The sequence below is a fragment of the Anabrus simplex genome, chromosome 2, assembly GCF_040414725.1.
Source record: "Anabrus simplex isolate iqAnaSimp1 chromosome 2, ASM4041472v1, whole genome shotgun sequence".
NCBI lineage: Eukaryota > Metazoa > Arthropoda > Insecta > Orthoptera > Tettigoniidae > Anabrus > Anabrus simplex.
In genome coordinates, this window is record NC_090266.1 from 871,690,056 (window position 1) to 872,170,036 (window position 479,981).

General features: G+C 38.9%; 1 protein-coding gene across 1 annotated transcript; it reads left to right on the forward strand.

The window, feature by feature from the left end:
* Positions 1–26,174: 26,174 nt before the first annotated feature.
* Positions 26,175–400,899, forward strand: Culd (CUB and LDLa domain). The gene is made up of 15 exons (XM_068226057.1): positions 26,175–26,245; positions 35,375–35,472; positions 36,398–36,541; positions 37,500–37,541; positions 37,794–38,330; positions 129,933–130,162; positions 186,938–187,091; positions 213,658–213,693; positions 213,770–213,934; positions 236,999–237,205; positions 237,388–237,507; positions 276,781–276,903; positions 296,335–296,445; positions 321,335–321,500; positions 398,473–400,899. The coding sequence occupies exons 1-15, from the start codon at positions 26,175–26,177 to the stop codon at positions 399,794–399,796; spliced, it is 3,528 nt and encodes a 1,175-aa protein (XP_068082158.1). The 3' UTR covers positions 399,797–400,899.
* Positions 400,900–479,981: the final 79,082 nt, after the last annotated feature.

Genomic DNA, 479,981 nt, shown 5'->3' on the forward strand with positions numbered 1-479,981 from the left:
TTTGTATCAATATTTAACTATATGATAACATGATACCCTTATCCCTTTGTTCTACGAGGTCGAGTATGAAGTGGGACAAATCTTCATAGCGAGTTTTTACGGCCGTATGCCCTTCTTGACGTCAACCTCAGCAGATGAATTAATGAGATGTAACGAATGACGTGATATAAGTAACTAAAACAGACTTTTATATGTACCGTAGATCTAAAAGTTGTGTTCTTTTTATGTTTAGAAATACTGCCTTCCGATGAAAATAGCCAGTATAACTTAAATACATTCTAAGTTTGTTAAATAATAGTATAGAATGTTTACACGTACAATTTATAGCTCTTTATAGCCTAGAAGTCATGTGTTCGCTGCACAAAATTTTGAGGTTATCACATATTGCACCCCCCTTTACTATTTTTTGCTGTAAAAGTGGGGAAAAAAGGGGTCTAATACGCGTGTAAATACGGTAATTGTAAAAACTAAGTTCACGGCAAATATAGTTGACTCGATATTTGTTTACCTTAAGGCCGGTCTCCACGGGTTAACAACATGTTAAATGTTAAAAGTGTTAAATGTTAACTGGTGACACCATCAACATGTTAAATGTTGAATACTGTTTCATTTAACATTGTGTCCACACTTAATAAATATGTTAAACTTGACTTCCTTTTTCTATATACAATATCAGTTTGTGGGACTGTAATACATTTAGGTGGTGTCTAGTATTTTCAGACAAGGACAGTGGACCCAGATGAAGAGGATTACCAGGCGAGTTGGCCGTGCGGTTAGGGGCATTTAGCTGTGAACTTGCATCCGGGAGATAGTGGGTTCGAATCCCACTGTCGGCAGCCCTGACGATGGTTTTCCATGGTTTCTCATTTTCACACCAGGTAAATGCTGGGGCTGTACCTTAATTAAGGCCACGATCACTTCCGTCAAAATCCTAAGACCTATCTGTGTCGGTGCGACGTAAAGCCACTAGCATAAAGAAAAAAGATGAAGAGGATTTGGCCTTTGTTATTGCCACTGTTGCTTCTTGTTGTGATTTAGAAATGTGGTTTTATATGCACATTTCCTCCCCTCATCATGTTCATTGCTTCAAAAGTAAACCACTTTGAAATATAAACTTTGTCCACTCTCGCCCGCCCCCCCCTCGACTTTTGACTTTTCTGAACTTTTTACAATTCTTGACTGTACTGGGAGCAGAGGGATGCTAGTTCTCTTTCGATTCACTAGCGGGAACAATTATAGATAATTTTGAGTTCCCAGGAACTGTCGGCTTTTTTCGCTTTATCTCTGTATTCCTTTGATGAGACATCCCACAAACAAGACCTTTCTATTATATCATTAATTAATTCCAGAGTAATCTCCTTGGTCCACTCCATTTCTGATGATAAATTGTAGTACCGGTATAGTGCAGAGAGAACGACATAAAACTGGACGAAGGACGATTTTTTAAAACTTAGTTTAGTGCAAATATAAAAGAGAATCCTTAGCCGCGAATTGTGCGTCAGAATTGTTATTATTTTTACGATTATTTTTTTAAGTTGTACTATGATTTCTGTGGAGCAGAGTGGGGAGATGCGCGATTGGCGAAAAGGGTGAGGGGGAACCGAATTATTAGGATCAAGTATATTTATTAAAATTTGAGAATGTTTTATTTTCTCTTTACTGAATAAGGTAGCGAACAACAAAAATAGAGCATTATTGTCATTATTATTATCATGACCACATGAATCGTGATCAGCACTGTAAATACTATCTCTGCAATGTGGAAACTGCATGCTCGCGGGGTACATGCTAGGAAGAATCAAAAGAAAAGACAAAGAGGAGAAGGAGAAAGGAATTTTAAGACTCGCTAATTCCTTCTTATTCTTTATCTTCCTTAAGAAGTAGGTGTAGATAAGGAATGAGAAGAGGAAGAGAGGAGGAGGAAGGAGATTTTAGAAGCCTCCTGTATAGCATACTCTTCTTGCTCTTCAGTCTTCCTTAAGGAGAGGAAAAAAAAATAAGTTAACGAAGGAGTAGAAGGAAAGAAGAAGAGGAGGAAGAGGAAGGACAATTTAAAGACCCTCCTGTATATTTTCTCTTCTTGTTTTCCAATCTTTCCTGAGAAGAAGTTAATGAATAATAATCATCATCATAAGAAGAAGAGAAAAACGAGGAAGCAGAAATTTAAGACCCTCCTGTATTTTTTCTCTTCTTGTTCTCCAATCTTCCTCATGTAGAAGAAGATAATAATAAGAAGAAGAAGAAGTTAACGGAAAAGACAAGGAGGAAGGAATATTTTTGGACCCTCCTCTATATTATCTCTTCTTGTTCTTCAATCTTCGTTAAGAAGAAGAGAAAAAGACAAGGAGGAAGCAGAATTTTAAGACTCTCCTGTATATTTTCTTTTCTTCTCCAATCTTCCTAAAAAGTAATATGATGATGTTAAGGAGAAAGTAAAGAAGAAGAAGAGAAAACGGCAAGGAGGAAGGAAAGTTTTAAGACCCTCCTGTTCTCCTTCTTGTTCTCCAATTTTCCTTAACCCTTTCAGTCCAGGTGTACAGTATACTGTACATCAAATTCATTAGCTTATAGCACCAAGAATTATTAGTGAATAGGGGAGTTCTCTATCTTGCTAGAGTCTTCTATGCTTTGTCTTTGTTTCTCAATTGGTTGAAGTGACATCTACCAACACATTAGTGAATTATGAAGATAAACAACAAACATGGCAGACAAGCATGCTGTTAGTGGAGGTAAGTGGGAAAATTTTATTCTTTATTTTTAACATTTTATTCTGTTTAGGGTAAAGTTCTGTTTGGGGGTTAAAGATAAAGGTTTGAATAGAATATGCATACTAATTACAGTTAGTCTTTCATATCCCTTGACTCATAACATCCATGTATATTAGCATGTACAGTATACTGTGCATGGGGTCTCAACTGTTGCAAATAGTGTGACTGAGTTCATTATCTTTCACAAAGTTTTATTTATATACCTGGTAGTTTCTAGTAATATAGAAGAAGATTAAGTGTTGTATACTCTAGATTGTCTCTTAGAAATGTAAAAGGAAACTTTGTTTTTGTTCTCTGAGTTCCCTAAAAATATATTTTTGTTGAAATTCAGGCACATCAAGAATGAAAATGAACCCAAGCGACGTTGATATGATATTGAAGTTGTTGGAGAATGGAGATGTGTCTGATGTGGAGGAAATAGCCAGTGATGATGAGGATGAACCATAAACCAGCCACAAATACAGCGCATTGGTACGTTATCACATTCAGTATTTTTACAAATTATGAAACTCCAGTACTCTTATGGCAAACTGAGTTGCCCAAATTTTTAGCTAATTTTTAAAATACAGCTTTATTCTGCGATATATTTCAGGAGCTGATGTTGAGATGATATCTGTAAGCAGCCCAACCGAGGCAAGTGGCAATGGATATACTATTGGTACTTCTGGAGATGCTGAACTTTCTGTTGAAGATATTTTCCTGACACAGAGGCCTGATATTCTGCTCCCATGACCAAACAACACTTTAATTACTTTCCTCAGGTTTGATTGGCTTGTATGTCACGTCTTTCTGAAGTGCATACATATTTGTTTTCTCTGAGTGATGGAGTACAGTCAAAATGCTAGAAATGCTGGGTTGGCACAGAAGGAGATAATGGATTTGTTAGATTTCAGGCTTAGGGTAGCTGAAGCTTTTCTGAAGGTTGATAACTAATTCAAGTGTATCAAAAGAGGAAGGCTATCTACAAGCGCTGTAACATCACCTTCAACTAATAAAAAACAAACAACTGAGAAGAGACCATAGAGGGAAGTGCAGGATAGTGTTGATCACTTACCAGAGCATGATGGCAATAAAGAACCTACTCGATGCAAGAAAATTAATTGCACCCAGCGATCACACATTATCTGCAGAAAATGTGGAGTACATCTTTGTATAAATAGGAACAGGAACTGCTTTGCAGCATTTCATAAGCAATGAAATGAATGTGAATTGTTATGAAGCATTTCTTTGTCGGTAACATGTGAACAAAATATGAATATTTGTAAGTAATTATCTGTAAACAATGAAAATATCTCAAAAGTAGATCATTTCAGTTCTATAGGAATGTATAGTTTACTATTTAGTACAGTAGAAACATTGTATACCTCCAAATCCTGTCCTAAGAAGGTTGCCATCCCAAGGTAAAAGTTTAGGATTCAGCAACACTTGAGACCAAATGTACAGTATACTGTACATGATATATTTTTGTAACGGGAGGTCTCTCATCAACCAAATTTTGTAAGTACATCCCCAGTATGACCTAAAATCAAAATCCAGTCAGAAATGATTTTTCTTTCTAAACAGAAAAATTCAGGACTGAAGGGGTTAAGAAGACGTTAACAAAGAAGTAGAAGAGGAGCTGGGGGCAGGACAATCTTAAGACCACCGTGTACGTTTTCCCTTCTAGTCATCCAGCCTTCCTTAAAGTGAAAATGGGAAGAAGAAGAAGAAGAAGAAGAGGTAGTTAACAACGAAGAAGGAGGGGGAGGAAGGAGAATTTTAGGACCCTTGTTAATTTACATATACATTTCAATCAGAAGCACAACTCCAGGCACATGACTGCACTTAGTAGACTGATGTGAAATATTAAATGTCCGAAATCCAGTATACGACGCTTTCTCATGTTGACGGTTCAGTTAGAGCTCCTTTATGGCTCTGAAATCTTGGCTGAATACTTGAGATTTGCTTGGTATCAGAGAAGGATAGCTGCCATACAACAGAGAGCGGCTTTACATATTGCATGTGCATACCTACCGCACGGTTTCTGAACCTGCAATCCTCACTGTAGCAGCAATAGCCCCAATAGATCTACTTGCATTGGAGTGACAAGAAATGTGGCATACCCAAGGAGAACTGGGAAAGAAATGTGCAAAGAAGCGTGCCTTAAGTCAACTGATGAGGCGATGGCAACTCAGATGGGAAAGTGACCCTCGGGGTAAATGGACCAAGCGACTGATACCACACTTGGATATCTGGGTTGAAAGGGTTCATGGCGAAGTCAACTATTACCTCATGTTGCTTCTAACAAGACATGGATATTTTTGGAAATTCCTAGGTAGAGGGGGCGGAGCGAGTGATGCAGCATGCATATACTTCTGTGACGACATTGAATGATGTACTTCACACCTTCTTTGTGTGCGGCCATTGGATGATAAAGAGAAGACGTGTAGAAATGGAATTGGGAGAACTGACACCAGATAATATTATTTCTGTGATGCTACGAAACCAGGAATCCTGGGGTTGTGTGGCAGTGTATGTGGATGACGGCCTTCGTCAGAAGAAGAGGGATATGGAAGCGTACAAACGCCTGTAAAGGAGAAAGAAGAAGTCTGAAAGACTAAGTAGGCACATCACCCTGAAGTGATGCAAGAGCGATTTCGGGGTGATGATTCACATTGTGGGAAAAGTCTATATTATTATTATTATCATCATCATCATCACCTGCTCCTAAAGGCACTCTGCAGCATTGGTTATCTGGACCTGTCTCCTGACCTCCCGGATGAAGCAATATGTGCACACATTCAAAGGCTCTTCTGAGAACCGCACAAAGGCTTGCCCAAAGGCTTGATTCCCTGAAAGAGCTCTCCATATATGCCATCTCAGCATTGAAGGCCTCAGCAGATCAAAATGCAAAATATTACACAAGATCCTTAGACCTTGATAGCTGCAGCCGTTTAAGTGCGGCCAGTATCCAGTAATCAGGAGATAGTGAGTTCGAACCCCACTGTCGGCAGCCCTGAAGATGGTTTTCCGTGGTTTCCCATTTTCACATCAGGCAAATGTTGGGGCTGTACCTTAATTAAGGCCACTGCCGCTTCCTTCCCATTCCTAAGCCTTTCCTATCCCATATATCATAGAAAAGAAAAGATCCACCTAATCAATTTTAAAAAAAAATGTATTGATTAGGTGGATGTTTTCTTTTCTATGATATATGATCGATATCAATACGGAACATAATGAAACTAATAAATCAAGACTTTCCTATCCCATCGTTGCCATAAGACTTATCTTTGTCGGTGCGACGTAAAGCAAATAGAAACAAAAAATCCTTAGAGAGCGCGAAGTAGATGTTGTCGCATTGCAGGAGACTCGTGTGGGCAACGCAGACCAGTTTCAGACACGTAGTTCAATCCCTGGATATCACATGATAAGTGCCACTTATCATGACCACTATGGCACAGGTACCTATGCCTGAAAGTCAATACCTAATGGCCAACTCATTGAAATAGGCTCTCACAACGACTCCTCAGCAATAACAATCAAAATGGGTAATTTCAGCATTGCAAACATTTACAACTCACCAAATGCATCATGGCCTGATGGATTCCTGCCAACCGCCTCACATCCAGCAATTATCATCGGAGATTTCAACAGTCATCCTACCAACTGGGGATACAGACAGGATAATTCACATAGTACTGAAGTAATTGGATCAAAGCACACAATCTGCACGTCGTGTATGATCCTAAAGACAAACTCACATTTCGTTCAGCCAGATGGAAATGTGAAACAAATCCAGACCTGAGCTTTGTCACGACTGACGATGCAGGATTACCTCTACCGACCACCAGATATATTGTTGATAACTTTCTGCACATTCAACATCAGCCCATCATCCTAGAAGTAGGAATGCAGATACCAGTCATTGAAAATTCACCACACCCGCGATGGAATTTTTTCCAAAGCCAACTGGGACCAATTTTCTCATGACCTAGGCAGCAGTATCTGATGGATCGCTCCCACCCTTGGTAACTACCAGAAGTTGGTCAGGATGGTAATCTCAACGGCCAAAAAACACATACCCAGAGGCATTAAAAAACAGTACATACCATGTTGGAGCGACAATAGTGGGATTCTGTATCAGGAATTCCTACAGAGTAGTCAGACAGAAGTTGCAGATGATCTCATTAGCAGTCTGGATAAGGACAGGAGGGAAAGATGGACTAAAACAGTTGAGGAACTAGACTTTAAGCATACAAGTAAAAAAAAAAAAAACATATACCGGGTGAGTTGGCCGTGCGTGGCTATGAGGTTGCATCTGGGAGATAGTAGGTTCGAATCCTACTATCGGCAGCCCTGAAAATGGTTTTCCGTGGTTTCCCATTTTCACACCAGGAAAATGCTGGGGCTGTACCTTAATTAATGCCATGGCCGCTTCCTTGCAACTCCTAGGCCTTTCCTATCCCATCGTCGCCATAAGACCTATCTGTGTCGGTGCGATGTAAAGCCCCTAGCAAAAAAAAAAAAAAAAAAAAGCATGGAGCCTTCTGAAGAAACTGGGAGGCCACTCCCACAAACACCTCAAGAAGTCCAACCAGACAGAATAGCAGAACGAATCATTCAGATGTCCAGGACTAAATCAGACAAAGCTCACTCCAAAACAATCAGAAGAGACCTGCGATAACTAAGAAAATCACGCTCCTCTATACTATAATAGATTAATAAATCACCATTCACTGCAGATGAAGTCACACTAGCCCTTCAAAGCTGCTAAATGGGAAAGGTAGCAGGCTTTAACAACATCCATAATGAGTTCCTCGTTCACTGTGGTAAAAAACGCTAGTAAATGGCTTGCTGTAGTGATGGGTAGTTCGCGAACGAACTAGTTCTCGGGAACTACTTCACTCTCACGAACTGTGAAGTGTTTACTCGTCTCTCGAGAACTACTTCGCGAACTACATATACACAGAGCAAAGAACATCACGAATGAACTGTGAAGTATTCACTCGTATCTCGAGAACTACTTCGCGAACTGCAGAACTTCACGATTGTGAAGGGAATGGAAAGGAACTTGTTCGCGGACGAACTACTTCAGCGGCTGCAGAGTGCTCTGGTGGGAAAACTACACATTTTGAAGTAGTTATTTCTTGGGAACGAGAGTCTTGGAGTCTACTGATAAACTTAACCATGATAGATTAATATGATTGTTTGATCCGTATTGACTAGTCTGAATCTATTACAGAACTATTTAAAGTAGTTTTACTTAAATCCGCCTTGACGTTTAGTGCCACCGGCGAGAAAATTTTGACCAACGCTCAGATGTTATAAATTTACTTTTAAGTCAGGGGATGAAATCACCACCAAGAAAATTGTTCTCTTGCGATAACAGATCAGCGTTTAAAACATCTCATTTTCAAGTCTACAATATTTAACAGAAATTGTCATTATCCTTGAAAAGAAATAGGTTTTTCCTACACTCGCATTCCTGAGGGGTTGTGGGCAGGGGGAGAGAGTGTGAGCTGACATTGCCGGTAATAGGAATGTTTATCTCTGTAGAAACTACGAATGTTATAGAGAAGTTCACCTGTTGTCCATATTTGTGTACTTCCTCGTTCTAGAAAGCTCGCGAAACGATCAAGCCTTCTGTGAAGGGAATGAGAAGGAAGTCGTTCGCGGACGAACTACTTCAGATGTTGCAGAGTGCTCTGGCGGGAAAGTTACACATTTTGAAGTAGTTCGTGAAGTAGTTCTTTCTTGGGAGCGGGAGTGAATGAACTAGTTCCCAGAGGTGAACTGCTTTTTCCCATTACTAGCTTGCTGACTTCTTTTCATCCATCCAACGCACAGGACACCTGCCACCGGAGTTCAAGAGATCGAAACCTGGAAAACCTCCCAATGCTCCCGAAAGCTATAGACCCATTGCATTATTAAGCGCAACCTACCAGCTACTGGAAAAGCTGATCTACAACAGAATCTGACCACTTCAAGATCCTCCCCTCAGAACAAGCTGGCTTGCTCTGACGACATTCATTGAAGCTGGATTTGAAGAGAAGCTAAAGACCGGTTCGGTGTTCATAGACCTCACGGCTGTAGTATAAAAACACTACAAATTTTATCAATCGCATGCTTTCAGATAGAATAATTCAAGTGGTCATGAACAAACCAAAATGACTAAATATTGGACTCCTACAAGGTTCCATATTGGCCCCCTTGTTATTCAATGTTTATCTCGCAGACATCCCAGAAACGGTATCAAGACAATTTGCCTATGCCAACGATATTTGCATAGCCATGCAACACACAACATTCCACAGCCTTGAGGGCACGCTAACGAACGATCTCCGCTTACTGACAAATTTCTTTCAAAAGTGGTGCCTGACACCTAGCACAACCAAAACAGAAACATCTTGCTTTCATCTGAGTAACATATTGGCTCATACCACCTCGAAAGTGACTCTCTATGACAGCATTTTACCGTACAACCCAAACCCAAAATATCTCTGTGTAACACTGAACCGGACACTATCATACAGTAAACATCTCTTCAAACTTGCAGCCAAATTATGTACAAGAAACAACATCTTATCCAAGCTACATGGCAGCACATGGGGATCCACAGTGGCAACTTTACGTACTTCTGCCTTAAATTTGGCTATACAACAACTGACAAATCAAGGAATAAAAAACCAATATAACACTATCTTTTGTTTAGCCCAAAATTTAAAGAAGTATTATATCATAATTCACCATATCAATGAATAAACAAACATTAGTGAAATATTATGAAAATTATCATTACTGTACATGAAATTTTAATATTTAGATGATGTTGAATGAGAGTACCTAAATAAATTTAAGATTTTCAAGTTTTATATTGTTTTCTTCTTTCTTTCTTTTCTACCTTAAATGATTAAACACTAGTTTATACAATGGGTTTTCATATGTACTTCTTTCATTTAAACTTGATTCATAGTGATATTTTTTTTTTAGCAAGAAAAATTTCTAAAACATTAATGAATTTTCCCTTATTGGCCAAATGTATTAATTCCATGTCATTAGAAATGTCTGTAAATTTATGATTCTTTTCAAACATATGCTCTCCCATTGCCAAATATCTTTTATGTTTGACTGCATTACATGTTCTTTGTGCTTTAGAGCCAAACTCCTTCCAGACTGTCCCATGTATTGCTGCCTACATGTTTGTTGATAAACTTATTAAAAAAATTATCATTATATAAAATTTCCTAATATTTCACTAGTTCATTGATATGGTGAATTATGATATAATACTTCTTTAAATTGTGGACTAAACAAAAGATAGTGTTATATTGGTTTTTTATTTCTTGATTTGACTTCACTGATGAAGGGAATGCATATTGTTCCTGAAACATGTATGATAGAATACATAATTTTCAAACATTAAAAGAGTATTGACAAGGTGGATGCAACATAAACTATTTTAAATAGTTTCTTTAATAGATTTTGTCTACATGTGTGGCATGTCAATTTGTCAATGTAAATTCCTGACTTATTAAATATACATTTATTCTCAATTTTATCTTAATTGAAAATTATCTTATTACTATAAGTTTTTATGTGATTATCAGTATAAATAATTTTCAATTATAAAAAGCATATTGACAAGGTGGACCAAACACATACTATTTTAAATAGCTTTAGACAAGTCAGTACAGGATCAAATCAAATACCTATTATGGTTAAGTTTATCAACAGAAAGAAAAGAAAGGCAGTAAGAACTTTCTGGAACTTTCTAAAATCATAATACAAATATTTGTGAAATAAATTGCATGATCCAGGATGTATCTCTTTTTTTTTTTGTTGGAAGAATACGAATATAGTAATGCGCATATCGAAATAAATGCATATATATGTAACATTAAATTGAGTGAGTGTGTGTTTATTTCCTGATTCCTCATTGAGCAACCAACTTAATTGTGAATATCTTAATTTATATCATCGTAACTTATCATTTACTTGGGTAGGGGAACCTCCAGTATTGATGTTTACACTGAGGTTAGTTTTTATGGTTATGTCTGGGGATTTTAATATGCAGCTAGTCAAGTTGGCAGCATTGATAACCCCCCACCCCCCCAAAAAAAAGAGAGAGAATAAGGTGGCTATATTTGCTTTTTAGTGTACTCACTTTCATGGAGGGGTGTGTGGTAAGGGAAATGGGGAAAATAAATCATTTTCATTAAAATGTTTTGTTTTTTAAAATTTTTGCTAGTGGCTTTACGTTGCACCGACACTGCTAGGTCTTATGGCGATGATATTAAAATGTAATAGTATGGTGACTATAAAGCAAAAATAATTTTGAATACTTTTAATGTGTATTTTACAGGGATCACTACTAGTTGTAATAAAATAAACGAGTGTAATGGGAAATTATTTATCAGTAGAGCCCATCAGTTACGAAAAATACCTTTCTTTATGGGTGTGGATGTACTTATCGAATTGTCAGCATACATACATTATCATTATAGACTGTTGTGCCTTTCAGCGTTCAGTCTGCAAGCCTCTGTGAATTTACTAAACGTCGCCACAATCCTCTATTTGCAACTAGTGCTGTGACCTCATTTAGTACTATACCTCTTATCTTTAAATCGTTAGAAACTGCGTCTAACCATTGTCGTCTTGGTCTACCTCAACCTCTAGGTAACCTCCTAGGTAACCTATCCTCCCCCATTCACCTCACATGACCCCACCACCGAAGCCAGTTTATGCATACAGCTTCATCCATCGAGTTAATTCCCAAATTAGCCTTTATCTCCTCATTCCAAGTACCCTCTTGCCATTGTTCCCACCTGCTTGTACCAGCAGTCATTCTCGCTATTTTCATGTCCGTTACTTCTAACTTATGAATAAGATATCCTGAGTCCACTCAGCTTTTGCTCCCGTAAAGCAAAGTTGGTCTGAAAACAGACCAATGTAAAGATAGTTTCATCTGGGAGCTGACTTTCTTCTTACAGGATACTGTTGATCGCAACTGCAAGCTCACTGCATTAGCTTTTACCGGGCGAGTTGGCCGTGCGCGTAGAGGCGCGTGGCTGTGAGCTTGCATCCGGGAGATAGTAGGTTCGAATCCCACTATCGGCAGCCCTGAAAATGGTTTTCCGTGGTTTCCCATTTTCACACCAGGCAAATGCTGGGGCTGTACCTTAATTAAGGCCACGGCCGCTTCCTTCCAACTCCAAGGCCTTTCCTATCCCATCGTCGCCATAAGACCTATCTGTGTCGGTGCGACGTAAAGCCCCTAGCAAAAAAAAAAAAAAAAAGCATTAGCTTTACTACACCTTGATTCAATCTCACTATATTACCATCCTGGGAGAACACACAACTTTAAACATTCCACCTGTTCCAGCTTTATATCACCAATCTGACATTCACTTCTGTTGAATTTCTTACCTAATGACATCAATTTAGTCTTTGAAAGGCTCATTTTCATACCATACTCATTGCACCTATTTTCAAGTTCCAAGATATTTGACTGCAGGCTTTCTCACAATCTGCCATTAAGACCAAGTCGTCACCATAGGCCAGACTGCTTACTACATTTCCACCTAACTGAATCCCTCCCTGCCCTTTACCTTTTAGCAGATAATCCATGTAAACTACGAACAGCAAGGGTGAAAGGTTACAGCCTTGTCTAACCCCTGTAAGTACCCTGAACCAAGAACTCATTCTACCATCCGGCAGCCCTGAAAATGGTTTTCTGTGGTTTCCCATTTTCACACCAGGCAAATGCAGGGGCTGTACCTTAATTAAGGCCACGGCCGCTTCCTTCCCACTCCTAGCCCTTTCCTGTCCCATCGTCGCCATAAGACCTATCTGTGTCGGTGCGACGTAAAGCAACTAGCAAATAAAAAAATCATTCTACCATCAATTCTCACTGAAGCCCAATTGTCAACATAAATACCTTTGATTGATTTTAATCGTTACCTTTAATTCCATAGTCCCCCAGCATGGCGAACATCTTTTCCCTCGGTACCCTGTCTAGATCTACAAAACAAAAACACAACTGCCTATTCCTCTCGTAGCATTTTTCAATTACCTGGCACATACTGAAAATCTGATCCTGACAGCCTTTCTGTGGTCTGAAACCACACTGGTTTTCATCCAACTTCCTCTTAACGACTGATCGCACCCTCCCTTCCATGATGCCAGTGAATACTTTGCCTGGTATACTAATCAATGAGATACCTCGATAGTTGTTGTAATCCTTCCTGTTCCCTTGCTTATAGATAGGTGTAATTACTGCTTTTGTCCAATCTGAAGGTACCTTACCAACACTCCATGCTAATCTTACTGCTCTATGAAGCCATTTCATCCCTGCCTTCCCACTATACTTCGCCATTTCAGGTCTAATTTCATCTATTCCTGCTGCTTATGACAACAGAGTTTATTTACCATCCTTTCTACTTCCTCAAGAGTAATTTCAGCAACGTCATTTTCCTCCTCCCTATGAGCTTGGATGTTCACAACACCATCAGAAGGATTTCCTTTTACGTTGAGATGATGTTCAAAATATTCCCTCCACCTCTCAAGTGATTCCCTGGGGTCTGTTATGAGTTCACCTGAATTATTCTGTGGATCAGTGGTAGCGTGTCGGCCTCTTGATCCGAAGATAGCGGTTTCAAATCTGGCAGAGGTAGTTGGATTTTTGAAGGGCGTAAAAATGGCCATTCGACACTTCATGTCGTACGATGTCGGCGTGTAAAGATCTCTAGTGACACATTTGGTGTTTACCCGACCAAATTCATTAAATCTCAGCCATAGACGCCCAAGAGAGTTTTGGTTTACTCGGTCTGCCATCTAGTAGGCCTAGAGTAAAACAGAATGTCGATATTGATGAGCGGACAGCAAGATGGCGTCAAATTGAAATGTCTGCACACGGTAGCTGAGGCCATATGATTATTATTATTATTATTATTATTATTATTATTATTATTATTATTATTATTACTACTGAAAACACAGTTCATTTCCTTTTTCTCTCCCTTCCTAAGATTCTTTATTACTGTCCAGAAAGGTTTCCCTGCTGCAAATGAGGATAAATTTGTTTCTGTATGCTAGGACAAATTACTATTTTGCCTTTAATGCCTGTTTTAGCTTCTGTTGCCTATTTGACAGTACAGTGCCTTTTTTTGATACTTTTTTGAGTTGTTATGGATATTTTCTGGTGTTATTTACATATTCAAATTAATCCGTGGAAATAAAGTAAAGTATAATTCCGATGAGAAAATTTCATATTATCCTCTATATATCTAAAATAAGAGTTTTCTCTGTACATTGCTCAGAATTTAAGAAAGACTGTTATTTCTGTATCGGTCGTATCCACTGTAACGAGGAAATTTACTTTTTAATTTTCCATCATGTATGTATGTATGTATGTACGTATGTACGTACGTATGTGCATCATGAGAAAATGGCTGAAGAGAATTTAATGAAAATCAGTATATAAAGTCAGAAATTGTGACAATACAATCTAGGCTATAAATAATTTTTTCCAACTGAGTGAAATGGTAGTTTAGGTGAAGGCATAAAATTTAATTCTCAAATATTTGTTATTTAGTGGTCCTATCCATAAGTACTGCATGACTTCAGTTATATAGAATTAAATTTCTGATCATTTATGTCTACTACATTTTTACTGTACTGGCCATGATTATTAGATATATTCATCATCATTATCTAAAGGCTTTGCCTTGTCGCTGCAACCATTGATCTCTTCTCTCTGCGATCCTTTTCATCTCTCCATAACCTTGGCATCCCATCATCTCAACTACCTCTTCAATGATCTTCTTCCATGGCTTCCCTTTACCTTTCTTTCCCATCACCTTGCCTTCGAACAAGTTCTTTATGAAGTCATTATGCCGGAGAATGTGACCCAAAACTGACTCTTTTCTCCTTTTTATCGTTGTTATTAAATGTCTCTGGGTGTTTATTTCTCTAAGCACTGCTTCATTAGTTTTCTTCTCAATGCAGCTAGTTCTTGTCATCTTCCTCCATAGCCACATTTCCACTGCCTCTAGTCATTTCATGTCCTCCTTCAAGAGAGTCCATCCTTCACAGCCATGTAGCAGCACACTCCAAATTAATGTTTTGATAAACAATTTCTTTTGTTCATTATCTAAGGATTTGTTAATTAAGAGCTGCTTCTTCTCCTCAAAGGCTTTCTTACACAGGCAAATTCTTCTTTTTATTTCCACAGTGCATCTGTTGTGAACCTGTTTTATTAAAATATTTCCAATTCTGAGATGTGCCTCTGGCTTCATTTTAGATTTGCTTACAACCATAACATTAGTTTTACTTACATTAATGTTAAGTTGGAAATCTTTTAAGATGGATGTTAATTTGTTGAGCATGATCTGCATGTTTTTCTCATTGTCAGCCAGAAGTGCAATATCGTCAGCAAATCTAATACAGTGTACAGTTATTCCATTTATTTTAATGCCAGGTGTCTTTGATTTAAACATTTTCATGGCCTCTTCAATGTACAAATTAAATAGAAATGGCGATAAGGAACACCCCTGTCTTACTCCTTTCTTGATCCTCACCTTGCATACTTTTTCATTCCTTTCGATGTTTATTCTTTGATTGATGTAGAGGTTTAGTATTGCTTTTCTGTCTTTCCAGTCCAAATGAATATCCTTCATAATTTTGAACAGTCTTTTCCACTGAACATTGTCAAAAGCTTTTTCCAGGTCTACAAAAGCTATATATGTATTTCTGTTAAGCTCTAGTCATCTCTCCATGATGGTTTTAAGTGCTATAATAGCTTCTCTCGTTCCTACTCCTTTCCTGAACCCAAACTGATCATCATCTAGATTCTGCTCAATTTTCATTTTGATTTTGTTTTTTAATATGCATGTGAATATTTTTGCTGCATGTGAAACAAGGCTTAGTATTTCTGTTGAATCTCCTTTTTTGTGCAGAAGTACTGCTTTGCTTTCTACAAAATCCTCTGGCATATCTCCATTTTTGTAGCAGTACTGGGTGATTTTGAAGAGTTCATCCTCCAGCTTTTTTCCAGAGTTTTTCCACAGTTCACCAGGCAGTTTGTTTGGTCCAGGAGCCTTTTTCTTTTTCAGCTGTTGCAGTGCTGTTTCAAATTCACTTCTTATTATGGGAGGACCTAGTTCATCTTGTGAAACCTGCTCTTCTTTTATGATGTACTCATCTACATTGTCAGTTTCTTCTCCATTATATAGATCCTCCAAATACTCTTCCCATCTCTTCATTACCTCATCTTCTATTAACAGATTTCTTTCCTTAATGAGATGTAACGAATGACGTGATATAAGTAACTAAAACAGACTTTTATATGTACCGTAGGTCTAAAAGTTGTGTTCACCATTTATGATCTTTTTATGTTTAGAAATACTGCCTTCCGATGAAAATAGCCAGTATAATTTAAATACATTCTAAGTTTGTTAAATAATAGTATAGAATGTTTACACGTACAATTTATAGCTCTTTATAGCCTAGGAGTCATGTGTTCGCTACACAAAATTTTGAGGTTATCACATATTGCACCCCCCTTTACTATTTTTTGCTGTAAAAGTGGGGGAAAAAGGGGTCTAATACGCGTGTAAATACGGTAATTGTAAAAACTAAGTGTACGGCAAATATAGTTGACCGGATATTTGTTTACCTTAAGGCCGGTCTCCACTGGTTAACAACATGTTAAATGTTAAAAGTGTTAAATGTTAACTGGTGACACCATCAACATGTTAAATGTTGAATACTGTTTCATTTAACATTGTGTCCACAGTTAATAAATATGTTAAACTTGACTTCCTTTTTCTATATACAATATCAATTTGTGGTACTGTAATACATTTAGGTGGTGTCTAGTATTTTCAGACAAGGACAATGGACCCAGATGAAGAGGATTACCAGGCGAGTTGGCCGTGCGGTTAGGGGCATTTAGCTGTGAACTTGCATCCGGGAGATAGTGGGTTCGAATCCCACTGTCGGCAGCCCTGACGATGGTTTTCCATGGTTTCTCATTTTCACACCAGGTAAATGCTGGGGCTGTACCTTAATTAAGGCCACGATCACTTCCGTCAAAATCCTAAGACCTATCTGTGTCGGTGCGACGTAAAGCCACTAGCATAAAGAAAAAAGATGAAGAGGATTTGGCCTTTGTTATTGCCACTGTTGCTTCTTGTTGTGATTTAGAAATGTGGTTTTATATGCACATTTCCTCCCCTCATCATGTTCATTGCTTCAAAAGCAAACCACTTTGAAATATAAACTTTGTCCACTCTCGCCCGCCCCCCCCTCGACTTTTACTTTTCTGAACTTTTTACAATTCTTGACTGTACTGGGAGCAGAGGGATGCTAGTTCTCTTTCGATGCACTAGCGGGAACAATTATAGATAATTTTGAGTTCCCGGAAACTGTCGGCTTTTTTCGCTTTATCTCTGTATTCCTTTGATGAGACATCCCACAAACAAGACCTTTCTATTATATCATTAATTAATTCCAGAGTAATCTCCTTGGTCCACTCCATTTCTGATGATAAATTGTAGTACCGGTATAGTGCAGAGAGAACGACATAAAACTGGACGAAGGACGATTTTTTAAAACTTAGTTTAGTGCAAATATAAAAGAGAATCCTTAGCCGCGAATTGTGCGCCAGAATTGTTATTATTTTTACGATTTTTTTTTAAGTTGTACTATGATTTCTGTGGAGCAGAGTGGGGAGATGCGCGATTGGCGAAAAGGGTGAGGGGGAACCGAATTATTAGGATCAAGTATATTTATTAAAATTTGAGAATGTTTTATTTTCTCTTTACTGAATAAGGTAGCGAACAACAAAAATAGAGCATTATTGTCATTATTATTATCATGACCACATGAATCGTGATCAGCACTGTAAATACTATCTCTGCAATGTGGAAACTGCATGCTCGCGGGGTACATGCTAGGAAGAATCAAAAGAAAAGACAAAGAGGAGAAGGAGAAAGGAATTTTAAGACCCGCTAATTCCTTCTTATTCTTTATCTTCCTTAAGAAGTAGGTGTAGATAAGGAATAAGAAGAGGAAGAGAGGAGGAGGAAGGAGATTTTAGAAGCCTCCTGTATAGCATACTCTTCTTGCTCTTCAGTCTTCCTTAAGGAGAGGAAAAAAAAATAAGTTAACGAAGGAGTAGAAGGAAAGAAGAAGAGGAGGAAGAGGAAGGACAATTTAAAGACCCTCCTGTATATTTTCTCTTCTTGTTTTCCAATCTTTCCTGAGAAGAAGTTAATGAATAATAATCATCATCATAAGAAGAAGAGAAAAACGAGGAAGCAGAAATTTAAGACCCTCCTGTATTTTTTCTCTTCTTGTTCTCCAATCTTCCTCATGTAGAAGAAGATAATAATAATAAGAAGAAGAAGTTAACGGAAAAGACAAGGAGGAAGGAATATTTTTGGACCCTCCTTTATATTATCTCTTCTTGTTCTTGAATCTTCGTTAAGAAGAAGAGAAAAAGACAAGGAGGAAGCAGAATTTTAAGACTCTCCTGTATATTTTCTTTTCTTCTCCAATCTTCCTAAAAAGTAATATGATGATGTTAAGGAGAAAGTAAAGAAGAAGAAGAAGAGAAAACGGCAAGGAGGAAGGAAAGTTTTAAGACCCTCCTGTTCTCCTTCTTGTTCTCCAATTTTCCTTAAGAAGACGTTAACAAAGAAGTAGAAGAGGAGCTGGGGGCAGGACAATCTTAAGACCACCGTGTACGTTTTCCCTTCTAGTCATCCAGCCTTCCTTAAAGTGAAAATGGGAAGAAGAAGAAGAAGAAGAAGAGGTAGTTAACAACGAAGAAGGAGGGGGAGGAAGGAGAATTTTAGGACCCTTGTTAATTTACATATACATTTCAATCAGAAGCACAACTCCAGGCACATGACTGCACTTAGTAGACTGATGTGAAATATTAAATGTCCGAAATCCAGTATACGACGCTTTCTCATGTTGACGGTTCAGTTAGAGCTCCTTTATGGCTCTGAAATCTTGGCTGAATACTTGAGATTTGCTTGGTATCAGAGAAGGATAGCTGCCATACAACAGAGAGCGGCTTTACATATTGCATGTGCATACCTACCGCACGGTTTCTGAACCTGCAATCCTCACTGTAGCAGCAATAGCCCCAATAGATCTACTTGCATTGGAGTGACAAGAAATGTGGCATACCCAAGGAGAACTGGGAAAGAAATGTGCAAAGAAGCGTGCCTTAAGTCAACTGATGAGGCGATGGCAACTCAGATGGGAAAGTGACCCTCGGGGTAAATGGACCAAGCGACTGATACCACACTTGGATATCTGGGTTGAAAGGGTTCATGGCGAAGTCAACTATTACCTCATGTTGCTTCTAACAAGACATGGATATTTTTGGAAATTCCTAGGTAGAGGGGGCGGAGCGAGTGATGCAGCATGCATATACTTCTGTGACGACATTGAATGATGTACTTCACACCTTCTTTGTGTGCGGCCATTGGATGATAAAGAGAAGGCGTGTAGAAATGGAATTGGGAGAACTGACACCAGATAATATTATTTCTGTGATGCTACGAAACCAGGAATCCTGGGGTTGTGTGGCAGTGTATGTGGATGACGGCCTTCGTCAGAAGAAGAGGGATATGGAAGCGTACAAACGCCTGTAAAGGAGAAAGACGAAGTCTGAAAGACTAAGTAGGCACATCACCCTGAAGTGATGCAAGAGCGATTCCGGGGTGATGATTCACATTGTGGGAAAAGTCTATATTATTATTATTATTATCATCATCATCATCATCATCACCTGCTCCTAAAGGCACTCTGCAGCATTGGTTATCTGGACCTGTCTCCTGACCTCCCGGATGAAGCAATATGTGCACACATTCAAAGGCTCTTCTGAGAACCGCACAAAGGCTTGCTCAAAGGCTTGATTCCCTGAAAGAGCTCTCCATATATGCCATCTCAGCATTGAAGGCCTCAGCAGATCAAAATGCAAAATATTACACAAGATCCTTAGACCTTGATAGCTGCAGCCGTTTAAGTGCGGCCAGTATCCAGTAATCAGGAGATAGTGAGTTCGAACCCCACTGTCGGCAGCCCTGAAGATGGTTTTCCGTGGTTTCCCATTTTTACATCAGGCAAATGTTGGGGCTGTACCTTAATTAAGGCCACTGCCGCTTCCTTCCCATTCCTAAGCCTTTCCTATCCCATATATCATAGAAAAGAAAAGATCCACCTAATCAATTTTTAAAAAAAATGTATTGATTAGGTGGATGTTTTCTTTTCTATGATATATGATAGATATCAATACGGAACATAATGAAACTAATAAATCAAGACTTTCCTATCCCATCGTTGCCATAAGACTTATCTTTGTCGGTGCGACGTAAAGCAAATAGAAACAAAAAATCCTTAGAGAGCGCGAAGTAGATGTTGTCGCATTGCAGGAGACTCGTGTGGGCAACGCAGACCAGTTTCAGACACGTAGTTCAATCCCTGGATATCACATGATAAGTGCCACTTATCATGACCACTATGGCACAGGTACCTATGCCTGAAAGTCAATACCTAATGGCCAACTCATTGAAATAGGCTCTCACAACGACTCCTCAGCAATAACAATCAAAATGGGTAATTTCAGCATTGCAAACATTTACAACTAACCAAATGCATCATGGTCTGATGGATTCCTGCCAACCGCCTCACATCCAGCAATTATCATCGGAGATTTCAACAGTCATCCTACCAACTGGGGATACAGACAGGATAATTCACATAGTACTGAAGTAATTGGATCGAAGCACACAATCTGCACGTCGTGTATGATCCTAAAGACAAACTCACATTTCGTTCAGCCAGATGGAAATGTGAAACAAATCCAGACCTGAGCTTTGTCACGACTAACGATGCAGGATTACCTCTACCGACCACCAGATATATTGTTGATAACTTTCTGCACATTCAACATCAGCCCATCATCCTAGAAGTAGGAATGCAGATACCAGTCATTGAAAATTCACCACACCCGCGATGGAATTTTTTCCAAAGCCAACTGGGACCAATTTTCTCATGACCTAGGCAGCAGTATCTGATGGATCGCTCCCACCCTTGGTAACTACCAGAAGTTGGTCAGGATGGTAATCTCAACGGCCAAAAAACACATACCCAGAGGCATTAAAAAACAGTACATACCATGTTGGAGCGACAATAGTGGGATTCTGTATCAACCTTACTTAAGGCCACGGCCACTTCCTTCCCAGTCCTAGACCTTTCCTGTCCCATCGTCGCCATAAGACCTATCTGTGTCGGTGCGCGACGTAAAGCCAATAGCATCTTTCTTTCGCCTCTCGGCACTTCTGTGTAACTAAGTTTTTTAGTTTCTTATAGTTTATCATTCCTTCTGGAGTATTTGTCCGGTGTTCTTTATTTCTTTCCTGAATGAGATTTAGTATTTCTTCAGTCATCCAGTTCTTCCTGGGTTCAAGCTTCTTTTTTCCTAGCACTTCATCTGCTGCCATTGTAAGTGAAGCTTTGATAGCATCCCAATCTGTTTTGTTGTTGTTGTTGTTGTTGTTGTACATGATCGTGTCTGTCTTTTCTTCGAAGGCTGCTTGTGTTAATGGATCATTTAACTTTTCTAGATTCCATTTCTTCCTTCTTGGTTTCCTTAACTTCTTCAGCCTAATTCAACATTTTGCTAATACTGGGATATGGTCGCTGTCAATGTTTAAGCCAGGATAGCTATGGCATGACGTTACCTGATTTCTGTACCTTTTCTTAACTAGAATGTAGTCAATTTGGTATCTGTTATTATCTCCGAAATCCTTCCACGTGTAACGTCTTCTATTAGGCATATCAAATACAGTGTTCATTATGATCATGTCCTGTTCTTCACAGAAGTCCATCATACATTCTCCTTTATCATTTGTTCTTCCTAGACCAAACCTGCCCGCAACTTTTCTAGTAATATTGCTGCCTACCACAGCATTGAAGTTTCCCATTATGATTATGTTATCTTTGTCATTGTTTAGTTTAATTATATCTTCTATTTTATTATACATTTCCTCAACTTCATCATCATCATGTCCAGTAGTAGGGAAGTATACCTGTATTATTACCATATCTGTTGGTTGGGCAGCTATTTTCACCATCATTATTCTATCATCGACATGATATGTGTTTAGCACTTTGTTTGCCCACTTCTTTCCTAATATTACAGCTACCATTTTCATTTCCACTGTACACAATTCTGAATGGGTCACTGTGGAAATCACCTTTGCCAGGCCATCTAGTTTCACATAATCCCAGGATGTCTATTTAGTTTTCATCCATAATTCGTTTGAATTCTTCTAGTCTTCCGGTTCTTAGCATTGTTCTTGTATACCATGTCCCTATTTTAATCCCTTCTCCAAACTTCTGAGAATTTTGCTTGCTGACGACCTGGGATACCTCAGTTACTCCCCTGCCGGATCTTGGTGTCTTGAGTACCATGATCAGTAGCATCTAAATTACAATTTGTACTATCCATGGTTGCTATACTAGGAAGAATAATGTGGTGGTTTTCCGTTGCTTTCCACATTGCAGTTTTACTGCCATTCAAGTCTTCCTGACCATGCCAGTAAATTTTCAGCGACAGTCCAGTAGACACCTTAGTCCTGCACTGTGCTGATACTGATAGCGCTGCTTCCACTACCAGGAAGATAGACTCCTCCGCCTTTCCAGCTGTTGGGATATATCCTCATCCACTCTTCAAGCCGTTGGTCCTCTTCACCTGTAACCCTAAAACAGTGTGCTACCATCGGGAGCCAGATGGACCCTGGTTTTTTAACGAGGTTTATACTCCTCCTTCTCCTCCTTCCTCATCACTTGCGAGATGAGGCCCCGGGCTTGCAACTGGCATGGCGGAGTTAGATATATTCATGAATTTCTAATTTTGTTGTGAAGTCCATATCAGTGCCAAACCACGAGAAAATGGGCAATCAAAATTTAATAAAAATCTGTACGTAAAAGTCTGGGAATATGGTACTACAGTCTAGGCAATTAATCATTTTATTTACACTGGACAAAGTGGTCATTTAGGGGAATGTGCCTGAACTTTGTTAAATACCGTATAATCTCGAGTACCACCCGCACTGTTTTTTTGAAAATATCGCTTCCAAAATTGGGTGCGGGTCTTATTTAAAATTTTGGGAAATTTATCTTTCCGAATGCGCATAAATCGGGCATCACCACCGGCGTGGCTTGGCAACAATGTTCTCTCCACTCTCAGTATATGCTACTTCCACTCTTGGCGTCAGTCTCGCGCACGTTCTCGGAGTATCAACATGAATTCCACAGATGTTTATCAGGTCGTAAGATCACATACATTTGTTTAAATTATCAAGAAATATGTTAATAACATGGAAGATTGTTCTGCTAAAATAATGCCTGTCAAATCAAGAGAATTATACTGAGAAAAACAAGCAGTGGAGTTACAGTTCAGGGTGAAGCACATTACCGCACTGATCTATATATCCCTAAAACTATTCTCAAGAAGGGAAAGAGATTAGGAAACTCTACTCTTAATATTCTTCCAATTGGTGTTCAAGTGAAGAAACAAAACGCTCACAGACATCAGACAACTTACTGAAAAAGCAATGGAATGGAATAGCAAGAAATGGAGAGCCTCAAATTCTTCAAGGACCTCATCGATGCTTCCAATGAAAATCTACCAGAATTAGTGGAAGATGGGCCTACCTGTGAAGGGAATGGGAGTGAATGTGTGCCTGATCTGAGAGTTTAAAACAATGTGAATGTTTTTTGATTGTCATGATCTATTTGGTGAACCATAACTAATTCAATTAAACATTATACTTGAATTTACACTCGTAAAAAGGCCTTTTATTGCCGAATTATTTCATTGTTAACGCAAAATACTTGATTGAAGAGACTTAGCTTCTCATTCATGTACATGACAGAATTTTGAATTGATGACTGCTATCATGTTCCAATCAAAATCCTCCTAGTCCAAAATAAAACCCACATTTACAGCAAAAATAATATGTATATGTTTATTTTTCTTTGCTCATATTATTCCCAAACCCCTTACATATCTCTTGTCCAATACACAGACAGTAAGAGCAAATTGTAATGGAGAGGCACGTTTTTCTCAATTTCTGAAAATTTTGTCAGTGTGGACTTTGTGGCTTTTGCATCTTATGTCCTCATATATATGTCCTGACTGACTGACTGACTGACTGACCGACCGACCGACCGACCATCGCCGATCCAAAACTACTGGACATAAAGAAATGAAATTTTGAGGATTCATTTGCTCGCTAAGGAAGGATTTTTGGATATTCCGTTGCTGGGCGAGGGGTGAATTTTTAAAATGAGTTTATCTACTGTATATCTCAAAAACTTAACGGTTTAAAGACTTGAACATTGGTGTTTGGAATCTCCTTTAAAAATCAGGAAACAGGTATTTTTTTGTTTTTGGAAAATCCTCTTAAGAGAGGGGAAAAGGGGGTTGAATGCCTTTTATCAGGATACTTATATCTCAAAAACTGAATATGTTAGAGTCATAAAAATTGATATTTGGAACCTCCTTTAAAAATGAAGAAACACTATTTTTTTTTGGAAAATCCACTGAAGGAGTGACAAGGGGGAGAATTTTTAAAATGAGCATATTTACAGTATATCTCAAAAACATAACATACCGTATTACAGACGTGAATATTGGTATTTTTCTGTTTCAGAAAAACACTTAAGGGGTGGGGGTTTTAAAAATTACTGAAAGATTGGTTGAATTCTTTAAATGAGGATACTTATATTCTCAAAAACAGATGATGTTACAGACATGAACATTTATATTTGGAATCTCCTTTAAAAATAAAGAAACATTCTTTTGTTTTTGGAAAATTCAATTAAGGGGGATAATTAATTGAAAAATTAGTTGAATTGTTTGTTTGAGGATAATTATATCTCAAAAACGAAGGATGTTATAGATGTTGATTCCCATAGGGAATGTGAAATATTTGTCCCGAATGAGTAAATTTATAATACCAATATAATAGGTCCGTTATTGAACATTATAAATATTCGAGCTAACTCATTCCTGGTTGCCAGCATTTCACCCCAGTGTGCTAAATTGGGCTCATCAGTTGGTAAGACGCCTGGCTAGTGCATACCGTGGAGACGTCGCCGTCAAAAAAGTTTTCATTCCCACCCGGAAGGGGTGGGGCGGGCCACCTAGAGGGTAACACCCTCTCTCTGGCCAGGAGAGGTGACGGGGTTGTGGAGAAGGAGGAGATGGGAATTGGTGGTGTGAAAAATAGAGTAGGTAGAGATTAAGGGGCCTCTTGGCTAAGAGGGGTGTAATGCTAAGGTGCTTTATTTGAGTATGATAAATACAATGATGTGATTACAAGTATTATAAAGATGGATGTGAGACAATAGAGAAGTGAAGGAAGAGGGGACATGCAAGGGGAGAGTTGAAATTCAGAAGGAAGTATCAGGGTAGAGGTGCAAGGTAAGGAGATGAAGGGAAGCAGTTACATGGTTAAGAGAAGCAATGAGAAGACAAAGGAGTTCATATGTAGGAAGGGGAGATGGGACGAAACCAGTTAGAGGAGGGGGTGGACCAACTGGTGGAGGTGGAAAATCTGGAGGAGGAGCTGGCCGAGGGCGACGGGATGAACGATCGGAGGGTTGGCGACCAGGTGAAGGTGGCGAATGAGAGGGCTCCACACGATAATAATGTCCGTGGGCATGGGCACTGGTGTTGATAAGCTGTTGAACTGCATCAGGAGTAGTCAGGGGGGAGCCGCACCATAAAAGTAGGGCCGTATGCGTTCCGGACCGGGCTGGCACGACAGACGGGAACGCTCGCTGCCCGAAGTTCTTGGAGAATGTCCCTGTCGGAGAAGTCAGGAGTGATTCCACGAAGCACACAGCTATACACAGCAGTTAGGGACGGTGAAGGCGGCTGAGTCAATGACGACGCCTGGGCGGTGTGAGCTGGCGGAGATGGCGATGGCGAAACGTTGACAGTCGAAGCCGGCTGGCTAGCAGGGAATTGCTGAATGGCAGGGGGCATAGACGTTGGGAGAGAGGACGACATAACAGGGGAAGGATGACAAGTGGTAACCGTGGTGACAGGAAGTGAAGAAGGGGTAAGAGCAGATGGCGTGGTGGTTGTCGGGTAGGTGGGTGTTGAGGTCAGAAACGTCGTCGGGAATGGAGGCTCATGGACAACTGGGACAAGGGCTGGATTGGCAGAAAGCTAGGCTTGAATGTACGGAGGGTTTGGCACCACGGCGTAGTGTAGGCAGTGAATCGTCGCGCCCGAAGTGTAGAGACGGCGAATTGCATCCTCGTCGCTGAGATGTACCAAAATCTGTGAAGAGGATGTAGAGGTGAGGCCATCAGTTTTCTATAGACATTATGGACCAGCAGGTCAGCGGCGTGAAGGTCGTTGAAGATGTCATCTTCAGGGATGGCAGGATCCACTCCAGGTATGATGCAAAATGCCATGGTCATGGGGAAGTCGACAGCCAACGACGTATCAACCGATATGCTAATTGAGGTCGGCTGAGTAGCAGATATAGGTGAATCCACCCAGCTGAGCAAAAATAATGCTGAAGTCCAAAAATAATGCTGAAGAAGGACCCGTGGAGGCCACCGCGTAGGCTACTTGGAGCCCCCGGCAGTGCCAATGCACTATGAAAGACTTTGTCTCATTTTCAAAAATTGATGCCTGTCTGGCCATCAGATGATATAGATGTTGATTCCCATAGGGAACGTGAAATATTTGTCCCGAATGAGTAAATTTATAATACCAATATAATTGGTCCGTTATTGGACATTGTAAATTTTCCAGCTAACTCATTCCTGGTTGCCAGCGTTTCGCCCCATTGTGCTAAATTGGGCTCATCAGTTGGTAAACAGCACACCCACCATGACACCTGGCCAGTGCATCCAAGGTGTGAAATAGGAAATATTTTTTAACGTTCCACCCCTAAGATGTTAAAGGAGGTTAGCTCCATAAACAGAATTATTCATCCCTCCAAACCTTGCATAAAGACACTCTTATTTTGTGGCAGGGGAGGAGGGTGGAATCAAATTAAGGGGTGGCACCACGGTATACTACAGATTGCTCGTTTTAAAATTCACCCCCTTAAGTGGATTTTCAGAAAACAAATTATGCACGTTCCTTTACATTTACGGGAGATTCCAAATACCAATTTCCACAGCTGTAACATGTTACGTTTTTTAGATATATCATAGATATACTCATTTAAAAAATTCACCCCATTTGTGACTCCTGTTTACCCCTCTTAAGAAGATTTTCCCAAAACAAAAAGATATGTTTCTTTATTTTTAAAGAAAATTTCAATACCAATTTTCAAGACTGTAACATCTTCAGTTTTTGAGATATAAGTATCCTCATAAAATGTACCCAAACCATTTTTCACCTTTTTTTCACATCCCACAAGAGGATTTTCCAAAAACAAAAAAATATGTGTTTCCTTATTTTTAAAGAAGATTCCAAATACCAATTTTCACATGTTTAAACTGTTAAGTTTTTGAGATATAGAAGTAGATACACTCATTTTAAAAATTCACCCCGCCCCCCCCTTTTCAACCCCCTAGCGAAGGAATATCCAAAAATTTCATTTCTTTATGTATATATATATATATATATATACCAGAATATAAAGGTTTGTAAGAGAATTCTGTTTGCTGTTAATATAATGTTGGCCCATAGGCCTTGTGTTTGATTTCTGGCCAGGTAAGGGATTTGTACCTTGATCTGAGGCTTGGTTTGAGGTCCACTCAGCCTACACAAAAACAAATGATGACCTATCTGACAATGAGATAGCAGGCCCGGTCTAGAATAGCCAGATAACGGCCAAGAGGATTCATCGCTCTGACCGCGGGTCACCTCGTAATCTGCTGGACTTCGTGCTGGGCAGCAGTCAGTTGGTAGGTCAAGGCCAGTCAAGGCTGTAGCACCATGGGATTTGTTCATTTTGTTGACACACCACTCTTAGTGAAAAGTAAAACTAATAAAACTCGTACAGAGACTGTTATAAATGCTACAAAATGAGCCTGTTTTTTGATCACAAAACAGTTGTCTGATCATAAATTTTACTGAAACTGTATCTAGAAACTTCCATACTATTGAAAGCGGAAACTCTTTCATTCCAAATATTATTTAAAATAAATAAACAGTCATTTATAATTTAGAAATAAATTTGTTAGGACTATGAATTCATTGTGATCTCAAATGGAACAAACATATTTTATATCTAAATTTCGAGTTTAGTAAAATGTTGTTGCTTTCTAAATTCCTCCATAAGTTAACAGATGGTAATGAATGCACTTTTCCTAGTCTTGTTCTCACTTAGGTATGGGGTTATATTCTGGGATACATCACTTGTTGCCTTAACCCGCGAGTGGTTGCTAGTCGAAATGTAACGTGAGTGGTCGCGCGTGAGACTTTCTCTCACGTTGAAATAAACATGACTTAATTCACAGTTTTGTGGGGCGTAAGGCTGAAATTTACAACTGAAATGAAACGCAGGTTCCACCTTATATATTTTAGATATAAATGAAATGATTAGCTGTGTGTGTGTGAGAGAGAGAGAGATATATGGCTTTTAGCGCCGGGCATGTCCGAGGACAAATTCGATACGCGAGATGCACGTCTTTTGATTTGACACCCGTAGGTGACCTGCGCGTCATGATGAGGATGAAATGATGAAGAAGACGGTACCAATTAAGGTTAAAATTCCCGACCCCGCCAGGAATCAAACCCGGGACTTCTGTGACCAAAGGCCAGCACGCTAACCATTTAGCCATGGAGCTGGACATGATTAAACGTTTATTAAAGACACAAATTACGACTTAAAATCACATATTGAATGTACATAAAAATAACTTCCGTCCTGAAGTTGTAAAAAAAACAAAATCTCACACATGCATTATATCTAGTAATATTTACGTACAAAGCAAGGTTTCTGAACACAATAACATTTCAGAAACAAGAAGTGCTCATAATACAAATACTAACGGGTTGTGGCGATCGTTGTGTTATTGAGTCGGAAACAAATAGCTATTCCTACAAAAAGAGGGAAAGGACGACATACACAAAGGCGTGTTAATAGTGCCACACAACAAGCAGAGCGCAGGGAAGCATGGTATAAGATATTTGTGGCGTCGAATTATTGAGACCGAACAATCATGAGCAGTAAAGGTAAGATAGAAAGACCTCAACTGAGTAGCGTGCAAATAATTTTTGGGCCCTATTTTCCCAGAGGATTTCCGTAGTAGGTACACGTAGTATAATGAGAGGGAATGAAAAAATGAGAACTCCCAAAATAACAGGTTTGAATAACAGATATATTGTAACGACAACAGAATGGAAACAAGAAGCATTATACAACAACGAGTAAAAATAGATATCTTTGGCTTACACAGGTACTGAAAATAGTTATAATAATGGTTATCCAGTTAAATTTCCAAGGGCTAGATTTGAACAGGTTTTTACATAAATTGGAGTCATTCACACTAAAGTACCAAAACTTTGAAAAGACATACTCAATCTTTCACAAATAGAATGGAACATTCCGGAAATTAATATAAGTGCAAGTAAAAACAATGTCTAATCCCCAAAGGTCAACCAGGCTTGCTTTAAATAAGAAAGACGACAGAACATTTCAAAGACCAGAGAAAATACACTATTCGATTCGCAGATCACAATTTCACAGTGATTAGTTTTTAAAATCTTAATAATAAAAGGTAGAAAGAAAGGACAAGGGAAAAACACGAGAAAGAGAAAAAAAATATATATTAGGAAGCGAAACAAGGAGGATGAAAATTTAAGTAGGGATCAGGCTGCATAGTTCCAGTTGGAAATAATAACGTTGATTACACCACACGCAAAGTTCAAAGTCACTGATAAGGTTGGCAGTCCACCACTCCCTTCTTACACACTAGGAGAAGAAGTCTCAGAACGAAAATTTGTGCACCATAATTGTATTTTGACGTTGAGTCCTGAAGGGACTAGAGTTCAGAATCAAATAGTAGTAAAGCCTCTCAAGGCAAGGAAAAAGCAAGTATTGAAAACATAATGTAAAATACTAGTCTGCTCACCCGGTCTGAAGAGGAAGAAGAAGAAGGTTAACAGCACACAGTCCAGCCGTGCGGAATGCAGGAGCTCCCACTGCCTATTACAAAACACGAAGCACACCTGATCGCTGGTCGAAGGAAAGCGGCGAGTATATATACGCCAGGGAAGGCAAGTCTAGAAAATGCTGGAGAGAGAAGACGTCAGGTGGCGGCGTGGGGAGAAGCGACAGCGCAAGCAGTAGTGAGGCAGACTAGCAAGCAGGCAGAGCAGTATAATGTGTAGCAGCACGGAGCGGAGAAGTATGCTTAAGGTAAGAAAAAATGTTGAGATCGGGAGCTCGTAACAGCGTACAACAGGAGTAAGTTTCCCGCTCCACTTCAAAATAACACCAACGTCATTAGTCGCGTGATGAGAGAATCTCTCACGCAGCGCACACGGACACACAGGAACCTTTGTTCTGACTACGGGATGGGGTGCTTACCCGTCAAATGTGAATTGCTCTACTCACGAAAGTTATAAACTCAGCTAGACGAGGGAACAGTCACCTCCCTTTCATCACTGTGAAGTAATATCACAATAAAAAATAATGTGAGACAAAATCTCATATAGCGACCACTCGCGGGTTAAAGATATTCAAAGTACTAAAAGGAGAGTTATTAGAACGATAAAAAAGTGTAAAAACCTGAAAATAATAGGTCCATCTTTTGAGATAATAATACTCTCCCTCTAACTTGCCCTTTTATTCCTGGAAGCTGTCCTGTTTTTTTTTATAGAAATAATATAATGGAAAACCAGACAGTCACCACTGATTTGCATTTAGGGCTGCCTTCTGTCAAACTCGTTAATCATTTGGAAACATGTCTAATATAACCCAAAAGAATGCTTTCCAAGTGCTTACATGCAACATGTCAAGATGACTGCCCTATAATTATCCGCTTTATGTTTATCACCCTTCCTTTGTACACTTGCCCTACTATAGCAACTCTCATCCATTTTGTATAGCTCCTTCGTATATGTATGTGTACCCCTTAGTCCTGTTTCCTGAAAAGAGGTCAGAGATGAAGTTATAGCGCATGTTTTTTTATGGTCAGATGCCTTTCCTGTCTCCAACCTCTGTTGAGGCACCAACTGGGGATGAAATAAATGATGGTGAATGAAACTGCGTAAGGAGGTGGAAGGAATCGGTTGTGGCCTTCTTCTTCTTCATCCATTCCCTTTCCAGATTCTCTCTGGGTAGGGTAGTGTACCAAAGCCCTCCACCTTACTCGATCCTTCCACCATTCCTCTTCTAGTACTTTATTGCTATCGACTCCCCTATTTGCAATGCAGTCCACAACAGAGCTCCTCCATCTCATTCTAGGACGACCCCTAGGCCTCTTTCCAATCACTGTATCCATGAATGTTCTCTTTGGTATTCTCTCTACTGGCATTCTCATCATGTGTCCAAACCATTTTAGCTTTGCTATATCAGTCTCTTCTTGAAGTTTACACTCTCCCACACTTCTCCTTATCTCCTCGTTTTGTATTCTATCTCATCTTGTCTTTCCCTGTATGCACCTCAAGAACCTCATTTCAGCTGCTTGTATCTTACTTTGGTTCCGCTTGGTTAACGTCCAGGCTGCTGAAGCATAGGTCAGTATAGGTTTATAATAGGATGAGTATAAAACCTTCTTGCACTTTATTGGTACATCTTTGTTCCATACAATGTCTCTCACACACTGGTAGAAACTTGCAGGCTGTTGTATTCTTAAATCAATTTCTCCATCCAAATTTCCATCTTGTGATAGCACGCTGCCCAAATATTAAACATTTTTCACTACTTCAAGAGGTTCATTTCCTATTTTTATCACTCCCCTGGATTTTCTGTTACCTCTTGTCATGATCAAAGTCTTACTTTTTGTAGTTCTATTCTTCATTCCAAAATTTCTTATCTCCTCATTCCATAAATCAACTTGTGTCTGTACTTCCTCTTCATTATCTCCCCAAACTACAATGTCATCAGCTCGTCCATCCATCATCATCTCCTTGATATTATGTAGAATTCTATCCATGATGATAATTAAGAGTAAGGGGGACAATACACTTCCCTGTCTTAAGCCTGTCTCAACTCTGAACCATTCAGTTTGACCCACTTTGGTTCTAATACAGCTTTTGCAATTTTAATACAATGCTATTACCATCTGCATTGTTTCATTCCCAATCTGTGCCTCTGTCAATGTTTTCCATACCAAATTCTTTGGGATACTGTTTCAAAATCTAAAAATGTTACTACCATGTTCTTTCCATATTCCCAATACCTTTCCATCATTTGATGCAATGTAAATATTGGGTCAAATGTGGACCTGCCTCTTCTGAATCCATACTGGTGTTCTGCCAATTTTCCCTCTACTCTGTCTCTTATTTGTCTATCCAAGATTCTTTCAAGGATCTTATCTGTATGAAGTATCAGTATCACTCCTCTGTAATTTTCACGTTGTTTCCTGTCTCCTTTCTTGAAAATTGGTATAATGACCCCTTTCGTCCACTCTTTTGGAACAGTCTTTTCTCTCCATATCACTCTAAAGAATCTATACAACCACTGTAGACCAACTAATCCTGCTGCTATTATCATTTCTATGGTGACCGTGTCAATTCCAGCTGCCTTGCCTCGTTTCTTTCTTTTAGCGGCCCACTCAATCTGTGCCATGGACACCTCGCTTTCCTCATCTTCCATCGGCACTAAATCTGGTTCTTCGATTTTTCCTTGTACCGAGGTATTTTGCACGTTGTAAAGCTGTTCAAAGTATTTTCTCCACCTCTGCAATATATCCTGCTTCTCTGCCATCACTTCCTCCTGTTCATTTTTAATAAAGTTAGCACCTTCTCCTGGGTTCTTCTTCTTTTGTTTCCGGTTGTATCTTCTTGCAGAGATTCAGTGAATTTTTGCCAGCATTCCTTTTTCTCTTCTTGAACCACCTTGGAGCACTCCTTCTTGCAGTGCTGTATTCTGTTTTGCATTCTGTTGTTCTGTTTCTCACCCATCTTTTCCAACCTTGTTTCTTCCTTTTAACTATATCTTTTACCCTGTCATTCCACCAGGGCATTTCTTGATCTTTCTTCCTGCCTGATACTCTTCCACAGGTCTTTTCTGCAGACTTGACCATGGCTGTTTTAAAGTGTGCCCATTCTTCTTCGACCCTTCTGATTTTTTCCTTAGGTATACTTGTTTTAATGTGTGTCTGGAACTCTTCATTTATGTCCTTCTCCTGCAATTTCCACACCCTTAGCTTTCTCTGCCTAATCTCAGTTATCTTTTGTATCTTTCTGATCTTTAACTTAGCTATCACAACTTTGTGATCTCCTTCGAAAGATTCACTTGGGAGGGCTGTTACGTCTACCAACATTTTCCTGTTACCTTTCTCGACCAAAATGTAATCTATCAGAGTTTTGATTTTGTTATCCCAACTATATCTTGTATCTTCTGACTGTTTTTCTTTCGAAACCATGTGTTACCAGTGATCAGCTCATTTCTACAAAAGTCTACCAAAATATCTCCAGCCTTGTTTCTCTTCCCATATCCAAATGGACCTATAATCTCCTCATCTCCTTTTCTTTACTGACCTACTTGGGCATTCATATTTCCTATGATCATAACTTGTTTGTCCTATGTATGGCCTTCCAGATATTCAAGGTATTCCTCTAGATCCATATCTGTATTTCCTGTTTGTGGAGCATACCCTTGAATTATATCTGTAACACCAGTTTCAAGTCTCAATCTGACATTAATAAACCTGTCATTTATTTTATGTTTTCCACCAATTCTAGGTATTCCTTTAGGTTGTGGCCTATGAGTAGCAAATGTCCCAGAATTTCCATGAAAGTGAAAATGGGAAACTACGGGAAAACCATTCTCAGGATAGGCAACAGTGGGGTTTCAATGCACTTCTCAAATGCAGATGGTTGGCTACATAGCCGTAGTGCATTGCATGCTATTCCACTCGGCTGGTGTACCTCATTCATGCAAACAGTAATCAGATATGTACTTCAAATATGGTATTACATCCTAACCCATTGCCTGTAGTATATCCCCAGAAATATTATCAATCTTCAATGGTTCTACTTTTTTTTTGTAAGTATTAACATCATAGGTTACATCCCTGTACAAAGGGTTGGTGTTAGGAAGGGCATCCAGCTGTAAAGCAGTACCAAATCTACATGTGTGACACAGTTTGCACCTGTGACCCCACAGGTGTGGGAAAAAGCTGTAGTGGAAGAAGAAGATATCATCATAGGTAAATATCAGTACTTCGCTATTACCGACACCTCTACCTGGACATTATCCTTATGTCCAACAATCATTACGTACTGTAGACTATATGCTTTTACCTCCTCTAAATCCTTACATATACACTCCCCTGTTTCATTAATGATTCCTGGGATGTCCTTCCTGGAACCTGTTTCTGCCTTATTTCCTTCTTTTTTTTTTTTTTTTAGCTCGATAGCTGCAGTCGCATAAGTACGGCCAGTGTCCAGTAATCGGGATATAGTAGGTTCGAACCCCACTGTCAGCAGCCCTGAAGATGATTTTCTGTGGTTTCCCATTTTCACACCAGGCAAATGCTGGGGCTGTACCTTAATTAAGGCCACGGCCACTTCCTTCCCATTCCTAGGCGTTTCCTATCCCATAGTCGCCATAAGACCTATCTGTGTCGGTGCAACGTAAAGCAAATAGCAAAAGAAAAAAAAAAATCCCTAAAATTCATATGACTACCCAGTATGCTTGCCAACATATTATCCTTAGCAGACCTTTATGCTAAGTTCAATTTCCTGTTAAATTCCTTCAATCTCTCCTTACTTCCACAACCATTCCTAATTATTCCTTTCCAACCTGCACCTACTTCTTAAAATTATTTCTCTGTTGTATACTGGGTCTTTATCATTTCTTTCCACCTTTAAAGGTACATACCTATTTTTACATTCCTCAACAATTGCTTTAAACCCATCCCATAGGCTATTTACATTTTTATTTACCATTTTTCACTGATCATAATTACTTATTTTAAAACCGTTTCATGCCTTCCTTATCAACCTTCACTCAGTTGCCAAAAACCTTCAGGGTGTTAGTATGATGTTATACCACTAGAAAAAAATGGTGATCATTTATACAATCTTTTATTTCAGTTTCTGTATAGAGCCCATCTGGTGTTATCAGCACTATGTCTACAATATTCTTCACTCTAGTTAGTTCCATCACTGTCCGATTCAGCTGTCCATCCAACATTAACTTATTTATCATTTGTTGGTCATGCTTTCTGTTGTTTGAATCACCTTCCCAATTAATATTTGGTAAATTGAGATCACTGAGCATAATCACATTCTTTTCACTGTCTTTTCCCACATAGCTGATTATCTTATCAAATAGTTCTGAGTCAGCACCACCTTTTCCTGGCAGTTACACCTCAAAAAACATCAAGTTGCCTATTGTCTTTAGGGATAAGCCTTCATGTTTCTCATCCTTAACTTTTCACAGCATACAAATTCATCTTTCCTGTCTCTACAACAAACACTCCAGTTCTGGGAGAAAATTTCACACATCAATTACATTACTTCTCAGCCTGACTTCAACTTGTATATATGTATTAAATGACTTAATTCTTTTTTTTTTTTTTTTTTTTTTTACAGTTTGCTTAATGTCACATTGACATAGATAAGTCTTAGAGTGATGATGGGATAGGAAAGGGCTAGGATCAGAAAGGAATCAACTGTGGCCTTAATTAACAGCCCCAGCATTTACCTGGTATGAAAATGGGAAACACAGTAAACCATCTTCAGGGCTGCTACTATCTCCCTAATGCAAGCTGACAGCTACGTGACCCAAACCACGCAGCCACTTGTTTAATTCTATTTCTTTCCTAACAATACTTCTACAATTCAACACTAACATCTTTGTCATTACTACTTCATTTGCAGCTTCCTGTGCTTTCATCAGAACTTCCTAGTTCACCCTGCTTCCCTGAATAATAGTTCCCTTAAGGTTAAAGTAATATTTATGATCATAAAACAGGACACAAAATTAAAATGTGTCATCATTTCAAGCGCAACTCTGTGTTCGAAAGGAACTTTTCAATCAGGGCCAATATCTTGTGATAAGTTGCCCCAAGACATAAAGACAGATTCAGAAATTGAAGTCTTTGAAAAGTAATATTTACAGTCCACTACTTTTATTTAATGGTTGAGTATCTGAATAGTTCTATATAGAACAGTCAAGATTAATGTATAATATGTTGATAGTATCCTTAAATAATTATATTTATATAATGTCTGTCTGTGCCCAGCTCCATGGCTAAATGGTCATCAATGAGGCTTTTAATTCAGAGGTTCCCAGATTCTATTCCTGGCCGGGTCAGCGATTTTCATCGCATCTGGTTCGTTCCTCTGATGTGAGCACTGGTTGTTTGTGTTTGTCCCAACACACTCCTCTGCATATTCACATCATATACACAGTACCAACCATCACAGAAATACGCAATAGTGAATACATCCATCCTCATAGGTTTGGCTGTAGGAAGGGCCTCTGGCTGTAAAACAGAGCCAAGTCCACAGTTACAGCATAGTTCTCACGCGCGACCCCATGAGGATGTGGGAAAAGTAGTAGAAGTAGAATGCTGTGTGTCTGTTGGGTTCCATCATTCCACAGGTTAGTTGGATCCTCAAATAGCACATTGAACACTTTCTATCAATCTGTCCAGGTCCATCTCTGGTGATATAAATTGTAATGTTTGCTTCACACTGTGTCTTCTGGTTTGGACTAGAACAAGTTTGTTACTTTTATTGATCTGTCTTTGATTCTTCTTTGGCTTTGATAACATGAAAATGATTCGGGTATGAGCAGTGCTTGCAAGAATTTTTCTTACGCAACAAGTCCTTGTGATGAATGGTATGAAGGTGTCCCTTGTAGGGTTGGTTGGTATTTGCACCTCAGTGGGCTTGGCAGACCGATACGTAATAGCTACGTTCTGGTATAATGAGGAGAACTACCTTACTCCTCATATCCATAGTATGTCCTTTTGGTTATGCCAGGACTTTCTGAATCTGTTGATGATGGAACTGTTGAAAATCCAGGCTGAGGAGTCCGTACTGGTATACATTCAATATATCATAATATACTGTACATTGTTCAGTTGAATATGATATCAGAGAATGAACTGATCAAACAAACAATGATAGAAGGAGGGTTTTAGCTCCACTGTTGTCTGATATGTATAAACAATGTATCCTCTTTGGTCCTGTGGAGAAATATGGGCCCATTAATTCTAGAATGTTAATGGTAAATGGAATACAGGGACTGTCATTTGTGATTCAATCTTTCATAGTTTTTAATTTCTAATTTTAGTGAAACCTAATTAATTAAATGATATTCAAGGAGTGGCATGAGAATGAATGTGTTCAATTACGTGAAAAGAATGAATTAGCAGTGAAATGAATCATAAGGCTTCCTTGCTCCTATCACAAATACTGAAGAATACATTTAAAATGTCAGGAGTGACTAAGAAGCCATAGAAATGTGTCTGGCATGGCTTTACCTTGAGCCTGGATAATTTTATTAGAAGAGCCTGACACTTTGACTGGCTTCTTTCTTATCTTTGTATGCTCAGAAAGTGACAGGCCAGAACTAGGAATGGATTGGATCAAACATGGTGAGTTCCAAGCAGCTTCCAAGTTTGAATAATAATAAATAATAATAATAATAATATAATTGGTCAACAGTTAGTTTAATTACATCCCCATGACTTCCTGCTTAATTAATAGCTTAAATATTAAGACGCTATTGAAATTGAAGCTTTTTTATACTTACTTGTTCAGCATAGCAATAAATGTGTTTAATCTTTATTATAATACATTTTATGTTTATAAGTCAGTAATTCTTGTATTGTATTATTTCTTTCCAGCTAAACTTACTTGTACACTTTTGGCTGTCTTCCTGCTCACAGCTGTCTGTGATCACACTGAAGCAAATGTTCGTCATGATGATATCTGTGGAAATTACAACGGACGTAGACTATATTTAGAACTTGGTGGACGTGGTATTATTACTGCACAAAATGTGACATCAGTTTTACATGACAAACAACCCTCGTCTTTAACATCTCACTACTTCAATGTAACTTCTCATGAGCAGTGCAGTGTGGAGTTAGTGACATGTCCTGGTTGTATTATTGCTATTAATTTCCTTCATATTAACCTCTCACATCACTGTAGTGGAGCAAATGTTGTTATGGATAGTCCATGCCGCTGTGACTATGTGTGGTTATCAGAACCTCCATACGAAGATGTATCAGGCACTCCATTTTGTGGTCTGCATATAGCACCCCAAGGAGATGGAACCAGCTCACTGACTTACCGTTCCCAGACTCGCTCCCTCTCTCTTGTGCTTTTGTACAGTGAATCTCATGCAAATGCATTCACTTTGGAATATTCAGCGGAACGTAAGTTGAAAAATTCATAATTTCCTTCTTGTATGGAAATAATTAGTTATTAGATATATAGTATTTTGGTTATATATTTGGTCTTACTTACTGATATTAACAATAGCGAGATCCACGTGAACCCAGCCCTCATCCAAGAAAGGCAGCTGCCAATTGATACATCAGGGACCTATAATATCTGTAGAGCCACAAAGATGGTTAGTTTTGGGGTTGGGAATAATAATGAAATTATTTTTCTACAGTACATTAATTAATGGCTTCTTTTTACTTTGACTGAGGGAATCTATCAGTTCATGTTTAAGTGATTGAAAACAGTCATGCTGTTAATGCTAAACTGATTTAGCATAATGCAAGAATAAACTAGGTTTTCTGCTTTTAATATCCAGAAAAGAAGGCTAACTGGAGCGAAATATGTAAGTATAGGAAACAGATGGAGAGCATGACTTACCATGTAAGCATGCGTGGGTCAAGTATGCATATTTTTCAGTTATGTGTACTCTGCCCACACTTGCTTACACAATAAGTCACTGTTATCCTTTGTTTTATATATTTTAAGATTTATTTAAGATTATTGCATTTCCTAATGTTAATATTAGGTTGTCTAAAATGCTTTGAATATTTTCTTAGGTGAAGGTGAAATTAATTTTATACATTTAAGAAAAAGTGCCAAAGATGTATGAATACCTTACCATTGTCATACAAAACAGAAAATTCTTTGTTTCCTCGATCTGACCTTTCCTCTCTCTCTCTCTCTTTTTTTTGTAGTTTACTCACCTGATTACAGTTCATCCATGCTGACTGATTATATGTGGGAGTAGCTCATAGCAAAGCATGATTTTCAAACCCTGAGAGATGCAAAGTCTTTACATGCATATTCTGTAAATCATCTCCAAACTACTGATTCTTTTACTCCAAACATTCCCCAAATGTATTTTATTTTTATTCTTTTTATTGTTTGTGCAGGTTTTTCTCCTTTTATATGAAGAATAGATACAAAAAGTCACCTGTTGCTCATATATGATTGAATCTCAATAGGAATACAGTATACAGCTTCTGTTGATAGTGATTGACTTTTAATGAGAGATACCGTCAAATATCACCTTTCAAGTGGTTGCAACATATCTTTTTTTAAACTGTAAAACTCCCTACTAAATGACTTAAGTGAGTTGGCTGCGCAGTTCGGGTCACATAGCTGTGAGTTTGCATTTGAAACATGGTGGATTCAAACCCCACTGTTGGCAGCCCTGAAGGTGGCTTTCCATGGTTTCCCTTTTTCACACCAGGCAAATGATAGGGCTATATCTAAATTAACCTTTACTGGTCTACTGGTGGCTGGCCCTGATATGTTTTTCTCAAGGAGGTCGAATGTTGGGCAGAACCCGACGTAATTTACGATGATCTTACAACAATTATATGCTTCATTGAGCAATATTGGTGGTTGTTGTAACTTCTCGAAGTAGTTAATTAAATATCTCAATATATATCAAAACCCTACTATCGAATTCCAACAAGAAACAACCAAGTCTTTCTGTTTATGTTCTGCATATTCATTTAGCATCATGACGTCTACCGGTAATGTAGACAGCAAACATATCCGGACCTTTTTTGAGCGATTCGGGCATTATTGATGCAGTTGAGAATTTTGACAGTGATATTACATATTCTTTGGATATTTCTGAACAAGTTAAACGAAAATTGGTGGAAGGAATATCGGCTGAGAAAAATTCCGTGTGAGGATCAGCAAAGCAAGGACGCCAATCAACATGTGACACATGTGAAAGGCTGAATGGGAAATCACATTTATTTATTGCAATGAGAAAAGCAACACAAAGGACTGCGCAGTGTGTTCTAAAAGGAAAATCAATGGGGTTCGACGAGAAACTGTGTACTTTTGTGCAACTTGTGAAAATAAGAAAACCTGGTCTGCATCCAGGTGACTGTTTCATACTGTACCACACGAGAGTCGATAACAGGACTAAGGACTAAAGTTGTAGGTGTGAAACAAATTAGAATAGCAGAATCAGTAGCAAAATCAGCCCTGTATTTGAAGTTTAGTTAAATTGAAGCATTTGTGTGAGAATTGTAAAACTTGCCCCTTTTAAATACAATCTTCTGAGTAAACATTCTCTATTTAAATATGACTGCTAAAGGTTAAGGACATGGCTGCTACTTTCCCATCCTTACTTTGCCAAAAACCGGGCTCGATAGCTGCAGTCGCTTAAGTGCGGCCAGTATCCAGTAATCGGTAGATAGTGAGTTCGAACTCCACTGTCGGCAGCCCTGAAGATGGTTTTCCATGGTTTTCCATTTTCACACCAGGCAAATGCTGGGGCTGTACCTTAATTAAGGCTATGGCCGCTTCCTTCCCATTCCTAGGCCTTTCCTATCCCATCGTTACCATAAGACATATCTGTGTCAGTGCGACGTGAAGCAAAATAGCAACAAAAAAAAAAAAAAAAAAAAAACAGCAACAACTTTGCCAAAAACCTTCCAAGTGTTTGTGCAACATTAAACCACTAGCAAAGAAAAATTCCATACTAAACATTCAAGCATACAGCTATCAATACAGCTCAGAAATTTCGGTCCACCAATATTAATACGTTTTTGTGTTTTTGAATCAAAATTACTGAAAATGAAGCCTCAGTCATAAACCTTATATCATTCTGTTAAATATTTGGATTATCAACTTTTATTAAATAAAGGAAGGTTTTAATACAGTTTTACATATAGAATGATAGGGACATGGAAATGAACACACAATAGGATAAACACAATGTAAGATCAGTATGAGAAAAAGGCACAACAGAAAGAGGAAACAAGGACAAACATGAAAATATGAAAGGACAAGGACAAACTTCACATCTTCATTCACTGCTGTCTTCAAATAAATAGCCTCTCTCCTCATCAATCCCAGTTCTTTTAGATCCATTCTTCTCAGCCCCTGACCAGCTTCTTTCTGTTTCCTTCCTCATCAGGAGGGTGGGCTTCAAACACACCCTGAAGGGCCTTTTTGATAGATCTTCAGGCTTGATGTGGGAAGTGTAGGATAAGAAGTACAAAATCAGTGGGATTTTATGGCTCTATGGCTTGAATAATTCATACATGAATTAACTGTTGGCAAGAAGTTCCAAATTGTATGTTTCTAAACAAGACAGACAATTTTAAAATGTAGAAAGTGAGAGAAGCAGTCAGTTGTTCTATTCTTGGTTTTTATAAAAATAATATATGTAGCCTGTATGAAAGACAATATCCGCTTTAATCGTTCGTCCCACCATAAAAAGAGTATAGTTCAGCACAATGAACCAAAAAAAAATAACAACCTAAGATTCATGTTTTGATATGTTTAGCGAGTGTAATATGTAATACTGATCCCACAACAATTGGCCTATGATGTATTCATCATCACTGGTTTACAGTTCAAGTTTCCGTAGTACTGTTGATATGCCTCTTTGACTCTTCTCTATTCATGAATGTCTTGTTCTCCCTGACATCCTCCAGTGTCCTTCCCCTGGCTGCATTATCAGTCTTGACTATATCCGTCCAGCGGGTTCTAGGTTTTCCAATCAAGCATTTTTATTCTATCTCTCTTTCCAAATGCTCTTGGGCTCCTCTTACACAACAGAACAGAACAGAATAGAATATTCCCATCCCCTAGTTCTGGATCGCTTGAAACTGGGGAAAGGATTAGATGTAATTACATTAAGTTTGATACATGCATTACATTTTCCTTTTACAATTATTTGACTATTACTACACTAAATATAATTTATTTTGTCCTAGACGTTAACAATGCTATATAGTCTAGGAGAACATGTATCTTCCCCCTCTTTAGCTTATTTAGTGCTTACTTTTATGTCACAGGTCTTATGGAGTATCCTACCATTACAACATGCCTTATGACTGAATTAAATGAGTGGATGACTGCATGAATTGGTAAATGGATGGTTTCATGGTTGAACTGTAATGGACTGCATTGAACATTCCATTATGAGTGAGATCCTGACTGCCTACTGAATGTATAAATGAATAGATGAATGAGTACATGAATGAATGGTCTGGATTCCAAATCCTCTCGCCCAGTCGCGGGTAGCCACCAACTGCTGGGAGAGTTTCATGCATTGTGAATTGATGAATGGATGCTTCCCAGATTGAATTTAATTCCAGAGTGAATTAGCCACCAACTGGGGAGGGAGCATTCAGTACAGGATGCGTGCTTGATTGTGAATTGATGAAATAACTTGAAGTTTTAATTGTGGGTGAAAGAAATACCGACTGCTTAAATAGAGAATGAATTGATGGATGGCTGAATGCATGAATGAATGGACTGGATTCCAGGTCCTCTCTCCCAGTCACAGATAACCACCAACTGGGGAGAGAGTTTCATGAATGAATGAATTAATGAAGGAAGGAGTGTTCTCATTAAATTCACCTGTACTTAACAATGAATCAAGGATGGAAGATAATGACATGACAGTGCAACGATTTATATATTACTACATGTAATATGATATTTAACTTACTAGTAATTATATTCATTATTCTAGGACAGGCATGCCTCTTATCCTTGTCCTTCATTATTCTCGTTCATACATGTTTTCTTTTTCTTATTTCTTTTCTCCAATACTTTTTAAAATACAAAACTTTTTTGCTATTCTTCCTGGTGTAATCCACTCTTTATTTAATAGCTTAACAATTGTATAGAATTCTCTCTCTCTCTCTCTCTCTCTCTCTCTCTCTCTCTCTATATATATATTTTTATTTTATATTCACTTCCCAGATATTTAACTCTCAGTGCTTTGGTTGCCCTACACACTTAATAAATGTGCTTCTTCCATTTCTTCTCCACAGAGTAAACACTGATTTTCACTATCTCTCTCTCTGACCCTTACTTTTATATATTCCCGTTAGTCACCACACCATTCCTTTTACTTCTCTGTTAGGAAGCCTTTCTCTCCTTATTGCCATATTTTGTATAATTTTACAAAATTCCAACAGTGTCCTTTTAGTTCCACATTCTGCCATAATTGTCTGTTTCTCAATATCCTTCACTCTAACCATTACTTTCTTGCTGAATTCCTTATCTTTATACTGAATCTCTTTATCCTAGTGGCTTCCCATTCCTATTCTGTCAAGCATGCTTTTCACTTTCGTTAGCCAGTAATCATCCTTTAAGTGTTCCATCTGTTGTTGGTATGCTAAATTCAGTATTTTCCTCCCATCTCCCTTATTATTTTATTACTTTCCTAGCTATATCTGCTTGAATGCTTATATCCTCACATAGTCTTCTAACTCTGCTATTGGTCATGCAATCTGGAAGCCCCATAATTATTTTGCAGAATTTATTATTTATTACATCTACTTCTTTTCTCTCTCTACTTCAGTGCCCCATATTTCATCCCCGTACAATGCTCTTGAAATCACCAGCACATTTAAAATATTTTTATGTAACTTGTATTCAGTATTAGGCATCTTCCTCTCTAAACACCTTGTGTTGGATAAAGCGGCCAACACTTTCATTTTGGCCTGTCTTATTTGCTCATTCCAGATCACATTCGAAGTCATTATAATTCCTAGATATTCTATTTTATTTAAAGCTTCTAGTTCTGTGCCCTCTAATCTTCAGCCTCTTCAATTTTTCTTTATTTATTTCCTTTATTTTTTACATATCATTACTTTTGTTTTCTTAATATTTATTTTCAGATTTCATATTCTGCAATATTCAGCAGTTTTATTAAGACTGTTTTACATACCACCTGGTGTTTAGAAAATAATAATGATGTTATTGGCTTTACGTCCCACTAACTACTTTTATGGTTTTCGGAGACGCCGAGGTGCCAGAATTTAGTCCTACAGGAGTTCATTTATTTGCCAGTAAATATACCGACATGAGGCTGACGTATTTGAGCACCTTCAAATACCACCGGACTGAGCCAAGATTGAACCTGCCTAGTTGGGGTCAGAAGGCCAGTGCCTCAACCATCTGCACCACTCAGCCCGGCCTGGTGTTAGAGAGAGCAGACATAGGTTGTCCGCGAAAATTAGGCCAGGAATTTCTTTATTATTTGTCCATGGACATGTTCTATCCTCCTTCCCTTGATTATACAATACATCATTAATGAAAAGTATGAACAATACTGGGTATAATTTACATCCTACTTAAGTCCAATATTTGAGTGTATGATTTGAGTGTTACTGTTAAGTTTTCTTTTACTTTAATCGTGCATATCACCTCTGTGTATAGTTCTATGACCCTGATCATTTTATTTGACAACCCTATTCTAACAATGCTAAAAAGAGAGAGATATTTTACCTATTCAATACAATGATATTAGGTAGAACATCTTTCTCTTTTTAGCATTGTATATATTATTGTATTATTGTACAATAATATTATTGTATTGAATAGGTGGAACATCTTTCTCTTTTTAGCATTGTAATTATTAGTTCAATACGGATCAGTGATGAAGTTTTTAACTTTAAATTTAAACCCTATTCTAGCCAGCTTTGCAACAACAGCCCATTTGTTCAGTGAATCAAAAGCTTTCTGGAGATCTATCTCTGTAATATGCAATCTCCCACCTTTCCTCTTTAAATATTTGTCTATTATTGTTTTCATTATTAATATATTTTCTGTAGTTCTTATTCCTTTCCTAAATCAAGACTGGTACACTGTGAGTATAAGAGTAATCTTCTGCCTATTTCATAATTACATTTTTGCCAGACTCTTCTTACAGGCTGCATCTTCATCACTTGCCTAGAGGACCATATTCTGGATGTACCAACTGTATCTAGTAGGGATGTCTTAATCTCAGCTTCCTGCCTCAACTCCTCATTCTTAACTTGTCCATCCTGGTCTTCTGGATAGTGGCTCCCAAAAACTTCATTTCTGATGCCTGCAGTATTGACGAGTCTCTCTTTGTGACAGCGTATGTTTTAATACCATCGGTCAAGATCAATACGAAGTAGCTGTTGAACATTGCCAATCTTAGCAACCCAAGGAAGGGTCCTCACTTGTTAGTAGAAGCAGGAGCTCTTTTGCACCATTTTGGTGACCTCTCATATGGCTATGTTGTCTCTGGAGATTATACTGCCAAGGTAGGTGAAATCCCTCCACAGTCTCCAGCAGATGGTCCATTAGTTTGATGCCTGCTGGTTGACCATCTCTCTGTTTATCGCCATTACCACCTCTTAGTCTCACTAATCTTGAGGTTGAACTCTTTTAAAACTACCGGGCGAGTTGGCCATGCGGTTAGGGGCATGCGGCTGTAAGCTTGCATCCGGGAGATAGTGGGTTCGAATCCCACTGTCGGCAGCCCTGAAGATGGTTTTCCGTGGTTTCCCATTTTCACACCAGGCAAATGCTGGGGCTGTACCTTAATTAAGGCCATGGCCACTTCCTTCCAGCTCCTAGGCCTTTCCTATCCCATCGTCGCCATAAGATCTATCTGTGTCGGTGCGACATAAAGCCACTAGCAAAAAAAAAAAAAAACTCTAAAACTTGGCTTTCCACAAGTCAAGTCTTGCCAGCGCCTCCTCTTCTGTTTCTCTCAAATCATGATACCATCAGCAAAGGCAAATTCACCTGATGTTTCCTTAATTCTCTTCATTTTATCACCCTAAATGTCATAAACAGTAGTGGAGACAGTGCACTGCCCTATTGGATTCCATTCTTGGTCGTAAACCATGACGAATACCCCTCTCCAACTTGCACGCAGCTAGTACAGTCACTGCACAACATCTGGACTTTCTTTACAAGTCCTTCAGGCACCTTCCTCCTTAATAAGCACTGCCAAATCTCGCTTGTGACACTGTTAATGGCCTTTCAGTATCCAGATATACCACAAACAAGTTTTTGCCTTTCTACCAACGCTTTGCCATCAGCATCTGGCAATGAAGTGAAGATCTATAATTGACTTGTTACCTCGGAAGCCCATTCTGCTCCTCTTCCATTTGTGGTTATATGATGGTTTGCAGCCTCTGCTCCTTGACCTTCCCAAGAATTTTCAGCTCATGTAACAGGAGAGTTATCCTTCTATAGTTGGTGGATTTTTGCCTGTTTGCTTTCTTGAACAGATGAATGATAACACCCCTGTCCAGTTGCCCAGTACAAAGTACCTTGTTGTCCTTCCATACTGCATTAGGCACTCTGTGTAATCATTGCAGGCCCTGTACACCTGCTGCTGTTATCATATGTGCATTCAATTCATCTACTCCTGATGATATTCCTTTGGCCATAGTTCTTAATGCTGCTTCTACTGTATTTCTGTCCAGGTGATAAGGGGCACCTCTGACCAGGCCTCCACATCTAGATCTATCTTTCTCTTTTCCTCTGATCCATTTAGCAGGTGGTAGAAATGGTTCTTAACCCATTCCAGTATGGGCCTGAATAGCCCTAACAAATGTTCTGGACTGGGCACTTTTAAGGATTTAAAAAAAATAGCTCTGTACCCATAGGAGATATTTGCATGATTATTTTCTCTTTGTGCTTATTTGAGCATCTAGTATTTTTAAAATGTTGTTTCATGTCAGCTATCACTTGAGATTTTAAAATTGTTTATATGTTATACCATGTTTTGCAGGTGAAAAACAAACGTCAGACAGATTACTAAGCAAGTACAGTTTTCTGAAATACTGTTATATTTACCCTATTTTGATAATAAAAAATGTGCACTGCAATTACAAAACAGCAACAATAATGAAAATGATATAAAATAATAATTGTTCAATAACAGTAATAACAAAAATGGGATCTCTTATGAAATCTTATTTACATATATTTATGTTTTAAGCAATAAATTTCATTTCTGTTCCGTACTGAAGTGCAATGAAATGAAATGGCATATGGCTTTTAGTGCTGGGAGTGTCAGAGTATATGTTTGGCTCGCCAGGTGCAGGTCTTTTGATTTGACACTCGTAGGCGACCTGCGCTTCGTGATGAGGATGAAATGATGAAGAAGACAACACATACACCCAGCCCCCGTGCCAGCGAAACTAACCAATGATGGTTAAAATTTCCGACCCTGTTAGGAATTGAACCCGGGACCCCTGTGACCAAAGGCCAGCACGCTAACTAATCGTTACGCTACGGAGGTGGACGAAGTGCAGTTATAAGAAATATATTGACAATACCTTTTCAATTGTATTGTATTGTATGTATTGAAAAGGTGGCTAGTGGCTCGGAAGGTGATGTTAGCGAAGATACTCATAGTGAAGATGATATTGAAGGAATGTAATTATAATTTTATGCACAAATGGAAATATTATTGACATCCAAATATGAATTTGAATTTTACAAAGGAAAATTAAATGTATCCTCCTATTCTATACATACACATCTCAATCATTAGATGGAGTAATAATAGTTAAACATGTTTCAACTCCTTTGAGCCATCTTCAATGAAAAAAGGGGGTTAAGTTATTTACATAATAGAAGCTAAAAATGTGTTAAAAACATGATGAAGGAACAAATGAAAAACAAGAGAGACATGATGGAAATTTAAAAAAACAATTCAGTATATACACATTTCCATCATTTAAAAGTTGTCTCAGTTCTGGTCCCACTTAATCCGGATAAATGAGGTTCTTTTGTATGACATAAGTTATTCTTTCTGCTGCTGAGGAGTCCATTCCATCTTTTTCTGTGACTCCTCGACAAAAACTCGTTCCTGGGTTGAACGACGAAATTGCAGCAGCTATAAAAGGGAGACATTGTGCTCATAAATTTTATTGTAGGCAGGCTGTTCTGGTCAATTTGGTAACATTTAAGAAACTCCGCGCTAAGTTGCGAGTTCTTATATGATAGAGTAAGAAAACTTCATGGGAACAGTATGTCATCTGTGACATCGCATACACTGTCATCTCAGGTGTGGACTAAACTTCAATTCATTTTGGGTGTGCATGGACCATCCTTAGTACTGGAAATTTCCATTGCAGGCAGTATCGTCACTGATCCACCCATGGTTGGTAATCATCTAGCAGGGCATTTTGCAGATGTATCCGGTTCCGGGAATTACTATCATGATTTCTTTGCTCCAAAGCGGGAGGCAAAACACCATCATCTCAGTTTTGCCACTTTAGTTTCGGAGGATTATAGCGTGCCCTTTATTGGGTGGAAACTCTGCAGCTCTTGACGCTTTGTAAGGACATGACTACTGGACCAGATAATGTCCATAACCAGATATTGAAGCACCTCAGCAAGGATAGCCTGCTATATCTTCTTGGAGTGTTCAACCAAATCTGGATAGAGGGTGAATTTCTGTCACAGTGGCGAGAAGAGATACTAACCCCTCTCCTCAAGACTGACAAAGACCCAAAATATGCAGGAAGTTGCATACATACTTGCCTCGCAGACTGTCTGTGTGTAAACTGTTTGAGAGGATGGTGAATAGACAACTTGCGCGGTGTTTGGAGAAGAGAGGACTTTTTTCCTAGTACCAGTGTGGTTTGCAAGCTGCTCGCTCCACTACTGACCACTTGGTGCACCAGGAGAGTTCTATCCACGATGCTTTTCTCCGAAAACAGCATTTGGTAGCTGTTTTCTTCAAATTGGGAAAGGCCTGCGATTCCACATGGCGGTATGGTATCCTTTCAGCCCTGCATCAGTGGAAATTCCAAGGTATCTTGCAGGCTTTTATTGAAGTTTTTTCGTCCCTCTATTTATTCCTTGTCCGAGTAAGGAGGACATATTCCCAATATTATGTTCAGGAAAATGGAGCCTGACAGTGATCGGTTCTCGGTGTCGTTCAGTTTGCAATTGCCATGAACTGTATTCAACACTGATTGAGTTTCCAACTTTCAATACTTTTATTTTGTCCTACATATACACTGCTGTTTGTAGAAAGTGAAACACTCAGAAGCAATGGTCTGAAACATGCCAAAATAAGAGGACGTGTAGATCAGTGGAACCATAATAAGTGATTTAAATTGCAAACAGATGGCGTGCACGTAGGCCCAGCAGTGCCCTCCTGTGTGTCACCGGCCAGGGCAATGTTATGCAACGCTCAGTCAGTGCAGAGCCGTCATACGAAGTGGAAACATGTACCTTAGTGCCACTATGCCTCGCCGACATCACAGGAGGGTATATCAGCATGTGAGTGCATTCGAACGGGGCAGAATGATAGGGCTCTGGGAGATGGGTCTCTCGTTCCGTGACAGTGCGGCTCGTACAGGGTACGCTGCTTCAACAGTGAGGCGTATGTGGAACCAGTGGAGAGAAGAGGGCCGTACACAGCCCCAACAGGGTACTGGCTGACACAATGTGACCACAGCGCAAGATAACCGCCATCTTGTCCAATTGGCCTTAACGGACAAAACAGCTTCGTCCACAGTGTTGGCTCGATGTTGGAGCACTGCAAAGGGGGTGGGGATATCTGCATCAATGGTTCGATGCTGTCTTTCGAGGGCCGGACTGGTGGCACGCATGCCATTGTGCCGGCTTCCATTGACGAGCAACCACCAACGCCGTAGACTGCATTGCGCACGTGAACACCAATACTGGCGTGCTGAGTGGCAAAATGCAGTGTTTCCGGACAAGTCCCGCTTCACCTTGTCCTACAGTGATAGCTGCATACGTTTTAGACGCGGCCGTGGTAAACGCCATTAGGCAGACGGTATTGTTGAGCGGCATAGCAGACCAACGCCAAGTGGGATGGTTTGGGGCGCAATTGCCTATAACATGCGATCTCGCCTTCTACGTCTTGAGGACAATCTGAACAGCTACCGCTACATCAGGGAGGTTTTAGAGCACGAGGCACTGCCCCTCCTGCAGGCTGTTCCAGACTCCATATTCCAGCAGGACAACTCCCGGCCGCATATGGCGAGGAATGTGCAAGCCTTCTTCGAAGAACAATGGATACCATTGCTTCCCTGGCCTGTCCGTTTGCCGGATATGTCACTCATTGAACATGTCTGGGATGTGGTTGGTCGGCAACTTGTTCGTTCAGGTCCTCCTGCAGCCACTGTTGATGATTTATGGACGCGCCTACAAACCGCGTGGCGGAGTATTCCCCAGCAGCATATTCAGGCGCTCTTTGATTCCATGCCACGACGTCTAGCGGCTCTGACTGCAGCGCGTGGTGGCGCTCCGCCGTACTGAATTTCCACGGTCACCGTGCCTGCAGAGTTCTGTAATTGTATTCATTTGTGTCTTGTCATGTCCCTAATATGTGGAATAAATTGTATTGTGATCGCAGCTCTCGATCTTGGTGTTTCACTTTCTACAAACAGCAGTGTACATAGGATTAACACATTATATACAAATGCTAATTTAGGACATGTTTCATCTTGTTATGAGACATCTTCAGCTAAAAATTATCCAAAATTGACACAGACAGTTAAAAACATAAAAAGAAAATTTTGAAGGTCATAAAAAACATTTATGTCACTAGTATGTTGCTTATACTTAATGTTTATGATTTCTTCTTCTAATCTGAAGTTAAAAGTTCTTATGCTCTTGATGCTCTTATGGTAGTGAGATATATTTTCCCTAACTCTTAAGTACATCAGCTGATTTTTTTTCCTATTTGTTTTGCGTCGCACCGACACAGATAGGTCTTACTGCAACGATGGGATAGGAAAGGCTTAGGAATGGGAAGGAAGCACCCGTGGCCTTAATTAAGGTACAGCCCCAGCATTTTCCTGGTGTGAAAATGGGAAACCACGGAAAACCATCTTCAGGTTTGCCGATACTGGGATTCGAACCCACTATCTGCCGGTTGCAAGCTCACAGCTGTGCGCCCCTAACCTCATGGCCAGCTTGTCCGGTCATCAGCTGATTTAAATTCACATAGAGTTCATAGAGTTCACAAGTGTCAGAAACTGCTGAGTGGCTGCGCTTGATGATCTTCTGTTGTTTTGATAAAAAATCTGTCTCATGTTATTATTTGAAGCCATATAGCTTTTTTTTTTTTTGCTAGTTGCTTTATGTTGCACCGACACAGATAGGTCTTATGGCAATGATGGGACAGGGAAGAACTAGGAGTGGGAAGGAAGTGGCCGTGGCCTTAATTAAGGTACAGCCCCAGCATTTGCCTGGTGTGAAAATGGGAAACCACGGAAAACCATTTTCAGGGCTGCCAACAGTGGGGTTCGAACCTACTATCTCCTGAATACTGGACACTGGCCTCACTTAAGCGACTGCAGCTATCGAGCTCGGTAAGCCATATAGCTAAAGGATAGCAAATGAGATAAAGGTTTTATCTTTAATCTTCTATTATGAGAATATTAATACATCTCTAGATTCATATATGGAAACTACAGGTAAAAATGCTATAAAGGAGCATATGCCCATATCATGGTTTTCCTCATGAAACAGTATAGAACTGTTTTTATCTATGGCACTTGAGTACTAAATATATTCTTTTCTGGATATTAAGAAATGCAAGTGAACTCTTTTTAATTTGAATATGATATGTCCTCCCTCCTTCCTTCTTTCTTTTGTAATATTCTGAATAATAACCATGATTAAGGATTTTTAAAAAATATATTCTTTTCTGGATATTAAGAAATGCAAGTGAACTCTTTTTATTTTGAATATGATATGTCCTCCCTCCCTCCCTCCTTCCTTCTTTCTTTTGTAATATTCTGAATAATAACCATGATTAGGGATTTTTGAAATGCAGATGCTTTTGGTGTATTCAATTTTAGGTTTGCATCAGCACTTAAGTAAAGGGCTCATTCATATTATTCCATCTTTTATTTAAGAGTTAGGAAAGGTATGATACCTTTATCAACCTTATTCCACATACATTCAAGATATTTTCATTGTAACAAACATTTTATTTAACTTATTTCAAAATAACCATATTTGTGCTTAAACATTATTTATCTGGTGCTTTCTTTTGCTGCCCGCACGGATTTAAGAAAACTAGTTTTGAATTTAAATGGCTGGTCTCTGTACATATAAATATATTTATTCTTGAAAGAAAGTGTACCAGTAAAATGATGAAATGTTTGTCCTGTATTTGGTATTAAAAACCTTCTAATCTCATTTTAGACTCCTTAACAAAATAACATTTCATTGACAGATAAAACACCACCAAATACCAAACTTCAACTACGGTGGAGAGGAGCTTCCCCTGCCAAGCAAAAAGAGAGCCCCTTTAGAATAAAAATGAAAAACATCAGCAGTCTATACATTAGAAGGTCTTCAATACCAAATATAGGGCAAGCATTTCATCATTCTAATGCAATAGTGCCAAGGACATAAGAACTTTTAACACAAATTAGAAGAAGAATAAGAAGAAATCATCAACATTAAGAATAAGCAAAATACTAGTGACATACATATGTTTAATGACTTTCAAAGTATTCTTTCTATGTTTTAATGATCTGTGTCAATTTTATATCACATTTAGCTGAAGATTTCTCATAATGAGATGAAAAATGTCCGAAATTGGAATATGTACACTGCCGGCCAAAAGTTTCTGGACAAGCATTGAACTGTTAAAGAATGAACTGACCAGGCGAGTTGGCCATGTGGTTAGGGGCGCGCAGCTCAGAGCTCGCATCCGGGAGATAGTGGGTTCGAAACCCACTGTCAGCAGCCCTGAAGATGGTTTTCTGTGGTTTCCCATTTTCACACCAGGCGAATTAATTAAGACCACGGCCGTTTCCTTCCTATTCCTAGGCCTTTCCTGTCCCATCGTCGCCATAAGACCTATCTATGTCGGTGCAACGCAGACCAAACAGAAAAAGAATGGTCTGAGATTAAAGGAAAACAATGCACCTATGCAAGTTTATTCCATTTAGTGTGTAAGATGTATGAGACAGAAGAAGTCCCATCCGATTTTCGGCAGAATGTTGTTATACCTATTCCCAAGAAAGCCAGTGCTGACAGGTGTGAAAACTACTGCACCATTAGTTTAGTATCTAATGCCTGCAAAATTTTAACACATATTATTTACAGAAGAATGGAAAAACAAGTTGAAGCTGAGTTGGGAGAAGATCAATTTGGCTTCAGAAGAAATGTAGGAACACATGAAGCAATCCTGACTTTACGTCTGATCTTAGAGGATCGAATCAAGAAGGACAAGCCCATGTACATGGCATTCGTAAATCTAGAAAAGGCATTCGATAATGTTGATTGGACCAAGCTATTGACGATTCTGAAGGTGATTGGGATCAGATACCGAGAACGAAGAATTATCTACAATCTGTATACAATTCAGTCTGCAGTGATAAGAATCGAGGGCTTTGAAAAAGAAGCAGCAATCCAGAAAGGAGTGAGGCAAGGCTGCAGTTTGTCCCCCTCCTCTTCAGTGTTTACATAGAACAGGCAGTAAAGGAAATCAAAGAGGAATTTGGAAAGGGAATCACAATCCAAGGAGAGGAAATCAAAACCTTGAGATTTGCCGAAGATATTATTTTATCTGACTCTGCAGGAGATCTCGAGAAGCTGCTGAATGGTATGGACGAAATCATGGGTAAGGAGTACAAGATGAAAATAAATAAGTCCAAAACAAAAGTAATGGAGTGCAGTCGAACAAAGGCAGGTGATGCAGGAAATATTAGATTAGGAAATGAAGTCGTAAAGGAAGTAGATGAATATTGTTACTTGGGTAGTAAAATAACAAACGATGGCAGAAGTAAGGAGGACATAAAATGCAGACTAGCACAAGCAAGGAAGAGCTTTCTTAAGAAAAGAAATTTGCTCACTTCAAACATTGATATAGGAATTAGAAGTTTTTGAAGACTTTCGTGTGGAGCGTGACGTTGTATGGAAGTGAAACATGGACGATAACTAGCTCAAAAAAAGAGAATAGAAGCTTTTGAAATGTGGTGTTACAGAAGAATGCTGAAGGTGAGATGGATAGATCGAATCACGAATGAAGAGATACTGAATCGAATTGTGAGAGATCGATTTGGCTAAATTTGACAAGAAGAAGAGATAGAATGATAGGACACATCTTAAGACACCCAGGACTTGTGTAGTTGGTGTTTGAAGGAAGTGTAGGTGGTAAGAACAGTAGGGGTAGACCAAGGTTTGAATATGACAAGCAGATGTAGGATGCAGTAGTTACGTAGAAATGAAAAGGTTAGCACAGGAAAGGGTGGCATGGAGAGCTGCATCAAACCAGTCTGTGGACTGGTGACTCAAACAACATGCAAGGAATTGATAAATATATATTCTAAACTAATATTTTACAAGAAAAGTACGTTTTTACATTACATCTGAGCGAGAAATAGACAATATATACACATTTACTTCCACAGATCACCAGAACACATCAAACTCTCTTCTTATCAAAGAAAACCCCTTTGCTGCAAGTACACTTTTAACTTTTCTCAGCATTCTCAGAACAAGTTTCTCCAACACTGATGCAGGTATACTTTGCCAGGCATTCTGCAGTATGTCCCACAGCTTTTCCGATGAAGGAGGAGACACTTTTCGGACTTGCCAATCCAACTCCTCCCACAGCAGCTCAATTGGATTTAAGTCCCGGGATTGGGGGGCCATTCCATTAAAGACAATTCCCCAGTTTTGTTTGTTTTTCAGATAATTCATGCAATAGTGAGACGTGTGTTTGGGGTCATTGTCTTGTTGGAGGATAAACCCACGTCCAATAAGTTGCCGTCCAGACGGAAGAGCATAACGATATAGGATGGAATGGTAGCTGTTTTCGTCCAGTGTTCCTCGAATTCGGTGCAGTGTATCAACTCCGCTGAATGTGGAACCATCACAGAGCCCCTTCCATGTTTCACTGTAGGGGTTATACAGTCAGGATGCATTTTTTCCGATGCTGAACATCGAACATAAACTCGTCTCCATTGTTCGAACTTGGACTCATCTGTCCACAGCACCCTCTTCCAGTCCTCAGATGTCAAATTTTTATGCACTTCAGCCCACTTCAATCTCTTCCGTTTATTCCCACGTCATAGAAGTGGCTTTTTAATAGCAATTCATCCACAGAGATTAGCAGCTCCGAGGCGACACTTAACTGTGGTCACTAATACTTGACTCCCAAGCTGTGTTTAATTGATTTTGGATTTCGGGTGCCGTCATTCTTCTATTTTGTTTGCTGACTACAACGATATACTGGAGGCCTTCCAGATTGATGTCTTTGTTAGGCTCTGTTTTATCCATACGCGAAATGGTATCGCCATCTGTTGAACGGGGGATTTTGAGCTTTTTAGCAATTTCCTGGATTGTATACTTTTTTCCTCGAAGAGTGTAACTCTATGCTGAGTGTCTTTTCACGGCCCATTATCTACAAAGAAAATATAAAAATCATGCTATATTTGATACCGATAATGTCAAAATATTAATGCAAATTCTGATTCCAATAATATGATAATGACGTTATAACGTAATACTTACGGTTTATTAGATGATCAGAACTGAACCAACTCCCCTTCCAATAAAAAACCAAAGCTGTTGCACCAGAACACTTAGTTAAACCACACAGAGTGCACCGACTTGACAATAACGTGTTGACGCGACAGACAACAAGCTGTGAGTGGCGGGACAGGTACCAAACACGCGTGATCTTGAGTGACTTACCACGCGATCGCCGGTGCCAACTTACTTGGAGACATGTTACACTTCCGGCAACTTTTGAAACTTGGTTACAGTAATATAATCTGTCATTAAACAATCATTAAACACATCCGTGCGGGTAGATACATTTTAAGACAAAGAATATTACAAGTGTTTGTTAATTTCCACCTATTCAATACAAAGCAAGTTCTTGTGATTAAGAATTGTATCTTTTCATATTAATTACAGGGACATGATTCACCCATTATATGGGCATCATCAGCCTTAATCTCATACCTGTAGGATAAAAATCAGGATCCTGATTGTTCTTAATCGAAGTTTTGAAGAAAAAAGTACATATCATAAAGTTGAGGATACTTGTTGTAGGTACTTGTTTAACATTTGCGTACTAAAATAAGTCTAAAAGATGAAAGAGTAGGATGACTGTTGTTACAACACTCTTACAATAAAATATTTTTTTTAAACTTTACAATCAGTCCTTATTTATAACTTTTAAGAATGTCCGTGGCTAAAACTGTGATATCAAGTTGCACGATATAAGTTCTACGTGAAATCTTTTTTTGTTGCGTTAAATGGAACCTGGTTAAAGGCGCCCCATACTGGTTGAGGGCATAAAATGTTAATTAGAACATGAACAGCTTAATCTTTAGGTAATGATGTAGAAACATGTTTTAGATCACTCCTGGTGGAGGTTAAGTTAGAATGTGAAGCTGTTAGACTGTTTAAGTTGTTAAGGTTGTTAATCTCGTATGATGCCTTTGCTGGCGAAATGTAGTCTTTACAGTGTACTATGTCTTCTGGTATGGGCTATATCAAATTTGTTACTTTCATTGACCTGTCTCAGTCTCATCGTTGGCTTTGACAATATGAAAGTGACTGAGGTATGAGTGATGCTAGTAATACCATTCCTTATGCAGCCAGTCCCTGTTATGAATGGTGTGAAAATATCGCTCATAGGGTCGGTTGGTGCATGCATTTCAGTGGGCTTGACAGACTGATATGTAATAGCAACGGCTGGCTCGGTGAGGAAAGCAACGGGAAACTCCCTCACTCTTCATTTCCCTAGTACGTCTCTTCAGTAACGCCTAGGCTATTTATGACAGCTGTTGGCGGAGTAGTTGAGGATCAAACCAGCCTTCGGGCTGAATACCCAACATACATACATAATCTCGTATGATAGGATGAATCAACAGTCTTCTTAATGTTCGTTGAAGAAGCGAGGAAGGGTTCTCGACTGTGTGTAACCGTATTAATCTTAGCTTGAAGATGTGACTGCGGCTTCTTATATTGATAGTCGAAAGGGAATGCTCAGGTTTGATGTAGAATAGAGCTTGGATGTTGACTTTTACTACTGAGGAATGTGTGGTGTATTGTCTGTAGCTTGTAACATTCTTTGTCTTAACATACATTTCAATACGGACCAAAATGAGAATTGTAACTATGTAATACATACATTTTGTCTGGAAACTTTTGGCCGGCAGTGTATATATTGTGTTACTCCTATGTACATGTGGGGCAAAATAAAACTATTGAAAGTTGAAAATTCAATCAAAGGTAAGTAAAGGTCAGTATGGATCCATACTATGAAGTTCATAAACTATAAATGGTATTGTCGCTGCTGTTTGTTCTGCAGCAGTACCATCGTTATATGTGGACAATTTTACTTTGCATTATAGGTCACAAAATATGGCAATTGCACAGCGACAATTTCGGCAAGTCAGTAGGATAGTGGAACATTGGACCATAGAACATTGCTTTCCGTTTTTAACTGCAAAGACCTCTGCTGCTCACTTCTGCTGGAAGCACACTCTTCATCCCCATCCTAGGCTTTGTGTAGAGGGTGGGGGTAGGAGGTTCCTCTTCCTAACACACTGATTTCTTGGAATCCTTTTTGATAGTAAATTATCGTGGGAGCTGTACATGTGTCAGTTAAAAGGCAAATGCACTAAGAAACTAAATATTTTGATTTTTCTAGTGGCACTACGTGGGGGACTGAGTGCATGGTGTTCCTACACTTTTAAAGAGCACATAATTTATCCAGATTAGACTATGGCAGTGCAACATATGGCTCAGCAAGGTAAAGCATTCTTGTGAAACTGAATAGCATCCACCTCAGTGAAGTTAGATTGGCAACGGGAGTCTGCTTACAGAGCCTTTATACCTAAGGCGCCAACAATGCTCTTGTCCTAAACTGCGAAATTATAACAAATGCCACTTTACCCAAGCTATCCTTGCGTATTCTGCAGTTGAAACTAGTGATGGGCAACGCTCGAGACTCTCGAGACTGACGTCGCAGATCTCGAGACTCTCGCTAGAATCCCGAGACCGATCCTCCTGTAGCGCAAGGTGTGCGACATACCAGTAATTACGACTGTAAACTTGATGGTATATCATTGGCAGTTATTGCGTGAAATGACGTTCAAAAACGTGTGAGCCAATGCATTTTGTCAAAAGCCTGGAAAAGTACTGCATGTTCAACTATGAACCCCTTAATACCATTAACTAAAGTGGAAACAGAATGTCAGTATCTTAAACTGTTCACGACTTATTTGGGGTGGACATCTTAGGTGAATAACAATGCATAATTTGTGAATAACTGTAGATAGGATGTACACCTACTTGGATACTAGAGGCGTGCATTATTCGAACCTGAGACGGGGAAGATGTGCTTTGCTACATACGCAATCCCCATTACACATGAGTGGAACGTGTAACAGGGGTGATGGGCAACGCTCACGAGACAGATTCTCGTGTACTGCGAGCTGTGCGACGTCCCAGTAACTACGAGTGTAAGCTTGATAGTTATCATCAGCAGTTCTCACATGGAAACGCATGTGACGATAATTTTTGTCAAAATCCTATGAAAGCACTGCATGTTGAACTATGAGCTCCTTACCATTAACGAAAGTGAATACAGAATGCCAGTATTTTAAACTGTTCACGAGTTATGTCAGGTGGACTTCTTAGATGAATAACCCGTATAATTTGTCAATAATTGTTATTAGGATGTAATCCTACCTGGATGCCTCACAATCGTTGTCGGCAGGGTAGTTTCTTGTGATTCAGACCGGGCCGGAGGTGTTCTGTGACGATTCCTCTTCATTGATATTATGCGTTTGTAAGTGCCGGATCATCCCAGAAGTATTTCTGCCGATGTACGGTATTTTACTTCTTTTGAATAAGCAACACAGTGGGCTGTGCTATGTGACATTTCTTAAAAATAACCGACATCCACGACTTACGTTGCGTTTCGGACATCGTCTTCAAGTTGTCGCGTACAATTCGACACAGTTCGCATTGCACCGTCATATATCGAAGTACCTACCGAATTATGTCGCGAATACTCGATAGCAATTTAGATTGCACATTCCACTCATGCGTAATGGTGGTTGCATATGCAGCAAGGCGCATCTTGCCTCGTCTCGAGTTTGATAATGCACGCCTCTAGTATCCAGTTACGTGTACCTACAGTAGCCGTCAGGTTCTGTACTTAAACCACTCATTCGTGTACCTACCAGTGCATACAGTGCCCGAATGCGTATCCTTTATAATTATGTTATACTTCGTCAAAATAGACCCCAGTATAAATGACCGCCCTAGTCGCTTGTTGGCACGTATTTACGAAAATGAGAAGGCCCGTGGTTGGCTATTCGCATATTCGGAACAAACAACATTCAGCTCCGACTACCTGCAGGCCTACGACACGCTGCTCGCCGCACATTGTGGGGACAAAGCTCTCGAGATTTCTCGAAATTTCTCGCGAGAAATAATGCCTGCGCTAGTCTCGAGAAATCCCAAGAAATCTCGAGACCTCGTCTCAGACTGCCCATCACTAGTTGAAACCATTGGCTGTATGCTCCATTTTTATTACAATGACCTGATATCATCCTGGATCTCCATACCAGCCCAAAAGTGAACACTGACCCCTCCATTTATTGGAGGCTCTTCCTGTCTCTCTTTAGCCGATATCGAGGTTTGGTAGATTAAAAAAAATTCAATATAGGTACTTGAGCTAAGGCTCTTCTTGGTGCAATACAGAGGAATTACAAAGAGCACTAGGAAAGTTTTACAATGTGAGTGAATGCTTTAGACTTTTTCAAAATAATTTCCACCACACTCAGTACACTGCTCCATACGTCGAATCCACTCACTGAACCAACTCTGCCACTTTTCTTCGGTTACATTTTCACACTCTTGATCCCATGCTGCCAGAAACTCCTCATCGGATGCAAAACGCCACTCTTTCAGCTTCATCTTCACTTCTGGGAAGAGTGCGAAGTCACATGGAGCAAGATCAGGACTGTATGGAGGGTGATCAAGCACAATCAACCCTGATCTGGCAAGAATTGTTACATTAGCATGATGTGCTGGAGCATTGTCGTGATGCAAGAGCCAAGTGTTGAGCTGTGACCTTGGACAGAGCTGCTTGAGAGCCTGGTAGACCTGAAGCAGACAAGTCTCACTGTACCACTTCGCAGTAACTGTACTTTTATTCACTGACCTCGACTTTCACACAGTCACAGGAGTATCCTCATCTTCAAACAGCCACATCTTGTTCTGGGATTTTGTTGGAACATCGTAATAATAAAGCCAAGTTTCATCACCTGTAACGATGCTATTGACGCAAAGTCCCATTTTCAAACTGTTTTATCATTTTTCAGCACCATTTCACTCGATGTGCCCTTCGTTCCTCTGAAAGTGAATGGGGCACCCAAAGCGAACAAACTTTTCTAACTTGGAGATGGTCATGTAGAATTGAATGAATAGCTGGTGCAGGGATGTGGAGTGTCTCTTCTATCTCCCGATATGTCAACCGCCTCTCTTGCTGCAACATTTTTCTCACAGCTTCAATGTTTTCCTCAGTCACTGGTTCAGACGGTAGCCCAGAATGAGGATCGTCTTCAACCCCAAAATTTTCCTTCTGGAATTCTTTGTACCAGCGGAAAATTGTTGTCTGATGTGGACAGTCTTTCCCCAGCACAGGAATCATTTCCTCCAGGCACTGGTCAACAGTTAATCCATGAACAAAATTGTAGTGGATAATTGCGCGATATTCACCTATAGACCACACTGACATCTTATCTTGCTTTCAATCCCACTGCTTGGTAACAACTGGTGTGAAGGTCTTCTAGACCGGTTTTCACCCCTCTTTTCATCCCTCACCATAACAGGGGTGTCCAGCCAACCGTTTTGTGTATTTGCAAAACTTTCCTAGTACAGTGATGGCTATGTTTTACAATGAAATTACAAAATAAAGTAAATATATAATGTAATGTGACATAATAAATAAGGGAGGACAAAGCTTCATGAACATAATTACTATACTGCTTTAAGTATTTAGTTACATTACTCTTGAAAATGGGTAAAGGCGGATGGTTCGGGGGTCAGAAGTGAAAGTAGGCTGTGTGTTCACGTCGATAGTAAGAGGTTTCATTTTCCTCTACCTGAAACCTGTAGTGTGTACACAGCAGAACTGTATGCTATTTTTGAATCTGTGTGGTATGCACTGTCCAGTGAACATCAGCACTTGTGTTTGCAAGAACGGAAGTTTCTCTTATGGGATCAGTGCTATGTAGCAAACTAGGATTATTATGTGATATAGTGAAAAATAGTGTTTGTGTAACCTACTTGCAAGATCAAACATATATTCTTGATCGGAAGTGTTCGTTAGTACTCGTTCTATGTCATAATAAGGGAGTATTGACTGGGTGAAATGTCGTAGACACAGCCCATAATTATCAGCAAGCAAGCAAGCAACATCAGCACTTTCTGCTGTGTACCAACTCTTTGACCTTGTTAAATTCTACTGGTGCATGTTTCCCGCGACATCCTCTGGTGCAGTGGATCCAGGACCTGCTGGCCAGGTGTTGGATTGTAAGCACGAGAATCACGTTTCTGTGGTTTCCAAGCCTCATGGGTGTAGCAGGAAATGAGTCAGCTACTAGGGCTGCCAAGGATGCAGTCACATTGCACCCGTTGCCTTACAGGGTTCCAGCCAGTGATATTCGTTCTCAGCTGAGACATTTGGTAATGTTCCATTGGGAGCTCGAGGGGCAGGCCACCCCTCTTTCAAATAAGCTGAGAACAATATTAAAGAAACTACGAAGGCATGGAAGACTGCCCTTAGACCTTCTCGCAGAGAAGCGGTGGTATTATGTCTTCTACAGATTGGCCATGGTATAGCAACGGACTCCTATACCGACTGAAGGTCGAAGGCCCCCTCCCTTCCTGGTGTGTACTTGCGGGGTCATCTGACCGTAGTACATTTCCCTCATTCTAGGAGATGACGAACAGTGAGCAGACATCATCTGTTTTATGAGCGATAGTGGCCTGTTTTATCATTTTTTAAGTGAAGTTTTGCTTTGGTATTAACTTTTCCTTTATTGCAAACTGAGTTTTATTCTTTTGACTATATTTTACCTATTTTTATATCATTACGTGTTTGAGCTTTTAAGCCGAATAAAATGAATTATTTTATTTTAAATTTAATTTAATTACAATTTATTTTTATAGCATTTTGTAGCAGAATAAGGCATTGCGTATTATATTTATAGATTATTTTAGTTCATAATCAGTTTTTAAATCAGAATTAGTGGGTCAGTTTTAATCTATTTCATCTCGTACCCTCAGGGGCCGATGATCTAGATGTTAGGCCCTTTAAACAACAATCATCATCATCATCATCACTTTACACTGTTTTTCCCAGTAGACTTAATTCCTTTACCAAGATATATATATTTTTCTGAGCCTGGTCCATTCTTCATCTCCTATCATCAATTCATCTCTCGGCAACTGACCTATTATCCACTCTAGACAGTTGTTGCTCTTATCTATTTTCTGAAGTTACCACACCTTAATCTTTGTATCTTCGTGGTTGTTATGTCTGGTACATTAAAATTTTTGAATCTGAAACTAATAACCAGCGGTCACTGCCACGACTCTCACTAGATATTTCTTTGACATCTGTCAGAAGGCTACTCCTTTCTTCATCTGTGATTTGTTGACATAATCTATTACAGTTGTATGTATCACAGACGAGGTGCAAACTGGATGATAAAACTTAATTCTAATAACCAGCAGTCACTGTCATGACTCTCACTAGGTATTTCTTGTATATCTCTAAGAAGGCTACTCCTTTCTTCATCTGTGATTTGATCACTTAATCTATTACAGTCTTATGTTGGCCATCCTAACTGTATCTCATGACCTTGTGACCCGCTGTTTTTTTACCACCAAGCCATTCCTGATGCAGATGTCAAGGAAAATTTCCCCTTCTGTGTTTATTCCACTGTACCTATGTAATTCCATCACTTTCTCACGTCCCGTCATATCTGTGCATTCAGGTCTTTCTATGATGATGGATATATCTTCATCGATGGCCCTTTTCTAGGTCCTTGCAGAATTAAGTTTTATCATCCAATTTGCACCTGATCTGTGGTACGTACTACTGGTGGGGACGGAGCGAGTAGAACTGTAGAGTAACTCGATTCTTGAGGTTTCGTGACGTCACAGCGGAGCACCGATTCAACTCGAATACTCCGAATAGCGCTTCAGTAAACCTTCCAGCCAGGCTACACTCGCAACACCACTGTGCTATTGTTCAGACTCCAGACGGAGACGTCTGTTCTATTTGTATGTTTCTTTATACACATATCTTTGTTTAAAGTTGTTGCGCTATATTTTCTATCAATATTTGTAATAAGAAAGAATCAATAATGCCATGAAAGTCCTCCCAAGCATTGCAGTATTTTACTAGCAGTCCAGGTAGAAAATCTGCTAGGTACTCGTAAAATTTGCAATCAAATCTATTGTATAGGTGGAGGAATGTCAAATTTATGGAATCACATAAAACGGGCGCATCGTAAGGACATGGTACAAGATAAAGTTGCACATCGTGAAAATTGTTCCTTTCCTATGTACGGAAGAGACAGTGCAGGGCAGAATAAGTTGTATAGGAGTTTGGCTACTTTTGTATGCAAAGACATGCTGTCACTGAGGATTGTAGAGGACAGAGCCAGACCTGTAGCTTAGATCCTTTTCAACAAAACAAAGATGAGCTAGGCCACCATAGCTCAATTGGTAGAGCTACCAACGCAAAATCGGGAAGTTATGGATTCGGATCCCACTGGTGTCCCATTGGCCATTTTTTTTTCTGTGCTTAACATCTCTTCTACAAGTACTAAATGTACGTAGAACCTAACAGGTTGAAAATCGATTTCGATTACAATGCGGTCGTGAAAATTGAATATTCATTGACTCTAAAGTGAACTTGCTCTTGCTTACCTTAGCGTATCTGCTACCTCTGTGCCCGCATAGGAGGTGTTTTCATGGGCTGGACAAATTCTTTCAGACCGAAGGTCATTGCTTTCTGCAAAACGAGCTGAAACTCTGATGTTCCTGAATAGAAATTCCTCCTATATAACACCTGTTCCATGCAATACAGAACACTAACGGTACTTCCCGTACTGTCTGTGTACGTGTTGTGTCTGATTTTAATGCTTGTCATCACAAGATGAGTAATTGAGTTCATTTGTATTTGTATACTTATTTCCATTACTGACGTTATCGTAACAGATTTGTCATTTAACTCCTTACCACATAGTTATCAATAAAATGTTTGACATTATGAGTTTAGGCACATTTCAAAGAACTAGATTTTGTTTTGTCAATTATCACACTATGTAATACGGTACATTTATCCATATGCATTAATATTATTTGTTCATTTGTATGTTTATTTCTTTATTTATGTCCACTTGTTATGCCTCAGCCGGTCCCGTGGTGTAGGAGTAGCGTGCCTGCCTCTCGCCCGGAGGCCCCGGGTTCGATTCCCGGCCAGGTCAGGGATTTTCTCTCGACCTGAGGACTGGTTCAAGGTCCACTCAGCCTACGTGATTAGAATTGATGAGCTATCTGATGGTGAGATGGCGGCCCCGGTCTCGAAAGCTCAGAATAACGGCTGAGAGGATGCGCCGTGCTGACCACACGACCTCTCGTAATCTGCAGGCCAAGGCCCTTTCAAGGGCATTAAGTGCTGTGGGAGGGGGGGGTTGCTATGCCTCATATTAAGCACAGATTTGTAATTACACTCTTTGTTATGTTATGTGTTAAATTTATATTACATTATAAAAACTGTGCAAATAACCAATAATAGAAAGTACAGAGTATAGCACCACTGATAATAATTGATAATCTTCTTTACAAATGTAAACTGTAGCTTAGGTCAATATAAAATTTAAATTTACCGCTATAAAGTTGTACTCCGTTTAAGCAAGTAATGATGTCATAGTAATTGCTCCAAACCGAACCGTCCCCACCACTAGTACATACAACTGCACCAGTATTAGCTTCTCTTTCCCTAGATTGACAGTCACCTTTATGATTCTTTCATTGACATGCCGGAAGTCAGCGATCCCTCCTGGTCATTTGCTACGACAAATTCAACTTCATTCCTCATCTCTTTCTTATTACCTTGCCAGTGTATATTTCCACTTGGTTCACTACTACTTTTCTTCTTTCCATGAGGTCCACTTGTATTTCACACTGTCCCTTAAGGCTGAGTGTACTAATGGTCCCAATTCTTGAAATATGAAAGTTGCAGTTTGAATTTTAGCATAATATATAAGGACAACAAACTTAAGTGACTTATCGCCCAAGTTAGAGAAGGTAAAAAGAGAGAAAGACTGACTTACCTGGACAAACGTGCAAAATACATTCTTGTAGTAGATTAGTGGGAGAAAACAAAAAAAAAACTTGTTATATCTTTGTCGGTCAGAGGTAAAGAAGAGCACAAGGTGAAGAACGATATAAACCAGCAAATGTTCTGAATGGGATAAACGAAATACTGAAAGTGGAGCATACAAGGGGCAGTGATAGAAGGAAAAGAGAAAAGGGATGGGTACAGTTCTGGCCTGGATCTGAGAACATCTACAGAGGACACGATGACTGATAATTAACTATTCTTTCATGCATGAGCTGGCCCCATGGTGTAGGTGTACATTGGCTACCTGTAATCTGGAGGCCCTTGGTTCGATTCCCGGCCAGGTCAGGGACTTTCACCTGAATCTGAGGGCTAGTTCAAGGTCCACTCAGCCTACGTGATTAAAATATAGGAGTTATCTGACGGTGAGATAGCAGCCCTGGTCTAGAAAGCAAGAATAACGGCTGAAAGGATTCCTCGGATGATCACGTAACACTTTATAATCTGCAAGTGTTCGGCCTGAGCAACGGTCAATTGGTAGGCCAAGGCACTTTGGGGCTGTTACACCATGGGGGCAAAACATGATTATTAATAAAGTGTCAATATTTTAAAGTATGGACTGGCTGTAAAATTTACTTAAATTTTAATATTTTTTATGATCTTATCACCAATTCATATGTTTAGCTTCAACTAATATTTTTGTTGATAATATAACCTTTATCTCTTCATTCTGAATATTCTTTTATTTTTCCTACCTGCTCATACCAGCAATAATATTTACTACTTTCATGTTGCCGAGCTGAGTGGCTCAGACGGTTAAGGCGCTGGCCTTCTAACTCCAACTTGGCAGGTTCGATCCTGGCTCAGTCCGGTGGTATTTGAAGGTGCTCAAATATGACAGCCCCGTGTCGGTAGATTTACTGGCACGTAAAAGAACTCCTGCGGGACTAAATTCTGGCACCTCGGCGTCTCCGAAGACCTCAAAAAGTAGTTAGTGGGACGTAAAGCAAATAACATTATTATTATTATTACTTTCATGTTTCCCCAGGTTTCATTTCTGTAAATCAAAATGGGCTGAAATTATATCAACTTAATAATTTGTTGGCGTGGTTTTGTTTTCGGGCATGAATTTAGTTAGTCCACTTCAACCACTGTGTTCCATCTTTTCTTCAATCACTGTCTTCTGCTTTTTGCAGTTGAACCCATTCCCTCCAGAGCACTTGACTATTCTGTCTGATGAAGATGTACTGTAATGTCAAAACATGCATTTCTTGTGCAGCTCTAATTATTTGGCATATGCCTTTGCATTCTTGCATATGTAGGTTGCTCTTCTTCCTTGTCCAGCTAGATGCATTACTTGTGTTCTGCTTTTATCAAGCAATGACATAAAAGTTTTAACAGTTGTTTTTTTTTTTCATTTGATACTATCAGATATTTTCTCTTATCAGCGTGTTATTTACAATTTTATTTTCATTCTCTGCAGTAAACCAAGGAATGTTTTTAGAAAGCATGTATCTGTAGGCTAATAGAAAGATAAAAAGTGTATAATGTATAATTTAGAACACAGTTTCTCTCATTGGCACAAGAGTATCTGCTTGCAGTTTCAATGGAACTCGTTAGTTTGAAACAAAAATAGATCTCATTGTAAATGCCTAGATCGGCTATAATCTTATGACATCTATGCCTGAGTGAATTTTTCCACACAATTTTGTACTATTCACATTGATGTGATACAGGAAAATGAATTTGTGACAATCTCAGAAAGCTTGTAGTTATTATAATAACTATAACTTAAAGCTTCAGAGTTTCCTGTTGGTGACTGGTTTATAAGTAGAGCATTTGGAAGTCCAAGTACCTCAGAAACAGATAAATTCTAACTGGGTGACATATCCAGTGTCCTAAGTTGTTTTGTATTGCTTTACTTACTCATTGGCACTCATTCGGAATATTTTTGTTATATACTTATTAAACAATAATTTTGCACATTTTCTTGTTTTATTATTTTTTCTTTTCTTTTCCTTACACAGTCCACCATTGTACTTGGTAAGTACAGGGACATTATTTTATCTGTTCAGGGGATTCTCAGTCGTCCGGTCACCTGCACTGCGAGTATGTCTCCCGCCATGCATTTTGTCATAATGCGCACATCATGCAGCGCTCGCCCGGAACAGAATCAATGAGTATAGAAATTTATACTTACCCAGTTCACAGCTGGTGCTGAAAATGTTCACCATTCACTGCTACACATTGCTGGCATCTCCTTACGAAATTGTCATTTACTTTTACAGTTCCTCAGCACTGATTGACTCGATTTCAGTGTTATAAAGTCTTTAAGCTCCTGTAAAGTGTGAGGGTTTCTTGCATATACCCTATATTTAAGAGTCCCCCATAGATAAGTATAGATTTCTTATTCTATTGCCGCTAGGCACAAGTCTGTTTGGAAAAATCTTACGGAATTTGTGGCGAGTTTTCGCACAAGATTTCCTGTACTTTATGAAGGTAAATGAACATGGCATTAGAACAACACACTGAGCACTAAACACGCGAACACTTCACTAAACTGAACCTGATGCTGATAAAGATCTCAGCAGACCACATAGGAGGAGAGCTTGTGGCACTGAGAAGCACAAAACGGCGAAGTGCTTGGTGAGAGATAGGCTCGCAACCGGGCGAGTGAGAATTCCCCGAATAGATAAAATAATGTCCCTGTAGCTGTGACAATTTTTTTCAATATATTAAATTAAACTTGCAACAACCTACTAATGCAAAGAATAATTTCACATATGAAGGGGACAAAACATGTGATTTTTAAATAAAATATCAATATTTTAAAGTATAAGGGGGGATGTAACCGAGAATGCATAGCTGGATTTAAAAGTTCACTGAGTCCACAATATAAGACATAAAAAGACAAAACTTGTCATAGTTAATTATAAATGATTGGGCTATTATACAACAAACAATATCTATCTATGTTATAAAAATGGCACCAGTACAGTCAGTTTAAAAAGTTTGTTACTTCCCCTTGTTTAGGTACACTTTAAAACAAAACTGCAAAATACTCTGGGTTGATTTTTTTACACTTTTATGTACATGACATTATCTCTAGCTTTATGAAGAATTATGAAAATACAATCAGAAATGTATTTTTTATGGTAATTTGAAGTTAGGATGTTGTAAACGATAGTAAAAAATCAATGTAAATGCTTGCAGATTGAACAAATGATTAGATAGAAGCATAATTCTTCATAAATATGTGTACTGTCACTCAATAAATAGTGTCTAAAAATTTCAGTACTTTAGTTCTTGGGGTTTCAGAGAAAATTGTACCTTTGCGATGAAAATATTGAAGTCGAGAAAACAACACTTGAAAGTTGGTAATGTACTGTTACTCACATCTGAGGTACTTTGCCTCTCAGAAGCTACCACAATGATAACCCTGGTCTTCATCTTCATCTTCTCGTGCTCTCCTTCTGGACCTTTTCTCCATTTTGCTCTGTTTTTCCAGATGAGTTTGTGATACCTCAGCCTTGTCAATCCTTCGGTGGTCAATTTCTTGGAGGGAGTGTGTAGTGAAAACACCAGGATCCATTCCAGCCCTCTTTAAGACTTCAATTCTACCCCTGTTCCCTTCATTAAAATACAGAACAGCATCATACACTGCTAAATTCAACATCTTCAAACCACAAAATGTTGTTTTAGGGCATCTCAACCAAACCAGATTATTAAAACTCTCAATATTGTTCTGAGTTTTGCCATTAAAACAACGTTTCAGGAGTTCTGGATCACCAAGAGACCTAAATATGGGCTTGATGGCTAGCATCACAGCCTCTGGAAGTGAATTATTGTGCCTATAGGTATGGATATCTCTGTTGTACTTGCACCACCTTTCCTTTGGACACAGATTGTGCACTGGATTGTTGTCAGTGGATATTTTGTGGAAAAAGGGAGCCCAAACAGCAGTTTTCATAGCATCAACACTGCTGTTGTTTTCTCTAATTGCCTTTCCATAATAAACCTGAAAAGAGTCTATTTCCTTCTGGGTAAGTCTCCCTCTCCCACCAAGTGGTTTCCCATCATCTAAATTTTGGCCTTTACTTTCCTTCAGTAAACGACGCAGCCTGGATCCAACTCGTTTCTGGACATGGCCAACACATTCTAACTTTGTCACCTCACAGTCATACGGTTTACTGTCAACTACAGATTTAAAAGATTTAGAATCACCATCACCTAGGTAGTAAGTATATCTAACACCATACATATTTTGTGAGCGACAGAACATTTTCACTACAGAAGCTGGCTCCATACCACCACTTGATCCACTGTAATTTTTGTAACAAACATGAGAGTGTTTTTCCTGCCATTCATTCTCTAATTCAGTATTTTCTAGTTTCTTCCTAACAGAACACTCATGGCAATATTTAGACATTGTCTCAACATCTATAACTTTCCCTGAGTCAATGCTGATTATGGATGACACTCCATAGAGAGAAGTGTGCCCACGCTTCATCCATGAACCATCAACTGAAACACAGAGATCTGTTGGAACCTCAGTCTTCTCCTCCAACACCTGTAGTTCAATTTCTCTGTCTTTTACAATTTGTTTCACAGCCACTGCCATGCTTTCCTTGGCCACATCACTGACATCTTTCAAAATATGTTTGTTTATTTTATCAAACCTTGCAATGGGTGGTGGCATATTCATCACACCACAAAATATATTACAAGCTTCCCTACCTTTCCCTATACATCTCATACCATAAGTAAATCTGTAATTACAGTCATAAATACCAGAGGATATCTTCGAAGATGTCTCAAATGATGACCTGTTATTCCACAATTCACAAAAAATTGTCAGTTCACAAGCTAAACCTACTCTCTTCTCTTCTACAACACTGAGACACATTGAATTCTTACAATTCACACACACACATGAAACACTAATAGCCTGTGACAACAATTTCAGATCAATCAGTCTATATCCAGAGGTAGAAAACTGTTCACCTTCAACTTGTACCTGGCCACGAAAGTCAGAGCGAAGTTTTGTACATGAAGTTGATAGGTTATGTCCTTGAGCTGACAGTTCTGTGGCTGAATTACCTTCCTGGTATGAACATTCCCCTTGAGTTTATGTTTCTTGAAACAGGATTTGACTCTTGGCATGTTTAATAATTACTTCACAATCACAAGTGCAGAACAAAGATCACACTTCAACAAAACCTCATGTAGGCCTAAATATCGACACATCTGTAGCATGGAAGATTCCAAAACAAAACACACTGCTACCTAGTGCCAAAACTACACATCATATTCCAAAGAGAACACATCTATGGAGATGTTCTATAGAGAAAAATGATTTTATGACCAGTGAGTAGAATGTAATAAATATAAGATTATTGAATGACATAAAATGGGGCGTGGCTATATGTATGCAACATCATATATAAATTATTTTTAAAAATACTTCTAGTTGAGTTATGAGCTTGAAACTTTTACACAATATACATATAAGACCATACATACGGAAAACATATTTTTCAATTTCAATTTTTCAATTTCGATTTTTTGACCCCTCGTCGGTTACATCCCCCCTTATATAATATGGCGGACAGTGCATAGACGCAGAATTCGAGGCTTGTGGCGAACGTGAATTTAGCAGGTGAATTTTCGTAGTGTGGCAGTTCAGAGTTTATTACACTATCTCTACCAGTGCAGTAGTTCCGTGTGAGTGTTAGTGAAGTGATTGGTGAAAGCGCAAGGCAAAATTCAACAAATTAATAATGCCACGCAAGGTGAAGCAAGTGCCAATGGAAGCCATAGTTAAGCAGGCCGTACAAGAAGCGCTGAGCAGCAAGGAGACACTTGGCACGCTTGTCAACCTTATCCAGGACCAGGTAACAAAGTCAGTTGTTGATCAATTAAAGGAGACTATTAATTTTAATACGAGTGTAATTGAAGAACTTAGGAGGGTCCTGGAGGAGCGGGACAAAACAATCAGTGATCTAAAACTGAACTGCAGGATAAAACTGACTGTTTGGAACAATATCAAAGAAGACAGTGCCTACGTGTGTTCGGTATACCGGAAACTGCGGACGAGAACACTGACAACTTAGTTCTAGACATTGCGAAGGAAATCGGGGTCAGTCTTTCCGTGGATGACATTGATAGGTCTCACAGGGTTGGGAAAATCCAGAACGGGCGTCCGCGACCTATAATTGTCAAGTTTGTATCATACCGTAAGAGAAACGCTATGTTCACGAACAGAAAGAAACTGAAGGGCTCGAATAAAACCATCCGCGAGGACCTTACTCCAGCAAGACTCTTCAGGACGCAGTCGCAAAATTTACCGTCCAAAACGTATGGTCTAGAGATGGGATCATATATGTAAAACATGGGAACCGAAAAATAGCCATTACTAATCGTTCAGATTTGAGCAGTATTCACTAGCCATGAGCAGACTCTCTGCAATACAAGGACCGCCATAGTTGTTTTAGTTCACTTAAGTTAACTTTCCACATAGTTGTAGTGTTAATTTAGGTGCTAATCTTATAGTTGTAGTAGGTACTTCTTACCATCAGTTGTCATAACGTTCAAGTTGGCAGCATTAAGCAACCAGAAAACAAATGTCTCTAATTTCAGCCTCCTTTCACCACTGTCCCAGGCAGGTCATTACCCCGTCGTGCCGGCCCCCTCGAAGAATACCGCTAACCGTCTCAAAGACATTCTTGCGCCCTACCCTACTTCTCTACAAATAGCACATGTCAATGCACAGAGCATTGTCCCACATTTCTCAGATTTCTCCGAAATATTTTCAACCTGTAATCTTCATGCTATAATGGCTTCAGAATCATGGCTGCGTCAGTCTATCCCTTCAGCACTGGTTAAAATGAGTGGATACACTTTAATTAGGAACGATAGAGAAGGAAAGCCTGGAGGCGGAGTCGGAATGTTCATACGTGACGATTTGAAATACAAGGTAATGTTCAAATCGCAAAGTGAATACTCTCACAGGCCGGAGTTCTTGTTCGTAGAAATTGAAATTCGTGGTACGAAGTGTTTACTCGGTGTAGTGTATCGCCGACCGAAGACCGGAAACACAACGGATCTAGAGGAAGCCCTACAGGATTTAATATCCAGGTATAAACACATGGTTTTAATGGGAGATTTTAACACTGATCTAACAAATGCAACTACTGAAACTAGGCGACTAACATGCATGTTTGAATCCATTAATATGACAATTCTGCCCTTACAACCCACACACCATGTTGCAACCTCGCACACACTCCTTGACCTAATCGTTGTAAACAATAAAGACCGTATATTGTCACATGGACAGATGCCTTTGCCAGGCCTTTCCCGTCATGATATGATTTACGCAGCATACTCTTTCAAGTGTCCAAAATACAAGCCTAAGATAATCACATACAGAGATTTCAAAAACTTGAACGAAGAAGCCCTCATTGAGGACGCTCTGAGCACACCATGGCACACAGTTCAGTACATAAAGGACATTGACGACAAAGTATCTCATTTTAACGAACTTCTCTTAACTTTATACGACAGACATGCCCCATTACGTACTGCTCGAGTAAAGCGACCATCTAACCCTTGGCTCAATCAAGAAATTCGTGATCAAATGAAAGACAGGGACGTAGCCTATAGCTACTATGTGAAATATCCAACACAGGACAATTTTGAGTAATATAAAAGACTCCGAAATAAAACAACGCAGATGATAAGAAACGCTAAAATACGCTACTCGTACGAAGTTTAAATACACATAACTCTGCAGCTGTATGGAAAACTCTCCGCGATATGGGTCTAAATAAAACAAAGACAAAGGATAGTAACTGTAATGTACCTTTGGACGATCTGAATAATTATTTTAGCTCAAGAAACGTCCAGACGAACGGAAATACCAAAAGAGCCACTATTGACAAAATATCTTCAAAGAGAAAGCATGGTGGAGAAACATTTTACTTCTCCCATGTGACTCCAGGTGATGTAAAGAGCGTCCTCAATGACATAAAATCAGGGTCTACCGGACACGACGGAATAAACCTGTCCCTTTTAAGAAAAATTCTAGACATCATTCTTCCTACAATAACGCACATTATTAACACCTCTCTCATGACGGGAATCTTTCCTGAGGACTGGAAAAATGCCATCATCAGACCCTTGCCGAAAAATAGTACCCCTATAACCTTTGACGATTACGGGCCTGTTAGTATCCTCCCTGTACTAGGAAATGTACTGGAAAAACTAGTACACAAACAAATGACAGACTATCTCTTACATCATAACTTACTCGACAGATATCAGTCAGGGTTTAGATCGAATTACAGTACCAACACAGCATTGGTAACAGTAACTAACGACATTCAGCTAGCAATGGATAACGGACAAATGACAATTCTAATTCTTCTCGACCTTACAAAAGCATTTGACTGCGTAGACAAAGACATTTTACTAGCCGAATTAGAAGCGATGAAATTTTCTAATATTGTATTATGCTGGGTACGTTCCTATCTCAGTGGACGTAAACAATGTGTGTCAGTCGAGACAATATGTCTAGATGGCTAAATACTGAGATGGGGGTAGCACAGGGTGGAGTGTTATCACCGCTTCTGTTCTCCCTATACATTACTTACCTTAAATCACAATTCAGTTGTTGGATAAGTGAAGGGAATAATGTGGATACACTTTGGGCTAAATTTAAAGGAATATTTTGGGAAGGAGAGAAGAGATTTGTACCTGTTAAGAAGGGTAAAATGACCTCAGACCCTGTTTATTACACAAGGGAAATAAGAAAATTAAAAAGAAAATGTAGAATAGTAAACAGGAAAATCAAAGAAGGTAGGGAGAGTAGAGAAAGTAGAAAACAGCTAATGAGGGAACTGAATAGAGTGAAAAAGGAAGCAAAAGAGAATTATATGAATGGCATTCTTCAAGAGGGTAATGACCACAAAGGGAAATGGAAAAAGCTGTATTCATATATTAGGAATCAAAAAGGAAAAGGAATCCAAATTCCTACAATGGTGGGAAAAGGTGGTGAACACTATTTAACAGATACTGAGAAAGCAAACCTCTTTAGTAGCGAATTCCGAGATTCAGTAGAAGATTGTCAGGACTTGGAAACCGTAACAGAAGATAGAGAGGGAGAGACACAGAGGGAAACAAGAAGCTTCTCATTCACAAATGAAGATATTTTCAGAGAAATCCAACTGCTTCAGCAAGGAAAAGCAGCAGGAAGTGATCAAATTACTGGGGAGGTATTAAAGACAATGGGGTGGTATATAGTGCCTTATTTAAAATTTCTCTTTGACTATGTCATACATAATAGTGTGATACCAAAGGAATGGAAGGAATCTATAATAATACCAATTTATAAAGGAAAGGGTGATAAAAGGAAACCAGAGAACTACAGACCAATCAGCCTGACCAGTATAGTTTGTAAAATACTGGAGAGTTTAATAGCAAAGTACATCAGAGGGATATGTGATGATAAAAATTGGTTCATGAGGAGCCAGTATGGATTTAGAAAGAAATTTTCTTGCGAGGCACAACTGGTGGGATTTCAGCAGGACATATCAGATCAGTTAGATTCAGGAGGCCAGTTAGATTGCATAGCCATAGATCTTTCCAAAGCCTTTGATAGAGTGGAACATGGATTATTATTAAAGAAATTGGAGGGAATGGGATTGGATGTAAGGGTTATACGTTGGATAAGAACATTTCTAAATTCAAGGGTTCAGAAAGTCAAAGTAGGAAATAATATATCACAGGAAGAGAAAGTCTGGAAGGGAATTGCACAGGGTAGTATAATCGGTCCGTTACTTTTCTTAATATACGCAAATGATTTAGGGAACAATATAACATCGAAAATAAGATTGTATGCAGATGACATAATTGTTTATAGGGAAATAAATAACACTGAGGATTGTTCAGAATTACAAAGGGACCTTGACAGTATCCAAGAATGGGTTGAAGAAAATAATATGAAGATTAATGGAGGCAAATCAACTGTTACAACATTTACAAACAGGAGCTTTAAAACTGAATTTGAATATACTTTGGATGAGGTAGTTATCCCAAAAGATGGCAAGTGCAAATACTTAGGTGTGAGATTTGAAAGTAATTTGCACTGGAAGGGTCATGTTGATGACATTGTTGGGAAAGCATACAGATCGTTACATGTCATAATGAGACTACTTAAAGGATGCAACAAAGAATTAAAAGAAAAAAGTTACTTAAGTATGGTTCGTCCATTATTGGAATATGCAAACAGTGTTTGGGATCCTCACCAAGAATACCTAATAAAAGAACTAGATGGTGTGCAGAGGAAAGCAGCAAGGTTTGTAACAGGGGATTTCAGGAGAAAGAGTAGTGTATCAGAAATGTTAAAGGAACTTGGGTGGGAAACTTTAAGTAAGAGAAGGGAGAAAACTAGAGTTATAGGATTATATAGAGCCTATACAGGAGAAAAAGCATGGGGAGATATCCGTGAGAGGCTTCGGTTGGAAAATAATTATATTGGTAGAACTGACCACAAGTACAAAATTAGAAGGAATTTTAGCAGAAGCGATTGGGGTAAATTTTCTTTCATTGGGAAGGGCGTGAAAGAGTGGAACAGTTTACCAGGGGTAGTGTTTGATCCTTTTCCAAAATCTGTACAGATATTCAAGAAGAGAATAAACAACAACAGAGATAATAAATTAAATGTTAGAGGGCATTCGACCAGTGCAGGATATTGTAAATAATAAATGTGTGTGATTAAATTAATTCCATCCCCTGGTCTAAGGAGTTTGGACAGCCCAAGTAGGGGACTGCCTGTAGGGGTGAAGTGCAGTGGGGACTTCGACGGCCCTGGGACCGCTACGGTAGCTGTGAAGGCCCTTCAGGAACTCTGAAAAGTGGTGGCAAAAGGGGCTCTGGTTAAGACGCAGCAGGTCGTTATGCTACTTAGGTTCCAAAATGGGTAAAATATAAATATGTGAATAAATTCAGTTAATTTTAATCTTATACCAGTTGTATAGTATTATTAGAAGTAATTTCACATACCGTACTGTATATGAGTTGACTATGTTTGTAAGATATTATAAGTAGAATTTTGTAAACAATATAAATTTATTAAGGATGATGTGTGTGTTTAATAGAAAAAATTATCAGCGTAAATTGTATAATATTGTATTCTAGGAAAATTTTCTTCGTCTCCTGTTAATTTAAAATTTAGTGCTTGACAATAATGTATTTTAGTGTACCATTTGCCACCGAGGTAGACACCTCATTTGCAAATAAAGAGATTTTGATTTGATTTTGATTTGAATGACCTATCAGAACAACTGACGAACTGTAAATATCACTTATATGCTGACGATATCCAATTGTATACTCATACCAAGCCGAATGACATACAAGAAGCAACCATGAAACTAAACGAAGACCTATTTAACATTAACGAATGGACTAGTAGCCACTGCCTGAAGGTAAACCCATTAAAATCGCAATCCATCATAATAGGATCTAAAAATGCGCATGCCAAGTTAGAAAGTATCAATATACCGGATATCAAGATCAATGAAACACCTATAACACTGAAAGACTCCGTTAAGAACCTTGGAATAATTTTTGATAAGTATTTAAGTGGGTCAGAGCACGTAACAAAAATTTGTCAACGTGTATTCGGCTCATTACACTCACTGCACAAACTGAGGGACTTTCTTCCTGTCAAAACCAGGAAACTGCTCGTTCAAGGACTAATTCTACCAATATTTGATTATGGCGACGTAGTCTATAATAACATAAGTTATTCACTTGGTTCCAAACTTCAACGGGCGCATAATGCCTGCATTCGATTCATTCTAAATGTTCCGCTCCATTCCCACATCAGCCCATTCCTCCATCAGCTGTCCTGGTTAAGATTATGCGATAGACGCAAGCACCATGCTGTTTCTCTTCTGCACAAAATACTGCGAACAGGTAAACCAGACTACCTGAGAATAGATCTCAGCTACCTCTCTCCGTCAGGCAGAACACCCGCAAGGTCATCAACACGATCCCTGTTGTCCATCCCCATTCACCACAGTAGGATGTATAACAACTCATTTGTACCGAGGACCATACGTTCCTGGAATTCCCTCCCGGCTGAAATTAGGGACATAAGCAACTTAAAGATATTCAAAAGAATGTACTGGAACTTTTATCTACAATCAGAATAATTTACTCCAAGAAGTACCCTCAAATGTTAGATTAAGTCAAATGAATAAAATGTAAATGTAAGATTAGTAACATTGACAATTTTCGAGGTATAGTTTTAATAATGAATGAATAACATGTAAATGTAAGATTAGTAACATTGACAATTTTCGAGGTATAGTTTTAATAATAGTAAATACTATAAATTCATTTTAAAATGTTAAAAAAAATTTTGATACTTTACATTTTCAGTCAAATTACATTTCATGTTAATTTTAAATTATATTAAACTTATTTTTAATTTTAAGTAGTTATAATGTTCTGTTTACACAGGTGTACAATTATATGGTTTGGCATAATAGCAGGCTTCATAGCCTGAGCCCCGCCATGTACAGAAAGACATTAATAAATAAATAAAATAAATAAGTAAAATGTACTTAAATTTTAATATTAATTATGATCCCTCTACCTGAGCCAACTCATATGCTTAGCTTCATCTAATAATTTTGTTCATAATATAGCCTTTATCTCTTCATTTTGAATATTTTTAAAATATTTTTCCTACCTGCTCATCCCAGTAATAATATGTCTTACTAACATGTTTCTCCAGGTTTCATTTCTGTAAATCAAATTTGGGATGAAATTATATTTGCTTAAGAATTTGTTGATGTGGAAGGTAATTTCCGTCTTAAAAAATACTCTTGTTAACAGTCATACCCAGTGGCATATGCAGATGGGGGATGGGGCCCTACGAATTTGGGACTGTTTTTTCTGTGAAAACAAACTGGCATAATCATTATATACCAAAAATATATATAATAAAATGAGTGGAAAACTAGGGGCAACATCTGGCTATTTTACTATGTGAACAAGCGAGTTATATGTTGTATGTATATGTACATATAATGGCTCCGAACAAAACTTTGCACAAAAGGGAATTGCTGACAACAGTTGACACGTTCATATCATGTTGTCACTAACTTACGAGTTGTTAAATCTACTCCCTGTATATACACCAACCATATGATGCGTCACTAGCCAGTGCACCAGTCTCCTGTTCATTTTTTGTACAGGGTGACTGAAAAAGTCGTGCTTATCAGAGTAGACAATATTGGTTTAATGCACAAACTACAAGACACACAGCACGTACTAATATTATTTATAACCTTACAGCCAAATCAAGCCAATTCTTTACAACATATACTTGAAATGGCCTCCCTGTTCAGTAATGTATGTGCGAGCTCTTTTTATCATGTCTGAGGCCACTTTGAGGAACATCTGTACACCGGTGCTGCTATTCACCCTTATAATGTTGTTTTTTTAGCTCTTCTAGTATATCAGATTGTTTTTATAGACATATTACTTAGGGTATCCCTAAAGGTAAACAAATTGAGGGTAACATACAGCAAACTCGAGGGGAAGGGGGGGTCACAGTCCTTTTGAAATGAGACGCTCACCAAAAAACTCTTGCAATAATTGCATACTCTCATTATCATTGTATTGTTAGGAACTGCAGACTTCGGTTATCTCTGATGAAATCTCATGTACAACATGCACATAAGAACGACTGGTAAAATAATGTTCAAGAATAAATACTCTTTGCTCTTGGGAAAATAACATGTCTGTCAAACAATAGGCATACTGCAGATGGCATATGCGCAGTATGCAACAGATGGCATTTCTACTCATTCTTTTCTTCTTAGTACAGTACCATCTAGTGGTAAAAGATATACAGTAATAACTGTGATACAAGGTATGACAACATTTAGTTAGATGTTTGGCTCAGTTACAGCTGAAAACGACGTAGCCCACAACGACGCTAAGAAAGTCACTTCTAAACTTAAATGTACACTAGGAAAGCTGACTCACACTAATATCTTTGTAGTGAACGTGCTCCACAGGCATGATTTGATTAGAGACTCGTGTGTGAACATTGAAGTGGACAAAGTTAATACAGAGATGGTTAAAATTTGTAAACATTTTCGTAATACACAGGTAATTGATAGCAGCAGTTTTGAGAGACACTGTTACACAAAGCATGGCCTTCATCTAAACAATTCACGTAAACAAAAGATAGCAAATATTGTTCTAGATTTTATTAATCTTAAGATATGTATGTAAAAAAGGCAACTCCCTTGAGTTATAATACTGACCAGGAAAACTAGTAGAAAGAGCCAGCTGTACTTCAAGCTCGCTCAGTCAACTAGAAAATGAAACTCAGGAAAGTAAGGAATTCCAAGTTACCCAATTGCAACAGTCAAGTTTTAGGGAGGAAGGGGGTCTGAGATTGCTCTTGGTAAACTGTCAGAATGTAGTAAATAAGCAATTAAAATTCAGTACATTGATGTAATCTTATGAGACTGATGTGGTGATAGGAGTGGAATCGTGGTTGAGAGAAGGGGTGGGTAATAGAGAAGTATTTCCAGAAGGGTACACAGTCTATCGTAGAGACCGAGAAGATAAAAAGGGAGGGGGGTGTTTATTCTGGTGAAGGCAACTTATTGTTCACATGAATGGTTTATCGATGAAAGGGATGAAATATTAGGGATAAAATTAGTTTGTGATAATATAAAGGAGGTGGGAATTATAGGAACACACAGGCCTGGAAGAGAGGAAAGTGACATGGAATTATTTGAGAAAATAATAGATTATACTCATAAAAATAATAATAATGATATGGTAATAATTGGGGGAGATCTAAACTTGCCTGAAGTTGAATGGAATGGGGCTGCAAGTGAAGCCCATGAACAGAAACTGGCAAATAAGTTAATTTGGGAGGGAGGATTTACACAAGTAGTACAAGAACCGACTCGTCTCAACAACTTACTAGATGTATTCTTTGTTAAACCATGGGAAATTGTAGATAAAACTGAGGTAATTGAAGGAATAGGTGGCCATAAGGCTGTAATAATGGATGTAGGACTGGTACCACAAGGGCTTAATCAGAGGGTCACACAAGACAAGAAATTGTACAGAAAAACTAAAGATGATGAATTTGGGACTTACCTTAAATCACAATTCAGTTGTTGGATAAGTGAAGGGAGTAATGTGGATACACTTTGGGCTAAATTTAAAGGAATCATTTGGGAAGGAGAGAAGAGATTTGTACCTGTTGAGAAGGGTATAATGACCTCAGACCCTGTTTATCATACAAGGGAAATAAGAAAATTAAAAAGAAAATGTAGAATAGTAAACAGGAAAATCAAAGAAGATAGGGAGAGTAGAGAAACTAGAAAAGAGCTAATGAGGGTACTGAATAGAGTGAAAAAGGAAGCAAAAGAGGATTAAATGAATGACATACTTCAAGAGGGTAATGACCACAAAGGGAAATGGAAAAAGCTGTATTCATATATCAGGAATCAAAAAGGAAAAGGAATCCAAATTCCTACAATGGTGGGAGAAGGCGGTGAACACTATTTAACAGATACTGAGAAAGCAAACCTATTTAGTAGGGAATTCAGAGATTCACTAGATGATGGCCAGGAGTTGGAAACCGTAACAGAAGATAAAGAGGGAGAGACACAGAGGGAAACAAGAAGCTTCTCATTCACAAATGAAGATATTTTCAGAGAAATCCAACTGCTTCAGCAAGGAAAAGCAGCAGCAAGTGATCAAATTACTGGGGAGGTGTTAAAGACAATGGGGTGGTACATAGTGCCTTATTAAAAATTTATCTTTGACTGTGTCATATATAATGGTGTAATACCAAAGGAATGGAAGAAATCTATAATAATACCAATTTATAAAGGAAAGGGTGATAAAAGGAAACCAGAGAACTACAGACCAATCAGACTGACCAGTATAGTTTGTAAAATACTGGAGAGTTTAATAGCAAAGTACACCAGAGGGATATGTGATGATAAAAATTGGTTCATGAGGAGCCAGTATGGATTTAGAAAGACACTTTCTTGTGAGGCACAACTGGTGGGATTTCAGCAGGACATATCAGATCAATTGGATTCAGGAGGCCAGTTAGATTGCATAGCCATAGATCTTTCCAAAGCCTTTGATAGAGTGGAACATGGAATATTATTAAAGAAATTGGAGGGAATAGGATTGGACGTAAGGGTTACACGTTGGATAAAAACATTTCTAAATTCAAGGGTTCAGAAAGTCAAAGTAGGAAATAATGTATCACAGGAAGAGAACGTTTGGAAGGGAATTGCACGGGGTAGTACTTTCTTAATATACGTAAATGATTAGGGAACGCTATAACATCAAAAATAAGATTTATGCAGAGGACATAATTGTTTATAGGGAAATAAATACCATTGAGGATTGTTCAGAATTACAAAGGGACCTTGAGAGTGTCCAGCAATGGGTTGAAGAGAATAATATGAAGGTTAATGGAGGCAAATCAACTGTTACAACATTTAAGTTTTAAAACTGAATTTGAATATACTTTGGATTAGGTAGTTATCCCAAAAGATGGCAAGTGGAAATACTTAGGTGTGAGATTTGAAAGTAATTTGCACTGGAAGGGTCATGTGGATGACATTGTTGGGAAAGCATACAGATCGTTACATGTCATAATGAGGCTACTTAAAGGATGCAACAAAGAATTAAAAGAGAAAAGTTACTTAAGTATGGTTCGTCCATTATTGGAATATGCAAACAGTGTTTGGGATCCTCACCAAGAATACCTAATAAAAGAAATAGATAGTGTGCAGAGGAAAGCAGCAAGATTTGTAACAGGGGTTTTCAGGAGAAAGAATAGTGTATCAGGAATGTTAAATGAACTTGGGTGGGAAACTTTAAGTAAGAGAAGGGAGAAAACTAGAGTTATAGGATTATATAGAGCCTATACAGGAGAAGAAGCATGGAGAGATATCCGTGAGAGGCTTCAGTTGGAAAATAATTATATCGGCAGGACAGACCACAAATATAAAATTAGAAGGAATTTTAGCAGAAGCGATTGGGGTAAATTTTCATTCATTGAGAAGGGTCTGAAGGATTGGAACAGTTTACCAGGGGTAGTGTTTGATCCTTTTCCAAAATCTGTACAGATATTCAAGAAGAGAATAAACATCAACAGAAAAAAATAAATGAAATATTAGAGGGCATTCGACCAATGCAGGTTAATGTAAATAAAAAATGTGTGTGAATAAATTAATTCCATCCCCTGGTCTAAGGAGTTTGGACAACCAAAGTAGGGGACTGCCTGTAGGGGTGAAGTACAGTGGTGACTTCGAGGGCCCTGGAACTTCTACGGTAGCTGTGAAGGCCCTTCAGGAACTCTGTTGGCTTGTCACACCTGTTCATTGACTCAAATAAATGACTCAACATCCCGTAATTATGTTTAAATCATCGCTTATTTTGTCAAGAAGCTATCTAACAACTTGAACGCACCGGTAACCTCTGCTCATCATTATCGTTTAGGTCTAGAAAACGATCGAATAACATAAGACAACATCGTAATTCTTCAAATAATAACACTGAACAAATAGGAAAAGAAATTGATCTCTTCTGAGCTCCATCGGCATCTGCACCTAAATAATGGACATTTGAAAACATAATCATCATCAACTACAATGGTTTCAAAACTACGATGACTCTGCAGCTCTGGTTTCTTCCGTGAAATCAACCTGTAAAAACTACATCAGCTCTAAGCGGCAACTCAATAGTTTATAAGAAGAAATTCAGCTAGCAAGAAAAATGAATCTACTCACCATATATAAATGAAGATCACACATTCCATTTTGTGACATGGTTCTCAACTATATAGTATCATTAATTCGTGAAGATCTTGTGTCAATCCAATATTGTGCGCAGTCACCTACACTGTATTTAATTAGTACATTTTAGATTATCATACTACCAGTGTCCTCGAAATGCCTCGAAGTATCATTGAAACTATTGCTTTATGCCTAAGTAATTACCATTCATTTCAGTAAAATCAAATCCATACGCACGACTAATTCAATATCCACTACAATAAATCTCATCAGGGCCTTTGCATCGCATCATTCTATAAAATGCATAATCCCAATGACACATTCACGACGATCCATATAACTATAATCATTTACATATTTCGACGACCCTATCACAATAAACCTTTCATCATATTACTCACAAGCCACGCTCACGAATTCTCATTTTATTAAAAAATATACTCAGGCACTTCACCTTACGAAGAGTATACATCTTAACATCATTATTAACACCATATCATCGCAACAACATCGCAATTTCATTGGCGAACACTACGTTTAACATAAGTATACGACCGTAGATGATTCTAAATTACGCACCTGTTATTACCGACTCCTTCTAACATATATTCGAAACCATGAATTAAACTGAAATTTCTTCATAATGACACCATATTCACACGGGTATAATCCATGCCTAAATCTATCTGCAAAGCATTTGTCTGCGACCGCTTAGATTCACACGACATAGCGTACGATATATCATAATTCATGATCATTCACGCTACAACTTACAGTATTCCTATCCATAGTAAGGCGATAATTGATGAATAAAACGGTTGCCTTCAAGTTGTGTAATTTAGCATGTCACAATTCAGACATTTAAAACAACATACTACTCTACTTAAAAGCAGCTACATAGCGGGATAATGAAACATTGACTTAGAGTACTTATCATTCCTTGGCTTCATGATGAAGACACCTCTCATCTTCCAGTACTGAGACTTTAACCATTGGTGTCCATCCCAGTTCTCATCGGGTCTTTTGAGACCGTTACATAATTTTAGCATGACATGCTGGGATTCATAACCATTTCATAATCATCTCCAATATTCCTTGGTCTCATGATACCTGAAACTCGTAATAAACTATTAGAATGAAATTTCGTATGACCGGAGAAATTTCTGACTTATGCATAGACTAAACCTTTTCTTTCAATGAAATCGACTTTTATCATGTCTCGTATAATTGAAAATAACTCGCGATTAATCATCGGCACATGTCTTACAATTATGTGTGCAGTTATCTTGAAATACAGTCTGCTATCCTGCCTTCCGATCTTATGGAGATTTTTACATTACTCGCTATCTAGTTCGTCCGTTGGCATGTAATCATCCCATACATCATCTCCTTCTTCATTCATTATGAGATTGATCTCCTCCTCATTGAAAATAGGAATATTACACTGTTTCAGATTAGAAGCATTGAAAATAGAAACGTTACTGGAGTCTAAGCTCTGTATCTTGTATGCGTTATTATCTAGTACTTCAAACATTTTGAATGGCCCAATGTAAAGATGAGCGAACTTAGAATAAAATATCGCTGTAGGACATGATATAGCTGATTTCCTCACGAGAACGTAAGTTCCAACCTCCAAAGGTTTCCGGAATCTCTTGTGCCTTAGCTTCTTGAGTCGTGTTTCGGCCTGCTTTCTCATGCACGCTTGGGCTTGTTTTATGTTTTCCTCAATATCAGGTCTCTCCTCAATTGGTCTACCCATGATGTCATTCCATGGACGCTCCGGATGTTCATTCATGTGAATAACACTCGGAATGTTGCCAATGGATTCATGCCACGTGAAATTCATACAATCAGCTATCGTTGGTAAACATGAGGTCCACGTCCAGTGACGTTCATGACAGAAAATCTGGCAATATTTTGCTATTTCTTTCATGACTCTCTCAGCCGCATTAGATTCTGGGTGCCTTATAGAGCTAAATCTGTGTTGGATATTCATTTTTCTTAAGGCTTCCGAAAACTGAGCTGATGTAAATTGTGTCCCAGGGTCTGTTATTATACACTTCGGCTTACCCATTTTTGGTATTATTACTCTCTCCAAACTCCTAATAATTGACTTGGAATTGGCCTTCCTAATGGGATGAAGCTACATGAATTTTGACATCACGTCAAGGACAACCAATACTAAAACGGTTTCCGCGTTTACCTACGGGTAATCCTCCATACAAGTCCATTGCGTACACCTCTTTAAGGCGATCTGGTATCACAGGTATTTGTGGTTGATACAATAAAAGAGAATTGTATTTCACCCTATGACATGTGTCACAAGTCTTAACTATCCTGCTTATAATCCTCGGAAATTCAGTCCATGTAAATGTTTCTCCTATTGTGGCCACTAATTTGTCCAATCCACCATGACCAATCATCCTGTGAATATACCAGATAAGTCCGCATCTTAATTTACGTGGTACTACCAATCTTAATTTCTTCCTTTGTCTATATATTTGTATGGGATGTCATTTGCGAGCACGTAATCGTCTATTTGATCTCCAGGATCATCATTTACTGATTTCCTCCGAGAGTGCTCAATAATCTCTCTTAAGGACGAATCTTCGAAATGTAATTCCGGCAATCGTTTTTAATTTTCCAGGCATTCCTCATCCTCTTGAGTCATTTCGATTACATTGACTTCCTGAATTTCTTCCATTGGATTTCGACTCAAGCTGTCCGCTAGCACGTTACTTTTACCTGGACAAAACTTGATTTTCAAGTTGAATTGTTGTGCATAGAGTGCCCATCGTGATACCCTCTCGCTAGATAACGTGGTCTTTAGCACGAATGTTAACGCCTTATGATCAGTCCTAATGACCACTGGATACCCGTATACTATCTTTCTCCACTGTTGTAAGGCGTAGATAATCGCTAACATTTCGAGCTCAGTAGTGGTGTATTGAAGATCATGATTCCTCAATTTCCTGCTCACGAAAGCCAAATAAATTATATTGTTCGCTCCATGTCCATTCTCTTGGTACAAGACAGCTCCGACTCTAACTGATGATGCGTCAGATTGGATAATTAATTCACGATCAAAGTCTGGATATCCAAGTTTGATGTTATTGGCTAGAAACTTCTTACCATTGATAAAAGTTCGGTCATGACTTTCATTCCATCGCCACCGATTATTAGACTTTAATAAGTCTTGCAGGGAAGCTAGTACTTCTATGTATCTCGGACAATAGCTAGCAAAGAATTTCGTCAATCCCAGGAACTGTCGTACATGTTTAATCGTTCTGGGCTTCGGAAAATTACATATAGCCTGGATATTAACTGGGCTAGGTCTTATGCCAGTTCCGTCAATCACATGTCCGACGAATAACATCTCGGATTGGCAGAATTTTGACTTGGATCGGTTGATTTTAATCCAGCCTTATCTAAATTACTTAACAGCTGCTCCAAATTAACCATATGTTCTTTGAAAGTAGGCGTTCCTAGTACGATATCATCAACATAGATAGTTATGAGTTCCTTGACTTCGGGTCTCAAATTTCTGTCTAGAGCTCGTATAAGTGCAGCACCTGAATTGGAAATTCCGAACAGAAGTCTTTCGAAAATATATGTTTGGTTATCAAACATGAAACCGGTGAATAGTTTAGATTTACTTTCCAAAACTATGTGATAATACGAGGAAGTCAGATCTAGTATCGCGGAAAACTTCATGTTCCTAAATCTCCTAATTATCTCTTTTATAATCGGAGCTTTATCATACTCCGGAATTAGTTTAGTGTTTAGCTGCCTCGCATCCAGACATACGCGAATAGAACCGTTACTTTTCTTTACCACCACCAACGGGCTAATGTAGGTAGAATGTGCCTTAGAGATTATGCCATTATCAATCATTTCCTGTATCATTTTTATCAGGCATAAATTTGTCCGGTATCGGGTATGGTTAAAATTTAAATGGCCTCCAATCCTTCACCAATAATCGGTATTCGAAATTCTTCACCGCTTCGGGCTGGTTCTTAAAAGCATTATTGTGTTTATTGTGTTAGTTACGCAGCTCACTCGTTTCTTTATTTTATATTTTAGCTGTGACATCTTGTTTTCCTTAGCCATCACGTCCGGCTCTAATTTCCTCGTTGTTTAAATCAATTATTATATTATTCTCTCTGATGAAGTCAGATCCAATGACAAAATTATACTGGATTCTATCCATCACTACAAATGGAAATTTCATTACAATTCCTCCGATTTCAACAGGTAAGTACGTCTGTATCTTACATTTTGTAACTTTATCTGGGATTATACCTTTGATTTTCATGTTAGCTACTGGAATTGTGGGTAAGTGTGTCTTATCTTTCAATTCCGAAAATAATAGCTTGGAAATAATACCAATGCTCGCACCGGTATTTAATAATGATAATACTCGAGTACCAGATATCGTAACCGAGATGACAGGTAGTCCTCTTATTACTCTCATTCCATCAGGTTGACCATCTTCATATAGCAATTCGTCAGGTTCACATATCCAAGATTCAATTCCTGCTATAATCCATTCGTGTTCTTGTAATCTGGACTTAATCTACTAAATTCATCATCTAATGTTGATTCCAAAACGAATTTCTTTCACCCCGTCGTTACCTTGATTATTATTATTAAACGGTGTAGCTGCAGGATTCAGTACTTTATCTGTACCTTTCTTTCTTTGTTCCTGTTGATATAGTAGGCTTGTTGCACCTACACAATCGGCATTCATGTCCTGACTCTGTATTGCTCTTTCCCACTGTTTTCCTTCTTGTTGTTTCCTCAGTTCGTCAAGATATCTTTCTCTTTCTTTACTCGTCTCTTCACCTTGTCGAGTATCCGACCGTCTTGTATTCTCTCGGTACCCATTCTTACGATACGGCCGCTTATCTCGGTATCGATTCCACTTTGTACCTCTATGATATCTGGGATGCTTTCGATCTTCATTACGAAATGGTACTCACTTTTGGTGTGTACTATTATCCTTTCCATTCCTATCCTTTTCTCCTCGATAACCTTTATTCGTCATCGGCACTTCTCCTTGAATATATTCATTATATCTGTCATTTTTTCTCCTCCTTCATTTCCTGCCGGTGTCACTACGTTTACCGTCGGATCGACATGTCTTATAACTCGACTACTGACATGTGTTGTCGTACCATCAATCTGCCTAAGTACTGCCTCTGCCTGCACTGCAGATTGAACGTTGAGCAATCGTTGTATGTCCGGGGAAATTGTTTAATTATTGCACGGATCATTTCCATCTCAGTGGGTGGTAAATCAAGCTCTTTTAATCTATGGAATTGCATTGTAAAATAGTCAGCGAATCTGCTCCGTCCTGCCAGAGAATATTTCTTTGTATATAACTCAAGCCTGATTCCCTGTTGAATGTCAACTCCCCAAAATTTATCTATGAAAGCCCGTTTGAAGCCAGCGTAGTCCCCAAAAATATATCGGGAAGCCTTGTACCAAATAAGCGGTGCTACCTCTAAATGTCTCTCAACTGTCTTCAACTTATGTTATGGAGATATCTCCGCCTCTCGAAAATATTCCTGTATCTCCTTAAGAAATCCGCGAGGAGTCATGCTAGATCCTATATTTCCATTAAATTTCTTAGGTCCATCCTCGTGTGTTCGTATTATATTGATGATTTGGTTTCCATTTCCCGTGTGAATTGTTCCATTATCATAACATCGATGCTGAACTGTGGCATCTCAAATTGACTATTTATTTCAGTCTTCCATCAATCCTCAGCCAACGTTTGGCGATCAATCAAAGATGATACCAGATTTCTGCCAGTTTTATTCTCAATTCTCAGGTTTTGCATATCCTTCTGAACAGCATTTAAGTCATCCTTCAGCCCTTGTATCTGCTGACTCATTAACACTTTATTTTCGTCCGACTCTTCTGCTACCAGATTAAATCTATCATTAATCTGTTCTCTGGCCTGTGTTATCACTTTCTGTATGTTTTCATTGGTAGTATTCACCTCATCTGTTACTTTCTCCATTTTTCTTTTTCTTGCGAGTTGCCTTACGTCGCACCGACACAGACCGGTCTTATGGCGACGATGGGATAGGAAAGGGCTAGGAGTGGAAAGGAAGCGTCCGTGGCCTTAATTCAGGTACAGCCCCAGCATTTGCCTGGTGTGAAAATGGGAAACTACGGAAAACCATCTTCAGGGCTGCCGACAATGGGGTTCAAACCCACTATCTCCCGAATACTGGATTCTGGCCGCACTTAAGCGACTGCAGCTATCGAGGTCGGTTTGAATTTTTCTTCCCAACGATCATTGGATTCTCTCATCTTTCCTTGCATTACGCCAACCTCATCTTTGAGCTCTTCAAAGTCTTGATCGACTTGAAGTTGTAATTCTTGAATGCTCAATTTAAAATCGGCCTTTAATTCCTCAAATGTTTCTTGAAAACTTCTTTTATTTTCGTTCATCGCTGCATTTACTTCCTCCTCTAGGTTTTGTACATCCCCTTGTACTTCAGATATCCTTGATCCAAGCGACACAACTTCTTCTTGCGTCACTTTCATATTCTGTTTTACCATCTCTGTGATCTTGCTAAAGTTTCCCTGCATTCTTTCTCGAGACTCACGAATCTCATTAATGGTAGGCTCTTGCATCCTTTCTTGCAATTCATGGATCTCTGTCTTCATGTTCTCTTGTGATTCCAGGATTTCCGTCCTCGTATTTTCTTGTGATTCACGAATTTCATTTCTCGTGGCTTCTTGTACTTCACGAATTTCTGTTCTTGTATTTTCTTGCGGTTCGTGAATTCTTTTTCCTGTATTCTCTTGCGACTCACGTACTTCCTGAATTCTCTTTTCCGTATTTTCCTGAGACTCCTGCATCTCATTAATCTTTCGCGCTAGTTCGTCTAGCAACAACTTGACCTGCGCGTGTGATGCCATTCTAATTTTCCTGAGTCGTTACTTATTAACGTTGTGATTCACTTTCAATCTCTAAACAATCCTTCACCTATTCTCTATCAATGTTCGCACACTACGCTCCCTACTCTTGTCTATCGTACTTTACAATACAAATCAATACTTTAAATATATAGGTCTCTCCAGATCCGACTTGAACTGAGATGGATAACCAAAGATAAGTGCCAAGAAACAAGGCTTTTACATCATTTCCAAATAAATAAATTTAACTATTCCAATTAATAAGAGTCTAAGTTTACGGAATATCCTTCCATCGTTTCATATAAATTAAATTAAATCCTAATAGTATTTAACGGAAGTATCCTTCCAACAATATTATTAAATCTAAAATTAAATAAATACTCCAAACTTCCTTCGTAAGCAATCATGTCAGTGTCTCGAAGTCAGATGTCATAAATTCAGTGCCTACTCTCACTATCGATATCATCTCAAGTTCTTCTTCACGCAGTCGTCCCACGAGCAATATCCGTTCTATCTTCTCTTCAACTCGGGCTCCACGGATGGACATTAAAAACAATTATTTATTCAACTCGAGTCCCACCATTGGGTAACAGATAAACTTACTGTTTGTTCAACTCAAGCCACATCGTTGGGCGACCAATATAATAATAAAACTCACTGTGATCTTTCACGCATCTCTAAGTTCAGGGTTCTTGATTTTAAAGTTACGCCTCGGCCGGTGTCACGCGGAGATACAAGAGGTTCCGTTCAAGGGACGTGAAGGTTCATTGAGTTGGGTCACAGAATCGTATGGTTGGATTTAAGTTGATTCGACTGACGTGAGAAGACGGTTGCTAATTAATATCATAATCTAGGCTACCATTTCAACGCACCTTACACTATCAAATAAGAACACATAAAATATAAATTTTCATGGAAGGATTTTCCGTTTAATGACTAAAAATATTTAAAATGTCAGCTACAATGATAAGGAAAATAAAAAGCAACACAAATGAATATTAGAAATGATTTAACGTTACGTTAACTAAAAAGAAACAATCTTAACTTCTGACTCTTGCCAATATTTCGTTCACAACATCAATGACAAACTTCAAATTAATCAGGAAAATCAAAGTAAAATCAATATCGCAATGCTGAAGGGTTAAAATTTAAAATAAGTCCATCATTCACCACATTAATCTTCAAACTGATGGTTAAAAATCATTGATTCTTGTTGGCTTGTCACACCTGTTCACTGACTCAAATAAATGTCTCAACATCCCGTTATTATGTTTAAATCATCGCTTATTTTGTCAAAAATCTATCTAACAACTTGAACACACCGGTAACCTCTGCTCATCATTAGCGTTTAGGTCAAGAAAATGATCGAATAACATAAGACAACATCGTAATTCTTCAAATAATAACACTGAAAAAATAGGAAATGAAATTGATCTCTTCTGAGCTCCATCAGCATCTGCACCTAAATAATGGTCATTTGAAAACATAATCACCATCAACTACAATGGTTTCAAAACTACGATGACTCCGCAACTCTGGTTTCCTCCGTGAAATCAACCTGTAAAAACTACATCAGCTCTAAGCGGCAACTCAATAGTTTATAAGAAGAAATTCAACTAGCAAGAAAAATGAATCTACTCACCATATATAAATGAAGATCACACATTCCATTTTGTGACATGGTTCTCAACTATATAGTATCATTAATTCGTGAAGATCTTGTGTCAATCCAATATTGTGCGCAGTCACCTACACTGTATTTAATTAGTACATTTTAGATTATCATACTACCAGTGTCCTCGAAATGCCTCGAAGTATCATTGAAACTATTGCTTTATGCCTAAGTAATTACCATTCATTTCAGTAAAATCAAATCCATACGCACGACTAATTCAATATCCACTACAATAAATCTCATCAGGGCCTTTGCATCGCATCATTCTATAAAATGCATAATCCCAATGACACATTCACGACGATCCATATAACTATAATCATTTACATATTTCGACGACGCTATCACAATAAACCTTTCATCATATTACTCACAAGCCACGCTCACGAATTCTCATTTTATTAAAAAATATACTCAGGCACTTCACCTTACGAAGAGTATACATCTTAACATCATTATTAACACCATATCATCGCAACAACATCGCAATTTCATTCGCGAACATTACGTTTAACATAAGAATACGATCGTAGGTGATTCTAAATCACGCACCTGTTATTACCGACTTCCTCTATCATATATTCGAAACCATGAATTAAAATGAATTTTCTTCATAATGACACTATATTAACACGGGTATAATCCATGCCTAAATCTATCTGCAAAGCATTTGTCTGCGACCTCTTAGATTCACACGACATAGTGTACGATATATCATAATTCATGATCATTCACGCTACAACTTACAGTATTCCTATCCATAGTAAGGCAATGATTGAAGAATAAAACGGTTGCCTTCAAGTTGTCTAATTTAGTATGTCAAAATTCTGGCGTTTAAAACAACATACTACTCTACTTAAAAGCAGCTACATAGCGGGATAATGAAACATTGACTTAGAGTACTTATCATTCGTTGGCTTCATGATGAAGACACCTTTCACCTTCCAGTACTAAGACTTTAACCATTTGTTTCCACCCCAGTTCTCATCGGGTCTTTTGAGACCGTTACATAATTTTAGCATGACATGCTGGGATTCATAACCATTTCATAATTATCTCCAATATTCCTTGGTCTCACGATACCTGAAACTCATAATAAACTATTAGAATAGAGTTAAATGCATTAATATCATTCACAATATTCTTGTACAACACTTGCGTTATTATTCAAGAGAACTAGATACGTACCTTGTTTCTTTTACAAAAGTTATATCTCATTGCAATTGGCAATTTTGTATTACAATCTAGCTTCTCGTCTAATATCTTTCCGATACGTGTTCAAGACGTCTGGTACCCTCTATGTTTCCAACAGAACAGTAAACTTCTCTTATTTTGAAACCAAATCTAATATCAGGTTACAATTATAACGGACGGTTTGCTTTTAAGACTTCTCCATATTTCCTAGCTTTCCATCTGATTTTGACAATTAAAAACCTGACTTCTTAATATGGAGTACTCTTACATAATCGTTTACGTCGGCAAAGGGATTCATTCAATAATCTGTCATATAATATTTCGGTTATCAATCTACAATGTCATCTCCAATCTCGGTTATCAAATCGTATCGGACTAGATAGGCACGGTATGGTCATCATAGACAGATTGAACTTATCCCATTTATTTCAAGTCATTCCATGGCCTCCGATACATTTCTATGATTTATATTCTCGCCATGTATTTACATTTATTAAAGTTTTACTTGAGGAAACTGCGATATTTATTTAATTCTGTATTACGTGCCACGACATTATTATTACCCACCGTAACTTAACGAGATACCACGGGGTTCATCGCTTATCATTTTTGCAGATTCCTTCAATCCGTTGCCGGTTGTACCTTTAATCGAGCGAGTTGTTTGGGTTTCTGATACACTTGGACGAATAGTGATCCGACATATGATTTCATTGATTTTTATTTTCACCATAAGCTTCAAATGTCTTCACCGACTCCAATACAACATTCATTGGAAGGTTATAATTGTTTGGGGGACACTGAAGAACTGAAAAAAGAGGTAATGTATAATCCGGAGTCAATGAATGGAAAAAGGAAAGGAGAAAATCTGGTGGTATGAGTCGGGGGCCTTTTTGTGAGAAGGAATGTGACAACGTCCGGATGGCGCTCCATAATTGAACGGGATGTATATGCGAAGTGATAGAAGATATAAATATTTTCCACGCGGCACGACGTTTTTGGTTGAAAATTAATATAATTTTAGCAAAACGATTTTTCAACCTGAGATATTTCAGACGTGTAAGGGATTGGCGATTCGTACGAAATAAAAGTTTACGCTGTGTAATGAGTCAATGGCACTCGTTATCCCACCAGAAAGGGACGGGGGACGGAGGTAACAAATGGTTTACAAGAATCGTAAGTCAAAAACATATCAGATGTAAGGCTTTTCAGGCGTTTGCTCTATAAACCAGCGTTTCGTCTTAGGTCTAACACTAGACTCATCAGAGTGGGATGTGTCAGACCCTACCCCCTGACGGTGGGGTGTATGCAGGTGAGCTTGTCAGAAGCTCTTATAAGAGGCACAGTCTGATAACTGCATACGGGAGATAAATCTCCACAATGGAATTATTGCCCGCCTAGCAATTCCGAATGGTAAGTATCAAGATAATGGGTAAGGAGTGCCACAAGAGATTGATACGTTAAGGGGCGTGTCGAGGAATGTTGAAAGTGGTATTCTAAGTATGAGGAAAAAGTTTGACCATCAAAATTCCGTAAAGATCAGATATTACTGGCAGGGGCATGAGGATGAATAGAGAGCACAGGTCGGCCAAAACCATATGTAACCCAAATGGGATAATGATCGCTTGTGAAACTATCCAAAAGTGTCGCCCAAGTAAGCAGGGTTGTCAGATTTGAGTGGCAAAGAGTAAGTTCGACTGCACTGGGTGTAGATTCAGAGGAAGCAAATCTTGTTGGAAAACCGTCATTAAGAAGAGTCAAATTGAACCGTTGTAAGGATAAAATAAGATATGAACCACGGGGAGTATCATTAACACCACCCCAGGCGGTATGGTGTAAATTGAAGTCACCGAAGTATAGAATATTGGGTAAATGCTCAAATTGCTGAAAAACTTTCACCCACTGTGTACTTGTGATATGAACAGCAGGGGGACAATAAAGATTGATAAGGTGTAACCGGTGATAAATAATACCAACAATGAAGGTGTGAGGTATAGGGTTTTGAATAGGTAATTATTGGTAGGGGAGGGAACGATGGATAAAGAAGGCAGCTCCACCATACCATGGGCCATCGTGACGCACTTGATTATATCCCGGTAACGAAAAGTTTGATTGATCTGAAAACCATGTTTCTTGCAACGCAAGAATATGAGCACAGGTTTCGTTAATAATTAATTGAATTTCACTCTTTTTGTTGAGTACATTCCTAGCGTTCCATTGAACTATGCTGATCATAAAGAGAAAAATGTCACATAAGCGGTCTCCCAACTGGTAGATGACGTGCTTGATGGAGGGATGATAACCTAAACTTGGATTAAAAGTAGAATGATGTTATGGATATCTTTCTGAAGGTGGGCCTTTTGGCGATAAACGGGATGTTCCGTATGTTTGGAGGGAGGGATGGGGGAAATGACATTAGCAGTAGAAGTCGTGGGTTGTGTCTGCAGGGGGGATGGGGGGAGCGTTGATACTCACAGGCGAGTTAAGTGAAATAGGTGGATCTCAAAGATAGCAATATGTGCAGCTCTATCGTACCCCGGAAGGGATTGAGGTCTTGGCTATTACATAATAACCTGAGTAAACTTACGTTTTCTCTGGTTTTCTACGGGAGGGGAGTAGGGTTCACTAGAGAGGGATGGGAATTGTTGCGGATGTTGACTAGGGCAATATATCGGGGGTGTAACCTTAGATTTTGCTTCTGCGAAAAATATGTCCTCAGTGCTCTGTGACGATTTATTGCAACAACGTATAGGTTGATTAAGATTCTTTGACAAGACGTTCAAGGAGAAAAGAGCTGGGACCAATTGGAGGTTAGTGGATGTAATAAGAAGAAGAAAAAAAAAGTTAATCAAAACAGTATATTGTTGCTACAAAGGAAATCAATTTTAAATTTTACAACTCAAACTTTTGTAACCGGACACACACAAAAGAAAACACTCATCGTGAATGACGTACATAGGATAGAATCCCTAGACCATTTACAAGTTATAATATTTGACTAATCAAATGAACGTGGTAACCTATAAGCCTCGGAGAATATGGACACAAATTTCCAAAAGGGTAAACAAAGAGAGAAGAAAGGCACGGGAAGGACCAAGGACGGGGATCACAATAATGGGAGTCGCCTGAGTATAAACATTGCCAAATGCAGGAACAGTTTTATGTGATAAGTTGTACCGTCCAGGCCACCAGTTCAATCACTCACCAACTCTTGAAATTGGATATTACTCAATGTTCATTTGTTAAGAAAAAAGTGTCACTCATATTAGACTTAAAAGAAAACCGGCCACAGCAATGAAGATAACTCCAAAATCCATAGGAGGAGAATAATAGTGGTAATTATAAAATAAATACTCTGTTGCTCACCCAATGCAGCAAATAAAAGAAGTGGAGCTTCCCAGCAAATACTGGGAAGTCCTCAGACGACCCTCCAACCACACTCGGAATCAGTGCTGGACTGAAGACCGAGTATGTGGGGGAAGCCTTTATACCGCTGCAGAAAGTTCCGGAAAAAAGTACACAAAACGTCGAGAAATATCGGACACTGACGTAGCAGATGACGTAACGCAGAGGAGACTCAGTGTGTAGTCAGCAGTTCACCAGGCCGGATGCACGGCGCGTCAGCAGAGAAAGTCCAAGGCCGGTTAGATGGATGAAGTATCGGCGAGTATATGAACATAGATGAAGTTGCAGATGACGGTAGCCGAAAATAGGTGAGTGATCGTTACATATTCCCCCGCCGGCCAGGAATCCGAAGGATTCCGGAAGTCAAGAAGGACCCGACGAATGGCGACAGGCGAAGAGGAAGGAAGAACAAGAGGAGCTGGAACAAAAACAGACTCGGCAAGAAACAAAGTTTAAATAAACATAATAAAGGCACAAGGAAGGGAAGGGGGGGGTATTAAAAATTTACAATAAACGAACACAATATGGTCTAAGGTATTTTTTTTTAACATACATAATATATAAAAAAATAAAACAAAAGAAGGGGAACATTCCCTAATGTTCACCAAGATGGGAGAGTCCAGTTGACCCGGGTGGGGTTGAAGGGTCACTGGGTAGAGCAAAAGAGAAAAGAAAAAGAAAGAAATTACTGAAAATACTGTTTCAACTGCGAAACATGGGCCTTTTTAATAATGGAAGGATCATTTGCATCCTGTAATAAAACAGAAACCGGAGTAGAGAAGTGAATGATTGAAAAAGGGCCTGTCCAACGAGGGCAAAGTTTAGCAGATATATGATCATTCGCGGAACTTTGAGGATGATTCTTTAACAGTACTTTATCTAAAAGTTTAAATTTTGATGGACGGTGCCCACGGTCGTGAACCCGTCGATGGACCTCCCGTGCCTGGTGCAATTTCGTTAAGGCCCTTTTCCACTCCGCTTGAGTGACTTGATTAGGGGGGGCAAAGGAGCAAAGAAGGTAGATCCCATGTTAAATCCAAAGGAGTTTGCAAATCTCTACCCAAAAACAATTTCGCCGGGGAAAAAGAGGTGGAGTTATTGATGGCAGAATTAAGTGCTAGGGCAAAGGCAGGCAATTCAGAATCCCAATGGCGTTGATCTTCGGAATGAAAAATGGACAATAGAACTTTCAAATTTCTATGATATCGTTCGACGAGATTGGCTTGAGGATGGTAGGGGGAGGTAAAGACCTTGTTAATACCATTCATAAAGCAAAAGTTATAAAAGGATTGTGAGGTAAAAATGGTAGCGTTATCCGAAACTAGGTATTTTGGTAGACCAATAATGGGGAAAATTTGGTCATTCAAAAGCCGAATAATAGTTTGAGAAGAAAGCGTACGCAACGGACGCAAAATCAAAAATTTAGAGAAACCATCAAGCAGAGTAAAAATATATGCATTGCCGTGGGAGGATTTAGTGATAGGTCCGACAACATCAATATAATACCTCTCAGCAGGATAAGTAGAAGGTGTGGCGGAATGAGCACCAAAGGACAATGCGTTCCGGGGTTTGTGTTTTTGGCATAAAGTACAAGATTTAACCCAAGTGATGACATCCTTACGCATGTTGGGCCAAAAGAATTGAGATGCCAACCGAGAATAAGTTTTAGCGCGCCCAAAGTGTCCCCCTGTAGGAGATCCATGATAATACTGAAACAGCATCGAACGTAAAGGGGAAGGAATGACTACTCTAGGGATTGATTTAGGAGTTGGTTTAAAAACCAACAATTCATTATGGATCCGGAAAGGTCCGTCATAGTTAGTAGCAGAAAGAGAAATCTTAATATCTTTACAGTAAGAATCGGTAGATTGATGCTGATGACACGAGTCAAAAGATAATGGAAAATCAATAAGAGAAGAAATCGCATTGATTTCATAAGAAGGAAGTTGATCTAAAGTTGAAGAGGGAGATTGGTCAAAAAGGCGAGAAAGAGCATCAGCGACTGAATTTTGATAACCTGAAACGAATTTTACAGAAAACTTAAAACGAGAAAGGCGGAGCAGCCATCGACCGGTCCTGCCTATTTTAGGGGCATTGTTGAGTAGCCAGGATAAGGCCTGATTATCAGTTTGAACAAGAAATTGCCGATGGTCAAGGTATTCCGAAAAATGCTCAATAGTGAGGATTAACGCTAATGCTTCCCTTTCATAAACAGAATACTTACGTTCAGTAGGCGAGAGCAAGCGACTAAAATAAGCAATAGGAAGAAGTTTACCGTCTCGGTTTTGATGTAAGACTCCTCCAACAGCAACGTCAGAGGCGTCCGTAAAAACTTCAAAGGGTAAATCAAAGTCAGGCATTTGAAGAACAGGGGCTTTGGTTAAGGCAGATTTGAGAGAAATAAATGCAGTTTGTTGCTGTTCTCCCCAGTGAAATTTCATGCCTTTTCGTTTAAGTAAATTAAGTGGCTCAGATATGTGAGAATAGTGAGGGATAAATTTACTATAAAAACCAACCATACCTAAGAATGTTCGCAAGTGCTTCAAATTTTTCGGTGGAGGAATACGATCAACTGCAGAAACCCGATCCGGATCAACAGAAATGCCATTATTGGACAGAATATGGCCCAAAAATTTAATGGAAGTCTGTGCTAAAATAATTTTAGAAGGATTGACGGTAAGATTAACAGAACGTAATCTAGAGAGTACTTCACGAAGATGTTTGATATGAGTGTCAAAATCAGGACTATAAATCAAAAGATCATCCACATATGGAAATAGATACTGATATTTTATATCAGAAAAAAGATTGTCAACAAATCTTTGCATGATTTGTGAGCCAAGGTTTAATCCAAAAGGTACTTTCGTGAATTGATACAGCCCAGTAGGAGTAATAAAGGCAGTATACTTAGAGCTACTATCATCTAAGGGTATCTGATTATAGGCTGAATTGAAATCTAAAAGGGAAAAATACTGTGCATTGGAAAAATGTTGAAACGCAGTTTGAACTTTAGGCATGGGGTAAGCATCGTAGAGGATCTTAGAATTAATTTTACGATAATCAACTACAAAACGAAAGGACCCATCAGGTTTATCAACAACGAACGCGGGAGAGGCGTAGTCCGAAGTGGAAGGTACGATGGTATTATCAACCAGCATTTTCTCTACAAGTTGATTAAGAATTTTCATTCTGGGCGGACTCAAATGATACGGGGGAGATCGAACAGGTGTGGTATCAGTGAGATCAATATGAGCTTGAAAATTGGAAACTGTTCCAAGTTTAGAGGTCACAACATCAGAAAATTCAACTAACAAATTATCAAGTTGGGCAGATTGAGAACGATTACAATACACATAATCCTTACGAACCGAAGGAAGATGTGAAAGAGGGAAATCAGAACAATTCACTAATGGAATCCTAATATCCGAAAAGGTGAAATGAATAGAGGAAGAAAATGAATCAAGTACCAAACCAGTATGACGAAAAAAATCATATCCTAGAATTAATGGATATGATAAATTTTCTACAACATTAAAAGAATAGGTCCACGAAAAATGTTGAATTTTTAAGTTGAGCTTGACTTGACCAAGGGTCTGAAGTAGATTATTTGATGCAGAAGTACAACGAAGGGAAGACTGAGAAAGTTGAAGACGAGAAAAAATAGTCTGAAGAGATTGGAAAAGTTCTAAACTAATTAACGAAGTCGTTGAACCAGAATCTAAAAGTGCAATAGTAGGAATATTGTGGAGCAAGACTACAATCTGTGAAGTTTTGGGTAATGAGCAAAAAATGCGAGAATCATATTTGACGCTCGGTTTAGTGTAAGAAGATCGAAAAGGTTGCCGAGTGGTAAAGGTGTGATGAAAAGCAGGTATTTGATCAGGCAGATTTGCCCCGTGAACGCGTCCACTGCCTACGGACGAGGGTTGGGGGCGTTTCCCGAGATGGGGGAGGCACAAAATTTAGCTATATGTCCTGTACCTCTACAGCGGTAACAGATAATAGGTTTACTGACTGTAACAGAACGAGATGTTGGTAATGATAATGACACCGGGGGAGAGGTAGTAGCAGAAGGTAAGACTGGTGGTGGTGGTGGGACACGAGCATAGTAGGAAATATCTGCATACGAGTAAGTCGTATGAGCTTGTGCTGCGGAATACAATTGTAACAAAGAGGTAGGGGGGGAATGTATCTGAAGAAGTTGTCGGAAAGAAGGTACAGCATAAAATGTAACAATTGAAATTAATTCCGATGGATTATTAGCGATATTAAGAACATCACTAAAAGTAAGAAGTGAGTCTAAATAATCGTGTACAGGTTCGTCAGAACGTTGATGACGGCGGACAAATTCGAAACTCAATGTATGACGTACCTCATAAGGTAGAAAGTAATTATGGAGACATGTGCGAAATTGAGCCCAATCCTGAAAATGTGCCATATTTTCAAGCCAAAAATTCGTTAAATGTCCAGTAGTTTTAGACGTTAATAAACTAATGAGTTGGGAAAATGGGGCAAGGTTAATTTTAAGAAATTTACGGACAAAAAATAGCCATATAGTTAAATTTCGAGGATTTGTATCAGTTAAATGAGGCACTTGTGTTAATGACTGTTTAATAATCTCTAAATTCAATGTAGAAATGAGTGGATTTGGGGAAATAGGCGATGAGGTGAGTGGCCTAGAAGATTCAGGATGTAAATGACAAGTGTTACTTGGAAGTTTTGGTTTTAGGTCTTGATCAGATAAGTCTGAAGTGTCAGAATGCGAAGACGAACAAATGGTGGATGAAGGTTCTGAGGACGAAGTGTCATCAAAAGTAATTAAATCCGTATAAGGTGGATTAGGTAGAGACCGGGAAATCGGGGGTAAATATAAAGAATTATCAGAAGAGTTTAATGGAAAATTATCGGAAAAAGTTGCCATGTTGAAAAAGAGAGCACAGTAAAAAAGAGTAAAAAAAGAGAAAAATTGAAAAAAAAGACAACAGTAAATAAATCGGGTGGGTTACTCTGCTACCATTTTGTGACGATTTATTGCAACAACGTATAGGTTGATTAAGATTCTTTGACAAGACGTTCAAGGAGAAAAGAGCTGGGACCAATTGGAGGTTAGTGGATGTAATAAGAAGAAGAAAAAAAAGTTAATCAAAACAGTATATTGTTGCTACAAAGGAAATCAATTTTAAATTTTACAACTCAAACTTTTGTAACCGGACACACACAAAAGAAAACACTCATCGTGAATGACGTACATAGGATAGAATCCCTAGACCATTTACAAGTTATAATATTTGACTAATCAAATGAACGTGGTAACCTATAAGCCTCGGAGAATATGGACACAAATTTCCAAAAGGGTAAACAAAGAGAGAAGAAAGGCACGGGAAGGACCAAGGACGGGGATCACAATAATGGGAGTCGCCTGAGTATAAACATTGCCAAATGCAGGAACAGTTTTATGTGATAAGTTGTACCGTCCAGGCCACCAGTTCAATCACTCACCAACTCTTGAAATTGGATATTACTCAATGTTCATTTGTTAAGAAAAAAGTGTCACTCATATTAGACTTAAAAGAAAACCGGCCACAGCAATGAAGATAACTCCAAAATCCATAGGAGGAGAATAATAGTGGTAATTATAAAATAAATACTCTGTTGCTCACCCAATGCAGCAAATAAAAGAAGTGGAGCTTCCCAGCAAATACTGGGAAGTCCTCAGACGACCCTCCAACCACACTCGGAATCAGTGCTGGACTGAAGACCGAGTATGTGGGGGAAGCCTTTATACCGCTGCAGAAAGTTCCGGAAAAAAGTACACAAAACGTCGAGAAATATCGGACACTGACGTAGCAGATGACGTAACGCAGAGGAGACTCAGTGTGTAGTCAGCAGTTCACCAGGCCGGATGCACGGCGCGTCAGCAGAGAAAGTCCAAGGCCGGTTAGATGGATGAAGTATCGGCGAGTATATGAACATAGATGAAGTTGCAGATGACGGTAGCCGAAAATAGGTGAGTGATCGTTACAGCTCATAATATTTTTAACAAGCTGTTGATATTTATGTTCGGGGCATGTAACAGGCCCTGTTGGATGGTCCCCTTTACAGTGTGCACATTTTGTAATCCGTTCGGTACACTTATCTGTGGCATACTGCAGGGATAATTTGCCGCATCGGAAAGCTTGCGCCCGACACTGTGAACGGTATGACCGTAGCGTTGGCATTTTTTGCAAATAATTGGATTGAAAATAAAAGGTTCAACATCGAGACATACATTATAAAGTGAGACGTAACCTGGAAGATGTTGTGAGCGGAAGACACCTTTGACAGAATCAGGGGGTGTGTATTCTATGGATTGATTGATAACAGCTTTACGATGCAAACGCTGGACAGATTTGACCTTATAATCGGCTTTGAGATGTTGGAGAATAGACTCTTTAACCAAGTTTTTATCTACTCCTCTTATAATACCAACACGAAATATATTTGAGCTGGGTATGTATGCTCGAGCGTGAATAGTTTCAAGTAAAGAATGACACAAAAATTCGTTCTCTTGAACAGCGTAACTGAATTCGACTTGAAGACGATTTCTGCCTTTACGTGTTATTGATTTGACTGGTAAATTCCTATCGTAAAAAATTCGGCCTAAAGCCATAGGGTGAAGTTGCCCGACATTTTTATCTGCTACTGATTCCTCCAAAACACTATATGGTCCAGAATGTTCCCGGGTATACACTTCCTGAATAACAGGAAGTGGTGGCTTTTGACTACGTTGCGCTGTGCTTGTCAGGTACTTGGTCTTGACTAAGCTGATCGGTAGATTGATCATCCAGAGTTTCATCGTCCATTTCCACTTCAACCTCATTATTAATAGGCAGCTGCAAATTGTCCAAGAGGACCTCCACTCCACTCGAGGCCGCCATCACACGGAGTACTCACAGCTAACGATATTCAAGAGAAACGAAGCACGAACTAACACCACAGTCCACTAAGTAAACAACCCACACACGGCACAACCTGATCGGCTCGTAGCACAGTGTAGACTGGTGAAGTAAAGTTAAGTAAATACCAGAATTATCAAGAATATAAAGAAGGCTTTTAACATTATATACATACCAACTATTGGATAGAGAATAGGAGGTCAGTGATTGCAAAACACTCAGCGCATCCGTATATATCGTAACTCGTTTATAGTCGTGCTGCTTAATAAAAAGGAGTGCTTATTGGATAGCAAATAGTTCCGCGGTAAAGATTGAACAATCACTAGGTAAACCATATTTGTCCTTGATATTTATGGCTGGTATACAATATGCGGCTCAAACTCCAGTGGCATGTTTAGTTCCATCAGTGTGTATATCTATGCTAGTAGGAATAGAAGGAAGTTTAAACGTTTTAACTGGCAGATGAGCGTATTCTTGAGCACTTATTGCCTCAGAGTAGCGATTGCGGGGAGGAATTATCATATGGGGCTTGTAATAAAAAACAGGATACGGCAACGTATAGGAAATCAACGATACGCTTTGTAGTAATGTATCTTTCAACGACTTTAGGATGTCGAACGCATAATATAAAGCAGGCATTCTCCGTAAGCCTTGACGCTGAATTGGGAAGTACTCATGAAGGTGTTGCAACTTCGGAATTAACGGGTGTCTCGTAAGGGCGAAATTTTTAAGCAAATATTGCATGGCAAGCATTTTCGGCGTACGTGCAAGGGAGGTTCTCCAGATTCCACAAGAAGTTCATTTGTGGGTGTAGTCTTCGGGGCCCCTATACATGTATGAGTCAAGTTCGTACTCGACGTCATATCATAGATATGGGAAACAGTCGAGGATCGCTCGTATAGTGGACTTGTACAAACGTACGCGTCAGCTCCTCAGTGTCTACGGGTGACATATTTTGGGATTTGTATGTAATTATCACTTTTCGAGCGTATGTATTGGAAATGCTGTCGCCATGTGAGTTTATGATCTAAAATTAATCCTAAATATTTATATTGAGTATCAATGTTGATTCCTACTCATCAAAGGAAATCGGAGAACGATCGTATGATCGATGATGCGTAAAAATCATCGCACGACATTTGGAAATAGAAAGGTGAAGACCTTGAGAGTCCAACCACGTAATTGCCTCTCTAAGAGTGGATATGATTTGCTGTTTACATTCTTGTAAATTCTCATGCGTAGAGTAAATCAGAAAATCATCTGCGTAGCCTCGAGAGATCAGAGCGTAAGATAACCGTTTCAAAATCCCTCATGCATGGGGCAAAAAGGATTCCGCTCATTAAGTCCCCTTGAGGGAGCCCTATACTCACCTGACGAGGGGGTATTCTATGTTGTGGCGTTTTGAGAGACAGTGTTCGATATGTAAGCAAATGTCGTAGGATGATAATAATACCCACAGGGATGTTGAGAGATGCAAGCTTATCCCATAGGATATTGAGAGGTACAGAATCATAGGCTCGTCGAATATCGAGAAAGACTGCAATCGTGCTTTGTTTCCTATAACGCGCTAGTAACAAGTCAATAACAAACATGTTGAAGGCACCGTATGAGCTACGTCCCTTGAAAAAAGCATATTGATATTGCGGTGTTAGGTTGTAATACTCTAATACCCATGTAAGTCTGTGGAGTAAAATCTTCAAAAAGACTTTATGAATACAAGATCCTAACGCTATGCCTCGATAATTGTTCGGATCAGAAGGTAGTCGCCTGTTTCTAAGAATGGGTACTAGGAAAAATGCATTCCATTTAGGTGTCCGACTCGTTGGCTGAACGGTCAGCGTACTGGCCTTCGGTTCAGAAGGTCCCGGGTTCGATTCCCGGCCGGGTCGGGGATTTTAACCTTAATTGGTTAATTCCAATGGCACGGGGGCTGGGTGTAAGTGTTGTCTTCATCATCAGTTCATCCTCATCATGACGCGCAGGTCGCCTACAGGAGTCAAATAGAAAGACCTGCCCCTGGCGAGCTGAACCCGTTCTGGGATATCCCGGCACTAAAACCCATACGACATTTCATTTCAATCCATTTACGTATCTAGTAATAGCTTAAGCATCTGATATGATACATTATCAGGGCCCGGGGAGGAATTAGTACAAGAATGCAAGACCGCTTCTAATTCCTGATAATCACACGGCTGTAATAACACAGAATACCGTGTATCGTGAGCTTCTTGTAAATATATATAATTAGATACTACATAATTTGGAGTTTCGTGGACAAGAAAGTCTGATAACACTTGACGAGGAATGGTCATTGAAGGTATATGTTGCGTAACACTTGTTAACGCCCTTATGACATTCCATAAGTTTGTGGCAGAAACTTGTCGATTGAGTGAAGAGATGAACTCTCGTCAGGCTAAACGGCGTTTTTTACGAAAAATGTTTCGAGTATATGCTATGTGACGTTTAAGCCGAAAACAATTTTGAGGTGTGGGGTGTTGCCGATATTGTTGGACTAACGCTTACGACTTTGAATTAACAAGTGACATTCTTCATCCCATCATTTAATTTTCTGAGGTCTCCTATAAGTAGGGGGAGGAGATTTTGTTATGGAATGATGTAGATTAACATAATCTTGTAAAATCTGATACAGTGATTGATAAGTTAACATGTTTTTAGCTATTTGTCGTAATCGGTCCTCAAGATATTTCATGTAGTAAATAACTGTGTATTAAAATGCCGCAACGAACGAACATTGCTGTCTGCAGGTATTTGAGAGTTTGATGGACTGGGTCTACCTATACCAAATGATGTTACAATGGAAAATTGGTCACTTGAGTAGGTGTCGGCTAAAGTATGCCAGGTGGTAATAGACACCATACTCCTCCGGCACAGTGTAAGATCCACTGCACTGGGCGGAGCAAGGGGCGCAGTAAGACGAGTTGGGGATCCGTCGTTCAATATTGCAAGATCATGCTTATTAGCAGCATTCAAGATAAGAAGGTAATGCTCTGCGGACAATTCTTGAAAAAATTGGTCCAATTGCCTTTCGGTGATAGACACGTCAGGTGGACAGTAAATATTCACAAGTAAAATATACTTATAGTAAATTACTATTACATACGTTTGGGGTATTGTGTGAATGGTCAATAAAGGCCTATAGGTCATGGAAGAGTGTACCAAAAAAGCAACTCCTCCATATCCTGGCCCGTCATGACGAGCGACAGTATAATTAGGATAAGTAATGCGCTTTGAAGGTTCAAACCAGGTTTCTTGTAGTGCAATAAAATGTGGTACCGTTTCCTGAATCAGTGTATATAGCTCATGTCGTTTATTCACAATACTCCTAGGATTCCATTGGGTTATTCTGATCATAGAACTGTAAGAAATGCTGAACCCTGTCTCTTAACTGTAAACTAGCTTGTGTGAGTGTTGGGTTGTCACCCAATAATTGAACGAGCTGTGTGATGAATTGATAAATTCCACTATGAAGGTGGTCTCGTTGTCGTTGAAAAGAAGAAATCGGCTGTGCCATTGGGGCACTACTAGTTTTAGCATTTGCGTCTATTGCAGCCACTGGCGGCAGAATAGGAATAGTGGAAGAATTTGATGATCTTGAATAGTTCACCCCCGTGCTAGTCTGAGTCCTGATCAATTTATAGTACCCTTCCCTATAATATCCCGTGCGGGGGGGGGGGGGGGGCACAGCCCTAGGTGCTTACATAATAATTTGAGTGAATTATCGTTTTCTAGGATTCTTTTATGTAGGGGGCGACGTCTCCCGATTTAATGGGGGAAATTGTTGTGAATGTACAGCAGGGTTGTAGTCAGCAGGCTGCACTTTTTTCACTGCTTCTTTGAACGGTACATTATCTGTACTCATTATCCTCTTAATGCGCACTTGTTGCTTTTACGCAGGGTATTCTGGTGTTCCGGTCAAATGCGGACCCTGACAATGGACACATTGAAATTATGTTTCCGTACAGTCGTTTGTGGTATGGTGTAGAGCGCAACGCCCACACCTAGGACTCGTCGCCCGACAATGTTTATCTACGTGGGCAGATCAGAAAATAAGTTGACTTCTCACTTATGGCCATTTATTACACCACCTATACAACAGTAACACGACTATAACGACATACACTGTAACGTCACTTTTACACATAGTTTTCAAGAAACTCCACACATTTCTGCGAACGCACAACCAACTTGTCGATGCCGGATGCATGGAAATTTCTTCCAGCGTTCTCCAACCACTCGGAGACAGCGGCCTTCACCTCCTCATCGGTCTGGAAACGTCGACCACCGGGCTCCGTTTTGAGCTTACCGAACAGATGAAAGTCACATGGCGCTAGGTCGGGACTGTAGGGTGGATGTTGCCAGACCTCCCACTTGAAACGCTGCAGCAGTTCTTTCGTTTGCCGGGCCTTGTGAGGTGTTGCGTTATCGTGCAACAAAATCACACCGGCACTCAATTACCCCTGTCGCTTCTCTTTAATCGCTTTACGCACCGGTGCAACGTTTGACAATACGACGCCTCGTTGATCATCTTTCCTTTCGACATGAATTCCACGTGCACCAAACCCTCCATGTCAAAGAACACTGTCGCCATAACCTTACCGGCAGAAGGTTGAACCTTGGCCTTCTTTCGTTGTGGTGATGAGGGGTGCACCCATTCCATTGATGTTCGCTTCGTTTCGGGGGTGAAGTGGTGGACCCACGTTTTGTCGCCTGTAACGATTCGCCGCTGCGGCATAGCGTTGCAAAAATGCCAGGGAGGATTGAAAACGTTGTCCCTTGTGCTCATCGGTGAGCAGACGTGGGACCCATCTTTGACACAGCTTACGATATCCAAGGTCCTCGTGTACAATGGCGAACACACTGCCATACGACATGTTGAGCTGCGTCGAGATTTCTCTCAGTTTAATGCGCCGGTTCTGTCTAATGATCGCATTTACCCTGTTGACCTTTGCATGGGTCCTGGACGTTGCGGGCCTGCCTTCGCGATGGTTGTCCGTGATATCCGTGCGTCCGGCTTCGAATTGCTGACACCAATTTACGATACCTTGCCGGGAAATTGCCCGCACCCCATACACAGCACTAATTTTACGATGAATGTCCGTGCAATTCTTCCTTTTGGCCCGTAGGGATCGGATTGTTGCACGCACCTCATATTTGGAGTGAACGTCCAGTTGACGCGCCATTGCATTTGGCCACTATTCATACAATACTAGACGAGACACCACAGCAACCTGCCTAACAGACGTGTGGGCAGTGTCTCTCCCTTTCTCCGTTGTGCCAACGTTTGCGGCACACAGCGCGCTGCTGCGGCGCGGTAGTGCAACTAATCTTTTGATCCACCTACGTACATGTCCATATGTCTGACATTTTTTGCAGATTAGTGGGGCAAATATATAGGGTTCCACCACTAAGTATACTTGATAAAGTGAGACATATTATGGTAGGTTCTGGGCTCTAAATACAAATTTAATGGATCCCGTCGGAACGTACTGGGTACCCTCTTGACTATCTTACGATTAAGTCGCTGTACAGATCTTATAGTCACAGTAGATTTTAAATGTTTGAGGACGGCAGAATCGGATAGGGTTTTTTCAACTCCCCTTATAATATCCACTCGCAACACATTTGAGGTAGGTATATACGCCTTGACATTAAGTTCTGCTAATATAGGATGTTTGAGAAATGAGTTCGCTTATACCGGATACACAAATTCAACTTGGACTCCATTTCTGCGCCGTCGAGCCACAGATTTAATCCCTGGAATGTTATTTTCGTAAAAAAAGCCGTCCCAATGTCATTGGATGCATATTACCAATGTTCTGGGATGTATTAGACTCTACGAAAACGATAAAGGGACCGTAGTGGGAACTAGGGTATGTTTCTTGTGTCACAGACTTCGGAGCTTGATCACCAATTACATTATCCGAACGATTATCGTGTTGCAGTTCATTATTCACTTTATTCACTTGATCACTATTATCACTAGAACTATCTTCTGCATCCTGGTCCATACGAACTAATTCTTCACGCACTAAAACTAACTTCGAGGGGTCAGGAATCTCCTCACCCCCACTGTTCACGTCAAACCTCCCACTGCACCTCGTCACAATGATTGACAAAGCGTTCGCACGCTATCACCGTCGAGAGGTAACTTCGTAGTTAATAACCAAATATCAACACATCTCATTTGTATAATTTCAGGCGTGAAAGGTCATTCTTCTTCTACTTCTTTAAATGTGTTGGGCTCCTTGTTACTTTTGCACAGTCAATAAACTTATGAGAGTCTCGTTCGCGACATCGTACTGTACGGTTGGAAGTGTTCGAGGTTTCGTGTTCCGTGTCTTGACGTTTCTAGCACTTACGCCTCGTTTCGAGTGATAGCTTGCGTGTGATTTTGTGAAGTGGTGACATGAGTACCGACAGTGGAGGTGATATGGACTCTCCATCCCGCATCAAATAGCAATGTTGTAGAGAAGAAGTGGTGAACATGGATACAAGTGTGACTGATAGTTCCCATAAAACCTCTTCTTTGCAAAATTCACCCCAACGCAATAGTAACCCTACACCTCCTGCTCAACCTACTAGCAATATTGCATGCAATTTGTACCCATTTAACCACCCAGGCCCATATAATGCTTTTGTGTCATCAAAAATGGTAATAACATTGGTAAAATTCACCCTATGGCTATTGGGCGTTTACTACATGTACGAAACTTTCCTGTCAAATCCGTTGAGTATAAAAGCCGTAATCGGATTCAGGTAAATTTTCACTATCCTCATCATGCTAATGATTTTTTGAAGAATAAATTTCTTGATACACACAAGCTACATGCCTTTATACCCCACTCCAATATCTTCCGAGTAGGCATTATACGAAGTGTAGGAAAAGAGTTAACTGAATCAGATATTCTTACTTTACTTAAGAACGACGTCATAGTTCACTCTGTTCATCGCTTAAGTCGCAAAACCCATCAGGATGGTCAGGTAGTATATCTACCTACTGGTTCAGTAAAGATTGTTTTTTCTCCAAGACATTGCCAAAATATGTTTCAATTTATCAAGTATTATTGGAAGTCAATCCCTTTATATTCTCCTCATTATTTGCTCGAAATGCCAGCGTTATGGTCACACCATACGCAGTTGCCAGTCTAAAAACTTTCGTTGTCGCAACTGTGGCTTAAATCATGCTACCTCGGACTGCCTTACCAACGTCAAATTATGTTTACATTGTAATTAGGAGCATCAAACGGGCTCATCTGACTGTGCTGTCCATCAGAGACAAGTGGAGATTAAGAAACTCATGTGCATTGATGATATCTCTTTTTTCCGGAAGCTTCCTCTAGACTATTTCCACCTACTTATTCTGATTATAGTAACATTCAACAATTTTCTCCCCTACCCATACGACATTCTCCTCCAATACCAGAAATGCCGCGCAAACCTAAATTCACGCAAGTGATCGTCAAAGATTTGCCATCTAAGCCTCCTCCGGCTATGATAGAGCTGGATATCTTCAGATCGTGCAACCCAATCAATCCTCTCGCCCCTTACAATCTCCGTATCATCAATACTCCATACAACTCACTCAGCCAGCTGCAACCCGCACAGCATCAACAACAAACAGGTAACACACTCCCACAGCGGGAACATGTTCAACAATCTGTTCTCAAACTTCTAATGTAACTTACACAACTAATTGGAGATCACCCCAATATTTTACCAGTTATAAGTCAACTACGAGAAAGTTTGCAACTTATCTTTAATAATGGTAGTACGCATTCTGCAATGGAGTGATATGATATTACAAAATAAACAATACGAACTAAAAATTCTAATGCAGGAAACATCTCCTCATATAGTCACTCTGCAAGAAACTTGGTTTTCCCATAAAACTAACTTTATTTTCCACGTTATTCTATTGAACGTCATGACGGACTAGGATTTGATGGTGTCGCACTTATGATACATAATTCGTTATCATACACCCAATTACATCTGCAATACATAATACCCAACACCTATGCCCTGGGAGTTATATATATAAACACATACCGTACGTTCTAAACTTATATAATCCACCAGATAATTACATCTCATTCGCACAATGGTTCAAATTTTTTAATCAATATTTGTCCGATAGCCAACTCATTTTTAGGAGATATCAATATACACCATACTCAGTGGGGAGCTCATCTAGACACCTCTAAAGGCACACTGTTCTTACATGCTCTAAGGGCCGGTTCTACCATCTGCTGGTAAAGTGCCTGGCAGCTGCCCGGGAGGTAAACTACCTGGAGGTGTAAATCGGCTGGTACTTTGGCTTGCGTCCAACCACCTCCGCGCAAGCGCTAGGTAGCTACCCGGAGCTAGACACCGATATACGAGGTTGGCTAGACTGATTTTCAGCGATTTCTCGCTTTCGAGTGTGGTGCTATCTATCGTCAGATGCATGAAACTCATTTCGATTGTCTTATTTCCCTGTGCTTGCGTCTGCTGATTATCACCAAAAAGCCTAATAAGGGGAGTCTTAAGAGTTATGGACAACGATTCATGTCAAGCTTTCGTGATTTTAATCTATGATCTTCAATATCAATACCTAATTGGGATTAAAATCTCGAGATTACATTTTCTTACGCCAGTTATAACCTGTCATGCAAGGCAGCGTTTTTGAAAGGTATTCTCGTAGTAGACTGGTCAAGTCGCTCGCTCCGTAATAGAAGGTATTTTCATCGTATTTCTAATTTACATTTCAAAGTGTATTTTCGTTCCCTGCCGTTGTTCTTAACTCTCTTTTACGCGCTTCCATATACATATATACACACACATCTTCTTTACGGACTTATTGCCTTTGAGCATTCTATCTGCAGGCTTCTATGAATTGATTAAGTATCTCCGCGATGCTCTATTTGCAGCTAGTTCTGTGACCTCGTTTAGTTCCAGATGCTTCCATTTATTGATAAAGCATTTCATTTTAATTTTTAACTTTATGAAGATAAAGTTGGAAGGTACTGTAAATGTAAAGAACTAATCGGGATAAATATCCATTCATAGGAAGAGGAATTCGGGAATGGAATAGTTTCCAGTTTCTTCGAAATAATTTACAAGCCTATGTAAACAACTAATAGGGAATCTGCTACCTGGGCGACAGTCCTATGTGCTATTAATCATAACATCACTTGCTATAGGTAGCATACATATAAAGCAATTTTCCTAGTAGACATAATATTGTGATAAGAACGTATGAAAAGAGGCATACAGATTAACACAACGCTAATAATGGAAATAAAAAAGATTCGTCATAATAAAGACTCGAACCTGCACACTTCGTATTACGAAGCGAACGTGTTAACCATTACGCTACGAAAACGCTTAGGATAGGTAGGATACATACCGTAATATATATCTCGTGTCCGAAAACTGAAAAAGTACAAAATTAAAGCCTATTTGAAATTATTTCCAAATAGATTTTGATTTTACATCCTTTTAGAGTTTCTTTACGAAAGCTTGACGTATAAAATGTGTTCCCTGCGCTACCGATGCGAGAGGCTGGTGTGACCGTTGCAACTAAAGGGAAGCATTAATGTTCAAAATCCTGCAATACAATATCGATCACTGTTACAGTATACTGCTTTTTTCAGTATACTAAGCTAATTTGAGTTGCATATCACTAGAAATACAGCTAATAATGTTCAGCTCTCAGAACTTGCCCGGCAGGTAAAGTCTTATCGGGCCCTCGAAGTGGCCGAGAAATTACGCGCCGGGTAACGACGATTTATGCTGCCGATAGCGCTACCTGGGAGTGGTCGGACGCAAACATCCTTTTACGCGGAGGGCAAATTACGCGCTACTTTACCAGTAGGTGGTAGAACCGGCCCTAAATCAACATAATCTCCGGATTCTGAACGATGGTTCCCCTACCAGGCTCACTCCTCCTGGTTCATTGCCTAGTGCATTCGATATATCACTTTGTCGCAACACTTTTGTCTCTATAACTACGTGGAGGGTACTAAGTGATACTCATACAAGTGATCACTTTCCCATCATTACTTATGGACTTGGGTATATTACTAAACACCCTGCTAACCACAACTACACGAGTCAAATTCGTTCCCTGCAACATTTCAACGCTTCGTGCTTAAGTCATTTATGGTAACCCAATTAGAGAAATGCCCAGTAACAGAATTATCCTATCAGTCAATTCTCAACATAATAACACAGTATCTTGACCTATACCATCCCTTTAAAACACCGTCAAACACCATAACAACTGGTACCTCTAGATTAAGATGGTGGGACTCTGAATGCCACCAATTAATCCTCAAACGCAAGAGACTTTTCAGAATATATCGTAAAACTTTGACCACTTCACATTACTTTCATCTCAAACATCATATTGCTCATGTCAGACGTGTGTTCAATCAAAAGCGAAGACAAGCCTGGAAAACTTTTATATCCTCCTCCCATACACATATTTCTGCATCTCAGTTATGGAATGCTATCCGTGCTCTCACTAGGGCTTCCACTCGTCGAATATTCTTAATGATTTTCTAACATCTCTAACTCCAGATAATGTAATCCCACCCTATACCCCAGCTTGCTCTCCTTCCACTAGTCGGTCTTCAGTCCTTTTTCGTCCAATAACTCTCCCAGAGCTTACGTCCATTCTTAACTCTTGCAAATCGACCACACAAGGTCCTGATTATATCTCTTATGCTATGTTACAACAATTACCGATCAAAGCCCTACAAGTGCTTGTTCAGTACTTTAATTTCGTGTTAACCACTGCGACTTCTCCTCCGGAATGGAACACTTTTTTCCTAGTCCAGGTTCCAAAGTCTCGTCGTCCAATGACCACCGCTCACAATATTAGGGGAATAACCTTGGCGTCTTGTCTACGCAAACTGTTTCTCAAAATCATGCTCCAACGGTTTCTATGGTACTTAGAGTATTATTCCCTTCTTCCAAAGTGTCCGTATGCATACTGCAAAGGTAGGAATGCTCAGGATGCGATTAATATGCTTATCATTGACATATTATGAGCTAAATCTAGGAAACAGCACACTGTTGCTGTATTCCTAGATCTACGAAGAGCCTTTCATTCAGTCTCTCTGAATATGTTATGGGATGTGTTATTACAGAAAGGAATCCCGACGACTTTCATAACTCTTCTACGCCGTATGTTAATATATCGCACTCTTATCTTCAAACCACCTCTCACTACACAATCCCCTCGTAAAGCTACTGTCGGGCTCCCTCTAGGTGACATATTCAGTGGAATCCTATTTTCATTATATTTATCCGACCTTGAGCAACTTGCCCTCCAATCTGCGAGAATTCTTATGTATGCTGACGACATAGTTATCTATTTTTCCCATAAAGATGTTGATGTTGCTCGAAATTGCATAATAAAGCTCCTGATTCAAGTCCAGACTTGGTTACACACTCATGGGTAATCCTTATCTCCTGATAAATGCTCTGCGGTAAATTTTACTACCAAGCGTGTTTATAATTCAGAACTTTTACTATTCGATACATATGAAATTCCCATACGTTCGGATCATAAATATCTTGGCATTATAATTGATCGTAAGTTACACTTTTCCCAACATTTGCAACACCTACGAAACAGTACTGTCATATATATTGACCTACTAAAAGCTATTACGCGTCGTTCCTGGGGAGCTGATCCTGTTACAACAAAATTAGTATACTGCTCCACCATCCGTGGTCACTTGGACTACTGTGCACATATCATTGATCTTGCATCACCATTCTCCCTTCAATCCCTTAATACTACACAAAATCAAGCGCTACGAGTTTGCCTTGGTGCATTATATACAACTCCTACTAATGCATTATTAGTAGAAACTGGTGACCCTCCTCTTCTGCTTCGACGCAGATTTCTTGCATCTAATTTTCTTCTCAAACTACATTTCGTGATCTCCAATAACCTTGCACCCAAAATACAACTACTCGCTCAATCATTCCCATCACCTCTCACGCAAAATTGCCGACCCCCTGCCTTAATTTGGACATTTGAGTCCGTTTCAACATTTAAACCTAATATTATTCGTAGTCATGTGTTACCGTACTATTCTGTATCATATGAAGTGATTCAATACACTCCTACTATTATTTTTCTAAAGAATCCCCTTTACATATGCTCCCTTACCGGCTTTCATAGTTTCATCTATATTCTAAAAAGTTTGTATTTCATCCATTAATGCATGTAATAAGAACTTTTATACTGATGTATCCAAAAATTCGTGTGGTGTTAGGGCTGCTTTTTACTACGAACAAACTCAGTATGCTGAATTGTATCATTTATCGTCAATTTTTCTATTTTTTGCAGAACTCCTTGCCATACGCCAAACGTTACTCTACATAAAGAATTCATCCACACAATCTGCTAATATATTTACCGAATCCCTATCCGTGCTCCAAACACTAAAATATAACAAGTCTACTCTCAATTGGTATGTATATAACGTAAAGCACATCCTGTATAATTTACACCAATTAGGTGTCCAAGTCACACTCATTTGGATACCAGCACATAGAAACATACCAGGTAATACAAGGGCTGATCGATTAGCAAAAGACAAACCAGCTATATTTTGTTCCAACCTCAGAATTCATATCTCTGTTAAAATCACAACAAAAACAATTATGGCAACACATATGGACAACATCTGCACGCGAGAAGGGAAATTTCTCTCATAGTCTACAGCCACTATTACCTACTACCTTCTGGTATCAAAACGCCAACTACACCAGTCGATATACCATCAATATATTACGCCTTCGCTTTAATCATGCTCTCACACCTCTATATAAATTTCGATTTCGTTTGCAACAACATCCTCATTGTAATTGTGGATCCGCAGATGCCGATATTAATCATCTCATTTTTCAGTGTCCGTTGTACAACTCCTTTCGACGCTGCCTGTACTCAAGCTTAACAAATTTAAATTATCCTCTCCTCACACAATCATACGTATATTAAATCAGTTCTTAGTTCACTCTAAATTACAACTCTACTCATTCATTAAAAACATAACTTGGCATCATTCAATTGTTTCATAATATATTCCCTCAAGCCCGTATACTTCATAATATACATCATTTTGACTCACGTCCCATATTACGCCCGCTTTTATCCCACGCCACATAGCTACTGTATATTGTCATCTGTTCCTCTCCCTCAATCGCGTGTACACTTTCATTGCCGTCATATCATCACACAGTCGCGCCCCTTGGTTATTTATTTACGATATCAATAACACTTTCCTCTCTCTATGTTCCCAATATAGGTTGACCAGATATTACTTTCCCTCTGTACAACGTCCCACACTAGTACATGTATTCACCCCTCAGTAGTTCCACCTTCCTTTCCTACTTATCCCTTATATGTAGACCCGGTCCTGTTCGTTGTGTAAAAGTCTCTAAGATGGGTCACTCTAGCGTGAAGATTAGTATACATGATGTCCCTGTGATTTTCTTATATCTCCTAGTATTATATAAATAATCTAATCACTGTCAGTTGTCTAGGTGCAACGTTTTCTAGTGAACTATTTCAAGTGCTTTGGAACCATTTTGTGAGTCAACTCCACGATCTGATTAACTCAATCTTCACGTACTTGTCAATCGGAGAAAATTGGGAACATCATTGGTGTCATACTTTATCGGAATTGTGTGGGAGTGTAGATTTAGTACAATTATATATTACAATTATTTACAATATACAATTATATTATATACAACATTATATACAATTATATATTAAGTATTGTGTCTGGGTGAAATAACGAGCCCAAATCCACTTCAATAGCAACAGCAACGATAAACTTTTGAGAGTTGTAAAACACAGTAGAGATAAGCTTATAAATATAAATAAACAAAAGGGACCACTGTATTATACACACGAAAGAAAAACAGGGGTTTGTGAAAATGAGTGCGCATTGAAGACTAGATTAACTCATAAAACGTTAACTGTATCGTATGCAAGGGGTAAGAGTCACAGAGCGAGCACTAAGTAGCACCATTAACAAATAGAAGAATAAGTGCTGATGGATAAAGAGCACCACAAAACAAACGATTAGTTTGTAGACACAAAGGAAGTCAGGAGCATACCGACAAAAGACAAATGGAAGAGTAATATGATATGGAGTTATAAAGTGAGGTTGGAGTCATCAAGAAAGGTGTCAATTATTGAGATGGCAATTGGTGTCAGGTTATAGAGTTCACAGAAATACTGCTAAGCAATGAAAATTTGTGCTGTACAATGCGATGTAAAAAACGTCATCGTACTGGATGATATAAAGGACATTGAAGAAAGAGATGATTGGCATCTCCATCTGGGTTACCACATTCAAAAAAGGGGTGAGTTGTCAGCTGAAATCGATATTTATATTGTTGAGTATGAACATTATTAAATCCTAGGCGGATGATAGTATTAATATGTCGCTTAGAGTAATTTCCTTGTATGAACCACGGTTGTAGAGGAATAAGAGGTTGCAGTTAGTAGCACGATCTACTTTTGTATTTGGTAGTAACATGCCATTCTGATTGCCATTCAGAGTAAGCCTTGTCTTTGACATGTATTAAATAATCAGTGGGGGGAATAGGTATAGGAGAGGCGGGAAGCGGAAGACGTGCTGCTTGCTTTGCATAAGTATCTGCTCGTTCATTGCCAAAAATTCCATTATGCGCTAACACCCAGACGAAAGTGAGATATACTTTGGAGTGATCGAGTGTATAAATAAGATGTTTTACGTTATACGGATACCAATTGTATGATAAGGAAGGAGAGAAGAGTGATTGTAATACACTCATAGAATCAGTGTAAATGGTTGCTTTTTCAAAATTGTGTTGTGTAACATAAATGAGAGCTTCGCATACGGCTAAAAGTTCAGCAGAATAAATGGAGAAATAATTAGGTAATCTAAATTGTTGGGCAAACTGAGGTTGAACAGCAAAAAAGACCGCTCCAACGCCAGCCGATGACTTAGAGTCATCAGCATATACATCGACAGTACTTTTAAAAGTGGAGACTCGTAATTTTTTCGGAAACGGTGCCTGTGAGCAGTGCTGATTTGCAACGCGGCATTAGTTAAAGGCAGGAGGGAGAATAATATAAGAACAATGAATGAAATGACATAAAATGGCGTATGGCTTTTAGTGCCGGGAGTGTCCGAGGACATGTTCGGCTCGCCAGGTGCAGTTCTTTCGATTTGACGCCCGTAGGCGACCCGCGCGTCGTGACGAGGATGAAATGATGATGAAGACGACACATACACCCAGCCCCCGTGTCAGCGAAATTAACCAATTATGGTTAAAATTTCCGACCCTGTCGGGAATCGAACCCGGGACCCTTGTGACCAAAGGCCAGCACGCTAACCATTTAGCCATGGAGCCAGACAACGATGAATGAAACATTCATAAGAAAAGGAGTAATACGGCAAGAAGTGCGTGCGCAAAAGAGCATCGCGATATCCATGTAAATAACTGTATGCGTGGAATAGTGCCAGCATTTTTTGTGCACGTTGATCGGGACGAGTGGAAAGTTCGTAAACTAGTTGTAGTTTTGGCATGAAGGGAGTAGCTATGAGGGCAACTTTCTAGAAGAGTATTTTGTTGTTAACATAAGTCGGCGTATTCTTAAAGGGGGATCGCCAGCTTCCACAAGTAAAACGTTAGTGGGCGTTGTGTGAAGAGCACCGAGACAGGTGCATAGAGCGCTAAGTGGGATCGTATTTAGATGCTCGAAACTAGTTTTCGAAGCCATATCTAGAAAATCGGCACCATAGTCCATATAGGAACGGAGGGTGGACTTTTATAGGGAAAGTGCAGTCACAGGGTCCAGTCCCCAATTTCGGCGTGTGACAGTTCGGAGCACATTAAATAGGCAGTGGCTTTATTATGTAATTATGGTAAGTCCAGGTTAGTTTATGGTCTAAATGTAATCCAAGTTATTTATAAGGGGTACAGATAGGGATAGAATACGTATCGAACATAAGAGGGTTCCTGTTATAATTACGGCGATGGGTAAAGGTCATAGTTGAGCATTTGTATGTTGCCAGTTGAAGGCTATGGGAGTCCAACCACGAGGTAGCCTCGCTCATAAGTTGCGACATTCGCTCTCGGCATGTATCTTTGTTGGTGTTAGATATGTAAAGGACAAAGTCAACAGCGTGTGCTATTATAAAGTAGAAGAAGTAACGGGGATAAATATTAGAAACGTTGAGAGGTTAAACAGGAGAGGGTTGGTTTGGTGGCTATTGGGATTTCATAAAAATAAGGGATGGTTAAAAGGTAGAGAGAAGTCGGTATGTATACTTTGTGGGGCAGAGAACAACGATTTTCACTTATTATGTAATTGTGAAGAAATAAGTAAGATCAGAAATAGTCTATTGAGTGCCAAACGTAGGGAAATGTTAGAAATAGGGGACGAACGGAGTATTATAAGGTGGATTATTAAGGAATGGGAAGACGGAGGAGAATTGAACAGGTATTTATGTGGGGTTATAAATGCATGTATGAGAAAAATGGCAGAAAGGGATTCATGGGTCAATGGTGGTGAGTATAGCTTGGAGGAAATAAGGAGGTATGTGTTTGGAAATGGGGACGGGTGTTTATAATGTTTATGGGGTCTTGTTTAACAGTATTCGGTGGTTGAGTTTGTAAGGCAAGTTCAGCAGTAAGCGAAGTGCTGGTGACATAATGAAGAATGTAGAATTTGTGCCTGGATGTGAAGTAAGACCGAGTGACAGCGATGTGCATTCAGACTGCGAAGTAATTGAGTAAAAGATATGGTATGTGCGAAATATAGAGGCCTTACCGTTTGCGAGATTGCATGAAAGTATGCGATTGTTGTCATTTGGTGGATTTTAAATCCAGGGTAAGCCAGTTAAGAAACAAGGAATGTGAAGTAAGCAACAGTGTATACAAGGACTTGAGCTGAATTTGTTGTAATGTAATATCAGCGGTTTTCTTCTTTTGCAGAACTATATGTTGTGACAGTCATGTGGCGTATTCTACTATGCGGGCGGATTGCGGTATTAACCTGTCAAAATCGCTCATGTAAAGAGCAAAAGTATTCCACTGGAAATGTCCCCTTGCGGTAAGCCATTCGACGTCTGCCGACTACAAAGAGGATGTTGAGACGATTTTATTATAAGATTACGGTATCTAAGTAATTGTTGTAAAATAGAAAAAAGCCAAGTGGGAAGCGCTTTAAGGAAAGACAATCCCATAACGTATGGCACGGAATAGAGTCATATGCTCCTTTAATATCAAGAAAACCGGGCGAGTTGGCCGTGCGCGTAGAGGCGCGCGGCTGTGAGCTTGCATCCGGAGATAGTAGGTTCGAATCCCACTATCGGCAGCCCTGAAAATGGTTTTCCGTGGTTTTCCATTTTCACACCATGCAAATGCTGGGGCTGTACCTTAATTAAGGCCACGGCCGCTTCCTTCCAAGTCCTAGGCCTTTCCTATCCCATTGTCGCCATAAGACCTATCTGTGTCGGTGCGACGTAAAGCCCCTAGCAAAGAAGAAAATATAAAGAAAAGTGGCTATGGTACTGTGGCGACTTGCCTTGGCCAAAAGTAGATCGAGTACAAAGGTGTCTATAGCATCTTGATTGCTACGTCCTTTAAGAAACGCATATTGATTTTTTGGGACCAGTTTATGGTACTCAAGAACCAATAGAAATCTCTGTACTAATATTTTAAGGAATGTTTTCCTCATATACGAACATAGGACAATTCCACGATAACTGTGACAATCAGAGGCTATCTTATTCGGTTTGAGGATTGGCACAAGGAAGAAGTCATTCCATCGGTGGGGCAATATGTGTGCAGATAATATGGTGTTATAGTAATTAAGAACTACTTGTTTTGCTGGGGGAGGTAACAAGTGAAACATGCTGCAGGTAATGTAATCAGGGCAGGGTGCAGCTGAGAAGATGTGGGGATAACTGCTTTGAATTCATAGAGTGTGATGGGTTGTAATGACACACAAGAATAACTAGTTGAATCACCTTGTGGAAAGGTAATAGCAAGTACAAAACAGTCTGGTGTGAGAGAGCGAAGAAACTGCTCAAGCACATCAGGCTATATTATTGCACTGGCGGCATGTTGGGAAACACGTGTAAGCGATCGAACAGCATTGCAGAGTTGCGTAACCGGAGTGGATGTGGTGAGTGATGAGATAAAGTGCCTCCACGCTTCCCGTCGCTTGACACTAAAAACCCGGCGGTAATAAATGTTATAGTGTTTTAAAGCGAAATAGTTATGTGGCGATAAGTTTTTCGATGAAGTCGAAATAATCTTTTGCGTTGTGTATAATTTGGTGGCATTCATCATCCCACCATCGCAGACGACAAGGTTTCCGTGGTTGAAGGGTTTAACGACCTTAAAGGGGTGATATATATTGATATAGCGAAATAAAATATGAAGGAGGGAATCATACGCTAACATATTAGATGGCATTAAAGAAAGTTGAGTCTCTAGAACGTGGCGGAATGTATTCGCGTCAAAATTTTTAAGCGAACGAACATTACTAATATTTCTGGTGGCAAGCAGAGGCGGGTTCGGTCTACTGGGGCCATACGTAATAATGATAGGAAAATGATCTCTTGTAAAGTTATCTACTAAGGTATGCCACATTATGAGCGGTTCCATGGAACTACGACAAGGAGTGAGATCTACCGCACTGGGAGTGGAGCCAGGGGTGAGTCAATCTTGTAGGAGAGCCATCGTTAAGTGTTATGAGATTATATTGGTACGTCGCATCTAAGAGATGGTTATCTTGTGACGTGTCGGAGTCACTACCCTACATAGTATGGTGACAGTTTAGATCAACGAAGAGAATTACCTTCGATGCATGATCAAATTGAAAGAAATAGTTCAACCATTGCCTTTCTGAAATATAAATATCCGGGGGAAAATAGATTTTGATAATGTATATATCGCGATAAAGGTATGAGGGATTTGATTAGTGATGTGTAGTGGTTGATATGACATGTTGTTTAGAACGAGGAGTGCTACGCCTCCATATCCTCGTCCATCATAGCTTTCAGTAGTGTAACCTTGAACATAAAAAGTTGACTCGGCAAAATCATGTCTCTTGTAGAGCTATAACCCGAGGGTATGTTTGTTGAGTTAGTCACTTTAGTTCATGTTGCTTAGTTAGGACGATCCCGGCATTCCATTGCGTGAGAGTGATCATAGATGGAAAACATACTGTATACACCGTCTCTTAGTTTAAGAAGAGCATGAGACACATGGTGATTATCTCCCATAAGTTGTATGAGTTGTATAAGTTTATTGTTAATATCGTTTTGTATATGGATACGTTGGGATTGGATATTGTATAAAAAAGGGTGGGTGTGACACACTCTCTGATACATTGCGAGCTCCCAAAGTGGGAGGTACAGATGGGGTGGTTGAATGGGAGATGGATGGCAGACAAAGGGATTGAGAAACTGGTGCCGTGGGGACACTGATTAGATTTAAATAATCATCTCGGTCATATCCTGGGACAGGTATAGGCCTAGGTTGATGGGTAACAATTTGAGTGAATTTGCGTTTTCTTGATTGTTCTACAGCTATAGGAGATGCAGCCCGAGGTAGAGGGGTAACGTGTTGCTGATGCCGCTCAGAAGAATAACTGTGGGGATTGAAGCATAGACAAAGCTTCATTGAAGGAGATATTCTCAGTGCTCATGATTTTCTTAATCCGGAGCTGATGTTGTTGTTCGGGACATGCGGCAGTACCAGTCAGATGGGGGCCTTGACAATGAACGCATTTAAAGAATGTTTCTGTACAGTCCTCAGTAGAATGGGAGAGAGAGCAGCGTCCACATCTGGTGGTATTTGCTCGACAATTCTTGTCTCTGTGTCCATACATTTGACATTTTCGGCAGAGATTAGGAACAAAAATAAATTATTCAACCTCCAAATAAACACTGTATAAGGAAACATGTTGAAGTCACTACTGTCCACGAAATACCACTTTAATGGAGCCCGTGGATAGATATTCTGTACTACCTTGTTGTGTGACACGACGGTTGAGGCCTTTAACAGATATGACCGGGATCGTTGATTTTAAGTTTTTTAGAATCTCGGTGCCCGTAAGTGTTTTTTTGAATATCACGGACGATACCCACACGCATAATATTGGAACTTGGTATAAATACTTTAACTTGAAGTGTAGCTAGAAGAGGATTTTTAAAAAGTCATTGGCTTGCACAGCATATGAGAATTCAATCTGAAGTCGGTTACCTCTTTTGCGAGTAATGGATTTCGCACTTAAATTATTTTCATGAAATTTGCGCCCCAAAACCATCGGGTAAAATGACTAATATTTTGTCGAGTGGTGGATTCCACACATACAATATATGGGCCATAGTGTATATTTATTTATTGATGTCTTTATTTGTGGCGAAGTTAGGGCTCTTGGCTCTCTCTTACACTTATCCACATTATGCGGCTTAATACTGAATCCAAACTTAATATTCAAACTTAACACAGTGCATATAATATAATAGTAATATAACTTAATATAGTCTAAAACTAAAAGATTACATCCTAAGTCTAAAATTAGAAAAATAAATTCAATATTAACTACTCTAGGTGGAAATCATAAAATATAACCGTAATTTATGTAAACTTTTGGGAACTATTTACTCCAGACATTCACTCACACATTCACACATAACTACATGATATAGCCTACGTATTCAAAAGGAAATCTTTAGACTGTCTTTTGAAGGTAATTACTGAGGAACAATTTCTAATTTCAGGGGGTAAAGCATTCCATATTCTAGCGCCCGAAACAAGGAAAGAATTACTGAAGGCAGATGTATGATGTGGAGGTATTGCAATTGTTGACCCAGATCGCGTGTCACGGTCATGAAAGGAGGATAGAAAACGGAAATTACTGGAGAGATATTCAGGTATATTTTCAGTCAAGAGTCGATAGATAAGGGTTGATACATGTGGATTCCTCTGCTGCTCTACTTTTAACCAAGAAAGTTGTGCATAGAAAGGGGATACATGCGAGGCAAAATTCAATGAAAAAATAAATCTAATGCAGGAGTTTAAAGCTCTCTGCAATTTCCTATTTTGTTCACTGGTAGCATCGAGCAACACAACATCACAATAGTTAAAAATTGGAAGTATCAATGTTTGAACCAGTTTTATTTTTAAGTTGAGAGGTAATACGGTCTGGTGAATCTTAAGGAGATGACGTGATGAGTGAACTTTACTGCATACGTTAGTGGCATGCTCATCCCTGCTTAAAGTTTCATTTATAGTGATTCCAAGGCTTTTTACTGATTTACAGACTGATTTACAGAATGGGATAGCAACGCCATTTAGTTGAATGACTGGAATTTGTAGACTGTGTAGATGGGCAAGCAGTTTTCTCTGCCCTAGTATGATAGCTTGTGTTTTCGTTGGGTTGATGGAGAGAGAATTCTCAGCTGCATAACAGCTGATCTGCTCTAAGTTTCGGTTCATATTTTCAATAGCTGCATTTATGTCATTCACTTTTGTGTGACAGTAAATTTGAAGGTCGTCGGCATAGAGATGGTAGTTGCAGTTTTTCAACTTAGAAGAGATGTCATTCAAATATAAAATAAACAACAGGGGGCCGAGTATAGAACCTTGTGGCACACCATTAACTTTGTACTTCCACTCCGTTCTCTTATCATTCATGACAACACACTGTCGTCGGTTATGGAGGTAGGAAGCGAACAATTTGAGAGCAGCGTGGCTAAGATGGAAGGAATGCAATTTCCCTATTAATATGTCCGTACTGATAGTGTCAAAAGCACTGCTGAAGTCTAGGAGAATGAGCACGGTCACTTTGCGTTCGTCCATTGCTTTTCATACGTCATCCGTAACTTTTAGAAGATCAGTAGATGTACTATGTCCTTTTTTAAATCCAGATTGCAGGTGATCAAGTAACGAATGATGCATCAAATATTGGAGCAGTTGTTCATGCATGAGTTTTTCTAAGACTTTCGAAAGTGAAGAAAGTATACAGACAGGTCGATAGTCTGATAGAGAATTTGCTAGAGATTTTTTGGTACTGGGAAAATTAAGGCATCCTTCCAAACAGTTGAGAAGTAGCCTTCCGAAAGACATGAGTTACATATGTGGGTTAAAATTGGCAGTACTACATCTATCAAGGTAACGACGAAGGATATCGGGATGTCGTCCACTCCGATTGCTTGTCATTTGATTGATGTTAGTTTTCTTCTTACATAGTTTTCATTTACTTTACGAAAATTTGAACAAAGGCCGTTGTGGTAATGGAGTAGATGGAAGAGAATTTATTGTTCTTTGTATAATATGAGGGTGGGTATTAACTATTTCTCTAGTTAAGTGGGCATTTAATTCATCTGGATTTATGTCATGCGTATTGGAGTTTGTAGTTTGCCTCCCAATACCTACGGATCTGAGTTGTTTCCACTTACTTTTTGTGTTCAAGTTACTGGCTAATTGTTGGAAGTACGCATATTTTTTGTTTCTGATTATTTGTTTAACTTTATTTCTAAGCACACGGTACTTTTCAAAATCTTCAGTTGATAATGTCTGCTTGTAACATCTGTATAGTGCATCTCGTTCAGCCATTGAGGACTTAATGTCATTTGATAACCATGGAGCAGCTTTGCGAGTCACTCTAGCAGTACGTATAGGTACGTGTTTGTTATACAATCCTAACAATAATGTGTTAAACCTCTTTACTTTTTCGTCATTGTCAGTCAATTGCAGTATTTCGCCCCACGGGCAGAGATTAGCATCTTGTATCAATTGTTGAGGATTTAAATTTTTCATGTCTCTATAGGTTATCCACTTCGGCTTAAGTTTGTCCGTGTTTTAGTATTTTCTGATGATTGTTTGTGATAAGTAAATCTATTAGAGTGTGTGAGGATCCGTTATCCGTGTGCACGTGGTGAGTGGGGTTAAGTGGCAACACTGACATGTTACAAGAGGTAAATATGTTCTGTAAACGATTTGCTTCAACGGAGTCTATTAACAGGATTGTGTTAAAGTCGCCTAATATGAGTACATGTTCGTAGATAGGTAGGGGTCTTAGTACATTTTCTTCGAAGTCTGTGAAGTTTCCTGCTTTTGGTGGTTTGTAAACAACTCCAATCAGTACTTTAGTCTTATCAACAGATAGTTCTACAAACATGTATTTGCATCCGGGAGATAGGAGGTTCGAATCCCACTATCGGCAGCCCTGAAGATGGTTTTCCGTGGTTTTCCATTTTCACACCAGGCAAATGCTGGGGCTGTACCTTAATTAAGGCCACGGCCGCTTCCTTCCAACTCCTAGGCCTTTCCTATCCCATCATCGCCATAAGACCTATCTGTGTCGGTGCGACGTAAAGCCCCTAGCAAAAAACATATATTCAGTTAAGGTGTCAGTTGATAATGTCGAAGTTTGTATAATCTTCCCAGTTAAATTGTTTTTGTAGTATAGAGCTACTCCTCCTCCACGGCGCTTCGGTCTATTGTGAAAAACTGCATTAAATCCTTCTATATTTACCGAGTTCAGAGCAGTTTGGATCGTTCTATCCTGCCATATTTTGAGAAAAAGAATTGGATAATTGAGCTGGATTAGATAGTGAGTCATCGTCATCCATACGGATTTCTATTTCTGTTTCTATTTCGAACACCAACCACCACACCACAGAGGCGGACCGTTTTTGTTAATAACATATTTCATTGAAATGTTCAATCACTATATAATGTCTATTAGGAAAATGCCTTATATGTGTGCTACTTTTAGAAAGTGATGTAATAATGAATTCCGATCTTCATTATAGTAGTAAAGCATATAGCACACAGGACTGTCGCCTAGGTCGCGGATTCGCTATCAGTTGTTTACCTACCCTTTTCGTAAATGATTTCAAAGAAACTGGAAAATATTCCATTCCCGAATTCCTATTCCTATGAATGGATTTTTCCCCAATTAGTTCTTTACATTTATAGTATCTTCGAACTTCATCTTCATAAAGTTAAATATTAGAATGAATTATCAATAAATAGAAGCATGTGGAACTAAACGGTGTCCCAGAGCTAGTTGCAAATAGAGGATCGTGCAGATACTTAATCAATTCACAGAAGCCTTCAGATAGAATGCTCAAAGGCAATAAGTCCATAAGGATAATGTGTGTATATACGTATATGGAAGCACGTAAAAGAGAGTTAAGAACAACGGCAGAAAACGAAAATAAATTTTAAAATGTAAATCAGAAAGACAAAGAGAACCTGCTTACCTTCTGTTACAGAGCGAGCGACTTGACCAATCTTCAACGAGAATACTTTCCAAAACGCTGCCTTACATGACAGGTTATAACTGGCGCAAGAAAATGTATTCTCGTGGCATTAATCCCAATTAGGTATTGATTTTGAAAGCTTGACATAAATCGTTGTCCATAACTCTTAAAGCTGATTAGGATTGTTGGTGATAATCAGCAGATGCAAGCACAGGAAAGTAAGACAATCGAAATTAACTTCTTACATATAACGATAGATATCAGCTAAGCAGAAATCGAGAAGTCGCTGAAAATCAGCCTAGCCAACCGCATATATCGGTGTCTAGATCCGGGTAGCTACATAGCGCTTGCGCGGAGGTGGCTGCATGCAAGCCAAAGTACCAGCTGATTTACACCCCTAGGTAGTTAACCTCCCGCGCAGTTGCCAACCAGTTTACCAGCGGATGGTTGAACTTTCCCATATTCAGCCATTATTTATTGTGCTTTTCACTGCTGCAATAAATTGTCTTGCAAAATCACCTATGCTGACTAGTTTTAGTGATTAACATGAATAAATTAAAACATTAAAATGTGCAACACCAGCGCCACCTGAATTAATAAAGTAACAACTAAAGCACTCAAGATTTCTACTGCTGTGGTTAATAATAATAGTAATAACATATAAAAAATATTAACAACTGAGGTATGATAGAATTCACATTATTTCCATAGTGATTAAATAACAATAACAGTAATAAATAAATGAACATATAAATAAATAAATAAATAAATAAATAAATAAATAAATAAATAAATAAATAAATAAATAAATAAATAAATAAATAATTGGCGCGTGGCCTCCAAAGGGTCTGCTGTTGGTCTTTCGATTTGACACCTTATAGCTGACCTGTGCATCTGAGAGAATCTATGATGAATTCTAATGCTGAAGACGGCACACACAACTAGCCCTCAAACCATGAGAATTAATCAGTGAACTGGCCAGGAATCAGACCCAGGACCCCTTGGCCCAAAGGCCAGCATGCTAACCAATTAGCCATGGAGCTGAACAATAACATTAATGATAATGTTAATTATAATAATGGTCATAATACTTCTCTGTAGATACCACAGCCAATAAAACACAGTGTAGTTATAATAGGTCGTATGTCATGCTCGTAATATTACATGGATCGTAGAGTAGTGGTCGTTCTTCGCGCTTGCAGTATTGTGAACTCAGCCATGTAATTGATAGTAATATCACTAAAGGTTATGCTACTATGACAGTGAAGCAGGACTGTCAAGAATACTGGCCACCATGAGAGGATTGAGGCAAGTATGGTAGTTATGTCTAGTGACTGCTGGTGATGTACTTCGCCCTGAATCTGTGAACTGTGTGCACAAACATATCTATAGTATAAACAGAAAACTATCACACTGGGATACTTTTAAATGAGAGTTCATTCATCAGTTAACAGTGTGTGTAAAATTAGAAACAATATGTTCATTCATATGTAAATAGATTTCAAGTAATGGGATTACAGAGAAGCTATGATAGTAAACATCGTCATCCAGCTCCTTGGTTGAATGGTCAGCATAGTAGCCTTCCATTCAGAGGCCCCTTAGTACGATTCCCAGCCGGGGTGGTGATTTTAATCACGTCTGGTTAATTCCTCTAGCTCAGGGACAGGGTGTTTGTGTTCATGTTAATACACATCTTTGTTTACATTCAACACATCACACACTAACCTCTACAAAACATGCAATGGAGATTAATTTAATTTTACTGTATTTGTATCTCAATCGGACCATTTGTTAATAATAATGAAGATATGATATTATGCACCTATTTCATAAAACCTGAATATCATACTAACTTCGTGAGAAGAATTTAACAGTCAGAAATATACTAATATACTTCCTTCCACAGAGCTTCAAATTGTGTCCTTATTTATTAAAAATTTCAATTCTCCTGGACAGTTCAAATGTTGAATGCTATAGAAGATAATTCCAATTGGTTTCTTTTCTAAATCATCATGTCATTTGTCACAAAGTATATATATTTTGTATCTCATGATTTTTAATCTTACATTTCAGGTAACAGACAGTTTTTGAAGGGCTCACCGGGAGAAAGTGCGTTCTTGGTATTCCCAGGCAATGGGAATTCAAGCCATAGTGGTGTTTTGAAGTCTCCTTTCTTCCCTGCTCAATACCCCCGTGACTTAGGGGTGGAATATATTATTGCCTGTCAACCTGACTTATCTGCAAATTGTCGTGTACGTGTTCTGTTCAGGGATTTCCAGCTTGCTTCAACGTCAATAATGGAGGTTTGTCTGTCTTTGAATATTTACAGTTATGGGCAGCAAGTTTGGAAAATTCAATTGAACTTTTAAAGTACCGTAACATAAAACATCAAGTTTTAAAATTTTAATTATATTATACTAATGTTTTTTCTGCTACTTTTGTAACAGCATACTAGAAAACAAGTAGAATGAAGAATTACAGCAGTTGTGACCCACTTCTAACATCAGTTTTCTTCCTAGGGTTGTTCTTATAGTAATGATATTGATAACAGTTGAATTTCTTTCTCTCTTTTTTGGTTGCTTATAACAGCTACCACATCATGGCGCCCAATTTCAGCAATGCTATGTGTAGTTCCTGCAAAGTGTCGCTCACGGAGAACGAAAATTATGTACAGTGTTACGAGAATTGTGGTGAAACGTTTCATTTACACTGTGCACGAGTTTCAAATGCTGTTATTAATGCAATGATGGCAAATCCAAAGGAAATTTTGTGGCATTGTAAACAATGCAAACGTAATCCTACATCAGTCAAATCTCCTTCACACTCTTTTTAGCAGAGTAAAGTCAAAGCGGACAATACAAGCATATGTGAAACTGTGAACAGTATGCAGCATATCGTGAAAGACGTCTGCAGCACACTAGAGTTTCAGTCCAGAAAATCTGATGAGCTCCTACAGCAAAACAGAGAACTTAAAAAGTGCATAAACCATCTAACGAGCGAAGTGAACAACAGCAAGGCTGAAAATAGTGCTCTCAAAGAACAAAATTATAATTTGAAGGAGCAAATGATATCCTGAGCAATATTCTAAAAATTATAATTTGGAAATCGCCGGCATACCAGTCTCCAAGGACGAGAATGTGTATGAAGTAGTGACTCAAGTTGTAGGTGCAGTTAGAGTAGAAATTCAACCTGACCGGGACATTGAGTATTGCCACCAACTCCCAGCGGTTACAGATAAGGACGGAGGTAAGGAGACTCCTCTCATAATTGCGAAATTCTATTCGCGTACACAAGAAACATGATCATGGAGAAAAAAGGAAGTATGGGAAATTTTTTTTGTGCGGATATTAAAGTCAGTGGGGACACAACAGTATATTTAAATGAACAGTAACAAAACAGAACCCAAATCTATATTGGCTAGCCAGAAATAAGAAACTTTCCGCGAACTACAAATTTGCTTGGACCAAGAGCGGGAAGATCTTCATGAGTAAAAATGAATACAGCCCCATACTGCAAATCAAGGCTGCAGATGACCTACCAGGAGCTCCTACGAAGCAGAGAGACTAAGGATACAAGTTAGAGTATGTATACCTGAGCCAAGTGATACATAAATATACTTACATTGAAGTTCTCCCTCGAAGTGTGCACCAAGCAATTATAAATAGTGATACTAGACAATAGGCCATGGGTAAGAAACCAGATCATGAGTTAGGCCTTACTTCACAAGATACTAGCACTACAGACATTGTAAACACCGCTCAAAACTTGAACAAATTAATCAACTATACTGCAGGAATGAGAATTATGCACATGAATATACGTGGCATGATAACAAATTTTGAAAGCATGCAGGTTATGTTAAATCAAGTGGACCATAAACCAGACATTATAACACTATCTGAAACCCAACTCATTAGGGATATACCCTTCGCAAAAATTCTACACATTGCAGCTTAGAGATACACACACATGTAACCTTCATACAAACTGTTGCAATATCTACTGTGAAAACCCTCAAAGCTACAAATGGTAGCCTACTCAATTTGAAATATAATAAAGAAAATTACTTGATACTTGCTATGTACCGATTACCCTCCACAAGCCCAAACAAATTCATAGAAGAACTAGGAATTACTCTTCAGCAGCTACCTGCAGCCACACATTATGTAATAATAGGAGATATTAACACTGGCATTTGAAACCCAACTGGTCGGTATGCTCAAAATGTTAAAAATGAATACATAAACACCTTATGTGCTAATGGTTTCATTTCATACATCAATTCTGCAACAGGAATAACCCCGAAATCTAGGACATGTACAGATCACATACATGTTAAATCCCATAGAAATAACAATTTTGACTTATATGTTCTACATACCAATACCACAGATCACAGTCCTATTTTTCTCATGCAAAAACAATCCCAGAAATATCATATACCACAAATGGAAGGATAAACAATGAGCAATGCTAGAATAAATTATGTAGGTTCAAATAAAGCCTTAAAAAGGAAAACTGGGAATCTGTCCTGAATGAACATGATGTCCACAAAGCAACCGGTAGTATTATTGAGCTATGAACTCAATATATCTCTGAACATTCTACAAACACATGACATGTAAAATCATAATTCAGAATGATAACACCATGGATCACAACTGGAATCCTAACTTCCATTAGAATAAGGGACGTATTACACCAGACAATCGTAAAACAAAAGCTGAGGTCCTCAAATAATGACGAGATTACAAACACTATTAAGGAACATAAAACATACCGAAACAGGATAAACAGGCTCATTAAGGTAACAAAAGAGAAGTACTATTCTAATAAAATTATGTCAAGCTCAAACAATTCTCAAATCCTATTGAAAAACATAAATGATGTAACATGTAGGAAGGAGAACAGAAATTCATATATATATTGAACCCTTTGGTCCATATTGAGGGATACCTACCATTCTTACCTATCAGCAAAGTTCATGAGATCTGTCTCTTGGGTCGTATCGGGTTCTTCGTCACTTGCTGAGGTAAAGGTAGGGTTCAGTAATTCTAATTTATCTACTGGAATGAAAGGTCTATTTAAAAGATTCCTATTTATTCAGGAAAATTCTGAAGCAATCTGATATGTCAACGGTGTCATAGAAGTCAATTGTGTCCACTGGACACCACAATCATTTTTACATAAAGGTCAGAACACTGGTGTGAGACTTTAACGTAACTGCCTGGTGGGCATTCTTACTAGAAACCATTGTCTCAATTATTAATCATTTAAGAAAGGAAAGTCTGGAAATCCTTAAATTCGGTTTCCATGTGAGACCACATGTACCATCATAGTGATTCGTTATGGTCCAGCCCTCGTAACACGAACTCTGGATTCTGGGTATAATTAAGGCAGTCCAATTGGTGTGTGCCACACAGTAGTTCTACGGCATGGACCCTTAATTGAATCGATGTGACCTGCGTCTATGTCATGGACTGACATCTAATCTTCTAAGTTACTTTAAAGTCATTGTGGATGATGACCGCAAGGAAATGAGGCTACAATGGCATATGGCCCTAATCTAAGTCACTGAGGTTGATGACCCCCTGACCATCCAAGTTTCTAGGCTGAAGGCTAAACACAATTAAGTTACATCGGTTGATGACCAAAGTATCCACTTTACTATCCCCAGCACATTCACTGCTCAATCAATCAAAGTTCAATAATTACAACAATAGCAATGCTCACAAACTTTGTGGCAGTAAAATCCATTTCCTTCGGATATGCCCCCTTAATCGTTACTTTATATTTAAATATTCCCCCAGAAAAACAAACTAAACTTTCCAGAATGCATCTCCAAGGTATTCGCTTGATTAAAGTTATTTCAAAATGCGGTTTCACTGAATTTAATAATTAAATAAATTTCAATGATTTATCGAAATGTTAAAGAACAGTAAATTTTATCTCCGCGGACTCTGGTTTCTTCACAAATTCCTACGAAGCTGTGATGTGAATTCAATCTTGTGATGTTTATCTGGCTGGAAAAGAATTGTTACATAATTCATGTCCAGATATATATCTTGTCTCCTGATCTCACACTTTTAAAATCTAATCTAGTCCTAACCGTTATTAACACTTGGATATCCTAATAATCTACGTACAAACCAAACAACTCGCCATATAATTACGATGTCATCTCTCGTCATACCATTTATGAATTTTGCACACCCCTCACAGACAAACCAATCATCACGACCATCGCTCTATATTTTGTGTGTGTGCTAGGGGCTTTACGTCGCACCGACACAGATAGGTCTTATGGCGATGATATTTTGGACAACCCTGAATTTGGTTACTCTGTTCCTTATACTCGAAGTTCATGGTTTCAAATGTTCAATACGACCCCAATTAAACAAATTTTACAGTATTTCACAATACTCAGATCATTACCGGCTATGAATTTCAACTAAATCCAGCATTTTAACGTTTTTCCCGGCGGAGAATACAGTACAGTCTCAATTCCACGCCTGTCCCGTTATCACAGCTGAGGCCTCTCGTCACCAAGTTCGCTTGGCAGTAACATGAAACACCTGGTTTGTTCCAGTTGACTGGCTTCTCAAAATGTTCTCTTTAAACTCTGCCGACAAAATTAAACAAATACGATATTCTAACCAACAAAATGCACAGATTAAGCTTCAAGATGCCCACACTAATTATACGCGTCGCCAATTAACACCGCTATGGATTTCTATGAATTTCTTTCTATTCCCAACATTATAAAATATACCTCGAGCTATCGTGTCCCGGCTTCAATGACAGGTCTCTAACCTGATTCGCACATCTCATCTCAACTCATATAAAACATTCCTCGGGCTTCCGTGTCCCGGCTTCAATGACAGGTCCAACCTGATTCACAAATCTCATATCAACAAAACTAACCTCTGTTTTCCAGCTCCACAATTATCATCGACAAAGAACTGGAATAAAATCCTTACTAGAAATGTCGACGTCTAATATCGCACAATGCATTAATCATGAATAACTTCGCATAAATGATATCGTATTTAATAACTTGATTTTTACAAAAAAGAATGACTGAAACATTCTACTAGATCTTTTATTGTCAGTCAGACACAGTTCAAAATGGGCCTAGAAAAACGTTTCTCTCCGTGACCAAATTCATCACCCTAGGTTCTCACCCGACAGCGCGCTTCCACTCGATTGAAAATGAGTAACCATGGATTCCTACCTTATTAACGTCAAATTGCAGACAGAAAAATTTTACGTCGACTGAACATCTTAATTTGGCATCACAAAATATAGGCAGTACACTCACACGGATGACGATCTACATTGAACGTGATATCACTTCGAAACCCTATTCAATAACTTTTTACAACATTATACGGCACTCGCAAGACTTCAAAAATTTATCCAAGTGGAAAATAAACAAATGACTCTTTTAGTCGTATTCTCACATTTACAAAACTTAGTAGGGGTGACCACTGCGTCGTATATCCCCATTCAAATACACTTTTAGAGATCATGAGACAAGATATAAGAGGTAGTAAGATGGAAAGTCACCTAAATAAAACTATCTCCTCATGGAGTCAGGACCTAGCCATAATGGCTAAAATCTGCCGTTGAACTCAGTCTACTTTGTTGTTTGATTTCGCAGAGCAGCTCAACAATTTTTCGTCCGCTTTGTATCACAAATGCCGGAGAAGGAGACTTCGTAATGGCGTCCCTTCATATTTATAGCAGTTACCCCCTCTCTTCGGATATCTCCCTTTGCCGCCAAGAAAATTTCTATAAATTTCTGACTTAACTAAACTGTAATTTCAAGAGTTTTGAAAGTGACTACATGCTTGCTACATTTCTGGCGGTAGTGTTCATGGACATTTAAAATTTGTACGGGTTCGATTTGTGAGATGATTGACCCCCTTTGATAGGCACTATATTTTTTTTGAGTTGGCTTGGGTCACGCCATGTACACGCGCTTTGAAATAGTTCACAAAATGAGTTGAGATCCTTCCGCCGTCGACAAGTGTGGCTGACGTCACGTACCCCAGAGCGTGGGACCGAAGGTAATCACCCCCTCGTCACATGTCAAATCCATGCTATCAAGAATCCAACTTTTAGTTTAATTGTTAATTTATGCATAATGTTCTTAGGGCACAAAGGTCATGGGTTCAATATATAGCATATATCTTACAGACTCACAAGGAACAACACAACCAACTATTATTGCATGCAAATTTGTAGATTATTTCAGTAGTATAGGTTTAGAACTTGCTGACAAAATAATAAATACCAGCGAAGAACCTAATGACACATATACAAATGTCATTCTTGCAATACCTCAACCACAATCTATCTTTTTTCTTCCCATTACAGAAACAGAAAGAGTAAATCACATAGCTGCACTAGAAGATAACTCATCCAATAAGTACGACAACATTTCTTGTAAAACACTGAAGACAATTAGTTCACATATTCTACAGCCTCTGCAATATATTTTCAATCTATCACTAATGAAAGGACAATTTCCAGACCCATTCAAAGTTACTATCATAGTCCCAATCTATAAATCTGGCGATAAGAGAGAGTTAAACAATTGAATGGTTACCCCGAATAAAGATCTAACCCAAAAATTGAACATAATTGGGAAACGTAAACAGTTTGTTTTGATGTTGAGTTCAATCTTATCAGTTTTTCAATATTCTGTGTAATATAAAAACATGTGTAGGTCACACATTAGGGAAAATAATACATGTTTCATAGATACAAACATAAGAATACAAAATTTAGTTGAAAAAGTTCTATCTTCAAACAGAGGAAAACTGATCTAAGGTATAATTATAATACAAGTGCTACAATGATATATATACTACAATATAAATGCTACAGTGAGTGAAAAATACAAACTGAGCATTGCTGTAAGTTATAAGCAAGTTATGTTACTCTCACTCCGTTTCTTTCATATTCTGATAGAACTCGCTGTATTGAAGTGGGATGAACTTGCACATATCCAATAAATCCCTCGTCTTTGCTTTCTTTATAGCAATACCTTCGTTATACAGTTGACATAGACCTGTGGGAAGTGGTTGTAGTTGGTAACTTCTTTTGGAGACTCGAAGTATTTCGTAAGTGAACCAATGCTGAAGAATATTGAGACTCACTCAAGCTCGAAGTGTATTAGGTTCCTCCTCTGAAAACTGTAACCATTTGTACGAGGCGATCTTAAATTTAGGGTCTCTTTTGAGCATGTCTTCTATGACCGATAAATCAACAAAGTCTTCTGCTTCCATTGTAGTATGCAGAAAATCTAGGACACGCATCAGCGATGACTTCCGCCCACTGTTTTTGATAAAACATGGATGAATGGTGAAGCGTAAGGCAAAACAGTACCTGCTGCATATCTGTACATGGTACCATATACTCAGAGTTGCTCTTTGTAATTTCAGTATAATCATGAAGAGCACTGTATCAGTTGCTGCTTGTCAGCGGACCTAAACGGTTGCCTTTGAATAGTGTATGCGGTTGCGAGTAACGTACGGTCGAGTGTAGTGTAGTGCAGTGTGTGCTGCATAGTGTATTACCATCTTTTACTTGTTCGTGTAGTGCGTGTGATATGGCAGAGCATAGTGGGGGTGACGAATCGCCTGATCCGTCACAGCTACAGATTGAACGGGAAATAGAAGTCCGTATGGAAGATGATAACTCACTACTTGATTCCGCTCAGTTAACCATTTCTTCTCAAAATATGGAAGGATCTAATGATCCACCCCGCTCTGATTCTACACCGCCTGTTGTAACTGAAACGTATCCTAGTACACACTATGGACAATATATATTGTATACGTGGAATCTACCAATCGACAAAATATCAGTTATTTGCACCCGATGGCTTTGGGGCGCAAATTTCATGAATATAATTTACGTGTGAAACCCATTACTCGCCAAGGACGTAATCGCATCCAGATTGAATTCTCATATGCAGTGAAAGCCAATACTTTCTTAACTAATCCTCTTCTCACTACGATTCAAGTTAAAGCATTCATACCCAGTTCCAATATTATGCGTGTGGGTATAGCCCGTGATGTTGAAAAAAAACACTGACTGAATCTGAGATTCTTAAAAACTGAAAATCCACGATCCCAGTCAAATCTGTTAAACGCCTTAACCGTCGAGTCACGCAAAAAGGTAGTACATAATATCTGCCCACGGGTTCTGTTAAAGTAGTATTCTGTGGTCAGGCGCTACCTCAACATGTTTCATTATACAGTGTTTATAAAGAGGTTGAAGCGCTTATTTTTGTTCCTATTCCTTGCCGCAAGTGCCAAAGGTATGGCCATAGAGACAAGAATTGCCGAGCAAATACTACCAGATGTAGTCGCTGCTCACTCTCCCATTCTACTGAAGACTGTCTAGAAACATTCTTTAAATACGTCAACTGTCAAGGTCCTCATGTGACTGCCTCTGCCTCCTGTTCCGAACAATAACACAAGCTCCACATTAAGAAAATCAAGAGCACTGAGAATATATCCTTTAATGAAGCCTTGTCTAAGCTTCGTTCCCCCAAGTTATTCTCCTGATCGGCATCAGCAACAATTTCCCACTCTATCTCAGGCTGCATCAATCAATCAATCAATCAATCAATCAATCAATCAATCAATCAATCAATCAATCAATCAATCAATCAATCAATCAATCAATCAATCAATCAATCAATCAATCAATCAATCAATACTGATCTGCATTTAGGGCAGTCGCTCAGGTGGCAGATTCCCTATCTGTTGTTTTCCTAGCCTTTTCCTAAATTATTTCAAAGAAATTGGAAATTTATTAAACGTCTCCCATAGTAAGTTATTCCAATCCCTAACTCCCCTTCCTATAAATGAATATTTGCCCCAATTTGTCCTCTTGAATTCCAACTTTATCTTCATATTGTGATCTTTCCTACTTTTATAAACGCCACTCAAACTTATTCGTCTACTAATGTCATTCCACGCCATCTCTCCGCTGGCAGCTCTGAACATACCACTTAGTCGAGCAGCTCTTCTTGTTTCTCTCAATTCCTCTCAACCCAAACTTTGCAACAATTTTGTAACGCTACTCTTTTGTCGGAAATCACCCAGAACAAATCGAGCTGCTTTTCTTAGGATTTTTTTCCAGTTCCTGAATCAGGTAATCCTGGTGAGGGTCCCATACACTGGAACCATACTCTAGTTGGGGTCTTACCAGAGACTTATATGCCTTCTCCTTTACATCCTTACTAAAAACCCTAAACACCTTCATAACCATGTGCAGAGATCTGTACCCTTTATTTACAATCCCATTTATGTGATTACCCCAATGAAGATCTTTCCTTATATTAATACCTAGATACTTACAATGATCCCCAGAAGGAATGTTTACCCCATCAACGCAGTAATTAAAACTGAGAGGACATTCCCTATTTGTGAAACTCACAACCTGACTTTTAACCCCGTTTATCAACATACTATTGCCTGCTGTCCATCTCACAACATTTTCGAGGTCACTCTGCAGTTGCTCACAATCTTGTAACTTATTTATTACTCTATAGAGAATAACATCATCTTCAAAAAGACTTACATCCGATTCCACTCCTTTACTCATATCATTTATATATATTATTAGAGGGTCAGATAAAGATTCACCTACTCTAATTCTCTGAGATCTATTTTCTAGATATATAGCAACCCATTCAGTCACTCTTTTGTCTAGTCCAATTGCACTCATTTTTGCCAGTAGTCTCCCATGATCCACCCTATCAAATGTTTTAGACAGGTCAATCGCGATACAGTCCATTTGACCTCCATATTCAAAGATATATCTTGCTGGAATCCTACAAGTTGAGCTTCAGTGGAATAACCTTTCCTAAAACCGAACTGCCTTCTATCGAACCAGTTATTAATTTCACAATCACGTCTAATATAATCAGAAAGAATGCCTTCCCCAAGCTTACATACAATGCACGTCAAACTTACTGGCATGTAATTTTCAGCTTTATGTCTATTACCCTTTCCTTTATACACAGGGCTTACTATAGCAACTATCCATTCATCTGGTATAGCTCTTCTGACCAAATAATAATCAAATAAGTACTTCAAATATGGTTCTATATCCCAACCCGTTGTCTTCAGTATATTCCCAGAAATCTGATCAATTCCAGCCGCTTTTCTAGTTTTCAACTTTTGTAACTTATTGTAAATGTCATTGTTATCATATGTAAATTTTAATACTTCTTTGGCCTTAGTTTCCTCCTCTATCTGGACATTATCCTTGTAACCAACAATCCTTACATACTGCTGACTGAATACTTCTGCCTTTTGAAGATCCTCACATACACACTCTCCTTGTTCATTAATTATTCCTGGAATGTCCTTCTTGGAACCTGTTTCTGCCTTAAAATACCCATATATACTCTTCCGTTTTTCACTAAAATTTGTATGACTGCCAATTATGCTTGCCATCATGTTATCCTTAGCTGACTTCTTTACTAGATTCAATTTTCTATTAAGTTCCTTCAATTTCTCCTTACTTCCACGGCCATATCTAAATCTATTTATTTCCAGTCTGCACCCCCTTCTTAGTCTCTTTATTTCTCTATTTTAATAAGGTGGGTCTTTAACATTCCTTACCACCCTTAAAGGTGCAAACCTGTTTTCGCATTCCTCAACAATTTCTTTAAACCCATCCCAGAGTCTGTTTACATTTTTATTTACCGTTTTCCACCTATCATAGTTACTTTTTAGAAAGTGCCTCATGCCTGCTTTATCAGCCATATGGTACTGCCTAATAGTCCTACTTTTAAGACCTTCCTTTCTATCACATTTGTTTTTAACGACGACAAAAACAGCTTCGTGATCACTAATACCATCTATTACTCTGTTTCCCTATAGAGCTCATCTGGTTTTATCAGCACCACATCCAGGATATTTTTCCCTCTGGTTGGTTTCATCACTTTCTGAATCAGCTGTCCTTCCCATATTAACTTATTTGCCATTTGTTGGTCATGCTTCCTGTCGTTCGCATTTCCTTCCCAATTGACATCTGGCAAATTCAGATCTCCTGCTACAATCACATTTCTTTCCATGCCGTTTCCCACATAGCCGACTATCCTATCAAATGATTCCGAATCCGCGTCAGTGCTACCCTTTCCCGGTCTGTAAACTCCAAATATATCAAGTTGCCTATTATCTTTAGAAATGTGCCTTACACCTAGAATTTCATGTGTCTCATCTTTAACTTTTTCGTAGCTTACAAATTCGTCTTTCACCAGAATGAATACTCCCCCTCCCACCATTCTTATCCTATCTCTACGATACACACTCCAGTGCCGTGAGAAAATTTCTGCATCCATTATATCATTTCTCAGCCATGATTCAACTCCTATTACAATATCTGGTAAATATATATCTATGAAATTACTTAGTTCTATTCCTTTCTTTACAATACGTCTAGAGTTCAACACTAATAATTTTATGTCATCCCTACTTAATTTCCAGTTCCCTGTTCCCTTATCACCCCTCCCTAGGCCACCCCGTTTCCCTGATTGTACCTCTCTATTACCCTTCCAAACAAATTTCCTAACTTATACGAACCACGTGACCTTGCCACGGTGGGGAGGCTTGCGTGTCCCAATGACGCATATAGCCGCGCCGCAGGTGCAACCATATCGGATGGGTATCTGTTGAGAGACCAGACTAACGAATGGTTCATCGAAAGTGGGGTAGCAGCCTTTCGGTAGTTGCTAGGGCGGCAGTCTAGATGATTGGCTGATACGGCCTTGTAATAATACTCAACATGGCTTAGCTGTGTTGATACTGCTACACGGCTGAAACAACGGGAAACTACAGCCGCAACTACCTCCCGAGGACATGCAGCTCTCTCTGTATGAATGATGTACTGATGATGGCTTCCTCCCGGTTAAAATATTCCGGAGGTAAACTAGTCCCCCATTTGGATTTCCGGGTGGGGACTACACGAGAGGGGTTGATCATCAGGAAGATGGATACTGACATTCTGCGAGTCGGAGCGTGGAATGTTAGAAGTTTGAATCGTTGTGGTAGGTTAGAGAATCTGAAAAGGGAGATGGATAGGCTAAAGTTAGATGTAGTTGGTATAAGTGAAGTACGTTGGCAGGAAGAACAAGATTTTTGGTCAGGCGACTACCGACTTATCAACACAAAATCAAAAATGGGAAATGCAGGAGTTGGTTTAATAATGAATAAATAAGGCAGCGGGTAAGCTACTACGACCAGCATAGTGAAAGAATTATTTTCGTCAATATAGACACCAAACCAATGCCCACCACAATAGTGCAGGTCTATATGCCTACTAGTTCAGCGGATGATGAAGAAATCGAAAGAGTATATGAGGAGATAGAAGATTTAATACAATATCTAAAAGATGACGAGAATCTAATAGTGATGGGAGACTGGAATGCAGTGGTAGGCCAAGGAAGAGAAGGTAGTACAGTAGGAGAATTTGGATTGGGACAAAGGAACGAAAGAGGAAGTCGGCTGGTTGAATTCTGCACTGATCATAATTTAGTCCTTGCCAATACTTGGTTCAAACACCACAAACGACGGCTGTATACGTGGACGAGGCCTGGAGACGCTGGAAGGTATCAAATAGACTTCATTATAATTAGGCAGAGATTCAGAAACCAGGTGTTGGATTGCAAAACTTTTCCAGGAGCAGACGTGGACTCTGACCACAACTTGTTGGTCATGAAATGCCATCTGAAGTTGAAGAAATTGAAGAAAGGAAAGAATGCAAAAAGATGAGATCTGGACAAGTTGAAAGAAAAGAGTGTGAGGGATTGTTTCAAGGAACATGTTGCAAAAGGAGTAAATGAAAAGGCTGAAGAAAACACTATAGAGGAAGAGTGGAGAGTAATGAAAAATGAAGTCAGTAGGGCAGCTGAAGAGATGTTAGGAAGGAAGAAAACATCAACTAAGGATCAGTGGATAACTCAGGAGATACTAGACCTGATTGATGAACGACGAAAATACAAGAATGCTAGAAATGAAGAGGGCAGAAAAGAATACAGGCGATTAAAGAATCGAGTGGATAGAAAATGCAAGGTAGCTAAGGAAGAATGGCTGAAGGAGAAGTGCAAGGATGTCGAAGGCTGTATGGTCCTGGGAAAGGTAGATGCTGCATACAGGAAAATCAACGAAACCTTTGGAGAAAGGAAATCTAGGTGTATGAATATTAAGAGCTCAGATAGAAAGCCACTTCTAGAGAAAGAAGACAAAGCAGAAAGATGGCAGGAGCATATCCAACAGTTGTATCAATGTAAAGATGTAGATAATTTGGCTCTGGAACATGAAGAGGCTGTTGATGCTGATGAAATGGGAGACCCAATTTTGAGGCCAGAGTTTGAAAGAGCTGTGAGTGACCTAAATAGGAACAAGGCACCTGGAATTGATGACATTCCCTCTGAATTACTGACTGCCTTAGGAGAAACCAGCATGGCAAGGTTATTTCATTTAGTGTGCAAGATGTATGTGACAGGAGAAGTCCCATCTGATTTTCGGCAGAATGTTGTTATACCTATTCCCAAGAAAGCCGGTGCTGACAGGTGTGAAATTTACCGCACCATTAGTTTAGTATCTCATGCCTGCAAAATTTTAACACGTATTATTTACAGAAGAATGGAAAACAAGTTGAAACTGAGTTGGGAGAAGATCAATTTGGCTTCAGAAGAAATGAAGGAACACGTGAAGCAATCCTGACTTTATCTCTGATCTTAGAGGATCGAATCAAGAAGGACAAGCCCACGTACATGGCATTCGTAGATCTAGAAAAGGCATTCGATAATGTTGATTGAACCAAGCTATTTATGATTCTGAAGATGATAGGGATCAGATACCCAGAACGAAGAATTATCTACAATCTGTATAAAATTCAGTCTGCAGTGATAAGAATCGAGGGCTTTGAAAAAGAAGCATCAATCCAGAAAGGAGTGAGGCAAGGCTACAGTTCGTCCCCTCTCCTTTTCAATGTTTACATAGAACAGGCAGTAAAGGAAATCAAAGAGAAATTTGGAAAGGGAATCACAGTCCAAGGAGAGGAAATCAAAACCTTGAGATTTGCCGATGATATTGTTTTATCTGAGACTGCAGAAGATCTCGAGAAGTTGCTGAATGGTATGGATGAAGTCTTGAGTAAGGAGTACAAGATGAAAATAAATAAGTCGAAAACAAAAGTAATGGAGTGCAGTCGAACGAAGGCAGGTGATGTAGGAAATATTAGATTAGGAAAGGAAGTCTTAAAGGAAGTAGATGAATATTGTTACTAGGGTAGTAAAATAACTAACTATGGCAGAAGTAAGGAGGACATAAAATGCAGACTAGCAGAAGCAAGGAAGAGCTTTCTTAAGAAAAGAAATTTGCTCACTTCATACATTGATATCGGAATTAGAAAGATGTTTCTGAAGACTTTCGTGTGGAGCGTGGCATTGTATGGAAGTGAAATATGGACGATAACTAGCTCAGAAAGAAAGAGAATAGAAGCTTTTGAAATGTGGTGTTACAGAAGAATGCTGAAGGTGAAATGGATAGATCGAATCACGAATGAAGAGATACTGAATCGAATTGGTGAGAAGAGATCGATTTGGCTAAATTTGACGAGAAGAAGAGATAGAATGATAGGACACATCTTAAGACACCCAGGACTAGTTCAGTTGGTTCTTGAAGGAAGTGTAGGTGGTAAGAACGGTAGGGGTAGACCAAGGTATGAATGTGACAAGCAGATTAGAGCAGATGTAGGATGCAATAGTTACGTAGAAATGAAAAGGTTAGCACAGGATAGGGTGGCATGGAGGGCTGCATCAAACCAGTCTATGGACTGATGACTCAACAACAATATAGGAATTTGATTATTAACTTTTACTCGATGAATAAACTAAGGTGGAAAGTATAAAGTATGCAGGGAACTAAGACTACAAATTATCGGAATAATGAATCAGCTGACTTTGTATTTATATACACTACTATCATGTGCATGTAGCAGCAATCGTCAACAATCCAAAAAACTGTTAAGTACCGTAATTATCCAGTGAAATTACCGTGAATTCTCTTTAACTTCTCTTTAAATCGAGGTTTACAGGCTTATCGTATTATTTAATGTAATAAATTATTACCTTCGTGATGGTTTGAACGGATATCTGTACGAAATATCGGAAAAGTAGCGGCGGAAATTGCAATGAGTTACAACTCCTTATGATAATCTGCCTTTTTAAGTATAATACCAACAAATCTACAGATATTTAAAACTATTGTTTTAAAAGTTAATATTATTACCTAAAGTATTTCCTAAACCGAAATTTCAAACAAGGTACACCTAGATAGCCTACTTAACCTAGAAAACGTAATCTACTGAACACCAAATGAATTACTTGTTATAAAATTCAAATAAATAACACTACTCCCAATTTCTACCAATAAGCACTAAACACCAATATACAAATAGCACAAAATGGAACACGCACACACAAAATTTAAATTATTTCAATAGGTTTTAACTACTTTTTCACTACAATAATGCAAGAACTCTCTCAACATCCAACCGTTCACAAGCACATCCAACAATCTCCATCTCTTACGCCTGCCGAACAACCAAGAAAACGCAAATTCACTCAAATTGTTACTCATCAACCTCGGTCTGTACCTCTAACAGGATATGACCGAGATGGTTATCTGTATCTCATTCGTGCTCCCCGAGCACCTGTTTCACAACACCTTTCATTGCCATCCAATTCCCGTTCAACCACGCTATCTGTACCCTCCGCTTTCGGAGCTCGTCCTGTATCCGGAAGTATGTCACGCCCACCGTCGTTAAACAACATCCAACGCCACCGTATACATCTGCGACATGATATTACCAATTAACTTGCACAATGAATCCAACTTCTGGGAGATTACCGTCAATTATCTAATGCTCTTCAGGACTAAAATATAGTGTATACTATATGTTTTCCTTTTATGCTCAGTCCCACGCAATGGAACGCCAGGAGCATCCAAACTAAACAACATGAATTACAAATACGTATCCAACAAACAATCCCTCAGATTGTAGCTTTACAAGAAACATGGTTTTTGCCGAGTCATATTTTTCTGTTCCAGGTTATAATATTGAAAGATATGATGGGCGAGGATTTGGTGGAGTGGCACTCTTCGTTCAAAATAATATGTCATATCAACCATTACACATTAGACTACTACTCAACTTCCTTCCACCTTCAGTATCGGTATACTTTATCGTGGTATATACATTATTAATATCTATTGTCCCCCGGATATTTATCTTTCAGAAGAACAATGGTCGAACTATTTCGCTCAATCTGATCATGCCTCAAAGGTCCTCATCCTCGGTGATCTGAATTGTCACCATACAGTGTGAGGTAGTGACTCTGACTCGTCAAAAGGTACCCACCCCTTAGATGCGTCATATCAACGTAATTTCATAATACTCAACGATGGCTCTCCTACAAGATTGACTCCCCCAGGATCCCCTCCCAGCGCGGTAGATCTTACTCTATGTCGTAGTTCTATGGCAATACTCATAACCTGGCATACTTTGGTGGATACTTTTACAAGCGATCACTTTCCCATCATTATTACGTACGGCCTCAGTAGACCGAACCCGTCTCTGTTTGACACCAGACATATTCCTTAAGTGTAGATAATACGGTATTATAGAATTTAAGAATGACTCGCATAGCTGTGGGAGGCAACAAGTGCTTAAGAACTTTGACGCGAAGACCTTCCGCCACTTTATCGCGACTCAACTTTCTTTTATGCCTTCTCATATGTTAACATATGACTCACTCCTGCAGATAGCCTGTCTTTCGCTATATCAATATCTATCACCCTTTTAAAGTCGTTCAAACTACTGAATCACGGCGACCTTGTCGTCTGCGTTGGTGGGATGATGATTGCCACAAAATTATACAGAAACGTATAAGATTATTTCGCTTTTATTGAGAAAACTTATCGCTTCACAGCTATTTCGCTTTAAAACATCATATTGCTTATTCCCACCGAGTTTGAAATGCCAAGCGACGGGAAGCGTGGAGGAGCCTTACTTTATCACTCAGAGCATCCACACCGGTTACGCAACTCTGGAATGCCGTTCGAACACTGACTCGTGTTTCTCAACATGTCACAATTGCGATAATCCCGACTGATGTGCTTGAGCAATTTCTTCATTCTCTCACTCCGGACTATGTCGTCCCTGCTAGTACCTTTTCACAAGCCAATTCCAGCCGTTATTCTTCCGTTTTATTACAACCTATTACACTATATGAATTCGAAGTAGTTATCCCTACATACTCTTAGTCAGCACCCGGCCCTGATTACATTACCTACAGTATGCTGCACTTGTTACCTCCCACAGCTATGCAAGTCATTCTTAAATTCTATAATACCATATTTTCTACTCTTAAAGTGCCCTATCAATGGAATGACTTCTTTCTTGTGCCAATCCTTAAACCGAATAAGATAGCCTCTGATTTTCACAGTTACTGTGGGATTGTTCTCAGTTCGTGTATGAGGAAAACATTTCTTAAAATACTACTCCAGAGATTTCTTTGGGTACTCGAATATTATAACCTGGTCCCAAAAATCAATATGCGTTTCTTAAAGGTTGTAGCACTCAAGATGATACAAACACCTTTGTACTCGATCTAATATTGGCCAAGGCACGTCGCCACAGTACCGTAGCTACGTTTCTTGATATTCAAGGCGCATATGACTCTATTCCGTTTCATATGTTTAGGGGATTGTCTTTCTGCTAAGAATTTCCCACCTGGTTTTATTTCCATTTTACAGCAATTATTTACATACCGTAATCTTATAATAAAATCGTCCCAACATCCTATTTCTAGTTGGCAGACGTCAAATGGCTTACCACAAGGGGACTTTTTCAGCGGGATAATTCTTGTTCTTTATATGAGGGATTTTGACGGGTTAATAACGCGCTCCGCCCACATAATAGCGTACGCTGACAATATCGTTCTTTACCTATCTCACATCAGCATAAATACATGCCGCGAGCGAATGTCGCAACTTATGAGTGAGGCTATCTCGTGGTTGGATTCCCATGGCCTTCAGTTTGCAATATCCAAATGCTCAGCGATGGTCTTCACCCATCGCTGTAAATATGACCGGAAACCTCTTCTATTCGATACGTATTCTATACCTATCCATACCCATTATAAATACCGTGGACTACACTTAGACCATAAACTAAGCTGGACTCACCATATTAAACATTTGCGTAATAAAGCTACTTTTTATTTAAATGCCCTCCGAACTGCTACACGCAGAACTTGGAGAGCGGACCTTGTACCGGCCACCCTCCGTTCCTACATGGACTATGGTGCCCATGTCTTAGATATAGCTTCTAATACTACTTTAGCACATCTGAATACGATACAATTAAGCGCTCTCCGCATCTGGCTCGGTGCTCTTCGTATAACGCCTACTAACGCATAACTTGTGGAAGCTGGCGTTCCTCCTCTAAACGTACGACGACTTAAGTTAACAACAAAATACCTCTTCAAGAATTTGCCATAATCGCTACTCCCCTCATGCCAAAATTATAACTAGTTTACAAACTTTCCGCTCTTCCCCGTCGATGTCTTAAAAATGCCGGCACTATACCATGCATATAGTTATTTACATGGAATCGCGATGCTCATTTTTGCACGCGTACATTGCGGTATTACTTTCTTCTTATGAACGTTTCATTCATCGTCCTTATATTATTCTCCCTACTGCCTCTAACTATTGCCGCGTTGCAAATCAGCACTGCGCACAGGCACAACTTCACGAAAATTTACCTGTTTCTCCCTTTAAAAGTACTGTCGATATATACACAGATGGCTCTAAGTCATCGACTGGCGTTGGAGCGGCCTTTTTTGCTGTTCAACCTCAGTTTGCCCAACAATTTAGATTACCTAATTACTTCATTTATTCTGCTGAACTTTTTGCCGTTCGCCAAACTCTCCTTTATGTTACACAACACAATTATGCAAAAGCAACCATCTATGTGAGCGTATTACAATCACTCTTCTCCACCTCCTTTTCATACAATTGGTACGTATATAGCGTAAAACATCTCATTTATTCACTCGATCACTCTAACGTATACCTCACTTTCGTCTTGTGCCAGCGCATATTGGAATTTTTGGAAAGCAAAGCAAGCAGCACGTCTTCCGCCCCCGCCTCTAATATAGCCATTCCCCCCACTGATTATTTTATGCATGTCAGAAACAAGGCTCACTCTTAATGGCAATCTGAATGGCATGATACTGCCAAGTACAAGGGTAGATCGTACTACCAACTGCAACATGTTATTCCCCTACAACCGTGGTTCATAACAGGCCAGTACTCTAGACATAATATTACTACTATCATCCGTCTAAGATTTAATCATATCCTTTCATCTGACAACTCACCCCTTTTGTGAATGTGGTTACCCCGATGGAGTTGCTAATCGTATCTTTTTCCAATGTTCTTTATATCGTCCAGCCCTCCGACGTTTTTTACACCGCCTTGTCCAGAATAAATCTTCTTTGCCTACCAGTCTTTCTTGTTTACTCTATAATCTGACACCCACTGCAATTACAATAATTACCACTTTTCTTGATGACTCTTGATGTCGGTATGCTCCTAGCTTCCTTTGTGTATATAACATGATCGTTTGTTTTTTGGTGACTCTTTATCCATTCTCAGTTATTCTTCTATTTTGGTACTGGAGCTGCTTACTACCTCCTCTATGAAGCTTTTCCCTTGCATAGGATACAGTTACCGCTCTATGAGTTAATCAAGTCTATAATGCGCACCTCTTTTTCCAAACCCCTGTGTCGTCTGTTGTGTGTATAACGCAGTGCTCCTATTTGTTTATCTATTTATATTTATACACATATCTATACGATGTTTTATAAATCTCATAAGAATATTGACTGGGCAAAACTCACAAGGAGCTCAACACAACATGACACGAAGAAGAAGAAGAAGAACACTGTATGCACGGTCTGCTTTCATATGATGAAGCTTACTGTATGAACATACTTTTTTCTGCTGTTCTTCAGTGTCAGCTGCTACAAGTTTGACAAACAGTTCATCACAGTACGAGCAATTATCTGAACGTGGTGCTCCAAATCGTAATTTAAATTCACTTCTGAATGTATCTTCGTATGTGCTACGCGAACAATTGACATCAGGATTGCTTTCTTGGAAAAGATCATGCAGCTTTTGTACACAAAATTCTGAAATTAAATAAAGCCCGTGTGAGACAGACCTAGTGTAATGACTCTCTTGAGCAGGTATAGAATTAATATGATCTCTTACAAGTTCCTTAACATTATAGGCCACCGCATGGGGACGATTAAAATGCTTCCCCCTCTGATCAGAAATATCACGGTTACTTTTAATTTTCATCTGAGGTGTTTGCACTCGACGAGAAGAGATTTGGAATGCATCAAGTAGCGTTTTCTTACATACGTTGTATGTTTTGCCATCCACACAAAGTTTGTACTTAAGGTTGCTTGTCTTCTTGATAACTTATGTCTTCCTAAACTTCTCTGCGTTTTACGTCCTCTAGTGTTTATACACCCTACTAGAAACCTGGACTATCCATCGTATGTTAGTTGGTACGGTAGAAGTTTCGAAAGAGCAGCTTCTTCATATCTGGCAAAACCTCTCCACATTGATATTGGCAGTGGCATACAGTAACCTAAAATAATATTTTTAAATTACTTTTCGGGGTAACCATTCAATTACCGCCCAATTTCTCTCACAACCCACCTTTCAAAATTACTAGAGAAACGCATTAAAAGCAGATTACTTAATTACCCGAATAAGTACAATATACTGTCGCCAAATCAGTTTGGTTTAGAAGAAAAATTAACGCTCAAGGTGCAATTTTCTCCTTATCTGATTATTTGTATAAAAACATTGACAGCACTAAAAGGACTATTTCTATATTGTTGGATTTAACAAAGGCATTTGATACCGTAGACCACAACATACTCATTAGAAAACTCGAAAAATTAGGCATTCGTGGAATTCCTCAAAATCTAATTAAAAGCTTTCTTTTTGATAGAATACAAAAGGTAAGAAACAAGGATACCCTAAGTAAAAGTGCTCCAGTAAAAATCGGAGTATTCCAAGGAACAGTGTTAGGACCAATCCTTTTCCTGTTATGTATCAATGATCTATGTGAGCTAACCTGTAATGCAAACATTAACTTAAATGCTGATTACACGGTAGTCACTGTCACGGGTGAAACTTGGGAGGAGACTTTTAACAGAGCTCAAGAAACTATATCCATAGTTCAGAGATGGCTAAACAACCACTTAGTTACTTGAAATGAAAGTAAAACAAAATTCCTCTGCTTCTCACAAAATAAAACAATGCAACCCTCAAACAACCTAACACTAAGACTCCAAACACCAACTTGCAACAGTACAGAAAGCTGCAACTGTTATACTTTACAGAAGTCAATAAATGTTACTTACCTAGCGATAATTATAGATAGTTATCTGAAATGGAATTTTCATGCATCAAATTTGATCATTAAACTTCAGAATCTTATTTATATATTTTACGGGATTAGAAATGTGATTTCAAAAAATCCTTGAAGGGACTTTGCCTTAGTTCAAGCGCAACGGCAACATAGAATTAACAGTTGGGGTGGAATACTTGATTCACACTTGGCTCAGGTATATACATGCCAGAACTACATACTGAAAGTCATGTAGAAAAGGCCACTGATGTTTCCAACATATGAACTGTTCCAGCAAAGCACGGTGCTTAAAATATGGCAGCTATTTGTGCAGTCAGTGACACTATACATGCATAAAAATTTAAAGATCTCCTTTTTGAGAACACAAGTTACAAATTTGCACTAGGCTGCAGGACAGAACTGGAATAAGTATTCCTCGCCGGAACACTTTACTTGGACAAATAAATCTAAGTTGTCTAGGCCATGAATATACAATGCATTACCTGTGGATGTGATCAGTGGCAACCAGAATACCCTGAAGAAAGGCTATTTATATGGCTCATTAACAATGATTACAAAAATCCAACTTATAAATTTCCATTGTAATATTTAAATCAACTAGCACACTATTTCTCTCTACTAAGAAACCAACCATCTCCTTAATCCAACCCTCTCATTTCCAGCTTCCTCCTTATTACAGCAAATGCAGGAAAACAGTTCATAAAATCAGTACCATATTACCCAAAGTTCTAATTGAGTAAACACGATTCACTGGAAGCCATGATGTACATAATGTAGCTATTGAATTCTTGAACCCGACACACAAGTTTACCTTATGTGGGATTCACATAGTGTCTTTTACTAACTCTGTATGTATTATACTGACCGTGAATAAAAATGTTTAAAATATTAAAAAATGCAATGTAAGCTTCCATGTGTAGTGAAGACAAATATACTAGACATAAAACAAATCCATTTCACTGTTCTAATTTAAACACAACATTTATTATACTTAGGATATCTGACTTTTCTTGTAGATGGCAGATTAATGCAAATACATTCAGTGAATTTCCACTTAGTGCTCTTAAATTATGAGTTCTTTTACATTGATTGGATGTTTCTCATTATGTATGTACTGTTACATAGCTCTCATTTAGCTTTTTCCACATATATGATGTGAGGTATTTGGTCCTTAGGCACGTCCCCCTAATGGAGCCTTAATTTCTGAGAACTGTGTGGAAGTCTAGTTTTGTAGATCCTCATACATACACACCAGCAGAGTTGGATTTCCTTGCTTTGTGACTGTAGAAGTGACATGTGACCTTGCCTTTCTGTTTTCTCTCTAAATCTTTGCAGGTAATGCACCTGTGCAACTTTTAGCCTGTTCCTGTAGTAGGTAACGCGTGTCTGTGATTCAAAACTGTACATAGTTGATGACATAAACAACCAGATTGGTGTTTTGATCAATGTCTGTTTATATAATTTAAATCTGCTTAATTGCAAAGTATAGATGACCATTCATAGTGATCCTAACATTTATTTCTATATTAGTTTCTCCATCTTCACTGGTCATACCTCCTATATATATGAAATTCTGCATTCACATCTCATTCAGGGATGTCCGAATGCATCCTTGAGATCGCTGCTGTCTTGATATTTTTAACACTGATGACTATATTTCTCCTTGCTACTTTCAGTTTCTGTGCTTCAAGGATGTTTTGGAGACATTGCAGGGACTGGAAAAATGGAAAAATATAATCAGCAAATGTAAACCTGGTAATCACTACTGGTCTTATTATCATATATACCATTGTGCACTACATTATTTCATTTGTTGCCAGTTTCTAAGTACTGGGATCAGCTTGGCCCTGGTATGCTTCCTCTTTAATTCTGGACTGCACAGTGAATGCCCATGCTATTATCTATATAAAAAGAGGACAATTCTATATATCTGCCAAACTGTCTTTACAAAGTCTGCTGTAGAGCATGTGAACCATCACCTCTGGTGAGAATGTGACCTCGGCCTAATAGGCCGGAAGACAACCGTGTCTTTCTTGTTCATTATTTCAAGTCGACGTTTCACCACCCTACTTAGCAGGAGAATGTCATGTTTGTTTTGATATCAGTGTAATTAAAGATGTTCCAGTCTGAGAATATTTTTTGAACCTCAATGCCTGTTATATTAATCAAAACTAATCATTTTCCATTTTCTCATTGCCATATCCTGCATGATTCAACCGCGCGGAGTGGCCACACGTGTTATGTGCTGTGGCTATAGAGCTAAGCTCTGCATTCGAGAGATAATGGGTTAGAGCCCAACCGTCGGCTGTCCAGACAATAGTTTTCCGTGGTTTCACTTTTTCACTTCCAGGCAAATGCTAGGAGAGTTCCTGTTCATAGTACACAGCTGATTGCTTTCACCTCTTTACCCATCTTCATTCACCATCATTCATTTCATTTTCATTAGTTCCTAAGTGAGGTTGGCGTCGGGAAAAGCATCCACCCGTTAAAACATGCCATATAAATTCATCTCATCTCATCTCATCTCATCCCTGACCCCATATAAAGAAAGGGGTATACATATTCTGTATGATTCTATCATGGCCAGAAGCTTTCCCCAACTACATCTTCTTGATGAATGGTTGTACCACCGTGGCCCATCCCATCTTCACGACCATCACTGGAAAATTGTTTCCTGAAAACTCTCTCCATAATATGCTCCTTGTCAGTGATTAGTCTCCTTTGTTAGACTTGACTAACTTTAGGGGGCATTCTTCCTACCTTCGATAGTTCTTCAAGACCTTACATGATAGTATTTGATACTTATAGTGAAATCTCTCCATTAATTTTTCAAACTACTCCCTGGACTTTTCTGGACATCCTTCATAGACATCTTAGTGATGAACCTCCAAGCTCTTGTGTATGTCATAGTCATCAGAACAGCTTGCTCTCAGGTATTCCTGTGAAAGGGCTTTCTTCTTGTTGGTCTCACTTTTCTCTGAGTCATTCCATCATGCTTCCATCTTTGCCCAGGTGTAATATTCATTGTGCCCCTTTCTCTGTCTTCGCCATAGAGGTTTTGAAATTCCTCCACTTTTCTTTGTCTCTGTATTTTTGGGTCTCCAGATTTTATTTCTGCTGCCCTTGAGGAAGAGAGAGACCTGGTCCGAGTGCCTTAGAGGGTTGGATCGCTGGCCTTCTGCACCCAACTTGGCAGGTTCGATCCTAGCTCAGTCCGATGGTACTTGAAAGTTCTAAAATACGTCAGCTTCATGTCGTTACATTTACTGGCACGTAAAAATCCTCCTGCGGGACTAAATTCCGACACCTCGGTATCTCTGAAAACCGTAAAAATGTAGTCAATGGGAGGTTAAGCCAATGACATTATTACATTATTACTTCTAACTTATGAATAAGATTTCCTGACTCCACCTAGCTTTCACTACCCTAAAGTAAAGTTGGTCTGAAAATAGACCGATGTAAAGATACGAAGGGAGTTCAATTTATAATGCAACGCAGTTTTTCTAAAAGGAGGTTAGTTTTATTTAGGATTCAAACACACCAAGATATTCCCCAACCCTTTTGCAGAAATAGCCTTTTTTCAATACCTTGCGCCACCGTAATACGAGGGCGTGTATCAGTGGCGAATCGTGACATTTTACTCTGGCAGGGCTGTGCCGCCATCCATTTCCCCTTTCCAATTGGTCGAGTTTTCACTGACCAGAACCGCGATACTTTTAGATGAATAATAATAATAATAATAATAATAATAATAATAATAATAATAATAATAATAATAATAATAATCCAACTGCACTAGCTGAATAGAAATCTGCTTGCATTATAACATTAATTAATTACACTACAATGGCATTTATGGACACACATTAATAGGCTAACAGCTAATGCAATCCACGACTATTATGGAACTGCACTGTTTCACTGATCACAATCACAAGTGATAAAAACAACATTCATGAAAACAAATAAACAGTGCACATCCGAATTTCTCTCTCCTGGCTCAAATTTCAAAGCATGGCAACGTATTTAACAATGTTATTACACTACAAATTGTGCGTCACGTTATGGTTACATTTTGAATCTTTGTTTTGACTCCTTTATAGAACTGAATGTATAAATAGTCACTATAATGGAATTCATTGTTTTGTAAAATGGTTTGGAATTAATCTTTAACAACAATTAATATAAGACGTTGGAGGGGGGGGGGGAAGCCTAGGTACCTTGTAAAGTGGTTGGTGATGTGCTGAGGGCTTAGCCGTTCAGCACTTATACCCGCCTGCGCTCTTCCTTCCCCTCCCACATCCCTCTCCGCGCACTCTTGTTAAACTCTAGGAACCTACTGAGGGCTCTGCCAGACAGACCATACTAACCTTGCTGACCATACACTCCCCCTGCAATCTTCCTTCCCCTGACAAGCCCACATAGTTCTTCCAGGCTCCTCCCGCAGCCCGCACACTTGCAAAGTGTGGGACCAACTCAGGGCTCTGCTGTCACAGTCCGAACGCCTCACGACTAAAGAGAAAACATCGAGCATGCTGGTCAGCAGCCACGGTCTGAAAGCCGTTGCCATTTTCTTGAAAATTGAAAAGCAAGATGTTTACAGCCGAAACAATAAAGATAACATTGTATAACTGAACAGCATACCACTATAAGTTCGACTTCGCTACATTTGTCAATCACTTTATGCAATCAATTACAGAGTGAAATAACGTTAAATGTTTTTAAAAAGGCGATGGCGCGGCGCCCAAAAGCCCTTCATGCACGAACCGCCACTGTCCTGTATACCTGCATGATACCACTCGACCTGTCTATGTCGGAGCCAACGTCGTGCTGCATAGATAAATTCCCCATCTTCCACGTAGTGCTTTCCGCGGAGTGCATCCTTCATCGGGCCAAACATAAGGAAGTCAGAAGGCGCGAGATCCGGACTGTAGGGTGGATGATGAAGAAGTGTCCAATGAAGTTTTGTGAGTTCATGTCGGGTGCGCAGTCTTGTGCGAGGTCTTGCGTTGTCGTGGAGAAGTTCGTTTACATTTTTGTGTCTACGAACAAGCTGAAGTCGTTTCATCGGTTTCCTTACAGTAGCAGAACACACTTCAGATTTGATCGTTTCACCATGAGGTAGGGCATCGAACAGAATAACCCCTCCGGTGTCCCAGAAGACCAGTTGCGTTTCGGGTATGGTTTTGAACTTTTTCTTCGTGGGAGAGTTGGTGTGGCGCTGCTACATGGATTGCCGTTTTGTTTCCGGTTCGTAGTAATGAATCCATGTTTCATCGCCTCTGACAGTTTTTGAAAGAAATTGTTACCTTCAGCCTCATAATGAGCAAGCAATTCAGCACAGATATTCCTTATTTGCTCTTAATGGTCTTTCATTAAGGGACGAGGAACCCAGCGGACACAAAGCTTCGAATACTCCAACTGGTGGATAAGTGTGTCAGCACTACCAGTATAGACGTAAGGTTCAGCAGAGAGGTGTTTGACTGTGATCCGTCGATCACCTCAAATAAGGGTGTCCGCCCGTTCCAGCTTTGCAGATGTCACAGCTGTATGCGGCCAGCTGGCATGTGAGGGATCAGACAGGTTTGCTTGATCTTGTTGTGATAATGAAACATGCTTCGCCCATCAACTCACCGTGCCTTTGTCCTCTGCCAGATATCCGTAGACATTCTCCAAACACCTATGAATATCTATGATGACCTGGTTTTCCGCCAAAAGAAACTCCATAACTGCTCTCTGTTTGGTACATACCCCTGTCACAGACGCCATTTTGAAGGCTAGTTATAGAGCTGCTACCTATCGGAAATTAAAGAAACTCTATGAGACGAAGCGGAAATATTCAAAGAATTCCCAAACAAAATTCCAATGTAAAAAAAATTGAACGCCCCTCGTAGTTTCGTCCGTGAGCAGACTCTTTCTTACTGAATACTCTTCATCTTAATTGCGAGCTCACTGCATTAGCTTTATTGCACCTTGATTCAATACCCCTTTCTATACTAAAATCCCGGGGGAAAACACATCCTAAATACTTGAAATTTTCTACCTATTTCAGGTATCCCCAATCTGATATTCACTTCTCTTGGATTTTTATCTACTGACATAAATTTAATCTTGGAAAAGCTAATTTTCATACCATACTCATTTCACGCATTTTCAACTTCTAAGATATTATACTGCAGGTTTTCGGCACAATCTGCCGTGAAGACCAAGTTGCCAGCATAGGCCAATCTGCTTACTACATTTTCACCTAACTGAATCCCTTCCTGCGATTTAATACCTTTCGGCAGATAATCCGTGTAAATTGTAAACAACAAAGGTGAAGGATTGCTGCCTAGTTTTACCCCTGTAAGTACCTCGAGCTAAGAACTCATACTACCTTCAATTCTCACTGCAGTTCAATTGTCAATATAGAAGCTTTTGATTGATTTTAATCCCGTAGTCCCCCAGTACGGTGAACATTTTTCCCTCGGTACTCTCTCATATATTCGCCTTCTCTAGATATACGGAAATAAACATAACTGTATATTCCTCTCGTAGCATTTTTCAATTAGCTGGCGCATACTGAAAATCTGATACTGACGGACACTTTGTGGTCTAAAACCGCCTTGGTTTTCATCCAGCTTACAACCACTGACCATAACCTCCATTCTAAAATCCCAGTGAACACCTTAGCTCGCATATTAATCAGTGCTGTAGTCGTTGTAGTTGTTGCAATCCTTCCTGTCCCCTTTCTTAAATACAAGTGCAAATACTGCTTTTGTCCAATAAAAATTATGTTTCATAAGCTTGAATGGGCATTAGAATACTACTCTGTCATATCGAAATATCAATATGAACATGTTAAAGGCAGGAGTGCTCAGGATGCTATCAACATGTTAATCATTGATATTCTCCTCGCGAAATCTTGCAAGCAAAGTACAGTTGCAGTTTTTCTCGATATTCGTGGCGCCTTTGATTCTGTTCCCCTTCATATAATTTGAAACATCCTAGTTCACAAAGGTCTCCCATCATCATTTTTAAACATCTTACGTAATCTACTCAGCTATCGGAATCTAATCTGCCCAGACTATACGTCACTTATCAGTCCTCAAGGAGATATCTTCAGCGGCATCCTCTTTGAGTTACTTTTGACTGACCTAGAACATCTGGTAACAAATGTTGCTCGCGTTCTTATGTTTGTAGATGATATCGTTATCTATTATCCGCATGACGACATTGACATGAACAGGAGACGTATAACACAACTCATGTTTCAAGTTCAGCAGTGGCTTTTTGCCCACTTGTTATACTTGTGTATGTTGGGTATTCAGCCCGAAGGCTGGTTTGATCCTGAACAACTCCGCCAACAGCTGTCATAAATAGCCTAGGCGTCAATGAAGAGGCATTCTAGGGAAATGAGGAGTGAGGTAGTTTCCCGTTGCTTACCTCACCGAGCCAGCCGTTGCTATTACATATCAGTCTGCCAAGCCCACTCAAATGCATGCACCAACCGACCCTATGAGCGATATTTTCACACCATTCATAACAGGGACTGGCTGCATAAGCAATGGTATTACTAGCATCACTCATACCTCAGTCACTTTCCTACTGTCAAAGCCAAGGATGAGACTGAAACAGGTCAATGAAAGTAACAAATTTGATATAGCCCATACCAGAAGACATAGTGCACTGTAAACACTACTTCTCGCCTGCAAAGGTATTTGTTATACCTATCCACATCTAAATGTTCAGCGATGGTGTTTACCCACAAACACCAATCCAATACTGCACCCATAGTGTTTAATAATTCTAGTAAGGCGAATGTCATAAGTATTATGGTGTCATGATCGATCGTAAATTAACTTTCAAGCAACATCTAACTCGTCTACGCCATAGCACTGCTGCATGTATAAAAATACTGAAGGCCATCACACGTCGATCATGGGGATCTGACCCTACTACAGCTAAGTTGCTGTATCGCTCTACAATATGCTCAAAGTTTGACTATTGTGCACATGTCATTGATCTTGCCTCCCCGTCTTCTCTCCAATCTATGAATACCATACAGTATCGAGCCCTCCGAATCTGTTTTGGGGCACTAACAACCACTCCAACCAATGCACTCTTGGTGGAGGTGGAGAAGCTCCACTACATCTTCGACGTCGACTTCTCTCCTCCAAGTACCTCTTAAAACGATTTCCGGTTGTTTCGAGTAACTTGCTTCCTGAACTGCAACTACTATCTACTTTATTTTCAGCAATCATCATTGCGGAGTAGTAGAGTTCCCACCTCACTATGGGCATATCAAACTATATCTACATTCATGCCTCCATTATCAGAACGCCTATCACTCCATATTTCACTGTATCATATGACGTACTTCAATATGTTTCTCCCATCATCATATCTCGAGCTTCTTGCTTAGAAATGTTACCATATCGGCTTCGAATATTTCACTTGTCTTCCAGAAAATTACGTCTCTCTCATCCCCTTATTGGACAAAACTTTTATACTGATGGCTCAAAAATGCTTGTGGTGTTGGAGCAGCATTTTGTCATGAACAATCTCAACATGTCGAGTCGTTTCTGTTACAAGTGAAATATGTAATGCGAGTGGAATGTATTTTTTTTGAAGTCTTTGTTTGTAAAATACAATATGATGTTTTATTTTTATTGACCTAACCTGTACTGTATAATGTTGTAACATAGGCATTTGTAAATAGTAGAATTCTGTCTATAGTTCCTGGAAAGATCTAGAAAGTTACATAACATTTGTACAGGGTGTGTTACTTTGTTGGTATGTGTTCTAGAAAGTGTGTTCTGTCTATTCTGGAAAAATATGACTTTCGCGATCATGCGTATTCTAGAATGTTAGTCAAAGTTCTCGATGGAAAGTAAGGTTGTGATTGGTGAGTCTAGGTGGCGATAGGGAACACGTGCACGCTGATTGGTTGCCTCCAAGGCCAGTAATTCCTATATATAGTGAGCGAGGCAGTGTTCGAATCAATTCTGTATCCTGAATTCTGTCGGCTTTGTTCCATCTGTCTGCGAGCAGCCTATCTGGTTGACGTCCCCCGGTTTTCGGGATGGCGCTCTCCTCGGGTAAGCACTCTTGAATTCCGTTCCTGCTAAAATTTCCGTAATGTTCCGATTTGCTTTTCATACAAGAGTCTGCCCTAACCTCGCCTAGATTCACCAAATTAGTTACTTATGACGCCTTAGTTTTTCTGCTGGACTTACCTGTTCATTTCCGAGGCATTTCCGTTTTGTTTCACTAAAATATGTATATTGTAGTTTAATAGTATTTCCATTGGGGTTTGCCTCTGTTAGTTCTGTATCACTTTAGGTACGCTAGATTTTGGATAACCTGTAAATTGCATTGTACTACTGCATTGGTAACTAGATGTACAGTTGGTTTGTAATTTGAATTTACACTGCTACGAATAACCTATGTATATCACTGAACTTATAGCTCATAACTTGGAATGTATTTGTAGAATTACCTTGTAAATAATATTTTTTAAAAATAAGGATCACGGTGATTCATTTCGGACTCCGCTATCTAAGCCATGTCCATGCCTTTGGTAGGTTCCCAGCCCTTCCATCTTCCCGTTTTGTCGTTCACTAGTTGGCCCTACTGATAGTTACGTACTTGTTTTGTTGGAGATCCGCCTAATGCTAGCTACTGTTTTTCCGAGTGTGTAGTGTTTTCTTGCCTTGTGTATTGTACTCTTACCTTCCCCTTTTAACTGTGTTTGTGCCTTGTTTGGTGTTACCACTGTAACAGTTTCATTTATCTTCTTATTTTTCCATCTTTTCCGCTGAATTCTTTGCCATTCGGCACGCGTTATTGAACATCAAAACAGTATCCGCCATCATATACAATCAGTGTATTACAATCTTTAAAGTCAACCAAATATACCCTGAACTGGTATTTATACAATGTGGAACACCTCTTATATACTTTTCATCAATAAGGATTTACCATAACTCTTGTTTGGATTCCTGTCCATAAAGGCATACCTTGCAATGAACACGCCGATCGGTTAGCTAAGGACGCAGCTCTTTTAACCACACCTCCGCTTACTTTTGCTACTCCTGCCTCCGATTTCTATACCCTGATAAAACAAAAAGTGCATGGTTCATGGCGAGAATTATGGAACGAATCTTCAGTGTACAAGGGAGCCTTTTATTATAGTCTGCAACATATATTACCAACCAAACATTGGTATGATATTAATACATATACACGTCACCGCATGATTAATATAATACGGCTACGATTTAACCATGCTTTAACACCCCAATATAAATGTCGCTTTAATCTACATAATCATTCCCTTTGTGTCTATGGTTTCTCCGATGCCGATGCCAATCATGTAACATTTCAATGCCCTGCATATGACTCTGCACCTCGTCACTTTTATTCACGCTTAATTCGTTTAAACCATCCTCTACCGAAGCATGTGGCTTGTCTCTTGCATAGACCCACCCCTGCACTACTGGTGACTCTTAATGCATATTTGGATAATGCAAATGTGCAGTTATACTGTCTTCTTTGTCATTCCATAGGTAATCCCGTATTCATTTCTATTCTTGTTTTGTCCCGCATGTGCCTTCAAAAACAAACAAATGAAACACTAACACATAAGGTGCCAATATTTCGTAATACTTTTCGTTTTTGTTCATAGTACCCCCCCTCGTGGCTACACTCGTATTCAGTCACTTTGATGTTTCACTGAATATGTTCCCTTGTTTGTCCTCTATTTTATTTCATTTGTTTCGAAGTTGCAGGCCAATCTTCACTGATTGTTTAATTTATACGCAGGTTTTCATTTATTCTACTTGGTTCGGTGTTCCACTTCCTTTTGAACCCATCTCAATAGTTTCCGTTCCTCCCTTATTTTTATAACCCTTAAGGCGCGTTCACATCAAGTTGTTTTCGTTAACTTTCTTAATAAACATTGTTAATGAACAATGTTGATGAACAGTTCTGTCTGTTAATAAACAAAATAGCGTGTTCATTAATTTTTCGAGCATGTTGATAAACAAAATTTCTTAAACTTTTGTGAATGAAACTTTTCATTAACATTTCGTGTTTTCGTTAACATTTCGGTTCGCACATGCGCAAAGACGCAATTAGAACACGCAAATTCGTAGCGCGGAATACAATACTTTTTTATTTTTCGAAATCGACTGTCGAATCGCAAGCAACTCGTATACACCATACAAATACATAAGTGAAGTGTAAGAGTGTAAGAGTATGATCCTTGGTAGGAGTCACCAGTCGCTAGGAATCTTCAAGTTGTACTTAGCCTAACATTAATGGAGATGACATTCCGATAATTTATATCATTTCTTGCAATTTCATTCCCAATTACTGTGCAATTTCATTCCCAATTACTGTCAACAAGAACTGAAAGTCTTGTGGAGACATTCTCAGAAAGTTTTGAAAGCCTGCTGCACCATGAATTAAAAGTTCTGACATAGGCCTAAGTATCCTCTCCAAACTTAATTCTAAACGCCTTTTCCAATATTTTTCTTTGCGACACTTTGCGTCTGTATTTTTCTCTAATTGCACACATTAAAATAATGAAAGATGCAGCTGTAAGTATTTTCTTCTTCCTGACCCTATCCATTGTAACCTCACAAACAGATATTTTGTTGTGGACACAATGCTAACCCGCGAGTGGTCGCTATATGAGATTTCCTCTCCCATTATTTTTTATTGTGATATTATTTCACAGTGATGAAAGGGAGGTGACTGTTCCCTCTTCTAGCTAAGTTTATAACTGTCGTGAGTAGAGCGATTCACATTCGAAGGGTAAGCCAATCCACCCTAGTTTCCCTCATCGCGCGACTAATGACATTGCTGTTATTTTGAAGTGGAGCGAGAAACTTACTCCTGTTGTACGCGTTAGTATTTGTATTATGAGCACTTCTTGTTTTTGAAAATGTTATTGTGCTCAGAAACCTTGCTTTGTACGTAAATATTACTAGATATAATGCATGTGCGAGATTTTATTTTTTACAACTTCAGGACGGAAGTTATTTCTATGTACATTGCATATGTCATTTTAAGTAGTAATTTCTTTCTTCAATAAACTGCTAATCATGTCCGGCTCCATGGCTAAATGGTTGGCGTGCTGGCCTTTGGTCACAAAAGTCCCGGGTTCGATTCCCGACGGGGCCGGGAAATTTTACCTTAATTGGTTAATTTCGCTGACATGGGGGATGGGTGTATGTGTCGTTTTTATCATCATTTCTTCCTTATCACGACGCGCAGATCACCTACGGGCGTCAAATCAAAAGACCTGCATCGGACGAGCCGAACTTGTTCTAGGACACTCCCGGCGCTAAAGGCCATACGCTATCTCTCTCACAGCTAATCATTTCATTTTTATGTAAAATATATAAGGTAGAACTTGCGTTTCATTTCAGTAGTAAATTTCAGCCTTACAAAACTGTGAAAATATCGTATTTATTTTAATGTGAGAGAAGGTCTCACGCGCGACCAGCCGCTGGTTAAAGAAGTTTGTTAACAAAAGTTTATTTGGTTTAGACACAATGTTAAAGTGGTTTGTTAACAAAAGTTTGTTAACATCTTGAGCAATGTTTTCGTTAACATTATTTATTAACTTTGTTTCGTTAACATTGTTTATTAACTTTTGTGTGGACTAACCATTATATGTTGACCCGGTCATGTTTGTCTCGTAGTAAGCCGCCGAGAAGAGCCACTCTGGCGTGAAGACTTGCACCTTGTGTCTTAGTGCTATTCCTGTGTGTACATTGTATAGGTGAGTTAGGATTCCCTTCACAAGTTTGTAAAGAAGCCCTCTTATAGTGACTTTCCCTTGTTTTTACTGAAGTTATCTGGTAAAACCGTTTAATGTGTCTGTGTACTTACAGCATAGTACTTGTTGGCATGAGTACAGTTGGTTAATTCATCAACACTGTAGTTCGTCGCTTCCTACGGTTACAAAGTGCAGTATCCCGGATACTGTCCTCTACTTCTACTACAACGAGATTTGATCCCTATTACACTGACTGACAGAGCAAATGCAACACCAAGAAGGAGTGGTTCGAAAGGGATGAAAGTTGGGGGGAAAACAGAGACGGCACGGACGAATAATTTATGTTTGTTTCAAACCGATATGCAGGTTACACAATGCGCACGGCATCGACTCAGTAGGATGTAGGACCACCGCGAGCGGCGATGCACGCAGAAACACGTCGAGGTACAGAGTCAATAAGAGTGCGGATGGTGTCCTGAGGGATGGTTCTCCATTCTCTGTCAACCATTTGCCACAGTTGGTCGTCCGTACGAGGCTGGGGCAGAGTTTACAAACGGCGTCCAATGAGATCCCACACGTGTTCGATTGGTGAGAGATCCGGAGAGTACGCTGGCCACGGAAGCATCTGTACACCTCGTAGAGCCTGTTGGGAGATGCGAGCAGTGTGTGGGCGGGCATTATCCTGCTGAAACAGAGCATTGGGCAGCCCCTGAAGGTACGGGAGTGCCACCGGCCGCAGCACATGCTACACGTAGCGTTGGGCATTTAACGTGCCTTGAATACGCACTAGAGGTGACGTGGAATCATACGCAATAGCGCCCCAAACCATGATGCCGCGTTGTCTAGCGGTAGGGCGCTCCACAGTTACTGCCGAATTTGACCTTTCTCCACGCCGACGCCACACTCGTCTGCGGTGACTATCACTGACAGAACAGAAGCGTGACTCATCGGAGAACACGACGTTCCGCCATTCCCTCATCCAAGTCGCTCTAGCCCGGCACCATGCCAGGCGTGCACGTCTATGCTGTGGAGTCAATGGTAGTCTTCTGAGCGGACGCCGGGAGTGCAGGCCTCCTTCAACCAATCGACGGGAAATTGTTCTGGTCGATATTGGAACAGCCAGGGTGTCTTGCACATGCTGAAGAATGGCGGTTGACGTGGCGTGCGGGGCTGCCACCGCTTGGCGGCGGATGCGCCGATCCTCGCTTGCTGACGTCACTCGGGCTGCGCCTGGACCCCTCGCACGTGCCACATGTCCCTGCGCCAACCATCTTCGCCACAGGCGCTGCACCGTGGACACATCCCTATGGGTATCGACTGCGATTTGACGAAGCGACCAACCTGCCCTTCTCAGCCCGATCACCATACCCCTCGTAAAGTCGTCTGTCTGCTGGAAATGCCTCCGTTGACGGCGGCCGGGCATTCTTAGCTATACACGTGTCCTGTGGCACACGACAACACGTTCTACAATGACTGTCGGCTGAGAAATCACGGTACGAAGTGGGCCATTCGCCAACGCCGTGTCCCATTTATCGTTCGCTACGTGCACAGCACAGCGGCGCATTTCACATCATGAGCATACCTCAGTGACGTCAGTCTACCCTGCAATTGGCATAAAGTTCTGACCACTCCTTCTTGGTGTTGCATTTGCTCTGTCAGTCAGTGTATTACCATATCTCTTTAATATATATGATGATCTGCTTTGTTGTGTGCAAAATTGTGTGTTTTTATGCCAGTGATTTTTGTATGTATTTTCATTCGTAATAATAGTTTTATTTGAGCCAAATGGCCATTAATTTAAACATTCCCAAGCCACATAATTATCATTCTTCTGAACAGAACTTAATCAACGATTTCCCTCTATTAGGACATGTTAAGACGTGGTATCTATCACATTCACGATCGCACAGTTTACATATGCATCCGAATTCAGGTTCATGAAATGTTTTGGTTCTGCAAAGCTTAAAGTGAAAACCATGAACAACCAATCTAGTCACAATATGTCTTAATTCGTAGTTCACCGAGCTCGATAGCTGCTGTCGCTGAAGTGCGGTCAGTATCCAGTATTCGGGAGCCCTGAAGATGGTTTTCCGTGGTTTCCCATTTTCACACCAGTCAAATACTAGGGCTGTACCTTAATTAAGGCCACGGGCGCTTCCTTCCCAGTCCTAGCCCTTTCGTGTCCCATCGTCGCCGCAAGACGTATCTTTGTCGGTGCGACGTATAGCCAATAGCAAAAAAATTCGTAGTTCGCTTCCATCCATCCCCGCGTTGTTATAGCATCCGTCGCATAGAATTCTAACCAAATGTCTTCTCTTTTCTGCTTCAGTTCCGTGAGTAGTCGATCGTAATTTGTCGTGGATGCTAATGACATCTTGAAGCGTAGCTCTTCAATCAGGAAAGATTCCCTCGTTAGAACATATACAATTCGAGATAGTGTATATTTCGAAAGCCCCAGAGCTCTCCTTAAGTATGCGGCCTTGACTTCCTCTATTAGTTGTAGACTATTAATGCTTAGGTATTCCCAGACGAGTTGTAGACCATCGGTGATTATAGGCACAACTTTAATATTGAAGATCTGTACCGCTGCTTTAACTGACACCTTACGTAGATCTTTGATTTCGTTCACTGCTTTAAATGCCGAGATTGTCCTGTTCTCTATTTTGTGAACACATCACCTCTAGTTTGAAATATGACTCCCAGATATTTCAAGTGACTAACTCTTGTTAGTTCTCTACCATTGTAATGGACTCTCTCAGTCACTGATGGCCTTCCCCCTTTCCTGAAAATCATGTAGACAGTCTTTTGGTCATTTATCCTGAATTCGATTTCATGTGCCCATGCTGCCAAAAGCTCAAAAGACTCTTTCTGGTCCTCCAGTCGTTCTGCAGCGAGAACCATATCATCTGCATATACATAAAACTTTCAACCATCTTTGATGCACCGTGTCACATTCGAAATGATCACTGAGAATGTGACTGGGTGAAAATAAGGTGCCCATTAATCCTTCGAGAAGTAGAAGTAGAAGAAGCTACAAGATATTGGTTTGCAAAGAGAATGTGTAAGAGATGACTCTCAACGTTATTTTTCACTTCTATACACAACGGCTGCCGCAAAGGCTGCCGGGAATTGCATGTTAGCGCCTCTGGCCGTCGTAGGGTATACTAAAATTACCGGATACAGAGCCCAACCAAATATCAAGAAGAAAGAAAGAAAGAAAATTACCGGACGGGCGATTTAAATCGTTTAGCGCGTCGGGTCCCCTGGTTCTCGTGGGGAATCTTTAATACACTGACAGACAGAGCAAATGCAGCACCACGAAGGAGTGGTCAGAACTTCATGCCAATCAAGGCCCCACACCGCTGGCTGCGCAGAAGCGTGTGACTGGGGAAGACATGTCCATGCGCGTACCGCCATGTTGTGGGCGCTCCTCAGCTTGACGCGGAGATCGTATGGAATTTATGCTTTAACTTACATTTCGCACACATGTAAACATCCGCCTTATAAAATTAATGACAGCCTACACCGACTACCGTGTACACACGCAATAAATAAGTTATATATAATATAAAGACTGTGGTAATATTAAAATATACTTCCGTATAAAAACTGAACAATGTACTCAAATAGCACAAATCCCTTGCATAGCCTATAGGTGGCGCACCTAAAAAAAAAAAGAAATCTTTAGCAGACTGAATAAGAAGACTGAAAAATACACTACTACAAAAGTACACTAGCGGTACCTCGAAAATGATCATGTCGCTCACTCGCTTCCCGAATGCAGACAACTCGGCTTATCGTCTAGCGTGCCCACCAATGGCGCCGGGTGTTGAAAATCAGTGCGGATGTCATGTTTGTAACTGATGTGTTTGAACATTGTACGTATGGCAAGAAGGCCAGACTCAAAGGACGAGAATCGCCTGGCAATCTGTCTCTTGAGAAACCTAGGATCAACAATTATTTAGCTTTATTGAAAATACGAAGACATGTTCAAAAAGCTGTCTACAACTTAAGTATGATTACATGTCGTGAGATAAAAACTGCACGTCTCTCAGCAGACTGGAGAACACATAAATTAAATATTTACAAACTCCTGTACCGATAACTATAATCTTCAATATCAACAAAAAAGGAAACCTGTGAAATAAAATCTTTGTATGAAAGGTACATAGCTTACTTCGTATGATTTCTCTCAGATAAGTCATCACAGCAAATTTTGCTCAATTATCTGAACAGATTGTTTAAAACTTACATGACTGCGGAAATCTTTCTAAAACAATCAGATACATGTTTTATCATTTTCCGAATATGAAATGCCGGCTCTGCGGTGAAGGGGCAGCGTGTCTATTTCTTACCCGGAGGCTCCGGGTTCAATCCCCGGCCAGGTCAGAGATTTGTACCTGGGTTTGAGTGCTGGTTCGAGGTCCACTCAGCATACGGTACGTGATTACAATTGCGGAGCTATCTGACGGTGGCATAACGGCCGAGAGGATTCGCCGTGCTGACCACTTGACACCTCGTAATCTGCAGGCATTCAAGCTGAGCAGCGGTCGCTTGGTAGGCCATGGCCTTTCGGGCCTGTTCTGCCATAGGGTTTAGTTTAGTTTGGTTTGGATATGAAATAACGTAATCGGATGAGTAGAAGTTAAATTATCATGTTTGTTTGATCTGGATTTATATAAATGCTGCCTGACATTCGTTACACTGGTGCTAGTCTTATGATGTGTATTTCTTAAAATAAAATTAATGTCTGGGGTTAGTTTGAGTTTCTCTGCGTGGTTTAGGCTTAAGTTTTATTTTTTACAATTTGCTGTACGTCGCACCGGCACAGATAGGTCTTATGGTGACGATGGGACAGGAAAGGCCTAGGAATGGGAAGAGCCCGTGGCCTTAATTAAAAGTACATCCCCAGCATTTGCCTGGTGTGAAAATGGGAAACCACAGAAAACCATCTTCAGGGCTGCCGACTGTGGGGCTCGAACCCACTATATCCCGGATGTAAGTTCACAGCTGCGCGGTCCTAACCGCACGGCCAAATCGCCCGGTTAGGCTTAAGTAAGAATGTTATCATTTAAGATGTAAAACCCTCCTCATAATATCATCTTAAATATTGCTGCTTTTACAAACTCATTCTGAATTAATATTATCTGAGCACATAAAAATTGAAAGTGCATTCTGATTTTTCTCTAATATGAGCTCCATGATTTACACCAGAAAGAAAATAAAATGAAATTGAAAGTAAAGATTAATATCATAGTGAAAAGTTAATTTGATTAGCGTTTTCTAATGCTGACTAGGATTGACAAGATTGTAATGAGCTTTGTTTAGACTTTATATTGTCAGATTTTTTCTGGAATAGCGTATTAACAATTGTATTCTTTTATTATAAACCAAGTGGGAAAAATTGGAGAAATTAAGACATACGATACTAATAAATCATTTTTCAGATAATTGATCATTTGAAGCAATACCTTACCCTAATGTTAGAAGGTTTTATCAAGTTGTATCAATCATATCTTACGGATTCTAGGCCCAGGTTTATCAAATTTGTAATACCGCTACACAGTTTGTATGAAAAATATGTAGTCTTTTTCAGAACAGCTTTTTAATTCTAAACAATTATCCCTGATGAATTGGAAAAAGGCAAACAAGAAAAAGAAGCCTAAATATTTTAAATTTAATATTTTAAATTTCTTGTCAATACGTTCTCTGAATCAACCACCCTATAACCTGTTTAGTTCTCGATTATGGTAAATAAAAGTATTTTTTAACAGTTCAATTACTACTCACATGTGAAAAGAAATTCCAGATCCCCTCTGATAGCAGTCTGTAAAAATTAAGGCTGCATATTGACGATAAGATAAGATAAGATATTCACGAGGGTGAATTCCTTTCCATTCCACAGGTAATGCCTAACTTTAGGCCTAATATTGCCGATCAATTTAACTAACGTAATGTATCAGCTCCCACATTCCTTGAAAATATTTCACAAAATATTATCACTCCGTCACATATAATACCAAACCAGACCCACTAACAGGCATGATTCAAATCGAGAACACGCAAGGGTCTGTAAACATTACCTCGTGCTAGCCATGCATTCGAAACTGAAGCGCCTGCAAAATGGCGATGCGCGGAAGTGTTCAATATTCCGCTTAGCATCAGCGCGCTCTGTGAGTCTAGATAAGTAATATTAAAGTCTTTGATGCCAATTGCAGGGTAGACTGACGTCACTGAGGTATGCTCATGATGTGAAATGCGCCGCTGTGCTGCGCACGTAGCGAACGATAAATGGGACACGGCGTTGGCGAATGGCCCACTTCGTACCGTGATTTCTCAGCCGACAGTCATTGTAGAACGTGTTGTCGTGTGCCATAGGACACGTGTATAGCTAAGAATGCCAGGCCGCCGTCAACGGAGGCATTTCCAGCAGACAGACGACTTTACGAGGGGTATGGTGATCGGGCTGAGAAGGGCAAGTTGGTCGCTTCGTCAAATCGCAGCCGATACCCATAGGGATGTGTCCACGGTGCAGCGCCTGTGGCGAAGATGGTTGGCGCAGGGACATGTGGCACGTGCGAGGGGTCCAGGCGCAGCCCGAGTGACGTCAGCAAGCGAGGATCGGCGCATCCGCCGCCAAGCGGTGGCAGCCCCGCACGCCACGTCAACCGCCATTCTTCAGCATGTGCAAGACACCCTGGCTGTTCCAATATCGACCAGAACAATTTCCCGTCGATTGGTTGAAGGAGGCCTGCACTCCCGGCGTCCGCTCAGAAGACTACCATTGACTCTACAGCATAGACGTGCACGCCTGGCATGGTGCCGGGCTAGAGCGACTTGGATGAGGGAATGGCGGAACGTCGTGTTCTCCGATGAGTCACGCTTCTGTTCTGTCAGTGATAGTCACCGCAGACGAGTGTGGCGTCGGCGTGGAGAAAGGTCAAATCCGGCAGTAACTGTGGAGCGCCCTACCGCTAGACAACGCGGCATCATGGTTTGGGGCGCTATTGCGTATGATTCCACGTCACCTCTAGTGCGTATTCAAGGCACGTTAAATGCCCACCGCTACGTGCAGCATGTGCTGCGGCCGGTGGCACTCCCGTACCTTCAGGGGCTGCCCAATGCTCTGTTTCAGCAGGATAATGCCCGCCCACACACTGCTCACATCTCCCAACAGGCTCTACGAGGTGTACAGATGCTTCCGTGGCCAGCGTACTCTCCGGATCTCTCACCAATCGAACACGTGTGGGATCTCATTGGACGCCGTTTGCAAACTCTGCCCCAGCCTCGTACGGACGACCAACTGTGGCAAAAGGTTGACAGAGAATGGAGAACCATCCCTCAGGACACCATCCGCACTCTTATTGACTCTGTACCTCGACGTGTTTCTGCGTGCATCGCCGCTCGCGGTGGTCCTACATCCTACTGAGTCGATGCCGTGCGCATTGTGTAACCTGCATATCGGTTTGAAACAAACATCAATTATTCGTCCGTGCCGTCGCTGTTTTTTCCCCAACTTTCATCCCTTTCGAACCACTCCTTCTTGGTGTTGCATTTGCTCTGTCAGTCAGTGTATATTAATTTCTTTTCTTGAATATCTTTTTTCTTTCCTTTCTTTCTCTTACCTTTTTCTAAAATACTTCATTCTGAACAATGATACACCTGGAGTTGGCCTGTGCTATATTATTATTATTATTATTATTATTATTATTATTATTATTATTATTATTATTATTATTATTATTATTATGATTATGATTATTATTATTATTCACGAGAAGGAAGCTTATCAGCCTGTGCTGCTTATTATAATTTTATTTTTACTAATACACAAAGCCATGAAGGAAGGGATTAACCGGTCTTGCCTGTGCTTCTTTTTTCTTCTGAGGAAAAAGAAGCTAACTCGCAAAGGGAGGGAGGGAGGAAGGAATAAAGGAAGGAAGGAATGAAGGAAGGAAGGAAGGAAGGAAGGAAGTGACCTGAAGGTGAGTGGGATTGGCAATCCTTATCTGTGATTAACTACGACAGAAATAGACACTAACATTACCTCATACATCGGTCCCCTTTAACACAATCTAATCCAACCTCAACAGTCAATAGTATCAAGATATGCCACTTACGCAGGAAATGAAATATAAACACAATGCAAGAAAGAAAGTCATACATATGAACCAAAATGATTAAAGGAAACTCATATGCTAAGGTGGGAGTTTGTAGTATTCAAAGGTAAATTTAAATTAAACATGATCTTTTGATTTATGGAGCTATATTATACCTACTATCCACAGTATTACAGATATAAAAATTGTGTAGAAATGTCCACAATTTTTTTGTGATCATAGTACCGGTATATCATTATTTCATTAAGTTACATCCAGTAGTGTTAATCAGCCAGAAAACAATACAATACTACACAAAATCATTCCTTTATGAAAGAAGGACTGGAACTGACAAGTTACAACATAATAAGTACTTTTCTCTCTTTTTGCAGTTTAACGTTGCACTGACACGTCAAAAGCTTTTGGCAACACCATTTGTATTACCGGTATCTCAAGAAACTTGCAACGTGATACATCTTTCAGTCTGTCAAATGAGGCACGTAGGGCCACACACTGAGGAATATTGAGATTTGTACTTCTTTTTTATCTGCTAGTGGATGGCAAGTCTCTGGCAGAGTGGTGTTTGAAGAAACCAAGACATGATAGCACGTACTCTGTTCCTACATATTGCATCAAAACACAATATATCATTCAATCAATCATCTGCATTTTAGATGATAAACAATGTCAAGCTACAAAATTGTATGCATTTCTTGTATTTACAGTACTTAAAATTGTTCTATTTCATGTGACAGTAAGATATATCTAAATTTCTCTGCTACATGGAAAAGGATAGAATCATGAATATGTTTATGGGCTTTAAAGACAAGAAAGCGATTGCCGATTCCGTGATTGTTCCCCTCTTAAACACCCAGGAAGTACAAATAATGCTTCCCTTCAGTCCATCCGCAGGGGAGGAGTTCCAACTAATTGAAAGAAATATGTAGCATCAGCATCTACGTACAAATATATGGCACCTGATCCAGCACAAAACAATCCCATGACACGTCACAAGATAGCTCAACCTATTAAGATCTACGTCCAAGGAATTGGTCGCTAATTTATGTACAGTATTATGAACAATATGCTGCTACCTTCCGCAACATTACCGAGTGCAAGGGGCTTTGCTGTGACCTAGACAAAATGCCAGTCACAGGCAGTGGAAACTCACTTCAAATTCAGTGCCATTTGTACAAACTGTATATCGAAGGTAGAAATATGTGTCAGTGGTTGCAGAGTGGGCTGATCCGTGGTCCGACAGCACTGCACTCCGACCAGCCAACCGAGTAGAGGAGGGGTGGCCATGGCTCTACACCTCTGAATTTGGGACACAGAAAGGGGCTGTTCCCCTACCACTGGCTATCCTGAGAATGGTTTTCCTTTCTCCTGCAGTAAGGCGAATGATAGGACAGTTCCTAGTATATGTCATGGCTCCCAAACGTCTCGCCTTCACCACAAATCTCCTTGCCTAAAATGATGATGTTTTTTGTTTAAAGGGGCCTAACATCTAAGTCATTGGCCCCTAATGGTACGAAATGAGACAAAATATAATAATAATAATAATAATTTTAAAGTCCAAATCATCCACCGAACAGGATTCAAAACACAATGACGAAGAATGAATGGATGGATATGAATTTAGAACAATCAGTGGATCTGACCTGTAATGCCCCATATTCCCAGAAACTAGCGTTAAGCAATAGTATTACTAACCAAGGGACTGCTTCTAAAGCACAGTCCTGAATCGATGATGCTTGTAATCTAATGGGGTCCAAAAACCAGGTCATCAGCCCCTCATAATGGTACTTATCGCTATGAAAGTAGAACCATGGTATTTGTCATGTTGCGATACTAATCATAAGTAGCGTAGACTCACGTTATTCCACACATTTTGGTACTACTCACAGGTAATGTAATGCGCACATGCAATACACACCTATGGCGTTTCTCAGGCAATGCAAACCTATGGTGTTCCTCAGCTAGATGTACTAATCATAGGGACCCGTACTATCCAGTGGTGTTACTTTTTCATCATTTCTGTCACTAGAAAATGGCTGAACAGAATTCAGTGAAAATTGGCATTTTATGTTGGGGAATACGCCACTACAATGTAGGTTATAAATAATTTTATTCACCCTGAATGATTGGTCCTATCGAAAAAACTACATAACAAAAGTTATAAAGAATGCAATTTCTGATCATTTATGTCTTATTCAATTTTATCGTACTGACTGTGATGAGAGTGGTGGTGGTGATTATTATTTCAAGAGGAAGTACAACTAGGCAACCATCCTCTATATATTAGTAATCGTAGAAAAGAAATGGAAGGGGGCCGACACTACGAAAAAATGAACGTATCGGCCTAAGTAAGACCAGGGCCACGAAGGGCGTGAGGATAAGACTCCCTAGGCCTCCATATGTAATACAGTCGGAGTCAGAAAAGAACAGCTGTTGACAGAGGTAGATGAGATTTTGATAGACGAAAATGAGGAGCCTGGCACAAATAAGCGGAAGCAATGCCAGAATTCACCTAAGGGCTCCGTGGATGCCTACCCAAGCTCAGAGCCCCATGGGACCCTTTTTAGTCGCCTCTTACATCAGGCAGGGGATGCCGTGAGTGTTATTCTACTGCCCCCAGCAACAAGGGGACAACTATGGTAAGAAAAGTTTGTACAATTGTTACCATGACATCAAATGAATGAGTTACCAATATCACAAAATTCACAAATATTAATTTAGTTACTTGGACATTGAATAGGTACCAGTACATACTTCTGTAGAGGAAGATGTGCATACAAACTGCAAATAAGAGAGGAGAGAGCATAATATATTTCAATCAATCAATCAATCAATCAATCAATCAATCAATCAATCAATCAATCAATCAATCAATCAATCAATCAATCAATCAATCAATCAATCCTGATCTGCTTTAGGGCAGTTGCCCAGGTGGCAGATTCCCTATCTGTTGTTTTCCTAGCCTTTTCCTAAATGATTTCAAAGAAACTGGAAATTTATTGAACATCTCCCTTGGTAAGTTATTCCAATCCCTAACTCCCCTTCCTATGAATGAATATTTGCCCCAGTTTGTCCTCTTGAATTCCAACTTTATCTTCATATTGTGATCTTTCCTACTTTTATAAACGCCACTCAAACTTATTCGTCTAGTAATGTCATTCCACACCATATCTCCGCTGACAGCTCGGAACATACCACTTATTACAAGTAACTATTCTCATTTTGGTTCCGTATTGAAGTTGACGTATGTCTCAAGTATTATTACAATATTATAAGTCCACCTGTTCAATACAATACAATATGATCCACTATTTCATATGGTCAAATATTTTTTTATACATAATACATAAAAGTCAAAGGTACATGTTTCACCATCCTTACGGGCATCATCAGCCTATATCAATCTTAAAAATGATACATATACTTATAAATTATAGGTTAAAATGTTGAAAAATGATTTCGTAAAACATTATACAATAACATCTAAAACAACGATAATGCACCAAAGTATGTTAAAAGAGAGTGAATTAACAGTTTTGAAGATTAAAACGTGATTAAACATGAAATTTTGAGAGTTTAAAACTAAAATGGATCCATATTTTTATAATATCATTAAGACTGTGATGGCCTTGAGTATAAACACAATCATCAAAGGGGGATGTTTCTTCAATTCCCAAGTTGAATCCAAGGTGGTAAAATCACTGTCAGTTATTTAAAACGGAAGTGTGAATGTAATAAACAAGTTACAATGTATATGGTATATGGTTGGAATATCTGAACGTCGAGAAGAAAATGGAACTTCTGTAGAGGCGTTGCTTATGATAAAACGTATGTCAAAGCTAGCGGAGTTCGGAAATTATGTGGTAGTCGAATAGATCTAAAAGATAGTCAAGTTGATGTTATAATTCCATTGAAACATTTGTTGGAAGAAATGTTCAGGATTTTTCGTACGGAGCGTATTAAGTACGTCAGGTTGTTACAGCACAATGCATCAACTTGACTATTGAAATTGAAATTGTTGAATTTGAAGTCTTCAACAATATTTAACCCACACACAGTGTTCTCCCTAGGACCTTTCACTGATCGCCTGGCTATCATAACCTAGATATCTGCTTGTTACATAATATTTCAAGTTACTTTACGTCATACTGACACAGATAAGTCTTATGGCGACCATGGGATAGGAAAGTGCTAGGGGTAGAAAGAAAGCGGCCATGGCCTTTAATTAAGGTACAGCCCCAGCATTTACCTGGTGTGCAAATGGGAATCCACGGAAACCATCTTCAGTGCTGCCGACAGTGGGGTTCGAACCCACTATTTCCTGAATACAAGCTTGCACCTGCGCGCTCCTAACTCACTCGGTTTATGTAATATTAATACATATTTCAGTCACTGAAAACCTACAACCTGTTTTCCAGTCATTGACCAGGTCTGGGATGGAATGAATGAGGCCCCAACTTGCTGCGAGGATAGGACTTGTGCTGGCTGCCGATGCCTGTCGTACTCCTCTGGGGCAATGATTAATGACCGACAGATGAAATGATAGTGGAGAGTGTTGCTGGAATGAAAGATGACAGGAAAAACCAGAGTATCCGGAGAAAAACCTTTCCCGTCTCCGCTTTGTCCAGCACAAATCTCACATGGGGGGACCGGGATTTGAACCACGAAACCCAGCGGTGAGAGGCCGGCGTGTTGCCACCTGAGCTACAGAGGCTACACATATTTCAGTCATTATGTGTTCCAAATTAAAATGTAAACACTGTAAAACTGTTTATTTAAATGAAAAATCTTCATTATTGTCAGCATAATTGCGCGAGTTACATCGGAGTTGAGCTTATCACGTAGTGTCGTGCACGAGCAGTGTCTGGATTAGCGTGGAATCTCATGCGAACACTCGATTCCGCGGGACGTAACAAACCCGTCTTGCTCTTCACATCAACCGAGTGATTATGAACGAGCACTAGAACACTAGAACTTCAAACTGCAGTACTTTGTTACGTCTTCGTGTTAAAACTAAAATAGTTCATTTTTTGTAGTTAATGTTTACCTGTCTAATATGATTTTTAGTAGCCTGAGGGGAATACTTGAAATTTTATCATATTTATTTTTACATAGTACTACTGGCTACTCATTCCTGGTATTTGTGGGACCCTGGTAGCAACACACTTGCCACAATTTCTAAGCCAGTTTTCTGCAAAGCACAAATGACATCCTTTATCAAAACTTTCAAGTTTCTCAGGGGGTAAAGTGGCTCTGCCGAAAAATTAAGCAACAGGTTGCTTCCATTTTCTGAGGAGACCTCTAACCACGAACACCAAGGCATGATCAGCAAATCTGTTGGTACGTACTAGGTGTCCATAGTCTTTGTACCCATCAATTTAATCCAAAGTCACATTGTAATGAAGTCTAGCAGACAAAGAAACTTTCTTTAAAAATGAGGGACCAAACTTTTTGATCACTAGCCTACTCACAGTTCTGACTCGAGATTCTAACACACTGAAGAAACCTGCACCAATGCCTGTAGGAAATGAAAAGGAATTAAGCATATTGGTAAGGGTTCAACAGTATCGCTATTGGCTGTAATAGTAGAAACAGCAATTCTACAAGTGGGAGTAACAGTGGTAGAAATAGCAGCTGTACCGGTGACAGGAGGAGTGGAGGCAGTGGGAGCAGCAGTAGCAGCAGCAGAACTCGTAGCAGCTGAAGGACCTGACCGAGGACCAGACTCATGTCGAGGCACATCTATATGGCAAAAAATCACTAAGTAAGATATGAATTTTTTCCCCTACTACAGTGAGTGCAGGGTATTGATTTTCAAATCTCATTACATCATCATTCATAAATATCTAAAGTTATTATGGTCCTCCTACAGTTCTTAAGGTAGGAATAACAGGAATAAAATTATACTGAGCACGTTGTCCATTCAAATTTGTTAAGCACTAGACTGTATTGAGGGATATTAAAGGACTGATTTTGCTCTGTTCATGTTTGGTTGAAATTAATGAAGAAAAACTTACTGTTATTGCAAATTTGATATTCACTGACTCCAAATGTAGATCCCTACATGCTGAGAGGAACATGGACAAAAATTTTAAAAAGGTACATTCAAATGTTCAGAATTTTAGCTACACTCTGCCTCTAAGAGATGTACAAATTTCAACTCACTAGGTAAGGCAAGACCAGGTATGACGGGCATTACAGTAACTTTCATTATGAGAAGCGAGGTTCAACCTCGTCTGCCACTGATGAATTTACCATAATTACCTCCAGAGAGCAATTTGAAATGAACCACAGAAAAATTTGATAGGTCACAATACTGTGAACATTAATAATATTAATAATGATAATAATTACTTACTTCTATCAGAGACAGTATCTTTGATAGAGTTCCTGGATAGCTGGAGCGGCGAAAATGTCTCCAACACATAGTGTGGTTCCTCAGCTGCTTTGAAGATAGCTGCCGCAACTTTCGCATTCCCACAATGTCCAGCCACTCTTTGCAAATATCACATCTAGGAACAGGGAAATGGTGAAATAAGATAAGATTCCCTGCTGCCGGAACTCTTCGCTATTGGTGTATATCCCACAAATTTGGTACTTTCCATGCATGGTCTGATGCATAAAAAGAAATAGAAGAAAATAATTAAGAGCACTGTCAACAGTTTATATTTTTACTGCTAAATTCAATACCATCAGAACAATAGTGACTTATCAGAAATAATATAATACTACATCAATAGAATTTAATAACTTAATTAAGAATTTATTTCAGCCAGAAAGCCATAACGTGGCATAAATAAGTATGATACACGTGTTATTGTTATTAATAACAACCACCATGAAAAAACTTTTAAAAAGATACTTTTAGGATCAGAAACAGCTGTCAATCATCAACTTAATAACTTATATAACATCCTGTGACCTAGTATCCTTTTAAGACAACACTGTTTAAAAATAGAATGAAATATCCCACAAAAAATGTTTTAAACAATAAACTAAATATAACATTGAGTAGGCTGAAGAGTTCAATCAATCAATCAATCAATCAATCAATCAATCAATCAATACTGATCTGCATTTAGGGCAGTTGTCCAGGTGGCAGATTCCCTGTCTGTTATTTTCCTTAGCCTTTTCCTAAATTATTTCAAAGAAATTGGAAAGTTATTGAACATCTCCCTTGGTAAGTTATTCCAATCCCTAACTTCCCTTCCTATAAATGAATATTTGCCCCAATTTGTCCTCTTGAATTCCAACTTTATCTTCATATTGTGATCTTTCCTACTTTTAAAGACGCCACTCAAAATTATTCGTCTACTAATGTCATTCCACGCCATCCCTCCGCTGACAGCTCAAACCATACCACTTAGTCGAGCAGCTCGTCTTCATTCTCCCAATTCTTCCCAGCTCAAACTTTGCAGCATTTTTTTAACGCTACTCTTTTGTCGGAAATCACCCAGAACAAATCGAGCTGCTTTTCTTTGGATTTTTTCCAGTTCTTGAATCAGGTAATCCTGGTGAGGGTCATATACACTGGAACCATACTCTAGTTGGGGTCTTACCAGAGACGTATATGCCTTCTCCTTCACATCCTTACTAAACCCCTAAACACCCTCATAACAATGTGCAGAGACCTGTACCCTTTATTTACAATCCCAATTATGTAATTACCCCAATGAAGATCTTTCCTTATATTAACACCTAGATACTGACAATGATTGCCAAAAGGAACCTTCACCCCATCAACGCAGTAATTAAAACTGAGAGGACTTTTCCTATTTGTGAAACTCACAACCTGACTTTTAACCCCGTTTATTAACATACCGTTGCCTGCTGTCCATCTCACAACATTATTGAGGTTACGTTGCAGTTGCTCACAATGTCGTAACTTATTTATTACTCTATACAGAATAACATCATCTGCAAAAAGCCACCACTATCATTATAGATTGCCTCTCAAATTTGAAACCCCACCGTCACTATGATAGGTCATACTTTCTAACTGATTCAACCTGCCAACCTGGTGGTTATTATTAAGGATATGACACACCTTCAATGAGAAAACTTTACAATCCAAATACACCGCTACTGACAGAAAACTGAAATACTAAATTGACTTCACTGTTCTACACACAAGAAATGTGTCCTAAACCTTTATGAAAATACTGCTATCCTTTTACTTACAAAACTAGGGTTAATCTACAACTTTCCCAGACAAAAAATAGTGAACAACACATGAAGTTAAATATGATTAAAAAGTGAGACACGAGATGTATACCACAATCTTCCCATCAACTCCGTAAATTCAAATCATTGAGGCCATAGAATGATCTACATCAAATAAACTTCATTTGAACATCAATGAGCAAGTTTTGAAGAACATACAGTTTTTGCGGGATACGATCCAAAGAATAAAATTCACAAAATCACTTCAGACTCTAACAGTTATCACGTGTGTCCTCTAGGCTGAACCATGGATCAAAAACTTGTGCACACGCAATACTGAACATGCGGCAACGCTCACCAAAGACAAAAGGGCTTACTAGCTATACCCTGTCCCAAAAATTGTGTACACACTGGGCTAAACCACAACCTGGATACATTCCACTCACTGGACCAAAAATACTACTTGAGACTTAAATCAGCTGATTCCCACTATGTTAACACAAATACCTATCATATTTTTGCTGAAAAATATTACACTACTCTCAGATATCTTAGCCTGAACTTCGTCAAAATATTCAGAACACCACAGAAATGATGACGAACATGGCACGTTACACAATGGGAAAATCTACAAAAAAATTTAATAACCATATCTCGCAAGGAAATGATACCTCTGAAATTCATGACATTATTATTATTATTATTATTATTATTATTATTATTATTATTATTATTATTATTATTATTATTATTATTATTATTATTAAATTCTCCACTTGAATTTTCTCTGGACACGATCTTGGAACACTCAAATGAACAAACTGTTGGGTGCTATAATACATGAATGCGACTCCCTCACTATGCTAATACATTATTTTACATGCACACATGTTCTCCGAATGCTAAGAAAATGAGGTCTACTTAATACAAAGTGCAAATGCAAACTCATGCCCTCATACAGAGGTGGTGCAACTCTTTTCAGGCACACCCCCTATGTAAGTGAGCTGCATGTACCATTTCAACCACATACCAGCCCTCCTGCCATTCTTAAATTTCTGGCAGTACCGGGAATCGAACCTGGGTCCCCAAGGACGGCAGCTAATAACACTAACCATTATGCTACAGAGGCGGACAATACAAAATGAAAATGGCATTACGCAGCCGCAAATAAAACAAACATAACATTACATTCTAACTTACAGTATATACATTTTACTAACCTTATGATGCAGTTCCTCACTTGGCTCTGCCTGCAGTCCCATTAGGATTTATTTCTGCATGTTCCCTTTTGAAAGGATATATTTAATATACTGATTCTCAGCTCCATCATTAAAAAAAACACAATTTTCCTTTCAATAACACTTTTTACAGATTACGTTCTTTTGACACAGGACAAAAAGAAACACTTCCTCAGACATATGGATTCGCGATAAATTCATTCACAGATTAATATTCCCGTTAGTCCATAACTGCACGTGTCTTACTCTCATCGCCCGTGATTTCAGACAGCTCCTATACGGTTATTCCCACTAGGTGTTTTCTTTCCAACTCCCCTTCTGTTCCCAATGAAAACAAATAATGTTACCATCTGAGATAAAATGTGTGTGCCTGCATGTTATAAACTTCACCTCCATAGTCTTGAATACTCTACACTGATCTAAGTTTAAAAATTTACCTTACATTATGAAGTTCACTTAGTTTGCAGATCAGAGTACTGATAATTAAAGTTATCGACTTCAATTGGGAAGGAAATGCGAACGACAGGAAGCATGACCAACAAATGGCAAATAAGTTAATATGGGAAGGACAGCTGATTCAGAAAGTAATGGAACCAACCAGAGGGAAAAATATCCTGGACGTGGTGCTGATAAAACCAGGTGAGCTTTATAGGGAAACTGAAGTAATAGATGGTATTAGTGATCATGAAGCTGTTTTTGTGGTAGTTAAAAATAAATGTGATAGAAAGGAAGGTTTTAAAAGTAGGACTATTAGGCAGTACCATATGGCTGATAAAGCTGGCATGAGGCAGTTTCTAAAAAGTAACTATGATCGGTGGAAAACGGTAAATAAAAATGTAAACAGACTCTGGGATGGATTTAAAGTAATTGTTGAGGAATGCGAAAACAGGTTTGTACCTTTAAGGGCGGTAAGGAATGGTAAAGACCCACCTTATTATAATAGAGAAATAAAGAGACTAAGAAGGAGGTGCGGACTGGAAAGAAATAGAGTTAGAAATGGCTGTGGAAGTAAGGAGAAATTGAAGGAACTTACTAGAAAATTGAATCTAGCAAAGAAGGCAGCTAAGGATAACATGATGGCAAGCATAATTGGCAGTCATACAAATTTTAGTGAAAAATGGAAGGGTATGTATAGGTATTTTAAGGCAGAAACAGGTTCCAAGAAGGACATTCCAGGAATAATTAATGAACAAGGGGAGTGTGTATGTGAGGATCTTCAAAAGGCAGAAGTATTCAGTCAGCAATATGTAAAGATTGTTGGTTACAAGGATAATGTCGAGATAGAGGAGGAGACTAAGGCCAAAGAAGTATTAAAATTTACATATAATAATAATGACATTTACAATAAGTTACAAAAGTTGAAAACTAGAAAAGCGGCAGGAATTGATCAGATTTCTGGGGATATACTAAAGACAATGGGTTGGGATATAGTACCATATCTGAAGTACTTATTTGATTATTGTTTGGTTGGAGGAGCTATACCAGATGAATGGAGAGTTACTATAGTAGCCCCTGTGTATAAAGGAAAGGGTGATAGACATAAAGCTGTAAATTACAGGCCAGTAAGTTTGACATGCATTGTATGTAAGCTTTGAAAAGGCATTCTTTCTGATTATATTAGACATGTTTGTGAAATTAATAACTGGTTCAATAGAAGGCAATTTGGTTTTAGGAAAGGTTATTCCACTGAAGTTCAACTTGTAGGATTCCAGCAAGATATATCTTTGAATATGGAGGTCAAATGGACTGTATCGCGATTGACCTGTCTAAAGCATTTGATAGGGTGGATCATGGGAGACTACTGGCAAAAATGAGTGCAATTGGACTAGACAAAAGAGTGACTGAATGGGTTGCTATATTTCTAGAAAATAGATCTCAGAGAATTAGAGTAGGTGAAGCTTTTTATCTGACCCTGTAATAATTAAGAGGGGAATTCCTCAAGGCAGTATTATCAGACCTTTATGTTTTCTTATATATATAAATGATATGAGTAAAGGAGTGGAATTGGAGGTAAGGCTTTTTGCGGATGATGTTATTCTCTATAGAGTGATAAATAAGTTACAAGATTGTGAGCAACTGCAACGTGACCTCGAAAATGTTGTGAGATTGACAGCAGGCAATGGTATGTTAATAAACGGGGTTAAAGGTCAGGTTGTGAGTTTCACAAATAGGAAAAGTCCTCTCAGTTTTAATTCCTGCGTTGATGGGGTGAAAGTTCCTTTTGGGGATTATTGTAAGTATCTAGGTGTTAATATAAGGAAAGATCTTCATTGGGGTAATCACATAAATATGATTGTAAATAAAGGGTACAGATCTCTGCACATGGTTATGAGGGTGTTTAGGGGTTGTAGTAAGGATGTAAAGGAGAGGGCATATAAGTCTCTGGTAAGACCCCAACTAGAGTATGGTTCCAGTGTATGGGACCCTCACCAGGATTACCTGATTCAGGAACTGGAAAAAATCCAAAGAAAAGCAGCTCAATTTGTTCTGGGTGATTTCCGACAAAAGAGTACCGTAGCGTTACAAAAATGTTGCAAAGTTTGGGTTGGGAAGAATTGAGAGAAAGAAGAAGAGCTGCTTGACTAAGTGGTATGTTACAAGTAATAAATCTCATTGTAGACCGTATTGGACATCAGATATGAACATTAGAACAAGAATAATAGTTAACACCACCTTTCCAATACCCAATACTTATCTATTGGAAAGGTGGTGTTAACTATTATTCTTGTTTTAATGTTCATAAGTGGTATGTTCCGAGCTGTCAACGGAGAGATGGCGTGGAATGACATTAGTAGACGAATAAGTTTGAATGGCATTTATAAAAGTAGAAAAGATCACAATATGAAGATAAAGTTGGAATTCAGGAGGACAAACTGGGGCAAATATTCATTTATAGGAAGGGGAGTTAGGGATTGGAATAACTTACCAAAAGAGACGTTCAATAAATTTCCAATTTCTTTGAAATCATTTAGGAAAAGGCTAGGAAAGCAACAGATAGGGAATCTGCCACCTGGGCGACTGCCCTAAATGCAGATCAGTATTGATTGATTACTACAATAATTACAGATTCACACTTTATAGTACTTCTCAAAATATCTAAGTCCGAATTCTGACATTGGTTGTCGTGTACTACTGTATGCTCATGAGACAGCTGCAGAAGCAATCCTTTGTTTCCACCCTTGCAAGCTTAAGTAACCTAGTGCCTTGGCGCCAAAGTTCCCACGCAATTCTGTGGTGACCAGGCTCCTTTTCTGAACCCATAAGATTTCTTCACATGAAATTAGCTGACCTTGCTTCAAAAATTGAGGCCATTGCACTGATGTTACGCATACATTTTTTCCTTCATAGGTTTTGGTGAAATCCCTTACACGTGGGTAGATCTATTTCTTCATCCAGAAGCTCACGAATTATGTTTCATACACGCACAGTGTCGCTAGCCTCGAAAACGCCTGGACTGCTATGTGTGGATCTTAATTTTACGCAGGTCTCATTCTTACTTGTTCTTATAACCCAGGAAAATCACTTTTAATTTGACTGTTATGCCGTTATAATTTGAACCCTAAAATCCTCTTATTTCTTCAAATTTTGCTGGAAATAATCCATCAGTAGCACCAACATTTCGGATTAGGTGTACATCGGCCTCCTTGGAGATAGCTTTTGTGGAATAAATGTTGTTACCTGTGGGATTGGATACTTAGTTTTTCTCACCTTTCCAAACAGTAAACACATTATCATGGAGGAAAACATGGTGAAATTGTTATGCCATTAACAGAACTCCAAATGATAACTCTGTACACATGTAGGAATTAGTTAATGATGTCAGAAGTCTCCCAGTTATTGTGCTCCTCTTTCTTTTTATATTTCTGAATGTACATTTCTAAATTTTCTAATCTTTGTAGTTCTACAGAAATAAAAATCTACTTTTAAAAAGGAAAGGTTGCTATGCTCGTTCACATAATACTTTGAATTAGAGTAATAAGTACTTCAAATTAGGTTATTAGCATGGTGGACGGCAAGCTGTATAAGGTCCCTGTTGAGCTAATTATAGGTTCTCAAAATATCAATTGAATTTCATCATCAGGTGTCGTGCATAGTTTCTCAAGTGTTTATTTAATGCTTAATTACATTTTTAAATATACAAAATAATGTTTAAACCTCCAAAGGAACCTTCACACTGAAATTTACCTACATTTCTATCGTCAAGTATACTTTCTTGAAATATGACGTATATTATAAAGTGGTTGAAATTGAAGTATTATGGTAAAGTTAAAAGACTTACTAAACTTCACTGTTTATGGCGGTATGATAACCTTCATTATATTTAAAAGCACTACAAAAACACAGTAAAGATACTTAAATACAGCACGTAAGGTATAAGCATTTTGCACTCTTAATCTGTAATTTGGCCTTAGTAGCTGCACTTTTAAATGAGTTCCACTTCTGTTTCAATAACAAGATGAGACTAAATAATATTATAACATATTTTTCCTTGAAATGTTTCTGGTATCATGTAAAGAGTTGTATCATATATATACTGCTGTATAACAGTATAAACAGTATGAATGCTTTGTTTCTAATATTTTTTTAAGTGCCAGGTAATGGAAATGCAAAAGATAAAGTTTTATGAGACTACATAATGTTATAACACATCTTTCCTTGAAATACTTCTGGTATAGTGTTCATAGTTGTATCATATATTTACAGTGGTATAACAGTATCAATTTTTTAAGTGTCAGGTATTGGAAATGTGAAAGATAAAGTTTTATAAAAATACACAGGTAAACACGACGACTGCTGTTTACAGACGTATATGACATGTTGCTCTTATAATTTTTCAATTTACTTCATATGACATATTGTCATACTCACATTTTTGGGCCATATATACTCTCCAGGTACACAGATTGTGTGAAAAAAATAAAATAATAAAAAATAAAAATAAATCCAGTGGGTTGAACCCTGCAGCCCTATAAAGACAACGGTTTTAATCTCAAATAATGCTTTCAATATTTATTTAGCAAATATTGCTTAAAATACTAGGAGAACATTATGAAAATAACATTTAATTTGATTAAAAGTTTTTTTGGTAACTATGGGAAGTAACTTTTTTTCTGAGTTTTAAAAGTGATATTTTGATTGGTATTTGATAAAAATGTTTACTTTTTAATATAGATTTATGGATTATATCTCTTCTGTTACTTTACTTGATGTATTTCTTTTCTATTTTAGTTCTACGACTCAAACGGACAGCGAATGGAAATTAGCAGTGGTTCAGTATTTCGTCCACCTGTAATTCTCACTACTGGACCTTCCCTTATGATTCGATTTTATGCAAATGGAGGAACAAATCTGGGCTACAAAGCAATCTACTCTTTTATTAATGGTAATTAAATCATACATTATGTACAATCAGGGGTAGAAAAAAATAGAAATAATTCAGTAGCCAGCCCCTTTTTATCAGGAGCCAGCACATTTTTTGCAAATAAACATTATAAAAACCACAGGATAAAGCTGCGTATTGTTTTTGAAATGTGTCCTTAGGTCGTTTAGTCTATCAGTTCATATAAGTATGGAATAGAAACAATTTATATTTTAAAAAATCTAACCCAAATAGTCACCAGTCGCCTTCAAGGTCAGAGTCTTTTGAAATTATACTACATGTGCCTGTTTGATTTCCCACCAAAACACCAACGATCAATACATTTTGTTGCATCAAAGTCCTTTATAGACAGTCCATTGAAAGTTATCATCATGAGGTCACTTTAAGTTTTTCACGGCAAGCTTGGTTCGCAGTTTGTGTTTAAGAATATTAATTTTGCTGAACCCTCGCTCACATGATGAGGTCAATACAGGAATTGTTGCCACTATACTGAGGAGCTTTCCTAAAATCGGAAATCGTCCTTTCACAGTTCGTGATTTTTCAAGTAGATCACTCAGTGGAAGACTTTTCCCGACTACTTTGAACTCGTACCACTCGTTCAGTACGTCTTCTACGTTGTTCTCCTCAATTTGAAGGTGTTTTGAGAAATGAGTTGCAAGAAGCTGTATTTCACTGATGCAATAATTTTCCTATTGTTTTCCTGATGGCCAGGAATATGTGTCAAAAACACCATTGACACTTTGAATATCTTCATTTTGAAGAAATGTGTCTTTCAGAAAGTTAATCCTGCTTGCCAAATATGTTACTTGTCGCTCATGAAATTCTTACCCGACACACCTGATAACTGTATTCCACTGAAAACTCCTGAAAGTGTTGTAGCAGAAACAAACTTTTCTTTCATTGGGCCCTTGGTGTTCTGAAGTTGCTGCAATGAATTAATTGCATTATTTACATTCACTCTTATCTGACGTAAAAGTCAGATCATGCCTCTGAAATACAAGTGTGAAAGTCTTTTGAATATACTCAGATAATCATACAAGAAGTGAATTGTGATGACAAATTTGAAGTCCTTGATCTTCTTTAGAAGACCTTCAGCCGTGATTCCTTCTTCACCTTTACCTTCAGAAATATTCTCCAAATGCACCACTAGGCATTCCCAGTCTTTGACAACTGCATGCAAAGCATTTAATTTGCTTGCTACCCACCTAACTTGGTGTAAGTACTGCAATTTAGATATTTCACATTCCAGCAACTCCGAAATTTTCTTCAGTTCGCGAAGTCGTTTTGGCGAATGTCAATAAAACTTACATAGTTTCCCGAGTGTAGAATCAATTTCATCAATGATTTTAAGTTTCACATTTTTCAGTGAGTGAAGAACGGTGAGTTGGAGTTGATGTGCAACACAGTGAATGTTTACCAAGTTCTCAATTTTTTCAGATATTTTTGTTACCAAACCATTACGAACACCAGTCATACATGGTGCTCCATCAGTCCCTATACCTATTAGTTTTGTACCTGTGAAGAGTTCTCCAAGCCTTAACTGAAGCAATTCTGTTTCTAGAGCTTCCATATAGCCATCACTTGTTGCATCCTCCAGTGACAAAATAGAAGGAAATGTCTCCTTTACTTTATTTTCTTTTAAAAAGCGAATATAAGGTATGAGCTCCTCATTATCAGATTTATCTGTTGATCCGTGAAGTAAGATACTGACATATGAACTTTCCTTAATTTTGCATACCAAATCTTCACGAAGATCTGAGGCAATGTATGAAATAAATTATCTGCATTTTTACTTCTTACTTCTCTGGATCAGTAACATTCAACTTGCTCAACAATGCAACCTAACCTTCAAAATCAGCGTAGGGTCTGTTATTTTTTGCAATATGGTAAGATGCCATGAACAATGCATACATATGCTGTAACATATTAGCATGCATTTTCTTTATGCACTTAGCTAAAGGTGCACATTTGGGATTTTTCTTGAAACTTTCAGCCTCCTGACACTTCGAGTGAGGGTAGGATTTTTGTGTTTTTTACAATTTTCCAGTTTAAATGGTCCTGAAAATCCAGATACAACTTCAGAATTTTGATCGGCAATACTAGGAAATTTACTGCACAGTCCACACTTCGCAATTCCTTCTTCATAGCGCAGCCACAGCAGTAATTCAAGCTACAATTGCTGACATTTCCGTTTGCCTGACAGTTGAAATTTCAGCGTATTTTTAATGTTTGACTTATCATTGATTTGAACACCATAAATTTCACACTGGTCATTGTCGTCCTGAACACTACACTCAGCACTTCCATCAAGTGTTTTCTCACATTCACTCACTTTTTGTTACGAAGAAATCTGAAAGAGTACACTGTTTTTTACTCGCATCAGTCAATTTGTGCGGATTTGTTTGTTTCATTCGGCCAATTTTCTGAAGCATAACACAGAAACGTTAAACACGTAATACACTACAATAAAACACCAGCGTTAAATGGCTTTCGAGTTTGCAGGCTTTGATGTCTGACGCAACGCTGCCAGTTTTTCACCACCCCGCACAGGAATGAAAACAACCGCATTTCTAAAGTGCAAACCGTTCAGTACAAAGATGCTGTAATTAAATTAAAAGTACAAATAATGTTCAGTGAAAATACAAGAATTGATAAACTGTCATTCTGTACATTTTAAATGCAAAGAATGAATTCCATGGGAATTTATCAGCACTGCTTCGGTGGCAATAGTTTAGGAACGGCTAGTCATTTTTGTTCTAGCACCTGACTTTCAGGGGCTGTCATTGGCTAAAATCACGCATTATCGTCGTGGCAGGACATTTACACACACCCTCCCTCTACTTGACCTTTTCAAATCTAAGGCTTTTCACTTTCCTCGAGCTCAGAGTATCGCGGAGTATTGTGAACATAATTATAGGCTCAGGCTCACAATGCCACTGTGTGTTCAGTTTATAATCAGTTCTAATGCTACTTTGTACACATGCATTATTTCTCTAACATCCTATACAGAAAATAAGTGTTTAATATTATTATAAAAGACATACATCTACTTACAAATATTCACATTATCATATCGTTATGATGGAAGCCCATATAATATTGTAGATGCAGAAGTTACATGTAAATATCGCTGCTTTACTTGAATGTTTCATCTTAAAATGACGATTCAATTTTCTATAATTAAAGCATGTAGAACACATGTTGAGTACACCAAGTTATTCATGACTACTTTAGAATTAAATCATACGCTAGCTTCATTAATAATTTCACTCAAGAATTCTCAAAAATGAAGTCCTCGTTTTAACAAACTTCATCTGACTACCGTAAGCTACATATTGAGAGAAAACATATTTTTGTGCGGGATCTTAGGGAAAGCATACACTACAAGAAAGGAAATAAAGTCAAGTCTGTCTATAATTAAGGGATGTACCGGTAGAACATACTGGGCACACGTAGTTATTCATGACTTTTTTATAATTCAGTAATACAGTAAATTAATTATTTCATTCCCAGATTCTCAAAGAATCAAAGATGAGCGGAAGTTGTGACGACATGATGCGTTCGGCTCTACAAGCCGAGTAACAACGAATATAGCCGATGACGGCTCCTAAGTGTCAGTCACTAGACGGAAGTTGGCTAGTCACGGGAATGAAGGCGGTATGTGGTGTTTGTGGGATTATTTAACGTACTAGTTCTCTGCATTTCTCCAAAACTCTTGTATGATCCTTGTACTCGGCTACCCATAACTGATCATCTGTAATGGAACTCAATTTGTTATATGTCCACATGAAAGGCTACTTGTTTGACGGGTTACAATGATGTCTGTGTAATAGACAAGATAAATGTTCCACCGATCAATACATTTATTGTGAATGAATTATTGCACTAGTACCAGTTTCGGCCTATCTTGGCCATCATCAGCTAGCACACAAATTTACAGTTATTAGACAAAATTACAAAGATGTTACGTTAGAGCATCCGGATGTCTAATGAAAAATGGAAGTAAAATATATTGCAGTATGTTGCGTTAAAATATCTCTGATTAAAAGTGGTGATGGTTATAATAAACTAAAACCTATTGATTGAGCATGGACATGAGTACATAAACACATTAAAATATATATGTCAAATCATAAGACACTAAAAAATATAGCACATTAAACACATTAAAACATGGTATATTTTAAAAACGTCTATTAAAATTTGAGTTCATGTTGCGTTGCATTCATTCTTCAATCCTCTTGTAGTTCTTGTGTTGATTAAGTTGTATTAGGTGATCATCGAGAATGTTCTATGGCTGATATACTTTGTATTGGTATGTTATAAGAACTCTTGTCATTAAAATTTGAAAATTGAGTGTTGTGCAATTCAACTGTTGATGTAGTCCAGTAAGATTTATATATACAGCGAGATAGGGTTTAATTTTAGAGCAGTTGGTGGTGACACCTTTCTTGTCTATGCACGTTATATGGTTGTTATCTGTAAAGAAAAGCTAATATGAGTATAGCGTATGTATGAAGGAATGCCTGGATGTATGTGTGAAATGAAAAGAGTACTTACTGTTGTTGCTATGGAGGTTGTGTACCGATATGTTTGGAGATGTGTTGTGTTCTGCTACGAGTACGTCTGGGGCTCATGTTAGCTGTGTGGAGGGATGTTGGTGGAAGGGATGGAGGAGTGGCTATTGTGAAGGTAGGGGCGGGGTTAGGTTTGTGATGGTTATGAATTTCATGTTTTTGGTCCGTATTGAACTGAGAATAATATATAAGTAATAATAATAACAACGTAAACGTTTCCACCTTTTCAATACTACAATATATTCACAAAATTACAAATTACACGGTACTAGTTTCGACCCATCTAGGGGTCATCATCAGCCGTATTGGAGCAAAGATCATTTGTGGCGAAATCCTAAGAAAATGTTATTTTAAAGAATAACAAGTGAAATGAGATGTTATGGTAGTAGTTAATAATACAAGGAATATACATACTAAGAGGTTTTTAACAAAGAATAAAGTATAAATGGGGTGTTGTAAAAATTATAATCATGGAAATCAGTAAGTTCTTGTATTGAAATGAAATATGGCTTAGGAAGAGGGCTTAAGGTGGGGCTGAAGGGTGCGGGAGAAAGTGTAACTGTCTTGGAAAAGTACCTTTAATTAAATTTAGGATTGAGTTTAGGTTGGCTGCATTATTGTTTCTGAGGAAAGTGATAAATAGATCAATGAAATCTCAGAGAAACCCAACATACTCTGAAGTTGCTTAAGTGCAGCCAGTATCCAGTATTCGGGAGATAGTAGGTTCGAACCCCACTGTTGGCAGCCCTGAAAATGGTTTTCCGTGGTTTCCTATTTTCACACCAGGCAAATGCTGGGGCTGTACCTTCATTAAGGTTACGGCCACTTCCTTCAAACTCCTAGCCCTTCCCTGTCCCATCGTCATCATAAGACCTATCTGTATCGGTGCGACGTAAAGCAACTAGCAAAAATAGCATCATCATCATCATCATCATCATCGCAAGGTTGATATTTCTCGGTGAGCATCCTGTATAGTACTGTAAGCACACTGGGCAAAAAATTCTGAAAACTATTATTGTTTCCAGCATGTGACTACTGATGCAAGTGTAATAGACGAATATAACTTGGAAACAATATTCTTTAACCCATGGGTAAATAATGCAAAAATCAAGCTCAAATTATCATAATTATTATTATAATTATTATGACTTGTGAAGTTGTTTACATCTGTAAGTGTTAGTATTATTATTTACGTTATTGTGTACGAACTTTATTTGGTATAATCATGATCGTATTATTTGTGAGGTTATGTCATGAAACATCTGCTGTATGATTACTAATATTACTTTATTTTATGTACGAACACGTAATTAATAGTATATAATGTATATTATTACTTGTATATATGATGTATAATACACTGCAATATTGTGCAATACACTGTAATATTTTTTCTGCTAGTGGCTTTATGTCGCACCGACACAGATAGGTCTTATGGCAGCGATGGGATAGGAAAGGGCTAGGAGTTGGAAGGAAGCGGCCGTGGCCTTAATTAAGGTACAGCCCCACCATTTGCCTGGTGTGAATATGGGAAACCACGGAAAACCATCTTCAGGGCTGCCGACAGTGGGATTCAAACCCACTATCTCCCGGATGCAAGCTCATACCAGCGCGCTATAACCACATGGCCAACTCACCCAGTCACACTGAAATAAATCCAGAATAACGCAATGTGTGACTAGAATTGTGTAGAAACTTCCTTACAGTATAATAGGCCATTGGAGACTCTCGAATTTACAAGAAATCATGTTGTGTCATATTCTTCTGGAAGCCTGGCCAGGCAACATATATAAAGAGGCAGTCTTGGGAGTAGAATTGAGTTGTTTTGACGAGACTTGTGTGGAAGTCGTGTTAGCCGAGTGTTTGAAGTCAAGTATGTGATTTTGTTACATTGGTGGTTGGTTGACATGGAAGTGCTGCAGTCTCCAGTCTTCTTTTACTTCTACGTAGAAGTGTTTTGTTTCAGGATGGAAGTTTATTAGTGCATGTAGAATATGTGTAAATAACTTGTAAATAAAACAGTGTACACAATTGGCAGCATTTTGTGTGCGTCTTCATGAATACGTCACTATAGACCATTCGAAAAATTTGGCATCCTTCCAGTCATTTATTGTACATCAGTCTAACATATAACTATGTTAATATGTCATGCCAAGAGACTGAAATTAATGCTTACAACTACGATACAGTGATGTGGAGAGCATACGAAATGGTGAACTGGAGGAGTAACATACTCAAAGGCATTCTTAATACAAGTCTCGCTCACCGCTGTGGCGTAACACGTGATTGAACGCTAACCTACCAGTTAATGGAATATAGCATATACTGTATAGTTCAAATGCTACATGGTACACATTGTTTTACACTGATACAAAGCTTCAGTGCTTAAACATAGGCCAGTGTGTTTCACAGCAAGTTTTAAAATGCTGCTACTATTGTTTTTTGTGCTCTGCACACACTTTACTGCAGCGAGCAAGTTGGCCATGCGGTTAGGCGTGCACAGCTGTGAGCTTGCATTCAGGAGATAGTGGGTTTGAAACCCACTCCCGGCAGCCCTGGTTAACTCAATTAAGGTCGTAGCTGCTTCCTTCCCACTCATAGCCCTTTCCTATCCCATCATCACCATAAGACCTATCGTGTTGGTGTGATGTAGAGCCACTTAAAAAAACACTGCACCCTTATACGGTCAGAATGAAGTCGCTTCAGTCAATCGTCATGTGCTCCTCAGATGAATACGTTGACATGCTTCTTATCTTATGACTTGAGTGTTTATTCTCGGCTCATATTAGTGTCTTACCTTATGCATCTTTGTCCTCTTGGTTTTCATGTCGAACTGTGCTTCATATTTCTTACGTATGCACTCTCCCCTTCATATGATGCCTTATACATGACTGGCACATTCCCCAGCAACTTTCTGCTTTTTCTGATGCCATTTGCTAATGTACTGTTTCTGTTCTGTTCCTTTCCAAACTCGAATATTCACCACCATTCTCTTTCTGCGTATATAGTTGGTCCCATTATTGGGCTGTTCCTGTTACTCGGGCACATGAGTTCTGCCTGTGGTGCTGTGGAGATAGTCTCTGTATTATCTCTGTGGATTTGTCTAGCTGCTTAACATGAAGTGAGAGTTTGGGAGACGTATCAATCAATCAGTTACTACTGATCTGCATTTAGGGCAGTCGCCCAGATGGCGGATTCCCTAACTGTTATTTTCCTAACCTTCTCTTATCGCTTTTGTGACTAAGGCTGATAAGGGCAATTGTACGGTCATATTGGATAGAAAAGATTATATTGAAAAGACCAAAAGGTTTTTTGTGACAAGTCATTTTCCAGAGTTAATAAGGACCTTGCAGGTGGGATACAAAAAGGTTTAAAATCATTATTGAAAAATTCTACGTTTATCCTCAATGAAGACGGAATTCAAAGGATGATAAATATGAACCCCAGGTTACCTACGGCTAGAGCGTTGCCTAAAATCCATATAGTAGGTATACTTGTCAGACCTATTATTAATTGCAAGAACAGACCTACATATAAATCTCCAAATTTATACATAAATATTCTTTCTAACAACTATAAGTTTCATAATAAATCAATAATAGGGAATTCAGTAGATTTTTGTAATAGTTTGGAAAGTTTAGAAATCTTGCCACATCATTACGTATGTTCATATGACAAAACTGTCGACTCATTGGCTGAATGGTCAGCGTACTAGCCTTCGGGTCAGAGGGACCCAGATTCGATTTCCCGCCGGGTCGGGGATTTCAACCTTTATTGGTTAATTCCAATGGCTTGGGGGCTGGGTTTTTGTACTGTGTCCAACATCCCTGCAACTCAAACACCACACATAACACTATCCTCCACCACCATAACACGCAGTTAACCTACACATGGCAGATGCCGCCCACCCTCCTTGGAGCGTCTGCCTTACAAGGGCTGCACTCGGCTAGAAATAGCCACATGGAATTATTATTATATGACATAACTAATATGTGTGCAAATATCTTGGTCAGTAAAACAATAGATATTATTAGAATGAATTTAACTAGTCAAGGTCAACTGGGGAAATTAAAAATTGAACAGTTCATGAAAATTCTGGAATTCGTCACAAAAAACAATTATTTTATGTTCAACAACACTATTTATAGTCAAGAGGGATTACCAATGGGAGCTCCAGCCTCGGGTATCCTGGCCAATATTTATTTAGACCATTTAGAACACCACAAGATAATTGGACACATCCAAGGTTTGGATTTTAGGACATGATTCGTGGATGATACTTTTATAATAATAGTAACAGTATTTTACAATTTTTAAATTCATTAGATGAGAGAATCAGATTTACAGTTGAAAAAGAGAAGGGTAATGCTTTAAATTTCTTGGATGTGATCGTGAAGAGGGAACCCAGTAAGTCCTCTTAAAAAGTATATAGAAAGGATACGTTTACTCTGGTGACTATTAAAAATGATTCTTTACATCCTGGGAGTCGTAAGAGGGCTGCTTATTTTAGTATGGTTTATCGAGTCTTCAATTTGCCTTTATCTTGTATGGAAAGAGATAAAGAATTATGTTTTATACAGATGATAACCAATATGAATGGGTTCAGTATTAATACTATTAATAAAATTATAAGTAAAGTAAAAAGAAAGAACAACATAAGACTAGCACCAGAGAATCACAAGAATTCAAAGTACGCTACTTTTATGTTTACAAACCCAGGGATTTTCCAAATCACAAAATTATTTAAGAAACACGACTATCAGGTTTCATTTTCAACAAAGAACATTAATGGTAATTTATTTTACAACCATAATTGTGTAAATTACAATAAAGAAAATTACTTAGGTTCAGCAATCTACAAACTTAAGTGCGATCCATGTTTTGTCACGTACGTCGGACAAACAGGTAGGAGCTTTTAAAATAGGTATCAGGAACACGTCAATGCTAATAAACACAGGAAATATTCTGCCATGAGTGTCCATATGGGAGATACGGGTCACCAATATACTGATATAAATAGAGACTTGACCATATAATATTATCATCACACAAAATTAATAGTTTGAAGTTATCTCCGCTAAAACCCTTCCATTCTGCGCATAGGCAGAGTAGTTTCCCCTTCCCCTACTAATAGAGCTGCTCCTCCTCCTACCGCCCCCAGCCAAGTTCCGCCGGGCAAGAGGAAACATAATTATAACACGCCCAGAAGCAGGTCAGAGCTAGGCTCGGACGGGAACCGGCTATAGGGAGGTACACCAACTTTGAGGGTAAATTTACGTGTTACATAACTGTAACAAAAACTCTTTTCTCTATTTCTGAGGGTTTAAACCCACTAATATGTAATATATATAATCTTTCTTTCCAGACCTTGTCTTTTGAAAGGTATCTTCATTAGAATTAAAACGTTCAGTATTCTTCAGTTGATTAAGTCCCATTTTCTATTCCGAGGCCAATGTTCAGATCTTCCTCAGTCAGTACACTGAAGCTACTGGCAACCAGCACCGTATGTCAAATTTCAAGATTATCATTTAGAAGCAAATTTTAACCTGTGAAGATTTTTTTACAAGAAAGTGATGGACAGTATTATGGAAAAATAGTGTATTTTCAAACATTTCATAAAGGACATGGGTTCATCCATTTTTAAATGATTAGACAGTAATAATTATGTATCTTAATTAGTTACGAGACACTATGACTGAATGTCTTAAATTAGGCTAAATATTTACCAAAGAATGTTTAACACATTTTAACATTGAATGTGTTCTCACTTGTAAAGTGTATTGATTGGGTGGACCATTAAACCTAATACTAATTCTTAACATACCACTTAGTCAAGCAGCTTGTTTCCTTTCTCCTAGTTCTTCCCAGCTCAAACTTTGCAACATTTTTGTAACGTTACTCTTTTGTCGTACATCACCCAGATCATTCTACTGTCTTTTATTTTTCTTGTTTGGGCCATATCTTTCTTCCTCGTATTATGTCCTTCATTTAATCTACCTGTGGACTGGATATTTTGGTATACGAGGGTGCATTGTGATGAAAGTATGTAATGGATTAGTATAACTTGGAAACAATTCTCTAAACCCATGGGTAGATAGTGAAAATATCGAGCTCGATTAGTAGGTGTTGTTGTTATTATTATTATGATGACTTGTGAGGTGTGGCTATGGAGTTGTTTATGCCTATTATTATTATTATTATTATTATTATTATTATTATTATTATTATTATTATTATTATTATTATTATTATTATTATTATTATTATTATTATTATTATATATACATACATACATACACACATACATACATACATACATACATACATACATACATACATTATCGTTATAGACTGTTTGCCTTTCAGCGTTCAGTCTGCAAGCCTCTGTGAATTTACTAGACATCGCCACAACCCCCTATTTGCAACCAGTGCTGTGGCCCCATTTAGTACTATACCTCTTATCTTTAAATCATTAGAAACTGAGTCTAACCATCGTCGTCTTGGTCTCCCTCAACTTCTCTTACCCTACATAACAGAGTCCATTATTCTCCTAGGTAACCTATCCTCCTCCATTCGCCTCACATTACCCCACCACTGAAGCCGGTTTATGCGTACAGCTTCATCCATTGAGTTCATTCCTAAATTAGTCTTTATCTCCTCATTCTGAGTACCCTCCTTCCATTGTTCCCATCTGTTTGTACCAGCAATCATTCTCGCTACTTTCATGTCTGTTACTTGTAACTTATGAATAAGATATCCTGAATCCACCCAGCTTTCGCTCCCATAAAGCAAAGTTGGTCTGAAAACAGACCGATGTAAAGATAGTTACGTCTGGGAGCTGACTTCCTTCTTACAGAATACTGTTGATCGCAACTGTGAGCTCACTGCATTAGCTTTTCTACATCTTAATTCAATCTCACTTACTATATTACCATCCTGGGAGAACACACAACCTAAATACTTGAAATTATCTACCTGTTCTAGCTTTGTATCACCAATCTGACATTCAATTCTGTTGAATTTCTTACCTACTGACATTCATTTAGTCTTCGAAATGCTAATTTTCATACCATACTCATTGCACCTATTTTCAAGTTGCAAAATATTAGACTGCAGGCTTTCGGCACAATCTGCCATTAAGACCAAGTCGTTAGCATAGGCCAGACTGCTTACTACATTTCCACCTAACTGAATCCCTCCCTGCCATTTTATACTTTTCAGCAGATGATCCATGTAAACTACCAACAGCAAAGGTGAAAGATTACAGCCTTGTATAACCCCTGTAAGTACCCTGAACCAAGAACTCATTCTACCATCAATTCTCACTGAATCCCAATTGTCAACATAAATGCCTTTGATGAATTTTAATAATACACCTTTAATTCCATAGTCCCCCAGTATAGCGAACATCTTTTCCCTCGGTACCCTGTCGTATGCTTTCTCTAGATCTACAAAACATAAACACAACTGCCTATTCCTCTCGTAGCATTTTTCAATTACCTGCCGCATACTGAAAATCTGATCCTGACAGCCCCTCTGTGGTCTGAAACCACTCCGGTTTTCATCCAACTTCCTCACAATGACAGATCACACCCTCCCTTCCAAGAACCAGTGAATACTTTGCCTGGTACACTAATCAATGAGATACCTCGATAGTTGTTGCAATCCTTCCTGTTCCCTTGCTTATAGATAGGTGCAGTTATTATTGCTTTTGTCCAATCTGAAGGTACCTTACCAACACTCCATGTTAATCTTACTACTCTATGAAGCCATTTCTTCCCTGCCTTCCCACTATACTTCACCATTCCAGGTCTAATTTCATCTATTTCTGCTGCTTTATAACAATGGAGTTTAACTCCTTTCCACTTCCTTAAGCGTAATTTCACCAACATAATTTTCCTCATCCCCATGAGCTTGGCTGTTCGCAATACCACCAGGAAGATTTCCTTTTACGTTGAGAAGATGTTCAAAATATTCCCTCCACCTCTCTAGTGATTCCCTGGAATCTATTATGAGTTCACCTGCATTACTCAAAACACTGTTCATTTCATATCCTTTTTCCCTCCCTTCCTGAGATTCTTTATTAATGTCCAGAAAGGTTTCCCTGCTGCTTGACCTAGCCTTTCCAGGTTATTACCAAAATCTTCCCAGGACTTCTTTTTGGATTCAACAACTATTTGTTTCACTCTGTTTCTTTCACCTACGTACAAATCCCTGTCTGCCGCGGCCCTTGTTTGGAGCCATTTCTGATAAGCCTTCTTTTTACGTTTACAAGCTGCTCTCACTTCATCATTCCACCAAGATGTTCGCCTTTTGCCATCTTAACATACAGTTGTTCCTAGGCATTCCCTTGCTCTTTCTACTACAGCATCCCTGTATGCCACCCATTCTCTTTCTATATCTTGAACCTGCTTATTGTCTACTGTTCGAAACTTCTCACTTAACATATCATATACTTCTGTCTAATTACCTTGTCCTGGAGTTTTTCTACCCTTATCGGTTTGCAGGCATATTTCACTTTCTCTACCCTAGGCCTAGAGATACTTAGTTCACTACAGATCAAATAGTGGTCTGTATCATTGAAAAATCCCCAGAAAACTCGTACATTCCTAACAGATTTCCTGAATTCGAAGTCGGTTAAGATATAGTCTATTATGGATCTGGTACCCCTAGCCTTACATGTGTAGCAGTGAATAGCTTTATGCTTGTAGAATGTATTCGTAACTGCTAAACCCATACTTGTACAGAAGTCCAGCAAACGCTTCCCATTCCTAGTAGCTTCCATATCTCCCCTACATTTACCAATCACCCTTTCGTATCCTTCAGTTCTATTTCCAACTCTCGCATTGAAATTGCCCATTAGCACTATCCTATCCTCATTGACTCTGACCACGATGTCACTCAATTCTTCATAAAACTTGTCAACTTAATCCTCATCTGCACCCTTACATGGTGAATACACTGAGACAATTCTCATCCTAATTACTCCAACTGCCAAATCTACCCACATCATTCGCTCATTTACGTGCCTAACAGAAATTATGTTGCGTGCAATGGTATTCCTGATAAACAGCCCTACTCCATACTCTGCCCTTCCCTTTCTAACACCCGTCAAGTGCACTTTATAATCTCCTATTTCTTCCTCGTTATCTCCCCTTACCTGAATATCACTTACTCCTAGCACATCCAGAAGCATCCTCTTTGCTGACTCAGCCAGTTCTACTTTCTTTCTTCCATAAGCCCCATTAATATTGATAGCTCCACATTGAATTCCATTTCGTTCGCCAAGTTGTTTCCAAGGAGTCCATCGCCTGTCAAATGGGAGTGGGATTCCGTTACTCCCATACGTCCGTGGCTTGCTTAAAATGTTCTGAGCTTGGTAAATTCATGAAGCAGGATGCTACCCTAGTTGCTCGTAGTCCAAGTGAGGATCTCTCCTCTAACGGGTTATGGACCACCGGTGGATTGTATAGTCCTAGCCACCTGAGCACAGGGAGGGCTATGACTCAGAATATGTCTGAGATGCCCACTCCCATTCCATAGCAGCTGGTATCCCGACTCTCAGGATCACTTACTAGGCCACTGAACCTTTGCCCATGGTTCACGCACTAGGACATGACTACAGTAACCCACACCATGAACCATATTATTATTATTATTATTATTATTATTATTATTATTATTATTCTAACCGGAGGTACACCTGCCCCGTTCATTTAAATCAAGTGCCTGGGAGAACGCTATCTGCCATCCTAAAGTTACAACTATTCGTACAAGAAGTTTGGCCTTTTTTTTCTACAGATGTCTGTACCAAAAAACTAATGTTATGCCCTCTGGTGTGAAGAGGGACTATTAAGATTGCAAAGTAATTCGTTATTTTATGGCTTACTAAACCAAATTGTTTATTCCTTATTTTTGGTATGTTAAAGTTTACAACACTTTTATCTCTGTCCGCCAACTTTAAATATTGACTAATAGAAAATTTTGTATCTTAATTTTTTAGCCAATAGGCTCCGTCTTGTATCTATTTGATTACCCAATAAGAATTGGCGGTGTGTCGGGCCTTAGCCCAGAGTTTTCTGGATCTTTCCTCTCGGGTATAAAAGCTGGCACATTTTTTGACCAGGTGGTCTTATTCATCGCTCCAGTCTATTGTGTGTGGTTATAAAGGAGGTGGGGAGCCTCGTCCATCATCAAGTAGACCAGCAGCTCGAGGTAATGGCAGTCCTAATTAAATAATTACTTTGACAACTAGCTCAAGGAATAGGTTTCCAATCTTTACTAATGTAACATTAATTTTCTAACATGTAACTTTCAAACAAGTCAAAAGAACTTAACTAAAATCAGGGAACAGAACCCTCTTGAGTTTCCTATCAACTTGACTTTTAGGTGACTGTGACTTTGTGACCGTTTTTTGTCTGTAACCTTCATAACTTAAGTTTTTCCATCTAGTCACCTGAGTAATATAGGCTTAGCCTCTGTAACTTCGGGCCAGGAGCACAAATAGGGTTTTAATCTTTTAATTGCAAATTTCGAGGAGTGCAAGTATCTGCCTCCATATCATGTTGATTTTGGGCCAGTAACTTTAACCTGTTGTTTTCCACAATGGCCCGGTAGAATGAGTTTGTAATCCACAGCCTGTTTCTAGTTATTCGACAGAGTCAGGAATGGAATGAGTGAAGCCCCCATCTAGCGGCGAGGAGAGGAATTGTGCCAGCTGCCGAACCCTGTCACACTCCTCTGGGGCAATGATTAATGAATGACAGATGAAATGAAATGATATTGGAGAGTGTTGCTGGAATGAAATATGACAGAGAAAACAGGAGTATCCAGAGAAAAACCTGTCTCGCCTCCGCTTTGTCCAGCACAAATCTTACATGGAATGACCAGGTTTTGAACCACAGAACCCAGCGGTTAGAGGCTGGTGCGCTGCTGCCTGAGCCACAGATGCTCTAATGGGTTTGTAATACCCCTTTAAAATCCAATTTCAATTTTTTTAATGTTGAGGGGTTGGATGGTTCATGGTATGGGTTACTATAATCACGTCCTAGTTCGTGAACCATGGGCAACGGCTGAGTGGCCTAGTAAGTGGTCCTGAGTTGGTATGGAATGGGAGTGGGCATCTTGGACATATTCTGAGCCATGGCCCTCCTTGTGCTCAGGCGGCTAGGACTATACAATCCTCCGGTGGTCCATAACGCGTTAGAGGAGAGATCCTCACTTGGACTACGTGCAACTAGGGTAGCATCCTGCTTCATGAATTTACCAAGCTCAGAACGTTTTAAGCAAGCCTCGGACCTATGGCAGTAATGGAGTCCCACTCCCATTTGACAGGCAAGGGACTCCTTCGAAACAAATTGGTGAACGAAATGGAATTTGATTGGGAGCTATCAATATTAATGGGGCTTATGGAAGAAAGAAAGTAGAACTGGCTGAGCCAGCAAGGAGGATGCATCTGGATGTGCTAGGAGTAAGTGATACTCGGGTAAGGGGAGATAACGAGAAAGAAATAGGAGATTATAAATTGTACTTGATGGGTGTTAGAAAGGGAAGGGCAGAGTATGGGGTAGGGCTGTTTATCAGGAATAACATGGCACGCAACATAGTTTCTGTTAGGCATGTAATGAGTGAATGATGTGGGTAGATTTGGCAATTGGAGGAACTAGGACGAGAATTGTCTCAGTGTACTCACCATGTGAGGGTGCAGATGAGGATGAAGTTGGCAAGTTTTATAAACCATTGAGTGACATCGTGGTCAGGGTCAACAGCAAGGATAGAATAGTGCTAATGGGCGATTTCAATGCGAGAGTTGGAAATAGAACAGAAGGATATGAAAGGGTGATTGGTATATATGGAGAAGAAATGGAAGCTAATGGAAATGGGAAGCGTTTGCTGGACTTCTGTGCTAGTATGGGTTTATCAGTTATGAATTCATTCTTCAAGCATAAGGCTATTCACCGCTACACATGGGAGGCTAGGGGTACCAGATCCATAATAGACAATATCTCAACCGACTCCGCATTCAGGAAATCTGTTAGGAATGTACGTGTTTTCCGGGGATTTTTCGATGATACAGACCACTCTCTGATCTGTAGTGAACTAAATATCTCTAGGCCTAGGGTTGAGAAAGTGAAATCTGTCTGCAAATGAATAAGGGTAGAAAATCTCCAGGACGAGGTAATTAGACGGAAGTACATGGATATGATTAGTGAGAAGTTTCGAACAGTAGACAGTAAACAGGTTCAGGATATAGAAAGAGAATGGGTGGCATACAGGGATGCTGGAGCAGAAACAGCAAGGGAATGCCTAGGAAGAACTGTTTGTAAAGATGGGAAAAGACGAACATCTTGGTGGAATGATGAAGTGAGAGCAGCTTGTAAACACAAAAAGAAGGCTTATCAGAAATGGCTCCAAACAAGGGCCGAGGCAGACAGGGATTTGTACATAGATGAAAGAAACAGAGCGAAACAAATAGTCGTTGAATCCAAAAGAAGTCTTGGAAAGATTTTGGTAATAACCTAGAAAGGCTAGGTCGAGCAGCAGGGTAACCTTTCTGGACAGTAATAATGAATCTTAGGAAGGGAGGGAAAAAGGAAATGAAATGAAAAGTGTTTTGAGTAATTCAGGTGAACTCATAATAGATCCAGGGAATCACTGGAGAGGTGGAGGGAATATTTTGAACATCTTCTCAACGTAAAAGGAAATCTTCCTGGTGGTGTTGTGAACAGCCAAGCTCATGAGGAGGAGGAAAATGATGTTGGTGAAATTACGCTTGAGGAAGTGGAAAGGAGGTAAATAAACTCCATTGTCATAAAGCAGCAGGAATAGACGAAATTAGACCTGGAATGGTGAAGTATAGTGGGAAGGCAGGGATGAAATGGCTTCATAGAGTAGTGAGATTAGCATGGAGTGTTGGTAAGGTACCTTCAGATTGGACAAAAGCAATAATAACTGCACCTTTTTATAATCAAACGAACAGGAAGGATTGCAACAGCTATCGAGGTATCTCATTGATTAGTATACCAGGCAAAGTATTCACTGGCATCTTGGAAGGGAGGGTGCGATCATTAGTTGAGAGGAAATTGGATGAAAACCGGAGTGGTTTCAGACCACAGAGGGGCTGACAGGATCAGATTTTCAGTATGCGTCAGGTAATTGAAAAATGCTACAAGAGGAATAGGCAGGTGTGTTTATGTTTCGTAGATATAGAGAAAGCATATGACAGGGTACCGAGGGAAAAGATGTTCGTCATACTGGAGGACTTCGGACTTAAATGTAGATTATTTAAATCAATCAAAGGCATTTATGTTGACAATTGGGCTTCAGTGAGAATTGTTGGTAGAATGAGTTCTTGGTTCAGGGTACATACAGGAGTTAGACAAGGCTGTAATCTTTCACCTTTGCTGTTGGTAGTTTACATGGATCATCTGGTGAAAGGTATAAAATGGCAGGGAGGGATTAAGTTAGGTGGAAATGTAGTAAGCAGTCTGGCCTATGGTGACGACTTGGTCTTAATGGCAGATTGTGAGAAAGCCTGGAGTCTAATATCCTGGAACTTGAAAATAGGTGCAATGAGTATGGTATGAAAATTAGCGTTTCGAAGACTAAATTGATGTCAGTAGGTAAGAAATTCAACAGAATTGAATGTCAGATTGGTGATACAAAGCTAGAACAGGTCGATAATTTCAAGTATTTAGGTTGTGTGTTCTCCCGGGATGGTAATATAGTAAGTGTGAGATTGAATCAAGGTGTAGTAAAGCTAATGCATTGAGCTCGCAGTTGCGATCAACAGTATTCTGTAAGAAGGGAGTCAGCTCCCAGACGAAACTATCTTTACATAGGTCTGTTTTCATACCAACTTTGCTTTATGGGAGCGAAAGCTGGGTGGACACAGTATATCTTATTCGTAAGTTAGAAGTAACAGACATGAAAGTAGCAAGAATTATGGCCAGTACAAACAGGTGAGAACAATGGCAGGAGGGTACTCGGAATGAGGAGATAAAGGCTAATTTAGGAATGAACTCGATGGATGAAGCTGTACCCATAAACCGGCTTTGGTGGTGGGGTCATGTCAGGCAAATGGGGGAGGAGAGGTAACCTAGGAGAATAATGGACCTCGTTATGGAGGGTAAGAGAAGTAGAGGGAGACCAAGACGACAATGGTTAGTCTCAGTTTCTAACGATTTAAAGACAAGAGGTATAGAACTAAATGAGGCTACAGCACTTGTTGCAGATAGAGGATTGTGGCGGTGTTTAGTAAATTCACAGAGGCTTGCAGACTGAATGCTGAAAGGCTTTACAGTCTATAATGATAATGCATGTATGTATGTATGTTAAGTGGTTAGAATGTTGAGTGTCTAAGACAATGCATGCAGTTGGAATTTGTCAAATGTAGGTTGAGCCTTTGATAGGCCTGGAAATTTCTGGAAAGGAATTCCTGGATGTATATTTTATGGAGCATAGATGCTCTCTCTATTCATGTAAATGTGTTGATGTAAATATCAAATGGTGCCTTTGGAAGCCCCTTAGGTTGTAATTTTTAGGGAGTAGTTTCCTAGATAATTTTGTGAAGCAAATGTTCTCTTGAAATATTGGATATTTTGAATACTCTGGCTTCTTATGAATTAAAAGGAATTGGGAGGTTCGTCTCCTTGACTGTTTTTTGAAAGGAGCCGCAGCTCTCATGGAGAGTGTATAATTAAGGAGCTTCAATCTCAAGAGTGTTAATCAATTGTTTAATTAATCGTTATTCGATATTCTAAAATTTTTACCCCATCTTATGAACTTCTGTCCACATCTGTCCACAACAGTATCCCTGTAACAATTATTATTATCATCTACTTTGACATGCATTGTATGTAAGCTTTGAAAAGGCATTCTTTCTGATTACATTAGACATGTTTGCAAAATTAATAACTGGTTTGACAAAAGACAGTTTGGGTTTAGGAAAGGTTATTCAACTGAAGCTCAGCTTGTAGGATTTCAGCAAGATATAGCAGATGTCCTGGATTCAGGAGGCCAAGTGGACTGTATTGCGTTTGACCTATCTAAGGCATTTGATAGGGTAGATCATGGAAGACTACTGGCAAAAATGAGTGCAATTGGACTAGAAAAAAGAGAGACTGAATGGGTGGCTATATTTCTAGATAACTGAACTCAGAGAATTAGAGTAGGCAAAGCTTTATCTGACCCTGTCATAATTAAGTGGGGAATTCCTCAAGGCAGTATTATTGGACCTTTATGTTTTCCTACATATATCAATGATATTTGTAAAGAAGTGGAATCAGAGATAAGGCTGTTTGCAGATGATGTTATTCTGTACAGAGTAATAAATAAGTTGCAAGTTTGTGAGCGGCTGCAGAGTGACCTCGATAGTGTTGTGAGATGGACGGTGGACAATGGTATGATGATAAACGGGGTTAAAAGTCAGGTTGTGAGTTTCACAAATAGGTAAAGTCCTCTCAGTTTTAATTACTATGTTGATGGGGTGAAATTTCCTTTTGGGGATCATTGTAAGTATGTAAGTGTTAATAAGAAAAGACCTTCATTTGGGTAATCACATAAATATGATTGTAAATAAATGGTACAAATCTCTGCACATAATTATGATGGTATTTAGGGGTTGTAGTAAGGATGTAAAGGGGAGGGCACATAAGTCTCTGGTAAGACCCCAACTAGAGTATGGTTCCAGTGTTTGGGACCCTCACCAGGATTACTTGATTCAAGAACTGGAAAAAATCCAAAGAAAAGCAGCTCGATTTGTTCTGGGGGATTTCTGACAAAGGAGTAGCGTTACAAAAATAATGCAAAGTTTGGGCTTGGAAGATTTTGGAGAAAGGAGACGAGCTGCTTGACTAAATGGTATGTTCCAAGCTGTCAGAGGAGAGATGGCATAGGAGGACATCAGTAGACGAATAAGTTTGAGTGGTGTCTTTAAAAGTAGGAAAGATCACAATATGAAGATAAAGTTGGAAGTCAACACGACAAATTGGGGCAAATATTCATTTATAGGAAGGGAAGTTAGGGGTTGGAATAACTTACCAAGGGAAATGTTCAATAATTTTCCAATTTCTTTGCGATCATTTAAGAAAAGGCTAGGAAAACAACAGACAGGGAATCTGCCACCTGGGTGACTGCCCTAAATGCAGATCAATAGTGATTGATTGATTGACTCGAGAAGATATGAGAAAGCATGTTGTGTCATGCATTTTTAGAAGCCTGGCCAGGCAAGGTATATAAAGAGACAGTCTTGGGTTGTTGAGTTGAGTTGCTAGTGATAGCCGTTAGTCAAGTGTGAGAACTCATGTTGTGATTGTGTTGTGTTGGTAGTTGGTTGACAGGCTAATGTGGCAGTCTTCTTCTTCTTCTTCTTCTTCTTCTTCTTCTTCTTCTTCTTCTTCTTCTTCTTCTTCTTCTTCTTCTTCTTCGATTCAGTCGAGTTCAGGAGGGTTGTTCAGTAATGTGTGTGTGTAATGTGTACATAATTTGTAAATAAAACAGTATACACAATTGACAGCATCTCATGCATGCGTCTTTGTGAATACGATGATTGCAATAATTGAGATGAACAGAGTAGATTACAAAATTAAACTATTAGAATATTTCTGATACTCAACTTGGATGATCTTGATCATCTGATGTTTGCTTTAGTAAGTCTTAAGTTTAACTTAAATTATTATCTTAGACTGTAATAAAAATGTGGTGAAGTGTAATAATAATAATAATAATAATAATAATAATAATAATAATAATAATAATAATAATAATAATAATAATAATAATCATAATAATAATAATGTTATTTGCTTTACGTCCCACTAACTACTTTTTAAGGTCTTCGGAGACGCCGAGGTGCCAACATTTAGTCCCGCAGGAGTTCTTTTATGTGCCAGTAAATCTACCGACACGGGGCTGTCGTATTTGAGCACCTTCAAATACCACCGGACTGAGCCAGGATCAAACCTGCCACGTTGGGGTTAGAAGGCCAGCGCCTTAACCGTCTGAGCCACTCAGCCCGGCTGGTGAAGTGTAAGAGTGGGCCTTGAGCCTTACCTTCGCTGCTGAACAAGGCACTATTAAATATGTATATATTTTTTTTTACATTCGCTTTACGTCGCACTGACACAGATAGGTCTTATGGTGATGATGGGACAGGAACGGGCTAGGTGTGGGAAGGAATCGTCCATGGCCTTAATTAAGGTACAGCCCCAGCATTTGCCTGGTATGAAATTTGGAAACCACAGAAAACCATATTCAGCACTGTCGACAGTAGGGTTCGAACCCACTATCTCTTGGATGCAAGCTCACAGCCGCGCGCCTAAAACTGCACAGCCAACTTAAGTTTATCTGATAATAAATAAATAAATAAATAAATAAATAAATAAATAAATAAATAAATAAATAAATAAATAAATAAATTTGTTCACAACAATAGTGAGGGGACTGACTCAGTACGAAAATTGAACATCTTTGTATAATTCCATCTTATAAGAAATAAAAGTAATCATTGCTACTGTTGCTAGCTAATGACAATACCAGGAACCCTTAATAACAATTGCTTTCATATACAATATACACAACCTTGCTGTATTATTACAAGTTGGACAGACTTCATCATATAATAACATACTACAACCTCAAAAGGAAATCATTCTGGTTCCATCGTATTCAATACTAATGAGCTTCTTAAAATCTTTAACCTATTATTATCACTATTAACATTTACAAATTGCATATGTCTTTTGGTGCATGTTCCATTCTCAATATGGGATTTTTTCAGCCAATATGCAATGACAAAATAAATGATACAGAATGAAAAGAAATGTAAAAAAAGAAAAACCATCGCATATCATCGGTACACATTTAAAAAATGTTCATACTATAAATAATATTCATAGACTAAATTGTCGCAATAAAATATTGCTAAGATGAATAAAAATGTAAACAATGTACATAAATTGCAGTGTCTACTAAAAACTGTTGTGAATCATTGGATGGATGCCATCTATTATGCTCCCATGTTAAGGCTCACCAGATAATTCTATCCCTAATACAAATTTAAAATGTAGAGATAACGACCAACACTGAACAACGTAAACAATATGTAGATCAAATTTGCACTACTCATGAATGAAATCTAAAAAAAAGAAGAAAAGAGTTACAAAGAAGCTACTTTAGAATATGCAATCAAACACGAATCAAAAACAAAGTTAAATTAATGAAAAACTCACTCCGTGGTGTCATGTGGATCTGTTTACTATTAACCTGCTCACATGTACACTGTATCATAGCTGCTTGCAAGACTGCCAAACAAATCAGCTGTCTTTATCAGGCGGTGGTGGGGAAACCGTATGAGATGTGATGTAATTTGGAATCACGGCTTTTTTCTTTAGTTTCCTAAAAGTTTCAAATAGTGTTATTAGCAGAACATTAGTTTGCGGCAATGTATCATTGAGATTGAAATTAGGGTTATACCTTTGATCCAACTGAATAAATATATTCTCATAAATATTGAGCAAATTTCCCTTCGCTGCTGTATTCAAGATTACTAAATTTTTGTCAATAGACATAAACTGATGCTTAAAATCCATCATGTGTTTGCCCATAGCCAAAAACCTGTTATGATTTTAAGCATTAACATGCTCTTGATATCTTATTTGAAAATTCCTCCCTGTATGGCAAATATAACTTAAATTACAGTATTGTTACATTTCAACTTATAAACACCTGAATAATTGAATTTATTAATATTATTGAAAGTGTGTTTAGGTAGAAGGTAGGGACCCTCTTGGAAGCAGCCCTACCCAGGGATTGGTGTCCCTACCTTTTTGAGTCCCAGAGCACACTGACCCTGTGTGTAACATCTGCTAAGGGTCCCAGCTCAGGGTTACAAGTGAAGACCTCAACAGCATCTACGGGGAAGGAGGTGGACTTAGGTATGATGGGGATGGCAGAAGAGGCAGCCCTGGACTCGAGTGTAAATACGAGTACAATCTTGACAGGCCAATGGCTTCGGGCAGATGAGGCTTTGTTGGGGGGCTGATGGTCCTTGGTGGACATAATATCACAAAAGTCCATCTAGCAGCATCTGCACTCCATGTTTGGGGCAGCTGCAAAAGGCATCTGTTTCCCGACCTGACCTGAAAGAGTTCTGGCTGTAGGTATAAACTGCCTTTGTGTGTGGCAAGCCCATCATACTAATAGACTATAAAATGATTGAGAGTGAGGGGAGGCCTCGGAAACGGTTAGGGCGCCCCCAAAACCGACGCGATTTCAGATGTTCTCATCCTGTGAAAAGTTGGCAACCAGCAACGAAGATTGCAACCATAAATGGCAAGATGGAAGAACTAATAGAATACATGGAAAAGAAGAACGTAATGTTGTAGGGATTAAGTGAAACCAAGTGGTAAGGAAAGGGACAGAACGAATTGAGGAAGGGTTTTTGGTTATTTTGGACTGAAGGTGAAAACTGCAATAATGGAGTAGGTTTTATTGTGAGGGACGACATGGTACGGTACATAGAGGAGGTCTTCCAGGTAAATGACAGAATCATGAAAATCAGACTTGGCTTGGAGAGTGGAGTGCAAAATTTTATATAAGTATATGCACCTCAGACAGGTAATGTCGGAGAGAGTCTAGAGGAGTTCTTGGAAGAACTGGAGAGGTGCATCGAAGATAAAGAAGTGGTGATAATGGGAGATATGAATCCCCACATAGGAACAGACATGCAAGGTAAAGAAGAAATAATTGCTCCTTTCATTTACAGAAATAAAAATGCAGAAGGAGAGCTATTACTAGACTTTTGTTAGAGGAATTGATTAATAGTAGGCAATACATGGTTCAGAAAGTATAACAGCTAAAAAAGTACTAGATATGGATGGGGACAAAGAAGAACAAACACAATGATTGTTCTGATTTTATTTGAGAGAGAGAAATGCAGACAATTGGATGATGTGACAGCTGTGCCAAGGGAAGATTTTGAAGAAAACCATAAAATTATAGTAGCTAAATTAAGACTTGGTAAAGTAATGAAATTAAAAGAGACAGGAGAAAGAAAAAAGTATGGAAATTGAAGGAAAAGGGATCACAAAAGAAGTACCAAGAAGAACAAAAAACAAATTACTAAAGGAGAGTTTGATGCTTGTTATTTAAAGGGGCCTATAAGGTCATCGGCCCAAATGAGAGTTTGGCAGTGTTGAAGAGGAATGGGCCAAGTTCAAGCAAGGAATGGTGAAATGTGCAGATGTTACTGTACATATGGTAGAGTATCAGGAAAAAGGAAGGAAAAGGAGACACCCTCATGGATTAACAAAGAAAAGATGTGCAGTGTGGGAAAGAAAAACAAAAAGCATGGGGGAGTTGGATAGGGGGCAGAAATACAGAGGGTAGGCTAAAGTATCATGAAGGAAAGAAAGCATGTCAGAAAATTGTAAAGGAAGAGAAACAGGAGTGCTGGGAAGACTTCACAGAAATCTTGCGGTAGGGCATTAAAGAAAGCAAGAAAGTGTTGTATGATTGGTTAAAAGCAAAGAAAACAGGATGGAAGATATAAAATTTGTGAGGACAGATACAGGACAAATTTTGACACAAAGAGAGTATTTTCTCCAGCAATGGGAGGAATATTATGCTAAATTACTTAATCATTTCAAAGAACTGGAGGAAATGAAGGAACATGAAGAAGAAATGCTGGAAGAAGACCAAAATGAAGATATAACAGTATTGGAAATAGAAGGAGCTACGAAGAAGATGAAAGCATCAGGTGTAGATGAGTTGGCTACGGAGATGATAAAGGCAGCGGAAAAAAGAAAGAAGTACTAGAAGGTTGGGGGAAGGCTCTGATAAAACCAGTATTCAAGAAGGGTGATAAGAAAGAAAGTAACAACCATAGAGGAATCACCCTAATTGCAGATGTAGCAAAGATATTTGAAAGTATATTAGCCCTTTGAGGGTCGGGTTTCCAAAGCACTGACATACCCCACAATTCAAGTTTTTGCACACGCATAAATAAACACCATCATTAATTCATGTAAAGGCACATAATACATTATATTTTAAAAAAAGGCAAAGTTATACATGAAAAAAGGGACGGTACCTTCTGATTTGCGCAGTATTTTTCTAGAAATGAATGTAAAGCTGGATTCATTAATTTGTATAATGGAATATTACTACATATCAAAGCTTTACAAATTGTGTTAATCTACTCTGCCATCTATTGTATATTCGCTATTACGTAAATTCCATTGTGTTAATAAAAAGCTTTGACTACACTTCTCCTTTGGGTATGTTTAACTAAATACATTATACAGTCAACATTCTGGAACTGTATGCAGCACATACCATTACACAGTTACTGTCACCTGCTGAACTGAATAAATCTCAAGGAACAGATTTTGAGTAGACTTGACTAGCACGTGTTTGGTAATTGGGGAAGTTGTCAATAACCCCTCCCACATATATCTGCTGGTTAGTCTGTGTACGGTAATGATGAGAACTTGTGACTATTTGTTTTCTAGGATAAAGTGACCATGAGGAGTGTTCTTTTCTTTGAAAGACTTTCTAGAAAGAAAGTATAGTATTTCCATTATTCAGAAGATAGGAAAAAAAAATTTGTTGAGGGAAGCCCAATGCATTCAAAACTATCGATTCAGGACATTAAGAATATTAAAATTATTTTATTTTCAAATATATGTGTAGAAATATGTAACTATTCTCTGAATATGCAGTAACCTTCAAAATATGCATTTGCATATGTATTTTTAAAACCTCCAGGCCCTAATAAACAGTATCTGTCTAAGAAACAGCATAAGGATTGCCTATGAAGTGGTTTGGGGGTTTGCCCATACATAGCCTAATTCATGCTACTGAGCTCTTGTTAATTCAGTTTTTGTGGTAATATTTTACAGTGATGTATATAAAGGAAAATTTAATTAGAATATTCTTGCTATACATTTTGTTTGCTCATTTGTAATTGCTTTTCTTCTTTTTCTGTTCAGGCAATCTTTTGGAGAAGAATGTCAAACCAATTACTGGTAAGATTATTCTCTTAATTTCAATTCAGTAAAAATCCTTCTTTCTCTATGATCTAAAATATTGTATATGTTTCAGATTGTGGTGGCGTTGTGGACAATCTTGGAGGAGCTATCACTATGATGAACATGGTTTCTAGGGGAATAAGATCTTACGATTGTATTTGGTTAATTCATCCTCCAAAGAATTATCTTCATCTAAAAACACATCTCTATCTCAAAGTGGCCACATTTATTGACATGGGTAAAGATACTTACAATAAACATTTATAATGTGTTTTATTATTTAATGGAAATAATATGTCATCTTCATGAAGAACAAAATTTGTGGGCACTGAAAAATATCTTAACTACACTGACTAGGGGGGAAAAAATTTAAATTTTGGAAGAATGTTATGTTTATCTGAAAACTTACTTTTTATTGATTACACAGCACATTGTATTGGCTGTGCTCTGTGTACATTGTTCTCATCATCAAGTTAAGTTCTTTTTACAATATTTTGTGACTATTTAAAAAATAGCATTTTTTTTTCATTTTCATTGAATTTCACTGAATAGAATTAAACGGACACTGATATTTCTTAATTCATGATCTTGCGTGCACTGTGTGGAGATAAAATTTATGGTCATTCTGCAATGGGGATAATGTTTTATGGCTAACTGTGGTGAAAGTGAAAGATCAGATTGTATTAATGGGTGTATGTCACAGACACCAAATGACAAGGCACTAAGGCGTGCTCAGTTCGAACTATTAAAAATAACTTTAAAAATTACACCCTGGATTTGATGGGGAACATATATCTAATATGGACAAGACAAGGTCAACTAATAGCTATAAATTATACAAGGCAAGGCATGACGTCAGTTTAGAGGAAAACATGTTTATGAAAATAAACAAGAAAATATGAAAATATATAGAAAATAAATCATCAAATGTAACAGAAAAATATATGACTCAGGTCTTTCTCACAGTTTATAGAGTTCATCTTGAGGATCAAAATTATATTACATTTTAACTAGTGTATGCCGACACACATACATAACATTTAGCAAGAAAAGTTCCTAAATTTTAACACTTTAACACTGTGGCTTGCATGCTCGCACCACGCGTCTGGCTGGTTTGTTAATTCTTTATACTTTAGATGAGTATTTCCTCATTCCTGCACACTTTACATTGTAGTGGGGTCCCTAACCTTAAGAAAGACGAGTTTTAATGCACTTTGGTGTGAAAATAACTAATCTAACTGTACACAGTAAAACATATGCTGAGTGGTAAAACATCCTACCAATATACACACCTCAGTCACGAGTATACTCATGAACACAAAAAACAACTTTGGGTTGGAACCACACACCAGTAAAAAATCACACAAATGGCAGAATGTACACACATCAAAGAACAAAAACATGCTGTCATACTTTCCAGTCATCACCAAGAAAAAGCATGCCGCATTCGTGAAATTCTCACTCACACACAGTCTTGATGGAAAATATTAATGAGATAAATTTTACACTTTGAGCAATCCCTTCCTATTCAACGTAGGTTCCTGTAATAGATTACATGACACAAAACCAATCATCTGGTGGATCTTATAACATCATGCATAAATCAACATGGTTTCCTGATATAAATTACATGACTCAACGTTGGTCTCTGAAAAAGATTACATGACAGAAATAATCCTCAGTGCGGTCATATCATAAAAGACAAGTCAAAACTAAGCGTTGCGGTATAAAAGTCTCGTCTACAGCATCAATCGTACTGATATGGACAAACACTAATAAAATCAACACAAATAGGCCGTTGAAATAAAACTCTCCTTGGTAGAAGCACACATCATCCTCACCTACCACACGGCGGAATGACTCAAAAGCAGAGATTCAGTCTCCCAAAATTGCAGCAAATACCAATACATCTGGGGTCCAACCCTTATTACATGCTGCTCACAAGTCTACCCGAGTCAAGTTACTCGAACAAGAAAATGCAAGCCTTAACAAAAATCATCACACCGAAAATATAGCACGTGTCCTAAATTTGCCAAAACTGATACAAATATAAAAGACTTCGTCTCACTTTCACTCTCAAAAAAAAGGAAAAAACATCACGCTAGTCACAAACGCGAGCACTCGCGCATGTAACGTTAATCTTTAAATAAAATGGCCAACTCTGTAATAAGACAATAACTAGAAATAGAGAAATTACCACATAGACATAGATCATGTCTGAAAATCTGAAAGTTACTGAAATATCTTACCCATTCAACTCGAGAAAATTGCATTAATAATAATAATAATAATAATAATAATAATAATAATAATAATAATAATAATAATAATAATAATAATAATAATAATAATAGCAAGACTTAAAGAAAACTGATTCTAATATTCGGTACTTGGAATACGAAACTGCATTTGAGGAAATCGTGAACCAATCACAAATTCACACCCATATTTACAATTCAAATAATCATGAAGATGACGGTAACAGAGGTCGTGGACAGAATCTCCACCAACCCACACACTCTCAAGCACAATGCAATGAATCAGAGAAGACATGACGGCATGATCTCGTACACTTTGAAATCCCATTATCTAATGAATCTAGTCCTTCCTGATTTTAATTTAAATCCCTCTTTTCATTTAAGCCCTGAGACATTCACTGCATCTCAAACATCAAAGGAAAACAAATCAATAATAAAAATAACTAAAAGCAAGAAACTGACTTGTAAAAAGAATGACGTTAACCACTCAGCTATAAAATCTCAATAAAAGAAAAAGGCAAGCTGTGGCCTCATGCAATCGGTCTACATGTACCTTACAGTTATTTACATTTAAATATACAAGCTTCCTTACATTTACTGAAGTAGGACGTAGTCCTTCCAACCAAGAGCTAAACCTACTGAAATTAAATAATAAAAAGAAACTGACCCATCCCCTTGGCTACATTAAAACACATGCACAAATACATTATTACATTGCAAATCTAATATTCATCTTATGTTGATTCGGCTGCCCGCTTTCAGTCAGCCCGCTCCCAATCCTTCTAGCCACCCACATTGACTGTGATGCCTTCAAATTGGAACTCGTTCAGTCCATGGTTCTCCATCCGGGCGTGGGAAACGTGTTCTCCCTGCGTCTTCCTGTTTCTGCGGGTTCGGACCTTGACTAAAACATTCTGTTCATTCATGGTATTACAGCTGGGTCAATACAAACTGCCAGTTACTATTTACAACAATCAGGGTAATTTCGAGGAACGGTGAAAACCAGTTCCCATTCAACCGCGCGATAACTCACCACTTATCTAACACCGTAAATAAGTCAATTTCCCACTCACTCTACACTTCAGCTGTATTATGTCACAGCTCAAACAGCTGGAAACAGTACACAATAGTGGACTTGAAACTGTGGCATTTGTGCCCTCGGGAAATCTATTTTAAATAGGCAGGCAACTATGCGTGTAAATAATTCATATCGAAACTGTTTTTTCCGTCTGAAATTTGAAGACACTAAACAGCAAATTTATCAAAGTTCAATTCCACCCAGAAATGTTAGTGCATAAAAGTAAAGTTATTGTCTCGGCATTGTTCTTACAGGCCCCCATGCCTACAAATATTCTTAGCTCTCCTAAATCATGGGTAATTAAGTGCAGCCTGAGTGTATTGAGCTAAATGTTAGAAAGTCCCCACACGATCAAGACACATAATACTGACTCCACTTTCGCCGGAAATAAACTTCTTCTCAAGATGTTACTACTTCGAAGACTCCTGCCGAATAAGGGTAGCTAGCCCATGTGCTGGTCACTTTACTAATTCGCCTCCACAGACGATATTGCATGCTCGTTCAAGGCCATCTCCCTCTTTAAACAGTGCTTAGTCAATATCGAAATGACGCTACCTGAACATTGCATCACCGTATGATATCCTAGCCTCTCCCCGATCTTTCGAAATGTGGTCCGTTGGTCCATGCCGTTGTCTTCCATTATTTCTTTGTTCTGAACCAAGCATGTGTAGGTCGGGTGTGTCACGTAGCAGCCCCTCTTTCTTAATATAGCTTGCGAACAAATACACTCTCGGCTTCAAGCTTCCTGTTGAAATTGTGAAACCCAGGCCCTGGTCCCTCCAAGTTCCTAAGACTCAATAAAACAAAATATTTACTGTACTCTCAATAAATGATCAATTAAATGAGTACTTATATCCTCAACACATAGACAAAAAGAATCGTGTAATGATTTTTTTTCTCTTTAGCTCTCCATGGTACCTCATTTTCATCTGGGCATGATTCCTGTCTCCTTCTCCTGTGCGGCTTCTGCTTCCGCTTGAATTCCTCCGCTAAGATTAGAGTCTGGCGTTCTTTTGTTGAGATGTGCATTTTCTTCCAGCACCTCCTTGCACCATTGTCGTAATTTTCTTAGTAGCTTCTCTTCATCCTCGCACTCCTCACACTTCATCACCTGTCTCATGTTCTCCCTGGTTTTGATGTGCAAATTTATTTGTCTCTGGTCTACCAACATTGACCTCCTCGTCGATTTCTTTGTCTTCTTCTTCTTCTACTTCTCCTGGGACATCTTCTTCTTCTTTCACTTCTTCGTCATCTCCTTCTTCCACTATACTGTTAGGTTTATAGTAGGGCTTCAAGTTAGCAGTGTTATGAACGGTTACATTACCATCGTCCATTTCTCTGTTTATCACGTTGAAGTGCCTTACTCTCAGTCCCCTCACATCCCTCTTGCGCCGCTCTAATATTGCCTCCTTCCATTGCTCCTCTCTTTCCTTCCTCGCCAATTCATTGAGGTATCTTTCTGATTCTTACCTTCGTTCTTCAGTATCTTCCCTGAAGTTACGGCCTGGTTGGTTCCATTCTCGGCCTCCAGCTCCTGTGCAATTCGTAAACACTCTCCGATTTCTGTAGAGGTGGCTAGGATTTTCTTCTCTTCTTGCTGGCCTCCTTTCTTGCCGTCGCCGATTTCCTGGATTCCATCACTTGAATCTTGTTGGTTGCCTACCGTAGTGGTTTCTGTCATTGTAGCAGTATACTTGACTTGGCTGCCAAGTACCTTATGCCTAATGTGTGTATTAGTCCCTTGATCTATTCCACGTGGTTTATCTACTACCACGATGGCATTAATCACGTTCACCTGATGGTAGTGCTGTCTTGCATTCCTGTGGTTGTATCTAATCTGTTTCTCTATCACGTTAATTTATTCTTCCTGCGTGGGCACATTATCCAGCTCCTTGAGCTGTTGTAATTGGGCTGTGAAAAACTTGCATATTTAGACGGGGATTTTGCTGGGTATTTCCTGGAGTAGAGCTCCAACCTAAGAGATTGTTGAGTCTGCGTGTTCCAATATTTTCACAGATACTCTCGCTTGAATTCCTCATAGTTGTGGAAGGAATAGTGAAACGCTGTAAACCACGTTAAGCTATGCCTGTTAAGTAGCTTTTGCACGGCCGTGAGCTGTTTTTCACACAAGAAATCCTTGGGCGTCACTGCTCCTAACCCACCAGACTTCCTGGGCATGTCATCCCCTGTCCGAATTATGTTTGCGATTGGGGTTGACATCTGTACATTTTGGCCTATGTGTGTCCCATTTACGTTACTTGTAAGACTCTGATTATCGTACACTGTGTCATCTAGTGGTGGCCCTAGCGTAATAGTGTCATTCAGTGGTTCCGGTGCAAGGTAACACTGCTGGTATGACATTGACTTCAAGTTCTTCATTGATGTATCGTCTTGCAACCTCAACTGCGTCATCTCCCTCTGGAGTTTTAATATTATATTTGCATGCGTCCCTAAATCATGCTTAATGTCTGTTATCTGGCTGGCATTGCTGTCTATCTTTATCTCAGCCTTCTGCTGTCTTTTGCCCCATGACCTGTTTTCCAGTCATTGACTGGGTCAGGGATGTAATAAATGAATCATATATAAGCTATTAGTATGATGGGGTCGCCTCTTCCAAAGTGATTTGTTAATGGCTGATAGATGCTATGAAATGATAATGGAGAGTGTTGCTGGATTGGAAAATGATGGAAAACCAGAATACCCGGAGAAAAACCTGTCCCGCCTCCACTTTGTCCAGCACAAATCTCACATGGAGTGACCGGGATTTGAACCACGGTATCCAGTGGTGAGAGGCGATGCGCTGCCGTCTGAGCCAAGGAGGCTCCAAACCTTTCCCCTATCTCTATGCTATTCTGGCTGCTTTCTTCCTGGTTTTGATCTATCCTTCCGTTGACTTCCTTCCATAGACTAGATATCTTGCCCCTGATTTCCGTTTTCACCCAGCCGACTTCTTCTTCCACCAGCTGTCGAACTTCTTGCACTTCCTTCCTAATCTCAGCTATAATTTCTTCCTTCATTACGTTTATCTGACCTTCCGTCTTCTTCTGGATAGCCTTTACTACGGTCAGCATTTCTGCTTTCAATCCTGACACCCTATATTTGAAATTATTTGAAACTTCGGGGATCGTAACATTGACCTCCTTTTTGAGCGCTTCCATTCCATCCTTGAGCATGCTCATTTCGCACTCCATTTAGACTTCTCATGATTACCACTAAGTCAGCCCTAGTGTGTCATCTCTCCCTTCATCTGGCTACCTGCTCTTACCCTTGTGCAAGCTGTTTGGTGAGCTCATCACTACCTGCACTGCACTCGAGTTTTAAATTTTTTATCTGATCTAACAGTTTCTCTTGTGCCTGCCTATTGTTCTCATCAGTCTTTTCCTGCACCTGTCTAATGTTCTCATCAACCCTTTCCTGCGTCCGTCTAATGTTCTCATCAGTCTTTTCCTGTGGCCATCTAATGTTCTCCTCCAGCAACTTGCCAATTTCCTCTAAAGTAGCCATTACTACACAGTGAATATAAAACATATGGGAATGGCTGGCCTTCAGCATAGCCACATACTGAATCAGTAAAAAGAACAAATAAATAGCCAGTGCCCTCACGTAAAAATTCAGCTTACTCATATTTTACATTAATGACCACGATTACCTCACAAGATAATCGCAACCAATTTGGAAAATTAAAATAACCTGTGCCATGTAGGTTTTAGCAGAGCTGAATATAAAGAAAAACAATGAACTCTATCTCACTGCCATAAACAAATTTTCCTTAAATCTCAATGTCACTTGAAAATAATAATAATAATCATAATAATCTGGTCACTTTTATCTAGGGCGCCACCTCCATTCTGTGTCATGCCCTTAATTCTATGGCCTAATTTGAACAAAAATGAAAGAAATAACCTTCCAACAAGTTTCATTACGTTAAAAATTTACTTGGAGCTCATAAAAAACATACCCCGATGGGTGAAATGTCAAACCTATACTCTGCTATAGTTAGCTCGCATATTTATGTGGACTTTTGAATTGTCATTACATTCCATCTCATTTCATACTATTAGGGGCCGATGACCCCTTTAAACAACAAGCATCATCATCATCATCATCATCATCATCATCATCATCAAAATGGCAGGATCATTGTCTACATGCTGTAGTGTCCATTGACAGAATACCACCCGGGCTTCAAAATCAAGACCATGGAGCTCCTGGTGTAGGTTCATATGGTACGAGTGAAACTGCTGGGTATGCAATATCCACGTAACAGACATCAGGCTGATGTTTGTCTCCTGTGGAATGGCCCACTTGCTAGTGTGAGGGTTATGCCGGATAGCATCCAAGATAACCTCTTCATTGTGAGCAGACATCACGGGATGATCTCAAACAGTCCGTGTCCTTCCCAAGTTCACAGTAGCCCACAGACATCTTTCCACACTCCAAAATGTCATGCCTGTCGGTTGTCGTCTATATGTAAAGCGTACTTGATACAGGTGTTGTGCCTGGTATGCATTCTGGCTTAAGTTCTCTATAGATGAGTAACATATCCACATACTCGTTGCTGGAATACATCATGAGGAATTGAATAAGCTTTGCATTGTGTTGTGACCTGCCTTCAAGGAGGGGAGTTCACACGGCTATATAACTATCTGTCATCGCATGTTGTTATTGTTCCAAAGGGGTTACACCAGGGCCGGAACTAGGAGATTTGTCGGCGGGGGGGGGGGCAAAGATCAGTTTGCCGCCCTCCATCTCCCGACTCCCTCCCTCCCCCTCCCCCTCCGCTAAAATATAATACCTCCGTAAGCTATATTTTTAGTTGCGGCAGTTCAAATTACACACCATGTGTATACTATTAAGAAGTTTTATTTATGAAAAAAGCACTTATGTTAATATACTTATACATATTAATACATACATTACACTTATATTGAAAAACACTTATATTAATACACTTATACATGACTATTACAAATAATTTGTTTGTAGTGTAACTCAATTGTAACTACGCAAAAATTTGTTACATATTGTACCTCAAAATTGAATTCTTCGAGCCGTCTTAGCTGCAAATGTACTGATGATGTCATCAAAGTTGATTAGGGATGCTCGTTCGTGTTCAGTTGATATTATACTTAGATTAGACAGTCTCTCCTGTCCCATTGTACTTCCCATGTAGTTTTTGATGATTCTGAGTTTGCTAAAACTTCGTTCTCCAGATGGAACTGTAACTGACAATGTGCGGAACATTCTCAGTGCAGTAGTAATGTTAGGGTAGCCTTCCACTAGTTTATTTTTATAAATAAGGCTTAACATTTCTCTTGATGTGGCTCCCTTTAAATTTCAGTCAACTGATAAAGCGTGGTGCTTGAAACTTTCTATTTCAAATTTAAATTCTTCATTGTTGAGATCGGCAGTGTAGATATTTGCCAATTCTTCTGCTTTCATTTTTAGATCTTTTGTTTGCATTTCTTTAATTCGAACTGCATTCAAAAATCCAAACTTGCTGTTTATGTTGTCCAAAGCCTTAAACCTGTCACTGAGTTCCGTAATCATCTGGTCAATAACCTCTAACATAGCTACTTGGTACACATTCTCAGTACTTGTCGGAGCTTCATCGCCACAGAGCTAATCAGACATTTTTTTCTTATTTCTTTGCCTTTTTTCTGAGAACTCAGATGGTAGACCACTCATGCTTGCTAAGAATTTACCCTCAGTAATGGACTCAGATGGAGCAAACTCTCTGCAAGACTTCAAGAACGTTAAAAGTCCTTGAAGTTTCCGGGTGGGCAAATCTACTGTTACATCCTTTCTTTGCAAAACCTCATTGGCATGATTGATCTTTTTGAAGAAAGCATGCCAAAAATATGTGAAAACGATGAATTCAAGTTTCCCAATATTTTTCAAAAGGGAGCTGCCCTCACTCTTAGTTTGAGGTGTTGAGATGTCATGGTTTTTAAGATCCTCTAGAGCCTGCACAACTTTACCGTAATGTTTATACACAGCTTCGACCGCATCTAATCTTGCAGACCATCTTGTATTGCTTTCAGGTTTCAATGTCAGTGGCACATATTTTCGGAGAACTTCCCATCGTGAAGTTGAAACCGCAAAGAAAGAATACATACTGTTCAAAGTTTCGAAAAAATTCTGAGCCATAAAAGTAGCACTGGCCGTATTAGCACCAACTAAATTGAGGGAGTGAGCATCACATCGGACAAAATATGCTAGGTCGTTCCCCTGAAGTATGGTAGTCTGGACTGAACTCCCATATACTTCCCGGCCATATTTGCCCCATTGTCGTAGGATTGGCCTCTACGGTTCTCTAAGTTTAGTCCATCTTTGTCTATTTTTTTTTTAGGATTTCTTGGCTGAGACCTTCACCTGTTTTGTCACTAACTGGGAAAAAAGTCAATAAAACTATCTTCTACCTCCGATATTTATTTGCTTTGACGTAACGAACTACTTGAGTCACTTGCTCACTGTGGCTGATATCCGGAGTGCAGTCAAATATTAACGAATAATATTTCGCATCCAAAATGTCTTGTATTATCTTTTTCCTTATGTTCGAAATTATTTCAAGGAACTCATCTTGTATTTTAGGTGAGAAATACGAGATTTGCCCTTTCTTATGCCGCTCAATATGTCGTAGAAGGGGGACATTGTAATGCGATATAAGTTGTACTGTATTCAAGAACTTTCCACTGGATGGGTTGCTGAAACCACAGTCTTCTTTAGTTCCTCAGAATGGACTCCCTTTGCTTTGCTAGGAATAGAATAGCATCGATAAAGCAGTGCAATACCGCCTTCCAGTGAGACTCTTCTGGATGGATCTAGTTTTGGAGTTCTGCATCAGTACCTCTCTTTCCTAAACAAGATTCCAAAGCTTTCCACGAACAAAAGCAAAGTTTGTGGATGGATGAATTTTCATGTTCAGGCAATTTTTCACTGAGGTTTCTCCAATTAGTAAGTCCTTTTTCTTTAGCTAAGGAAGGCACATGATTTGATGCTAAGTGTGAAAGCAGCCTGCAGGGAACACAATATAGAGCTTTCTTACTTTCACTGTAGCCTAACCATGATCTCTTTACTTTTTCTTCATTTTTGAGAACTTTATCAAATCAATCTTTGGTTAAGTTATGTCCTTCTCTGCTGCTATTACTTAAATTTGGCTCAATCAGATTTTCAAAGCTCATTTTTGTTATGTAACACCTTTCAGAATCTGAAAAACTATGTGGCCATGAACAGGGATCCCTAAAATCAAAGGAAATCTCGGATGTTTCTTCAAGACCAGTTGTAGGGTCTGGACGAGATGATAATTCATCTTCATTCGCTTCACCAATAGGACTGAGTTTCTTGCAAAGTTCGACATGTTGCGTACCTTCCTCTCCAGCTTCAACGTCATCTAAAATATTAAAAGATGGGATTCAAATTCAATCAGTAATATGATATATTACAAAATGAAGTGTTAAAAATGCCGTAAAGTCCGATAAGGTACAATTAATTCATCTCTTCCCTAATGTGCTATAATTTAATTATTGAAATTAAAATTAATATTTACTTACCTGATTTTTCTTTTCAGCCTTCATCTTCATTAACATTGGTGTTTGTGACAGCACATCGCTTTCTTTCTTCCTTTTTTCTTTGGCAAGTTTTCTGTACTTGGCTCCACTGAGTCGTTTTCTGCCATCCATAATTTGGAAACTGATAAAAACTTAGCTCAAAGTGTACTAAACAATTCCGTTTTCCAAATGATGATACACGGTAACACGAATAACTAACCAACACTCCAAACACTAATACCTAAACAGTAAATGTAAATAAAATAAAACAACTGTCGGTTCGTATCAACACATGCAGACAACAGTCTACGCAGGCTGCATGTGTAGCCGTCGATAACGACAACAATGACTGCAGGTTTCTGTTTAGCATGAGGAGAAAGTGGGTGAGGCAGATGAGATGCTCGCGCATCGCGTCAAGGTCAGACTGTTTTCGAGTCCCTGACCCCGCTGCCGAGCACTCAGGCTACTAATTATTCATATCAGTAGTAGGCATAACAGTATAAGACTCACTTCAGACCCATGAAGTACGTTGATTCTTGTGTCGTGTCTTATAATGAAGAAAATAACTTGGTATACGGTGTCAATGTAATAAAGTTGATAAATTGGGCAACAGAATTAAATTAAAAAATTAAACAATATTAATTGTGGTATTATTATTTTGAAAAATTAAATAACTTATTATTATTTTTTATAAACTTTTCAAATTTTGCCGCCCCCTGAAATCTGCCTCCCGGGGCACGTGCTCTCCCTGCCCCGCCCTAGTTCCGGGCCTGGGTTACACTTTACCCTACCTGTGGTCTACGAAGCTTGAAACATGTATGACATAGCTAACTGGTTGCCTGTGTACTAGCCTCAGATCATCACCTCACCTCATTCTTGTCCAACTCAGCACCATGCCCCATGCCATGATACATACGGCCCTTTTCAGGGCCAAATAAACAAATCAGTCTGTGGAAGCTATCATTTGCAGTGGCTCAGACGGTTGAGGAGCTGGCCTTCTCAACTCAGCTTGGCGGATTCGATCCTGGCTCAGTCTGGTGATATTTGAAGGTGCTCAAATACATCAGCCTCATGTCGGTAAATTTACTGGCATGTGAAAGAACTGCGGGACAAAATTCCTGAACCTCAGCATCTCTGAAAACTGTTAAAGTAGTTGGTGGGACGTAAATCAAATAACATTTATTATTATAAGCTATCATTAATGCAGCCTTACCACATCCCAGGAAAGTGGCAGTTAAAAAATAAAATAACTACATATACATATGGGATTTTGAACCTTTGAGCTCTGTCCACTATCACAACTCACACTGCGCACTTGCCATATGAACTGCAATCAAAGGTAGGGAAGGTCCATCTTTTCCGTATAATTAATTTGATGTATTTTATGTATTGAATAGGTGGGTGTATAAATAAATATTTGTAATTTTAACATTGTATATTGAATTTCAATATGGATTCATAATGAAAATGATTACTTGCAACATTCATTCATTCATTCATTCATTCATTCATTTATTTCAATTAATTCCAACGAGCCTGCAGGCTCATACATAGGAATTGTACAGGACATTACATACTGGCGGGCACTTACACATCAAAATATAATTTGTGTATATAAGATAATTAATAAATGGTTGAACATATAAACACATACAATATATAAAATATGTACATCATCAATATGAGGATTACAGATAATTATTTCTGACTGTATTTACATTTACGTAACATGAAAGTTGCAAAGGTACAAGAATGGATTATGGAGTATTTTCATTTACATAAGAGTTGCTGAAGTACAAGAATAGATTTCAGATTATTTACAATTACATAACACAAAAGTTGCAGACGTACAGGAATTGATTACAGAGTATTTACAGTATATATACATAACACAGAGTTGCAGAGGTACAAGAACAGATTACAGAGTATTTACATTTACATAACATAAAAGTTGTAGAGGTACAAGAATAGTTCCGGACAGTTTGCAAGATTGTTTGGGAGAATGCCTTAAATGACATCTGATATTTTGATTTAAACAGCACTGTACCTTTCCCAAAAATAATGCCTGACTCTTTGTTTGAATTTTGCCAAAGTTGGTGCTGTTTTTATCTCCACAGGGATGTTATTAAATAACTGGATCGCAGAGAACTTCAAGCTGTTTATACCATATTTATAAGAGCAAACATTGTATAAGGCAAAGTCATTTGCATGCCTAGTAGGCTACTATATGGATATACTTAGTCGAGCAGCTCATCTCCTTTCTCTTAAGTTTTCCCAGCCCAAACTCTGCAACATTTTGGTAACGCTATTCTTTTTTTCGGAAATCACCCAGAACAAATCGAGCTGCTTTTCTTTGGATTTTTTCCAGTTCTTGAATCAAGTAATCCTGGTGAGGGTCCCATACACTGGAACCATACTCTAGTTGGGGTATTACCAGAGACTTATATGCCCTCCCCTTTACATCCTTACTACAACCCCTAAATACCATCATAATTATGTGCAGATATCTGTACCCTTTATTTACAATCATATTTATGTAATTACCCCAATGAAAATCTTTCCTTATATTAACACCTAGGTACTTACAATGATCCCCAAAAAGAACTTTCATACCATCAACACAGTAATTAAAATTGAGAGGACTTTTCCTATTTGTGAAACACACAACCTGACTTTTAACCTTGTTTATCATCATGCCATTCCCTCTGTCCATCTCACAACATTATCGAGGTCATTTTGCAGTTGCTCACAATCTTATAACTGATTTATTACTCCGTACAGAATAACATTGTCTGCAAAAAGCCTTATCTCTCACTCCACTTCTTTACTCATATCATTTATATATGTAAGAAAACATAAAGGTTCAATAATACTGCCTTGAGGAATTCCCCTCTTAATTATTCCCGTCAGATAAAGATTTGCCTACTCTAAAACTCTGAGTTCTGTTTTATAGAAATATAGCCACCCATTCAGTCACTCTTTTGTCTAGTCCAAGTGCACTCACTTTTGTCACTAGTCTCCCATGATCTACCCTACCAAATGCCTTAGATAGGTCAATCGCAATACAGTCCATTTGAGCTCCTGAATCCAGGATATCTACTATATCTCGCTGGAATTCTATTAAGTAGTAATAAATTTGTTATATGAATATTGAAGGTTTAAGTAAGTAATAGGAACCTGTTTAGGCATAAAATGAAGTTGATAACATTTAGCAAATACATCACCTGCCAAAAAGTATAGTAGAACATCTTGTACCTCAAAAGAAATCACCAGAACTGTTAAGACATTATCCCACAAGGTGATGAGACAGCTCCCTTGGTGGATTGGAGGTAGTGTGTCTGATTCATAATCGAAATTTGGCAGGTTACATCCTGGCTGAGGTAAAATGTCGAAGTCCTCTCGTATTTATTAGGCTGCAGAAAATAACTGATGATATGGTTAGGTTAAAACTTGATTTATATTTCATAATAAATATTGTACTGAAAGTGAATCTAATAAGTAACTAGTTTTGACAATTCAAAACTGTACAGTGTATAAATAACAGAATTCTTCATAGCTATGTTTCATTGCATTTGAGGCCTCTTTTTATGCCTTGACCAAAGTCTGGGAATTATAGTATGAATGGGTATAACTTATAGTTGTGAATTTCATTGTGTTCCGTATTGAAGTGGGATTACAGTAAATTAAAATTCTTTCAAGGTCCACGTATTCAATACAATAACATTTTATTGTGCTTCAATCACATGTCAAATGGTACTAGTTTCGGGATCTGTGTGCCATCATCAGCCTTAAGTGCAAATTAAACAATTATATACATATACCTAAAACATCTAAAACACATTTTAACACATTATAAAATACATTATTGTAATGATACATGAGATAAGTTAAAATTATGTTACAGTCGAATACTATGATATAAAATTCTTAACCCTCAATCGGGCACGCTCTTCCGACGAACACTTTCGGGCGCGCGCATTCTTTTAGACCGCAGCGGTTATTTTCATAATTTATTGTACGGCCTTAGAATCTAATAAAAATGTTGGAGTTTAATACTTTTGCAAGTAAGTTTCCTTTTATTTATATAATATTTAAAACATTTTTACGTACTCAATGACCGCATTAGAAAAATAAAAACTTGTTGAAAATTGAGTTGATTTACAAATAAAGCTTTGAAAAATAACTTTCCGTTCTATTTATTTTTTCTGGTTTGAAAAATGGAAGCAATTTGAACTAGATATACATTTATCCTCCCCTTCATCCACTGTCACTGTAATATTTAGCAAATACATCACCTGCCAAAAAGTATAGTAGAACATCTTGTACCCCAAAAGAAATCACCAGAACTGTTAAGACATTATCCCACAGGGTGATGAGACAGCTCCCTTGGTGGATTGATTTATTACTCTGTACAGAATAACATTGTCTGCAAAAAGCCTTATCTCTCACTCCACTTCTTTACTCATATCATTTATATATGTAAGAAAACATAAAGGTTCAATAATACTGCCTTGAGGAATTCCCCTCTTAATTTTTTTTTCAGAAATATTTGTATTTCAAATTATAAAAACTTCTAATTTTACAGCATAACAACCACCTTTGTGAAAAACATGTTTATAAGAGAATTATACAATATTTTGCGTATATTTGAGTTCATATTCAAGTTCAATTTTGTACTATTTTCTTTATGTGGACACACTGAAGAATTATTGTCATTGTTTTAACCAAATATTGGTATAATCAACAATCTTTTGTACAATATCGTCTGGAGAAAATAGCTCCCAAGTTTTAGTTGGAATTTTGGCATTCCTGGCTAAACCTTTAGGCCCTGTAAGGCGTGTTACAATATTATGACCTGGTCCATGACCAGTCCTTGCGAATGTTGGGTCGCACACCATTCTGTCTTACCGTCCTTGCCTGTCAAATTCACTTCAGAAACACCAGCACCACATCCGTCATCACCACATAGCTCACTATTTGTATCATGGTCAGTAACCTGAAGATTGTCAGTTTAACCTTCATCATCACTTTGTGGCTGCTATCTGGAAGTATCTTCTGCTGCCTCATCAACTTCTTCCAATAGGCATCCTACTGCTTTGTCTCTGTCTTTCACAAATGCAGTTATTCTTTCAGTTTCTTCCTTTTCAACACTCTCTATCAATGATCGGATCCTTTCCTCTTCAGCAGGATCCATATTGAGATGTATATGCACACGAAACTAAACGAATCTAGTAAAACACACCCGGGCGCGTACTGGTCACAATGACCGAGACACAAGTTACACTAACGGGTGCATCGGTGTAAAAGACCGCAGACTGACTCGAACATCTACTTTCATGTCTACAGGGTGTCTGAGGAGGGGCCACCCTATCAGGTGGCTAGATGATCCCTTGGTGGAGATAGTCTGGAGGAGGGGGGCATAGCCAGTACCTACTAATACAACAGGCCTCACAGCACGGCTGATGACGTCACAAGGATAGGCAGTCACTCCTGAAGCGCGCAACGGCACTTCAGTGGTTGTTGAACGAATTACTTTGATGATGAGAACTTGTGAGCTTTACAAAACGTTTTCAAAAGATGCTCTTTCAGGGTATTAAAGCACATTCAGTTGTACCGAGACCAATTAAAGCAGAAGAAAGACGGAGAGATGGCGCACTCCGTTTTCTGGAAATTTCGTAAAAGTTCAGATTGATAGTAAATAACAAAAAGGGGTTTTAATTTGATTGTTACCATTTTTTAGTTAATAATAATTTTATGACCCTTGGTGATTAGTAATTAACCTACGTTTTACTCATGAAGTATCAGTTAACATTTTACTGGAAAATAAAATAATTACATTAATTAATAATCAAGGTCTTTCGTATATACTACTAATTATAAGCCAAAGTAAACTGGAATTTCGTCCCATTTAAGACTCTTTAACGTGCCGGAAACCTCCCTTTATTTCTTATTTAGAACATTTTATTTTTACTATTTTGGTAAATATTTCTGTCTTAGTGCTGACTTAGAAACAAATCAGATATTATACATAATGGAAATAATTAGTTACAAATGAAAAATGGAATACAAAGGAGGGAATGATTCACAGAGGATGAAGAAATTATGCTGGAATTCATAACAGGAAATACAACAATTTAACAATAATAACATAGTTTTAATTAAATAACTTAATTCTTCTGTACAAACATTACATCAATACACATTTCTGAACTGTTAATTCTTAAACAAGGGAATTTTTTCACAGAAACTTGTTTAAACTCATTTGTTTATTTAGATGAAATTAAATCCTGTAAATTTTCAATGTGTAATAATAATAATAATAATAATAATAATAATAATAATAATAATAATAAAATAATAATTCCACAAACATTACTGAAAATCCACTGAAATTTTCCTTAAGTCTTCCAGTGAAATAATCTGACATTTGTCCTAGATGTTCCGTATTTCTTTTCTCCATTAGTGGCAAGATGCAGTAATTAACTTTAATTTTTTACTTTGCAAGTAATACCCTGTCAATCACATTCCGTTAATGTAAAAGCTCTCTTTCTCTCCAACACACTGGTTTAAACATATTTTGCTCAAATTGCAAGAAAAGTGTTAAATATGTTTTTATGGAAGACAATTTAACTTAGAAACTGGCATAACATGGGAAAAATTCTAAGCAAAAGAAATCTAAAAATTCCAACAAGTGCATATTTTGCACAAATTGCAAGAAAGATGTTAAATCTATTTTTTTTTTTTGTGGAAGACAAATTAGGCTGGCTAACTAAGAAAATAGCATAATATGGAAAAAAATTCTTAGCATAAGAAATTTAAAATTTTGCTCAGATTACAAGAAAATTTTTAAATATGTTTTGTTGAAGACAAATTAACTTAAAGACTAGCATACAATTAGGATGATGGAAGTAAAGCCTTTTATGGCAATAGACTAACCTTGAAACAGTGAATCAACAACAATACACTCAGAATATGAGTACATGGGCTTAATAATATCACAAAATTAGAGCCCAGAAATGCCAGATTAAATTCAGATTACATGGAAGTACTGATACTAAATTATGTACTCTCAAACTCAACATGTCAAAAATTAAAAGTATCTATTTGAAAATATTTTAACTTGGCTATAAAGTACCACTGGTCATTTAGATAATGTTTGAAAAATATTTTTTCATTCTCAATAGAAATATGCAAAGGTTTGGAGTATATTTTTTTAAGAAATAATTTACAGCATACATGGTAATATAATCATGCATCCAAACCATAGTCACTGCAAGATATTAATTCTTAAAAGTACAAGACACATTTAAAAGGGTATGCAAGCACCTAATATTTTTCAAGGAAACTCATTAATGAAACTGTGCAAAGATTTAGGTTCATTAAAAACATGATGTGATTTAATTTCAATTTCAACCTTGGCATAGAGCTCGAAAGTGAACTACTAAGTTTTTCACTAAGGCAGTACTTTAAAATTTAAAGATTTTTTTCTCCTTTGCAGGAACACATACATCTTCTGGTTCTGTTGCCATTCTGATAGGAATGAACACTTTATATTAATTGAAGAACACTTTGAAAATATGACACTTTTTGAATTACACTACACTGCATTTATGAAAATATCTGAACCAGTTTATCACTGACTAAAGGGTGGAATATGACAACATAATAGCCAAGTTTACAGGGTATGCCTACATTATAACATTTCATCCTCTTACTGTAGAACCACTCTATTACAAGATAATTTAGTACCCTTAACCTATGAGACTGTTAAGCTTCCTCCTCTTTGTATGTATGCGACTCTGGACATTATTAAGTTTCTTAACATAATTATTAAGGAATATGTTACATCCTGTTTTTACAATGTAAGAGAGAATTTTTTCATGAGTATGGTCATCTTGAGTACATGGCAACTCCACAAGAAGTACACCTTCTTTTCTAATCACAGACATTGCTAATGTTACAACTAAATTTGGCTGTGATGGGTGCTTCATAAACAAGTATTCATACTTCTCAGATACCAAGGTTTTGACAGTCAAGTAAGTGAAAATAATGGCATTAACAACTTCTGGGTTGGGACAATGCAGCCCCCCCCCCCTGTCAACACATTTATAAGCTCATAATTACCTTGATCATCTGTTAATGATAACGTTCTATCCAAAACGAATGATGTTTTACAAATTTCACACTTCAATCTTCGAAGAACTGCTCTTACACAATACCCTGACAAATATGTGATAACAGGCAAATATTCCTGAATGGATAAAAGCTGGTCTTCACTGACATCTACACAGTAAAGGTCATCATCTGGGGGATTAGCCTCAAAGTCATCCAGTTTGAGATCACATTCAAATGAATCCAGGTCCAGATCAATTTCACCAAAAGCATTAGATACAATTTTCAATGACAATAGAGTTTGAATTCTTATCTTTGATTCAATTTCAAATACTTGTCGCAGAGATATTAGGTACTGAGATCCAGCCATTGTTCTGTACTTACCAAATCGTGCTTCAAGTGCATCTGTTTGAATTTTACCTGGCAAAAAGTATTTGAAATTCAGCTCTTGAGTACAGTATTTAGTGATTTCTAAAAGGGCATGAGTAGTATGTGATATGGCTAGATGTGTTTCATTTGACAGAGCACTTGCACGGTTTGGTAAATTTTTCCAGAAATCTAACCAACACAAGAAACGTTCCAGAAATATGAAATTTTCATCACTTGGATTTGACAATGGTTTTTGACAGATATCCTTAAAACGAATATCTCTACCAGGTGATCCTACATTTACAATTCCCCACCATGTACAAATTAATTTAATGAAAGTGGCAGTTGCCTTAAAATTTACAATTCTGTTGCTTTCTCCAAGAGCTTCCAGCCCCTGAATAGTCATTTCATTGAAAACATTCAGTACAAGTTTTACATTTTGACGTTCAAGATTGGTAGGAAATAGTGACTTCAAGTTCACCCTGTTGGCATATTTTACAATCTGAGTACTCTCAATGTCATGAAGTGTCTTAATGGCTGAGAATTTGGCCACTGCTAACTCAGTGTCTTGTGGAAATGTCTCAAATGAGGGATACATTATCGACTGATCAACATCTTTTTGGTTAAGCCAATTGTTTCTAATACATTTGAGAATGTGAACAGAATCTAACACATAGAAAAGAGGCTTGTTGTCATCACATGGGTGCCTATAACCAATTGATAATTTTGGTGGTGAGGCAAAAAAGGACATAGCCCTTCTATTGAGTGCATTATTGTCAGTTACAATGCATATGACCTTAAAACCTATTGCATGTAATCCACAAACCACTTTCTTAATAAATTGAAACAGACCCTCACCATTGAGCTTCTTGACTGGAAGTATGTGTACTACATCTTTGAATGATGACAATAAACTTTGAATCATAAAAACTTGAACACTAGCAGCAGCATTTGAGGAATTATATGCAGCACCTAGTATGTTACCACCAGTATAATCTAGGTAAGGTTTCAGATGGATTTCATTAACCATTAGTGAAACAATATTATCTGATACACTAAGAAATTTATATTTCTGCCTTATATAAAGGAAAAAATTCTTGTCAATTTGCTCCATAGCTGGGTTGGTATTATATGCTGAGCAAATTTTATGCAGTGTGTTGGGATGGGGCAGTATCAAATAGCCTGAACTTCTCATAAATCTATATGCATGAGGTGAAATAGAAAATATAATGCTGCAAAAAATGAGGAAATCTGATGAATAAGAATAATGATTCTTGGGTAAATTAAATAACAGTAACTGTTCACATATAAAGTTGATCAAACTAGATTCTTCTCCTTTAAGTAGCTCTGATAACTTCATTAAATTGTCCTTAATAAACTAAAATGATCTTTTATAAAATCCTGATTTTCTAATCGTCCAATCTTATCAAGTTTGAACATACTGTCTGCTACATCATTGATATTACTAACTATTATAGAAAACTTTCTTTTATCTAGGTTATTAAGTTCCATTTTCCCCACATGTAAGGACATACTCAGGTCACTTTTTACCACAATGGAAGCTAGGAGTGTGGGAATATTGCATGTTTCGAGTAGGACAAATGAAACATTAGATTCTGATTTAACACAGATCCAGTCATCTAAAATTTGGATATTAGGGAGACATTGAAGAAAACCTTGAAAGTCTGTGAAATTCCTTTTGTCTTGGTACTGAGCATGGGTTTTCAAACTTTCTGCTAATGCTGTTTCAAGATCCCTGTTTTCCAACCTTTCTCTTCTTTGATCACCACTCTCTCTACACGAAGAAGTGGAAGAGAGATAAGAGGGGCAGTTGGGCATAATTGTTGGCACTGCTCCCTGTTTCAGACGAGGTTTCTGAAGAGTTATACAACACTTATTTCCAGTCTTACTGTCATAGCAGTCACTATGCCTCAGGATTTGGTCCTCACTGAAATGCAGGTCACAGACCTTAAAAAGAAAAAGAAAAGTCTAATTTGTTATGCCAATACCTTAGAAAACAGTGAGGTAATTAATTAACTACGGATAATCATCTCAAGGTGGGCAGTTAAAATGTGGAACAGGACAGCAACTTGATGTGTGTGGTTCAAATTAGGGTGGTCTTAGACTCAAATATTATAAATCTTAAATGTTCACATTTATCACCTGGTTCAGTTTGAGAGATAATGAATACGGTATAACAAGCTTCCTAGACCTTTAAGTGAAAAATAAGAGCTCACAACCTAAAACGAACAGAATTTTCAAAATATAAGTACTGAGCTTACCTTTGAATTCTGCGTGACCTGGAAATTGTCTCAGCGTATTGCGTTAACCCATATCTTGCGAAGTCCCTCATCGCTTGGGAAGGAAAACACAGCTACACGGGATTCTTTATCATAATTTCCCCTGCAGCGGGGAACGGAACATTTAAACACCATTCTTCTACGAACTGTAATACCGGTACACTACACTAATTATTTCGACCATACGCCAGTATTAAACAGATTCAGCACAGCATTATTTAATTGCATGTTCCTCACGCACAACTCAATATAGCAGCCATGTTTGATGATACTCATTACAGTAGGGGTGCCAACATGGAAACTTCAATTTTTCTCCAGGTGAAGAGGCAGGGAAGGGAAAATAAATTGGTTCGAAATACATTTAACCGTTTTTATTCATTAATGAACTTCGCTGTTCTTTGTAGGTCATTATAATCACATTTATTTACGATGCTGAGCGTGGAATTAATATTCCATACGTGGGGTGAAATAATAGACGTTGGCACCTCTACTATGCTTAGTTCCTCCTTTCACCGCCAAGGAATCTCTCTCTTTGCTGTGATCTAAACGCTGGGTCGTCAACTGGCCACGTCTGCCTATCCCCGTGACGTCACATACCTCACGACACATCTGTTGTAAGGCCTGTAGTATTAGTAGGTACTGGCATAGCTGACCTTCAGATGGATTCCCTGACCAAAACTTTTAGAGGTCGGTCGTTTAGACCGCTACGCGCCCGATTAAGTGTTAAAATTCTGGCAATTTGTTTTCTGTTATATAGTCCAGTCTGTGTACATCTGGGTTAAGTGAGTTTGTGCTGTTTTATGCTGTCTATATGGGTGACACTTATTCACTTGATATTTGGTGGTTCCAGGGAAGTTTAATTTGTCATGTAAGATTGTGATATGACTAGAGGATGAAATTCTCATTTCAATTTAAACCTGTAGAAGAAATTAGCCAAGTTAGACATTGGAAGCAATGTATGGAAGTTACTAAAACCCGGATGTACACAGGCTGTACAAATTGCCGGAATTTGAAGAATTTTATATCATAGCATTCATTTGTAACATAACTTTAACTTATCTCATGTATCATTACAGTAATGTATTTTATAATGTGTTAAAATGTGTTTTAGAGGTTTTAGGCATAACATATATATATAATTGTTTAATTTGCACTTAAGGCTAATGATGGCACATAGATGCCGAAATAACATGTGATTGAATCACAATAAAATGTTATTGAATAGGTGGACCTTGAACGAATTTTAATTTTCTGTGAATGGGTGTACTACTGTATATACTGAAATTCTCCTTGACCAGAAAAGTTTGAACTTGTGTAAGTTATACTCCTATAAAAAAGTAATGATATTCAGTTTCAAACATCTTGATGTACAGTGGTCAAATGTTGATGAATTATTTTGAGTAAAAAATTATCTTTAGAATAGATTACTCTTTCAATCATGGTAGGGAACCAAATATAACTTATTCGTATATAATATTGGAGGATATATGAAAATACCTCTTACAAATGAGGTACTCTTGAAAAGTGAGATCCTACAAATAAAATTGTCACAATCTGGCTGACTCTTGCTCTTGAGTATGAATCATTCAAATAAATTTATAGGGCTCTAAATTTTGTGCTATGTTATGGTTTCAGCAGGAAATACAGAACTTCAAGTGCTTCGAGGTTTGACATCAGAACAGCCAGTTCTAGAAACTATGAGGCACCCCATCTCACAGTTACAACCACCTCGTCATAGAGAGCATGTTGTACCAGTGGATGTAGGGTTCTATGTGAGTTTGAGGGGCACATTTAGTCCCACCTCCCGACTAGCCATTGTGTACACATCCTTCAGTTATAGAGGTTTGTGAATCCTGCTAATAATATATATAGGTCTGTATATGTATTTATATGGTATGTTATGCTGAAAATTTTTGCAGTTGTTTTCTTCTTAATTCCTTTGTTGCTATGGTTACGCTATACAGTAAAGTTGATTTTTATTCCCGCTGTGTTACTGAATGTTAAATAACCTTCGTCTTTTGCAGATTGCTTTACAGGTTCAGACACTCTTTGCCAAAATCATCGCTGTATCCCATCACAGCTGTATTGTGATGGTTTTGACCATTGTGGGGACAACAGCGATGAACCTGCTTCATGTTATCAAGGTTGGTTGCTAAATGTATCATATTGTGATTTCTGAGTACATTATTTTGTATTATATAATACTAATGAGCTTGTGTAATGAAGAAACACACTGTTTATGGTGTCTGGGTGAAACCGCAGTTAGTCTTTGCAATTTTGTTGTTGTTGAATCTGGTGGGTAGGATCGATTATGTCTACGAAGATGTCTCCTGGCAGACATAGCAGTATATTGATTAGTAGTCTCAGTTTTATATAGCGGAGGTAACTCTGTAAGTTCATAACAAGAAATTTTCTGACCACGGCTCATTATAACTTCATTACTAGTTGACTAACATGCTACTGCCTGAAACTGGCAAATCTCCTGTTATAGTGCAAATAGCGATGATACTGGCTGCCACACGGTTCATGATCCCGCACCATGCTATCTAGCAGAAGACCTTGAAACTACTTGAAGTAAATTAGAGAATTATGAAGAAAAATTGACTGTCCTATAGAAACTACTATGAAGGGTCACTTATTGAAATCTGCTCACTTGTTTTCTCACAATTTTCGTTACTGGAAAATGCCTTATCAGATTGGGTATATAGTGTACCAGCAATTACACTGGTAGCATTTTGAAAGAAGGAGTTGGCCTTGGGGGCTGGAATGAATAGCACAAGTAGTTTAGAAAGTCCAAGATTTATTACATTTAAAAGGACTAATTCGCATTACTTCGTTAACAAACCTCTTTAAACGACTAAATGAACACACTCAAATAAAATCAATAACTTACATAGTAACTAATAGGATAGAGTTCCCCTTTTCTTTTTTTTAAACCCGTTAACCTTGCAAGACATAGTAGAGGGAACAAGCCCTCGCGAAGAAAAACCTCGCTAATACAAAGTTCAAGAAGAGGAGAGTTCCCTGTTATTCACAATACCAGCCTAGTACCAGGTAATTCTGGGAACATGAAAATATCATCCTAAATTTAGGGTATCCTAAGAAATTAACACGAATCGTAAAAACAGTAACTACAAGCACAAGGCTTACACGCCCGAAGGGCTTATAAAAACATTTATGTTCTCCAAAAATTCACTGGCACCTCATATTTTTCATACAGAATAATAGTAGGAAATGTCTCCAGCCTGTTCAAAGTGATTACAAAGGAGACTTTGAGAGTCTATATCTTTCGAACAATTTAAGATTACTCAAAATAATATTTACAAGTGTCTGTCTCCATTCAAAAAGGGCAATAAATATAGAGATCACAAATATCAGTTTTACAGTGACTAGAATATGAACATAGTTTGAACTTTCAATAAATAAACAAAGCCCAAGGCCTTAAAAACACGTTGTTATAGGACTTTACACACACAGCCCTACATGCCCTCAAAGCAAGTTTGCTTTCAACCACCTCGATCCTCCCTTCATTCGCTACCCACACTGAAAATCTTACAATCTTACCTCCATGCCCGTGAGTGGTTAGTTCGAGCCTGATGCGGGACCAGCCTGAAATGTGCGGCGTACGAGCTCAAGACAAAGAATGACCACGAACTCTCCAAGCAAACCCCCGGCCTAGACGAGGCCAGGCTCATGCGCAAAGCCACTCGACTCTCATTGGCAGACCAAGAGAGGCGGGGCGCATCACCCTAGGAGATGGATCCAAGAGGGACACTTGCCAGCAATGGGAAGATAAGTACTCCAGAGCGGGAACGAATTCCCTTTTACTCTGGAGTCATCATTAGGGAGAAGGGTGATAATAACTTCATTATACGTAAAGTTAAATGAATCAAGAGTAAAACATACAATTACATGAATACAGATTAAAAGGGAAAACTCACGCACACAGCTTGCAAGCATAATAACACAAAGGCCAGGCTATATAAAACGATAAGGTGGTGGGGAGTTCCCACAGTACAGACCTTCTTAAACACCAAGTAGGGAAAGACGAGTCATGGTAAAACATTTAACAATAAATGCAAGTTCAATCATGCTTGATGTTAAATTTCTTGAAGGAACGTTTTAGAAACAGACTTGAGAACTGCTCATATTACATGCGAGCATACTTGCTCGGAAAACAAGGGAATGTATCCCAGGATGTACATCCACACAATAAACACTGAAGACAGGCTCCAGGCGGAGTAAGCAAAAATAGGTTCGGCCAAGGAGGCTGAAATGATTGTGCGTAGTAATGAGCACACGGTCCTTAGACTCCGTCACCATTGAACAGGCCAGACAGCCAACAAAATCAGTCGACCACCAAGAAAGGAGCTGGAACAGCAGAAAGGAGCGGGGCTCTCGATGTGCTGAAGTCAGTTCATAGCAAGCCGAGACACATGGCTCCTGGAGACGTAGTGACCACAAGCAAGCTCCCATGAGGGCCCTCTCAGAAAGCTACGGCAAGGTTGGATCTTCCAGAAAGCTGGAAACATGAAACGCAGAGCCAGCTAATTTTTTCCAAAGATGTCAAATTCGATGGAAGGACAGGCAGAAGGGCACAAGGGCCACCTCACAAGAGGTGACCAAGCATGGGCATGGAGTAATATGAGAAGGAACAAAGGATGGGAGGGGGGATACAGGAGGACCAAGACCAGAGGAAGAAAGAGCACAACATGTAATGAAACAAGAATAATAAAGATTTTATGCCCCAGAGGGAAATAACCATAATACAATCACCAAAGATAACAGGGAACCCTCCTTAATTTGGCCAAAGCAAGGCAAATATATTGTCCCAAAATCAAAGAACTCAAAAAACTAAGCCAGTTTGACCTGAGAGAGGTGGACTCTAAAAATCCTTTCCACCGCGAGGTCCCTAACAAGTAAGGTGACAGGAGAAAGAAAATCCAACACAGTACAGCGTCCCCAAAAGTGAGGAGCTAACTTTCCAGATGAAACAAATTTCTTTACAAATACACTATCACCGATGGCCAGCTTGGAAGGACGACGCCCTTGATTATAGCGTTCCTGTTTTTTTTTAATGGGAACCTTAAGATTTTCCATAGCTCGCTTCCAAGTGGCCCTAATATTAGGGGGATCAATGTTCTCAGGCAATAACTTATTAATGCCCCTCAAGTTGGACAGGGGAGAATTAGGGACGAAGGAAGACATGAGAGAGAAGGGCGAACATTTATGGGCCTCATGAATGGCAGAGTTAAAGTTGAAGGCTAACCAGGGTATCGACATATCCCACCTCAAAACATCATCATGATGAAAGGCAATAAGAACGGAACGCAAATTGCCGTCCACCCTCTCGGCATACGAAGGCTGAGGGTAGTATTGGGAAGTAGTAATCTGCGAGATAGAGAGGCTAAAACAAAACTCCCTAAATAAGTTAGAAGTAAAAGCTCTAGCATTAACCGAAACTAAAAACTGACAAGGGCCAAAGGTAGAAACAAATTATTTTCAGACATCTTACCGTGATGTCAGCGCTAGCGAGTTTGGTAGGGAACAGTCATGTAAAACGGGTAAACCCATCGACACAAACGAAAATGAATCCATTCCCATCACCTTTCGATTTGGGGAGATGGCCCACATAATCAATGAAAATACGCTTCAGTAGATGACAAAAATCCTACCTTGATATTGAACGCTGGCTTTCTAACCCTGCAGATCGTACAAGCCTTAACCAGTTCTTGAACTTCCCCATCGAGTCCCTTCCAAATGAAATTCTCTCTAATTTTTCTCTCGTTTTGAACACTCCTTGATGACCAGCTAGGAGAGTCTCATGATAGTATTGAAATGCCATGGGTACCAATACGGAGGGCACCACTACCTTCATCTTTTGATCGTGGCGAGATGGACAACAAAGAACCCCATTTCTCAAGCCATAAGGGGCGACGGTGTTCCCTTTCTTTAAATCTTGGTTAATGGATCTTAACACAGGATCTTCATTTTGGAACTTCACCACATTGTGGTACAACAAAGGAGCATCGGACAAAATCGTCCCCGAGATGAACAATGAGCTAAGAGGTTCGGGAGTTAAGGCATTATCATCTTGAACAAAATTATGAGAAAACATATGACTAAGAGTGTCGGCAAGCACGTTGTCAGAAATAAAGGTTTTAGAAAAGTCGAGCATTGCCAAGACAAGGGCATTGGAAATAGCTAACTTTAGATCCTCAAAAGCTGCTTGCTGGGACGGACTCCACTCAAACTTAACCCCCTTAGGATGTAAGGAGTTAAGTGAGGTGGCACACTTAGCAAAGTCCAGGATGAATTTGCGAAAGAAAATTAACCATGCCCACAAAACGAGCAACCCCTTTCACATCCTTGGGAGGACAGAACTCACGAATGGCCTGGGTACGAGATTGATCCACCGAAACATCGCCAGACGAGACAATAGGCCCAAGAAATGACATTTGGGGCTTAGCAAAGGAAACATTTGAGGGCTTGACCACCAGACTGGTTTTACGAAGATGTGACAACACTTCATTAAGATGTAGGAGGTGATCCTCGAAGGTTTTTGAATAAACAACTACATCATCCAATTTAAGATACAGATAATTGAACTTGATGTCAGAAAAGAGTTTATCCAAGAGTTTAGTGAGCACCGCGGCGCTAGTGGAAATACAAAAAGGCAAGCGTCAAAATTCGTAAAGATTCCAGTCTTTCGCAAAAGCCATCAAATTACGCGATTCTTTGGCGAGGGGAATCTGATAATAAGCTTGATTCAAGACCGTAAAATACCTACCCCTCTTGAATTATGAAAAATAAGAGTGTAAATCAGGAAGCAGAACGGATTGTAACACAATCTTTTTGTTCAACACCCTTAAATCCAGAACAGGCCTAAACCCACCCTGACGTTTGGGGACGAGAAAAATATGTGAAGAATAGGCGGAAGTGGACGGCGTATAATTCTCTCATCCGGCATCTTATCGATAATCTTCTTTAAGGCCTTCATTTTGGGAGGGGAGATACGATAAGGAGGGATCCTAACGTGTCGAATTAGTCACGTCAATCTTATGTTCCGGGATGTTAGTCATGCCTAACTTCTCCATGAAAACATCCAAAAATGTGCTACAGATCTTCCTAACTCTTTCCGCCTAATCCTCAGGCAGATGGCTAAGATCTGACACCATCTCACTCTGGGGAGGGGGCGTAACAGAAAAGACTGAAGCAGAATCACACATAATTAAAGGAATTTTTACCATATCACAAAACCTGAACCAGCAGAAGTGATTCTGCATATCTAACACCAAACCTGAGGAAGAAAAGTAATTTGTCCCCAGAATGATGGGATATGACAAATTTTTTAGCTGCATACAACGGAAACCTCCAAGTGTAATTGGAAATGCAAATTCAAAGAGGTTCTTCAGTCAGATATGGAAGAGATGGGAACACTTAATGAGAATGACTACGTGGTTATTATGGCAGGGACGAATGATATTGCTAGAAATGAAGCATCAAATGTGATTTCTGGGGTGAAGAAAGCACTTTGCAAATTAAAGACCACCAATGTAATATTATGTAATATTCCACATCGGCATGATTTAATTGAATGGTCTTGTGTAAATAAGGTAGTTGATGATAAAAACAGGCGGCTACCGAAAATTGTCAAATGCTTTGAAAATACAGAAATAATTGATATGAGCAATGTGGATCGAGGATATTTCACAAATCATGGCATGCATCTTAGCAGAAGAGGGAAAAAGCAGCTATGTAATATGATAAGAAAGAAAATACAACAGACTCCAGGAACAACTATCACGACTAATGCCATACCACTGCTGTTCGATAAAGATGAGGAAGTTGCAGAACGTTTGCAGGTAATGAAAGTAAGAAGAGTTGAGGAAGTAGTTGAGGTGAGTGCTACCACTAAAGAAGGATGCCTAGGAGAAGAAAATCAGCTGAAAGTGATTAATGTGATTCTACCACAATCATCAGACACAGCAATAACAGAAAGCACCGAGTACTCAGGGAAAACTTGTGAGTAAACCATTGAGATCGTCAGTAGCAGTCAGATGGATGAACGAGGAGAGGAGTTACTGGAGAAGTTGGATGTTGGAGCACCATCAGGACGAACTGAAGGAGGGAAAGCTAAACAACCAGAAATAAGAACGTCAAGTATGACAAGGAAACGATCAGTATTACTAGAGCAGGATTTTTAAGGTAAAAGGTAGCAATAGTTATAATCTAAAGGGAGAGCTAAATTTTTTCCACCAGAATGTTCAATCTTTAAGAAATAAAATTCTAAGTATGGAGGTTCTGTTGGCAGATAACCTTCAAGGGTATGATGTTTTATGCTTAACTGAACATTGGTTGATAGAGGATGAGATTTCAAACTTTGTATTAGAAGGTTATGCTCTTGCAAGTAAGTTTTGTAGAAAGAAAATGAAGTGCGGAGGTTCATGTATATATGTGAATAATAATATCAAATGTAAGCAGTTGGATAAATTTGAATATCTGTATGTATAGGATCATTTCGAGGCTAGCTTTGTTGAACTAGTGGATTATAAGTTAATACTTATATGCATTTATAGAAATCCTTCTAGTAATGTTGAAACTTTTTATAATAATATTGAAATTATTTTAGATGACCTACAGAATAAGAACAAAAATGTAATAATCATGGGTGACTTCAATGTAGATTTTTTAGGGAATAATGGTGGGCGAGATAAGCAAAGGCTAGAAATGTTGTTTTCCTTGTACGGTCTAAAGGCAGTTGTAAATCAACCAACTAGAATATCTGGGGATACAAAGTCAGCAGTAGATCAAGTTGTATTGAATGAGGAAATGTGGAACTATGAAATAGAAGTTTATGATACAGGTTTTTCAGATCATTTTGCTCAAATTTTGCATCTAAATTTTAAGGTAATAGGAAACCATAATTTAAAAAATAACAGTGTAATTTATAGGGAAACTAGAATGTGCAACAAGGAAAATATTTCATATTTTAACCAGTTATTGGCCAAGGAAACTTGGGAGAGTGTATATAGAAATAACTCAACTAATGAGGCCTTCAGTGAGTTTTTGGGCTAGTTCGATTATTATTATCAAGTGGCAATACCAGTCAAAAGGGTAATTGTAAAGAATTGTAGGAATGGGTGGATTACAACAGGAATTAGAAATTCAAGTAGACAATTAAGGTTTTTAAGCAAATGTGTGAAAGGGAGTGACACCTCATCTGAATTTAAGGATTATTATAAGAAATATAAGAACATATATCGAGAAGTTTTGAAGGCTTACAAAAGATTGCATAATGAGAATGAGCTAAAAAATTCTAAAAACACGTGTAAATGTATGTGGAACATTATAAAAAGGGATAAAGGTACTCTAGTTCCATTAAAAAATAATATTACTCTTACAAATGCAGGGAAAGAAGTCAGTGATCCAGAAGAAGTTGCAGAAATATTTAGTAACTATTTTGTAGAAGCAGTTTTGAGGTTAACGGAAAATTTTCAAACATCATTGACAAGAACAAACTTGAATACAGTTCACAGGAATGTATCATCCATGTTTCTTACTCCTGTGACTGAGCTAGAGATAGATAAGATAATAAAAGAGATGGGTAAAAAGAAGTCTTCTGGTTTAGATGGTTATTCAAACTACCTTATTAAATGCTGTTACCAATACATAATCAAGCCTCTCTGTTACTTGATAAATTTGTCACTAACCACTGGTAAATTTCCAGACAAATTCAAGGCAACCAAAGTTGTTCCGATATATAAAAAGGGTAGTGAAGAAGATGCTGGTAACTATAGGCCTGTTTGCCTCCCCTCTGTATTCTCCAAAATACTGGAAAGAATTATGTACGATAGACTGTTATCATTCTTAGAGAAGCATAATATATTAGCTGGTTGCCAGAATGGCTTTCGTAAAAATAGATCAACTACCACAGCATTCATTAACTTTATTGAACGGATATATGACACACTAGATGGGAAGGGTGCATGTTTAGGTATTTTCTTGAACTTAACAAAAGCTTTTGATATAATTGACCACGGCTTGCTTTTAGAAAAGTTATACATGTATGGAGTTCGTGGAACGGCCTATGACTGGTTCAAATCATTTTTAGGGGATAGAAGACAGATTGTTGAAATATCATATACCGGTACTGATTTGAGCAAAAATGTAATTAAGAATGTGTATTCCTGTGCCAGAAACATTGATCATGGTGTTCCACAGGGGTCAGTTTTAGGACCATTATTATTTTTAGTATTTATTAATGATATCGTCCAAATTGTCAATGATATTCAAGGAGTGCAATTAAATGTGTTTGCAGATGATATTACTGTTTTTGTAGCTGATGAAAGTTCTGAAGGGTTAGAATTGAAGGCAGGCAATATAGTGAGTAATATCCTGAGCTGGCTTGAAGATAATAAATTAATTTTAAGTAAACAGAAAACTTCTGTGATTAGATTTCACCATAAGATTAATTTAAATATGGAAATTAGTCCAATATCATTTGGAGAGACCATAATTGAGTACTCATCATCAACAAAGTTTCTTGGCTTGTGGATGGATGAATCATTAACCTGGGAAAAACATACAGAGTTTGTAGGGAAAAAACTTAGTAGAATTTATTTCATGATAATATCTTTGAAAAATAGTTTTAATTTAAAGGCTTGCCAAATTATGTATTTTGCATATGTCCATCCCATACTAAACTATGGAATCATTTACTGGGGGAATTCACGATATAGCGAAGTCATCTTTAAGCTACAAAAGAAAACAATTAGAGGAATGGCCGGTGTCGGCAGGAGGACAAGCTGCAAGAAATACTTTAAACTTTATTTTATTTTACCATTGCCTAGCCTTTATATCTTCCATACACTTGTATATATGAAGGAGAATGTAAACAGCTACACCATAAACTCTGATGTACATAGGTATAATACTAGAAATAGACACAGTCTGCACATAGAACCACACAAAACTAAGCTATGTGAATCAAGTTTGAGTTATGCAGGAGTATATTTATTTAATAAATTACCAGACTGCATTAAGCAGATAAAACCATGTTCAAAATTTAAGAAAGAATTATTCAAACTTGTTTTAACCATTGTTTTTATTCTATTGAAGAATACTTAGCTCTTGAAAATTAACTTATGTATCACATTTTTTAAATCTGTGCCTCTTTACCACATTGTATATTTCTCTTTATTTATCATGGCATGTATATTACTGTTTTTATCCTTTGTTACTGTAAATATGATTATTGACGTGTCCCATATCACTGTATGATCAGTTGGACGAAATAAAATACAATACAATACAATTTTACCTTTGACGACCCCTATAATTTCGACCTTAGATCAGTTGGCAGAGACGCAAGAAAAGGACACGGGTTTCAAATCAGATAACTTACAGACCGATTTTTGCTAGGTATACCACTTCTCGCTCACAAGAGAAACCACACTACCCGAATCCAACAGAGCAGAAACGGGCTCGTTACCCACTTCGACTCCCGAATATGACGGACCTCAAACTGGAATGCCAAGATTCTAATAGCCCACCGAGCTAAACGACCAATTCTCCTAGGCCTAGGGATGGCAATTTTTTTAAAAATACCGATATATTGATATTGCGATATACTGAAAGCTTATTTTCGATAATCGATATTTATTGCACATAATATATCGGTATATTCAAACGGTATCGATATATCGTGAATGATAACCCAAGAGTCCAAGACCAACTACAATATCATCAGACCTCAATGCATAAATATCAATATTGGTATTCTGCCTGTGCACGCGACTGGTTGGTTGAGTTCATCTTGCTACTGGAATTCACGGTTTAATTATCCATGGAATATATCCACCAACGGCTGCTACTTTCAGATGAGCACCAGCCTGCACGGTTGCTAGGGTTATACTTCCGAAACAGAAATTTTCATTGACCCTCAGTCACAAGATATATTTATGTCAATAGGCGCCAGCGATCGAGGCATAGATCCTGAATAATTCGTTTTATGAAATAACTAAGTACACCTGTGAAAGAGGGTGAAAACATAGTGTCAGTAATGCTTGATTAAGTTCATATAAACATCGTAAATGAGTAAAAATGGCCGAAAATAGTTGAGAATATGATGCAGAATCTACCGTGCAAGTATTTATGGCTTTATCATTGCATTCTGGGAATAAAGATGTTATTGGTCTTTTTTTCTGGTGAATAACAGTAACTCAGACGCTTAAGGTGTTAGAACTCATGGTTGAATTAGGTTTTGATGTTTTGTACTTTGCTGCTGATACCATTTTACACAAAATATTTTGGTCATGATACACTGACTGACAGTGACAATGCAACACCAAAGAGGAGTGGTTCGAAAGGGATGAAAGTTGGGGAAAAACAGAGACGGCACGGACGAATAATTGATGTTTATTTCAAACCGATATGCAGGTTACACAATGCGCACGGCATCGACTCAGTAGGATGTAGGACCACCGCGAGCGGCGATGCACGTAGAAACACGTCGAGGTACAGAGTCAATAAGAGTGCGGATGGTGTCCTGAGAGATGGTTCTCCATTCTCTGTCAACCATTTGCCACAGTTGGTCGTCCGTACGAGGCTGGGGCAGAGTTTGCAAACGGCGTCCAATGAGATCCCACACGTGTTCGATTGGTGAGAGATCCGGATAGTACGCTGGCCACGGAAGCATCTGTACATCTCGTAGAGCCTGTTGGGAGATGCGAGCAGTGTGTGGGCGGGCATTATCCTGCTGAAACAGAGCATTGGGCAGCCCCTGATGGTACGGGAGTGCCACCGGCCGCAGCACATGCTGCACGTAGCGGTGGGCATTTAACGTGCCTTGAATACGCACTAGAGGTGACGTGGAATCATACGCAATAGCGCCCCAAACCATGATGCTGCGTTGTCTAGCGGTAGGGCGCTCCACATTTACTGCCGGATTTGACCTTTCTCCACGCCGACGCCACACTCGTCTGCGGTGACTATCACTGACAGAACAGAAGCGTGACTCATCGGAGAACACGACGTTCCGCCATTCCCTCATCCAAGTCGCTCTAGCCTGGCACCATGCCAGGCGTGCACGTCTATGCTGTGGAGTCAATGGTAGTCTTCTGAGCGGACGCCGGGAGTGCAGGCCTCCTTCAACCAATCGACGGGAAATTATTCTGGTCGATATTGGAACAGCCAGGGTGTCTTGCACATGCTGAAGAATGGCGGTTGACGTTTCGTGCGGGGCTGCCACCGCTTGGCGGCGGATGCGCCGATCCTCGCGTGCTGACGTCACTCGGGCTGCGCCTGGACCCCTCGCACGATCCACATGTCCCTGCGCCAACCATCTTCGCCACAGGCGCTGCACCGTGGACACATCCCTATGGGTATCGGCTGCGATTTGACGAAGCGACCAACCTGCCCTTCTCAGCCCGATCACCATACCCCTCGTAAAGTCGTCTGTCTGCTGGAAATGCCTCCGTTGACGGCGGCCTGGCATTCTTAGCTATACACGTGTCCTCTGGCACACGACAACACGTTCTACAATGACTGTCGGCTGAGAAATCACGGTACAAAGTGGGCCATTCGCCAACGCCGTGTCCCATTTATCGTTCGCTACGTGCGCAGCACAGCGGCGCATTTCACATCATGAGCATACCTCAGTGACGTCAGTCTACCCTGCAATTGGCATAAAGTTCTGACCACTCCTTCTTGGTGTTGCGTTTGCTCTGTCAGTCAGTGTATTTGATTCTCTTAATTTTCTTGTTTTTCTTGGAACTGCCGTGGTCCCCGTCTTATAGAACTTCAATATAATTTCAAATCCTTGTATTTTGAAAAAAATAATTTGATGTCGAGATATATCGACATTTTGTTTTGATAGTAGGATAATATCGGCATGTCTATGTCGAAGGAAATATCGATACTTTAGTACGGTGTATCGGAACGTCCCTAGGTGTTATCGTTGCCTACGAGATAAGTAAAGGCCTCTGAATGCACGGCCTCTTCAAGTACTAAATTGACAGAGTAGCAGCAGTTCAAATAGCGCCGCTGGATGTCAGGTTTTCCCTCCATTCCTCAGCACGATTCCAATTGGCATTACGAGAATAACTTGCACATAAAAGCACATTACAAATATAAAAAATTGCGTTTTGAGTAGGGAAGTGATATTTCTATGACGTTTAATGAAGAAAAATAAATGTATCACTCAGTAATTCAAGATGAGCTCATACAAATGAGGTAGTATCATTGCAACCGGAAAGTTCACGACCTAATAAAAATGAAAATACTCCATAGTATATTTTGATACACTGCAGTATTCACATAACCTACGTTGATGAATGCAGAGTGGATCTCGGTCCACAAGTGGCCACGGCTGGTCCGTGGTCCCACAGCTTTGCACTCCGACCGGCCAACTGAACAGAGGAGGGCTGGCCATGGCTCTACCGTGGCTCTTCACTTCTGTCCCCACTGTCGACTGCCCTGAGAATGGATTTCCGTGGTGTTCCATTCTCCTGCACTAAAGTGAATGCCGGAACAACTTCTGGTAAAGGCCACCAACCCCCTCACCTTCTCCGAGCATCTCCTTCAACGTAACAAATCTCCCGGCCTGAGAGACGGCGTCACCGTCTAAGAGGCCCGCCTCCTCCTTCAGGGGAGGAATGAGAACATTTTAGTAGTAGTAGTACATAGCCTAGTCCTGCCATGCAAATATGATGGATACACTTAAAAAGTGTTGGCATTGACTGCGGCTAGTTTTAGTAAAAATGCTAAAGCATGTGCTTTCAAAATGTTCACTACATACTACAGACTTCGAGGAAGGTTGCCACATGCTATTCTTCTCGTCACCCCGACATGATATAATTTTGACCCATTTTTCTCGTAGTTATACATTTGCTTGTGGAAAGAAATGCCACCACTTTTCTGAAGTTTACTTTGGCAGAATGGTACACAGCAATAAACCATTGTTTATCACGCGCAAGAAACATCCTGTGAATATAATGTTTACAATAAACTCTCTCTCGGCTTTGTATATTTATCAAAATGCACAACACATTTTCTTAATGCAAGTCCTCCAGCTTGTTTAGTCATTTGACCGGGTCAGGAATGGAACGAACGAAGCCCCATCTAGCGGCGAGGATGGGAACTGTGCCGGCTTGCGAAGCCTGTCGCACTTCTCTGGGGCAATGATTAATGACTGACAGATTTTAGTTTCGTGTGGCTATTTCTAGCCGAGTGAAGCCCTTGTAAGGCAGACCCTCCGATGAGGGTCGGCGGCATCTGCCATGTGTAGGTAACTGCGTGTCATTGTGGTGGATGATAGTGTTATGTGTGGTGTGTGAGTTGCAGGGATGTTGGGGACAGCACAAACACCCAACCCCCGGGCCATTGGAATTAACCAATGAAGGTTAAAATCCCCGACCTGGCCGGGAATCGAACCCGGAACCCTCTGAACAGAAGGTCAGTACGCTGACCATTCAGCCAACGAGTCGGACGACTGACAGATGAAATGAAATGATAGTGGAGAAAAAACATGGCGTATGGCTTTTAGTGCCGAGAGTGTCCGAGGGCAAGTTCGGCTCGCCAAGTGCAAGTCTTTTTGATTTGACACCCATAGGCGACCTGCGCGTAGTGATGAGGATGATATGATGATGAAGACGACACATGCACCCAGCCCCTGTGCCAGCGAAATTAACCAATTATGGTTAAAATTCCCGACCCTGCCGGGAATCGAACCCGGGACCCCTGTCACCAAAGGCCAGCACGCTAACCATTTAGCCATGGAGCCGGACGATAGTGGAGTGTGTTGCTGGAATGGAAGATGGCAGGGGAAACCGGAGTACCCGGAGAAAAACATGTCCTGCCTCCGCTTTTTTCAGCACAAATCTCACATGGAGTGACCGGGATTTGAACCACGAAACCCAGCGGTGAGAGACTGGCCCACTGCCACCTGAGTCACGGAGGCCTCTATTTTCTTAATCTTACGTTTTAATATAAACCATATGAGTAGTCCAGTTACAAACATGGCTACCTCCATTTCTTAAAATTTTTCAGGAGAGGCAAAAAACTGTTTAATACATTTCCTACTTACCTTCTGAGTTAATTTTTTTCATGCGGATTCTCAGCAACATCAGACTCATATTTACATAAATATTTTCATATGATATTCCATAGTTAAGTAGAAAATTACTGTTTAAATAGGGTGTTGGCCATGTTTGTAAGTAAACAATGGAGCTGGCCACCTTTGTAACTGAACTCCACGCCTAATGCACTGATTTAACATAGTAAAATGGTCAGTAATTCTAAAATTTATGACAGGTGCATTCAACAAACATGTAATATGTAAAATTGTCAATTTTAATTAAGAAAATGCGATTATTTTATAAATGAGACAAATATAAGAAAGTTGATCTTTCATACATTCTATGATAGTTTTCAGTTTTTTGAAACTACACAATCACTTCAACAACTTCAAAATCATCCTCAGTATTCTGAATGAGACATTCACAACAATCAGCCTCTGCAGGTACCTCTGGCTTGGTGTCATTTTCGTCAATAATCTTTTGAAACCATTTCAGTTTCTCATGTTTGTTCCACTCCTCTCCATAGTGTTTCTGAAGCAAATTTCTCACATCTTGTATCTTCAATGGCTTTACTCTGATGCCAGGAACTACTTCTGTAGGATTTATATCTTTCGGTCGCTTACCTTTTTTCGTAACCGACAAAGACTGCGCAATCTCAAAATTATAGTTGAGTGTCCCACTAACAGTAATCGAGTTTGACTTCCTTGTAAGCACAAGTCTTTTAATTTGTGAAATTTTAAAGTGAAGTGCTCCAGGATCTTTCACACATGTTTTAGCTTCAGCTTTCCAATCAAGATTATTCCAGTAGGTTTTCAGGAGCTTTACCATTCCATGTTTCCTAAAAACATCGTGGTAGTCTTCTAGTTGAACAATTGTCTCCACTTTCTTTAAATCTCTTTCATTAGTTCCAAAACCTCTATCGCTCGGCATGTAAGAATGGCCAGTGACAGGAAAAACAATTTCCATCTTCCGAATGTTTGGCAAGGTACGGGATAACCATGAAAGGCACATTGTCAAAATTGTAGTGTTTTTATTTTGTCCCGGGCAGCCATCCACGACAAGACGGACAGTGTGTACGTCGTTATTGAAAGTACCCGAATCTGCTTTACTCTGTAGTTCATTAAACACTGCGGAAGCCACTTCATTAGATGACTTTCTCATTTCGTGCTCCGCCCACGAGTATATCGCAACATTCTCTTTACTTAACGCCCATTTTCCAGTAGAATGTCCAGAAACAACAGTCAAATTGTAACAGTATAACTGTCGGGAATAGTATGCAATTTGATCAGGCAACATTGGTATGGGTAAATTCTTCTGCATGTCGAATGATATGATGTACACGCCAGGGGTTTCCTGTTTTAGAAGCTTGAAAAATCCTTTAGCCTGCATTGTGTGTAACGTCAAATCAGTCTGTAGTTTTTTCAATACTGCCTCATCGTTTTCATGCTTTATTTTTTCGGTTAGTTGTAGACAAGTAGAACAAACATCTGTAGATGTTGCTTTAAAACTGACGTTAAAATTGGTAACAAAAATTTTTCGGAACAGCGATTGTTTAACTTTTAAATCATCGGAGACTGTTTCTTGGTACATTTTCCACATTCTAGCTATGCTCAGATTAGAGTCCAAATAAATACGGGCACTTCTTGACCTACAGTAATGCGATTCACTTCCTTTAAACTGTTTAATGAAACTTTTCACTGACAGAATTTTGCTATTGTAAACGGCAGTCTTTCTGTAACCTCCGCGGGTTTCAATAGGTATAAGGCATCCTTCTTTCTTAAAACGTTTGAAAACCCCTTCAACCCTATGTTTTGTAATGCCAAGTACTCCTAAAAAGGTTTTCCTGCAAACTTGAATTCTATTTCCTGCCATGTTTTCAATGGAATATTCAAAAGTGTAGCCTTTATCACCACGTTCCCCACTATCTGGTCGGTGTCTAGCTGGAGAATTCGACGAACAATACTTCGTTATGAACGCATCTTGACTCTGCTTTGTCACTACAGCATAAAATGCTCTGTGGAATTGCTTTATGTCCATCATTCTCAGGAGACTGCAGTTCTTCTTCCCTTTATGACCACAGCTTGGAAATACTGGTAATTTCTTTGGTCCATACCTACACAAAAACAATTAAATTAAACAGTAACACAAACTCGTGTTTCTACTAAACTATTACCATAATAAAAGTTAGGTGGAGCATTATTAATTTTCAAAGAAATGAAACTACTAACCTCACTTTCTTCTCTTTTGCACGTTTCCATTCTTCTGGTCTGGCGACTTTCTTCCTGCTTTTATCAGGAGGAGTCTCTTCTATATATTTCTCCATATCACAAAGTAAACTTTAGATGTATAATTACCTAATTCCTTTTACGGTACAATAAAACTATTAACAACAGCTAAAAGTTTCTAGTACAGCAATCGTTCATATCACACAATATCAACAACCACTGTTTACTCCCAGTTCCCACAAACATCTGTGCCAGTCACGTGAATAAATTGAAACTTATGATTGGTCGACGTGGAATTGGTCGATTTTGTTACCAATGCCTTCAGGAGTTGGACGTTTATGTAACTTAGGTTGATTGTATAATACTAATTTAACACGGTTATGGCCGATTTTGATACTAACTAATCTCGTAATTAGATTCCCCATATTTTTTACTGTATGAATCGGCAAAAACTCCGATTTTTAAAAAAATGGAGTTGGCCATGTTTGCAACTAGGCTACTCATATACTCACCCCAAGCTGAATACACAAACCAACACCTCTTATAATTAATTTTCAGGCTTATCTCACCTAAAAGCTCACTAACTTACCTTTTTGCTTCACAGTTTCGTTATACGTCTGTGTTGTTAAACAATGGAGGGCTAACACGAAGTATAGCTGCGACTCTGGAACTAGAACGTATTTCGCGCCGTGTAAACTGCCATGCGGAGGCCTTATTACTAATCACGTAATGTAGACAACGGTGTTACATATTCCACCGTTTGTATTCGAATTATAGTCAAGCTTATCAGAGGCTCAGAGCAAGGTATTGATTAGATTGGATATTTTCAGTTTGCAATTTCACCTTCACTAGCACCAGAACTTGAAGAATTATCGGCGTTCTCTAGTGCGGATGTATTTATGAAAATAATTCAAAGAAAAACGATACATTTATGGAAAACCCGATATATTGTGCGATAAATTGAATCAAAATTTCGGTATCGATATACCGATAAATCGAGAGGAAAATATCGGTATTTCGTAAAAACCGATATATCGTTGCCATCCCTACCTAGGCCTCCCCAAGACCCAGCTCAGAGCCTGGTTGTCAGTTTCGAGCTTAAAATTGACATGCTCTAAATACAAGCAAAATTTCTCCAGTGCGAATAATACAGCCAAACCCTCAAGTTCATATATCGAGTACTTAGACTCCAGGGTAGAAAGGGTTCTAGAGGCGTATGCAATCGGACGTCTCCCAAACTCAGAGTCCTGCAATAAAACAACCGCAACCGCGGATGAAGACGCGTCGGTTTGAAGAGAGGGAAATCAAAAACAAGAATATTTACTAGGGTAATCGAAATGTTTGATAAGGGGAATATGAAGTGAAGGATCAAAATGAAAGGAAATACAAGAATTTAAAGTGTCATAAATAAGCCCCATAGAAGAGAAAGAATCGTATCCAAGAATAATAGGAAAGGGCAAATTTTTTACAATATCGAATGGATAGGACCAATTACATTTCTGTATTTTCAAAGAAAGGTATACCGTACCCAGAATATTTAGGGAATGATTTGAAGCAGAATTACATTGTATTGTATAGTGAAAGGAAGTATCTGAAGTATTTGATCGAGATCCAGTAATTCCAGGGAAAGGAAGTGATCAATTAATGTGCGAGTAGACCCATTGTCCAATAAGGCTAGAGAAGGGAGCTTGTTATGTAAAACAATTACAAAAGAAGTATGGAGAAGTAACGAATGCAGAGCAATATTGTTAAGAAGTGGCAGATTTTGACCATTATTGCCCAAACTGCCTATTGACGCAGTCTGTTCTGGTTCCCCGATAGGGGAGTAGGACATTGTTTTGCAATATTTCCAAATCCTTTATACCGTTAACATTTCAAGGATGAGTTGGTGGAAGAGAAGGTAGGAGTCGAATCGCTGCAATGTCTATATGGTCTTGGCAGAGGGGTATTAGATGGAGTCGATAACGGTGGTTGATTAGGCAAAGGTGGAGGAGGAACGGTAGCATAATAAGAGGCATTACTGTATGAATTTAGTGTATCTGCTTGTGCTATATTATAAAGACGAGCAATAGTAGTACGAGGGGCAAAGGGGTTAATGAGTTGTTTAAAGGAAGGTGAGGCAAAAAATTGTACAACAGATACTAATTCAGCAGGGTGAGTGGCAATAGCTAAAACATTGCTGAAGGTAATTATTGTGTCTAAATAATCATAAGTTGATACATGTGGATACCGATGACTACTGATAAGTTCATTACTCAAATTATTCCGAATTTCATATGGCAAAAAATGACGACGTAATTCATTTTAAAATCGTTCCCATCCCTGAAGACGATTCATATTTTCCAACCAAAACTTTCTCATAAACGTTGAAATTTTAGGGTATAATGGATTAAGCAATTGTGTAAATGGAGCATGTTGCGTAAGCAAGAACTTTCATGCTGAAAATAGCCATAATACTAAACTCTTAGGGTCTGTAGCGGTTAATTGGGGGACTTGATGAAGTGCTTGTTTGATAATGTGAAAATTAACAGTGTTATTAAAGGAAGTGGTTGCCTGAAATACGGGGTCATTTTGATAATCTGGCAATAGAGGTGGCATTTTGTATGGAATGGTATTCCCCTGTATGTTATGAACAGGATTTTTGGACAAATTGTTATTAGTAGTAGTCATAGGTGGAGTATTTAATTCATGACAAATAGGGGAATTATGATCGATTAATTTGAGGTTAGGTAACAATTGAAATTGAGAGGTTTTTGCCTTAGTTGTATGTTATTAATGTAAAAGAGATTGACAAATTCATCGGAAAAGTGCGCAGTGGAATATAGCCCAAAGGGATCCGGGACGTAGAGGATGATAATAAGATATACAACTAAATGAAAAGATAATTTTGATAATAATAACAACAACCTTTTACTAGAATAGATATATGTGTGTATACAACCGAATAGCGGGTACAAAGCATAACAAATATAAATCGATGGGTTCTGAGACAAATACTGAAAGTGTATGATATATGTTTAGTTTAAAAACGTTATATAGTTAATACAGATGCATAGACATGGAAACACTTTTGCCAAATCATTAACAAGTCTCATAAATTTAACTGAATAAGTAACACAGTTCAAAAGAATCAACAGTGAGATTGATCATACGATAGTTATGTTTATTACAAGTCAGTCCTAAAATACCTAATACCATACAATCGTACAAAATTTCAAACAAGATGAGGGGTGGAGGCGGGACGGGAATGAGGGAACAGAGTGACGCGACTGACGCGAAAAGAGCTCTAATAGGAGTAATGGCAGGCACATGAAGATAGAATTTGCTTGAAGAGTGGAGTATTTCAAAATACGGTAAAGCATGTAAGTTCAAGCTAGCATTAAGGATCATTAGCCAAAAACACAAATTTTAACAGCACCAGTCGAAGAGACTAGAGAACCAGCTCTGTCCATGTCCAGTGTGGTGTGCTCGCACATCCAGAGGGGAACGGCCTCTCGTTCAACCTGCCCATCTGGGTGATGTGAGGCGTATTTATATAATCGACAGTTCATTCTAGAATGTGTGAGACATTAGAGCGACGTCAGGTGAGCGATTTATTTGGCAAGCCGAACCTGTCCTTGGACACTCCCGGCACTAAAAGCCATACGCAATTTCATTTTGATTACTTCTGTAGGCTAACTGTCGACTTCCAAGACAGCGAGGAAACAAGGAGGACAAGTAATTACTTGAGAGAGGCATATTTATTACCTGGGAAATGTTCGGAAGTTATCCAGGTAGAAGCAGGCAGTAAGAGCTGGGGACCAGAAAATTGTCAACTTCTTTGAAAAGATAAAGTAAAATCTCACAATATGCACTGAAATAGCTTTATGAAAGTGCTGAAAGCATCCATACATAGGTAACAGAACCAAAGTTTCACTTATGATCACAGAAAACAATTATTTAAGAACAATTATTAATTTTCATAGGGGAGTCTAAACTTTCTGACACTAGTGTACGTGACCTCACATAACCCAGCAAACAAGAGAGAAGACCAAAAATAATGACACCAGCAGATCCACTACAGACCACATAACAAGGATGAGGAAAATAACTAATCTCATACTGTTAAGGATAATGGTTTTTCCAAGCAAAGGTAACCTAGGCAGAATCAGTTGGAGACCTCTAGTTAGATTAGATGTAGGGAGCACTATAGTCTGTCATCAACAACCCATCTACTGAGCAACATAGAGCCAACAATAACTCGAGGATGGAAAATAATTAACTCACACCACCACCATTAACATCAAGGGAAGTACGGAATGGGAGTAGTTTGGATAAGAGACTCAGGAGGGACACTATCTGGAATCAAATAACCAACCTACTACACAGGATTACTAAAACAATTCATTCTATAACAGCACATCCAATTAAAATTAAAAGGCAATGAAAAACACCTCAAATTAGATGACAAAGAAGGAAAATAAGGAGCAGTGTCCCGCACAACGTACACCACCGGTTGCCTCTTACAGGACCTCGGCGTGATCCGGTATAAACAAATAAGTGACATCCACCATCACCCTGTCGCTTCACGGCTAAACAGGTACCTCCTATCCCCCCAGGAGATCAGGCAAATAAAATATAATGGTGGAATACGAGGCAAGTCCGTGGAAAATGCTCAAAGAACTACTGTATGAAGAAGGTAGTAACGCTGCTAATTGACCCCATAATCCATTAGCAGGAAGATTCCAGTACTGACCAGAGAATACTAGCTAATTCCATACTTAACTAGTAAACCCACAGAACGGTAAGATGACCAATCAGTCATGTCAACAGACACTAAGAGATCCACTGAGGAAAAGAAAACACCATAGAGTGACAGATAAATATTAAATGATTTTTACGAGTAGTACAAATTAAACACAAGACATCAGAACAACAGGTAATGCAGGAAGACAGGAGATGAAGGACCCAGAACACTCAAGATCAGACAAGATACTTTAGACAAGATGAAGTTATTCCATCAGAGTTATAGACCCATGCAAGGTTTTTTTTCCAAATCTGCAGTACTGGGACACAGAGATAAATTGAAGGCAACACACCTCCCATACCGATGTGCCATAACCACCGAATTACACAACCCAATAACAATAACACAACCATAATGATATTCAACGAACATGCCTCAGCCCACGAGGGATTAAAGGACCACTCACTATCCTCAACATGCCATGAAGCCATCGGTGTCGTCCCATTTGCGGTCAGTCTCATTTGCGGTCAGTCCCATTTGCGGTCACTTAGGTAGATTACAAAACTAGTTTATTTTTGACGGGTGAGGCATTGTCCCATTTGCGGTCACTCTTATCAGTGGGGATATGGAATTCCCTACTGAAGGACTGGTGCAGGCAGACGGCCTATTAAATAACTGGCGACAACTGCGTGCTAGGTTTCGGAAGCTGAAACTCATTAAATGAATTATGTTTACCGCTTGAGTACGATGCGTTAATATCGGGACAAGGAGACTAAATAGGACTTATCTGTACCTTTTATTTAGGGTTAGCAGATGGTTATGGGTGTAATCAAATGATTTTTGAAATGCAGGACAAAAGCAGGGCATATTAAACCGTTAAACTTCTTCAAATTCAAAATAAATGTTTTGCTGTAACACTCTAGTTCATCGACATTGCGACCCTTTTTGGGTTGTGTCTTGATTGCGGACAAGGCAAAAACCGTCCAAATTCCGAACAACTAAATATACCCTCTCCAGATTGCGAACAAGAGATTAGTGTTGACGTGGGATACATAAAACAGATACAATTTTCAAAACACTCTCATATGAAATTTTTGTTCTAGTAGTTGTAACATTAACTGGTACATTGGGATGTTTTAGATAACCCAACAATATTTATTAAAAAAAATTCCTTCTGAAAATGTTTAATAATTTAGTTTGGGGTAATCTTATGATTTAGAATATCCTTTTTATTGTATAAGATAACTAGAGGGGCATTTGTTTATGGTGGATTAGTGAGAGTTGTATTATTATTATTATTATTATTATTATTATTATTATTATTATTATTATTATTATTATTATTATTATTATTATTATTATTACGGAGATATCGGTGGTAGTTAGAGGTGAAAGAAGGTGCGGGCTGGAATGGGTCTAACTACAAGTTCGAAAGATGAATTAAAATTTCAACAAAGGTTATATTTTCAAAACTTAACAATGGTGACATAGAATTTAAAAACTGAACAAGTCAACAACAAGCCAAAATCAGATACAAAGAAATTACAAGTGTTAGGAGATTATTACAAGGTCTGGGCTTCGAGCCCCGCAATCACAATCCTTGAGCTATTAGCCCAACTTTACCAAGGTACAAAATTGAACAAAGGGGCAGAAAACCCCATCCTGCCAAGGAGCACTTGCTCCTAATAACAATGTTAAGCCTCCTAGAGGCACACAGAGATCAAATTTAGGAAAGAGCAGACCCGCTCTCAAAGTTCAAGCCTATCAGGAGGCCATAAGCAGACTTCACACTAACTGCCATCAAGGCACACATATAATGGTACAGGGGTACCTCGTACCCAATCTACTGGGCCTGCTCAGGAAGGAAAACAAAACGAGTTAAATAAATGGCCCAAAATACAAAATTGAATGGAGGCGATTACTTGCACTCCTACACTAAAGTTTGTTTTAAACCTATGTGGCGCTAGGCCGCTAATACAGGGGCTAATCCCAAGCTAGGGAGGTGACTCGAATGAGAAAACTTTAATACATTAAGGAAGAGAAGAAACGGTTATGAAAACGTAGTCACCTCAATTTCAGAAATGAAGGGGTGCTCGAGAGGGTAAAGCACTCTCTATCCCCGCTTTACAGTAAAAGAGATTTGTAGATTTTACATAAACAGAAAAGGAATTTACATTTTAAAAAGATAGGTTACATATTAAAGGATTCGAACCCTCCCCGAGAGTTAGACTGCTGAGCTAGCAAGAAATAAAGATGTTAAAAGGCCATTACCTTGTAGAAGAACTGCTGCTTGAAGAAAGAGGCGCTTCCCGCCCTCTGCTACATATCCACACACTGAGTTAGATGTTATACTAGTGGCGCGGAGACAAGAAAATCAGCAGTTTTTATACCCTCTTGGAAAATTCGAGACCTTTCAAGAATGAGTAGACACACCCCCTCAACTTTATTGGATAGCTTAGAGCTGCATATCCATATCGAAGAAGACATACACTATTGGTCAAAATTTAATTATATAAATTCGGGATTGGCTAAGTTCAAAACTGACGGAAGGAAGGATTAATATTGCCAACCCAAAAAATAAAAGAACAAAATTTAGTAAAGACAACAACTTTTGAATACAAAATTTCTTCAAGAAAGTTCATTCCTTCGCACCAGAGTGCGTAATCATAGTTTTTAGTAGAGACATCTGTTAGAGAATGTCCACACTTCTTGATCCATGAAAAACAAAAACACTTCAAAATTCACACAGAGCCATCTTCTGAGAAACTGTTGAGTTAATACAGTTTTTTAAAGTTCAGGCTTTCTCCTGTAGAGGAGTTTCGATTGGCGCAATATTTGAACTAGCGGCGTGGAGATATACCGCCCGGTACAATTATTATTATTATTATTATTATTATTATTATTATTATTATTATTATTATTATTATTATTATTATTATTATTATTATTATTATTATTATTATTATTATTATTATTATTATTATTATTATTATTATTATTACTATTATCTTTTTGTTGCTACTAGGTCTTATGGTGACGATGGGATAGGAAAGGCCTAGGAGTTGGAAGGAAGCGGTCGTGGCCTTAATTAAAATACAGCCCCAGCATTTGCCTCGTGTGAAAATGGGAAACTACGGAAAATCATCTTCAGGGCTGCCGACAGCCGAACCCTTAAGCTGCCTGTTCCTGGAATTCGGACGAAACGCTACTCGGGCGCTTCGACACCTCAACACGCGCACAGCTATGAAGATTGGTGTATTTGCTAAAATACGCTCCTTTTGTAGACTATTGGCAGCGTCTGTCTTCGGATCCCATGTAAAAATTCTATGGTGATACATTTAGGGTTACCGAGCGAGTTGGCCGTGCGGTTAGAGGCGCGCAGGTGTGAGCTTACATCCGGAAGATAGTGGGTTCGAACCCCAGTGTCAGCAGCCCTGAAGATGGTTTACCGTGATTTCCCAATTTCATACCAGGCAAATGCTGGGGCTGTACCTTAATTAAGGCCACGTCCGCTTTCTTTCCCACTCCTAGCCCTTTCCTATCCCATCGTCGCCATAAGACCTATCGGTGTCGGTACGACGTAAAGCAGAGCCTAAAAGTAAAATAAGTCTTTCTTTCTTTCTTTCTTTCTTTCTTTCTTTCTTTCTTTCTTTCTTTCTTTCCTTCTCTCTTTCTTAATCCGTTTACAGTCCAGGGTTGTGTTTTCCCTCGGACTCAGCGAGGGATCCCACCTTTACCGTCTCAAGGGCAGTGTCCTGGAGAGTCAGACTTTGGGTCGGGGGATACAACTGCGGAGGATGACCAGTACCTCACCTAGGTGGCCTCACCTCCTATGTTGAACAGAGGCTTGGGGGGGGGGATGGCAAGATTGCAAGGGATAGGCAAGGAAGAGGGAAGGAGGCGGCCGTGGCCTTAAGTTAGTTACCATCGCTGCATTTGCCTGGAGGAGAAGTGGGAAACCATGGAAAACCACTTTGAGGTGGTTGAGGAGGGAATCCAACCCCCTCTACTCAGTTGACCTCCGAAGGCTGTGTGGACCCCGTTCCAGCCCTCGTACCAATTTTCAAATTTCGTGGCAGACCGGGGATTCGAACTCGGGCCTCTAGCGGTGGCAGCTAAACACACTAACCACTACACCACAGAGGCGGACCATGTAGTGTTTATCCGACATAATTTAAAAAAATCAGCCTTAAATCGCCCTTGAGAGGTTTCTTTACCTTCTGGCAGAGTAACATGTAACGTCAGGATTACAGTCAACCAACCTAATTAGCATCAAATCGGAATGTCTGCGCATGATAGTTGAGACCGTACTACTACTGTTTTTATTTATTTATTTATTTATTTATTTATTTATTTATTTATTTATTTATTTATTTATTTATTTATTTATTTATTTATTTATTTATTTATTTATTTATTTATTTTCCTCAAGTTGTAGGTACAATTGAGGGACCGTGAATGGCGAAAGGTCTCCCTGCTGCATGGACGTTGGAAAACTCCAACAGGCTGCTGATAACTTTAAAGTGATCGCAAATGGGACACGAACTGGTCTTTCTTCACATTCCTGTTTTCTTCCGAACTTGAAGTGACCGCAAATGGGACAAATTTTGCTGTGACCGCAAATGGGACTGACCGCAAATGGGACACAACCAAGCCATCATGCCACCCCAAAATGTAACTCCAAAAACAAACCCACAGTACCGTAACATCACCAAACCCAGGACCAGAACCATACCCTCTAGGTTTAAAAGTTGCTTCACTCCTCAGGTTAAGGACCCTTCTTGCATAACACAACACCACAATAACAAGTAGATAAGGTAGGGATACATGGAATCAACTGAAAATGGAACTAGATACAATAAGGATAGGTTAACATAATTTTTCAATAGACGTATTCCAGGTACATACTGACTGTGGCAGTGCACAAAACTGACTATGCAGAGAACTATCAGACACAAGAAGTACTAAGATATCAACCAGCATTTACACCAGGATGACAACAAGACAAATTTTTCCGGAACGACAAGTTTTTTCTTGCTAGTGGCTTTACGTCCCACCGACACAGATAGGTCTTATGGCGATGATGGCATAGGAAAGGCCTAGGAGTTGGAAGGAAGTGGCCATGGACTTAATTAAGGTACAGCTCCATCATTTGCCTGGTATGAAAATGGGAAACCACGGAAAACCATCTTCAGGGCTGCCGACAGTGGGATTCGAACCCACTATCTCCCGGATGCAAGCTCACAGCCGTACACCCTTAATCACACGGCCAATTCGCCCGGTGAACGACAAGTTAGGTTAATTAATCCACAACAGAAAATTCACGAGGTGGAAAAACTTGAGACAGGCCACTCACAAGATGAATACTCTACAACCAGGTGACAGGGCTGATTCCAGAGAATAGTCCACCCAAGTAGGATAAAGTAAAGTATAAAATAAAACTCAACCATTTGTTTTTATGATAGATAAAACATGATATTTTACTACTTTTATGATATGTATTAATTTATTGATGGCTTTCAATTTTAATTGTGCTTAATTGAACCTTTATATAGAAGCTAAATTCATATATTTCTCATTAGCTTTAGGAATTCCTGTTTATTATGATGAAAATTTATGAAAATAATTACAGTAAAAGTTAATTCTAATGCTCTTTCTCTTCGCAGTAAGGTACTTATTTATTAACAGTTTATGTAAGGTGTAATAAAGCGACAAATTTATTGCTGCAGGCCTTGTAAACATGTGACGAAAAAAGGTATAAAAGTTTCTGTAGACGAAAAGTGCGTGTGTCAGTTTGAATAAAACTTAGTATGCAAAGTCAATACTGCACATCCTTTCAATCTGCTATATCATTCGTTTAAAATTTCAAATTAATTCATACGAAGCTGATAGTAAAGTATGCTACGTGGCGTGTTTATGGCGTTCTTGCGAACAGGCGACCGGGAAGTTCCCCACTGCCCCAACACGCTGCCCACAGGATTTAGTTTCTGCGCCACACTCACTTGTAAAGCGCATATTTTAGAACAGCAATTGGTGTTCACACTGAGGTGATATTTAATAATGCCGCTTACTTACAAGGAATGTTATAAACGGTACCGCGAGAAGAAAGACGATACCTACCCAGTTACATGTACGCCGCCAATAGGTACGAGAATTGGTGAAGAAGTACAGTGCTCAGAAAAAACTTCAGGGCTTATCAACAGTTACTTCCTGTTTACAATTCCAACAACACAACCGTCAACGTTGATTGCAGAGCAGAGAACACTAACATCTGGTTAAAATGCAAATAAACATTGGGGAAAGCTGTAAAGCGTTCGGAGCAGGCTTTACCAATGAGACTCCAGAAGAAACGGGAAGTTGTTTCTGCGCTGAGTGTAAAATTTGGTGTATGTTCATCTACCTCCGGTAAGCACAGGAACTCTTCACTTCCAAATCAAGAACTTCTTAAATTTCTCAATCTGGATGATATCAGTTGGCCATCACCTTGAGCAAGGGATTTTATCTCCGTAAAAGTGAATTCTGGACAAAAATTAAAAAAACCAGAAACGTTTCATGTGCGTCACAACGCAAGACGCATACAGAGATTTTAAACAAGAATACCCGCATCACGCAATCGGTCAGTCTTCTGTTTGCGGACTTCGACCAAAGTACATTTCTGTGCAATACCAGGAACACATGATAACGTACTCATTATGTGGAGTCATTAAAAAATGTATAGTTCAGGCAAGAAAAAATTATTCTGAAACTACTACCACACACTCTCTACATCTAGACTACAAGATCGAAGCAAATTACAAAAATCCACCCCGTGATACGGCTTTTGAAGTGGGTGACTTCGTACTGGAAAAATACAGCGAAAAGAAACATTCAAAATATTATGTTTGTACCTTAACTGAAAGTAATGCTGATACTTATTTTGTAACCAATTTTCGCAAGTGCGACGATGAAGCTGAACTATTTTGTGAACCATCGACGAGAGAAGAGTGCATTTTAAATGTAAGTGAAATCGAAAGAAAATTAGCGGTGACTCGTTTTACTCATGGGAAATGGTATTTTGATGAGTCCATACCAAAAGCAGAATGAACAAAAATTGTCTTTTCATTTTCATTCATGTAGGTTACTTAAGTGTTGAATGTTCAGTTATTTTTAAATATTTTAGTTCATTTTACATTGACTATCATTAGTGTTAGATAAATGTGTGACAATTCACAAAAACATTTGACTTTATTAAATAGGCCACATGTCAGTATCTGTAGTTATATACTGTACCGTACCTTATTATTATTATTATTATTATTATTATTATTAGGAGGAGGTGGAGGAGGAGGAATGAAGCTTGTAGTTTTATGTGACCGATAATCTCAGTATCATAAGCTATGGGATCTCACTTCTTACACGAAATCCGAACCACCGGTCGTGACTTTAACCTCGAAAATCACACATGCATTAATTGGGACTCGAACCCAGTCCGTCTTGATGGTTCCACGCAGCTTGACCGCTGCGCCATCACGTCCCTTCTTTATTAATGCTGCGATATTAAATATACATTTTATCATTCAGTGATCGTATTTGATGCGGAGTTTCAGATTTATTAGCCCCTCATGCCATGTCCCCATAGCACTGATTCGCATGTGTAATCCTGCGACGTTATCAAGTAAACACGCAACGATCATCTTTAACTATATTATGCAAACATGACGCAACTTACACATTTTTTTTTTGCAAAATGTACCTTTGTCCTTCTTGTAAACAATATCGTGACGTTACCAATAATTTGCAGAATTTAGAGAAAACGTGAAGGTATGTAAAGTTCAAAGTCCGTAGCATGTAAACACCGATCGCTAAGTTTATAATTTTATAAAATCGCATACATCAGTTTTACTACAATGAAATTTGTGGAGGTTATTAAGTATCATCTAGACGTCATTATGCACAAATTTTAACTTGTTTAGATGGTAAGTTTCATATATATGATAAAAGGAAATGTACAAATGTAAACACGCGACGCCTGGAATTGGCCTTAAAAGCAAAATATGGTATCTGACCCAAATCCTTCCCATGCCAAGGATGATTGGTAAATGTATAATTTCAGTGGTTGGGTGGTTCATTTGGCAAGGATCATTAATACGTCTTGCCAGAAGTATACTCACCTTACCTAAATCCCAGGGTGGGTTGGGACTAATTGACGTCAAAGGGAAAGCAAAAACCTTGATTCTAACAAGAAACTTAAAGCTGTTTCACAGAGCAGGGGATGATAAATCGAATCACTTTCTCACTAGACGGTGCAGTAGTCAACAGTGCATTAACCCCCCAGCTTATTATGACATCCATCATCATGCACCTCACGCAAGATATCTGAGCGGCAAGTTAAGTTATATGCCAAAGGACGTTGTCTCATCTCAAGCAATCAATCAGTCAATACTGATCTGCGTTTAGGGCAGTCGCCTAGGTGGCAGATTCCCTATCTGTGGATTTCCTAGACTGTTCTTAAATGATTTGAATGACATTGGAAATTTATTGAACATCTCCCTTGGTAAGTTATTCCAATCCCTAACTCCCCTTCCTATAAATGAATATTTGCTCCAATTTGTCCTCTTGAATTCCAGCATTACCTTCATATTGTGATCTTTCCTACTTTTAAAGATGCCACTCATACTTATTCGTCTACTAATGTCATTCCACGCCCTTTCTCAGCTGACAGCTCGGAACATACCACTTATTGCAAGAAATCAGCTTCATTTTCCGTATCAAATTCTAATCACAGAGGCTTACAACAATTGAAAATCATCCACCATTTTGATACTTTTTATTTGCTTTTTAGCAAATTAATTATAAACAGTACATATTTCGTTCTTATTTGAGAACATCTTCAGCTGTTGCTTAGCTTAGGTGAATTACTGAGTTTTTAAGTACATTATTTTCAGGTACCTTGTTCCCCTTAAAAATTATTTGAATATAAATTGAATTGAAATTGAAATTAAAACTATGTGGTGGTTAAATGGGTGAAATGAGATGGGATGGATACATAGTTAGCCTACTTAAAATCTATATCTATTCATTTGAATAGTTGTTGTAAAAATTTTTTCAAACTCTGCTACACTAAAATTATTCCGCTTGTCTTCCTGTTAAAAAGTTTTTATTGAAATGTATGACTCTTTGTCACTGTTCTAAATATTGTTGAATGTTCACTTCTTTCTCTCCTTTCAAGTTGGCTGTGTTTGTTTTGAGCTTACTTAATATATCTTAAATTGAGTATAATGCGGAACATTGAAGCTGATTGCCGTTTGTTAATTATAAAGGGAGCTTCGTCACAATTTCTGAAATGAAATAAGAAAAATAGGGATTTGCTTTTATGATGAAAACGTGTGTCTTTACAAGGTAACTTAGTGTATGAAATGGTTCCATACCTTACTGTTGTTAAAATCCAATCCTACTGCGACCTTGGAGGAGCTACGTTTGAAGCTGCTTTGCATCTTGTATAATAATGATGTGTGTGTTCTGATGTTTGCTCCACCTTCTTGGAGGGCAAGGCTGTGGAGAGGGGAGGAGGCGTATCGCTTACTGTCACGGCTTCATATTTAGAAGGGATGGGGAGAGTGGATGTGCGAAATGGCGGAGGCTTGTCTGTGTTGTTTGTTTTGCTTAAAGTTTCAAGATTTGATAATATCTCTTCGAATAAATGGTTCCTATTGTCAATTATATCATTCAGGTTATTGTCTTGATTACTTTTTTGTTCCAAATAAATATATAAATTTTGTAATGTATTTAGAAGAGCTCCTTTGTTTATTTTATGCAATGTAGTTAAATTCTGCTCTATAGTTCGAACTGATGTCTGGTTGTACTCATGTGTTGGCCCATCGCAGAAATATTTTGTGCCTTTCAGCATTGACATGTTCTAAGTAACTTGTCGTAAAACTGCACCCTGTTTGACCAACATAAGTTTTTTCACATTGATGACATTTCAATTCGTAAACTCTTGATTCTGAATGTTTGTTTTATCCTAGGGAATTAACACTATTGTAATTAAATAATTTTTGCTTTGTATTATTACCGGTTGAATACGCGATCTTATAAGTTAGTTACCATATATTTTCTGAACAAATTCGTTACTGTATATAAGTTAGGGTTGTTGAACGTGAACTTGGCGTATTTACCTTTCTTTTTTATTTCGGGTGTTAGATTAGTATGAGACTTCTGTTTGAATTTTCTGATTACTTTGTTTAGCATATTTAGTCCAAAGCCGTTGTATTGGGCTTGTTTACGGATAAAGAGCAGTTCTTTTTCTCGTTCCGTGTGTGTAAGGGGTATATTAAACGCTTTATATATATAACTGTAGTAAGCTGACCTTTTTTGTGATTCCGGATGCAACGAGTAGTTCTTTATTGTATTAGGAGTAAAAGTGGGTTTTGTGTGTATCAATTGGATAGGAAAGAACAAAGAAAAAGAGCTAAATACCATCATTGCAGAAGTTGAAACGGCTATACAAAAACTCCCCAACGAAGTTCGAAATGACGTCGGACACGAGGTAGCAAATAAAATTCCATACCTTGTAAAAGGCTTAAAAGTTTCCCGAAACAGAAATAAACCCACTTTATGTTTATCACGAAAAATAAAACAAGAAGAAATGGTAATTACCAAAGCTGATAAGGGGGGGCAATGGTAGTTTTAGATAAGGAGGGATATATCAGGAAAACAGAACCGTTTTTCAGCAATAGAACTTGTTCGGAAATAGATTGAGATCCTACAAATAATACTCAGAAAAGTTAAAAACATTATTAAGAAACGCAACCTTCATGTTAAGTGAGCAAGATGGCCAGAAACCGATTAATATGAATCCTGGTCTTCCAACTGCAAGGGCCTTAACCAAGTTACATAAAGAAGGAATACCCATAAGACCAGTAATAAACTTCCGCAGCAATCCTACTTATAAAACATTGCAATACGTACATACATTCCTAACTAATCATTACGTTTTTCACAACAAAACACCAATAAAAAATTCAGTAGATTTTTGCAAAGTACTCAAGAACTTTAAATTAACACCACATCAAGTAACATGCTCCTTTGGCATCAAGGACATGTATACAAATATTCCAGTGAATGAAACAATAGAAATTATTAGGAAGAATCTAATAGAACACAAGCAACTCAGCCTACCAGAAATAGAGGATTTCATTAATATACTCAAATTCGTTACGAAACACAATTATTTCACTTTCAATAAGAAGATATATAGACAGGAAGGCCTCCCTATGGGACCTCTAGCTTCGGGCATTGTATCCAATATTTATCTTAATTATCTCGAACATACTATTATTTAATAGGACAAATAGAGGGTCTCAATTTATGGATACACTTTGTAGACGACACTTTTGTAGTAATAGATCGTAGAGTGAACAACAGTGAAGATACCCTTAATAAATTAAATACATTTGATTCTAGAGTAAAGTTTACAGTAGAAGAAGAAAAAGAAGGTTCCATAAAATTTTAGATATAAATATAACACGGGATAAGGAAGAGTTTATTTTTAAGATACACAGAAAACCTACTTTTACTCCTAATACAATAAAGAACTACTCATTGCATCCGGAATCACAAAAAAGCTCAGCATACTACAATTACATATATAGAGCGTTTAATGTACCCCTTACACACACGAAACGAGAAAAAGAACTGTTCTTTGTCCGTAAAGAAGTCCAGTACAACGGCTTTGGACTAAATATGGTAAACAAAATAATCAGAAAATTCAAACAAAAGTCACATACTAATCTAACACCCGAAATAACAAAGAAAGTCAAATACGCCAAGTTCACGTTCAACAACCCTAACTTATATACAGTAACGAATTTGTTCAGAAAATATATGGTAACTAACTTATAAGATCGCGTATTCAACCGGTAATAATACAAAGAAAAAATTCTTTAATTAAAATAGTGCTAATTCCCTAGGAAAAAACAAACATTCAGAATCAGGAGTTTACAAATTGAAATGTCATCAATGTGAAAAAATTTATGTTGGTCAAACAGGGTGCAGTTTTACGACAAGATACTTAGAACATGTCGATGCTGAAAGGCACAAAGAAATTCTGCGATGGGCCAACACATGAGTACAACCGGACATCAGCTCACAACTATAGAGCAGGATTTAACTGTATTGTGCAAAATAAACGATGAACCTCTTCTAAATACATTACAAAATTTATATATTTATTTAGAACAAAAGAGTAATCAGGACAATAACCTGAATGATATAATTGAAAATAGGAACCCTTTATTCAAAGGGATATTATCAAATCTTGAAACTTTAGGCAAAACAAACAACACTGACAATAAAAGGATGAACAAAAACGAGCCTCCGCCATTTCGCACATCCACTCGCCCCACCCCTTCTAAAGACGAAGCCGCGACAGTAGGCGACACGCCTCCTCCCCTCTCCACAGCCTTGCCCTCCCAGAAGGTGGAGCAAACATCAGAACACACACATCATTATTATACAAGACGCAAAGCTGCTTCAAACGTAGCTCCTCCAAGGTCGCGGTAGGATTGGATTTTAACAACAGTAAGGTATGGAACCATTTTATACACTAAGTTACCTTGTAAAGACACACGTTTTCATCATAAAAGCAAATCCCTATTTTTCTTATTTCATTTCAAAAAATTATGACGAAGCTCCCTTTCTAATTAACAAACGGCAGTCAGCTTCAAGGTTCAGCATTATACTCAATTTAAGATATATTAAGTAAGCTCAAAACAAACACAGCCAACTTGAAAGGAGAGAAAGAAGTGAACACTTAACAATATTTAGAACAGTGATAAGGAGTCATACATTTTAACAAAAACTTTTTAACAGGAAGACAAGCGGAATAATTTTAGTGTACCAGAGTTTGAAATTTTATAACAACAACTATTCAAATGATTACATATAGTTTTTAAGTATCCATCCCATCTCATTTCACCCATTTAACCACCACATAGTTTTAATTTCAATTCAATTTATATTCAAAACGTTTTTAAGGCAACAAGGTACCTGAAAATAATGTACTTAAAAACTCAGTAATTCACCTAAGCTAAGCAACAGCTAAAGATGTTCTCAAATAAGAATGAAACATGTATTGTTTATAATTAATTTGCTAAAAAGCAAATAAAAGGTACCATATCAAAATGGTGGATGATTTTCAATTATTGTAAGCCTCTGTGACATACCACTTAGTCGAGCAGCTCGTCTTCTTTCTCCCACTTCTTCCCAGCCCAAACTTTGCAAAATTTTTGTAACGCTACTCTTTTCTCGGAAATCACCCAGAACAAATCGAGCTGTTTTTCCTTTGGATTTTTTCCAGTTCTTGAATCAGGTAATCCTGGTGAGGGTCCCATACACTGGAGCCATAATCTAGTTGGGGTCTTACCAGAAATGTATATGCCCTCTCCTTTATATCCTTACTACAACCCCTAAACACCCTCATAACCATGTGCAGATATCTGTACCCTTTATTTACAATTCCATTTATGTTATTACCCCAATGAAGATCTTTCCTTTTATTAACACCTGGATACTTACAATGATCCCCAAAAGGAACTTTCACCCTATCAACACAGTAATTAAAACTAAGAGGACTTTTCCTTTTTGTGAAACTCACAACTTGACTTTTAACCCCGTTTATGATTATACCATTGCCTACTGTCCATTTCACATCATCAAGGTCATTTTGCAGTTGCTCACAATCTTGTAACTTCTTTATTACTCTATACAGAATGACATCATCTGCAAAAAGCCTTAGTTCTGATTCCACTTCTTTACTCATATCATTTATATGTGTAAGAAAACATAAAGGTACAATTATACTGCCTTGAGAAATCCCCTCTTAATTATTACAGGGCAGATAAAGCTTCGCCTATTCTAATTCACTGAGATCTGTTTTCTAGAAATAGGGCAACCCATTCAGTTACTCTTTTGGCTAGTCCTATTGCGCTCATTTTTGCCAGTAATCTGCCATGATCCACCCTATCAAATGCTTTAGACAGGTCAATTGCGATACAGCCCATTTGACCCACTGAATCCAAAATATCTGCTATATCCTGCTGGGATCCTAGAAGTTGAGCTTCAGTGGAATAACATTTCCTAAAACCAAACTGCCTTCTATCGAACCAGTTATTAATTTCACGAATATGTCTAATGTAAAGAGAAAGAATGCCTTCCCAAACTTACATGCAACGCATGTAAAACTTACTGGCCTGCAATTTTCAGCTTTATGTCTATCACCCTTTCCTTTATACACTGGGGCTACTATAGCAACTCTCCATTCATTTGGTATAGCTCCTTCAACGAAACAATAGTCAAATAGGTACTTCAGATATGATACTATATCCCAACCCATTGGCTTTAGTATATCCCGAGAAATTTTATCAATTCCAGCCACTTTTCTAGTTTTCAACTTTGCATCATGTAAATATCGTTGTTATCATATGTAAATTTTAATACTTCTGTAGCCTTAGTCACCTCCTCTATCTGGACATTATCCTTGTAACCAACAATCTTTAAATACTGCTGACTGGATACTTCTGCCTTTTGAAGATCCTCACATACACACTCTCCTTGTTCATTAATTATTCCTGGAATGTCCTTCTTGGAACTTGTTTCTGCCTTAAATTACCTATACATACCCTTCCATTTTTCACTAAAATTTCTATGACTGCCAATTCTGCTTGTCATCATGTTATCCTTAGCTGCCTTCTTTGCTAGATTCAATTTTCTATTAAGTTCCTTCAATTTGTCCTTACTTCTACAGCCATTTTCAACTCTATTTCTTTCCAATTTGCAACTCCTTCTTAGTCTCTTTATTTCTCTATTATAATAAGGTGGGTCTTTACCATTCCTTGCCTCCTTTAAAGGTACAAACCTGTTTTCACATCCTCAACAATTGCTTTAACCCATCCCAGAGTCTGTTTACATTCTTATTTACTGTTTTCCACGGATCATAATTACTCCAGATGTTTCAACAAAAAAGGTTCATAATTGTGTACTGTCTCAACAGTATATAGCTCCTAATGTAATGAAAGCAGCTATGATAATCAACTGGATTTGAGTATGGAGGATTATATCCAATAGCGTACTTCTAGACGCAGTAAAAGAAAGTTTGTATAAAGTAATCCATGACATTATACCGACAAACAGCAGACTTCATCACATTCATATGATGGAGATAGATTTGTGCAACTTCTGTCAATATAAAGACACAATCGAACACAGAATTATAATTTGTGTGAAGATTGGACCGACATGGAATTAATTTAAACAGATGCTGAAGTGCATCTTCGGATGTCCGAACACATGTATCGCACATTTAGTTTACAACCACCACAGCTGAACAGTGCTGTCATGTTACTGTTAGGTTATTATGTCGACTGTGTGCTAAAATCTTCTGAGCCTTGCAGTGAACTCGACAGAATGTCCGAGATAAATGACTATGTTTTAATGTGCATTCAGTGACCGAAAAGGAAGAGATGGTTGGGAGAATATGTAGAGCAGCTAAGTAGTGTTCTGTAAGTGTAAAGTGCTGGAAGTGCCAAGGGTAAATTTAAAAAGAAAATCAAGATAGACTGTATAAAAGTGTGACATACGTTTGTGTGATTCATTCATTTGTTAATTCTTGTCATCCACAGATGGGCATTATTGTGATATTGTGACTTCAAATAATAATAATAATAATAATAATAATTTCGTGTGGGTATTTCTAGCTGAGTGCAGCCCTTGTAAGGCAGACCCTCCGATGAAGGTGGGCGGCATCTGCCATGTGTAGGTAACTGCGTGTTATTGTGGTGGAGGGTAGTGTTATGTGTGGTGAGACTTTTTTTGTTTGTTTTTCTCTATCTAATTCTGTGTCCATTTGTTAAACAGTTGAAATAGTTATATATATTAACTATTATATGTAATTAAATAAGATGTGAAAAAATCAGCCATATAGTACTGCCTAATAGTCCTATTTTTACGACCTCCCTTTCTATCACATTTATTTTTAACTATGACAAAAACATTTTCATGATCACTAATACCACCTATTACTTAAACTGCTCTATAGAGCTCATCTGGTTTTACCAGCACCACACCCAGAAAATTCTTCCCTCTAGTTGGTTCTATCTCTTTCTGATACAGCTGTTCTTTCCAGATAAACTTATTTGCCATTTGTTGATAATGCTTCCTGTCGTTCACATTACCTTCCCAATCGACATTTGGTAAATTGAGATCACCTGCTACAATCACGTTCCTTTCCATATCATTTCCAACATAGCTGATTATTGTATCAAATGTTTCTGAATCAGCATCTGCGTCACCCTTTCCAGGTCTGTACACTCCAAAAACGTAAAGTTGCCTATTATCTTTAGAGACGTGTCTACACCTGGTATTTCATGTTTGACTTCTTGAACTTTTTCGTAGCTTACAAATTCTTCTTTTGCCAGAATGAATACTCCTCCTCCTACTATTCCTCTCCTGTCTACATTGTATAAATCAATATTTATTTTTTTGTTTGTGAATAATTATCTTGCCCTGTTATTATCCTGTTCATTCTACATAATCTGTACTCATAATAATAATAATGGTACTAATATGCAAAAACAAATTTCTTCTGTAGCATTATATCTGTGTAGTTACTGCAATTATGCACGAAGCCTGTCTGTTGCTCCATTCTACCTTGCAGTGTCAGGTATCACAAGGGGAGCAAGTATTATTTTAATGTGTGACTTTTAATGCCGATAATGTCCAAGGACATGTTTGGCTTACTTCTGCAGGTCTTTCTACTCAGTACCCATGGGTGACATCTGCACATATGGAGTGGGATGGTGAGGTAAGGAGAGTGTGAAGTTGGCATGTAGCCTACTCCTGTCGAATAATAATAAGGGGACTGCTCAAGGCTTAATGTTCCTGTCCAACGGATGGATCAGTCGACAACATCATATGCCTTCACTCCATATAAACACTGCAGAGAGGTTTAGAATTGAATCCAAGCTTTCGGCATGCAATCTAGTGATTAGAAATTGTATACCACCACCTCTGCTGGCCATAATTCTGATGGTGATATTTTTTCTACCATTTGAATTTGAACCAGCTAACCATGGTGTAAGACCATACAGACTTGTCACCTTAATAATCATGGCCACTCGGCAGGCTCGAGCATGTAGTGCTTGCTCCCTAGAGCAACGAGGTGATCACCTGTGGACTAAATAACAGAAAATGGGAGTTCTCTATTCGGTGACCTGCAGTTCGTAATATTTAATCCTTTTCTCTTAATTGCGTGCATTGCAAACATAAGAGAGATGTTGAGTATTATGAATCCAAGTGGTTCCCATTCACTATGAAGGAGTATTATAGAAAAATAATTAATGTGTTTTATCTATGTTTCTCCGCACTGTGAAAGGTCAAGAAGATATATCAGAACCCAGACATTGTAAACAATGTATAAATTGATATGTTGCAATTAAATTACCTTCATCCATCATTTTAAAACTAATATTGTACTACGTATCTCAGAACTTGTTATAATGTGTTCCGTATGCATGGGACCTCCAACCTATTGTCTGTGCATATTCTCAAGCAAACCATTGTCAAGAATACCTAAATATTTGTTTCAGGCCTTTCTACTCACACTTTCATATTAATATCATTTACTTTATCAGCTTCTTCTTGAGATTATTTTGGCACAGTTGAGGTAAAGGAACCATGTTCTAAATTCTTGCTGGCAGATTTATATCATGTCAGCACTAAGGATGTCATAACAGAGGACATTATTCAAAAGTTGGTGAATTAAGAACAATAGTGTGCTGAATTCTGCAATTATTAACTGAAATCCATGACTCAAAACAAAGAGAAATTCAATTTGTAAGTTTACACACAGTAGTATGGGGAAAAATTATTCTTATTAGGAACATATTAATGTAATTTGCCAGTTTGAGTGGCTCAGACGGTTGAGGCGCTGGCCTTCTGACCCCAACTTGACAGGTTTGATCCTGGCTCAGTCCAATTGTATTTGAAAGTACTTAAATACATCAGCCTCGTGTCGGTAGATTTATGAGTACGTAAAAGAACTCCTGCGGGACAAAATTCTGGCACCTCGGTGTCTCCGAATACCATCAAATTGTATTGAGCGTGACTTAAAACAACATTATAACCTAATTTTGTAAGAATGTATTGATTAGTCAAGTTGAGTAAACAGCTGATTGATTGATTGATTGATTGATTGATTGATTGATTGATTGATTGATTGATTGATTGATTGATTGATTGATTGATTGATTGATTGATTGATCAATGTAATGTATTGTAGTCATTATTAAAATATTTTAACATATGTTATGTTGTGCTCTACTGATATTTGTTCTGCTCTGCTGGCTGTTACAGACTGGAAGGTTGAACCTCATGATCGGCATTGGTACTCTCATACTCCAAATTATTTCTTTCCAAAAATGGAGCGTTATCCTGATTTAAAAACAGCATCTTTAGTTTTCATCATCAGTAGTCTGGGTACGTAAAGATATCATTATAAATCAAAATTTATTTTTCAAAAATATTTTCATTGCTAGACAAAATAAACATTTGTATAAAATATCTACATGGTAACTCAGAAGGATGCTCAGAATATGAATAACCCATAGAGTGGTCAAAGTACAGCAACTTTCAAATAGGATAACATAGTTTAGGGAAAGCTTGGGAATCTCAGGAATGATAATAATGGACAATATATTTGAATTATTTTTTCCAAAATTCTGTATGTTCCTAAGAAATTCAGAACTGACAATCATTGAAGTAATAGTCATCTGTTTACACAGTGAAGGTAGACAAAGGTCTCTGAATGTTGTTTACAACAGTTATTTGAATTTTCGCCCACCACCTTCAATGTAAGCGTCACATCAGTGTAGTAAATTCTGGCATGCATTACCAATTACACGATGCATCACACAAATCTCATCAGATGCTGCACGTACCCTGGTGAGAAGTGTTTCTGTATCAGGCACAAGTGTCATATACATAAGGCTTTGGATATGCTCCCACAAGTAGAAATACAGAGAAATCAGATAAGGAGAGCAGGCTAGCCATGCAATTGGACCACCTCTTCCAGTTCGGTGCCCAGGATATATGTGACTTTGTACGTCACATACCGTACGAGAAAAATGTGTGGGTGCTCCATTTAGTGGCATCCACATCTGAGTACATGTGAACAGTGGCATAACCTTTAACGGTTGTGGCAGAACATCTTGAAAAAATACAGTATATCACCTCATTCAAACATGGTGGTAGGAGGGTATGGTCCAGCCAGGTGATGGCCGGTACTACTGGTCCATACATTCACTGCAAACTTATGTCGGTTGTCATGTTCAGCTACAGCATGGGCATTGTGCCAAGCACAGATATGGCTGTTACAACAATTAAAGAAGCCATTTCCAGTGAACTGTGCCTCATCTGTGAAAACCACATAGCTTAGGAAATCAGGCTCATTTGCACAATCCACCAACCATTGACAAAATTGCACTTGTCTTAGGAACTCTTCCACAGTCAAACCCTGAACTCATTGGCAGTGATAGTGATGCGGCTGGTTGTCATGTAAGACATGCCACACACTGCTGTGGTAGATTCCCATGTTATGAGCAATGGCACATGTGGTGGTAGATTGCTCTTTTTCTATATGCGCAAGTTCCTCTTCTTTGGCCCTTTGGTAGCCAGCCTACACGATGCACTGTGCGCAATGAACCTGTCTGCCCAAGCCAGTAGTGAATGTTTGAAACATACGGGGCTGTGGATAGCATCTTGTTGGATATTGTTTGTGGTACAGGCATTGAGCTACATGTGCATTACCATTGGCTCTGCTAAAGATGAAATGCATATCTCAGTGTTCTGCAAAATTGTACCAGTGTTCCGTCATGTGTCACCCTCACGGATATCACAGAGACAACAGTTACCTTCCATGCAATACTGTAGTGTACACTACTGATACAGTACTGCACTGCAAACAACCCACTGGTCGCTGGACACACAGATGACTAGCAGACGTAACCAGCCCATGCATCACACGTATTGCTGTAGCTTCTAGTACGACAACAGATTGGTGTAATACCCCATTACACCATAAGCCAAGCTCCACCAACGTTTACTGTGCCTATGTGATTCCTGCATTGAATGTGGTTAGTGAGTCTTTCAGATGCTCAGAGATTTACATCAGGTAGTCAGATATTTCACAGTTATGAAGTGATTGGAGAAAATCTCTGCCCAGGGTACATCTTTTCCTTTTGGCACCTCCATAGATTAACTGTGTGGCATCATCTGTAGTGATTCGAACCCTGTTTGTTTGTGTCCTAATGTTGCACTGTTTGTGGCTCCTTGGATGAATGGTTAGTGTTGCAGCTTTCAGTTCAGAGGGTAGTTGGTTCGATTCTCAGCCTGATCAGAAATTTTAGCCACATCTGTTTACTGGTAATTTCCTTGATACAGGGACGGTGTTTGTAACTAAGCTTGTAGTTTATGTGATTGTTTATATTATGATGATGGCCACAGAAACTTCAGTTTTATGTGGAATCAAAACATTGCGATATGACCTTTCATTTCAAATTACACATGAATTATTTGGTATTTGAACCACAGCCACCTTGGTGAGAAGCCAATAGCTATATCACTCAGCTGTCACAATCCCTGGGTATTTGTATTCGTCTCTGTACCCATCGCTTGCTGTGCACACAACACAGCACAACACAGCACAACACAACACAACACAACACAACACACCATTCTACTAACAACCACGGAAACATGAAATAGTGAATACAACCTTCCACCAGAGTTGGCATCAGGAATGGCATCCAGCCATGAAATAGGGCCAACTCCATATGTTCAATTCAGTTTGCACCCGTGACTATACTTAGGTGTTGGAAAAGCAGCAAAAGACGTATTAGATTTAACTTCTTGCTAACTCACGGAAGGGTTGCGGCGATGCTGGGATGGGGAAAAGTTAGGATTGGAGGAAGCGGATGTGGTCGTAATTAAGGTACGTCTCCAGCATTTGCCTGGTGTGAAAATGGGAAACCATGGAAAACCATTTTCAGGGCTGACACCTTGGAATTGGAACCCACCATCTCTTGAAGGTAAACTTCCTGCTACACGACTCGAACCGTGTAGTCAACTTGCTTAGTTTGAGCCTAATTTTTTCTCGGATCTTTTATCTGCTGGAATTCAATTGCTTAGATATTGAAATTTTTGTATACAGTTGGGGATCTGGAAGTTGAATTTGTAATTTATTTTTACAATTTTGCTAATCATCGCACAGACACAGATAGGTCTTTTGGCAACAATGGGATAGGACAGGGCTAGGAGTGGGAAAGAAGTGACCTTGGCCTTGATTAAGGTAGAGCCCCAGCATTTTCCTGGTATGATAATGGGAAAGCACAGAAAACCATTTTCGGGGCTGCTGATAGTGGTGTTCGAACCCAATATCTCCCAAATGCAAATAGACAGCTATATGACCCGAACTGCGCGGCAACTTGCTAGTGACGTGCGTTGTTCGAACTTGAGACAGGTTACCCAGACGAAGCAACATGTGCTTGCTGCATATGCAACCACTATCAGGCATGAGTGGAGCGTGTAAGCTAAAATGTCCGAGTTTGTTCTTATTCGTTCGACAGGGCACATTCGAAGTGAAGTTTATTGACTAGGGACGATGACCTTGCTTGCTTTACTGGCATTGAAATCAATATGGTTCCTCCAGATATAAGCAAGCCTTTGTATACAAAGAGCAAAGTCTGGGAATTCGGAGGTATGATGGAGCGGTTGAGTTAAGAGTCGGAGGATGTTGTCGACCCATGAGTGGCCATGGCCGGTCTGTGGTCTGACAGCTCTGTACTCCGACCAACCAACAGAGCAAAGGACAGCTCTGCTGTGGCTCTATGCCTCTGTATTTGGGTGACGGAGAGGGGCCAATCTCTACCGTCGGCTGACCTGAAGACACTCGTGAAGAGAGATGTACATTGGATAGGTTTTCTACCATACATACGTTTTGGGATACGTTTATCAATAACTCTACTTCCAATTACAAACCTGGATAGCATGTTACAAATGATGTCAGTCACTAGCTTTGTTTGGACTATGTACCTATCATATGTATAAATCTATCAAGCCTGCAAAGTATGGCATAAAGATTGTAGTGTCATGTAATAAAGGGAACAAATTTATGATTGCTGCTTAGCCATATCTTGGTAAAGAAAGTCTTTGTTGTCGAACCCCAAACAAGTAGTGAGAAATTTGAACCTTTCTAGACTAAATGTAGCTAGGTAAATGCTGCCACATGATTATGTACAGCTGTACAGTTGAAAATACTAGCAATCCTAAAATTGCACTCACCTCAGTGGTTGCAGACTTACATTTATAGCGGATTTGACAGCTACGAGTTTGCTCATTGGTGTGCAGGACTATTTCATGAAGAATAGCCTCTGAGAACAATAACTTGAGTGCCTGAAGGGGACTGCCTGCATTCTTAGCTTCTCCAGCTGGTCCTTGTACAGTGTGGAATATATTTCTTGCTGCCATTTGTGTGGTTACAGCATGTGGTTTTGTAGACCAATAATGTCCATTTTTTCCTCTCGGTATGTTTACTTGCTTTGAAATGTCACCATTCATCCCAGGTCAGAAATATTTTGATGACGAAGTGGGCTGTGTTTACATGTTGCCCTATGTTGAAGGCTGAGGTTCTTCTGAAGCAGCAGTGTAGCAGGGTGTCATCCACCAGCTGAGCATTCTTCTCAAGAAGAAATCCTTTTTTACCAGCAGTTTTTCAGTGATGTCATCTGACAGTGATAGCACATAATCAGAAGTCTGATAAGATATGGTCATCGGTTTTCAATTCCAGTATTTATTTCATCAGCAGATTCATCGGTCAGTCTGTTCAGAGTGTCTTCAGTTTCAGAGGGTTTCAGAAGCTTGTCCTTACAATAATGAGCTATTGATATCTAAGATAATATTTTAATAGTTTGAGAAGACACTCATCAAGCAGTTCATCAGTTCTTTTTGAAATAATAAAAACTGTTATCAGACACAAGTTTTATTAAATGATTTGCCTCACTATGCATTTCAGACACTTTGCTCGATTGTTGGGTGATGAAATGGTGCCATTTAATTGTTGCTCTATTTGATACACCATTCTTTTTGAAGAATGTTATACTATTTTGTTTAAGAGTAGAAGGTATGTGCATCATGGATTTATTATATTATAGGCAGTAGTGATCAATCTTTGAATCTTAAAAGCTTAGAGTATTAATTGCAAAAAAGTCATGTATATATTCCATTATGGCAAACCACATCACGTAAAAGTGTTAAGGTACTGTTGGTAAACCTAAGACGCTAAATGCATATTAAACTTTGAAATTTGAAAATTTTCTCATGAAATGCCTTAAGGCACTGGTAAAATATTATCTGCCTTAAGTCAGATATGGAAGTGAAACGTGTTAACAGCCGTGTTTCTATGCATCGCCATTCATGTTCTTGCTCTCTTCTTGCTGAAAATGTTCTTTTTACATATACGAAAAACTGTATCTGACCTAAGTTTTGTTAATTAATATCCAGTTTTCATTTTTACTAAAATGTATATGGAAATAATTATAATTTTATGAGAAAATTTATTTGATAGTCAGGTGTATCAACAGTGTAATGTGAGGTGATATGCAGTTCTGGTCGAGGAAAGAGGAAGGGAATTTAAACGTAGACCTCTGTAGGCATTTCTGTACTCTTGCCAGGGTCTATTAACAGCCATGTTTTTGTGCATTTATTGCCTTCCTCCATTTACACGTTTGCACTCTAGAGACAGTAGTATTTGCCTGGTGTAAATAATTCAGCCCCCTTCTTGAAATTTGCTTTACTTGTTGGACTTAGGTGAAACCATGATGTAATGATACACACAAGCAAATATATTACATGCACGTATGCCCTAAGTCAATAAGAATACACAAAGGTTAAGTCTGCAAATCGTACCAAATTCGTGACAAGACAAGTTAGGTTAACTTAGGTTGATAAGGAAATTCCCTTCCATTTCAACTGAACTGATCTTTATAGAGTAGGTAATGTTGCTTTCTTTATAGGAGAAGTCCGTGCAGGTTTTCCTTGCTTCTTATACATCCTAATTACATTCTGTACATACGAATGGGACGAAATAAATCCGTATTATTAAAATGCTGCGTTCGTCATTTAACACCAACAACGTTATTAAATACATTATTTGAACATGCTGCAATTCTACTTAACTGGTATTACCCAAATGGATTTGTAATCTTACTGAAAAAATATGCTTTACTTACAGCCACAAATGTATCACTAGTGATTTTGACAATACGGCAGTGGCAATACGTAAATCTCGCAAGTTACAAGAAAAACCATCACTGTATAATTCCAATGTGCAGGATTAACAGCAACTGTTAGATGTCGTATCGGCAAGTAGAGTCCCTAACTGTATAAATAGCGACATTGAATTGAACCCAACAGTTAGAAAATAACTATAAATCACTATCTTCAGTATTAACAGGGGGAGAAAGAGTAAGGATGTACCATTAGTGTATGCGTTTACATGGTAGGGAGTATGTATATAAGAATATGAATCTAAGTTATCAGCTAACTTCCTAGACTTCACTATCACGAATGACAACATAAATTCAAGAAAATCCACTTTGACTGACCCTAATATTTCAAAGCATGCTATACATCACAACCACCCACCATATCAGTTCATGTTTCATGAACTTAACAGCACAACACTCTCCGCAAAAGTTTTTAATAATCATACTCAGGAAACACAGCTCACAACATAACACTACGTGGTATACTTGACGGACAATAACGTGAATCTTGCCCAAAATAAGAAAGTTGATATTGTGATACTGTGATCATGCCCTTGGGGGACTTACAGTTTTAAATAGAATCTGAACCATGGGGATGTGCCTTTTCTTTTCAAAAATCCCACATTCATTGGTCTTGGTTCGAACCATGACCATATAGGTGAGAGGCCAGTGATGATGATGTTCATCTGTTATATACCTCATGTACAATACAGTGTTCAGTAAAAACAATGATTACAGTTTTTAACAGAATTTAACCCACAAACATTTCCCGAGTCAAAGATATCTCAGAAGTAGTGAATACCTCAAACTCTACATGGGGCAAACCAGCTAACATTTCTAAATGAAATAAACAGAATGCATCAAACCATTGTAACGTAATGAAAATTTGCATTTGCCAATGCCCACTGGACATAAATACATAGACATCAACACGAATATGGAAATTTGTACATAGGATCTAAAGCACGTTCTTTTAGTATTTTGCAATAATTTACACACACTGAAATGAAATGGTGTATGGTTTTAAGTGCTGGGAGTGTCCGAGGACATGTTCGGTTTGCCAGATGCAGGTTTTTTGATTTGATGCCCATACGCGACCTTTGCATCATGGTGTGGATGAAATCATGATGAAGACGACACGCCCGCGGAATTAACTAATGATGGTTAAATTTCCCGACCCTGCCAGGAGTCAAACACGGGAGCTTTGTGATCAAAGGCTGGCATGCTAACTATTTAGCCATGTAGCCGGTCTATGCATGCACTGTTTCTCAGAATATGAACATTCTCAAGACTAAACGCAATTCAAATATTAGTCACTGCAAGACCACATCATACATAAATACATTTTCAATTACAGTGTTTATAAATGACGGAAGATATTAAGTGTTCCTTTACTGGGAGTTAATTGCTATGGACAACCACTCAAAAGGTGTTTCAAAGCACTTCAACAAGGTAATTCATTTGCCTTTAAAAGACTGCAGTGAAGCAGGTGTACTTCCTTGCAATTGTTGTTGTGGCAGGTGTATTATCAAGAAAGAGCAGCAGAATTGCATTTTCGTCATCAAGAAACGACAAGAGAATTTCATATTTGTTGTAATATTTTGTATTGTGAGAAACGAAAAAATAAGAGAACTCTGGACTCTGCTGGAATATTTGTTTGTGTAAATTAAACATGTTTGTAATACTCTTCTAAATAAGGAAACAGTGAGATATATATAACTATAAATGAACATTGCAAGATGCGAGAAATTGTTTTCGAAGTGTTTATATTTTGTATGTAAATTTTACGTAACTGATCATTTAAAAATTATGTCAGCAAGCATGAAGAGAAAAAACATTTTGGAGGTTGAACTTGAAGAATTTTTGACGAATTATTTAAAAATTATTTATTGTAATTCTGTATGTCAAAATTGTAATCTGATGTAAAATTTTGTAAGGTGCTTTATTTTGAAGTATCCTATACCGCACGCGCGGTTACTGATGTTGACACAGGTGATGTAATCCCTTTTGAATCAGTAGGCCAGGAAATGACCATATGTGGTCACGCAATTGTATTGGCAAACGAGAATATAGTAGAAATTGTTTCTTGTCGGTTAATTGTGATCGGCCCATTTCCGGTCTTCTTGCCGGATTTGGGAAATTGATGCGTGTGCTAAGCGTCAATTCCATCCGACCGCCCTAGCGAGTGAGGTTGTCCTCGAGGGTTTCACCTTCGGGGACCCTACCTCCTTTTTGGTAAGTGCCATTTCCATTGCCATTTCAATGTTTTCTGATTTTGTTTGATTTAATTTAACTCCTTTTGTATTTTAGTGTTTTCTCGCTTAATATGATTTTTAAAGTTTTGTTTTAACGTGTCCGATTTTGCCATAGATTCTCGTAGGTTGTAACTTCAAATCTTACACCTGCATTTTAATTGACAAGCCTTGTGTTATTCTACATACATATAACTTGGTGTTACAAAAGATTTCACATATCCTGATTATATTTTCGTTTTTGTTAGCCTACCTGTATCAGTCGTCGAGTTAAGCATTAGTTCCTATGTAATTTAACTTGCTTTTTATAAAACTTTCTTTGTTATTTTTAATATAGTTAAGCTAGAGGGTGTTTATTGTAAGTCTTTTCTCCCCCATAACGTCATACCTTCCCATGGGCCTCATAGGGCTCCTGCATGTTCCATTTTCCTTCTTAGTTGTCATTTTTAGGACAGTAAGTGTTCCCTTGTATAGGATTTAATTTTGCGTATTAAGTAATCGTCACATTTCCATGCTCTGATGGGTATTCACCGCCACTGCGTCATTTTACTATTTCTTTATTTTTGCCAATATTTATTATGTCTTAATTCACATTTTATATCAATATTTATTATTTTTATTATTATTCTATTTATTATTATTATTATTATTATTATTATTATTATTATTATTATTATTATTATTATTATTATTATTATTATTATTATTATGCATTTGTGTACACGCTAAAATCAACGCTACATAGAGAAAACTGCGGTTACATTATTAACAGAGCGTAGGTTATCGAAGAAAAAAGGGTTTACAATGATCATTCGCGGCTAACTTTTCTAAAATTATTTTTAAATCTTAAGTTTGAATATAGGTTGTAAGTTCTACGTGTGTATTCTTAATCCCCGTTTTTGTTTTTCCATGATTCTTGCACGAGTTCATCTCACCAAGTGTTTTTGTGCGGCGATGTGCAGTTTGTGTTGTTGTGTTTCACCTTGTAATTAACGGTTGGAGGAAATGGTGCGTTACTATTTGTAACAGGTTTTTTCGGTTTCGTTAAATTTAATAAATTTTCTTGTGTGGCAAGATTTCGCTTGACCACGCGTTTTGTAGTAAAGCGATATCTTCACATTTCGTGTGCTGTGTTCGCGTTCCGAAAGTCTACTTTGATAAATTTCAATATGTTTGATTATGTCAAGTCTTCTGCCATTTATGTACCGATTGTAACATTTGTGTAATTTCCGGTTGTTCCAAACTACGTTGCGATGTCGTGTTAAGAACTGTACTTCCGTGTCTGAATTCATGTTTATCTTTTGAACAGATGGTGTACGTGTCTGTGTTGGAGACAGCTGATCACTAGACATACACCGAGTTTATGTGCGCACAAATTTCTGTCTTATAAAAGTTACTCTTGTCGTGATCTCGTTCTACTTCCAGATGACGGGAATTGTGTGTGTGTGATACTGATCAGTGTGATTTGGTCGAGTTTTAGCATGATGTTTTATTAAGTTTTCTCACATTTCTGGGTTCGTAAATTTCCGGCAACAATTTTGAGGTTAATGTTCGTAAATTTTCGTCTATTTCTTTGGGTGTTTTTCTGTCCGTAAATTTTGAGGTTAAAGTTGGTAACTGTTCATTGATCTCTTTGAGTGTCTTTTTGTTCGTGAATTTGGTGTTATAGTAAATTATTTTCAAAATTTTGTCCCTTTATGCTTGTTGTATTTTATTTGGCAGTATTCCACGTGTGTGATCTTTTAAAATTATAATGGTGTCGTATTTTAGCTCGGTATGTACTTAAATTTCCGGTCATGTGGTGTTGCTTTTGGTCTGTTGCTGTATTTGTGTTCGTTTCTGAGTAGGTATGGGATTATTTGGGGGACGGGTTCCAGACCAGCTGCTAAATTTCGAAAGTTTCCTAATTTGTCTTGTGTTTTTCCATCATGTAAGTGTCTGTTCCCTTGTCGCGTATATTTATTTACCCGTGTGTTCCTATACTTCCTAGGAAGTGTACTACATAGACTATGATAGTCTTGTAGGGTGAAACATGCTCACCATATTAATAGACCAGTGTCGAGGCTGAGGCCCAATTTGGGCAAATTTGACGGGTTACGGATCTGCACTTGTGCCCGTGACATTTTTGAAATCTAGTATATCTAGTATGAGATTCATCGTAATCGTTTTCTTGCTATTAGATGGCTCTAGATGGAAAATAACGTCCCCTGTTATTGTTAAAATGAATTCTAGGAAGATTTTCTGCAAATGTTCATTTCGGTGTCTTTATGCGGAGCTATAAATTGGTGTTAAATTCATTGTAGGTCTGGAGGTTGTCAAGGTTTTCGTTTCTGTTATTTTAGATTTGTCACCAGTAAAATTTTGAAGGTATCGTGATTTAGCTAAGCCAGACAGTTAATTTTCCTGCTTGTTTTGTCATGTTCGATTTTATCGATGTTAAAAAGTTCTTGCATTACGTGTTCGTGTCTTCAAAATTTATGTACTCAATTTGAAGAAGTATGGGATTCTCTAGACTGAGTACGGTTCAAAATTTGGGTAGCCATGCTGTATCTGTCCTACCATTCTTGTAAATAATTGTGTGTCTGTATTGGGTGCCTTGGGTAGGCATATTATGTGTATTTACTGAGACTTAGGGCTTAAGGTGTTGAGAGGCCATTCCTCTCCTGGGAGTGCGATATTGGCCCCAAGAGTCTCATTGTCGTGTGATACGTTCAAGTGTACTTGAGGTCATGTATTGTCCTTTTTCTATTGTGAGCACTTCTTGATGTGTCATCGCACGGGTGTTTTGTGTGTGTGTGTGTGTGTGTGTGTGTGTGTCTACTGTGTTTTGTGATGTGTGATAAGAGTCGGCGTTGAGGTCATTCGTGCCTTTTACCATTGGTTGGTTATGCTGATTCAGGGATCGTCGCACTTGTTTTGGTGGTTTGGTGATGTTGTCTGTGTGTATGTTGGAGGACAGATAAGTTCGGTAGTCTTATGTGTCATGCGGTTATCTGGTAAGCTCTCGTATGAAGGTTGCACTTGTGCCTTTTATTTCTTATATCAGTGAGTTGGATTTCTGTATGCGCACTCCTGCATCGCTTTCGTTTTTCATTTTTGAGTTCTTGTTGGTAAAGTTATGTGGTTTTGATTTAGTTTTCCTGGCTTAATTGCTGCTTAATTTGACTGGTGTGACACGTAATACGTAATGTGAGTTATCTATGCAAACATTTAATGTGTACATGACATGGTAAATGAATAGTGACTTAATAACCTCAATCCATTGAAAACGGTTGCAAGCTAACGTGATTAAGTCTTTATTTTCCTGTTTTGAGTTCCCTTGCAACATTCTAAATTTGTCCTTTTATTTTTCTTGTTCCTTTTCTTAATGTTGGGTGATTAAGAATGCATACGGTAACTTAATTTAGTAGTTAAAAGGGATTTAGTTATAAATAATATTTTTGTTTTTGTGGTAAATATCCTGCCGGATACATTGGAAATTTTATAGGTTATTTAAGAATATTAGTTGTGATAAGCATGGTCGCTGTGACCATGTTATGTATATGTTAATATAATGTGTTTTTGGCGTAAGATTATAATTTTATTAATGGGTATAGTTAGGGATTTTGTAATGTTTTCGGTACTAGGGTAAACTCTGGCAGATTTCCTTTTAGTTTTTAAATTGTCCTAAATTCTGAAATAGCACTTGCCGAGGGGGCTGGGGTATGCCAGAACTATGAGAGGGAACCTCCCTAAGGAGGCTTGTTATTGTTACCAAAAACACCCACGCTCGAAACTCTACCTTAGGTCGTCGATAGTTCAGGACAGTGGCTTTATTTCTTCAGTTCCAAGTTCCTGCTGCGTCTGTTTATGTTCCAGTGACTGCAATACCACTGACTCTGTTCAACCTGGGGTATCTGTTTGGAGCCTACAACACACCTATTGGCCACTACTATCTGATGGTAGAATGGGAAGGTGGTTCTGATGGCGGCAGTAGGCATTGCTGCGCCAATAACCTTCGCCTGTTTTTGGCCAGTTCACTAAGCTGGTGGGCTATGCTGAGACTGTAAGAGAGCTATGGTTGGACTATAATATGGATGGAGACGTTGGCAACGGCCACGGACAGCGCATCCGTTTGACAGCGATACCAACGTTCTACTTGGTTTTGCCTGTATAAACGTTCCTGAAGAGAACCAAAGTATTGTGATGTAAAGTGTCGGATGTAGTGTGGTCACAATTCCCTCAGTAAGGTTTAAGTGTTTTTGTTTTGTTTTCCTCGAGTTTAGCTCGAGTTTGAAGGAGGGGAAGATGTGGCAGGTGTATTATCAAGAATGAGCAGCAGAATTGCATTTTTGTCATCAAGAAAGGACAACAGAATTTCAATTTTGTTTGTAATATTTGGTATTGTGAGAAGCGAAGAAATAAGGGAACTCTGGACTCTACTGGAATATTTGTCTGTGTAAATGAAACACGTTTGTAAGAATCTTTTTAAAATAAGGAAACAGCGAGATATATGAACATTGCAAAATGTGAGAAATTGTTTTCGAAGTGATTTTTTTGTATGTAAATTTTACGTAATTGATCATTTAAAAATTATGTCAGCAAGCATGAAGAAAAAACATTTGGGACGTTTATCTTGAAGAATTTTTGAAGAATTATTTAAAAATTATTTTTTGTAATTCTGTATGTCAAAATTGTAATCTGATGTAAAATTTTATAAGGTGCTTTATTTTGAAACATCCTATACCACACGTGTGGTTACTGATGTTGAAACAGGTGATGTAATCCCTCTTGAATCAGTAGGCCAGGAAATGACCATATATTGAACTCATAATTCTACGATGAGAAAATTATTTTTATTCCAAATATTTATTTCAGCTACAAACTGTTTTTTGAGAGCAGCCATGTTTTTATTCCAAGAGTCTGGCTGCCTCGTGGGAACGAACTCCCCGTGTCGAGACAGCCGCAAGATCGTGAAATACTGGGACACTTCGGTGGACTTCGAATATTGAATAATTTATCAAATTTAAGAAATTTTTCATATCGAGAGATTATGGCGACATGGTAAATCCAAGAATAAAGAATCTAAATTATTCTTAATCCCTATGTGAAGACAGAACCCCCAGGGTAAAAATAAATGCGGTTAAGCCTAGAGAAGGATTTGCGTCCGGCCCGCGGATCAGCGACACCTGCCAAGGCCGATGGATGACGAAAAGCCCGCGAAACGCCCGGGCAGAAATAATTCATTTTGCCTGTTGCGAGTATGGGAAATATATATCAAATTAACACCGTAATAAATAGTAAGTTTGTCCGAAGTTATGGAACAAATTTCAGAAAAATTGGTCTATTGGATGCGGAATTAGCATACTACACAACCAAGCTTCATGGTGTGGGTAGCGTCCTCCCATAGAGTATAAAAGAAATCTCCCCCACCCCCCGTATATTTCACACTCTCTGTCTGGTTGTTGGAACGGCGAAGCCCACGTCACTCGTCAGCAGGAAAGTGCGGAGATTTGTTCTCCAAGTGACTTATTACATGTTCGTGTCTATGGTTCAAATATACTGTTAAAGCAGAAGATGATAGAAATTTTCTAGGCTGCCGCTAATGGGAACTTTGAAGGTTTAGATATGTGGGTGAATAAGTAATTGAGTTTCTCTCTGTATTCAGTGTGTGCGTCTAATATTTGTCAACGAGAAATCTGCGAGTGGGTCGCGGGGTCTGGTTTCTTATCTGTTTGGAACACCTGGCCCTTAGTAGGGTGAACAAGAGCAGACTCTTGAGAAAATTGTGTCAGTCGCCATTTGAGGAGCGAGCTCGTCACAACGGCAAACGTGTTGAAAGTGCGTTGTTTGCGGCGTCAATCGACCCCGAGTATAAATTATTGTGTAATTTAAGTTATACGTATGAGAAGATGACGGTAAATGTAGCCATGGAAGGCTAAACGCGAGGTTTACTGGCTAGATGCAGCCAGAATCCAGGATGGTGACTACGATTACAGGTCTGTGAATATTTTGTATCAATGTTGTAGTTAGAACATTGTTTGTCCCAACCAATTTTCAATGCGTGTGTCGGGTTAGTATTTAATAATGATCAGGCGAAGGTATTACATTTCTGGTCGTCGTGTGAAGCTCTTCATTGCTGTAAAATTCACGTCGAAAAGCTATAAAATGCGAAGTTTAAATATTGTTTTAATATTCTTTGAGATATTGTCCGAATTGAGTAAAATTAGGAAGGTGATAACGATAACGTAGTCGTGGTGAATGTCTTAATTTTGAATATCGTAGCAAATCAGAAGATTTTGGTCGAAATAATAATAATAATAATAATAATAATAATAATAATAATAATAATAATAATAATAAAAATAATAATATTGTTTACCGCGGGATAAAGTTTTTCTACGTTAAAAGTGGATTTAACAGGTATGTTCTAAAGGTTTGAGGGTGTCTAGAAAATTCCAGTGAAATCCGATAAAGTTGTGTTTTATTCATGGAAGTAAAATTTTGTGACATCGTGTATGTCGGTGATATGGAAAATCATGGCGTGTTGTTGTATTCTTGAGGTCCGAAAGTTGTAGTAAAAATAAAATAAAAAGGTATATTTTTATAAACGTTGTTTGTCACGAGAGGATTGAGGTTTGAAAAATCTTGAAATGTAAGAAAAGGGATTGATAGCGAAGAGTTTATGTTGAGATAAGAAGTGTATAGATGTTGAAGGCAAAGGAAGCCTGTATATTTCATGTAATACCTCCGTGAGAAGGAGATGAGAATGAGTTTTTGAGACGGGCTATATTTGCTGATGGCGAAGAATTTTAGAGACAAGCTGTATATTAAATGTGATATTTATGGGGCAGGCTGTAGTATATTCCGCTAACAATCCGAAAACTGAGAGCAGGAGAAGGTTGGTTCGAGATTATTATTGTGTGAGGCATAGTAAAGTTTGAAGATATGATCCCAAGTGAAAAACAGTGTCTGGTGAAGGTTGTAACACTTGGTAGTAAAAATCCAATAACTAGTTTACGTAAAGTCAGTATAATGAATATTATAGTAAAATGACCTCAAGGGTAAAAGAGCATTCTGAATACACGGTTGGTGTTATTTGACTGTAATGACAAGATTCCAATCATTGAAGTTCATAAATTACGAGGCGGTAATTTATCATTAATCGGAAACATTGTGGGATGAGATATTGGACGTTATTAAAGCGATATGTTTGGCTGTGTAGATTCATTGGTTTCGTTTTACTGGATAGTCATGGATATGAATATTTGGAAAATGACGATAGGCGATTTGAGGGCTTCACCCTAAAATTACAGTGTGGATTTTTGCGGTAGTGATGATTATTTTTGGCGATAGTCAAGTAGTGTTAGACGTGTGTTGGAAGTTGTTATTACTTTTCCAAACATCATTGTGCATGCTGAGATCGTGTTTGAGTCGTGGATTACTCACCACGGGTTATTTCTTTTCAATTTCACGATTTAGTAACAAGATAGGGACTTAGTTGCATTTCCCGACTTGCGATCAATCTGTGACAAGATTCGTTTCATTGTGTGCTATTATTTTTGACAAGGTTTACAGCTCAATAAGATGGATGCCAGGTTTGCGCACAGCCCTTTACCAGCTGGAAGGTGTTTACCTAAGATTATGGAATCACTAATGAGGGTTGTCCAATATTGGGTACTGAGTTGATGGTGATTGAGTAGTTACTGCAGTGCGCCACGCGTGTTTGAGTTCAATTAACTTATGTATTTTATTTTATTTTACGGACTTGTCGTTCTGACGTCCGTTTTGCTTTGGTAGGGTGCGTGTTGACACTCAGCGTATTTGTGTGAGACTTGAGTTACGAATGCGGGTTCGATTCGTCAGCCGGTAATATATTTTATTTTCAATTGTTGTCGTTCTTTCATTTTTGTACGTAGTTGAGTGTGGTCAATTGGTAACTTGTAGGTAGTGTGTTGGGACAAACAATAAGTAGATGGATCTGTGATGGTAGTCATTGTTAAAAAGGAAAGAATTCTGTATTTTGTTTTATTGTACCATGTGGACCTGTAATTTTATTAAGCGTAACGTAACCATTTATAACCTGAAAGTTGGTTTTATAATAATATTTTTCAAGTGATTTGCCACTTTTTATTTAACTTCAGTGTTTGGCATTTCTTCTAAATGCGTGATGAATAAGTATTTCCTGCATTTCGCAGTTTTGTTCCTTCAGAACGACGTAAAGTAAGGTCCTCTCGGATCGTGTTGTTGTTGGTTCCTTCTGAACAGCTGTTTGGGTGATGCACGTTCAGCATCGGGATTATTTTATAACTTAAGGGTGTCATGAAATGACAATACATGGTGGAATTTTGTTTTCAATTGTGAATGCTGCTGTTAACTTGTAGTGAACACCATGCTTTCCAATAATATTTCGCAACCTACCCAAAGCAACTGATAGTCAATTTGGTTCGATTAAGGGTCCATTCGTCGGGTGTTTCCATATCCGAAACGGTATTCGACTGGTGGATAACCTTAATTAAGAGGAAATCAGGCGTTCTACTTGTTGAAGGTCAGATTTTCCACGGATCGTGTGGATTAATTCTCAGTTATCGTTTGGATTAATAGGTGCCCGATTTTTCAGGCTTTCTTTTCACTTTTTCAGTTTCGCTGTCCACTAAATTACGAGATTCCTATTTTCTCCGAAGAAAATTCTTCCATATTGTAATCAATGAAAATAACGCTATGCAATGTGACTGCGTTTGAAACATTTAATAATTTAAAAAATTTTGATCAAGGATTTATATAAATAAAATTTCCTTTGGTGCCATTAATTGATTCAATAAAAGCTAGTAAGCACATATTTGCTCCTCATTTCAAGTAGTTAGGCTCTCTTCTGATCCCCATCGTTTGGTTAAGATCGTGATCTGAATTATTCCCGCAACACCCCCAAGATTTATGAGTTCAATATTGCTCTACTGCAGCAGCTGTGGCCGACCAACGATGGAATGATAAGTCAAGGGTTCAAATATGGTCATGCAATTGTATTGGCAAACGAGAATATAGCAGAAATTGTTTCTTATTGGTTAATTGTGATCGGCCCATTTCCGGTCTTCTTGCCGGCTTTGGGAAATTGATGCGTGTGCTCGGCATCATTTCCATCCAACCGCCCTAGCGAGTGCAGTTGTGCTTGAGGGTTTCCCCTCCGGGGACCCTACCACCTTTTTGGTAAGTGCCATTTCCATTTCAATGTTTTCTGATTTTGTTTGATTTAATTTAACTCCTTTTGTATTTTAGTGTTTTCTCGCTTAATATAATTTTTAAAGTTTTGTTTTAACGTGTCCGAGTTTGCGCTAGATTCTCGTTGGTTGTAACTTCAAATCTTATACCTGCATTTTAATTGACAAGCCTTGTGTAATTCTACATACGTATAACTTGGTTTTACTAAAGATTTCACATATCCTGATTATGTTTTCGTTTAGGTTTGCCTCCCTGTATCAGTCGTCGAGTTAAGCATCAGTTCCTATGTAATTTAACTTGCATTTTGTTAAACATTCTTTGTTATTTTTAATATAGTTGAGCCAGAGGGTGTTTATTGTAAATCTTTTCTCTCCCATAACGTCATACCCTCCCATGGACCTCATAGGGCCCCCACACGTTCCACTTTCCTTCTTAGTTGTCATTTTTAGGACTGTAAGTGTTTCCTTGTATATGATTTAATTTTGCGTATTAAATGATCGTCACGTTCCATGCTCTGTTGTGTATTCACCGCCACTGCATCATTTTACTATTTCTTTATTCACCATTTAAGTTAACATTTATTATTTCTTTATTCACATTTTATGTCGGTATTTATTATTATTATTATTATTATTATTATTATTATTATTATTATTATTATTATTATTCTATTTATTATTATTTATTTGTGTGCGTGCTGGAATCAACGCCACAGTTATTATCACTACATAAAGGACATTAATATTGAAGGACAATTTAGTTGTGCTATACACCAAATTAGAGGAAAAAATATTATTTATATTGTTATACTTTCCAATATTTGTAACTCTTACATAACTTACTTTTTTTTGCAATTTGCCTTACGTCATACCAACAGATAGGTCTTACGGTGGCGGTAGGATAAGAAAGGACTACGAGTGGGAAGGAAGCGGACGTGGCCTTAATTAAGGTACAGCGCCAGATTTTGCTGGGTGTGTAAATGCGAAACCACGGAAAACCATCTTCAGGGCTGCCGACAGTGGGGTTCGAACCCACTTTCTCCCAAATGGAAACTGATAGCTACATGACCGAACTGTGCAGTCACTTGTGCTTGGTAATTTAATGATTGACTGTGATAGAATAAAATGTGTTTTTTTAATACGGGGTTGAGTCGAATGGTAACCTTATATCATTTTTTCAGTTTATTTTATTGAGCAAAAGTGGTAAAGAACTGCGTAATTTTTCTACGTTTTCTCTGTTATGTTCAGTGCAAGTCCTCCAATGCTTCAAAAGTTCATGGATTCTTCTAGAACAAGAAAAATCCTTCGGATGTCTGCACTGCTACTCATGCACTGCCTTCATCTGAATGGAATGGGGAGGTTTGGTGAATATTGTGGATGTGGAAGACAATCAAAATGCTCGATAGCTGCAGTCGCTTAAATGCGACCAGTATCCAGTACTCGGGAGATAGCAGGTTCAAACCCCACTGTCGGCAGCCCTGAAGATGGTTTTCCGTGGTTTCCATTTTCACACCAGGCAAATGCTGGGGCTGTACCTTAAATAAGGCCACGGTTGCTTTCTTCCCACTCCTAGCCCTTTCCTATCCCATCGTCGCCGTAAGACCTATCTGTGTCGGTGCGACGTAAAACAACTAGCAAAAAAATAACTAATTAAGGCCATGGTCACTTCCTTCCCAGTCCTAGCCCTTTCCTGTCCCATCGTCGCCATAAGACATATCTGTGTCGGTGCGACGTTAGGCCAATAGCAAAAGAAATATTGCATGAGCAATATGGGGCCTGGCATTGTCATGTTGTTGCTGTGACAAACATGCATCACCATACTGAATCATTATTCATTGATGAATTTCATTAGTTTTCACACCTTCACTACTAAAACCTGAATAATGGAAGACTGTTCTTTTTTGTGCGTGTCTAAAGTATGGTGACCATTGTAACACTGGTACTTTGATGGTGTTTGCTTGGCTGCATGGTGCTGTTGCCTACATGATTTTCGTTGAAGTCTTTGTAACAGTATTGCCAATGGACAGAACCACGGTGCGATATTTGACATTTTTATTACAATTTTAATGTTGTCATTTGACTTGCCCATGTATGTTAAGATTTTATTTTCATATTCTTAATATTATTTTGCATTTGTTGCAGGTTTGATCTTGTTAATAGCTGCCTTAATAATCTTATTGTATCGCATGGGAGCTCGAGCCAGACAGCAGAGGGAACTGCAGAATCACCTACAAACTATCAGCGAGTTACTAGGTTTGTTTCTTCCCAAATATAATTTGGCTATTTATCTATGACCGGAACCATTCCAGGATAGAATATTTTAATGTCTGACTACCTGACTGTCTGACTAACCTGCCTATATTTTGTTTATCAGCATAAATTTTCATTATACAGGGTTATTCAGCTAAGTTGTCCACCTCAAATATCTTCGGATCCATTAATGACATAGACATTCTGTTTCCAAATTCTTAAATTGTATTAAGAGGCTTATAAAATACTATCTATTCCTCTCAATTACATACGTAATTACCGAGAAACTGGTAGCAACTTTGTTTTTTTAAACGTGATTATACTAATGTCACCAAGTAGAACAGTTTAGAATTCAGCAACAAATTCAGTTATGTGCTTATGTTGCAAAGCAGACAAGTACATTTGAGATATTAAAGGGTTGAATATATGTGGGTATTAGACAGAAAGCAATGCACCATTTGCGGCGATGTCCAGTGTATTATCCTCCTGCATGACTCTTGCTTTGTTGATAAACACACATTCTAAATGTATTTCATACATAGCATACTGTGATGGTACTGTGCATTGTTGAAGTGCTCGATGGTCAACTACAGTCATAATAGTCTTATAATATTTTTGATATATAGAATAAAATTATGCAAGATGTTCACAGGAAACTAAATGGGCAAGTTATGTTTTATTTTACATTTTAATCTGCGAATTAAATCAATTTTCTCACGTTTGCCAGTACTGAAAGAGTATAGTACCGTACTTATTATTTATCCTACGCAATAAGTGGTTTCAGATATTTCCGCTAGGATACAGGACAAGGTGGAGTGGGGAAATGCTTATGAACATAAGAGACGGCATTCCACGTATGCCACCACTGTACGATTACGTTTTGTGTAGACTACTACTGAATTTGAGGGAAATGAACTAAAGCATTGAGGAAAAATTGGGCATGCTTCTTATTTACGACGAATGTGAAAGAAATGCCATGTCAGCGGTAGCGCTGTATGCGGAGAGGTATCCATTGCAACAGCTTTCATCACAAACTACCCTTCGTTATTATGTAGAAAATTGTTATCTGACGGAAACTGATGCAAAGGAAGAGAAACAGAAACAAACCAGCAACAGGCTAAGCAATGACAATAGGCGCTCTTGCAGCAGTTGTGCACAATCCAGAGATGAGCACGAGGGACATTTCGAGGGGTGCAGGAATAAGCCAGCGAAGTGTCATTCATATTTTACAGAGACACAAGTACCATCCGTACCACATATCACTTCACCAGCAACTGCATGATCATGATTATGAAAGGAAGATGGAATTATGTCAGTCTTTTCTCACCGATAAAGCCACGTTCAGCAACCATGGCGGTGTAAAACTGAGGAACATGCACTTCTGAGCTACGGGGAACCCACACATGCTGAAGCTGATGGAACACCAAAGGGAGTGGACTGTTAATGCGAGATGTGGGATCGGGGGGACTTTGCGATCGGTCCATACTAAATGGAAGGTCGTTTAACAGGACACAGATATGCAGACTTTCTTGAGGACGTACTACCTGTTCTCCTCGAAGATACTCCACTCAACATACTTTTTTGCATGTGGTTCCAGCATGATGGGTGTACTACTCACTACGCACTGGTTGCTAGCGAAGCCCTTAACATGTCTTTCTCTGACCAGTGGATTGGGTGTGAAGGAACAGTTAGGTGGTCAGCACGTTTGCCCGATCTGATTCTTGCAGAATTTTCCTCTGGGGTAGAGTCAAGGGCAAAGTCTACCAGCAAGCTCTGACGACTCCAGATGACTTAAAGCATCGCATTGTTCCAGCATGCTGCATGATATCAAGGGAAACCAAATATTGCAGATGTGCATCGCAGTTGACGGTGATGTTTTCGAACACATGCTAAACAAGTGACTTCAACATGAATCGCCTGTACGTGATTTAGAATGTGCAAAACGAGCATCAGCTTTCCATTTCCACGTGTAACAGTACTACACGTACACATTTCTGGAAGCTTTACTATTTATTACCACTGAAAATGTACGTGTTCAAAATTCACTTGTAGCAGTGGTCAAATTGGGTCAGTATGGCATACCGGTATAAAACACAGATAGAAAATTAGGACGTCAAAAAGCATATTGACAACAAGCATTTAAAATAAGTCCTTTTAATGAAACTCTATTCCTTGCTTTAGAAGGAATTTACCCTCTACAGCTCACAAATTGTAAAATGTGGGTTGTCTAGTGTGCCCTCTGTTTTTCTGCTCTTCATGGCTCTTCCCTTTCTTACCTCTAGTTTTCAAGGGGCCCAACTCTCCATTTTTATCTTTCAACATGTTTTATTGTTATGAATGGCTGGTAACATCCATGTTCCACCCTTAAATTAACAACCACATTCACCATCACCAGATGGAATTTTACAGTCCCTCAAAAAAATTGAGAGCATGGCATATTCTCCCACTCAGCACATCTTGCTTGGTTTATTCAAACATGTGTTGTTTTTCAGGAACATGTAAACCAAGTGAGATAGTTTAACACAAGTGTGGGTATTCCTGGAAGAGACTTAAATAATACCACACATTCAACGACTTTTTGAGCAAATGCAGTGATACCAGTGATTGAAATGAGGCAGAATGAAACAATGCTCCTAAAAATACCTGAACTTTTTGTATAAACAGTGGTATATCTAGCATACCAGCAGTAATTTATTCCCAACTCGACTCCTGCCTTTTGCTAAGGTACATGTTAGCTTTAAGGAGGATCAAAGAGCCCAACAATAATGTTGTTCTTTAAATTTGCATCCATTCTTTCCAATGGCTATGTCATTCATTGGATTTTGAAGTTGTTGATTTCATTTTATGTGCTATGTACTCATGAGAAGGCCAATAAAGCATTTAAAGTATTACAATTTCACTGTGTTATCTGGTCTCTTTTTGATTCAATGTCAGTGGAACTAAAGAATAGTAACTCTGAAATACTCCAGGCCTACCTGCATCGTACTATTTTTTCCTCCAGCCCTCCTTGAGATAATGATGAGATATGTGTGTTTATCAGCAAGGCGTGAGTCAAGCACAAGAACTACGCGTCTGATATCAAGGCGAGTGGCGCATCTCCTTCCATCTAATGCCTTCACATACGAAACCCTTTAATATCTCCAAAAGTACTCATCATATTTGCAAAATAAACACATCACTGAACTTGTTGCTTAATTCTTAGATGTTCTTTTGGGTAAAATTACTATTAAAACGTTATTACCAGTTTCTTGGTAATCACTTATGTGATTGAGATGAACAGGACAGTATACAATTTAAGGACTTGAAAATTGAATGCCTATATCTTTAATGGATCAGAAGATATTGGGATGGACAACTTAGCTGAATAACCCTGTATATTGAATGGTTTGCAGTGTGGGCTGCTGTAGCCACATCCTACTTCATGAGCCATGGACAATGGCTGAGTGGCCCAGTAAGTGGTTCTCGAGCCGGGATACCAGTTGCTATAGAATAGGACATTTTCTGAGTCATGGCCCTCCTTGTATTGTACTCAGGCTGCTAGGACTATACAATCCACCAGTGATCCCTAACCCCTCAGAGAAGAGATTCTCACAGGCACTCTGTGTAAGGAGGGTAACATCCTGTTTTACAGAATTTACTGGGCTCAGAATACTTTAATCAAGCCTCGGACCTATGGGAGTGGCAGAGTCTCTCTTCTATTTGACAGACCAGGGACTTCTCGAAAACAACTTGCAAACTATTACTGTTGCATAGGCCCCACCCATTGCCCTGTCATAATAGACTATTTCATAACCGAGTTTGAATTCAGGAAATCTGTAAGGAATGTGCGGGTATGCCTGGGGTTTCTCAATGTCCTGCTGTGAACATTTTTCATTCCATAGTAGTCATGACTACTGGATACCATTTATTATGAACCCGAATATGTGTAAAGCTGCAACAGCAATTTAGGACTGATTTAAAAGTTCCATCTGTTATCCGCTAGGACGTTTGTTATAAATATAGCATATGTCTATCAGTTTCAAAAATGATTACATTTTCCAGGTCTTCTGGAGTGAAGTATAGTAACCATCTATCCCCATTCATTGTTTTGGTATACCTGTCTGCAATCTCATGCAAGTCTTGAAGGTTTCTGGGTTTAGGTGGCAACGTTTTACTTCAGACATTTTGCAAGTTTCATTTAATTGCCTCTTTTCTTGGTAGTTTGACATTCAACTCACTCATAACCTGTTCTCTCTTGACATTTATGCTCTCTTTCTTTTCTTCAACACATTCCAGAGCCTTAACTCATCCCCAACCTGGAGAATTATTTACATGGGTGTACAGGTCCTTTGAGTATTTTTGCATGGTCATATCACACCATAATTGTTGCATTGGAGGTACCTTGTTATCACACTTCCGTGCTACATCATTCCTATTCATGCAGTGCGTGTTGTACATGTATCTTCCATGTATTAAACCGCTGATGTTGTCTGCAATGATGTTTATCAAACATGCTTTCACATAGAACATCTTTGTTACAAACCCAACCTGATTTTGGCTCTACAATTGCAATATTTGATAACTGATAAATATAAGGTCGGGCACACATTGACGAGCAGTTGGCCACAGTGCAGGGGAGAGCGGAGCAGGACAGCGTGGGGCTGACAAATTTGTGAAATGCATGTGAGCGTACATTGCCACACAGTGTCTCGTCGGTTTTTCAGAAAGAAAGAAAGAAAGAACCTGTTTCTTCAGATTCTGTGATTTTGGGGTGTCCAGTGTAAAGGGGATGTGCAATATCCAGTGTTGCGAGATCTTGGGCCATGATTGATACATAGATATTTGAGAATTAAATTTTACGCTTTCCCCTAAACTACTATTTTACCGAGCTCGATAGCTGCAGTCGCTTAAGTGCGGCCAGTATCCAGTAATCGGGAGATAGTGGGTTCGAGCCCCACTGTCGGCAGCCCTGAAGATGGTTTTACGTGGTTTCCCATTTTCACACCAGGCAAATGCCGGGGCTGTACCTCAATTAAGGCCACGACCGCTTCCTTCCACTTCCTAGCTCTTTTCTATCCCATCGTCGCCATAAGACATACCTGTATCGGTGCGACGTAAAGCAAAGACTACTATTTTACCCAGAGTGAATAAAATTATGAATAGACTAGACTGTAGTGCCTTATTCTCAGAATCTACCTACCAGTTTTCATTGAATTCTGCGTACCAATGTTGAAACACCGGATCCCGTGAGATCTCTGAAGTTAAGCAACATTGGGCGTGGTCAAGATTTTGATGGGTTGCCACGTGCAGTTGGTGGAGGGTAAGGAAATTGAGGAGGAAAAAGGAACTGGCCACCCTACCGTACGTAAACTCCGGCTTAGGCACACCTCTGCAGAGGTTCCGACCTGCCTTCGGGCAGAATACACCCTTACCCTTAACATATACATACATACATACATACATACTGGCCACTTTTCCTGGTCTAGCTCAGCCAGTGCACAAGAGATCCCAAGGGGGACCGTTCATTCACAGGCTGGCCTTCTATTAGAGGCATTTAAAAGGGATAGGATTTGTGACCATACAAAAGAACAAATTCGAAACACATTTTTTGATATTTATTCGCTAAGCACTCATAAGAAAACAAGTCACAAAATATTCTTGCTGCTTTTCAAAATGAACATTTTCAAGGTGTTGACATTATGATCTGACTGTACAAACAAAACTGATTTACTTCTTCATCTGCGTAGGCAAAAGGTTATGCTCTGAAAGATAACAAACCAAAAATTAGGCCTTCATTGTCTTTAACCCTTCACTCCATACTGTTACCCTTAGGCAACATATAACTTTTCACCTGTATAAATGGATACAGTATGTGGACAGAGGTAGTTTTACGGCACACCTTCAACTGTACAGTCAATTAAAGGCATATACCACCGAGCTCGATAGCTGCAGTCGCTTAAGTGCGGCCAGTATCCAGTATTCGGGAGATAGTAGGTTCGAATCCCACTGTCGGCAGCCCTGAAAATGGTTTTCCGTGGTTTCCCATTTTCACACCAGGCAAATGCTGGGGCTGTACCTTAATTAAGGCCACGGCCGCTTCCTTCCCCCTCCTAGCCCTTCCCTGTCCCATCGTCGCCATAAGACCTATCTGTGTCGGTGCGACGTAAAGCAACTAGCAAAAAAAAGGCATATACCAGTGACGCCTTGTTTTTACATAAGACAAAACAGGCCTACAACCAAAGGTACTCCCCGTCAACATCCACGCGTACCAACCACTGTTTATTTTACGTGGGCCCTCCCCATCACATTACCACAGCCTTTAGGAGTACCTCTGGCTCAACCTCAAAGACATTACCTACCTACGGTCGTGCAAGTTGTACTTGCGTCCTGCAATACGTACCCATGGCCAGTAGGCAGTAATGTTCGGTCTGTGAATGTTAAAAGAAATCGTGAAAAATCGTATATATACCCCGTTATGGCAGTCCACATCACATACGAGTGTTAAAATATTAGCCCCAGGTAAGAATTGCTGGTAAATCTAAAACACTGAACGTAAGTTGAACATTGAAGCGTGAAATTTTCTTCACCAAACGAAAATGAAAAAAATCATGCAGTAAAGGGTTAAAATCGAAAATTAAATGAGGATGAACCTTTCCTGACTTACTCTGGTATTTACAATCTAATTGACATATAACCTTCTCCTACTTCCTCTGTTCCAAAAAAATTCAAAATTTCACTTAACCACGTGGTGACTAATTTATTTACACCTCCATTCAGAATTATTTACATTATCTCAGTTTAGGTTATATTAGCTTCTTCAATTTATGAGAATATTTCATACAGTCTTGTGTCATAATTCAATTACTCATTTAATTATCTTTAACACTTGGGTTATTAAATTGTCTAATTAATGCAAATTGCAAAATTACATGACTTTAAAATCAATGTTGAGGCTTAAAACTATACCCTTGTTTGACTAACTTGGAATTCCTTCATTCAAATTTTATTTCTGTTGTCACACAATCGTGTTATAGTATTAATTAACATGAAATAATTCACTCAAATTTTAACACCTATTGTCGTCGAATTAGACAATTCTAATCTAGTTTTACAACATATCAGCTTTTCACATCATCGACTTACTGTACTATAAAATTTTCGTATTATTAACCCCTTGAATCATTTAATTATTTAATCATTAATTATTTAAACAATGCTTATTTAATTATTAATTGTTTAATCATTTTTTTGATCATTAATTGTTTAGTCATTGCTTTGGCCTTCAAACTAGATGATCTTATTCATCTTAATTCAACCCATAAAAACCTAAATCTTATCGTTAAGATAACGTGATTTCAATAAACACATCAATAAACACTTCCACAGCAAAATAGATCGACAAAAGACAACGCTGAAATAATCTGGATCATCGTGATGAACACATGACCAGATTAAAGCACAATGTTCACAATTTATATCTGAAAAATATCACTAACTACAACATTCACACAAATTATTCACACAATGAGTACACGAAAATTTATATACATTATTCACAGTTGAATCCTGGACATATAATTATTATTTTGTGATTTTTGTTCATGATCAAAGTAAGTTGAATCAAGTAGATGAACTTAGGCTTGTTAAACATGCTCGACTTAACATGTGGTACGTGATCGAATTAGAGTTATTACTTTCAAAGAATGTATTATTTGCGTACAACGACTATCAATTAGAATTAAAGGTTATTATCCGAAGATCTGACAGAAAATATAATCACTACTATCAGGTGGGTTATCATCTTTAATTGCTAACGCGTGGTCGGTATGCATCAATTAATTAAAACGTGCTCCAAAATTACAATAACACGCTGTGTTCCCAAGACACAAGCTTCAAAATCACTATAATTTTATCTCACAGGATCACCAATATTCCAGGCAAATTCGTAACGTAGAGCACACTAAATATCCTCTCAAAGAATAATCAATAATGATTTATTGCTTATGACCATTAATTTAACGATTAACCTGATCTCGCAACTTGAATTTATTATTATTATTATTATTACATTAAGTCTATCAACAATCTTGAAATTAATCTGAAAAACCAGATGACACAATCCTAACTAATTGTTGGACAATGCATAGATGAAACTCAGTTCAAATCTAATAAAATGGAACCTCATCCAATTCCATCTCACCGTATCTCAAAGTGTCCTAATTGTAAGTTAAATCCAATTTTAATCAAGAGGTCAATTATTTTAAGTGTGACTTAAATGTAGGCATAAGATTGAAAAATCATTCAGAAGACGAATTACATTAAACTACATTAATAGAGTTCAATATCTCACTCACACATGTAACAAGTCTACCTTGTCCCTACTAAGATTGGAAGTGTGAAATATGACTAAATACTGCAAAATTAATAGAACTACTGGCTAAAGAATGTAGATCATCTAGTTTCTACACAGATGACAGACAGAATTCACAAAAAATGGTACTTAAATTTTAGGATGGGGTTCGATTTCTGGCCGATGTCTTCAATATACCTGCGCGTCCATCACGTTTACCTTCTCGATGCTAGAATCACCTTACATGCTTAGCAATTCGTGATGGGAGGGAAGCTGACGTCCCACGATGAAGATGATGTTCCTCTTGACATTGTAGAGTGCATCTTGAAGTTGGCGACGATATCCGGTGGATTGTAGTCTTCTTTGCGTGCAAGGTTGTAATTAGCTGTAACTGACACAATAAATGTTAGAAGGTGCACAAACCAGGCGAAACTCTACTGATTCGTTGAATGCCACACTCAACTTAGATTCGATGATTGTAGATCTATCCACATGTCAATATTTCTTTGGAGTAAATTAATAACCAAAATAGCAGAGCGAGCTGATGTCCGTAAAATCAGGGTGAAATGAGCGTCACAGAATAAGACGTAGTCCAAGCAGAAAATCGGATAGCAGAAATAGAATGGTTTAATGTGAGCTTAATGTTTTATAACCTCCGGATTGGAGGTGTGTCTTTTATTGTAGCAGGTTATTGGTTCACACTGGGCTACATTTATTGGCTGAGACTATTCCAGACCCTCTTGGAGAGCGACTGAGCGTGCACAGGCACAGAGCTTACCCTTGAGAAATCCAATTTGTCACGTGATTCTCATGCTGCCTTGATGAATGTGGGTGAGCCAATCAATACATTTGACTCGCTGAAACTTGTCAAGCCACTTATAACACGCTGGAACAGCTCGCCGATAATGAAATCTAGCCCTTAACTTACAATAAAATAACTGATGCTGGCTTGTAAATATGTGCTAATTAATCACCAAATTTGATGGGTACAATACATACAGAAATACATACATACATACTGTTACGAATAAAACTCCATCTGTTTCATTACTCTAATTTATTTCAGGATGGCCTAATAAATGCACACACACGTATTCAAATACAAACAATTCTAACCAGTTATGAATCGCCACACTAATTACCAGTCTACTTACAAATCTCTCTACCTTAAGGCGCAGCAAGGGTCCAGCCTGTTCCTTTACCTGCGATACTAATCCTTACCATCACTTTCCCGAAGTCCAGGCACCTCCTACAGCCACTATGCGTAGACAGCTGGATTTCAACACAGTGCCACTGGCTATACAACACACAACGACTGTTCGTTGGTTCGACTCCACTTGTACTTCACACAGTCACATGCAGTAAGCAACCAAACAGCTCAACAGGATTCAATAACAGGACAACACTCACAACGGGGAACATTAATGCAGGTCAATTTACATTCACACTCGCGACAGCGGCTACCCTCCCTGACTCACGCAGAAATACATGAACACACAGTATAGTCTTTCGTTCTGTCGATCCAGTCCACGCACTCACTGGTCTCTCCAACACCACAACAACAGCTCCTGGTTCAGACCTTGGTGGGACACTAGCGACAGCCAACAACTCTTTCGCCCTCAGCCCATCCACCAGACCCCCTATTCACTGAGTGTCACACTGACTCCACCTCGGAGCCCAACTGTTACATCACAAACCATTATTCTCGTCATTATTCCGTATTGAAAATAGCTGATCACAAATTTTATACGAGGAGTAATTTTAATACCACCTATTCAATACAAATTTATTCCACTATAGTGTGGTTAAATTCACATGGAAATTATCAGAAATTTGAAATACATGTTTCGCCCACTATTTATTGGGCATCATCAGCCTCAATCAATCTAGAAACACATACGGTCTAAGGAGTCATAATAACTTTCGTAAAAAATATTGATGAATATTTACAAGTGTTAATACTGTGGATGCAAAATGTTTACAGTAAAAAAATAAAAACAATTGATTAAAACAGAACTTATACTAAAATCACTTTGAAAAACTGATGTGTTCATCTAAAAGTAATAGTTATATATAGTTTTTTAAAAGTAGTCCATGTCTGACACTGAAATGGATCTTCTTGGTGAGAAGCTTAAGCAATATATATTACATTAAGAAAACAGAATATCAAAAATAAGGCGTCAACAGGATAAGAACAAGACGGTTAAAAGATGCAGTAAAAGTTCTTATTTGAGGCCAATATTTAAAATAAGGATGGAAAGAAGTAGTTGAATTGAAGGCAGTGTAGTTTATGACGTCTTGGAAAGTTGGATTAAAATAGTGGTATGTCGTGAAGTGCTGAAAAACATCGAAGAATTTGCCGTAGAACGCTGCTAAAATATCGAATAAAAGAAGGTAGGCTGGACGACAAATTAGTGTAACAGAAAATGCCTCCTGTAGACGTGGATGTCCGTAGTAAACAATGTTGTCAATCTGGAATGAAACGGAAGGCCAACTTGACGACGGGAAATTAGGCCGAGAATATATCACTGAAAACAATATGTTGAATAAAGTGTACTTACTTATTCTCAAGATGTAATGTACGTCCGAGTGTATCTGCAGCGTTAGTCTGTTTGAAGTTCCTACTTCTAGTGTAGTATCGACGCTGTGGAGGTGTTGGGGAATGCTGAGAGGAAGAGGGGGTATCGGTAGGCGGAGCATTACGTGTTATAGCCAGTATAGGATGGGCGTTACTTGAAGGAGCAAGTATGGCGTCGGTATTTAACGAATTAGAGGGAGTCTTTAATTCTAAGGATTTAAATATCTGAGGGACTCTATTATGGTTTGGGTTGACCGTATTCAATAACTTAGGCATTAAAATATGTAGCGGACTTCTGACTTCCGTGTCGTCAATAAGATTACGATCTTTACTATATGTCCTGTCTAAGATAATGTAAATACTCTCTAATTCATTCAAAAGTTTACCTTTGCCTGTATTCCTAATTATTCTAAGATCTTTTTCTATTGCAGTGAACAGGTGTCCAGTTTCCTTCATGTGGGTGCTCATTGCCGAGTATTTATTATGTTTTTCGGGATTGACATGTTAAATGTACCTTATATCAAATCTGCGCCCAGTCTGTCCAACATAGGATTTTCCGCACTGAGAACATGTTCATCTATAAACTCCTGAACCTGAATATCTATTTCTGTCGTAGTTATTCGTATTATGATTAAAAAGATGTTTTGAGTTGTGTTGATTGTTCGAAAGGCTACGTTCATATTTTGCTTACTGAAAGTATTCGCAATTTGGTGGACTACTGGGCTACTGTAAGTGAAAGTGGCGTACTTAGTTCTTTTTGGTTTGTCGGGTATGAGATTCGTGGATAACTTATTTTTGATTTTGTGAATTAAGCGGTTTATCATTTCGACCTTAAACCCATTAAGTCTGGCTAGGTTTCTTATGTAGTTCAACTCATTCCTTAAGTTAGTAGGGGAAAGAGGGATTCTTAGTGCTCTATAAATTAAACTATGAAAAGATGCCTGTTTATGGGAGCCAGGATGTAATGAGGAATTATTTATTGTTATCGGAGAATGTGTAGGCTTTCTATATATTTTAAATTCAAAAGTGTTATTGGTTCGTGTCACTGTTATGTCCAGAAAATTCAAGGAATCCTTGTCTTCATCTTCCTTAGTAAAACTCACGCTAGGGTCGATACTGTTTAATTTTTCCAAAATTTCGCTGCTATTGGTAACATCTTTATCAATTATTACAAATGTATCGTCTACATATCTCAACCATAAGCAAATCCCTTTAATATTAGTTTTTATTTTAGTGTGTTCAATTAAGTCCATGTAAATGTCAGCTAGGATGCCCGATATTGGGTCACCCATTGCTAAACCGTTCTGTTTGTACATTTTTTGTTAAATGTAAAATAACTGTTGTCCAGAACAAAGGTCAATAGTTTCATGAATTCATCGATCTCCTTTCTACTGAGGCCACTATGTTTACAGATGTTATCATAGATGATGGTAACTGTGTCACCAGTCGGAATGTTTGGCTACATATTAATCACATCGAAAGTGCATATTGCTTGATTTGATTGAAGATTAAATTTGCTTAAAATCTCACAAAAATCTCTTGAATTCCTTAAGGGCTGCTTGTTATTAAACACGTAATGTCTCTTAAGGAAGCCATGGATGTACCTGGAGGCTTTATACGTTGGACTGTTGCGGCACTTAATAATAGGACCCATTGGAATATCATTTTTATGTACCTTAGGGAGAGCTCTTGCCACAGGAATATTCGGATTCATATTTACGAGTTTCTGTTGATCTCGTTCATTAAAAAGAAATGTCGAATTCTTTATTATTGTCTTTATGTTACGTTGTATCTTAGCCAGTGGATCTTTATTAACAACCATGTATCTATTACTGTTAAAGTAATCCTCTGTTTTTTAATATATGCTTCTTTGTCTAAGAGAACTATTGATCCCCCTTGTCAGCCTTAGTTACCACAATGTTGTTGTTTTCTATCTTAGTCTTTAAATTTTGTATTAGTGTATGTTGTCTGATATCAAATTTAGCATTCAAATCTTCGGCTAGCCTAGGAAGCTTATTCTTTATTTCCGCTTTTATGTTGCTTTGTATTTCATACGGGAGTTTAGAAACATTGGTCTCTATTTCGGACACTGTGTTAATGATGTCTACCTCTTTTTTCTTATTAGGCCAATTGTATTTAGGGCCTTTATTCAAGAGATCCATCTCTTTACTTGAAAATTGTGTATTAGTCAAATTTACGACCGTAGGAGTGTCAGTGTCTAGAGTGTTTATTCTCTGTCTATCTGTACTTTGTTTAGAATGTTGTGTTTGTGATGTTCTCAATTGCATTAGTTTCTTATCCAGTGTCGCCTGTTTCTTATTCAACAAGTGCGTTAATTTGATATCTATGTGTTGTTGGCACGATTTCCAATCTAATGGGACAGGTACCTGGGCCACTATTAAATGTGTCTTATAAAGTTGTAAATTTAATTGCGACTTCTTTTTATACAACGCCTTAATTTCATTCTTTATCCAAATATCGTTTATTTTATTTTGACCGAGCTCGATAGCTGCAGTCGCTTAAGTGCGGCCAGTATCCAATATTCGGGAGATAGTAGGTTCGAACCCCACTGTCGGCAGCCCTGAAAATGGTTTTCCGTGGTTTCCCATTTTCACACCAGGCAAATGCTGGGGCTGTACCTTAATTAAGGCTACGGCCGCTTCCTTCCCACTCCTAGCCCTTTCCCGTCCCATCGTCGCCGTAAGACCAATCTGTGTCGGTGTGACGTAAAACAACTAGCAAAAAAATATTTTATTTTGAACTTTGTTCATATTATAACTATTTAATTTCTTTCTTTGCGCTGATGTCAAGAATTTCGGAATCAATTTCAGTCTCAGACAATGTTTTAAGAACGTTATATCTTTGGTTAATTTACACATTTTTGTTTTAAGATTGAGAAATCTATTTAATTGACATCTTGCCTGGTTGGCTGTCGCATTACAAACCATTATTCTCGTCATTATTCCGTATTGAAAAATAGCTGATCACAAAGTTTATACAAGGAGTAGGCCTAATTTTAAAACCACCTATTCAATACAAATTTATTCCACTATAGTGTGGTTAAATACACATGGAAATTATCAGAAATTTGAAGTACATGTTTCGCCCACTATTTATTGGGCATCATCAGCCTCAATCAATCTTAAAACTCATATGGTCTAAGGAGTCATAATAACTTACGTAAAAAATATTGATGAATGTTTACAAGTGTTAATACTGTGGATGCAAAATGTTTACAGTAAAAAAATTAAAACAATTGATTAAAACAGAACTTATACTAAAATCACTTTAAAAAATTGATGTGTTCATCTAAAAGTAATAGTGATATATTGTTTTTAAAAAGTAGTCCATGTCTGACACTGATATGGATCTTCTTGGTGAGAAGCTTAAGCATTATATATTACATTAAGAAAACAGAATATCAAAAATAAGGCGTCAACAGGATAAGAACAAGACGGTTAAAAGATTTTGCTTAAGCTTCTCACCAAGAAGATCCATTTCAGTGTCAGACATGGACTACTTTTTAAAATCAATATATGACTATTACTTTTAGATGAACACATCAATTTTTCAAAGTGATTTTAGTATGAGTTCTGTTTTAATAAAAAAAATTACTGTAAACATTTTGCATCCACAGTATTAACACTTGTAAATATTCATCAATATTTTTTACGTAAGTTATTATGACTCCTTAGACCATATGTGTTTTAGGATTGATTGAGGCTGATGATGCCCAATAAATAGTGGGCGAAACATATATTTCTGATAATTTCCATGTGTATTTAACCACACTATAGTGGAATAAATTTGTATTGAATAGGTGGTATTAACATTACTCCTTGTATAAACTTTATGCCCAACTGTTACTCCGAGTCCAACACTGACTCCCACACGGAGTCCAACTCTGACTCGTGGGCGAAACATGTATTTCTGATAATTTCCATGTGTATTTAACCACACTATAGTGGAATAAATTTGTATTGAATAGGTGGTATTAAAATTACTCCTTGAATAATCTTTGTGCCCAACTGTTACTCCGAGTCCAACACTGACTCCCACACGGAGTCCAACTCTGACTGACTGTACGCGGCTAGGCTCCCTTTTTATAGCTCGCGTGATCAGATCCAGAAATTTCACGATGTAACTACAGGCAGAACATTCCCGTTGAATCTCCTAGGAACTCACAGGTAAGTCAGCCGCCGAGAACAATACATGGAAAGGCCAGCCCCACCCCACAGGCCCAGTTGGGAGATTCCAGGTCGTCTGAGTCACCAGCCCCTTCCTGAAAGTACCGAAGGAGCTACCACGGGGCTGGTACGTGACATCCCCCCCCCTTCGAGAGCTGACCTTCCCAGTCAGTAACCTTCTCAGCTGTTCTTCGCTATGGTACCCGTCAGTCTAAATGTACCACCTTCATCTTGCACCTTGGCCTCCGTCGTACTTGGTAGCTGACGTCATTTATTCCTCTCAGAACATTGTAAGTGTATTTCCATTTCCTCTGGAACTTGAGAGACAAGCCTTTCAACGAGGTTATGTAGCCAACCTCGGCCGTTCTCATGATTTGCGATGGTGCCCCCTCGTCGGTCGTACCACGCCTTCACTCAGTCGCTCTCTGTGCGCGCGGTCTCCCGGACAGCGGCGTGTACATCCTCTGGTCTTCTTGTCAGATCCAGGCAGTACCTATTGGTCGGAGCAGGATGGTCCTCAGGCCGAACCCCAGATCCAGCTCTCTTTCAGACGGCATCCTTGCTGGAGAAGATCCCGTGGCATCATGCACTATGGACTGGTAAGCCAGGGGGACCAGGGGAAGGTGACGATCCCTGTCCCTCTCCATTTCTATCCAGGCGTCATGCCTCCAGTTTCCTTCGAACCCCACGATGATCACTCGGTAGGAAACTTGTGCTCGGCCTCCCTCCTGGAACAGAACTCACATTCTTCTGGACAAGGTCGATGGGACAGAGCATCAACCTGCGGAAAATGCTTTATCTCACGTGAACCCTCATCGACGTTTCTCTGTTCATCACCAATTTTCTTCTGGCCGTCCCCTGTCTTCTTCTGGTCGTCCTCCATCTTCTTCTGGCCATCTTCCGTCTTCTCCTGGTCATCTTCCATCTTTTTCTGGTCGTCTTCAGTCTCCTTTATCCACCTTTTGCGGCTTTCTACTATTTTCTTCTGATTTCATCCATATCCTTGTAGCCTACATTCAATTTCTCCAACGTCATTTTCTGATTTTCTTCCATCTCCTTTTGATTTTCTTCCATCTTCTCCACCATCTTCTTTTGATTTTCTTCCATGTTCTCCACCATCTCCTTTTGATTTTCTTCCATCTTCTCCTCCATCTTTATCATCATATCGAAGAGCGCATTTAACTGAGCCTCCATTTTCGTGTGGTCTCTGGTCGCAACTGGCATGCAGTAATTAACAAAAGAAGACAAAAAGATTTATATGTGTGTACATTCACCATACACCGACGTTCTGGAATGTTCCCAATGGCAGTCGAAACCTGCACTATTTGGTCCGCAGTTTCACGCTGATTACAATGATGTGTCACATATGGGGTCTATTCTAACTTCTGACACCATTTGTTACAGTAAAACTCCATCTGTTTTATTACTCTAATTTATTTCAGGATGGCCTAAAAAATGCACACACACAATTTAAACACAAAAATTCTAACCACCGAGCTCAATAGCTGCAGTCGCTTAAGTGCGGCCAGCATCCAGTAATCAGGAGATAGTGGATTCGAACTCCACTGTCGGCAGCCCTGAAGATGGTTTTCCGTGGTTTCCCAATTTCACACCATGAAAATGCTGGGGCTGTACTTTAATTAAGGCCACGGCCGCTTCCTTCCCATTCCTAGGCCTTTCCTATCCCATTATCGCCATAAGACCTATCTGTGTCGGTGCAACGTAAAGCAAAAAATATTCTAACCAGTTATGAATCGCCACACCAATTTTCAATCTATTTACAAATCTCTCCACCTTATGGTGTAGCAAGGTTCCAGCCTGTTCCTCTACCTGGGATACTAATCCTTACTTTCATGTTCCCAAATTCCAGTCACTTCCTACAGTCACTGTGCGTAGACAGCTGAATTTGAACACAGTACCACTGGCTATACAACACACGACGACTGTTCGTTAGTTCGACTCCACTTATATTTCACACAGTCACATGCAGTGAGCAACCAAACAGCTCAACAGGATTCAACAGCATGACAATACTCACAACAGTGAACATTAACTCAGGTCCATTTACCTGCACACTCCTTCCCGCCCTTACTCACGGAGAAATACACGAACACACAGTATAGTCTTTCGTTCTGTCGATCCAGTCCACGCACTCACTGGTCTCTTCGACACCACAACAACAGCTCCTGGTTCAGACCTCGGTGGGACAGTAGTGGCAGCCAATACCTCTGTTGCCCTCAGCCCAGCTACCAAACTCCAATTCAATGAGTGTCACACTGACTCCACCTCGGAGCTCAACTGTCACTCCGATTCCAACACTGACTCCCACACGGAGTCCAACTCTTACTGACTGTCCGCGGCTAGGCTCCATTTTTATAGCTCGTGTGATTTGATCCAGAAATTGCACGATGTCACTACAGGCAGAACACTCCCGTTGAATCTCCAAGGAACTCACAGGTAAGCTGGCTGCCAGGAAAAATACACAGAAAGGCCGGCTCCACCCCACAGGCCAGCTGGGAGATTCCAGGTCTTCTGAGTCACCAGCCCCTTCCTGGAAGTACCGAAAGGAGCTACTACAGGGCTGGCATGTAACATCCATACATACATAATAATGGAAGATTAGTATTAAAATTGCATTATAGTCCACATTGTTCACATAATACAAAATATGGTGAGACCGAACGGTTGTGGTAATTTTCTCCTCCATTTCTCAACAAACTATGTGACACATGCGCAGCAAACTGTGCTCTGAACACTGTGGGGGGTAGGTGGAAGTAGGCGCAGAAATGTCCTGTCCTACTCTGCCCTGACCTGACTCCCAACGTGTGATGATGTAATGAATTGTGTGGATACAAAAATCTGCTCTGTGTTCCACTGTGTTAGCAGCTTCGCCTGCGTCCCAATGTGCTCCCAGCCTTACTGTTGCTCCTTAAAATTATATTTGTCCTCCAGAAAGCATACAAACTATAAAACTCTCATGCATGGGATAAATTCATAATACAGTGAAACTTCCTCAAAGCGGAACTTGAATAAAGTGGAAACTTGTCCACTAAGGAATTTTACCTTGGTCCCAGTGAAGTTTACAGCATTATAATATTCTTCCTTTTGTATAATGCGGAATCTTCTCAACTCGAAAATGGGAACTAATAATGAAAGAATTCTTTAAAGTCTACTTGTACAATGCAGAAAATATTAGCATCTGATGTAGTCCTATGTACAGTATATGTGCATTTCTGATGCTGGCATGATCATTGTCATTGTTTGGACAAACTGACACATGTGTTTGGACATCCCCGCGATCAGTGCACCTGATATAGATGTTGATTCCCATAGGGAACCTGAAATATTTGTCCAGAATGAGTAAATTTATAATAGCAGTGTAAATGGTCCATTATTGGACATTATAAATTTTCCAGCTAACTCATTCCTGGTTGCCAGCTGAAAACATAAAAGCTATAAAACTCTCATGCAAGGGATAAATTCATAATACAGTGAAACTTCCTCAAAGCAGAACTTGAATAAAGTGGAAACTTATTATTTGCTTACAATAATCTGTAAAATTTTTTGGGGAGGAGAAGAGTTGTGTTAATAGAATTTGTTGATTTAAGAGCTGCTTTTGGTATGGTACCATGGCAAGAGATATGGGAGCCAGCAGGCAACCAGGAATGAGCTAGCTGGAAAATTTATAATGTCCAATAACAGACCATTTATATTGGTATCAGTGCACCTGCCAATCTAGTTTTTTAGTGGGACACTTCAGGAATTTCCATGAGGGAAAGTTCAGCAATCTGCCTCCTGGCATAAACAGGTACAGTAGCTGAACAAGGAAATTGTCCAAGACGAATGAAATTTTCTGAAAAAGAAAACCTGTTAATGATGATAAGGAAGCAGGTGTACTGCCAAACAGTTTATTGCTTTATTAGTAGAATTGAAAACAAACTGAACATTATGGGTAAATCTTATGTGACATTGTAGCTAAAATATCTGAAGCAAAGGAAAATGACAAAATATCGGTATGGAAAATAATGTTCCGGTTCAATTGTGACAGAAAGCAAATTTACAACAAACTTAAAAATAAAGAAAAAATCATGAATGAGGGAATGGTCGAATTAAAAGGAAGGAGGAGATCACCGGTAACAAAGAAATCAGAGAGGTCATTTGGGAGTTGTTCACCTCTGCCTGGTCAAAAGACATGCTCATGGTCCAATGCTTCAAAATGTAGCTCTCACTGTAGCCAGATCTCTTGGAAATTATGAGTTCAAAATGTCTACGGGGTGGCTCGACAGTTTCAAGAACAACCACAATATTGTCGGGAATCAAATTTGTGTGGAACCTAAGTATGTGTATGGAAGTGTAGTGGATGATTAGAAATCAAAACTGCTAGGTTTGTTTTCAGAATAAGAACGGAGAAACATTTTCAATGCAGATGATACAGGATAGTTTATTCGGTTATTAGCAACAAAGTCGCTTACCATTAAGGGACAAAAGTGTGTTGGGGTAAAATGTCTAAGGGAATATGGGAGAATTGGAAAAACCTCTCATGATCGGGAAGGCAGCGAAAACGAGATATTTCAGAAATCGGAAAGTTGATAGCCTTCTGTAAGTTTGGCAAAGCAATAACGGTGCTTTGATGACTGCTACTTTAATGGAAGAGTGGTTCAATGGATTAAAAGCAAAAATTAAACAGGAAAATTGAAAGGTTATTCTTTTCCTTGACAATGCCACCTGCCACCCAAGCCTAACATTGTCAAACGTGAAACTGTTCTGATTTCCACCTAATATAACAAGTGGTTCAAACCCCACTGTTGGCAGCCCTGAAGATGGTTTTACGTGGTTTCCCATTTTCACACCAGGCAAGTGCCGCGGCTGTACCTTAATAAAGGCCACGGCCGCTTCCTTCTCACTCCTAACCCTTTCCTGTCCCATCATCGCCATAAGACCTATCTGTGTTGGTGCGACGTAAAGCAAATAGCAAAAAGAAAAAAAATAACAAGTGTCTTACAGACACTGGGTGTGGGTGTCGTTTACACATTCAAATCATACTGTAGGCACTTTTTAATGCAATCTTTGGTCATGCGTATGGAAACAGCTGACAGCTCTCACACCATGGCAAGATCTGTTTTAGTTCTAGATGCAGTGAACTGGATTGGACTCTGTGTAAACCAGTTTAAGGCAGAAGCAGTGATGAAGTGTTTTATCAAAGTGGGGTTTGCAGAGAGTGATAGATAATACAGCTGATGGGATGAATGACGCTTTTTGAAAAGTTATCGGCGAGAAGATGAAGATGAAGGTCAAAACAAGATTCAAACCCACGAACAGGTCCTGCAGTGCACTTGTGGCCTAAAGCAATTTGCCATTACTTTTAACTCTTCCACGCTTCTTGAGCTTATGTACTGAGCTCAGGACTGCATTAAGAAAGACACAATTAGAAGGAAGAGGAAACAAGTTTCCTTGTTTGATCTATGCAAGAAAGCTTAGTGTTGTGAAGTATTATATAGAGTGTCGTCCGCCATTGTCTGGTCCCAAGTCCGGAATGAGAAAGGAGGAGGGTTTGCTTGTCTGGCACCCAGCTGTAAAACTGCAAACGCCGAGTGTTGGGCGGCGGGAAATAACCTGACTCCCTAAGGGGGCCAACGGCTTCGGGCAAATGAACCCCTTTAGGTGGGGTAATGGTCCCCACAGCGGAGGAAATGCCACTGGAATCCATTATGCAGCATCTGTTCTCCAGGTTAGGGGCAGCTGCACAAGGCGTCTGTTCTCCAGAGGAGCAGCCTCATTATCACCTCACATCCACAGTTGTAATTCGGGACCTAGTCCCACACAGGTGACACCTTGACAGTCAGCCATGAAAGGTCTTGTAAGAAATACTCCATCGGCTGAACCAAGAGTTCAGAGAAGGCAGCATTCAGATACGGTGGGGTGCCACTTAAAAGATACCGTGAAGTCGGAGGCACAGAAATACGCCAGTACCATATACACGAACGAGACAAGGTCAAGAATCAAACCAAAGCAGATAACCTACTTCTCTACACACAATATAAACTCACTCATGCAAACCGGTAAACTAAAAGTGATCACCGACATAATCGACCAACACAAAATTCTTATCATGGGATTACAAGAAATTAAAAACACTGGCCAGGATGCCTTGGAATCTCAAGGGTGCCTTTATAAAAGTATACCCGGGAAGAGAGTGATGAAGAATGTCCCACAATTTGGAACAGGATCTTTGGTCAGCCTTAAAATAATAAACTCAGTTCAAGAATACAAATCACAGTCTGCACGACTCTCAACGCTCACCGTAAAGACATCTAATAAAATCGATATTATAATAAATGCCCATACACCCACTAATGATAAAAACAATTCCTCAAATGACCATGAGGAAACAGAAAAATTTTGGGACCTATTGGACCAGACCATAGGTAACATCCACAAACACCATGTCAAATTATTAATAGGCGACTTCAACACTCAACTAGGCAGAGAAAGAAAATACCGTGACATCATTGGAAAATGGCCAGCACACAAGAAAACAAATAAAAATGGAGAGAGACTAGTTGACCTGTGTTGAAACCATAATTTAATCTCAAGATCTACATGTTTTAAGAGAAAACCTTAAAAACTCAAAACATGGAAACACCATGACTACACTAAAGGAGAATGGCAACTGGATCACATCTGCATGGACAAAATACCACCACAAAGAATTTTATAATATCAAAGTTCTCTGAGGAATAGACACAGGTTGAGATCACTACGTACTCTCCCGAGAGGAGACAACAAAAGCAAGCCCGTAAAACTAAAAGAAAAATAGATCCTACCCAGCTAATCAACAATGAAAATTACCAAAAAGCAACTGAAAAAATAAAAATCACAGATAAACTTGAAAACTTAGTACACAACCTTAAACAAATTGCGGAAGACCTGGCAACAATTAAATCTCGTAAAAAACACCAATGGTGGAACAGTGAATGTGATGAAACAGTGGAGAAAAGACATCAGGCATGGCTGTTACATCAGTCACAAAAATCAGAAATATCCTATCAATATCTAGAAAACCAGAGAAAAGGAACCACCCAAGTCTTAAGGAGAATAAAAAGACAGCATCATAAGGACACACTGCAATTAATTGAAGAAGAATTCAATAAAACCTAATTAAGGGACTACTACAAAACCTTCAGAAAACAGCTCCAAAAATATGAACCCCGACCCTACTGATGAAGGATGAAAATGTTAAGCTGGCTCATAACAATAAAGACAATGCAGAAATTCTGGCTAAATATTTCGACAAGCTTCTAAATTGTGAGGAACCTACAGAACTCCTTCATTTGGACACCAGCACCCCAATAAAAACACCACCAGAGAACATCAATCCCCCCACAATGAAGGAAGTCTACCAAGCACTGAATAAATTAAAAAACTACAAAGCACCAGGAGAAGATCAGACCTTTGCGGAAATCTGGAAATATGCAGGAAGGTCATCAAAAGTTGCCCTCCATCAACAACTTGTCTCTATCTGGATTAAAGAAGAACTGCCAGAACACTAGACAACAGCCCTCATTCACCCACTGCACAAAAAAGGAGACAAAATCGACCCTAATAACTGCAGGGGAATCAAACTCCTAGACATAACATATAAAATATTTTCAATAATCATCCTTAATAGGATAAGTTTACAACTTGAGAAAGAACTAGGATAATATCAAGGAGGTTTCAGACCCTGGAGGAGCTGTCCTGATCAGATCATAGGTCTTAGGTTGATAATGGGATATAACAGGAGAAAAAAGCAGAGATATGGTGATAACATTTGTAGACTTCAAGAAAGCTTACGATTGCATTCATAGAGAATCTCTGCTTAAAACTTTAAGACACCTTAGACTACACCCTGAATTAATAAACATGAAAAAATTGACTCTCACTAACACCAAATAAAGAGTGAAGTTTAGGGGTGAAATATCAGAGTCATTTGAAATTAAAACTGGACTAAGGCAGGGAGATGGGCTCTCACCACTATTATTTAATTGTGCTGTAGAAATGGTAATGAGGGAATGGTTTAGAAAATGTCCCCCAAAAATAAAGATTGGCCGAAAAATCAAAACATGTTGCCTGGGTTTTGCCAACGATTTAGCATTACTAGCAGTGGACATAAAAGAATCAAAAACCCAGATATCAGAACTTCAAAACATTGCAAATAAAATTGGCCTCAAAATTTCATTTGAAACAACAGAAATTATGCCCCAAAAACCAACACAACTAAAAGAAGTTACCATAAATGGTAATAAAATCAATATAGTAACTCAATTTAAATATCTTGGAGAAGTAATAACACATAACATAAATAAAAAATTCTCAATCCAAACAAGAATAAATAGATTAGCTAAAGCACAAATTTAACATGGGATATCTACAAAAAGAAATGTTTATCAATAAATGCAAAAATAAAACACTACAACACAGTTATAAAACCGGAAGCTGCATATGTAGCAGAAACACTTTTTCACCTGAATAATCAATCAGAGACTGACAGGCTTCAGACAATTGAAAGGAGGATTGGAAGAACCGGCATCAAGAAAAAATACCAGAAAGATGGACAGTGGCGGATAATACGTAACAAAGTCATGTACAAATAGCTAGAAGTCATTACAGATACTACGAATAAGAGGAGACTGGGATTCTTTGGACATAGCATGAGGATGCAGAATTCAAGACTTCTGAAACAACTAATACAACACAATCTCGTCTCAAAAAATACCACAGCAGAATGTAAATGGATCAGAGAAGTAAGAGAGGATCTGAAGGAAATAGGCCTTACAACAGAAGACACCACAAATAGGATAAAATTGAATACAAAACTCAAGAATACAAACCTCCACTTTACTCTTACACGAAGCAAACCAACAACGCGCACGTTTTCAATCGAGGAAAGGGCACAAAGGTCGGAGCATCTGAAGAAGTACTGGGAGGACCGCAAAGCCTGAACAATCCCTTCAAAGAGACCTGAATGATGGACTGACTAAAGTGATCCTATGCGGTCATAGAAGAAGAAGAATGTATTGTTCCTTGTCCATGTTTTTTTTGTAATTTATCCTCATGAACTTGAAAAATTCTGTATTTTTGTCAATTTTTCTGTCCTTTATTTTAATTTGTTTATGATGATTGTGGTTTTATTACTGAACCCATTGGTCTGGAGGTAGCGAACCTGCCTCTTACCTGGAGGCACAGGTCATGGATTCTTACCTGGATCTGAGAGCTGGTTCAAGGTCCACTTGGTCTATGTGAGAACAATTGAGGAGCTGTCTGATGGTGAAATAGCGGGCCAGTCTAGAAAGCCAAGAATAATGGCTGACGAGATTCTTCATGCTGACCGCTGATCACCTCATAATCTGCAGGCATTTGGGATGGGCAGCAGTTGCTTGCTAGGCCAAAATAGTGCCACAGGTTTTGTTTGTTTGTTTGTTTGATGTTTGTTGTTTTTTGGGGGCATAACATCTAGGTCATAGGTCATTTTTTAAATGTGTATTACATTTGTAACATATGTGGGCTGCTTGATGTATCCAGTAATGGACATGTCTGGGAGAATTACTTGTGAGATTCTAATTAATCTTAGTCTGATAATTCTTGACTGTATAATTGTGATAGGTAAATTATTGAATATTTAATGTCATATTACTGTTCTTTCTATGGCAGCATGTAGGATAATTACTCAGAACATTTTGTTTCAATTTTGTAATTATGTAACATTAATGTAAAATGATTCTAAAATCCAAGTGCCTGTAGCTGCCATTGTTCCATTAGATGGAGCCCGTGTTGAAGATGTATCCCCTGATGAGCCTCCTGTATATGAAGCACCACCGGATTATGATGATGTTATTAAAATCTTCATTGAACCAGGAAACAGCCACCAACCAAAGCGAAAGAGAGAAACTCAGCATCAGACTAGAAATAACATTGGTCTTACCTTGTAAGTTTATTAATGTTATATCTTCTCATCACAGATATATAGTAGTTAGATCTTTGATTTAAGACATGCTTAAAGCTTGCATGAGAGTCCAATATACTACTGAGCACTTGCATGGAGTCCAAGGTACTGCATAACAGCAGTAAACTACATTAATATCACTATTACTTTCCTCCTACCATTTTCTATCTATGATATGCATAACTAAACTATTGAACATGATATCAGAATAATTATTGGCTCAATTTACCTAGTTCTAATTCTCTAGGCCTACTAGCTTGATGTTACTTGATGTTCACTTTGGCCTTCATGCAGTGAATACATGATTGGCATAATTAGCCTTTGGCAGAACTACCCATTCCTTAGTCTACAAGTAGGTTGCAGCATAACATGCATTTTGTCTCGTGTATTAGGATAACTGAAGGACAGTATGTAAAATTATGCCATTTTGTAACTGTTAGGTTCTTCATTCTGTCGAAACTAATTTATGAATAAATAAAATATTCGGGAGATAGTGGATTCGAACCCCACTGTTGGCAGCCCTGAAGATGGTTTTCCATGGTTTCCCATTTTCATACCAGGTAAATGCTGGGGCTGTACCTTAATTAAGGCCACGGATGCTTCATTCCCACTCCTAGCCCTTCCCTGTCCCATTGTCGCCATAAAACCTATCTGTGTCGGTGCAACGTAACACAAGTTGAAAAAAAATTAGAAGAGACCTGAAAAGGAAAGCATATAACAATAGATTACACCTGAAAAAGAAACAACTTAATTAAAATAGAATGACAGGTTTTGTTCTTGAAGGAACATCACCAGATTCTATCAAATCACACACTTTTAAATATAACTTATGAATTGATTAATATTATTGAGAATTGTAAAACCATTTATGTTAAAATCTGTGTCCACTCTTCTAATCATTGTTGGAATGTTGTAACTTATTGAAGTACTCCTCATTAGTGATGGGCAATGCTCTCGCTCAAGACTCTCGAGACTGATGTCACAGATCTCGAGACTCGCAAGAATCTAGAGACCGATTTTCCTGTGCTGCGATCTGTGCGACGTCCCAGTAACTATGAGCGTAAGCTTGATAGTATTTCGTCAATAGATATTGTGTGAAATAACATTCTCATACGAAAAGTGTGTGCCGATAAATGTTTTCAAAAGCCTGGAAAAGTACTGCATGTTCAACTATGAGCCCCTTAGTACCATTAAGAAGACTGAAAACAGAATTTCAAGCCTCCGTGACTCAGGCAGCAGCACGCCGGCCTATCAACCCTGGGTTCCATGGTTCAAATCCCGGTCACTCCATGTGAGATTTGTGCTGGACAAAGCAGAGGTGAGATAGGTTCTTCTCCGGGTACTCCTGTTTTTCCCTGTCGTCTTTCATTCCAACAACACTCTCCAATATCATTTCATTCCATCTGTCATTCATTAATTATTGCCCCAAAGGAGTGCGACAGGCTTTGGCAGCCGGCACAATTCCTATCCTTGCCGCTAGATAGGGGCTTCATTCATTCCATTCCTGACCTGGTCGAATGACTGGAAACAGGCTGTGTATTTTCATTTTTCATTTGCAAAACCATTTGAGTATCTTAAAGGGTTCAAGTGTTATATAAGGTTGATATCTTAGCTGAATAATCCTCTATAACTTGTTAATAACTGTAGATAGGCTGTACACCTTCCTGGTTACCTCACAATTGCTGTCAACAGAGTACCTAGCTTCTTGTGATGCAGATCGCACCGGAGGTATTGTCCTTCTGCGATATTATGTGTTTGAAGTGCTGGATCATTTCTGCTGATGTGTTGTACTTCTTTTGAACAAACACCACAGCAGACTGTGGTATGTGGCATCTCTTCAAAATAATCCCACGTCCATGACTTCGCTGCATTTTGAACATCGATGGTAAAGTTGTCACAGACAATTAGGCACAGTTACACTTTGCACCGTTGTATATCAAAGTACCTAATTATGACGTGAATACTCTATAACATTGCAAGGAATTATTTCCTATGTCACCATAACGTCGGTAATCACAAGCACTACTGGGCGCGTTGGCCATGTGGTTAGGGGCACGCAGCTGTGAGCTTGCATCTGGAAGATAGTGGGTTCGAATCCCACTGTCGGCAGCCCTGAAGATGGTTTTCCGTTGTTTCCCATTTTCACACCAGGCAAATGCTGGGGCTGTACCTTAATTAAGGCCATGGCCGCTTCCTTCCAACTCCTAGTCCTTTCCTATCCCATCGTCGCCATAAGACCTATCTGTGTCAGTACCACGTAAACCACTAGCAGAAAAAACAACAACAACACAAGCACTAGTCAAATGGATATTGAATGTGCGGTCTGATAAATTATGATAACGAGGCACACCCACAATAGCCATCAGTTTCTGTACTTAGCCTACTCATTCATGTACATACCTACTTTCCGCTGCATACAATGAGATAATGCGTATCCTTTATAATTATGTTATACTGCGTAATTAATAGACATCGGTAGAAATAACCAGCCTAGTCGCTTGTTGACACGTATTTACGGAATGGAGAAAGCCCATGGTTGGCTATTCGCATACTCGGCACAAACAACATTCAGCTCCATCTACCTGTAGCTCTATGACACACTATTCACCGCAAAATGTGGGGACAGTGCTCTCGAGATCTCTCGACACTTGTCACTAGAAACAGGTACTTGCGCTTGTCTGGAGAAATTTAGAGAAATCTCGAGACCCCGTCTCAGACTGCCCATCACTATTCCTCATGTGGTTCTTCTCTCCTCAATGGTCCACCTAGGAGTGCCTACAGGTTTTAACATAAATGGTTTTACACTTCTCAGTAATATTATTCAATTAAGAGGTTATATAAATTTTTAAAAAGTGTGATTTGATAGAATCTGATGATGTTCTTTCAAGAGTGAAACATGTCATCTATATATTTAAAACACTAAGCTGATTTTTGTGACTGCAAATATGAGAGAACGGCTGAACCGATTGACATCGTACAGCATTCTAACGAAAGCTCTAGGCCTGTAGATTTTCAGAGTGTCTTTAAGAGTATAAAAATTCCTTGCAATATATTTGTTATTAAAGAAAAATGAAGCATTGTGATTGGCCAAAGCTCTCGCCAGTTCATGAAGGCCACCTGGACTGTGGGAGCACTGACTGCTAAGGCATATGAGAGGGGAGGTGGAAGGGGGCAAGCATGCATACACAGTCAGACCTCTTCCAGGTCAGCTGTTCCGTTCTGTATTGTGTTGCAGAAAGTCTTTTAGCAGTGTTGCCAATTCAGCTGTTTTCCCGCTAGATCTGGAGGTTTTTTATGTTAAGTTAGTGGGTGAAAATCAATGGCAGTAGCTAATTGGCTTTCTGGCGGGCACTAACTTATGAACAGCTGAAATCTAGCCAGAAATACCACTGCTATTAAATACGATTTTATTTGTTAATTTAGCACTAACAATCCAAATATATTTTAGCAAGCGAGACTTTGTATTTTAATGCTAATAAAAAGAAAAGGTCTGTATAATGATGCATCATGGCTTTATTTCTTATTTTGTTGGAAATAGGAAATTTGTATCTTTACCATATAATCGTCTATCTAGCTCCTTGCAGCTGTACTTCAGATGATAGGGGAGCCGCTCTGTCTCAGTGACCTGTCAACAGGTGATGACAGCACTTTCCTTCTGTTAGCATACAGAACTATAGACCATGATATGTTGCCATCCAAAATGTCAAAGTGTCTGAAAGTGTGGAATGATTGCCAAATTTGCATGTTCTTCTCCCCGTTGTTGAACCATCCACCAGACACAACAATACCGTCACACATTAGTAACAGTTCAGGTTTCCATGACAGCTGACAAGCTATCCAAATCCTATAACAGTTCCAGTATAATTACAGTATTACATAGCGTATGTACTGTTCTGAGAACATGCCAAAACCTTGTTACAAATAGCTTTTTCTAAAGGAGTGATTATCGGGCCAAAAGTTTAAAGACTGGTTTTTGGAGATACCTGGTGATTTTTTCTCTGTTGTGTATTTTGTACTCTATAAGCCTGCATTAAGAACCATATCAGTTTCAGATTTTAAGAGACCTTTGTACTACCATGCAACATGGCTGAGGAGTTTATATATTATACTTCAATTGCATCTTGGTAAGTGTATATAGTTCACATTCCTATAACTTTTCTCTGTTTTTGTTGTATAATTTGGAAATTAATGTAAACTCTGATTTATTGGTAGTCATCTCATTCCATACATACAGTTTGTATTCAACTACGCCCCATTTCCAATAAATATATACTGTAGTAATAGCTTGAAATTTTATCAGGATTTGGAGAAAACTTGCAGGTTTTTAAGAACCATCTAGTGGGATTGTGCCAAACGCAGTTGACAACTCTGTTACTTAGTTGAGAAGAAGCTATTCAGTACAATGTTACTTTCTCTTTGTAGTTCTCCCTATATTTGCTAGCTTGAAGTGATTTTGGAGAAATGTAAAAGTCTTTTTCTCCATGTCGTAATTTTAAAACTACGGCTGTAAACTTCTTCCACTCCGGTAGTTAGGAAAGTGAGTCGATCATCCGTGTCATAATTTACTGTGATAGAGACCTGAATGATGGTACCTTTACTATGAGCAAACTGCTAAAGTGCCAGTTTTCACTTCTGATTTGGCCAACATTGTGTTCATAGCAAACCAGGAGCCCAGTGTAATTGCACATGCAAAATAGACAGAGAGCTATAATCCCTCAAGATAATTTAACTCCATCAGATAAAACACTTCCATTTTCTTTTAAGTGGCACAAATTTCCAATTTGCTTGACATTTAGTGTAATCAGTAAAGCTCAAGGGGAAACACTGGAACGTGCAAAATTTCAGTTTACCTCAGACAGTTTTCAACCAAGGTATATGTTGCAATGTTAAGAGTGCAAACATTTGAGGTCCTTAAAATTGCAATACTGGTACTACAAAAGAATTAATTATACAAAGAATGCCTCATATATGGAAATCCTTCACTATATATTTACCCCATTGACCATGTTTTGACGGGTTTTGGCTAGTTCTATTTTAATTAAATTGTTTCATTTTAATGTATAAACTGTTATTATTTATGTTTTCTTTTTCAGGTATTTTCTAAATTTTACTTATTCATAAATTAGTTTTGACAGACTGAAGAACTGAACTGAATTGAAACTAAAAAGAAATGGCTTCTAATATAACAAATTATGCTATGGTACCTCTGAAGAATTTTCAAGGTCGGCACATATTATCCTCCAGCTGCTTATTAGCCAGTTTTGTTGATAACAGAATGTGCTAATGAACATCTCTGTTTAGCCATATAAAATATGTTGTAAGTGCAAAGTGTGAAACTAGATTAAGGGTATGGATATCTAGTTGTACTTCCTTATAAAGTAATAATCACCTCACCACCACCACCGCCACTGCCACCAGCACCTTGTATGAATCTTGTACATACATTTCTAAACATGTCTCTATAAGAAGAAATTCGTGTGTGAAATACTTTTATCGTACTTGTTGCAAATAGAGACAACCTTATAAATAGTGTATACAGGATGTTTGAAAACCCAATGGCAAAAGTTCACGAATGAATTCCTCATGCAAAGAGAAGGAAAAGAAAGGGATATGGCAATGTGCGTCTGGAAATGCATTTTACTTTGTTGCGCATGCGCACGCACATGCACATGCATGCATGCACTGCATCTATCGCCACATCAGTTAAAAAATCACTTTGGATGTTTTGTTGCCTTTTTTCATACCAGTGCTGGCTATATTTCTGTTCAAGTTTCAATGAATTATGCTGCAACTCTCCAACAGTCCGGCCACGCGGTGTAGGGGGCAATGCGTCCGCCTGTCACCCGGCGGCCCCGGGTTTGATTCACGGCTGGGTCAGGGGATTTTAATTGTAATGATTAATATCCCTGGCCTGGGGACTAGGTGCTTGTGTCAATGTTCCTTTCCTCACATACAACACTCCACACATCTGCCATTACAATTACATGCAGTTTTCATAACATGGTCACAAGGGTCAATGCCCCGAAAAAAATACTCCAACAAGCCTGTTAATGTAACCACCGGTCTTCAGTATCTGCTACAATGCTATTCTGCTTCTCACCTAATATAAATCCGCCCTGTCACATCATACCCTGAACCGAGTGTGTTGGCTATGCGGTTCGGGTCGTGGAGCTGTGAGCTTGCATTCAAATGATAATGGGTTCAAACCATACTGCCAACAGGCCTGAATGTGTTTTTTAATAGTTCCTCATTTTTTACACCAGGAAATTAGTGGGGCTGTACCTTAATTAAGGCCATGGTTGCTTCCTTTCCTGTCCTATTCCAATGTCGCCATAAGATCTGTCTGCGTCAGTGCGAAGCCAAACGAATTGGGAAAGAAACGTGTGTCAGTGCTGTATCAAACTGTTAGACCTTAAAAACTGTTGTACTGTGCTCAATAGCTACAGTTGCTTAAGTGCGGCCAGTATCCAATATTCAGGAGATAGTGGGTTCGAACCCCACTGTCGGCAGCCCTTAAGGTGGTTTCCCTTGGTTTCCAATTTTCACACCAGGCAAATGCTCGGACTGTACCTTAATTAAGGCCACAGTCGCTCTCTTCCCACTCCTAGCCCTTTCCTGTCCCATCGTCGCCATAAGGCCTATCTGTGTTGATGCAACGTAAAGCAACTTGTAAAAAGAACTGTTGTAGTGTGGACGTCGTATGTCCACTCACTTCAGGGATGTCAGTGACCGTTATTGAAAAGTGCATGACAGAAGACAGACATTGTCTTTTGAAGGAATTATTGCCATATACACGTATTTCTGTGTCAACAGTATTCAGATATTTATAACAGACCTTACTGATGTGCAAGATTTGTGTTAATTTTGTCCATAATGAAATGATGGTTTCTGTTTACTTTTATTTTGATTGCCCCTCGCTGTTAACTCTGTATATTATTCTCAAATGCGATTTTATTTGACGGAAATAAATATTACACACACAAGAACATATTCACGTCCTTATATAAATTACTTTATTGTCACTGTAAGTTACAACACACAATTAAACACAATAGCAAGTGACACTACAACACTTTACAGCAGAGTACCCTGAAGTCGATTCTGACAAGTACAGATATCAACAATCCTGACTCGCACACTATAACATACGCTCTCTTGAACTCACCAACTCCACCTCGGAGCCCAACAGTCACTCGCAGTCCATCACTTGCCTTCGAGTCCAACCTGACTGACTCACTGACTGACAGCTCGATATATATACACTGTTCGATCAACCATCTAGAATTATCGATTTCTGGAAGGGTTCTTACAACACTCTAATGGAACACACTCGAAACATTGATCGACCAGCTAGTCGAATGGAGTACTCGAACTTTCTTTACTGTTTACCAATACACATAGAAATTTCTCCGACATTCCTAATGTCTCTATATGTATCTGGTTAATAAACCTTACAGTAAGTTTCCAGAACCCTTCATATATACCAAATTATAGTACAATAAATGTAATATGCGAACATTATGGAGTTTTCTACCGCTTTCGACTATATAGATTTTGAGGTGAAACTTATACACAATACGTATTTGAGGTTATACAAATATATAATACATATTTACAGGGAAACCATGTATTAGTCTATTTAACATTTAATAAAAGATAATTTTGCATTTAATAAAATATGACCAACCACAATAATTGAAGGCTTTACAGCAGTACGATGTCGTTCCTACGGCATGTACCCAGACCCAATTTCGTGTTAGCATTGGAAAGCGCATTCCAGTGGCCTTCAAATATATAAAGTGCTGCTTTATTGGAAGATATAACGCAGCTGCCATTACTTATGAAACAATTCTCACATACATACTGCCCCCATTTTACCGGGCAACTCAGCCGGTGAGCGAGAGTCCCAGAGGCGGAACGTTCGCTTACAGGCAGTGAAAAATTTTTAAGGGCAGGGATAACCTCAGGACTCGCGACAAATGAAAAACACTAAAAGTGGGTTTTAACATTTATTTAAAAGTAAGCACTTTCCATACGATATCAACATTTCCAAAATCTTGAAATAAAATGAAATGTTTCTTCCCAGCCGGTTCCTAGTTCAACGGGATTTCTTCCTCAAAAATTACGTTCTGTAAATATATGAAATAAAATTAGCTTGATTGTTTTAAGAAATTAATAATTTCATTATTTGAGATAACCCTATCTCAAATTTTCAAAATCTGATTTTAAATCAATTAATTGAGTCGACAGTAATTTATCATTTACACTTGATTCATTGAATTTCCCTCTTCAACAAAAAAATTTAATAATTATTTCTTCTGATGAAATATTCCTACAATTAATTATTTAAACTCTAAATTATTTAACTGAAATAGTTTTAAGACTCTCATTTAACTCATCATATGTTTAAACTTCGCGTAAATCAACGCAATGTTGTGCACAACTCACAATTCAATATCTTAAATTTTTCGACACGTAAGGATATTCATTTACATTCAGTGAAATCAATCCATGGACGTGGCCCTTGCCTATCTATTTTTATTTGAAGCGATAGACCCAAATCTATCTTATTTCACCGTAAAAATGCTTAAAGGTTCATAACCGAGTCAAATATACTCGTCTCAAACAATATGGAATCGAAGAAAATTTACGCGCATGGCGTACAAAACATCATGACGAAAAATCACCATGAAAAATCATAGTCATAAAATATTATCCAATCATCCATCTCACATTCATGCTTAGGCCCACGGCAACATTAATAAATAATTTTAACGAAATCTAGTCCTTGATTTTTATTTTTAATGCTTATTCGAAATTGGAGAAATTCTCCCGATGACGGTATCAGCTAATGACTACCATTGCGATCATTTGATATGTGATGGTATCAGGATTATCACTTTCACAATGAAATAAAATTCACAACGATGTTCCAGGGAAATTTTAAAATAGAATTCACCACACATAATTCCATAAAATTGCCTACAGCATCGGATAAATAAACATTCGCGTATGCGGTCTATGAGTCACGTCGTCATTATTATTATTTTTCTACTATCTCAAAAATCTCAATTAATATATACTCCGCATGAAGAAACTATGTTCAGAGACATACTCTCTTCCAAAATTGGCTCAAATAATGGACTCACAAATAAATACCTATCATCCGATCCATTTCTAAGTCTAAAATATCCAATAACACAGTAAATGCAAATAAGTGAACATTCGAAACACGACCGTATCCCAGGCCTACTTTTACTCAAATTCGAGCACACATTAACCTCTTATAAGCTCAATAATAATTATACTCATGACCATAAATTATCCTTTAGACCGGAGTGATGTTAAATTATCATTATTATTACTATTATTATTATTATTATTATTATTATTATTATTATTATTATTATTATTATTAATATTATCATTATCATTATTATGCGCGCGATCACGTCCTCGTAGGCTATAGCTTAATAAATCATAGATGACTCTATCATATCCCGAATCCATAACAGACCACAAAATCATCTGGGAAAAATCCTAAAATAATAGAACACGTCAATATTCTGTCCCATTCATATCAAAAATTATTTTAAATTATTTAATAAATTAATAATTATTATCGCGTGGGTCAAATAATTTTAGCAATCTCCTATGCTTATTCTGGGACAGTGAGAACCCGTCTCGAAGATATTCACTCAAGTAGAACAAATTAATAGGTCCCAAGTACACTCTCACACTCATCTCAATTTCTACCAACACCAAGGAAAGAAGAATGAAATTTCTAACTACGAAGACAAATAGAAAAAATCGTAAATAAATAAACAAGGACTACGATTACAATAATATTACAAAAGAGTGATAGAAAATAATTTAAAATCTTATCTGAAGTGGACATGGTTCTGGACTTGGCGGATGATCAAGGAAATTGGATCAGTCACCCATCTCGAATAATATTCTCCCTCGGCTGAAGTACGCCTTATATTTTAATAATTCATGGCTGCATTGAGGGTAGACATGGAACAGCTGCTGAGGGTAGACATGGAACAGCTGCTGACTCCTTTATACTGTTGAGGTTTCATCCTTGAAAAATTCTCTGGACTGCTTGCAATCTTCCGTCTTCTGGTAAATAGCTGAAACTAATAAATCAGTCTTAATAATAGTTCCAAACACACACACGACGAGTTAGGATGGAAAAGATTACGTACTTTACTGTTTCTTTATTTCGTAGAATAAATGAAATCTGAACTGTTGTGTTTCAGAAATGTTTGCAAACTAAAATTTCCTCAGAAGCAGAAATATTGCCGTACGGTATCAGATAAGTGCTTATAGCTGCTAAAGTCAAGTAGGTCGCCTCCAAATGAAATCAAGGAATGACGGCAAATGCAATCAGGGAATACGACGGCGAGAATGTAACAAATTTCCCCAGATGCACAAGTATTTAATATTCTTGAGACGTAGGTGTGTCTTCAAGTCGTATGCTATTGGTTGAAATCTTGCGATCAGGCGAACCTTCCAATTCTATTGGTGAAACATTTTGACATACAAGTGCAGGAAGTATTGATCGCCCTGGACCTGGTAATTCCGTGGTCACGTGTTACACAGCTGGAGTCGAGGACACGGCACAAAAAACCCAAGGGCACTGCTTGCTTGTCGGAAAAAACCCGTTTCTGCTGCACGCTCGCGGAGATACTGTAGAGTTGAAATCTCCGTTCTGACTGGCAAATTAATGCACTAGTCCACCCTGATAATAAAATATTCTTCTTAAATAAACCAATTACCAATTTTCAAGGGTACAATACATACATACAGTACATAGCGCGTGGCTGCGCAGTTTGGGTAGTGGGTTAGAATCCCACTATCGGCAGCTATGAAGATGGTTTTCTGTGGTTTCCCATTTTCACTCCAGGCAAATGTTGGGGTTGTACCTTAATTAAGGCCATGGCCACATCCTTCCTACTCATACATGTCCTGTACAATTCCTATGTATGAGCCTGCAGGCTCGTTGGAATTAATTGAAATAAATGAATGAATGAATGAATACCCCTTTCCTACCACTTCCTTGCATCATCGCCATAAGACATATCTGTGTCAGTGTGATGTAAAGCAAATTGTAAAAAAAAAGAAGAACATAAATATATATACATACACACATTTTATTTCATAGACTTCACTGCAGTTTTTAAAGATATGATGAACAAAGTACCTGAGGATGACCCTTTTCATGGTAGAAATTGTTTCAGCAAGGTAATTTGTTTTCATTTAAAGAGTGTAGGGAAGTTGTGTGATTAAATATGTATGTTGTTATCACACCACAGTGGCCATAAATGTTCAAGAAGTTTTCTTCATCAAGTATTCAGTACCGGTATATAAATCTACGTATGCAAATATTGTACAACCACTGTATTCAGTTCACAGCTAACTTTGCAGCCTGTTTGTTTTCCTTCTACACATCTTACTGTAATGTTATTAAATACTAAGTCTCACCATTGTCTCCTATGTCTGTTTATTCTTCTCTTAACCTCTTCAGTTCATATTCACAGCTTTATCCAATATGCTTGCTTCTAAACCTGTCTTTATCTCTTCATTATTAATATCCATGTCCCATTTTCTTCTTTTGTTCTGAGCAGTAATAATTTTTTCTACTTTTATATATCTAAATTCCAGCTTGTAAATGAGAATTCTTAAATTTAATCATTTGTCACTTTGATGTGAAAGCTCACATTTTTGTGGCAAATTACTGCAGGGCATAATTGAGAACTCACTACATTTTCAATGCTATGTTGTGATCCTGTTCCTTTCGCGATACTTCCAGCCAAGAATTTGAAATGCCACAGCTGCTTCACTGTGATATCACCTCTTTTATACTCATCTATTGCTACATCAATTGCGGTGTCACTTTTGTATTTTAGGTGACTCTTCCTTACCAATATTCACCATGCAAGTTTGAATTAATTATGCTGCAGCTCTTCAACAAGCCCGTTAATAGAGGGTGTCACACCTGACTGCAACCTCAAATAATTTCAAAATATGAAAAATCTAGTTGCACAGGAATGTACCCATCTCAGGGGCTCACACAGTGGGAAGGTATGCACAATTTGAGCATGGAGAATCCCCAATTGGTAAGACAGGATGCATTTCACATAAAGTGAGTGGTAAATATCTGGTGCGGGATCTTAGGCGACCGCCTAATTGGACCATATACTGTCAACAGCCATCTGATGGGAGCACATTACCTTCATTTTCTTTAAAACAAATTCTCACATTTGCTGGAGATCATGCCACTGCTTGACCGATTACACATGTGACTTCAATAGGATGGCACCCCACCTCACAGATTAGTAGTCATCTGGAACTATCTTCATACTTCATATCATAATAAATTGATAGAAAAGGGAGGACCCATTCCCTGGCCTGCCAGATCACCTGATCTTGTGACACTTGTCTTCTTCCTGTGGGATCACTTAATGCAGGCAGTGTATGCACAGGAGCCTGAAAAACCTGGTCACCTTCGGCAACTGATCACCGCGGCATACCAAGCTCTCACACCTAACACATTACAATGAGCAAGAATGTCTTTAGAACACCATGCTAAAATCTGTATAAACCAAGGTGGTCAACTTTTTAAGCACTTGCTGCACTGAAAATGCAGGGTACCCTGTTTCCTGGCTACATAACATCTGATAAAAGTGGTCCAAATATATACTAGCATGGGAATTAAACCTGTTTCCTGGCAGCTGCCTCCACAACAGCAGTGATGCATGATTTAGCCACCTTAGCCTTAGTGTTTGACTGTCAAATATGGAATCTGTAGTCTTAATAGACACTTCCTGTCCAAATGTAAGATAGTGTTATTCACAGCTGTAATGTTTTAAACATTCATTATAGTTTATGTAATTGAAATAACATTGCGCTAATGATTTCATCTATATTCTTGATCATGAACTCAACGGTATAGTTGTACTATGGCAAAATAGGTTCAGGTACCGATATTTCTAGGTCAGCTATGATATACGAGTTTGTTGGGTTGTGTATCTCCAAAACATAAGGTGGGGGTTGGCCATCTGGTATAGATATTTTCGTAACTCACAGCCAATTTCAATTCCTTTTTGAGGTGTTTGTAATATTTATTGTTCCTCGACTTCTTATGCTTCTTTTCCCACACCTGGTGGGGACGTGGATGCAAACTGTCACACAGGTGGACTTGGTCCTGTTTTACTGAGGCCCTTCTTGCTGCTAACCCTATGTGGAGGGATGTATTCACTATTGGATATTTCTATGGTGGTTGTGTGGTGTGTTGTGTTGTGTTTATATGAATAGAAGTGTGTTGAGGCAAACATAAACACCTAGTCCCAGAGTCAGAGAAATTAACCAGATATGGTTAAAATCCCTGACACAGCTGGGAATAGATCCATGATCCTCTGAACCACAGGTCTGAACACTAGCCTTTCAGTCAAGGAGCCAGACAATAATATTTATTGTTGTTCATTTTGACACTGGTATCACTCATCTGGAAGGGAAGAAATAAGACCAGCAAAACAAACATTCCATTGTGTGGGAACTTGTGTCCTGAACATCAGATATATCATATAGTCGCTCAGGTAAAAGAATGAGCACATAGTGCTGTATTTTCCTCACATTTAATATTTTATTAGACTTCATTTCAATTATTATCAAAATATAATTCACCTCCCATGTAGATACAAACCCCGTGGATATCTACAACGAACAATGTACCTGTAGGTTCAGTTATTTCTGAGAAAAGTGTATCTGTGAGGAACTTAAACAATGCCATGTGCTCATTGTCTTTTTGAGCGACTTTATATAAGACGGACAAGAAAGAAATGCATTTGAATATTCTTTGACATGCTGTAAAACTCTACAATTATTTCCTTGAACCTGAATATACTTCTACACTAATTTCGTCATCATGTACTCATTCCTCCCTCATCCCCTTCCCAAAACATGTCACCATAGTAAATCTATAAATTTGATCCACTATCATACACTGTCTGGCTCCTTGGCTGAATGATCAACATACTGGCTTTTGGCTGAGGGGGTTCCGAGTTTAATTTCCAGCAAGGCCAGGGATTTTAATTGGATAAGATTAATATCTCTGGCTCAGGGACTGGGTACTTATGTTCATCTGAATACACTTCTCTTCATCTACATTCTACACACAACTTTGCCGACCATCACAGAAACACACAATAGTGAATACATCCCTACACATAGTGTTCAACCGACCGACCATTGATCTGCATTTGGTTTACCTAGTCTTTTCTTCAATGATGGAAATTAATGAAAAATTTCCCTTGATCAAATATTCCAGTCCCTAATTCCTCTTCCTATATATTAATATTTGGCCCAAGTTTTCCTCTTGAATTCCAACTTTATCTTCATATTATGATCATACTTACCTTCAAGAGCTCCACTCAAACTTATTTGTCTACTAATGTCATTCTTCGCCATCCACTGACTGCTTGGAGCATACCGCTCAGTCCAGCAGCTTGTCTTCTTACTCCCAAGTCTTCCCAGCTGAGTGTTCCCAAGATTTTCGTGACACTACTCTTTTGTCGGAAATCACCCAGAACAAATCCTGTTGCTTTTCCAATTCTCGTATCAAATAATCCTGGTGTGGGTCCCATACACTGGATCCATACAAATGTAAAAGGACAAATGTGAAGGCAGGTCAGTGTGTGAAGAGAGAGTGACAGAAAGAGGAGTCAGGGACAAGCATGAAAGCACAAATGGACAAGGAAAATCTCCATATCTTCATATAACACCATCAACACAACAAATAGATAGGTTCTCTCCTCATCCATCCCAGTTCATCTACATACATATCTTCTCGGGCCCTGAAGAGCTTGATTCTGCTTCCCAGCTTCATCAGGAGGGCGAACATCATCACTCATTGAGGGGCCAACTTGACAAATCTTCAATCACGATGCAGGAAATATAGGATAAGAAGAAGGCCAAAAATGTACAGGAAAACCAGGTTTCTTCTTATCCTACACTACAGGATCAGGCTTTACCAGAGACTTTAGGGGGGATGTATGCAAAATTGCACTTCATTAAAAGAATTATCGTAACTCCCAGAGTTTTAAAGATAATGTTAGAGAATTTGATATTCATGGTTATCAGTGTTTTGGGCATATGTGTGTTAATTTTGGTGGTGATCACTTTAATTAACTTTCTGAAACATGTACCCTTAAAATGTACCCTGTTTACAAAACCATCAAATTCTAAGTCACTAAATTTGGCACATAATATCTAAGGAATAATTTGAAGATATATGTGTAACGAATGTTTGATATCTTATTTACTTTTAGTTTTTAGAGCAATTCAAATTTGACCATCTAAATTTGGAAAAAAAATATAGTGACTTGTTACCCCATAAAATTTGAAATACCGGGCGAGTCGGCCGTGCGGTTATGGGCGCGCGTCTGTGAGCTTGCATCCGGGAGATATTGGGGTTGAATCCTACTGTCGGCAGCCCTGAAGATGGTTTTCCATGGTTTCCCATTTTCACATCAGGCAAATGCAGGGGCTGTACCTTAATTAAGGCCTCCTAGGCCTTTCATATCCCATCGTTGCCATAAGACCTATCTGTGTCGGTGCAATGTAAAGCTACTAGCAAAAAAAAAGTCCAAAATATTTTCTTTAATTTTTTTTTTTTCCAGGAAGTTATTTGTAATAATGGTATATAGAATTATACCAAGTTTCATCACTGTATCTTGAAAAATGTAGTAGGAAAGGTACATTAAAAATGTAAGTTACAGAAAACTTGAATCAAAGATTTGAGATTGTTTATATTGTTTTACCATTCATCTTACGAATTAGTGCAGACCATATCCATATTCCTCAGTTTCCTCTTCCTCCTCAAGCTGTTTCCTCTTTGAATTTCTCCTTTGATGAGCCTTAGTTTCTAATTTCATCATTGTGGAGTCAGCTGTAGCAATTTGCCTGTCATCTATGTCCTTTAGTATTGACACTGTGAAAGCTCCTGGCTGCAATCCTAGTCTCTTCAAATTCTTTATCCTCCCTACATTTTCATTGTTAAACACTAAACATGCATCATATATGGCTATTTTGTCCAAATTTGAAGAGACAAATACAGTTTTGGGGCATCTATTCCATACACGGGAGTTGAAACTTTCGTTAGGATTCTGAGTTCTGCCATGCAAACACTTCTGTAACAAATCAGGATTGGCCAGCTTTAGGGGGCGGTTGGAGGGGCGTGCCAATCCAACCGATGTTCGCTAATAGCACGTCTGGACGAAACACTGCAAACGCACACAGCGTAACCATCCAAAAGCTGGCTCTATTCCCGTGATCGTAACATCTGCGACTGTGAAAGCCTTTTTTGAAATTGTATCTCTATGGGGAGAACATATTTTTGAGAACGGAGAATTCACTTCTCCTTTAGCAGGTTAGCAATCCCTATTTGCTAACATGGCGGGACCACGTGGTTGGTCTGCCACTGCTAAGCAGAGTCTTGGAGGGGCGTGCCAATCCAACTGATGAGCACTAATGGCATGTCTGGACGAAACTCTGCAACGCACATGGCCTAACTACAACTACCCAAAGGCTTGTTCTATTCCTGTGATCATAAGATCTGCAGCTGTGAAAGCCGTTTTTGAAACACTACTGTTATAATTTAATGTGTAAAATAAACCACCCTGGTGGAACGGACTCAGGCAACTAGATGAAAGAATAATAGCAAAACAAAGAATTGGAGAGTCCAAGAAAAAATCCTGGGATGATTTTGGGGATAGCCTGGAAAGGCTAGGTCAAGCAGCAGGGAAACATTTCTGTATTGTAGTAAAGAATCAAATGAAAGAGAGGTATAAGTGAAGTACATTCCTTTCCCTTCATCAGTGAAGTCCAATCATGAAACCTGTATGAATAAATAATTTTCAATTATAGAAAGTGTATTGGCAAGGTGGACCAAACACATACTATTTTAAATAGTTTTTGATAGCTTTAGACAAGTCAATGGCACGAACCTGCTACTCTGGCATAGCAGGGGGAGAGGTGATACTCCCACGTGGCGCGTCCCAGGTGGCGGATAGGGGGTCCTAACCGGCTTGCCGGTGGACTTGAGGGAAATAAAATACCTCTTGCAGACCAAACGCACACCCCCTGTGGGTGGGGAGGCAGACGAAGAATTCACCATGGTATCCCCTGCCTGTCGTAAGAGATGACTAAAAGTGGCGACCAAGGGATGAACCTATTAGAACCATGAAACTACTTGTAATTAGTACCATCACACAGGGAACACAATGGGTTGCATTTACTTACCACTATGTTAGGTACGCTATAGTTTTGTGATTAGTAGCGACAGTGTGTGAATCAAGAGGTGTGTCCTACAGAACCTGTGATTCGTACCCCTATATGAGCGACACCATGGGATTAGCAACACCATGGGATTAGCGACACCATGGTTCTACCTTACCTATGCTCAGTTCCTACTATGTGAGGAATTCCATGGTATAGTATGAGTCCCTGTAGTTAGTCCACTTATGTGAGGAACGCCATAGGTTTGCGTTGCCTTTATAGGTTTGTATTGCCTGTAAATAGCATTGCATTGTGTGAAACACCATAGGTTTGTGTTACATGTGCGTATTACACTACCTGTGAATAGTACCATAATGTGTGGGATACCACGAGTCTCTGCTAGTTTTGATTAGTACCGCAACATTACATTACAGTACATTCCTAGCGATAAATACCATTATGAGGGGCTGATGACCTGGATTTTGGACCCATTTCGACTATATACATAATTGATTCAGCATTGTGCTATAGAAGCAATTCCTTGGTCAGTAATACTATTGTTTTGTGCCAGCTTCTGTGCATGTGAGGCACTGTGTGTCGGATACACTGATCGTTTTAAATTCATATCTATCCATCCATTCATTCTTCGTCCTCATGCTTTAAATTCTGGTCAGTGGAGGATTTTGGAATTTTAAGTTGTCAAGAAGAGATGACATGTCTGTCCACTTGGAAGGCTTTTCTAATAATGATGGTTTGAATTGAGAATACTTTACTGTTGGTCTATTGAAAGTAGTACCGGTACTCTTGTTTGTTCAATTACATATGTGCACTGCAAAATAGACAACAAGGTCATCGGATGAAACAAAGACAATGGGCAGAGTGATGTGGTAGAAGAAATAAATAAAATAAAGTGCAATGAAAGACTGACAAGAATAGAAAAATAGAATAGAGATGAAGATGAAAAGAAAAGTGTGTGAAAGGAAAGAAGAGAATAAAGAGAAATGTGTGTGAGCTGGGTGGGGGGCTGAAGGAGGATGAAGTACAATGAAGTTGAAGACACGAGAGTGAAAAGAAGTAAGAATTAATACAGTAACAGGTGTTCACAGGTTATGAAAGTATGACACATAACCTAGAGTGAACTATCTACTGTGTAGTGATGAGGAGAGTATGAATTTGGAAAAAACTGAAACAAAATAACAATAGTAAAGGACAGGGAAGAGAACTACCTTTGTAAATCTTTAATGGCTGGCAACCATTTATTTCTTTATTGATAGTCAGTGTTCCTGTTGCAATTATTAGGATTTTTATGTATTTCCATTGCTTCATATGTAATCCTAGAACTGTAATGTTTTTTGGTGGGTAAGAGCTCAAATATCTTGGAACATGATGACATGACCCAGCGATAGAGCATGGTCAGCTATGAGAAGGTACTAGCATGTTGCCAGAGGAGAGGGGAAGCGAAGGTTCATTGAAAGTGTTCAACAACCAGTTTATCATCTGTAATTCATATTTACTGAACTCTGCAACAAAACGTTACAAAGTTTACAAACTTAGCAAAGAGCAAACATAGGTCTGAACACAAATAATTTAAAGATCAATAAAGTTCCCCAAAAAATCTTCAACCAGGAATACATCAACTGATTACAAATAATAAAGTTAATTCTGAATATACTACTCAACATAATTGAACTTCTCTCAAAAATATTTTCACCTCTCTTACATAGATCATACAAAAAATAAAGAGAGTAAAGTGCATACTGGCCCAAGCAAGAACAAAGTTAAAGTAATAATGCTATACTGGTGATCGGAGCAATTGTGCATACTAGGCTACAAGCCCAACACATATACACAGCACACACAGAGATCACAAACACCCATTCACATGGCCATTATCTGCCAGAATCATCAACCTTTCACTCAACATACACTCAGGACTTACTCTCCGATGCTCAGAGCCCAGCAGCCTTGGGTTTGAAAAGAACCCCAAACTAGACAAGTATCTAGTCTGAGAAATAAAGGGAAGATGAGAGAGAAACACTGGACACAACCAGCCACCAAGACTGAGTTTGAGAAGGGAAGGGGAAGGAACAAGAAGGGGTACAACCAAAATGGAAACAGAAAAAATACCAACGAATAATATTACAGAATACATAATTGTACAGGCGCACTTCAGTTGTCTGTTTAGCATCTTTCAGAAATAGAAAAGATCCCCCACAAGCACAATATAAAAACCATATTTGACACAGTCACAAAAATTGGTCACAGTTTAGGTAAGGGAAAGGATAAATTGTCCTCACTATTACACACTGGGATGTGCAGATTCCTTGTACATTGGCCAAACATGCTGGTCCATTTGTACTCATATCAAAGAACACCAAAGAAATATCCGTCTTGCGATGTGATGTTTTGAACAGTTGCGGAACATACATCCGTGACAACTATTGCTGACTTGTCTGGCTGGTTGAGATGGATATTTCTTTGGTGTTCCTTGATATGAGTACCAGCTGACCGGCATATTTGGCAAATATATATACCTTGCTGGCTATGGGAAGCCCACTTTCACCAGTGGCGGCTAATTTTTCCATTAAACCAGTGATTTGGTGGAGGCATTTTGATGGTCTGGACAGAAGGTCCTGAGAAACTTCACTTTCTAGACCACCTAAATCAGCAGCATCCCTCAACCTTCAATCCTCCACCATCCAGCACAATCAGGTATTCTTTGTCAGTCACCACGAGAACGAAGCAAATTTGTAAGCCATCAACTACCTAGGGGGAGATGGGAGATGGACACACTCAGAGTCACGTTCAAGGGTAATGGTTACAACGATGTGCGGATTTATAGAGCCTACATCTCAGAGGGACGGCTAAGCAAAGCTCACAGAATGAAGAAGTGAAGGGTACTGCCTCCCTTCCTTTTATCCACAGGACCACAGACTGAATTGCCAAGATCCTTCACAATCACAATATAAAAACTGTATTTTTCAGCACAAAAATTGGTCACACTTTAGTTAAAAGAAAGGACAAATTGTTCCCACCCTGGAGTGTGCAAAATTCCATGTACATGCTGGTCCATTGGTACTCATATCGAAGAACACCAAAGAAATATCCATCTCAACCAGCCAGACAAATCAGCAATAGCAGAGCATGCCATGTCATCGGTTTATGATGTCGAGTTCCAAGATGTTCGAACTCTTATCCACACAAAACACTACAGGTTTAGGATTATATGGGAAGCAGTGGAAATACATAAAAATCCTAATGAATTTGACAGGGACACTGGCTATCAACTAAGCAATATGTAGTTGCAAGCCATGAAAGTTTCACATAGGAAGTTCTCGTCCTTGTCCTTCGCTGTTGTTATTTTATTTCTATTTTTTTCCAAGTTTGCATTCTCCTCATAACTAGATAATTCACTCTAGCTTGTGTGTCATACTTTCATAATCTGTGCACTCCTGTTACTATATTAATTCTTACTTGTTTTCACTCTCATGTCTTCAAATTCATTGTAGTACATCCTTCTTCCCCACAACTCCAACTGAATCTCTCTCTCTCTCTCTCTCTCTCACACACACACACACACACACACACACACACACACACATGCAAGCACACACTTATCTCTTTTCTCTTCTTTTTTCTTTTACACTCTAATCTCTATTCTTCTGTCTTTGTCAGTCTTTCATTGCACTTTGTTTTATTTATTTCTCCTACCACATCCCTCCACCATCGTCTTAGATGCATGTGATGAACTTGCTGTCTATTTTGCAATGCATATATGGAATTGAATAGGAAACATTTCAAATGGAACTAAGATGGCATCACCACTTCCCACTCGGATGGTTAACACACAGTGATCCATCTGCTGACAAATGAGAGTACACTTTCAGTAGAACAACGTAAAGTATTCTCCCATCGGTATTAGAGAAGTCTTCCTCGTAAACAGACACATTTTCATGACATGGCATAAGCCAAAAAGCTACATTAGATAGATTTATTTAGTAGATAGATAGGTAGATTTATTAACCACCAACAGGCTATTCTCAATTACAGAAGGTGTACTACACCTATAATCTATTTCCTACAACTAACTTATATTTACAAATAATTACAACTATAATGTTAATTAATTAACATCTTACAATACTACATAGAGATTTTGCCATATTTAATACTGCCTTTGTGATTGTTTTTATATCAGTACAGAAGCAGTCCACAGATTCCCCAACACTGTTCAGTGTCCGCAGTGACTGTTTAAACCACGAACTCCCGTTGTGTTCAGTTCTACACTTGGTCTCATGAAAGGTGACTCAATATCTTGTTTTTTGTGCTGGAACATGAAGTGATATTAGCTGCAGGAGCTCAGGACAATCTGTTCTATTTGTTATGCATTTTTATTGCGAACACTGAATTAGCATGCTTGCGATGCAGCAGTAAATTCTCCGTTGGTAGATGTTGGCAAAACTCATCATATAATGAAGATGTCATCTTAATTCCAAAGCCCCTGTAACTCATCCACTTCATAAATTTTACCTGCTCTCTCTCTCTAGTGCCAACAGCTGTAGCCATGTTGAAACACTGGATCCCATAAGATCTCCGAAATTAAGCAACATTGGGTGCGGTCAAGATTTGGATGGGTTGCCACGCGCTGTTGGTGGGGGTTAAGGGAATGGAGGAGTGGAAAGGAACTGGCCACCCTACCATACGTAAACTCCGGCTGAGGCACACCTCTGCGGAGGTTCGGACCTGCCTTCGGGCAGAATACACCCCTCCCCCCTCTCTCTAGTGAGTCAATTAAATATTGTTGGGATGGTATCCAGATCTTGGTATCATATTTCAACCCTGACCTAATATAGGAAATATATAGTGTTTTCGGGGTTCAAAAAGAAACAGAATCCCTACAATTCCTCTTAAGAAAGCCCAGAAACCTAAGAGATTTCCCTTTTATAACATCTATATGGTCCTGTCAGTAGAGGCCATTTGCATTGCTTAATATGATACCTAAATCATTGATCTTATCTACAGTCTTTAAATACACGCCATTGAAAGCATGATTATACTTACAGGGTACTTCTTATGAGTGAAGCCAATTACATTGCACTTCGAAACATTGACCTGCAACATCCACTTCTTACACCACTCACTCATATGGCAGGCATCTGATTCCAAAAGTTTGCAGTCATTTTCGGACTCTGTTACCTTAAAGATTTTAAAATCATCTGAGTATAAGAGACACTTGATTGACGGACAGGTAGAAGTATAAGCAAACATTTTCATTGTTAACTTGTAATTTGTGATTGTTAAATTGTATGATGTAACATGTACACAATTGAACATTCCTATCAAGCTTTTAAATTAGTCGATTCTCATTATTTCATAAGACTAGTGTCAAGTGAAAATTCAAGAATTTTAATGTGGACTAAAGTGTTTCACATTGGTCAGGGTTTACAAACCCCACTTTATTTAATGAGTAGCAAGATACCCGTGCTTTGCTACAGTTTTAAACTGAAAATTATTATTCAAAGCTTTACATTTTGGAGAGTCCACTGTCAGCTGTCAGTTGAGCCTGTAAAATACACTCTCAGTTTATACATTAAACGGTTTTGGGGGAATGATTATTTATTTATTGATCTAACACTCATTTGAACTCCATGTGGAAGAATTTGAATGTTTTAAACCCTATCTTATTTAAAAACTAGAATGTAAAAGTGACCAACCTGTGAAATTTTATAGGGTGAACGTTTTAAAATATTTATTAACATCTAGGATATAGAAGACCACCCTTCATAAAAGATAAGTTATTGCCAGAAACGGTTTTGGAAGAACGGATATTGTGTTTTTGAGTGTCAACCACTATCTAAACCCCTTAGGGGAGAAATATTTTGAAGTATATGATATTTTACACCTAGGACATAAAAGAACATCTATCTCATAAAATTACAACTTTGTACGTCAAACGGTTTTGGAGGGATGAATAATTTTGTTTATGGAGCTAACTTCATGTAACACTTTAGGGATGGAACATTAAAAAATATTTACTATTTCACACCTAGGATTTAATCTATATACCGCTATTTGGAATTTTGTCTTTGTTTGTTAAATCGTTTTGAAGGAAGAAATGAATATATTTGTTTTCGGATCTTAACGCCCATTTAACTTACACTTAAGTGTAACCTTAAGTGTTACCTTAAGTGAGCAGTAAAATTTGTTTCAAACCTTCTGTTATTTAATACGTAGAATATCATTTGAAATTTTAACTTCATAATTCAAACAGATTCATATAAATGCATATTTTTGTCAACATTCCTAACCCCCAGTCAAAACCACCTTAGGGGTTTACTGTTTTAAGTCCACTTATTATTTTTATCCTCATAAAAATAATTCAACTCCTTTTACACCGCACTTAACTTGATTCCAACCTCCTCCCCCACCACAAAATACACGTCTTTATTTTTAAAGGAGATTTGAAATACCAATTTTGTCGTCTGTAACATCCTTCGTTTTCGGGATATAAGTATCCTCAAACAAAAATTCAACTCATTTTTCAATTCATTTATCACCCCCTTTAATTAGATTCTCCAAAATAAAAGAATATTCATTCATTCATTCATTCATTCATTCATTCATTTATTTCAATTAATTCCAACGAGCCTGCAGGCTCATACATAGGAATTGTACAGGACATTACATACTGGCGGGCACTTACACATCAAAATATAGTTTGTGTATATAAGATAATTAGTAAACGGTTGAACATATAAACACATACAATATATAAAATATGTACATCATCAATATGAGGATTACAGATAATTATTTCTGACTGTATTTACATTAACATAACATGAAAGTTGCAGAGGTACAAGAATGGATTACGGAGTATTTACATTTATATAACATAAGAGTTGCTGAAGTACAAGAATAGATTTCAGATTATTTACAATTACATAACATAAAAGTTGCAGACGTACAGGAATTGATTACAGAGTATTTACAGTATATATACATAACACAGAGTTGCAGAGGTACAAGAACAGATTACAGAGTATTTACATTTACATAACATAAAAGTTGTAGAGGTACAAGAATAGTTCCTGACAGTTTTCAAGATTGTTTGGGAGAATGTCTTAAATGACAACTGATATTTTGATTTAAACAGCACTGTAACTTTCCCAAAAATAATGCTTGACTATTTATTTGAATTTTGCCAAAGTTGGTGCTGTTTTTATCTCCACAGGGATGTTATTAAATAACTGGATCGCAGAGAACTTCAAGCTGTTTATACCATATTTATGAGAGCAAACATTGTATAAGGCAAAGTCATTTGCATGCCTAGTACTATATGGATGGTTGTCAGAGTTCAGAGTATATGTAGTGTTGTGTTGTATAAATTTATGTTTTATTTTATACATGAGTACAGCTGTATTGAATTCTGCACTCATGCTTAGGGGTGGTATTTTAGCACTTAGGTATAGATATTTTATTGGTGTTAAGTAGGGAAGATTAAGTATATTTCTAACAGCTCTATTTTGTACTACCATTAGCTCATTCAAGTCAGACTTCTTACAGCGCATCCAGATTACATTCAAATATTGTAGGTGACTATGAATTAAAGAGTAGTAGATCTGTTTTAGAAGATGTTGTGGGATAAGATAACTAAGTTTCTTTAAAATTCCTGCAACAGGTGTGATCTTTTTAGTAATGTATTCAACATGGTCTGTCCAGTTCAAGTTCCTATCAATCACCAACCCAAGTTATTTGACAGTACTAACTAGTTTTATTTCAGTATTCTGCATATATATTTTACTGTGTGGGATTTCATTCTGACCTTGTTTTGTCATTATCATATAATTAGTCTTTTGCACATTAATAGTTAATTTATTTGCTTGAAACCAAAAGCACAGAGTATTGAGGTCTTCCTGCATATCTTTAACAATGGAGTCTATATTGCAACCAGTATAGAACAAGTTTGTGTCGTCGGCATACAGTGTGATACGTCCTTTCAAGCAGCAAGTTGCAATGTCATTGATGTAGACTAGGAAGAGAATCGGCCCTAATACTGACCCCTGTGGAACGCTATGGGTTACCTTAATTGCTGAGCTCCTACAGTTATTCAACACTACATACTGTTTTCTGTCGGACAGATAATTATCAAACCACTTCAATGCAACACCACGAACTCCTGCTCTCTCTAATTTAGCTAACAGTCTTTCATGGTCCACTGTATCAAAGGCCTTCTTTAGATCTATAAACAACCCACCAGCAAAACTATCAAAATCTATTGACTCTTGCAGCATATTTATGACATCTACGGACAGTGGGTAATTTCTAGCATCCAGCCGGCCAAAAATAATATTTTCAACCCTTGTCATTGGTTCGCATTTTCTGTGAGTGGTGTTTATAAAACTCTTGGGTACAGTAATTAAGTATTGAAAAGTCGTGCTGTCCAATTACATAATCTCACCGAAGGCCTAAAGTGGCTCTCCTCCGTAAGGGCATCTTATTCTGGCGAGGCGAGCGCGCAGTTATTATTATGTGAGGGCTCAGTAAAGACGTCAGAACTAAATATTTCTTTAGCTTGCAATGTGATTATATTAAATGAAGGTATGTATTTTATATAGTATGTAGCATTTTCTGAAAATTACTATACTGTTGTCCGCAATATGCACTTACATTTCAGGTACACGGTGTCCAAGCGCTATCTAATTATACAAATTTGAGCTGACTTTCAAAATGGATTGCCTTTGATTTCCGGAATGAAAGTTTTTGGATGAGTTATCTATACTTCAGTGAATAGAAAACTGTGAATTTTTGCTGCGACCAGGTGCGACCATGAGAGTAATTAATTTTTTTCAGAAGCCATGTACTCTGTAACCCGGAGGTCGGTTTTCGAGCTGTTGAGGAACAGCAGGGAATATAAGCGGAACGATGATATTGCGAATGTTGTAATTGAACATTTAGACTTTGAGGATTGTTCTGAGGATATATACAAGTCAATAAGGAAATCTGTCAGTAGTTTGTGTGCAAAAATTCAATCACGCTGGACAAAATATAGTAGAAAACGGGACAAATTGCTGAAGTACAATAAAAGTTGGTTCGAGGAGAGATTGAGCCTTGCAGAAGGACGTGCATCACAACAATGTCAGGATGAGCTTGCCAGTACTGTAGCTCATTCCATGTTAAGAAAACAGTATTGTTCTTATAACAACAGGGTTGCCATATCAAACGGCTCCGTTCAACGACATCACGGGAAAACGGCGGCACATACATTTGTGAAATTCAGTATGTAAGTTCAAGACAAAAGGCTGAAGAAACTAAGCTACAAATTACTTTTATGAACTAAAGGGGATGTGAGGTTTACAGGGCCACTTTTGGTTTGTACAGAATCAGAGGTAAACTACAGCACATAAGAAACCTCAGCACTGAAATATAAGGCAAACTGCGAGAGAAAATAGACAAATAGTTTTATGGGCTCGAGGGGCGGGGGGGTGTATTTAATTGCATTTAATAAATTTATCCAGACAATAAAAGCTATAAAACAGACGCAATAAATAAATACTGGATATGACTAAAAAAGATCACAGTATTTATGTCAAAGAAATAAATCACACACGTAGGCTTATCGCACAACTCTCACTCAACGCAATACATTTACACACTGATTTAAAGCCTAAAATGCACACGCAATAAATAAATAAATACTGTAGATGACTTCACTACAGAAGTTCAGGGAGGAAACGCATCTATTGGTTGATATCCGAAGCAAAGTGCTGGCAATACCAATGATGGAAACGGCTAGAAGATTCTTCAGAGAGGCTTCCGCTTCTGAAGATTTTACTGGAGTAGATATAAATTTAATAAACCATCTACGTGCCATCGTAGAAACTCTTTCGTGTGGGTACGCCATTGATAAAGTGACATTTGGCATGTACGCAAAGGAAAATATACTTACCAAAATACAAATCGTACTACATGCCTGTAACTGTGCACTAACTCCTGGTTCATGGAGAGGAGGTTATTAAGCACTGTATTATACCTATTGAATAACTCTACGAGGAAGTGCAGAAGACCAGGAATAAAGATAATAGAAAACCTTCAGGAAAGCCACAAACACTGAGCTTTTTCATACGCTGCTTATATCATCGGACCCTTATATTATCAGCTTAGGGAAATCAAGGAGGAGGATGTTGATTCCGCTTTCACGAGAAGTGCTCAACTTACTGTCTGAGCCTCCTGTATCTGGATCTACCGAAGGAGAATGACAGTGACGATAGCGATTCTGATGTAACTGCATCTAATGAATAAATTGTTTGGCAATTACATGTATTCCTGTATCTCTTTTTAAACTTTCTAAACAGCATGTCCCACTATTAACATCTATTTAATTTCTTAAAGCTATAACGAAAAATGATTGAAATTACAAAGATTTCTAATGGTTCCTTCCCTCTTCATCGTCTATCCCCTCCAATCGTCCTATTTCCCCACAAGGCCTCTGTTCAGCATAGCAGGTGAGGTACTGGTCATTCTCCCCAGTTGTATCCCCGACGCAGTGTCTGAAGCTCCAGGACACTGCCCTTGATGCGGTAGAGGTGAGATGCCTCGCTGATTTCGAGGGAAAAACCAACCCTGGAGGCTAAACAGATTAAGAAAGAAAGAAAGAAAGAAATGTTACTTATTCTATTCCTGGGGGTAGTAATTTGTTCTTTGTATTTGATTGGCCACACACTTAATTATCTCCAATAACAGCAGTTACATACTAAGTTTTATGTAAATCGGTCCATTAGTTTCCGAGATACGATTTTTGGCCGGCTAGATTCCTGAAATTACACACTGTGCTACGGTTGCTATTTCGGTGTTAGAGTTCTCACGAAAGCCATATTGTGCATTGTAAAAGAAATTATTTTTGTTTAAAAAAGTGAGAAGTCTCTTTTTAACAATAGTTTCTAATATTTTGGAGATTATGGAAAGAATACAGATAGGCCTACAGTTACTAGGATTCCTCCTGTCCCCACCCTTGAAGACAGGAACTACTTTAGCTACTTTTAGCTCACTAGGTAATGTACCAGATGCCAAGGATTCGTTAATGACATCTGTTAGCATCCCACTTAAAGAATCCTGGAATTCTTTTAGAAAGTTGGCAGTGTTGGCCACAGCTACTCTTGTTTTTTAGATTTGATATTATAGATCTTACTTCTGTTTCATCAGTTGGATATAGGTAAAATGAGTTCAAGTAACTAGGAACCGCAAATGTTTCAGTGCTCTGGGGAGGGATTGCTGAAGCCAGGGTTTTAGCAATATTTGTAAAATATAAATTTAATGATTCACATATTTCCTGACTGTCTGTAATTATCTTGTTATCTATTTCTAGAGATGTACAATTATCGCCTTTTGTTGTTTTTCTGTTATGTATGATTTCATATGTGTTTCCTTGTTTTTGAAGGAGATTCCAAATACAAATTTTCATGGCTGTGTCAACTTCACCCCCTTAAGTGCAAGAAGAGAACAGTCTCTCTGAATCAATTTTGCTCTGAACAAAGTGCTCCTTGAGTAAACTGTAATTTACTTGATGTAATATGTAAATTTTGCACATTGTGCACAATCAAATTTATTATACCCTCATAAAAAGAATTCAACCCCTATTTCAGTTCTTTTTATATCCCCCACCCCTTAAATATTTTTTCTGAAACAAAAAAAATACGTGTTACTTAATTTTTAAAAGATTAAAAATACCAATTTTCGTGTCTGTAATAGGTGGTAAGTTTTTGAGATAGACTGTAGATATGCTCATTTTAAAATTTCACCCATTTAACACTTCCCATTAAGTGGACTTTCTCGAAACAAATTATGCGTGTTCCTTTACTTTTACAGGAGATTCAAATACCAACTTTCACGTCTGTAACATCTTCAGTATTTGATATATAAATATCCTCATATATAGAATTCAACACTTTGTTCACTTCTTTTCACCCACCCCACCCCTTAAGTGGAATTTCCAGAAACAAAATAATATGTGTTTCTTTATTTTTAAAGAAGATTCCAAATACAAATGTCCATGCCTATTACATCTTCAGTTTTTGAGATATAAATATCCTCATAAAAAGAATTTAATCCCTTTTTCAGTCCTTTTTAAAACCTCCCTTAAGTGAATTTTCCGAAAACAAAAATACGTGTTTCTTTATTTTTCAAGGAGATTCCAAATACCAAGTTTCACATCTGTAATATCTTCAGTTTTTGTGATACCAGTATCCTAATAAAAATAATTTGACCCCTTTTTCAGTCATTTTTATCCCCTTAAGTGTTTTTCCCATAAACAAAAAATATGTGTTTCTTTATTTTTAATGGAGATTCCAAATACCAATTTTCACATCTGTAGTATCTTCAGTTTTGGAGATACCAGCATCCTAATAAAAATAATTCAACCCCTTTTTCAGTCATTTTACCCCCTCCCTTATCTGTCTTTTCAGAAAACAAAAAAAAATATATGTTACTTTATTTTTAAAAGAAATTACAAATACTAATTTTCGTGTCTGTAATATGTTAAGTTTTTGAGATATATTATAGATATGCTCATTTTAAAAATTCACCCCCTTTAACACTTTCCCTTAAGTGGATTTTCAGTAAACAAATTATGCGTGTCCCTTTATACTTTTACAGGAGATTCCACATACCAATTTTCATGTCTGTAACATGTTACGTGTCTGAGATAATTTGCAGATATAGTCTTGTTAAAAATTCACCCTGTTTGTCACTCCGGTTCACCTCCTATTCATCAGATTATCCAAAAACACAAAAATATGTGTTTATTTATTTTCAAAGGAGAATCTAAATTTCAGTTTTCAAGTCTGTAACATCTTCAGTTTTTGAGAAATAAGTCTCCTCAAAAGGTGTTCAACCCCCTTTTCCCCTTTTTTCAACCCCCCTTAATGGGATTTTCCAAAAACAACAAAGGTGCTATTTCTTTATTTTTAAAGGAGATTCCAGATACCAATTTTTACATCTGTAAACCTTTAATTTTTTGAGATATAGATATCCTCATTTTAAAATTCCCCCCCCCCCTTTTCACCCCCTTAGCGACAGGATATCCAAAAATCCTCCCTTAGCGAGCACCTACATGTTAATATGAATGTATCCCCAAAATTTCATTTCTTTATGTCCAGTAGTTTTGGCTTGGCGATGATGAATCAATCAGTCAGTCAGTCAGTCAGTCAGTCAGGACAAGTTATTTTATATATGAAAGGTACACGGGAAAAAAGGGGAATGTCAGTATAAAACAAAAAATGAATTAAACTACCCAGTTATACTTTATGGTCAGGAGAATAGTTTAAGACAATGTCCCACCAAGTAAAGGGAATAGTCATGGAAATATAACAAGTTTAAGAATACCTGTACAATTGATGAAGGGGGAATGTCACCACAGAACAAGAAACAAATGAGGAATGTCAGTTTGGTATGTGGCAGCACTGTTTTACATGATGCTGAGTTTAATAGTCAATTGTTTCATCTTACTGTGTGTTAGTTGTTCATGACTGTTGTTTATCGCGTAGTTTGCATACAATGTCTGAAGAAGAGAATGGTAACACAAGGATGGCATCAACCAAGAAGAGACCTAGTTTCAGTCGAATGAGTGAGGTTACAAAGAAACTTAAGGTACAATCTCATGAACAGGGGGAGGACTGTCATTGCAAGAGGTTGCAGTGTTTTACAAACATTTCTGAGGACAACAGAAAAAAGGCTTCTTTATGACTTTAATCTGCTCAGTACTAGAAATGAACAGAGTAGTTACTTATCTGGTCTAATAGACATTAAGCTAGTTGCTCAAAGCAGGTCTAGGAAAATGGAATTGGAGGCACACTTTCATGATCAGAGTTACAAGTATAAGGTTAGAATCCCAGTAGATGGGAATATGGTTGAAAGAAATGTATGTTATAAAGCATTTCTGTCCATCTTCGGTATTTCTAAGAAACGGCTAGAGACCATACAAAACAATCTAAAGGCTGGTGCACCCCAGGTTGACAGACGCGGAAAACATACAAATCGACCGAAGAAGCATTCAGAATTAATACTGCGTTCTATTGAGGATCACATAAAGTCTTTTAGAGGAAGGCAGAACCATTATATTCTCCACGATTCACAAAAAGTGTACTTGCCAGATAGCTTATCAGTTAAGAAAATGCATGCTATGTTTATGGATAAGAATTCCAATAGTCCTGTGTCGTATGAAACTTACCGGAAAATATTCTGCACCAAATTTAACATAAGTTTTAGATATCCTCACACGGATACGTGCAGTACATGCGACACTTATTCAGCTGAGGTTAAACTTGAATGTCACAAATAGAATCACTTAACAAAGATTGTGCAGAGCGTAAGGAAATTGAAGCTCAATTATATAACTTAGGCATTCAAAACAAATTGCACCTTAAAAAAACTGAACAGTTTTATAGACGTAAACGACTTGCGAGGCTCACTTCCAAGAAAGATTTTGATAGGGAAGCAATAGCGATTGATTTCCAAAAAAATTTATGCATACCTAATTTATCCACTAACGACATGTATTACCGCAGACAGCTGTCACTGTTCTCCTTCAATATACATGTTTTGTCGACTGGACACTCGATATTCTATACATACCCAGAGACAGTTGCACATAATGCAGCAGATGAAGTATGTTTTATGTTACATCATTTTATATTTGTGAACTTGGGGATGAGATAAAACACTTGACAATCTTCTGTGATTCTGCATGTGGACAGAACAAGAACTGGACTGTTTTCAGATTTCTCCACTTTATAGTACATCATGCCATTCGCCTCGATTCTGTGAAAATAGTATTTCCAATTCGTGGGCACTCGTAGTTAGAGTGCGATATAAACATGGCACTAATTAATCAGAAATTTGCAGCTGAAATGCCAGAAGACTGGGCGGATCATTTTAGGAGTGCCAGAAATAAGCCCTTCCCTTTCCATGTAATCGAAGTTGATCAACCGACGATTCATCAGTGGACCAAGTTTTTTACTCCCTTGTACAGAAAAGTTTGCCCTTTTAAAACAAGACCTATAAGGGAACTTGTCATCTCCATTGAGCATCCATGATTCATGGAATACAGAGACAGTTACAATGGCCATTGGGAACAACCTGTTGTAAATGCTCCAAAATCAACTCCACACTTTCCAGAAACACTAGTTAGTGAGTTTGTTCTTCCAGAGGCATCTCATGAACGTAAGTGCAAGAGTTAGCGTACATGAAGTTACTCTATATTCGCAAACATGCTGGCAATATTGAGATTTTAAATTTGTAATTTATTTCTATTTCAGGTTTACATCCAATCTCTGGAGCAAAATTTTCTGATCTGTGCATCCTTAGATTATTTTGTGGACCAGAGGGAAGATCATTCATTAATACACTTCCTCACTATTAACTGACACGTTATTTGTTAGGTTTTGTTAAAAGTTACATTCCCCTTTATTTTCGTGACAAATGTGTATTTACTTCATTTTCCATTATTTTTTCAAATTATAAAACTTAATTCTATATTTTCATTATCTATTTACAGTATGAATATATTAGGCTAATGTTACATAATATTATACTTTATGTACATGTATTATTATAGACAGTATTAAATGTTGAAACTTTCAAATTGAATTATCTCAGTTTGTAAAAAATATGACATTCTCCCTTTTCCCGTGTACCCTTCATATATAGATTGTGTCCTTATTATAGTTTAACGTGTATGATTGAATAGCTGAAGATGACCGAGTTCTAATGGTCAAAACTGGTCCTATTCTTAGAAAATATATGTATTGATTAGGTGGAATAAAATATCAGGGTATAAACCAAGATTGTAAAACTTATGATAGATAGAAGGCAAAGCATTAGTCATCAAAATAAGTAGAAGGGGCTCTAGAATTGAACCTTGTGGAACACCTGATGTTGGGTGGTATAGAAAAGATTGAAATCCTTCAGATTTTACAAGATAAGTTCTACCGGATAGATAAGATTTCAGCCATTCTAAGATCCTTCCATGCACCCCATACTCAGATAATTTAAGAATCAGGGCACTGTGTTGTACTGTGTCAAAAGTTTTTGAGAGATCAGTATATATGGAATCTATCTGTGAGCCATTGTCCAAAGGTTGGGGGATGTAATTATGATATAAGCCAAGGTTTGACACCATGGAACGCTTATGTACAAAACCATGCTGTGCGTTGGAAAGTTATTGGTTCAAACAGGTGTACAGCCTCCTATACACTATTCTCTCAGCCACCTTTGACAACAGTGATTGCAAAACAACAGACCTGTATATTGAATTTATGATTATCCCTTTTTTTAACTCTGGAAAAAACATAGGCTCCCTTCCACTTGGAGGGGAAATATCTAGCTTAAAAAGACTTGTTCAGTAGGCTGGTTAGTGGGATAGCTAACTCTGGAGCACACGCTTTTAACACAACACCAGGGATATTGCCCGTTCCAATTGACTTGTTGATGTCAACTGACAAAATAATTTCCATAACCTCACTGGCAGACATCACCATGGTTTCCATTATAGAGTCGCAGAGAAATTCAAATGGTGAATTACAGGGCATGGAGGGGGTGTGGTACTGAAAGTGTCTGCAAAAATGTTCAGGATGTCTTGAGTGTTACTCATTCTTGATCGCCATTAAACATCTTAGACAGAAGATTAGTTGTCTTTCATTTATCGTTTATATAGTTCCAGAACTGTTTGGGATTGGTATGTACGTCCTCCTCAACTGATTTAACATATTCCCTGTATTTAAATGCCTGCAGTGCTTTGTATTCTTTATGCAAAGTGGAGAAACATATGTAATTGCATGGCTGAGCTGATACACGAAAATATATTCTTGCCTTTTCCTTCTCCTTCAGTTTTTCTTTTAACTCATTGTCATACCAGATTGGAAATTGCATGAAATAAATCATAGAATAGCCCTGCAGCTTCATCTACCGAAGTACACTCATCTCTTAGTTTCCACGGAAGTAAAACAAACAACTTTTGCATGTGACTAAAGTCAGCAGTTGTAACTTTATTTAAAGTCTTACAAAGGTCACTAAGCCGATTCTTTACTTGTCCGGTGGCAGGTAGCAGCAAACAGTAATCACTCCCTGGTCTGGAGAGACCTTTACTTTCACCACTGTGCATTCCCAGCTACCTGCTAAATCCATCCTTGGTACTGGGCTCAACGTGGACTTGACGGCTGCAAAAACACCACCGCCTAATTCTTCATTATTGTGCACTGCTTCTCTGTCCAGAAAAAATATCTCATAATTATTACATAGAATTTCACGGTCTCCTGTTGATGAGGTCGGCCAAGACGCACATATACACACACAATCATATCTTAGATCACTGAAAGCAGCATTAAATTCCATTAGAGCCTTATAATAATGTTATTGGCTTTACGTCCCACTTACTACTTTTACAGTTTTCGGAGACACTGTGTTGCCTGAATTTAGTCCCGCAGGAGTTCTTTTAGACGCTAGCAAATTTACCAACACGAGGCTGACATATTTGAGCACATTCAAATACCACCGGACTGAGCCAGGATCGAACCTGCCAAGTTGGGGTCAGAAGGCCAGCACCTGAACCGTCTGAGCCACTCAGCCAGGCAATAGAGCATTATAATACTCCTCACGTTTTGATAGAAGAAGTTCAGCTTACCGGGTTTTGACGGGCTTGGATTTAACTATATATCACCAGCAAGAGAGAGTATTAGCGTAGCGAGAGCCCATAAGGATGTAGCCAGTTTATCTCCTCTCCGGCGGAAAGAGTCATCGCTTGGTATGGTCCCACTGTACTGCTTGCCATTGAAAGTATCCATATGACATGATATTGTAGCTGAGCTGAGTGGCTCAGACGGTTAAGGCGCAGGCCTTCTGGCCCCAACTTGGCAGGTTCGATCCTGGCTCAGTCCGGTGGTATTTGAAGGTGCTCAAATACGTCAGCCTCGTGTCGGTAGATTTACTGGCACGTAAAAGAACTCCTGCGGGACTAAATTCCGGCACCTCGGCATCTCCGAAAACCGTAAAAGAGTAGTTAGTGGGACGTAAAACAAATAACATCATTATTATTTATGATATTGTACAATTCGTACTCATCATGACTTCTTCCCATAGTCATTATATCCCACACGAAACTTAAGCACTTCAAAATGACGTGAATAAGTTGTAACCACTACTATCATACACTTTACCACAATTATTAGTAAAAATACACAGATCACACCTGACTCAGAACCAGGGGAAGTGTTTGATCCTTTTCCAATGTCTGTACAGATATTTGTGAAAAGAATAACAGCAACAGAGAAAATAAATTAAATGTTAGAGGGCATTCGACAGTATTACACAATTTACACTATCAATTTTTCTATTAATAAATAAAGAATTTTTGTGAATAAATTAATTCCACCCCATTATCTATGGAGACTGGACAGCTGAAGTAGAGGACTGCCTGTAGGGGTGAAGTACAGTGGAGACTTTGAGGATCCTGGGACCACTACGGTAACTGTGAAGACCCTTCAGGACTTCTGAAAAGCAGTGGCAAAAGGGGCTCTGGTTAAGATGCACTGGTCGTTATACATGTTAGGTACCAAAATGGGTAAAAAAGATATAATGAGTAGAATTTTGTAGATAATATAAAAGTATTAAGGATGAGCTGTGTGTTTAATACAAAAATTGTTAGTGTAAATTGTATAATACTGTATTTTAGGAAAATGTCTTCTTTTCTTTTTAACTTAAAATTTAGTGCTTGATAATATTGTATTTTTGTGTATCATTTGCCACCGAGGTAGACAAATCATTTGCAAATAAAGTGATTTTGATTTGATTTGAACCACACCTCGCCGTCATCTTGCCACATTATTATATCTATTAATACAGCCTCTGAAAGCATCAATCTAAATATCCGCTGCCTTTTTAAAATTTTAATTGTTTTATTTGCTAGTGGTTCAGAGTTGCACTAACTCAGATAGATCTTCAACAACAAGGATAGGAAAAGGCTAGAACCGGGAAGGAAGTCGACATGGCCTTAATTAAGGAAAAGCCCCATCATTCGTCTGGTGCAAAAATAGGGAACAATTGAAAACAGGGTTATGAATGGTGGGCTTAAAACCATGACCTATCAAATGCAAGCTTTTAACTTCACAGCCAGATATATTGCAGCCAACTTTGGCAGTAATTTTGTCGTCAGCTTTCTTACCTGAGCATTAATTATTATTTGTATACAGTATTGTGTATTTTGCAGGTACTGCAGTGGTTGCATATTTGTTCAGCTAGAGTGTTGTTAACTACACCAGTGCAGTAAGCTAGACAGAGTCAGTATTGAAGCAGGTAGATAATGTGGGATGAAGTGCAATCGTGATGAGTTTGTATGAGTGTAATATTTGTTAGTGATGTTGTTGGTGAAAGAGATGCTGGGTATATATGTGGGCAGCAGTTCTTACAGCAGATTTCTTATGAAGAAGTCGGCATAGGAAGTGTGATCCTGACATATTTTTCACAGTTTTTATTGCTTCGCCACTATTTCCATCCCCACAGCTTTTGTTTTCCATATCTTACCACACATTTCCGCACATTTTACTTGTCACTTTCATAAGTTGTGCAGGTACTTGCAATCGCATCATTCATTCAATGGGCCGATGACCTTCGATGTTAGGCCCCTTAAAACAACAAGCATCATCATCATTCATTCAATATCTGCTACCAACAACTTCTTTCAGCACTCAATTTTATTTTCTGACACTCCAGCCCTCCACCCTCCTCCCATGTGTTTTCTCATGCCATGATCTATCTTGACATCTTCTTATCGTGCCAACACAACATTTCTCTACTGACATTCGTTCTGAATTGTTTTTCTCTTTGATAGCTTACCTCATCTTCATCCATGATATATTAGCACTTTTTCTCATTCTGGCCATTTTAAGCTCAACATCCTTGAGTCCTGGTTCAGTTTCTAGCCATTCCTTCCTTATTTTTACATTTTTACTTTCCACTTAATCTTATTCCAACATGACTTTCAAATTCTACTATCAGCAGATTTCTTACGAGGCTTTCAAACTCTGCAAATATTGGTTTCATACTCTCTTTGTGAATTCATAACTACACCTCAGCCTCTATCCTCGAGGATAGGATAAGTACCATATCTGAAGTACTTATTTGATTATTGTTTGGTCAGAGGAGCTATACCAGATGAATGGAGAGTTGCTATAGTAGCCCCTGTGTATAAAGGAAAGGGTGATAGACATAAAGCTGAAAATTACAGGCCAGTAAGTTTGATGTGCATTGTATGTAAGCTTTGGGAACGCATTCTCTCTGATTATATTAGACATGTTTGTGAAATTAATAACTGGTTCGATAGAAGGCAGTCGGTTTAAGGAAAGGTTATTCCACTGAAGCTCAATTTGTAGGCTTCCAGCAAGATATAGCAGATATCTTGGATTCTGGAGGTCAAATGGACTGTATTGCGATTGACCTGTCTAAAGCATTTGATAGGGTGGATCATGGGATACTACTGGAAAAAATGAGTGCAATTGGACTAGACAAAAGAGTGACTGAATGGGTCGCTACATTTCTGGAAAATAGATCTCAGAGAATTAGAGTAGGTGAAGCTTTATCTGACCCTGTAATAATTAAGAGGGGAATTCCTCAAGGCAGTATTATCGGACCTTTATGTTTTCTTATATAAATATATATAAATAATATGAGTAAAGGAGTGGAATCGGAGGTAATGCTTTTTGCGGATGATGTTATTCTCTATAGAGTAATAAATAAGTTACAAGATTGTGAGCAACTGCAGCGTGACCTCGAAAATGTTGTGAGATGGACAGCAGGCAATGGTATGTTGATAAACGGGGTTAAAAGTCAGGTTGTGAGTTTCACAAATAGGAAAAGTCCTCTCAGTTTTAATTACTGCCTTGATGGGGTGAAAGTTCCTTTTGGGGATCATTGTAAGTATCTAGGTGTTAATATAAGGAAAGATCTTTGTTGGGGTAATCACATAAATGTGATTGTAAATAAAGGGTACAGATCTCTGCACATGGTTATGAGGATGTTTAGGGGTTGTAGTAAGGATTTAAAGGAGAGGGCATATAAGTCTCTGGTAAGACCCCAACTAGAGTACGGTTCCAGTGTATGAGACCCTCACCAGGATTACCTGATTCAAGAAGTGGAAAAAATCCAAAGAAAAGCAGCTCGATTTGTTCTGGGTGATTTACGACAAAAGAGTAGCGTTACAAAAATGTTGCAAAGTCTGGGTTAGGAGGAATTGAGAGAAAGAAGAATAGCTGTTCGACTAAGTGGTATGTTGGTATATATCATCTGATGGCCAAGCAGGCATCAATTTTTGATAATGGGACAAAGTGTCTCATAGTGCATTGGCACTGCCAGTGGCTACAATTGGCTTACGCAGTGGCCTCCACGGTATGCACTAGCCAGCGTCTTGGTAGGTGTGCTAGGTACCAACTGATGAGCCTGGCCTAGCACACGAGGGCGAAACGCTGGCAACCAGGAATGAGTTAGCTGGAAAATTTATAATGTCCAATAACGGACCATTTATATTGGTATTATTAAGTGGTATGTTCCGAGCTGTCAGCGGAGAGATGGCGTGGAATGACATTAGTAGACGAATAAGTTTGACTGGCGTTTATAAAAGTAGGAAAGATCACAATATGAAGATAAAGTTGGAATTCAAGAGGACAAATTGGGGCAAATATTCATTTATAGGAAGGGGAGTTAGGGATTGGAATAACTTACCAAGGGAGACGTTCAATAAATTTCCAATTTCTTTGAAATCATTTAGGAAAAGGCTAGGAAAACAACAGATAGGAAATCTGCCACCTGGGCAACTGCCCTAAATGCAGATCAGGATTGATTGATTGATTGATTGATTGATTGATTGATTGATTGATTGATTGACTGATTGACTAAATCTTAAATTTCCTCTTTCTGCTTCCCTGCCTATCGTATGACAGTCTATTCACACTGTCTGCTACCAGACTTCCATAAACCTCACCAAACTCATATTCTCACAAGAGATTGCCCTAGCTCACTACCACCTCACTCATCTTCTCTCATTCATCAAAATTTAACTCCTTATCTCAGTTGGGAACCTAGCACCCATTTCCACCATAATTTACAATCTTCTCCAACACACTACATGGCATCTCTGTAAATTGAACATACTTTATATGGATGGTCATAAAGCAAATATCCCCCTCCCACACACTGTATATATGTCATTTGTTCATCATCAAGTTACCATCCCTCTCTTAAGTACCACTCCATCTCTGGCAGATCTCTTCACCCTTTCACAGCCAGCCACATTAATCCCCAGTCTTCCCAAAAGTTTTCCACCACGGCCATTCAGACTGGTTCTGCAACCCAAACTGTTCGAATCTCTCATCTCACCTGCTTCACTGACAAAAATACATCTGTCCTGTCTACAGGTCTCAGCTTCTGCCCCTCTAAAAAATTTGCTTCATTCCAAATTCTTGCTCATGCCCACTCCTTTGCAAGAAAACTCCACCGCCGCTTCCAGTACGAAGACGGATATTCACCACAACTAGCTTCAAGAGACCATCTAGCATTGAACTCCTACCACCTGATCATCCCCTTCAAATAATGCCTAAATTCCTCCAAACCAGTTAATCTGACCCCAAATTCTAACTTCTCTTCCTACCCAGCACATTCTGATGAAACATGAATTCCATGCTCTTAGAGGACTACAAGTCAACTGAGACATCATCCTCCTTCCTGCTGGTAAATGATCCAATCATGAACTACAAAGACTATGACCATGAGGCCCTACAACAACTGACACAACCACATGTCTCCCTCACACATGATCAGAAACTTAACTTAGCCACTTACATGAAAGTCTGCAGACCACATGCAGGTCTGTCAGAGTCATCTATCTGTCTCCTAATCCCAAACCAGCCCCATATTCCAAGTTCCACATGCTTCCCAAGACGAATAAGGCCAACAATCTAGGACATCTCATTGTTTCTAGTCAAGGTTCTCCACGGAACTAAGGCCATGGTCACTTCCTTCCTAGTCCTAGCCCTTTTCTATCCCATTGCCACCATGATATATGTCTGTGATACCTGTCCCTATGGGAATCAACATCTATATCTGTCTATGTCACTGCAACAGAAAACAAATGGTAAAAATGTTATTTCACAGAACCCAGTATTGGTTGACTAATATCATCAACCCTTTGTACAGTCCCTTGACTCTTACATTCATGACACTGGTCATTTTGTAGATGGTCTTGCCACTCTTCCCAAACCTCACGGCTTCTAGTCTTCATTGGTGTCACCTCACAATACACAAACATCCTATACACATACAGAGTTTGAAACACTGAGTCCATCTTGAACATGACAACACAGTGCCCTGCACTGTACTTTCTTCCTTGACTACCTCACACAGTACATCCTAACCCATTACATTTTCAACTTTAAGGGACAGTGTGTTATTCCAACAGATTCTAGGCACTGCTACGGGCATGGGGATGGCCACCTCGTAATCCAACCTTTTCATGGAAAAAACTTGAGCAGGATTTCCTTGCTACTGAGCCTCTCCAGCCTCTAGTGCAGTGGAGGTCCATTGATATCTTCTCATGTGGCACCTCGAAGCAAACCTACTCAAATAATTTTGCAAAATTTCAGCTCTAATTTTAGTGTCCATTTCACTTCTCTCAATTTCCTTAACATTGACCTCCACCTCCAGGTTGGTTGAATCGATACCTCTGGACACATCAAACTTGCCTACAATCAGCAGTATCTCTACTATAACAGTTTTCACCCATATCACATGAAACAATCTCTACCTTTAATCCTCGCCATCAGGGCTAATGGATTTGTTCAATCCCTAATGCCCAAGCCTGCTCCAATAACATCATGAGGAATGCCTTTACTGCTAGGGGTTACCCGACCCATGTCTTTATTTTATGTGTACTTCATCCATGCATGCATACACGCTAAGTCACTGCTCTCCGTCTGTTTCCTATATGTATACGCTATCCTGGGTAATGTTCACTTTACACCTGGTCCTTGGACATTCCTATAGGAAATGAATAACAATTATATTTTTGCATTATCTCACCCACCTGAGATGCTCTTTTTTCACAAGACTATTCTTCAAATTTTGTTATTTATTCATGAAAGAAGCTGAAAACGTTGCTTTTTGCCTCATAGTCGCCTACAGCAGGTACTGTAAGCTACCATTGGTCCAGTCATGGTATGCAGCTCTAATTAGGGTTTCCTGGGAAAAAACTATTGTTCTCTAACCCTTTCAGACCTGAAAGAAAACTGTTGCTATAAGACCTATCTGTGTCAACATCATAAGCTGCAATTTTCATAATGATCCATATTGATAGACAATTACAATTCAAATAGAGAAAAGAAAGGGTTCCATCTATTCAATACAATTTTTTTATTTTTTTTATTTTTATTTTTTGCTAATGGTTTTACGTCGCAACGACACAGATAGGTCTTATGGTGACGATGGGACAGGAAAGGGCTAGGAGTGGGAAGGAAGCGGCCGTGGCCTTAATTAAGGTACAGCCCCAGCATTTGCCTGGTGTGAAAATGGGAAACCACGGAAAACCATTTTCAGGGCTGCCGACAGTGGGGTTCGAACCTACTATCTCCCAAATACTGGATACTGATCGCACTTAAGCGACTGCAGCTATTGAGCTCGGTGTACAATTTTATTAATAATGTAAATGTGTAAAATATTGCAGTACTAGTTTCGACCTTCATTGAAGTTATCTTCAGCCATGAGAACCATAAAACTGACTAGTCAAAGACGTGAATGTATACAGTAAATGAGTGTTAAAAATTAGGTTCTATAGTAAAAAGCTTGAACATTAAAATTCACATTCTTTGTTATTACACATCATCAATTTTAGAAAGTACATCAAAGTTCCGTTCTAGAAACACAAAATATGGTTTGTGGTTGAAAATAGTCGACACAGAATCGTACAAAAAAAAAACTTTAAGATTAAAATTCACAATCTTAATTATACACATCGTCGAATTGTGAATGTACGTCAAAAGTTCCATTCTGGAAACATGAAAAATAGTTTTCACAATCTTTGCTTGTGGTTGAAAATAGTTGGCACAGAATCGTACAATTAAAAATTATGTCATAACACATGATGTATGGCATTTGACTGTTTTGTATTTGATTAAAGTAAAAAAAACATGATTAACTATCCATTAGGAACATCTTGACATAGTTCATTGGTGGACAAGGTGGGGCAGAGGAACTTGCATATCTGAATTTGGTCCCCTGAATCGATGGTTGCTCTGAAGAAGGTGGCACCAAATTCAGATAAGCAAGTTCCTCTGCCCCACCTTGTACTTCAATGAACTATACATACCTGCCTACCTTCAAAAACAAAAATCGGGAGATTGACGATACATCCCTTTCCTGCCACATGGTGACAAAAAAAAAAAAAAACCAACAAACAGTCCAAAATACAAAACATAAAAATTCACTCGACTCACTAATACATGAGAACTGTTCCAATTTTTTCAGAAAATTGGAATTATTGCCTCACCATAATCAAATATCAAACCTTGAAAGAGCACACCATGTCATAATATTTAATTATAAACAATAAGGTAAAGCAGCATTTTCTCTGGCTCTATCTCATAGATGGACACTTTAAAATAAATGATCACAGTTGAATTTATTAAAGCCACACTGGTCAATCTCCTGAACACCACAATCATGTCCGACTCGTTGGCTGAACGGTCAGCGTACTGGCCTTCGGTTCAGAGGGTCCCGGGTTCGATTCCCGGCCGGGTCGGGGATTTTAACCTTAATTCGTTAATTCCAATGGCACGGGGGCTGGGTGTATGTGCTGTCTTCATCATCATTTCATCCTCATCACGACGCGCAGGTCGCCTACGGGACTCAAATAGAAAGACCTGTACCTGGCGAGCCGAACCCGTCCTGGGATATCCCAGCACTAAAAGCCAAACGACATTTCATTTTACTACAATCATGACCAAGGCAAACAAAAACACGATGTAATGCAAGGGTGAAAGAGAACACCGGATTGAGCACCGCGATATTCAATGTTTATTTTAAAGCAGACAGTGAGAACAGGACTTCAACCACATGTCAGCTGAGAAACGCATCTTACCAAGCTCGATAACTGCAGTCGCTTAAGTGTGGTGAGTATCCAGTATTCGGGAGATAGTGGGTTCAAACTCCACAGTCGGTGGCCCTGAAGACTTGTCGGCAGTCCTGAAGATGTTTTTCCGTGGTTTCCCATTTTCGCACCAGGCAAATGATCGAACTGTGTCAGTGCAACGTAAAGCAAATTGAAAAAAACAACAACTCATTTTTAGCATCTCATAATGGCCAGAAAGCGAAGAACTTTCCACATTCACAGTGACCAATAAGAGCAGGACCTTCATCCTTTGAAGGACCACCGTAAAACGGCAGGAGTTTCAAAACACTCCAAATTCTGCGGTTATTGACTTAAAATTGGGAGAAAGAACTAACTGATCGGGAGGTTGGGAAGCTATGCAAAAGATTGGGAGTCTCCTGCCTAAATCGGTAGAGTTTGGAGGTATGACTATATAAAGATGTTCCCAATGGATATTTAATCATATTGTTTCGCTTTAATCAAATACAAAATGGTCAAATACCATAAGTCATGTATTATGACATAACTTTTAAATTGTACAATTCTGTGCTAACTATTTTCAACCACAATTCAAGATGTAAAAACTATATTTTGGGTTTCTAGGACAGAACTTTGACATAATTTCTCAAATCAATGATGTGTAATAATCAAGAATGTGAATTTTAATGCTCAAGCTTTTTACTATAGTACCTAATTTTCAACTCTCATTTACTGTAAATATTAAATAATAATCATAATAATAAAAATGTTATTTGCTTTACGTCCCAAACTACTGTAACAGTTGTCGGAGATGCAGAGGTGGTGGAATTTAGTCCTGCAGGAGTTCTTTTATGTGCCAGTAAGTCTACCAACATGAGGCTTACATGAGCAACTTTCCAATACCACTGGACTGAGCCAGGATCAAACCTGCCAAGTTGGGGTCAGAAGACCAACCAACTGAGCCACTCAACCTGGCACTGTATATATTCATGTCTTTGACTAATCAATTGTATGGTTTTCATGGCTGAAGATGACCTCAGTGGAGGTTGGAACTAGTATCAGAATGTTTAAAGTATTTACATTATTAATAAAATTGTACTGAATAGGTGGAACCCTTTCTTTTCTCTGTTTGAATAGTATCTGTGTCATGCAATGTAAATCAAATTGTAAATAAAAAAATTAATTTAAAATCTGGGAAGTTTTGCTAGTGGCAGTGCAGAACTGTGCTTTTCAGTTGTGGGTTCTATTACAATTATGAGCATGAACCCAAAAGCGCTTTTTGTTTTGGACAAATTAGATATCTTACAAAAGTACGAAGAAAACACGGGTTTGACCCCGAAGCAACTCGCAGATTTCTTATTAATACCACTGTCTATACTAAGGATGATGACGAAGAATAGTGACTATCACCACAGCTGTCTCATCAGGAGGATGTAAGGGGAGAAAAGTGAAAACCAGGAACTATAAAGAAAACTGGCTTCATCATTCCTAAAGGAGGCTATTTATCCAAGAAAGAGCTGTGTAATTGTAGCTAAATTTAACTTTGATTTTTCTGCTGCAAGGGATTGGTTGGAGAGATTTAAATGACTGCATGAGATAGTTTTCTGTCCGGTTTGTGGAGAATCACAATCTGTCAGTAAAAGTGATGTTACAGAGTGGCAAAGTGCAGTGCTATCTAACTTGATGTTGTGGTACCAACCCAGAGATATTTTTCTGTGCTAACGATTGTAGTCTTTCTTTAAGCTCATGCCGAACAAATCATATGTTTTTAAAGGTGAAAAGTGTCTTATGGGGGGAGCCAGCTTTTGTTATTGCTAATTCAGATGGCTCAGGAAACTTGCCTCTGTTTGTGGACAGAAAGTCAGTCAACCCATGGTGCTTCAAAAATGTGAAGAAAATGCAGTGTGTTTATAATAGTCAAGCATATGCATGGATGACCAGTGACCTCATTGTGTTGTGGTTAAGAGATTTGGACAACCAAATAGTGAATGCAAGACACAACATCTTGTTGTATAGACAACTGCCCTGCTTATCCCAAGAATGTGGGTTTCCCAGCATGCACACAACTAGCAAACTCCAGCCCACGGACCAAGGTTCATTGAGGGTACTGAAGCAATTTTATCGTAGTTGAATATTGCCCTGTGGTATCTGGAAGACACTGAGAGTGGGAAATGTAAAATGTAAAAACATGTCTCTCTCTTGGATGCTATGAACTACATGAACATTGCATGGGAAGGTGTCGGTCTTCCGACCATCGGAAACTGCTCTACGAAAGGTGGGTTTGATAAGGTGAGAAACTTTGATTAACTTAATTAGCGTTAATGTATGGTTCATTCTGTTATGTATGTTCTTGTGATTACTGCTCACTTTCTTTTAATTTTTAGGAATTCAATCATTTGGTCACTGAAAATACCACTTCTGATAGAATTAGTGATGATGAAGACTGGGCTAGTGTCTGAAAAACTGGAGGATGCTGAGTTGGAAGATTTTGTCAGTAGACAATGATTTGATAACAGACATTTCGGAACTATATGATGTACCGTAATTGAAAACCACACTGCTGTTGGGGGAGGATGAGGATGAAGAACCAGTTCCGACATGGATGGGAGCCCTTGCAGCAATGAACATGATCAGAAAATTTGTCAGTTCCTCTTCTGATGTAATACCAGAGGTTATAAATTCGTACTTAAGTTAGATAGGGTAGAAAATGTAATTATTCATTGCCTGAGCTTATGTACTAGGCAAATCTTAATCAGTGACTTTCTTTCAAAGTGTTCAAAGTCAATGCTTCTGCATACGCTACTCTAAAGCTTGCCTGCCTGCAGTATCTAAACATTGTTAAAAATCATATGTACAGTATGTATTTACAAACAATGTATATGTATGTATTTGAATAAAACACCGTACTAGTGTAGTCCACTTTACATAGTTAAAATACTTAACTGTCCCGCTTAATATACACTAACGTAGTTCTTTTCATGGTCCTTGAAAAAGTGTTTTATTAGGTTTTTTATATCATCATCATCATCATCATCATCATCATCCCTCATTTTGCAACTCCAGTTTCTCTCGTATGGTGAATTCTAGTAGTTTACTAAGGTTGTCATATGTGACATGTGACACTATTTCTCATCATTTATTTTGTTATGTTTACATTTTTATTCTTATCTTGGATTTTGTATACTAATGTAGAAACAGTTTTGAAATGAAGTTCCTAATTTTATCTGAACTGACTTCTTTTATTCATGTTGCAATAATTTCATATAAGTGCATATGTAATCACCACGGATTAATTATTTATCTGAAATTATTAAGTAATGTTAATGATGTAGCTTGCTTAGAAGCATTCATTTGAGTATGACATTTGAATTATTTCAAATATCTCTCTGAACATTGCAAAGATGCTTGCACTTAACATTTTCTGTTTCATTAGTGGAAGGAATTGCATTGATGGTTGATAGTATTGCAGACAAATTGGACAATTCAATGATAGGATTCATGTATTACAGTCATTTCGTCCTTTCATTCCCAGAATTGCAGTCATTTAATTAATTAATTAATTCATTTGTTAATTCATTTTGAATTTTCTTTCTGAAGAATTCAAGGGATATGGCACTCATGTATTCAGAATTTCACATTAACAAATAAACAGGAAAATTTCCTCAATCTTGTTCAATTATTTTTTGCTGTAAGTATGAACCATAATGCCAAGTTCAGTCACAATTTTGTTTCTCGAGAAGAATCTTTTAGTAAACTTACTACTCTTTGTTAAGAAGGAAGCCATACTTTCCAGTATCCACTTAGTAAAATGTAACATAAAATCTTTCCAGTCTGTCAAACACACAAAAAATTGCAATATAAGTTATAACGCTATAAACATACCTGTAAAAAGTACACACTATTGCGCAAATAATTTCATGTTTCGTTCTATAAGAACAACCTCAGATTCTATCAAATCACGTATATCATGCGTATATATGAACAGTGTTATTTACATTGTGTAAACTTGTCAGTGATAGAGAGCTAGGTGATAATATGAACAAATATTAAAAAATAATGATTTTATAACTATGAACATAATGAAAAACTTCTGTCCTCAAACACGGACTAAGCTTCGGCAGTCTAGATAAGTACAGAGGTTTTTTATTATGTTAATACTTATAAAATCATTATTTGTTAATACTTTTTCATATTATCACCTAACTCTCTATTATTGACAAGTTTACATAACATAAACAATACTGTACATATTGTACACGGGTGGTAGAGCCCATAATTTAATCATGATTTGATATCGGAAGGAGAATAGTTGCACATATTGAAATGGGAAGAATCAGTGAACAATATTCAGGCCGAAGGAAGTGTGGAAATGTACGAGCTGGCTGCGCGACGGAATGGAGCCGTAAGGATTATTCTGTCACAATGGCCATAGTTGTCACTCCCATTAGGGTGCTCATTAGTTTACCGACTGTAAGATTTGGATGTCCCCAATGTGCTTCGTACAGGAAGAGAAAGGACAGCCAAGACAATGGCATATGTTACAACATGAGCGCTGCGAAGATGTATTTCTGTCAGGCAGAACTTTCCACGACGTCACAAATTCTCGGAAGCTGTAGGCTGGATATCCCAGCGCCTCGGGCGAACATGTTGTTAAGTTGTCACGGAGGAAGATTCAAATTAACCGCTCGCCTTAGCCCAATCACAAAATTCATATGGCCACACAGGGATACCAGCTGAAGAGAAATGTATTGAAACATCAGTTATTTCCAAAATTAATCATGAATTAAATACTGCAATTATATGAATTAAATTAAGGATTTTTTTTATGTCATGCATAAAAGAAAGAATTGTAAGTTTTATAAATTAAAGAATGAAATTCCCTGAGCTGGGTCATCTCGAACGCTATTGGCCGGAAAGTGACCGCGTTATGAGTTTAGCCCGCGAAATGTTGGGGAGCAATATCTGCTAATATCTCTGAGATCTGTGATCGTTAGGAGATCATATTAAACCAAGTGTATGTTCCATACGAGTGGATTAATTGGTATCAAGTACAACCTTCTATTCAGACTGCCAGTGCCGATTTAAGAAAACTACCCCCTCTCTCCAAGACGTCAGTTGATCCAGCAATAAGGCCTTCCATCCATAAATACGAGTGAAAGGAGCAAATCACACTTTCAATCGTATTCGGATCTCGGGCAAAGTGACGTGTCATTCTGACTGAGGAAGTTGTATTCATATCCCAGTCACCTGCGCTCGAGTAAACTTTAGATTCAGCCAGATCTTGTTACGATCTGAGCTGACTATTAGTTAAACTATGAATTCAAGCAGATGGGTAGCAGTCGGAAAGTGATAAACATTTTTTTAAATAATTAACGTTGAGAGCAGAAATAGCAAGTAGTGCGACGAACAGTCAGTACAAGCTATAGTGAATGTTACTGGTCAGTAATTAAGCCTGTATTGTAGGACCGGTGAGATGAGTCACGTGGAACGCCGGAACCATGAACACATCAAGAGTGCGGCTTGATAACATTTCGGACGCGCCGTATCGATGCTCGTGAATCGCGCCGGCGATTTATTCGACACTACGACGTACGGTTCCCAGTCCTTTGTGCGGGAAATGACAAAGAATAATCAGTGTAAATAAAATTTTAGTCTTATTTACCTCAGTGTGATTATGTGTTAAAATAAAATTTCAATGTATAAATGTTAAATTTCAAACCAGTGTTATAATGGCTGAACGCCATTGTGTAAAGTGTCATTGTGAAATGAAGCCAGCCACCATGCAGGAGTAAACGGATGAGGGCCAATATGGGCCTCTCATTCGTAATATGCCGACCAGGAGTAAACCACAGAGATGAGTACTAATCTGTATATTATTTGGGAATGTTACCATGATTAGGAGGGAAACAGTATTATTGTGATTTGGTTACTTCGTGTAACAAATGGATCGCATCCCGAGTCCATTATAAATTTAGGATAGATGGACGGAGTTAAATTTTGGTAGTGTAAATGACGGGTCAGATTCAGTAGTGTATTTTATTTGTTGTACATAGGCTGCAATAGGTGTGGGGTAGTATTTTAAGTCATGCATGTATTACAGTGTTAATTGATTCAAGCTTTTCTCGATATGGATGTTGTTTAGTGTTATACTGACGCGTAGTTTGCCCTTTTTATATCAGTCAATTGATGACAAGTTGTGTGAAATTTTTCTATGGGAGATCCAGTCACATTCAATGCCAGTGTTTCGTTTGTTTTGATTTCTTAAATTTATTATTATGTATTTGTAGGGAAGGTCACGATATAATAATAATAATTCATGATGTCACGATTTGCTGTGATTGTAAATAGGAATTAAATTATCGGGATATAAATGCAATATTCAAATGCAAACAGTGCTCAACTTTGAATTTTAAATGGATTAAATGCTAGAATAAATGGGAATCGCTAATGTCATACTAACATTTCTAATTGAATTTAAAATATGGTGTTAATTAAATTTACGAAATTATGAGGATGAATGCGAACACCGATGATGATAAATACTAAATAACTGTATAAACTTATTGTTTAAATTACATTTCAAATATATTATAAATATGGTGTGAAGTTTAATGTACAAGTATTAGAAGGACCACGTAGGCCTAATAATTACATACTCACGATTGTCAAATTTATGCGACTAGAAAGTCACGCCCTTGTGATTATTTGTGGAGACTAACCTCAGAAACAGATCAAGTGTGAAGGGAGAAGTTATGAAGATCATGCAGTCAATAGATAAATATATCGTACGGTGTCATTTATGAAATATAAATCAGTCGTAAACTCTGTGAATAATAATTTAATAATATTACGTTGAAAGATGAGGAGGGATTGAATTCCGTATGGAGACACGCTTAATGTAGCTATGTTGAAAGATAATGTGATTTGATGAAATATGTGAAAATATGATAAATACAGAGAATATTAGTGTACGAGTATGGACAATGTAGGCAAAGTAAGATTGAGTTACAGGGAGTGCAGAGTTCGCACCCGAGATAGGGGGGCTTGCATGCGTAGTCATTTGAAATACTATGGACCCAAAGATTAAAGAGGTTGATAGTCCACATAAATGACCGTAAGGTGTCATGATTAATAATGATAAGTGATGTAATAATAATAATAATAATAATAATAATAATAATAATAATAATTGTTACGGGGTTACCCGTGGAGCAGAAAGAGGTTAAAGAAGGTGCCGGGGTGAATGGGTCTATCTACAATATCAAGAATATAATTAAAATTGTAAAAGGTTATATTTTTCTTTTAGAACTTCAAACTTAACAATCTTTCACTGAGTGAACACAATAATATATCAGGTACAATGACAATCTTGAAACAAGTCAAGGAAAATAACAGATTAGTGAATCCTACAGGTCATGGGCTTCAAGCCCCTCGCTTTACAATTCTTGAGCTCCCAGTTCAAATTTACAAAAGAGCACAAATTTATTCAAGGGCAGAAATCCCCTAATTCACAGAGCACTTGCTTCCTTAATGCAATATCTGGCCTTCCAGAGGCACTTCTTACAGTTACGAAACTTTGAAAAAGAGCTAACAGGCTCTCAGTTTCATCTAGCCTCTTCAAGGCAATATCAGAAAATTACAATCACTGGCCTCTCAAGGCACAACTTACAATTTGAATATAACTTTATGCAGGAGTATTTAATACCCAACCTATGGGGTCTTCATGAAAACAGAACAGGTTAAATAACTGGCCCCAAACACAAAAGGAATGAAGGTGTACACAGATAATGAAATATTAAAACCTGCAGGGTTCTAGGCCGATGAAACAGGGGCTATTCCCAAACTACTGAGGTGACTCTCGTATATAAATTACTTTACCACATTACAGAATGAAAAACAGTTATAAAATGTAGTCACCTCAAACCAAGATGAAGGGGAGCTTGAGAGGGTACTTAGCTCTCTATCCCCGATTTACAGTTACAGACTTTCGAAGATTTTACATTAGCCAAAAGAAAAGTTACATTTTAGAAAAGTACAGTTACATAATTAAGGACCCGGACCTTTCCCTTGGATTAAACTGCGGAGGTAGCAAGAAATAATAATGTTATGTGGCCATTACCTTGTAGATGTTCTAGCTGCCGATGAAAGAGGTCGCCCGTCTCCTTCTTAACATACACACTCAGAAAGATGACGATCAATTGACCAAGAAACGCGAAAAGCCGCAGTTTATAAACCCTCAGGGAAGGTTCGAGATCATTCAAGACTAAACTAACCACACCCTCTCAATTTTATTGGTTTAGTTCAATAGTAACACTCAAAATCGAACAAGAAGCCTGCGATAGGTTGAAAATTAATTACAGAAATTCGTGATTGGCTGGATTCAAAACTGGCGGAAAGAAAAAGGAAATATAGCCAACCCAAAAATAAATGACCATCAATCAGTTACAAAAACCTAGAAATACAAAACTTCTTTAAATTATAAGTTCTTACACCTTGCACCAGTGTGCATGATCATAGTTTTTGGTAGTATCATCTATGGAAGAATGTCCAAACTTCTTAATGAATGGCAAACAAAAGAAGGAGAAATTCACTCAGTTTAGGAAACTGCACAATAACAAAATTACTCAATATTTTAGCCGTGACATCGTCTGATTGAAGTTCCTAGTTGGTGCAGTTTCAGCTTCACTGTTTTACCAATAGAAGAGTTCATTTAGGCGCTAATTTTGAATGCGCGGCGTTGAGGTGTACCTCCCGGTACAATAATAATAATAATAATAATAATAATAATAATAATAATAATAATAATAATAATAATAGTAAGTATTACTAATCCATAAATTTGACCGTATTCATGAAGGGACGATGATGAACATGTTAAGGATAAAGATAACTAAAGATTTAACACCGGTAATAAAAATCATAACGTTATGGTGGTGACAATTAATAATAGTCATAATAATAATAATAATTATCGTACTAATAATGATGATGATCTTTGAATATTGAATACCAGTAAACGCGACCGGTATATCGAGACGTCCACGGACGTTAAAAAATCATAACCCAAATAATAATAATAAAGCCAATAATAATAATGATAATAATATTAATAACATTTAAATATTGTATCCAATAATAATAATAATAATAATAATAATAATAATAATAATATTAATAATGTTGCAGTTTCGGCGATCGTAAATAATAGTAATAAGAATAATAACAATAATATCCGACTGGAAAAAATTAAATTACGTGGATGTCATTCACTTGCGTGCGCTAAATTAAGGTTAACTTATAATATCTTAAATAAATAATAACACTAATAGTAATAATAATAAAAATTTAACGACGATATCCTTAAGCTCTAGACCTGTAGCAAAGATAATAATCATACGTCTATTGGAAAGGGACAAGTCGACGTGTAACAAGACGACTCGTCGTGTGTCAAGTTTACGGTCAGACCCGGTTTGTTTGTATTTGCTTGAGGGATGTGAGCAGAGAGTAGTGAGATATTTCCCGTTAAGCCCTTGTTATGTAAGTGAGGTGTTGACATTCCCAGGCGGTCAAGCCTGGCAGTAATGAACATATTGAGTTAATATTTGTAATGACGAGTTCGATTTGGCATGGCATCAACTGGATCAATTATAGGGTCCGTCCGTAAAATACATCCTACCTAATCAGAGTAGCGTTACCCAACCCGAGACGCTGACCTTGGGAAATGTACATATCTGTCGGAGGTACTTCATCAAACCGGATCGAGAAACCGACAGTAACATTTATTTTATTCTCGGGCTCTCGACTCCTAAAGGGTCGCCCTTGTGAACTACCCAGTCATACGAACGCTGGTTCGATCCCAACGGGATCAGATGATGGAGCCAGCTTCAGAGATTCATCCAACTAAGGTGGATTATATCCCATATTTTGTTGTTTTTCTTTCAGGATGTGTATTATGAATGTATCCTCACCACTTGCTGTGAAGCAAGAATCATGTAATTTAGTTTGTTGTTAAATCAATGTGTTGGTAAATTGTATCTGAAATTAGTGCGCCGAATGGTGAAATCAACTGCTCCTTGTGGCATTTATTTTGAAAAGAAACCATTCTGATACTCTTTTTTATTGTAAATGAATATTTTAAGTGTCTATTCCTAGTCCTATTATGGAGTCCTTAAATCTATGTATATAACTGAGCCTCCCTCACCTTATTTGGCATGCCCCGTACATCCCTATGTTTATTTGTGCCTTTATATTTATGGTTAGATTTTTGATTAGGTGATTTTAAATGAACCGACACCCCTGAGATTAATGCTAGCCTGGGACTCAGAGGGTGAGCGAGTGCAACATGGCTTGCCAACGTGGGACTTTATTGTAGAGGCCAACATCATTGCCAAGTATGGGGCTCTATAGTGTAAACATGATAGACGCAATGTATTATTAACTGTAATTTTGATTAAACCCAATCGGGGTGGTTTTAATTAACTACTGACCGCATCACGGTGAAGCTTGCATTCATATGTAAGCTGGTATCATGTTAGATTAAGATTAGTTCCAAATGGGACTAGACTTGACAAGTAGATCATTATAATTCATTACTAATCTCTTCAAGTCAGGCAATGATTCAAAATTTAAAAGTCTCATAGATTTTATGTTTCCCTCTTTCTTATGAAATTTAATTGTGTTTGTGATATATCAGGACTCCACTTAAATGTAACCATACATGGGATAAATGGTATAAACAGATTTATGTAGGAAGACTTGAGTTGGTAGAATGTGACTGAGCTCCAATTTCAAGTTAGTAATAAAAGGAGGTTGATTTGGTAAAATTTGACTGAGCACCAATTTCAAGTTATTAATAAAAAGAGTTTGAGATGGTGTAAATTAAAATATTAACGTATTTCAGGGCAGGAAATTTCCAACTACATCGTTGTCTTGGTATTGTTGTTGTTGTTGTCATATTGGAGTGATTTATTGTGGAATTTCAGGCCTAACTCAGCATGCAAGATCTACTGACATGCAAATTTAAATGAATTTTATGGTCAAAATTTTTGTTCTAATTTTTTTTTTTTTTGCTAGGGGCTTTACGTCGCACCGACACAGATAGGTCTTATGGCGACGATGGGAGAGGAAAGGTCTAGGAGTTGGAAGGAAGCGGCCGTGGCCTTAATTAAGGTACAGCCCCAGCATTTGCCTGGTGTGAAAATGGGAAACCACGGAAAACCATCTTCAGGGCTGCCGATAGTGGGATTCGAACCTACTATCTCCCGGATGCAAGCTCCCAGCTGTTCTAAAATTTGTGAAGTGAAAATTATATAGGGGTAAATAATCGTATGATAGGTTCTAGACCCAATAGTGTATTAATTCGTGTGCGGCAGGATGAGAGGCCGATAGGCCCTTTATTTCTCAAGAAATTTAATATGTCAAACGACGGTGGGGAGCGACCCCAGAACGAACTGGTAGATGGACAGGGAGAGGTGAAAGCTCTCACGTTAGAGGACTTAATGTGAGCTTTGGCTCTAAATAATGTTTCGATCGAACATCAGTTACATCAAATGCAGGCCGCTAGTGTTTCACTAGAGCGTAAAATTGATACGAATAAACAGGAACTAGTTGAAAAGATCTACAAAGTACACGCCTCGTGTGAGTTGAATAAACTAGAACTAAAGACACAAGTAGATGTAGTTCAGGCCGCGAGCGTGGCAATGGGACAGGAATTAAGGGACAAATTGACACAAGTCCAGGAGGCATGTCACTTCGCGAAAGACGACTTGAAAGGGCACATGGACTCATGTATTGTTAGCATAAATGAGAAGGTTAGGGATGAAGGGCAGATGGAGCATAATGAATTAAAGAAAAATTAAATGCTAGTATCAAAGAGATTGCCGCTCAGAAATTAATTGATAAAGAGGACATTGAGACACACATAGAGGACGCGCGGGATGAATATCGGAAAGAGAATTACATCATTCGTGGACGTATGGAACAGAAATGTGCGCAGATAGCGGGTACCTTGGATAAGCATGACAAGGGAATAAACGAGTCACGTGGGGAAGGTGCCCGTACCCTCGTATTAGTAGCAGGGTTATGGAACAACGTCGAGGAAACGACGATAAATTTAGAAGACCGTAACCAAAGAATAACGCAGTGTGAAGAAGCGACCTTAGCGTTATTCCAGCGAACTGAAGGGTTAATGGAGCAGGGCCAGTCATTTGCTGACACGGAAGTCCAAATGGTCGAGCAATTCAAGGCATATGCGGGGGAAAAGTCCGGCACCAAGGAAATGTCTAACAGCAATACCGAAGGGGTGGATGAAATTCGGAAGAACTTGGAAATGGTCAAGGCCAGGCTAGAACAGCCGGGGTCTACCCAAGACTTTAACCTCCAATACCGCGAGTTTGATCCCCAGGATAACCAGGGAGTACATAAGAAAGAAGGCCTATCACAAGCTGACATAAATGGCTTTAAATTTGAAACAAGAGATGGGTCATCCTCTTTGTCGAATGCCATTCCAACATCGGTGGTACATGTCATTAAGATGTCAGATGACAAACCACCTAGGTTCGATGCCCGTTGGCATATAACCCTAAATGGTTTCATCCGTGAGATCTCAAATTACATAAGAGAGAACAAGATCCCAATAGACCGACAGTTAAGAACAGTCGAAAAATTCCTAGACGGAGCACCTGCTGTGTGGTTCAGGGCATTCCTGTACATGTTTGAGGACTTTGAAGGATTCGGACAAGCGTTCCTTCGAAAATTTTGGAGTATTGAGGAACAACAGGACTTAAGGTTGGAATTATACTCCAGATGGTATTCGACGTCATCTCCAATGAAATACTCAGATTATTTTGTGGCACAATTTCACAAATTGCGCGAGCTTGATAACCCCATGAGTGAAACTGAACTAATTAGTGCCATCGGAAAGCAATTACCATTCGAGGTCCACCGGATGATGATCGCGTCGAATGTCCGAACGGCCGTACAGGCGGAGGCTCTGTTGCGACAATTGGACCAAATGACCCACCATTCGAATCAAAGACAACCCAGGCAGAGGGGGCAACAAATCAATAATGTGGAAAGGGCAATCGAACCCAAAACCACCGTTATGAGGAACGAGAGAATGAGTACTAATCCGGAACTCCATCGAACATATAACCCAGAATGGAGGCTGCGACAGTGGGTTAGGCGAAGGAACTTTGCGGAAAGCAACTGGCAAACCAACAGAGGTCAATTCCGAGGTGACAGGGGATACCATGGATCAGAGGAATAATAACAGGCCGTATCCGATCAGGAACCAAGAGAATCGGAGGTATCACCAAGAAGGATCTCATCAAGGGAAGGAGGATCGATACCTGGAATCTAGGCGATATATTGAGGAACTAAATAAGAGAAAATGGAAGGAGGCAATCCATGATCGAGGCCGCGAACATGAAGTAACAGGAGCAGAAAGCTGGCAATTACAACAAGCTAGAAAGGAGGGCAGTAACCTGAACCCGAATGCACCGTCGTTCAATTCTGAACGGCTGCTCAAGGCGGAAAAGAAACGCCGATTTTTAGATGAGGAGTGGACCATCGCAGATGTCCATACATGGATTGTGACATCTGACGACCTGATTGACGATTCCGAAACCCAAGTTTCAAGGGGAATCAAGCGACTACCAGTAATATACAAGAGGATAAGCCAACTGAGGATAAGCCAACTCATTGATACTGGAGCGAGTATATCAGTAGTATCCCAGACTTTGATTAATGAATTGCAATCTAAATTAAACATCCCTATTACCCGGTTTCAAACTTGAAGATTCGTGGGGTTATATCGGACAAGTCCGTAATCTGTAAGAAACAAGCATTGCTGGACGTTTTAATTGGCAACTCTAATTTCGCTCATACGTTCATTATCATGAGCAAATTAGTGATTAGGAGGGAAACAGTATTATTTTGATTTGGTTACTTCGTGTAACAAATGGATCGCATCCCAAGTCCATTATAAATTTAGGATAGACGGAAGGAGTTAAATTTTGGTAGCGTAAATGACGGGTCAGATTCAGTAGTGTATTTTATTTGTTCTACAAAGGCTGCAGTAGATGTGGGGTAGTATTTTAAGTCATGCATGTATTACAGTATTACTTGATTCGAGCTCTTCTCGATATGGACGTTGTTTAGTGTTGTACTGACACGTAGTTTGCCCTTTTTATATCAGTCAATTGATGACAAGTTGTGTGAAATTTTTCTATGGGAGATCCAGTCACATTCAATGCCAGTGTTTCGTTTGATTTGATTTTTTAAATTTATTATTATGTATTTGTAGGGAAGGTCACGATATAATAATAATTCATGATGTCACGATTTGCTGTGATTATAAATAGGAATTAAATTATCGGGATATAAATGCAATATTCAAATGTAAACAGTGCTCAACTTTGAATTTTAAATGGATTAAATGCTAGAGTAAATGGGAATCGCTAATGTCATACTAACATTTCTAATTGAATTAAACATATGGTGTTAATTACATTTGCGAAATAATGAGGATGAATGCGAACACCGGTGATAATAAATGCTAAATAATTGTATAAACTTATTGTTTAAATTACGTTTCGAATATATTATAAATATGGTGTGAAGTTTAATGTACAAGTATTGGAAGGACCACGTAGGCCTAATAATTACATACTCACGATTGTCAAATTTATGCGACTAGAAAGTCACGCCCTTGCGATTATTTGTGGAGACTAACCTCAGAAACAGATCAAGTGTGAAGGGAGACGTTAAAGATCATGCAGTCAATAGATAAATATATCGTACGGTGTCGTCGATGAAATATAAATCAGTCGTAAACTCTGTGAGTAATAATTGAATAATATTACCGGTACGTTGAAAGATGAGGAAGGATGGAATTCCGTATGGAGACACGCATAATGAAGCTATGTTGAAAGATAATGTGATACGATCAAATATGTGAAAATATGATAAACACAGAGAATATTAGTGTACGAGTACGGACAATTTAGGCAGAGTAAGATTGAGTTACGGGGAGTGCAGGGTTCGCACCCGTGATAGTACGTACTAGATAGAGGGGCTGCATGCCTAGTCATTTGAAATAATACGGACCCAAAGATTAAAGAGGTTGATAGTCCACATAAATGACCGTAAGCTGCAATGATTATTAATAATAATAATAATAATAATAATAATAATAATAATAATAATAATAATAATATCCGACTGGAGCAAATTAAATTACGCGGACGTCATTCACTTGCGTGCGCTAAATTAAGGTTCACTGATAATATCTTTAAATAAATATTAACACTAATAGTAATAATAATAAAAATTTAACGACGATATCCTTAACCTCTAGACCTGTAGCAATGATAATAATCATACGTCTATTGGAAAGGGAGAAGTCAACGTGTAACAAGACGACTCGTCGTGTGTCACGTTTACGGTTAGACCCGGTTTGTTTGTATTTGCTTGAGGGATGTGAGCAGAGAGTAGTGAGGTATTTCCCGTTAAGCCCTTGTTACGTAAGCAGGCCCTGATTTACAAATGGGCGGACTGGGCATTGGCCCAGGGCGCCAGTTTTTGAGGGGCGGCGGCCGGCGGATTGAGTAATTATGGTCTGCGTAATTACGTCTTAAATTCATTACACTCAAATTAATTTTACATTCCACAAATTATTCCAATTACTTTATTTGCCTATATAAAACAATTTAAACTATTCTAACTTTAAAACCTGAATTTAATCTACATATTTAAATTTTATGAAGAAAATGTGTCTTATTTCTAAAATTATTTACTTACATACAAACTATCAAACTGAACCAACGGCTTTTTAAATAAAAATAAAAACAGCCCGATTCTTATTTGGCTGTTACCTTTATTTGGCTTGATAAGTTTAATTATGAGAATTAACTGTATTTGCATAATGTGCTTTTTTAAAACTCATAATCTTGAAAATTGCAATATTTAATTTGTAAACAGTCATTTTTTAGAGGAACAGGAAAATGAGCAGAGAGGGGTTGGGGGAGGCTGCTAAATATTGTTTGCCCAGGGCGCTAACTACTTGAAATCGGGGCCTGTACGTAAGTGAGGCGTTGACTTTCCCAGGCGGTCGAGCCTTGCAGTAATGAACATATTGAGTTAATGTTTGTAATGACGAGTTCGATTTGGCATGGCATCAACTGGATGAATTATAGGGTCCATCCATAAAATACATCCTACCTAATCATAGTAGCATTTGTTGCATGGTTGTAGTGAGTCAATCCAAGCGACCATCGCAGCATTTTCATCTCCGACATTTGGAAAGCCTGCTCCTGTTGGCATTATGGTATATCCCATAGAGGGATACTTGGCACAGCACTGTTTTATAAACTTTTGCTTTTAAATATTCAGGTATCTGCCTTACAAGGGAATAATAATAATAATAATAATAATAATAATAATAATAATAATAATAATAATAATAATAATAATAATAATAATAATAATAATAATAATAATAATAATAATAATTGCTAATTACCTGTTAGTGGTAGCTGAGGCTAGATTAAACAGTTAATAACCTTGGCTCAGGGACTAGGTATTTGTGCTGTCCCCAACATTATTATTATTATTATTATTATTATTATTATTATTATTATTATTATTATTATTATTATTATTATTATTATTATTATTATTATTATTATTATTATTATTTGTCATAGACACCTTTGATGGGTGGGGAGCAGAATTCAGGAGTATTCGGCAGTCCTAAAAATGTTTTTCCGTGGTTTCCTTTGAGGCCAGTCACTTCTTTCCCAGTCCTAGTCTATTCTTAACCAGTCATCACTGAAAACCTGAATTTGTTTGTGCAGCATTAAACCTGTAAGAAAAAAGAAAATAATTCCATATTTAAAAAAATAATCTCTGATTTTAATTTAATTAAAGTCATTGATACAGATTTCACAACTTTCGTTTTTTTTTTGTAAATAAAGTACTGGTACCTTTTTGGAACACTTTCTGCTATGGATATGGTTGCTGTTAATAACAGGATCAACGTCTATGAGCAAGAGACTCCATTATTTGGACTGCAAAACTGGAAACAGGTCATCTCTCTCACTTCATTCAAAGAAAGGCTAAAAAAATAAAAGAAATTATCTCTGTTTCAGGTTTAAACAGCAATCTGTTATATAGAATGGCATTGGTTAGTAATATAGCAATTAATTTATTATCAAAGTGAAACAGCTGAAATAGGTTTCCCTCTCCTTTGGAACCATGATGCTAGAAAATAATGGTAGCCTACCGGTAATAGTAACAGTATTCATTTGTATACTATCATCATAGTGAGCAATAATTGTTGACACTTGTGGTATGTTACTGAATCAGACACAACTAAGAGAAGATTCTGTATATATAGTGGGATGGGAAGGCCAAGGTAGGCTGGGTACATATCAACTAAAAATTGTGGAAGTTTCCTCAAGAATAGGAAGGAATCATATGATACGGAGGTCGATCAAATATAAACAGGATTTTTGATCCTGAACATCAAAGTTCGTAGGACTGACCCCGCGCTTCTGCTATGCTTAGGCAGGACCGTTAGGATTTGCGAGAGCGTGCTGTTAGATATTTCCAGCTGTTTCGTCAGTAAGGCTCACGATGTTGGAGCAACAGGTGCACCCCTCCACTGGGCAACGCATAATTATAAAATGTCTTGTTCGTGGAGTTACAGCGGCGGAAATTTACCAGAGATTGCACAGTTCGGTGATCAAACATTGTCAAGGACGTGTGTGTTTGTCTGGCATAAAAAGTTGAAGGAAGGACGAGAATGTGTGGAAAATCAGCAACACAATCACCATCTTGGACCAGTTTTACAGATGAAAACATTCATGCAGTTAAAGATATTATTGACGGCGATCGATGGGCAGCAGTATCAGGAATTGCAGAACTACTGGTAATCAGTTATGGGAGCTGTCAAGCAATCATCACAAATGACCTACAGTTCCATAAAGTGTGTTCCAGATGGGTCCCTCGCCTTTTGACCAAAAATCTGAAGTTGAGATGTTTGGAGGTCTGTCAGAGGCTTACAGCAAGATTTGCAGAAGAAGCTGATGCAGTTTTGAGTCGGATCATCATCTGCCACGAAACATGGGTCCACCACTACACTCCCGAATCCAAACAAGCCAGTAGGGAGTGGCAGAGGAAAGGAGAAGCAGCACCAGTGAAAGCCAAGTCTTGAATGTCAGCTGGCAAGGTTCTTGCAACCATTTTTTCAATCAGCGAGGCGTTTTGCTGATTGATTTTTTGCATGAGTAATGCATAATCATTGTTGCTTACTACTACAAGCTGTTGAACAAAGCGCGGGTTGCATATCACCACAAAAGACGAGACCAACCGATTCGACAGGTCATCCTCTTCCACGACAATGCGCGGCCTCATACTACATCTCTAACTGTCTCCGAGCTATAGGAAATGCACTGGACTACACTTGATTATCCTCCTTACAGCCTGGACTGATCACCCTGCAATTTCCATTTGTTCGGACTGCTTGAAGAAGCTCTAGGAGGGCAACAATTTGAAAATGACGAGAGTGTGGAAGACTTTGTGCGCAACTGGCTGGTGACACAACCCTGTTTTTTTTACAATGAGGGCATCAAAAAGCTGCCCATACACTGGATCAAATGCATTTCCAAAGCAGGAAACTATGTGGAAAAATAAATTGTTATTTCCTTGTGTTTGTCAAGAAATGAATCTAAATAAAAAATAAAATCCTGTTTATATTTCATACCCCCTCGTATTATGTAACTTTAGTAAGTTTTAACTCTATTGCAGATTCAAAAAATTAACACTTGTTCTGTTTATGTCTTGGATATTTATAATTATATAAATGCTGATGTTCCCTTACTGAATATTACAGTATATTGCATAGACTCCTCTGAAATTAACATCATTATCAGTGCTTGAAGGAAGTAGTAGTGGTAATAGAAGTTGTTTTGTTGCCAAAAATAACAATGTGTTGTTCTGTTCTATATTTTTTTTTTTTAGTATACTGTGGTATTAGTATACCAATATGAATTATAGATAAACATTCAAATAAGTGGAACTTGTAAAATTCATCCCATATCCCATTTGATCTTCTCTTGATGGGTCCAGACTTTTTCAATTTCTCCTTATGTGTTTTTGATTCTCTGGTTATCCTGCACCGGGCGAGTTGGCCGTGCGCGTAGAGGCGCACGGCTGTGAGCTTGCATCCGGGAGATAGTAGGTTCGAATCCCACTATCGGCAGCCCTGAAGATGGTTTTCCGTGGTTTCCCATTTTCACACCAGGCAAATGCTGGGGCTGTACCTTAATTAAGGCCACGGCCGCTTCCCTCCAATTCCTAGGCCTTTCCCATCCCATCATCGCCATAAGACCTATCTGTGTCGGTGCGACGTAAAGCCCCTAGCAAAAAAAAAAAAAAAAGTTATCCTGCAAAGACAAAATAGGAACATGGGTAAATTATGATGCACATGAACCTATATCATGACCAGTGATGGGTAAAGGACAAAATAAAAGTAACTAGGCTCAATTACAGTTACCTGAGAAATACTTTACTCAATTACAATTTACTTTTTCAATAAGCAGTCAGTAAAATTAAAATTACTGCATTTTTTGGACCATAATACCCACTTTTTGTTACAAGCAATACTGCCTAAAATATAGCTGCACCTTATTGTCCAAAGGTCTTTCATATTTACCAGGTGTATGCATAAGTCTTTTCCGGTTTCACTAAGAGATGGCGTCAGCGAACAGTACACAGCGTATGAATTTGACACATACGTCAGTTTGTTCGCCTGACATTAACCTACCAACACACACAATTTGCGTCCACCAAACATTAGTGTCTGTGTTGTATCATTCAGGGATCATGTCGAAGTTTGTGCCTGAAAACGAACATTGTGGCACACATTGCTTTCCTTATTTAATCAAAAGAGAAAGGCTGTGGAAATTCATCATTTGCTGGTAGAAACATATGGTGAACATGCTCCGTTGATTAACATATGTGAGGCATGAGTTTAATAATAATAATAATAATAATAATAATAATGTTATTTGCTTTACGTCCCGCTAACTACTTAGTAAGGTCTTCGGAGACGCCGAGGTGCCGGAATTTAGTCCCGCAGGAGTTCTTTTATGTGCCAGTAAATCTACCGACACAGGGCTGTCGTATTTGAGCACCTTCAAATACCACCGGACTGAGCCAGGATCGAACCTGCCAAGTTGGGGTTAGAAGGCCAGCGCCTTAACCGTCTGAGCCACTCAGACCGGCGGGCATGGTTTTGACAATTTAAACGTGGTGATTTCGATGTGAAAAACAGTGTGCATTACTGGATGATGACCCAACTCAAACTCAGCAGCAATTGGCACAAGCATTAAATGTGTCACAAGAAAAAGTCAGCAGACGTTCATGAGCAATGGGGAAGATCAGTAAATTCGGTAAATGTGTCCCACATGCTTTGAGTGAACGGCAAATGGAAAATTCCAAAGTCACTTGTGAAATGCTGCTTCATTGCCAAAAAAGAAAGTCATTTCTGCACAGAATTGTGACAGATGACGAAAAATGGATTTATTTTGAAAACCCAAAGCAGAGAAAATCGGGGCTCTCACATGGCGAAGCCGGTCCTTCAACACCAAGACCAAACTGCTTCGGCAAGAAGACCATGCTTTGTGTCTGGTGGGACCAGCGTTAAGAAATATGGGTAAGTGGTTCCACCTATTCAATACTACAAAGTTTTGAAGTTATTAATACATCACATATTTATTTGATCTCATTATTGGGACCGGTTTCAGCAACTATACTTGCCATAATCAGCCTAAGAAAATTGTTACAAGGCATTCTGAAAACTACACTAATATAATTTTAAAATTTATGTATGTACAACTTGTTCTTAAACTAAGTTTTTGTATTGGGTGTACACCATAAAACTTGTATATTTAAAATACAAAGACTAGAATAATTCTTATGAGACACAATACAAGTCATAAATATTATACAATCTTTTGAATATAAAAAATAGTAAATGATGTTGTCAAATTGCTTGTAGATGTTATAAGGGTTGATTACATTATCGAGTTTTTGTAAAAAGTTCTTCATAAAATATATCTTAATTGGACATTAAAGGCATTCAATTGGCCTTATTGAATTATAAACATTTTAAAATTATATTTAACATACAGTAAAATTGGCTGATTAGAATATTAAAAGTCATTATACATGAGGGAATATCAGATTACAGCACCAATTTTTGATAAAATCAGTTCTTTGTAGAATATATGTTAATGACCTGTGTAGAATGTTCGAGTTTGCCGTGATAGTATCTAGAGTATAGTGACTAATATCTTGTGTGGATACAGTAAATTAAATTATACGAGTATATGTGTCATGTAATATTGATCTTATATTTTGATAGCTGTACCAATAAATATGCATAAATTTGAGAATTGTAGATTGATGGCCGAGGTTTCTTGAAAAAACAATATGTTCAGAAGGATTTTTGGTGGATCTAGAAAGATCTTGAACCAAGACAGACCTCGAACACCAAGTTGACGAAAGTAAAGTTGAAGAGGAACTCTCATAAGAATTATTTTAGTCTTTGTATTTTAAATATACAAATTTTATGGTGTACAGCCAATACAAAAACTTAGTTTAAGAATAAGTTGTACATACATAAATTTTAAAATTATGTTAGTGTAGTTTTCAGAATGCCTTGTAACAATTTTCTTAGGCTGACGATGGCAAGTATAGTTGCCGAAACCGGTCCCAATAATGAGATAAATAAATATGTGATGTATTAATAACTTCACAACTTCGTAGTATTGAATAAGTGGAACCACTTATTCTTAATGTAAATCTTGATTCAATACGGACCAAAAATGAAATTTTTGACATTAAATGGTGGGACCAGAGGGGTATTGTGTATATGAACTCTTGAAGCCCGGCGAAACCAGTAATGCACAAGGCTATCACCAACAACTTATTAATTTAAATCACGCATTGATTGAAAGACGACCAGAATGTAGCTGTGATTTTGTTACACGACAGTGCGCCGTCTCACAGAGAAAAACCAGTGAAAGACATCTTGAAATTGCTTGGATGGGACATCCTTTCACACCTGCTGTACTTCTCCAACCTGGTACCATCTGACTATCACCTCTTCGCATCAATGGGGCGCCTGTTTTCAGAGCAGCACTTCAGCAATTTCGAGGAAGTTGGAAAATGGCTTGACGAATGGTTTGCCACAAAAGACAGGCAGTTTTTCTGGCATGGTATTCATAACTTACCTGAAAGATGGGCAAAGTGTGTAGAAGCCAATGGCCAATATTTTGAATAAACAAAAAATTAATTTTCCTTGAAAATTATGTGTTTTCTTTACCACAAAAACCAGCAAAAACTTATGCATACTCCTGGTACACACTGAGTACAAGTGATTGGCTACAACAGTGCTCAAAAAGCTCCTTACAGTACTCTCAACAGTTGACCATTTTTACAACCGCAGTTAAGAGACCTCTTTTACTACTGCAGTTAATAAACTGCAGCTATGGTATACCTGCATTTATCTGACAGGAAAGTGAGTTGCCAGGGTATTCCTAACAAGACAGCTCTCCGCAACCCCTTCCCCGCCTGCCTCTTTGTCATAACACGCAAACACAAAGAGCTGCTACCTTGACTAACTTTCAAGGAAAGGTAGGAAGAAAATCTTCCACTTTCTTTGTAATCAGCAACAAGTTCCAGTAGTGACAATTTTCTATACACAACGTCAGCTGTACAAAAGAGGTTTTCGTGGAACATAATGTTTATATGAAAAGTTGTGGAATATGCAAAATTACATGGTAATAGGGCAGCAGAAAGACAGTTCAGATCTCCACCAACTGAGAAAATGATACACGAATGGCAAAAACAAGAAAATCACTCATTGAACCTAGGAGAAAATAAACACTCTTTTAGATGCATGCTGAAGAATGATCTATTCTAGAGTCGGAAATGAAGGAATGAGTGACAAACCACAGAAATAATGGCAATTCTGTGTCTACCAAAATGATCATCTGTGAAGTGAGGAGATGGGTGGCCGCACACAACACTGTGGCTTTTGCAGGAAAACATGGTTGGTGTTACCAGGTTATCAAGAGACGTTGACTATCAAAGAGCATTCACACTAAGATTTTGCAAAAGATTCCAACAGAATATGAATCCAAAATACTGTAATTTCACTAATTTGTGATCTCTGTTCAAACTCAGAAAGTTGGTAATATGGACGAAGTGGCTCTAACCTCTGATATTCCATCAAACAGAACTGTTGACATTAAAGGAGCTAAGACCATCACAATAAACACATCTGGCCATGAAAATTCACATTTCACTGGTCGTGTTGACTTGCTGCACAGTGGTACAAAATTGGTTCCAATGGTAATTTTTAAAAGAAAAACTGTACCCAAAGTTAAAATTCTGCAAGGTATTGTTCTTCATGTTTGAGAGAAAGATGGATGGACAAAAATGGAATGAAGGTATGGTTGGAGAAAGTGTAGGCTAAATATACCAGTGGTCTCCTGAAAAAGAAATCCCTTCTTTTGTTAGACCCGTGCAAACTCCCTCACAGCAGATACAACAAAGCGGATAGTGAAGGACTTCACTGCTCAATTTGTGGTGATTCCTGGGGGCCTCAGAAGCCAGTTGCAGCCACTGGATGTCTCAATAAACAAACCATTCAATGTTATATATGTAAAGAGTGGAAAAAATGGATTGCTGGACCACATGACAATCTGACACCAGCAGGACGAATGAAGAGACCATCAGTTGGACTAGTCTTTAAATGGGTGAAGACATCATGGGAGTTGGTGAAAAAGGAAATTGCCATCAAGTCATTTAAAAAATGCAGTATAAGTAATGTCCTTGATGATGCTGAAGGAGATATACTTTTTGAAGAATGAGAAAGTGAAATTTTTTTTTTGTTAGGGGCTTTAGGTCGCACCGACACAGATAGGTCTTATGGCGACGATGGGATAGGAAAGGCCTAGGAGTTGGAAGGAAGCGGCCGTGACCTTAATTAAGGTACAGCCCCAGCATTTGCCTGGTGTGTAAATGGGAAATCACGGAAAACCATTTTCAGGGCTGCCGATAGTGGGATTCGAACCTACTATCTTCTGGATGCAAGCTCACAGCCGCACGCCTCTACACGCACGGCCAACTCGCCTGGTAAGTGAAATTTTGGAAACCAGGGTTATGAGTGAAGAATAAGAGTGAGAATTGTGAGTTCCTACCTACTTGTGATTTGTAACAGTGACAGTATTGCACTACCTACAGGCAATTTGTGTTTGTATACAAACTGAATAATTTCTTCGCAAATTTGCCAAATTCTCAATACAGTGTATATCAATTACTATAACGTAACAATTACAGTTTTATTTCAATGAATAAATTATGTGTAAAAGATAACATTTTGTGAAAAGTAACTATTATAAGTAGAAATTCCTAAATAAGATAGAAGTATTTGTTACAAGTTATGTTTACTCAATTACTTCCCAACTCTGATGGTGACACAGTTATTTTCAGCTTTGGTGATGAATGCAAAGTTGTGTACCTTAATGTACATCTTGTCCAGTGGCGCAGATAACACTGCATCCCATGAGATCTCGGAACTTAGGGATCATTGAGTGTAGCCGCCACTTGAATGGATAACAGTCATGTGCTAACTAGAGGAAGAGAGGAGAGGAACTGGCCACCCTGCTGGAAGTAAGAGCCTCTCAAGAGTGAAATTGGAGACTTGTAAGTCATATCACTCGCAGACACTGGAGCCTCTGGCCTAGCTGGAGGCCTCGTGTTGTGACATGGGATTGTGGATATATATGGTATGCAATAGGTCTGCACACATACCACATGTTGCTGTCGTGGGTAAAAAGAAAGAGCTGCAAAAAGGCACTTGGTAGGTTGATGCACATTTTGGGCTGAATAAATTATTCTATATGTTTAGAATGTGTGCTAATGTTATTCTCCTTGGTTGATGGCCATAATGTTGAAGTCTTCACTAATATATCAGCTAGGAAGTAATAGCAAAGTGACATCATCACTGGCTATTTACCAAGGCAGTCATGGTTTGAATCCCAACCAATGCATGTTGAATTTTCACAATAAGAAGTCTCATCTATGTGCTTGAGATTCCATGTAATACTGGAGGTTCTGTGGTTATGATCACAGTACTAACCTTTTAAGTACTGTGCACACGTGTTTGTGATCCACACCCGTATGTTGCTATGGACTGTTGCCCTGTACACACACTTTCAGAATTAGACTGCTATCACATAAATGCGATGGACACAAATCTCAAATACCATTGGTGTGTCATCTCTTGTGAAGCCTCCGAACTTGTTAGAATACTGAATTACTCTTTTCTATGCAAAGAAGCAGTTAAAAGAACACTGTTTACTTCAGTGTTGTAATACTGTGGTAGTAGCAGTTCACGTTTTGTAAGAAAGCAGGCAAGTGATTGCACCTTAGATGACATAAATGATGAAGTGTTTGCCAGTAGAGAGACTAGGAGTATGAGTTTGACAGTGAAAGTAGCTTTACAGAAGATTTCATTGATGTTAGTGTTGTGAAAACCTGTGCTGAAGCTGAGGTTGGAACACGGAGGAGACAAAAATGTGCTTCCAACTTTCTTTGGAGTGAAAGTACGTTTGTGCCTAATATACATGTAATTGATTATTCAGTCACTGGTATAAATAGGGCAACTCACAAAGCATTAATCTGGTTAAGTCATTTCTTCACTTCCTAACCCAGTCTACATGGAGCACATCATGGTTACTTAACATAGTACTTAAACAGGTTAACAGTCACATAAGACTGCAGATTTGCTTTTTCTATTTATCTGTTATTTGTATTATACTGCACTCTCCTACCCCTAAGGGACCTTTTCTATCTCTTCTTATGACATGATTTGGATCAGTTTCATTTTTATTTCCTTTTCCCTTTAGTTTATATTGACTGAAGTGGTTCTATTATTTCTTTAATAAAGACTTCAAAGAACAAAACTGTAGATGTCAAGTGGATAACTTCTCTACAGATTTTGCTGATTGTTAAAGTGGTTTAGAGATGTCATACATGATTGAGTTGCATTATTATGATCACCTGTTATGTTTGACTTCGGTAGCACATAGCCTCTGGAATACATCCTGTGTTGTGAGCTGGGACGGTGGGTTTATCCAATAATCTGTCTGTTTGAATATCTCTTCTTGTTGCTGTCAAGTGTAAATGGACTATTTATCTGTGTTGTAAAAAGAGATGATGTTCAGGTTTTGGGTCAAAGGTGGCAGTATATTTGAAAAACCCCCGTTTATGAAACGTTACGTGCTGCTGTGGTGAATGTGTATCATGAGTGGAGAAATGGCACCATTGCAAATTACTGGCATGGAAATAATGAAGCACCACATGCTATTTATGTGAGAAATTAATGTTAGCTTCAAAGGTGCATGATAGCTCAGCTACATGCTACAGTGAAGCAGTGGACCATCAAAGTAAGACGAGGGCTACCAGACATGTGTCTAGAACAACAGTTCATCTGTGTATGGGGCAGCAAACATTTGCTAATGAAGGTGCATTGTCAGAAAATGCTTCAGTCTTGATAATAGTATTGGAATTATACCTCCTCTGATTGATGACGTATTATCTTCTCAGGTGAGACATGTTATCTGCTTCATCGACCGGATTTATGTTGGTGTGTCAGGTGAGAAACAGCAGAGAACATGCATTAATCATTGCTGGAAGAATTCTCCGAGACCACTCATACATGTGGAAGGCATTCTCAACTGATTTGATTGTGAATACATCCTTGCAGATCACACATACCCATACTTATAGATTGTCTTCCCTGGTGCGAGTAGGATCTTCGAACAAGTCAGTGTGACATGTCACATGGCTAGAAATGTCTGGCATTGATTAGAAGAAGGTTTCTAAATACTTCCATGTCCTCCTAATCACCTGGACTTGAAACTAGTTGAGCATTTAAGACCACCTCGATCATCATGTTTGCTCTGTGGATCCTCTGCCACTTTAATAGGTGGGGGATGCACTGCAGACTGTTTCTTATTTAGTCTCTCCCAACTCACCTAGCTGCTGTCTGTGCTGCACACAGCAGTTACTCTGGATATTAGCAGGTGGTCATATAATATATGCAGATTTTTCCCAGAAATACGCACAGAGAATCTGAGACATCAGTAGAGTCGGGAAGTAATGTTCGTGGTGTTAAACTGAAACATTATTTTAAAATATCAGTTTCAAGTGACCTGATCCCTGAATGATGGCATGCTGTGAGTTATTAACATTCATCATCATCATCTTTTTCATTTCCCTTGTCCAGCTCCTACCAGGTTGGGGTGAAGCTGTTAAACCTGCATTTTGGCAGTGCATATAACTATTAAAGGGTCTTTTATTCCCATAATAGGGATTTCAGATCCCATTCCTAGAGGGAGATTTAAAAAAAAAAAATCAAATTTTGTTTTCTGGAGGTGTGTCCTTTTCAAGTGAATAGAATTTTCTTAGAAATTAAACACACATTTTACATCCCTGCCTTTTTAATTTTGTTTTTAATTATATTTCATCATTAGTGTCTCTTTTAAGTCAACCTGTAGTATTTAAAATCAGAGAATTATGAAAAGATTCCAAATGTGTATGTCTGTATGTTGGGTATTCAGCCCGAAGGCTGGTTGGATCCTCAACAGGTTCACCATTAGCTGTCATAAATGGCCTAGGTGTCACTGAAGAGGCATACTAGGGAAATGAGAAGTGAGGTAGTTTCCCGTTGCTTTTCTCACTGAGCCAGAAGTTGCTATTGCACATCAGTCTGCCAAGCCCACTGAAATGACTGTACCAACCGACCCTATGAGCAACATTTTCACACCATTCATAGCAGGGACTGGCTGCATAAGGAATGGCAGCCAAGAAAGAGACTGAGACAGGTCAATGAAAGTAACAATTTTATTCTAGCCCATACCAGAAGACATAGCACACTGTAAACACTACATCTTGCTAGCAAAAGCATGATTCCAAATAATGCATATAAATTGTTTTGATAAAGAATATCAGTAATACTCTTCATTACATCTTATAAGATATTATATTGACTACATTTTATATTACCACTTGGAGAACTAACCTTATAACCATTATGAATAGAATATAGTCACTAACTGTACATTGAGAATAAAAAACAAGAACTTTTAATAGCTTCTCTGTAATAGGATCAGACTGCCTCTTCTTGCAGTGCTTCCTGCTCAGTAGTTAGCCACTTGTTCACAATGTCATGGTAGAAACTGAAATGTTCATCACCAATATACTGTATTAATTTCCTTATGTTGTTGATTTTTTAAAATATTAATGGGAAGTTTTCCATTGTGGGCTTGAAAGTACAGTAGAGTAGTGTCAGTAAAGCAGGACGAAGTCCAGTCGGCTTAGAGAAAGCATTTTTTGGGGACATTTCTGGGAGGCACTTGGACACTGTTAGAACACTGGGTGCTGCACAATTATATTGAAATTCATTTTACACAGAAATCTGGAAGGATATATTTCCCTTTGTAGTTATATTTCTTCCAAAAGAATTAGTTGATAACACTGATTAATTTTTTGCGTGGATCAACACGCCTACATTTCAACTAAAGGAATAAGAGAAAACATGCATTTGGAAAAAAGTGGGCAAGTGCCCTTTTTCAAATGACCGATTCAATTGTATTTCAGTCCAGTTTTCTTTTTCTTGTACTGTTCTTGACAGAGTCTATCCATCTTGCCCTCTTTCCCTCTATCCTAGCCTCCAACACTTGTTTTGGTATCCTTCCCTCCTCCATCCTCATAACACGTCAAACCATATCAATTTATTCTTCTCCATCCTATCACTCAATTTGTTTTCTTTTTGCTTTATGTTGCACTGACTCAGATAGATCTTATGGTGACCATGGGACAGGAAAGACTTAGGAATGGGAAGGAAGTGGCTGTGGCCTTAATTAAGGTACAGCCCCAGCATTTTCCTGGTGTGAAAATGGGAAAGGACGGAAATCAATCTTCAGGGCTGCTGACAGTGGGGTTCGAACCCACTATCTGCTGGATGTGAGCTCACAGCTGCGTGCCCCTAACCGCCTGGTACTCAGTTTTTATACCCCTATTTATTTTCTGACCTCACCATCTCTTACTCCATCTCTCCTTGTCTTCCCTACCATACTCGTCAGGAACTTCATCTTACTGGCCTTAATTTTACTCTCATCTCTTCCTGCCAATGTCAAGTCTCTGATGGATATGTTAATATAGGGGTATAATACATCTTGTACCCCTTTACATTTCATAGGAACTTCCCTGTTCCACACCAAGTTCCTTACATTCTGGTAGAATGTATTTCCCACGCTTCTGCTGATCTTATCCAACCTTGCATCTTGCATTATTTTACTTCCCAAATATTTGAAGCATTCAACAACCTCAAGTTTTTATCCCCTTATACTAATGATTCCTTTTCCTTCTCTTTCTGTTCTTGTCATCACCACTGTTTTGCTCTTATCCACTTTGATTTTCATACCATATTTCTCAATATTGTCATTTAAAGCCACTAGTTGGATTTGAACTTCTGTATTGTTGACTCTCTAGACACTATGTCATCCACAAACAACAATATTTTCATATCCCCTCCATATCTTGCCTTTGTTTCCTGTAGAATTTCATCCATAAACATTTTAAATATAAGTGGAGATAATATCCTTGTCTTAGTCCAGTTTTGTTTCTAAACCAATGTGTTCTCCCTACTGGAGTCTGGACACTAATGGAACAGTTTTTATACATTGGTTTCTCTAGTTCCCTTTATTGCTTTCCACATAATTTTCTTTCCAGGGTTTCCCACAACATTTCTCTATTAACACTACTGTATACCTTATCTAGTTCAAGGAATACCATCACCAGATCTTTTACATATTACACTGTTTGTCCATCATTCTATCATTGACCTGCTCTGTCAAAATCCATACTGCTCTTCTTCTAAATTTCCTTCCACATTTCCACTCATCCTCCTATCTAGTATTCTCTACAGTATATTGGCTACTTGTGACAACTGTGTAATTCCTCAATAACTGTCACATACCTTCCTGACACCGTTCTTAAATACTGGTGTTATTACACCTTTAAACCAATCATCAGGTACTTGCTTCTCCCTATATAATCAGTGTAAACCAATAGGTCCTGCTGCCTTTATCACTTCCATACATATTTCTTCCATTTCTGCTACTTTTCCTGTTTTCACTTGTTTAACAGCCATTTTCATCTCTGCCATTGCAACATCACTCCGTTTCTGGACCATCCTCATTTACCACTACACTCTCTTCTGCATCATTTCTCACATTCAGGAGTTTATCAAAGTAATCTTTCAACCTATTCTATATCTCCCCTGGGTCTGTTATTACATTTCCACTCTCCTCCTTCACTTGTTTCATGTAGATCTTTTCTTTTATCTTATTTTTTAACAATCCATATAACATCCTTCTTCCATCATTTACATCATTTTCCATTTTTTTCTTTTCCTCATTTACCACATTTTTTACACTTACTTTTAATTTCCTGATACTTAATCTCACTGCCTTCTTTCCTATTGCCATGCTTTATACTTTTATTTCCAATCTCCTTCACATTTCCATTCCACCAATGCCGAAGTTCTGCAGGCAAGCACAGATTATTGTAAAATACGGTTGCTAAATTACAGTAAATTTATTTCCTATACTGCAATACAATAAATTTACAGAATAACGTTGTGCATGATTGCGCATAAAAAATTAAGGGTATTGTCGTCATCTTTATAATCTTCATAGTTTAGCGTAACCAGTTCTGAGCATCCAGTCACTTCTTTCTTGGGGCAGCTTTAACGAATTGCCTCAAGCTTAATTCAGCTGCAATTATTTCCGTGTCGGCTTGTTCCTTCTGGAAACGACGAAGAGGTGGGTACAAATCTGGATGATGCTTCCCAAGTAGTACACAAAACCGATTATGCCACCCTTCACTTGCATTGTTGGTCTTTTGTGTGCCATCGTAGGCTGCTCGATGGTGGTTCCACATAAGAATTTCATACCTTGGTGGAATAGCCTTGCATCTATGTTTTTCTGATCATCCTCTTATGTAATATTCTGCAAGGTAATGAAAAGTGATGTAAGTTCTTCATGCTCATTACTGTTTCTGACAAATTGAAAAACAACTTATACATAGTTTTCTGGAACAAATGCAAGGGCCATGAGCATGTGCAGTATAATCTTAATATCTCAATCATCAGGGTGGTTATATTGCTGTTGTAAACCATATTGTTGAACTTGGCACTAAATTGACTGGCAGAAATGGAAAAATCAACCGGAGTAAGGAACATTCAGGAAAACCACAGTGCATGCATTCATTATTGCTTTCTCAAAATCTCCCATGATTTTTCTGTGTTCATCAGCTACAGTTACAATAGCGCGGAGTGCAGAGTCATATTGCACTGTCGTTTTTAGAAGGTGGTAAGGTGAAGACAAATTGCAGAGGGGCCGATGACCTTCGCTGTTAGTCCCCTTTAAACAACAAGCATCATCATCATCATCATCATCATCATCATCACCATCATCTACAAATGGCAGAGCAATATACTCTGGAGTATCGCCACAACGTCGTGCATTTTTGGGTACCAATCCCATTACAGTGATGATCTGAGTAAAAATGTTGGGAGACACCTTGAAGTTCCCATCTACAAATCATGTGTCACTTCTAGATAACTGTACTAGATTTTGTCTGGTCACAAAAACCAACACTCGCTCTGGCTCTTTGGAATAAAAAATTAAGAACGTTTCTCCAACTAAAGTTTTGGTAAACCATCCCGGAATGTCGCCCAGTGATTCAAGCGATGTGGGGTTAGGAGGTAATTCTCGCCGGCGAAAACTCTACATTGATTTCAGAAGATTTTGCCATTCTGGAAGTTGGCTTCAAACTCCAGAAGGTGCACTATGAAGTTTATTTCGCAGAATCTGAACTGGTAGCAGCTCAGGATACTCTTCAGCTGTATGTTTCAGCTTTCCTATTATTTTCTCTGCCTTGCCTTGTTCGCAGTTTGATTGATATGCATGTGGAGATAGGTCTGGTCCCTGCCACATGATAATTGCATCACAGTTGCTCACAGTCACAGCCCTCACAGTACATTCTCCACTTCGCAAGCGATTGTAACCCAATACATTTTACCATTGCACTCTCTTGACTTTTGGTAAATGTAACTGTCGAGTAATAACTTCCTACTAATAATTTTTTGCTGACTGTCCATTTTATAAAATAAACTATGTAGTATGGAAACTACAATTTTGGAAATAAAAATTGTCGTGAAATTGCGTTTGGGGAAAAAGTGTGTCAGAAATGTTACTCTTGTGAAATTGGTTTTGGGAAAACAGTTTGTCGGGAACACGGATATCGGAAGGAATGGTGTCGAGAACGCCGATTCGGGAAATCTTACAGGAATGACAAAAACTGTGCATCGCTTTTAGCAGAGTAAGCCCTAACCTTTTTTAAGGCTGATATTTACCATCACTCATTTTTAGGCTATTGTTATGATGGTGTCACCACTCCCAAAGGCATTTTAGAGCTACTGCCAGCAATTATTCAGGCCACCACTTACATGGGGAACAGGGGCTGCCTCTTCCACAATCTCTACCATTCTGAAGTCCTCCATCTTTTCCACTGTAGATTCCACTGAGTTCTTCACTCATAACCTTTAGCTGGGAGCCTTACCAGATGATATACACTGGGTCAGTGTGTTCTGGGACTCACATAGGCAGGGCACCACTCCCTGGGCAGGGCTTCTTCCAAAGAGGAGTCCCTACCTGCTACCTACTTAAAACTGACTTCATAAAGATTAAAAATGGAGAATGTGTCTTCTGTACAGTGGCTGAAGTGGTCGTATTTCAATTTTACTGATCTGTTAGCAATCCTATACCTGACAATATACACTAACACTAGTATCTTCTACCAGAAGTCACTAGAATTTGTACTTGCTTATTTTATTTTTGACTTGACTGTGCAATATTTACTCTATACATTGTGAGGAGCTGTCTGTATTTTCCTGATGCACAGTTTTCTAATTTGTTGTTTGCAGTGCTATTTTTCATAGAAAAAGAATGTAAATGTATCTATTTCCTTCATGAAAATGGTGATTTAAAAATAAATAAAAATCATTGTTAGGGAATCTGCCACTTCCCTTAATCCATCCTTAACAATGGCAATGATTTAAGTAATGGAAATGGAACTGTAATAATATAAGAAAAACCCAATTTATTTGTTAAACTGGAAAAGGATAGTTTAGAATTGTATTTATCAGCCACAAATTACAATTGATACTCATGTTTGTACTGAAATGTAATTTACAGCAATTGAAGCTTTGTGTTATAGAAGTCTATTCCTATTTCAAAGCTTTATTTTTAGTTCTTAAATTCTAAATTCTCTTGGCAAAAAATATGCAAATACTTTTATTTCTTTTTTCAGGGAAAATGCTGACACTTCACAGTTTGATTCTTTAAGTATTGCAAGCTCAGCTGCTGATATAAGTGAAACACAATCCATAGAAGTCCCTCCTCATAGATATCTAACAGGTTCTACTCCAGGGCTCTTACTTTTACCTGGTAATAATCGTCAGCCAATGGCATCACCAGCGATAACAAGTAGAAGTTGTCAGACTACACCAATACCAGATTCACCTCCACCACCGTACACATCTGCAGAATCATCAGTTGGCAATGATCAGCATTCATGTGGAATTGGAGTGTATTGCAGTTCCCAGGTACCATCACATATCTCATTTCAGGCCATGTTGCCACATGAAAATACAAAGGGAATAAGTAAGAGAGGTAAAAGAATTCGTAAATCATGGTTATTACTGAAAGAAGAGAATTCAAATAGCCATTCACTTGAAACAGATTCTGCAAGTACATCACATTCAGTTCCAACTGATAGTCAGGCTGTCATGAATTCCACTGAATTTCCTCATGAACAACATTCTTATTCATCTACTGATTCTGATGACACCACTGATCAAAATGGTATAACATTTATACCAGTGGATATAAACTACAGCCTTCAGAGCACATCTGCTGATAATATAAATCAAAGGCCTCCACAAATAGATTTACTACATCAGTTCAGTGATAAAGGAAATCAGAAGAATAATATCTTTGATAATCGTCTGCTTCTGGTGCAAGGTTTGCAAGCATATCAATTGTCAGTACCTCAAGTAAATAGCCAGAATGCGAGAGATCCTCAGACTAATAACCAAGATTATTTCTCAACAGATATTCTTGTCCAAGGAAATATAATGACCTCTGTGTCTTGTGAACACACAGAATCTAACCCGTGTTCACAAAGTGCTACTCACCATGTTAAAAATAATAATCAGAATATGCCTACGGAGCATGAAACAAGAAAAGCAAATATTGATCATGAGTTGTCAGAAGTTACTGCTGCTGGTTCCACAAATAACCAGATATATGTCTGTGGAGATTCTCAGTCAGAATTATGCTCTTGCGAAGGTGCTTGTGGTTGTGCAACTGTTGTTAAAAATTCTTCTTCTCTTGTACGGCGCCATGCACGAAGTTTTTCTGCGGAAATTCCTGTGGCATCTTGCTCATCCCCAAATGGAAGTATTTGTGAGATTGAAGCGTATTTGAATCAATATGAGGGAAAAGTTGATGATCATTCCTCAACATTTCGTGGTCTAACTTCTCCACTGAAGAGCAGACATACAAGGAAAAATCATAGGGGTATGCTTTCAAACAAGATACGGACATGTTCAGATAGAAAAGTGTATGTGTGATTCTCAATCTTTATTTGGTAAGAAACAAAATTTTCAGTACTGGGAAGCTTTTAAGTTAGTGTATAATATATCCTAAAAAGTAAAGTAATGAAGGAATAATTTTAGAATCAATTCAACTTGAATTTTTGTACCATTTGGCACAGCAGCACTTGATACAGTATTCCAGGGCTTCTTTTGTATACAGTATTACATAAAAAGTTAACATTTGCATCCAGTATTGTAACACCCTATTGACTAAATTTTATTAAAGAGCTCGTGCTGATATATTGATTAAAATATAGCAGAAATTAAGATTCTGTTTTGGTTAGAGTGAGAAGTGGATAATATTAACAGAAAAATATGTGCCAAGAAATTCAGCTTTTAATTGTGTTATTTTTGATAGCATTCAACAAGGGAACTCATATGATTTCAACACAGATTACTTGATGAACAAAATTCTTGTAGATTTTGAGACTTCAGAGGATGGGAGAAAATGATCCAGACTAGCGAGCCTGCTTACTTGTGTGTCATTAAAAGCGATTATAGGAAAGTGCTGCTTATAAGGACAGATTGCAATCTAAGAACTGTATTGTAGCTAAATAAGTTACTGGTAGCATGAATATATATAATAATGAATAATGAATATATTTTATGATTATGCAGAAATTTGGCTGTGTTTCTTTCTCATTGATCACGAATAATGAAGAGTTATTTTGATAAATAACAAAAATAACAAATACGAGTAGGCTACTGTAAATATTTGGGGCAGAAATTTTTGAACAAAAAATTTAGTCTGAAAAAGTATAGTAATCACCTTCAAAATAAAAAAAAAGCCAAAATGATCTTCTATTTTATTTCTGGGTGAAGTGAAAAATACTGTTGTTGAGTAAGAGGTAATGAAAACATGATTCTTGTATGACCAGAATAGTCTCTAATGAGGAATTTATAAACAAAATTACATGTTTGGATGGCCTCCTTGCTGATTGGATTATTGTAAATTCTGGACTAACATTAAAAACACGGACTGATAAAATTCTCTGTTGTGTTTTCTTTTTTTTTTTTTTTTTTTGCTAGGGGCTTTACGTCGCGCCGACACAGATAGGTCTTATGGCGACGATGGGATAGGAAAGGCCTAGGAGTTGGAAGGAAGCGGCCGTGGCCTTAATTAAGGTACAGCCCCAGTATTTGCCTGGTGTGAAAATGGGAAACCACGGAAAACCATTTTCAGGTCTGCCGATAGTGGGATTCGAACCTACTATTTCCCGGATGCAAGCTCACAGCCGCACGCCTCTACGCGCACGGCCAACTCGCCCGGTGTTGTGTTTTCTACCTGGTGCTTTAAAGATATATTATTTCCCTTATTTCAGAGTTGCTGTTTTTGAACGTTGCTGAGAACTGAATAAATATCTTTAAAAACAGAGTTTTTTAGATGTATCTTTACTAATATCGCTTTGTTCAATTGCATAATATAGTGAAAAATACTGTGTAATATATTGTACATTAACATATTAATAAACACATTGTTAGAGATTACATGTTACTCTTGTGTTGAACAATATTCATTAGAGGAAATTAATGAAAATATCTTTTTTGGTCTTATAGGTTGCAGAAGTACTGAATGGAGGTAAAAGACTATTGACCTTTTGCTTTCCTGTTAATCAGTACTTTATTTAATGGCAAATTATCAAAGAAACTTTAAGTAATGAAAAGAATGAAACAAGTTACAAATCAAGTCATATATAGACTTTATATGATTATACTTGACTTGACTGGTCACTACTTTCTTTCTTTCTTTCTTTCTTTCTTTCTTTCTTTCTTGCTTTCTTGCTTTCTTAGTTTCTTTCTTTCCTTCTATCCATTACTTATACAGTATTGACTTGCGTTCCTTTCCTCCTTTTTTTATTTGTCCTGTGTTTCTAGTCTTTTACCACCTGTATTCACATTCATCTTTTTCTCCTTGTGTCTATCTGACTTTCTTCTCTTACCACACTTCCACATCAAGACTGAAGATCTTTCAAGATGGGCCCTTAATGAGTACTGTCCTCCTGATGAAGGTAAGAAGCAGAAACGAGCTTGTTAGAAGCTAAGAAGAAATGGATGTAGAAGAATTGAGATCGATGGGGACAGAGCCCTTCTATTTGAAGACAGCAGCATATGAATACATTAAGGTTGTCCTGGTTCTTTTGTGTTTTCACGTTTTTCCCTGTCTCCATTTCTGTTGGTCCCTCTTCTGATGCTGACCTGTGATTGTGTTTATCCAATTATGTGTTCCTCCTCATGTTCCTACCTTTCTTTACCTATCTGACTTGAATAGGAAACTTGTTTGGTCCATTTCCTTTTCTAATGACGAGAAACGCTTGGGCAGCTATTTAAATGTTCAGATTAAAAATAAATTATACTGTTGTGCAAGAAACTACCAAATATCAAAATAGAAAACTAAAACTGAAGTGTATGTGTTAGAAGAACACAGTTCACTCATTAGACATACAAAAAGTATATTTTAATTTATGAAACATGGAAGAGGAGGGATTGCATGTTTCATTGGACATGCGGACCTCTTACGACCTAGTAAAAATAAAATAAATGTAGTATTTATTATTAAATAATTCATCAACAATGTAAACCATGTATTTACAACATACAGGGCAAATCAGCTAAAATGTTCACCTTAAATAACTTGTAAACCACTAAAGATAATGGAAATCTGTTTCCATCTGCAGTAATCAGTACTATTCTACCACTACTGATCTGCATTTAGGGCAGTCGTCCAGGTGGCAGATTCCCTATCTGTTGTTTTCCTAGCATTTTCTGAAATGATTGCAAAGAAATTGGAAATTTATTGAACATCTCCCTTGGTAAGTTATTCCAATTCCTGACTCCCCTTCCTATAAACGAATATTTGCCCAAATTTGTCCTCTTTAATTCCAGCTTTATCTTCATCTTTCCCACTTTTAAAGACACCACTCAAAGTTATTCTTCTACTGATATCATTCCACTGGGCGAGTTGACCATGCGGTTAAAGGCATGCAGCTGTGAGCTTGCATCCGGGAGATAGTGGGTTCGAACCCCACTGTCGTTAGCCCTGAAGATGGTTTTCCTTGGTTTCCCATTTTCACACCAGTCATGTGCTGGGGCTGTACGTTAATTAAGGCCACGGCCGCTTCCTTCCCACTCCCAGGCCATTGCTATCCCATCATCGCCATTTGACCTATCTGTGTCGCTGCGACGTAAAGCCAGTTGTAAAGAAAAAAAGATATCATTCCAGCATGCCATCTCTCCACTGACAGCTTGGAACATACCACTTAGTCCAATATCATGTATTTATTAAAAACCATCTATTCAATACCATGTAAAGTTCTTATAATTAAGATTTATATCTTGTCATAATATCATTATTGGGACATGTTTCGCCTGCTAGCGAAAGAGTTCTATTTTCTAGAAATATAGTCACCCATTCAGTCACTCGTTTTTATCTAGTCTAATTGCACTCATTTTTGCCAGTAGTCTCCCATGATCTACCCTATCAAATGGCTTAGATAGGTCAATCACGATACAGTCTATTTGGGGTTTTTGCCCACTAGTGAAACATGTCCCAATAATGATATGACAGAAGAGTTACAGGTTTAAAAATTTTGCTTTGATTTAAATAGACTGAAAGTTACATGTATGTGTTAGATTACATTTAGCACTGGTGGGAGTGCGTCATTCTCCCATCCCAGTGACCTGAGTTCAAGTCCATCATTGACATATTTTTTCATCATGTTCGTGTTTGGTACTTTATTTTTTTTTTTACGTACCAGTAGGCTATTTGCAATTTTCAAGTCAACAAACATATGAATCTCATTGAGTTTATTTTTAACATTGTGCTGATGTAATAAATGAATAATAAACATCCAGAAATTAATAATCCTTAAAAAACAAACTAAAAAAGGAAGAAAAAGATGTCGATGGTGGGACTTGAACCAGGTCGCCAGGATGGGAGACTGACATGCTCCCACAAACTCTAAGCATACTCGAACACAAGTGTAAATTTTAGTCCATCTAACTCTTCTGACCACGCTCTTCTTCTTCTATGGCTCTTCAGTTCATTTTGAACCTTGGCCTCTTCAACAATCTTCCGCCATTTATCTCGATCAAGCTCTGAAACTTTCCAATTCCTATAGCCCATTTCCCGAAGATCTTCAGTAACTCCATCCATCCATCTAGTTCTTGGTCGATCTTGTCCTCTCTGTCCCCTTGGATTTCCATTTAATATCTTTTTAGGTACTTCCGTATCACTCATCCGTGCTACATGCCCGGCCCACCTCAATCTGCTGATTTCACTATTCTTCTAATAGGTGGGTCTTTATAAATGTTTTACAATTCATCATTGTACCCCCTTCTCCATGTTCCTCTTTCACAGACTAGGCCGATGATTCTTCGAATTATCTTTCTTTCGAAGGCATCCAGCATTCCAGTATCTTTTGCTGTTAATGGCCAAGTTTCCAAGCCATATGTAAGCACAGGTCTTATAAGTGTTTTATAGATGGTTAATTTAGTGGTACGGGTCAAGAACCTTGAGGAGAGAAGCCTTGTTAGAGCAAAATGGGCTCTGTTAGCTGCTATTAATCTCTGTTTAATTTCATGAGAGGTATCATTTGAGTAGGTGACTGTCAATCCCAGATATTTAAACTGCTCAACTCTCTCAAAGGTGTAATTGCCCACGGTTAGTAAGGGTGGCATGTTCTCCTTATGTTCTTTCCCAGCAGCCATATATTTAGTTTTCTGCTGATTGATGTTCAATCCCATTTTCCTACTGGCCTGTTTCTTCCATTGCCCTTCGAGGTCATGCCACTATATCTATATCATCGGCATAAGCAAGTATCTGCACTGATCTATAGAAGATTGTTCCCCTATTCAGGAGGTTTGCATCTCTCATCACCTTCTCCAAGGCAACATTAAAAAGGAGACATGCCAGCGCGTCTCCCTGCCATACCCCATTTTGAATATTTAATGTCTCAGACATCATTCCTCCCGTTCTTATACTACTTCGCCTCTCACTCATTGTCATTCTCACCAGCCTTACCAATTTTCCAGGAATTCCCATTTCAATCATAGCATGGTACAATTGCTCTCTGTCTATACTGCCATACACTCCTTTGTAATCAATGAAGAGGTGATGCGTGTCAATCCCAAATTCGATTGTCTTCTCTAAAATTTGCCTTAAGGTGAAAATCTGATCTATAGTGGACTTTCCTGGGATAAATCCACACTGATAAATCCCAGTCTCTCTCTGAACAATTGGAAGAAGAGGGTCAGATAGAATGTTGGAGAATACTTAATATCCCAAGTTAAGTAGCGTAATTCCTCTATAACTATCACACTCAAGCTGATCCCCTTTCTTATATATAGGACATAGAATTCCTTCTTCCCATTGCTGAGGCATTTTCTCCTCATCCCATACTGAAGTAGCTATTTTTAGGAAAGCCCGTTCAAATTCATTACCACCTTGCTTGAGCAGTTCCGCTGGAATATAATCTGTTCCTGTTGCCTTGCTATTCTTCAATTTCTTCATGGCAGTTATCACCTCTTCTAAAGATGATGGACCTATATTTTCTTGCTTATCAATTGAGTGTCTTGTTATCAATCTGAAATTCAGGAGTCTATCAAAATATTGCCGCCATCTTTCACTTATCTCCTTCCCCTTGCTAACAATTTTTCCTGTTTCATCCTTTATCAGGCTAGTTTTGCCACAGAATGGTTTCCGTGCAGCATTTACCTCTCTGTAAAATTTCCTCGCCTCATTTTGATTTCTCAGAAGTTCGATTTCTTTGATATTTGCCTTCATCCACTCTCTCTTTTGCCTCTGATGGATCTTTTTTCAATCCTCCATTTTTCTTTATAGACTTCCTTCATTCTTCTTTTACAATTTGATTGAAATGTCCTTCTGTATGCCATGTTCTTCTCTTCTGTTGCTATTTCACACTCAGTGTCAAACCAAGGAGATCTTTTATATCTTGTTTCAATTCCCAGTGTTTCATTTGCTGATGTCTCCACTGCATTTTTATTCATTTCCCACTGATACTCAATGTCCTTTCATTCTTCAGTATTTTTAAGGATCTGTATTATCCTCTCCTGGTATTGCTTTTTAACTTCAGATGATTCTAGAGCTGTTATACTGTATTTTGGTATGTTGCTTCGGGTTACTTTGAATGCACTGGAGATCCTAGCCCTAATTCACCAGGAAGTGGTCTGAGTCTGTATTTGGGAATCTAAGACTTCTCACATCCAGGAGATCTGATTTCTGCCTAGCATCTATCAACACATGATCAATCTGGTTAACTATGTTTCCATGCGGCAATGTCCACGTTCCTTTATGTATGTCTTTGTGTGGGAACAATGAGGAGCCCACAACCATATTTCTAGATGCTGCAAATAATATAAGTCTTGTTCCATTATCATTACTTACAGTATGTTTGCTGTGGGGACCAGTTGTTGGCTTATATATTTGTTCCCTTCCCATGTGAGGATTTAGATCACCAGCAACTATTTTAATGTCATGTCCTGGGCAACCATCATATCTTCTTTCCAGAAGTTCATAGAACAATTCTTTCTCTTCTTCCTCAGATTCTTCTGTTGGTGCATGGGCGTTAATTATAGAGTAATTACAGAATTTCCCCTTTATCCTGAGTACTGACATTCTACTACTAAACGTTTTCATTCCTCCCTTGAAGGGGGGGGGGTAGGCGGCCATGGCCTATACTATGAACTGTCCCAGCATTTGCCTTAGTACAGTAGAATGGAAAACCATGGAAAACCAATCTCAGGACAGCCAACAGGTGGGACCAGGTGTGAAGTCCGGCACTGTGCCCCAGACCCGTCTCCCAAATGCAGAGGCGTAGGGCTACGGTAGAGCCGTGGCCAACTTTCCTCTGCTCGGTTGGCCGGTCAGAGTACAGAGCATATGGGACAACAACCCACTCTGCATCTACCGATGACTGACGTTCTTGGACTAATAGGTGTAAACCCAATTACAATGTGCTTTAGCTGGTGGTGTACCACAAATCCTGTGCTGTACTCGTGCTCCTCCTCACTACAGTTATAGAATATACTAGCTTCTCGCTTTTCTAGAATTCCACTTCCAGTCCACCTTACTTTTTGTAGAGCTATGATACTCTGCTTCAGCTTCATTGTTTGGTTCAGCAGCACCTTCAGGGCTCCTGAGCGATACAAAGATCTCACATTCCAGGTTCCAATGTATAAATCTGACTTACGCTTTATATTTCTTTTCTTTCTTTCATGCACTGATGTTCGATTATCATTATCTTTTTCCATGCCAAGTTTGTCTCCATTGATCAGTCCGGCTTTCTTTCACTGAAGTTTCACAACTTGACCTTGTTTACAAAGCGAGGTGTCAGCCCTACGTCCAACCTCTTCCGGAGGATGGGTAATTTTTTTAACAGGGTTTTCTTCCCTTAGCCTTTGGAGAATCAACCCCACATACTAAAAGGCAGCAGTATCTTTACCATAGCCTCGTTAGCCGCCACTTTTCAGGGTTCCTGCTGGGCCTTCATAGCTATCAAAGCGGTCACGGGGCACACGCAGTCCCCACTGTACATCACCCCACCAGGCAATACCTTATTTTATGACGATGCCCATCTCCCACGACGTGGACGAGGGGTTGGACTTTTGGGAGATGACCATGCTGTATAACCCCACCAAAAATGAGCTGAATCCCAGATGACATGTGCGTAGTGTCTACTTGTTAGCATATATCAGTTATTAATCATTTGCATTTCAACTAATTGAAAAAAGTTTGCATTTAAGTATTATCCCAGTTTTCACAAGCAATGTATCTCATACCTAAATACAGGGCGAGTCAGCTAAAATGTTAACCTAAAGTAACTCGCAAACCAATCAAAAACCAATTTCCACTCTCAGTAATATTAGCAAAGTTCTGATAATCAAACTTGCAGTATTTCTCCTGGGTCTCAATGACTGCCAAAATCACGGTACTAACTTTGTTCCTTTAAATGGAACTACTCCTTCCTACACCTAGTATTTGAGTTGTGAACAATGGAAATTCAGCAGTATAATTATTTTCAAGCGATCACCAAAGATTATGCCCCTCTTGGCTTTTAGGTCCTGTGAACACAAAAACTTTCCTGGGCCAAATTAGAGTAGGTAGAGTGGTCTTATTTATAACCTTATAAACTGGACCAGTAGTGCCTCATCAACCAAGCAAGGAATGAACATTGGTCTGGTATATGCGGATGGGTGTACAACATCCCATTTACTGCTTAAACATAAGGAATTCACTCACCCCACCCTGTCTGTAGAAGAATTCTGAAAGGAGTGTTTGACATAATTAAGATGCTTATCAAAATTACATTTGACAGTACAGGCAAAGAACTCTTGTATTAGAGAAACTTTGAGATTTTATTTATTAACTGACTATAAAACAAATTTTGGCAAGAAGTTATGTTTTTTTTTTTTAAATGATAGTATATGAAAATCATTGCATACTCAGGAATGTGCAGACTAGAAGATAGTGCACTACAAATGTTGTGAACAAATTCACTCATGCCTTCAAAGTAACTACATACCTCATGTCACCATTCTTCATACTTCTACCACTTAATCCAGTCTTTCGTTTCTCCAAAAACTATAAAAGTGGTTAATGGGACATAAAGCCAGTAACATTATTATTAGTCTTTTGTTTTGAAATACCTGTTTGTTCTCAAATTCTGTAGTTGGAGGAATTTCTAATTGACTCCGATTTTTGTTATTTGATGTAATAAATTCCTTAAAATCTAATTCCTTTATTTTTGTTGTATAGAGCATTTTTGAAGGATAATGATATCCCCCTTCCATTTTCTTGACTTTTGTTTTTCCTCTTGAGCTCATTTTCATGAAACATCATTCCTCTAGGCTCTGTATATTAATTATGCAATGCAGACTTGCCTCTTAAACTTCCTCGTGAAAGCCAGATTTCAGCTTTTCTTTCTGCACGATCTGAGAAAATCCTAGTCTGTCAGTGGTCAAAGGATTATAGGGATGGATTTTTGTCACCCTAAAATAATTTATTCTCTTTTCTTCCTAAAAGCCTCTTGATAACTGGAACACAACATTTTAAAATATTGAAACATGTTTACTCGTTCTTTAATTCCTTTGTAGTGATTGGAGTATGTATCAAGTGTGCAATATTTATAAATTATTGTAGAGCCAGATTAGGAAATATGCCAGACACTAGTGTAAGCTTTCTTGCAGAAGCATGTGTGTACTCAGGTAATCCACACACTTGGCAGTACCAGCTGATTCCAAAATCTAATAGACTCCTGCAGCATCCCAGAACTGACTTTGGACTACATCATAGTTCCATATTAGAGACAATGGTATTTTTCATTTACAGTTGTGAAACTATTTCCACTAATATGTGATTTATTAAAACTGAGGCTTTTCAGTGAAAAATAAGGAGAAATCAAGAATTTGGTATTTTTTTGGTGACTGCTGGTAGTAAGCAGACTGAATAATAATAATGTTATTATACTTCACCTGATTGGGTCAAGTGATGGAAGTTTAACTAACATCAAAGTATTGATAGTTGCACAGCTATGTGGCAGACATCATACTGCCTAATTCTTGAATGCCCCTAAACTATGAGATTTCACTTATAAATTAATGTTACCCCTGTAAATATCTTTAAATATTTAGAACATTTGCTCAAGAATGCAGTTGACAAAACAATTAATTTTTTTTGCTAGTGGCTTTTACGTCACACTGACACAGGTAGATCTTATGGCGACGATGGGATGGGAAAGGCCTAGAGTTGGAAGGAAGCAGCTGTGGCCTTAATAAGGTACAGCCCCAGCATTTGCCTGGTGTGAAAATGGGAAACGACGGTAAACCATCTTCAGGGCTGCCGACTGGGATTCCAACCCACTATCTCCTGGGTGCAAGCTCACAGCTGCGCACCTCTAACCGCACGGCCAACTCGCCCAGTGACAAAACAATTATAGGGGAAACATAATAGAGACATGGCGCTCCTAGTGGTGTGACCTGGAAATTCACACTAATTTCAAATATCAATGGAAATTCATATATGGAAATGGATAAATAAATTATGTCTAGAAAAAAGTGTGATTAAGATATTAACTTCAAAGTTGCTAAAGCAATTCTAGATAAATTAAATAAGAACTATTACACAGTTATTATTTAAAGACTGAAATTAGACATATAATCAAGATGTGAAATGTACTGCTGTGAAAGGGCTTGATCTTTCATTTATGCATTACTTTTCTTGCTTTGGCATTCCTGCCTGAATATTTTAGGTTACATTTGTCTATTCTCTCATTTAAGAAACATTGTATCATCACATTAAGACAGTAGTTGCTTCGTTCCATCTCAACAATAAACAAGCGAATAGAGAACTGAAAGTTCACTTTGATGGCAGATTACTCTCACATACCAAGTATCCAAAATTTCTAGGAGTCATTCTAGATAGGACTCTTAGTTTCAAAGAACATCTTAGCAGAACTGCCGCCAAACTCAGAACCAGAAATAATATCCTGCAGAAACTGTGCGGCACTACGTGGGGGTCAACAGCTTCTACGCTTCGGACTTCTGCCCTTGGACTAATTTATCCCGTGGCTGAATATTGTGCTCCAATCTGGATAAACAGCGCTCATGTTAAGCTTGTTGATACTCAGCTCAACCAAACCATGCGTTTAATATCAGGGACAATCAGATGTACTCCAACATACTGGCTGCCATCATTAAGTCACATACCACCTCCATCCGTGAGAAGAGAACAAGCACTTATCAAGGTGTACAATAATATGTGCAACAATTCTTCTCTTCTTGTACATCTTGACCTCCCTGTTATTAACAGGAAGATACTTCGCTCTCGCCACTCTCCATTGAATACTGCAAGGAAGCTTGCTGAAAGTAATTTCAACATGATTGACAGCTGGAAGCAATTATGGAAGACCTCTGCAACACCAGAACAGAAAGCTATGCCATGCATCACATCTAAGCCACCAGGTTTTGAACTTGCCAGAAAAATTTGGTGTACTCTAAACCGAATCAGAACTAATTGTGGTAGATGTGCAGACTCCCTTTATAAATGGAAGAAAATTCCATCTCCCGAGTGTAGCTGTGGTGCTGAAAGACAAACTGTTCAGCATATTATCCAAGAATGCTTTCTATCAGCCTTCTCAGGAGATTCAGCCGAGTTCCTGATGGCTACTCAAAACGGTGTTAATTATATTAGAGATACCAATCTGACATTTTGACTTAATGTGTTCAGACGTGAAAATAATTTTAAAATACTTTTATTGTGATGTGATTGTAAACCATACGATAAATAAATAATAACTTGTCAATAAGCAGATCAGCACATTCCTGTCTTTTTCTCTTGTAAGGACTACCCCTTTTGGAAGGGTTGGTAGCATTTGATGTTTCATTTTCTGGGAGATTCTGTGTTGGTACAGATCACGGCCTTTGATCTGAGGAGAGGGATAAAATAAAGAAAAGCATGAAAATGCCATCAATAATTATGTTTTGAGGAATATATACATAGAATTAGAGTAATAATTTAACACACAGTACCCTTCGCTGTATAGTTGGAGATTTGTAAAGTCGCTCACCTGAAAATAATCTGAACAGATTGTATAATTATTATTCAAGCATAACATCCTTCTTTCACATATACCTTATCGAAGTCACTTCTCTGACATTTCAAAACCCACAGTTCACACCTACACCAACACATTGGAATTGAAGGTTAACTGCTGCACTATACAATAAAATAAGCTTATTATATTTTAAACCAGTTAGAATATGGTTTGCCCAGGTCATAAGTTTAGGAAGTACTATAAAAATTTCTTTGTCACTGGAAGAATATATATGCGAACACAATATTTACTTACATTTTCTTGTCACAAGGGAAATGGGAGAAAGACCGCGAATCCTTCTGCACTTCATAGTTAACTGCAGCCAAACACAGCATATATCTTTCCACTCATGTTGAGAGGAGTTATAAAGGAATGACACATGCTACTATTTACTTATGTTAACTTACTGCAAATGCATAAATAACAACAAAAATTTCACAAACAAATACACATACTCCTATGACAGAACCAGTAACTCCAACCACCTTACTAATAGGTTATAGCCCAGAGTCGTGTGTGAGGAAGTGAAGTTGTAGAAATACACGAAAGTGTGATTATGTAAATAGTTATTTTTTGAGAGTTCTGCTACCACCACCATCACCCGGCCCCTGGACGAGGCCTGATCCAGTGAGTAACGTCGCAGGCGGTGCAGGCTCCTAACTAAGAGCGCACTTGTAACCTCACATGATCTTACGCTGGCTATGTGTCCAGGCTTAACCTTACAGACTTCGAGTTTGACTGCAGGCCTAAGGGCGTTAACTGTAGAGACCCTAGTTCAAAGCACGTGTCCAAGCTTAACCTTACAGACCCCCGGGTTAGACTCCAGGCCTAAGGGCGTTAACTGTAGAGACCCTAGTTTGAATCACGTGTCCAAGCTTAACCTCGCAGATCCCGGGTTCAATCCTAGACCTAAGAGCGCTAATCTTACAGACCTAAGTTCGATGCTCAGGCTAACAGCATAACAGTACAGTCTTAACCTTACATGATGTTAATAGCTAAAAGTGCAGGGCAAACATTACGCTGACCATGCGTTAACCTAACTTAACCTCCCAGGACTTGGAGCTGAACTTGGAACAAGATAGCGGCTATAAGGCTTAAGTTTATTCATAGGGGTATATTGCTGGAAGGTGACTTCGGGGTCTTAGAGCTGACCTAGGAACAAGATGACGACTGCACATAGGACTAGGGAGATGCTGTAAGGCTTAATACATGTACTTTATTCACATTTTTAGTGTCTGGAACTTGGACATTGGCGCAAAACAGAGATCGAGTTTGGCACTCCCTTGAACTAAAAAAGAACTACTGCGGAACTAACTTCTGGCACTTCAGCGACACTCAAATGTATTTAGTAGGACATAAAGCTCATATCATTATTAATGGTGGAAGTTAAACTTGAAACAAGATGGCAGTTACACATGGGACTAGGAAGATGGTGTAAGGCTTAATACGTGTATTTTATTCATAGGCGGGGGGAAAGGCGTAATGTTGAATGACACCCTCAAGGGTTTGGAGCTGAATTTGGAATTCCGTAAAAGATGGCTATTGGTTTTTAGTGTTTGGAACACTTGCGGGAAATCCCTACCTGACTAGAATTTGAACCTGGAGCCTACTTGGACTCAGAACTATATAGCTTAAGTGTATAAGAGGAAAAAATCTATGGTGAGCTTTTCTTTCCCTGAAGACTAAGTGTGAACGGAGTAAGAATGCTGTTAAAGTGAAGTGGCAGGATATGCATTGTAGCAAAAATTGACTGCACGAGCAAGATGCTTAGATTTGGAAGTATTTACTGAGACAGGGATTACAAAGTTCATTGTTTCCACAAGTTCGCGACTTATGTACAATCACGCACCCTGATAACAATTTAGAGGATACAACTTATCTTCGTACTGAATATTCAACATGCATACCGGTACCTAATACGTAAAAATAGTCTGGTACCGACGTAAAATCTACTATGATGGGCTGCGCAGCTAACCTCAATGTAGTTTTCCCTATTTCCCTAGTGTCAAAAAGTTAGTCAATACCTGCTAAGTAAGGGTCAGAAGGCTAGCACCTTAACCGTCTGAGCTACTCAGCCTGACAATTCAACTGTTAAGTGCCGATCACACACACACGTACACACACACATAAAATAATAATAATAATAATAATAATAATAATAATAATAATAATAATAATAATAATAATAATAATAATAATAATAATAATAATAATAATAATTCAGAGGATCCAACCCACCTTCGTACTGAATACTCAACATGCATACCGGTGCCTAGTATAGTATGCGCACTTTTCTTCTTCTTCTTCTTCTTCTTCTTGGTTAGTTGTTGGACATCGTCGTAAGACGCTACGTCCAGTCACTGGTTTGCGGGTTAATGAATGTCGGGGAGAGGTGCCAACAGTAAAAGAAAGTAGTACACTACGAAAGAGGAGGGAGAGCTATGTAAAAAAGCGAATGACAACGGTTAATGATGAAACTTAGGAAAATACCAATGATATATAGGCTAAATGATCAGGGAAGAACACAAAAACACTGGGACACAAGGTTCTAATTCTTCACGTCTGTGTGGTCTGCCACGACGTCTTACTACAAACAAACAAAAACCGGACCACATATAAGGGTGATTATGTGCAAGTCCGTACCCAGAGGAAAGGAAAAGGTTACAAATGAATGTTACATACAACAAAAAACATTGATGATTAAGTCCACAACGTGAAAAGTCGGTTAGGACACGAAACACGAAACATTTAACGACAGTTGGTAATCCTCATGAAAAAGCGTACCTATGCATTCGCGACGGTGATGTTCATATGTCTAACAGTAAAAAAAAGATGGGAGTTACAGTACCGACTACTCGGCCACATGGACAGAAGGTACTGTCAAGAAAAGTAAGATGTGTAAGCTGACAGACACGATTGAGGCGGAGGCGGATGTGTGGAAAGTGCTCCTACAATTCTATTACAATAGCCGTATGTTTTACTTGGAAGGAGGAGAGGGTACATATGAAAGAATATCTTCCTGTAATGACTTTAACAAATGCTTCAAGTGGACATGTTGTCCCACGTCGGCTATTACATCGTCAAGTTTCTTAGCAAAGGTGCGACATTGGTCGATAAAATTAACATTGGAAGTACCGTGTAAAGCCGGGACAGAGGGAGATGCTGAAAGTGGTGCGTGGGAATCCGAAGGTTGCCCGAGGGGACTTGACTTCCGTGATGTAGATGCAGGCTCGTTAGAAGTAGCAGGTATCAAACGCACGACTGGAGTGCCAGAATGTTCTGGAACCGTCTTCGGATTACTTATCAAATTGAGATATGATGCCCTGTCATAACCCGGTTTAACGGGTGGGCGGGAAGGGTTACTAACCACCATAGTAAATTTACGCTTTCGAGGGAGAGTTTCGTCCGATTGAGATGTTCTAGTGGGTAAAGGAGGAAAATGTTGGGGCATCAGAAGGGGGTTGGATAGGGACTGTAATGGGGCAAAATAGTTTTTCACTTCTAAATATGATTTGTTTTCAACACTCATAATGCGTTTAATTTCTTTTTGTTGTTTGTGGATTTCACAATGTTCTGCTCCCGCAGGATGATTTCCGCCACAGTTAGCGCATTTAACTACTTGGTGAGTGCAATCTTCAGTAGAATGAGTAAGGGAGCATTTTCCACATCTCGGTTCCCTGGAACGACAATTAGTAGCGGTATGTCCATACCGCTGACATCGTTTGCATAATAAAGGAGAGAATATAAAGGCCTGAACCTCTAAAATGACTTTAAAAATGGACACACTTTTCGGAAGTTGTTGACTTTCGAATACAACCTTCACAGTACCTGTAGGGATATATTCAGTTTGTCCGTCTTTGGATGAACGTCTATTTAGACGTTGTACTTTCACTACAGGATATGGTGAGAATAAATAGGTGAGAATGTCGGATTCGGAAATAGTAGTGTCTACTCCCCGTATTACCCCTACTCGCTGAATGTTCGAAGACGGAATAAAAGCTGTCAATTTATTTTCTGTAAGAATGGGATGAGAAAGAAAGACGTTGGCAGCCTTGCTAGACATGAAAGTAACTTGAATTCTCTTTCTACCCTTCCTATGGATGGCCTTGACGTCACCAATTTGCCTCTCATAGAAAATCCGACCCAGAGTCATAGGGTGAGTATGTCCTATTTTATTTTGAGATGCAGTCGATTCGACAAATACTATGTAAGGGCCAAGATGAGTGTTAGAATAGGTAGGTACAGGAACGGGCGGACGCCGATCCATGTCACGTATTGTATCTTGAGAACTGTCTCGTTGGGTATCAGTATTACTAGCGTCCATGTGTAAATCCTCACGCACGGCACCTTTACCAATCTCAGGAGGTCGGCCTAAAGGGCCACCGCCACTATCTACAGACATAGTATTCCAAAAGGGGATTACACTATACTAGCACCGGAACAAACACAAAAGAAAAGTACTAGTATACAAACACAAACATAAAACACTCTACTTATCTACAGACGGGAAAAAGCCGCTGCACCAGTGACCGGAGCGAGACGTGTGCACTGCACAACAGCCGAACACCGAATGGCTGTATGCGCACTTTTTAGTGATAGATTTTTGTACTCGTTGGAGAAGTAAGAAGGGTTCCGTTAATACTGCCAACTGATTGGAAATGAAATCTGAATTGAATCGATAATATGATCGATCGATATGAATTTTATAAACCTTTATTATTTTAAGCAAACAGCTGTGTCACACACACAATATATAATACTATAGAACATTTCCCGTTGCGAAACGTGTTCCTAGCATGAATTCTATAGTTTGGCTTTGCTGTGTAAACAACAACAGTACGAGTACTTAAACTGTACGCCAGATGTCGCACAGCGATGATAAGCGATTCTTAGTTTGTGTTTCAAAGGTTGCCAATACGAATCTCGAAGATAACCGAAGTCGACCACTTCAGCACTAGGGTGTAAATCTATCACTAAAAAGTGCGCAGATAGTACATAAAAATAGTCTGGTGTCGGAATGTAATGCCCCGCGGGAGTTCGCGTCCTATCAGAATTACCCAATCAAGAATAAAATCCCCGACAGTCGGGAATCACAAAATCCAGAATATTTAAATCAGCCTGGATTAACCTTACACTTACACGCACATTATTTCCGTAATATTCAACCAAGCAGACTGCTGACATGAGCCAAGGTAGTGTTTATTACTTACCTTGTTAGAGACTAAAGTAGTTACTGTTTCCAACTACAAGGCTGGCAATTATGCTGACAAGCAAACAGGACGTTTCATGTTACTGCATTCTTCGGACCTTGCAAGCTAGATACATGCAGGAATTATCAGAACAGTTAGAAAAAATAAGCAAATGTAGCTTTTTGTGCAGGTATTCATACATGTCACTGTCCGGTCTGCGCGTGGAAGAGTATGCATACGTTTGAACTTTGGATTGCTATTTAGGCTAAAGTCGGGAGCTATTAACAGCGTGTCTGTTATTACTCATCAGGAAGCTCGTCATGAATAGTTGATACGGTACGTCCTTCTTCTTCTTATTATTATTATCAAATACTTTAATATGATAATACCGGACAGCTTGCTGTTTTCAGCGAGAAAGCCGATAGTGCTGCTACCTACATGGCTTCGTGTGACCAACTCTTCAAAAACATATTGCCATCTGCATGATTCTTGGCGCACTGCGTGTTGTTAATAATGTATCAGTGTTTGCTCACTAAATAATCTTACATTGCAGTTATATTCCAAGAAAAGTGTTATGCGCTGAAAAAATTACCCAGCAAGATAATGGGCGTGAGAAATGATAAGGACCGCAAGTAGCCTATTACAAAAAGTAATGACCTCGCATCTGTGTTGAGGTTACATTCTATACCCCTTATATTAAGAAATTCAATCAAATACCCTACTGAAATGTTAGTAGGACGTAAAACCAATAATATTAACAAACATGCAAATCTAGTATACTGAAGCTTGAGGGTCCATATTGTTAAACAGTGCCATAAATTTCACAATCGAAAACTTGTGGGTCTGTAGCGTAATGGTTATCGTGGTAGTCTTGAAATTGAAAATTCAAAGCCATGAGTTTCGAATCCAGTCACCTTTTCTTTTACTTAAGAAAATAATCATAATTTTCTTTACGTCCCACTATGTACTTTTACGGTTTTCGGAGACGCCGAGGTGCCGGAATATAATCCCGCAGGAATTCTTTTACATGCCAGTAAATCTACCTGCACGAGGCTGACGTATTCGAGCACCTTCAAATACCACCGGATTGAGCCAGGATCGAACCTGCCAAATTGGATCAGAAGGCCATCGCATCAACCGTCTGAGCCACTCAGCCCGGCGTAAGAAAATTATTTCAGTGCATTATTGGCATAGGCTTGAGCACCAGTCCAATTAATTTAAAACGTGTGTATGGTAATTCTTCATGCATTAATTTGTGAAAGAGACTTTAAGAAATTCTGGACCCTTCATCTTTGTCAGGAACATCGTAGTTCACTCACGTAACCCCAATATGTGTTATATATTATGTATCTTTGTTTTCAGAGGTAAAACAGAAAATTCAAAGAACGGCAAAAGCGAGATAGCAGCGTGAGGTTGAGTTGCTCTGTAGAGTTCGGGAAGATCGGCCGTACCGAAGAAGAAGAAGAAGAAAGAAGTCAACATAATGGACCAAACTACGGTTTCTTAATTACAGCTTCTTCTCTTTCCCAAAACCTTAATAAATCATGGATGTTGTTAGGTTATCTGTCCCCGTTGGCTCTTTGGCTGATTGGTTAGCTCTTCGTGCCCCCCCCCCCCATTCATGATACCTTCATTCTTTGGAGTGTTGGACTTCTTCCACTTCCTTCTAAAATCAAACCCCTTGGCACTACAGCCCTTGAAGGGCCTTGGCCTACCAAACGACCGTTGCTCAGCCCGAAGGTCTGCATATTACGAGGTGTCGTGTGGTCAGCACGACGAATCCTCTCGGCCGTTATTCTTGGCTTTCTAGACCGGGGCCGCTATCTCACCGTCAGATAGTTCCTCAGTTCTAATCACGTAGGCTGAGTGGACTTCGAACCAGCCCTCAGGTCCAGGCAAAAAACCCTGACCTGGCCGGGAATCGAACTCGGGGCCTCCGGGTAAGAGGCAGGCACGCTACCCCTACACCACGGGGCCGGCCCATTTCCCTTCTGATTAGTGTTAATAGAGGATGGCTGGCCAGTTGTACTTCCTTTTAAAATAATCACCACCACGGAATGGTCAGTGTAATGACCTTCGGTTCAGAGGGCCTTGGTACGATTCCCGGCTAAGTCGGAGATTTTAATCGCGTCTGTTAATTCCTATAGATCGAGGGCTACGTGTTTGTGTTCGTATTCATACGCATCTTCAAGTATATACAACACACCATGCAAAAAACAACCACAAAAACACTAGTGAGTACGGTATATATCCCTCCAAATATGATTGCTGTTGTGAAAGGCATCCGGCCGGAAAACTAGGCTAAGTCCATACAAAATCCTGCGCTAGGTAATTGAGAAAAGGTTAGAAAGAAGAGGAGAGTGTAGTTATTAAGTATTTCCCCAGGGGCTGGGTGGATCCTCAAACAGATTCTGCTTTATAATTTTTAAGACATAGCGAAAGGCACGCCTAACATAATGTCCGTTTGGAGGTTTATGAGGGAGGAATTTCATATTTTAAAATTTCATTCTTAATTATTGTGATTATTCAATTATTTTAACAAAAATATTTCCAATGTGTGTGGTGCATTCCTCTCAGCTGTAGCACAGACAAGTATGCAGTTCACACCAACACGCTAGATGTCACCACCGTCGCCGTTCGCACTCCACTCAATGCTGTTGGGATACAGCTGTCCGGTATTGGTGTATTAAAGTATTTGTTATTATTACTGAATCATGTTTTACGTTTTTCTTAACATTACGGCCACGACTTACTCTTTACTCTTACCACTAACCTCTATTAAAGAATTGTACTTCTCATTGTGACTTTAACCTTGCAACTATGTCTGACCTCTATTGGTCAACACTTGGTTTCTTCCGATTTTAATTTGGCAACTATATGTGACCCTTTACCCTTACATTTAATTTCTATTGATAAATTGTTGGTCTCTTCTAACTTCAAACTCGCGACTATGTCTGACCTCTATTGGTCAACACTTAGTTTCTTCCGATTTAAAATTTGCAACTATATGTGACCCTTTACTCTTACATTTAACCTTTATTGATAAATTGTAGGGCTCTTCTAAATTCAAACTCGCGACTATGTCTGATCTCTATTGGTCAACACTTGGTTTCTTCCGATTTTAATTTTGCAACTATGTGTGACCCTTTCCTCAATCATTTCATCTCTATTGATAAATTCTTGGTCTCTTCTAACTTCAACCTCGCGACTATTTCTGACCTCTACAGGTCAACAGTTGGTTCCTTCCTATTATAACTTTGCAACTATATGTAAAGTTTACTCTTACGTTTAATCTCTGTTGAAGAATTGTTCTTTGTAACTTCAAACTCGCCACAATGTCTGACCTTTACTGATCAACTCTTGGTTTCTTCCTATTTTTAAGCATGCAACTATGTTGGACTCTTTATTCTTACATCTAATCTCTATTAATGAATTGTTGTTCTTTTATAACTTCAAACTCGCAACTATGTCTGACCTTTACTGATCAACTCGTGGTTTCTTCCTATGTTAACCGTGCAACTATGTTTGCTCTTTACTCTTACGTCTTATCTCTATTCATGAATAGTTGTTCTTTTCTAACTTCAAACTCGCAACTCTGTCTGACTTCTGTTGGCCAATATCTGGTTTTCTAATCTTAACCATGCAAGTATGTTTGACTCCTTACGCTTACGCCTAATCTCTATTGATAAATTGTTGTTCTCTTCTAACTTTTAACTGTTTACCGCATCTGAACTTTATTGATCGAATTTTCGTTTCTTCTAATTTTTAACCTTGCGACTCGACAGAAGGACATTCAAACTGAAGAGCGTGAGTTAATGAGTGAGCTGAAGTTGTTAAATTTCCAGTTCCCTGTTCCCTTATCACCGCTCCCTAGGCCACCCCGTTTCCCTGAATGTACCTCCCTATTCCCCTTCCAAACAAATTTCTTAACTTATACGTACCACTGCGGTTTAAGTGAAGGGCATCTGAGCGCAGATCCCTATCTCCTACCCACCCATTAGGATCTAGAAATTTCACTCCCAGTTTCCCACATACCCACTCCATATTCTCATTTAAATCCCCAATCACCCTCCAATCGGTATCCCTCCTACACAGTATTCCACTAATAACAATCTCCGCTTTCTTAAACTTCACCCGTGCTGCATTTACCAGATCCCACACGTCTCCAACTACGTTGGTACTTATATCAGCTTGCCTTACGTTGTTGGTACCAACGTGAAACACTACCACCTTCTCCTTCCCCTCCTCCCTCTCTTCTACTTTCCTCAACATCTGCCTCAACCTAATTCCTGGATAACATTCTACCCTGGTTCCCTTTCCTCCACACACTTTTCCCACGTATCTAACGATGGAATTCCCCATGACCAGAGCCTCAACCCAACCCACCTCATTTGATCCCCTCCCCTCCCGGTCAGCCCTATCTTTCCTGATAGCTGCAGAAGCTACTTCCTCCTCCCTTTTCTCCTTCCCATGTCCCTCTTCCACCTGTCTTTTCCTATCTTCTACTCTACATTTCCCTTTCCTACCTTTTCCCTTCCTCCTACTTCCACACATCTCAGCAAAAGTCCCCTGTCCCTCATCTTCCCTCTGTTGTTCTACCTCGAGTGACTCGTACCGATTTCGCACAGACACCTGTCCTGAATTCTGATCCTGAATAGAGCCCTTAGCCTGCAATCTCCTTCCCCTTAGAACATTAGACCACCTGTCTTCTACAACTGCCCCCTTTCCTTCCCCTCCCTCTTGCACACCTACTGTAACCTGTACATTGTTTGAGGGAGTCCTGTCTTCCTTCCTGTCTTCTGTGAGAATCCTAATTATCTCTCTCAAACTCTCCAACTCCTCCCTCATACCCCTCAATGCCTCGTCACACCCACAGTTCGTACACTCGCGCTCCTTAGCCATTCTTTATGGAAAAAATGAAAATAAAAATAACTTATTTTCAAAAAATAAATGAACGGAGCGATATATTGTCTGAGATAGTACTCAAAGATCACACAACAATAAGGTAATTTATATACGACTACAGTACAATGCTACTTAGTCGTACTCTATTTTTTGGGATATAGTACCATATCTGAATCACTTTTTTGATTATTGTTTGCAAGAAGGAACATTACCAAATGAATGGAGGGTTGCTATTGTAGCCCCTGTATGTAAAGGAAAGGGTGATAGACATAAAGCAGAAAATTACAGGCCAGTCAGTTTGACATGCAATGCATGTAAGCTTTGGAAAAGCATTCTTTCTGATTATATAAGACATGTTTGCGAAATTAATAACTGGTTTGATAGAAGGTAGTTTGGGTTTAGGAAAGGTTATTCCACTGAAGCCCAACTTGTAGGATTCCAGCAAGATATAGCAGATATTCTGGATTCAGGAGGTTAATTGGACTGTATCGCGATTGACCCGTCTAAGGCATTTGATAGCGTAGATCACGGGAGACTACTGGCAAAAATGAGTGCAATTGGACTTGACAAAAGAGTGACTGAATGGCTGGCTCTGTTTCTAGAAAACAGAGCTCAGTGAATTAGAGTAGGTGAAGCTTTATCTGTCCCTGTTATAATTAAAAGGGGAATTCCTCAAGGCAGTATTATTGGACCTTTAAGTTTTCATATACACTGACTGACAGAGCAAATGCAACACCAAGAAGGAGTGGTTCGAAAGGGATGAAAGTTGGGGAAGAAACAGAGACGGCACGGATGAATAATTGATGTTTATTTCAAACCGATATGCAGGTTACACAATGCGCACGGCATCGACTCAGTAGGATGTAGGACCACCGCGAGCAGCGATGCGCGCAGAAACACGTCGAGGTACAGAGTCAATAAGAGTGCGGATGGTGTCCTGAGGGATGGTTCTCCATTCTCTGTCAACCATTTGCCACAGTTGGTCGTCCGTACGAGGCTGTGGCAGAGTTTGCAAACGGCGTCCAATGAGATCCCACACGTGTTCGATTGGTGAGAGATCCGGAGAGTACGTTGGCCACGGAAGCATCTGTACACCTCGTAGAGCCTGTTGGGAGATGCGAGCAGTGTGTGGGCGGGCATTATCCTGCTAAAACAGAGCATTGGGCAGCCCCTGAAGGTACGGGAGTGCCACCGGCCGCAGCACATGCTGCACGTAGCGGTGGGCATTTAACGTGCCTTGAATACGCACTAGAGGTGACGTGGAATCATACGCAATAGCGCCCCAAACCATGATGCCGCGTTGTCTAGCGGTAGGGCGCTCCACAGTTACTGCCGGATTTGACCTTTCTTCACGCCGACGCCACACTCGTCTGCGGTGACTATCACTGACAGAACAGAAGCGTGACTCATCGGAGAACAAGACGTTCCGCCATTCCCTCATCCAAGTCGCTCTAGCCCGGCACCATGCCAGGCGTGCACGTCTATGCTGTGGAGTCAATGGCAGTCTTCTGAGCGGGCGCCGGGAGTGCAGGCCTCCTTCAACCAATCGACGGGAAATTGTTCTGGTCGATATTGGAACAGCCAGGGTGTCTTGCACATGCTGAAGAATGGCGGTTGACGTGGCGTGCGGGGCTGCCACCGCTTGGCGGCGGATGCGCCGATCCTCGCGTGCTGACGTCACTCGGGCTGTGCCTGGACCCCTCGCACGTGCCACATGTCCCTGCGCCAACCATCTTCGCCACAGGCGCTGCACCGTGGACACATCCCTATGGGTATCGGCTGCGATTTGACGAAGCGACCAACCTGCCCTTCTCAGCCCGATCACCATACCCCTCGTAAAGTCGTCTGTCTGCTGGAAATGCCTCCGTTGACGGCGGCCTGGCATTCTTAGCTATACACGTGTCCTGTGGCACACGACAACACGTTCTACAATGACTGTCGGCTGAGAAATCACGGTACGAAGTGGTCCATTCGCCATCGCCGTGTCCCATTTATCGTTCGCTACGTGCGCAGCACAGCGGCGCATTTCACATCATGAGCATACCTCAGTGACGTCAGTCTACCCTGCAATTGGCATAAAGTTCTGACCAATCCTTCTTGGTGTTGCATTTGCTCTGTCAGTCAGTGTATATATCAATGATATGTGTAAAGACGTGGAATCAGAGATAAGGATTTTTGCAGATGATGTTATTCTGTACAGAGTAATAAACAAGTTACAAGATTGTGAGCAAATGCAAAATGACCTCGATAATATTGTGAGATGGACAGTAGGCAATGGTATGATGATAAACGGGGATAAAAGTCAGGTTGTGAGTTTCACAAATAGGAAAAGTCCTCTCACTTTTAATTACTGCGTTTATGGGGTGAAAGTTCCTTTTGGGGATCATTGTAAGTATCTAGGTGTTAATATAAGGAAAGATCTTCATTGGGGTAATCACATAAATATGATTGTTAATAAAGGGTACAGATATCTGCACATGGTTATGAGGGTATTTAGGGGTTGTAGTAAGGATGTAAAGGAGAGAGCAAATTTGTCTCTGGTGAGACCCCCACTAGAGTATGGTTCCAGTGTATGGGACCCTCACCAGGATTATTTGATTCAGGAACTGGGAAAAATCCAAAGAAAAGCAGCTCGATTTGTTCTGGGCGATTTCCGACAAAAGAGTAGCGTTACAAAAATGTTGCAAAGTTTGGGCTGGGAAGACTTGGGAGAAAGGAGACCATCTGCTCGACTAAGTGGTATGTTCCGAGCTGTCAGTGGAGAGATGGCATGGGAGGACATTCAGTAGACGAATAAGTTTGACTGGTGTCTTTAAAAGTAGGAAGGATCACAATATGAAGATAAAGTTGGAATTCAAGAGGACAAATTGGGGCAAATATTCGTTTATAGGAAGGGGAGTTAGGGATTGTGGTAACTTACCAAGGGAGATGTTCAATAAATTTCCAATTTCTTTTCAATCATTTAAGAAAACGCTAGGAAAACAACAATAATGCCACCTGGGCGACTGCCCTAAATGGAGATCTGTAGTGACTGATTGAGGAAGTATGCTGATAAAAAATTACTCTGCACAGATACCGATTCATTTATTTACCAAATCAAACCTGAGCACTATTACAATGATATAAAGCCATTCTTGGGTAGGTTTGATACAAGTAACTATCCTCTAAATAATGTCTATAATCTACCACTGGTCAACAAAAACTAGGTATAATGAAAGTCGAGTACCGGTATGCTGGAAATATCATAGATCCATTTGTAGGTACTAATTCTAAATCATATTGCATAATGCCCTTAAATAAACAATAAAAATGGAGATTAAAAGGTATTAAAAGGAATGTAGTTCAGAATGAGTTAAGTTTACAATATTATGAAAATTGTATACACAATAATCCACCTATTTTACATGAGCAAATGGCTGTTATTAGAAGTAAAAAGTATCAGTTGTACACTCATTTAATTAATAAAGTAGCACTTAAGAATGAAGACTGTAAACGTTTTGTCATTCCGAAGGAGGAGGAGGAGGAATAACTCTGAAGCCGCTCAGCTTTGAGCCTCAAGGATGCTTCCCAATATTACGCCCCCCTATGAATAAAGTGCCTGTATTAAGCATTACATCTTCTCCCTAGTCATATGCGCAGTCGCCTTCTTGTTCCTAGTTCATCTCTAAGCCCCGAAGCCACCTTCCGACAATACGCCCCTATGAATGAACTATAGCAGCCATCTTGTTCCAAGTTCAGCTCCAAGTCCTGAGAAGTTAGGTTAGGTTACGCGTGGTCAGCGAAAGGTTAGGCCTACACTTTTAGCCATTAATATCATGTAAGTTTAAGCCTGCACTGATATGCTGTTAACCTAGGCATCGAACTTAGGTCTGTACGGTTAGCGCTCTTAGGTCTAGGATCGAACCCGGGATCTGTGAGGTTAAGTTTGGATACGTGATTCGAACTAGGGTCTCTACGGTTAACACCTTTAGGCCTGGAGTCTAACCCGGTGGTCTGTAAGGTTAAGCTTGGACACATGCTATTAACTAGGATCTCTACGGTCAACGTCCTTAGGCCTGCGGTCGAACTCGGGGTCTGTAATGTTAAGCCTGGAAAAGTATCCAGCGTAAGGTCATATGAGGTTACGAGCGCGCTCTTAGCTAGGAGCCCGCACCGCCCTGTGTCGTTACTCACCGGATCAGGCCTCGTCCACGGGCCGGGGGTGGTGGTGGTAGCAGAACTCTCAAAAAATAACTATTAATGTTATGTGGAACATTCCTTAACATGGCGAGAAAGAACATGAAATGGCGTCGTCCGCGATAATGCGCATCGAAATGCTTTCAAAAGACAATTTTGATAAGAGGAAAATCCATATGAAGGCATTACTAATAAAAAATTGATGCGTGCACCTACGCAAATGGCGCGAAAACGAAGCCCGGGGCAAATGCTATCAGCGTGACGGCGTGGGAATCAGGAGATAGTAAGGCCATGTCAGACATACTTCCGGGAACGGAGTTGAAACTGGTGAAGTGTTGTGTGGTGGCTGGAGAACTTTGGCAAAAGTTGGAAAATGTGTACCAGTCCAAAGAACATGCAAGAAAAGCTAACCTGCTGAAGCAAAAAGTGCTTCAACGTATGAAGGAGGGCGACGACGTTCATGATTATCTGCGAAGTTTCTTCCATGCTGCTGAACGACTCAGCGATATGGAAGTGCCGATAAACGGCGACCTTCTGTTGATATTGTTGCTTTACAGTTTACCGGTGAGTTTTGAAAGTTTTCGTAACGCAATCGAGTCACGTGACGAACACCCGAGCCCGTAATATTGCGCGTAAACATAGTTGATGAAAGTGATGAGTGAGCGAGGAACCGACAAACCCATATGCAGAATGCGATGTTAATGCAGAACAACAACATTTGGAACTATGAAAAATCAGGTAAATGGAATAAGCATGACGGTGACTCATTCAGGTGTTTCAAGTTCAAAAATCTGGGTCAAAAAGCAGTGACTTGTTGATTGAATGTGAAAAGTCATAAAAAAAAAAAACAAGACGGGGAACTGTACCAGTTTCGAGTGTGTGTCACAAAGCAAACGTTCCGCTGGCTCATTTGAAAGCCAATAAACGGTGGTAGTGACATGGCCAAAGGTATTGACAGTTTTAAGTTAATCGAATCGAACATTTGTGAAACGCTGAACTTGGCAAACTCCAGCTTTATGAAAATCACTGCCAAAGGTATTGCACTGTTGGTGACACGAGTGAACAAACGCGATAAGATAGTTGACGTGTGAAGTTCTGCACCTGCTGGATTTACGAACCAGTCTGTCGGTTGGGAGGATTGTTGACAAGGGTTATCGCATGATATTCGATATTCGATAAACACAGGGCTGGGGTTATCAACGAAAGTGTAGTTTTGCACGCAGATCTGCTCAGCGGACTGTACTTCGTGAGTGAAACGCTGAACTTGGCAAACTCCAGCTTTATGAAAATCACTGCCAAAGGTATTGCACTGTTGGTGACACGAGTGAACAAACGCGATAAGACAGTTGACGTGTGAAGTTCTGCACCTGCTGGATTTACGAACCAGTCTGTCGGTCGGGAGGATTGTTGACAAGGGTTATCGCATGATATTCGATAAACACAGGGCTGAGGTTATCAATGAAAGTGTAGTTTTGCACGCAGATCTGCTCAGCGGACTGTACTTCGTGAGTGATTCGCGCGTGATCGACCCGGAAAAGGCTGCTCTGGCAAGTTGTGAAGACAGGACATCTTTGATGGACTGGCACAGGATGATGGGACATCTGAGTCAAAGATCTTCCAAAAGCAGTGAGAAACCACACAGTACAAGGAATTGAAATTAGTGACATTAATTTGGACAATGAATGTGAGGTTTGTTTTCAGAGGAAATTGATTCGTTAGCCATTTCCAAAATCGTTTCAAAGGAAATCTGCTCCTGGTAAATTCAGCTACACACGGATGAGTATGGTTCCATGAAAGTCGAATCAAATTATCATGCCAGATATTCCGTTACATTCATCGATGACTCTACACGTTGGAGTGAAGTTAGTTTCCTGTGAAAGAAAAACGAAATATTTAATAAATTCCAGGCTTTTAAAACCACGATTCAGACGCAGTTCGACAAAAATAGAACAACCCTGAGCAGAATGTGGTAGCCGAGTGAAAAAACCGCACCTTAGTTGAAATGGCTCGATGTCTATTGATCCAGCCTGGTCTTCCAACTTCGTTCTGGGAAGAAGCAGTGTCAACTGAGAATCGCATGAGGAATCACTGCCCAACTAACGGCTTCGTTGGATGGAAATACCCCGTTTTTAAGCATGGATAGGAGAAATACCAGATGTGGGGAACTTACAGGAATTTGGTTCATTGGCCTACTGTTTAAATCGAACCGAGAGCAGAGGCAAGTTTGAACCATGGTCGCGAAAGGGCGTGTTCCTGGGCTTTGCTGCAGATTTCAAGGCCTTAAGAATATGGATCCGTGAGGAACGTTGAGTGGAAATTTCGCTCAACATCCAGTTTCTGAAAAAACTTCCAAAAGTCGATGGTCGTCGTTATTTCCACCCAAAACAGGTGACCGATATCGATGAGACTGTTTACGAGAGAGCAGAGAAACATGTGTTGACAATGGAAACATTTGACGTCATGGTAAACAGGGATGACTCGATCAACGTTCCTGTTCTACAAGAATATATACATCAGAATTTGACAGATTCAGAAGATGAACCGAACTTCTTGAGCTTGAGCATCGATGTGGATCAAATTCTATTTCAAGTCACAACGTCGACAAAGCGCAGGCCGGGTAGGCCTAAGAAGGTTGACAGGAAAACCAGGCAGACCAAGGAAGCACCAGGTTACTGAAGAGAAAGTTGGAGATCATCCAGATGTCGCGTGCATGCTTTACGTCCCCAATTTCTGGTCCCGATGAAGAAGAGTGGATGCAGACGATGGCTGACGAGTTTTCCTTAATACTGAATAATGATGCCTTGGGCTTCGTGCAACGTCCTAAGAATTGTTCGACTGTCGGAAGAATGATGCCTTGGGCTTCGTGCAGCGTCCGAAGAATTGTTCTACTGTCGGAAGCAGTGGCGAAACTACTTGGAGTCATTTGAGGCAATGCCTACCCTAAGAAATACGATTAAACATAAATATCGCAACAAATGTATCTGCTGATGTTATTGTGTTAAATCAGCAATACTCTCTTTTTAATATGTGCTACATGATGACAGCAGATGATGTGCTTCGCTGATCGCCCCGCTAGATGGCGACAGCAGAGTACTTGTTCTGATCGGGAGGCAGTCTGTAAATTGTCTCACCCAGGACTTTTTGTTTTATTTCCCTTCCGTCAGCTTGTGAATGGCGCGGGGTGGTGGAGGAAGGGTACGTTTACCGCCCGCACTCCTCTCTCCGCTAGGTCTAGACCCCAGAGAGGCAAGCCTCCTTGCTATTTGAGAGCGTAGTAACTCCTCGCGCGAAGGTGACAATGAAGTGCCCTATTGTTAAGTGTGTGTTTTTATTTTGAATTAGTAGACAATCCACGCATTATTGGTTGTATTTGTGGCAATTCAGACATGGACTGTTAGTTGTGTAAAACGAGACAATAATATCAGTCAGGCTGTTCATTCATAATCTGAGAGCGTTTCATTCATATTTAGTAGATCCTCAAAAAGAGCTCATCTTCTGGAATCCAAAGGATTCAGGCTTCCACAAGCATGCGCTACCCGTTGGAGCTTTCATTCGAGAGCAGTCCACACAATATTTTCACACTATGATGATCTAAGACAGGTTTTTGAAGACATTGTAGGGAATGATGAGGGTTAGGACAGTGGGTCGTAAAATTCTTCTGTAGGGTTGCTTAACCTACTCAAGAAGGCCCAATTCATTTATTTGCTCTGTCTCTAATAGATAAATTTTTGTTTATAGAGACCATCTCGTTGCTCTACTGCAACATAAAAGCACATCTCACGTAATTCTGTGCAATACTGAAATTAGAAAAACCACTGGTATCCTCAAGGATATGCGATCAGAAAATACAGTATCATCTTGCGTTGTAAAATGTCACAAAATAAATAACGGAGATAAATGTAGACGACAGGACATTCCAAAAGCTCAAAATGTTAACATATGAAGTTCTTGACACATTAATTATGCAAATGGTAGTACGGTTTGGAGATTTCGAAAGCATGCAGTTTGAGTTGTTGGATCCAACTCAGTTCATAGTTTACAAAGAGAACTTCACTGCTGTTAAACTGAACAGACTTATGAGCATTTACCGCCTTTTTAATAGGAAAAGGTTAGAAAATGAATTGATTAACATTTATTCCGATATAGAAAAACATTTGTCCCCTAAAACTTTTACATTATATTGTCCTCAATGACCTCGAACCAGTGTATGTGGAAATATCGAAACTGATTCCTTTAATATTAACATTTCCTGTGACCACTGAAGGAAGTATGAGCACTCTGAAGAGGATAAAAACATACCTGCGTAATTCAATGAACAATGAAAGACTCGGCAGTCTTAGTACCATTTCTATCGAGAACATGCTTGTGAAGAAATTGATGAGTGATCAAGTATTGAAGGACTGTGTGATTGACCATTTTTAAACCAAGACAACTCGACGTTTGGAACTACTCTATAAGAAACTTTAAGGTAAGATTTCCTGCCTACCCATTACTTAACTAATAGCTTCGCCACTGGTCGGGAGTCGAAGAATATTGAGAGACAAATATGGCGCTGATGGTTCTATAACTAAACGGAAAGCAAGGGTTATCGCAAAGAGATTTTCTCAACGTCCTGGGATGGATTACGGCGAGACCCATGCTCCCGTGGCACGACTCATTTCTATTTTCCTTGGTATAGCTCACGCAGCACAACGTGGGATGCACGTGCAACAGTTCGACGTCACCACGGCATTCTTTAATGACTTTTTTGATTAAGAAATATGGATGGAAGTTCCAGAGTACGTTGAAAGAGTATTGAATTCATAATTGAAAGGAAGTACGGCACTGAAGATTTAATCAAAAAGAACAGGAAGATGTTATCCAAACTACTTAGAGGAAACAGAGTATGCCGTATGAAGAAAGCGCAACACTGATTGAAATAGGCTGGGTGATGTTGTTACCAGCGTTTGGATCAAGATTTACGAAAGCTTGGAGCAAAGCCGACTTTCGGGGACGCGAGTGTCTACGTAAAAACTTCAGGGGATGACGAGCTTGAGAGGGGCTATATAAGAAATACAACACGTAAATGTTGAAGGGGCTTCCTGATATAGTGATATATGTTAACAAATAACAAATGAATGTAAGGACACAATGCTTTTCATGTAATACTGATCAATTGTAACTGTGGTCACAACTTAGCGGTATCGGTACTTCTGCATTTTATGTTAAAAATCGTTATGTATTACCTTCGACATCAAGACTACCGTAAGTTTTCATAGGACTTCTAACATGAAGCTAACTAGTCCTCCAACACAATTACTGGACTTCCAATGAATACCAGCATTTTTTGTAAATTATGTAGTGTAGACTCACATGCTTCTATTTACTTATTTTTAATGTATATCATTACATGTTTTGGAAATTGTACCTAATCTGCATAAAGCTGATGGTGTCGTATACCAGGACGAAACGTATACTGTTAGGGATTTAATTTTAATCTCTTATAAGATAATATATTGATCTCTATTCAAGTTTCAAAGTTTCATTTATGTCTTCATTCAGGTCTGTTGGTGAAATTTCCCTGGCCACTGATTGCCAGGTCAGCTTAAAGGAGGGAATATTAAAACAGTGTTTAAGGTAAAATATATTGGTTCTACGGAAAAGTGGCCGTTTATTGAGATGACCGCATAGTGAAGGTAGCCTTTTGGGTAGGTTTCACTGTAACACATCTTTGTTACATCATACTGTAATTTGGGGCAACGCGGATATACTGAGATAACACCAATCATTTATGCTTTAAAAAACGAAACCTCGGTCCCAGTTACAAAATAATGTATATAAACATATGACATGCTTAAAGAAGAGGTTATTTTTGCAACAGTGAACTAAATATTTATTGTCATTAACTGTAGAGAAAATGAAACAACCGTGAGTACGGATTAAGAAGTATGATTTTTAAGTAAGTACCATTTTAAATATGGCCACTGCAGCGGTTCGGTCGTCCTTCAGAGCATTCGCGCTCTGTACGTACATCTGTAGGCTAGCCATAAAAGCCATTTTGGAAGCATTAGCCCGTATTTACGTTTGTTTGCGCGTATTAAAATGTCTCTGAAAATTAAAGGTCCCGCCGAGTGTGAAGTACGCGCTGCGATTCGTGTCTAAATGCAAAAGACGTGAAAGCTGTTGAAATTCATCAGCAGATTCGTGAAGTGTATGGAGAACACACTATGAGCTGCGGAATGGCAAGAAAATGGGTTGGAGCGTTTAAAGAAAGCTGTACTAAGGTAGTGTGGGACCGTTTATCATTACTAAAGACTTGGTGAAAAAGATTGATTCAAAGGTTCAAGAAAACAGGCACTTTACGATTTCGTCATTAAGTTTTCCACAAACGTTTCCGCTTTTTCAGGGTTAAAATTCCTGTTCGGACGGGTTTTCAAAAAATGGTTAAATATGTGATTTCTATCCTATAAAGTTAATTAATGTTCATTTAACTTCAATAAATTATGATGAATTTTATCATTGTTAAGTACAAATTAAATGCTCCCGCAATGTTTATGAAGTTTCAGTTTTGTATGTATGTTAACACTTCTTTATGTGCCTAACAAGCTTCTTCTATTTCCAAACTGTATCTAAAACTTGCTAGGTGGCACTGGAGTGTGTTAACTTCTGATTTTGAATTCCATTTAGTCTTTCGCTGCCTTCCATATTCAGTTTCTGCATCTTCTCTGTTTGTACATGACGAAATGCCAAAACTGTTGAGTTACAGAAGTAGTATGCCTGTTTTAGAAGAGGTAGAGAATTTTGAACGCGAATGCATGATATGTAAACAAGGTATACTTCTGTGTCAAATAATGGAGGACTCTTTCTGTAATCACGTGCAGTTTCATCACAAAGTGCAAATATGAAACTTGGTTCTCTTTGATGAAAAGTCAGTGGAGCGAGGAAAGGGACAAAAGATTCGTGTTATAATTCCAAGGAATACTGTTAATACGGGTTCATTCAAATATATATACAGGAGTTTCTATATTTGTATTAAAACATGACTCATTTTTGTAATATTAACTTTATTTGAGTTTACAATTAGTTATAAATGTTATCATAAACAGTTCTGTTGTTTGCAATTTATGTTATTATTCTGTAGTTGAAATTAAAAACTTTGTTATTAGGAATATATCACCGTCTCTGTAGGCTGTAATACACAGTTCAAAAAAATTAGGGGAACATGTTTTTGAACGTATGCCATGCTTCACAAAACAATACCTCACTCCCAGGTATGTTACCAACTAAACCTTTATTCTTTACCGTTGATGTATACAAAGGAACGTCGATGGATTCGCATTCATTTTCAGAACACAAACCAAATAGGGGCCAAAACAAAGTGAGAACAATCCTCCAGGGTGGATTTTTATCACAGTTGGAGAGCCTCAATATGGAGTTTGTCCTCCATGAGCATTTATGACAGCTTGGCATCTACGTACCACGTTCCGTATAAGTCGACGGAGGTCACGTTGCGGTATCAGGTCCCATTCTTCAATGAGAGCCTGTTCGAGGTCTAGGAGAGTCTGTGGTGGAACAGGACGCCCACGAACACTTCTGTCAAGCCTATACCAAACATACTCGATGGGGTTAAGGTCGGGACTCACTGCTGGCCATTCAATGTCTTGAATGCCCAGTTCTTGCAAGACACCTCTGGTGATGCGCTCTACATGAGCCCTGGCATTGCCGTACGAATTCAGAGCCAACACCGTATGTAGCAACCAACACATGCTGTACCACTATCTGCTCGATGTACCCCGCTGCGGTAAGATTACCACGGACGACGACAAGATCCGTGCGGCCATCAATACTGATGCCAAAAACCAAACCAAACCCCATGGCACTACAGCCCTTGAAGGGCCTTGGCTAATCAAGCGACCGCTGCTCAGCCCTAAGGCCTGCAGATTGCGAGGAGTCGTGTGGTTAGCACGACGAATCCCCTCGGCCGTTATTCTTGGCTTTCGAGACCGAAAATACTGATGCCACCCCACGCCATTACAGAACCTTGTCCGAATCGTTTGCCTTCCTGGACAACATTTGGCATGTACTGCTCAGCACGGCGTCTCCATACACGTTAACGTCTATCACGCTGTGTCAGGGATAATCTGGACTCGTCTGTGAACAACATAGGTCTCCATTGGCGAAGTTGCCAGTTGACATGGGTACGTGCAAACAGATGTTGCTGCGTTAAACGGGCTAGTCGAACAGGACGTCTGGTTCGTAAGGACACTTATCTTAACCTGCGACGATAGGTCGTTGGCACGGCAGAGGAAGGCCCACGAGGCACAACATGGATTGCAGAGCCGGACAGCAGGTGAATTTAACTTCAATTTTGGTGGCTGCATCAGTGATGGCAGTGCTGTTGGTCATTGGAGGAGTCGAGGTGAACGCGGGGCCCGACCTCGTTAGTAAGGTTGGATGGGAAAAGATGGAGAAGATAAGGGAAATTATTAAGGGTCAAGCAGAGCAAACGAGAGAGTTACTACGAGAGCAAGCCAGTGAACTAAGAGAAATAATGAAAGAGGAGATAGTCAAGGTGACTGAACTGGTGGTCCGAAATAATAATGAAATATAAAGTTTGAGTGATAAGGTGAGAAGAATAGAGGAAGAGATAAAAGAACTGAGGTGGCAGGGTTCTTATGAACACTATTAGTGAAGAAGATTTCGTATAATACAAGCCTACTGAAAGGTGAAACATTATGGATCAAACAGGAGTTGGAGAAAGAAGCCTTTAGGAACCAGAGAATGCTACAGTTTCATCTGGGAAAAGCTAGGGGTGCAGGACTAACTGCCTACATAAGGGGCAACAAATTATTGGTAGCTTACGGCAAGTGGACTAGAACATGAGTGGTGGAACGTTTAAATAAATAATATGAACAACACAGAGAGTACAATGGCCGATGAGAAAGGTGAACGCACGAAGCAGCTGAGATCAGCAGAATGCGGAGCAGCGAGTGGTGACCAGGAAGTGAACCGAAAAGGACAGAGAGAGGAAGAAGCTGACGCGGAGACAACCAGTAGTGAGTGCAACCCTGGTGACCTACAGCGACAGCTGAGTGGTGACTCCGCGAGAGACGCAACCACAAAACGCAGACGTGTGAGTCTGAAGGACTTCCGGCACAGAAAAGGTAATTTAAATGAGGGTGGCCTCGATAGGGAATGTGTTAATACATTAGATGAGAACTCTGACGAACTGAGTGTTACATGGATTACGAGGTCCAAGACGGGCAGCCAGAGTGAGGGACAGGGGAGGAATAAATAACTAGAGATAACAGTAGGGTGCATCAATATTGTAGGCCTTAGATGTAAGTTACAGATTGAATATTTTAAAGGGTTGTTACGAAGCTTGCATATCCTCGCGTGTGTGTAAATATGGATTCCACCGAAAAGTAAGGTAGAAATAAAAGAGTTCACGGTTTACTATAAGGCTAAGGAAAGACGAACCGGCAGATACACGGGTGGGATAATGGTTATGGCTAGGGAGGATTTGCAAGCTAGAATAGACCATATTGAATCAGAAATGGAGGAGATGATTTGGGTTAAAATAAAGATGTACGATGAGAGTGAACGAGATTTATGTATCGATTTTGTCTACACCCCTCCTGAGGCCTCTCCATTTGCGAAAAAGGATTTCTTTGATGAGTTGGCATTCGAAATTAATAGAATTCAAAACATTTTTGAGGATGAAGGTATTCTAATAATGGGGGACTTTAATGCGAGGGTTGCGGATCAGAAGCCGTTGTACGATAAAGGGGCAGAAGAAGTTTATGTACAAAAGAGAGTGAGTCAGGAAAAGAGCTGTAATAAAATGGAGAAAAGTTGTTAGTGTTGTGTGTTAGAGCTGTGTGGGACGGTAGAAATATATATTTTGAATGGATGGTGGCATGGCGACGAATTAGGGAACCTGACATACATAACGGCGACAGGGGGTAGCATCATGGATTTGGCGGTATGCTCTAGAAATGCGTTGCCTGTGATTAAAAAGATGAAGGTTAAGGAATGGGGAGAGTCATATCACCTATCAATTATTGCCAGAATGAATTATAGAGATGGTTCATGTTTGTGGGTTACTGTAGTCACGTCCTAGTTCGTGAACCATGGGCAACGGCTGAGTGGCCTAGTAAGTGGTCCTGAGAGTCGGGATACCAGTTGCTATGGAATGGGAGTGGGCATCTCGGACATATTCTGAGTCGTGGCCCTCCTTGTGCTCAGGCGGCTAGGACTATACAATTCACCGGTGGTCCATAACCCGTTAGAGGAGAGATCCTCACTTAAACTATGTGCAAGTAGGGCAGCATCCTGCTTCATGAATTTACCGAGCTCAGAACACTTTAAGTAAGCCTCGGACCTATGGGAGTAATGGAGTCCCACTCCCATTTGACAGGCGAGGGACTCCTTGGAAACAACTTGGCGAACGAAATGGAATTCGATGGGGAGCTATCAATATCAATGGGGCTTATGGAATAAAGAAGGTAGAACTGGCTGAGTCAGCAAAGAGGATGCATCTGGATGTGCTAGGAGTAAGTGATATTCGGGTAAGGGGAGATAAGGAGGAAGAGATAGGAGATTATAAAGTGTACTTGACGGGTGTTAGAAAGGGAAGGGCAGAGTCTGGGGTAGGGCTCTTTATCAGGAATACCATTGCACGCAACATAGTTCCTGTTAGGCACGTAAGTGAGCGAATGATGTGGGTAGATTTGTCAGTGGGAGGAATTAGGACAAGAATTGTGTCCGTGTATTCACCATGTGAGGGTGCAGATGAGGATGAAGTTGACAAGTTTTATGAAGCATTGAGTGACATCGTGGTCAGGGTCAACAGCAAGGATAGAATAGTGCTAATGGGCGATTTCAATGCGAGAGTTGGGAATAGAACTGAAGGATACGAAAGGGTGATTGGTAAATGTGGGGAAGATATGGAAGCTAATGGGAATGGGAAGCGTTTGCTGGACTTCTGTGCTAGTATGGGTTTAGCTGTTACGAATACATTCTTCAAGCATAAGGCTATTCACCGCTACACATGGGAGGCTAGGGGTACCAGATCCATAATAGACTATATCTTAACAGACTTTGAATTCAGGAAATCTTTTAGGAATGTACGAGTTTTTCGGGGATTTTTCGATGATACAGACCATTATCTGATCTGTAGTGAACTAAGTATCTCTAGGCCTAGGGTAGAGAAAGTGAAATCTGTCTGCAAACGAATAAGGGTAGAAAATCTCCAGGACGAGGAAATTAGACAGAAGTACATGGATATGATTAGTGAGAAGTTTCGAACAGTAGACAGTAAGCAGGTTCAGGATATAGAAAGTGAATGGGTGGCATACAGGGATGCTGTAGTAGAAACAGCAAGGGAATGCCTAGGAACAACTGTGTGTAAAGATGGGAAAAGGCGAACATCTTGGTGGAATGATGAAGTGAGAGCAGCCTGTAAACGTAAAAAGAAGGCTTATCAGAAATGGCTCCAAACAAGGGCCGAGGCAGACAGGGATTTGTACGTAGATGAAAGAAACAGAGCGAAACAAATAGTTGTTGAATCCAAAAAGAAGTCATGGGAAGATTTTGGTAATAACCTGGAAAGGCTAGGTCAAGCAGCAGGGAAACCTTTCTGGACAGTAATAAAGAATCTTAGGAAGGGAGGGAAAAAAGAAATGAACAGTGTTTTGAGTAATTCAGGTGAACTCATAACAGATCCCCGGGAATCACAGGAGAGGTGGAGGGAATATTTTGAACATCTTCTCAATGTAAAAGGAAATCATCATGGTGGTGTTGCAAACAGTCAAGCTCATGGGGAGGAGGAAAATGATGTTTGTGAAATTATGCTTGAGGAAGTGGAAAGGATAGTAAATAAACTCCATTGTCATAAGGCAGCAGGAATAGATGAAATTAGACCTGAAATGGTGAAGTATAGTGGGAAGGCAGGGATGAAATGGCTTCATAGAGTAGTCAAATTAGCGTGGAGTATTGGTAAGGTACCTTCAGATTGGACAAAAGCAGTAATTGCACCTATCTATAAGCAAGGGAACATGAAGGATTGCAACAACTATCGAGGTATCTCATTGATTAGTATACCAGGCAAAGTATTCACAGGCATCTTGGAAGGGAGGGTGCGATCAGTCGTTGAGAGGAAGTTGGATGAAAACCAGTGTGGTTTCAGACCACAGAGAGGCTGTCAGGATCAGATTTTCAGTATGCGCCAGGTAATTGAAAAATGCTACGAGAGGAATAGGCAGTTGTGTTTATGTTTCGTAGATCTAGAGAAAGCATATGACAGGGTACCGAGGGAAAAGATGTTCGCTATACTGGGGGACTATGGAATTAAAGGTAGATTATTAAAATCAATCAAAGGCATTTATGTTGACAATTGGGCTTCAGTGAGAATTGATGGTAGAATGAGTTCTTGGTTCAGGGTACTTACAGGAGTTAGACAAGGCTGTAATCTTTCACCTTTGCTGTTTGTAGTTTACATGGATCATATGCTGAAAGGTATAAAATGGCAGGGAGGGATTCAGTTAGGTGGAAATGTAGTAAGCAGCCTGGCCTATGCTGACGACTTGGTCTTAATGGCAGACTGTGCCGAAAGCCTGCAGTCTAACATCTTGGAACTTGAAAATAGGTGCAATGAGTATGGTATGAAAATTAGCCTCTCGAAGACTAAATTGATGTCAGTAGGTAAGAAATCCAACAGAATTGAATGTCAGATTGGTGATACAAAGCTAGAACAGGTCGATAATTTCAAGTATTTAGGTTGTGTGTTTTCCCGGGATGGTAATATAGTAAGTGAGATTGAATCAAGGTGTAGTAAAGCTAATGCAGTGAGCTCGCAGTTGCGATCAGCAGTATTCTGTAAGAAGGAAGTCAGCTCCCAGACGAAACTATCTTTGCATCGGTCTGTTTTCAGACCAACTTTGCTTTATGGGAGCGAAAGCTGGGTGGACTCAGGATATCTTATTCATAAGTTAGAAGTAACAGACATGAAAGTAGCAAGAATGATTGCTGGTACAAACAGGTGGGAACAATGGCAGGAGGGAACTCGGAATGAGGAGATAAAGGCTAATTTAGGAATGAACTCGATGGATGAAGCTGTACGCATAAACCGGCTTCGGTGGTGGGGTCATGTGAGGCGAATGGAGGAGGATAGGTTACCTAGGAGAATAATGGACTCTGTTATGGAGGGTAAGAGAAGTAGAGGGAGACCAGGACGACGATGGTTAGACTCGGTTTCTAACGATTTAAAGACAAAAGGTATAGAACTAAATGAAGCCACAACACTAGTTGCAAATCGAGGATTGTGACGACGTTTAGTAAATTCTCAGAGGCTTGGAGACTGAACGCTGAAAGGCATAACAGTCTATAATGATAATGTATGTATGTATGTATGTATGTATGTATGAATTATAGAGAGGGTAGGGCACTAACAAGCAACACGATAAAATTCAAAGAGAAGTTAGTTACTAAATACAGGTGGAGAGAGGATGTAAAGAAAGAGTTTATGAACTATTATGAGGGAGAAATAGGCCAGATAGTGAAAGCTGGAATAGACGCAATGATCGAGAATAACCTAACGAATGCAGGAGCAAAATTATAGAAAACACTGTAAGGGAGGGGAAGAACATAATAGGAAAGGGTTGGTACAATGATGAATTCAGGTATAAAAAGTATGAAGTACTGAAAGCATTGAAGGTGTATAGAAAACACGGGGGAGAAAATCATAGGATTGAATTCTGTAACTTGAGAAAAAATCTAGAGAAATACTGCATACAACTAAGTCCGAATGGCAGGAGCAGAGAGTTGTTGAGTTGAATAGGAATGCAAAACATAATGAAAGTAGAAAAGTATGGAGTACAACTAAGAGGATCTGTGGAATGCAGAAACTGAAGTTGAAACAGGAAGCTGAAATAGGCTAGGCTATCTGGGTGGAGCACTATAAGAAATTATTAGGGGTTGAGGATAGGTGGAGACCGAAAATAGAAGAAAACGGAATATCGGTAAGGCTGGGGTGTACTGTGCCTGCATTAGACAAGGAAATATCGATAGAAGAAGTAAGAGAGGTCTTACCAAGAAAGCCAAATAGGAGCGATTTCGGGTATCACTAACGAATTTTGGAATCAGGTGGCGCATAATGAGGATATCCTAGAAAGTATGGTGAAATTATTTAACAGAATATTTGAAGGGGGGGGGGGGAGTTTCCCAAATCTTGGCAAGAGGGAGTGATCTGCTATCTATAAGAAGAACGGAGATAAAAAGCTAACTCGAATAACTACAGGGGCATAACGTTGTTGGATACAGTAAGTAAAATATACACAGGTGTGTTAGCAAAAAGGATTATGAAGTGGACGGAGGGGGGATTGATTCTGGAGAGACTTCAGTCAGGCTTCAGAGAAAGGGTGAGGACAACTGATAATATTTTTGTAGTGAAAACAATAATTGATAAATATGTAAAAAAGAAAGGTGGAAAATTGTACATTACTTCTATTGACTTGGAGAAAGCATTTGATTTTGTGAGCAGACGGGCAGTCATAGCCAAGATGAGAATGGTAGGGTTGTCTCAGAAGATGATAAGAGCGGTTGAGAACGTATACTCAGAAGTGAAGTGCTCAATTAAATTTAAGGACGGAGTAGTATTTGGGGAAATATTCTCTAAAGTATGGTTGAAACAGGGCTGTAAGTTGACACTTGTACTGTTCTTATTGTTTATAAATGATATCTTTCAAACGAAAGGTTTTGAGGCAGAGGTTTACCCAAGTCTTTAGCACCAGGATATTCCGGGTCTCATTTTTGCTGATGACATCCTTCTGCTCACTTTGACATAGTGGTAAGCTACTGTAAAGAGTGGAATTTAAATATTAATGCACAGAAAACCAAGGTAATGGTGTGTAAAAAGGATATAAATTATCAAAGAACGAAAAATGGTTGATGGGCGAGACGAGCTTAGAAGTTGTCAAAAAGTAGAATATTTGAGTTTGATATTAAGTGGAAATGGAAAATGGGCAGAGCAAATAAAAAGAGATAAACTAAAGGGTATGGGTGCACTGTCAGCTATTAACATACTGGAGGAAAAGATGCCCAACACAGATTAAAGAGTGTATAAATTTTTTAAATACATTAGTTAAATCTAGAGTGTTGTACGGAGTGGAAATCTGGGAAGTTGAAGGAAGGGTTGATTCATTCGATACAATTACGAGCAGATTTGGTAAAATAATTATGGGTCTACCCAGTTGTACAGCCAACTGTGGAGGGAGAATGATGTGCAACGATGTAAGTCTGCAAGCGGATATTATTAAAAGATAATAAAGTATTGGTTGAGACTGAAGCTGCGAGAAGGTGGCGAAGTATTACAGATAGCATATCAACACCAAATGAAACATCAGAACCAAGGATACTGGGTGGATGGGGTACGGAACATTTTGGAAACGATAGAAATGGGATATTACTGGAAAAGAGAATGTATAGAGAAGATGACACTATGTAAAAAAATAGTCCTAAGGGTTAAGGATACTGCAAAGCAACGTATTGCTGCACAATGTGGAAGTAATAGGTCATTAGAAGAATTATATAATGTAAGTGGGAGAATGAGGATAAATGTAGAGATTATAACAAAAAAGGGGATGAGGGGTATAATATGGTGGTTAATGGGGATACATAAAAATAAAGCATACAGACAAAACACAGATTAAAATAAATGTTTGCTATGTTCTGAAGAAATGGGATGGGCACACCTTATAAAAGATTGTTCAGAGATAAAGCAAATACGAGAGAAATTTATAGATGAGGAGGATGTAAGAAAAATTGATAACGAAAAGGATCTGTATACAATTGTAATGTTATTGAACAGGGAATGGATGCACCCGGGAAGAATCGCAAAATTATTTAACATATTACGGGAATGTGGAGTAGGAAACTGAGGGAAAGAAATGACGTGATACATGTCAGCCAGGAACTGAACTGTGCCTAAGGTAATCTAGACAACATAACTCCGTTGAAGTCTAGAGCCATTAGGTACGTAGACTTAAGGTATAGTATGGAACTACTTTGTGGTATTAATACTATTAATCTGCCGTACTGTCAATAGTCTGAAAAGACAATACAAATTTTCCTTTTTCCTTTTTCTCAATAGTCTGAAAAGACAATATTGAGATTCGTTTAAGTTTTGCTTATAGTCTGAATATACATTACTAATTTGCATTTTTCTTTTTTTCTCAGTAGTCGAAAAAGATAATATTGAAATTCTTTGAGGTTTGGTTTGCGTTTTATATATTAATATTCATTGATGTTTCGGTTTTTCTTTTTAAAGTTCCATCTATCAACACAATTCCATCATTCAGTTCTGCTTATTCATTCTCTGTTCAATTTATAATCATCTGTGTTTATATTAATATTCATTGAGAGTTCCATTTATTAACACAACTTCAATAGTCATTTCAGGTTACTCTTTCTAATTTTGTATACTACATGTATCACGAATTATGAAACGATTACAATAAACAATACCCTCTCCCTAACCTACGATTCTCGAGATTAGGGGAGACGGGTATCTTTGACTTGACTTGACTCCAGTGACTCTCCTGAGGTCTTTTTGCAGTTCTCTGGCAGTTGCTGAATGACGCCGCAAAGCGCAGATGGTCACATATCGGTCATCCTGTGGGGTTGTCATGCGTCCACGACCTTGTGAACTGGCCGGTTTCATTGTAGCGATTCCACAAGCATTGAATAACTGACGGAGAGACATTGAAATCCACAGCAACACGACGAAACGTCCATCCTTCCTGGATCAAAGTGACGGCCCTTGCGACTTGAACCTCGTTATGATGACTCATGGGATGTGCTGGTTGACGTACAACGTGCTCAAATGACCGCAGTAGTCCGTGTACCTCACAACGACACACGGACGCTCCGCTATTCACTTTGTTTTGAGGGGTCACCTGACAGTTTAATGCATGGCTACGCCTACAGGTAGAGTATAACTTAATTTGACATACCCTTAGTAGCTAAGGACTCAAGGTATGCTGTACGACCATTTGAACCCCATCTACCAAATTAACGATCACATACCAGACGTTACAAAACATGCTCCCCTATTTTTTTAACTGTGCATATAGCAGGGATATTAAGAACAAGAGTTGTCACTGCGATCTGTCGTTAGAAGTAGATGTCGGCAAATGTGTCCTCTTTTTTTACTGATCAAAGTATGGCAATCCTAGTTTTCCCTTAACACCAAGAGAAATATCAGATTTATTACATGTGTTTCCAAACCATACAGGAAGCACAAGGATTCAAGGACAATAGACCAGGAATGGAATGGTTTTGTGAATTTTTGAACAGTAATACGGAAATAATTGTTAGGTGCAGTGAGAATACAAATAAAACTCGAGCGGCAGTGACAAGAGGTGTGGTCCAGGAGTATTTTGACAACCTAAATAAGACTAGAGGGCGTGCTGCCCTTGAATATCACAAACTGCAATGGGACCAACTTCACAAATAACCCACATGAAGGTGAGGTGTTGTCAAAACACCTACAGTATATGTCATTTGTGGTGGGGGGAATTGAAGGAGCTGCTTAGAATAGAAATTCTTGTGGCTGGTTTGATATTACCATGTTTGAGATTCGTTTTCAGGTATACTAATGCCCATGTACGATAACTGAATGGTACCAAAATACCGATAGTGTCAAGCCATCTTTCTTTTCATGCAATATAAATATGTAAAATATATGACCTAATGTTTGTGCTACTGTCACCTAATTCCATGGACGTCTCAACCATTAAACATATAACATTTTTTGGGCGGGCTGAGTGGCTCAGACTGTTGAGGTGCTGGCCTTCTGACCCCAACTTGGCAGGCTCGATTCTCGCTCAGTCCGATGGTATTTGAAGGTGCTCAAATACGTCAGACTCGTGTTGGTAGATTCAGTGGCACGTAAACGAACTCCTGCGGACTAAATTGTGGCAACTCGGCATATCCAAAAACTGTGAAAGTTAGTTAGATGGACGTAAAAGCTATAACATTATTATTGACTATTTTGCTCTTCAAACCTTGCGTGGGGAAGCACTTTGAACGAGTGGAAGAAAGCTAACAGAGGCGTTCTTCCCAAATATGAATTTTGTCGGTAGCTGAAAGAAACGTATTGAGAAAATAAAAATCAGCAGTGCAACGGATGTCATACCTGGCTTTAATAATATTGGATTTCAGTCCTTCTCAACAGAAATGATGCTATCACTGTTTCCAAACATGGATAACACAGGTTCCATGAGTGATGAAATATCATGGACTGGAACACTTGTTCATATTCTGAAAGAAGCATGAGTTGGGACGCCAAACACCAAGGGAAAAGCTAAACGAGGAAAATGGCTCGATCCTTCACCTGGAAGGGGAAAGGGAATTGTGGTTGGTGGTTTCAGGCCCAGCAATAAGAGAGATCCAAACATTAGAAGAAGCATCGAGCAATGAATAACCACCCTCTGAAACATCGCCTCCTGACGAAAAGAAGTCACCCTCCATGTTTAAGCCACTGTGCAACAGCCATTATGATGGAGTCGTTACCTTCAAATCAATTTCAGCAAAGCCAGTCCTCATGTTAAGGCACATTGTCAGGTGTTCATGCGGTTTGCGGTCTATCACTGCGAATAGATTCTTCAGTCTTGACATGCCTACTATTGCCCGATAATCTCTGTGTCCAGCGACTTACTGTAATGCACCATGAGGAAAATCACATTTTGTGCATTGTAAGAGACATTCTTTAAGATCCATTTTGTGCTTCTCATTAAGAACTGTGGATCTGCCAGGTTTTATTTTATATTTGTGTTTAAGCTTATAATTGGTGCAGAGTATGCGGCGTCATGTGTCTCTGATGCTCTTTATATGGAAGTTTTGCTGGTCCACACTCCAAGCATTTTTCCATATACACAGAGTTGGTGACTGATTCATTGATTGACTGCTTAATTAATTCATTCATTCATTCATTGTTCTCTCCAAGTGGGCTTAGCAAGTTCTTGTAAGTTCTAACCGCAATTGATGTTACCCTGTTAGGTGACTCTCTGCAATATTTACACTCAAAACCGATTATTAAAAGGTGAGAAATAACGTCTTTACTATAAAAATATTTACTTAGTATCACAACAATTAAAAGCAACTATTTACTTACCATCTGATCTCTGCCAACTTCCCTACAGAAATGAAGCTTTCCCTTGAGGCGTGTTTTTAAGTAAGTACCGTTTTGAACTAGAAAATAAAAGTAATGCAAATTTTTAAACATTTCTTTTGTTACACGTAAGCCTGTACTTTAAACTACAGTTCAAGAGAAGTTCAAAGGATATTAAGACAACTGTCATATCGCGAAACCAGCTTCTGAACTCCATCCTCATATAAATCTGCCGCCTGATACGCCAGCCACTGCAGCACGGTTGTTTTAGGTCATCGTGGCGCTGACCTGCTAAATGCTTTTACAAGTGCAGGGACAAGTGGTAGTTACTAGGTGCTAGGTCAGGACTACACAGAGGATGTTCAAATTGTTCCCAACCAAATGAGGCGATGAGGTATCGGATTCGATTAGCCGTTTGAGGTCGCACATTGCCATGAAACAAAGGAATCCCCGCTTGCGAGCATGCCACTCTTTTGTTTTGGATTGCACGATGTAGTTTACATAGGGCCTCACAATAAATCTCGATATTTATTGTGTCACCCTGGTGCAAAATGTCCGCAAGCAACACTCCCCGGCTATCCCAAAACACAGTGCACATGAGTTTGCAAGCTGACATTGTTTGCTTGCATTTCACTTTCTTTGGTGATGTTGAGTGTCTCTATTCCATGGCTTGCTGTTTTGAATCCGACGTAACGTAAGCCACCCATGTTTCGTCGCCGGTGACAATACTCGGCTTAGGAGCGCATCACCTTCATTTGTGTACCGCTCAAGGGAAGAGAAAGCACTTCCTACGTGCTTGGTTTTGTGCACCTCTGTCAGCACACTTGGTACCAAGCATAAGCACAACTTCCGATAATCTAAGTGTCCTGACACAATTTCATAAGTAACACGCCTTGAAATTTCAGGCAACTCATAACTCAATGACGCAATCGTAAAGCGTGTGTTTTCTCTAACCTTTGCATCAATTTTTTGCATCAGGTCTTCAGTAATGACAGACGGTCGCGCACTACGCTTCTCGTCGTGGACATTAGAACAGCCTTCTTTAAATGCTCTAACCCATTTTCTTACCATTCCTGCGCTCATAGTGTGTTCTCCATACATTTCACTAATCTGCCGATGAATTTCAACAACATTCATGTCTCTTGCATTTAGGAAATGAATCACAGCGCGTACATCACAATCGGCCGGACTATTAATTCTCAGAGGCACTTTTAAGCGTAAATAAGGGCGAATGCTTCCATTTCGACAAAAGAGTTATATTACGAAAATCTCACAAACTTTGGGCTGGGAAGACTTGGAAGCAAGGAAATGAACAGCTCGACTAAGCAGGATGTTTTGTGCTGTTAGTGGAGAGATGGCTTAGAATGACATTAGTAGATGAATAAGCTTCAGAACAGTTTTAAAAAGTAGGAAGGATCATAAAATGAAGATAAACTTTGAATTTGAGAACAAGTTGGGGAAAATTCTCGTTAATAGAAAACTGAATTGGGGATTGTAGTGCCTTATTCCCAGAATTTACATACAAATTTACATTAAAATCTGTTCCCCCATTTCTCGTGGCTTGGCGTCGACATGAACTAAGCAATAAAAGTCTAAATTCATGAATAACTCCGTTATCATAACCGGTACGGTAAAACTGTATAAGACATACATGATAGGAAGTTCGAACGCAGATATTACAACTTCTCTCGTTACACTGTAAAATTTGGTAACATTGTACGTACCGTACAGCAAACTTTCCACCAACAAACGGCAAATAAGTTAATATGCGAAGGACAGCTGATTCAGAAAGTGATGGGATGAACTAGAGGGAAGAATATCCTGGACGTGGTGCTGGTAAAACAAGATGAGCTCTATAGAGAAACGAAAGTAATAGATGGTATTAGTGATCATGAAGCTGTTTTTGTCATAGTTAAAAATAAATGTGATAGAAAGGAAGGTCTTAAAAGTAGGACTATTAGGCAGTACCATATGGCTGATAAAGCAGACATAAGGGAGTTTTAAAATGTAACTATGATGGGTGGAGAACGGTAAATAAAAATGTAAAGTGACTCTGGGATGGATTTGAAGCAATTGTTGAGGAATGTTAAGACAGGTTTGTACCTTTAAATGTGGTAAGGAATGGTACAGACCCACCTTCTTATAATCGAGAAATAAAGAGGCTAAGAAGGAGGTGCAGATTGGAAAGAAAGAGAGTTAGAAATGGCTGTGGAAGTAAGGAGAAATTGAAGGAACTTTCTAGGAAACTGAATCTAGCAAAGAAGTTAGCTAGGGATAACACGATGGCAAGCATAATTGGCAGTCATACAAATTTTAGTGAAAATGTATAGGTACTTAAAGGCAGAAACAGGCTCTAAGAAGGCCATTCCAGGAATCATTAATGAACTTGAGGAGTGTATGTGACGATCTGAAAAAGGCAGAAGTATTCAGTCAGCAGTATGTACAGATTATTGGTTACAAGGATAATGTCCAGATACAGGAGGTGACTAATGATAACGAAGTATTAAAATTTAACATACGATAACTATGACATTTACAAGATACAAAAGTTAAAATCTAGAAAGGCGAGTGGAATTGATAAGATTTCTGGGGATATACTAAAGACAATGGGTTAGGATATAGTACCGTATCTAAGTACTTATTTGATTATTGTTTGCATGAAGGAGATATAGCAAATTAATGGAGGGTTGCTATAGTGGCCCCTGTGTATAAAAGAAAGGTTGATAGACATAAAGCTGAAAATTACAGGCCAGTAAGTTTGACATGCGTTGCATGTAAGCTTTGGGACTATATTAGACATGTTTGTGAAATTAAAAACTGGTTCGATAGAAGGCAGTTCGGGTTTAGGAAAGGTTATTCCACTGAAGCTAAACTTGTAGGATTCCAGCAAGGTATAGCAGATATTTTAGATTCAGGAGGTCAAATGGACTGTATCGTGATTGACCTATCTAAGGCATTTGATACGGTGGATCATTGGATACTACTGGAAAAATGGGTGCAATTGGACTAGACAAAGGAGTGACTGGATGGACCGCTATATTTCCAGAAAATAGATCTCAGAGAATTAGAGTAGACGAAGCTTTATCTGACCCTATAATAATTAAGAGGGGAATTCCTCCAGGCAGCATTATTGGATCTTTATGTCTTCTTATATACATATGATATGAGTAAAGAAGTGGAATCATTGATAAGGCTTTTTGCAGATGATGTTATTCTGTATGGAGTAATAAATAAGTTACAATAATGTCATCAACTGAAAAATGAACTCGATAATGATGTGAGATGGACAGCAGTCAAATGGTGTGATGATAAACGGGGTTAAAAGTCAGGTTGTCAGTTTCACAAATAGGAAACGTCCTCTCTGTTTTAACTACTGGGTTGATGGGGTGTATGTTTCCTATAGGGATCACTGTAGGTACGTAGGTGTTAATATAAGGAAAGGTGTAAGTTTCGTATAGGGGTCACTGTAGGTACGTAGGTGTTAATATAAGGAAATATCTTCACTGGGGTAATCACATAAAAGTGATTGTAAATAAAGGATACAGATCTCTGCACATGATTATGAGGGTGTTTAGGGGTTGTAGTAAAGATCCAAAGGAGAGGGCATATAAGTCTCTGGTAAGACCCCAACTAGAGTATGGTTCCAGTGTATGGGACCTTCACCAGGATTACTTGATTCAAGGAGTGGTGTGATGATAAACGGGGTTAAAAGTCAGGTTGTCAGTTTCACAAATAGGAAACGTCCTCTCTGTTTTAACTACTGGGTTGATGGGGTGTAAGTTTCCTATAGGGATCACTGTAGGTACGTAGGTGTTAATATAAGGAAAGGTGTAAGTTTCGTATAAGGGTCATATAGCTCGATTTGTTCTGTGTGATTTCCGACAAAAGAATAGCGTAACAAAATATTGAAAAGTATGGGCTGGAGATATTTGGGAGAAATAAGACGAGCTGCTCGACTAAGTGGTTTGATCCGAGCTGTCAGCGTAGAGATGGCGTGGAATAATGTAAGTAGACGAATAAGTTTGAGTGGTGTCTTTAAAAGTAGGAAAGTTCACAATATGAATATAAAGTGGGAATTTAAGAGGTTAAATTGAGGCAAACATTCGTTTATAGGAAGGGGAGTTAGGGATTGGAATAACTTACAAAGGGAGATGTTCAACAAATTTCCGATTTCTTTGAAATCATTTAAGAAAATGCTAGGAAGACAACAGATAAGGAATCTGCCACCTGGGCGACTGTCCTAAATGCAGGTCAGTATTGATTGATTGATAATACTCTTAATACATGAAACTATAAAATATATTAAAAGTTGGTGATAGGAAATTCAGGTGCAAAATTTAATTTCAGTAAACTACATATTTAGCAAACTGAGCGAGTTTTCAAACGATTACAATGCGTATGTGGATTCATGAACACTGGAATGGGCTTACTCATGATTAGATTAACTGAGCCATGAGTTAATCCTCCTCGTCTGTTTAAATTTGCCGTTGATACACTACTATGAAGTTTTCTATGATCTAATGACTGAACTATCATACTGCAAAAGTTTTACCTTTTGGGACCAGATGGCCCTAGTGAAGTACTTTGACAGGAAGAGCAGGATTTTTGGTCAGGTGACTACACAATTATCAACACCAAATCAAACAGAGGGAATGGAGGGGGACGAAATAGAGGAGCCGATACGCTAATACAACCAGCATAGTGAAAGGATTATTGTTGTCAAGATAGACACATAACCAATACCTGTGAGAATAGTGCAGGTCTGCACGCCTTCTAGTTCACCAGCTGGTGAAGAAATCGAGAGATGATTTAGTAAAATATATAAAAGGCGACGAAGATTTAATTGTGATGGGAGACTGCAATGTAGTACTAGGCTAAGGAAGAGAACGTAACGCAGTAAGATAATGCGGACTGGGACAAAGGAATGAAAGAGGACGCCGGCTGCTTGCACCGATCATAATTTAGTCCTCGGTAAGTACTTGGTTCAAACACCACAAACGACGGCTGTATACGTTGATAAGTCCTGAAGACACTGGAAGGTATCAAATATACTTCATTATTATTATCTAGATTTTAAATCCCGTGCTTACGTCGTTAAGTTAGTGCATATAGGTCTCGCTAAGATAGCAGCACACACACATGTGATCATTGTACACTATAGCGGAAGAAGTTCAGTACGATAGTCGATGCATGCATAATCGATATGTGATGTGTACACGCTTTTAAACATCGCTATTCTTACTGCTGCTATGTTCGTGGGATTTTTAAACATCGCTATTCTTACTGCTGCTATGTTCATAAGATTTTTAAACATGCCTATTCTTAGTTCTGCTCATAACGACGTAGAGCGCGGAATTTAAAATCTACGTGCATTTGACAAGTTCTAACCACGTGGGCGTGGATTTTGAACTTCGGGTGCTGATGCAGCATACCACGTGACCGTGACGTCATGACCACGTGCCCTTGTTTGTAAACAAAGCCACGTGCTTTTTTGACAGCTGTCATCTTGACGGACCCTAACCTCACTTTTAAGGACAATAGAGCATCGCTAACCTAACTGCTGCCATCTTCAATGCGGTGAACATCATATTCACGTCGTAGCGCGGAATTTAGAATCCAACAACAGATCATCGTTAACCTCACTGCTGCCATCTTGAAAAGTTCAGAGTTCCAAACACTAAAAACTATCAAGCAGATACTGATTTCTGTTAGAAAAACGCAACTCAGTGTGCCACTAATTGGTCGGGGATTTTATTCTTTATTAGGTAATTCTAATAAGACGTGACCCGTGGGTTCCATTCCCTGTTACGTGCGGCATAAATTTCTTCGGTTCTGAACGCAAAGTTTTAACACTTGATTATTAGCACGGTAACCTTTTCGTTTTTAGGACGAGACAGTTATCAGTTTTTCCGCATACTTTTAGTAAGAATAATACAAATGTTAAGCATTTTAGGTTTTAACTACTCATAGTAGAAAGTCTATAACAAAACCAAAAGTCTGGTAGATCATTCAATGCAGTTGTTTATTGAAGAATAACCACAGATATACACAACACGAATATATTACCTTACTGTAAGATACATTGTAAACAGTCATTGTTCATGAACAATAGAACATACACATCGTTACGAGTACGAAGTTAGAATAGGTAAACCATTTACCAACAGAGATTAATTTGCTACATCTAACAAAGTAGAAGCGTTCTTGCAGATAACAACCGATGAGGGTGTAGCTGCTGTCAAAAACGTACCAACTTCAGCTAACTCCTTCTGGGAGGAGGAGTTCGCGGTAAGGTAGAGGAGGAGGAGCCATTTTGCACTTTAGCCCTTTAGCCCATTAGCCCTTTAGCTACTTAGCTCTAGGAGGAGGAAGACGGTGCGGTAACAAGAGGAGGAGCCCTTAAGCCCATTAGTCCTTTTGCCCTTTAGCCCATTAGCCCTTTATCCCTGGGACGTGGAGAAGGACGCGGTCAGGAGGAGGAGGATGAGGAGGAAGAGTCCTTTCCTTCTTTTGCTCTTCTGGTAAGACGTGACCCCTGGGTTCCATTGCCTATCATGTGTGTAGCAAGATTATTTTTCGGTTCAGCATTTTGCAATCATCTTGCACAGTAGCCCTCTCCTGCAGAAGCTACATGCTTGTAACCTATGCCAGCAGATTGAAATAATATGTTATCCGAACCGAAATTTCAAGTTACATGTTCACCCGATAATTTATTCGACTGCTAGGTGCTTAAATATAACCAATGTATTTTTATAGCACTAGGCGTTCTGTTTAATTTCACTTTCCGCATGAGCTACATGCTTGTATCCCATGCCAACAGATTCAAATAGTATATTTCCATACTGAAATTTCAAGTTACATGTTTATCCGATAATTTGTTCGACTGCTAGGGACTTATATGAAAGCAGTGTATTTCTTATAGCACCAGCGTTCTGTTTAATTCCACTTTCCACATGAGCTACATGCTTATAACCTATGCGTACAGATTGAAACAATATGTTTCCGAACCGATATTTCATGTTACATGTTTATGCTATAACTTGTTCGACTGCTAGGGGCTGAAATGTAAGCAGTGTATTTCTTATAGCACTAGCGTTCTGTTTAATTTCACTTTCCGTGTTTCCGATAAGAAAACAGGGTTTGAATCTATCCTTTTTCTATTGTAACTAAATCAGTGTTCTAAATCTATACAGTTTTATTTGCATATGTTGGAATCCCGCAAAATTTACCTCCCTAGGACAAAGGTATCCCCTGCAATGTAGTAGAATCATTTTTTCTGCAGTGATTAAGAAGAAGTATGTCTGATGGAGATATACAACATTTGCAATTCTATGTGTGCGTGCTGATTGCATACGAGTGCGATTGTATCAACAGAGAGATTAATTTTATAATGTTTTCCGTTATAAGCTTTCTGTTCTGAACACTGATAGCCAACATGTTTCGTCTTGTTCTACAATCATTTTTAGTGTGTACTAATAGTGACTTGTCTTGACGAATAGAAACATATAGCAGAGTAGCGATAAAAGTTTTCTGTTTAATAGTCAACATGTTTTGTCTTGTCGGATGATGACATACAACATGTCAATTCTATATTTTTACAATTGCATTCTGTAACTAGATAGAACCTGTTTTGTCTTGTCGGATACAGCATTTGCTTATCCTACAATATATTTGCATGCGGAAAAAGTATTACCTTCTCCTTACCGCCTCCTCATCCTAACCGCTTTCTCCTCAATCGAAAAACTTATGAGACGAAGACAACGCTACATAACGTAAGTATATTTGTTTGTAATGTAACGTTCAATTCAGGAAAGCATCTGTCTGTAAGAGGAGGGATGGAGATAACTTCAGTAATTGTAAGGAGGTGTCCTTTGTCCTTTTGCCAGGAGGAGGAGCCCTTTTGCGAGGAAGAGGAGCCATTTAGCCTTTTTGCCAGGAGGAAGAGCTCCTTTGCCATATTGATAAGGAAGAGGCCTTTTGCCCTTGTGCTACGAGGAGGAGCCCTTTTGCCCTTTTGCCAGGAAGAGTAGCCCTTTTGCCCTTTTGCCCTTTTGCCCTACAGATGAGGATGAGGTGTTCTTTTTGCCCATTTGACCTTTTGCTAGGAAGAGGTGCCCTTTTACCCTTTTGCTATACGGATAAGGAGGAGAAGGAGGGCGGCTGTGTCCCTTCGGAGCAGGAAGAGGCCATATGAGCCTATGTATAGCTGTCATCTTGTGCACTGGCCCCCTTGGACTAGCTTTCTCCATAAGAGCCTGTGTATAGCTGCCATCTTGCGCTTGCACCATTAAGCCGTCTCCTAAGAGCAACCGCCATCTTGCGCAGTAACCTCCGACCCATGTTGTAGGAGTTAGCCTCATAAGAACCTGTGTATAGCCGCAATCTTGCACAGTAGCCTCTAAGCTAGCTTTCTCCATATAAGCCTGTGTATAGCCGCCATCTTGCGCAAGCTTCCATGGCCATCATTTTTGTTCATAAGAGCCCATGTATAGTCGCCATCTTGTGCAATCACCTAAGGCCGTCTCATAAGAGCCTATGTATAGCCGCTATCTTGCGCAAGCGTTCTTAAGCCGCCTCATATGAGCAGCCGCCATTTGCGCAGTAGCCTATAAGCTAGCTTTCTCCATATAAGCTTGTGTATAGCCGCCATCTTGCGCTAGCGCCTTTGGCCGTCATCTTTTTCCATAAAGGCCCATGTATAGCTGCCATCTTGTGCAATCGCCCATGGCCGGCATCTTTCTCCATAAGACCCTATGTGTAGCAGCTCTCTTGCACAATCGCTCATAGCCGTCTCATAAGAGCCCAACTATAGCCGCCATCGTGTGCAATCACCCATAGCCTGCATCTTGCGCAAGCGCCCTTGGCCGTCTGATAAGAGCACATTTATAGCAGCCATCTTGTGCAATTGGATAGCCGCCATCTTGCGCAAGCGCCCTTGGCCGTCTCATAAGAGCCTACGTATAGCAGCCATCTTGCCATCTTGTTACGTCAACTCAAGCAAATCAGGTGCTTCCAACGCAACCTTGAGGTGACGTAAAATCATGTGCTTGCAGCGCGGTTCCGTACTTAAAGCTGAACGTTTGTCAGTACTCGACCAACAGCCTGAGCACGAGGAAAAGCCAGGCCTTCCTATGGTATGTCCATACTTTCTACAACAACATTGTAAGTTTATATGTATTATTTTCTTACTTTTACACTTGTTTTTCTTTTTCTTATTTTACAGCTGATGTCAACAGGGCTACATTTTAAACTCATTTTAACCAATTTTGACGACACACTCATGTGGAATTAAATTTAAATTTTAACACTGATGATGGACCTTAGTGTCCGAAAACCGGTTATGTTTTAAAAAAGTGTGTGCTGATACGACTGTATATAATTAATAATAATAAAATAACTACATCAGCACTGTTAATAAGAAATGGCTTTGATATTTTATAATGATTAGAACTTGTTTATTTACTCACAGGTCCGCCTACATGTTTGAAGTGTGGGTACATCCTATTCAGTCGAGAGGCAGGGTCGTTTATGAGTGGTGGTGTATTTCTATTCTTTGTGCTATTTTCGGCCTGCACGGATTTATTTTTACCAATACGTAGCAGCAACAAGGATAAGTTGCATTGGATTTTAAGTACCTTAGCAGAAACAGTATTCCTTGCTCTGTAATATCGTGGGTTTAGAATTAGTTTCTTTTCGAACGTTGTCGTTAAGTTCCTGTTTTTTCTTATGGGAGTCATTCGGGACGTATCGGACACGAAACTGGCGTGCGGTATCGGACATCATAGGTTGCAGTTCCGTCCAGGTTACTGATGGTACTATCCTTTGTTTTAGGTAAATATGGGGAAGATACGAGGGCAGTGGGAAGAAGGCAATATTATATTAGCCGTGAATAGTGTCAGGGATAATAACATTAGTATTAGAGGGCCCAGTCAACATTTCTCTGTTGCAAAAAGCACGTTAGGTGATATAATTAAAGCTCTTGGTGCTGGTAAAGAGATTCCAATGAAAGTGTGTACGGCGAACAGTGGGACGTATCAGAGACAACCAACTCATGCCACTCAACAAAACCGAATTTTCAAAACTTGTGTATCAATTTGCTGAGGAATTGATAGTTGAACATACATTTAATAAAACTAAAATGATGGCAGGAAAGGACTTTTATTACGATTTTATGAAGAGACACCACGACCACAGTTTGAGAACGTCCGAGTCTACCAGCTTGCAGCGAGCAGTATGCTTCTACAAGGAGCAAACGGACAAATGTTTTGATAAATTAAATGATCATATGACAACATATTTCTTTATTCCATCGAGAATCTTCAACGCTGATGAAAATGGAGTGTCTTGTGTGCATACACATCAATTAAAGGTTTTGTCAATCGGTGATGAGAAACAGGTAGGAAAACTTACGTCTGGAGAAAGGGGAAAGAACTTCACTGTTTTACTTTCAATCAATGCCTCTGGTGATCAGTTCATTCCTCCACTATTGGTCTTCCCAAGGGTAAGAGTAGACAATGATTTGAAGAAAGATGCGCCAGTAGGTAGCACTTTTGATGGACAGCCAAGCGGGTGGATTACCAAAGAAGGCTTCCTGAAATGGATGCAGACTTTGGTTGAGAGGACAAATCCTTCAGGACAAAATCCTGTTCTATTGGTTGTAGATGGGTATGCTAGCCACAAGAATTTGGATCTTATTATGTATGCAAAGAAGAATCATATCCATATGCTGAGCCTACCGCCCCACACGACACACAAACTGCAGCCACTTGACAGGGTGGTGATGAAGCCCTTCAAAAATGCCTACAACGAGGCATGCTCATTATGGATGGGAAGGTATTCCAAAATGAAAATGGGTCTTAGGGATATTGCTGGACTTGTAAATTTTGCGTTGACCAGAGTCTGCCAAATGGAGCTTGCTCAGTCTGCTTTTGCCTGTACAGGAATCTACCCCTTCAACCGTAATATTTTCACGGACCTGGATTTTCAGTCATCCTTCTCTGAACCTCCACTGGCTTCTATTGAAGAACCTTCTTCTCTTCTGCCTTAAACTTCTCTTGTACCCTTAAATCAAGATTTCCCATCAATCTAAAGACGAGTAGTATCATCAGCTACACGGCCATCCCCACCACTTGAAGCTGAAGAGATCAACAGCAGGCCTTCTACATCCCAGGTGCTACTGGAAAAATTCTCACCCCTTCCCAGCATTGCAAAGGAGAAATTAGATGCAAGGAAACGACGTCGTGAGCAGAGCGAAGTCTTGACTTCCACCCGATATAAACACCAACTGGAGGAGAAACGAGCTCGTTTGTCTGATAAAGAGAAGGGAAATGTCAAAGTCACCAAGAAATCCTTCAAAACTGCGAAAATAACCCTTGCAATCACTGAAGACAATGCAGGAAATTATGGGAAAACTGACTGCATCATTTGTAGAGAGGGCTTCAATGAAGATTGGATTCAGTGTAGTGTTTGTAGAGGTTGGGCTCATGAAAACTGTGCAAATCTTGAAGGAGAAGCATTATTTTACAAGTGTGATATTTGCAGAATGGCTAAACGTTAAATTGCTTGTATTATGAATGTGAAGAATCTCTTTTTGCTAAAAATATTGACTGCCCGATACCACCCTCCAGTTTTCAAACATGCGAGAGTGTAATGACCATTACAAGTGTGATATTTGCAGAATGGCTAAACGTTAAATTGCTTGTATTATGAATGTGAAGAATCTCTTTTTGCTAAAAATATTGACTGCCCGATACCACCCTCCAGTTTTCAAACATGCGAGAGTGTAATGACAACATAATTTGTTAATATTGTCCGTGTTTTCCATTATGATTCAATATATTCAAGTGAGTACGTTAATATAAGAATATATATGCCTATAAAATGCATTACATGGTTTTGTTTCCTATTCAATAAAAATATTATGGCAAAAAAGTTAAACTGTCCAATACCTCCCGACATTCCCCTAAGTGACATGAGTACCAAGTATGGTTGAGAGGTATGCCATAACATACACGCCTACATCCTTAAATTCGGCCATACCGGGCGAATTGGCCATGCTGTTAGGGGCGCACAGCTGTGAGCTTCCATCCGGGAGATAGCGGGTTCGAATTCCACTGTAGGCAGTCCTGAGGATGGCTTTCCGTGGTTTCCCCATTTTCACAACAGGGAAGTGCTGGGGCTGTACCTTAATTTAGGCCACAGCCGTTTCCTTCCCATTCCTAGGCCTTTCCTATCCCATCGTCGTCATAAGACCTACCTGTGTCGGTGCGACGTAAAGCAAATAGCAAAAAAAAAAAAAAAATCGGTCACTTTGGACATTATCTTTCCTTCACCCGCTCTCATTCTACCCTCCTGCTGCTGAACATTGTCTTAAATGGCATCCAGAGTGTCACAGTTCATCTCAGTGTCCCCCAAAACTACGGATTCGACACAAATGTATGTATATTTCAGCCCTCCTCTAGTGGCGCTAGGAGTGTCTTACTCCAAATAGTACTTTTTCAGATAGTAACTTATACCAGTTTTGGTTGATACCTACACTACGTCCATTATCTCGGTTATTTTGGGCAAATCTTTTTAACCTTTCTGAACCCCTATGCCAAAGGGGCTGAACTTGGACTGTAAAAAATTTCTGAGTGTCTCTATTAATCGCAGCGACCCCGAAAAATGTGGAATTCGACACAATTTCCGATTTTTATATCTCACCCCCTTAGGGTGCTAGAGATTTCTTATGCCTCTCCTGATAGTAAGTCATATGTGTACCAAGTTTGGTAGAAATCACTCCAGTAGTCCTGAAAAGTATGGTTCGAGACTAATATCGGTAGTTTTATTTATATTTATATTTCACCCCATTCCCTGGGGGTTTCTAGGGGAGTATTGCCCCAACAGCATTTTTCACAGATAGTAAGAAATATTTGTACCAAATTTAGTTGACAGCTAAGCTGGAAAATGCATACATACATCCATAATCTCGGTAATTTGCTAATTTTGTTTTTCACCCTTTCTCACCCCTATACCAAAGGGGGCTGAAACTTGGACTTAAAAAATCCGAAGTGTCACTGTTCATCTCAGTGACCTCTAAAACTTTGGATTTGACACACTTTTCGATTATTTTTGTATCTCCCTCGCCTCTCACACCCCACCACACAGAGAGATGAACTTGGACTTATAAAAAACCCGGAGTGTCACTATTCATCTCAGCGACCCTGCAAACTATTGATTCGACACTATTTTCGATTATTCTTGTATTTCACTCCCCCTAACCCCACATCCCGAAGGGCGCTGGACTTGGACATAAAAAAATCCAGAGTGTCACTATTCATCTTAGTGACCCCGAAAACTATGGATTCGACACTATTTTCGATTATTTTTGTATCTCATCCCCCCTTGCCCCCCACCACTAAGGGATAAAACATCTGGAGTGTCACTGTTCATCTCAGCGACGCCGAAAACTATGGATTCGACACTATTTTCCATTAGTTTTGTATTTCACTCACTCCTACCACTAAGGGGGCTGAACTTGGACTTATAAAAATTCCGGAGTGTCACTATTCATCTCAGTGACGTCAATATCTGTGGATTCGACATTGTTTTCGATTACATTTATATCTAACTCCCCCGAATAGGGCTTAACTTTGATTTTAAAAATCCGGAGTGTTACTATTCATCTCAGTGACCTCGAAAACTATGGACTCGACACTATTTTTGATTAATTTTGTATCTCTTCCCTCCTTGAACCCCACCAATAAGTGATAAAATAGCAGGAGTGTAACCATTCATCTGAGCAACCCGGAAAGTACGGATTCGACACTATATTCGATTATTTTTATATCTCCCCCTTCCCCGATACATAGCCACGTACAATGACATTTACATGTAGGGCAGATGGATTACATAGACTCGCCTTTGCTCGCTGGGAACCCCCAGTTGCTATTCGTTAGGAGTAGGTGATAACTCGTGTCGTTCTACTGTTGATATTCTATATTTTCCCAGTTTCTTAAATATTTTACACATCTAATACACAGCTACATTCTTCAAACTGGGCAGACCAATCAAAGTTGGTCCTATGACTTGAAAGTACATCTCGATCACAGCATGTTGGATTGCTATTTCCAAATAACAGTGATAAGGATGAATCTCTTATCAAGAAAGGTACTTTATAAAACATGGCAGCGTGTTCCCATCCTCCTCGATACAGTATTTATTATCGGACTACATGATATAGCGTAAGATGCTGTCGCCTAGCGACAAACTGTCCATCAAGTCGATTCAATCTTGGTCAATCTTGGTGCGGCTTTGCAATTACATAAAATTACCTCAAATTACTCATCATAAGAAAACTACCCATCAGATTTCGTTCAAACCATCTTATAATCCCTCCAGATATAATAAGAACAAACTGTGAAAATTTCAGCGAATTCGGTAAAGTAGTTTTTGAGTCTACTAATCTCAAATATACCAACATCCAGTTTTATATATAATTATATAGATTTTAATATTTCACCCCATTTCCGATCCCGCCCGTATTTGTGTCTTACCCTACAGTTTTCTTTCCCGAAGAGTAAGTCATCATATGTTTACTATACCGATTGGGAACGAACTTTGACTTAAACGGCATTCAGTGTGTCACAGTTCATCTCAGCTACCCCAAAGACTATGAATTCGTCACTAATATCGTCATTTTCATATTTTTAAGTTTTACCCTCTTCCTTTAGGGGTGCTAGAGGTTTCTTATCCCTACAGTAATTTTTCCAGATAGTAAGTTATATGAGTATTAAATTTGGTTGAGAGGTATGCTGGAACATGCACACATTCACCCGTAATCTCTGTAATTTGCGACATTTTCTCACCTTCTCACTCCCTGTGCCATGGGGACAGACCTTGGACTTTTCATTTTTATATAGTTATATAGAAGATAAAAGCAGAAATAAGTTTTAAGAAACACATTATAATCTTCACATACTGTTGGGTAGGCAACCCGCTGATCAGACTTGTCTTGCGGTTTGCTTATCTTCCCCTATTTTCTTTTTCACCCCTTCTCATCCCCAGTGCCGAACTACCAATCAGATTTCGTTCAAACCACTTCATAATCTCTCTCAGATGTAATAAGAACAAACTGTGAAAATTTCCAGTAGTTCTTGAGCCTATTAATGTCAAATATACCAACACCCAATCATATATATAGCTTATTTGTCTAAAAGTATCGTGGTGTTGGTCAGTGAAAACTCGACCGATTGGGAAGGGGAAAGAGATGGCGGCACAGCCCTGCCAGAGTAAAATGTCACGAACCGCCACTGGTGTGTACACTAATGCACCATTCGTTTAGTATCTCACTCCTGCAAAATTTTAACTCGTATTATTTACATAAGAATGGAAATGAAAGTTTAAACTGAGTTGGGAGAAGATCAATCTGGCTTCAAAAGAAATGTAGGAACTCGTGAAGCAGTCCTGACTTTACGTCTGGTCTTAGAGGACCGAATTAAAAAGAACAAGCTCATGGACATGGCGTTCGTAGATCTAGAAAAGGCATTCAATAAAGTTGATTATACCAAGCGACTAACAGACCCCGAGCTGCCGTTACCCCGGCCTTATATAGGCACGGGGCGACTGCGTGTACAGTTGACAGCACGGGCGTTAGCCGCAGGAGGAGGCAGCGAGCGGGGTCCCGAAGGTACCAAGCTCTGGTGTTTTAATATTTCAAGTGAAGTAAATACAGAAAGAAATCAAGTAAATATATACAAAATACATAAAAGAATGGGCATACTACCATGATAAGACATGTAACATAGAAAAGAATAAATAACGAAGACTATGTCCACCCGGGGGGTCCTCTTCTTGGCCCAGATGGCAGTCTTGGTCAAAGAAAGAATACTTGATCTCGGAACACTGAAACACAAACACCACACATCACTTCTTCATGGACCGGGCGAGTTGGCCGTGCGCGTAGAGGCGTTCGGCTGTGAGCTTGCATCCGGGAGATAGTAGGTTCGAATCCCACTATCGGCAGCCCTGAAAATGGTTTTCCGTGGTTTCCCATTTTCACACCAGGCAAATGCTGGGGATGTACCTTAATTAAGGCCACGGCCGCTTCCTTCCAACTCCTAGGCCTTTCCTATCCCATCGTCGCCATAAGACCTATCTGTGTCGGCGCGACGTAAAGCCCCTAGAAAAAAAAAAATAAAAAAAAAACTTCTTCATGGATTCTAACAGGCCAGTGAGAGACCTCTGATAGGGCTCTAAACGAGTTTGCTGGAGCCGCCGGCGACGAGGCGAGGTCCGTGTCGCGGCTCGCTGGCTGGTGGCACTTACTTCTTGCGAGTCAAACCCCGTGCTCCGCGTGTCCCGCGTCCTCGACCGCGCGCACCGCGGGAGACCGCAGCCGAGCGTGGAGTGGGTTGAAACTGGAAGCCTTCCGGGAGAACTGCCGCGCTGTCCCCCGTTGTTCTGTCGACCTGGACGACCACGTCCCATCCCTGGGACATGGCTAAGTAGAGCAGGTTTGCCCTGTTGAAGAAGTACTTTTGATGTGCCTCGCCCAAGGCCGGCCAGGCACTGAGGCTCCAGAGAACTATTGTTGCATCGTGATGATCCTGGCCCTGAGGAGTCAGAGCGAGAAGATCCTTGAGGGCCCTGGCGATCTGAACAACCTTCTGGTCGGTCGGTTTTGCTATGCCCTTGTCGTAAGTTGCTGGGAACAGGTGCCACCATTCGTCGTCATCGGTGATGGAGTGCTCCTGTCCGGTGTCGTCCCGGACGCCGTCTGGCCCTAAAAGTTGTCGAAGCGCTGTTCCATATTCTTCTGGCGAAGCAGGAGCTCCTGGATGGTGGTGGCGAGGGCTTCTACGTTGGCTTCTGACATACCTTCAGCTGGGACGACCTAAAACAAGTCTGGAGCAGAAAGGTCGTCCAAAGAATGAGTCCCTCTGGAAAACGTACCTTGTGTGGGGTTCCGTGTGATGAAATAGTTTGAGAACCACTGCTCTAAGGTGTCCTATGTAATGAATATATTTGTTACATACTGTTCACATCATTTTATAATTATATCGAGAGTTCTCCGGGCTAGGCTGCAAGCAAGCATACACACTTACGTCAGGGAAGATACCGTAGTCTACAAGTTTGTATGGTATATGGACCACATGCACTTCACCACGGAAGTGCCTCTGGAATCCTGGCGGCACCTTGCTAAAAATAAGTCTCGGCAACAAGCCATAACGAAAGAGACGTGATGGAGTGGGGAAACGCACTGTTCTGTCCTCTTAAAAGCTTCGACTCTCACTGGGTGCAGTGGACTGACTGTCTTACAAGACACCAATATTCTCCAGTCGAGAACAAATACTTCTCCCTCTCTCTTCACAATCTTGCAATGCAGTCTTCAACGTGTTTTTGCTGATTGCTATGTGAATTGCGCAGTGTTTTCAGTGAGAACATTAATTTATTAATTTTATGTAGCATTGCGACAATGGGTGAACACAACGAAAGGGTTCAATCGTCATTTAAATACAAAGCTGTATGAAGAACATAAGTGGTTAAATGGGTGTGAAGAACTAAACAAACTATTCTGCTGGTCATGGAGCTCTTAAATGTTGTTGCTATGGACTGGTAGGTACTGGCTATAGTGATCTCAATAACTTGTATTCTACCATCCGCAGACCCAAGAAGTCTGCAAGTCACTTTAATATGTATGCAACTTACAAGGAGGTTGGTAGTGCTCGTGTAGACCTTGCTTTAAATGTAGCCATGAAGTAGCCGTGGCTGGATTTCAGTTATAAATAATTCCTTAATTTTTGAAGATTATGCCTTAAAATTAAAAAAAATAAACTTATTTTTTCTATTAATAAATAATTACAATATTAAAATTATATGAAATTAATTATAATGTTAAAATTACAATATTAACATTATATTACATTAATTGCAATATTAGGGGCCAATGACGTAAACGGCAATCATCATCGTCATCAATTACAATCTTATAAATTGAATATAAATTTGTGTACTGTAATTGAATTGTCGGTCTAGAAAGCCAAGAATAACGGCCGAGAGGATTCGTCGTGCTGACCACACGACACCTCGTAATCTGCAGGCCTTCGGGTTGAGCAGCGGTCCCTTGGTAGGCCAAGGCCCTTCAAGGGCTGTAGTGCCATGGGGTTTGGTTTTGGTTTTTGGTAATTGAATTGTGCATGCCTTCGACTTGAACTCCAGCTCCGACACTCAGATGAAGTAATGTTCTTTTAACATACATAGAAGCAGATTATCAGAGGAATGTGAACACATTGGTAGCATTCATTGACTTGATAGTGACACATGGCACAGTCTGGAAAGATGGTGAACGTTGCTTAAACGAGTCTCCTGAAAGACAATTACCTACTTCCTGATTCAGGAATCCTGAATAACATACTGACGCTGAGTCAGAGGCTATTACGAGTGTATATAGGGAATTCTGTATGCACCAAGAGATCACTAAAAAGAACTGTGCAGATCCTAATGGACGGCCTTAGGTTGGAAAAGAAATCTTTAAGTTGTATCAACTTAAACCTAATGCCCCTTTTTGAGCCCAAGCTGGCAGGTTCGATCCTGGCTTAATCCGGTGATATTTGAAGTTGCTCAATTACGTCAGCCCCGTCTCGGTAGATTTACCGGTAAGTAAAAGAACTCCTGAGGGACAACATCCTGGCACCTGGGCGTCTCCGAAAACCGTAAAAGTAGTTACTGGGACGTAGAATCAATATTATTATTAAACTTACTATTATTAACTAATTAATTAAATAATTAAATAATTAATCTAATGCCAACAAGCAAAAGTATGTTGCTTCTATCTAAACAATTGCAAATAATGAACGTGTACTCTGCTGTAAAGAGCACCTTCAAAATATAGCTTCCAAAGTAAGAACCTGCAAAAATATAATACAAGAATTGAATTGTTCGTTGTTGAAAGGCACTAAGTCCACATTTTTGAAAATTCGTTTTACAGCGATTTTGCGTTCTAAGAAGCAAGATGCATGTTTTGATGTTGAAAGGAACTTAGTCCTGCAGTTAGTGCGTTTCAACACGGAATGTCTACCAGCGCCAACCAACCTATGCAGAGAGCGCTGCTGTGTCTCGGATGTCAAGATTGGCGCGCTTGTTTCATTTGTTTACATAGATGTTGAGTGTTGTCACTGACAATATATCCTACGTGGTTGTTGTGCTCTGCATATTATTAATCTTCTTCTTGCTGTGTTCTTAAAGATATTTTCATCATGGACAACGAAGTTATGGCAGGAAAGAAACGTAAACGCAACGAAAATTATGCCAGGAATAAAATAAAGCGATCAAGGGTAAAGTGTAGTGCATATACAAGCTATGCAGGAAAGGCAGTTCCTCAGAAAAGTATTGGACCTCCCTGCAGGTATGTTAGAAATTATAATTTTTACCTACATAGTATCTGTTCAACCATTTCACTTCCATAAAAGGGATTTGAACGATTATTGATACTGAAGTTATGATTACTAAATGGGTGTCGGACAAAGAATTTACCTAGGTAACTTGTTTGTTTTAGGTGCAAGCGTCACTGCTTCAATATATTGCAAGAAGAAGAGAGGCTGCAGATATTTAATGCTTTTTACGAATATGAAACAAAAAATGAACAGGATGTCCACTTACAGACTGATTGAATGGCATTCCATTAAACGGCCAAGACTTAGGGCTGTTAATCAAGACGGAGAACGATCAAAAGTGGAACGTGAATCAGCATATACATGTTGTACAAGGAACCGCCAGCGGTCTGGAACATAATTTATTTCAGCGTGAGGTACTGCGAAGTAAACAAAGTCACAGCTGGAACTTTCGAGTGAGAGCGAGTAACTACGTCACGAGCTTCACGCAAGGAAGTGACATTGCTATGATGCGCCGATCACGTGTACAGCGCGTGATTGCATGGAAAGGAATGGTATAAAAGGACAGGGATTCGCCAAGTAAAAGTCAGTTCATAACTCGCAGCTGAAGGAACAACACGACGTTGTACGCGAGTGACTACGCCGAGGTTCGAACATAGCCGCCACGAGTGAGGTTCGCCGGTAGGAACTCTGCCGTCATTGTCGTCAAAAGACTTGTATTCAAAGTGCTACTTTTTGACTTACAAATTTTTCGAAAATTAAAAATACGAACTTAGTTTTCACGAAATACTAGTACTATTTCGAGAATGTGTAACAGTAACTTAAACTGTGGTATAATATATTTAAACTTCAACTCAGTCGAAAGCGAGTGTGTAGAACTTGTACTCACACCAGATTTATCTTTAACTTGGAACATTTGTAATTTAAAAGCGGGTGCATATTAACGCAATTTTCCAGTGAAATACATAAATACTTAGTCTTTTAAAGCAAGTAACGCAATGAAAGTATTTAAAGATTGGTATTTAATACAAGTGTGATTAACTCTAAACAACATTACAGCATTCGTCTCGGGTGAACAAGTAAGTGCTGCATTAGACGACGACTTCTTCAAAACACTGTAGCTATTTTAACATACAAACATGCATGTGTTTAGAATATTTCTACTGTTGTAAATGTACCTTTTCTTCGTGCGTCATACCAATGATCATATTAGAACTGTGTTTTTTCTCTGAACGGTTGTTCCGATAAATGAGCTTTCGTAATTTTGCTGCTAGTGTTAAGAACAGTGAACAAGTGCACATAACAAAATACCGTGCATACATTTATGAAGTGCAAATACGACTTATTTCGAATGGGACACTACCAAGCAATCACAGTCAGTTGAACTTTCTCGTGTTCGCTACATTACACAGTGACGCGCGAAATCCTGACGAGTGCCTATTTTTTGTAATTATCATATCTGCCTGCCGCTACACAAGCTGAATCTCGAGTCGAAGTGGGACGTGTCAACAAGGGAATGGAACTGCGGTATCAACATGGGATATGGAGCGTGTGCTATGGTGATGACTTCACGACACCGGCTGCCTATGGTGACAACTTGCTGTTCGCTGACCAGCAGCTGTCTACATTCCAGTCCTGAGTTCCAGTAAAAACAGGTCATATGAAGTGTATTTTAAACCACTTTCAAAACGAGTGCATAAAATTCCACAGAACAAACTTTCTTCTTGCCAAGTGGAATAGTAAAATCAGTGACATCGTTTAACAGCTTTACGAACAATTATTACAACGCTCATTGGAAACTAGACTTTTACTAAATTCTAGTTTAAGTTATTTTCGAAGTGTAAAAATTTTCATACGTATAAAAACGTTTAGGGAGAACTTCACAAACTTTGAAAGTGAAAGAGTATTTACTTTAAAGTGAAATTTATTATTTAAAAAGACTGTAGGAAACAAGTGATATTTATTATTTAAAAAGACTTTAGGAAACAAGTGAAAGTTATTATTTAAAAAAGACTGTAGGGAAACAATTCAGTATTTGGAATTTTGAATTTGATCTTCTGGTGAAAGACATTCATTTCAGTTAGTTTATGGTGACTCAAATTATTTTCAAAAACCTCAAGATAAAGGCAATCTTTTGTGGATATCATGTTTTTAAATCAGGTAAACATTGCATTACGAAAATTTTGTAAAATAACTTGCTTTAATGTTTAAATAATTTGCCAACGAAACAAATATTTCGTGAAAAGGAGCAGGAATAATACAGTAGGAAACATTGCCCATAAATACATGATGGTGAATAAATTGAGCTTTAAGCCCAACTATTATTTTTGCTCGGCGTACGCCTCTCTGTACCTGCTCCATAAGAGCCGTCCACCCCTACGTGAAGATTCTCATGCCCAGATCCCTAATCATTTCTCGGTACAATATTTTGTTCTTAGAAATCAGGAACGTCTGCAGGTCTGTAGGAATGCATGCATTAGTTTACACGGAGTAACACAGAAGCGTGTATTCAGGATTGCTAAGCTGTTGGCGAAAGGCGAAAGCCCAGTGGACAAGAGGGGATTCAGTAATAAGAACAATGCTATATCACGTGAAATCTGCGCTGAAATTCGGGACCACATTCTCAAGTTTCTAGTCAAAACTTCTCATTATGGGGGTAACGAAGTAAACTATTTGGATGCAAGGCTGAACCTTAAAAAATGCATGATTTATTTTGTGAGGAACATCCTAATCTTGAAGCAAACTATACATTTTATGTTAATTATTTCAATAAGAACTTTGGCTACAAATTCGGTAGACCCCAGATAGATGTGTGCAGTATCTGCGAAGAACTTCATGTCAAAATGAAGTCTCCGCACTTATCACAAAATGTTAAATTAGCAGCAGCAAGTGAGCTAAATATTCACAAGCGCAGAAGTCACAAATTTTATTCTTCTATGAAACCATGCTCAGAATCATGCCAGTCTGATAATACAGCCTGTGTTGCCTTTGACTACATGCAAAATTTACCTGTACCACATATACCTGTTCAGGAAATATTCTACCTAAGGCAGCTATGGGTACATGTATTTACAATACACAACCTCCAAGACAATAGTTCCAAAGTATACATGTATCATGAGGGGCAGGCCAAGAAAGGGGCCAATGAAGTGTGCACATTCATATTGGACTATCTCACCAACGAGATTAAACCAGGCACGAAGAAACTTCACTTGCACTCGGATGCGTGTCCAGGCCAAAATAGGAATCATTCATTTATTCGTTTCTGCATGGGCTTGGTCGAAGATAAATGATTCGAGGAAATTATTCACCACTTCCCTATTAGAGGTCATTCCTTCCTGCCTTGCGATAGGGATTTTGGTGTTTTCAAGAAACAAATAAAGCACTGCGACAGAATCTACACACCAAAAGATTACTGTACAATCATTGCTGACGCAAAAAAGGATGTTACGATAAAAATGGTCGAAGGAACTGACATCATTGATGTGGATGCGTGGTGGCCTAAGCATTATAGGAAAACAACTCTAAGTGATGAATCAACAGCGAAGGACGTTCCTAGAAGTGCGAAGGTGGTGTTTGCTCCTGCATCGTTTTCCGAGTTCCAGTATTCTGCAGATCATCCTGGCAGAGTGATTGTTCGTTCCTTCATTGGGAGTATAGTCCATCACACATTCCATTTGTCTCAGCCTGGGCCAAGAAATGGTCCTCTTATGAATCAGTTGATGAAGGCCTATGAGAAAGGACGATTACCAGTCAAAACAGCAAAAAAGGATGATCTCAAGAAGGTTCATCGTTATGTAACGACTTCTGAGGCGAGTAAAGTATGCTTTGATGAATTACTAGAATGGCCGTGTCAGTGAAAAAGGTTTACCTGTCTTTTTCTAACAGTATTACTCGTTTTGCTAATATGCTTTTGTTCCTCGATATATGTGACTACAGTGCAGCTGTTTTATTAATAATGGGTTTATTTAAACATACCGCATAACAAAATAATAAATAATTCCGTGTGTTGTTTGAAGAAAGTAACAGTTATTCCATTTAAGTTACCTATTATTTTCATGCTTGCATATGCATATATTCATTTAGAAATAAAGGAAATACACCAAGAACGTAAAAGTTATTGCTCGTTTACAGGTTCTGTTCGTTCCATGTTGAAAGGAACTAAGTCCAGTTACGTATTTTGTCTGTAAAAGTGTTAGTAGCATACGGAACAATACAATTTTTACTTTATTATAACGGCGTGTGTGTGCACTTTACATTGTACAAACAATTATGTCTCATATTACAATACAAGAGCGGAAAAATAGTTTTTTGTGTTTATCTCAAAACTTTAAAAATTGGACATAGTGCCTTTCAACAACGAGCTATTCAATTGTATGAAAAACTTCCTGTTCAGTGGCAACCACCCTTCGGTGCACGGCGTTACGACTTGTACTCTTGACTGCTGAGCACTGTGCCCATGCCTGGCTAAATAGCCCTCATGTAAAACTTATACACTGACTGACAGAGCAAATGCAACACCAAGAAGGAGTGGTCAGAACTTTATGCCAATTGCAGGGTAGACTGACGTCACTGAGGTATGTTCATGATGTGAAATGCGCCGCTGTGCTGCGCACGTAGCGAACGATAAATGGGACACGGCGTTGGCGAATGGCCCACTTCGTACCGTGATTTCTCAGCCGACAGTCATTGTAGAACGTGTTGTCGTGTGCCACAGGACACGTGTATAGCTAAGAATGCCAGGCCGCCGTCAACGGAGGCATTCCCAGCAGACAGACGACTTTACGAGGGGTATGGTGATCGGGCTGAAAAGGGCAGGTTGGTCGCTTCGTCAAATCGCAGCCGATACCCATAGGGATGTGTCCACGGTGCAGCGCCTGTGGCGAAGATGGTTGGCGCAGGGACATGTGGCACGTGCGAGGGGTCCAGGCGCAGCCCGAGTGACGTCAGCACGCGGGGATCGGCGCATCCGCCACCAAGCGGTGGCAGCCCCGCACGCCACGACAACCGCCATTCTTCAGCATGTGCAAGACACCCTGGCTGTTCCAATATCGACCAGAACAATTTCCCGTCGATTGGTTGAAGGAGGCCTGCACTCCCGGCGTCCGCTCAGAAGACTACCATTGACTCCACAGCATAGACGTGCACGCCTGGCATGGTGCCGGGCTAGAGCGACTTGGATGAGGGAATGGCGGAACGTCGTGTTCTCCGATGAGTCACGCTTCTGTTCTGTCAGTGATAGTCACCGCAGACGAGTGTGGCGTCGGCGTGGAGAAAGGTCAAATCCGGCAGTAACTGTGGAGCGCCCTACCGCTAGACAACGCGGCATCATGGTTTGGGGCGCTATTGCGTATGATTCCACGTCACCTCTAGTGCGTATTCAAGGCACGTTAAATGCCCACCGCTACGTGCAGCATGTGCTGCGGCCGGTGGCACTCCCGTACCTTCAGGGGCTGCCCAATGCTCTGTTTCAGCAGGATAATGCCCGCCCACACACTGCTCGCATCTCCCAACAGGCTCTACGAGGTGTACAGATGCTTCCGTGGCCAGCGTACTCTCCGGATCTCTCACCAATCGAACACGTGTGGGATCTCATTGGACGCCGTTTGCAAACTCTGCCCCAGCCTCGTACGGACGACCAACTGTGGCAAATGGTTGACAGAGAATGGAGAACCATCCCTCAGGACACCATCCGCACTCTTATTGACTCTGTACCTCGACGTGTTTCTGCGTGCATCGCCGCTTGCGGTGGTCCTACATCCTACTGAGTCGATGCCGTGCGCATTGTGTACCCTGCATATCGGTTTGAAATAAAGATCAATTATTCTTCCGTGCCGACTCTGTTTTTTCCCCAACTTTCATCCCTTTCGAACCACTCCTCCTTGCTGTTGCATTTGCTCTGTCAGTCAGTGTAAATAGGCAGGTCAACACTATGATGCGCCTAATTGCCGTCACGATAATATCTGCACCCATACAATGGCTAACTCTTATTACCCAAGCCATAATCCCCTACCAGATCTCTGGTGTAAAATTGCTCTTCTCAAAGAAATCAAGATAATAATGGATGATTCACAAGTCCGGCTCCTTGGCTACATGGTCAGCGTCGTTTCCTTCGGTTCAGAGGGTCCTGGGTTCAATTCCCGGTAGGGTTGGTGATTTTAATCGTATATGGCAGGGTGTTTGTGTTCGTTCCAATACTCTCCTCTTCATACACTCACACAACACTACGAACACTACGAACCACCACAGAAAAGCATGCAGCAGTGAGCAAATCCCTCCACATAGGGTCAGCGTCAGGAAGGGCATCTTGCCGTAAAACAGGACCAAGTCCACTTATGAGCACATCCCTCCACATAGGGTCGGCGTCAGGAAGGACATCTTGCCGTAAAACAGAACCAAGTCCACTTGTGCGATATAGTTCGCACCGGCTATCCCACTATGGTCTGGAAGAAACGCGGTTGAATAATAATAATAATAATAATAATAATAATAATAATAATAATAATAATAATAATAATAATAATAATAATAATAATAATAATAGATTAATAATAATGAATAATCCACAACCACCGCTACTGATACATTGATTGTGATATCTCTGATGTCATTCTGAGCCATCTGCATTTCGGAAGTCCTCCGGTAACTACGAAAGTTGCACGTTAATATTGATAGAAATAATGAAACTCAATAACGGTTTCTGTGATATGTATTGTTGTTTTCTTACTTAATTCATCAAATACCAATATATTAAAACATGCTTTGTCAGTGATGACATCCTTAACAATCTATCTCTCGATTTGTAAAATAGCATGCCCTGACTTAGTCATCATCGCCGAGCAGTTGTTTGCATCGAGCAGTTGTTTGTTTTAATGTTCTTCCTCGATTCCCGTTCCTTTCTTTTTCATTTTCTTCATTCAAATAACATTTTATTAAATCAGTGAATTATTTGCCGATAAACACATATTTATTGTTTTCACGTACGCGAAAGAGTAACAAACCACAATTTACAGAAAGAAATATTTAGTCTTAACTTCACACTGAGTCTACTCTCAGAAATAGGCCTATAGTAAATAAACAAAGTATTAGTTCTGTTATACATCATATGAACAGATTCATTATTAAAAAAAGAATGCAGTATTTTCATACCGCTTCAGAGCAACATACACAGCATTCAATTTACCACTCTTTCCGGCTCCTTGGCTGAATGTTGAGCGTAGTCGCCTTTCGTTCAGAGGGCACCGGGATCGATCCCCGACCGGGTCGGAGATATAACCATAAATGGTTATTTCCCCTGGCTCGAGGAATGGATATTTGTACTGTCCCCCATATTCTTTCAACTGACACACGATACAATCCTCCACTACAAAATCACGCAGTTCCTATACACGGAAGATACCGCCCACTCTCGTTGGAGCGTCTGCGCCAAGCCAGCAGAACTTGTCCTCAGATAATCCCGCCACTAAAAGCCGTACGATAAATAAATAAATCAATCAAAGTCTACCAATCTATTTCTACATTCATCAGGAGGCAATTCTGCACATATCCAGCTGCATAAAAACGAATCTGCGCTTTGTTGAACAATATTTACAGGGATATAATCACTTCCCTGTACTGGTTTAATTACTGAAGATGTACTGAATATTCTGTAAATTAGACTGTAACATTTACAACGAAAGAAAACAACATATCTAACATACAACGTATGTGTGCAACTTGTAGCCGGATTGAATAGCTCAGGCGGTAGAGCGCTGGTTTTCTGAGCCCAACTTGACTGGTTTGATCCTGGCTTAGACCAGTTGAATAGGTCATTTGGTAAATGGCACATGTCCACTTTTTTCCAAATGCATGTTTTCTCATATAACTGTAGTTGAAATGTAGACGCATTGATCCACGCGAAAAAGACACGTCTAAGATTTCTACGTATGGAGCACGGAATCTGATAAATTTGTCATTCCATTCGAGAAGGTCACATATTCCACTGCATGTCATTTTCCAATGGATCGCATCCAGCTCTGGCAACGCGCTGTGTTAGTTCCCGCCAGTAGGAACATCTGCAGTGAAAAATGTAATGTATAATACCTTATAAGATGTATTGAACAATATTACTGGTTTTGTTTATCAGAACGATTTATGTGCATTTTTGGGATATTTTTGTAATTCTCCGATATTTAAGTGCTACAGGTTCATTAAAACCAAAGTAGCCAACACACCAACTATTCACAACCCAAACTACAAATTACCAGAAACGTTAATATTCCTAGTACAGCTTAAGTGCATTGCCAGAAGAAGATTGCAGAAGACAAGGGACAATCAGCACAAGCGGACTTACAACATCCGTCGCCATAAACGCGCTGCCGAAATACTAGAACACCGCAACAACCAGCGGAACAACACCCTTCGCAACTTATCCATTAATGATAATAGCATCTGGAGAATGATAAAAGCCCTTAAAAGAAAACCTAAAATCATCCCCATACTCAAACATAATAAAAGACATCGAGAGAGCGGAGCTATAAGCCTGCCCTCTAGAAGAGAAATTCCAACCCAACAACTAACCACAATACACAAACTTCACCAAATTCATTGAAGACATTCTCAACGACAAGCGGCAAAATTACACAAATACCACCGAGTAATACCCTATAATTACGGTCGAAGAAGTCAAAAACTTAATAAAAAACTACTAAAAAGTAAGCCTCAGGCCCAGATGGGATAGGAAACATCATACTGAACTGCTCTTGAACAGCTAACTGCAATCTACAGCACCATAGGATATTTTCCTGCAAAATGGAAACTCGCAAAAATCATCACCCTACTTAAGCTGGGGAAAAACAAAAGTGATCCCAAACATGGAGCGACTTCTGTATCGACGCCTCATCAAAAATACTACACTAAACGACTCACTACCCCAACAGCATTTTGGATTCCCTAATGAACATTCAACAGTACAACAAGTAATGAAAATGGTCAAAGTTGTTTTCTAAACACTCCTCCCCCATATGTTTTGGAAATATACGGATAAAGTGCAGAAAAGTTATGTGGAGGTAAAACGGAGAATTTTAAGCTTACAAAAAGCTTTCTACAATAACCGGTTGAGGAGATAATCCATTTTTAGTTTAAGGGATGTTTTACCCTAAACGTCATGTAAAGTATCCTCCAACACTTTTTAGCGTCGAAAGTAAGTTTCACCCCCAAAATTTTATCTTTATGAGTTGATAAGTTGGTAAGTTGATGTATAACCGGTTATAAGATCATTTTCGATAAATTTTAAGCTATAAATCAGTTTTCTGCAACTAACACCGTGTAGGAGATATTGAATTTTAAAATTAAGGGTTGTTTTCATCCTCAAACTGTTTTAAAACTTTAAAAGTCATTTAAAGTATCCTCCGAGACTTTTTTGACTTCGAAATTAATTTTTACCCGAAAACTTTGAAAATAAACAGTCGGGGATGACGTTTTCCTATATTATCTGTTAAAGGATAATTTTGATAAATTTGAAGGTAAAAATCAGTTTTCTAGGACCATCGGTTTAGGAGTTAAATTTTTAAGGGTTGTTTCTAACCCCCAACCTAGTTTTAAATCTAAAAATAATTTAAAGTATCAGCCGAGACTATTTTATCGGTAAAAGTAACCTTTGCCCCAAAACTTTGAAAAGAAACAGTTAGGGGTGAGTTGTTTTACATCACCTGTTAGAGAATAATTTTTGATGAATTTTAAGCTAAGAATCAGTTTTCTGCAACTAACGGGTTAGGAGATATAGGATTTGTAAGTTAATGATTGTTTTCACCCTCTCCTTAACACGAGTACATTTTAACACACTACTACACTAGCAAAGGTTATCAAACACACTCTGGGCTAATGACCGCGATGTTACAAAGCTCCATCAGAAGCCAACAAGCTTGTGTAGGAAAGGGCAGTCGATTAGGTCAGACGCATGGTCAGTGAAAGGTTAAGCCTATACTCTTACCTATGTTTAGGTTATGCCCGCGCACATAGCCAAGGCACCTCCAAGCCTGCAACCTGGTGTAGGGAAGAGCAGTAGCCATCTTGGCTAGTGACCCAAGCTGGTGTAGGGAAGGGCAGCTGTTTAGGTTAACGCATGATCAACATGAGGTTAAGCCTGCACTCTTAGCTAACATTAAGTTAGGTTCGTTTAGGTTAGGTCAGGTTAGGTTAGGTTTGACGGGGTGTGAGGTTAAGCCCCCACTCTTAACCGGGATGTGACGTTATGCCCTCACTCTTAGCTAGGGTGTGAGGTTAAGGTCGCACCCATAGCTGAGCCCTCCTTAGTAGAAGCGGCCAGAAGCAGATGATCCTCAGAGGATCAGGTGTCCCAGGCGCATGTGAAAGTGGATGCTGCCGGAGCCCTCAAAAACCATTACAGTTATAATCTGAATAGTAGCGACAGTGTTGTTAATTTTTATTAGAAATGTTACTAAATTAAATGTGCTTATTATGGAGAAGACCTAAAGCCATCATATGCATAAAAGTAAGGAATTGGCTTGAGTGTCCAACTGTTGCAGCGATTGTACATTGAAGGAATTCTCTAATAATTTTTGGAAAAACATGTTACTCGTACGGACTTTCAAAAAAGTTCTGGCACCGATCTTGTGCAACCTTCGTCGTCTGCCGAAAGTGAGTCTGAGGAGCTGGCAAATGAAGGATTTTTCTTCTGATTGGGTACGAGAACTTTCTGGCCCCGCGTTGTAGGGGTAGCATACCTGCCTCATAGCTGGAGGCTCTGGGTTTGATTTCTGGCCAGGTCGGGCATTTTTACCTGGTTCTGTGGGCTGGTTTGAAGTCCATGATTACAATTGAGGAGTTGCCCGCCGGTGAGATGGCGGCCCCGGTCTAGGAAGCCAAGTATAACAGCCGAGGAGATTCGTCGTGCTGACCAAACACCACCTCAAAAACTGCAGGCCTTGGAGGTGAGCAGCTGTCGCTTGGTAGGCGATGGTATTTCAGAGCCGTTGCATCATGGGTTTTTCGGGTACGAGAATTTGACTGAATTTTAACTGGATTGTGGTAGTTAATTCGCTTTAGTGATTGTTTAGGAACTTTTAATTCAGAATTTGGCGACTTTTGGCTAACACTGGTTGGTGGTACTAGTTCTGAAGCAGTAGTTTTGAGTTTTGATATTTTTCGTACTTTATTTTAAAATCATTTGATTTAATTTTCTTTGTATACTTTTCTGTATTTTAATCAAATACATTATTATAACAGTCATCGGTGTCGGTTAAAAGTATAGTTCTGCGGGTGCTGAAAAATGAAACCAAATAAAATTAAGTACGAACCTCTAAGTGGTGCACAAAAATGAAATAGCAATGAACAAATTAATGAAAATAAGTAATTTTTTCCTCTTCCTAGCTCTAGTGTTAGCGAAACAGTTATGGACGATACTCCTTCTTGCAATGTCACAGATAAGTGCACTTCTAAAGAGGAAAGTGATATAGAAATAGATAGTAATAGTGACAGCAATTGTGAATTTGAAAAAGAAGATTGCGACAAAATCATAATTAGGCCTGTCAATATCAGGGAATATTCAAATGATCATGTAGATTGTGAGTTAGATGTAGGCAATAAAATGAAAAATGTCTTTGCTAGACAAGATCTGAATCAGCCTGCGGGTCCTTTCCCTAAAGATTCTTAACAGGATAACCGATATGGCGCTTTTGTCGACAGAAATCTTCTGCAGCTTGGAGGGAAGGTATTCAAGAATGGGGATTGTTAACCAAAAGCACAGTGCGACATCAGCTACGCATGCATTGTTTTTAATTTGTGGCACCCGAAAGAACACAGTTAACGCAAGTATGGAACATATGGAAACAGGTCCTTGAGCGTTTTGTGAATGTGATAGTAACACTGTCATCCAATAATCTACATTTTCGGGGACATGGGAAAAAATGGAAACTGATTAACAGTCATCGAACTACTCGTAAAGTGAGATCCTATGTTGTCCGGGCCCGCGACTGCCTGTCAGCCGGTGGCCCCGGGTTAGATTCCCGGCCGGGTCAGGGGTTTTAATTATAAATTATTAATATCCCTGGCCTGGGAACTGGGTGTTTGTGTCGTCCTTGACGTTCCTTTCCTCACATTCAACACTCTACACTTCCGCAATTCCACCTACTCGCATGTTCCTATCATATGGTGTAAGTAGTGGCAAAAGATCTATAGAGGTCGACGCCACGGACAAATATCATTTAAAAACAAAACAACAACAAAAAAGATCCTATGTCACATGATCTCATACTATACTAGTCAGATCATTTTCGTTGGCTGAACGGTCAGCGTACTGGCCTTCGGTTCAGAGAGTGCCGGGTTCGATTCCCGGCCGGGTCGGGGATTTTAACCTTAATTGGCTGGGTGTATGTGTTGTCTTCATCATTTCATCCTTATCACGACGCGCAGGTCGCCTACAGGTGTCAAATAGAAAGACCTGCACCTGGCGAGCCGAACCCGTCCTGGGATATCCCGGCACTAAAAGCCATACATTTCATTTATACAGAAGCAGGAGAAAATTTTTACGTAGGTTGTCTTTGAAATTGATCTCTGAGCAGATTCGGAGGCGAAACATGAATTATACTGGCCTTTCGATGTCAATTTTTGCAGGACTGCAGAGAAAAATGTCTTCGGAAGGAGATACCATCTCTACTCCTCACACTACTGCCACTAAGAAGAGACTACAATGTGTGACCTGTCATTCGGAAAAAGAAGAGGAGAAGCCCACTTGTGTCTGCAGCACTGCAGAGTGATGTCAGTCAGATTGTGGTCAGCTGAACAGTGACGTCGAATACTGATTTCTTGACAGTATTCCATACATGTAAATTTTCTTTCCAAAGATAGCTTAGGCAGTTCCTAAGAAGTTTGTTCCTAAGTGTATCTTCTTAGATGTAAGATGTGAGGTTATAGGTGAAGTTGAATTTATAATATCTGTTTTCGTCATGAAAGCTTTCCTGCCTGGTTCCTGATTTATTTCTCTACCTTTCCTATGTATTTCAATTATAAATAACAACCGCACGTGCGCCTAAAGTCATTTTAAAACAGGGCGATCTGAAATATTGCAGGGACAAAACCTGGCCTGCTTCAGAAGTGCGACTAATGCCGGGTTAATAATACAGGGAGTGTAGTTTAAGACTTCATAGCGAAGTACGGAGGCATAGGAGCGTAGAGAAGTGGTGACAGCGAGCGCGGTACCCGCAATGGTGAACGGACGTAGTCATCTCAAAGAAGCGGTATGATTACGCTTGTAGAAACTAAACAAAACTGAACTCACCAGCTATATACATGCACAGGACAAACAAATACATAAATTCTGTTACAACTTTGAAAGTGGTTAGTTAAAAAGATGAAAATGTTGCTGACGGGGATAATGGCGTGCGTTAGAGAAGAAAAAGAGACGTTAGGAATATTGAAATATATAAAAGAAAGGAAGGCTAAGTTAAAAGGAAAATCTTATACATCCTCATCAGGAATGATTAAACATGGAGTTTGAATTGGCTCAGATTGCAAGTAAATAAGTAGTAAGGTTGTTTTTAGTGCTATGAAATATCATATAGTGCTACCGTCTTTTAACTAATGAAATAATTATGTAGAATGAACAGTATCACAAAGAAACATAATCAATATTGACTCCAGAAATGACCAAGTCCTATATTTCCGAAGCCTCATAGGTAAAGAAGATGTTAAGCGTCGCACAAAGCAAAATGAAGGAACCAAATCAAGCGATCGCAGTGATTACGGTATGTAAAATTAGAGGATGATACATTGCAGGTATGTAAACTTGCTTTTTGTAATACTTTTGGTGTAACCACTGATCAAGTCAGAACACTTAAGTTAAAAGGAAAATCTTATACATCCTCATCAGGAACTACTAAACATGAAGTTTGAATTGGCCCAATACTACTTACGGGCAAGGTGACCGAAGACATGAGAGGGAAGGTTCCAGCTAAGCACGCTATACTAGGAAAAGTGTGCGAATTCATTGAGGACCACATTGCAAGCTTTCCTTAAAAGAACTGCTCGTTACTCGAAAAAGTGCATAACCTACTTAAGTGCGGAATTAACAGTTGAAGAAATGCACAGGTTGTTTAAAATCAAGCACTTTGAAACCAACGTTAGTTATTGGTTTTTACTATTTTTTCAAAAATTAAGAGATTTAACTTACTGTTGGTAGTGCTCAGATTAACCTGTGTGTGACGTGCACAAGGTTAAGATTAATTAAAAGTCTAAGATTAATTAAAAGTCTGTCACTAAACGAGGCGGCAAAACATGCTACTGTTGCTAAATTACTTCTAAACAAAAAGCGCAGCTAGAAATTTCACAACCGGACGAGTTGGCCGTACGGTTAGGGGCGCGCAGCTGTGAGCTTGCATCCGGGAGATAGTGGGTTCGAACCCCACTGTCAGCAGCCCTGAAAATGTTTTTCCGTGGTTTCCCATTTTCACACCAGGCAAATGCTGGGGCTTTACCTTAATTAAGGCCACGGGCGCTTCCTTCCCACTCCTAGACCTTTCCTGTCCCATCGTCGCCATAAGACCTCTGTGTGTCGGTGCGACGTAAAGCAAAAAAAATGAAATGTCACACTAAACTCAAAGAAATCAGGCGGAAATGTGAAGAAGATGATTCACTAGCACGTTTGGGCTTTGATTTTATGATGGATCTTTTATTATCTGACATACTGGTACAGAATATCTTTTACTTCCGGCAACTTACTCTTAGTGTTCTTTTGCATTACCGGTAACAGTCTCAGAGACAATATCTCCAAAATGTACATCTACCACGAAGGAAACGCTTCAAATCACCCAACAAGATTACTTCTTTCATCAGAGATTATATTCAAAATAAATTAGGTGAATCCATTAAAATATTTCATTTGTTTAGTGACAACTTTGGTGGGCAGAGTAAATTCATAGGCTAGTAAGATTTCTAAAGTTGAGAAGGGCCTGTTTGGAAGCATTTGGGAGTTTTACCTGAATCGTAGCCATTTTTTTCTGCCATGTTATCGGGCATTTGTCACTATCAAACGTGCTAAGAAGAAAATGTATCATATTTGCATCATTGAATAAATAACAGATTATTGAGAACTCATCATCTATGCTTGAGGTAAAACGAGTCACAGCTAATGATGTGGATATCTTTTAAAGCTTGGTGGCAAAATTGTGTAAGCTGTCTTGCATGTTTGATCCATCTTATGGCCGTGGTGTACCAAAGGATTAAAAGGTGTATTTTAAAATTCCAAAGGTGAATTAGTTTCTTCACAGCAATACAGAAAAGTACGGTTCTTTGTAAGGAGTTCATGGTAGAAGAATTCACCATACAAATTCCCGAGGTAATTGTTTTTGATGTACATTTACCATTCCAACTGTCAGCATACCTAGCTTATAACTTGAGACTACCAATCAAAATTAAAAAAAAATTAGGACTGTAAGAAGATTTTGCATTACATAACGGATGAAGTGAGAGGTTTCTACACAGAACTGTACACATGGCCTACGGCCAAAGAAGAATCTAATGACGGTGGTAGCAATAATTGAAAATAAGTCCTGATAAAAATGTCTGTAGCAGTAGAAAAAAATGCCATTTTTGTGATTTTATATTATAGTTTTTTATTAAACTCACTCTAATACTTAGAAAAACAGGAGCGGTTTGCTTAATATCAGTTTGTTTGCTGGAAGAACCCCATAATATCCTAACTAATTTTATTTTTTGGAGGGACTTAATAAAGTTTATGAAACACAACTAATGGTGAATAAATGTAAC

Bases quoted from the DNA above. Each gene is read 5' to 3' on its own strand.
- Culd (XM_068226057.1), top strand. From the start codon at position 26,175: ATGGACCAGCAGGTCAGCGGCGTGAAGGTCGTTGAAGATGTCATCTTC. The intron at 130,163-186,937 runs GTTTGTCTGTCT...TTTCTATTTTAG, and splicing joins CTTCAACGTCAATAATGGAG to TTCTACGACTCAAACGGACA. The intron at 187,092-213,657 runs GTAATTAAATCA...TTTTCTGTTCAG, and splicing joins AATCTACTCTTTTATTAATG to GCAATCTTTTGGAGAAGAAT.